Genomic DNA, 498516 nt, shown 5'->3' with positions numbered 1-498516 from the left:
AGCCTGGGCAACAAGAGTGAAATTCCATCTCAAAAAAAAAAAAAAAAAAAAGACCGGGCGCGGTGGCTCACGCCTGTAATCCCAGCACTTTGAGAGGCCGAGGCAGGCGGATCACAAGGTCAGGAGATCGAGACCATCCTGGCTAACACGGTGAAACCCTGTCTCTAACCAAAATACAAAAAATTAGCCAGGCGTGGTGGCGGGCGCCTGTAGTCCCAGCTATTCGGGAGGCTGAGGCAAGAGAACGGCGTGAACCTGGGAGGCAGTGCTTGCAGTGAGCCGAGATCGCACCACTGCACTCCAGCCTGGGCAACAGAGTGAGACTCCATCTCAAAAAAAAGAAAGAAAAAGAAAAAGCTAACACTAAAGGTACTTATTCTGTGCACGGCAGTGTTTTAAGTGGTTTATATGTATTAACTTACTTAAGGATGAGGAAGCCCTATAAACATAGGTCACAGTCTCAACCCCAGGTGTAAGTCCGTTTTCACACTGCTATAAAGATACTACCTCAGACAAAGCACATTATAAACAAAGGAGGTTTAATTGACTCACAGGTCTGCATGGCTGGGGAGGCCTCAGGAAACTTACAATCATGGTGGAAGGCAAGGTGGCAGGAGAGAGCGAGCAAACAGGGCAGATGCCAGACACTTAGCAAACAACCAGATCTTGTGAGAACTCTCTCACTATCATGAGAACAGCATGGGGGAAGCCATCCCCATGATCCAGTCACCTCCCACCAGGTCCCTCCCTCGACACCTGGGGATTACAATTCAGATCACAATTCAAGAAGAGATTTGGGTGGGGACACAGCCAAGCCATATCACCCCATTTACAGTTGAAGAAATTAAGTCACAAAGAGGTTTAGGAACTTGCCCAAAGCCACACAACCAATAAATGGTAGAGCTGGAACTTGCACCCAAACAATCTTAACTTCTTTTTTATATAATGGAGTTTTGCTCTTGTTGCCCAGGCTGGAGTGCAATGGCGAGACCTCGGCTCACTGCAGCCTCCGCCTCCCAGATTCAAGCGATTCTCCTGTCTCAGTCTCCTGAGTAGCTGGGATTACAGGCACCACCTACCATGCCCAGCTAATTTTTTGTATTCTTAGTAAAGACAGGTTTTCAGCATGTTGGCCAGGCTGGTCTCGTACTCCTGACCTCAGGTGATCCACCCAGCTTGGCCTCCCAAACTGCTGGGATTACAGGCCTGAGCCACTGTGCCTGGCCAGCTTCTCTTAACCATAAATCTATACCACCAGTGGGAGGTCTGTCAAGAGGAACATAGGGCTGCGATTGTCAAGTAATGAGTGACAGCAACACAGTGTGACTCCATGTCAACATGAAAGACAGCGTGTTCTAGAACATGTGAGAACACTGTCCTGTTATATGAGAGACCACAGTAAGATCAGTAAACAGCTCTATTCAAACGGCAACACAGAGCTGAGGGGAGTAAGAAATGGTACAATAACGACAATGCTTTTAGACACTTAGACAAAGTTAAACCGCAACGGTGATTGTGTCAGTGTCATTGCTAAGTTGTTTCACGTTTTGAATATTTTAATTCCCTTCATGTCCTGCTCCAAATCCTAGCATTCAATACACAAAATCGCTGGGAGGCAATGCACAGGATATTCTCCAATATTGCTGAATTTGAATGCTTATCATCTCCCATACACCTTGTCCCCTCCTTTCTCAATGGCACCCCTGCCTTCATTGGTGGAACTCCTGCCTACCCTCGATGTTCTGGTTCAAATGCCACTTTCTTTTCTCTTTGAGACAGAGTCTCACTCTGTCACCCAGGCTGGAGTGCAGCAGCGCAACCCCGACTCACTGCAACCTCTGCCGCCCAGGTTCAAACAATTCTCCTGCCTCAGCCTCCTGAGTAGCTGAGATTACAAGTGCCTGACACCACACCTGGCTAATTTTTGTATTTTTAGTAGAGTCGGGGTTTCACCATGTTGGCCAGGCTGGTCTCGAACTCCTTACCTCAGGTGATCTGCCTGCCTCAGCCTCCCAGAAGTGCTGAGATTACAGGCGTGAGTCACCACACCCGGCCATCCAATGCCACTTTCTCTTTGACAACTCTTGCACCCCAGAGTGAATATTCAATCTTAGAAGCAGACAAATTAGGGCTGGGCGCGGTGGCTCACGCCTGTAATCCCAGCACTTTGGGAGGCCAAGGTGGGTGGATCACGAGGTCAGGAGATTGAGACCATCCTGGCTAACACGGTGAAACCCCCGTCTCTACTAAAAATACAAAAAATTAGGCGGGCATGGTGGCGGGCGCCTATAGTCCCAGCTCCTCAGGAGGCTGAGGCAGGAGAATAGCGTGAACCCGGGAGGCGGAGCTTGCCATGAGCCGAGATCGTGCCACTGCACTCCAGCCTGGGCGACAGAGTGAGACTCTGTCTCAAAAAAAAAAAAAAAAAAAAAAAAAAAAAAAAAAAAAAAAGGAGACAAATTAGTACAACCTTTCTGGAGAAATACGTTTGTTAAAAGTTTTAAAACTGTTTATGCCCTTTGAACCAGTAATTTCACTCCTGAGTATTAACTCCAAGGAAATAATCAGAAAGGCAGCCAAGGTTCATGTGGAAAAACGTATGTTACAGTGTGCTTTATCATGGCACAAATCAGAAACAACCTAAATGCCCACTTTTAGGGGAATCATTTAATATATAATGAAGTCCCATATGTTGATGCAAAATGAAAAAGAATAACAATTTTCTCCCATCCAAGTACTAACCTGACCCTGCTTAGCTTCTGAGTTCAGACAAGAGCGGGAATGTTCAGGATGGTATGGCCATAGACAAGAACAACAATTTTCTTTTTTCTTTTTTTTTGAGACAGTGTTTCACTCTTGTTGCCCAAGCTGGAGTACAATGGCACAATCTTGGCTCACTGCAACCTCTGCCTCCCGGGTTCAAGCGATTCTCCTGCCTCAGCCTCCCGAGTAGCTGGGATGACAGGTGCGCACCACCACGCCCTATTTTTTTGTATTTTCAGTACAAACGGGGTTTCACCATGTTAGCCAGGCTGGTCTCAAACTCCTGACATCAGGTGATCCACCCACCTCGGCCTCCCAAATGCTGGGATTACAGGTATGAGCCACCGCACCCGGCCCAGAATAACAATTTTCTAAATTTTGTGACTGGCATAGGAAAATGTTAGCGTATGGGAAATTTTTGAAGATCATAATTATAAATCGATTTAAAGTAAAGTCCCAAATACTTGAGGTACATATATAAGGAAATGCACCAAATTATTAGTAGTATAAGAAATATATGCAAAGTTTGTATTTGTGCATATTTAAATAATTTATGAATGTAAGTCAACACTGGAGGTTCATTACAATTTTTGGGGGGTAAAACCAGGACCTCAAGTTTGACAAACATTGTGATACTTAGTTTCACCTTGCAGCTATATGGGCATGGCTCATCTTCCCAACTGACTGTAAGCCCCCTTAGGGCAGAGGTAGCACCTGTAAGATCTGTCCCATGAAACAGCAGGCCTGGGTTTGCATCCCAGGTCTTGCCCCAGCCTCCTCCAGGACTTGGGAGAAATAATGCCTGTCTCCCTGGATTGAGGTGAGGGATGAATGGCAGCATGTGTGTAAAGTGCCTTCACAACTCCCAATGCCCAGCAGGTAGCTTTAGGCATTGCATTTGACTGGTTAAAGTCAGATGTTCTGGTTCCAAAAGTATAACTAAAAAAAGGTTCTTTTCCTTTTAACCGTGGGACTTTTATACAGAAAACACAGACTCACATATAGAAGGGAAGCAAAAGCAAGATTAAGATGTAAGGCTGTCTCCCACCTTCCCAAGACCCAGAAGGAAAGAAGGAGGATCCCAGTTTCAGGGGGTAGGAAGAGGTCAGCTCTTGCCACTCCAAGCAGCATGGTGCAGGTTGCTGTGTGTGGGGTGGTAGCAGGAACGATTGCATTGTTCCAGTGGAACAGAGGCTATAATTCTTATTTGTTATTCAGGCTCCCCCTGTAGACCTCTGTCTTAGGAGGCTGACTGAGTATTGCCATGGCCCTCAAGAAGAGCAGCCAGCTCTTCTGGGTCCAGGCCCCCAAGCACATATAACCTTCCAATTTTTTCAAATCATATTATACCTACACCCAAACTACTACTTTCTAACAACGTCATGTCATCTTGCTTAGACCTTAAGTAAGAGTCTACAGCTTTTATCTAATAAAGGAGACACTCTAATGATGAAAGGGAATTTAACTGAAAATGGCATTTTCTTGCAGAAAAAGTAAGCGTCATAAAAGAACACTCCAGGCAAGGGTGTTATTTGGAATTTTTAACAATCAGTATGGCACTGGCACCAACCAATCAGAATAGATGTGCCAACCTATCATGGTGGATACACTATTAAAAAAAACACACACAAAAAAAAACTACAACAGCCATACCAGTATGTGCAGGCCGAATATTAGCCTTCGTACCAGGGAACCCTACCAATACACCCTCCTGCAATGACTCCCTCAAGGAAGAGTTGCTGAGTGGATAAATGAGTGGCTGTGAGGAAAGTCTTTTCCTTCTTTGACTTCATGATACCTAACCAGAATCTACTGTAGTCTTGTGCCACATAACAACGTTTTGGTCAATGGCAGACTGGATGGTATAATAGTGATCCCATAAGATTATAATATTTTTTTTGGAGAGAAGGCCTCACCCTGATGCCCAAACTGTAGGTGTATAATACCCTGTTTTTAGAGTACCTTTTCTACATTAAGATGTTTAGATACACAAATACCTACCATTGTATTACATTACCTGCAGCGTTTAGTAGAGTAACATGCTGGACAGGTTTGTAGTCTACGAGCAACTGGCTGTACCATAGAGACGAGGTGTGTGCAGGCTGTATCATCTAGGTTTGTGTAAATACCTTCTATGATGTTTACACAATAACAAAATCACCTAATAACACATTTCTCATAACATATCCTGGTCTTAAACAGTGTGTGACTGTAGCGTGGAACCTTTGAGTAAGTAGCAGCAAAGCTTTCGTAGGAATGAAGTTATTCCCATGGAGAGCAAGGAGCTGGGCTTTCTGGGTGGAACTCCTCTCTCTCCCCTTCTATCCCCCAGAAAAAAAAGCTTCATCTTGTCAAAAGATAATGGTCTCTCAATTGAGGTTGTTAGCCACCTGGTGACCTATAAATGATAGCTAAAAGCTGGAACTAATCACAGTCCAGTCAGATTGTCGCTTCACCGTGAATTAAATAACACTTAGTCCTAACTGTTTCTAGCAAGTGCCACCATTAGCGCTGGAGCCTTCATTAGGAAAATAAATTTCCATCAATGCCATGACATGACAGGGAACTGAAAATCCTGACAGGCTAACACTTGATTTTGTTTTGTTCTTCCTTTCTCGTTTTAAGACTAGAAAAAAAAATATGTCACAATTGGACCTGCATGTTGCATTAAAGGGCTATTTAAAAGATGGACAGTTTCAAAAACCCATTTGGGAAACCCCAAATGGGCAGAGGGAAGCTGAGCTGTCTGGCGTCCAAGTGCTGGCCAAGTGGCAGCTTTTTGCCCTTCCAAGCTCACCCCAGCTCACAGGATTGTTTGTCCTAGGACTGGAGCTGACTTGTTTCACCACCGTGAAGCAGATGTTGTGACAAACACAACTAGAAGGTGAGGGAACTTTCCAGAAACTGCCCATTCTGTTCGGGGAGACAGAGTGGGCACAAAGAGCAACTCGACTCCCATCTAGGGAACCAACAGCCACGGTGATCTCAAAGTTTAAACACCCTCTACGGTGTACATATTTTGTGCTAAACAGATTCCTTTGTGAGGCTAAAACATTTAGTACTTGGGACCATATGCATCCAGCCTCCAAAGGCAGATGGGAATTCCATTCAGAAGAATTCTTTTCAAAGTCGGCTTGCTGTGGAATTAGTTCATAATGGAGTTGACGTTGTAAATAGATTAAGCACTCGCCATTTTTGCAGCTGAATTTTGTGTTTGTTCAGCGTTGAATGAAAACTCCCTAATCTTTCTTAGGTTAAACATAATGGGGTCCTGAGGAAGATCAAAGGAAGGCTACTTTTCCCTTGGATATACATCCGTGAAATGAAACGCCAGAGTTCATGAAGTTCAAGAAAAACACGAAGGAAACGTGTAACGTGGACTAACTGCAAACCCTAACGAGTAAGGGAACGTAATGAAAAACACAGGCTCACCATACATAGGATCTGACTCATCATTTCAAGGGTGCAAGTTTGCAAGCGATGCAGACTCCAGGTTTTTACTATTTAAATAAACTGAACAAGGGGAAAAAAAACGTAATTTTTTGACAGACTCTCTCACGGTACATTGAATGCTCCTCGGGGCAACCTGATTTTGCTAAAATTTATCTCAAGTTCTTAAAAAGGCTCTTTCAGTCCTTGACTAATACTAATATGCTACTTCCATGTGTTTTCACAAAATCCTAGAGCCAAACCTGTAATCCTCCCCCATCATATTTCAGCTCAGTCCTGCCTCAGTAATGATCAGGAGGACGACCAGGAAGATCCAGCTGGATTCAGACGCAGCACAGAAGCCTCTCAGATGAGGTTTTGCCTGGGTCACTGGGATAAACAAAATAAATGAATGGAATCCTGTCTTAGAGGCAGCAAGAGCATGGGGCCAGGGGATTCCAGACGTCTGGAAGCCTGCAAGTTCACCCCAGCTTGGTTTACGACCTGAGGCATCTCCCCTCGGGGGCTCCTTTCCCTCATTGGTGAAAGTAAGCATTGAATGAAATGATCTTGTCCACCCCAGCATCGTTTTATGGGTCTGCTTCTCTGTGACTCAGTTTCTTCATCTGTAAAATTAGGGCAACAATCTCCATAGAATGATTGTGAAGATAAAATGACTTACAATATGTTAAAGTGTTTCAAATCATGCTTGGGACAAAGTAAGCCCTCAATATATTTTATCATCCTAATCATTTTTCTAATTGTCATCATCATTATGGGACAAGAACAGCCAAACAGATAGAGGCTGGAAGGTAATAGCCGTTCTGCTCTTGCAATTTGACCTTAGAAAAGAAATAAATCAACACTGTCCAAAATGAGACTGATTTTCCCTCAAGTTCTAAATGCACAATCAGAATTAAAGAAAGCAGGTAAAAAATATTAAGAAAGGCCAGACATGGTTTAATCTCACGGCTGTAATCCCAGCACTTTGGGAGGCTGAGTAGGGAAGATCGCTTGAGCTCAGGAGTTCAAGACCAGCCTAGGCAACATAGGGAGACACTGTCACTACAAAAAAATAAAAATAAATTGCCAGGGATGGTGGTGCGTGCCTGTAGTCCCAGCTACTCGGGAGGCTGAGGTGGGAGGATGGCTTGAGCCTGAGAGACAGAGGCTGCAGTGAGCCATGATCCCACCACTGCACTCCAGCCTGGGTGACAGAGTAAGACTTCGTCTCTAAAACAAAAAATGCTAGGAGAGTAGGGCAATTCCTCAAAAAATTAAATATATAATTACCATACAATCCAGTAATTCTACTTCTAGGTATATATCCAAAAGAGAAATTGAAAGCAGGGACTTTGAAGAGATTTTTGTACACCCATGCTCATAGCAGTATTACTCACAATAGCCAAAATGTAGAAGCAATCTGCTATAGACTGAATATTTGTGGCCCTAACCCAAATTCCTGTGTTGAAATCTGAACCCCCAAGGCAATGGTTTGTAATGGAACCATTACAAGGTGAGACTTTTGAGAGGTGATTAGGTCATGAGGGTAGGGGCCCCATGGCTGGGATTACTGTCCTTATCAAAGAGACTCACATAAGGTCCCTTGTCCTTTCCACCATATAAAGACACAGCAAGACAATAGTGACGAGGTGGCCAAGTGGTTAAGACACAGCAAGAAGATGGTCATCTGTGGCTGGGCGCGGTGGCTCATGCCTGTAATCCCAGCACTTTGGGAGGCCGAGGCGGGCGGATCACGAGGTCAGGAGATCAAGACCATCCTGGCTAACACAATGAAACCCCGTCCTACTAAAAATACAAAAAATTAGCCAGGCGTGGTGGTAGGGGCCTGTAGTCCCAGCTACTGGGGAGGCTGAGGCAGGAGAATGGCGTGAACCCAGGAGGCGGAGCTTGCAGTGAGCCAAGATGGTGCCACCACACTCCAGCCTGGGCAACAGAGTGAGACTCCGTCTCACAAAAAAAAAAAAAAAAAAATAGAAGATGGTCATCTGTGAACCAGGAAGCAAGTTAATTCTTACCAGACACTGAATCTGCTGGAGCCTTGAGCTTAGACTTTCCAACCTCCAGAAATGTTAGAAATAAATGTGTTGTTTATAAGCCCCTAGTCTATGGTATTCTCTAAGAGCAGCCCAAATGGACTAAGACATTCATGGATGGATGAATGGATAAGCAAAATGTGGTATCTACATACAATGGAATATTATTTGGGTTTAAAAAGAAAGGAAATTCTGTCCCATGCTACAACATGGGTGACTCTTGAAGGCAGTATGTTAGGTGAAATAAGCCAAATGCAAAAGGACAAATGTTGTATGATTCCATTTATATGAGGTTCCTAGAGTAGTCAAATTTATAGAGACGGCCAGGAGTGGTGGCTCATACCTGTAATCCCAGCACTTTGGGAGGCCCAGGTGGGCAGATCACCTGAGATGAGGAGTTCGAGACCAGCCTGGCCAACATGGTGAAACCCCCGTCTCTACTAAAAATACAAAAATTAGCAGGGCGTGGTGGCACATGCCTGTAATCCCAGCTACTCGGAAGGCTGAGGCAGGAGAATAGCTTGAACCTGAGAGACGGAGGTTGCAGTGAGCCGAGATCACACCACTGCACTCCAGCCTGAGCAACAGAGCGAGAGTCTGTCTCTAAATAAATAAATAAATCTATGGAGACAAAAAGTAGAATGGTGGCTGCCAGAGGAGGCTAGGGGAAGGGGAGGAATGGGGAGTCGGTGTTTAATGAGTACAGAATTTCCATTTTGTAAGATGAAAAGAGTTCTGTGGCGTGCAACAATGTGAATGCAATTATGCCACTGAACTGAACAGCTACAAGTAGTAAATTTTACATCATGCCTGTTTTATCACACACACAAAAGTGCTAAAAGAACGAGTGTCCTCTCAGACGATGCCTCCATGAAGTCAGGGGCCTATTTTTTCTCCTGTTCCCTACACAAAAGTAGGTCCCCAGGCCTCAGGAGACAGGTAATACTTGCTGATTGTCTGAGGAGTGAACCTTGTCTCATAACCAAAGCTCGGGTCACTTTGAGCCTTTTGACAGCTACCTCCAGCACCCACAGACACAGCTGATTTGGCCCAAACCACCTTTATTTAACTAGCTGACGATGTTTAACCATTGGAAAAAGTCACATTAAAGATTATATTTTGAGCTTTTCCCCACACATTGAAAAGTCTGCCAGCATTTCACTGTTCAGAAATTGTCTGGAGTCATGTGCCTGCCAGTCACCCCAAGTCCCCTGCCTTGCTCCATGGACGTTTGCTGCCCAGCTCCTCAGGATGCTGAGGGTGGGACGTGGGTGCATTTTGTTATCAAAGTAACCAGAGTAGGCTCGCCTCTAACCAAGACAGAGAATCAACCAGAAGTTCCCTGCTGGGCAGCACCCTCTACATGTCTCTGCCATTGTGGCCAGGCCCCTGCTCCCCATGGCTCCACGCTGGACTTCAGGGTAGCACCCTGCTCCTTCCTGGGCCCTCCTCACCCTCCCCAGCTGCTCCAAGTCAGCCATGACCCCAAGATTCTAGGGACATACAATCAGCATCTCCTGAACAGCCTCCTCTCAGCAATGAAAATTCACATGGCCAATATGGCAATGCTCAATTTGATTAAAAAGGAAGAAAATATAAATTAAAACCACAATGAACTATCATTTCACATACTCCAAATTGGCAAAAAATTTAAAAGTCTTTGACATCAAGACTCAAGAGGGCTGTGCAACAACATATATTTTTATACATAGCTGGTAGATGTTTAAACAGGTAAAACCACAGTAAAAAACAATTTGTCATTATCTACCAAAGGTATCAGTCCCTGCTCTGTGACCCAGCAACCCTACTCTTAGATTTGTACCCTAAGGAGACATTAACACAGCGCACTTGAAGAAAAATTTTTAAATGTTTGAAATTGCAGAACATTGGAGAAACTCTCATGTTTTCCATTAACAGTAGATTGGATAATAAATTGAGGTATAGTCATTTAATAAAATACTATAAAGTGGTGAATGTGAGTGCACTGTAGCTACACATTACAAATGAATAAATCCGAAACCAGAGGTACGTAATCTTTTGGCTTCCCTGGTCCACACTGGAAGAAGAAGTGGGCCACACATAAAATACATGAACACTAACGATAGCTGATGAGATTTAAAAAAAAAAAATCACCAAAAAAAAAACCTCTCATAACGTTTTAAGAAAGTTTATGAATTTGTATTGCGCTGCTTTCAAAGCCGTCCTGGGCTGCATGTGGCCTCTGGGCCGCAGGCTACACAAGCTTGGCCTAGAAGGAATGTTACAGCTGGGGGAATCTAAGGGATAATTCTTCCCTTATATCCACAGCATAGAAGCCCTGAACATAACTCCTAGAAATATTTTTTCTTTAAAAATTTTAAAATTCATTTATATTCACTGCAGATACTTTATTGGGAAAAAGCATAAAAAAGAACATTAAAAATCCATAATCTATCATGAGATAACTACTGTTAACATTATTTTGTGGTGTTTCCTTCTACTCTTGCCGTTTTTAAAGACATAAAATTGGGATCCCACCTCCAGAACTTCCCTGGCCTTGCCTTCATGATTCTCCAAGGCTTTTGTTTGTTTTTTGTGACAGGAGCTTGCTCTGTTGCCCAGGCTGGAGTACAGTGACACAATCATGGCTCAGTGCAGCTTTGACCTCCCCAGGTTCAGATGATCCTCCCACTTCAGCCCCCCACGTAGCTGGGACTACAAGCACGCACCACCATGTCTGGCTAATTTTTGTTTTTATTTTTGTTTTGGAGAAAAGGAGTTTTGTCTTGTTGCCCAGACTGGTCTCGAACTCCTGGGCTCAAGTGATCCAACCGCCTCAGTCTCCCAAAGTGCTGGGATTACCGGCATGAGCCACCATGCCTAGCCAACTCTCCAGTTTTATATCTTGCTTTTCTTCCCTCTCTTAAAATTGTATTTCATAGGCCGGGCACAGTGGCTGACGCCTGTAATCCCAGCACTTTGGGAGGCCGAGGTGGGCGGATCACGAGGTCAGGAGTTCGAGACCAGCCTGGCCAACATAGTGAAACCCTGTCTCTACTAAAAATACAAAAATCAGCTGGGCATGGTGGCGCGTGCCTGTAATCCCAGCTACTCGGGAGGCTGAGGCAGGAGAATCGCTTGAACCCGGGAGGCAGAGGTTGTGGTGAACCGAGATTGCGCCACTGCACTTCAGCCTGGGCAACAGAGCGAGATTCCATCTTAAAAAAAAAAATTGTATTTCATAAACATTTTCCACAATTTATGAATTTCAAAACCTAATTTATAATGGTCATTTAAAATTCCATCACATGGATCTACTCTAATTTAATCCCCTATCACTGAGGATATATGTAACAATATATATTGTTTCCAATTCTTTGCTATTTACAATGCTGCTTTAAACATCCATGGACAAAGATCTTTGCCTGTATTTTGGGGCCTCTAGATCTATTAAATTGTTAACAGTATAAGGTCAGGGACAATGTTTGTCTTGTTCACCCAACCTTGTGCATGAGATAGAGCAGCATCAATGAATGGGCAAATGAATTTCTTATTCATTCCTGAGTCAAAGGGGAATTCCTGAGTCAGAGGGCACGAGCATATTTAATGCCCTTGAGATACATTGCCAGTTGCTTCCTGAAATGTAGTACCAATTTATACCCCGCCCCAAGTAGAGTCTTGAGAAGGTTCCAGCCAGAATTAATGGCCATTCCTTAGCCACTCTTTCCATCTGCATGGGGTGACTTTCTCCACCTTGATTGCTGGCCCTCAAACGCAATGGGGAAGAAGGGGCCTGCCACAAGTCTGTTTTGAGGACCTCCTGTGGGGACAGTAGTCTCCCCTCTGGGTCGGGAGAAGTAGAGAAGTCCTCCAGTGCCCTTTAGAAAGAGCATGTACTTGGACTCTTTGCTCTTGGAAAATGTGAATTCTACTAAAGAATCCTCAATATGCTTCAAGTACGCTGAGCAAGTCCCCATCCAGGACGCTAAGATCTACAAGTCTGTCTTGAAGCCTCATCAATTTTCAAATTAAACTTCTTCATATTTCTTTTAAAAAGAGGAGAGGGCACTTTGAGTTCACTCACAAAAAAAGACAAAAAGTAGAATCAAGCAGTAAAATAGAATTTCCACAAGATTAAAATAAAGGTATAAGAAGAAAAGCAAATGTTCTAAGAGTCAATGTACTGCTCTGATTTGGGTTTAAAAAGTGACTTGGAACATCCGTGAGGGGAATATTTGTCCTCTGGCTGTTCTTAACTGGTTGGTAATATGAAAGGAAGATAAATCTTGGGACCTCAAAATCATTAAGCCAAAGGGAAAAGTCAAGCTGAGAACTGCTTAGGGCAAACTTGCCACCCATTCTATTCCTAAAAAAGATATTTATTAAAGGCCAGGCGCAGTGGCTCATGCCTGTAATCCCAGCACTTTGGGAGGCCGAGGCGGGTGGATCAGTTAAGGCCAGGAGTTCGAGACCAGCCTGGCCAACATGGTAAAACCCCATCTCTACTAAAAATACAAAAAATTAGCCAAATATGGTGGTGGGCATCTGCTACTCAGGGGGCTGAGGCTGGAGAATCACTTGAACCTGGGAGGTGAAGTTTGCAGTGAGCCAAGATCACGCCACTGCACTCCAGCCTGGGAGACAAAGTGAGACTCCATCCAAAAAAATAAATAAATAAAAGATATCTACTAAGATAAAAAAGCTACATACCTCCGTCACAAGGAAATTTGCTGTGGACAAAGGACAGACAGAACTCAAAGTCATCCCTCTGCTGAGATAAATGCATATCTGGTTGCCTCCTTTGAAAAGTCTCATTAGAAACTCAAAAGAATGCAACCTTTGTCTTGTGAACCCCAAATATCTGAGACAGGTCTCAGTCTATTTAGAAAGTTTATTTTGTGGCCGGGCTCGGTGGCTCACACCCATAATCCCAGCACTTTGGGAGGCTGAGGCGGGCAGATCACAAGGTCAGGAGATCGAGACCATCCTGGCTAACACGGTGAAACCCCATCTCTACTAAAAATACAAAAAAATTAGCCAGGCGTAGTGGCAGACACCTGTAGTCCCAGCTACTCGGGAGGCTGAGGCAGGAGAATGGCGTGAACCCGGGAGGCGGAGCATGCAGTGAGCCAAGATTATGCCACTGCACTCCAGCCTGGGCGACAGAGCAAGACTCCATCTCCAAAAACAACAACAACAACAAAAAAAAAAAAAAAAAAAAAAAAAAAACAAAAAAAAAAAAAACAGAAAGTTTATTTTGCCAATCTCTTAACTACCTATGATCTGGCCCTTCCCACTTTGAGTTGTCCTGCCTTTCTGAATGGAAACATATATTAATTCATGTCTCATGTCTCCTAAAACGGATAAAACCAAGCTGTGCTCTGACCACCCTGGGCACATGTCGTCAGGAACTCCTGAGGCTGTGTATTGGGCACGCATCCTTAACTTTGGCAAAATAAACTTCCTAAATTGACTGAGACCTGTCTCAGATTTTAGGGTTCATTGTAAAAACATACAGGCCTTCAGAAAAAAAGTTATTATACCAAAAGTGACAGAAATGGCTCATCAGGATCTTAGCGCAGGTCCTACATTTGTGAAGCTCCCATTAATATTCACTGTTCTTCTTATTTTTTTTTTTTTTTTGAGACAGAGTCTTACTCTGTCGCTCAGGCTGGAGCGCAATGGTGTGATCTCAGCTCACTGCAACCTCCCCCTCCCAGGCTCAAGCAATTCTCATGCTTCAGCCTCCCAAGTGGCTGGGATTACAGGCACCCGTCACCCTGCCCAGCTAATTTTTGTATTTTAAGTAGAGACGGGGTTTCACCATGTTGACCATGCTGGTCTTGAACTCCTGACCTCAGGTGATCCACCTGCCTTGGCCTCCCAAAGTTCTGGGATTACAGGAGTGAGCCACCGTGCCCACCCTTGTTGTTCTTATTTGTATATTTGTAGAGGGCAGAAATGTTTCCCATAACAGCTTTTAATAAAAGTCAGAGAATACTACAAAAGCAGTCCTTTGAAGAACTATGCTGAGATGGCTGGCATTCATACCTATTTCAAAGAGTACAGCTTTTAAATTCTTTCCCAAATATTTTTCCTTTCCCTGAGACGTTTGATAATGATCCTGATGGTGAAAAGATCAAAGCTCTGCTCTCAGGGAGGACGGGCCTCCAGGCCCTTTGCTGCTGCCGGGGGACATCTCTGTGAGCCCAGCATGCAGGTGGGGGTGGCATCCAGAGGTCACACCTGGGTGGAAGCCACGCCACCTCTGCGCAGAAGTGGGTCCATGCCAGTGCCACATGCACATACTCGCTCAGGCTCCTGCAGGCATGCTTGTTTCAGAAGCTTTCCCTCACTTGAGGGGGCCATCATTCATGCCCTTTTCTCACTCCCGACCCGGTCACAAGCCAAGCTTCTCTGTCCAGAAGGCTGGCACATTCAGACAGCATGATGATGGAAAAATATGAATACTAGTGAGACTGCTTTCTCTGCAGTACTCCTGACCTCAGAACAAACATGCCAGTGCTGGGGACACACACCATGCAGGTCCAGCAATCAGACCTCCTTGCAGTCACAAAGGGCAGTAACTTCGCGGGCTGCTGGGGACAGTCATGGGACATTGGTTGCTGCCAGGCATTTTAGAAGGGCCCGAAGAGGACACTTCTGTTTGAGCTGAGTCCAGGCCTCCTCTAAGGTGTCTGAGTCATCTCTGTCACCTCCTCTAGAATCCATCCCCTCACTCTGCTCTTCCTCTCCCACCCTCTCCTCCCTCTGCTGCTTTCCTCTCTGTATCTCTTGTCTCTCCATTTTGTCTTTAGCCCTTATAGGTGTTGTTACTGGTACAGTACAGGTGGTACCGGTGATGCTGGTACTTAAAGCTGGGAAACCTGCCAGCCCCCAACAGGAACAGAGACTCTGTCCTCTTCTTTCCCTGTCCCTGAAGCATCTGGCCTTGTGCCTGACCAGTGATGAGTGCGCCATACTCAGGTCTTGAATCAAGGAGAAAAGATGGCTACCCTGAGTTCAGTCACTCTGTGTGACATTGCTTTATATACTGGCATGACATATGACCCTTGGTGAACTTTTACCCAAATAGCCCAATACAAAGGGAAATTGACTAAAAACCTTTAGGTTTTGCCTGGAGGTTTAAAGCTTTCTGAAAGCCTTGCTTTAATTTATACATTTATTCTAATTCTTGCATTCCATTTCACAATCTTTTTACTTTAATCAGCTTTGATTCTGTCTAGTACTGCCTCAAATGAAAACTGCCTGTGTTTTCTTCATCCAACACAGAGGATACGTTGGGGGCAGTCCAACTTAAAATAGAGGCTATATGGCATATGTGATATTCACTTTGTGTTCCCTTCCATTCCAGAGAGTCTCAAAGAGAGAGGCTATTTCTCCTCCACCCTTTACATCCCCAGCTGCAAATAAATTGCTTCACATTCAAGCAACTCTGTGTCAAGTGCTCCAGGGTAAGTAGCAAAGAAATGTCTGTACATATAAATTCAATAATGGTTGGCTGGGCGCGGTGGCTCACGCCTATAATCCCAGCACTTTGGGAGGCCGAGGCGAGCAGATCATCTGAGGTCAGGAGTTCCAGACCAGCCTGGTTAACATGGTGAAACCCCATTCCCACTAAAAAATACAAAACTTAGCGAGGCATGGTGGTGCACGCCTGTGATCTCAGGAGGCTGAGGCAGGAGAATCGCTTGAACCCGGGATGTGGAGATTGTAGTGAGCTGAGATTGCGCCATTGCAGTCCAGCTTGGGTAACAAGAGCGAAACTCTGTCTCAAAAAAATAATAATAATGGTTAAGGTTCACCTGAGCAGTGCTGGGGAGGCCGGTTTATATAAAAACGAGGTTGTAAATAACTAATTAAATTACCAATCTCTCCACCACTGCCTTTGTCCATCTTCAATTATAATATATTCCAGAAACACACTCCACGTCTCTCCCATGGCTTTATACACACCCTGCACACGTACACTGGGAAGGCCTACAGTCCAGTTTGACGTGTGTTCACACACTCCTAATCTAGCACAGGGCCTGGTGCATAGTTGGTGCACAGAGGTCAATGAAATCCCTGTACTCAACAGCTCTGACCAGTCATCAAGGTGGTCACTGTCTTGTTGGAAAGGCAAACACATAAGCAAATCATTGAGACAAGATGTGACTACAGGGACTGATACATAATCACAGTAGAGAGTTGGAAGGGAAAGAAGAGAAAGAACTCAAAAAACGAAAGAGTGTGGGGAAATGGCCAAAAGTTGGGTCCAGAGTGGATGGGATGAGGTCAAATCCTGGTTCTCTTACTAGCACAGTGCCTAAAACTCAGCAAATGGGAGTTATTGTTGTTGTTGTTATTATATTATTATTATTTCAACAGAGGAATACAAATAGGTTAAGGATGGGTCTGGTAACATGGCCTAATGCACTGCTAAGGAGAATATTTCATCATGTAATAGAATCAGCCAAGGTTTCTTTGGGAGAAACGGCCATCACGTCTCCTGTGTTTCAAATACTGTCCACAAGATGGCAGCAGTGGCCTCAGGTTCTCACCGGGCCTAAAAGGCATTCCATTCAGTCTGCATTCCATGGAACCCCACCCCAGACAGGCATCTCTGGGACATATTTTAAGTGGAAGGCGACCAGCACCGCATCTAAACGATGCCCTTCCTTCTGGAATGCTATGGAAATCTATGACTAGACAGACAAAAACGCTCTGGCCTTGGGAAACGCTGGAACTCACGCATTCATTCGCCCCTTCATTCCTTCAACAATTATGTACTAAAAGCCTACCGCATCCCAGTTATCCTGCAAAGGAATAAAACAGAAGGGCCTGCTCTCATGACCCATAGCGAGTCGCAAATCAAACAGTGGTAGATCACAGGAAGGAGTCTCTCATGCAACGAAAAATTACAAGCCTGCAGACTGTCATAATACAGGATTGAAGGTTAAGCAAAGGAAAACAGACCTTGTGACGGGATGTCCATATTGGCTCTGCTGTACATACGGACAGGAGTGGCAGGGAACTTGAAGGAATAGAAATTGGTAGAATTGGCCAGGCGCGGTGTCTCACGCCTGTAATCCCAACACTTTGGGAGGCCGAGGCAGGCAGATCACGAGGTCAGGAGTTCAAGACCAGCCTGACCAACCTGGTGAAACCACGTATCTACTAAAAATACAAAAATTAGCCAGGCATGGTGGTGCACGCCTGTAATCCCAGCACTTTGGGAGGCCAAGGCAGGCAGATCACGAGGTCAGGAGTTCGAGACCAGCCTGACCAACATGGTGAAACCCCGTCTCTACTAAAAATACAAAAATTAGCTGGGCGTGGTGGCGCACACCTGTAATCCCAGCTACTCAGGAGGCTGAGGCAGGAGAATCGCTTGAACCCGGGAGGCAGAGTTTGCAGTGAGCTGAGATCGCACCACTGCACTCCAGTCTGGGCAACAGATCAAGATTGCCTCAAAAAAAAAAAAAAAAAAAAGGAAGAAGAAAGAAAGAGAGAGAGAAAAAAAAAGAAAGAGAGAGAGAAAGAAAGAAAGAGAAAGAAAGAAAGGAAAGAAAGGAAGAAGGAAAGAAGGAAAGAAAGAAAAAGAAAGGAAAAGAAAAGAAAGAAGGAAAGAAATTGGCAGAATTAAATAATGATTGAGGGGTTTGCCCTTGCAAAATTACTGAAGTTCTTTTTCTCCCCCTCCTTTAAGCTAGAAATCTGGGCTGGCTAATGGAAGCTGCCACCTGGAATGTCTGGGGCAGCCATGCAAGGTTACATTCCAGGCTCCAAGCAAAAAATGCCAGCAATTTACCTTTTTGTCAACTGCAAATTAAAGTAATTTCCAGGCAGAGGATTTCTCCTGCTTGTGATGAGCACCCCAAAACACCAGGGCTGTTTGCAGTTACCTGGCTGCTCTGCGGGGGAAACAAACCTGAGGCTGAAGGCACCTCAGGGTTGGAATCAAGGAAAGGTTTGCTTGGCTTTTCTTTCACTGAAGCACCAAATCAAGTGGATACGAAGTGGGAAGCAGGGAGAATGTCTTCTATCCCTAGCACTTTCTAGAATGTGGGACAAGAGAGGCACTCAGCTTTAAATAAATAAAGAGAAGGCGTATCTGCACCTGCTGTCATACCCAGCTCTATGATGACAATAAGATATACTCATCATTACCAAGAGTGCCATGCCAGGCAGACATGATGCTGAGAACGTTACAGCCACTTATCACTGAATCCTAAGGTGAAATAATTATTGGCGTTTTATAGATGAGCAATTTGAGGCTCTGTGAAGTTAAATGATTTGGAGAAAGTCACAGGTAGTAAATGATAAATGTCGGATTTAAACCCCCATTTGTCAAATTCCTCCTTACTTAACCCCATACAGCCAACCCAAGGTAGAGGTGGTGAGAGAGCCATCTCCTCACCGGAAGACATGAAGGCATATTCATTCACTGACTGAACAACTAGAGAGCACCCACTTTTTTTTTTTTTTTTTTTTTTTTTTTTGAGACAGTCTTGCTCTGTCATCCAGGCTGGAGTGCCAGGGCACGATCTTGGCTCATTGTAACCTCCACCTCCTGGGTTCAAGCGATTCTCCTGCCTCAGCCTCCCGAGTAGCTGGGATTACAGGCACCTGCCACCACGCTTGGCTAATTTTCATATTTTTAGTAGCGACAGAGTTTCACCATGTTGGTCAGGCTGGTCTCAAACGCCTGACCTCAAGTGATCCGCCCGCCTCAGCCTCCCAAAGTGCTGGGATTACAGGCATGAGCCACTGCGCCCAGCCTGAGAGCACCCAGTCTCTATCAGACCCTGAGCATGCAGAGGTAAGTAAGCACTGTCAACTGCAGAGTAAGGCAATTTCCAGGCAGAGGGCTTCTGCCAAGCTTGGAAACTGGAGATGAAACAGAATTTGCGCATCCCTTTCACTAAAGAGGGAGGCCAGTGCCTGGGACTCAGATCAAAAGCAAATGAACAAGGAACACTCACTTGCCAATAGCATGTTCATTTGGCTCATTAGAATGTCACCCATACTTAGAAGACAAGCTTTACGCCCCCTGTGTGCACCTGGAAAGAGACAAGGCCCACTCCTCCAACACATGTGCACACACGAACACACACACACACACACACACCCCTACCTACCCAATGTGAGGCCTGGCTGTGGACCTTGCAGATTCTGGGATCACTCCCAGTCATTTCCAGAGCCCTCCTTAACCTATTTCTAGTCCTCTGTTGAAGTAATAATAATTATAACAATAACTCACATCTATTGAGTTTTAGGCCCTGTGCTAATAAGAGAACCAGGATTTGACTATAGCCCGTCCACTCTGGACACAACTTTTGACCATTTCCCCACTGCACTCCCTCTCTCGTGTAGCTTCCAGCAGAGCCCTAAACAGCATGACCCCACTGGAACTCCCTCATCTTCCCTCATCTGTGGCATTTTGGGGCCTCCTTTTTCCCCTCTATTAGACTGGATGACCTGAGAGCTCTTCTAGCTTAAAGCTGCTGTGGGCTCTCTGTGGTCCCTCGTATAAGGGCACTCCTTTCATCCATGAGGGCTGCACCCTCATGCCTAATCACCTCCCAAAGGCTCCACTTCCCAATACTGTCACACTGGGGGTTAGGATTTCAACTTATGAATGGGGGGGTTGGGGGCAGGGGCAGGGACAGGCCAGGCACGGTGGCTCATGCCTGTAATTCCAGCACTTCGGGAGGCCAAGGCGGGCGGATCACCTGAGGTCAGGAGTTTGAGACCAGGCTGGCCAACATGGTGAAACCCCATCTGTACTAAAAATACAAAAAATTAGCCAGGCACAATGGCAGGTGCCTGTAATCCCAGATACTGGGGAGGCTGAGGCAGGAGAATTGCTTGAACCTGGGAGGCGGAGGTTGCAGTGAGCTGAGATCACACCATTGCACTCCAGCCTGGGCAACAAGAGCAAAACTCCATCTCAAAATAATAATAATAATTTGGGGGGACACATTCAGTCTATAACACTGATACTCAAAGCCTCAGTATTTCTTACTGCCTCTAAAAAGAAAAGGTTGAGGCTTCCTCTTTCTCCTCCAAGTCACTAAACCATCACCACTGTCCCACCTCTTCAAATCGGAAGTCTTCACAATCACTTACGAAGTTCTCCCCTCATCCTCATCACCACCCTCCTCTGCCCTCCTTGCCATTGTTCCTGGAAGACTTTGGTACCTGACACACTCTTGCCTGTCATCACTTATGGGGATACCCCCAATGCCTTGACCTTTGGCCTTCTAAGATGCTGTAACTTTCAGTCTTAACTCCACTGGAGGCACCCCCAACACCCCCAGCCCAGACACCACTCACACCTATTGGGCCTTGGGACACACCACCCCAAAATATGACTGTAGGAGACCAGAATATGCCACCCCAAAATATACTTCTTTGGCATATTTTGAGCTGCTTATTCTGAGAAACTGCAGGCACAGCAGTAGCTCTGAAAAGCTGTCATTTTATAAAAGAAATTTACATCCATAAAGAAAATGGACATTAGTAAAAAATATTTGTATCAGGAAGAGGGCTGCTCCAGAAAACGTTTATTGCCCGACTTTCATCTGCGTAACAAGACAACCTCCATTCACCACATATCTCCTCCCCTCACCCTCCCATTGCCTGTCTCTGCCACCCCCAAGAAGCTCTGGGCCCCTATTCCTGTCTTTAGCTCAGGATGCTGTATATAAGCTTCCATCTTCTGGCCCTTGTTCGAGTCTCATATTTGGTGTGACTCTCTGTGTATGCATGTAATCAAAATGCTTTTTCTCCTGTTCATTTGTTTTATGTCAATTTAATTTGTAGCCTGGCCGAAGAGCCTAGAAGGGTAGAGGGAAGCCATTTTTCCCTCCCCTACTAACCCTGTGGAAATACCTTGCCTTCAAGGTATGGGCTCCAAGTTCCTGACTCCCCCACAACCTTCAGGCCCTACAGAGACAGCATCAAGACCTGAAGTCCCCAATCCATCACCCCCTTACCCAACCCCACTGGTTCTTAGCCCACTTAACTTCCCCCATAGACAGAGCTAAGTCAGCCATTTCCCCTCCACCTGAGTTCTCTCAGCTCTCCTCCCCTACCCCTCTAAGTGCCTGTGAATTGACTCCTTCATTTTTTAACTTCAAATGCCACAATAACTTTACACAACTTCGCTCTTTCCCTAAGCAGCCTGAGGTAATCTGTGAAAATGGTTCGCTATTCACTTGACCTGGAGAACCCCATGAAATAATGCAAATCAAGAGTTCCAATCTTCGTGTTCACTTTAAGAACACTTGTGAAACTGCTCAGGCCATCAAGGGTATGCATATACGAAAAGCCACGAAGTATCTTAAAGATGTCACTTTACAGAAACAGTGCGTACCATTCCGACGTTACAATGCTGGAGTTGGCAGGTGTGCGCAGGCCAAGCAGTGGGGCTGGACACTCTTTCGGTGGCCCAGAAAGAGTGCTGAATTTTTGCTGCATATGCTTAAAAACGCAGAGAGTAATGCTGAACTTAAGGGTTTAGATGTAGATTCTCTGGTCATTGAGCATATCCAAGTGAACAAGGCACCTAAGATGCGCCGCCGGACCTACAGAGCTCATGGTCGGATTAACCCATACATGAGCTCTCCCTGCCGCATTGAGATGATTCTTACTGGAAAAGGAACAGATTGTTCATAAACCAGAAGAGGAGGTTGCCCAGAAGAAAAAGATATCCCAGAAGAAACTGCAGAAGCAAAAACTTATGGCACGAGAGCAAATTCAGCATTAAAGTAAATGTAATTAAAAGGAAAAAAAAAAAAAACTTTACACAACTTCTCCATCTTCTTTTCCTTCCTCTTTCTCAGAAACAGTTGCCGCTCCCTGCCCCCTAAACCTACTCCCCTCTAAGCTTTGAGTTAGGGACACCTCCTCCAGGAAGGACCTGTCTTACTCAAATATTTCCTCTGTTTCTGGCACCCTCAAACTCGCTCTCTCTTCAGGCCACTGCCCTCAAACTACAAACCTGCTCGGGTCTTCCCACCAGCTTGGGAGGAGTCCCCAGCTGGACGGAAGATATGTTTCCTGCCTTCCTTCTCCCGCCATGCCTGCTTTTGAAGACTCACTCTTCACGCCCGATTCTCACAATGGCTTAGCTGCCATGTTGTCAGAGGCGTGTGAACCAGAGCAACTCCATCTTGAATAGGGGCCGGGTAAAATGAAGCTGAGAACTACTGGGCTGCATTTCCAGATGGTTGAGGCATTCTAAGTCCCAGGATGAGCTAGGAGGTCAGCACAAAATACAGATCATGATGACCTTGCTGATAAAACATGTTTGCAGTAAAAAAGCTGGCTAAAACCCACCAAAACCAAGATGGTGATGAGAGTGACCTCAGTCACTGCTACACTCCCACCAGCACCACGGCAGTTTACAAATGCCTTGGCAATGTCAGAAAGTTACCCTATATGGTCTAAAAAGGGGAGGATGAATAATCCACCTCGTTTAGTATGTCATCAAGAAATAACCATAAAAATAGGCAACCGGCTGGGCGCAGTGACTCACACCTGTAATCCCAGCACTTTGGGAGGCCGAGGCAGGCGGTTCACCAGGTCAGGAGTTCAAGACCAGCCTGACAAACATAGTGAAACCCTGTCTCTACTAAAAATACAAAAAGCTAGCTGCCCATGGTGGCAGGTGCCTGTGATCCCAGCTACTCGAGAAGCTGAGGCAGGAGAATCGCTTGAACCTGGAAGGCGGAGGTTGCAGTGAGCTGAGATTGCGCCATTTGCACACCAGCCTGGGCAACAGCATGAGACTCCGTCTCACAAATAAATAAATAAGTAAATAAATAGGCAACTAGCAGCCCTCAGTGAAGTAGCCCTTCTTTTATTCCTTTGCTTTCTTGATAAAGTTGCTTTCACTTACTCTATGGACTCGCCTTGAATTCTTTTTTTTTTTTGGAGATAGAGCCTCACTCTATCACCCAAGCCGGAGTGCAGCGGCACAATCTCAGCTCACCGCAACTGCCCACTCCCAGGTTCAGGTGATTCTTGTGCCTCAGCCTCCTGAGTAGCTGGGATTACAGGCGCCCACCACCAGGCCCGGCTAATTTTTGTAATTTTAGTAGATCCAAGGTTTCACCATGTTGTCCAGACTGTTCTCAAACTCCTGACCTCAAGTGATGTATCTGCCTCGGCCTCCCAAAGTGCTGGGACTACAGGCGTGAGCCACCACGCCCAGCCCTTGAATTGTTTCTTGCACGAGATCAAAGAACCCTCTCTTGGGGTCTGGATCGGGACCCCTTTCCTGTAACAATGTCATTCCTCTGAAACACCACTGTCCAGTCACCAACAACTCCTACTTTCTAAATCTAATGATCTTTCCCTACTTCTTATTCCTTGTGACCAACACAAGTAGAATCTGCTGTCAAACCCAGGTCCTTTGTACTCCAGACGTCTTAACGTCTCCTTGACATTGACTCTCAGCTCTAAATTTCCTGACTTTGTTGGGCCTCAGTTTCCCTATCCATTAAAGGAGGAAAACAAATGCCAACATCATAGCATTGTTGTGGGCACTGAATGAGATCCCACATGCCTGGCATATTGAAGGGGCCCCTAAGTGGTTATTATTAGTGTCGCCTTCTCTCTTGTGCTGAGAGAATATCTCAGTTGTTGCCGGGCACGGTGGCTCACGCCTGTAATCCCAGGACTTTGGGAGGCCGAGGTGGGCAGATCACGAGGTCAGGAGTTTGAGACCAGCCTGGCCAGCATGGTGAAACCCCGTCTCTACTAAAAATACAAAAATTAGCCAGGCATGGTGGTGGGCGCCTGTAGTCCCAGCTACTTAGGAGGCTGAAGCAGGAGAATTGCTTGAACCCCAGAGGCGGAGGTTGCAGTGAGCCAAGATGGCGCCACTGCACTCCAGCCTGGGTGACAGAGCGAGCCCCTGTCTCAAAAAAAAAAAAAAAAAAAAAAAAAAGAATATCTCAGTTAACCTGTAATCCACCAACAACAGCAATCACTGTGGCCTCGTAAGGGCAGACTCTTATGGCTCTAAGAAAATCCAGGTATTTGCCTTGCACACAGTAGGTACAGCATAAGCTCACTGTTGAGGGTAATGATTGCCTTGTAACCTCTAGCTGTTTCCTCAGTCTTTTTAATTTCCACAAACCACAAATGCTTTTTCTGCCATGGACTTGGCTGCTTAACGGTTTCAATCCTTTGAAAAGGAAAATGACTCCTTTATTTTTTACTTACTGTGTTTGGGGAGTCCTTTGATGTTCCAAAGGCCTTTCAAGACTGCCTCCTTAGAAATAGGAGCTTGGCTTTTGCCACAGGGAAGTGAACTTGAACCCCAAAGGTTGAGCTGGGACCCCGGAGTCCCAGGCAGGCGTGTTCCTCACAGGCCCCAGGCCTGACCCCAACCTGGAGCTGGGAGAAAATGCTATTTGCAAACTCTTCATCCTTCTCAAAGCTGTCATTTTCGTCAGCCCCACTGGGCATTTTGACAAATGCCTTTGCTAATTACTTAATTATTTTGGCCTGCACAAGTGTGGGAGCTGTTTTCTTAAAGAAAAGAGGGCTTAGCCAGTCCATTCTTATCCATGCAAGGCCTGAAAGTAGCCCATTTCAATCCTATTAAAGTGTTTGGGTAACTAAGAACCCCCACCCGTCAAATTAACTCAAATACATTATGATGCAAGAACCCAGAGGCACAAAGCCCCCCTTCCCCAAAGCCAGGCTAAAACTAGCACTTGTTTTCTTACACCACCGGCTTGTTTCTTCTAGCTCAAGCCTCTTTTGCATAGGAAAGAAACCTGTGCTTATCTGCAGACTTTCAATTAAAGAAACAATTAGGCTAAATGGTAAATGCTTAAATGAGTCTCTCCTGGAATTAGCCAGGAGTGTGAGTCTGCCACCCAGTCATCAACACAGTGGGGTGCTCGGGCAGCCGGAAAGCCCTGCAGATTCCGCCCTGGAAGGGGGTTGAACTGGCCCTGCTGGGCCCGGCCTGCCCTGACAATCTTAGTCTTGCTAATACTCTCTCTGCGCATCCTCTCCCTCAAGTGCTACCAAGCAGCACTTAGCACCTGGTCGTGGGCCGGATTGTGTCTTCGTTGAGCACTGGAGAAAAGGCTGTTGACTAGTTCATTGGCTCAGAATACACGGAGGCCACAACAATCTCAGAATCAGCCCCAAAATGCATTGCACTTGGAGGCCTGAATCATCCAAAGTGGTTGTCCACCCTGATCAGATACACAGCCAATGGCCACAGCCAGAGGCTGGCCTGGTGCCTGGCACATGGTAGATAGATGCCCCATAACTGGGTATGGAATAAAGCTGGGGTATGCCTATCCTGCTGGGGTATCCAGCCTGCAGGAGGAATCTCAGGGCACAGTGGAGTCTTGGTGAATCAGTGGAGGGGGCTGGGGGCTCACAGAGGGCTCCAATTAGGGTTGACCCAGGTATTTGTTTGCACAGCTGGGACCAGAGAAACTGAGCTGACCCAGGTCTTTCTCATGAAAATTCAATGAGGGCAAAGCTGCCCCTGAAAATACCAACATTTTGCATTGTTAAGAATCAAGTCATAAACGCTTCAACTAGCTTTAGATGAAGCGATCTTAGAGATACATGCCTTTCTTTACCCACAAGAAAATTGAGGTGTGGAGAAGATGAGTGATTTGTCTAAAGTCACACAGCCAGTTGGAAAACATGAGAAGTGCCTATTTGCTGTAGAGGCTGAAAAGGTAAAATTCCTAGGGAAAAATTTAACAAGAAGAAAACTCTATTTTTTTGGAGACAAGATCTTACTCTGTTGCCCAAGCTGGAGTGCAGTGGCATGATCACAGCTCACTGCAGCCTCCACCTCCCTGGGCTCGGGTGATCCTCCCACCTCAGTTTCCAGAGTAGCTGGAACTACAAGCACAAGCCACCACACTCAGCTACTTTTGTATTTTTTTAGAGACAGGGTTCACCATGCTGCCAAAGCTGGTCTAGAACTCCTAGGCAATCCTCCCACCTTGGCCTCAAAAGGATTGCAAAGTGCTGGAATTCCAGACATAAGCCACTGTGCCCGACGGAAAACTCTCAGGTTCGAATGGGGTTCATAAAAGAAAACAGGAGTAAATGTGAAAACATGCCCTGCTTTTGTATTAATTCTCCCTAATTTAATCTATAGCTCAATGCATTTCCAATTAAAATGTCAAGAAAATGGGGTAAAGGGGCTTGATAAAATGATATTTATTTATTTATTTTATTTTTAAATTTTTTTGAGATGGAGTCTCACTCTGTTGCCCAGGCTGGAGTGTACTGGCACCATCTCGGCTGAGACCTCCGCCTCCCGGGTTCCAGTGATTCTTCTGCCCCAGCCTCCCGAGTAGCTGGGATTACAGGCACCCGCAATCATGCCCGGCTAATTTTTGTATTTTTGTAGAGATGGGGTTTTGCCATGTTGGCCAGGCTGGTCCTGAACTCCTGACCTCAGGTGATCCACCTGCCTCAGCCTCCCAAAGTCCTGGGATTACAGGCATGAGCCACTGTGCCCGGCTATTTAAATTTATCGGAAAAAATAAACGTGAAAATGACTAGAAAAGGTCCAAAGAAGGATAATCGGTCACACGCGGTGGCTCACGCCTGTAATCCCAGCACTTTGGGAGGCCAAGGCAGTCGGATCACTTGAGGTCAGGAGTTCCAGACCAGCCTGGCCAACATGGCGAAACCCTGTCTCTACTAAAATACAAAAATTAGCTGGGCGTGGCAGCAAGTGCCTGTAGTCCCAGTTACTTAGGAGGCTGAGGCAGGAGAATCACTTGATCCCGGTAGGTGGAGGTTGCAGTGAGCCAGGATCATGCCACTGCACTCCAGCCTGGGTAACAGAGCAAGACTTCGTCTCAAAAAAAAAAAAAAAAAGGATAATCAGGGAGGACTACTCCAACTAGATATTAAAATACATTATGAGAGCCAGATGTAGTGGCTCATGCCTATAGTCCCAGCACTTTGCAATCCTTTCAAGGCCTCAGGAGGCTGAGGCAGGAGGATTGCTTGAGCCCAGGAATTTGAGTCCAGCCTGGGCAACATAGCAAGACTCTGTTTCCAAAAAAAAAAAATTAAGAAACAACAATAATTTTAAAGGTTTATGATGGAGAAAAAATAGTATAACAAAATTGGAGGGGACCAGAAATAGGGTGAAATACATGCAGAAATTTAGTTTATGGGGAAAGTGGCATTTAGTGAGGAAAAGAGAGATCACTCAATAAATCATTTGGGGACCACTGAAAATCAGTTAGAAAAAATAATGAAGTTAGTTAGACCCCCATTTCAACCCTTAACACCAAAATTAATTTTGGTTAGATAAAAGATTTAAACTTTAAAAAAATCAAACCACAAAACGTCTTGAAGCAAACATGTAAAATGTATCACATAAGAGTGGAAAAGAACTTTCTTTTTGTTTATTTGATTTTTGTTTTTTAGACGGAGTCTCGCTCTGTCACCCAGGCTGGAGTGCAGTGACACAATCTCAGCTCACTGCAAGCTCCGCCTCCCGGGTTCACACCATTCTCCTGACTCAGCCTCCTGAGTAGCTGGGACTACAGGTGCCCGCCACCACGCCCGGCTATTTTTTTGTGTTTTTAGGAGAGACGGGGTTTCTCCATGTTGTTCAGGCTGGTCTCGAACTCCTGACCTCAGGTGATCCGCCCACCTTGGCCTCCCAAAATGCTGGGATTACAAGTGTGAGCCACTGCACCTGGCCAAGAGTGGAAAAGAACTTTCTAAGTAGATCACAGAACCTTGAAGCCAAAGAAACGACTGATAAATTTGACTAGATAATACACAGCCAAAAGAAATTCTATGAACAAAATAAGATAACATTGGAGATAATTGTTTGTGATCTTTGACTGATAAAAGTTTCATTTCCTGTTTCACAAAGAGCTCACACCAATCAGCAAGATCTATATGTACAGCTCAATAGAAGAATAAGCAAAGGGTATGAACAGGCAGTTCACAGAACAAAAGAACCAGGGTAACCAGGCAGAACTTACAATGGTCCTGCTTCAGCTCATTAAGCAATCTTTCCTATGACTTATTTTCATCAGAAAATCCATCAGTGGAATTTTTAGTTGTACATTTGCTTAGAATCGTCATTGTTATTTTTGTTCTCCCTGAGCCAGCTCTTCAATGGGCAGAGTCCCAGGCATAGCTAGCAAAGCCAGGAAAACGCAAGGGCCACTTCACACTGCTTGCCAGCCAAGTAATTCACTGCCAGCCCTCCTTGGTGTCTCCAGATGTGCAGGTCACCAAGCCTTTTAAATTCCATGCTGGGGTGGAGAAGGAGAAAGCCATTGGGCAGGTATGGGGCTGCCCTCCAGCATTTGAGAAAGGGAACCAAACCCACGCCATCTTAATGTCACCAAACACTCATTCGTGCCACCTCCTGGTAATACCTTAACCCTCTTGGCTTCCATAAACATGGAACCCACTGTTAATGCTCACTCACCATGGAGTTGGGCTTCCTGCAAATCCAACTACACATGTATATATATATATATATATTTTTTTTTTTTTTTTTGAAGTAGGGTCTTTCTCTGTTGCTCAACTGTTGCTCAAGCTGGAGTACAGTGGTACAACCTCGGCTAACTACAGCCTCGACCTTCTGGGCTCAAGCGATCCTCCCACCTCAGCCTCCAGAGTAGCTGGGATCACAGATGCCCACCACCGTGCCTGGCTAATTTTTGTATTTTTTGTAGAGATGGGGCCCCACTATGTTGCCCAGGCTGGTCTCGAACTCCTGGACTCAAGCCATCTGCCCACCTTGGCCCCCCAGAGTGCTTGATTACAGGTGTGAGCCACCGTGCCCAGCCTCCTCCAACTACCTATAATGCAGAGAACCCAGAGTGCAGGCAAAAAAAAAAAAAAAGCCTCTTAAACAGATGTCACTCTTTACCCCATAAGACTGACTCTCCTTGAACGCTCTTCAGTTCTGGGTTTATGTACATTTCCATTGAGACATGCTCTGCGAATTTCTCAGAGTGCAGCATATGAAGACTGCAGACAGGGGTCTGCCATGCTAACAGACCCATACCAGAAAGGCTGATCCAAGGCCCACTGAGCGAAGTGCAGTACTGAGGTGATGCCTCAGGGACAGACTGAAAGAAGGGCCATGCATAGTTCTGCTGTGTTTAAGAAAAGGCAGCATGTCACCCATTTGAAAAATAAAATGGGCCAGATGCGGTGGCTCACACCTGTAATCCCAGTACTTCGGGAGGCCAAGGCAGGTGGATCACCTGAGGTCAGGAGTTTGAGACCAGCCTGGCCAACATGGCAAAACCCCAGCTCTACTAAAAATACAAAAATTAGCCAGGCATGGTGGCACGTACCTGTAATCCCAGCTACTAGCGGGAGCTGAGGCAGGAGGATTGCTTGAACCTGGGAGGCGGAGGGTGCAGTGAGCGGAGATTAAGCCACTGCCCTCCAGCATGGGCAACAGAGCGAGACTCTGTCTCAAAAAAAAAGAAAAAAAGAAAAGAAAAGAAAAAGAAAAAGAAAATGGGCTGGGTGTGGTGGCTCACGCCTGTAATCCCAGCACTTTGGGAGGCTGAGGCGGGAGGATCACCTGAGGTCAGGAGTTAGAAACCAGCCTGACCAACATGGCGAAATCCCGTTTCTACTAAAAATACAAAATTAGCTGGGCGTGGTGCCATATGCCTGTAATCTCAGCAACTTGGGATGCTGAGGCACGAGAATCACTTGAACCCAGGAGGTGGAGGTTGCAGTGAGCCAAGATCACACCATTGCAACAAGAGCAAAACTTGTTTGCAATGGTGTTTGGGCAACAAGAGCAAAACTCTGTCTCAAAAAAAAAAAAAGAAAAAAAGAAAAGAAAAAGAAAATAAATTTCATCCTAGAAAGAATCAGCTTCAATGACTACCTTAAAATCACCTACTGTGGAATATCAATAAATGAGGTATTGATGAAGTTTGAGGTCAGTCATTCCCCTACTTATTTTCATTCTCTTTAAGCACAGACCATGCCACAGGAACAAGAACAGTGTGGACTCTGATACAATACACAGCACTGATCCGCACATAAACTCATGATTGCTGTTGCCCTATGTGATTGGCATCAACAGGAAACATAAAGGACTAAGTCTCTATTCTTTTACTGTTTTCCTGTTGCAAATTTACCAGACTTTCCGTTTCTTCATTTACACACTGGGAATAAAAATACTCACTAGTAATATTTCGTTGCAGGCGTTAACCGAGGCATGTCAGAGGCCCAAACAGCACCTGGCACATAGCAGGCAGGCAATAAATAGAACTTTGTTGTTGTGGTGGTGGTTATTGTTGTATTTCCATCATGTTAATATCCCAATTTCCAGATTAGAATCTCAGAATCAATCACCATTTTTTCTTATAACATTAAAGCTCTCTCTCTCACATATACACACGTACACACACACACACACACACACCCCTTATACATCTTAAAACACAAAAATTCAGGATCTTGGGATTAATTCTTTATTACTTTTTCAATTCCCACAATAATAACAATAGCTAACACTTTTCTAGAGCTCTCTGCACGCCAGGCACTGGTCTAATTGTTACCAGAAAGGAGTCTCGATCCAGACCCAAGGGAGCGTTCTCAAATCTTGCCCAGGGAAGAATTCGGGGCAAGTCCATAGAGTAAAGTAAAAGCAAGTTTATTCAGAAAGTAAAGAAACAACAGAATGACTATATCATAAACGAGTACCACTGAGGGCTGCCAGCTATTTCTATGTGTATTTCTTGATTATATGCTAAACAAGGGGTGGATTATCCATGAGTTTTATGAGAAAAGGGCAGGGATTTCCCCAGGAACTGAGAGTTTCTCCCCGTTTAGACCATATTGGGTGACTTTCACTACAAATTGCCATGCATTTGTAAACTGTCATGGCACTGGTGGGAGTATCTTTTAGCATGCTAATGTGTTATAATTCACGTGTAATGAGCAGTGAGGACGACCAGAGGTCACCATCTCGGTTTTGGTGTGTTTGGCCAGTTTCTTTACTGCATCCTATCTTATCAGCAGGGTCTTTACGACCCATAACTTGTGATACCAGTCTTGCTGACCTCCTGTCTCATCCTGTGACTAAGAATGACTGACCTCCTGGGAATGGAGCCCAGCAGGTCTCATCTTATCTTACCTAGCCCCTATTCAAGATGGAGTCACTCTGGCCTCTGACATAATGATTTTACATGAGTTAACTCATTTAATTCTCACAGCAGCCCTATGAGGGAAATATTTGTATTATCTCCCATTTTACAGATGAGAAGATTGAACACAGGGAAATTAATCACATTAACAAGATCTTATAAGTAGCAGGCCTGAAAAGCATTGCTTTGTGGAAAAAAGCAAGATAATTAAGAGTGTGTTGTGGCTGGGCACAGCGGCTCATGCCTGTAATCCCAGTAATTTGGGGGGCTGAGGCAGGCAGATCACTTGAGGTCAGGAGTCCAAGACCAGCCTGGCCAATGTGGCGAAACCCCATCTCTACTAAAAATACAAAAATTAGCTGGGCATGTTGATGTGCACCTGTGATCCCAGTTACTTGGGGGGCTGAGGCAGGAGAATCGCTTAAATGCAGGGGGTGGAAGTTGCAATGAGCCAAGATCGTGCCATTGCACTCTAGCCTGGGTGACAGAGCGAGACTCCATTTCAAAAGAAAAGAGTGTGTTGTGTTGTATAGACTGCCCAAATGTAAATACACACATATACATACATACATATTTATACATATGTGTATTTTTACATATAGAGAGAACATGGGAACTAGGGTTCAAAGGGAAACTTGGTTTTCACTTCTGAACCTTTGGAATTTTTCATGCACATTTTACTTATTTAAAAATTAATTAGGCCAGGCGTGGTGGCTCACACCTGTAATCCCAGCACTTTGGGAGGCCGAGGCAGGCGGATCACTTGAGGTCAGCAGTTTGAGACCAGCCTGACCAACATAGTGAAACCCTGCCTCTACTAAAATACAAAAATTAGCTGGGCATGGTGGCACATGCCTGTAATCCCAGCTACTCGGGAGGCTGAGGCAGGAGAATCGCTTGAACCTGGGAGGCAGAGGTTGCAGTGAGCTGAGATCACAACACTGTACTCCAGGCTGAGTGACAGAGCTAGACTCCGTCTCAAAAAAAAAAATTAATTAATAATTGAAGAGTTCTCCAGCTCAAGCTGGGTCACTCCTCTCTGGAGTCCCCTGCCCCTCAAAGCAGGCTCAGACCTGTTTCTGCACACATAGGCCAGCTATCTGGGCCGGGGCGCCAGCCCCAGGTTACAGGCAGGCTGGTGACTTGGAAATGGAGTTCATGTCCAGAAACCTTGTGGAGAGTGGGGAGGAAGTCATATGTTCTTGGTGCCACCCCCATCCCCTCAACTCAGCTTTTTTATCTGCACCAGGCTTGGAAGTAGAATGTCTGCACCCCCAACACACACACACACACCAGCACAAAGAAGACCCCCTCCTCTCTCCACCTGATTTCCATTGCCTGCCCTTCTTTTCAGGCCAGACAAAGCCTTGCATTCCCAATTAGCCACCAAGGGTTTAAAATGCAAATTTCTGGAGGAGTTCACAACCTGTGTGAAAGTTTCCATGTAGGTGTTAATTATTTCCACCTCCTCCTTCCTGGGCTGGGCAGGGTGAGAGGAAGCAAGCCTGGTGGGACTGCTGGCCAGAGGTGAGTGCCCCGGGTGGAAGGGAGGGCGCCTCCCTAATCCTCTCCCATTCCAGTTCCCTACTCGCTCTGGACAGGACGTGCCATGGCCCCTGAAGCTCCCTTCCCTGTCACTATCTCCATCTCAAACATGTCTCCCGGCAAGAAAGCTGGACAGGGACACAGAGGAGACAGAAAAATAACCTCCTGGCATCTCTTGCTTCAAATCCTGATCCCTCCTGGAGGAGGTGCAGACCCTGAAAGGAAGATCCAGGGGTCCTGAGAGAGGGTCCACCTAGTAGACGAGTCTTGTTCCCTGTGGCCCCAGAACAGGAAAAGAGTAGAAGCCACTAGGAATGGGAAGGAATGTGCTTAGTAAGTACCCAGCACACAATAAATCCGTAAGTGATACCTAATATCTGTATTTTTGGCTGAAAAATTGCAAGAGCAACACGTTTGTTGCAAATGTTCAAACATTATGGAAGAGTATGAAAAGTAAAACTCCACCCTGCCCCCAGAGTTTAGGTTCTTCCAGAACTTACTTTTTTTTTTTTTTTTTTAAATTGAGACAGGAGTCTTGCTCTATCACCCAGGCTAGAGGCAGTGGCACGATCTCGGCTCACTGCAACCTCCGCCTCCCGGGTTCAAGTGATTCTCCAGCCTCAGCCTCCCAAGTAGCTGGGACTACAGGCATGCATCACCACGCCCAGCTAATTTATGTATTTTTTTTTTAGTAGAGATGGGGGTTCACCATGTTGGCCAGCCTGGCCTCGAACTCCTGACATCAGGTAATCCACGCGCCTTGGCCTCCCAAAGTGCTGGGATTACAGGTGTGAGCCACCGCGCCTGGCCCAGAACTTTTTATATATACAAATACACACACATAGGGTTGTTTACAATAATGCAACTGCAGTACATGCTTTGCCCCATAGCTCCTTTGCTCTTTTCCCCCACTCAGTAATATATATTGTGGATATCTTTTTATATCAGTACATTTGATACCCATGGTTAATATCAGTAGTTTAAGTAGATACCTTATAAAAAGCTGTTTTAGGTGACTCGGCCTGTAATCCCAGCAGTTTGGGAGGCCAAGGCAGGTGGATCACCTGAGGTCAGGTGTTTGAGGCCAGGCCGGCCAACATGGTGAAACCTTGTCTCTACTAAAAATATAAAAAATTAGCCAGGTGTGGTGGCATACGCCTGTAATCCCAGCTACTTGGGAGGCTGAGGCAGGAGAATCGCTTGAACCTGGGAGGCGGAGGTTGAAGTGAGCTGAGATCGTGCCATTGCACTCCAGCCTGGGCAACAGAGTAAGACTGTCTCAAAAAAAAAAAAAAAAAAGTTGTTATAATTCTTTTTTTCTGATTCTAAAAGTAGTGCATATTTAAGGTAGAAAAACTTGGAAAACATACATAAGTATAAAGAAAAAAAACACAAAGCACCCACAATTCCAGCCCTTTGAAGTACCTGTTGTTTCCCATTTGGTCTGTTTCCTGGAAGAATAACTTGGTATAAAAAGGCCCTGAGAGGCAGGAAGTTCCCACAGTCATGGTAATGATAGCCATTATTAAGTGAGCACTAATCTGGAGCTTGGTGCTGGTGCATCCATGACCTTCAGTCTTAACTGCAACCTTGCAATGAAGCATGGACTGGGAGGCAGGTGCAGAGCCTCTGGGATTCATCCATCCCTGACACTACAGCACTGATGGTTCCCACTTCCTGAGGACCCTGCTTGCAAGACAGGTCACTGCCCTGACTATTCTCCCAACCCTTTTGCTGATGTTCTGCTCCTCCCCAGAACATTTCAAAAATTCTTCAACAGCTTGATATTTGAAGTCCTATTGACTGTCCCATCTCCCTCCTTCACCTCCCCAGCCCACTGGACTGTAAGCTCCATGAGATCAGGGGCCGTATCCAGTGTGCCTGTGCTGTGCCAACCCCTTAACAGCCTTCAGTAAATGCTTGTCGAATAAATGTATCCACCAAGCCACAAGCTGGTCTGCATACGCTCCCACCTCACAGCGCCTTTTTTCATCGTCACATTGTGTCTGTGGACACTGTGTTTAGGGAGTGCTTCAAAGCTCATCTCCAAGCCTTTCCTGGCAGGCTCACCTCCCTCTACTGAAACCAGCCCTCATCTCTTTACATTTTGATTGTCTCAACCATTCACCAGATGATCTGCTGTTCACAGTCTCATCCACAACATTTACTTTATTTATTTATTTGTTTGTTTTTATAAAACTGACCCAAGGGAGACTGCTTTGGTTGGTTGTATTGCTTTAGTATCAAATTAGAAGTTAGGAGGTTCCCTGTGATCTGGGGCTGCCACATTTTCTCTAGATCTTAGTTCCCTCTTCTGTAAGTGAAGGGATTGCACTACAGTCACTCTGTGTTTTTTTTTTTTTTTTCCCAAGTGCCAAGTTTTATGATTCTGGGACTTTGATGTGTGAAAGGAAAATAAATCTTGGGACCCCCAAATCACTAAGCAAAAGGGGAAAGTCAAGCTGGGAACTGGTTAAGGCAAACTTGCCTCCCATTCTATTCAAAGTCATCCCTGGGAGGCTCACCTGAGATAATGCATATATAATTGCTTCCTCTCCCCTATTGCTTATGTAAAAATGCAGATTCACTGAGGCAGACTCAATTGTATATTCAGTGGAAGGCTGATCAAAGACGTAAAAGAATGTAACCTTTTGTCTCTAATCTACTTCTAACCTTGAAGCCCCCACTTCAAGTTGTCCCACCTTACTGGAGGACAGAACTAGTGTACATTTTACACGTTGAGGCTGTGTCATGGGCGTGTCCTTAACCTTGCCAAAATAAACTTTTAAATTGACTGAGACCTGTCTCAGATATTTGAGGTTCACAGATGTCTACTTCTATTCATTCCTGTAAACTTTCACTTTGATAAGAAGCCTCACTTCCTGAAAAAAATTTCATAAACCTGAATTCCGGGCTTCAATTTTTAAACTATGAAATTAGAAAATACAAGTAGTCTTCATTTAATTAGAGCTGATTTTCAAGAATAATTCCTGAGTTTGCCAATTATTCTTTCTTGTTCCGGGTTGCAGTTGGAATTTATAGACAGGGTGCTACTTCTAAATGACAGTAAGAGCTGGTGGTGCCTCCCTCTTCCATCACTTTTCTCCAAAAAGTTCTGGTGTCTGGTGCAAGAGGAAATGGCCCTAGTGCTGATGCTAAGGCTACTATGGTTATCAAAATAGTTGACATCTTTGAGATTCCTAAAGCTCTTAGAGGTCCAATTTCTACAGCTTTTTTTATTTCTTTTCCTCCCACTCATCACCCACAATTCCAATTATACGAAGCCTAATGTTCCTTTCCATTGAAGGCCTTGCCTCTCATCTTCTCCCAACTAGGGCAGTCCCTTAAACTTTTCTATGAAACTCCAGTGTGTTTAATTTCGGTTCCTATGTGTTCTATTTCTGGAAGTTCTATTTGGTTCTTTTCCATATCTGCTAGATTTTTTAGAGCCTATTTTTCCTTCAAATATGTTCAAGTTTGTAATTTACATAATAAAAAGCTTATTTACAATATGTCCCTGATAATTCCACTTCCAGAAGTAGGTGTGGGTTTGTTTCTGTTATCTGTTGTTTCTCTTGATTTTTACTCCTGTTACATTCCTTGTGTTGGCCACAATCTTAAGGCATAAAAATGCTTTCAAATGACACACAGAAACAAAATTCTCCAGTCATTTCTAAGACCCAGTAGTTTGCAGTCATCTTGAAACAAGAAAGAGAGATATGTTTTGGAAATACGTATGTAAGGATCATCGTCAAGACCTATTGGAGTTCAATCTACTAAACTTTTGATCTCATCTCTTTGTAGAGCTGGCTTCTGCTCCTCATGCTTAACTGAGGCAGAAGAATAGGGTCTGGAGGCAGGGAACATAAGGCTGATTCATGCTGACTTCCTAGAACTAAATCAAATAGAAACATATATCCTCTCCATTTACATAGGGCATACACTGAGTAAATGACTTTGTAACTTTATTTCATCCTCTTCACTTACATAGGGCTTACACCAAGTAACCAGTGGAAACCTCTAGAGGGTATTTAATCCCCAGAAAATTCTGTAACAGGGCTCTTGAGCCCCTATGCTCAGGCCCACTCCCATACTGTGGAGTTTACTTTCATTTTCAATAAATCTCTGCTTTTGTTGCTTTGTTCTTTCCTTGCTTTGTGTGTTTTGTCCAATTCTTTGTTCAAGACACCAAGAACCTGGACACCCTCCACAGGTAACCATAATTCACATAACCATAACTCATCCCTTGCCCTCAGGCTTACATAGTTGTATGTGATGTTTGCAAAGGTTGTCACATCTATTACTACTGCAATTCTCCCTGCAGTCCTATGAGATAGACAGAACTGGAGGTTTTTATCCCCATTTTCCAGACAAGGAAATAGTTATAATGGGTCAAGTGTCTTGCTCAAAGTCAGAGGGATAAAGGATGGGGAGGGAGATACCAGCTCCCTGTGCCTGCACCTCTGCTTCCATGCAGCCTCTCTTGATGGGCAGTTAGAATCCACTAGTGCCCATGATTACAGGCAGCTGACTTCCCAAACCGCTGTAGTATTTCTGAGCAAGAGGCAGTTTTTCTCAACAACTGTGTTGGAAAACATGAGATTACAAGAATGAGCCACTCCTTGCTTGGTCAATTGAACTGTCTAGAAGATGACAGCTCCTCCTGCCAGGCCGTCAACACTTTCAGTGAGGCCAGGGTTCTCAGGCACAGGCAGCCAGAAGCTCCTGTGATTTGTGTCGTGTCCCCCATGTGAGAGGAGGAGAATCATCCAGGAGAGATGGTGGGAGGAGGAACAGACCTCATTAACAGGAGCTGTTGGCTTCAGACCTACTGGGGCCAAAAGCCCCTAGAGAAATGTTGCACCTACTTGCAGAAATCTTTACAGCAGGAAGCCAGAGAGACAGACCACTGAGGCGGGGTCCTAGAAATGCCTGCAATAGCCTGAAAGTTGACATGTTTGAACCCTTCCCTGGAAGGCAGGAGATAGGGGACAGTAAACATCATTTTCAAAGCTTTCCTGGCCTCTCTATAAGGTTGGTGGCTGCTGGAATATAAAGAATGAAAGATAAAATGGGCCAGGCATTTTTTTCACTGAAGAAATCTGATAGGGATATAAGAGAAAGGTACTCTTCCTAGAGCTGCAAGAAGCTCTTGAATCCCACGAAAGGGTGTCTGATGCCAAATACAGACAGAACTGGTTCACATGTCAGTGCTTCATTGACTGGCTGGGTGACCTTGGGCAAATTGTTTCAGTTCTTTGAGTTTCAGTTTCTCCATTAGCAAAATGAGGATAATAACCATAACACCCACGTTGTGGTGAAGGTTTAGAGAGAACGAAATGACCTAAAATCCATTCAGTGTATGACAGCTAATAGTGCTACCTGTCATTTTATAGAAAGAGGAACTGAAATCCAGACAGTCAATATAAGGTGCCCAAGGCCATCCAGGAAGGACTGGCTGATGAGCAGTCAGGAGATAATGTGGATTTTCTTGTTTTAATTTCTCAGGGATTCAGTTTCCTCATCTATAAAATGGGAATAATATATATTCTCGATACCTTATCTGAAACACTTGGAGCCAGGTTTTCAAATTCTAGAAGGAACAGTCTGAATACCATACCTCTAGCAGGGTTTAGGGCAGTACCCAGTAATCAAACACATTACCATTTCTGCAGCAAAATGTCAGAGTATTTATATTAGGCGGGAAAAATAAAGACTATATATAGCTTCATGTTGGTTCAGGTTAGATTTCGCTACAAGAAGAATTTGGGTTTTTAGAGCTTTGGAATTTCAGATTGTGGACCTGTGATACCTACTTCAAGTTGTTTGGAGGATTCTACACCAAGTGACCAGTATGGCGGGGAGTGGGACTCATGTTAAAGTTTACTATTATTATCAGCTAGTCTAGTGATTTGACACAGGGCTAAAAGCTGCTAAGTCACCAAGACTATCTAGGCAGGATGCTACATCTCAGAAAGCCTCAAGAGGATGTCTACTGTATGTACTTTGAGTATACCACGCCCTTCCTGCAGGGCTGGGGAAGAGATGAGAAGGGACAATTTTCTGTGAAGACGTCCCATACTATCAGGCTGAACCATGAGCACTTGAAGCGCTCCCCTAAAGTACCACTGGGGTCCTATTGGGCAGGTCCTGGTTCTGGAGCCTCTGGAAACTGGGCTGAAGGTCATTTCAATTGGGGAACAAGAAGATGATGCTCTAAACCAGGGGTTGGCGCCTCAGAGACCTGGAAAGTAATATAAAGGAACAAAGGGGCCCAGATGTGGCCTATGGCAAGTGGAAAAACACCTGCCCATCCCAAAGGGCAGATGACACCAACTTAAAGTTGTTGGTTGCCATATAATAATTTAAGCCTTGTACTGACTAATATTTTGATTTTTAAAGAGACGTTAACATCTGAAATACGTGAAATGTCCTGACTTTTACCTATTGGCTACTCATATTTTTAAATGCTGTGCAAACCCAACAAAACACATCTGTAGACCTCCGATCTAAATAATTGTAGTGAGTGTAATTTAATTGAAAGCTTACTACGTGTCCGGCAGTGCCCTACAAGTGCTACATGTGTTACATTTAGTGGTACAACAACCCTATGAAGGAGGAACTGTTATTGGTGTTTTACAAAGCAGGAAAACTGAAACTCAGATGACATTAGATATAAAATGGTTACTGTCCTACAGGTCAGTAAAACTGATCTTTGCACTCTCATTTCTACAAATAGAAATAATTTACATCTCTACTAGAAACATCCACAAGCAACTTGTCGATCTTCTACAAGTGAATGCCCAACGTTACAGAGTCTGAACGTTAAGCAATAATGTCTTAGCTCAGGCTGCCGCAACAAAGTACCAAGACTAGGTGGTTTAAAATATATAAATTAACTTGTTCACAGTTGTAGAGGCTTGACATCCAAGATCCAGGTTCTGGCTGGTTTGGCTTCTGGTGAGAGCCCTCTTTGTGGCTTGCAGAGGGCCACCTTCTCACAGTGTCCTCACCTGGCCTTTCTTCAGTGTGTTCAAGCTGGTGTCTCTTATAAGGACACTAATCCTATCACATCAGAGTCTCACTCTTATGACCTCATCTAATCTTAATTGCTTTCTTAGACACCCCATCTCTAAATACAGCCACACTGGGGGTTAAGGCTTCAATATACAAATTTGAGGAGGGACACAAACATTCAGTTCATATAAATAGTAAAGAGTAAGTGAAGCAAAATAATAATTCCAAGAGCACAAGATGATCTCTAAGTGAGCTTCTTGGACAGTTCTCTAGTATGTCATTGAAACAAGGACACACAACAATGTCTTTGCTTTATTTCCAAATTTTGGATAATTTTTCTGAATAAGTACTTGGAAAGCAAATTTTATTAAGCTATCACTTGACAACTCAGGAAAGCTGAAAGCCTGTCTTGTTCACATGAAAATAAGCTCAGCAGTGACAATTGTCAAAGAAACACCAGCAAAACTTTTCCACTGATTTTCCTTTAAAAAATATTTTTCATATCAGTGATAAAACATTTTTGCCGTTATAGGCCAGGCACGGTGGCTCACGGCTATAATCCCAGGACTTTGGGAGGCTGAGGCAGGTGGATCACGAGGTCAGGAGATGAAGACCATCCTGGCTAACATGATTAAATGCCATCTCTACTAAAAATACAAAAAATTAGCTGGGCGTGGTGGCATGCACCTGTAGTCCCAGCTACTCAGGAGGCTAAGGCAGGAGAATCGCTTGAACTCGGGAGGCTAAGGCAGGTGGAGGTTGCAGTGAGCCAAGATAGTGCCGCTGCACTCCAGCCTGGGCGACAGAGTGAGACTCCATATCAAAAAAAAAAATTGTCACTATAATAGGACGACAAATGATTTTCAGTTTCAGGGGACTGAAGAATCTAGTCTTCCCCTAAGATCCCAGGATAGGTTCACAAAGTGTGACTATCTGAAATTGAAGGAAGGAGAGTGACAAACGTAGATGAGATAGGCTGGGCGCGGTGGCTCATGCCTGTAATCCCAGCACTTTGGGAGGCTGAGGCAGGCAGATCATGAGGTCAGGAGATCGAGACCATCCTGGTTAACACGGTGAAACCCTGTCTCTACTAAAAATATAAAAAATTAGCTGGGCATGGTGGCAGGTGCCTGTAGTCCCAGCTACTCGGGAGGCTGAGGCAGGAGAATGGCGGGGAGGCGGAGCTTGCAGTGAGTGAGGCAAGATCAGGCCACTGCACTCCAGCCTGGGCAACAGAATGAAACTCCGTCTCAAAAAAAAAAAAATGTAGATGAGATAATCTATCCCTCCCTCACCCCGTCAAGACTGTGAGCTCAATAAGGACAGGAACTGTCCTCACTGATTTCCAATCAGTGAGCCATTTCCATATTCACTAACTGAACTCCTACATGGTGGAAGCTCAATAAATGTTTGATAGAGGGATGGAAGAAGGGAGGGATAGATGAAGGGAGAGATGGATAAATGGATGGATGAATGGATGGTAATTAATTGAATGAGTGCTTAGGGTGGCTCTTGACTCAGTTTTCCTCTGCTATAAGGACACAGTAGGAACATTTTCTGGGTTTGCCAAGCATAGCTTGGACAGTTTGGGGAATTTGGATTCAGTTATTGTCCTCATAATTTTCATGAATTTAGCTTCTCTTTCAGTGGTTACATTTTCATTGGTGTTCCCTTTTTATAACTTTTTTTTTTTTTTTTAGAGGCATCATCTTGCTATATTGCCCAGTCTGGACTCAAACTCCTGGGCTAAAGAGATCCTCCCATCTCAGCCTCCCAAGTAGCTGGGACTACAGGCATGTGCCACTGCACCCAGCGATGCTTCCATTTTAGGCTCACTGTAGGCCTCTTGCTAAGATTTGCGCAGTCCCCTAGCATTTCTTAAGAACATATCACTGTGTCAGGCATTGTGCTATGGCCTCTTAAATATGTGATTCTATTTAATCCTCCCAATAACTCTGTGAGGTAGATGCTATTGATCCCATTTTAAAGACATGAAAATTGGTACCCACAGCTAGTAAATGGAGATCAGACTCAGGGGCTGGGTGCGGTGGCTCATGCCTGTAATCCCAGCACTTTGGGAGGCCTAGGTTGGCAGATCACTTGTGGCCAGGAGTTCAAGACCATCCTGGCCAACATAGTGAAACCCCATCTCTACTAAAAATACAAAAATTAGTTGAGCATGGTGGCATGCACTTGTAATCCCAGCTACTCGGGAGGCTGAGAGAGGAGAATCGCTCTTGAACCTGGGAGGTGGAAGTTGCAGTGAGCCAAGATTGAGCCACTGCACTCCAGCCTGGGTGACAGAGTGAGATTCTGTCTCAAAAAAAAAAAGGAAGAAAGAAAAAGAAAAAGAAATCAGACTCAAGCTTTCTTACTCTAAGTCTGATGTACTTTCTATTACTTAGCAGTTTGGGTGCTACAAATATTTCCTGAGAAGACTGCAACAGTTTTATAATTTGCATGAATTTATATTTATAAAATTATAATTATAAAATTAATAATTAACTATTATTAATTAAATGAATATTTGCTAAGCATTGAATATCATATTGCCAGGCCCTAGGGATAAAACAATGAACATGATTAACAGAGTTCCTGTCCTTATTGAGCTTACAGTCTTGATGGGTGAGGGAGGAATAGATTGTCTCATCTACTTTTGTCACTCTCCTTCCTTCAATTTCAGATAGTCACATTTTATGAACCTATCCTGGGATCTTAGGGGAATACTGTAGATTCTTCAGTCCCCTGAAACTGAAATATGGGCAATTTTGCCAAGGAAGAAAAAGGGCAGGGTCATGACCAGAGCCCCTTAGACAACTGAGGATGCAATTTCCTAGTGGCATTGGTGTCAAGTGCCTCTAGTGCTGGACTAGGCCAGGATCCTCTATGCAAGAGAAAGGGACCTCCCAGGATATTTCCTTCCTAAACACAGACTGTCTTCCTGGGATCCACTGGAATTCTTTTTGCCTCATTGAAGGGCTCATTGGCAAATACTCTTCCTTGGATTTCAAAAAAAAAATGTGCTTTTCAAATTAGAGTCCAAGAAAAATAGGATTGCCTTTAATATTCATTTTTTTCTTGCTTCATTTCTCTAGCTATACACAGAATGACAGAGAGAAGAGCAACCACATCCATATAAATTCCATAGCTGGACCAAAACCTCAGGATTGGCTATCCCTCTCTATAAACAAGGAACAAACACCCAGGGATAGTAAAAAGCCAAAAGTCAAGACTGCGTTGTTATTTCCAATTAGTGAGCCATTTCCATATTCACTAACTGAACTCCCACATGGTGGGAGCTCAACAAATGTTTGATAGATGGACGGAAGAAGGGAGGGATAGATGAAAGGAGAGATGGATAAATGGATGGATGAATGGATGGGTAATTAATTGAACAAGTGCTTAGGGTGGCTCTTGACTCAGTTTTCCTCTGCTATAGGGACAAAGTGGGAACATTTTCTGGGTTTGCCAAGCATAGCGTGGGCAGTTTGAGGAATTTGGATTCAATACCAAGAAAGTATCCAGAGGCTTGTCAATGCCCTCCAAAGGGCAGAAGGAAATTGAGCTTGTTGTAGCTGGTCTTATCACTGGGATGAACACACATGAGTGTGCCCTGACTCATGCTCATGAGTTCAGCATCCTTTGAGCTACTTTTATTCTTTATTTTGTATCCATGACACTATTTCCACAATCCTGAATAACTGGGCTTACTTGATTATATTTAGTACACATCTTCTCTGGAGGTTTTGTTGCCATATTATTGTTCTCATTAGCCTGTTGATGTCATAGAATAAAAACACTACATTCTGAAAAGGACAGTGTGTTTTATTACATGAAGGAAAGAAAGAGTCATAATTGGTTTTGATTGTTAAACACTAAGAACAGGCTCCGTCATCGCTATTTAAACTCACTGAAATGAGAAAATGATGTTCCAGCTTTGAATGAATAATCTATATTGCTTAAGTAGAGTAATTATAAAGGGATAAGTGGAGAAAAATGGAAGGAAAAATAAAGGCCATGATGCAGCAAGACTGAGGAGCCACAGCTCTGGTCCTCAACTAGCCACGTGTTCTTGAGCAAGTCAGTTGGCCCCTGAGACTCATCTCTCCGTCTGCAAAACAAGGGATCTCTTCCTACTTCAGGACATTGCTTTTCTTATCAGAACCTATTTACTAGCATTATGGGTTTTTCAAAGGAAAACTTTATTTTATTTTATTTATTTATTTTTTTAGATGGAGTCTTGCTCTGTCACCCAGGCTGGAGTGCAGTGGTGTGATCTCGGCTCACTTCAACCTCCACCTCCTGGGTTCAAGTGATTCTTCTGCCTCAGCCTCCCGAGTAGCTGGGACTACAGGTGCGTGCCACCGTGCCTGGCTAATTTTTGTATTATTAGTAGAGATGGGGTTTCACCATATTGGATAGGCTGGTCTCGAACACCTGACCTCATGATCCGCCCATCTCAGCCTCCCAAAGTGCTGGGATTACAGGTGTGAGCCACCGTGCCTGGCCAGAAAATTTTAAAAGATCCTTTTTCAGGTAAAGATTAGCCTTATTTTTCCTCTTCTTTTGACTTTGAAATGCCTTTCTTTCAGCCCCAAGCCATCTTTTCTATTTCAGTTTCTTCTATGTTGTTTTTCTTGCTGTCTCTGACTTTGTCTTTTCTTCCTCTTGACATGTTCTCCTGGGCATTCCTGCTGCTTACTGCAATGTCAATCTCAGAGAACACAGAGCTGCGAGAGTTGTGAAATCTTAGAGTCAGAATAGATAAATAACATGTCCATGGAAAAGGTACTTGAGGTATTTGCCTTTGAGGTAACTGTCATTAGCCAGGTTTCACATGGGCACTTTCTAATATTTGAGTTTTTAAAATGAAATCTTTATGAGAATGCTTTTGACCTAGCAATTTCCCCCTAGGAATGTATTTACACAACAGTACAAGGCTATAGGTTCAGAATGCCTTCTTAGCATTGCTTGGAAGAGTCAAATGCACCTAACCTACAAGCTCTGTGATGGTTAGACAAATCATGGCACAGCCAGGCAATCCATGGCCTGTCTCAGCTCTGTGACCTGTGATAGCTCACCTATTCTGAGGGTTGTTTCCAGGACATTGAGAAACTTGGACACCTTATTCAAACCCCCTTAAGGATACTAAAAACTGTAACAACTTCCTTTGTATATGGCAGAAGCATGAGCATCCTTTTTTAGGTACAATGAGACCCTCTCATCCACGGGGGAGACGTTCCAAGACCTGTGGTAGAGGCCTAAAACTATGATAGTACTGAGCCCTATATATACCATGTTTTTCCTATACATACATACCTATGATAAAGTTTAATTTATAAATTAGACATGGTGAGAGATTAACAACAATAAATAATAATGGAATAGAATAATTATAAAAATACACTGTAATAAAAGTTATGTGAATGTGGCATGACTTTCTCCCCTCTATCCCTAAATACCTTAATATTTTTGGACTGTGGTTGACCACTAGCAACTGAAACCATGGATAAGGGGTAACTACTGTATTAGTAGGTAAAGGCCCTAACGTTCAACTCATTTTTCTTTTTCCTTTGAGACGGAGTCTCGCTCTGTCACCCAGGCTGGAGTGCAGTGGCGGAATCTTGGCTCACTGCAAACTCCGCCTCCGGGTTCACGCCTCAGCCTCCCAGGTAGCTGAGATTACAGGCGCCTGCCACATGCCCGGCTAATTTTTATTTTTATTTTTATTTTTTATTTTTAGTAGAGACAGGGTTTCACCGTGTCAGCCAGGATGGTCTTGATCTCCTGACCTCGTGATCTGCCCCCCTCGGCCTCCCAAAGTGCTGGGATTACAGGCGTAAGCCACCGTGCCCGGCCCTCAACTCACTTTTCTAAGTAAGTGTTTATGCCTATAAGCTTCTCCTTGAGGTGAAAGATTTAGTGCTTCTTGATCATAAATGCAGTCTATTGTCCAGACATTTACTGAGCTGTAACCAGGAGTACTGGGTGCTGAGGCTGGAGAGATTTCCAAGATTTGAAAGGTACACAGAGACCCAAACAGGAAATTCTAGTGCAATGTGGTGCATGGTGAGAAAGAAAGAACCTCATGGGGCTATGGAAATGTTTATGGGGGTAGAAGGACACCTATTCTGGGCTGGCAGGAGACAGTTGGGGATAGGTGGCAGCCAGGAAAGTTTCCCTAGAGATGACCCAGAGCTTAGGCTAATTAGAGAGCCTCGCCTTTCTGACGCCCTTCATAGGTGGGAACTGTCCAAACTGCATCACTCTGCATCCTAGAAGTCTGCATATGACTCCTATCTCTGCCACGACTTTTCTCTTTCCACTTTTTCTCTTCAGACTCAATAGGCATTCAGCCTGTTCCACCTGGTCCCTTCCTGCTTCCCACTTTCCAAGGGCAATATGGTACAGTGGACAGGCAGTCAGCATTGATTGTGAGACTTGAGCCTCAGTTTTCACATCTGTGAGATGGCACTACTCATAGTACTTTTCTTATTAAAAAAGTATTTTTTGTGCTAACAAAAAGCTAGCGCAGATGGCATATTATGGACCAACACTATGGTCAGCTCTTTACATACAAATTATCGCTTCCTTTCATTTTCACAACAACCCAGTGAAGTAGTTCAATATTATCTCCATTTTACATACCTGGGAAATGACCACAGAATGCTCAAGCAACTTGCCAAGGGTACCAGCTGGTCATGCCCTTATTTCAACATCTTGTTTCAAGGATTAGGTAAGACAATGAGTATAAATGCTTAGCAGGGTGCTGGCACACAGCAAGCACTCCATAAATGATCATTATTGTGGTCGAGTATAAACTCTAGTGCAGAGACTCGACTGCTTTGGTCTTGTTTTATCCCTGGCACCCTGAACTATACCTGACGCATAGTAGGTGCTCAAAATATATGGGTTAATTATTCAAGAGTTCTTGCTCCTGCTTTTTTGTGTTTTTTGTTTGTTTGTTTTTGTTTTTGTTTTGTTTTGTTTTTGTTTTTTGAGACAGAGTCTCGCTCTGTCACCAGGCTGGAATGCAGTGATGCGATCTTGGCTCACTGCAATCTCTGCCTCCCGGATTCAAACCACTCTCCTGCCTCAACCTCCCAAGAAGCTGAGATTTACAGGCATGTGCCACCACACCCAGCTAATTTTTGTATTTTTAGTAGAGATGGGTTTTTACCATGTTGGCCAGGATGGTCTCAATCTCCTGACCTTGTGATCTGCCCACCTCGGCCTCCCAAAGTGCTGGGGTTACAGGCATGAGCCACCGCACCCGGCCTGCTTTTTTGTTTTATTCGATGCTTCGTTTTGTTTTTTTTCCTGCTCCAGACTAGTTTCTTCTCTCTCAGCACCTGTTGATGTGGGGTCCCTGAAACCTTAAGGACAAGACTGAGATCATATGTGCAAATCACCAATATGGTTTGGCCTTGGGTGGTTTGTCCAACTGCCTCCATTTTAGTTTTTGCCAAGATGTTTAAGAATATCCTAAGCAACGGCACCTAAGGGAAATGGTGAATTCAAAGATATTGAAGCTATTTTGAAGCCCAGTGGTGGAGAAAGGTGAGTTCTGAATTTACACTACCTAGATTCCAATCTTGGCTTTGCCACTTTCTAGCTCAAACAAGTTACTTAACTTTTCTAAGGCTCAGTTTTCTCATTCTTAAAACGCAGATAATGATAGTATCTATTGCCTGCCTTGGTGGAAGGACTAAACAGGACAACACAATTTAGATGTTCAGTGTCTGTTTCAAAGAATGGAAGCTGTGCCCGGGAAAAGCACAAATCCAGAGGCTGCTTAAGATCTCAGGTTTGTTTTTTGTTTTTGTTTTGTTTTTTTTTTGAGATGGAGTCTCGCTCTGTCGCCCAGGCTGGAGTGCACTGGTGCGATCTCAGCTCACTGTAACCTCCACCTCCCAAATTCAAGCAATTCTAGTGCCTCAGCCACCCGAGTAGCTGAGATTACAAGCGCATACTACCATACTCAGCTAATTCTTGTATTTTTAGTAGAGATAGGGTTTCACCATGTTGGCCAGGCGGGTCTCAAACTCCTGACCTGAGGTGATCTGCCCTCCTCGACCTCCCAAAGTGCTGGGATTACAGGCGTGAGCCACCGTGCCCAGCCTCAGGTTTCTTTCTTTTTTTCTTTTTTTTGAGACAGAGTCTCGCTCTCTCAGGCTGGATTGCAGTGGTGTGATCTCGGTTCACTGAAATCTCTGCCTCCTGGGTTCAAGCAATTCCCATGCCTCAGCCTCCCGAGTAGCTGGGATTATAGGTGCCCGCCACCACGCCCGGCTAATTTTTGTATTTTTAGTAGAGATGGGGTTTCACCATGTTGGCCAAGCTGGTCTCAAACTCCTGACCTCAGTTGATCTGCCTGCCTCGGCCTCCCAAAGTACTGCGATTACAGGCGCGAGCCATTGTGCCCAGCCTCAGGTTTCTTTCTGTTATGATTTTCTTCTCATTCTTTCAAAGTTGAGACTGATCAAGAGAAGTCCTCTTGCTTTCGTGGGTTTATATTTGCAGCTTTGCAAATGAAGAAAAATGCTTTTATTATCATTATCAGATATTCTTTCTGCTAATAAAAATTATTTTATTTATTTATTTATTTATTTGAGACAGGGTCTCGCTGTGTTGCCCAGGCTGGAATGCAGTGGCACAATCTCAGCTCACTGCAGCCTCTGCCTCCTGGGCTCAAGCAATTCTCCTGCCCCAGCCTTCAGAGTAGCTGAAATTACAGGCATGCGCCACCACACCCAGCTAATTTTTGTATTTTTAGTAGAGACAGGGTTTCGCCATGTTGGCCAGGATGGTCTCGAACTCCTGGCCTCAACTGATTTGTCTGGCTCAGCCTCCCGAACTGTTAGGATTACAGGTGTGAACCACCATGCCTGGCCCAGAAATTATTTTAGCTAGTGGTATGCTGGCAAATGTTTAATAGGCTCTCTGGGGAAAAAAAAAAAAAAGCCCTTATTAGGAGCATTTGCTAATTTCCATAACGTAAATACTCCTACCATGGCTGATCTCAAGCTACTGAAATGAATGTCACTGAGTGTGGATTTTTCAAAGAAATGCGAACAACCAGCTTTGAGGTGGCTCCAATGATTTTGGATGCCATTTCATACAAAGATACTCAAGATACTTTTAAAAGCATTGATTACATCCCTCAGTTCTGCTTGACTTTTTCCTTGACATTATATGAAAAATGTAATATATTATGCACAAGAGGCAGTGCTCAGGCTGCTGGAGTCACATCTTGGCTCAAACATTTACTGGCTCTGGCACCTTGGATAAGTTATTTACTATCTCGCCTTTAGTTTCTTTATGTGCTAACTGGGACTAAAGAAGAACTTATCCCATATATGTACATGGATGTTGTGTAAAGTGCTTAGCCTATGCATAATATGTACAATGCAAAAATGCATCATACATGTTAGCTATTATTAGTACTATATTAGCCCAGAGAATTCTTGCTGCCAACCCAATAATTAATAGCTTGTCAGTATCATATTTAACTCTCATAATAGCCTTGTATTGAAGACCACCCTGTCCCATGGTTGAAAAACCCAAGGTCCAGTGTCATATTGGAGTTGTTGTGGCTATTCAGTGGAACACTTATCTTTCAATACTTGGTCCTAGGTTCAGAGTAATGTCCTAATCAAGCACATTGAAGAACATGAGTTTATTACAAAATTGAGTCTATCCTAAAACTCCATTCAAGTCTTCAAAGTTCTCAGAAAAGAATCAAGGACTACATAATTAGGCTGGGCGCGGTGGCTCACACCTGTAATCCCAGCAGTATGGCAGGCTGAGGCGGGTGGATCACCTGAGGTCAGGAGTTCAAGACCAGCCTGATCAACATGGTGAAACTCCGTCTTTGCTAAAAATATAAAAAAAGTTAGCCGGGCGTGGTGGTGCATGACTGTAATCCCAGCTACTCGGGAGGCTGAGGCAGGAGAATCGCTTGAATCCGGGAGGCAGAGGTTGCGGTGAGCCAAGATCGCGCCATTGCACTCCAGCCTGGGCAACAAGAGCGAAACTCCATCTCAAAAAAAAAAAGAAGAAGAAGGACCACATAATTTGCTATGTAGCAAGGCAGAAACCAAATTGAGAGGACTAAAACTGTTTTCTAGAAACTCAGGATGGAATTAACCTTGTCTTGATAACTCAGAGAATCACTATAATCCAGGAGCATACCAAGTTATAACACATGGATGGACTTAGCTCACCCTTCAGCCTTCTTCTCACAGACATTGAAGGAGAACCTTAGAGCTGGGTTTTCTTCCTGATTCTCAGCTGTGCTCTGCTTAGATGAAGTTGCCTAAGTAGTTCCAAATGGGGAAGTTCTTATTGTACTAAAAATCCAGAAAATAGATTTCTGGGAAACAGAGCACCTGGAAAGTGCTGGAATGTGCTTAATGTTCCTATTTAAATACTCGCTCCTTGCTGTTTTCTTTTTTATTATGGTTAAAAAAAAAACCCTAAAACACACCATTTTAACCATTTTGAAAGTATACAATTCAATGGCTTTTAGTACATTTATGATGTTGTATAGCTGTTATGTCACTACAATCTAATTCTAGAACATTTTTATCACCTGCAAAAGAAACCCTGTACCCATTAGCAGTCACTCCCCATTCCCCTTACCCTGAACCCCAGCAAACACTAATCTGCTTTTTGTCTCCATGGATTTTCCTTTTCTGAACATAACACATATTTGGAATCATACAATGAGTGGTCTTTGATGACTGGCTTCATTCACTTATCATGATGTTTCCAAGGTGCATCCATGTTGTAGCATGTATTAGTATTTCATTCTTTGTGACTCAAGACCATTTTGTTGTATGGGCACATCACGTTTTGTTTATCCACCCATCAGTTTGTAGATATATGGGTTGTTTACATATTTGGCTATTAGGAACAGTGAACATTCATGTACAAGTTTTTGTTTGATTATCTGTCCTGGATTCTTTTGGATATATTCCTAGGAGTAGAATTGCTGGGGCATATGGTATTTCTATGTTTAACTTACTGAACATATTTTCTTCTTTTCCAAGATAAATTTAGGGGAAAAGTTATCCTAGAATGAGAAAGTATGAGCTTTCGTATCAGAGAAACCTGACTGAATCCCAGGTCATTAACAAGCAGCCATTTGACTCTGTTAACCTTTCTCCTACATAGTTGATAGCAGAGTAATACCTTAACAACAATATTGCTAGTAAGCAAGTATATGTGTGATACTTTACTATATCTCAGACTCAGAAATAGAAGAGGAATTTCTTGGGTTTCTGGGAAGATGTTGCTTTACTCATTATGTCCCAGGCTCAAAAGAGAAGCAGTGCAAATGAGGTAATGTCGACATTAATAGTAGATTCTTGCCAGCTCCCAGCCCCCATCTGCTCATCAAATTAGGCCTTGCTTGACATCTTCCCTCTCCCCCAACACTTATTTTCCAGAATTCCCAGGGGATTCTGATCTCCATATACACAGCACTGAGTTTCTCATGATATTCTGTCTCTGTGAGGCACTATCCCCTCTCCCCACTATGTCATTGCTCTCCATAGGGCCCCTGCCGGTGGCCCCTTTGGGCAGAATGGAAGGGATGTGGGAAGACCTGCCCTCTCCCTGTTTGTTCAGTGTCACATTTTGTCCCTTGGACTCTGAGCCAACAGTGCTTGGGCACAAGTTCAAAAAGTATCATATAAACATAGCTCCTTCCCCACCCCAGTATTAGGGGACAGGGAGACAAAAACAGTGGTTCATGCCCTCCATTCTCCCCTCCCTCCCAGGTACTCCTGAGGCAGAGGTTGGTGGGAGGAACTCCACCATTTTCTCTCAATTAAGAACCAAACTGATGTGCACATCAATTCGTGCAAACAGTTCTTGGGGTAAGGGGGTGGAGAGCACCCAAATCCCCTCCCAGTGGTGTTGCAGCTTCAGCTCGGGTTGGACAAGAGCTTCCATAAGCATTATCTCAATCAATCCACAATCTTATGAGCCAGTTAGTATTATCTTATGAGCTAGTTAGTATTATCCTATCTCATAGTTTAAAAAAAGATTTCAGTATGAAATGTTCAGTATTAAAACAGAAGAGACTAGGCCGGGCACAGTGGCTCATGCCTGTAATCTCAGCACTAGGCCGAGGTGGGCGGATCACGAGGTCAAGAGATTGAGACCATCCTGGCCAACATGGTGAAACCCCGTCTCTACTAAAAATATGAAAATTAGCTGGGCGTGGTGGCAGGTGCCTGTAGTCCCAACTACTCAGGGGGCTAAAGCAGGAGAATCACTTGAACCCCGGAGGCGGAGGTTACAGTGAGCTGAGATTGCTCCATTGCACTCCAGCCTGGTGACAGAGCGAGACTCCATCTCAAAATAAAACAACAACAACAAAAAACAGAAGAGACTAAACCTGTTCAACAGGCAGCAAATTTAGTGCATTCCTGTCTGCCATCTTCAGCCAGGGATTTGGTTATCTTTTTTTGTTTTTTTTATGTTTTTGTATTTTTAATAAACATTTCTTCTGATTACAAAAATATGAGTTATGTATTTTTAAATTATTTTGACTATAATTTTTAATGTTGTAGAACTATTATTGGGTTTTTCTTTTTTATTTTATTATTATTATACTTAAAGTTTTAAGGTACATGTGCACAATGTGCAGGTTAGTTACATATGTATACATGTGCCATGCTGGTGTGCTGCACCCGTTAACTCGTCATTTAGCATTAGGTATATCTCCTAAAGCTATCCCTCCCCCCTCCCCTCACCCCGGATTTGGTTATCTTAAGGCACATAACTAGAATGCCTGGACACCTGCATGTAAACCTCCCTTTGTGGCTTCCTTTTTCCAGTGAATTGTTTAAGCATATCCCTGCTGATCCCCTATCTTTGCTGCCTATGGTCTTTTATGGCCCCTGATAGGATCCCAGACCACCCCCTGGTATGTAAAAGTTTTAGACAACTTAGGGTCTGTGAAAACAAGATGCCAATCTTGGCTCCCAAAAGACTAAGATAGAAGGAAGAGTCAGGGTCTGGCTTAGTTGTGTTGTTTACCCTGAATGGAAGGAAGAAAATGAGGTTCTGGAAAACATGGATGTAAAAAGCTTTCTATCTTGCCATCCATCATGGATAGAGAAGGGGATTTTTGAGATTTAGATAAACCTGGGCCAAAATGCTTGCCTGGTTTTATCCTTTCTTTCTTTCTTTTTTTTTTTTTTTTTTTTTTTGAGATGGAATCTCGCTCTGTCACCCAGGCTGGCGTGCAATGGCGTGATCTCAGCTCGCTGCAACCGCCTTCTCCCAGGTTCAAGCGATTCTCCTGCCTCAGCCTCCCAAGTAGCTGGGATTACAGGCACCTGCCACCATGCCCAGCTAATTTTTGTATTTGTAGGAGAGACAGGGTTTCACCATGTGGGTCAGGCTGGTCTCAAGTTCCTGACCTCAAGTGATCTGCCTGCCTTGGTCTCCCAAAGTGCTGGGATTGCAGGCATGAGCCATCACGCCCGGTCTATTCATCTTTTTAAAGGAGGCTCATTAGTCACAGGACGCCATAACTTCTAAGGGGCAGGTATTGGTGTCCAACCATAGATGAGGAAACAGAGGCTCAGAGAGGCAAGTTCACACAGCTGGGCCAAGCCAGGAACAGATCACCCCAAACCAAAAAGTTTGAATTTAGAGCCCTCACTTTAGGCCTGGAGGGTTATAAAGAAGGCTTTCCTCAAGCGCTAAAGCTGTGTGCTCGTAATGGCTGGAATTTCCCAGGGCCTGGGAAGAGAATTCCAGGGGATCCTGGACTTATATGAGAAATAATCATCTGTATTTTCACAAATCTCCAACTGAAATTTAGCATTTTCTTCTATTATGAATGTAGGCAACAAACCACAGGAATGTTAGCCATACCTGGGACTTTGTTAGCAATGGAAATCACTGATATTTTCATAGCATATCTCAAAATATCACTTACATTCATTGCTTTTTCCAAGTTAGGGTAGTTATTAAGCCTGTGCTGGATTTTATTATCTGCCTTAGTAAAGGAGCTGACATTTTTCTATATCATAATCAATTTTTTTTTTTTTTTTTTTGAGACGGAGTCTCACTCTGTCACCCAGGCTGGAGTGCAGTGGTGCAATCTCGGCTCACTGTAGCCACCTCCTCCCAGGTTCAAGTGATTCTCCTGCCTCAGCTTCCTTGGATTACAGGTGCCCACCACCACGCCAGGCTAATTTCTGTATTTTTAGTAGAGACGGGGTTTCACCATGTTGGCCAGGCTGGTCTTGAACTCCTGACCTCAAGTGATCCACCCACCTCGGTCTCCCAGTGTAAGCCACTGCACCTGGCCAATTTTTAAAAAACATATTGAAAGTCAGAAGTGGTGGCTCGTGCCTGTAATCCCAACACTTTGGGAGGCTGAGACTGGAGGTTTGCTTGAGGCCGGGAGTTTGAGACCAACCTGGGCAACAAAGTGAGACCCCCATCTCCACAAAAAATATAAAAATTAGCCAGGCATGGTGGTGTGTGCCTGTAGTCCCAACTACTCGGGAGCCTGAGGTGAGAGGATCACTTGAGCCCAGGAGTTCAAGGCTGCCATAAGCCATGACTGTGCCATTGCACTCTTGCTGGGTGACAGAGTGAGACCCTGTCTCAAAAAATATAGATAGATTATAGATCAATAGATAGATAACTGTATATCAATATAAATATTTTCCTTTGTAATTACATCGCATATAATTTCTGTAAATATACATTTATATAATATATACTATATATACACATATGTAATTTTATGTATTTTAAAACATTATTTGGCTCATCATTTGCAATAGCCAAAAGGTGGAAGCAACACAAGTATCTGTCAAGGGATAAATGGGTAAACAAAATGTGGTATATGCATACAATGGAATATTACTCATCCTTAAAAAGGAAGAAAATTCCAACACATGCTACAACATTCATGAACCTTGAGGACGAGATGCCAAGTGAAGTAGGCCAGTCGCAAAAGGATAAAGACTGCATAATTCCACTGAAATGAGGTGTCCAGAGTAGTCAAATTCATAGAGACAGGAAGTACAATGGTGGTTCCCAGGGGCTAGAAGGTAGGGAGAATGGGGAGTTATTGTTTAATGGGTACAGAGTTTCAATTTTGCAAGATAAAAATAATTCTGTGGATGGATGGTGGTGAAGGTAGCAAAACAGTCTGAATGTACTTAATGCCACTGAACTGTATGCTTAAAAATAGTTAAGATGGTACATTTTATGTTATTTGTATTTACTACAATTTTAAAAACAGGACTATTTTTTGGCAAAGGGATCCACAGACTTCGTGAGACTGCCAAAGGGGTCTGTGGCATGAAAAAAAAAAAAGGTTAAGAATGATGCTCTTACAACGATAATGAAAATTATACATTTAATGATACAAGAGGATCCACCTCCCCATCTCCCATACTCTAGCCACAAAAATTCCATGGTTCCATGCTACTTGTAAAATGAAAGGAGTCAGGGGACACACTTTTATCATTTAGTAGCGGGGTACCTTGCGCAAGCCACATAAACCTCTTTGAGCTCCCGTCGTTTCAAAATGGAGGTGTTATCCCTGCCCCTCCTCCCTCATGGGGCTGTTGGGAAGCTCAGGGGAGGCAGCAGCAGCTGTGACCATCCTCAATGTCTTTGGTCCTTGCCCCTCCTCACTGACCCCTCTCGCCTTCGTGAAATGCCTCCTCTCCTCAGGCTGCAGAACACTTTCTGCGTCCTGCCCTTGCAAGAAGGCTTTTTTGACCGTTCTGGTTGAAGCCAGGGCTCAAAAGTCCACCTTCATTTAGTGGGTGATCTCTCACGGTCGATAGACTCCTCCCTGGACCAGCAACCAAGAGCAAGGGCTTTGTAGTTATACTAAGAGCAAGGGCTTTATAGTATAGAGTCTGGATATCAATCTTGGCTTCAGCACTGACCAGAAGCTGTGTGTCCTGAATGGAGAGCAAGCTCCTTAACCTCCCTGAGCCTCAATTTCTTCATCTATAAAATGGCCTGATAATAGCTATGTAATTATAATTGTCACAATACAGTGAGATCATGAACAGCACATAGTAGATATTTAATCAGTGGGATTCAGTACTTTTATTATTATAGTTGTTATTCTTGGACAATAAACACCTTCAGGCAATGGATGGAAAATCTGTATGCCCTACAAAAACTTAGACATACTAATAATTACAAAGCTCACAGGCACATCATAAATACTGGACACATGGATGAAGACAGGGAAATATAGTTGACTAATTACTGGTCCTAGATTATCACTATCAGAGTCCACAAGCACCCTGCCGAGTGAATTACGCAGGTATTATGATTCTCCTTTCTCTGAGGCCACAGCCTACTGTTCTAACAGCCTGTTCAGGACTCAGCCTCTCCGAGTTCGAACGTGGATTAATTTTCTTTTTCTTTTCTTTCTTTTTTTTTTTTTTTTGAGGCAGAATCACGCTCTGTTGCCCAAGCTGGAGTGCAGTGGCGCCATCTTGGCTCACTGCAAGCTCCGCCTCCTGGGTTCACGCCATTCTCTTGCCTCAGCCTCCCGAGTAGCTGGGACTACAGGCGCCCGCCACTGCGCCCGGCTAATTTTTTGTATTTTTAGTAGAGGCGGGGTTTCACCGTGTTAACCAGGGTGGTCTCGATCTCCTGACCTCGTGATCCGCCAGCCTCGGCCTCACAAAGTGCTGGGATTACAGGCGTGAGCCACCGCGCCTGGCCCCTGGATTAATTTTCTAATCCTCAATTTGCCATCTGGAAAATAAAGATCAAACAGGAATGCCTTTAGCCGTTCCCGCCCCACCTCTCTCCCCGGCAGAACGTCAGCCTTCCTGGTCTAATCAATTAGACCTGGTCTAATTGACCCCTCAGGATCTCCTCTGATGTGTCCCGGGTTCCCTCCCCAGGGTGCCAGACCAGGGCGCACCCTCCGGAGGCGCAGGGCTGGGATGCGCCAAGCAGATCAGGAGCTCCCAGATAGGCGGGGTCAGGAACCGCCTCCCTCTTTAATCTCTGAGAATCACCCCCGCTTCCACAACTTCAGGTCCACCCACCCAGCAGGGTCCCGCAGCTGCAGCTGGGAAGGTAATTAGCAGCCACCATAATTGGGGCTAGACTGCTGAGGTCCTGGGGAGCGACCCTTGCAAAGGTGCTAGCCCATCCGGCCTCTGCTAACCTGGATCCGCCTGCTCAGCCCATGCATGGAACAGGGGAGGTATCTCAGGAGGCCGCCCCAACAGCATTGGCCCATTTTGTCAGTGACTGCCCCAGCATATCTGCGCCTTAGTCATTCTGTGACCTATCCCTCCCTCCCATCACTAAACCATCACTCTAACTCCTTTGTGCATGCATGCATTCTTTGTGCCTTCGCTCTGCACCATTTAGCCATTGTTTTCATCATTTCATCATATCCCATTTTAAAGGAGCTTGCAAAGATCATGACGATTGTATAATATAACCAATATTAGTTGAGGCACTTACACTGTGCTAAGCACCTTATTCTCTCTCTCTCGCTCTCTCTCTCTGTCTCTCTCTTTTGAGACAAGTTCTCACTCTGTTGCACAGGCTGCAGTGCAGTGGCCCAACACGGCTCACCGCAGCCTCTGCCTTTTGGGCCCAAGCAATCCTCCCACCTCAGTTTCCCAAGTAGCTAGAACTATGGGCACGCACCACCACGCTGGGTGAATTTTTTTTTTTTAATAGAGTTTCTGTCTTGTCATCCAGGCTGGAGTGCAGACAGGCATGTGCCACCACACCCGGCTAATTTTTGTATTTTTAGTAGAGGCGGAGTTTCACCACGTTGGCCAGGCTGGTCTCAAACTCCTGACCTCAGGTGATCCACCCTCTTTGGCCTCCCAAAGTGCTGGGATTACAGGCATGAGCCACCCTGCTGGCCTTCATTGTCACTTGTTTCTGATGAACCAAGAATTATTATTATCACTACTATTGTTATCCCAAGAGAAATGAGGGATAGCGAAGGCAACATGCCGGAAGTTTCACAGCTAGTGAGAGGCAGAGCCCCAGGTGATCTGTCTCCAGGCCCAATTCTTCACCTCTCCACTATACTGCTCCCTAAATGGGCATAAAATGCAGCTACAGTAAATGCTTCAAAGTTGAGCAAATCATAAAAGCAACCAGAAACAGCATAAAGCCCTCCCTCAACCCCACACATTCTAGTCCTATGGGTACAATCTTGGACAAGTCACAGCATCTTTCAACCTCAGCTTCCCCACTTGTAACAGAGATGCCCACCTTGCAGGGTTATTGTTAGGATTAAACATGATGAGGATGCAAAGTGTCTGGCACATAGTAGTACTTAATAAATAACAGCTCTCTCTCTCAATTCTAAATTGGAACCTCCTGGCATTGGCAGTACTGGGAAAGAGCTTGCTTTAGGGTGAATGGCACATATTCCTATCTGATTGAACTTGGGTATCATGTGCAGAAAGCTAGAGGCAGAAGGAAGAAGAGCAACAGTCTCTGCTGGCCTTGGTCCAGAGGTGCTTTTCAGACACTGCGAATTGGATGGAAGAGACATTGGGCCCGATGGGAGGCACATTCCTGTCCTCCTGACACCCTATTTTGTATGTCTAGTGATTCATGTTCACATGTACAGAGCAGAGAATGAGAAGGTGAACTGCTAACAGACAGATGTTCTCTTGGCCTAGAGAAGGGAGTACAGGAAAAGGAGGGTGGAGAGGAAGAGTGGGCACTGGGAAACATGAGCAGAGCCAAGTCTCAAACAAAGGCTCATTGAATTTGTTCACCTTTGTGATTTCTTCAAACCACCTCGCTTTTTATATAGGCTGCCATATTGCACTGTGCCCATTGACTTGTCAGCCCTACCAAAGCCAAGTCCGGGCCCTCTCCATCATATTTCATATTCACTCCACTATGCCCAGTTCAGGATCTTACATGCTAAGGACATTTACTGCCCAAGGGTGGATAGTTTGGCCTGTGACCTCTCTTTCTCCTTCCTCCTTTTTCATGACTCTATAAAGAATTATGATTGCCTTCAATAAGTTAAAGCATTCTTCAGCCAAGAACCCCCTTGCACATGGCCTCCCACAGACCATTATGGGGGTCAACCTTCACACACGATGCCATGTGCCATGGAGGAGACTTGAGTGGAGGCTGTAGGGTTGGGTTCTGGAAAGGGAGCATATAAATGTAGGTTGAGTAGGCACATACCTGAAGGCCCTTTGAGTGACAGCCTAGTAATAATCAATCATCAAGCCACATGCCTCTCAAAGTGTGGCCTCAAGCTCCCTGCATTCAAATGACAAGGAGTGTTGGTTAAAATGCTGCTCCCCCAACCCCCACCTCTGCCCCAGACACACTGATGGAATTCTCCATGGGTGGGACCCCATGTTGTCCATTTTAAAGCAGCTCCATCCCAAGACTCTGATGAATTCTAATGTTTGAGAACCACTGTCTTAGACCTTAGCAGATTCACTCTAGAATCACCTTCCACTGGCACCCTGGCAAACTGAATGTCCACATTTCCAAAATGGGTCATTTCCTGATGAAGATGCCCAAACCTCCCACACTGCAATGGAACCCCCCGCCATGTTCCTGTCATCACCTCCACTTAACCATTGAATTTCCCTGCTATCTTCTCATACCTAACCTGATTATCATGTAAACCTCAAACCAAACTTAGTATTTTAGGAATAAGACCTAGAAATGAAAATTTCCAAGGAGGGGGGAAAAAGAAAAACCACTCTGTAATCATAGTTTCCTACAAGAGGGAATATAAAAGTGGATCTAAAAGGGTCCTTTCATCTCAACTCTCTATAAATGTTTAAAATAGGGTTGGTGATAATTAATGTTTCTATAAGTATATGCTTAAGAAGTCATCACAATCAGCCTTTGTCGGTTCAGAGTTGGCAGCCTGGGCGCACTGCATTTCGAAGGGAATGTTTGAGGGTCATTTCACGTTGCCTCACTCCTGGCAATTCGAGAGCTGCTATAATTCTGCCAAAGAACATAGAGGGTTTCCCAGTCAAGTTCCATCCTGATTTTGATTATTGTTTATCTCCAGTCCCTGTCTGAATAGTCGTAGTAAAATAGAGGAAGTTTTACTCCTGAATCCGAGGTCAGCTTGTAATGAACCATGGTTTCAATTGCATGAACAGCTGCTTCTTTTATAAGCAAGGAGGGTTCACTTACAGTTCAGGGTAACACAGAAATAATTTAAAGAACAAGGACGCTTCTATTCATTTCTTTATTTTTTTATATATTTTTGAAACATTTTGACATTTGAGTGGCTGTAGAATGTGGATTATTGACTAGACTCAACAGGAAAAAAAGAGCCAATAAAGTTTAAAAAAAAAAGAAATACAATATTTTTTGACCCACTTCCTACCCCAATCATTATAGAAAAGTTTAATTTGTATAAGAAGACTTCAAATAATTGGTCACATTTTTTTTAAAAAGCTTTGCTGGACGTTTAAAAATTTTTATAGCAAATACCTTCAAAAAGTTCCAAAAAATAGTGAAAAAATAAAAAACACTACAGTGTGAATAGAAAACTGGCTCTTAGTTTAAAAATAAGTTAAAAGAGTATCTCTCCCCATTACTACCAGTGGGATAGAAAATGAAATATTTTAGGTTTGCATTTTTATGTTGCAAGTATGCCTGGCACTTAGCCAATAATAGTATGGAACATATTATTGCATCCTGGATCTGAAGGGACCTTGCAGATCACACAGCCCAGCCTCCCACCGGCAGGAGGAATTACTGCTGCCCCATACTTGAGACCTGGTCACAGAGCCTTGTGACTAAATAGTCACAAGATGTCAGGAACAGCATCTTCCAGTGTGGTCCAGTTCTGCTCATCATTATCTCTTCAAGTTGGCATTATCTCTCAAAATTAAAAATATATGTACCTTTGAACCCAGCAATTCCATTTCTAGAAATTCATCCAACTGATAGACTTGCTCAAGAGCAAAATGGCATTAAGTAGAAAGTTATGCATTGCAGCCCCACTCGGAAATAACCTAAATAGAAGACCAGTGAAAGAAATTATGGTACATCCCTGCACTGGGATATTCTAATAAGAAGAGCCCACATAGAATGAATGCTGCTATGTGCCAGGCCCTGTTCTAAGTGTTTTGGAAGTATACATTTATTTAATCTTCATGGTCACTATTATACTATTGTGTAATAAGGAAACTGAGGGAAGGAGAGATTTAGCAGCTTGCTCAAAAGTTTATAGCTAGTACATGATGGATCTGGGATTTCATTTGTTTGTTCAGTCATTCCATAAATACCTATTGTGTGCTTACTGCAATATGCCCTACAGGGCAAAGGAACAGAGTTTTTGCTGTCACAGAGCTCGCTTTCTAATGCGGGAGATGAAAACAAACAACTAAGCTGGGCATGGTGGCTTGTGCCTGTGGTCCCCACTACTCAGGAGGCTGAGGCAGGAGGATTGCTTGGGCTCAGGAAGTGGAGGCTGCAGTGAGCCATGATTGCACCACTGCACTCCAGCCTGGGTAGGAGAGTGAGAGGAGGAGGAGGAGGAGAAGTAGAAGAAGGAGAAGGAGAGGAAGAAGAAGAAGAAGGAGAAGGAGAAGAAGAAGAAGAAAAAGGAGGAGGAGGAAAAGAAGAAGGAGGAGAAGGAAGAGGAGGAGGAGGAGGAGACACAACTAAACAAGCACACATATCATGCCAAGTTATGCTAAGAAGAAATAGAAGGGAAGCAGGTAGAGGGTGATGTAAGAGAGCCATTTGAGATGAGGTGGACTTTTTGTTTCAGGTCTGAATAAAGCAAAGGAACATGCTGTGAGCCAACCAAGGACAGCCTGACTCCAGAAGATACATTCTTCCGAAATAAGACATAAAGCCTTTTGTCCAGTAACACGATCAAGGCTACTCTGCATACAGGTTTGGAAAGTTCTCCAAACATATCGGGTTTGTGAAACAATGTGTGGAACAGCGTGCAGAGAGCACAGTCACTTCTGCATGTGCACACACATCCTGCTTATAAACACGTAGACTCTCTGTAAGGACACACAAGAACCAGCAAGCAGTGGCTGTCTTCAAGGTGGGAAACTGGGAGGCTGGGTAAAGGGAGTGAGGCTGAGTTTTACTATATGTCTTTTTGTACTTTCTTCTTCTTTTTTTTTTTTTGAGACAGAGTCTTGCTCTGTGGCCTAGGCTGGAGTGCAGTGGCACAATCTCGGCTCCCTGCAGCCTCCGCCTCGTGGGTTCAAGCAACTCTCCTGCCTCAGCCTCCCAAGTAGCTGGGATTACAGGCGTGTGCACCACACCCGGCTAATTTTTGTATTTTCAGTAACAACGGGGTTTCACCATGTTGGCCAGACTGGTCTTGAACCTCTGACCTCAAGTGATCCACCCGCCATGGCCTCCCAAAGTGTTGGGATTACAGGCATGAGCCACCTCTCCTAGCCAGTCTTTTTGTACATTTTGTATTAAGATTTTATTATGAATTATTTGATAATGACAAAAGGATATTTGCAACATATATGCAAATTATGTAGTCTAATTTTTAAAAATCAAGAATGCCAATGCACCTCTACCCCCGACACACACAGACAGAACCTCACAGCTATTACTAGATCATTTTCAGCTCTATAGAGGCTACTTCTGGGCAAATGTCCGCCAACAGGAGAATGGATAAACTGTAATATTTTCATATGATGAAATTGTGCACAGTAATAAAAATGAAAAACTATAGATATATGCCACAACATGGACAAATCGTTGAAACTTAAAGTGGAATGAAAAAAAGTAAGTTGTAGAAGACTGTATATAGCATAATATAGTTTTTATTAACTCAAAATCAAGTCAGATGAAATAATATATTGTTTAAGAATATATCTGTATAATTATTTTTAAAAGATAATTTAAAAATTTTCTTTCTCAAACCCATCCTTTCGTGTCCCCTCTCCCTACTGCACTTCCTCCTCCGTAAATACCCCCTTCCTGAATTGTATGTCTATTATTCTGTCGCTACTTTTTATAACAACTATATTGAGATATAATTCACATATTATACAATGTACCCATTTAAAGTGTACAATTTAATGGTTTTTAGTGTATTTGTAGTTGTGCAACTGTCATCACAATTTTTGAATATTTTCATTACCCCTCCGAAACACTCTGTCCTCCAAGTCTGTCCCTTATCCACCCAGGCAACTGGCAACCTACTTTCTGTCTCTATGGAATTATTTATTCTGAAATGGCATATACTGTAAGTGGAATCATGTAATATGCAGTCCTTTGTGACTGGCTTCTTTCATTTAGTAAAATACTTTCAAGTTTCCTCCATGTTGTAGCATGTCTCGGCACGTTGTTTCTCTTTATTGCCAAATAACATTCCATTGTATGGATAACCCCATTTTATTTATTCCTTGAAAGACAGTTGTTGTTGTTGTTGTTTCTTTTTTGGAGACGGAGTCTTGCTCTGTCACCCAGGCTGGAGTGCGGTGGCAAGATGTCGGCTCACTGCAACCTCTGCCTCCCAGGTTCAAGCGATTCTTGTGCCTCAGCCTCCAGAGTAGCTGGGATTACAGGTGCACGCCACCACACCCAGCTAATGTTTGCATTTTTAGTAGAGACGGGGTTTCACCATGTTGGCCAGGCTGATCTCGAACTCTTGACCTCAGGTGATCTGCCCACCTCGGCCTCCCAAAGTGCTGGGATTACAGGCATGAGCCACTGTGTTAGGCCGATAGTTGTTTTTTTTTAAGTCTTTTGACTATAACAAATAATGCTGTCTTTTGCTATCTTTTAAAAATAATTATACAGATATATTCTTAAACAATATATTATTTCATCTGACTTGATTTTGAGTTAATAAAAACTATATCATGCTATATACAGTCTTCTACAACTTACTTCTTTTCATTCAACTTTAAGTTTCAACGATTTGTCCATGTTGTGGCATATATCTATAGTTTTTCATTTTTATTACTGTGTACAATTTCATCATATGAAAATATTACAGTTTATCCATTCTCCTGTTGGCGGACATTTGCTCATTTCCAGTTTGGCACACACAGTCTTTCCCGGAACATTCTTGTACACACCTCCTGGTGCGTGTGCACAAGGGTCTCTCTGGCATGTATACCACCAGATGGATGGCTGGGTTACAGAATATAGAAACGGTCACTTTTCCAAGTGACTACACCACCAGCTGTTTGTAAAGATTTCTTGATCCACATCCTCACTTGGTATTAACACCTTTTAGATTGCATACCATATGCTTATAATGCCTCTTCAAAAAATAAGGCAATTTTTTAAAATTCTCTCTTATTCAGAAGTGAGGTCTGCTTTCCTGGAATCCAAAGAACTGAACTTCACTCTATTCTTTGGAGCTATACAGAGCAAATCTAAATCCCACTGTCTAATGCCAAACCTCCAGACATTTGAAGACAATTATCATATTTGCCCAATCTTGTCTTCTTCAATGCACCTAGATAAGTCAAAGTGAGAAGATACAGGAGAAGTTGGAATTGGGTGGACCCCCTTCTTTGATTAGATGTGGAGCAGAATTGCAAAGTGTGTTCCTGGTTCCTCAGGAGGCTGATAGGACCTATGCTGAAAAAGAGGTTCTGTGGACAGTAAACCTAAGAATGCTGAACTAAATGAAGTGAAGGCATCTTCTTGGCTGTAGAACTTCTCAGAGCCTTTAACACAGTAGCTCACATTATGGATTTTTGAGAGAGGTCATCCAATTTAACAGAGTACCTTTTGGTGAAACACAGGCCAAGCTGGTCATAAGAAAAAGTGAATACCTGGTCTTTGATTCCCTTGACCTATTTTCATTCACTTTTACTCTTTTTAATCATCAGTATACTATGTCTTTCTCCTCCCCAGCCCTGCCCTTACCACCAAAAATATTTCTCATTAAAAAATTATCAATAATTTAGAACTTTAGTGTAAATTTTGATTCAAGTCCTGTCCTTCCCAGGGGTTTTTAGCTCTCAACCTTAGAATAGAAGCTTTGAACCCAGATTAAAAGAGAATTCTAGAAAGAAGAGATCACCTCAAAGGAAGTATCAAAGTGCTTTCCTTTTCTCCTGATTTCTGCTCATTGTTGTGGTCAGAAAATGCAGTTCTGAATGGTAAAACCAAGTGAAATACTGCACGGTGATGTGTTTTGTCAATGGTCATGGACAAGTATTCTGACGGTAACAACTATAGTTGGTTTAATTACAGCTAACATTTAAACTTTACAGACTACATCATATTTAACCCTCTTCACAACCCTAAGAAATAGATATAATTTCCGTGTTACAGATGAGGAAAGTGAGGCTCACCCGATTATGCAGCTCTGGAACTTTCTGTCTGACCCCAAAGTCTGCACTGTCAAATCTTTGCTCACCCACCTTCACTGTCAGCATGGGTCTTGCTGATCACCAGCTCTACAAAACCTGCTGCATGTCACCCCACTTGATCAAAGGACAGCAGCCTTCCAAGTGGCCCTCCTGTTTTTCCTGGAATACTAAGTATTCCATCTCATCAGCCTACTTGGGCTTCCAGGATGAAATTCTCAGCTAACCTCTCTCTGACAAGAAGAGTATTTTGAGCTTAAAGTTCAGCCATTTATACTTTTCCAGGATCCACTATCCTCTCTGGATTGATTAAACCAAAATCTCACTATCTATTCTTAGCTCACCCCTTGATCCCATTCTAGGCAGAAATCTGCCAACAATCTACCATAATCTTCGCCTGAAAATTGCCCAAATGGAGGCCATTCCTTTAACTTCCACCAAGGGTCCACCTGGGCCCAAGCTTACCCCGAGCTCAGATATTGGGATTTGATGTGAATTCAAAAGTAGTCAAGGATAACAGGAAGACCGGGCACAGTGGCTCACACCTGTAACCCCAGCACTTTGAGAGGCTGAGGCGGGAGGATCACTTGAGGTCAGGAGTTCGAGACCAGCCTGATCAACATGGTGAAATCCTGTCTCTACTAAAAATATAAAAATTAACCAGGCATGGTGGTGGACACCTGTGATCCCACCTACTCAGGAGGCTGAGACAGAAGGATCACTTGAACCCAGGAGGCAGAGGTTGCAGTAAGCCAAGATTGAGCCACTGCACTCTAGCCTGAGTGACAGATCAAGACTTCATCTCAAAAACAAACAAACAAACAAAGAAAACAAAAAACCCAGAATAACAGGGAACACAAACCAGACAATCCTCTCCTACTCTGTCCCAATTTTGCTTTTCTTTTGTTTACAGATACCAGGAGTTTAAAAAAAGACTGGGGCCAGGTGCGGTGGCTCATGCCTATAATCCCAGCACTTTGGGAGGCTGAGACGGGTGGATCACCTGAGGTCAGGAGTTCAAGACCAGCCTGACCAACATGGTGAAACCCCATCTCTACTAAGAATACCAAAAAATTTTGCCAGGTATGGTGGCGCACGCCTTTAGTCCCAGCTACTCAAGAGGCTGAGGCAGGAGAATCACTAGAATCTGGGAGGTGGAGGTTGCAGTGAGCTTAGAGGGTGCCATTGCACTCCAGCCTGTGCAACAAGAGCGAAACTCCATCTCAAAAAAAAAAAAAAAAAAACTGGGCTCCTGGGTCCAGTTCTGGCTTCATTTGGGAGTACCCTATCTCCTGACTTTTCCCAGGACACAATAGGTACATAGTTAAACACACATGGGATTCAGGATCAACCCCATGTTCTGATCTGATTTTTAAAAGTACCACCACAATACTAAAACAGTCTCAGGGTGCTTGTCTGCAAACACTGCCTTCTGGAGGAATCTGCCTCATTGACACGTGCTGCTGCATAAAAATGACCTCAGGCTGGGCACGGTGGCTAATGCCTGTAATCCCAGCACTTTGGGAGACCGAGGTGAGTGGATCATGAGGCCAGGAGTTCAAGACCAGCCTGGCCAACATGGTGAAACCCCGTCTCTACTAAAAATACAAAAAAATTAGTCAGACATGGTGGCAGGTGCTTGTAATCCCAGTTACTTGGGAGGCTGTGGCAGAGAATTGCTTGAACCTGGGAGGAGGAGCTTGCAGTGAGCCGAGATCGCGCCATTGCACTATAGCCTGGGCAACAGAGCGAGACTCCGTCTCAAAAAAAAAAAAATGACCCCAATTGTCATTTTAATATCATCTGACTCTGGCCACAGCCAGTAGAATAAGGAGTGACATCTGACCCAGTGAGAAGAATCAACTACAAACCAGCCAGCAGCCTACACCTTATATGGCTGGCTCCAGAAAATAAGGCACACTAGTCAGGCTTCTCTCTAGAGAAGAGCCTCCAAAGGGAAATTCCCAAGTGGTGATAGTGGTAGCAACTACCGTTGAAAAGCAAAGCAGAACTGAGGCTTGTGTGGCCATTATGGCGCATAAGCAAGATGAGATTTTGGGAGAGGAGCAATTAAATCACAGAGAAAGCCAGAGGGAGGAAAGAGGGGAAATAGGTGCACTGAGAAAAGCTGAGAAGCCATTAGAGAGAGAAAGAGAGATCCTGTTCCTGTCTGGGGTTTCCCATCTTAGTCCCTTGAGAGCTGGCTGCACTGGGCTCTGGTCCACAGCTTGTGTTGTGTTTTTCCACTGGGTTCTCATGATTAAGGCCCCTTTTCTTGAGCACACTCAACTGGGTCTCTTTTCTTTGTAACCAAAAGGATCTGACCAGAATTCCCCAGACTGTGAAGACAAGCGTTTGCTGCCTCAGGGGAGTTTGGCCCAAGGCAGACACTGCTAATCCTTTTAAATCCTGGAAGCCCCATTAAGAGATGTAAAAATTTCTAGGAAATGTAATACGTGGACTGGCTAACTTCTTTTGTTTGTTTTTATAAAGGGAACACAGACATGCAAATGAATGCAATAGTTTTAGCTAGTGTCTTATAATTCCAAAGTCTTTTTTGTTTTTTTTTTTTTGAGACGGAGTTTCACTCTTGTTGCCCAGGCTAGAGTGCAATGGCATGATCTGGGCTCACTGCAACCTCCGCCTCCAGGGTTCAAGCAATTCTCCCATCTCAGCCTCCTGAGTAGCTGGGGTTGCAGGCGCCCGCCACTACGCCTGCTAATTTTTGGTATTTTTAGTAGAGATGGGGTTTCACCTGCTGGCCAGGCTGGTCTCGAACTCCTGACCTCAGGTGATCTCTCCACCTTGGCCTCCCAAAGTGCTGGGATTACAGGCATGAGCCACCGCGCCCAGCCCCAAAGTCTTTTTTAAGAACAAGAAAACGTATTACATGTTAGGCTGTTTTCACATAACATAATTGTGTCTGATGGTTAACATTTAAAGCTGTATTTATTTAGACTATAACTACAAATTGCCAATTGAATTCATGTCTAATATTTTACTGGCTAGATAGCAATTTCCAGGATTAAAGTGCTTTTTGATTTTTAGTGTGTTTTGTTCACTGCTTTATCCCTAGTACCTAGAACAATATCTAGTACATAAATATTTGATTAAAGTATTTTAAATACCTTTTTTGTTTGTTTTTTGAGATGGAGTTTCATTCTTGTTGCCCAGGCTGGAGTGCAATGGTGCGATCTTGGCTCACCACAACCTCCGCCTCCCAGGTTCAAGTGATTCTCCTGCCTCAACCTCCCAAGTAGCTGGGATTACAGGCATGCGCCACCACACCCAGCTAATTTTGTATTTTTAGTAGAAACAGGAGTTTCTCCATGTTGGTCAGGCTGGTCTTGAACTCCTGACCTCAGGTGATCCTCCCACCTTGGCCTCCCAAAGTGCTGGGATTACAGGCGTGAGCCATGGTGCCTGGCCCTTAAATACCCATTTTTAAGTGCAGTTGCAAGCTAACAATTTTATGGTATTTTTCTGTATGAGGTTGGTTTATTTGTTTGTTTGTTTAATTTGTAGTTCACCTCAATCTGGCAAAATCTGAAAGCAAAAGAAGTCATTCCCATTATCATGAAGTCCTACTTACTGTTGACTTTTAAAGATGAACAGACACTGAAAGCATTCATTTTGGGGAAAAGACCCAAGGAAGAAATAAAGGGGAAAAAATTCCAAAACTTATTAGGTATATTTTTGCCACAAAGAGCTTGTCCTAAATTTCCTGAGTTAGCCTTCTTACTTCACTCATGCTTGATTTTTATTATCTTCACAGATACCTAAAAACAAAGTAATGTTTGAACCAAACAGAGATAAGCTGGAGAGACTAGACTCAGTCATTGGTTTAGACCCATCTCTGACACTTCCCAGACACGTGTCAAAGCTTTCTGGAGCTCACAGCTCCCCACCTCTAAAATGGCAAGAGAAGAAAACTAGACAGTGGCTAGCTAGTTTCTTTTGAGCACTAATCGTCTCTGATTCCAGACTTCTAGCATCCACAGATATATTTGGTGCTTTGGTGTATTTCTAGAACCAGACAGTTTCCTTCCCACATGGCAGAAACAAAGCTCTCAGAAGCCAGGGGAGACAGGGTTTGGGCCGTGCTGAGACCCTGCCAGCCTGGCACAGGCAGGCTCTGTCTGGAAGGCACCCAGACCACATTCCTGATCCAAATACCCAGTGTCTGTGACATTTGAAAGTACCTTTCCAACCTCAAGACTCAAGCTGTGGCTCGATTATTTAATGCACTCAGAAGCAGTTAAGTATTACTTACCTTGCAGCCTTTGAATCTTAGCAGAAGAGGTTTACCATTATATGACTAGATTGAGCAAGGAAAAGTTTCCTCCTGTTTCTTAAGTGTGTCTATATTTTAATTCTCTATTTTTAAGTGGAGATACACCTAGAGTAGGAAAGTTGCTTAAAGGTCACCTGTCCTGTGGTTTCAATACCCATTTCCAAATTAGAGGTACCTGGGCATTTTCCTAAAAATATGGATTCCAGGGCCCACTTCAGATTGACTAGGTCAGAAACTGAGGGTGTTGGACCCAGCAATCTGTGGTTTAACCAGCCCTGCAAGTGATTCTGATGAGCGGCTGGGTTTAGGATACACTGCCATGGACCTCCTTTTAGAATTATGGAAACATTTCTGTGGGAAGCAGCACTCTGTGTAATGAAGATTTGATTTCTAGAAACTCACTTTAGAGGAAGCACTTGGGATAGCATGAGAAATCCACATTCCAGGACACGTCATGAGGCTCGGTCACTCAAGGTCAGTTTCCTCACCCCACCAGGTCCCAAGAGGATGAGAGGAGTCAACCAGAGGCAACTGGTACTCGGACTCTGAACTCTTGGAAGCTCAGATCCTTTATCTGTTCCCAGGAAGTGTGCCTGTCAGAGTCTATTGACACTGACCAAGCTGTGAACCTGGGCTCAAATGGATTGTGTTGAACCATCTCTGTGATGGTTAATATTGAGTGTCAACTTGATTGGATTGAAGGGTGCAAGGTATTAATCTTGGGTGTGTCTGTGAGGGTATTGCCAAAGGACATTAACATTTGAGTCAGTGGGCTGGGGAAAAGAGACCCACCCTTAATCTGGTGGGCACAATCTAATCAGCTGCCAGTGAATATAAAGCAGGCAGAAAATCGTGAAAAGGCAAGACTGGCTTAGACTCCCAGCCTACATCTTTCTCCCATGCTGGATGTTTCCTGCCTTCAAACATCGGACTCCAGAGTTCTTCAGTTCTGAGACTCAGACTGGTTCTCCTTGCTCCTCAAGCTTGCAGACGCCTATTGTGGGACATTGTGATCATGTAAGTTAATATTTAATAAACTCATATATATATATACACATACATACATGTGTGTATACATATACACACATATATATATTAGTTCTGTTCCTTTAGGGAACCCTAATACAGATTTTGGTACCAGGAGTGGTTCTAGAGGAACAGAATTCATAATTTTTTTCTTTTTTTTTTTTTGGAGACAGAGTTTTGCTCTTTCACCCAGGCTGGAGTGAAGTGGTGCAATCTCGGCTCACTGCAACCTCTGCCCCCTGGATTCAAGCGATTCTCCTACTTCAGCTTCCCGAGTAGCTGGGATTATAGGTGCCTGCTGCCATGCCTGGCTAATTTTTGTATTTTTAGTAGAGATGAGGTTTCATCATGTTGACCAGGCTGGTCTCGAACTCCTGACCTCAGGTGATCCACCTGCCTTGGCCTCCCAAAGTGCTAGGATTACAGGTGTGAGCCACTGCACTCAGCCAGGAACAGAATATTAAGGATGGAGTTCTTTTGTTGGTTTTGGGGTTTCTGGAGTTGGCTGCTTAATATGATTAGACCCAAAAATGCTAAGGACTCTACTTCTAATAGTATGGAGAACACTGATAGTCCTTGGCATGAACTGTTTAGAGAGTTATGTAAAATAAATGCATTTGACACTCCTGATTCACTGTTCATGAGATGCAAGGAGTTCCTTAACTCTATATATAATACTTTTGACCATATGTGGAGAACCAAGGAACATAATGAAGCTGGTTGGTTGCTCCTAAGTTCACTGGACAAAGTGATGAGAGAAAATGATGAACTCAGGGATTCTGTCTTCTGGCTTCAGAAGCAGATACTGAGCCTCAAATCTTCTAAGATTGCCCTGAGTGAGAGTCTTATCTCCTGTAGAGAAAGAGCTGAAATTGTGGAGAAACAGACACAAGCTCTTATCATGTGAGTGGCTGACCTGCGATGAAAGGTGCATGCACCTCACCGGTGTCTACTGTTAAAGTGAGGGCATTGATTAGAAAAGAATGAGACCCTGTAACCTGGAATGGGGATGTGTGGGAGGACCCTGATGAAGCTGGGAACACTAAGTTTGTAAGCTCTGATGAAACTTTCTTGCCAGAAGGAAGAGCTTCACCATCCCCAGTAGTGGCAACATCCCCTCCCTGACCCATGCTGCCATCAGCCTTTCCACCTTTGTCTGAGAAGACAAAACTCTGCACTGTCTGAGGCAACAGTGATGGCCTCCATGGAGGCAGTTGCCAGGCAAAATAATGTTGATTCTCCTCAGGAGCCACCCTCAACACCTCTGTTTGCTTCCAGACCTATAACTAGACTAAAGTCCTGGCAGGCACCTAGAGGTGAGGTTGAGAGCATGATCCATGAGGAGGTTCACTACTCTTAAAAAGAACTGCTTGAGTTCTCTAATTTATATAAACAGAAATCTGGAGAACAGTCACGGGAATGGATATTAAGGGTATGGGATAATGGTGGAAGGAACATAGAGTTGGATCAGGCTGAATTTATTGATTTGGACCCACTAAGTAGGGACTCTGCATTTAATGTTGCAGCTTGGGGAATTAAAAAAGGTTCTAATCGTTTATTTGCTTGGTTAGCTGAAATATGGATTAAAAGATGGCCCACTGTGAGCAAGCTGGAAATGCCTGATCTTTCTTGGTTTAATGTAGAGGAAGGGATCTAAAGGCTTAGGGAGAGTGGGATGGTGGAGTGGATTAGTCACTTTAGACCTACTCATCCCAGGTAGGAGGGTCCAGAAGATATACCCTTGACCAATGCCTTGTGAAATAGATTTGTGAGGCAAGTACCTACATGTTTGAAGAGCCCTATAATTTCTCTTCTCTGTATGTCAGATCTAACAGTAGGAACCATAGTCACTCAACTACAAAATTTAAATACGATGGGAATAATTTGATCCCGACGTGGCAGGGGCCAAGTGGCAGCAGTCAACCGTCAAAGGCAAGGTGGGTGTAGCTACCATAATGAACAGCAGAGACAAAGCACCAATCAGAATAGTCTGACTCATGTAGAGCTCTGGCATTGGCTAATTAATCATAGTGTTCCTAGAAATGAAGTTGATAGGAAGCCTACTGCATTCATACTTAATTTATACAAGCAGAAAACTTCTAGCTTGAATGGACAAAAGACTAATTTGAATTACAAAAACGGAGAATCATGGTCCCTCAATCAATTTCCAGACTTGAGCCAGTTTATAGACCCAGAACTCCTTGAATGAAGGGGAGGCTGGATCCCCTTGAGGAAGGGCCTCACTACATTACCGACAATTTGTGCAGTGAACCTTTCTCCCATCTTTCCCCAAAGACACCTCTGGCCTTTTACTGGGGTAACTGTGCATTGGGAAAAGGGAAATGATCAGACATTTCAGAGATTATGGAACACTGCCTCTGAGCTGATGTTGACTCCAGGGGACCCAAAACATCACTGTGATCCTCCAATTAAAGTAGGGACTTATGGAGGTCAGGTAATTAATGGAGTTTTAGCTCAGGTCTGACTTACAGTGGGTCCCCACAGTCATCCTGTAGTAATTTCCCCAATGCCAGAATGCATAATTGGCATAGACACACTTAGCAGCTGGCAGAATCCCTACACTGGCTTCCCTAACTGGTAGGGTGATGGCTATTATGGTGGGAGAGGCCAAGTGGAAGCCATTAGAGCTGTCTCTACCTAAAGAAATAGTAAATCAAAAACAATATCACATCCCTGGGGGGATTGTGGAGATTAGTGCCACCATCAGGGACGTGAAAGATGCAGGGGTGGTGATTCCTACCACATCCCCATTCAACTCTCCCATTTGGCCTGCCTCAAACTGACCGAGCTGTGAACCAGATGGATCTTAGAGAATGACAGTGGATTATCACAAGCTTAATCAAGTGGTGACTCCAATTGCAGCTCCTGTACCAGATGTGGTTTCATTTCTTGAGCAAATTAACACATCTCCTGGTACCTGGTATGCAGCCATTGACTTGGCAAATGCCTTTTTCTCCATTCCCGTCCATAAGGCCCACCAGAAGCAATTTGCCTTCAGCTGGCAAGGCCAGCAATATACCTTTACTTTCCTACCTCAGGGGTATATCAACTCTGGCTTTGTGTCATAATCTTATTTGGAGAGACCTTGATCGCTTTTCACTTCTACAAGATATCACACTGGTCCATTACATTGATGACATTATGCTGATTGGATCCAGTGATCAAGAAGTAGCAAACACACTGGACTTATTGGTGAGACATTTCCATGCCAGAGGATGGGAAATAAATATGACTAAAATTCAGGGAACTTCTACCTCAGTGAAATTTCTAGGGGTCCAGTGGTGTGGGGTCTGTCAAAATATCCCTTCTAAAGTGAAGGATAAGTTGCTGTGTTTGGCCCCTCCTACAACCAAGAAAGAGGCAGAACACCTAGTGGGCCTATTTGGATTTTGGAGGCAACACATTCCTCATCTGGGTGTGTTACTCTGACCCATTTATTGAGTGACCCAAAAGGCTGCCAGTTTGAGTGGGGTCCAGAACAGGAGAAGGCTCTGTAACAAGTCCAGGCTGCTGTGCAAGCTGCTCTGCCACTTGGGCTATATGACCCAGCAGATCCAATGGTGCTTGAGGTGTCAGTGGCAGATAGGGATGCTGTTTGGTGCCTTTGGCAGGCCCCCATAGGTGAATCACAGTGCAGGCCTCTAGGATTTTGGAGCAGGGCCTTGCCATCTTCTGTAGATAACTACTCTCCTTTTGAGAGACAGATCTTGGCTTGTTACTGGACTTTGATGGAAACAACGTTTGACTATGGGTCATCAAGTCACCATGTAACCTGAACTGCCTGTCATGAACTGGGTGCTTTCTGACCCATTTAGCCATCAAGTGGGTCATGCACAGCCTTCCACCATCAAATGGAAGTGGTATATACGTGATGAGGCTTGAGCAGGTCCTGAAGGCACAAGTAAGTTACATGAGGAAGTGGCTCAAATGCCCATGGTCTCCACACCTGCCGCCCTGCCTTCTCCTCCCCAGCCTGCACCAATGGCCTCATGGGGAGTTCCCTGTGATCATTTGACAGAGGAAGAGAAGACTAGGGCCTGGGTCACAGGTGGTTCTGCACAATATACAGGCACCACTCGAACGTAGACAGCTGCAGCACTATAGCCCCTTTCTAGGACATCCCTGAAGGAGACCAGTGAAGGGAAATCTTCCCAGTGGGCAGAACTTCTAGCAGTGCACCTGGCTGCACACTTTGCATGAAAGGAGAAATGGCTAGATGTGCGATTATATACTGATTCATGGGCTGTAGCCAATGGTTTGGCTGGATGGTCAGGGACTTGGAAGAAGCATGATTGGAAAATTGGTCACAAAGAAATTTGGGGAAGAAGTACGTATGTGGATAGACCTCTCTGAGTGATCAAAAACTGTGAAGATATTTGTATCCCACATCAGTGCTCACCAACGGGTGACCTCAGCAGAAGAGGATTTTCTGTGGACACCACTCAGCCTCTTTCCCTAGCCACTCCTGTCATTGCCCAATGCCCATGAACAAAGTGGCTGTCGTGGCAAGGACGGAGGTTACTCATGGGATCAGCAACACGGACTTACACTCACGAATGCTGACCTGGCTATGGCCACTGCTGAGTGCCCAATTTGCCAGCAGCAGAGACCAACAATGAGCCCTCGATATGGCACCATTCCTCAGGGTGATCAGCCAGCTACCTTGTGGCAGGTTGATCGTATTGGACCTCTTCCATCATGGAAAGGGCAGAGGTTTGTCCTCACTGGAATAGACACTTACTCTGGATATGGGTTTGCCTATCCTGCATGCAATGCTTCTGCCAAGACTATCATCCATGGACTCACGGAATGCCTTATTCACCTTCATGGTATTCCACACAGCATTGCCTCTGACCAAGGCACTTGCGGCTAAAGAAGTGCAGCAGTGGGCTCATACTCGTGGAATTCACTGGTCTTACCATGTTCCTCATCATCCTGAAGCAGCTGGATTGATAGAACGGTGGAATGGCCTTTCAAAGTCACAATTACAATGCCAACTAGGGGACAATGCTTTGCAGGGCTGGGGCAAAGTTCTCCAGAAGGTTGTGTATACTCTGAATCGGCATCCAATATATGGTACTGTTTTCCCCATAGCCAGGATTCATGGTACAGGAATCAAGGGGTGGAAGTGGAAGTGGCACCACTCACTGTCACCCCTAGGGATCCACTAGCAAAATTTTTGCTTCCTATTCCCATGACATTATATTCTGCTGGCCTAGAGGTCTTAGTTCCAAAGGCAGGAATGTTGCTACCAGGAGACACAACACCAATTCCACTAAACTGGAAGTTAAGATTGCCACCTGGACACTTTGGGCTCCTCCTACCTTTAAGTCAACAGGCTAAGAAGTTAGAAAACTGGAGTTACAGTGTTGGCTGGAGTGATTGACCTGGACTATCAAGATGAAATCAGTCTACTACTCTACAACGGAGGTAAGGAAGAGTATGCATGGAATACAGGAGATACATTAGGGCATCTCTTAGTAGTACCATGCCCTGTGATTAAGGTCAATGGGAAACTACAACAGCCTAATCCAGACTGGACTAAAAATGGCCCAGACCCTTCAGGAATGGTTTGGGTCACCCGACCAGGAAAAAAATCAATGACCTGCTGAGGTGCTTGCTGAAGGCAAAGGGAATACAGAATGGGTAGTAGAAGAAGGTAGTAATTAATACCAGCTACGACCACATCATCAGCTTCAGAAGCGAGGATTGTAATTGTCATGAGTATGTCCCCCTTCTTTTGTTAAAAATATGTTTTGCATATATATACTTGTGCTAAGAAAATATCTTCATTTTATTTTCTTTCTCCTTTATCATGTGACATAAGATTTATTGACTTCACATTAGCATTTAAGTATTGTTAACTTTATGTAATAGTTTTTGGGTTGGGGATTGGTGCGTTTCCAGTTGTATGAAGGATAGTTGTTTTATGTTAGGCATAATTATGACCTTATTATTGTCTTTACTTAAAGATTATGTATGATCTCAGGAGATGTGTATGGGTTCAAGTTGACAAGGGGTGGGCTTGTGATGGTTAATACTGAGTGTCAACTTGATTGGATTGGATGCAAAGTATTAATCCTGGGTGTGTCTGTGAGGGTGTTGCCAAAGGAGATTGACATTTGAGTCAGTGGGCTGGGGAAAACAGACCCACCCTTAATCTGGTGGGCACAACCTAATCAGCTGCCAGTGAATATAAAGCAGGCAGAAAAACATGAAAAGGTGAGACTGGCCTAGCCGCCCAGCCTACATCTTTCTCCCATGCTGGATGTTTCCTGCCTTTAAACATCAGACTCCAAGTTCTTCAGTTGAGACTCAGATTGGCTCTCCTTGCTCCTCAAGCTCGCAGAGAGCCTGTTGTGGGACCTTATGTTTGTGTACGTTAATACTCAATAAACTCCCCTTCATGTGTATATATATCCTATTAATTCTGTCCCCCTAGGGAACCCTGACTAATACAATCTCCATGTATTTTTTTTTTGGCTATAAGCTTACTTTTTCCAAAACTTTTTATTTAAAAAATTCTCAAGCCTACAGAAAAGTTGAAAAAAATATAGTGCAACCCGTATCTCTATCTATATCTATATCTTTATCTATATCTATATCTATAGATATATATATTTTTTGAGACAGGGTCTCACTCTGTCACCCAGGCTGGAATGCAGTGGCACAATCTTGCCTCACTGCAACCTCTGCCTCCTGGGTTCAAGCAATTCTCCTGCCTCAGCCCCCCGAGTAGCTGGGACTACAGGTGTGTACCACCATACCCAGCTAATTTTCTGTATTTTTAGTAGAGACAGGGTTTCACCATGTTGGCCAGGCTGGTCTCGAACTCCTGACTTCAGGTGATCCACCTACCTCAGCCTCCCAAAGTGCTGGGATTACAGGTGTGAGATATGGCGCCCGGCCCGTATCTATATATTCTTTATCTAGAAAATTCGGTTAACATTTTATCATATTCGTATGGGGTTGTTTCCTCTCTTACTCCATTCTCTTCATATAAATGTTTTCTACTCCTCTCCCCAATCATTTGAGAGTAAGTTGCATGTCTCACTTACATGTGATGTCTGCATCACAACACTTCGTAGCTAAGTATTTCCCAAGAACAGGAATATTTTCCTATCTAAACACAATATAACTAGCACACTCAGGAAATTTAATCTCAATATAATACTATTATCTAATCTGGGGTTCATATTCGAATGTCCTATATTGTCCCCAAAATGCCCTTTGTAGCTTTTTAAAAAGACATTAATGACCCAATCTAGAAACACACTTTGCCTCTAGTTGTCATAACAACTTTTTTCTCTCTTTCACTATAGTGATATTTTTAAGCATTCACTCAGGTTATTTTGTAGGATGTTCTTCAACTTTGGGTTTGTCTGATTGTTTTTTCCTAAGTAGGTTCAAGTTAAACAGTTGGGCAGGAATATTAGAGAGATCTTTCTCCAATGTGTATCTTAGATGTATCTTTCTCAGTGCATGACATCAGGAGGCACATGTGGCCACTTTGTCTCATTTTAAGTGATGTTAGGTTTGATCATTTGGCATACAAGTATTTTTTTCCCTTCTAATAAGTGGACATCAATGAAGTGATATATTGAGGCTGTGAATATCCTTTTCCCTTGGTGCTTCTCAGTGGTTGAGCATCCCTTGATGAACCTTTACTTGCCTCTGTTATTGAAATGGGTGGTTGGAAATGATGACTTTTAAAATGTCATTGTTCTTTTTACATTTATTTGGTGGCATTATTCTATAAAAAAAGATATTTTCCATCTCACTCTACACTTATTATTATTTTTAGTGTCTCAATGGACTCATTGATTTGTTTTTGATGTGTTATTATTTATAATTTTCACTGTTCTTCTTAATGTTCCAATTGACCCAAATTTAACCAATGTGAGCTCCTTCAAGATGGCTCCTATGTCTTTTTGACATCTCATCAGTTTTTGAACACTTCCTTTACTTTCTAGCATAAGGAGATATTCCAGATTCACCTTGTATTTTCCCCTACCCAGCCCTTAAGTTATCCATTTCTTCAAGGAGCCCTGGCTCCATTTAGAGCTCACTACTACTGGACTGTCATTGTTTCTAGGCCTTTGGAGTAAACAGAGCTAGGAAATATATATCTGTGTATATATAATATAATATGTATACATTTATTAGATTTATAATATATAGAACATATATTATGAATATATATTTTAAAAGTATGCATTTGTACTGATACTTTTGATTCCAATCCAACACCAAAGTTTTTTTCTCTTTTCTTCATTCCATATTCATGTCTCCCTTCCCCTAGAGTAAAATCTTTTTTTCCCAAATATGAATATATATATATAAATGAATATATATTTATTCATTGACTACAATATACTCAAAATAGTTTAATAATTACTTCCCCACAATCACCACTGACCACAAACTGCCTAAGGTAAAGATTTTTTCAGTTTTGTAATCTTTGGACTACATCCCACCAAGTTTGTGCAGTTAGAGTACTTTGTCCAAAAGTTTCTTGGATTAGTTCTTTGTTTTCCTCTGTGTGGTTATATTATCAAATTGACCTACGGTTATATTCCACTAAGCTTTTAATAAATATTGAGGACAAGCTCAAGGTCATAGTCACTGATAGAACCTAGAAGGCAATGATCTATGTTGCGAATTCAGGGCAAACTCATGCTTTTAGTCACTGATGGGGAGCAGAACCCACATCCAGACCAGGACCCTTCCTCTTCCACATGACATGAAACTAAGAGGCAGGATAGAGGCAGGAGGCAGAGAAATTCTAGGCAGACAGAGGCAGGTCCTGTCCCACCTTCAAGCCAAAAAGCCTGAAACCCACCACCGAAAGTGAGAACTTCTATTTCTGTTTGCCCGTTCTCTCCCTATTGGTTCTTTCTGAATAGTGCCTTTTAACCAATCAAATGTTGTCTTTTCCAAAACTACCTATAACCCACCCCACCCCCCCACCATCCTGTGCCTATAAAGACCCCAGACTCAATAGGGAGCGAGGAGAGATGGCTTGACTTGAGAGAGGCAGCCTGACTTCAGGTAAGGCTACCTGTCCTTCCTGTCCCCTTTCCAGCTCCCCTCTCTGCTCAATAAAATTCTCTACCTTCACCATCCTTCAATTCATCCCCATGACCTCATTTTTCCTGGACACCAGACAAGAGATCGGGACCCACCGAGTGTAGGTATCCAGAGAGTCTGTCACACTAGCCCTTTGCCCTCACTGGCAGAGGGCAGTCGCCCCATGTGACAAGGCAAGGAGCCAACTGAGCTGCTAACACGCAGCTGACCACGGACAGCAGAGCTAAGAGAGCACTGTAACACTCCCTCTGGGGCACCAGGGTAGCAGGCACCCCCACCTGGGTATCGCCATGGGCCCTACATGAAGCTTGCTCCTGCCAGCATCTGGAATGGCCAGCTGGATCCTGCACTTTTTCACTCATGCCTGGTCTGGTCACAGGCCCTGCATGAAGCTTGCTTCTGCTGGTGCCTGGAGCAGCTGGTGCCCAGAGCAACCGAATGGATCCCACACTTGCTCACTCATGTACTCCCTCCTGCAAAGGGTTGACTTTGGTGGGCTGAGTAAACAGGGCACGCCTGTCGTGAGTCCGTCGAAGGGGCCAAGAAAAATCCTGCATCAAAACTATCAGAAAATGAGCACACACATATGTGCAGAGCTAATGTCAAGCAAAGTTCAGAATGTTAAGGATCTAGGTTTGTCTCATTTTTTTTTTTTTTTTTTTTTTTTTTTTTTTTTTTTTTTTTTGAGATGGAGTCTCACTCTATCGCCCAGGCTGGAGTGCAGTGGCATGATCTCAGCTCACTGCAACCTCTGCTGCCCAGGTTCAAGTGATTCTCCTGCCTCAGCCTCCTGAGTAGCTGGGATTACAGGAGCCCACCACCACGCCCGGCTAATTTTTGTATTTTTAGTAGAGACAGGGTTTCACCATCTTGGCCAGGCTGGTCTTGAACTCCTGACCTCGTGATTCACCTGCCTCAGCCTCCCAAAGTGCTGGGATTACAGGGGTGAGCCACTGTGCCTGGCCTGTCTCATTGTTTTAATGCTTCCTTGATTTATGAAAAGAAAGTTGTGTATGGAGAACACCACAGACAGAAACAAAGGGAGATGAGGTAGGAATTAAAAGAGAGAGAGAGGCTTGGCGTGATGGCTGATGCCTGTAATCCCAGCACTTTGGGAGGCCGAGGCGGGCAGATCACGAGGTCAGGAGATCGAGACCATCCTGGCTAACACGGTGAAACCCCACCTCCACTAAAAATACAAAAAATTAGCCGGGTGTGGTGGCACACACCTGTAGTACCAACTACTCCGGAGGCTGAGGCAGGAGAATTGCTTGAACCCAGGAGGCAGAGGTTACAGTGAGGCAAGATTGTGCCACTGCACTCCAGCCTTGGTGACAGAGTGAGACTCTCTTAAAAAAAAAAAAAAAAGAGAGAGAGAGAGAGAAAGAAAGCCAGAGGAGAGAGAAAGAAAACCAGACAGAAAAACTGGCATCTGCATAGAATGGGGACCATGCAGTGTCCTGCAAAGCCCAAACTGTATCAGTCTTGGCTAACCCTTCCCTGAATTCTCCTCTTTATAGAGGGGGTGAGTTTGAATTGGAGGATTTGCCCTCCTGTCTGGTCTAGTCAGACAGCTGGGAGACCCTCAGCAAGCTCTAATGCTCCACAATTCCAGAAATTGGCCAAGCCTCTATTCCTAGCCAGAGAGACCTCAGCAGCTACTGTGGGTGTCAGGACAGAGTCTGTGTGATCAAGGTGCCATCGGGTGGTGCTGGTGTCTTTGTGTCAACAAGATAAGCCTTTCTCCTGATTCTTCTGGGTGCAAGTTAGCTGAAACTAGGATCTTCACTTTCATGGGTCATGCCATGGACAAGGAAAAAGGAGAGCTGAGTTCATCCTTTCTGATGTCTGTTTTATGCTGTCATGGCACAAAGGAAGACAGAAAGCCCCACATCTGACTTGGGAGTTGAAATCCAGGTGAGGGATGAGGATAAACAGGTGCCGAGGGCCTGCTGTTTATACAGGTGTGCCAATTCTCCGACCACCTTGGTACTGCCCTCCCATTGACGAGCCCACTAGTGGAGGGCCCAGCATCCACTCTGTACACCATGGTGGGCTGCAGTTTCATGGGAGAGCTCCATCTACTGGAAGAGCCCTCTACCCCATCTGTTCTCTAGAAAGTGGTTAATACACATTCCCCCTAAAGTAAAAACCTAGATGTCATTTAAAGTGTGATCCCTCCAAGAGAAACGTAAGTTCCAACAACAGATCTAAAGGCAATTGATGTTGGAGCAATAATGATGGAAATCTGGGTGGCCTTTTCCAAATACCAGTACAGGTGACATTGAGGGGCAGCAGCTCTTCAGAACTCACTTCAGATCATGACCCTGACCACTCATAAGGGTGCCTCTGAATGGAATAACAAGATTTGGGTGATGCTTGGAGGATTCTGTTTTCTCCTAATTAATTTATTCTTTTTGAGTTACCATAAAACTTGAAGGCCTAAGTAAATTCAGGGCACCCTAAAATGCACTTCAACAACAACCTGGCCAAAATCTCACAATATTCTCTGTAAGCTATTCCATTCAATTGCAGTGTCAAATTGAAGCATTGGTGGGGCCCAGGCAAAGTATGATAATATCACAGCTCCTCCCTCTACCCTATACTTGCTTTTTCACAGACAGTGAAACGTTGGCATCATTCTTCAGGAGACACATAAGGGAAGGTGACTGAGCACAGGTGTGGAGCCAGAGGCTCAAGGTATGGTGGAGCTGTGGCTGGCACTAGCTTCTGAGCTTTCCCGGTTTCCTTAACCATGACCAGGAGGCCCAGAGAGCCACAGGTCTGAGAGAAGAGTGAGAGGAAGCAAGGTTCCAGAAGCACCATCTCTGCGAAAATATGGCATTGAGGACTTGCAAACAGATTTACTAATGGGAAAAACTATGCTGAGAAACACTTTTGGTGTATCAGAGGACATGGGAAGATTTAGCTTAAGGTTCAAAGAAATCTTAGCAAAGAAAAGAAAAAGAGCAATAATTAGCCTCAGGAAACTAAAAAGTTATACAAGAAAATAAATGTCATGATAGTACACTACTTGGCTCAGCATTAAACAAGATTAACTGTGTGTTGCTTTGATTGATTGATTGATTGATTGAATGTGTGTGGAGATGGAGTCTCATTATATTGCCCATGCTGGTCTCCAGCTTCTGTGGTCAAGCAATCCTCCCACCTCAGCCTCCAAAAATGCTGGGCTCCCAAGCATGAGCCACCACCCCTGGCCTTTTTTGTTTGTTGTAATTGTAAGCTTGTTAGCAATATTTGACTTTTAAAACTGTGTTCAAATATTATTTTGATTGAAAGTTTCTTTGAAAAGTGTTTATTTTTTTTTAGGATCTTCTGCTAGAGAAAGTAGATTGGGCCTGAGTTCAGTGTGGCATTGGCAAAAAGTTAGATCTTGATGCCCAGTGGTTATGTTCTCCTAGCTCTTTTCTCTAAAAGATTCGAGTTCAGAGGAAAGTCAGAGGCTTGAGATGTGGCATCAGATTGTGTCCTCTTGGGGGAATGGGAACATCTGAAAGTCACCCATAGCTCAGGGCACTTCAAAAGCATCAGACATACTTGTGAGCTGGTCATTTCACTGGCAGGGCAGCCTGGGACTGAGAGTCAGTGGGCAGGCTCCAGTGCTGGCTCCACCACCGACAGGTTGACCTCAAACAGTTTATTCCACACATCTCACACTTTATCCTGGGCTTCAGTTTGTTCAGCTCCAAAACTGATAGGGCAGGGAAAGGGCACAAGAAAATTATCTACTGGTTGTTACATCCAGTCATGAAAGTTGATCCAGTACTTCCCACATCCCTGCTGGTCACAGGAGTTAAGCCTTGAACCAAAGCCCAAAAAGTTCTATACTCATGTGGTATTTAGCTTAGCAGGGGGATGGACAGGAAACCAGGAAGCACATACATAAATGACTACAAATCTTGGAGATAAAACTGATGACAAGCAGGTTGGGGGGAGCTTATTAGATGGGCTGGTCAGGGAAAGCCTCTCTGAGGAGGTAACTTTTGAGTTGAGATTTGCATGATGATAAAAGGCATTACAGGGTTTATCCAAAGTGCCATGGGAAGAGAGGGTTCAAAGGAGCACAGAAGGGCTTTAAGTGGGAATGTGTGATATGGGCTGATTTGTGTGTTAAAAACACGCCCTGGCTGCTGTGGGAGGACGAGAGGGGAAGCAGGGAGATATCTAAGAGGCTGCTGCTGTAGTCCAAGCCAGTATGAGGGCGGTTGGAGAAGAGTAAATAGATTTGAGCTATAATTGGGAGTTCTAGAGTATTTCTGCAGTTCTTCCAGCTGAGGTGATAGTGTAACCACCTTCAATCTGGCTCAAGACAAGTCTAGTCATCTTACCTTGGAAGGACCAGGCCATCAAGCCATAAGCAGCGATTTAATGGTGACTCCTCCTAAGGAAACTGCCAGGCCAAGCAGAGCCTTTGTGCACTTTTTGAAAGGACATCCTTTTCTCCAGGGAAATATAGGTCTATGCCAGGGCTCGTCATGGTTTGGCTGGTGAGGATGATCTCGCCCTGGGCTGGGTGCCTTTGTGCAGCCGGCCAGAGGGTAGGTAGCAGCTCTGTCTTCTAGGTGGGAAAGGACCTACCTTCAAAGCTGGAACAACAGAGACTTCCCAGACTTGTGGCAGTGCTAGGGACTGGGAGGAGGGACGGGCTCTGGTTAGAGCCCCCTTTAAAAATCCTTGATAGCTATGGGTGATCTCTAATCAAAACTATCCCCCCCACACACCCAAATTTAGCTTCCTTTCAGAGGGTGGCACGTCTCTCCATCACCACCACTCCCAACCTGAGTACCCGATGGAATCCCATTGCCTCATTTCACGAATGGGTAAACTGAGGCCAGGGAGAGCGGCCGCTGCTTGCCTGAGGCTGTGGCTGTCGAGGGTTGGGGCAGCTCTGAACCCCGGGTTGTTCGCCTCCCCAGGTGGAGCCCATCGCGATCCCTGGGCTCCGAGGGAGCCGCCTGGCCACCCAGCACATCGGGTGTCCTTGACTGGCCGCCTGGGCAGGCGAGAGGAATACGGGCTGCGCTTGGAGGGGATGCTCAAGTACCTCGGGAGGAGAAGCTTTCTGTTTTGCGGGAGAGGAAATAGAAGCCCTTGGAAGAAGAGACCTCATCCCAGAAAATAAAAGCTTAGGACAGGCTGTAAGGCGTCCCCTGGCGGCGCCTGCCTGCTCTCCGCGTCCCGCGGCCTCTGCGCCCCTGATGGAGCCGGGCCCACCCCGCGCCGCCGCCCTCACTTCCTTGCGAGGATCTGGAATTCCGGGGAGCCCCAGCCTGGCCCCCCGAGCCCAGGACCTCATTGACGGCCAGGAATTCAATAGCAACGGGCCGGGGGAAAGAAAGGAGGGAGCAGAGGGGCTAGAGAGAGAGAGGAAAGGACTGGAGGAGGAGAAGAAATAAAGGAGGCAAAGAAGCAAAGGTCGGAGAGCGGCACACTCTGACATTCATGAACTTCCAGGAAACCGTCTGGGATCTAGACTCCTCCCCCCAACCCCGGATGTTTCTGGTCTGTCCTTGATTGGCCCCATCTATGTTTGTCTTAGTCCCTTTTCTGTTGCTTATAACAGAATACCTGAAACTAGGTAATTTGTAAAGAAAAGAAATTTATTCCTAATAGTTATGCAGGCTTAGAAATCAGGGGTGGAGGGGCTGCTTGTGCGAGGACCTTCCTGCTGGTGGGGACCCTGCAGGGTCCTGAGACTGCACAGGAATCACGTGGCGAGGCGGCTGGGCAGGCTAGTCCCGGCTCAGGACTTCCGCTTCTAATGAAGCTACCAGTCCCGCTCCCATGATAACCCATTAAGTCATTAACCCACGAATGGATTATGACAGGAGCCCTCGTGACCCAATCACCTCTTAAAGGCCTCACCTCTCAATATTGCCACACTGGAGATTAAATTTCTCTCTCTCTCTCTTTCTCTCTCTTTCTCTCTCTCTCTCGTGTGTGTGTGTGTGTGTGTGTGTGTGTATTTGTGTGTGTGTCTGTGTGTCTTTTAAGTTCAACTTCTATTTTAGAGTAAGTGTGTGTGTGTCTTTTAAGTTCAACTTCTATTTTAGAGTCAGGGGTACCTGTGCAGGTTTGTTATATGGGTATAGCTCATGATGCAGAGGTTTGGGGTATGATTGATCCCGTCACCCAGCTAGTGAGCACAGTGCACAATAGGTAGTTTTTCAATCTCTGCACTCTCTGTCCCTCCCCCATTTAGTAGTTCCCAGTGTCTATTTTTCTCATCTTTGTGTCTCTGAGTGCCCAGCATTTGGTGCCCACTTATAAGTGAGAACACACAGCATTTGATTTTCTGTTCCTGCATTATTTCACTTAGGATAATAGCTTCCAGCTGTATCCATGTTGCTGCAAAGGACATGATTTTCTTCTTTATTGTAGCTGCGTAGCATTCCATGGTATATATGTACCACATTTTCTTCATCCAATCCACTGTTGATGGACACATAAGTTGATTCCATGTCTTTGCTATAGTGAATAGTGCTGCAATGAACTTACAAATGTATGTGTCTTTTTGATAGAATAATTTATTTTATTTTGGATAGATACCAGTAATGAGAATGCTGGTTCAAATGGTAGTTCTAAGTTCTTTGAGAAATCTCCAAACTGTTTTCCATGGTGGCTTAACTGATTTACATTCCCACCAACAGTGTATAAACATTCTCTTTTCTCTGCAGCCTCACCAGCATGTTTGTGTGTGTGTGTGTGTGTGTTTACTTTTCAGTGATAGCCATTCTGACTACTATGCGGTGGTATCTCTCAGATGGTAACCACTCAGATGGTTTTGATTGCATTTTTCTGATAATTACTGATGTTGAGCATTTTTTCATGATTGTTTGGCTACTTGTATGTCCTCTTTTGAGAAGTGTCTGTTCACACCTTTTGTCCACTTTTTCTTTTTCCTATAGATGGGATCTTGCTCTGTCACTGGAGTTCAGTGGTGCAAGTATGGCTCACTGTAGCCTCAAACTCTCGACCTCAAGGGATCCTCCCGCCTCAGCCTCCTGAGTAGCTGGGATTACAGTTGTGTGCCACCACATCTAGCTAATTCTTATATTTTTGAAGAGGCAGAGTCTTGCTATGTTGCCAAGGCTGGTCTTAAACTCCTGGACTCAAGCAGTCTTCAACTCCTGGCCTCAAGGAGTCTTCCACGTCAGCTCTCCAAAGTGTTGGGATTACAGGCATGAGCCACTGTGCTCAGCCTTGCCTACTTTTTAATGGGGTTATTTGTGCTTTGTTTGTTGAATTGTTTAAGCTCCTTATAGATTCTGGATCTTAGATCTTTGCCAAATGTATAGTTTGCAAATATTTTCATGCATTCTGTAGGTTGTCTGTTGACTCTGTTGATAGTGTCTTTGCTGTGCAGAAGTTCTTTAGTTTAATTAGGTCCCACTTGCCAACTTTTGTTTTTGTTGCAGTTGCCTTTGTGGACTTAGTCATAAATTCTTTCCCAATGCCAATATCCAGAATGATGTTTCCTAGATTTTCTTTTAGGATTCTAAATAGTTTGAGGTCTTACATTTAAATATTTAATTCATCTTGAGTTACTTTTTGTGTATGGTGAGAAGTAGGGTTCAGTTTCATTCTTCTGCATATAGTTAGCCAGTTATCCCAGCATCATTTATTGAATAGGGAGCTCTTTCCCCATTGATTGTTTTTGTCAACTTTGTCAAAGGTCAGATGGCTGTAGGTTTGCAGGAGATTAAATTTCAACATGAGTTTTGGAGGAGACAAATATTCAAACCATGACAATATTCATTCATTCATTGATTCAATTCAATATCATTGAGTGCCAGGCCTTGTACCAGCTGCTGGGGTGCAGACATGAGCCAAGCAGGCCAATATCTGTCTTTGTGTAGCTTAGACAGACAGATGGTGGTCAAACAAAATCCCAATACAAAATAAACAGAGATGAGTGCTAAGGCAGAAAAGAACAGTCACTCTTGAGCACATAATAGGGGGACATGGAATCATATTTTTGACGGTCAGGGGCCTTGAGGATGAGAAAAAATTCCTTCCTTCCAACTTTTTTATTTTGAAAATTTCAAATCCATAGAAAAGTTGCAAGAATATTACAAGGAATATCTTATACCCATTATCTAGATTTACCATTTACTATTTTGTCACATTTGTTCTCTCTTAATTTTTTTCTGCACCATTTGAGAGAAAGTTGCAGACATCATGACTCTTTACCCCTAAATATTTCAGCATACATATGCTAAGAACAAGGACTTTCTCTAGAACCACAGTGTCTTGTCCAATTAATTTCAGATTAACATACTAGTTGCATCGATATTCAGACTGTTATGGGCTCAACTATGTCTACCCTAACAATTATATGTTGAAGTCCCAACCCCTAGTACCTCAGATTGTGACTATACTTGAAGATAGGGCTTTTTAAAGAATGTAATTAAGGTTAAATGAGGTCACATGGGTGGCCCTAATCCAAAATGACTAGTGTCCTTATAAGAAGAGGAAATTAGACTGGGTGCAGTGGCTCACGCCTGTAATCCCAGCACTTTGGGAGGCCAAGGCAGGTTGATCACTTGAGGTTAGGAGTTCAAGACTAGCCTGGCCAACATGGTAAAACCTCGTCTCTACTAAAAACACAAAAATTACTTGGGAGTGGTGACACACACCTGTAATCCCAGCTACTTAGGAGGCTGAGGCAGGAGAATCACTTGAACCTGGGAGGCGGAGGTTGCAGTAAGCCAAGTTCATGCCACTGCACTCCGGCCTGGGCAACAGAGTGAAACTCTGTCTCAAAAAAAAAGAAAAAAAAAAAAAAAGAGGAAATTAGGACACAGATGTGTGCAGGCATTGAGGGAAGATCATGTGAAGACTCAGTGAAAAGGTGAGAGGAGAGAGGCCTCAGATGAAACCAAACTGCTGACACTTTGATCTTGGACTTCTAGCCTCAAGAACTGTGAGAAAATACATTTCTGCTGTTTAAGCTACCCTGTCTCAGGTATTTTGTTATGGCAGTCCTAGTAGACCATGGACCACACAGTCCACAACCAAATTTTTCTAATTGTCCCAGTAATATTCTTTATACCTATTTTTTAAAATCTGGGAACCACTCAAGGATCACATGTTGCATTTCATTGTCAATCTAGTCTAGAACAGTCTAGAGTTTCCCCATAAATCTAGAACAGTCTTCCCCACATTTTTGTTTATGCTCTGCCCTGCTATTGATGTCTTTGAAGGATCTGGACCAATTTTCTTGTACAATGTCCCACAGTCTAGATTAATCTGATTGTTAGAATCCACTTTAATATTTTTGGCTAGAGTACTTCGTGGTAATGCTGAGTGGATGAGGTAGGCATTGAAAACCAGCAGTGGGCAGTCTGGGCAGAAATGTCAAACACTGCCATGCACAGAGCAGGTACTGTGGAGGAGGCACTGCTGCAGGCATCTTGGGTGTCCTGCATTCATGAAGGGAGGGCAGCGAGAGCCCGTGTATGTGCAGGGGAAGTGCAGGGCTGTAGGAGCACCAAGGGAGTCCAGGGCAGGTGGAAAAAGGAATTTAAGGATGGAAAAGGACAATTGAGGCCAGAATATAGAGATGATGAATGCCAAGTTAAGGCATCTGGTTTTGTGTCTGAGGGCTTGCAGACTCAGGGACATGTTTGTGATCAGAAAGCCCTGAGGGTTTGAATGCCTTGTCCAAATCACACAGGAGTGGCATGGCTCTAACTGGAGGCCAGGACTCTGATTCTTAGTTGTTGTCTACACACTACTGACAGTTTAGCTCACATGTTTATTGCATGGTTAGGATATTGCTTGGGAATCAGTGAGGTCAAGCCCTGAGAAGAGAAAACATAAGACACAGAGTCTGAGGAAAAGAGGTTGGTGGGGGCCGGGAGCAGTGGCTCACGCTGTAATCCCAGCATTTTGGGAGGCCAAGGCAGGCAGATCACTTGAAGTCAGGAGTTGGAGACCAGCCTGACCAACATGGTGAAACCCCACCTCTGGTAACAAAAATAAAAAAATAAAATAAAATAAAATAAATGGCTGGTGGAGTCAGGAAGTCTGTCGATCTCCAGAGCCAAAGTCTAAACTGAGATGCAGTCTATGAAGTATACCATAAGTGCCAAATAACCATTTGCTTTTTTCCTTCCTTTTGTTCTTTTGCAAACTATATTCTCATTGGCTAGTTCATTTCACCTAAATAACACACCTATCCACTGATTGATTAGATGTTCTCATTTGACAGATTTGAAAACCTGAGGCCTGGAGAAGTTCAGAAACTGCACAAAAAAGAGTTAGTGATGGGGCCAGGTGGCATTGCAGATCTCCAAAGCACCCGTGTCTCTTGACATTTCAAATTCCATGACATTCCCTTATCTCTCCCTAATTTGCTGTATGAAAATGGGGTTGAGCAAAAAGATGAAGCAAACAGGAGTCAGGCTCTAGGTTTCCAAAGAGTCTTTTTTGAAGACAGCAAGTCCCCTTGCTTTTCAAACCCATTCGTGAGCACCACAGCAGCCGTGCCAGTGAGGTCCCAGGTTTGGACAATGAGTCTGGCTGAGCACAGGCCTGGAAGGACAAACCAGGGCTCAGTGTGTCATGTGGTAGTCACTGGGTTCTGAGACACATGGGCACCCAGAACCCCTTCCCACAGAGCCAGGGCCAGGGTGACAATGGGCCACTTAGCCAACAGCAGCCTGAGGGAAGAGAAATGATCCCATGGCCGCTGGCCCTGATGGAGGACCAGGCACCTCTGACAGATCCTGTGATACCCTTCGGGGGCTAGGCTCTGTAGGTGGGTCCTGAGGCCCTGAGACTATTGCAGGCAGCCAGGCAGTTCAGGCCTCTGCCAGGGGGAAAGGCTGTGGTGACCACAAAGGCAAGCCCCAGCATCTCAGAGCCAGCCCAGGCCACACACTGTGCTGACCACGACTGAGGTGTTGCATACCTGGTTACATCTCCAGGGTCTAGGATGGACCTTCCAGGAGAGGATACAGAAGGAACACAGGATATCAGACTCGAATCACCTGCTTGGTCAGGTACCCCTGTCACCAACAAAACAAGCCACTTAGTCACAGATTCCCCCAGCTCATTCCCACACTCCCTTTCTTCTTGGAGAGGAGGGACTGCAGCAAGTTTACATCAACCAGGACTTATTGAGGGAACACAGTACCAGCCTCCACCAGTTACTGAGTGAGACCCAATCCCGACATATCGTAATCACAGCACTAAATCTGAAGCTGTCATAATCACAGCACTAAAATGGAGGTCAGTCACACTGAGACTTTGAGGGGTGTGTTGATGGGGAGAAAAGACAAGAGACAAATAATCCCAATATAGTGCCTGGCTCCCAGCAAGAGTTCTGTAAGCTTGAAATGGAATACAGAGAGGAAAAGAAGGGACAGGAGAAGGAGGGAAAGAGGGGGAAGTGAGGAAGGAAGAAGGGAAGGAAAGGGAAGGGAAATTACTAGGTGATAGTGATCTAATTGCAATTTCTTGCAATGCTTTAGGTGTCGACAGGAAACGCTGTGTTCTGATGTAAAATGGCCACACAACACCATACTCTACAAGCGCACATAACTGCAGGCACACTGCTATACGCACAACTGCCCATAGCCACTTCCACCTGGGTAGACAGCCTCACACTATAGTCTCAACTCCCCAATTCTCCACTGGTCTACAGGACTTGTTTAAAAGCACCCCTCCACTCCTGTCCACTCCCCACTCACCCAGGCACTAGGAAGGCCCCCCCACCCCACAGCCTTCATAGCCCACAGCCACTACCACTCCATACTCAGCTCGCACTCAGATGCGCAGCCACACCCCCGGGGGTACAGCCAGACACACAAGCAAGATGCCTTGTCCCCCCAAAGATTGGGAGAAGCTGGAAAGGACAAAAGGGAGGGAGACCAGGAAAGAAGCAGAGGAGACACTCAGCCCAAAACACTAGATGACCTATCAGCCCTGAGCCTGCTTCCCTGAATTGCCAGGAGCAAAGAGAAGAACAATTCCTTATGGGAGCAGGCGTCCTCCTCCTGGAAGAGGCCTTATATATCCAGGTTCCCGAGCAAGCAGATGTCTGAAAAAGTAATCTGACCCTCTGCGTAATCTCAAGGGACACTTCCTAGTTCTGTTATTCTCTGGTTCCTTGGAGAAGGGCAAAAATAATACATATCATCTCATGTTTGAAACACCTTACTGACACTACCATCTTGTTATAACCATGTGTGGTACTTTGAATCCATTACCTCAACTTACGCAACTTGGCTTGTCATTGCATTCTATGCAACCTTGGCTGGGAGAAAAGAGGTCTGGGTTCCAGTTCTCTGGAGGTCATTTAAACTCCTCCTGTGCCAAATTCCTCACCTCTAAAAGGAGAGGACACTCTAGGTGATGCCTGAGGCCCTTCAAGTTCTAATGTCTTAGGCTTCTACCCATCTAGAACAGTGCTTCCAATAGAAATATCATGTGAGCCACATAGATAATTTTAAATTATCTGGTCACCACCTAAAAAAGTTACAAGAAGTACACTTTGGGCAGATCACGAGGTCAGGAGTTCGAGACCAGCCTGGTGAAATCCTGTCTCTACTAAAAATACAAAAATTAGCCAGGCATGGTGGCACGTGCCTGTAGTCCCAGCTACTTGGGAGGCTGAGGCAGAAGAATCGCTTGAACCTAGGAGGCAGAGATTGCCGTGAGCCGAGATCGTGGCCACTGCACTCCAGCCTGGGTGACAGAGCAAGACTCTGTCTCAAAAAAAAAAAAAAAAAAAGAAAAGTAACAAGAAATAGGTAAAAATAATTTTGATAATAGATTTTATTTAACCCCATATATCCAAAATATCAGTATCTCAACCACTAAGCAGTGTTTTAAAAAATCTTTTGTTTTTTTGAGATGGAGTTTCACTCTTGTTGCCCAGGCTGGAGTGCAATGGTGCCATCTTGACTCACTGCAACCTCCACCTCCCAGGTTCAACGGATTCTCCTGCCTCAGCCTCCCAAGTAGCTGGGATTACAGGTACCCGCCAGCAAGCCCGGCTAATTTTTTGTATTTTTATTAGAGACGGGGTTTCACCATGTTGGCCAGGTGGTCTCGAACTCCCGACCTTGGGTGATCCACCCCCTCATTGGCCTCCCAAAGTGCTGAGATTACAGGCATGAGCCACAGGGCCCGGCCTGTTTTAAAAATTATAATGAGATATTTTACATTTTTTTTTCCTTCTACGTCTTCAAAATCCAGTGTGTATTTTATACTTACAGCACATCTCAATTAAGATGCTAAATTTTCACTGGAAATACCTGATCTGTTTTTAGATTTCATAAAATTTGCAGTTGTAAAAGGTATGACCCACATACCTAAATTGTTCCAAATACATTTAAAAATTTTTTCCAATAACTGAATCAAGCATTAGGTTTTCCGCTCTTTTTAGTTGACAAGTAATAATTGTACACATTTATGGGTACAGCATATTTCAATATGCATATTTAGTGTACAATGGCCAAATCAGTGTAATTAGCATATGAATCACCTCCAATATTTATCATTTATTTGTGTTGTGGACATTCAAAATCCTCTCTTCTAGCTTTGTGAAAACATACAATAAATGACAGTTAACCACATTTACCCCACAGTGCTGCAGGACACCAGAACCATTCCTTCTATCTAATATTGGTTTTTAAATTAAACTTGAATTAATATACAATTGTGATCTTCTCTTGCATTAGTCACATTTCAGGGACTTCACTGCTGCACGTGGCTTTCCATAGTGGAGATCGTTGCATGGGACAGTGGGGAGGGGTCCCGTAGGTGTGACCCTTCCCGCCCTGCTCACAGCCCCAACTGACTGCTAGTTCAGAGTGAGAGTGGACAGGTGTCACAGCCAATGTCAAGCCAGGCAACACCTGCTTGGCCACTTCATTGTCTGCGTACCAAGGAGAAGCCAAAGAAGGGCAGGCCTATCTGGTCCGTGGGCACAGTCCCCAGCCCCTTTCCATGGAGCTGCTGCCAACGTTTCCACAGGCAGAGGCCATGTTTCCAGCTCAGACGCAAAGGCATGGGGAGGCGGCAGGCATCTGAGCTTCCTTTTCTTACTCAAAGGAATGCCCACCAGGCAGCCAGCCAGGGCACAGCCCAGACTCTACGTGTCACTTTGGGGATTTGGGCTTTATTAGCACAAGTCAGATGCAGTGTGATAGGGGCGGTGGTAGTGGTGAGCAGGCAGTAGGGACAAAGTTCCAGGGGACGGTGGGGGAAGCATTAGCACTAGCAAACAAGGTCAAGAGAAGGGCATATCTGCTCTACCAAGGGTACAGGGAGAGTTCATAGATTTCAGAAATGTCACTTGGAAACTCACAGCACTGCTTGAGGGGAAGCATCGAAAGACACTGCCAGGACAATCCTTTTATGCCTTCTGGAACTGTGGAGAAACGTTACAACCAGCAAGGGCTTTACACTTTAATTTTTTCTTTTTAATAGAGATACGATTTTGCCATGTTGCCCAGGCTGGTCTTGAACTCTGCGCTCAAGCGATCCACCTGCCTCGACCTCCCAAAGTGCTGGGATTACAGACATGAGCCACTGCGCCTGGCCAGCTTCACGCATATTGTTATAATCTTCATGGACAAATCGAAACTCAAGTAACTTGCCTAAGGCTTTTCATCTACAAAGCTGAAATTTAAATTCAAGTCTATTTGACTCCAAAGGCTGCACCAAAGATTTAATACTAATAACATTTTTATTATTATTATTATTTCAGATGGAGTTTTGCTCTTGTTGCCCAGGCTGGAGTGCCATGGCGTGCTCTCGGCTCACTGCAACCTCCGCCTCCTGGGTTCAAGCGATTCTCCTGCCTCAGCCTCCTGAGTAGCTGGGATTACAGGCATGTGCCACCACACCTGGCTAATTTTGTATTTTTCATAGAGATAGGTTTTCTCCATGTTGGTCAGGCTGGTCTCGAACTTCCGATCTCAGATGATCCACCCACCTCGGCCTCCTAAAGTGCTGGGATTACAGGCGTGAGCCACCACGCCCCGCCAATAGTACCACTGTTAATTAGTTATTAATAATATCTAATAATAACAGGTTATGTTTATTGAATGATGCCATGTGCCTGACACCATGCCAGGTAGTTTATAGACTTGAACTAATTTATACTCACATTTCTGTGAAGTATGATTTCATACCCATCTTACAAATAAGGAAAACTGAGTTTCACAGAGGTCATGTAACTTGTCCAAGGTCTTGAAACTTCTAAGTAATAGAACAGATTCGAGCCTAACTTCCAAGCACATGAGCTTAGCCTTGATGTACTGCCTCTTATGGGAATACTTATGGTGGCAGATGCTGCTGATGTCCCACACTGTATCTTCTTGGTCCACATCTGAGCTCACTACAGCATCCCACCTCAAGTGCCTGCATCTCTGCTTCTCTGCCTGAAGGCTTTCTTGGGCACCTGGGGAGCTGTGGGGGACTTAGCACCTTTGGACATGCATTAGAGTCTGAGAGCTGCTATGACAATGTTCCATAAATGGGTTGGCTTAAAACAACAGAGATTTATTCTCTGACAGTTCTGGAGGCTAGAGGTCTGAAGGCAAGGTTGATACCTTGGTGGTTGATACCAGCAAGGCCACACTTTCTCTGAAGGCTCTTGGGGAAGGTCCTGCCTCACCTCTTCCTGGCTCTTGGGGGTTGCTGAAAGTCCCTGGCAGTCCTTGGCACGTGGCAGCATCCCTCCAATCCTGCCCCCATCTTCACATGGCTGCCTTCCTGCTGTATATCCCTGTTCTTGTGTCTCTTCTCTTCTCAAGGATACCAGTCTTATTGGATTAATGGCTGGCTCTACTCCAGGCTGACCTCAGCCTTTTTTTTTTTCTGTTGAGGCAGAGTCTCGGCTGTGTGGCCCAGGCTGGAGTGCAGTGGCACAATCTCGGCTCACTGCAGCCTCCACCTCCCGGGTTCAAGCAATTCTCCGGCCTCAGCCTCCCGAGTAGCTGGGATTACAGGCCCCGCCACCATGCCTGAGTAGTTTTTGTATTTTTAGTAGAGATGAGGTTTTGCCATATTGGCCAGGCTGGTCTGGAACTCCTGATCTCAAGTGATCCCCCTACCTCGGCCTTCCAAAGTGCTGGGATTACAGGCATGAGCCACTGTGCCCAGCCTGACTTCATCTTAATTAATTACATCTGCAACAACTTTATTTCCAAATAAGGTCACATTCTGAGGTTCCAGAAAGAACATGACTTTTGGGGGCACACTATTCAACCCAGTTCAGGGGGCAGTCTTCAGCCGACGAGGGAGGTGAGGGGGTAGCCAAATGCTCCAGCCACCCCATCCTCTGGTGGCACAATTCAAAGGCGTGTTCCACGTGAATTCCCAGAGGTTCCCCAGTGAGACTGAACCTCAGCTGCCCATAAGAGCCCTGCTCATTAATGTACCCATTATTGACTTTTCTTATTTCCCTGTCTCACTTTCCCTACTTCTTCATTTGGGCTTCCTAGGATCACCACCCAAATAAACTACATGTCCCCAGGTTTTTTTTTTGGGGGGGGGGGCAGGGAATTCAAATGCATGACCTATTTTTGGTTAAAAGTGAAAAGAGATTCTTGTCTTCTGTCCAAGTTGGTCACTTCCCTGCGCCAAAGTGAACAGTAGCCAACATGTCAGGGTGGGAGTTGTATTACAAAATCGAGGGCGATGAAGAAGCAGAAGAAGAAGAAGAAGAGAACCTTGAAGCAAGTGGAGACTATAAATATTCAGGAAGACATAGTTTGATTTTTTTGGTTGATGCCTCCAGGGCTATGTTTGAATCTCAGAGTGAAGTTTTGATTCCTTTTGACATGAGCATCCAGTGTATCCAAAGTGTGTACATCAGTAAGATCATAAGCAGTAAGAAAGATCATAAGCAGTAAGATTATAAGCAGTAAGAAAGATCATAAGTAGTGAGATCATAAGCAGTGAGATCATAAGCAGTAAGATCATAAACAGATCATAAGCAGTGAGATCATAAGCAGTGAGATCATAAGCAGTGAGATCATAAACAGATCATAAGCAGTGAGATCATAAGCAGTGAGGTCATAAACAGTGAGATCATAAGCAGTGAGATCATAAACAGATCATAAGCAATGAGATCATAAGCAGTGATTGAGATCTCTTGGCAGTGGTGTTCTATGGTACCGAGAAAGACAAAAATTCAGTGAATTTTAAAAATATTTACGTCTTACAGGAGTTGGATAATCCAAGTGCAAAACAAATTCTAGAGCTTGACCAGTTTAAGGGGCAGCAGGGACAAAAACGTTTCCAAGACCTGATGGGCCACGGATCTGACTACTCGCTCAGTGAAGTGCTGTGGGTCTGTGCCAGCCTCTTTAGTGATGTCTGGTTGAAGATGAGTCATACGAGGATCATGCTGTTGACCAGTGAAGAAAACCCCCATGGCAATGACAGTGCCAAAGCCAGCCAGGCCAGGACTGAAGCCGGTGATCTCCAAGATACAGGCATCTTCCTTGACTTGATGCACCTGAAGAAACCTGGGGGCTTTGACCTATCCTTGTTCTATAGAGATACCATCAACATAGCCGAGGATGAGGACCTCAGGGTTCACTTTGAGGAATCCAGCAAGCTAGAAGACCTGTTGCCGAAGGTTCACGCCAAGGACACCAGGAAGCAAGCACTCAGCAGGTTAAAGCTGAAGCTCAACAAAGATATAGTGATCTCTGTGGGCATTTGTAATCTGGTCCAAAAGGCTCTTAAGCCTCCTCCAGTAAAGCTCTATCAGGAAACAAATGAACCAGTGAAAACCAAGACCCTGGCCGGGTGCGTTGGCTCACGCCTGTAATCCCAGCACTTTGGGAGGCCGAGGCAGGCGGATCACCTGAGGTCGGGAGTTCAAGACCAGCCTGACCAACATGGAGAAACCCCGTCTTTACTAAAAAAAAAAGACAAAATTAGCCAGTCGTGGTGGTGCATACCTGTAGTCCCAGCTACTCAGAAGGCTGAGGCAGGAGAATCGCTTGAACCCGGGAGGCGAAGGTTGCGGTGAGCCGAGATTGTGCATTGTACTCCAGCCTGGGCAGCAAGAGCGAAACTCTGTCCAAAAAAAAAAAAGAAAAGAAAAACAGAAAAAACAAAGACCCGGACATTTAACACAAATACATGCAGTGTGCTTCTGCCTAGTGATACCAAGAGGTCTCAGATCTTTGGAAGTCATCAGATTATACTGGAAAAAGAGGAAACAGAAGAGCTAAAATGGTTTAATGATCCAGGTTTGATGCTCCTGGGTTTCAAGCCCTTGGTAATGCTGAAGAAGCACCATTACCTGAGGCCCTCCCTGTTGGTGTACCCTGAGGAGTCGCTGGTGATTGGGAGCTCAATCCTGTTCAGTGCTCTGCTCATCAAGTGTCTGGAGAAGGAGGTCATAGCATTGTGCAGATACACGCCCCACAGGAACATTCCCCCTTATTTTGTGGCTTTGGTGCCACAGGAAGAGGAGTTGGATGACTAGAAAATTCAGGTGACTCCTCCAGGTTTCCAGCTGGTCTTTTTACCCTTTGCTGATGATAAAATGAAGGTGTCCTTTATGTATGTATGTATGTATGTATGTATGTATGTATGTATGTATGTATTTATTTATTTATTTATTTTTGAGACGGAGTTTCACTCTTGTTGCCCAGGCTGGAGTACAATGGTGCGATCTCGGCTGACTGCAACCTCTGCCTTCCGGGTTCAAGCAATACTCCTGCCTCAGCCTCCCGAGTAGCTGGGATTACAGATGCCTGCCACCATGCCCAGCTAATTTTTTGTATTTTTAGTAGAGATGGGGTTTCACCATGTTGGCCAGTCTGGTCTTGAACTCCTGACCTCAGGTGATCCGCCCGCCTCTACCTCCCAAAGTGCTGGGATTATAGGCATAAGCCACCGCGCCCGGCGAATATGCCCTTTACTGAAAAGGTCATGGCAACTCCAGAGTAGATGGACAAGATGAAGGCTATCATTCAGAAGCTCCGCTTCACATACAGAAGTGACAGCTTTGAGAATCCCGTGCTGCAGCAGTAAGTACTTCAGGAACCTGGAGGCCTTGGCCTTGGATTTGATGGAGCCTGAACAAGCAGTAGATCTGACATTGCCCAAGGTTGAAGCAATGAATAAAAGACTGGGATCCCTGGTGGATGAGTTTAAGGAGCTTGTCTACCCGCCAGATTACAATCCTGAAGGGAAAGTTACCAAGAGAAAGCACAATAACGAAGGTTCTGGGAGCAAAAGGCCCAAGGTGGAGTATTGAGAAGAGAAGCTGAAGACCCACATCAGCAAGGTCATGCTGGGCAAGTTCACTGTGCCCATGCTGAAAGAGGCCTGCCGGGTGGATGGGCTGAAGAGTGTGCTAAAGAAGCAGGACCTGCTGAAAGCCCTCACCACGCACTTCCAGGACTGACCAGAGGCCGCGCGTGCAGCCGCCCTTCCACACCATTCCCAGGCTGCCTGGCCTTGTTCTCAGCCAGTTAAAATGTGTTTCTTCTGAGCTAGGAAGGACTTTAAGTTTTTGAGGCTTTCTGTTGCCATGGTGATGGTGTAGCCCTCCCACTTTGCTGTTCCTTACTTTACTGCCTGAATAAAGAGCCTTAAGTTTGTACTATTAAAAAAAAAAAGTTAAAAGAAAATGAGCCTCAGGCCTTTTGTCTGTTCAGTATGCCTTATCACAGGCAGCCAGGAGGCTTTTCTAGGGTCCTGTAATGATGGTTTTTGCTCCATGTTGGTTTAAGCAGGTTTCTGGGGGCCCACAACACCTTGGATGAGTAGGTGGGAGCCTGCTAGGGAGGGCTGGGTTGGGAAAGTGGGATATATACCTGTAGCTGGTGCTAGGCCTGTGGCTTTATGTAGAATGACTTTGCTGACTTGTGTCATTGAGGTTGACGATTTTATCAGTTATTCACAAGAAATAGTATAAACGTCAAGAAGTGTTTCTCAAACCAAGGGAATCCAATATGATAGCAACTGAGGGAAGATCTAGGGAAGGTGGAACATAGCGTGGTGATAATGTCAATTGGGAATTTCTATTATCTAATATTCATATTATGCCATATCATCTATAGCATCCACCAGCTCTGTGGTTTTGTTCACAATGGGCTCATCCATCACCTAGTTCAACATTTCTCAAATGTATCTTGCCAGATGCTCCTGAGAAAAAAGTTTCTGTGATCCAATCACGTGGATGAATGCTGATTACTATTCACTCTTTTTGAAGAGGCACAGTCCATATTAATATATTAAAAGTTTTGAAAATTTTGCTGTTGAAATTCAAATCCAGTTTAGCATTGCTTCCCATACTTATTTTGCTATGGAATCTCTTCCTCATGTAATACCTATTTAATCTATCATAGAGCTGGTATTCCACAGAATCCACTCTGGGAAACCCCAATCTATTTAACTAGTGTGGGTGCAAAAATGTCTTCTGCAGCCCACAGGACTTCCTTTGCAGAGTGTGCCAGGGCACAACTGTCCTTTTTTGTCCACACCTCACCCCCAATCTCCAACCTCCCTTCCTCCTTTTTGCTTTTTTCTCCATTTGGGTTTAGGTCACATGGATTCTTGGCTGTGGGCTAACTCCTCCACTGCCATTGCCTTGACACTTAAGTCCTCTTATCTAAGTCCTGCTTGGGGACCTTGGTCCAGCGGGGGTTCGGAGCGGCTCCCTCATCCCTATCTCTTCCAGGTACTAAAAGGGTCTGGGGACCCTCCAGGAGACAGACATCTACAAGGAAATATTCTATCACCAAGGAGCATCCACAAGCAGCCAGCATGATTCAGATCCTCCTACTTGGCTAGGGACACTGGAACTACTTTCCAAACGTGGGGTCTGTTGTGGGTTTAATTGTTTCCCCCCAAAATTTGTAGATGTAAGTCCTTACCCCAGTACCTCAGAATGTGACCTTCTTCAGAAACATAGTTGTTGCAGACATAAGTGATTAAGATGAGATCATACTGGAGTAGAGTGGGCCCCTAATCCAGTATGACTGGTGTCCTTATGAAAAGGGGGAATTTGGAGACAGGCGCGCACATGGGGAAAGCACCACATGAAGACGGGAGCAGTGCCTCCACTACCCAGGAACTACCAGAAGCCAGGAGTGTGGCTTGGAACAGATTTTTCCTTAGTGCCTCAGAGGTAGCACAGCCCCGACAGCAGCTTGGTCTCAGACTTCCAGCCCCCTGAATGTGAGAGAATCAATTTCTGTTGTGTAAGCCACTCTGTGTGTTGTACTTTGTCACTGCAGCCCTGGCACACTCGTCCATGGGGGAGAAGTCTCTGCTTCTTCTCCTCTGGATTCACCAGCAGTGGTTCCTGACCCAGCTCCCTCACAGTGGGAGGAGGTGGAGATATTGGAGCTGATGTGCAGAGCCTCCCCAGTCCCAGGCCCTCTCTTTGTTAGGACGTGATCAGTTCTCATGGCACCCTGGTGGCTGTGTGGATAGACTCAGGACCCCTCTTCTGGCAGAAGTGTTTGTGTCCACTTCTTGAGTTCCACAGTGTCTCTGACCTCTGATGATCATAGTCAGTGGGAGTGGTACTCCCAGCTTCCCTCTCAGGCCCCATGCTCAGACTGACCCCTGACCAAGCAGTGAGGATGTCACCTGGCTGGGAAAGCATCACTGACAGGGACAAGCCAAAGTCCTACCCAGAGGCAGAACGTGAGATCCCGACCCCTTTGGGACGCAGTCAAAGCTACAGGCCTTCCCCGCCACTCAATCATGCTGCTTCTTCTGCATTCTGATTTGTTGCCGTGGAGAGAAGCAGGATGCGGCCCCCTGTATCCAACACCAACAAAACCACTGTATTTGATAATTATTAATCAGATAGACAAGGGGTTTCTTAATCTTGGCACTATTGACACTTGAGCCAGATAATTCTCCTTGTAGGGGCTGTCCTGTGCACTGTAGATGTTCAGCAGCATGCCTGCCTCCTACCCACGAGATGCCAGTAGCAACCCCCGCAACCAAAAATGTCTCCAGACATTTCCAAATATCCCCTTGGGGGCAAAATCTCACACAGTTGAGACCCACTGAAATAGATCAACCTCAATACACTGATGCTACTCTGAGGTCCTTCCAATCCAAGGTCATTTCATTATTTCAATGATTTTAGGTTTTTAAAATGTATTTACTATTGCCTGATCTCAATTATACAAGAAAAACCTACAAAAAAAAAAAAGACTAGAAGAAAATGTTAATGCATGGTTGTCTCTGAACGCTGGGTAGTGAATTTGTGAGTGAATTGTCTTTCTATTTTTCTGAATGTTTCTTTTATTTGCTATAGTAAACATGTATTAGCTTCATACTTGAAAATAATCTATTTGACTAGTGACCTAGGTATTTTCATGTTAAATGCAATAATAAGACCCTATTGCACACAGGATTAAAAAACTGGTTGAGTATAACCAAAGCAAAGTGATAAAGGAGAAAGAGGCACAGTTTAAATCCTGGCACTTCTACTCACTTAACTAGCCATGGGCATGCTGTTAATATCTGCCCTGCTAGGCCGAGCCAAGGCTGAGTGTGGGAATATTTGTAAAGCATCTAGAATAGTAGGGGTTCAATACATGGTGGCTCCCACAGTTATTAGGCTCCCTTCTGGTTCAAGACTCGAGGGCCCTCTTCATCCTGTGCCTGTGGTACTGCAAAGTCCTCTCCATACAGAGTTACCAGCATGGATGTGGAAAGCCCAGGAAAGCCTTCCTGGGTAAGTGGGTCCTTTTTCCCAACCCTTCCAGACTCAGGGACTCTTCTAGAAGAAGAATAATGGCAATTATCATTTATAGTATTATTATTTTATCCCACAGTTTTCACAGATGGCCCTTCTTCTTCTCAAACACCCTATGAGGTAGGAATAATAATCCTCTTTTCAGAGATGGAAAACCAAGCTCAGAGAGGTTATGCAACTTCTCCAAGGCTGCACAGCTGGTAAGCAACAAGAGCCAGCATCAAATAGTCCAACCCCCTCCAATAAGCAATAAAATTGAAGCTCAGAGAATGAAGTGACTTGTACCCAAAGTCACCCAGGTAATAATGTCTCAAAGAAGAGCCAGGCTCATTTCCACCTTCACAGCACATGCACAGGCAGCTCCGATTTGAGGGAGAAGAGAGAGGATGCCAATTTCGCTAAACAACATCACAGTTTAGAAAATAAAATTTGGAGCCAGACAGCCCGAGTTCAAATTCTAGTTCTATCCCTTGCCCCAGCTGTGTTATTCCGAGCAAACTACTTCAAGTCTCTGAATTTTCATTTCTTCATCTCCAAGAAGAAAATAAGATATTTAATAACAAATAATCCACATACGCACTTAGAATATAATAAGCAGTAGAAAAACATTAGGTGTTAACAAATTTTGCACAATGAGCTACTAAGAAATTAGGCAGTGACTAAATCTTTTGTTCCTTTTACTGCCAAAAAGCATTTTTCCCATGATTTAAAGTAAACCACTATCACTGTGAAAAATTTGAAAAACAGGGATAAGTATAAAGGGAACAATAACAATCACCTGTAATGGCAACTAATTAAAAACAACCACAAAAAGCTCTTTACTTTGGGAAATCTCAAACATATAAAAAGGAAAAACGGATAGTATAGGGAACCTCCATATTCCCATCACTCAGCTTCTTTAAATACTAACTTTTGGCCAATCTTATTTCATTTATAGCCCCATCTGCCTCTCTCCCATTTCTACCTTCAATCTTTTGTGGCAAATCCCAGACATTATATAATTTCATTTCCAGATATTTCAGCATACATCTCTGAAATATACAGATTCTCTTTTCTTAAATTATAATTCCAATATTATACCTTTTATAATTAATAATGTTTAATATTATCATATTACCAGGTCCAAATTTCCCCTAATTGTCTCATAAATATTAGTTTGTTTGAATTGGGACCCAAATTGCATCCACATGTTGGATTGGTTCAGGTTTCTCAAATTTCTTTTAATCTATAGATTCCTCCTCCATCTCTTCTTTTCTCCTTGTAATTCATTTGTTTAGGAAATTGAATCATTTGTCCTATAGAGTTTCCATAGCCTGGATTTTGCTGATTGCATCCCTATAGTATTAGTTCACATATTCCCTGGACTGTGTGTTTCTTGTAAATTAGAAGTTCTATGTCAAGAATACATTATAGATGATATGGTGGACTTCCACTGGGACACATGTAATGTCTGTCTCTTAATCTCTCACTTTGAGAAGTGAACAGCCTTTGATGATCATAGCCCAGATCCACAAATTTCATCAGGGGTTACAAAAGAGTGGTGTTTTAAACCTATCAGTACTTTCCATGTATTAGCTAGAATGTTTCTACAAAGAAAAACTTACCTCATTGTGAGATATAGTTCACCTAGGAAAAGCAAAGTAAATGCTTATTTATTTATTTTTATTTTTTTTTTTTTGAGACAAGGTCTCACTCTCTTTCCCAGGCTGGAGTGCAGTGGTACCATCATGGCTCACTGCAGCCTCAACCTCCCAGGCTCAAGCAATCCTCCCACTTCAGCCTCCTAAGTAGCTGGGACCACAGGCGCATGCCACCATGCCCAGCTAATTTTTTTTTTTTGTAGAGACAAGCTCTCACTATGTTGCTCAGCCTGGTCTCAAGCTCCTGGGCTCAAGTGATCCTCCCGAGCCACTGAGCCCAGCAATACTTGATTTTTTGTGGCCAACTTTCAAAATAAAGATGCTTGGCATCATCCAAAGTGACCAATGAGTTTTGTTGTTGTTTTGTTTTGTTTTTGTGTCATTATCAGTTGATAGTTATATTATTAACTCAGAAACATTAAACATAGCTTACATGTTTTAGTCCACTGTAGAATAAATTATTAAAACTCAAATTATCTGAAGTTTTTCTTCTTTTTCTTTGTTATTAAGTAGTATCGGGATTAGTTGATCTTTAGAGGTCTGCTGGAATTTTCCTGAGAAACTGTTAGGGCCTGGTGCTTTTTGTTGGTGAGCTCTTCATTTCTTCTATGGTAATTGGTCTGTTAAGACTTTGTGTCTCTACTGAGACCAATTTAGGTAAGTTGCATTATTCTAGAAAATTATCCATTTCATCTAAGTTTTCAAATATTTTGCATAGAGTTGAAAAAAACAGTCTCTTATGTTTTTAGTTTGGATTTCCTCTGCTTTGATGGTCCTACCCATCTACCCACACACAGTATTTCTAATCTTGTGTGTCCATGCTTCCTCTCATTTATCTTCTTGACCAGTTTAGTTGGTGCTTTGTATATTTTGTTGATTGTTTCAGCCTTAGGTTTATTTTTAAGTTCTACTTTCTAGTTTATTAATTTTTGCTTTCATCTTTATTAATTCCTTCCTTCTAGATTATTTTGGCGCACTCTGTGGTTCTTTTCTTGCTTTTTGAATGGGGCATTTAGTTCACTTATTTTCATTTTTACTGATATAGATATTTAATGCTAAACTTTTTCCTTTATTAATTGCATTAGTTGAATAGCCTAGACTTGATTATTTGTGTTTCCATTATCATTCTTTTCCAGAAATTCTATAATTTCAAGTTGTCCTTCTATCTCTAACAGCTGCTTAGTAACATGCTTTTTCCTAATTTTCAGATACAGTAGTCTTTTCAGTTTTTTTTTTTCCTTTGGTCTCTTTGGTTTTCTAATTTTGTTTATGCTTTGGTTTTTGTGGTTTTGTTTTGTTTTTGTATTATTACCAGTTGGTATCTATATTATAATCTCAATGAACATGAACATAGTTAACATGTTTTAGTCTATTGTAGAGGAAATTATTAATCCTGTATTTGGTTAAGCATTAATAGTTTTGGTTTTTAAATTTTGTTTATAATTATTAATTTTATTGTATTGTGATCAGAGAGTATTCTCTTTGTTCTTTGAAATTTAATGAGGTTTTCCTTATGGCCCAAAGTGTAGTCATTTGAGAAGGTGTTTTTGCCACTATCGGGGTCCAGGTTTCTACATACATCTATAAGATCTACCTTATTGGTTACGTTTGTATCTCCTGCATCCTTATTGTCCACTTGATCTCTCTTGGATCGACAGACATGGATTAAAATCACCAATTATTTGGGTTTCCATTTCCCCTGCATCTTTAGTTGTTAGGTGCTTCAATGTTAATAACTTAGATATCTTCAATGTGAATTGTTACCTTTAGTATTTTAAAGTCTCCTTCTTGCCTTCTTTAGTGCTTTTTGGTTTAAATTCCATCTTGTCAGATATCAAAATTGTAACTGCTTTTAAGTTTTAATTTGCATTTGTTTTAATATCTTTTTCTTTCTTTTTTTTTTAACCTTTCAGGACCTTTTGTTTTAGGTGTTCCTCTTGTGTAGAGCAGTGTTAAATTTTGCTATATTAGCCAATGTGGAAGTCTCTTTTTTAGTAAGTAAATTAAGCCTATTTACATTTATTGATATTATTGATACGTTTGACCTTGCTCTATCATCTTATTTTATCTTATTACTCACTTCGAATATACTTTTTTATCCTTGAAACTTTTCTTCCAGCCTGTAAGCCCTGCACTGGGCAAAGTTCCATGTAACTCGCTTTTCTTTCCACCATCCTTCATGCTGTTTTTGATGCTGTTTTCTAGTTCACACCGATCATATATCCATCTTGTGATCCTAAAGCTTGGAAACCTCAGCCTGTTAAAACACTTAGAGTCAAAGCATTAGTCTGTGGCAGTGTGTTCCATCACGCATGAAGGAGTTGTTTAGAGAGACTCACCCAGGCTCGCTTGACATAGGAATGAACCCGGAGTTTGGAAATTAAAAGACAAAGGGTGTTAGGAGAGGAGAGAAATGCTTCTGGGAGCGTTTCCCCTTACTTAATGAATTACTAGGAGATTTGTGGCTACACAGCCCGTCCGGGTAAGTCTTTCAGCATGTGGACCCAGGAGTGTCATGGGCTTGCTCCACTATATCCTCGCTGCCCTTTCCGTGAACTGAGACACTTCCTGTCACCAGTTTATTTTCACTTCTCTCCTGGCAGCTGGCCACTGCAATCGGCATGCATTTGAAATCATTTGCTACTTACTTGAGAATTCACACTAGGGAGAAAGGGAAGAAAATAACCATTCCTGGGGACACCACAAAAGTCAACATTGACGAAAACTCATTTCCACTTTTTTTTTTCTTTTTTTTTGCTACCCAAATGACTGTGGATTAAGAGACCCAGAGAATGCCAAATAAACTGTAGGATAAGGAAAGAAAAGTTCAAGTCAGTTGCAGGGGTGCCTTAATGAAGCTGCAATCCCTTTGCTAGCCTCGTGCAAGCCAGTCGGCTCCGCGGTCTATCACCCTCCCTCTTGGTGTTCAGCGCCAGACTCATCCGCTCCAGGCAGAAGTTGCACATGTCGGGATTTTCTTGGGATTTTTCTGAAGAGCTTTGATTTGGTCTCAGATGTGTGGGTTTTGTTGTTTGTAAACTAGAAACATAGGAAGTTGAAACTGAGAGGAAACCTCAGAGGAAGGCAGTATCACAGCAAGAGCTTTGGTTTAAATAGTCTCGGATTCAAATCATAGCTCTGACACTGTGTGACCTCTCTGAGCCTCAGTTTCCCCATCCAAAGGATGAAAAATTTAACACAGGGTTTTTGCAAGTCTTAAATGAGTTAAGTCAGTGATCCTCAGGTCAGCAGCATCAGTATCACCTGGGAACTTGTTAGAGATGCAAATTATCAGGCCTCACCCCAGGCCCACTGAATCAGAAGCTCAAAAGGTGGGCTTTGCAACCTGTGGCTGAAAAAGCTCTCCAGGTGATTCTAATGCGTTTGATAACCACTGGTGTAACTAAAGTGTCTAGCACAGAGTTGGCAACATAGTAAGTCTTAGATAAATGGTAGCTCTTTGCATTGTCATTATTTAGAGCTCAGCTCAATCCTGTGTTTATGGCTGGATCAACAGGGGCCCAGGGAGGTAGCAGTTTGCTCAAGATCACAGTGAATTAGTTGAATTAGTGGCACAGCTGGGATTGAACCCATATCTCCTGGTTCCTTCCTGTCTCTTTCTCGCCCTCTTAAAAAAATTTACAATGATGAGCCAATGTGTCTTCTTCACAGTAAGTTTGGGAAATAGGGAAAACAGGTCAAATAAAACTAAAACTTACCTACAACCCTAACCTTCCCCTCCCAAGAGACAGCCATAGTTGACTTCTGTATGTTTTCTTCTGTATTTTTAATGCACATAGATATAGGTATACAATGTAATAGTTATATATTATACATGTATATCATACGTATTGTCATTCATATAATACATATAAGGGTGTGTGTGTGTGTTTAGTAACACAAAATTGGGATCACACTGAGTAAATTGATTTAAAAGTCAAATACTACTAGGTTTATAATTTTTAAAATAACTCCATCTCTCCCCACTCCCAATTCTTGTTCCCAGAGGTAACTACTTACTGTCTTTTCAACTATTTCTTATATTTTACTCCATTTTTATAAATAACAGCTTATTGTACTTTCATGATTTTTTCATATTATCTATTAACTCTCAACTATGGAGAATGAGGATTTAGGTACTGCCTAATTTCTTAGTAGTAGCTCATTGTGCAAAGCTTGGTAACACCTAATGTTTGCTGAGTACTCATTATATGGCAGGTATATTCTAAGTGCAAATGCAGATTATTTGTCCTTAAACATATTCTTTTCTTCTTGTAGATGAGAAAATGGAAGCCCAGAGACTTAAGTAGTTTGCTCAGAATAACATACACTATCCCCTCAAAATGCATGCAAACACTATAGTGGACATATTTTGAAGTACCTCATCTTATTTATTTATTTATTTATTTATTTATTTATTTATTTATTTTGAGATGGAGTTTTGCTCTTGTTGCCCAGGCTGGAGTGCAATGGTGCGATCTCAGTTCACCACAACCTCTGCCTCCCGGGTTCAAGCAATTCTCCTGCCTCAGCCTCCCGAGTAGCTGGGATTACAGGCATATGCCACCATGCCCGGCTAGAAGTACCTCATTTTACATTGACTCCTTTAACTCCCTCTCATCTACCCATTATGATGAGTTCCCAAAAGCCATCAAAGTCCTTACCCTAGGAATCTGGAATTGGAATGGAGAAAGAGTTAGAATTTCAGCCTGTCTGGAATTGTCATGTGTGTGCATTTGGGCTCTGTGGGTAACTCTCTGCATTTGCCCCATAGACTAAATATCAGAGAGATCTGGTATGCAGTGAGAATGACACAGAGGTCCAGAGAGAAGCAGAGATCCATGAAACAAGAAGATTTGTGCAGACTTCCCACTTCCCAACTCCAATCCCCCATGAAGCTTGGCTCATTCCTACTGTTTAATGTAGTAGAATGTCCCTGAATCTCAATAACAAGTTGTCTATCTTTGCTTTAAAAGTTCAAGTGTGTTTCTGTTTCTTGCCCCCAAACAAGCTCTAATGATGATATGATCATACATAACAGTCCCAGCTTAAGAACCCCTGCCTTAGGCACAAGAGCAGGCACAGAGTTGATAGGAAATTGGGTATATCCCCATTCACCAAGTTGCAGTATAAGGGATAATTAGATTGGAAAACAGGACCATGAGAAATGGAGAGGAGGGAAACATTTTGCAGCAGCATCGTGTGGACGGATGAGATCTCCATTCAGCGCTTAGTAGGACCAGAAATCCCAGAAGCAGTTACAGATGACTGAGACAAGGCCATGTGGAAATGTAGGATACGAGTATGGTTTGGGAGGTGTCTTGGATTCAAAAAGAGAAATTTGGAGCTGTTGCAGCTCTTGTGATCTAGCTGGTTGGGAAAAATCAGAGAATAACTCTAAGTTTCCATTTCTTGTGAATCTATTGATTCTTCCTTAAAGATCAAGCCGGCTTTGTGCAACCTAATAAAATGAGCTCATTCCTGGTCCAGTCCAAGTCAGGAGCTGCTAGCACTGAAACAACAACCCAAAAAATAATTAGACAATTTTTATCCCTCACTCCTCCCAAGTTCTCCTGACACTCTCCAAATTCCCATTCTGAGAAGGCAACTATTTTATTTATTTATTTATTTATTTATTTATTTATTTATTTATGTCTATATTATTTGTTGCATAGCAAATCACCCCAAGACTTAGTGGCTTAAAACAACTATTTATGATCTCTATAGCTTCTATAGGCCAGAAATTTGGAAGTGGCTCAGCTGGCCAGTTCTGGCTTGGGGTCTCTCATGAGGCTACAGTCAAATGTTGGCTGGGGCTGCAACATCCAAAGGCTGTACGAAGGTTGGAGAATCCAGTTCCAAGGTAGCTCACTCATGTGGTTTGCAAGTTGATGCTGGTTGTCGGCAAGAGGCCTCAGTTCCTCTCCTCACGCACTTCTCCACAGGGCTGCTTGAGTGTCCTTATGCCATGGTAGCTGGCCTTCCCGAGTGTGCATTTCAAATGTTAGAGAGAGCCAGGTGGAAACTGTAACTTTTTAATGACGGGCTTGGAAGCCACATGGCATTACTTCTGCCACATTCTATAACATTCTTTTTTTTTTTTTTTTTTTTTTTTGAGATGGAGTCTCACTCTTGTTGCCCAGGCTGCAGTGCAGTGGCGCGATCTTGGCTTACTGCAACCTTCACCTCCCAGGTTCAAGCAATTCTCTTGCCTCAGCCTCCCAAGTAGCTGGGACTACAGGCGCCCGCCACCACGCCCAGCTAATTTTTGTATTTTTAGTAGAGACGGCGTTTCACCATGTTGGCCAGGCTGGTCTCAAACTCCTGTCCTCAGGTGATCCCCCCACCTTGGCCTCCCAAGGTGTTGGGATTACAGGCGTGAGCCACCGCGCCTGGCCAACATCCTATGTTATAAGTGACTCACCAATGGCCCACATTCAAGGGGAATGGAATTAAACTCTACCTTCTGAAGGAAGGTGTGTCAAAGAATTTGAAGACTTACGTTAAAATCACCACAGTAACCAACATACCTGTTTCCATGGAAATAGAGGGAAAACTATTATGGTTCTTTAACATTTGAATACCTACAATCAGGGAGGGCTAATAGGATTCAGATGGTGTGCCAATTCCCACCTGTTCCAAGTGGCTTCCAGGGGTACTGTACTGCAAAATATTCTGAGGGCAAACCCAAGTTCAGGAAAGAGTAGTGCCATGGTTCATTTGCCATGTCTGGCATCACAAACCCTATACATCCCTACACCAGAGTAGGGAGTGCTGGCACATGAGCAGGTGCTTAGCCCTGTGATTTCTGTGGCAGGTGCTTAGCCCTGTGATAGGGACAAATATGAATAAGACACAGGCCTAGCTCTCCAATTGTTTACAATCTATTTATTGAAGACTATGATGAACATAGTGAGCTACTCACTAAATTCCAGTCCTCCCTTTGTTTCATAGTAATAAAACTATAGCTAGACACATGGGTACCCAGTGGATACATGTCCTAGTTTCCTGTAGAGTTAGCTATGGACATGTGACTAAGTTTTCTCCAAGGTAAGTAGAAGTGATAGATGCCACTTCTGCTCTGGTGCCTCAACACTGGCTACACCTAGGAGATGGTAAAGAAAAAACATGAAAGAACTAACGTCCCTGAATGACTATGTGGACTATAGACACCAGCCAATCTGAAACCTGCTTCCTAAATTTTTACATGAGAGAGAAATACATGTCTCTGTTCTTTAAGCAACTGGTCTTGGAGATCTCCTTCTTGTAGCAATTAATACAACAAAGACAAATGAGACATATAATAAACACTGCAAAGTCTTCATACAGTATAAGATAATCACACAAAAGACATCATAACCTCATGTAAGGACCAAATGAGTCATACTGAATATTGATGGTACAAATTTAATAGCAATAGAACCTAATTGTAAATAGTAACTACTCGTAGAATTGTGAAAGTTAAATGAGATAATATCTGTGAAGTGCTTTGGATAGTGTATAGAATAATGTAAATGCTCAATAAATTTCAGGATGTTGTTCATATAAATTCAGTTATAAACACTGGTGGGGTGTGTTTTGGCACAAAGTGTATATAACAAGAATCAGACATTTTTGTACTTAAACACAATTCTGTCCCGTTATTTCATTTGTTTTCTGGGGCAGGTCTATTCCTTGCCCATTAATCTGTTTATCTGATATGAAACCAGGACGATGTCTGAGGCAAGAAAGCTAATGTACAGCACAGATGTGGCCTTGGTCTCTAAGGAATTCATCGCAGTCGCAGGAGAGATGAGTGAAAGCCTGTTCTTGACATTGAAAAACTAAAACCATGGAAGGAATTTAAAGCATTAGAAGTAAAAGCAGTAATTCTGTGTCTGAGCCAAGGCAGTCTAAGTATTGGGTGTGTATTAACGTTCATGAGCGGAGCTGCTGTATAACCAGTAATTTTTTTCAGGAAGATATGCACTTAGTGGAGAAGCACACAGTGCACAAATATATGATAGCAGAGAGTGCCCCTTCCCTGCTTCTCGAAGATCCCCCAGGAAGAAGACTACAATGCAATTATCAGGAATTATATACTTGGTTCTACCTCAGCATTAGGAAGAAAGGTACCTTTTACCTTGTTCCTTCTGTGTGTTCTTTTGAGGCGGGGGACTCGGACAGTCACTGGACTAATGTGTGAGAAATCGAGAGGAAGGTTGGAGGTCACGGCCGTGGGAAATTAGATGGAATATGTGGTGAGTTCCTCCTCTCACTGAGCTTACAGTCTTATGGGAAAGACAGACGCTCACCCAGGAAAAGACAGAAGGTACAAATTATACGCCCACAGCTAACGAATGGTTAAATCTCACAGCCCGGCCTGAATGTTACAGGAGGCAGAGAAAGGCTCATGCATTGTGAACTAGATTAGACCCATTAAATATCAGAGATGGAAGGCACCAGTGGCTTGGTATTGGTTTTCTTCTTGCAGTTGGTAATAGCTTATTAGTCTAATTCCTGCTTGTATTATATAACAATGTACATTCCAGAGCCAGGTAGAGAAAAAAATTTACCATGGATCATTTTTGGTCTGGCTGATAAGAAAAGGAAGAGGGGCTTATAAGAGAAAGCAAAGAGGAACTTTTGTGTCTCTTCTGGTGCAATCCCTCAAAAAACACCCCCAACCCATCCCACACCTCCACTCCAGCCTTGGGTTGATTCTATTCTAGTTTCTATTCAAAGGGAATCAAATGAACCTATTTAATGTGTCACATGGTGTTCCAATATATTTGTTTTTACTTGTATATACCCTTTCACAGGACTTCTCTCTGGGATTTGAAACTTTCAGTGCTCCCTTCCATTCCAATGATGACTTTGTCTTTTGAAAGTCTAAGAAATATCCCTTCAGCTGGATTTGAGATGTGAGGGAGTCAAGTTGGGGTAAAAAAAAATTTTTTAGCTTAAAAAAATTCTCAGACATTTTTTGCTAAGCCATAAATCAACAGTGGTTGAATTAAAACCGATCAAGCTTGGCTTGGGTTTAGACCTCCATGAGGTCTCTGGCTAAGCTGGAAGGGGAAAAAAATAAGTTAATACTAAAAAAAAAAAAAAAAAAAAAAAAAAAAAAAAAAAAAAACTCCTGTGCATGTCCAGTTGAAAGAGCAAATTCCACTTAATGAGAATTGGCCCTTTTAATCACCACAACAAATGTATCTACATAGCATTTCTTCATGTTGGCCCCAAACCTGGTTTTCTGTTCTTTTCTTTACGCATGGACCAAGACTGATAGAGAAGAAAATGGAACTTGCTTCGAGAATCCAGAGCCCCTCTTTCAGAAACTGTGGCTCACCCAGGGAATTGGTATCTAATCTGTAATATCAACTTCAGTGAGAACATAAATTGGTTAGCTCCTTGGTCTCTGGCTTCAAGGAGCATCTTACAGACAGGGCGTCAAAATGGTCCACTCCCCAAGACAGAGTGTCTGGGCTGGATGCTGGAAGGAGTCTTCATAGCATCCTGGCCCTCTCTCTTTCTCCTCAATGGGTCAAATCTAACAGAAACATCTTTGTTTATAAGGCCAAAAACTAAGAAGAAAGTCATTAGAAAGTCACCTGTGATTTTTCAGAGGCGGCGTCTGCATAGAACCATGGTCTCGACTGTTTTGATTGCAAATCTTTTGGGCATTTCTCTGAAAAACAACATAAAAGAGATTTCCAGAGCCATTGAATTTTTGAGGATACGTATTACTTCCCAGGCACTACAAGCATTTGATTCTGTGGGTCCCCAATGTTGGAACTTGTACAACTTATGTAATGTAATCATTTTATAATTGCATGTGGGTTTTATTCATGGTTTCTTTCTTTCTATTTTTTTGTAATTTTATTATCCATGTTTAATGTTTGGGAACATATCTCAAAAGTAGCCCCACCCCTACCCCGACCTCAAGTTCTAACCATCAGTTGATCTGCCTTGCTTTATTTTTGGTTAACATAATGAGCAAAACAGTACTTTCATGGACTATTTGGACTATTTAAGTCCTGGAAAGCTAAAACTCAGAGAGATATCTTGCAAATGTTTATATAATACAGAAAAATATCTGTTAGGCTTAAAAATCTCTAGTTAATTCACTTATCAAACATAACTGTAATAACATCACATAAAGAAAATGAAAAAGTTAAAGTACCAAGAAGATATACTAGGTCTCTGACCTTGACTGTGAACTTATTGCTTTGGCTCGTTTAAGCAGAATTTCAAATGGAGAGGTCCTTAAAAGCACGTTAACACTATTTTTTATTTATTTATTTTTTTTGTGAGACGGAGTTTCACTCTTGTTGCCCAGGTGGAGTGCAATGGCGCAATCTTGGCTTACCACAACCTCCACCTCCTGGAATCAAGTGATTCTCCTGCCTCAGCCTCCAGAGTAGCTGGGATTATAGGCACATGCCACAATGCCCGGCTAATTATTTTTATTTTTAGGACAGACAGGGTTTCTCCATGTTGGTCAGGCTGGTCTCGAACTCCTGACCTCAGGTGATTCGCCTGCCTCGGCCTCCCAAAGTGTTGAGATTACAGGCATGAGCCACCATGCCCGGCCACATTAACACTATTTAGCTGCCTATAAGGTGGCTAAAAATCACAATGTCTTTGATGTACTTGCTAATTCTTTCTAGGTTCTCAGGCATCAAATCTCTGCTAACTTTCTTTTTCTGAAACAGCCTCAACAAGTCCAGAAGCAACCCTCTCTTACTCTTTTTTTTGCTGTATCTTCTCTATCCTTTGTAGCATAAGCCTATGTCCTTTTACTTCTGTAGTTTCCAATTCTCTTCCTCTACATATGTAAATGCACAGTGAATTATCATTAGGGAGAAAAAAAGCAACCAGATATGGTTTACATACATTAAATTACATACATTAAATCCACCAATTCACAAATTAAATCTATTTCAAAAATATGTTATTGGGGACTTAACATGCTTTATTTTTCCCACAGAGACTGTGTTACGCATGATATATACAGTCTACATGGCTCACAGAAGTATGTTTGTTTTTATTATCAAGCTGACATAATATTAGTTGTCCTCTAGTTTCCCATTATTACTTTGAGTTACTCCTGGAACTCCAAATTCCAACGAGAAATCCAGACACAGGAATTACATCTTTCCCAGCGCAACCCCAGAAACTAGAAGAGAACTTCCCCTCCTCAAATGCTACATCTAATACGTCAGTAGCAAAAAGAAATGTTTCTATCTGTTCTTCTTCCCCCATACCAGTTCAGAGCCAAACTAGGAAGCATTAGAGCATTGTGAATAAGAGCTGAACATGATTTCTAGCTCTGCTACACACTACCAGTGGGAGCTTCAGGAAGTTATGAAATCTCTCTGAACTTCAGTTTCTTCCCGTCTAAATGACAATGACAGTACTACTCTCTGCCCTAAAGTAAAGATAAAAATACCCACCCACTGGCTTGTTAGAATTAAATTAGATAATGTATAGAACATCTTTAATGCACTGTAAGTGCCTGATGAATAGCAGCTATGATTTTCAGCCTCCTGATCCTGAGACCATGTGGTGTTGGTGGGGAGAGATCACTTCATCCCTGAGTCAGGTGCCTACCCAGGCCCACCTGTACAGTGAAACCTTTCCCCCAATAACTGCAAGTCAAACATAGGCAGATTTCTTCCAGTTAAAACAAACAAAAAACACTGGTTATGTTTAGCAACAGGGTTTGGTAAGCCACAGCTGCCAAGCCCTGCTGCCAGTCGGGTCCAGCCACAAGCCAAACTGGCAGTAAATGCAGGACCCTTGGCCAGAATGGGGTGCTGGGGGAGAATAGGGGAATGCGACTGGTCAAACCAGTTTGACTTTCTTTAAATGAAAGAAAAATGGTGAGATTGGCACATTTGATGATGGCTGAAAAATAAACATTTAGAGCGTCTTAACCACTCTTCAAATATAGATTCCATTGCTGGGTCTATTTTAAAAATAGTTTCAAGATATTATGCAGGCCAATATTTTCCAATCTGCAGAAAGCAACCCATTAATACAGTATAAAATAAATTTAATGGGTTGCTATTGGCATTTAAAAAAATAATAATTAATTTTATAGAGACAAGGTCTCACTATGTTGCCCAGGCTGGTCTCAAACTCCTGGCCTCAATTGATCCTCCAACAGCAGCCTCTCAAAGTGCTGGGATTACAGGAGTTAGCCACCAGTTCTGGTCGCATTTTTTTAAAGAAATGGAATAGAATAGAAAATAACAGAATGCACCAAAACAAAGTAATGTTGAGTTTTGTTTCATGAAACTGGGTTGAGACATAAAATGAATTTTTATTGTGTGCTGCAGTGAAAAATTTTGAAAGCCACTGATATAGACTGTTTTGCTTATAGTTCTTAGAAAGGACAACTTTGCTAAAATGTTATCTACATTCAGCAAGAACAAGTTTTATTTTTAAAGTTCTTCACAGAATCAAAAGTACTGCCTCTGCTTAAAAAAAAAAAAATTGGGGCACCAACAACTTGAGTTCTTGTCCAGAAAAAACTATAAACTTTCTCTTAGATTCTGAGAGGCTTTGGGATTCAGTTGTCCAGACAGACTATCAAGTCAAACAAAATTGGGATTTACCAGAAAAGTAAAGCAGATGTGGTTATATAAATACTGGTCCAAATGGAGAGGATTAATTGAAATCTCATTGAAAAATGGGAGGAAATGATCCCTATGAATGAGAATGATGGGTGGGGGGGTAAGTGGGACCTTCTTCTAATGGTGTCTGGTACATAATAGGTACTCGATGAATATTTTTGAATAAATGAAAATGATCATGTTACAGGGATAACCAGCCATGACTTTCAGATTGCACTGGGGTGGGGCTGGGGGTGTCCCAACCCACAATTCTTGAGAAGTTTGACTGATAAAATGACATTTAGCAAGAGTGATGAAAAACAATGCTCTGAGTGAATACTTATTCCAGGTATGAGAGAGAGTTAGTACCTGGTGTTTGTTATTCTCTGAATTCCACCCACCCCTGCCCCACCCAATTCATTCTCTACTTTTTGAGGCCCTGTTCTGTATCCTGAGTGGCTGACCTTCACCTCTGGCTTCCAGTTGGGTTTGGTCAGCAGAGATTAGCAGGCTGGAAAAGAAAGAGGTCAAGATATTTCTTCTCTGCTCCTATTCCACTTCAACACCCTGGTTCTCATAGAGGCTGCATCCCTCCAAGACAATGGACGCCACCAGCTCCTTCCTCCATGGCCATCCAGCCCTCTCCAGCAACAATGCTTCCTTTCCTTGTCACTTCAGGCCCAGGTATGGTCATGGATCCCCTCTACTGCTAGTCTTTAGATGCCTCAGTTTCCCTTGGGAATTCCCTCAACACTGATCACTTCTCTATAATTGGTCATTTCACGAAAGTCTCCTAATTTGAACCACCTGAGGCTTATTCTGTTTCCTGGTTGGACCCTGAGAAGTCCGGTATTTAAAGCATACATGAATTAACATTTTTTTAAAATTGAAGAATGGCACCAAACTCATAAGCCAAGAATGTTTCAAAACACCATTTCTTCTATCTATAATAAATAAAAAGCATTTTAAGCTCTTAAAGTGTTGGAGTTGTTGTAAATAGTGTTTGGAAGAGAAGAGTAAGCATTTCGGTGGCTGGGCTTCTGGTTGTTTGGTTTCTGGATAAAGAGAAATATCTTGTGATGTGACATGAGGCTTGGTTAGGCCCATTGGGCTGGTTGTCCAGGAAAGTCCGGGAGTGGGATTACACAGGCCTTTAGGGTGAGAGAATTTCTTAATGGGAGAAATTTGGTGATAACTAGGGAAAGGGGAAGATGAATCTGGCTACCTTTCCCCCAGAGTTTCAGCAAGGAAGGGAAAATAAAAGAACAATCTTCTAGAAGAGTGCAGTGGGCAACGGCAGGGCTGGAAGAAGTTCCTGGAAAGAGGCTGAACGTGGTCTACGCAGAGGATTCACCAGAGCCTTTCACAGTGGTGCTTTCTGCAGTGGTGCTTGCCTCTCAGTCCCTCTCTTTTCTTTTATTCCTTTCCCCTTGGTGATATTGGCATCAGTACCATCTATCCCAGCCACCAGATGAACCCAGTCTCCCTCTTCCAGCAATAGCTTTCCTTTTCCTTTTATTTTCTTTGAGACAGGATCACACTCTGTCACTCAGGCTGGAGTACAGTGGCACTATCAGAGCTCACTGTAAGTGTAAACTCCTGGGCTCAAGCAATCCTCCCTCCTTAGCCTCTTCAGTAGCTGAGACTACAGACACACATCATCATACCTGGCTAATTTTTTTTTTAATTTTTGTAGAGGTGGGGTCTCCCTGTATTGCCCAGGCTGGTCTTGAACTCCTGGGCTCAGGGCATCCTCCCACCTTGGCCTCCCAAAGTGATTGGATTACGGGTGTGAGCCAATGTGCCTGGCCTTCTTTCACTATTATTGGACTTGTAGATTTGAGTATTTTCCAGCATTTTGTTTCTAACCCAGCATATCTAAGGTGATGGAGTGATTGGTACAATCAGAGGCCAGGTATAAACCAAAAATAACCTGGGGTTAGTGAAGGCAGGAAGTCAGAAGTCTGTCCCCAAATGCAAGAGCTCCCTGAGTGCAGGGACCACATCTATCTTGTTCATTGTTGTTCTCCAGTGCAGGGTACATAATAGATGCTCAATAAATATTTACATAGTGCAGGATGTTATCAGAAACCAACTGACAGCTTATTCAAAACATCTTTGGCCTGAGCAATGAACCTAAAGGTGAGGTGGGCAAACTCTAATGAAAAGCATATTTCCTTAAATTTAAGGGACATTGTGACTCTAACATGATATAGTTACATCTTAACTTGAAACACTTCACCAAAAATTAGAGCCTCCACTGAGGAAGTTCCTTGGACCTACAGAGGCTCGGGTGTCCCCTCCTGCCCCTCTTCCCAGATGAAAGGGAGCCCATCTGGCACAGGCTGTAAACCAGATGTGCTGCAGCAACCAGCATAAAGGTCTCCCTGTGCTCACAATTCCTGTCTAGGAAGTCAGAGAACTTTTGGGAAATGCAGAGAAATGGCCAAATTGGTTTGCCATGGAATGTACAAACCCAACTGACCCCATGATTGGATTTCATCCTCTGACCACAAGAGTGCCAGGCAAGGGAAATGACTGAAGTTTTCCCCCATCTAGGGCCCATTAAGACAAACTGATTGACTTTAAACTTTCAGGTTTTAATTTGCCTTCTACCCACATGGCCCCTCGGGAAGGTGGAAATAGCCCTTCCCCCTAAAAACCGGTTTAACTCTTTTTCACTTTGGTTTCTTTGAAGATGGTATTATATGATGGAACTTATTTTAAAATATGTATTATTTTTCTAATTGTAAATGAGGTAACATACTTATTGTAGAAAGTTCTGGAAATCCTAAGAAAATATTTAAAGTAACATTTAAAAAATCAACTGCTATCTTTCCACCCAGAGATAATCTCACAGTTGATGTTTTGGTATACTTCTTATTTGATTTTTTATGTAAATATACCTGGGTGTGGATGTGTATTTTAAAAATCAGGACCAACATTTTTTCTAGCAAAAATTACCCTGTTATAAGAAATTACCTAAAATTTATGAAATTACCCAAAATATTAGGTAAAATACAGGGAAAATTACCTAAAATATAAGAAATTACCTAAAATTTTCTAGCATAAATTAGCCTGCTATAGAAAACCCCACAGTCTTGGCCCAAAAGCTCCTTAAGCTGATAAACAACTTCAGCAAAGTCTCAGGATATAAAATCAATGTGCAAAAATCACTAGCATTCCTATTCACCAACAACAGTCAAGCCAAGAGCCAAATCAGGAACACAATCCCATTCATAATTGCCACAAAAAGAATAAAATATCTAGGAATACAGCTAATCAGGGAGGTGAAGGAGCTCTACAAGGAGAAATACAAAACACTGCTCAAATAAATCAGAGATGACACAAAGAAATGAAAAAACATTCCATGGCCATGGATAGGAAGCATCAATATTGTTAAAATGGCCATACTGCTCAAAGCAATTTATAGATTCACTGCTATTCCTATTAAACTACCAATGACATTCTTCACAGAACTAGAAAAATCTACTCTAGGCTGGGTGCAGTGGCTCACGCCTGTAATCCCAGCACTTTGAGAGGCCAAGGCACACAGATCATGAGGTCAAGAGATCAAGACCATCCTGGCCAACATGGTGAAACCCCGTCTCTACTACAAATACAAAAATTAGCTGGGTGTGGTGGCATGCACATGTAGTCCCAGTTACTTGAGAAGCTAAGGCAGGAGAATGACTTGAACCCAGGAGGCAGAGGTTGCAGTGAGCTGAGATCATGCCACTGCACTCCAGCCTGGCAATAGAGCAAGACTCCATCTCAAGAAAGAAAAAAAAAGAAAGAAAGAAAGAAAAGAAAAGAAAAAAGAAAAAACTACTCTAAAATTCATATGGAACCAAAAAAAGCCTGAATAGCCAAGGCAATCCTAAGCAAGAAGAAGAAAGCTGGAAGCATCATGCTACCTGACTTCAAACTATACTACAGGGCTATAGTAACTAAAACAGGATGGTACTAGTACAAAAACAGACACATAGACCAATGGAACAGAATAGGGAACCTAGAAGTAAGGCCGCACATCTACAACTATCTGATCTTCGACTAACCTGACAAAAACAAGCAATGGGGAAAGGACCCCCTATTCAATAAATGATGCTGGGATAAATGACTGGCCATATGCAGAAGATTGAAACTGGACCCCTTCCTTACACCATATACAAAGATTAACTCAAGATGAATTAAAGACTTAAATGTAAAACCCAAAATTATAAAAACCCTGGAAGACAACCTAAGTAATACCATTCTGGACATAGGAACAGGCAAAGATTTTATGACAAAGACACCAAAAACAATTGCAACAAAAGCAAAAATTGACAAATGATAGCTAATTAAACTAAAGAGCTTTTGCACAGCAGAAGAAACTATCAACAGAGTTAACACACAACCTACAGAATGCGAGAAAAGTTTTGTAAACTGCATCTGACAAAGGTCTAATATCTAGCATCTATAAGGAACTTAAACAAATTTATAAGAAAAAAAACCCATTAAAAAGCAGGCAGATGACACAGACAGTTTTCAAAAGAAGACATACAAACATCCAAAAAGCATATGAAAAAAAGCTCAACATCACAGATCATTAGAGAAATGCAAATCAAAACCACAATGAGATACCATCTCACACCAGTCAGAATGGCTATTATTAAAACGTCAAAAAATAACAGATGCTGGTGAAGTTGTGGAGAAAAATGAATGCTTATATACTGTTGGTGGGAGTGTAAATTAGTTCAGCCATTGTGGAATATAGTGTGGTGATTCCTCAGAGACCTAAAGACAGAAATACCATTTGACCCAGCAATCACATTAATGGGTACAGACCCAAAGGAATATAAGTTGTTCTACCAAAAAGACATATGCATGTGTATATTTATTGCAGCCCTATTCACAACAGCCAAGACATGGAATCAACCTAAATGCCCATCAATGACAGGCTGGATAAAGAAAATGTGGTACATATACATGGAATACTATGAAGCCATAAAAAAGAATGTGATCATGTCCTTTGCAGGGACATGGATGGAGCTGGAGGCCATTATCCTTAGCAAACCAAGGCAAGAATAGAAAACCAAATACCACATGTTCTCACTTATTGGTGGGAACTGAATGATGAGAACACATGGACACACAGAGGGGAGCAACCCTCTTAGAGGGTTGGGGGTGGGAGGAAGGAGAGGATCAGGAAAAATAACTAGTGGGTACTAGACTTAATACCTGGGTGATGAAATAATCTGTACAACAAACCCCCATGACACAAGTTTACTTATGTAACAAACCTGCACACATACCCCTAAACCTAAAATAAAACTTAAAATAAAAATCAGGACCAAAATTTTTCTAGCATAAATTACCCTGTTATAAGTGAACATCCTAGAACAAACTTTCTCTACATCTGTCTGTATTTCCCCATGCTTCATTTCTAAAAGGGGAATAAAGGAATCAACATTTTTGAGGCTCTTGATACATATTGTCAAATTGTCCTCCAGGAAGATTGTACCAAGTTTTGCTTTACCTGCTGGTTTGATTTTATTTAATTTTTCTTTTCTCTTCTTTCTTTTGAGACAGTCTTAGTCAACAGGCTGGAATGTAGTGGCATGATCTCTGCTCACTGCAACCCCCTCCTCCCAGGTTCAAGCAATTCTCATGCCTCAGCTCTCCCAAGTAGCTGGAATTACAGGTGTGCGCCACCACACCCAGCTAATTTTTGTATTTTTAGTAAAGACAGGGTTTCACTATGTTGGCCAGGCTGGTCTTGAACTCCTGGCCTCAAGTGATCCTCCTGCCTTGGCCTCCAATTTTATTTTTGAAGAAAGTTTGCCTCCTTCCCTCAGAGTGTTTTATGAGTTGAAATTCTAGGGCAAATTCTAGGGCAACCTGTCTGTAACAGGTGAGGGAGTCCTCCGTGCACTTACAGGTGCAGGTGAAGAGGTAGGTTAGACCATCTCAGGAGTGTTTTCCATCCAAATACCTATGATTCCATCCATGAATCAAAGACTGCTCTCAGGAATCCTCGATCTCCAGCCCTCTCATTCATTTAGGTATCCAAGGAGGGTTTTTTTTTTTTGGCACTATTAACATGTATTTTGTTTATTATAAGCTCCAATATTTAAACTGAATCAAATAAACATTCACTGAGGAAAAAGATTTGGTGTTTAGTCTGCAACAATAAAATACCCAGCTTGGAATAGGCAGATAGGACTTCACATATCTCATGAAAGGTCACAGTAAGGTGTATCCTTACTTTGGATGTGTCCAGGTTAGGCAACAAATCCAAATTTCTCAATAAGGTAAACATTTGGTAGCTTTTAGGATGGCTTAGTGTCTGATTTCCCTTTTGACATTTTATGGGGAATTTCCCACCATATGAACCTTGGAACAGTGTTTTCCTTTCTCCCCAAAGCCAAATATTGAATTTCCCAGCATCCTTTGCACTAGGGCAAGGGCATGGGGTCCAAACTGGCAGAAACAGAGTGCCCACCTCAGACACAGAATTGGGAGCTGGCAACTCATGAAGCAAGATAAAGGGAATTATTTCTGCAGCCACAGCAGTAGTAGCAACATCCAGTTTCCAAATGGCTGCAGTGGTGGCATCAGCAGCAGCCCCCCAGGGTCCAGCGCTAGTGGTACTGGTGAACAGTTCTGCAATGTGGATTTGGCTATAGTCTTTAGAGCATTTATTCTAAGCCTGTTCCTGCCCTGTTTTCCAAGCTCATCCCCTAACTTTCCCAGTGATTCTATGACCTCCCTGATATCCTTTTGATAAACTTCTTTTCTGCTTAAATCATTCTGTTGCTTGCAATCAAGAGCTCTGATATATGAATAGCCTCTTCAGTCTTAGCATGGTCATCTATAAAATGGGATTATGGGTGCTGCCTCAGAGTACTGAGAGGCGAACTGATGAAAGAGCACATGAAGGCCCCTAACCCTACATCATGTATATAGTAGAAGCTCAATACAATATATAGCGGATTGTCACACTTATTTTCCATTTTGGGCCTCTCAGTTTACCTTAACCATGGATATCAGGGTGTGTTGGGGAGAAGAAAATCAAGCCATTTTACTCACCGTTGTAAATATCACCATCATTATCTTGATTGTGGCAGTTATTCATTTATCGGGTGCCCTATTGCATGCCCGGCACTGTGCCTGGCAACATACATATCCTGCTTCCAATCCCTGTAACACTGCAAGGTACATAGCCTTCCCATTTTTCAGATAAACAATCTGACATCACAAATGGTTAACAATTTGCCTAAGTTTTCACAATGAATTTAAGCCCAATGGAGCAGAAACTGCGCAAAAGGAATTGTGCAAAAGTTTAGAGGCTTCTCAGAAAAACTAAGGAACTTGAAATGTAGCTATATTTAGACATCCAGACATAATCAGTTTAACCATTTTGACCAAATCAGAACGATTAAATGGTTTGGTTGAGGTTTCAGACTAGAAACCTTGACCCAGAATCCTGTGACTTAAGTCAAAGAGACTGAATAGTTGTGCCTCTGTTTAGACCCTGGAATTTCAATGGGTGCAGATGATGTTTATCAGAATCGTCTTGAGAATTCTTTCAAACCACACATACCTGTCCTCCCCTCCTCCCCAAAGAGAAGGGACTGAGTGGCAGTTGCTGATACAAGAAAATCCTGAGACCAGACATAGATGCCCTGCAATTTGGGGAAACAGAAGGGAATTTTTCTTTTCCCATGAAGACTCATAGCCCAGCTTTACTGTCTCTAGGCACTAGGAGAAAATGAAATTTCAAAGGTCAAAAATAAAAGTACTCATTTTGCACAATGCCACTGGAGTGACACTGCAATGACGGGAAAATGTGAACTATGTGAGGGAGGGCGAGTTTCGCATGCAGGCAGACAGGCTCTTCTCAGTGCAGGGACTCCAGAGCCCCAGGCGTCTGGAACCCACCAGGCACCTTCACCCACCCGGGGAAGCCTGGTGCCTTTGCATGTCTTAAAAGCCAGTCTATACTTTGGCTCCTGGAATGAAAAATTACACCAAAAGAAATGCCTGATTTTTATTAACTAGCCTCAAAAGGAGTCTTTCACTAATTCTGGGGAAAGTATTTTGCTTGAGTGCTATCCCACTTTGGCAAATGTGATGTGGAGGGGTTGGCTCTAAGGGGTTTTGCCCTGGGCAAATGGTTGAGCACAAACACCCTGCTGACTCCGGGGACAATTTAAAGGCGAGGGAAGAGATTTCCTTGAATCGATATGGTAGAGCCAAAATAAATGGCTACTCCTGTTCTCTTGAGAAAACATTATTATGATTTTTTTTTTCTCACAAAAGAGATCCCCGATGCAATTGACCAGGGAGAGTACTAGGAGGCCTGGTTTGGGATTCAAAGAGGCTGGGCCTAGTCCAGAAGCCTCTGAAGCCGGTTGCTCAGCCGCCATGTGCCTGGAGCAAGGGAAGGGGCGGAAGTGGCTTTGGATCTGCGCCACCCTCGCAGCATGTGAACAGGCCTGGGTTTTGACAGATTAAAGATGGCTCCTGCAGACCGGGCAGGAGTGGGTGGTATCAGGGCTTTTACCCAAAGCTCTCCGTCAACTGCAGCAAAGTGAAAACGCACATGGACAATCCTGGATCAGCAGCAAAGATTTTGGAAGGAAATGTTAGCGAAAAGCCAGAGCAGGAGACCAGAGCAATAAATCAGGCCGGGAGAAGTCTGAGTTGAAGGATGCTGCTGCCTGGCCTATCACTCCCCGGCCAGCGGAAGCACACGTGGGTCACATCCGCATTGACTCTAGCACCCTGCCAGCTTATTCTGGCTCCAAGAAAATGAGAACATCTTGGCTAAAGATGTTGGGGGCAGCGAGTGATTTTAAGTAAAAAAAAAAAAAAAAAAAAAATCTACTTGAAGGGAAACTAAAGGTCTGGGGCCTCTCACTTTAGACAAACGGGCTAACTAAAGCATGGTGGCTGGAACTAAGGTTCACAGGAGAATAAAAGCTGATGGAAAAGAGAAAAGCAGGGGAAAGAACCAGTATCCATCTTTCAGGGATGTTTTCTTGGGTACCACACTGATGATTTTTGGAAAATTAATAGTAAAATGCCAACACAAACTCCCTAGTCACTATTATAAGGTGGTTAAAAGCTCAGGATTGATTGATTAATTGATTATTTGAGACAGAGTCTTGCTCTGTCACCCAGGCTGTAGCGTAGTGGTGCAATCTCGGCTCACTACAACCTCCACCTCCCGGGTTCAAGCAATTCTCCTGCCTTAGCCTTCCAAATAACTGGGCTACTGGCGCGCAGCACCATGCCCGGCTAATTTTTGTATTTTTAGTAGAGACAGGGTTTTACCATGTTGGCCAGGCTGGTCTCAAACTCCTGACCTCAGGTGATCTGCCCGCCTTGGCCTCCCAAAGTGCTGGGATTACAGGCGTGAGCCACCGCACCTGACCCAAAAGTCCAGGATTTAGATTCAGACCTCTGAGCCTCAATTTCTTCATCCATATAACAGGTGCAATAATTCCTGTTTCATAATGCAAGGATTATCCAAAGCACAGGGCCCTGGTGTGGCAGCTGAGATCATTTGTGACCACTTCCGAAAAGTGTTTCCAGAAATCATGGCAGTTGATGGGAAAGAGGCCTCATTCTTCCAGATTTCTTTGTGAATGGCCAAGGAGAAAGCAGAGAAAAATTAGCTAATTGTGTGTTGATAAAAAAAATGATCCACGTTAAAAAGAGAGAGAGAGAGAGAATCCACTTTGTACTTCTCAGCCTCTGCCTCTTCTAATTTAACTCGCCTTGGTGCCAGAGTGACCTTTATAACCCCAGATCTCTCTGACCAGGTCTTTCCTTTGTCCAGAATTTGCACTGGTTCTTCACACTCTAAGGGAAAGTTCTTATACACTACAGCCCTAGCCTCCCATTCAAGTCTCAAACACCACCTCCTGTGGTTCTCATGCAGGGAGGAGCTGGTCCTCTCCCTCTACTGTGTCCACACCCAGGGGCTTTTGGAAATGATTGGAAGCCTGTGCTTGTCACTGCAGGAGTGCTTGATGGGGAAGGGATGTAAACTGTATCCAGTGTGATTGCAGTGTAGGCAGTCTATCACTGTCCTGGACCAAATGCCAATTGTAGCCCTGCTGAAGAACCCTGGGCCCCTGTGAAATAGAGTTCATGCCTCTGGTCTTTGTTCCTGCTGTGTCTCCTGCCTACAGTGTTCTTGCCTTCACTCCACTCCACCAAACTTGTTCTTCCTCAAAGGCCTAGTTCCAAACTGATCTCCCCTAGGAAGCCTTCTGAGAGGAGATCAGTCCATCTACAACCCCAGCAGCAGAGCTAATGGTTCATTCCTAAATACTCCTCTGAACCAGCCACTGTGGGGCCCCCATTCACACTGGATTAGTTGACACATCTACCTCCCCCTTCCCAAGGGCTGAGAGTGGTCCTCCTCATCTTTGTACCCTCAGAGCCTAGCACAGTGCTCAATACTAAGAGGAGGAAGGAATGATAACCTCCAGCTGTTCTTGTCCATGAGCACATGTCAACAAAGTCTTCAGGACAGGAGTCTATCTTCTCCAGGAAACAGCACAGGAGTCTTGCAAGATTAACTGAAATCACATTGCTACCAGCATGCTCACACTTCTTCATTAAGAGCTAGGTTGCTGAGACATCTGCTCTTCTCTTTATTTTTTTCTGTGAATTGAGTTATTTTTTCTGGGTCATTAAAAGTTGTTTAAATTGGTTAATACCTTGTTTGTTTAATAATAGATTCTACCCTGGAAGCCAAGTTCAGGAACTAGGAGGCAGGGTTGCTATTTCTTTGATAGAGATCTCCTTGGCTCCAGTGATCTTAGTGCAGACACACTCTAGGAAACAGACTCAAGTTGAACATTTGGATTCCTTGGGGAGGTGCTATCATGGTGGAGACAGACATATAAATAGCTATATATGAAGCAGAAGGTTGTTAGTGCTAAACAGGGAGAAGCACAGTGCCAGAAGAGAAGTGCTAAATAACATGTGGTGAGTGAATAGAAACCAGCAATCAGTTTGAGAATAGAGGAGGCAGCAGAGACACAAGTCATTCAAATAATGATCATCTTTGTGTTAGCTTAGAAGCTGGCCCAAATTGTGATGACATTTGATTACTGACATTAATTACTTACTAGATTCATGTCCTTCCATCCACTCTGCACAATGCTATGGGGTTAAAATTCTGAAAATGTATTTCCTGTCTTCTCCCCAACGCTTAACTTTCAATAACCTCCCATAATCTATAACCCAGACTCTTTAGCCTGGCATCTGAAGGTCTCCCTCAGCCCCCACTGTGAACCAAGTCCTCCCCCCTGCCTTCTGCCACACCCCTGCACCAACCTTCCACTTCAGGCAAAGTGGTCAACTGACTGTCCCCCAAACATGAAGAGAGGCCCTGTCACCTTTGTGAATATGATCATGCCATTTCTATTACCTAAAACATCTCCTTTCCCTCAACTCCTCCAAATCCTGCCTTTTCAAGCTTCAATTTCCCCAATACACTCACTTGCTCAATTTCCCAAAGCCAAAGCCTCCCAAATGGTGCCATTTATTTTTTCAGCCAATTTCAAAGCTATAAATTGGCAACCCTTGCATCCAATCAGTTCTGATTTGGAGGACAGATCCCATGATCCAAACATAGTTGCCTAGCACCATGGCCCTCAGCACCACCATGAGCAGGCTAATGTTCCTAAGAATGAAACAAAAGTTGAAAAAGCACATAGCAAATTGAGCCTGATTTTTCCTTTTGCTTTTCTTATCACTGACAGCTCTCAAACTATCCTGGACTTAGTCAATTTAAAAAGAGCTTTGACCGGGCGCGGTGGCTCACACCTGTAATCCCAACACTTTGAGAGGCCAAGGCAGGCGGATCACCTGAGGTCAGGAGTTTGAGACCAGCCCGACCAACACAGAGAAACCCTGTCTCTGCTAAAAATACAAAATTAGCCAGGCATGGTGGCACATGCCTGTAATCCCAACTACTCGGGAGGCTGAGGCAGGAGAATTGCTTGAACCTGGGAGGCAGAAGTTGCAGTGAGCTGAGATTGCGCCATTGCACTCCAGCCTGGACAACAAGAGCGAAACTCCATCTCAATAAAAAATAAAATAAAATAAAAAATTGGCCACGCGCAGTGGCTCATGCCTGTAATCCCAGCACTTTGGGAGGCCAAGGCGGGCGGATCACCTGAAGTCAAGAGTTTGAAACCAGCCTGACCAACATGGAGAAACCCTGTCTCTACTAAAAATACAAAATTAGCCGGGCATAGTGGCACATGCCTGTAATCCCAGCTACTCAGGAGGCTGAGGCAGGAGAATCGCTTGAACCCAGGAGGCAGAGGTTGCGGTGAGCCGAGATCACACCATTGCACTCCAGCCTGGGCAACAAGAGTGAAACTCTGTCTCAAAGAAAAAAACAAAAAACAAGAAAAGAAAAGAAAGAAAAATAAAAAGAGCTTTAATCCTTTTTACAAAGTCCTGTTGGACAGGAACCCGGGTTCGAAACCTTGTCCTGTGGTGGCTACAGGAGGGATACTGAGACCACGTGGCCAAGGATGTCACCCAGGACAGACTGGGGCTTCTCAAATCCATCCCAGAGCATGGAAGCACAGACTCAAGCAGTCTTCCTGGTGGCCTGAGGCTACCCACAAAGGTAGCCATTCCTGTCCCCACCATCCAAAGACTCAAGTGAATCCTTCTCCCCTTAAGGTAAAGTAAGGCCTAACGTCAGAGGAATTGGCTTCCAGACCATCCCTGCTACCTTCTAGACAGGTGTACCCAGTTAAGTCATTTAACCTCTGGGCCTCAGTTTCCTCAATCATAAACTACAGATCTAGCCCATACCTCAAAAGACTATTTCAGGATTAGAGCTAATACATATATACATAAGAATATTGATACAAAGAAATTGATAGGTAACTGCTAGTTAGGGTTCCCTCTAGACAGCTGTTGGGAGTCCTAAAAACTAATGCAGAGTGACATCCATATAGACAGGAAGTCACCGGGACACAGCACAAATCCATGGTGAGTGGAATGTTGGATATTTTTGCATTGAAATGATGTCTTCTCTGCTGGTCTCCACTACCCTCAACATGTGTGCGCGCACACACACACACACACACACACACACACACACACACACATTCTCTCTCTACAGTCAGCCTTGCCTAAGCTGAATGGGACCTTCTCAGCCTGACCCTCTCAGAAGCCTTGTTTCTGTCATTTTCTCATACATCTGCCTTTTATTCTAGAGTCACTGCCATGGGACTTTTGTCCCTTGAGAATCCATATCCCCTTCTCACTGTCCTACAGTTACAACCAAAGAGTGCAGACCGGACTACAGCTCCCATTTCCATTCCCAGATTTCCTCTCTTGATATGTCCCCATAGAAATCTCTCTTACTTCCCACCCGACCCCCTCTTGACAGACCCTCAGCCATCATTCCCCTGAAGTGGGTTCTCCATAAACGCTTTATGAGTGAACAAAAACTCCTGTCATTATTCACTATCTTACAAGCTCTTTAAAAGAATGCCACCAACTCCCCTCCTGTCCTGGCCTCATCAGGAGACACGCAGCGCCACTATACAGGGCAGGTCAACCAGAAACAGCCGTAAAATCTGGGCAGCCCAGTTCAGCCAGCCACAAAAGCAGCGAACCTTGTTTTTCCTTCCAGCCTCACAACCCCACCAGAAAGACAGACCACCTTTAACTAGGTCAACCAAATTTCACAGTCTTCACCCCACACTTTCCCCCTTTATCATCATGGTTCTCAGTTCTTGGTTGGAGGCATTAAATTTATTGTGATGATTTATGTCTGGAAAAAATGAAAAATCTCATCAATTCTTGACTGAACCGAAGAAGACCTTCTCGTATGGAAAAACGCACCATTCAGGACAGCAGCATAGCCTCGGACCATCTCTGCTCGGGGATTTTTCTAAAAAGAGTCCTAAGCTGGCTAGAGCTAAAATTTTGGCAACTTTGAGATGAAAGTCAGGACAGGGAGGAAACTGCTTTTGAAAAGCCAGTCTCATTTAACTCATGAAGAACCATCCGTCACAGGACTTGACCTTCTCACCCCATCCCTTCCTCTCTGCTTCCACAAATGACCAAGCGTAGCTTTCCTCTCGTGACCCTGCAGACCAACTCCTTGGTAAACAAAGAGGGATAAACAGCTGCCATATAAAAACACCTTGCTTGGACTGACTCCACTTACCCCAGATGGTCTGCCTGAAAGTTGTCCCTTTGCTTTTACACACTGCAACCTAAAATCCAATGAGAAACACGTTTCTTTGTAAGAAACGAAGCATCATACGTTGATGCAATATGAAATCTCATTCCACGGTATTGAGGATTTCACTGGGTTTAAGCTGAAAGACACCCTAACCCAAGGAGGCTTGTTATCTTGTTTGCTTTAGCCTCAACCCTAAAGCTGCAAACACAAGGCTTACAAAATGAGGGGCTCTTGAACTGAATTTGAGTGTGCGTGTATTTATTAATAGACAAGTAAGAACGCAGCATTATTCTCATTCCTGTGAAAATTTCACTCCACCTACACTTGTGTAACCAGGTCAAATCAAGCCTGAGTTATATGAGAACGTGGATTCTAACTTTAACAAATACATAAAGTCATGACCCTTTTGTTTTGATATGCTGCCTGGTCCAGACAGGCAGAAAAGCCACCGCTAAAACCAAGAGGTATACAAGACTTCACAATTTATTAAGAAGATTAGTTGGCTTTAGTTTGTCCACTAATGATTAGTCACTGAATGTGCATTCCCTTGGAAGCCTCAGAGATCAGGTAACTCAAGGAACAGTTTGGTTTAATTTTATTTCCCTCTTTCTTTTTGATACGTCACTGTGCTCTGGAAATTAAGGGCTGTTTTACCTACAACCATTCCTAACTATATTATATACAACGTGACAAGCCCACCTTAAATATTGTATGTTTATTCACTTTCCACTATATTTGTAGAACTGCCTGCTGTGAAATTACAAAGTTCATGGTTCAGCTGAACTTTTGAACTCAAGTGAGGATTTGACACAGCAAAACAATCTAAATGAACCCAACATGAAGTTTTCATAGTCGAAACTGCTTTTCAGCCTATTGTCTGGGGTAATTGGGTAGGAAAGTTCTTTATTGATGTTGTAAAAACTACCAGTTTAATAACAGGCAGAGGGAGTGGAGAGGAGATGAGTGGATGTACCTTGGAGCGTCTAAAATCACGCTTCTTTGCGAGTTCACTGAACTCTACCTGACCCTGTGAGGAAGGTCTCCCCAGGACAACCCAACAACTCTAAGGTTTGTGACCAAATGGCTGCAGCCTGCCAGCTCTCAATACCTCAGCGCAGAATGACCTTTCAAATACCACACAAAATAATAAGAATATTCATTTAAAAAATAGTAGCTGCCACGATGCATTGAATGACTACCAAGTACCAGTACCAGGTACACACTTCTTCATTAAATCTTCACAAAAATTATGCCAGGCTAGGATTACCATCTCCATTTTATAGATGAGAAAACTGAGACCAGAGACATTAAGCAATTTGTCCAAGATCACACAGCTGATATCTGTGCCTCAGTTTCCTCATCTGCAAAACAGAAGTTGGACTAAGTGATCTCAGAGTTGAGGTTTTAAGTGCTGGCTTACATGCATGCAGCAGTCAGAGAGGGAAATTCCATGTGGAAGATAGAAGAGCTTTCATTCACTGTAATCCCAACGCAACCTATGAAGTAAGTTGAGGTAGGGTAACCTCAACTTTATCGAAGAAATTGAGTTTACGTGGGTTAGTTGACTTGCCTAAGGTCACACAGCTGGCAGGAGCAGAGTTAGGATAAAATCCCAGACTCTAAAGCTTATGCTTCTTCCATCTCTTAACTGCAAAGTCAGTGTGATGTCCTTTGGGTCTCGACCTCTACATTAAAAATTTTGACTGAGTTTGAGAGTGAAGGTTGGCAGGCTAAGGGTGGGAAGGAAGGTTTGTTTGGACTAAATATCAGAGTTATTGCTTCAGAGTTTTTATTCTAAAAAACGAAAACTTCACTTCTTGGATTTGGGAGCAACTGTGTCCGAAAGCTCTCCTACAGAGTGGTGCTAACCCCTGCTATCCCTGGTCACATTGCCTTTGGTGTGACTGCTATTGAGAAAGTCAATGAAGAAAACCTGCTGGACATTAATAACTGAGAAAAAACACATAAAATGCTTAGCCTAGTTATTTAGTAAATGCTTAACAAAGCTACCTATTACTACATTTTGGTTATTCCTACTTGAAAAATAAGAACACACGGTCCTCCCACTCCACACCCTGGCCGTTATCAATGTCGAACAGGACTTCTCCCTTATAGTTTATATATGCCTAATATATACCAATATGTAGATTTGGGGTTTTAAAAAATTTGATTATTTTGTCTTTTAATTGGACACTTTATCTGTTTACATGTAGCTTAATTACTAGTTTATGTGGGTTTAAAGCTGCCATGTTATAGTTTGCATTCTGAATTGTCCTGTCTGATTTGCATTCCTTTTGTCTTCTTTCGGATTAATAAAATACTGTTTTATTATTCCACCCATGGCATTATTGGTTTGGAGATATGCACACTATATTAATTTTTAGGGGCTACCCTAGTGCATTAGTCTGTTCAGGCTGCTATAACAAAATATCATAAACTGGGTAACTATTTCTTACAGTTTGGGAGGCTGGAAAGTCCAAAACCATAGTGCTAGTGGATCTGATGACTGGTGAGGGTCTGCCTTTTGGTTCATGGATGGTACCTCTTCACATGTTTTCACGTGATGAAAGGGGTAAGAGGTCTCTCTCAGGTCACCTTCATAAGGGCACTACTTCCATTCATGATGGCTCCATCTTCGTGATCTGTTCACCTCCCACCAAAGGCCTCACCTCCTAATACCATCACATTGGTGACTAGGGGTCAACATGAATTTTGGGGGGACTCAAACATTTGGACCACAACACCTAGAGATTATAACACTCATCCTTGATTTATCAGGTTCTAGTGTTATTTGATACTTTTACTCATTTCCTAGTACTCTCTCCTCCATAATGTTATACCATGCTTTTGTATTTTAACTCTACATTTTGAGCCTCCTTAGATATTATAACTGTTTTATATGAGTAATACACATTTAGATTTACCACATTTTTGCCTTTTTTCTTATTTCTTGAATCTCTGACCTTCCATGTGGATTATTTTTCTTCTGTCTGAAGAACACTCTTTTATACTTCCTTTCATGTAATCTGCTGATGATACATTTTCTTGACTTTGGTTATCATTCTTAAATGATATGTTCCTGGCTTTAGAATAGCAGGTTGGCAATTATTTTCTTTAACTACATTAAATATATAATCCCATTGTTTTCTGCCTGCCATTGTTTCTGTTGTGAAGGCATTCATTATATTTTTTGAGAAGTTTAGTGTTAGTCTAAATGTTGCTTTCTGTCTAGCTGTTTTTTGTTTTCTGTTTTTGTTTTTCATTTTGTTGTGTTTTGTTTTTTTGAGGCAGGGTCTCACTCTGTCACTCAGGCTGGAGTGCAGTGGCACGAACACGGCTCACTATAGCCTCAACCTCCCGGGCTCAGGTGATTCTCCCACCTCAGCCTCCCAAGTAGCAGGGACTACAGGGGCCCGCCACCACGCCGGGCTAATTTTTGTATTTTTTGAAGAGATGGGGTTTTACCATGTTGCCTGGGCTGGTCTTGAACTCTTGGGCTCAAGCGATCCTCCTGTCTCGGCCTTTCAAAGTGCTAGGATAACAGGCGTAAGCCACTGAACCCAGCCTCTCTGACTGTTTTTAAGATTTCGTTTTGTGCTATGGTTTGAATGTGTCCCCCAAAGTTTATGTGTTGGAAATTTAATCCCCCATAAAATAGTGTTGAGAGGTGGGACCTTTAAGAGATGATTAGGTCATGAAGGCAATGAATGGATTAATGTCATTATCATGAGAGTGGTTTGTTGTAAAAGTGACTTTGGCAATCTCTTGCTCTCTTGCACTCTCTTGTCCTGCTTTCCACCATAGAATGACACAGCACAAAAGCCCTTGCCAGGTATGGGCTCTTCAGTCTTGGACTTTCCAGCCTCCAGAACTGTAAGAAATAAAACTATTTTCTTCATAAATTACCCAATCTCAGGTATTCTGTTACAGCAGCACAAAACTAAGACATCTTGTCTTTTGCTTTTTTTTTTTTTTTTTTGAGATGGAGTTTTGCTTCTGTTGCCCAGGTTAGAGTGCAATGGCACCATCTCAGCTCACTGCAACCTGCACCTCCCAGGTTCAAGCGATTCTCCTGTCTCAGCCTCCCAAGTAGCTGGGATTACAGGCACATGCCACCACGCCCAGCTAATTTTTGTATTTTTAGTAGAGACAGGGTTTCAGGCTGGTCTCGAACTCCTGACCTCAGGTGATCTGCCCACCTCCGCCTCCCAAAGTGCTGGGATTACAGGCATAAGCCACCGCGCCCGGCCTTGTCTTTGGTTTTTAGCAGTTTTACTGTGAAGTATCCAGGTGCATTTCTTTATATTTACCTGTTTGGGGTTAAATCTGTGACTTGATGATTTTATCAGTTTAGGAAAATTCTCAGCCTTGAATTCCAAATAATTACTTCTGCCTTGTCTCCCCGACTCTACTTCTGGGATTCCAAATACATGTATGTTAGATCCTCTCATCCTCTGTGTCTCTTACTCTCTCATCTGTATTTTCTATCCTTTCTGAATTTTTTATGTTTCATTCCAGATCTTTTTCACTGACATATCTTTTACTTCACTAATTCTCTCTTCAACAGTATCTATTCTTTATAAAACCTATCAATAGTATTAATAATTTGGGTTACTGTTTTTTTTCATTTCTAAGTTTTCTACTTGATTCTTTTTCAAATCTACCAAGTCCTTTATTATGGTTTTCAGGTCTCTGACAAAATTCTCAATCTTGTCCTTTTTTCTTTGAATATTAAGCATAGTTATTTTAAAGTCTGTGTTCAATAATTTCAATATCTAGAGTCTATACGGGACTGTTCTATTATCTGTTGTTTCTTCTGATTTATTTTGTGTTGTCTTGTCTCCATGTGTGTCTGGTTATCTTTTATTGTGTGCCACATGTTGTGTTTGTAAAACAATTTGTAAAATTATTTTGAGGGACAGGGTATTATCTTCTTCTAGAAAGGGTTTATATTTGCTTATTCCAGGTGCTTAGGGGCACTAGCAATCTAGGCTTACCCTAACCCAATTTCTTGGACTGATACCATTCAAAGCTGGGCAGAGAAAGCCTAAAGTTCACCTTTACACCTAAGGTGTAGCCTCTCAAGATCTTAACTCAAAGAGACAGTAGTGGGAGGGGTTAGCCAATCACTTTTTCAGGCCTTACATTGCAACTTTTTTTCCCTTAGCCCCATGAGACTGTTAAAAGAAGAGGTCATTCTCTCAACCACCTCTTCCAGATTCCACAAACACCCTAAGTGCCAGAATTACCTTTCTGGATTTCCTTCTTTTCTTGGATCTTGTACCAGTAGTTCTTCACTATCTCTATGTCTTTCTAATGTTTACAAACAGATTTTTTAAAAATATAGTTTGTTTAGCTTTTCTACTTATCCTCACCAGTAGGGTTGGTCCAAATTACCTATTCTATAATTATTAATAGTGAAAGTTTTTTAAAAAGTATTTTTAATGTTCTTTACATTGAGATTGTTCTTTTTCTAGATTTTTTTTACATTAAAATCCTCTTTCTTTTATAAAGTGATTATCAAAGTGAATGAAAGTTTTGTGTTTTGTTTTTAATCATATTTGACCAAAAATAATGTCAAACTAATAGCAGTTCCCAAAATCCCTTTGAAAGGTTAATAAGTCATAAAATTTATAAATTCAGGAACACCGGCCGTGCACAGTGGCTCATGCCTGTAATCCCAGCACTTTGGGAGGCCGAGTCAGGCGGGTCACGAGGTCAGGATATCAAGACCATCCTGGCTAACACAGTGAAACCCTGTCTCTACTAAAAATACAAAAAATTAGCCGGGTGTAGTGGCAGGCGCATGTAATCCCAGCTACTTGGGAGGCTGAGGCAGGAGAATGGCGTGAACCAGGGAGGCAGAGCTGCAGTGAGCGGAGATAGCGCCACTGCACTCCAGCCTGGGCGACAGAGCGAGACTCCGTCTCAAAAATAAATAAATAAATAAATAAACAAAAATAAATAAATTCAGGGACACCTACATTATTATAATAAACCTATAGAGTGGGTACTATTATTATTCTCACTTTACAGATGAGGAGACTGTTTCACAGAAGTTTTATAATATAATTTCCAGCCAGGGCCGGGTGCTGTGACTCATGCCTGTAATCCCAGCACTTTGGGAGGCCGAGGCAGGGGATTACCCGAGGTCAGGAGTTCGAGACCAGCCTGACCAACATGAAGAAAACTCCTCTCTACTAAACACACAAAATTAGCCGGGCATGATGGTGCATGCCTGTAATCCCAGTTACTCGAGAGGCTGAGGTAGGAGAATCGCTTGAACCTGGGAGGTGCAGTGAGCCAAGATCGCGCCATTGCACTCCAGCCTGAGCAACAAGAGTGAAATTCCGTCTCAAAAAAATTCTGGCCAGGAGCGGTGGCTTACGCCTGTAATCCCAGCACTTTGGGAGGCCAAGGCGGGTGGATCACCTGAGGTCAGGAGTTTGAGACCAACTTGGCCAACACGGCAAAACCCCGTCTCTGTTAAAAATACAAAAATTAGCCAAGCGTGGTGGCACACACCCGTAATCCCAGCTGCTCGGGAGGCTGGGGCACGAGAATCACTTGAACCTGGGAGGCAGAAGTCACAGTGAGCTGAGATTGCACCACTGCACTCCATTCTGGGTGACAGAGTTTTGTTTTTTGTTTTTTTTTTTTTGAGACGGAGTCTCAAAAAAAAGTTTCATAAAATAATTTCCCTAGGATTATGCAAGTAAGGGGTAAATCAGATTTTAAATCCAGGCTTTATCTTCCTTTGGCAATTGGGGGTTAATTTTTTAAGTTTTAAACTTTGGTTAAACATACACGATATGGTTTGGCTCTGTGTCTCCACCCAAATCTCATCTCAAATTGTAATCCCCATGTGTCAGAGGAGGGGTATGGGGGGAGGTGACTGAATCATGGGGGCAGACTTGCTGTCTGCTGTCTTGCTGTTCTTATAATAGTGAGTGAGTTCTCATGACATCTGATGGTTTAAAAGTGTATGACCCTTCCCCCTTCGCTCTCTCTTTCTCTCCTGTAGCCATGAGAAGACATGTCTTGCTTCCCCTTTGCCTTCTAACATGATTGTAAGTGTCCTGAGGCCTCCCCAGCCATGTGGAACTGTCAGTCGATTAAACCTCTTTTCTTCATAAATTACCCAGTTTTAGGTAGTTCTTTACAGCAATGTGAAAACGGACTAATACAATACATAAAATTTACCATTTGAAAATGTATAGTTCTGTGATATTAAGTACATTCACAGTGTTATGCAATTATCATCACCATCCCTCTCTAGAAGTTTTCCCTCTTCCCCAACTGAAACTCTGTACCAATGAAACACTAATTCTCTATTCTCACCTCCCTCCAACCCATGGTAACCACCATTTGTCTTTCTGTCTGTATGAATTTGACTACTCTAATCACCTCATGTAAGTGAAATCATATAATATTTGTCCCTTTGTGACTGGCTTCTTTAACCTAGCATAATGTCTTCAAGGTTCATCCATGTTGTAGCATGTGTCACAATTTTCTTCCTTTTTTTTTTTTTTTTGAGACGGAGTCTCGCTGTCACCTAGGCTGGAGTGTAGTGGCGCCATCTCGGCTCACTGCAGCCTCTGCCTCCCAGGTTCAAGCAATTCTTGTGCCTCAGCCTCCCAAGTAGCTGGGATTACAGGCATCCACCACAGTGCCTGGCTAATTTTTGTATTTTTAGTAGAGAAAAGATTTCACCATTTTGGCCAGGCTGGTCTCAAACTCCTGACCTCAGGAGATCCGCCTGCCTCAGCTTTCCAAAGTGCTGAGATTACCAGCCTGAGCCACTGCACCCGGTCTTTCCTTCCTTTTTAAGGCTGAATATTTTATTGTTGTATATTTCATCCCTTTGTTTATCCATGCATCAGTTGATGGACACTTGGGTTGCTTCCACCTTAACTTTTTTATTTGCAACTTATTTTATTTGCAAATTTGAGCATGTTCATTCATCTATTCATTTATTCATTCATTCAACAAATATGTATTCTTTCCTATTATAAGCTCAGGGGTTTATAGCTATGACAAGATAAACAAGGTTATTACTCTCACACAGATTTTATACTGGTGGAAGAAGCAGATGATAGACAAGCAAGTGTATAAATTATCAAAAATCATGCAGTATGATAAGTGATATGCATAGAATTAAAATAGAATGACGTTATAGTTAACAAGTTGGAGGCTACTTTCGACAGGGTGCTCAGGGAAAACATCTCTGAAAAGATAACATGTGAGCAAAAATTTGAATGTAAGAAAGGAGCCAACACCAGGCAAGGTGGCTCACGCCTGGGGTCTCAACTACTCAGAAGGCTGAAGTGGGAGGACTGCTTGAGGCCAGGAGTTTGAGACCAGCCTGGGAAAAACAGTGAGACCCTGTCCCTAAAAAAAAAAAATCAAAATAAAAAGATAAGCTGGGCATGGTGGCACATGCCTTGTAGTTCCAACCACTCAGGAGGCTGAGGCACGCTTGGGTCCTGGTGGGTGAGAGGGAGAATGGGGATCAGGTAGGAGTGGTAGGCAACGCTTTTTAAGATAGGATAGGGAGTTTTGATTTTTTTCTTAGTAGTAGTAGTAGTTTTTCTTAGTAGTATGATAAGTAGCTTTTCTTAGTAGTATGACGCCCCACCCAGATCTTCTCAGCATGCATATCTAAACAACAAAGTTTGCTTACTGCAAACACCGGTGCCTGTCTGCCTGAGGACTGCATGCAAAGCAAGCCAGAAGTTCCAGGGATCAATGCACCTGGAAGCTGCTCTCCGGTAAGGCATTGGTGGATAAACACCACCAGCACTGCTGGATAAATACAGGGAGTTGGTGGATAAATACCCTACCCTGTACCTCTGTTGGGATAACTCTGAGGCATGGCCTTACTCTCTCTCAGAGTTCCTTGGCAGGACTGAGCTCCAGTTGTAACTTGTAACTTAACACACCTTATTTGGCTTCCAGGTTTCACTTCTCTACTCCCTTGCAGGTGTTTCCTGGGATCACCTCTCAAATAAACTATTTGCCTTAAAAACCCTTATATTGGAACCTGCTTCTGAGGGAATTCAAAGCAAAAAGATAGGAGTCATTAAAGGAAATATAATTGTATTTTTAAAGAATCACTTAGGAAGTTCTGTCTGTTTCTAATTCTGTCTCTAGTTCTGTCTCTTCCTATTACAATTAGATGCCGGACAAAAAAAAATAACAGTTCAAAGTCACTAGACAGCGATAAAAAAACAGCAGAAACTGGAGGAGACAGACACTTAAGAATGGAACTGAAATGGATGAAATCTACTTTTATATAAAGTTTCACCTGAGGGCATTTCTCAGTCTGAGTGGTGCAGAACAGAAGGGTCTCAAGCAGAAAATACCAGTTTTATCAGGCTGAGGAGTCTGAGTTTGGGATTCAGGGCTGTCATAGCAGCTGAAAATTGAAGGGAGAAATTCCCAAAACAGTGAGTCACAGAAGGGGAGCATCAAATTTTCCGTAGAAATTCTCCTTCAATCCTTGACTAACCCCTGAGCTGTGCATGCGTCGGGAAGACGACAAGAAGCCCAGTGGAAAGCAACAACTGAGAGACTGAAAAAGACTGAGCAGCTATGCAGTGCTGGGAATCTGGAGTTTGAAGTTCAAGTCCCAGCAAATCACAGATAGTTGGTAAACACTCCAAGTCTTCCACTGAAATCCAGAAAGGCCATATTTAGGAGGAACTTCAATCTTTAGGAGTGAGGATCACAGCACAGTGTAAGGGCTATGTTCTAGACCTAAAGGCAAAGTCCAAATAAACCAACTCTAACAAACCTTATGCCATGCCTTCACAGGACCAAGGTGATTTGTCTGCTGGAAGTACATTAAATCACTACTCCTTAAAGAAAGAAAATAGAACACAGCAGCCATATGCAGAAGATTAAAACTAGATGCCTTCCTTATACCATATACAAAAATTAACTCGAGGTGGATTAAAGACTTAAATGTAAAACCCAAAACTATAACCCTGGAAGATAACCTAGGCAATACTGTTTAGGTCATAGTCATGGGCAAAGATTTCATGACACAGACACCAAAAGCAATTGCAACAAAAGCAAATTTGGCAAATAGGATCTCATGAAACTGAAGAGCTTCTGCATAGCAAAAGAAACTATCATCAGAATGAACAGACAACCTACAGAATGGGAGAAAATTTTTTTAAAATTATGCATCTGACAAAGGTCTAATATCCAACATCTATAAGAAACTTAAACAAATCTACAAGAAAAAAAAAAACATTAAAAAGTGGGCAAAGGACATGAACAGTTTTCAAAAGAAGACATACATGTGGCCAAAAAACTTATGAAAAAACTCTCATCACTGATCATTAGACAAATGCAAATCAAAACCACAATGAGATACCATCTCACACCAGTCAGAATGGTGATTATTAAAAGGTCAAAAACTAACAGATGCTAGTGATGTTGTGGAGAAAAACAAATGCTTATACACTGTTGATGGGAGTGTTCAACCATTGTGGAATTAGTTCAACCATTGTGGAAGACAGTGTGGTGATTCCTCTAAGACCTAAACACAGAAATATCATTCAACCCAGCAATCTCATTACTGGGTAAATACCCAAAGAAATATAAATTGTTCTACCAAAAAAAAAAAAACACATGCATGCATATGTTTATGACAGCTCTATTCACAATAACAAAGATATGAAATCAACCTAAATGCCTATCAATGATAGACTAGATAAAGAAAATGTGGTACATATACACCATGGAATACTATGCAGCCATAAAAAGGAATGAGATCATGTCCTTTGCAGGGACACAGAAGGAGCTGGAGACCATTAGCTTCAGCAAACTAACACGGGAACAGAAAACCAAATACCACATGTTCTCACTTATAGGTGGGAGCTAAGTGATGAGAACACATGGACACACAGAGGGGAACAACACGCACTGGGGCCTCTCAGAGGGTGGGAGGAAGAAGAGGATCAGGAAAAATAACTAATGGGTACTAGGCTGAATATCTGAGTGATAAAATAATCTGTACAACAAACCCCCATGACACAAGTTTACTTATGTAACAAACCAACACATGTACCCATGAACTTAAAAGTTAAAAAAAAAAAGAAAACAGAACCCAGAATATCTATGATGTACCACTGTCAAGCAAAAGTTACTAGATGTATGAAAAGGCAGAAAAATGTGATTAAGACACGAAAAGAAATACAAGCAGTCAACAGAAACAGATCCAAAGGTGACCAAATGTTATAATTAGCAGACGAAAACCTTGAAGTAACTCTGATAAATATGTTACAGAATTTTATAGGAAAAGGGGAATATAATGGGTGAGAAATAGGAAATTTCAGGAAAGATATAGAAACTCTAAAAAAGAATCAAATGAAACTCCCAAATATCAAAAATAAAGTATTTGACATAAAAAATTTATTTAAGATTCACAGTAAATTTGGCAATACAGTAAAAAGATTTGTGAACTTGACAGGTTAATAGAAATTAAACAAGGCTGGATATGGTGGCTCAGGCCTATAATTCCAGCATTTTGGGAGGCCAAGGTGGGCAGATTGCTTAAGCCAGGAGTTTGATACCAGCCTGGGCAACATGGTAAAACCCCATCTCTACAAAAAAAAAAAAAAAAAAAAAAAAATTAGCTGGGCCTGGTGGTATGCGCCTGTAGTCCCAGCTACTTGGGAGGCTGAGGTGGGAGGATGACTTGAGCCCAGGATGCGAAGGTTGCAGTGAGCTAGGATCATACTACTGTACTCCAGCCTGGGTGAGAGAGACAGACCCTGTCTCCAAAACAAAACAAAACAAAATAAAATTAGCCAGGCGTGCTGGCAGGCGCCTGTAGTCCCAGCTACTCAGGAGGCTGAGGCAGGAGAATCACTTGAACCCGGGAGGCAGAGGTTGCAGTGAGCCGAGATCACGCCATTGCACTTCAGCCTAGGCAACAAGAGCAAAAACTCCGTCTCAAAAAAAAAAGAAAGACAAAAAAGGGGAAAAAATTAAACAAATTGAATCACAGAGAGAAAAAAGATTGGAAAAAAAACAAAAAAAAAAGAGTCATGTTGACCCATCAGAAAGTATTAACTAGACTAACATACAGGTAATTGGAATCCCAAAAAGTAAGAGAAAAAAAGGAGTGGGTAGAAAAACATACAAATTTGAAGTCATACTGGCCCAAATTTTTTTCTTCTTTGATTAAAAGCATCAACCCACACACCCAAGACATCAAGGGAACCTCAGGCTGAATAAAATCAAGGAAAACCACAATTTGTGATTAAGATGAAGATGCATATTATAGACCCTAGAGCAACCAGTAAAACAATAAAACCAAAAAAAAAAGCTAAAAATTCAATATAATAGAATGAAACACTGCTTTTTTTAAAGTTAGCTCCCCAAAAGACACAAAACTAGGAACAGAGAAACAAAGAACAGACATACAAATAGAAAACAAATAGCAGGATTAGAGACTTGAACTCAATCATATCAATATTACATTAACTATAAGTAGACTAAACACTCCAATTAAAAGTTAGATATTGTTAGATCCAACTATGTGCTGTTTACAAGAAATACACATTAAACACAAATTGAAAGAAAGAAAACAATTATTGTACAAACACTAAGCATGTTCATATCAGATAGAGAATACTTCAAGACCTTTGACATGGATTATCAGAAATAAATACCAGAGATAAAGAGAATTACTTGAAATAAAGAGGGACATTTTACAATAATTAATGAAGAAAATATAACATTTTTAACTGTATATACACCTAGTAATGGAGCCTCAAAATACACAATGCAAAAATTGACAGAATTAAAGGGTGAAATAGATAAATCCACAATTATGTTTGGAGACCGTAACACTTCCTTTCTCAGTAATTGTTAGAACAAGAAGACATAATGTCAGTAAGGGTATAGATTGAAAGAACATTATTAAACAACTGGGTCCAAATGACATTTGTAGAGCACTGAACAACTGCAGAATACAAATTACTTTCAAGTACACACAGAACATTCACCAAGACAGGCCAAATGCTATGACCCAAACTTTAAATTGAATATTGAACATTTTCTGTTCTTAAAAAGTCTCCTACTACCCATCCCTATTGCTTCTCCTAACTGCACTACAATTGCCACCCCGTCTCTTCTCCAACCTCTTTTCTTTCTATTCCTTTATGATGATAATCAATTTCGTTGTCATATTTGTTTCCTTGAACTTTGCTAACTCATGCTCTCATTATCTCATCTTCTGCCTGAAGAGGCATATTGAGTTATTTTCTTGAACAAAGATGGTTTCCTCCCTGAGGAGAATTTTTCTTCCCTGTGATTAAAAAAGAAAGTTGTCCCCAACCTTCAACTAAACTTAATTTTTTTTGTGGAGGGGGCAGGGACAGGGTCTCACTCTGTCACCCAGGCTGGAGTGCCGTGGCAAAATCATGACTCACTGCAGCCTCAAACTCCTGGGCTTAGGTGATTCTCCCATCTCAGCCTCCCCAGTATCTAGGATTACAGGCGAACATCATCATGCCCAGCTAATTTTTGTATTTTTTGTAGAGACAGGGTCTTGCTATGTTGTCCAGGCTAGCCTCAAACTCCTGGCCTCAAGCAAGCCTCCCCGCCTCAGCCTCCCAAAGTGCTGGGATTACAGGCGTGAGACACCACACCCATCCTAAACTTAGTTTTATGGGCAGATTATTTCTTCATGGCAAGAGTTCTGACCAAAAGATTCCTCTTTGGAGGACTCCATGGTGATTTGAGGTTCTCTTACTCTCTCTGCCCACCTTTGGGTGTCCACCATAGCTGAGCTGAGAGGAAACACTCCCAGACTCACCAGAGTACACTCGGCTCATAATTTGCTTTCTCCCATTCCTGCCTTGAAAGCTATTGCCTTATTTCAGCCATGAGTCAGTTTCCCAGTGGCGGTCATCCACTCTATGACGATGTGCTTCCCCAGAAGAGGGAAGTGGCTGATTCCCAGGAACCAGCAGTAGCAGACAGGCTTGGCTCATAGAACAGACAGCGTGGCTCCTCCTAGGCGGAGTGGGAAGCAGAGAGGCCAAGCCACAAACAGGAGCGCCTCATCAGACACTGGGCACACACAAAAGCAAAGGCCAGGCCTCCCACATTCACACCATGTGTGGGGGCCTCCTCACACAGGGCAGCCCACGTGGGGAGCAGAGCCACCAGCAGGAGCCTCTCCATGTAAGATGTAGCCTGAGAACTCTGACCTACCCACTCCAGGAAGCTCCAACTGCCAAAGGAATAGCCTTTCCTAAGGGAACAACATGCTAATCATGCAAAGACAAGAGACTTCAATACATCTTCCTCCCTTGGAAAAGTCAAATTTTTAAAATATAGACTAAGAAGAATGGTAATTCCTATGTAATTTCCAGATATTTTGCTAAATGGTTTGTACGTATATTATTTCTAATTCTTACAATAATCTCGCATGTAAAGTGTCATTATCCTCATATTATAGACAAGGAGATTGAGGACTTGAGAAATTAAGAAACTCACCCCAAGAACACAGTTAGGACATGGTGGAGAAAAGGATAAAGTAAAAGATTTTTTGTTCTAAAACCTACATCACACTACTTTTTCAAGAATTCCCTTAGAAGCAACAAAGACTTTTGTTAAACAAACACATTCTGTAATCCTAAAAGAAACTCCTTCCGGCCACTTGTGGAACCTCCCAACTTCACAGATACTCTTGCCTAGCTCTCCTCCCATCCAGTTCTCTGTTGTCTCTTGCCCAGTTGGCTTCTGGACATAACCTTGTCTTTCTGGCCCTCTACTTGTCCAGTTTAATACTTCCTGCTGGAAAACATGAGATGTATTTTTCTAGGCTCAAACTTCTGATATCCTTCTAAGGTCTTCCTTTTCACTTCTGGTTTTTAGTCAGAAGAACATGCCTAGATATAATGTGATTTATGGGACTCTGACAATTGACAGTTAAAATACCCAGTGAAAAAATTAGCCCCTTCCATCTCTGGAGCACACGAAGAAAATGATCTTACAAAGGTCACCCATTAGAAGCCCACTACTGCAGAAGTTACCCTTATTTTTTTTTTTACTTTATTCTGTAAAGCAGTTTTAGTTTCACAGCAAAATTGTGAGCAAAGTATAGAGATTTTTTTTATATACCTACTTCCCCCACATGCATAGTGTCCCTCATTATCAGCATCCCCCACTAGAGAGGTACATTTTTACAACGGATGAACCTACATTAAAACATTATTAGCACTGGAAGTCCATCATTTACATTAAGTTTCTAGAGTTACCTTTTGAGAAAACAAGTCTTATGTCATACTCTTGCTTAAAAACCTCTACTGGGCCTCTGTAACTTAAGCCCACATTTCCCAGAGTACAGATCATTACGATCAAACCATCTTCTTCAGCCCCACCTCTCTGTTACCATCACATTGAATTTCCAGTCTTTTGTATCTTCAGGCATTTGCACTTGTTGTTTTCTCTAACAAGAAAACCCTTTCCCTGTGCCTGGAGAACTCAAGGCCCCATCAGTCTTTCCTGAGTGCTCCCATGGCTTTTTGCTCATATCCCATATCAGTGGTTCATTGTCTTTCAATTCAACAAAGGCTTCATGAGCACCAAGTGCTGGGAGAAGAGCTAGGCTTTAGACCATGAAGATGAGTGAGCCAGAGTTCCTATTCTTGAAGAGCTCTCCCAACAATGAAAGTGTATTAGTCCATTTTCATGCTGCTGATAAAGACATATCCAAGACTGGGTAATTTATAAAGAAAAAAAGGTTTAATGGACTCACAGTTCCACATGGCTGGGGAGGCCTCACAATCATGGCAGAAGGCCAAAGGCATGTCTTACATGGTGGCAGACAAGAGAGAATGAGAGCCAAGTGAAAGGGAAAACCCCTTATAGAACCATCAGATCTCATGAGACTTATTTACTACCACGAGAACAGTATGGGGGAACCACCCCATGATTCAATTCTCTCCCACCAGGTCCCTCTCACGACATGTGGGAATTATGGGAGCTACAATTCAAGATGAGATTTGGGTGGGGACACAGCCAAACCATACCAGGAAGCAATAACACCAATGCCACTATCAAAACACATTGTTTTAGTCCATTTGCATCATTATAAAGGAATACCTGGGGCTGGGTAGTTTATAAAGAAAAGAGGTTTATTTGGCTCACGGTTCTGAAGACTGTACACATAGCATAGTGCTGGCATCTGCTTCTGGTGAGGCCTCAGGAAGCTTACAGTCATGGCAGGGAATGGGAGCCAGCATGTCACATGGCAAGAGAGTGAGCAAGGTGGGGGGTGTGCCACATTCTTTTAAACAACCAGATCTCACTTAAACTCAGAGTGAGAACTCACTCATTACTGTAAGGAGAGCACCAAGACATTCATGAGGGATCCACCCCCATGATCCAAACACCTCCCACTAGGCCCCACCTCTAACATTGGGGATTACATTTCAACATGAGATTTGGAAGGGACACACATCCAAACCATGTTACTCATCTATCAGAAAAGTAAAATAAAATTTGCAAAGAAAAGAAAGGTTAACCCAGTCTGGGGAAGTCAGGAAAGCCATCATGGAGGTGGAAGACCTAAGCAAAATCTGGCTGAGTATGAATCTGTTGATAAATGGGGTAAGCAGGGAACTGGTGGGAAGAACATTTCACAAGAATATTATCACATAAAATCAACAATGTAGCATGAGTGTATTCCTTAGCATTTGTTGAAAAGAAATGAGGTTGGAGTTTGTGTTAGTTCATTTTGCACTATTATAAAGGAATATCTGAGACTGGGTAACTTATAAAGAAAAGAGGCTTTTTTTTTTTTTTGAAATGGAATCTCACTGTCACCCAGGCTGGAGTGCAGTGGCATGATCTTGGCTCACTGCAACCTCCTCCTCCTGGGTTCAAGCAATTATCCTGCCTCAGCCTCCCAAGTAGCTGGGACTACAGGCATGCACCACCACACCTGGCTAATTTTTCTATTTTTAGTAGAGTCGGGGTTTCACCATGTTGCCCAGACTGGTCTTGAACTCCTGACCTCAGGTGATCTGCCTGCCTTGGCCTCCCAAAGTGCTAAGATTATAGACATGAGCCACTGTGCCTGGCCAAGAAAAGAGGTTTAATTGGCTCACTGTTCAGCGAGCTGTACAGGAAGCATGGTGCTGGCATCTGCTTGGCTTCTGGTGAGGCCTCAGGGAGCTTTTACTCATGGCAGAAATTGAAGCAGGAGCGGGCATATCACATGGCAAGAGAAGGAGCAAGGGTGGGAAGGAGGTCTCAGACTCTTAAATAACCAGATTTCACATGAACTCATAGAGCAAGAATTCACTTATTGTGAGGGAGGCACCAGCCCATTCATAAGAGATCTGCCCCCATGACCCAAACACCTCCCACCAGGCCCCACCTTCAACACTGGGGATTACATTTTAACGTGAGACTAAAGGGGACAAATATTCAAACCATATCAGAATTGTTTCATCTATAGCGTGTATTACAGAATTCTGTGCCAGATATGTACTGAGAATAAATAGAACAAAAAATTACTATGTAAAATATAAAATGGGCCATAATATTTCTTCAACAAAGGAAAGGTGATCATAACCTGCTCTCTTGTGACCACACATCACAACTAACATTTGGAGCAAAAGCATTACAAATGAATTCTACAAATCTGAATGTAGTATTGCAGCAGACACAAAGAACAGAATTTAGTAAGGCACCTAAGGTGGTTGTAGATGTGGCGCTTTATAAGCCACATGGATCAATTTGAAAAATAAATTAATATCTTAATAAGAGAAGGTACTGTTGCCAAAAAATGAAAAAGAATATGTAAATGGCAGGCAACTTTTATCAAATTATGCAGAAAGATGAAAGTGAGCAATATTAGAAGTTGCACCTTGCCTCCAACTGACTTTATTTTTTTGAGACAGATTCTCGCTTTGTTGCCCAGACTGGAGTGCAGTGGCATGATCTCAGCTCACTGCAACCTCCACCTCCTGGGTTCAAGCAATTTTCCTGCCTCAGCCTCCTGAGTAGCTGGGACTACAGGTGACAGGCGGGCGCCACCACCCCAGGCTAATTTTTGTATTTTTAGTAGAGATGAGGTTTCTAATTTTTATATTTTTAGTAGAGACAGGGTTTTGCCATGTTGGCCAGCTTGTCTCAAACTCCTGACCTCAACCAATCTGCCCGCCTCCGCCTCCCAAAGTGCTGGATTACACTGCACCCAGCCACCTCCAACTGACTTTTTTACTCCTACTTTGCTGCTCTTGTAGCTGCACAGGTATGCAGTTAGGGATTCATTACTGAGCACAGAGAATAATACAGAGTCAGAACCAGGCTCAGAGTGTGCCCTGACAGAGATGCTAAAGCTGTATGCTTAAACAATAAGGATTTCTTTTTTCTTTTCTTTTTTTTTTTTTTTAAGATGGAGTCTCGTTCTGTCACCCAGACTGGAGTGCAGTGGCGCAATCTTGGCTCACTGCAACCTCTGCTTCCTGGGTTCTGGCAATTCTCCTGTCTCAGCCTCCTGAGTAGCTCAGATTACAGGCGTGTGCCACCATGCCCGGCTAATTTTTGTATTTTTAGTAGACACGGGGTTTCACCATATTGGCCAGGCTGGTCTCGAACTCCTGATCTCAGGTGATCCACCTGCCTCAGCCTCTCACAGTGCTGGGATTACAGGCATGAGCCTCCGTGCCTGGCCTAACCAATAAGGATTTCAACATATGAGTGATTTGGTGACAATATTCTAGTTAGACATGGGGTTTTTTTCAAAGAACACTATTTTTACTTCAGTTGTCTATCTAGAGTAGTTTTGTGAGGGTTAATAGAGCTGCCAGGGAAGTAAAAGCCATGTCCACACCCCTGCCACACAAGCCATCTCAGGTGGCACCACTGCTATCAGTCACCACCCAGCTTTTCAAAGGAATGGTCTGCACCACTGCCTCTCCTTCCCACATCTCCCCTTCAAACCAGTTTCTACTCCCTCCACTGAGACCATTTTCTTAAAGCTCACCAATAACCTTAGTGGACAAAGAAAACAGGGTTTTCAGCTTTTGTTCTCTTCAGCCTCTCCATAGAATTTACATCCTGACCACTCCCTCCTTGCTAAAACTCTTCCAATACTTCTATAATAATAAATCATGTGGTTCTTCTTAAGCCTTCCTTTTTCTTATTCTCCATTCTCCACTTCGTACACCACATATACATAAGAGTTTTCAAAGTTAAGGCTTGACTTATCTATGCTTCTTCCAGTCACCTATGCTTAAGGCTTCAACTAACACCTTTGTGCAGAGGACACTGAAAACTTCCAGCATCTTAAAGACTCCAAGCAGCTTTTTTCTGTTTCTTGTCATATTACCTTGTCTAGGATTTATAGTCCAATGCTGGTAATAGAGATGATATTGACATCCTTGCTTATTCCTAACTATAGTGAGAAGAATTCTAATGCTTTCTCACTTAGACTTATTAATACAGGTTTCTAGTCAATACTCTTTTATCAGGTTGAGGAAGTTATCTTCTGTTCCCATTATGCTAAAAATGTAATGTTTGTTTGCTTGTTTTGGGCCGTGTGTGTGTGTGTATGTGTGTGTGTGTGTGTGTGTGTGTGTGTGTGTGTCTGTGTGAGAGAAAGAGAGATAAAGTACACATAACATAAAATTTATCACTGGTAACATTTAGTATATGTATAATATTTTGCAATCATCACCACTATCTAGTTTCAGAAAATTTGCATCACCCAAAAAGGAAATCCTGCATCCATGAAGCAATCTTCCCCACTCCCCCTAATCCCAGCCTCTGGCAACCATTAATCTGCTTTATATCTATACATTTTATATTCTAGAAATGTAATCATACAACACATGGTTTTGGTGTCTGGCTTCTTTCCCGTAGCATAATATTGTCAAGGTTCGCCCATACTGTAGCGTGTATCAGTACTTCACTCCTTTTTATGGCCGAGTAATATTCTGTTATCTGGATATGCCACATTTTGTTTATCCATTTGTCAGTTGATGAACATTTAAATTGTGTCCATCTTTCGACTATTGTGAACAGTGCTGCTGTGAAGATTCGTGTATAAGTTTTTGTTTGAACATCTGTTTTCAGTTCTTTCAGTTGTATACCCAAGAATGGAATTGTTGGGTCTATGCTAATCCTATGTTTAACTTATGGAAGAAATGTCAAAGTGTTTTTCACAGCCTCTGCACCATTTTACATTCTCACTACCAATGTTAAAGAGGTCCAACTTCTCTACATACTTGCCCATGCTTGTTTTCTTTTTTTTTTTTTAATGATAACTATCTTAGTGGGTATGAAGTAATACCTTGTGGTTATGGCTTGAATTTTCTGAATGACTACTGATGTTGAGCATCATTCCATATACTTGTTGGCCACTTGTATATCTTTTTTGTAGAAATGTCTATCCAATTTAGTTGCCTATTTTGTTGTTGTTGTTCATTTACAAGAGTTATTTGTATATTATGGATACTAGTCCTTTGTCAAATATGTGATTTCCACATATTTTCTCCTATTTTGTGGGTATTATTTTCACTTTGTTGATAATGTTCTTTGAGGAACAAAAGTTTTTAATTTTAATGAAGTCTAATTTATCTATTTTTTTCTTACCTTGTTTGTGCTTTTGGTGTCATATCTAAGAAACCATTGCCAAATCAAGGTCATAAAGATTTACCCATATGTTTTTCTGTAAGAGATTTCTGGCTTTCATTTAGGCCTCTTATCCATTTTAATTTTGTGTATGGTATAAAATAAGGGTCCAACTTACTTATTTTTTATAGGGTCTCACTAGGTGGTCCAGGCTGATCTTGAACTCCTGGCCTCAAGCAATTCTACTGCCTCAGCTTCCCAAAGTGCTTGGATTACAGGTATGAGCCACTGCACCTGGCCAAACTGTATTCTTTTGTATGTGGACATCCAGTTGTTTCAGCACTGTTTGTCAAATAGTAGTCTCTTTCCCCATTGGATGGTCTTGATACCCTTGTAATAATAAATTGACCATAGATTTTGGGTTTGTTTCTGGACTTTCGTTATTAACTGAATGTTTGTATAACCCCAAAATTCATATGTTGAAGCCCTAACCCTCAATGCAATGGTATTGGAGATGGGCCTTTAGGAGGTGTCTTAGTCCATATTGTGCTACTATAATGGAATACTTGAGACTAGGTAATTTACAATAAACAGAAATTTATTGGCTCATGGTTCTGGAGGCTGGAAAGTCCAAGATCAGGGAGCCAACATCTTGTGAGGGCCTTCTTGCTGTATCATCTCATGGCAGAAGGCAATGAACAAGAGAGAGCAAGAGAGAGAGCAAGATTTCAAACTTGCAGCTTCAAGCCCTTTTCTAATCTGCATTAATTCATTCATGAAAGTGGAGTCCACATAACCTAAACACCTCCCAGTTAGGCTCCACCTCCCAACACTGTTGCATTGGGGTTAAGTTTTCAATACATGGTTTTTGGAAGACACATTCAAACCATAGCAGGAGGTAATTAGGTTTAGATTAAGTCATAATTGCAAGGCCCCCATGATGGGATTAGCAGACTTATCAGAAGGAAGAGAGTTCTCTCAGCCCTCCTCTCCAAAGGGCATGTTCCAAGAAAAGGCCACGTGAAGACATAGCAAAAAGACAGCCATCTGCAAGCCAAGAAGAGAGTCTTCCCCAGGAACTGAATCAGCCAGCACCTTTATCTTAGACTTCCAGCCTTCAAAACTATGAGAAATAAATTTTTGCTGTTCAAACCACCTAGTCTATGGTATTTTATTATGACAACCCAAGCTGACTAAGACACCTTTCAATTCTATTCCATTGATCTGTATTTCTATCCTTATGCCAGGACCACACTGTTTTGATTACTGTAACTTTATAGTAAGTTTTGAAATTAGGAAGTGTGAACCCTCCGACTTTGTTCATCTTTTTCAAAATTATTTTGACTATTTGGAGTCCCTTGCAATTTCTTGTGAATTTTAGGACTAGCTTTCCCATTTCTGCAAAAAAAGACATTGGTATTTTGATAATGATTGCATTGAATCTGTAGATGTCTTTGAGTGGTATTGCCATTTCAACCATATTAAGCCTTCTAATCCATAACACAGGGTGTCTTTTTAATTATTTAGGTCTTTTCTAATTTCTTTTGGTAACGTTTTATAGCTTATAGTATATAATTCTTGCACCTATTTGGCTAAATTCATTCCTAGGTATTTTATTCTTATTTGTTTGTTTCTAACTATATAAAAAAGTATTAATTTTATTAAATAGTTTTCTCAGCCTGTGATCCCCCATGATTATTTTCCTTTAATTTGTTAATATAGTGAATTATATTGATAAATTTCCTAAAATTGAACCATCCTTGTAACCCTGGTATAAACCTTAGTTGATCACAATGTATTGTGCTTTTTGTATATTGCTGAACAGAGGAGGGAAAGAATAGAGAAGCCCAAACTTAAAAAAAAAAAAACCAAAACTCAAACTTTACTTCTTAGCCTGCCTTGCTGAGTAGTCATTTGACACAGTTCTGGCCAACAAGACAAAAGCAACAGTTACTTTGTGGGGCTTCCAGGAAAAACTCTTTCAAAAGGAACTTATGTGGAGGGTCTAAGCCCCTCTCCCAGAAAAGCACAACTGGTTTGCATGGTGACTCACCTTGGGGTGATGAAGGCCCCAAAGTGCTGTGCTGGCCAACACATCTGAAAGGGATTTTGGAGAAAGAGCCCATTTTTTAACTTAATTCTTGGGTAAGGAATCTAATAAATGAGGTGACTAAACACCATTGGAATTTAAAGCTCTGGAAAAACACTCTCATCTGCCAGACCTATCCATCCCTATTTAATACCCTCAACACTGAGTAGGAGACCTCTTCTGTCATTGTGAGATGGGAGGCAATAATAGGGTGACAAAGCAGAGGGTGGGTTTTATGGACTCAGCTAGACCTGGGTTCAAGTCTTAGCTCTGCAAGTTCTGACTTGACCTCTCTGAGCCTCATTTCCCCACCAACTAAGTGGTGATAATGAGAGTTCCAACCCTGTAGGACTATTTGGGGTAAAGAATGAAATGAACTATTGCATGTAAAATACATGGCACAGTACTCACATATGAGCTGTTGTTATGCTTATTATCATTAGTATAATTTATGTATCAGTTTAAGTAGAATACAATAATGATTATGTTTTTAAAACAATGATGTGCTTTTGGAAAGTCCTCCATTTGAGTTACTTGAGGAGGTAGCATCATGTGTTACCACCCAAGGAAGTCATTGTAGCACCTGGTGACTGTTAGAGCCTCAGGAAAAGGAGCTAGAAGCTCTGGGTGAAACTGTCTGCCTTTAATGCAGAACCAACTTCTGTTACATGGTAGGGAAGCATAGACCAAGTAAGCAGAATCAAGAGTGGGGTCAAGCTGCAAGGAGTGGGGAGAGAGAGGCGAGCCTCCAGGGAGACAAGATGACCAGCCAGACAAAATGGCCTCCTCCCTGTCTGGGTGCTCAGGAGGTGGCCCAACGGCTGGCACACAGCAATAGATAGAGGGCAGGAACACTGGCCTGCCTCGGAGACAGATGCATCCATCATCCTCAGGCAAGCAAGCAGTTTTTAGTGGAAGGTGGTGACTAGAAGTCAGCAAGCAGTTTTCGGTTCTAAAAGGATTTCAAAGCCTGGACAGCCCAAGAAGCAGCAGAGCATGACCTGAAGCCTACACAGAGTGTCTGAGCTTGGGAAGATCAGCCGGAAGATCAGCCTTCTGAAGAGGCCAGGTGTCTTGCTCTAGAGCCTTGGCTGGGAGTGGGGTTGGGGCAGGGATGACTAGGCCACGTGAGAAGAGGAAATGCCTGAATACAGGGCCTTCTCCAGTGCATGGAGGATATTAGCGCTCTGCCTGGACCTGCTCGGATTGCTGCACCATCTTGGGGCATACTGGCTCCTACTGGCCTTTTCTTCACAACAGCTCCTGCACCTCTTTTAATGGAGGGCTCCCTTCTGGCTGTCAGAATCCTTTTCCCTGGGAATTTGTCTCTTTGGGGGCAGCCCTTAACCAATGACAATCGCCCCCTGATCAGGACCATCTGAGATGTGACCTGCATGCCTCAGTGCTACCCCGGAGGATGGAAACAAAGTGGCCTTATGTGGGACTGTGCTTGATAGTGCACCCCTGGTTAGCTTTTTCCCCTGCCTGCCTCATTCCCCACTGCCCTCTGGTTTTTCCTGGGAATACTTATAAACAAATCACTTGGCAAGAATCCTCCACATCTCAGGGTCTGTACCTGGGGAACTGTGCTTCGCAGCAATGGTATCTACCACCATGCCTTGCACAGGTGCATGTTAAATATTTGGAGAGAGAGACAGACAGAGGCAGAGGGACATTCTAGCATGACCTGAGCCACTTCTGTCCATAGACAAGAACCCAGGCCTGGCCAGGACAGCATATGGTAAGAAAAAAAGGGCTCACCCTAGAAAAATCATTGTAACCTGGGGGCAGAAAAAGACAACACTTTGTCCTGTGGGTAGAATTTCCTCTTCATTTCCTTTAGTGAACGCCTCCACAAACCACAATGGGTTGGGTATGAAGTCTCTTTGACTCAGACCTGAAGGAAGTTCAATGTCAGGTCAAAAAACAGGGAAAGGGAGGTGAGAGAACATGCCCAGAGAGCAGGTTAGAGAAAGGTGGAGGCCACAGATCATTGCCATCCAGGCTTCTCTGGACAGCCAAGACAGGTGGCACTGAGACCAGTGCCCCAAGGATGGTAAATGTCCTGCCCCCTCCCAATCTCTTCTTTACATTTCTTCTAGAATGACATTTCTAGAATGGAACCAGGGAGGGTATCACAGAGAAGGTGGCATTGTGCTATGTCATTGTGGTAGGTAAAATAATGACCCCCCAAATATGTCTGTATCCTAATCCCTAGAACCTGTGAATATGGTACCTTATATGGCAAAAGGAACTTTGCAGATGCAATTAAGTTGAGGACGTTAAAATGGGGGAATTATCGGGGAAGGCCCAATGTAATCACAAAAGTTCATTTGAGAGGTGGGAGGATCAGAGGGAGAAGATGTCACAACAGAAGCAGTGGTCAGAATGATGTGGCCATGAGCCAAGGAATGCAGCAGGCCTCTAGAAGCTGGAAAGGGCAAGGAACAGATTCTCCTTAGAGCCTCCAGAAGGAATGCGGCTCTACAGACACTTTGATATTAGCCCCCAAGATACCCGTTTTTGACTTCTGCCCTCCACAACTATAAGATAACACATTTATGTCATTTAAGCCACTAAGCATGTGGCAATTTGTTATGGCAGCAGTAGGAAACTAATACAGTCATTAAGAATGAAGAAGAGTCTTCCAGAAGAAACACGGAGAAGACTTTTTTTTTTTTTTTTTGGTGACAGAGTCTCACTGTGCTACACAGGCTGGAGTACAGTGACATGATATTGGCTCACTGCAACCTCTGCCTACCATGTTCAAGCGATTCTCCTGCCTCAGCCTCCCAAATAGCTGGAAGTACAGGTGCCCACCACCACACCTGGCTAATTTTTGTATTTTTAGTAGAGACAGGGGTCTCACCATGTTGGCCAGGCTGGTCTTGAACTCCTGACCTCAGGTGATCCACCTGTCTCAGCCTCCCAAAGTGCTGGGATTACAGGTGTGAGCCACTGCACCCGGCTACAAGATATTCTTGAGAAGAAATAGAAAGGCCATGACAGGTGTGGCAAAACACAGTGGGTGGGGGAAGCTGCTGGCAAACGGTAGTGGATGCTGTCGGTTGCCTATCTAGCATCAGTGCCCCCTACTGCCTTCTTAGCCAAATCCCAAGTTTTCTCAGGTACCTCTTACCCCACAAAGCCACATGCCTCAGGGGAAGCTGGCACCACTCCCCACTCTGGGATGGGAGGAGACCCATTGGCCTGAGAGTGACACCAGCCAGTGGGTATGAGCCCAGTTCTGGCCAGTGAGAGGAAGGGGAGTCACCAAAGGCAGGGGCTCTGAGGAAGGCTTTCTTCTCTCCTCTTCATCTGGACATTGTTGGTCTGGCTGTGTGTCTGGAATCCCTCTAGCCATCTTATACCCAAGTGGAGGAAGAAATCAGCACCCAAAGGAGAGCAGAACGGACAGGTGGAAAGAATCATGGATGTCAATGAGTCCTTAAAACAAGCAACTTGAAGTCTTCCCTTTTAGTGGACTTTCTGTATTGTGAGATCGTACATTTTCCTATGATCTGAACCGCAGTTTCTGTTACTTGCAGCCCAAAGCATCCTAACTGATATTGCTGATTTAAAAGGTCAAGGCCAGGTTACAAAAGACCTTGAAGGCCATGGTGAGGGATGAGCAATGCAGGCACCTGTCATCAGGGGTTAGACATTTTTAACAGGGGAGTGACCTAACTTGTGTTTGGAACAAATGACTGTTAGTACACAGAAGATAAAAGGGGATTGGAACAGACTGGATTGAGGGGAGAGAACAGAAAGCTACCATAACAGTGCGGGTGAGGTGGGCTGAACCAAGGGATGGCTTGGAGGTGGGGAGGAAAAGAGATGAGATTCAGGTCCCATCAAAGAGCTTGGAACCTGAGAGAATACAGAGCATGAGAAGTTGAGATGACTACAGAATTTTTAAAAATGTACTCATTACTGTAATCCCAAGAATAAAGTATCTTAAATGCTTTTTAATGTCTACACCTATAATAAAGGGGAGCCTCAAGCCTCTTTCCCCTCCATTTCAGCTGGGCTGGAGCCTGTATTTAAAGTACGTCAAAAGAAACAGTGATTGAAGTCAACACAGACGTTAAGAGTAAGATTAACACCCAGAAAAGCTGCAGGGCCCATAACCTTCCCCCAGAGGGGAGCTGACATGTTCTCTTTTTTTATTCTTTTGTCTCTTGGGCATGTACCAAATCGTGCCCCAACTGAAACATCTGGAAGTGCACCAGGGACTCTCTAACAAAGGACAACCCTGGGAGCGAACTTGGCAATGACATTAGCACTTCTGCAGTAGACACACCAGTGTCACTTTTCAATTTAAAAAGCAAAACAAAACAAACAAACAAACAAAACCACTCCATTTCAGATTTTTGCCCCAGGTCAGAGATTCCTTTCTCAGGTAAAAATGCCATCATAGGCATGGAGTCAAGACTGTGAAAAGGAGACCCACGCTCACATATTCCAAATGGCACCTGACTTCTGGCTCCCCGTTTGTAAGAAAATACCACAAGCTGTTGAGAAATGATGAATAGTCCTAAAACTGTAAAGCGAAGAGTGATCAGCACCACCACAATTTGAAGTATGAAGACTCTATCTGTAGACAATCTGCACGTTTAACATCATAAAAGATGTCCGATGAAAGATTTCTGCTCCAGAAGAAGCTAAGGCTTTGCCTTGCCTTCCGTTTGACTCCCATTCAGCCCCTATATTTATATAGGTGAATATATTACAGTTAGAGATTTTCAGGTTATATTTCACAGATGACATTTTTAATCTGCCTCAAAAATGTAAACATAGCAAGGGTGTTCTGCAGACACACTGCCTGGAGCAACTGTCAAATGGAAAATTCAGTGGAAAGTTTAGCCTGTCTCCAGTTTAACTAAGTTGAGGAATGCTGCAAAAACAGGTGTTGTCTGACACAAGTAATAATTATCTTTCACCTGGATGGATGTTAGTTTAATCTGTTCCTTACACGGTAGCTTGGTCTCAGCTGACTGAATTTAGTGCCAAAAAAGCAGATGAGAGGGTGAGTGTGGCTGGTATGTGACACTAGTTACAAGACAAGGCTTTGGGGAAGTTTTGATTGATTTTCCTAAGGGGGCTTAATCATTTCTCCTGTTTGCCCAATAAATATTTAAATCTAGATGGATATCATGGTACTCTGTTAAGGTGCTAACATTTTCATTAATGGATTTTAAGAGAGTTTCATTGAGAGCACGATTCGATTCAATGACTTTCACAGAGAAGGGAAAATGAGTTACTAGAACATTTCCTAAGACATGAACAGACCCTATATATTAATGTTTCAGGATAAATTACTCAGCCAGAGGGACTGCAATGTTAGCTGGGGAAAAGTAGAAGAAAGGCCTCCCAAATGCTGATCTTAAGCCTTATTCAAAGTCTTTCAAACTGAAAGGCATATAACTTGAAACATTACTCATGTATCTAGCAGCCCCAAAGAAGCCTGTCTGTGCCAAGGATAAAGCCGCATTGTCACTTTATGCTGCTTTCTTTTTTATCTTCTGGAAATTTTTTTTAAGCTAATGACAGGCAATTTGATAAGATGCTGCTTTTGGCAGTCTTTTGGACACCGTCATTTCAGAAGGGAAAGTGGTCTATCATCCCCAAATGGCAGGAATATGTATTATAGATAATATTCAGAACAAAGCCTGTGAAACTCACCATACTCAATTCATGAAATATTGAAGTTCCTACCATGAAAATCAGTAGAGTGTAGTGAGGAGGCTGGGACCCTGGACTGTTTGGATCCTGACTTCTTTACCCACCAGCTGAGTGGCCTTGAGCAAGGCACTTACCTTTTCTATGCCTCAGTTTCCTCATCTGTGAAATGGGGATGATGTATTTCTTACTTCACGGGATTTCACTGTAGTTGTAGTAAACATCACAAAACCCCGTGGGGAATAAAATGATGAATGAGATGCCCACATGCATGTGCGCACCTTCTCAAAGAACTTAACAACAAAACAGGGCAGGCAGAGATCCATGAACCATTGCAGAATATGAATGGGATAATGACCAAGGGTAATAGATAAACAAAGAATTCTAGGAGCAAGGAATGACTTAATCCAACATGAGCTGGGCTTTAGAAATTAAGTAGGATCTCAGTGGGAAGGAGATATCCGCAGGTAGAGGGAGTTAACTGCTGTGATGGAGAAGTAGAGAGAGTAATCTCCCAGCTGAAAGATCACTGTGAAAGGAAGCAAGCAGGCTTTGTCCTACCATACAACCCTGCACCAAATGCAAAACGCTGGGAATATTCAGGGCTCTTTAGAAACACTGTTCCACCTCAATCACCCCAGAATAGGCTGTTTCAACAAGCCACATCAGAGCCATCAGTTTGATGCAGACAAATCAAGCATGAATTTTATTACAAACTAGCGTCTTCTCTGGGTCCAGTCCCAGAATCAGAGGCCACAGGGACCAGGGAGCTGGTGAGAGAGCTGGCGGGGAGCAGATCCTGTGTGTGTGTGTGTGTGTGTGTGTGTGTGTGTGTGTGTTACTTGGATCTCCCATGTTTTTACCCACCAGTGAGTACCACGGTCCCATTGATAGCCATACCCCAGGCTGCCCAGGCTTTTCCCACATTTCACTTCCAACTCTTCTCTTCAGGAGGTCTGTCTCCTGGACAGCTCTCACACAATAATGGCTAACATTTACTGAGCACCTACTTTGTGCTGGGCACTGTTCTTGGCTGTCAGCAATCCAGGAGATGGGTACTATTTTTTTTTATTTTTATTTTTTATTTTTTTTGAGATGGAGCCTCATTCTTGTCACCCAGGCTGGAGTGCAGTAGCACAATCTTGGCTCACTACAACCTCCACCTCCTCGGTTCAAGCAATTCTCCTGCCTCAGCCTCCCAAGTAGCTGGGATTACAGGCGCCCGCCACCACCTCTGGGTAATTTTTGTATTTTCAGTAGAGACGGGGTTTCATCATGTTGGCCAGGCTGGTCTCAAACTCCTGACCTCAGGTGATCCACCCACCTTGGCCTCCCAAAGTGCTGGGATTACAGGCATGAGCCACTGCACCATAATAAAAGGTACTATTATTATGCCCTTTCCACAGAGGTAAGAACTTGTGTTACATGAGCCTGACCATGTAAAATGGAGCTTGACAGCCCTTCACTCAGGGCCACACCAGCTCATTGCCCTGTGATTGCCGGGCCACTATTTTTCTATCTTCCACTGGGTATTGCCTGAACTGCCACCACCCTCTCCTGACCACCCATCTCCAGGGACCTTCTCCTGTTTCCTGGGCTCTCCACAACAGAGACATTGGGCTCCAAGTGACAGTTCTTACTTTGCTACCCCAGCCCTTTTCCAGAGCACCGTTTGCGGGAGGGAGAAACAGCGAGGGAACAGGCATGGAAATGGAGGCCATGCACACCTGGAAACCTGGGAATCCTCTCAGCCCTGCTGTTTAATCTGACTGTGATGCAAGAATTTTCTTCTCAGTCACTTTGCATGCCAGGGACCCCCAGCCAATGATGCCCCACCCGGGCTTTGCTTGGTCACGCTAAGGTGCCCCAGCTTGCCTGTGTTGTAGCTTGTACCCACGTTCAGTGGTTCCCAAGCTCTTGTACTGTGCCCAAGAAGAATGAGGATGCACTGTACATTGAAAGGTGAGGAGGGGGGAGAAGAATTTTATTGAGCAATGAAACAGCTTTTAGCAGAGAGGGGACACAGGGGTGGTCCCCCTACCCAAAGGCAGGAAAGTTCCCCTCGTATGGCTGGGCCCAGGGCCTCTTATGGACTTAGAATGAGGAATGCTTGCTGATGGGTTTGGGAGTGTGCAAAAAAGGTTAAAGCAAAAACACCACTCAAAGGTGGGCACGATAGTATAGAAAACCAATTAGGAAAGGGTAGGTATATGTGAAATAGATGAAGGGTAGGGAACAATCAGAGGAAAGTGTGCCAGACAGGAAGGCAAGTTCTTAATCCGGTCTAAGGATTTAACTTGTAGTTTGGCTTTCAGGCTTTTTAAACTGTCTTTGGCTTGGAAGTGAGGTTTCACTGGGGACCCACCCCTATCTGCCTAGGCATTTGGCTGCCTTCTGATGCTCTCCACTGTCTTTGCCAAGCTTCTTTACTGCAGGTGACTTTCTCTCCAGAGACTCCATGGTCCTCCTTCCAGTCTGGCCCCCTTTGGAAAGCTTTTTCCAGGCTCTCAGACAGGATTTAACATGACCAAACCTAAGTGGTGAGCCAAGTTCAAGTCTCTCCTCAGGTCCCAAGTAAATAAGATGGAGTTGAGCCCCTAGTGTTCAGTTCTCCTAAATATGGTCCACGAAAGAAAAGAAGTTTCCATAGCATTTTATCATAAGAGCCCCTTGTGCCCTGCACATACAGAAGCCCTCAGGAGATGGTTTTCTCTATATCAGTCCCAAGCACCATATTCCACGTTGAAACAGCCACAGTCCCTACAATTCTGAGACCTCTCCAGAGGCCTAGATCTGTGCTGATGTCACTGATAGACTCCCCTACAAAGAAAGCCCTACCTCACCCCATAGCATAGTGTATACCTACCTTCCTCATTACACAGATACCTGGAATGCTGCTTTTACTCTAGAACCAGGACAAGATGGCCCAGTACAATCAGGACTTATTAATATGTAATGGCTAAATCAGCTAATGTTCACTGATAAGTGCATGGTCATATTAAAACTTCACTGTTCTGAATGTTATAGTGTCTCCCATTCATTAGGCATTTCTCATGCCTAGCAGTTTAGTCTATCCCATTAATTCTTCCAACAACAATAATATGTTGGAGCTATTATTTTATCCACTTTTCAATGGGAAAATCAGGGCTTAGGGAGGTAAAATCACATGCTCCAAGTTGCACAACCAGCAACTTCCCTATGCCAGAGGTTTCAAACCATGAAGCGAATAGCTAGCAGAGCCTGAATAAGAGCCCAGAGCAATCTAACTGCAAAGCTCACCACCAAAGAAAAAAGTGTCTTCCTACCAGAAATGTCCCAAAAAAGATGGTTTTGCTCTCCCTAGATGGAGCCAGGAGAGGCTATAGGTCCACAGCAGTCCCCTCACCCCCTATATGGGAAGGAGGCCATCAGCAGGGCTAGAGCAGAGAGGGACTACATTTCAGGAACTATCAGCCCAGGTCAGCAGCCAATTTGCAGACCCAAAATCCAGACGTGGAAGGACAAAGAGCTCCACAAGCCCCACCCATGTCAGCTTGGCCAAAGCCCTGGAGCCAGAGTGATATTAACCCACAGCTGGAGTGAAATTATTTATTTTGGGAAACCAAAGGCTCAGGAAGAAATGACATGATCAGACCTTGGTGAAGTATTATCCAACCTTGGTGAAGTATTATCCGAAGTCAAAAAGCAGGACTATATCCCATCCTACCGTGACCACAGTGCACCAGCCGCAAAGCCTACAAATGCTTCTCCACCTACCCCCTTCCTAAACCCTTAAGAAGACCAGCCCTCTGACAATGATGACTGAAGAGAGTCTCAAAGGTCCCTCCCTGGATTCCCTTGTTTCCTCTCCAGTCTCTTTTCTCCCTCTACCTCATGAACACCTGGGTCTTCCTACCACCTTGGTCCTCCCCTCAGGGTCTTGGTTCCATTTGGAGGGGCAGGGCATCCTTGAAGTCCTGCAGACCCCTAGGGGGCACCAGATCTTTCCTGCACGCCACAGTAAACATCTACAATACAGACAATGCTTTTATAGCTCAGAGTGGCCATAACTCAGACGCATGGTTCTTCTTAGAAAGTCTTTTTCTATACCGCAAAGCATGGAGAGGGAAAGGAAAAAAGGAGATAAGGGGGAAGAAAAACCCAACCTACTATTCACTTATCACCCTGGTAACCATGTAAGTGTCTCAGTGCTCCTAGAAATGGTGCCCAACATGGTACCTGACACATAATAAACACTCGATAATGTGTTGAATTGAATTAAAATTTATACATTAAATTTCTATTTTTAAAGCTCAGAACCTAAGGAGTGCCAACAAAACAAGCACCTTGAATGTTCGTCTGTACATCTACACTAGGAACTTATATAGTACATGAACTACTTTGTGACAAATCCAATGTAATGGCCCAGAAATAAAGGCAGTCGATTTTCAAGAAAATGGCAATGGCTCATCAGAAATCTGAAAACCTAATGGGTCTCTCCTTCATGATCTCTTCCAACGTACTGTGAAAGCTGGATTCCTGAGGATTCAACCCCGGGTCAAATGCAGGTGGCTCTCCTTCCAGGAAGCCTCTTCTGGTGTGGTTATAATCCACGGACAAATCTAAGGACAGACCCAAACCCAAAAGGTCTACAGTGGGAAGATAGGAAGAAGAACACACACTAAATCCAGTGAAGCTAGACTAGAACTGTGATAATTTAAATGTGTGTTCCTACATAATACAGACACACACACACACACACACACACACACACACATATATTCTTTCTTTTCTTTTCTTTTTTTTTTTTTTTTTGAGACAGAGTCTCGCTCTGTCGCCCAGGCTGGAGTGCAGTGGCGCAATCTCGGCTCACTGCAAGCTCCGCCTCCCAGCTTCACGCCATTCTCCTGCCTCAGCCTCCCGAGTAGCTGGGACTATAGGTGCCCGCCACCACGCCCAGCTAATTTTTTGTATTTTTAGTAGAGACGGGGTTTCACCGTGTTAGCCAAGATGGTCTCGATCTCCTGACCTCATGGTCCGTCTGCCTCGGCCTCCCAAAGTGCTGGGATTACAGGCGTGAGCCACCGCACCCGGCCCATACATTCTTTTTTTAATGGCAGGGAATGAGTAAATCCCAGCATTCTGGAAGTTTGCTTTGACAACTGTAAGAAATATGGAGACAGAGATGAAAACTGACTGGAAGTCATAGCAATGAAGTTTTTGCAACTCAACATTTACTTGACTGAAACATATATTTTTGAGTGTTTACTACATTCCCAGTCTAGGACTGAAGATGTAAAGATGAAGGTAACATTATCCCTGCCCCTGAAAATCTTACAACCCAGTCAACTATTACTTCCTTTTTTCAGACTTCCATTTGCAGTCTTTTAACCATTGACACTCACATTTTAAAGGTTACACAGCCCTAGAACAAGCAATTAAATATCACAGTCAGTCTTCATTACTTAGTAGCCATAGAAAGTTATGCAAAGCAAGAATGAAAAGACAGGCACAATCATTTATTGAACACTTATTGGGTGCCAGCCACTATACTAAGAGCTTCACCATGCATTATCCCCTTAGTGCATAACAACCATGTGAAGTAGGCATTATTATTCAGTTTTATAGATGAGAGAACAGAGGGGGAGAGAGGCGAGAGAAATTGCCAAGGTCATGCAACTAGTAAATGATAGAGCTGGGATTTGGACCCAGATTCATCTAACACAAGAGAAACAAATCCTTAACTTCTAATCTGTGTTACCTCCTAGGGTGGCATAGTGGTTATTGGGGGCATCTCAGAAATCATGTCTCATTTGATTCTAATATGGTGGCCCCAAGAATAGAATGAGAAAATGCAGATTGATGGAAGCATTCAAATGTCAAAAAGGATCATGGTTCCAATCAACTGATAAAGAAAGAGTTTAGAAGGCCTCTTAGGCAACATGGGAACGACCGAATGAGGTAAGTAGATGAGTAGATGAAAGAATGTGGCTGGGGAAGGGAATGACAATTGGAGTAAATGGTGCATATGGCTGGAGCAGAAAGGGAGAAATTGGGTCAGAATGGAGAGTTGGGGCTGGGTGTGGTGGCTCATGCCTGTAATCCTATCACTTTGGGAGGCCAAGGCCGGTGGATCACCTGAGTTCAGGAGTTTGAGACCAGCCTGGCCAACATGTTGAAACCCCATCTCTATTAGAAATACAAAAATTAGCCAGGCATGGTCGTGGGTGCCTCTAATCCCAGCTACTCAGGAGGCTGAGAGAAGAGAATTGCTTAAATCTGGGAAGCAGAGGTTGCAGTGAGGTGAGATCAGCCACTGCAATCCAGCCTGGGCAAAAGAGTGAAAATCAATCTCAAAAAAAAAAGAATGGAAAGTTGGGGCAGACTGAACTAAGGAATCTTTCTCATAGTCCATATAGAGCCTGAGCCCAAAAGTGGTATAAACGAATCTGTGAATGCAATTGAATGGAGGTGGCGGGGGGAACAATGGCAGGATGGATGGGAGAGGCCATGCCAATTCCAGAGTCAGAGGAGGCTTTGAGTTTATAATCTGGAATGGAATGAGAAGACCTGAACAGTTCACAGACATTTCTCATTGCATCTGAACTGCTGGTACTGGGAATGGCATGAATGGAAGAAAGGCTGGAAGGCAAGAGGCCAGAGCAGGGGTGGGGAGGGAAGAAGAAGGAAAAAGACTTTAGCTGGATTTAGGGGCTGACTGGGTGAGAATGGAAGTCAAAGAGTCTGGGCATCTTGAACAATGGTGTTGTCACTAACAGAACAGGGAATCCTGAAAGGAAGAACAGGTTTGTTGATTGTTTGGGATGTGTGTGTTTGTTGAGGTGGGGTGATGAAGAAAGAGATGAGTTTTATGTTTACACATGTTAACGTGATAAAACCACCATTTGTAAATATTCCACATAAGCCTGAAGCCTGGAAGATGTCTAAAGTTTAGAATGTGCATTTGGGAATCATCTACTTCAAGAGGATCAAGTTGTCCTCTGTGCCTACCTAAAGCAAAAAATAAATAAATAAATAAAACAGAACTTGAAGCCTTTCTAACTGTGCTTTTTTTTTCAAAGGGGTAGACTTCCAGAGGTGGAAGTGGCTGGAACACGTATCATCCTTGACTGTCCACTTGGCAAATTTTGAATTTGGCACTCTGTACACATTATTGCCTTCTATTGCTTTCCCACAACCCTGTAAGGAAGGGGTTATTTCCTCATTTTTATAAGACTCAGAGAGGTTGATTAGATTTCACAATGTATACATAGCAGAACTAAGATTAGAAGTCAAATGGGTTTCCGAGATCCAGAGTTGCTTGCTGTTGCAGTTATAGTGCTAGTTCAGTGGCATTAGCTCAAAGGTCAAGGTCAGGATGGTCCTCTGAACCATTAGCCACCGAGCACAGATCCACTCTGAGACCCTGGAATATGGTTACCAGCTTTCCTGCTTGTGATGCTAAGCCATATTCCAGAAGCTCTTGCGAAATTCTTCTGCCACAGGTATTTGGCCCTAGTAAGATGTCCACAGCCCATTCGACCCCTCAGAGCTGATTACAAGGATATTAACAGAAATTGCTGCCTTTGATAGTAGTATTTAGATTTTTTTTTAATCTTAAAATAGGCTGGATGTGGTGACTCACGCCTGTAATCCCAACACTTTGGGAGGCTGAGGCAGGAGGATCACTTGAGCTCAGGAGTTCAAGACCAGCCTGGGCAACCAACCTAGTGAGAACTCATCTCTACTAAAAACACAAAAAATTACCTAGGCATGGTGGCATGTATCTGTAGTCCCAACTACTTCAGAGGTTGAGGCAGGAGGATCACTTGAGTTCACGAGTTCCAGGCTGCAGTGAGCTATGATAGCGCCACTGCACTCCAGCCTGGGGAACAGAGTGAGACCCTGTCTCAAACACACACACACACAAAAAAAAATCTTAAGATAGTTGAATAAAGGTATTAGTCAACAGACAAAAGAATTAGACAAACCCACTTATGAAATATGTTTGCAATTGCCCTTGGGACATTGTCCAAGGAGATTCTCAGAGCGGCAAGGCGGCTCTGAAAGCCATTTCCTGAGAAGTGTATAAAGAATTTCCCTTTTTTATACATGTACATAGCATGTAAGGACTGAGATTCTTTTATGTTAATTAAAAATGCCAAGTTTGATTTTATAACACATACTTCACTCAAAGACAATCATTCTATAAAATAGAGCCGCCAATAATTGGACCCTTCCACAGCCTGGCAACTTTTCTTTCCCCTTAGGAAGGAGCCATCTCCTAGAAATGCAGACAGCTTGTCCCCAGACACAGGGAGTCATCACCAGCCTCTAATAACTGCTTGTCTTGCCAGGAAGACGGGCAAGCCAGGGCAAGCCCACGGCCTGCAGCATCCGTGTCCGATTCACTCTCCTCAGTAAGCAAACTTTCTTACCCTCAGAGTAGGGCAGGGTGAGGCAGAGCCATTTCATAGGCTCCAACTCAGCAGGAGTCCTTCTTGGATGCTATCTTCCATACGTGGGGCACAACAAGTTCTTTGCAAGAGCACCAGTCACCCCAGCTCATTCATATTTACCGTATTCCCATATTGCCCACACGTGTCCAAACTGCACCCCCACGCCCCTCCTAGCCAGCCACTGCATGCACAAGCTACTTCAAACTGACCTGTCCAGGAATCCTGCTTCCATGGTTGGAGTTGGAATGGAGTCTGGAACCTAACTCTGAAGTCATGAAAGATTATTCCTGACAGTTTTAAAGTGAGTGTGAGTTGTCTTTGAGAGCAGAGTTGGATCCATTTGTTCATCCAACAATGAGCTATGGCTTTTTTCCAGGGTGGGAAGATGTTTGTTTTGTTTGTTGTTTATTTCTTGTGGCTTATATACTCAAACAGGATTGAGTTTTGAAAAAGCAAGTTCCCCAACTTTAAGATATTTTAAGATTGTTAGGATTTTATAGCTAAGTGAAGCCTTATGTGAACGACTCTGGCCTCCTCATAGCTGGATAATCTACTGGACAGCAGCCTCCATTCGAGGAATGAGAGCTAAAGAGAAAACTTGGCAAGCTTCCTTTTCTGAGGAAGAAGAGTGGTGGGCTCACAGAAATTACTGGTCTGTCTTTTCCAATGTAAGCCAAGCTATAAAAACATCCATCTGCCTGGCATGGTGGCTCACGCCTGTAATCCCAGCACTTTGGGAGGCCAAGGCAGGCAGATCACTTGAGGTCAGGAGTTGAGACAAGCCTGGCCAACATGGCAAAACCCCATCTCTACTAAAATACAAAAACTAGCCGGGCATGGTGGTGGGCGCCTGTAATCCCAGCTACTCGGGAGGCTGAGGCACAAGAATCCCTTGAACCTGGGAGGCGGAGGTCGCAGCAAGCCAAGATTACACCACTGCACTCCAGCCTGGGTGATAGAGCAAGACTCGGTCTCAGAAAAACAAACAAACAAACAAACAAACCATCCATCCTAGCAAAATGGATCCACATGGACTTATTGGCAATATGGATTAAGGATGATTTTTTTCTTGTTACTTAGGACACTGTGGAAACCCCTTTTCTGACTCTTTTTCGCATGTGTTCTGAAAGGTAAGGACACTGTCTCTTGAGTGCTTAGCACTCAGTAGTAGCAACTCTCACTCTACAGAAGAGGAAACAGGCTCAGTGCTAGCCTAATAGCTACAATGAGCAATATTAGGATTCAGATCCATTCCAGTAGCAAATTCTCACTAATTTGTTTCCCTCCCTAGGAAATGGTTCTAAGAGGAAAGGCTCTGAGCTCAGCCAATCCTAGCCTATGTCTCAGTGACTACAAGGAAAGTTTAAAATGTTAGACAAAAACCTTCCTTAAATAAGCAAACAAGCTTCTGAGAAAATAAGAGTACTTCACCACTTGAGGCCAGGATTGAAGCAGGAGATCAGAGCTAAATTAACTATTGCCACCACTGCACACCCGGGGACATCTATGGATCTTCAGGTATCTCATATGGAGTGAAGAGCCAGACCACACTGTATAGGGCCAAGATTCAAGTAGAGTATGCCCTGAGAAAAAGATGAACTAGAAGAAAACCCACCCAGCAATTTCAGACAGCAAAGAAAATAGTAGAGGTAAAAATAGCAAAAACAGTATAAAGTCTCAGTAAAATTTCCCTGAGACTTTATAACACAAATTTGGCCACATAGAGAGATTTGGGGCCATAAACTGCAGTACTCATATGGATAAAAAAAAGCTCAAGGAGAATTTCATTTAAAATAAAGAATTTCATTCCAGGCACAGTGGCTCATGCCTATAATCTCAGCAGTTTGGGAGGCCAAGGCAGGAGGATCACTTGAGGATAAGAGTTCAAGACCAGCCTGGGCAACATAGCAAAACCCTATATCTACAAAAACTTTTAAATTTTTAAAAAAATTTTTTAAATGTTAGAAAAATATTCTAAGGAAATCACCAAGGATTTATCCAAAGATTAAACTATAAAGATATTGATCACAGTGTTATTCATAAAATTAACTGTAAACAAATTAAGCATCAAACAACAGATTAGTTAATAATAATCATCATCATACTAATGTTTATTGGCCACTTCCAGTGCCTGGCACTGTGAACTTGGCACAACAGCCACTCTCTTTATAGGCTCCACTTAACAAACTCACTGGTTGACCACCGATCATTAGTTCTGCAAGTCGTGCCATCTAATGATCACAGTGAGCTGAACACCTCAGCCTAGCTGGCCTCTCCCGAGTAGACTCGTGCATCCTGTCCTCATAAGTGAGCTCTGCGCTCTTCAAAAGTAAGATGGGCTTGTTCCTGGTATGAGAGAAACAAACAGTTGCAAAAGATTGGGGGAAATAATACATATAAGACACTGTATACTCAAGGTTTTTTGTTTGCATGGGACATACTTATACTTAAAAAAAAAAGTGTTATCTGACATTTAAATTTAACTGGGTGGGCCAGGTACTAATCCCAGCACTTTGGGAGGCTAAGACAGGTAGATCACTTGAGCCCAGGACTTTGAGCCCGGCCTGGGAACCATAGCAAACCTCCATCTACCAAAATTATTTAAAAATTAGCTGGATGCAGTGGCATTTGCCTGTAGTCCCAGCTACATGGGAGGCTGAGATGGGAGAATCACTTGAGTCCAGGAGGTGGCGGTTGCAGTAAGCTATGATCATGCCACTGCGCTCCAGCCTGGGTGACAGAGCAAGACTCTGTCTCAAAAAAAGAAAAAAAAAAAAAATTGGCCAGGTGCGGTGGCTCACGCCTGTAATCCCAGCACTTTGGGAAGCTGAGGCGGGTGGATCACAAGGTCAAGAGATCGAGACCATCCTGGCCAACATGGTGAAACCCCATCTCTACTAAAAATACAAAAATTAGCTGGGTGTGGTGGCGTGCACCTGTAGTCCCAGCTACTCAGGAGGCTGAGGCAGGAGAATCGCTTGAACCTGGGAGGCAGAGGTTGCAGTGAGCCGAGATCGTGCCACTGCACTCCAGCCTGGTGACGGAATGAGACTCCATCTCAAAAAAAAAATTAACTAGTTGTCTTGTATTTTATCTGGCAACTCTCCTGGTGATTCCTCTAGATAGTCCTTACCCAAATCTTCTTCAAATACCAGCTTCACCCACAAGAAGGTGTCTTATCACCACAGTGACTTTTGTGTCCCTACAGACCTCTGTGTGCCAAAAGAAAGACAAATATTCTCCTCCTCTAGGACAGGGGACTGGCCTATTTCTAACCAATATTGAGGGGCTACTCTAAAAGTTGGCCTGAAGAGCTGGCTCAGTGAGAGCCCTAGGTCCCCACGAAGTCCATGATGCTCCTAAGTGCTTGCGGCAGCAAGAAGGCAAGGAGAAGCACAGAAGATAGCCCTTACTCACCTGGCAGTTTTGCCCAGGATTAGCAGGTCATAACTAGGCTTGGGAAGCTGACCAGGGTTTCCCATGAACCCCTCCTGTGTTCTCCTGAGCCATTTCTCTTTATTGGGCAGTTCATCTCATACTTCCCAATCCCTTTGAAGCCCCCACTTCTGGAAAAATAACCTGTCTTCACCTGCCCATGAAGTCATGTCTACATCTTTCAAATGAGTCCAAGTCCAGTTAAAGAGGAAAAGACCTCACCCAGTCAATTCTCCCCTAGAACAGAAAGTGAGACATTGTCTGAAGGCACTAGAGTGTTGCACAGAGCACATGTGTGTGAACTTTTTCCTTGTCTTAGGGACAGTCTATTGGGATGACACATTTGGACATCCCCATGAAAGGTGAGGTTGCTGCTGCAGTGAGGAAATGGCCTGCGATGAGGTGAAAATGTGAAGGGGAGGTGCCTTACTGGAGAACCTCATACACAGTAATGGCTGTCATGAAAATGACCCCAATTTTGCCTCTTCTTGCTGGGAACAAGAGGGGAATTTCACATCTCAACATTTTGAAGGGGTATCCTTGGTGCTAGTTTGAGATGCAGGGAATTTCTAACTTTCAGAAAAACCTACAAGTTTGAGTAGATATGACATGAAGACCCAGAAACTGGAAACCACATCTTGGGATCTGGTGATTTGGAGTTTATTTAACAATGATGTTATTTGATAGTGGAAAAATTGGAAACAGTCTGCATGTCCATAATAGAGGATTACTTAAATAAATGAGGTGCCTGTGGATAGAATTCTCTGTTGCCATTAAACATGACATTGAAGGCCAGTTAATGATGTGAAAAGACATTTGATATATAATTAGGTGAAAAGTTACAAAACATGTGCAATAATAATTCACCAAAATGTGGACAGTGATAATCTTTGAGAGGTAGAGTTACCAGTTATATTCTTTTTGCAAGTATTCATCTACTTTTTTTAAACGATGAACATGGGTAGCTTTGTGGAAAGAGAAAAAGTTATTCTCTACATACTAACAATCTTTAAATACTGAAGAACTGTAAGAACCTAGAATTGTGCTTTTAATTCAGATAAAAACCAAGGAACCAAAGATCTATTTAAAATCAAACAACAGCAAGGAAAGTCAGCAGGGCTTCAAACTGTTCCCTACATAATAAACATAATATTAATATTTTATAAATTTGTAGACTCTCCATGAAGCTGATGAGGGCATACGTGAGCTACAAGATATAGAGACCATGCAATGAAAAGCTATTATCTCTTGGCTGGACGCGGTGGCTCACGCCTGTAATCCCAGCACTTTGGGAGGCCGAGGCAGGTGGATCATTTGAGGTCAGGAGTTTGAGACCAGCCTGACCAGCACGGTCTCTACTAAAATACAAAAATTAACTGAGCGTGGTGGTGGGTGCTTATAATCTCAGCTTCTTGGGAGGCTGAAGCAGGAGAATTGCTTGAGCCTAGGAGGCGGGAGGTTGCAGAGAACCAAGATTGTGCCACTACACTCCAGCCTGAGCGACAGTGAGACTCACTCTCAAAAAAAAGTAAAAATTAAAAAAAAAAATTACAAAAAAAAAAGCTATTATCTCCAGAACATTTTCTCACTCTGTGCCACACTTCAGGCTAATCTTCTAACAACCCCCATGAAGTAGGATTGTAACCAGACTTAGCTGTCAAAATCAAGGTCTTTTTTCTATGTAATTATCAGAAAAGAAAAGCTTTAAAAGCATGAAAAATGTGTGCACTTTCTTTAGTTGTTATGAGGGAAGAGAGTTAACCCAGATCTACAGTCACATGTACTAGAACCAATGCCAACAAGAATCCAAAGAAAAGTTGAGTTTGCTCAACCAGTGGATTATTTGTAGAAGAGCCAGTGGGCTAGCCAAATAAACCAGATTGGTTTTTTTAATGTTATAATGGGTTGCTTGACTTAAGTTTCCACCCCCTTCCATTCCCTATTCCCGTCCTGCACCCTCCTCCCTACCCAAGAGCAGGAGAATTCGGTGGGTATCTAATAAATGCAGTCTACACATTAGGGCAGGGATTCCATGCTCACAACCAGGTGTTTCTCCACATGACAAACAACCTTTTGATGTTTGGGGTTTTCTACATTTTCCCTGAACTGAACTGATATTCCGTCTCATTGAATTAAGTCAAGCCTGTTTGGATACCTTGTCCTTGAACAATAAGGCAAAATAGAAATATACTGATCCATGATGGCTGGGGTCTGCGAGCTCCCTTCTCCATTACCTAGACAAAAGTCGTGCAATCTTGACCTCTAAATCTAAAGGTATTTACCACCGAGACCATCAAATGTGCTATATGTGAGACTTTTATCTAGTGAAACGATCCCAGCCCAGATCTCACTAGCAATGCAGCAGCGAGGTCTATTTAGAAAGAACATAAACAAGCCAAAGACATGAATGAGGAAGCCGGTGCCTTCCCCACACAGGACTCCTTCACATTAATCCGGGAGAGGGTATGTTTCAGGAGCCCAGCTTCAAGGGAGTAAGAAAACCCGAGGCTTCATTCCATAATTCTTACTCGCTGCTAAAGCCATGAGGCCAGGATGTGTGTTTAAAGCCTCTTTAATTCAAAGACCTGTTATCTTTACTTGACCTTATTTCCTGTCATTGGCGAGAATCAAGCTGCTTCTATTCCCCCTAATAGCCATATAGTATAACCCTTGCTGGGAACAACCGCTGTGTGTACCTTCTTTTGTGGCAGGCCGCAATCTTGGGAAGTAATGTGTCTGTTTTGAAAAGAGTCATTTACAGCCTGCTGTTTGACCTAAGGGATCCAGGAGCCCACCCTTTTCTGGCCTCATACACTGTATTTCCTTCCTGGGTTTTTCGCAGGTTTAATGCAGCACAGGTGGTGGTATGTTTCCAAACCAGGTGTCTGAGGCTAAAGACATCCACTAAAATATTTGGGTTTTTTTTTTTTCTTTTTGACTTGGAATTTTAGCACTGTGAGCTACTGAGACTTGGTAATGGCATGACTTGATTTTTTTTTTTAATTGCATTTTGGACTATCCTTTTCACAGTTTTTCCTCCCTGCAGTTTAACATTCCCTAGAGATGCTATAAAATCCCTATGGTTTACTTACTAACACTTTTCAATATAGTGTTGAGGCCACACACACAAGCTGACCACTCGCCAGTTGATTAGAGGTAGGGCCAGGACTGCAACAAGCTGACCAGGCCACAGAAGGGCAGGATGCAGGGAAACGCCTGGGCAGGTGGGCGGCTGCAGACAGGGCAGGACCTGACACTGACAAAGAAACAGATTCAGAATGGTTAAGTAATTTGCCCAAAGTCACACAGCTCCTAAGTGGTAGAGCTGGGTTCAAACCCACACTCTTTAACCACTGATAATACCATACCATTTGGGGGTAAATACATCTGTGCACCCAAAATATTTTAACACAGGCAATCCAGACATGTCAATGATGGAAAGTTGTTACAGATGGTCACTGACATGACCCTACAAAGGATTCCTCACTTGGCCTAATTTCATTAAAGTTCCGACTTTTCCATAAAATCTACTCTCATACCCTATTCTGTGAGACAAGTCTACTACAGAAACAAGTTTCTCATGGCTGACAATGATCTTTTGATAGAAAGTACTGGAATTGGTTCTACACCCGTTTCTCTCACTCATTAGCTTGAGAACCTTGGCAAAGTCATTTAGCTTCTCTGAGGGAAATAGGATGACCACATGTTCCAGGTTGCCCAGAACAGTTTACTAGTTTACATGTGTTCATTCCACTGTAAGGGTTAATGGCGCCCCTTTTTACTCTCTAAACTATTCTGGTCTGGATAAGTTATATGGTCACTCTAAGTAGAGTGTTCATCTTTTGAGACTATTTCCCATTCTTTTGATATCAGCACCTCAATGTTTCTTGAGGAATCCTCCTGCCCCATATGGCTTAGGCAGCTGAAGATGGCCAATTAAGTTTCCGAATTCCCCCAGCCATGGTAACTGTTTCAGAGATGAGCACATGATCTACACCTGGCCAGTGAAGGTGGGCGTGCAGGACTTTTATAGGAACTACCAAGGAAGAGGCCCTCTCTTTCCAGTGAGGTTGTTGGGCTGTGGGATGTAAGCCTGGGGCTGGTTGTTGGCCATGACATGAGGAACGTCTGCCAGAGAAGAAAGCCGTGCAGACCGTGGAGGAATGGAGAAGGGGAAAGGACCAGCATGATGGTACTGCTTGAACTCATGGCCAGAAGCCGGTTATATGGAGGGACTTCCTAGTTAAATGTACTAATAACTTCTCTGTTATGCACAAACAAGTTTGAATTGGGTTCTGTCACTTGCAACTGAAGGAGGGCTGTCTAAAAAGGGAGATTGGAATAGAGTATTTCAGCTCTGGCATGTCATACCTCCATTGAAAGATAAATTAACACACACAGAGAAACGTACATAGAGCTCCAACCCCACTGGGGAAACTGAGGCATTACTCACCCAGGTCCTTCATGGTTTGGTGATGCTTAGAAGAACATCAGACGTTATCTAATCCAGTGGTTTTGACTGGTCCATGGAGACCTAGGTTCTAGAGAAGTGTCTCAGTGACTGCCCTAGAGGGTGAGACGTGAACGTGAAAGTTAGGGTCAGAGAGTGAGAGCAGGCAGGACCTAATGGCTCTCCCCTATTTCACCCAGGGAAGCTCGCCTGTTAGCTGTTTTATATATTAGGATTCAGGGCAAGAGTTCATGCAGGGGACGTAAAGGTTCCATTGCTCAAAGAAGATTGGAAAAACACTCATTTAGTCAATACCTAGGATTTTAAGAAGAGGACTCCAAAGCCCAGAGGTAGTAAGGGACACCCCTTCCCTCAAGGTCATACATAGTTGACTTGAGAGGGAAAACCTGAAACCTGTCTGGTTCTCTTTGACATCACAATGTCTTCTTTGGTACAATTTTTTTTTTTTTTTTTTTTGAAATGGAGTTTCACTCTTGTTGCCTAGGCTGGAGTGCAATGGCGCCATCTTGGCTCACTGCAACCTCCGCCTCCCAGGTTCAAGTGATTCTCCTGCCTCAGCCTCCCAAGTATCTGGGATTAGAGGTGCACACTACCACACCCGGCTAATTTTTTGTATTTTTAGTAGAGACAGGTTTTCACCATGTTGGCTGATCTCAAACTCTTGACCTCAGGTGATCCACCCACCTCGGCCTTCCAAAGTGCTGGGATTACAGGCGTCAGCCACTGCGCCCGGTGAATTTTTTTTAAAAAAAAGCTTTTACTTAATGGTATTATGAGGACAAATAGAGTTATATTTATATCATAAGCAATACATATTTATATACTATATAAAATAATACAAATAAAATTTTGTATCTGTTTCCTTGCTTGGTGTCTGTGTCCCTCCTTAGCTCTAAGCCTCAGGTGCTACCACCTTAAACACAATGGGAGCACAACAAAAATGTGTTTAAAAAAGTAAGAAAATAACTAAGTCACAGAGGAGCATGCGAAGCAGGACCCGGGGATGAAATCATCAAAATCCAGACTGCAGAAAATGCTCAGGACAAACATGCTTCCTCAACAAATCTCAAGGGAAAAAAAAAAAAAGAATAAATCTGCAGATTAAGAGAGATCTGAGGAATAGATGAACCATATGCAATATGGGATCTGAGTCAAACCAAAGGTTAAACTTAGAGATAATCAGGGAAGTTTCAAAGACTATCTGGATGTTGGATAATATTGTCGTTGTTTTAAGGGTAATAGTGATATCGTGGTTGTGTTTAGAATAAAAGAGTCTTCATCTTTTAGAAATACACACTGAAATATTAAGGGCTGATGGCTGAAATGATGTGATCTTGCAAATTTTGTGCAAATAACCTGGGGGTGAAAAGGGAGGTGGGAAGCAGAGTTGAAAGATTGACCTAAAGTTGATCCTTGTTGAAGTTGGAGAGAGTCTATATGGAAATTCATTGTACTACTTTGCTACTTGCAATTTTCTATAATAAAAATTTAGAAGGAATAAAGGGAGGCAAGGAAAGGAGAGAAAGGAAAAGAAGGAAGGCCCCTTTTTTCTTTTCTTTTCTTTTCTTTTTTTTTTTTGAGACAGAGTTACGCTCTTGTTGCCCAGGCTGGGGTGCAATGGCACGATCTCGGCTCACTGCAACCTCCGCCTCCCGGGTTCAAGTGATTCTCCTGACTCAGCCTCCTGAGTAGCTGGGATTACAGGTATGCACCACCATGCCCAGCTGATTTTGTATTTTTAGTAGAGATGGGTTTTCTCCATGTTGGTCAGGCTGGTCTCAAACTCCTGACCTCAGGTGATCCACCTGCCTCGGCCTCCCAAAGTGCTGGGAGCCATCGCACCTGGCCGGAAGACCCTTTCTTTGGAGCCAGACTTGGATTCCCATCTTGGCTCTTCCATTTACCAGCTGTAAGGATCAAGGCGTAGCTGGACAAGCCGCAGACAAAATCCCTCAGACACCAAGTTAAAGAAGGAAGGGCTTTATTCGGCCGGGAGCTTCAGCAAGACTCAGGTCTCCAAAAATGGAGCTCCCCGAGTGAGTAATTCCTGTCCCTTTTAAGGGCTTGCAACTCTAAGGGGGTCCGCGTGAGAGGGTCATGATCGATTGAGCAAGCAGGGGATACGTGACTGGGGGCTGCATGCACCGGTAATCAGAACAGAACAGAACAGAACAGGACAGGGATTTTCACAATGCTTTTCCATACAATGTCTGGAATCTATAGATAACATAACCGGTTAGGTCAGGGGTTGATCTTTAACTAGGCCCAGGGTGCGGCGCCGGGCTGACTGCCTGTGGATTTCATTTCTGCCTTTAATTTTTACTTCTTCTTTCTTTGGAGGCAGAAACTGGGCATAAGACAATATGAGGGGTAGTCTCCTCCCTTAAAGGTTACTATTTATCTTCAGTTTCCTTCACTGCAATGGTACTAAAAATACTACTTGTCTCCTAGAGAGGTTGTGAGAATCAAATGAAGTCATATACGCAAAGTGTGTCTGGTAAATTGTATGCAATAAAGGGTAACTGTTATTGTTAAGATCAAATGTTAAACATACTGCCCTCATATCCAAGTAAAATTGGTGCCAGAAAAATTACACTTTAGGCCAGGCGCAGTGGCTCTCGCATGTAATCCCAGTGCTTTGGGAGGCCCAGGCAGGTGGATCACATGAGCTCAGGAGTTCAAGACCAGCCTGAGCAACATGGCAAAACCTTGTCTCTAAAAAAAATACAAAAACTAGCCAGGTATGGTGGTGCATGCATGTAGTCCCAGCTACTTGGGAGGGTGAAGCATGAAAATCACTTGCACTCAGGAGGTGGAGGTCGCAGTGAGCTGAAATAGCACCACTGAACTCCAGCCTGGGTGATAGAGCCAGACCTTGTCTCAAAAACACAAAATTACACTTTAATAAAAATAATAACTAAGATTGTGGAGTGCTGTTTTACCTGTAATAACTGTCCTCCTCTCCTCCCTATTCATTGATTTTTTTCCATCCTCATACTCAAAGTGAAACCTCTTTAAACAAAACTTAAAAATTTTAGTAAATGGTAACATAATAAATGACAAAAACTAATAAAAATAATTTTTTAAATAAAGCTAAATAAGTTTATCTCATCTTATATGACCAAATTTGGAAAATAATGGTAAATGTGCTCTAATTCTTAGAACAAGCAATAAATGAATTAGTTTCAGGGGTTTTGGTGCAATTTTCTGCCAACATTACATGACAGTACAATAGCAATACCTTCACTTCAGGTTTTATTCTATAGCATGATCATAAAAATAGTCATTTTCACAAAAATATTACAAGATATCACCCATTTCCTGAAGCCTTTCCTATTCAAGTCATTCTGTTTTGAAGCATCCTGCTGCCATTCTTTTCTTCAATTGGTAGTGGACTAATTTAGTGATATCCACATTTTCAATAGCTTTTTCAGAAACCATAGGACTTTTCCAACATCACCCTTTAGAATGTTTCATGAAATCCTGTATTCTTGCATGATTTTTTTGATGTGTTGTTAGCTTGGAAAAATGTCGATGTTAAGTCAGGTGGAAGGAAACAGAGCTATTCAAAGGTGTACTAATTTTATAACGTGTTAGTTATTCAGGAATTCTGCATCCCTAAGCAACCTACCAATTGTTGGAACTGGAATACAAGGCACAACCAAGCTGTATTGTGCCAGTGCTGCCCCCTGGTGACAGATATGAAGAACTGGTCCTCCCTTCACTTCTTTCTCCTGGAGAGGCTCCCCACCCAGGCTGTGTTCTCCCTTTTTTCCTGCCACCACTTCCCCTTCTATAACCAGAACCAGGATTTGTCTTTCATATGAAACCTCTGACTATTTTCTTTCTTTTCTTTTGCTCACAAACCTCTGAAAACTCTTCCTCTTACCTGCCTCCAACTTCACTCTCCATCTAGGTCGCAAAAACAACCTCAACAGAAGCTGATGAACATCAGGCTAGCTCCAGGAGTTCGCCTGTCTGTGTCACAGAACAGAAAAGCCATATGTTCAAAGTGAAGTTAGAATGAAAAGCATTGCTATCAACCTGGGGGGTCCTGGAAGGTGCCCAGAAGTTCTCTTCAGAACTCTGTGCCTCTTTCTTAACCTTTAAGAAAAACTTTCTCAAATACCAGCATTCATAATCAGTCACAAACAATTTCTTTGTTAATCTTTTTATTGCTGCTCTGACAGGGAAGAAACCTTTGTCCAGGTCATAGGGGTGGCCCTCCTAAGAGACTGTGCTGGAACTGTTGGGGCCCTCTTAAATGAAGGCAGCCATCTTTCCCCCCTCCAGATTGCTTCTTGGCATCCCAGTCTGCTGTGCTCTCCAGACTGCAGAGGACCCAGCGCTTACTGGCCTCCCACTCATATCCATGTTGGTTTCTCCCATCATTTGTCCTTCTCTCCTTCCTATTCATTGACTTTTCCACTCCCCAGCATAGCTGCGTCCTGGATTCAAGTTCTGGCAATACCATTTACTAGGTGTGTGTGATCACGGCATGCCACCCTTCTAGGCCTGATGTAGTTTGAATGTGTGTCCCCACCAAATCTCATGTTGTATTGTAATCCCCAATGTTGGAAGTGGGGCCTGGTGGGAGGTGTTTGGATGATGGGGGAAATCCCTCATGAATGGCTTGGGCCATCCCCTTGGTGATAGTGAGCTTTTGCTCTGAGTTCACATGAGATCTGGTCATTTAAAAGTGTATGCCATCTGCCCCCACTCTCTCTCTCGCTCCTGCTCTTGCCATATGACATGACTATTCCCCCTTCACCTTCTGCCACGATTGAGAGCTCTCTGAGGCTTCACGAGAAGCCAAGCAGATGTCAGCACCATGCTTCCTGTAAAGCCTGCAGGGCCATGAGCCCATTAAACCTCTTTTCTTTATAAATTACCCAGTCTTGGGTATTTCTTTATAGCAATGCAAGAGCGACCTAATACAAGGCTTCAGTGTTCCCATCTTTAAAATGAGAATAGCAACAGTACCAACTTCATAAGGTCACAGTGAGGGTTAAATACATTAAGAAAGAACAGGGGTGTGTGTTTGGTGGTGGAGGGGGCAGTGGTACTTGTGGTACTTAGCATCATGACTGGCACAGAGCTAGCACTCAATAAATGTTAGCCCTTGCTTTTTTAGTTCCTTTGTGTCTTACACCTAGGCTATCATGAACTTGCCAACGAACCCCGGGGGAATACTCCTTCCTTGGCTCTTCATGTGCCAGACTCATTTTCACTATTGCCAGAAGATGTGTTAAGGTAGCAGCAGAGAAGGCATGAACAGCACAGCCTTTGTGGGGGTAAGGAAACTGCAGGATTTTTCCTAAAGAAGATTTACTTTTCTTCTTCCCTATTTTCCAAGACTTGACAACCCCTTAGGTTCAGGAACTAGCAGAAGCAGTTTCACCTTGGAACACACTTTTATTTGTTACTTAAAGTAAAGGTAGACTTTTAAATTTCTTCCTTTGTTTATAAATAGGACATGATTATTGAAGAGAATTTAGAAAACCACAGAAAGTTTAAAGATGAAAAAAATCACCTGACTTCCTCCTTTCAGAGATAACCACTGATAACATTTCACAATCTCTTTTGCACACGTATATCTCTATGCTTGTTAAAAATAGACTCCTGGCTGGGCGTTGTGGCTCATGCTTGTAATCCCAGCACTTTAGGAGGCTCAGGCAGGTGGATTACTTGAGGTCAGGAATTCGAGACCAGCCTGACCAACATGGTGAAACCCCGTCTGTACTAAAAATACAAAATTAGCCAGGCATGGTGGCATGTACCTGTAGTCCCAACTACTTGGAAGGCTGAGGCAGGAGGATCACTTGAACCCAGGAGATGGAGGTTGCAGTGAGCCAAGATCATACCGTTGCACTCCGGCCTGGGCAACAGAGCAAGACTCTGTTTAAAAGAAAAAAAAAAAAAGATTTCTACCATTCTTCAGTTTTTGTTATACTTTCATGCTTTGCTTTATCACTTAACTTATATAGTGAACATTTCCCAGCATTCAATATTCATAAAAAATGACTGTACCGTAATTCATCATGTAAACGCACCATAAGTACTATATATTCTTCTATCATGTCTAATTTAAACAACCCTGGAATGAACACTTTATCAGAAATCTGTTGTCTTCAATTCTGAGTACTTCTTCAGTATTAATTTCTGGAGGGGGATTGCTGGGGTTAGAATGGATTACCCCACTTAATACTCTTTATACGTACTGCAAAACTTTTGCAGAAAGGTTGTACCAATTTACAATCCCATCGGCAAAGTCTGAGGGACCTAAAAGGCCCACCTCTAGTCTCTTGTCCTGGAGACACAGCCCATCAGCTTCTGAGTGGAGGTTGTGAAGGGCTGCTCACCAGAGCATTCAAGAGGGATTCACACTGCTTCCTGTTGCTTATTTTCAAGAGAACTTCAGGTGTATTAAAGAGGTGTCATACTTCAAATGACTCCTGTGATCTGACACTGCATTAAATTTCTCCACCGTTTTTTGTTTTTAAAGACAGGGTCTCGCTCCATCACCCAGGCCGGAGGGCAGTGGTGTAATCATAGCTCACTGTAACCTTGAACTCTTGGGTTCAAGTGATCCTGCCACCTTAGCCTCCTGAGTAGCTGGGACTACAGGCACGTGCCACCACACACAGCTAATTTTTTATTTTTTATAGAGATGGCATCTCACTATACTGACCAGGCTGGTCTCAAACTTCTGGACTCAAGTGATCCTCCCACCTCAGCCTCCCAAAGTGCTGGGATTACAGGCTTGAGCAACCGTACCCAGCCTCCACCCTCTTTTTAGTGAAACCCCCAAGGCCCTAGCACTAAAAGTGGTCGGCATGTGGAACAGCCTGAAACCCACCATCACTACCTCATTATTAGCTAACGCAGCCCCTCATGTGTTACCTGCAAACATTAATCACAAAAGTAGTTGCTTTTTACTCATTTATTTCTCATCTGTGTTCCTCACTATAATATATGTTCCACAAGGGACCACATTGTCTTATTCATCACTGTAAGCCCAGCACCTGGCCCTCTGCCCAGTATAGAGCAGATGCTCCATCAATATTTGTCGAATAATCAAATGATTCGTCTTTGTCCCTCAAAAAGCTACCTATATCACATGTGCCCCCAAGTTTACAAGAGTTTGGGGCTCACTGCAACCTCCGCCTTCCAGGTTCAAGCGATTCTCCCACCTCAGCCTCCCAAGTAGCTAGGACTACAGGCACGTGCCACCACATGCAGCTGATTTTTGTATTTTTAGTAGAGACAGGGTTTCACCATCTCTACATTACATCAGATGTAAATGTTTAATAGTAACTTAAGATATGGCCAGTTATTATATTGCCAAGCAGGATGTAAGTTTCACAGCTGGCATAGTCATTTTGTCAACAAAATCCACTGTTACTCACAATCTTCCCTATTTAGGAAGTCACTGCGAGGAGACCCCCAGCATGAGGCAATAGCTTCACAGCCATTCACTGGAGCATGTCACTGGGTTGGAGTTTGGGGCCAGCTTAGAACTCACATATTGGCCAAAGTAACACCTCTGGGATTCCAATTCTAGAGGAATATTTTAACCTGTCCAGTTGGAACCAGTTGAACTGTTCACACCCCTGTGTGGCCAGTGCAAGCTATTGAGAGAATGGATCACTGTCACTTTAAGTTTGAAGTGCCCAAATTAAATATATTTTCATGAGGGATGAGTGTATTTTCATGATGTACGTACAGTGTAGGCACCAAACTACCCAGGCTTGACTCTCAGCCTCTCTCTTACTAGTTATATGACTCTGGGTAAATTCGTTAAGCTTGCTGTGCCTCAGTTTCCTCATCTGGAAAACAGGCATACTAACCTTGTCTACCTCATATTGTTTTCAGAAGGATTCATGGACTAATACATGTAAAACACTTACATTGGTCCTCGCACAGAGGAAGGACAAATGAATATTCACCATGGTCATTACTGCTGTCCCCTGGCCATCATCCTTCCTCATGATATCACCTTCAACCCCTCCGTCCCCGGCCCTGCTCTTGCTCCTGCTCTTCCTTCTCACCTCTCAGACTGTGGTCATTCAACAATAAAGACCTATTGGACCAGCTGGATGCCAGAGACTGTGCTAAGTGCAAAGGACACAGTTTGCCCCTTCTTCTTAGAGTCCAGTACACGAAACAGACAAGAAGTCAGGCAGTTTCAAGGCAGTACGCTAAGAGCTAGGGTGTTGGTAGGCGTGGCCTGCCATGGGGACATCTGCCCCCCATGTGGCCAGAGAGGTCTTCCTGAACAGAGAAACCTGGCAGGTGAGCAGAAATGAGACAGCTGAGGGGGTGAAGAAGAGAATTCCAGAAAGAGGGAAGAGTACACAGAGGGGCCTGGAGGCAGCTCTAGACCAGCTCAGGGAATTCAAAAGAGCTCATTCTGACTGGAAAAGGAGTGAGGGAAGGTGGACGGCGTGGGGAGTTCTGAGGGGTGATGATGTTGAGCCCAGCAAGGCCAGATTATTAAGGAGTCTGAGGCCTTAACACAATCTCCCAGGTCTCCCTGTTCCAATGGGGAACACCCAAAGGATGTTGAATAGGGGAGTGATATGATTGTTTTTCCATTTCAAAACCGTTCTGGCTGCAATCTGCAGACTACATCACATGGGGTTAAGAATGGAGCCATGGAGACCAGTCAGGAGGCGTTGGATCTAGGCAGGATGGTGGCCTGATCCAGGATGTCAGCGGGAACTGGGGATGGAGAAGAACAGACAGGTCCGTGAGCTATTAGGAGGAGATGTGAGGCTGACTTGATGATGGACTAGATAGTGAGCAGTGGAGCCCTGACCCTGTCCCAGGTCCTGAGCTCTGGCACTTGGATCCTGTGATGCCACCAAGCCTGTCTTCCTATCTGCAGCCTCACCTGCCCCCAAATGCCTCTTGCCTGGCAGCCTGGCATTCTGCTTCCTTGAATACAATCCTAAACTGGTCCCCTCTGATCCCACCAGGATTGCTCATCATTGGCTTGGGCACCTCTATGCTCACCTGGGAACACAGTGGCTCCCCACCTCCCTTTTCATTCAAACACCTGACCCACCCATTGCTCCCTCCACCTGGATGTGTCTTCCCTGCTCTTCAGGACCTAGATCCTTCTCATCCTCTGCTGAACAATCGCCTCCTCAAAGCAGGCTTCCCTGGGCTCCCCCACTATGCTCTTCCTTGGAACACTGACGATTTGTCTGTGTTTGTGGAGTTTCTGCAGTTTCTGCCTGTCCCCTGCATCCCCCATAACATATACCCTTTGAATGTCAGTCCAGCAGGACACTGCTGCCTTGCTTTCCGTCGTCTCCCAGGCATCTAGTGCTATGCCTGACATGCGCTGCTGCTCCACACATCATTGTGGAATGAGTAATGAGTGAAGGAAGCACACTGTGTCCCCGACCATCAGTCAGAGCAGCTCCTTTCATAGTCCAACCTTGCCTGCCTCTCAAGCTTCATCTCCAACCTCACCCCTACACACATACACTGTGCGCACACACACACACACACACACACACACACACACATGCTTCAGGCTCTATGACGCCAATCTGCCTACAATTCCCCACTGCCAAACCTTTGCACACATGGGTTCCCTCACAGCCCTCCCATCAACCCAGTCCACCCCTATGGATCCTCCAAACCCCAGCTCAGACATGACCTTTCAGGAAGCCTTTCCTCACCAACCATCACAACTAAGTTACTCTCGTCTCTCCCTCCGCTCCCTCTGTACCCCATCATTATTGCACCTGGAGGTCACCATGAATTTGAACTCTCTGCACGTGTCTCCTAGTAGACTTGAGAGTAGATCCAATCTTTCGACTCTGGAACCACAGACCCCTCAGGGCTTCTGGGAGAATCATGCACTGTTACCAGGGTTACATTGCCCCCTCCTCTCTCTTCAGAAAGACCTGCCCACCCTCTCAAGGCCCTCATGCCAGCAGCTTTCTGCTCTCAGACACAGAGCTGACTGATTTCTCCAGCCTTGCCCTTGTCCTTCTACAGCCAGGTACAAGAGGCAAATTACAATTCTGCTTCCTCCCCTTTCATCCCCAATATTTTCTTTTTTTTTTTTTTTTTCTTTTCAAGATGGAGTCTCACTCTGTCACCCAGTCTGGAGTGCAATGGCGTGGTCTCGGCTCACTGCAACCTCCACCTCCCAGGTTTGAGCGATTCTCCTGCTTCAGCCTCCCGAGTAGCTCAGACTATAGGTGCATGCCACCACACCCGGCTAATTTTTGTATTTTTAGTAGAGATGAGGTTTCACTATGTTGGCCAGGCTGGTCTTGAACTCCTGACCTCGTGATCTGCCCACCTCAGCCTCCCAAAGTGCTGGGATTATAGGCGTGAGCCACCATGCCCAGCATCATCCCCAATATTTTCATAGAAATAAAAGTAAATGCAGGCCTGGCACAGTGCCTCATGCCTGTAATCCCAGCATTTTGGGAGACCAAGGTGGGTAGATCATTTGAGGTCAAGAATTTGAGACCAGCCTGGCCAACATGGTGAAACCTCATCTCTACTAAAAATACAAAAATTAGCTAGGTGTGGTGGCGCACGCCTGTAGTCCCAGCTACACAGGAGGCTGAGGCAGAAGAATTGTTTGAACCTGGGAGGCAGAGGTTGCAGTGGCCCAAGATTGTGCCACTGCACTCCAGCCTGGGTGACAGAGCAAGACCCCCATCTCAAAACAAAAAAATTAAATGCACAGATGGACATCCAAAACCAGAAATCAATAATGATGGCTTCTTCTGGAAGGCGAGGAACAGAAACATGGGGTCTGAGGAGGGAAGGAGACTTCACTCAACTTCCTTTGTCTCCTTTTAACCAGGAGAATGCATTAGTGCTTATTGCATTGTAATTGTAATAACAAAGTAGTTACTAAGCCAGAAATACATGAAGGGCAGAAATCCTTAAGAAGGAAGAGGTACCAGGTCAGGGCTTCGGGGAGCATGCAGAGGGGATGGGGCCACCCAGGCTGGGAAGAGGCTGCATTTGCACATCTGCCTCCTCTTCTGACCCGCCCTTCTCCACCCCAGCAGGAGGTGAACAAGCAGAGACCTCCCCACCCACAGCCAAAAAAAAAAAGTGAGCCATCAACTGCATCTTCCTGACCCAAGAGTTACAGATGGGGCAGGAGGAAAAGCTTACACACCCATAAATAACGTGTCCTGGGGACTTACTATTCCAGCACCTGGGCTCCAGGACTGCCTCAAGGAAGGGCTCAGTGAAGTATGTGCCTTTATAGGCCTTCCATGGATGCAGAAGTGCAAACAGCTATCCACACACCATACAAGGCACCCATGATGGAAACACATGCCAGGTACAGATGTGGGTGGAGAAGAGGGTAAAGCCTTTTTATCTTTTTTTTTTTATTCTTTTGAGATGAAGTCTCGCTCTTGTCCCCCAGGCTGGAGTGCAATGGTGTGATCTCGGCTCACTGCAACCTCCGCTTCCTGGGTTCAAGTGATTCTCCTGCCTCAGCCTCCCGAGTAGCTGGGATTACAGGTGCCCGCCACCACACCTGGCTAATTTTTTTTTGCATTTTTAGTAGAGATGGGGTTTCACCATATTGGCCAGGCTGGTCTCGAACTCCTGACCTCAGGTGATCCACCCACCTTGGCCTCCCAAAGTGTTGGGATTACAGGTATGAGCCACCGCGCCCAGCCGGGTAAAGCCCTTTTTTTCCTGACTGCAGCATCAACTGGCCCACCTCTGCCCACCAAGGACCCAGAGCCAGGAAGGCTCAGTTCGTGGCTACCTGAGGGCTCCAGGACACGCAGTACATTCATCAGGGCAGTGAGTCTAGTGACCACTTGGCAATCGGTACCACCCCTCCTCCCAGGAGAAAGTGGCTTCATTGTCCCAGGAGTAAGGGAGAAAAGAAATCCCTTCATGGGTTAGAAAGCAGGTTGCTTTTCTCCCCCTCTCTCCTTTATGAATCTAGTTGTTGAACCTACCTTTGGCTGTTATGTCTCTCCATAATTATGCACAAGGCAAGAGAAAGCAACAACTGTAACTTGAGACTCAGCAATTCAGTTTAACCACCCCAAATAACTGACAGCGCGGGTATAAAACATCCCGCAACAATGCTGGCCCAATGGCTATTACGGTGATTTACTCTGGACCACATGAAGTTCAGCGGCCGGGGAAGACGGCAGAGCCTTAAACAGGCTTTCATGCCTGTGTCGTAAATTCAGATGATTGCTTCAAAGGTGGTGCCAAAGTGCTGGTAACCCAAAGTCAAGGGGCCTAGGTTTTGTTTTCCAGGGCAAAGGGACACCATCAATGATGGGAGAGTTCTGCAGAGGTGACCCAGGGATGGGTTCCCCGCCACGTCTTCCCTAGCTTTGTCTCTTTGGTCTAGAAGAAGAGGCATAAAAGGTGTCAGCGGCCCCAGTGCTCGGTAAATCACTGGGTGTGAATCAGTGGGGCTGGGTGACGGCCTTAGGGGGTCCTTTCTCCTGGAGGCCAAGCCCAGAAGGCCCCATACTCGGTGACCCCATCAATGGGTCATCAGGCCTTGCTCAGTTACAGAAGAGACTTCTTCCAGGGTTAGAAAGAGGTGATGGGAGAAGAGTCCTCAATTCCCACAAAGAAATAGCCTCAACCCACTGTTTGGGTGGGAATTAAAGGAAAACGTGACATGCTGATACTGACCACTTAATAATCTCTAACATTTAATGAGCTTGGGCTTTATGCAAGGATTAGTGCTACTGGGGAAAAAAAAAGATTTTGTTTCAGAGCCAAAAAGACCAATGAGAAAAAGAAGTATATATATTATATTTGAGACAAACATTAGTCATTCATCAACAACTGCTACCATCTATTAAGAAAACACTTTACCCCAATATTTACCTGGAAAGGGAAATATTATAACTGCCATTTTGCAGGAAACAGAGGTTAAGAAACTGATTCACAATCTTACCGGTAGTTACACCTAGGTATATGAGTGCTCTTTTATATGACATTGGTATATTTATTTCATATTTTAAATTTAGAATTGGAAGTCCTTTACACTTAGTGATTAGGTATTTTGAAACATAAAGAACAACTGTGTTGCAGGATACGATGGCACATGCCTGTAATCTCAACACCTTAGGAGGCCAAGGCGGGAGGATGGCTTGAGCCCAGGAGTTTGAGATCAGCCTGGGCAACACAGACAGACCCCCCCATCTCAGAAAACAAAACAAAACAAACAACAACAGAAGAATTGTTTTAACTATTTTTAAGCATTTCTGGAAAAGAAATGTCTTTATTTTATTGGATGTAGTAGAGAAACCATTTGGCACAACAACAGCCATCCCTAGCATGTTTCATAAGTTGGAAGAGTTGAGAAACAGTCCATGACCCAGGAAGACCCAGAGGTTCGGGAGACCTGGGGTCTGATCCCACCCTGACACTCACTTGCTGTGTTACCTGAGTCAAGCCCTTCCTCTTTTTGGGCCTTGGTTCATCTTCGATGGTAAGGAGGCCGATTTCTCAGGTTCCCTCCATCCCAGCCCTAAAGCTTGGGATATAATTGGTGCACTCTGGGGGCAGGCTGCTACCTGGACACCCCATCCTGAGTGATACGAAACAGAATTTTCCTAGAGGAGTGGAACCAAGAGGGTTACATTGTTCAGGGACCTTTGTGCATCTCTTGCCTCACTGTGCTTGTAGAGCTAGATTTGTGCTGTCTTCAGGCCCTACAAGAGTCTTGGCTTTTATGTAGCAGAAGCTTCTGTCACGAACACCACCATAATGGCCTGGTCCAGGGATGGCAAATGGGTTTTCCCTCGTTTGCACAATGGTAGTCAGGGTCCAGTCAGGGGACAGAAATCACACCAGCGATTTTAATAGTCAGCCTTGAACATGAGGAATTGTTAGCTAGGTATCCAAAACGGCATAAATGGAACTCTAGGGTATCATGGAGATGGCAACTATGGAAAGCAGCTCCACCCACACAGCCAGAGCCCAAAGGGAAGTATTGAAACATGGAAGGTTGGAAAAGGCAAAATTCAGACCTCTGAGGAAGAGGCTGGCAGGCTGGTGCCACTGTCTTTGAGGGGCACAAGGAGGGTGGTGTCACAAATTTTTGAAAAACTACAAACTGGCTCAGCTTTTACCACAAGAAGAAACTGCTGTTGTCTGGAAGGACAAGCATTGCCTGGGTGATGTGCACAGAAACCACAAGCAGATAGGAAGGAGGGATGCCGCTCCTCCTCTTCCTCCTCCTCCCCCTCCTCCTCCTCCCCCTCCTCTTCCTCCCCCTCCCCCTCCCCCTCCTCCTCCCCCTCCTCCCCCTCCTCCTCCTCCTCCTGCCTGGTTGCTTTCCTCTAGCTCCCCCTGGTGGGCAGAGTCACAGCCCCAATATCACAAAGCGGGTATGGAAGGGTGAGTTTGGAGCTGAGAAGCATGCTTGGGCTGACCACCTGGCCCAGCCACCTTCTTTGGGTTTGGTTGTAGCTTCCTGGAGTGCAGCATTGAGGCTTATGGGGCCTCTTCATGTTGTGATAACTTGGTGATGTCAGCCATAAGCCCAGAAAAGAGAAGTGGTGGCATGAATGCCACATATTAGCCCTTTCTCTGGTGACTAAATTACCCACCACAGTGAGCGGGAGAGGTGAGCGCCACTTCCTGACTTCTAAGGGCATTGACAGCTGAGCCACAGAGCCAAGATGATGATCAACAGATTCCTTCCCCTTCACCTCCCTATCCAGCTCTCACTTACCTAATGTCCACAATTAGGTCATGTCCAGAATCCAAAAGTAAAACATAAACCCTTTACCCAGTGATTTCCTAGGAAATGTGGACTAGAGCAAGAAGGATGGTTGAAAAAGAGGCATGCCCCTGGCCACCACCCTCTCACAGCCAAAGATATTCTTCTCCTAAGACCCTGGAAGGGCAAGAGTGAGGAATGGGAACAGACCCAGACAGTAGCATGAACCAAGCACTCCCCAGGAATTCAGCCCAGAGAAGAGTCAGTCAGAAAGCTGGCAAGGCTTTAGATTCAGACAGCCATGGGTTCAAGTGTCAGGTCAGCCACTTTCCTTATGTTTATAATTAAGAAACATACCACCCCTGTCCCTAAATTAGGTGGACAAGAAACATAGATTTGTGTATGTTTTTTTTTTTAATTTCAACTTCATTTCTATTTTGCTGATAAGAAATAATAATTCTAGTCTTTTCCGCGGGGGTTTCAGGAGGATTTCAGTGGTGTGGCAGAGCTGGCTCGTATGGTTCACAGGAGCAGATTGCATGCTCCCTTCCCAGTTCTGCAGAGAGCTCACGTTGGTATCCTGAAATCTGCCACGGTGGGAGCTGCGCTACCAATCAGCAATGTTGAGTTTTGGTTTTTGGAGACCCAGATCACTAGTGCACCGCAGATCCCCTTCTCTTCCCAGGGCCTGCATCAAGGTTGGGAGGTGAGAAGAGGTAGAGGGTACATTTGGTAATGGAAAAGCGTCCTTCCATTTTCAGCCAGGGCTTCACACAGATCAGCCCCAAGATGATGCTTGCTCTTGTCTGCAAAGCATCTGTGCAATGCTTCTCTCATTCCCTTTCTGTGCCACCTTTGAACACAGACCCTCTGCCCGGCTGTCGTTGTTCCCTCCCTGGACACGCACTGGAAAGCACTTCCCTTGCAGCTCTGATGACAAAAGAGAGCTCTCTGCTCTCCTCACTCATCCCTAGCCGCTCCTCCTCATCCTGAGTGTGAATAAAATCCTTTTTTTAAGTGTGAATAAAATCCTTCCCTCCTCACCTTCCATTTTCAAATGGTATTATTAATGTTTTTATACTTTTGGAAACAAAACACCAGGAAATTCTGTCTCACATCTACCTTGAGCTCAGGAGCACAGGGCAACTCTCTGTTTCAATGGGAGAAAGAGGAGGAGGGAAATACTAGAAAGGAAAAATAGGTTAATATAGCAAAAATTTCAGTCCATAAATACATTGCATAATTCTGACCTTTTGAGTTGTTTTTTTTCCCCTACTAGCTAATTGCGTTCTCACACTTCTCTGTTGAGGTTGGAAGGGCAAATAATGTCAATAAATGATCTGTACAGTGCCTAGCACATAGTAGGTCCTCAATAAATGGTGGTTTCTTTCACCTTCATTGAGGCTCTGCACGAAGACAAGATTCAGTGGGGATAGAAAGTGAGAAATGTGTGCCTCATCCTTCTTTCCCTTGCATGGTGGCAGGGAGTGTGATCCATTGGTGATCCATTGGGTTGGTCATGTGACCCCACCTTTGGGCTTTGAGAAGCAGATACTGGTACATTAATAATGGGTAAAAAAAAAAAAAACCCACATACTCAATTAACATGAAATGTCCTCTTAGGTGAAGCAGAAAGACTGATGGACGATTCTAGAAGTGGATAAAACAAGGAATGCTCCCTTGGAGCATGGCATCTTGGCAAGCCACCATCTTCTTGGATGGTTTCCCCTCAGTCCCTTTCCAAGCCTTCCTCTTGCCTGTTATTCCAAATCTACAAGTTTCATTATGGTCAGTGTCATCCATAATCATAATTGCCATGCACCTCTCCACACCATCCATTGATGACTCCAATTCCATTCTCCTCTGCCCTGAACACCAGATTGTATTTGCAGCTCTCTTTTGAGCATTTTCAACAGATTCCACAGATACCCCCACACTCAGTACATTCCATCTTGAAGTCTTCATCTTCCTCCCTCTCCTGACAGTGACCATCATCTGCCATCTCCATCCTAGTGAAGATTACTTCCACCTCTAGTCATCCCAGGCACCTCCTTCATGCTCATTTCTTACATCAGTTGATTCTAAGTTCCTATGGTTCTGCTCTTTAATCATGCCTGCATCTGTAGCCCTTCTGTCCAGGCGCATTAGAGCAGCCCTTGTTTCTCACAGGGACACCAAATTCTCCTACAAATTCCTTTCTCTGCCCTCCTGTCTTGGCCCCTTCAATCCAGCCATCACTGCCTAAAACAAATCTGAATGTATGAAAGCTCCCTATTAAGCGACTCCCTATTACCCATGCACTGAAGTTAGAACTTGACATGACACTCATGGCTTTCCAGGATCCAGCAATAATGCCCTGAACTTCAGCCTCGTCTATTTACTCTTCTCACACTGCCTATTGCCTGCTGCAGACACACTGAACTATTGATGCTTTCTAGTTCCTTCTGCCTATGGCACCATTTCTCCTTTTGCTCCAGTAAGCCATACTTATTTTTACAACTCCATCTCCAGGACCTCCTCTGTGAAGCCCTCCTGGATTCTGCACCTCTTTGATGAGATTTGATAATTCCCCACTTGAGTCTACTTCTGCCCCTTTTTTGGGGTTTACCTTTACCTTTCCACAGTACAATTCTTTCTTTTATACATCTGTCTTCCCCTCTACTCCAGGCTCATCGAGGAAAGGGAACATGTCTTAATCAAGTTTTTTTTTCTATATAATAAAAGCCCTCTGATAAGGGGGGTGCAAATAGAATTATGCTGTTGTAAGGTGATTTCATTTGTAAATTAGGAAGGCAGAAGTTTGAAGTGTCAGGGATGAAGTGTGATTATGAAACATGAGGTAGTAAAATCCATTCTAAACAGTTTTGGATAAGATTGGGATGTATACTATTAGCCCTAGAAACCACTTAAAATATTTTTTAATGTATAGCTAAGAAACAAATACAGGAGGCCAGGTGCAGTGACTGACGCCTGTAATCCCAGCACTTTGGGAAGCTGAGGCGGGTGGATCACCTGAGGTCAGGAGTTTGAGACCAGCCTGGCCAATATGGTGAAACCCTGTCTCTACTAAAAATACAAAAATTAGCTGGGCGTGGTAGCGGGCTCCTGTAATCCCAGCTACTCAGGAGGCTGAGACAGGAGAATTGCTTGAAACTGGGAGGTGGAGGTTACAGTGAGCCAAGATCACACCATTGCACTCCAGCCTGGGCAACAAGAGTGAGACTCCATCTCCAAAAAAGAGAGAAACAAATAGAGAAAATAGGCTTGGTGCAGTGCCTTAAGCCTGTAATCCCAGCACTTCGGGAGGCTGAGGAGGGCGGTCCATTTGTGGTCAGGAGTTCAAGACTAGCCTGGCCAACATGGTGAAACCCCATCTCTACAAAAAATACAAAAAAAAAAATTTAGCAGGGTGTGGTGGCACGTGCCTGTAGTCCCAGCTACTGCTACTGGGGAGGCTGAGGCATGAGAAAAGCTTAATCCTGGGAGGTGGAGGTTGCAATAAGCTGAAATCATGGCACTGCACACAAAGCGAGACTCCATCTCAAAAAAAAAAAAAAAAGAAAAAGAAAGAAGCAAATAGAGGAAATAAAATGGAATATCAAAAAATATTTGGTGGTTGGGCGCAGTGGCTCACGCCTGTAATCCCAGCACTTTGGGAAGCCGAGGCAGGTGGATCACTTGAGGTCAGGTGTTCGAGACCAGCCTGGCCAATGTGGTAAAACCTCGTCTCTACTAAAAAAACAAAAATTTTCTGAGTGTAGTGGCATATGCCTGTAGTCCCAGCTACTTGGGAGGCTGAGGCAGGAGAATTACTTGAACCCGGAAGGCAGAGGTTGCAGTGAGTCGAGACTGCACCACTGCACTCCTGCCTGGGTGACAGAGTGAGACTCTATCTCAAAAAAAAAAAAAAATTGGTTAACCCAAAGAAGGAAGACAAGGAGCAACAAAGAAGAAAAAAACTGAATAAACAAATGGAAAACAAGTAGCAAAATAATATTGGGTTGGTGCAAAAGTAACTGCAGTTTTTGCTGCAATTACTTTTGTACCAATTTAATAGATTTAAACACAGCCATATCAAAAATTACTTTCAATGTAAAAGCCGCAAATTGAAAGGCAGAGATTGAGGCCCGGCATGGTGGCTCACACCTGTAATCCCAGCACTTTGGGAGGCCAAGATGGGAGGATCACTTGAGCCCAGGAGTTTGAAACCAGCCTGGGCAACATGGTGAAACCCCTTCTCCAAAAAATGCAAAAAAAATTAGCCAGACATGGTGGTGCGTGCCTGTAGTCCAAGTGGATAAAAAGTAGAACTCAAATATATGTTATCTATAAGACATAAAGCTTCATTATGAAGACACACATAGACTGAAAATGCTTATAGCTTTATTTATAATAGCCCCAAACTGAAAACAACCCAAATATACATTCAACAGATGAACAAATCGTGGTATACCAACAAGATAGAATTTTACTCAGCAGTCAAAAGGGACAAACTGTAGTACACCTATCAGCATGGATAAATCTCATAAAAACATTAGGCAGAACAAAAGACTTCAGATCCAAAAGAGTACACACTGCATTGATATAAAGTTCTGGAACAAGCAAAGCTCATCTACAGTTAACGAAAACAGTGGTTGACTAAAAGAGGAATTGACTCCACATAGATATGAGGAAACTTTCTAAGGTGATAGAAAAGTTTACTTTCTTGATTGTGATGGTGATTATACAAATGTGTTCATCTGACAAAACTCATTGAGCTGTATACTTAAAATGTGTGTGATTTAAGGTATGTAAATTCATACCCCCCAAAAATTGTTTTTTTTAAAAAAAGAGGATGAAAATGTGCAATGGTTAAGCCACTGTGGAAAGCAATTTGGCAGTTCTTCAAAAAGTTAAGAATAGAATTATCATATGACCCAGCAATCCCACTCCCAGGTGTATTCACAAAAGAATTGAAAACAGGTACTGAAACAAACACATAGGCACGCATGCTCATGGCCACAGCATTCACAATATCTGAAAGGTGGAAACAACCCAAATGTCCATCAGCAGATACATGAATCACAAATCATGGCATATACATTAAAGGAAATCAAAATAGTGCACCCAAAACCAAAAATCTGACGTATTTTGAGATAGCTGTTCAGAGGGCTTGCAAACAGAAGTAGGCCTGCAAAGCTGCCTTTTGTGGAAGAGACTTGGCATCTGTAGAGAAAATCTGCACAGATGCAGCCAGGCTTTTTCTGAGGCCTTCCTTTGTCTAATCTAGGAAAGATTAACTGAGAGTCTGACACCTTTAAAAGTCTGGAAGAGCCAGGCATGTTGGCTCACGCCTGTAATCCCAGCACTTTGGGAGACCAAGGTGGGTGGATCACCTGAGGTTGGGAGTTCGAGACCAGCCTGACCAACATGGAGAAACCCCGTCTCTACTAAAAATACAAAACTAGCTGGGCATGGTGGTGTATGCCTGTAATCCCAGCTACTCGGGAGGCTGAGGCAGGAGAATCGCTGGAACCTGGGATGTGGAGGTTGCAGTGAGCCGGGATCGTGCCACAGCCTGGGCAACAAGAGCGAAACTCCACTGAAAAAAATAAAAATAAAAATAAAAAAATAAAAGTCTGGAAGACACATTTGCCATCTATTCTTTCTGAGGGCTGCTACCTGTGAAGTTTCATTTACATTACAAGACCACGTATGCTAGCCATGCCTCCCCTTCTCCCCCTCCCATAACCTGTTTTGCCATAATCCAAGCCGTTATTCTTTCTGCAACCTCAAGATGTTGTATAAGCTTCTGAACCCTATTGAGGGGTTGGGGTAATTACTCTGTGGTTTTCTCCCATGTGCACATTAATAAATCTGTGTGCCTTTTCTCTTATTAATTTGCCTTTTGTCAGTTGATTTTTCAGCAAAATTTCACAGGGCAAAGGAGGAGTTTTCCCTTGGCCCTTACAACACAGAATGAAAGAAATATCATTTGGCAATAAAAAGGAACGAACTACTGATACATACTACAGCATGGGTGAGCACTGAAATTGAAAACATTATGTTAAGTGAAAGAAGCCAGACACAAAAAATCACATATCATAGGATCCTATTTACATGAAATATCCAGAATATTTAAATCCATAGAGAAGGCACAGGCCAAGGACTGAGGGAGGGGTAATAGGTTTCCTTCTGGGGTGATAAAAATGGGGACTAGACAGAGGTGGTGCTTGCACCACATTATGAATATACTAAATGCCCCTGAATCGTTCATTTTTCAATGGTTACTTTTATGCTATTTGAATTTCACATCAATAAAAAGAGATTTCTTTCTACTTCCAACCAAGAAAGAGTAATGGAAACCAGATTTACCTCCATGCCTGAAACAACCAAAAAGAATGGACAAAATATATGAAACGGTCGTTTCCAGGACACTTGGTAACAGGCAACAAAGGACAGTGATCCCTGCGTGATAAGGAACAAATGACGGGAAGCCTATGACCGCCCCAGCTTACGGACTTGAAAGAGTTTCCAGGCCACAGCACATGGAGGAGTAATTCAAGCAGAATCCAGCAGACCCCTCAATCGAGGAGACACAGCTAAGAGTCTGGAAAGACCCAGACAGTAAGAGGAATATAGTAACTATAGGAATATAAAATATCTTATTAAACAAAAAAACAAGATGTAACTCAGAATGTCTGGCATCCAATTAAAAATTACCAGGTAAAATAAAGAAGCTAAAAAATGTGATCCAAAATGAGGAGAAAAATTACCAGTTTAAACCAACCCAGAACTAATGCAGATGTCAGAATTAGCAGAGATAGACATTGTAACAGTTATTATAACTATATTTTATGTGTTCGAAAAGTTAAGCAGAGACAAGGAAGATAATACCAGAGGGCTGGGAGAAGACACGCAAACTGAACTTCTACAGATGCAGACTACGATGTCTGAGGTGACAAATAGTGTGGGCTGCGTGCAGTGGCTCATGCCTATAATCCTAGCACTTTGGGAGGCTGAGGCTGGCGGATCACTTGAGGTCAGGAGTTTGAGACCAGCCTGGCCAACATGGTGAAACCCTGTCTCTACTAAAAATAACAAAAATCAGCCAGGCGTGGTGGCACGTGCCTGTACTCCCAGCTGCTCAGGAGGCTGAGGTGGAAGGATAGCTTGAACCTGGAAGATGGAGGTTGCAGTGAGCTGAGATCACACCATTGCACTACACTCTGGGTGACAGAGCAAGACTCCGTCTCAAGAAAAACAAAAAGGAAAAAAAAATACTGTGGATGGGATTAATAGCGGATGAGACATGCAGAAGAAAATAGTAAATTCAAATAGATAGCAATAAAAACTACCCAAAATGAAACAAAGAAAAGAGAATTTTAAAAATGCAAACAGCATCAGTGAGCCATGAGATGACTTCAAGCAGTCCCCAAAGGAGAGGAAAGAGAGAAAGGAAAAAATAATTGAAGAGAATTATTGGCGGCCGGGTGCGGTGGCTCAAGCCTATAATCCCAGCACTTGTGGGAGGCCAAGGCAGGCGGTTCACGAGGTCAGGATATCAAGACCACTCTGGCTAACATGGTGAAACCCTGTCTCTACTAAAAATACAGAAAATTAGCCGGGCGTGGTGGTGGGTGTCTGTAGTCTCAGCTACTTGGGAGGCTGAGGCAGGAGAATGGCATGAACCCAGGAGGTGGAGCTTGCAGTGAGCCGAGATTGCGCCACTGCAGTCCAGCCTGGGTGACAGAGCGAGACTCCGTCTCAAAAAAAAAAAAAAAATTATTGGCTAAAATTTTACAAAATTTGATGAAAAGTATAAATCCACAAATCCAAGGAGCTCAACAAACTCCAAGCACAAGGAATTTGGAAGTATATTATAATCAAAATGCTCCCAACCAGTGTTAAAGAGAAAATCTTAAAAAGCATTCAGAGGGAAAAAAAACCCCACATTATGTACAGAGAAACAGAGGTGGGACAGCAATAAATGTCTTGTTAGAAACAATCGAAAAAAGTAAGACAGTGGAGCAGTATCTTTAAAATACTGAAATAAAAAAAACTATTAATCTAAAATTCTCTACTTGGTAAAAAATGTCTTTCAAAAACAAAAGTAAAATAAAGACTATTAGGCAGACAAAAGCTGAAAGACTTAATTAGAACAGACCCACATTACATGAAAGGTTTTTTTAAAAGTTCAGGTTTCCCTGCCAATGGGGCATGAGGATCCGGTGTTCCATTCTAGCGGGAAAATGTGGACTTGGCTGAAGAGCAGGCCCATATAATGTTTGAGAAGACCATGAAATACATCAGGGAGAATCTGCTGCCACTTGACAGGCCCGACGGCACCTACGCTATGTGAGTGAGAAGATTCTGAAGTTGGCTGCCAGTATCTCCAGGGACAAGCTGGTGTTGCTGGGAACCTGCTTCGGAAAATTCACTAAGACCCACAGGTTTCAGTTGCACATCACAACTCTGGATTACCTTGTACCCTATACCAAGTATAAAGTGCGGATAAAGCCTAGAGCTTCTTCCTGGAGCAGGTCAGTCCTTCCCGTATGGGAACCATCTGTTGAAATATGGTCTGGGTTGAATCACCAAAAAGACTTCTCAGTACCAGGCAGTGGTGGTGTGCTCCATGGCAGACATTCCTTGGGTTTTGGGGTGGCAGGAAAATCTACACAAGACTGCAGAAAAGTGGACCTCCTGGTGACTGTGGTATTTCATCATGCAGACACTGGGAAATATGTGAGACATGAAATGACGTTGACTTAAAACGAAGTCAAGGCCTCACAGCTGTGTGGAAGGGCCAAGCTTTGTTCCCTGTATTTGTGCAGACTCCACTATCATGTTGAACTTTGTCAACACTGTGACCTCTTCAGGGACTCCTCTGTTTACTATTCTCTCTACCACTGACAGATGCAGGCTGGATTCTTACTGTACAGAAATGACTTTAAAATGGAGTTTCAGATCTTTGTGTTTGCACTAAATAGAATGTTTTGTTTTGTATTTGAATCAGGCGGCTTCTTGTTCTGAATAACAGGTTCAAAATCATTGGAACTGAGGACAAGAATATCTGTGATAACACTTTGTTTTCCAAACTCATAAGAGCACAATGGATTTTCTCTGTTGTTTATTCACATGATGAAAGATAGATATTGACACATCAGAATAGTAGGCCACTCCTGGGATTTTGCATATGAAATTTGGCTAAAATAACAAGAGAAATTTATTCAGCTATTTTTCTATACAGTAAATTCTGTATGGTGAGGAAGAAAAACTTGGGTTCAAACCCCAGTTCTGCTGCTGACCAGCTATATGGCCTTGGATGAGTCATTCAACTTTAATAAGCATCATTTTCTTCTTCTGTTTGAAAAAACCACAAAACTTTTAAAAGCTTTAATCATTTACCTGAGAATGGTTTTTAGAATTAGAAATCAGGCCGGGCATGGTGGCTCATGCCTGTAATCCCAGCACTTTGGGAGGCCAAGGTGGGTGAATCACCTGAGGTCAGGAGTTCAAGATCAGCCTGGCCAACGTGGTGAAACCTTGTCTCTACTAAAAATACAAAACATTAGCCTGGCATGGTGGCACACGCCTGTAATCCCAGCTACTCAGGAGTCTAAACCAGGAGAATCGCTTGAACTCGGGAGGTGGAGGCTGCAGTGAGCTGAGATCGTGCCATTGCACTCCAGCCTGGGCAACAAGAATGAAACTCCGTCTCAAAAAATAAAAATAAAATTAGAAATCATAATTGTAAAGCATCTAGCACAGTGCCTGGGAAATGTTACGTATTGAATAAATGGTAAGAGTTATTTTTCTAGTACATATATTATGTATTTCTATTACGAGGTGTGGGGTCTTATGAGTGTCATTTGATTACATTATCTTGTTTTTTTGTTTTTTTTTTTGTTTTTTTTTTTTTGTTTTTTTTAATGAGAAAGAGTCTCGTTCTGTTGCCCAGGCTGGAGTGCAATGGCGCCATCTTGGCTCACTGTAACCTCCACCTCCTGGGTTCAAGTGATTCTCCTGCCTCTGCCTCCCGAGTAGCTGGGATTACAGGCGTGCACCACCATGCCCAGCTAATTTTTTTGTATTTTTAGTAGAGACGGGGTTTCACCATATTGGCCAGACTGGTCTCAAACTCCTGATCTTGTGATCCACCCGCCTTGGCTTCCCAAAATGCTGGGATTACAGGTGTGAGCCACCACGCACAGCCTACGTTATCTTGTTTTTTACGAGCTGTTTCCTCGCTCTTTTTCTTGGATAGAATGAGCCCAGGCTGAAATGTTTTTTTTATCACTTTGATTTCATGAAACATAATTTATTCACAGGAAAAAAAAGTTCAGGCAGAAGGTAAGTGATACCAGATATAACTATGTATCTACACAAAGGAACAAAGAACACCAACAATGTTAGCTATATAAGATTTGTTCTTAATACGCAAATATCTTTAAAAATAATTAATAGTTTTGGGGTTTGTTTTTTTTAACCCTTATTCTATCTTTATTTTTATTAATAAGAATGAAGAACATAAACAGAAAACATGTAAAAATAGAAGTAATTATACAATGTAAAAGATTCCCTCTTCAAAAAAGACAAAGAGCACAAGTTTTTAAAATTATCAGTTTACACCCTCAAAATATGGAACAATTTCTTTAACACAACCATACTCAATATCATTGGCAATTAAGTGAAAAGTAAACAATTCACACAAAGCTGGTGAAAATGTAAACTGGCACAGCTTTGCTGTAAGAAAAAAATCAAGTGAATATTAAAAGCTTTGGAAAATAACCTTTCATACATCCAACAATATTTATTTGTTAGGCCCCGTATGAGGTTTTAAATATGTTAACAAGACTGACCTTGTCCCGGTTCATGATCCAGTGGTGGAATGATGAAAGACAAAATTTTTAAAATAATAGCTAATTACAAAAGATGTTATGGAAGGAAGAGTCTACTTAAGAAAAGGGTAGTTGGGCAAAGCCTGAGAGGTATCCTGTATACTATAGATTGTACTAAATGCTATACATATATTGATAATAGACAGGTTTAATTAAAAAATAACAACATATCAAGAGGTTTCTAACATGTTTAAATGTGTATACTTATACCAAATAAAATGTTTATATATATATATATATATATATATATATATATGTATATATAGCAACAGGAGCATAAAGGCCTAAAGGTAAAAATATGAATCCGAGGTATATTGTTGTAAGGTTATTATACTACATAGGAAGTGATATAATATCATGTGAAGATAGACTGCATAAATTCAAACTAACAAAACCAAGAGTTACAACAAGCCAACTATTGAAATGAAATGGAATAATAAAAGTTAATTCAAAAGGTTTTCAAAAAGAGGAAAAGGGGAACAAAAAACCGAAAATATAAAGTGAAATAAGTAGCAAAATGGTGGATTTAACTCTATCCATATCAATAATCACATTATATGTAAATGGTCTAAATATCCCTATTAAAAGGCAGAGACTGCCAGACTGGGTAAAAAAGCAAAATGCAATAATATGCTGCCTAGAAGAAACCAACCTTAAAGGTAAAGAACAAATAAGGCTCAAAGTATAAGCATGGAAAAAATATACCATGCTAACACTAATCAAAAGTAAGTGGAGTGGCTATATTAATTTCAGACAAAGTAGAAAAGTAAGTTTCAGAGAAAAAAATTACCAGAGATAAAGAGGGTTATTTCATAATGATAAAAGGGTCAAAGCATCAAAAAGGCATAATTAATTTTGTTTATGCACCTATTAATATAGCTTTGTAATACATGAAGCAAAAACTGATAGAATTGAAAAGGAGAAGTAAAATCACAATTATTGTTGGAGATTTCAACACACTTTTTAAAAACAATCACTAGAACAAGTCAGAAAATCAGTAAGGATATAGATGAATCAAATAACACTGTCAACCAACTTGACATAATTCATATTTATAGATCATTCATTCCACCCAACAACAGCAAAATGCACTTAACTGCACATGGAATATTTACTATGATAGAATATATGCTGAGCCATAAAACAAGTCTTAATTTATTTGGAAGGATTCAAGTCAAACAAAGTGTGTTCTCTGACCACAATAGAACTAAATTATGAAATTATGTATCAGTAGCAGGGAGATATCTGAAAATTTCTCCATGTATTTGAAACAAAATAATACATTTGAAATAACCTATGGGTCAAAGAAGAAATCAAAAGGGAAATTAGAAAGTATTTTAAAGAGAATGAAAATGAAAACACCATATCAAATTTTGTGCTCAAGAAGCACAAATTTCATGCTAAAGCAGCATTAGAAGGAAATTTATAGCACTAAAACACCTAGTTAGAAAAGTGCAAATGTCTCAAATTAATGACTTAATTTTCCTCCTTAAGAAACTAGGAAAAGAAGACCAAATGAAACCCAAAGTAAAAAGAATAAAAGAATAAAGAGCAGATCAAAAATCAATTAAAAAAAAACACACACACAGAAAAAGGGGCCGGAGCGGTGGCTCATGCCTGTAATCCCAGCACTTTGGGAGGCTGAGGTGGGCAGATCACCTGAGGTCAGGAGTTTTAAGACCAGCCTGGCCAACAGGGAGAAACCCCATCTCTACTAAAAATACAAAAGTTAGCCAGGTGTGGTGGCAATGCGCCTGTAATCCCAGCTACTCGGGAGACTGAGGCAGGAGAATCACTTGAAACTGGGAGGTGGAGGTTGCAGTAAGCTGAGATCGCACCATTGCACTCCAGCCTGGGCGACAGGGCGAGACTTTGTCTAAAAAAAAAAAAAAAAAAAAAACCACACAGAAAAAGAACATAAAATAAAGGAAAAACTAATTTTTGAGAAAATAAACCTCTAGCCAGATTGATCAGGAAAAAAGGAGAAAATACGCAAATTGCCACTAACATAAATGAGAGATGTGACATCACCACAAACTCTACAGATACTAAAAGAATAAAAAGAAATTATTATAAAAACCTTTATGCCAATAAACTTGAAAACTTAGGTTAAATGGACAAATTCCTTGAAAGACAAAAATTACTGGCCAGGCACGGTGGCTCATGCCTGTAATCCCAGCACTTTGGGAGGTTGAGGCGGGTGGATCACAAGGTCAGGAGATCGAGACCATCCTGGCTAACACGGTGAAACCCTGTCTCTACTAAAAATACAAAAAATTAGCCGGGCATTGTGGCGGGCACCTGTGGTCCCAGCTACTCGCAAGGCTGAGGCAGGAGAATGGCGTGAACCTGGGAGGTGGAGCTTGTAGAGAGCCAAGATCGCGCCACTGCACTCCAGCCTGGGCAACAGAGCAAGACTCCATCTCAAAAAAAAAAAAAAAGGAAAGACAAAAATTACTAAAGCTCACTCAAGAAGGAATGTAACCTAAATAGGCCTATATCTATTAAATAAATTGAATTTGTGAGTAAAAACCTTCCCATAAATGTCCAGGCCCAAATGGCTTCATAGGTGAATTCCACCAAACATTAAAGGACAAAATAATACCACTTCCACATAAACTCTTCTAGTAAAGTGAAGAGGAAGGAATGATGCTTAATTGATTCTATGATGTCAGGACTACCTTGGTACCAAGACTACACAGACACATTACAGGGAAAAATATCTACAACTCAGCATTCCTTAAGAACATAGATACAAAATTCTTAACAAAATTGTATCAGAGCCTGTCTCAGTGTCTCATACCTGTGTAATTCCAGCATTTTGGGAGGCCAAGGTGGGAGGATCACTTGAGCCCAGGAGTTTGAGACCACCCTGGGCAACATAGGGAGATCCCGTCTATACAAAAAAAATTTTTTAATTAACTTGGCACGGTGGTGGGTGCTGGTAGTCTCAGCTACTCAGGGTGATAAGCTGGGAGGATCACTTGAGCCCAGGAGGTCGAGGCTGCAGTAAGCCATGATCTCACCATTGCACTCCAGCCTGGGTGGCAGAATAAGACCCCCATTTCAAAAAAAAAATAAAGGCCAGAAGCAGTGGCTTATGCCTGTAATCCCAGCCCAGCACTTTGGGCAGCTGGGGCAGGTGGATCACCTGAGGTCAAGAGTTCAAGACCAGCTTGGGCAACATGGCAAAATCCCATCTCTACTAAAAATACAAAAATTAGCCAGGCATAATGGCACATGCCTGTAGTCCCAGCTACTCAGGAGGCTGAAGCATGAGAATCACTTGAACTGGGGAGGCGGAGGCTGCAGTGAGCCAAGATCACACCACTGCACTCCAGCCTGGGTAACAGAGCAAGACTCCATCTCAAAACATCATCATCATCATCATCATCATCACCATCATCATCGTCATCATAAAGTAAAATAAAAAGTCTGGGCTTGGTGGCTCACACCTGTAATTTGTAACTTTAGGAGGCCGAGGTAGAAGAATCCCTTGAGCCCTGGGCAAGACAGTGAGACCCTATCTCTACAAAAAAATTCAAAAATTAGCTGGGCATGGTGGTATGTATCTATAGTCCCAGCTACTCAGAAGGCTGAGGCAGCAGTATCTTCTGAGCCCAGAAATTCAAGGCAGCAGTGAGCTATGATCATGCCACTGCTCCAGCCTGGGTAACAGAGTGAGATCACATCTCTAAATAAATAAATAAATATATATTTTTTAAATTTAACAAATACAGTCTTAAAAATATCTAAAAAGACTAGGTAAGCTTTATCCCAGGAATGCAAGATTAGTTTAAAATCAGTGTAATTTACCATATTAGAGGCTGAAAAAGATAAATCATATGAACATCTTAATAGATGCAGTGAAGACATTTGATAAAATCTAACATCTATTCTTTATTGTTAAAAAGAATACTGTCAGCAAACTAGGAATAGAAAGAACTTCCTCAACTTGATAAAGGGCATTTATGAAAAACCTTCAGGCAACATAACACTCAATGGTGAAAGACTCAATGCTTTCCCCTTAAGACAAAGAACCAGACACCCCTGTTCAATTCCTCATTTCTACTCTACATTGTACTGGAGGTTTACTAAGCCAAGAAAAAGAAATAAAAGGCACCCCAATTGAAAGGGTGCCCAATTGAAAGGGATTTATCTACAAGTGATATGATCATCTATGTTGTAAGATACAAAATCAATATACAAAAAATTTATTTTATTTCTATATGCTTGCAATAAATAATCAGAAGTTGGAAATGAAAGTAATATCGTTTACAATGGCATAAACAACATGAAATACTCAGGGATAAATCTGATAAAATATGCAAGGCCTGTATGCTGAAGATTACAAAACATTCCTAAGAGACATTAAAATGAAGCGATATCCCATGTTCTTAGGTAGGAAGACTCAATATTGTTAAGATGTCAGTTCTCTTCATATTGATGTATAGATTCAATATACTCCCAATCAAAATCTCAGAAAGCTTTCTAAGAAATTAAAAAGCTGATTCTAAAAGTCAGAAATACAAAGGATCTAAAATAACCAAAGCAACTTTGAAAAATAAAAACAATGTTGGAGAACTATACTACCTGATTTCAAAACTTATTATAAAACTACACTTAAGACTGTGGTATTGTTGTAAAAATCGCCAAATAGACCAATGGAACAGAATAGAGAGCCCAGAAATAGGCACATATATGGACAACTGATTTTTTATGAAAGTACAAAGACAAATCAATAAAGAACAATCTTTTCAAAACTGGTGCTAAAACAATTGCATATCCATATGCAGAAAAATGAAATTTGATCCATACCTCAAACCACATACAAACATTAATGAAATACAGACCCTAGGCGGGGCACAGTGGCTCATGCCTATAATCCCAGCACTTTAGGAGGCCAAGGTAGGCGGATCAACTGAGGTCAGGAGTTCGAGAACAGCCTGGCCAATGTGGTGAAATCCGGTCTCTACTAAAAATACAAAAATTAGCTGGGCGTGGTGACACATGCCTGTAATCCCACGTACCAGGGAGGCTGAGGCAGGAGAATTGCTTAAAACCGGGAGGCAGAGGCTGCAGTAAGCTGAGATCGTGCCACTGCACTCCAGCCTGGGTGACAGAGCAAGACTCCAACTCAAAAAAACAAAAGAAATATAGACCCTAAAACTATATAACTTCTAGAAGAAAACACAGGAGATATTTGTGACTTTGGGTTAGGCAAAGTTTTCATAGACATGATACCAGAAGTCCAATCTGTTAAAGAAACAATGTATAAGCCGGATATTAGCAAAATTAAAAACCCTTTTTGAAAGACTATAATAAAAGATTGAAAAGACAATTCACATAATAGGAGAAAATATTTGGAAATAATACAAATTACCTGCACCCAGAATATATAAAGAACTTTCAAAACTAAATAAAAAAAAATTCCTCCCTCCTCCCAAAATGGGCAAAAGATTTGAACAGACACTTCCCCAAAGAAGATATACAAATGGCAAATACAGTACTCACATGAAAAGATATTCAACATCGTTTGTCACTGGGGGAAAGTGAATTAAAACTACAATCATATCACTGTGCATCTATTAGAATGTCTAAAATCAAAGTGACCACACCAAGCATTGGTGAAGACGTGGAGCAAGTGGAACCCTCTTGCACTGCTAGTGGGAATGTCAAGTCAGCTGGATGTGGTGGCTCACACCTGCAACCCCAGCAACTTGGGGGGCCAAGGCAGGGGGATCATTTGAGCTCAAGAGTTCGAGATCAGCCTAGGCAACAAAGTGACAGCCTGTCTCTACAAAAAAATAGAAAAAATTAGCCACATGTGGTGGCACACACTTGTAGTCCCAGCTACTCAGGAGGCTAGGCTGGGAAGATCACTTGAGCCCAGGAGGTCAAGAACACAGTCAACCATGATCATGGCACTGCACTCCAAGCTGGGCAACAGAACAAGACTTTGTCTCCAAAAAATAGATAAATAAATAAATAAAATGTAACACCACTTTGGAAAACAGTTTGGAAGTAGTTTTTTTTTTTTTTTTGTAATAGGTTAGACATATGCCCACTATATGACCTAGCCATTCCACTCCTAGGTATTTACTCAAGAGAAATGAAAGCATACGCCCATACAGAGACTTGTACAGAAGTGTCCTCAGCAGCTTTATCTGCAACAGCCAAAAACTGAAACCTAAATATCCATCATATCTGAATAGGTAAACAGGGTCTATCTATACAATGGAGTACTACTCCACAATAAAAAGAAATACGGTATACACACAATAGTATGAATGAATCTCAAAATAATTGTAATGAGTGAAAGAATCTAACAGCAAAGGATATATTGTATGATTCCATTTATAAAAAGTTATAGAAAACACAAACTAATCTACAATGACAGACAGTATATCGGTGGTTTCTTGGGGACAAAAGGAGCAGGGAGGAACAAAAGAAGGATGATAAAGAAGTGCAAGGAAACTTCTGTGGGTGACAGATTTGTTCCCTATCTTGATTATGGTAGTGGTTTTGCAGGTCTATAACAATGTCAATATTTATAAAATTATATACTTTAATAGGTGCCATTTATTGTATGTGAATTATTCTTTACTAAAGCAGTTAAAATATTAAATACAAACGTAATACTTTTTTTTTTTGAGGCAGAGTCTCGCTCTGTCACCCAGGCTGGAGTGCAGTGGCACGATCTTGGCTCACTGCAACCTCCATCTCCTGGGTTCAACAATTCTCCTACCTCAGCCTCCCAGGTAGCTGGGATTACAGGCGCCCGCCACCACGCTCAGCTAATTTTTACATTTTTAGTAGAGACGGGGTTTCACCATATTGGTCAGGCTGGTCTCGAACTCCTGACTGCAAGTGATCCACCCGCCTCAGCCTCCTAAAGTGCTGGGATTACAGGCATGAACCACCGCGCCCAGCCCCAGAATGTCTTGTAGCAGCTGTTTTCCTGTTCACGTCCCCTCGCTGCTGCATAGGGCAGGAGATATGGGCCACAGTAGCTGTGATCAGCAAGAAACCAGGCTCCACGCCTCACCCCCAGGTCTCTCTGAGGCCCAATACAGACTACAAGGCCTTCCAGCTCCCTCCCCGTCAGCCTCCGGCAGATTCACTGGAAAAGAAGAGCAAACCCTCAACCCCTATCTTTGCACCGCGGGCTTCTTCCCTTCTCAGCCTGTGCTCCAACTGCTCTCCCGGCTTATCAGTTGTCCCCAAGCAACAGCTGGAAAGTCTGTAGTAGGGACCCCCCTCTGCTCCAGGCTCTTCTCTCACCTTCCTAGCTAAGGGCAGTCCCTCCAGGGCTCTCCTTGAGGCCCTCAAAGCTCCAACCAGCCCCTTCGTCAGACACTTTTGGAGAAGTTCACTGCCACTCCTCCAAAGAAATTGAAACAGTTTGATTCTCACTTAAAGGTTCTGTTTGCATTGAGGAGTTTGTCACACATGCTAATGAACAGCCGGCTGACCCAAGGACAGAAGGGATGGAGGTGGCCTCTAATAAATTCTTCCTGGCTGCTGTGCTGATAAGATGCAAACAAGTGACCAGGGACTTGCCTGTGTCCTGGACTTTGGTGAGTACAGCTCCAGTTCATCTTCTTGATCAGCTCAACTCCCAGGCCTGCAGCTTCCAGGCGCCCCTGCTAGGCTGGGGCAAGCAGGCAAGCAAGCGTGCTGGACAGCAGGTGTGGGCAACAGGTGGGCTGAAGGCCTGGCAGGGCCCGGCTCCTGCTGGTTCTCTTCACGAGGCCCACCCTCAGGTGCTTTTAAGTGGGGACAGCTGAGCAAGTAGGTTTGCACATTTTTCTAAGGATCTCAACAATGCAAGACCACTTTCTCCTCCCTTCCTTAATTGTAGTGCCTTTTTTTCCATTTATATAAAAGTAGTTCACACTTATTGCAGAGCATTCTGCAAATAAAGAAATCACGGGAAAAAATTAAACCACATGCAATCCCATCACCCAGAAATGACCGCTTAAATTTGACTTCCATTTACTTTTACTACTTCCTTACCTTTACTACACATGTGTTTTAAAAGCAAACATGGGGCTGGGCATGGTGGCTCATGCCTGTAATCCCAGCACTTTGGGAGGATGAGGCAGGTGGGTCACCTGAGGTCAGGAGTTCAAGACCAGCCTGACCAATATGGTGAAAGCCCATCTCTACTAAAAATACAAAACTTAGCCGGGCATGGTGGCGTGGGCCCGTAGTCCCAGCTACTCAGGAGGCTGAGACAGGAGAATTGCTTGAGCCCGGGAGGCGGAGGTTGCAGTGAGCCAAGATCACACCACTGCACTTCAGGCTGGGTGACAGAGCGAGACTCCATCTCAAAATAAAATAAAATAAAAGCAAACATGGAATCATAATAATAGTAATATTTATTAAGCAAATGCTTACTATGCACTAGACTAAGCTAAACCTTTCACTTGGATTATCTCATTAAATTTTCACAATAAGTCTGAGTGATTGTGTCATTATTATCCCCATTTTATAGATGGAGAAATTGAGGCTTAAAGAAATTGAGTGCCTTGTCCAATGTCATCCAGCAATTAAATGGTGGGGCTGAGATTCCAACTTAGGAGATCTGATTTCAGAACCACCACTCTCACTCTGACTACTTTGAGACTAAAAATTCTATAAATATCTAAGTCCTGAGCCTTCAGCATCATTTTTAATGACTACCTAGCACTCTATTGTTCAGACGTACCATCATTTACCCAGTTACTTATCAATGAACAGAGGTTGTTTTCAATGTTTTCTATAATACATTCACTGATAAAGATCCTCATAGTTCAATATTTGCTCAAAAGCTAAAATTGGAATCCCTGGGCCCAAGCATATGTATAATTTTAAGGCTTTTGATACATATTGCCAAGATGGTCCTCCAAAAATAATGAACCAAATTATACTTCCTACATCCTCATCCACACTAGAATACAAAGCATTCTTCATCCAAGTGATTAGAGGCAGCTCAAATTCCGCCACATGAATAATACAATTAGATTAATTAGGGATTTGGGGTAGCTCAACAGTTTCCATTGGAAATTCCATCCTCCTATCGCAGAAGAGCTGAGGCCAGATATTGAGCAGAAAGGAGGCTCAATGAGAATGAGAACAACTTCCACTTAATTGAGTCAGGTTAATAATTCTGAAGTTCTCAGAAATGCCTTTGTCTCCATCACTGTCACTGAACAGTCACTGTCAGTGACCAAGGGGGAGAACAGTGTGTGGAATGTCCCTGAGTCCCTTGGCTAAGTCCAGCAGGAGGCAGCTTGGAGCACGGAGAGGACAGAGAGCTGGGGGTTAAGACTCAGGAGTGCTCATCTCAGCCCTGGGATTTCTAATGAGTGTGAGCATGACACAGCAAGCCTCATTCCTCTCTTCTGGAGGTGAATGCCTGGGGGGTGGGATCATGGCCTGGAGTTCCCACCAGCTGCAATCCCCTATATCCCAATGTCCCAGAATAGAACACTAACTAACACCAACTGCCATTTATTTCACTCCCACCTACACGAGACACAAACTCAGCATTATACTTGCATACATTATCCCATTTAAGCCTCCAAAATCTTTGTAGTGCCACTTTTGTCCTTGTTTGACAGATGAGAAAACTGAGGCATAGAAGTTTAAACGAGCCACCAGTGTTGGACTGGTGGCGAATGGCAGAACCAGAATTAGAGCCCAAGACACTCTGACTCAGTTTAAGACCCCATTTCTAAACACTGGGCTACACGCACTCTCCTCTAATCAGAAAAATAGTTCAAGGCTAAGAGCCAGGTCTGTGCTGTTCCTCACTCCATCCCCAGCACCTAGCCCAATGCCACAGTAGGCAATGAGGGTTTGTGACTGTCTTAGTCGTCTATTGCTGTGTAATTACAAAAAACTCAGTGACTTAAAATGGTACCCATTTGCCAGGTGCATTGACTGACACCTGTAATTCCAGCACTTTGGGAGGCCGAGGCAGGTGAATCACGAGGTCAGGAGTTCAAGACCAGCCTGGCCAAGATGGTGAAACCCCATCTCTATTAAAAATACAAAAATTAGCCAGGTGTGGTAGTGGGCGAGATCACGCCACTGCACTCCAGCCTGGGCAACAGAGCAAGACTCATTCTCAAAAAAACAAATTAGCTGGGTGTGGTGGCACATGCCTGTAGTCCCAGCTACTCAGGAGGCTGAGGCATGAGAATCGCTTGAACCGAGGAGGCAGAGGTTGCAGTTAGTCGAGATCACGCCACTGCACTCCAGTCTGGCGACAGAGCAAGACTTCATCTTAAACAAACAAACAAACAAACAAACATTCATTATCTCACAGTTCTGGGAGTCAGAAATCCAGGTACAACATCACTAGGGTCCCTGTTGAGCATCTTACAAGGCTGAAATCAAGGTGTCAGCTGAACTATGTGCCTACTAGAGCTTGGGATCCTCTTCCAGGATCATTCCAATTATTGGCAGAATTCACTTACTTGCTGTAGCATGACTAAGGTCTCCATTTTCCAACTAGCTGTCAACCAGGGACTGCTCTCAGCTCCTAAATGCTACCCCCAAGTCCTTGCCATGTGATCTTATGGATTCTCACACTCTCACCCTCAAATCTCTTCCTTCAGGAGGGTTCCACCCTTTCTGAGATAACTTTTGGCTGAAATGTACACTCATTCATTCAACAACGTTTGTTGAAGACCTACAGTGAGCAAGGTACTTTGTTCTAGGTGCTCAGGTACAGCAGTGTCAAAAATAAAAATAAAACATCTCTGTCCTCAAGGTCCTTATATTTAGTGAAGAAGACTGATGGGAAACTAGAGAAATAAGTAAACTATACAGCGTAGTAGATAGTGAGAAAGTGGTTTGGAGCATAGCAAAGCAGGGAAGGGCAGAGGCCCAGGGAAAAAGGAGGCATTTATTTATTTATTTATTTATTTATTTATTTATTTGATGGAGTTTCACTCTTTTCACCCAGGCTGGAGTGCAGTGGTGCGATGTCAGCTCACTGCAACCTCTACCTCCTGGGTTCAAGCAATTCTCTTGCCTCAGCCTCCCAAGTAGCTGGAACTACAGGTGCATGCCACCACGCCCAGCTAATTTTTTGTATTTTTAGTAGAGACGGGGTTTCACCACGTTGGCCAGGCTGGTCTCGAACTCCTGACCTCAGGTGATCCGCCCACTTGGCCTCCCAAAGTGCTGGGATTACAGGCGTGAGCCACCGCGCCTGGCCCTCTGATGGTTTTATAAAGGGAGCTCCCCAGCACACGCCCTCTTGCCTGCTGCCATGTAAGATATGACATTGCTCCTCCTTCACCTTCCACCATGATTGTGAGGCCTCCCCAGCCATGTGGAACTGTGAGTCCATCAAACCTCCTTTCTTTATAAATTACCCAGTCTCGGGTATGTCTTTATTAGCAGGGTGAGAACAGACTAATACACCTGCACATATCTACTGCACTCCAGCCTGGGCAACATAGCAAGACCACATCTCAAAAAAGGAGTCGAGCGTGGTGCCTCACTCCTGTAATCCCAGCACTTTGGGAGGCTGAGGCAGGCAGATCACTTGAGGTCAGGAATTCGAGACCAGCCTGGCCAACATGGTGAAACCCTGCCTCTACTAAATATAGGAAAATTAGCAATGCGGTGGTACACTCCTGTTACCCCAGCTACTTGGGAGGCTGAGGCATGAGAATCGCTTGACCTTGGAAGGCGGAGTTTGCAGTGGGCAGAGATCACACCATGCACTACAGCCTGGGGGACAGAGGGAGACTCTGTCAGAAGAAAGAAAGAAAGAGAGAGAGGGAGGGAGGGAGGGAGGAAGGAAAGAAGGAAAGAAGGGAGGAAGGAAAGAAGGAAAGAAGAGAAAGAAGCAGGGACCTTGAACTTCCTGCTGAGATGGCCCAGAACTGTGAAGGCCAAGCAGGAGGAATGTGAGTGATGGCAGCCTCCAGGGTGTTGGAAATAGCAGCTGCAGGTGAGTCCTGAGCTCCAGGAAGACCCCAAGAAAAAAATCAGTACCAGCAGTTCCTGGACTCAAAGGGCACTAATAACTATTGTTAAATGGTCCAAGCATTTTAATGTGTTTATATCTGAAAATTGTGATGAGGAAGGCATAGGGGTTTATTTACTCTGTTAATTCTTTGTCCCATGAGAGACACATTTCTGCTTAAAACAGGGAAAGAAAGAGAAAATAAGGCTGCCAAAAGCAAAGAAATTCTATATGTATATTTTTAGTTCAATTTTTGGATTAAGGGAGAATAGAAAAAACAAAATCCATGGGAATGCCAATTAAAAGTTCCCTTTATGTGCCAGGCATGGTGGCTCACCCCTGTGATTCCAGCACTTTGGGAAGCTGAGGCAGGAGGATCACTTGAGCCTAGGAGTTTGAGACCAACCTGGGAAACATGGTAAAACCCTGTCTCTACAAAAATTACAAAAAAAAAAAAAAAAAATTAGCCAGGCGTGGTGACACACACCTGTAGTTCCAGCTACTTGGGAAGCTGAGATAGAAGGATCGCTTGAGCCTGGGAGGTTGAGGCTGCAGTGAGCCATGATCACACCACTGCACACCAGCCTGGTCAACAGAGCAAGAAAAAAACAAAGTTCCCCTTACCTTACATTTGTTAAAATTGCGTAATATGTTCATTCTGTGCCAGCTAATATGAAAATGTGTATTTAAGTTTATGAAATCCCACTAAGGAAAGACTCTACTTTCTTACCCAAATAAGATTTTTATATATTTGGGTAAGAAAGTATCAAAATATTTTATATTTATATTTTAGATATAAATATAGTTATATTTTATATTTTTATTTATATTTTAGATAATACAAAGAGGCAAATAGCGTTTCTTAATGAGACAAATCAAATCTTTTCTTTTCTTTTCTTTTCTTTTTTGAGACAGAGTCTCCCTCTGTCACCCAGGCTGGAGTGCAGTGGAGAGATCTCAGCTCACCGAAACCTCCACCTCCTGGGTTCAAGTGATTCTCCTGCCTCAGCCTCCCAAGTAGCTGGGATTACAGGCATGCACCACCATGCCCGGCTAATTTTGTATTTTTAATAGAGACAGAGTTTCTCCATGTTGGTCAGGCTGGTCTCAAACTCCCTACCTCAGATGATCCACCCACCTCGGCCTCCCAAAGTGCTGGGATTACAGGCGTGAGCCAACGTGCCCAGCTAAATCCTCTCTTAAGTAATTTTTTTTTTTTTTTTTTGAGACAGAGTCTCACTCTGTCACCCAGGCTGGAGTACAGTGGCATGATCTCGGCTCACTGCAACCTCTGCCTTCTGAGTTCAAGTGATTCTCCTGCCTCAGCCTCCCAAGTAGCTGGGATTACAGGCGCGTGCCACCACACCCAGCTAATTTTTGTATTTGTAGTAGAGATGGGGTTTCACCATGTTGGCCAGAATGGTCTCGAACTCCTGGGTTCAAGTGATCCTCCCGCCTCAGCCTCCCAAAGTGCTGGAGTTACAGGTGTGAGCCACTGTGCCCAGACCTCTTTTAAGTAATTTTGGAGTACCAGCACCTTCCCAACTCACATACCACTGTCTCTTCCCTAGAAGCCCCAGAAGGCCAACTCCTACCACGCCCACAGGTAAACACCTGACCACAGCTGGGTGGATCACATTCTCTCTCCCAGGAATTTGAATTTGGCCAAAGAAACAGCTTACCAGTCTCAGCAAGAGGACGGAATGAGGGGTAGATCTATCTAGTAACCCCAGCCTAGCCAGGTCATGCCTTATGGTCCTGGAATTGAGAAAACCATGAATTCTGTGAACATGTCTGAGCCCATTCTATGGGCCAGATCTGGAGAATCAAGGACATCCTGATAGTATACATGGACTTGGTCTTCCAAGGCTCTAGGCTTGCTGAGGAGGCAGACATGATACCAGATCATTGGCACTGTCCTGGAGGGGCTATGCCAGTAACACTGGGAGGACTTGCAAGCACTTCCCCCTTGGACCTCAGTTCCTCATCTAGAAAACAATCGAAACGACTCTTCTGGTTTTACTGCCTATAGCTTCTGAAGACAAAAGCCACCTGATTAGAGTTGGGAGGCTGGAAGGCAGATTTTAATTTTCCACCTGTTATGGACTGAATGTTGGTGTCCTCTCACAAAATTCATATGTTGAAGCCCTAATCCCCAATGTGACTGTATTTGGAGATAGGGCCAATGAGGAGGTGATAAAGGTTAAATGAGGTTAAAAGGATGGGACCCTAACTGGACAGGGCTGGTGTCCTTGTAAGAATGGGAAGAGACACCAGAGCTCTCTCTACACAATGAGAAGGTGGCCATCTGCATGCCAGTAAGGAAGCCCTCACCAGGAACCACACTGGCCAGCACCTTGGTCTTGGACTTCCAGCCTCCAGAACTATGAGAAAATAAATCTCTCTTGTATCAGCCACCCATTCTGTAGTATTATGTTATGGAAGTCCAAGCCGACTAAGGGCCCACTTCTTCAAAACTGGGCAGATGGCCCAAAATTGGGCAGAGGTGCAGTGGCTCACACCTGTAATCCCAGCGCTTTGGGAGGCCGAGGCAGGCAGATCACTAGAGGTCAAGAGTTTGAGACCAGCCTGTCCAACATGGTGAAACCCTGTCTCTACTAAAAATACAAAAATTAGCTGGGCGTGGTGGCGGACACCTGTAATCCCAGCTACTTGGGAGGCTGAGGCAGGAGAATCGCTTGAACCCAGGAGGCAGAGGTTGCAGTGAGCTGATATCATGCCACTGCTCTCCAGCCTGGGCAACAGAGCAAGATTCCATCTCACAAAAAAAAAAAAAAAAAAAAATTGAGCAGACGAGGCTCTTATATGGTGATATTTGCCCAGCGACACCTCCTGAAAGCACACAGACTGCTTCCAAAGACAGCGTCCACCAAGTTCTCAAGGGATATAAACAGGAAGGTTCCTCTGGAAGCCCTGACATCTGCCCTGTCCCCAGCCTGAGGCCACCCCACTACCAGGATCCAGGAGCTGACAAAACTCATGGCGGACGCACTGGGTGGAACTCCAGGCTCCTCTAGTAAATCCCTAAATCCCTGCTGCTTTACCAGTGGGTGGAGGAAGCCACACTCGCAAATGGGCAGCCTTGAATGCATGAGGCTCAGAACGGGGCTGTTGGGCCTGGAGCACAGCCCCACCTGAGCCGTTCCTCCAGCTTTCCTGCCGCAGTGTGTGTCGGTGCCAGACGGGACCCTGTGGAATGCTGGGAACTGGGTGACCTCAGGCCCCTCCCAAACCAGGCTGCAATCATGCCCCACTTCCGTAGGGGCTACCCTCTTTTCTCTTCCTTCACCTGAGTTGACCCATTCCTTGCCTCCCTAAAGCTCATAAAATGCCATTTCATTACATGATGTTTTCATTCATGCAAGAAGACCACCATATTCATTAAGATGGAAGACAGAGAGAACTAAGTAGATCTTAGTTTTCCCTGCCTCTATTAATCATGAAAGCGTGGCTCCTCAAAACCCAACCTTGTCTTTTGTTTTAACGTCCCAGCTTCTCTTTAGAGTTTTCTCTTTTTCTTTTTTCTTTCTTTCCTTTTTTTTTTTTTTTTTTTTTTGAGATGGAGTCTCGCTCTGTCGCCCAGGCTGGAGTGCAGTGGCACAATCTCAGCTCACTGCAACCTCCGCCTCCCAGGTTCAAGTGATTCTCCTGCCTCAGCCTCCTGAGTAGCTGGGATTACAGGCGTGTGCCACCACTCCTGGCTAGTTTTTGTATTTTTAGTAGAAATGGGGTTTCACCATGTTGGTCAGGCTGGTCTCAAACTCCTGACCTCATGATCCACCCGCCTCGACCTCCCAAAGTGCTGGAATTACAGATGAGCCACTGCACCCAGCCTAGAGTTGTCTCTTTCTAGGCCCACATCAAGCTCTGTGCCCTTTGGAGTTAACTCCTGAAGAATCTTTAAAAAAACAAAACAACAAAAGTCTCTCTCCTCCCTTGGCTTCTGTGATCCCAGCTCCCCAGCCTCTCTCTTTCCTCTCTGGCCCATCCATCTCTGGCCCATTCCCCTTCTCCCTGCTGACGTCATCCACTCCCTCCAAGCCTATCTCCACAGGCGGAGCTCTCCACAGACGCAGACCTGCCTGTGACACTTCCACCAGATGCCCTGTGGTTTTCCACTCCACAGGCCCAGAAAGGACTCAGCATCCCTTCCCCAAACCAGCATCTGCTCCTGGTCTGCATCTCTCCTGGGCACCTTGCCTGTGCCCAGTCACCACAGCTCTCAAACCCAGGCTCATGCTTCTCGATCTAGAGTTACTATGAACCAAGGTAACATACATAAATATAAATCACCTAGCACAGTGCTCAGCCTTTGCCAAACAAATGCTCATTCATCTCTCCTTTCCCCATGTCTGCAGCCCTGTTCTCCATCATGTGTTTTATCCTCTAGAGACCAATCTGATTTCTGGAGTCACCATTTGCCAAAAACACCCTGCAATTTTCTGTTTCTAATAATCCAGCTGCAGAGGTAAAAGTGTCTTTTTTTTTTTTATCTTAAACCAAGTTGATATTGTATAAAATTATCTGGTTGTTTTGATTTATCTAAAATATTTAGACTAAGAGGATACCTGAATTTTTTTAAATAATTATAATGTTTTTAAAAGCTTGTCTCAGGAAGTTTTTATAAAACAAAGTAGAAAGAACTCATTCCAGCCAGGCATTAGCCTTCCTTCTCACTCTGCGTTTGGAAGGATTTGCAATTCAAATTGAGGATAAACTATTTTCACTTAGAAAAACACATTCCCTCTAGCAAAGAAACTCTTTTGAATAAATCTCTGCAAAAGAGCCATATCTTTATGCTTCATATGTGCAACATTTAACGAGAAAATTCTATTAATCTTTTTCTTCTCTTACTCTTTCCCATCATCGTAATGATTTTCCTTAATGATGGAAATTTAGAACTGCCCAATCCACAATCACACACATACCTCCTTTGTCTTTTCAGATTTCTTCCCAACAAAACCCCACAGACGATGGAGATCAGATTTAGTTTAAATTATTTTAGCTGACATCAGCTTCAGGCCAGATCCTTGGTGTCAAAATGGAACGGAAAATTGAAATAAAACCCATAACTATAGTTGAATTATCTTGATAATTGTCTAAATTTCTGTATCCCCTAAGAGAACTACTTTCAGATCAATGCAGAAGAAAAAAGCATATTGATGTGTTAATAAGTAAAAGGAACAAATGGCCCTGGGGAGTCCGGCGTGTGGGCTCTGGAAATAGACTTTCTGATTTGAACCTCAACTGTGTCCCTTACCAGCTGAGGGACCCTGGGTGAGTTGCTGATATCTCTGAGTTTTAGTTTTCTCATTTGGAGTTGTTGCGAAGATTAAATGAATTAATTCATACAAAGTGGTAAGGACAGTTCCTGGCACATACTAAGTGCTCAGTGAAAATAGGAGTCATAGGCCAGCACAGTGATTCACACCTGTAAATCCAGTACTTTGGGAGGCTGAGGTGGGTGGATCACTTGAGGTTAGGAGTTTGAGACCAGCCTGGCCAACATGGTGAAACACTGTCTCTACTACAAATACAAAAATTAGCCAGGCATGGTGGTATGTGCCGTGCCTGTAGTCCCAGCTACTAGGGAGGCTGAGGTGGGAGAATTACTTGAACCTGGGAGGTGGAAGCTGTAGTGAGCCGAGATCGCAGCACTGTACTCCAGCCTGGGCGACAGAGTGAGAATCCATCGGGAAGGGGTGGGAAGGGCAGAAGAATCATTATCTGTGCCAGTTCCAAATTCTATAAACCTAGTACATACAGTACAGTGTAATCATTAGAACCTTTTACTCAGATGGCCTTGGTTCAAACCCTGGCTCTACCACTTACTAGCTGTGCGACTCTGGGCAAGTTACCCAACAGTGGCTCCATTAGCACAAGGGATGTTAAACATTGTGTCTGCATCATGGATATTGTCATGCGTATGAAATGAAATGGTGTGAAATACTTGGCATTTATAATAAATGCTCAATGAATTTTGGCTGTTAGTTTTCCTTGCATGCTACAAAAATAAGGCTGATTAACTCAGAACTGTTTCCCTAAACGCCTGGGGGTTTTCAAAAGGGTAGAGCTATAAGATTTTGCTACCTTAATTGTTGATTAGGGGCCAAATATCATTACAATACACCTCCTATTTAGGGCAGCGGTTGGGGCTACAAGCCCTCATAGGTGGGCAGCAAGGCCCCTTAGACAAAAAGAAGTCGGACATTCCCTCTCCTTCAACTGGCAGCCCAGTCATGGGCACGTGGCCTGCGCTCAGCCAATCAAAAGTTGCAAAGGTTGTCCTTTTGCAACTGGCAAGAGACTATGCTTCTGAAAGTAGGGAGAAGGAAGGTTGGAGGTGATGGGTGGAGACAGGAAAGATGGGTTGAAAGGGAAGACTGACAGCTGATCTCTAGAGTCTTGCCCGCTCCCACCACCGCACCTCCACTTTTTCTCTCTCCTAAAACTCTGAATTACAAAATCAACACATTCTTTACAACAGAAGAAACATCCATAAATGTATTCAGAAAGTGTGAATGATCACCTTGCGAAGTATCCGCCTCTATTCTCCCCCAATTAGCCACGTCCCTCTGCAGCTTATGCTGTGTGACAGCGTGTCATAGCCATCCCTCAAGGTCAACGGATGTCTACTGTATGCACTCCACTATGGCGCCATCATTTTCCATAATATAAATGCACCAGTGTTTTTTCAAGCACTCCTCTTTGGACCGGCACCTTTTTAGATATCCATTCCCATTTTAAACGCGCATCCTCAGTGACCCAGCAACCTCGCTTTCAGGAACCAAACCCCAGAAATAAAGCACTAGTGTATACATAAAGCTGTGCATGCAGGATACTTAGTACACGTTGCCTGGATTGTCAGGAACTGGAAATAACCTAAATGCCCAGCCATCTCCCCTTATCTGTGTTGTTTATGGCATTTTGTTTCAGGAGGGGGAAAGTTTCAACCGTAAAAAGTATTTTATGAAAACCACAACTCAAACCCAGGTGAGAGTTGGTACTTTTAGTTTCCTTCCAGCAATTACATTTTAGCTGACTTTCCCCTGGGGGGTTATGGGGAGGCAGGAACCAAAAATACAATGTGTATGTCAAGGTCCGATTACCATAGCACAAGAGGATCATTGTTAGGTCCATTTTACCCACAGAGACAGCAAATCAGAATCCTCAGAGAGTCCAAGTTGAGGTTTTGTTTCCATCCGGAGAGTCTCAAACCTTAGTGTTCATACAGTTCACCTGGGGCTCTTGTTAAACTGCAGATTGATTCATTAGGTCTGGGGTGGGGCCTGAGATGTTTCAGCTCCAATAAGCAAACAGGTGATACAGATGCTGCTGACCCATGGACCACACTTTGAATTGTAAGGATCAGATCAATTCACATCTACTGTCTGAACTGAATCCCAGGACTATCCAAGTTTTAGCACTGAAAGTCCCGAGTCCCAAGAAACCCTTGAGTCCCAGGCAAATCAGAACAGTTTGTCACCCTAGGGGTTGTATTAGCTCAAGTTCAGATGACTCAGAGGCCTGAAAACATAAATGAATGAAGTTGGCTGGTTGAAAACTTTGGCAAACAGAAGAACTTCAACTGCTCACTCAGGCTCTACCCGAGAGTCTCCAACTTGCAACTTTGTCCTAGATGACCCCATAGAGTACATCCAGCTGAGAAATTCTGTAACATGTTTTTTTCTGACGATAACTGTAAGTGTCTATGGATGAGAAGTCACAATGAAAATAGTAGAAATCAAGGACTACTCAGAAACAAGATGAAAATGACTTAAAGAGAAGTCAGGGGAAGAGTCTATACAACCAGTGAAAAACTCATTATGGGCCAGGCACTGTGGCTCAGGCCTTTAATCCCAGCACTTTGGGAGGCCAAGGTGGGTGGATCACCTGAGGTCAGGAGTTCAAGACCAGACTGGCCAACATGGCAAAACCCCATCTCTACTAAAAAATACAAAAATTAGCCAGGCATGGTGGCCCATGCCTATAATCCCTGCTACTTAGGAGGCTGAGGCAGGGAGAATTGCTCGAACCTGGGAGGCGGAGGTTGCAGTAAGCCGATATCACACCACTGCACTCCAGCCTGCGCGACAGAGGGAGACTCCATCTCAAAAACAAAACAAAACAAAACCAAAAAACCTCACTATGGGCCAGGCACAGTGGCTCACTTTTATAATCCCAACACTTTGCAAGGCAAAGACAGCAGCATTGCTTGAGCCCAGGAGTTTAAGACCAGCCTGGGCAACATAGGGACATTCTGTCTCTACCTTTTTTTTTTTTTTTTAATTAGCCAGGCATGGTGGCACATACCTGTGGCCCTGAGCTGCTCAGGAGGCCAAGGTGAGAGGACTGGTTGGGACCAGGAGATCGAGGCTGCAGTAAGCCTTGATCTCGCCACTGTACTCCAGCCTACGCGACAGAGCAAGAACCTGTCTCAAAACAAAAACAAAACAAAACAAAACTCACTATGACAGCCAGCCTTCAAGATAACTCCCAGTGATTCTCGCCCCCTGGCATTCATGCCCTGTGTGCTTCTCTCCTACACTGGATACAGCTAACCTGTGTAATCAATATAATATTGTAGACATGAAGAAGTGTGACTTCCAAGGCTAAGTCATAAAAGGCATTGAGGGCTTGATCTTGCTGTTTTGTTTGTTTGTTTGTTTGATCACTTGCTCTGGGGAAAGCCAAGTGCCATGCCATGAGGATACCCCAGCAGCCCTATGGAGAGAATCACAAAGCAAGGTACTGAGGCCTCCCGCTAACAGCTATATGAAGGAGCCATCTTGGAAACAGACCCTCCAGCCTCAGTCAAGACTTCAGATGACTGCAACCTGGCCCACATCTTAGCTGCAACTTTATGAGAGACTCTGAAACAGACCCACTCAGCTAAGCCACTTTTGATCAAGCACTCTAAAAATTCTCCAAAGATCGAAGACCCAAGAAGTTGCAAACTGGACACCAGCAGGGCCACAAACAAGTTTTATTTTGCCTGCACAGTTTTTAAAAAGGTAATTAGCCACCAACATCTAAAAAACAGGATATTCCCATTACACATTCCTTATGTAAACCTGGATTTCTAGCACTTCCTGAAACACCGAAAGAGTTTCAAACCGAGTTCTTCATTCCTGTAGGTCAAGAGTAGGTCAGCACTGAGCAGCAACTGCCCACTTTAGAGGGAACCTGTGGTCCCCACATCAGCAGCACGCCCACCATATCCTACTGTCTCTCCACCTGGCTAACATTACTTGTTAATATTATCTGCCAGCCCTCCTAAGTCTGTGATCCTTGACTCACGGATGAGAAGCCTTTACACCAATGGTACTCAAAGTATGGTCCCCGGACCAACAGCATCAGCATTACCTGGGAACTTGGTAGAAATGCAAATTCTTGGGTCAACCCAGAAACTCTGGAGTGGGCAATCATCTTTGTTTAAGCCAGCCCTCTGGATGATTCTGATGCCTCATAAAGTCTAAGAACCCCTGTTTCTCATAAGTAAGTGCTTTTGCCTTTAAAACCCATTTTCTGCTGTTTAGTAGAAGGGGCTCAAACGATCTGAAAGTCCAGCTCTACCAACGTGAAGACCTCAGCCCCCACATCCACCATAAATGCCAGCAATCTGTACCTTCCGCCAGGTTTTGTGTCAAATTCTCTGAGGCCACAAAATTCCAAGTTCTCAAAACACCTCCCAGAGTCCACACACTCTCAGCAGTATCATGACAAATAAGAACTATTTGGTCTCAAATAGTCTGCTAACCTGCATTTTTTTCCCTGACACGTATATAAGTAAACAATACAGTTGATTTTTTTTTTTTTTTAACTGAGAGCAGGGTCAAGTCCTACAGTGTGCTGGGCACATTCTCTGTTGTAACCTAAAATTTCTTTCAACCTCGGGTTTCTCAGGTGTAAACTGAGGGGCCAGATGACCTGTCCTCCTTTACGGCCCTAAAAGTCTGTGACTACCTGACATTAAATGAACTTTCAATTTTGGAATACTGAATGCCCCCATCTATCATTAAGTGATTGTTGTGTTGGACAATATGGCTGTACTTAACGAACCAGTCAATGAATTGATTTGGCTGTACTTAACAAATTTGTTTTGTCACATGTCTATTATAAGCAAAGCACCTGGTCCTCTTTTCACAATGCATTTAAGTGAACCCATTAGTGACTTCAGATAAAAATCTTGAAGCAGGGCCCGGCGCTGTGGCTCACGCCTGTAATCCCAGCACTCTGGGAGGCCGAGGCGGGTGGATCACGATGTCAAGAGATTGAGACCATCCTTCTTAACATGGCGAAATCCCATCTCTACTAAAAATACAAAAATTAGCTGGGCGTGGTGGAGCGTCCCTGTAGTCCCAGCTACTGGGGAGGTTGAGGCAGGAGAATCGCTTGAACCTGGGAGGTGGAGGTTGCTGTGAGCTGAGATCGTGCCACTGCACTCCAGCCTGGCGACAGAGTGAGACTCCATCTCAAAAAAAACAAAACAAAACAAACAAACAAAAATCCTGAAGCATCTACCATCCTAAAGGCGTGAACAGGTTTCTAACTCCTCAACGTACCAGGGAGGGCTCAGCAGCAGTGAGAAATCTTACAGTGTGGGGCAGCTTCTGTGCTGAGGGTGCGTGGTTATGAATATTGCAACATGATATGTCTCACCCAGAAAACCCACCATGCAGTCCCAGGCTGAATCTTCATCCCTGTCTCAGGGTTCTAACTCGAGTTGACTCTACTTCAAAGGAAGGAAAGCTTGTTTGGTCAAATACCCGTGGAGCGTCGGTTTCAGGAATGTGACATGCTGTTAAACCACAGCCGTGTATGCTTGCGGCCGCTGAGATTTTTCAAGGATGAAAGTTTCACTTTTCAAAGAAAAACATGGCACCATGTAAGCTGGAGAAACATAAGGTAAATGGTGTCAATTGGCCCCAAGAAGTATTTCTTCCAGAGAACACCTACTACATGTACATTCCAGGGGAGGCTGGAGAGGTATGTGAAAATGGACTAAATGTATAAGATTAGAACAATGAGACACAGTTCCTGCCTCCCAGCACATTTCAGGAGGTGGAGACAAAGGACAGCTGGGATGGGTAGAGGACAATGTCAGTGCATGGGATTATGGGGACCCGGGGAGGACTGGGGAAGGAAGCAGGATGTGACCCCAGAGGCCAGGTCAAGCGAATGGTCAGCATGGGCAGGTTGGGGGAACTAGGGGTGGTTGGAGCAGACACAGGACCTGGAGCAGGAAACACCAAGTCACAGGGCAGGGGAGAGGTCCCTGGGCAGTCAACACAGGGCACTTGGTGCCTTTCTGAGGTCACATATCTGGGCTCCCACTTCCACATCTGCCTCTGAGGTTTGGGAGAATGATCACCAAAGACTGCTGAATGCCTCTGGAATAGGACGTGGGGATGTCCCATCTCCACAGCCCCAGGCATTTCAAAGTGGGTATCTGAGGAACTGAATTAATACAGAATCACATTTCGGAGATTCACAACTGTTTAATTTTGGAAGGGGGATGGGGGGTCATCTAACCCAAGCTCACCCTCCATGTCTTGATCTCTGTGGCGGCTTAGGTATCCAGCTTTGTATTTGGCTGCCTCTGTTGACAGAGAGCTCACTCTCTCCCTCTCACAAGGTAGCCTGTTTCATCACCAAAGGGCTGGAGTTGTCTCAGAATGTTTTCCTTACATGGCGCCAGCATCTCTCTCCTACTTTACCCTCCTAAGAGCATGCTCTGTCCCTCAGAACGGGTCTGAACCTGTGTTTACTACAGCAGCCCTTTGACTGTCTAAAGGAGCCACCGCAACCTCCCTATACGTCCCTCGTTCCTCCCTAGGTGCTTTTGTGCGGTGGCTCCCGCACCTGGTTGCGGTCATCCGAAGGCTGATTAGTTTGCCCGCGTTCTTTGGAAACTGTGCTCCCTGCTCCCTCAAAACTGACAGCGATTTTCCAGGTAGAGTGAAAGCAACATAAGCCACACGTGGGCAGTGTGGGGGCAATGCTGGAAACCTGGGCCGCTGACCCCATAGACCACCAAGGGTTGGCGGCTGCTTCAGGAACTGAAAGACGCGCAGGTCAGCCCAGCCTGGGATGACCCCTTCCAGAGGGGCCAGGCAGCCTTGACCAGACCTGGTGCTAAGTACTTGCTAAGCCCTGGGTGGCCTGTAGCTTCTCACTGTCCGGGGTAAAAGCAAGCCCTGGGCCAGAGTCTTGTACACTGGAATTCGTGGACACTGGTGGGGAAAACCACTGGCCTCTGAGCCTGGCATAGAAGGGAGAAGCCCGCCCCCTTGTGGATCTCTGGAGAGTAACAGGGTGCAAAAAGCACTGAAACCCCAACCGGAGACAGGGAGTCTCGGGGAGCAGCCACCTCCTCTCAGCGCTCCCATTTCACCAACCACCTCTGGGGACCTGCAAGAGAATTGATCTGTGCTGGCACGGGAGTGGTAGCAGGGGACATAAAAGGAAGCTAGGAAGTTGAGACCCCTGGATTATGTCTGGCAACAGCGAGTTAGAAATCGGGCAAGTGTTATTAGCTGTTTAAAAAAAGAAAGAAAAAAAATGGCATCTGGAGGTCTTTCCTGGTTCTGCCACTCCCTGTGTGGCCCCAGGAAAACTACAGTCTGTCTCTGGGCCTCCAAGGACCTTGCTAGGTAAAGGCTCCAATCCCTCTGAATGCTGAAGCCTCAGGCTTTCACATCTCAGTCCTGACAGTGGTCTGTGGTTGGTGGCAACACAGTCCTGATTGAAGAGAACATGGGAGGCAGCAAGGGCCAAGGGCATTGCGCAAGGGGAAGCAGAGGGCACCAGCTTGGTCGCCCACCCGCAGCAGCCCTGGACAGCACAGCACCCCTATCGCTACACCATGCTGCTAGGAGCCCGAAGGGTCATTTTCCAGAGTGAGTCCAAGAGGGGTCATGTCCCCTCCTTCCACAGTTTTGGCCAAATCTACATCATTTCTCCATCACGTGGACACCAGCCCAGAGGTGACTGTGCCATAAAACATACTTGACCCAGAGAGATGTGACCCAGGCCCATTGTCCAAGACAGCAGCCTTGCTCACATGCTTCCAGACTGCCTTTCCTCTGCACAAAGCACATGATCAAAGATTGTGTTTTTAACGTATTTTCAAGATGAATTCTTTGCTACTCTGTAACTGATCAGGATAATTGGGCTAAATCTAGCCCTGGGAAATGCAAACCAGAAGCACTTTCCTCGAAGCTCCCCAGATTAAAAAATGAATGATATGTTAAGATGGCTCAGATTTCCGACTGCACTACATTCGCAGAGAAACAGAGCCACTAAGTCAGCGAAGATAGTGTTTTAAAGGCCAGCTGTCCTCCAGAAGAATGAAAAGTATTAAAACTCTTTTAGATGGGGCACAGTGGCTCATGCCTGTAATCCCAGCACTTTGGGAGGCCAAGGCGGATGAATCACTTGAGGTCAGGAGTTCGAGACCAGCCTGGCCAATGTGGTAGAACCCCATCTCTACCCAAAATACAAAAATTAGCCAGGCATGGTGCCATGCGCCTGTAGTGTCAGCTACTCAAGTGGCTGAGGCACAAGAATCACTTGAACCCGGAAGGTGGAGGTTGCAGTGAGCTGAGATTGTACCACTACACTCCAGCCTGGGCTACAGGGCAAGGCTGTTTCAAAAAAAAAAAAAAAGCTGTTTTAAAATGGCTTTGTGCCGGGTGCAGTGGCTCACGCCTGTAATCCCAGCACTCTGGGAGGCCAAGGTGGGTGGATCACCTGAGGTCAGGGGTTCAAGACCACCCTGGCCAACATGGTGGAACCCCTATCTCTACCAAAAATATAAAAATTAGCCGGGCATGGTGGTGTGCATATATAATCCCAGCTACTCGGGAGGCTGAGGCAGGTGAATCGCTTGAACCCAGGAGGCGGAGGTTGCAGTGAGCCAAGATTGTGCCACTACACTCCAGCCTGGGTGACACAGTGAGACTCTGTCTCAAAAAATAAATAAAATAAAATTTAAAAATGCCTTTGTAGAAATTATCTGAAATAATTATGCCCTCAGTCTAGCATGCTCCTAGCTGGAAATGTCCAGGAAAAATGTTAGGGGTAGAAGAGTCATCTCTGCACACTATAGTACACTAAAGCTTTGGCTGAAACTACATAGCCTGAAATGTCTCATTTTTTAACGGCATTATGAGTTATTACATAAACATCCTTTAAAATTCAGAGCAGTCCAACAATAAGAACAACCCAAGTTCTACCTAAAAAACTATAGTCAGGTAGAATATGTAACTGTAGACAGAACACTTTTCAAACACCTATTTAGACCACCTGGTTTCTGCAGTATTGCCAAATTCTAAAATTGTAATGAAAAATGTAAAGTTTGAAACCTACAAGTCATCAGAGGTTCAGTGAGCAGATTGTGCCATTCCAAAACCAAAAATGTGCTTGCATAAGCAAGTCACTGGGGCTAACCTTTCTGGATTGAGAGTCTGGCCTTCAGTTCAGACTGTGGCTATGCCAGGGTCAGAAATGTGACAAAACTGCGCTTTCACGGAGGTTAGCCAAGGTTCACAGGGTCATGACTGGGCCATTTTATCAGTCATGTCAGGCTCACACCCTATTGCCTGGGATAGATAAAAACTTTATCTGTCAGTCTGCTAAATCTGCTCCTCCTGCCTCATTTTGAATAAAGAAAACCTGGGCTCAGCTTATCTTAACCAGAGATGCGCCTTTCCTAATACTGTTTCCATATGCAACTTCTAAGTAAAGGTGACACGCCAATGATTTCTGGTCTCATTTTAGTCAAGAGCTGTCCATAACTGGAGTGACTGGCTTTGTCTTATCTAAAACCGTAACTTCAGAGAACAGTTCTGGCACTATTGGACAACACAGATTTATTATGTTTATGACATGTTAGATAAGCTGGAGAGGTTAGAGTGACAGTTCTCAGTGTTACCTTTTCAGGTTCATCTTTCCCTAAAGTACAGCAAACCAAAAAAAAATTAAATTAACTTGGATCAATTTTCCAAATAGGGAATCTAAGTGACTGTAGAAGAATTTACAGAGATACGTCTGGAATAACACACACAGACATATATTTTCTAATAACTGTTAACATAAAAAACAGCTAAGATTTCTTCTCACAGAAAACAGATGCAAAGATGACAAATAAGTCCAGGTAGGCATTGTAAAATCTGGTTAAATACACTAAGAAAATACTAAACTGGTGAGTTTTACCCAACAGGAATCTTAAAATACCAGAAAAGTACCTTCAAATTTTACTTTATTTGGAAATGATACAAATTCATTATTTTAATATTTAAAGATTGTGGTAGTATAGTCAAAACACATAAATATTATAATATACATTTAGAAATTAAATATAAAGTCAACACAACACTCCTTAAAAACTCATATGTACACTTCCAATAAGTCTCAGGTTTGAACATTCAAGCTCATCAGATTTCCCCATGGAAATGGGTGAATCTTGCAGGGAGATTGTCCACAGGATACACGGTGGGACTGGTTTTCATTGTAGGAGGTCCATTTAGAAGCTGCCAGTCACAATGCCTGGCCAGCTCCACTGTAAATATTTTGAGAAGAATTTTTGCAAATTCTTTGCCTACACAGCTCCTAAGGCCTCCTCCAAATGGAATGAAGCTGAACCTGGATGCATCCTCTGGGTGAGGCAGCATGAATCGGTCAGGATTAAATTCTTCCTTGTTGGTGAAGATCTCTGCCACATCATGAGTATCACAGATACTGTAGATAACATTCCAGCCCTTGGGAATCTGGTATCCCTGCAAAAGATTATGAAACCCCAAGGGCTGACAAACTGGAATTTAACTTTCAACAACAAAAAGCAGTCACTGATATCTTTGGGGGAAATTATGAGCTAAAAGCAAGGGAGAGGTAGAAAGAGAGAGGTGGATCCAGGTTGCTGAAACATATCTCCATATAGGGCAGAACAATTATCAAAAGCATAAGAATTGCAGCCACAGCATAGGGAAGAAAGAGGAGTTTTTAAACCACAACAAAAGGGAGAAAGAAGAGAATTTTAACTTACATTTAATTCAAAAGTCTTCAGAGCAACCCGAAACCCTCCTGGAACTGGGGGATTCAGTCGAAGGGTCTCCTTAATAACACACCCGATGTATTTAAGTTGTTCCAAAATTTCCATGTCCAACTTGTTGTCTTGATTGCTCTTGCAAAGTAAACCCTATCAAAACAGTCATACAGAGGTGAACAGTTATTTTGTGCTCCAATAAAATCAGCCCAGCAGACGTAAACAGGGCTTAAGTGGAGACTAAACCCAAAGGGCCCCATGATGGGAGAGACTGGGAGGGGGAAACAGCAGCTAATGGCCATTTGCCTGCCCAAATCCACTATCTATTTACAATCCCAGGAGAATGCTGCTCACCAGTTAGAAGGACCAAGTTTCTCCCCACGCCCCCCCACCCCACACTCACCACCACCACCCACACTAATCAGCTATTCACACTATGTATGCCCTTGGACACACCAATTCAAGAAAGTGGAACCTATCTGAGAATCTCCACGGTTCAGCAAAAGGTGGAGGAGGGGTAGGAATACAAGGTCAAACCCTGCCCAAGTGGGCTCACAGCTCAAGACTCCATCCTGTTTATTCACAAAGCTAATTCTGCCCACTGGCCCACGCAGCCCTGGGCCCTGCACTTTCAAAATACTCCATGAAGGCAGCACACTGACTTATTCGGAAGTTGGCTAGGGAGCAGCTGAATTTCCTAAGCTAATAAGGACACCCCCAGACCCAGTCTCCCTACCTTACTCTTCAGCTCTTCTCGCACTTTCTGGAGAACATGTGGGTAGAGCCCCAGGTAAGTGATCAGAGATGTGGCTGCACTGGCCGTGGTTTCGTGTCCTCCAAAGAGGAGTTCGGTTGAAGATTGCTTTAGTGCCTAAGAATAGAGTGAGACCCACATTCTCACAAGTCTGCCTGCGGTTTGACAGAAGGATTACTCAGAATCGAACTGAGAGTTCTGGAGGGAAGACTAGAAGGGCTAAATGTTTTGCTGACAGAAAGTCAAGGAAAGCAATATCTTTAAACAAAATGCAACGTCCCTTTAGTTCAGCTGGAGCAGTAAGGCGAGTACGACCCCGCTCTACCGGAAACTCCTGAGTTAAAGTCTTAGTTTTATTAAAATCGCAAGGTTCTTTATTAACATTTTTGCAAATTCCAACTTTCCCTTTGAAACCTGGAAAGGCTAGGGGATGCTCCCAGTTCCGCCGCAGCCCCTTCCGCAGCTCTCCTGACCGGGTGTCTCAGCCTTCCTTCGGGATTCCATAGCTGTAGTCTGAGCCGGCCGCCCACTCCAGAAAGCTGGGCCCCAGGCGCGCGCTTTGGGGGCCCCAGGAACAGCGCTTGGAAAGCCAGGGGACCAAACTCCGCAGTGCCTGGTCTGAAGCTGCTACTCACCTGCATGTCCAGCCGCTCTCCCCTCTCCCACGAGTGCTCGATCAACAGCTGCAGCGCGTCTTTGCAGCCCTGGCCCGCCTCGGATGCCCGCAGCCCGCAGATCTTGGCGCGAATGTTCTGCTCGATGCGCGCGTGAATGAGGTTCCGCGCCTTCATGCCCTGAGCGCAGAGAGCGCGCGGCGGTGAGCAGACGCCCAGGTCCCGCGCCCCTAGTCCGCAGCCCGTTTGCCGCCCTTACCCGGTACAGCCCGCTGAAGGGCACGTCGATGGGCAGCGAGAAGAGATTGCGGGTCATTTCCTCGAAGGCCTCCACAAGCTGCTGCTCGGAGTCCCCGTCGCCCGCCAGTTGGGGTTCGCAGCCCAGTAGGATGCGCATGGCGATTCGGAACATGAGGCGCTTCACCTCGGGGTAGACCAGGAGGCCGCGCTCGCCGCAGCTCAGCCACTGCTCCAGGCTGCTGCCCACTTCCTCGGTGATCACCGGCACGTAGCATTCGAGTGCCTCGCGGCTGAAGGCCCGCATAATCACCTGAGTCCCGAGGAGGGGACAGCGTTAAAAGCCTCCATCCGCCCCTCTCGTCTACCGCCGTCCCCTTCCAGACACCCCCAGTCCTGCCAGACACATGGCACTCTCCGAGCTGGGAAAGCTAACCTGGAGCTGGCAGAGGGTCCTAGCCCACCTCAAGCTGCTAGCCCGCGCCTAGCATCCATCAGCCGGAATTCCGCTCATAAATGGGGTCCCCCTCCCTGTCCAGCCGTCGCCTCCTGCCCCCACCTTCTTGCGCTGCTTGTGCGAGGAGTCGTGCAGGTTAGAGAGGCAGCCAGATCCCAGAATGGTGCGCACCGACGCTGGCCAGTGGACCGACACCAGCCGGTGCTCTCCGAGCAAGATGCGCCGCACATTGTCCGCGCCCATCACCCGTACGGTGGGCCGCCCGAACAGATGCGTCTTGTAGATGAAGCCGTATTTCCTGCGCTTCATCTGCAGGAACTTCCTCCGCTGTGGGAGGAAGGCGGAGGAGAGAAGTGGGCATGAGGGGGCGCCGGGGAGCGCCGCGCTCCCGCCAGCCCTGCTCCTAGCCGCAATAGCATGCCTCCCGGGGGCGCCTACCCCGACTTCAGCAGAAGCCCAGAGCCGCGCCGGGCTCCGGGGAAGCAGCCTGTCCCGCCCCACCCTCCCTTACCTGCAGTACCATCTGCAAGGTTTCCCCAAAGAAGGGGAAGCCCATAGTCCCGGGGGGCAATGGGAGGGCACAACTGCGGTCGCGGCCGCTCACGCAGTACAGGTCCCAGAGCTTGATCGCAGCCAGGAAGAGCAGCAGCGGCAGCACGAAGGTGCAGAGCGCACTGGCCAGCAGCGCCGGGAGCCCCATGGCGCGCCGCGACCTCCCGCGCCACCTGCCGCCGCCGCCAGCGCTTCAAACCCCACGGCGCTGCCGCTTTATAGGCGGCCCAGGTTGCTGCCCACGTTACCTTGGTCAGACAATTAGTTCACCCAAAGTTCATCTTTAATTGCGGATTGGGCCCCTGGCTCCTCCCCCCGCGAGGCGCTGCCCAAAATCTTTAACCGTTTGTTCCGCGCCGAGGCAGAGGCGGCGCGGTGGCGGCTTCCCTCCGAGCGCGCCTCCTGGGGTGCGGGGCTAGGAGCTGCCCGCCTCCCCCATCCAAGGTGTGCTGAGCTCCGAGGCGGCGGTGGGGGAGGGCCAGGACTCCGAGGAGCCGGAATTCCAAGCTCTAGCCTTCCCGGCGGTCTCTTTGGAATCCCTCCCGCCCGGTCCCACCCGCTGCCCCGGCCCAAAGCAGCCTTCACTGGCTTTCCATTTCCAGGTGCCGGGTGGGCTCTCTTCCACGTGATGAGGAAGCAAGGGAAAGTCCTTTCAGGAATCGTCCAGCTGCCTCCTCCCACGTGTGGGGAAACTGAGGTCCAAGAGAGATGCATAAAGCAGGCCTCCAGACGTCTCCGAAGGATCGCGCAGAAGAACTCAGGGCCAGAGTCCAAGAGAGAGCCTCGGGGCATCGGGCGCAATAGGCAGATCTGGGATCCCCAGCTCCCCAACCCCTGCAAGGGGGCCAGGACTCATGAAGTCTTAGAAGGTCCTACTTCAGGATACAAGAAGGCCTCCAGGTCCCTCAGGTCCCCAGGTGCTACCCTGCACAAGCCTGATCCCCGACCCTGGGGCACTTCGTCTGGGGCTCGGCAGTCGGTGCCCGTCTCTGAGATCCAAGCACAGCTCGCCTATTCGGAGGGCCCTGCTGCTTGGCGCCCCAGCTGGACAGCAGGGAAGGGGGTCCTTAGCCCTGGCAGGATAAAGAGACGGTATAAGAGGAAGGGGAGCCCAGGAGTCCTGGCTCCGAGGCCCGGCTCCATCTGTACTGCGTGTGACCTTGGGCAAGTCACCACACATCACTGTGCCTGTTTCCTCCTCCTTAACCGGGAGGCGATCATTCCCGACCTGTCTAAGCCTCAGGGTAGTGAGTTCCCAAAAGGGGGCTCCGGTTGCAACTACTCTTCCCAGCTCCAGGCACGGTAGACTGCGTTACCTGGGTGTCCGGTACACCGGGCACTGGAGTCCTCCTCCTCTCTCCCAAGTCCCACCCAGAGTAAAGCCACTGTCCTCATCCAGGTGAGGGGGTGCTCGGCCCTAAACTCAGGGCTCTACCGACCCCTAATGGGAGGGGTGAAGGGATCCGTACTGGGAAGTCTTCTGTACTTTGCCCATCTACAATCAGCTGCTACTGAGCTGCCAATGCCCGGAGCTCAGACGCTGCGGGACGCGCACCTGCTCTCTCTGCTCTCCACCTGCCGGAGCTTCCCGGCTCGGGACCAGTCAGGGTCACACGCTACCTGGGTTTGGGCGCTGAACGCACCTGCGGCGCCGAAAATGAAACAGAATGACCTGCATTTGTTTAAAACTGAACACTGTCTCTGGCAGAAGCACGCCGCACGCCTTGGAAGGCGTCCCTTGGAGGTGGAAAACTCTGCTCCTGAGAGTTTAAATGCGTTGCCCTTCTCGCGGTAGTCCCCAAACCCGGAGGTATCAGGAAATATCTGCAGAGGTCGGAGGGACCCGCACAATCCTAGCGACTCTCCAAGCCAGAGTCGCCGCCACAGGGAGTGTTTCGGGGGGTCAGCGTTTCCCCATAACCTGCCCAGTGTTTCAGAGGCTCTGGGCAGGGTTTCAGTCTCCGGCAAACGATTTGGTGGCTGTAAACACGGCGAACCAACCTCTGGCCACTGCAGGAAGCCAGGCCAATCGCGCTGGAGGTAATTCTCAGAAATCCCGGGTCCGCCCCTTTCTGGACAGCGCCTCCGGCCGGTGTGCAAAGCCGACGAATGGGGACGTGACCTGGGGCCCATTCCCAATCCTCGGGCCTGACCCGCCTGTGACCCCTGCAGGCCGGACCGTGACATCCGAGTGAACTCTGCGGGGCCACCTCGCCAAGTTCAGCTCAAGCCGGGTCACAAGATGAGCGGGGCCTGCACGCTGGAAATTGCCGCAGGGAAAAAAACGTTTTAATCTATCTGTACATCGAGGCCGGCGGGGGCGTCCGGCAGGAAAGGATTAAATGTGAGAGTGAACGATCATTAAAGAACATCTTGTAGGGGGGCAGGGCGGGGGGTGGGGGGTCAATAAATTACCAGGCCAATAGGAACTTTGATCTAGGAATCTCGCCAAGCTTTCGTGGGTGGTGGTGGGCGGGGAGGGGGGTGGGTTCACTGAAAAACAACTCGTTTCCAAGATGTTTACAAAACAGCCTCCCTATTGCTAAGAGGCGGGGATGGGGAGTCGGGTTTTTTGTTTTTTTGTTTTTTTGTTTTTTTTGCTGGTGGGGTGGGGTGAGGGTACAGGGACTAGACTGGAGTCACAGCAAAGGAGTCCACCTCCGCTTTTCTCCTTTCAGCCCCCGGTCTCATTTCTGAACGTGCGTTCCTGTCTCACAGTTCTATACCTGCTGTTCCCTCTGCATGTGGCACCCCTCCCCCAGGCCACCGCTGGCTGGTTCCTTCCAAAGTCAAATGTCACCTCCTCCAAGGTTCCCCCCACCCATCCAGCCTAATTTAGCCCCAGACACTATCACAGGCCTGTTTTATTTCCATGACGGCGATTATCACCACTGGACATATTCTTACCCTTTTGTTTGCTAGTTTATTTCTTGTCTGCCTCCCTCCAGAGCATATCAAGTGCAGGAGGGAAGGAACCTCCTCTGCTCCTTCCCCAGAGAATCTGCAGCTACTAAAACAGGAGCTAAGATATCCCTCAAAATTACTGAGCATGATGTATCCATGGAAAATTAAAACTGGAGCCATCCCTACAGAGGCTTATAGTTAGTCCAGACCCCAATGCAGGTCAACCAGGTCTTCTTGGAACCAGCTCAACTAGCCTTGCTTCTGAGGGTCCCCACCCCATTCTTCTCTCCTCTCTCTAAATCACAATCAACCCTGAAGCCTGCATCCTTCTCCTCGCCCAAACCCACGCTTCTCAGGCCAGGCTGTCCTCTGCATTTGCAAGAGCACTCTTAGGGCGGGCCCACGTCCTGCCACCTTTGCTGCCCCTGGTGTCTCCCAAGCTCAGGGCCTGGCACCAGGCCCTTGGCTGACAATGGGTGATGAATTGCCCTGTGTGGGGGTTATGGCAGTGTCAGCCCAGGTTGGAAGGGCTTGCTGTACTGTGGAGCTACCAACCCTGTAAGTGCCTGCTGTGTCCCCCTTCCTTCTGGCCCTGGGATCCACCTTAAGCATGAGGTCAGGAGGGCACTGGCTTTCTTCTGGTTCACTAAGGGGTCAGCTCAGGCCTAGGCAGCTACTTCCCTGGCTCACCCCTTATGTCCAGCTGCCCCGGTCTGTTGGAAGCTGGGTGGCAGATTGAAGTGGGCTGTTGGGAATGATGACATGGAGGCTTTTGGCTTTGATTTAAACACTGGTTGGAACCTCTGTACCGGAATGGTTGAGAGAGTCCTCAAGTCTAGCTAGGGCTTATCATGAAAAGGAGGCCAAAGTGTTCAGCCCTACCTGATGGCCACAGGAACAGAGGTTGGGGCAGAAGAGTGAAGGGATGGGGGTGGAGGAGAGCACTGGCTGGGGAGTCCAGGAGCCTATTGCTGGGCTTCTCAGGTGAGTCATTCACCTAGATTGCTCCTCAATTTCTTCTCTGTGATAGAGAGGATGGTGAAGCCGTAAAACCAGAAGGCCCTGAAATGGCAGGGAGGGGTGAGGGCGCAGGGACTAGACTGGAGTCACTGGAAAGGAGTGACTCCAGGGTGTGGTGGGTCACACCTCTAACCCCAGCACTTTGGGAAGCCAAGGCAGATGGTTCGCTTAAGCCCAAGAGTTTGAGACCAGCCTGGGTGACATGGTGAAACCCCCCGTCTCTATTAAAAATAGAAAAAAAAATAGCTAGGCGTTGTGGCACGTGCCTGTAGTCCCAGCTACTTGGGAGGCTGAGATGGGAGGATGGCTTGAGCACGAGAGGCAGAGGTGGCAGTGAGCTGGTTGTGCCACTACACTCCAGCCTGGGCCACAGAGGAAGACCCTGTCTCAAAAAAATAAAAATAAAAATAAGGTCCCTGAAACCTGGAGACAATTCACAGCCCAGCTTCTGGGGTTATACTCAGAGAGAAGTCTGGGCAGCCCAGGCCCTAGGCTGCCCAGCTCCCAGCTCCTCTCTGGGTGTACTGTGGGGTGGGTCCTTCCCTGGCCTCCCCAACCCTGCACCCCAGTGCCTTCCCCCCAGGGAGCAGCTGCCCAGATAAACCCTAGCCTCCTCACTCAACCGCTCCCAAGACACTTTATTTCTTGGCCTTCCTATTTTTGGTACAAATATCTCAAACCTCTCTAATTATGTCTCAACCTCCCATGAAAATAATCCAGCGTTGGAGACGTGTTGGTGTGCCTATTCTCCTCTGTATACATGACAAGAGTAAATGCCTTCTTAAGGTAGGAATTTTTCCTTTTAAGAAGTGGCCAGCAGAATCCGGTGACCTTGAGCCCTTTCGAGCCTGGAAGTGCCCACAGTTGCTAGTTTCCGCCGAGACCGGCAGAGTGGCCAAGGCGCACGAAGCCAGACGCCAGCTGCCAGAGGGCCTTCCGTCAGGCATCCTCTGCGTGTTTTTTCTATGGCCCAAAGCCAGGCCAGGGTTGCGCCCACGGCGTGCCCGCTTCCTTACAAGGGTTGCAGGTCCCACCGCGTGCGTCGGGTCTCTGCAATGTCCCCGAGTTGCAATATTCCCACTCCCCTGCCACCCCTACCTCGCCTTCCCCCATCCATGCACCCTCCCTGGATTGGCTCGGGAAGGGGAAGCCAAGCAGCACCTCGTGGGGATCTATCTATTCCCTCCATTCCTGCTTGGCCCACGACATTTTCCTTCCTCTGGGCGCGGAGCGCAGAAGGCATCTTCCCATGGGCTTAGATGCTTCTCTGGCGCGGCAGCGGTGGCTCGCCCTCCTCCTTCCTCGAGTCCGGCACACATCCGCGTTTGGCGAACATTTGTTGAAAGATTGTTGAACGAGTGAAAGAGTGGGCGCGCGACGCTACAATGGGGAGCGGCAGATGGGTGGCGCTGCGTGCGCGCCATAGCCACCGGCCAAGCCGTGTCCTAGAGCGCAAGCATGTCAGAGGCATAGCCCATTCCCCGCAACCGAAGGCGTGAGGGGGTGGAAAAAGAGCCGCAGCCCGTCCACTGGGTGCACGATGGGCACCGTCTGCATGGCGGGGAAGGCGGGTGTGGCCAGTTCCCAGCGCGCGGTGCGCACTAGCTCCACAGCTAGCAGCTGGAGCACGGCTTGCGCCAGCTCCTGGCCGAGGCAGCTGCGCGCACCGCCGCCGAACGGGATGTAATGGAAGCGGCTGGAGGCGCCCCGGGAATCTTCGCGCGCTGCGCCGAAGCGCTCTGGATCGAAGCCTTCGGGAGGGCTGCGGTACACCGCAGCCGTCTCGTGCGTGTCCCGGATGCTATACATCACGCTCCAGCCCTTGGGGATCTGGTAGCCCTGCAGAGAGGCGAGGAGATCAGCCTGACCACGAGGCACCTGGAAACGGGGGGGCCCTGAACTGACCCTCCACCCTGGTGCTTCCATCAGGCTTCCGAAAACCAGGAGGAATCCGCGATTAACCCGGAAACCAGGAGAAAGCTCTGTGTTCCAATCTCAACTCCTTCACTGGTGAAATGTATGACCTTGGGCTAGATGCGCAGCCTCTCTGAGCTTCAGTTTCCTCTTTGAAAAAATGAGGGGAAAAATGGCCCCTTTGTTGGTGAGGATTCAAATTAAGGACTTGGCACATATGAGTGTTCAGTAAACGGTAACTATTAGTTATGTTCCCGTTTGGTTTTGTCTTTTTTTCTTCTGACCTTAGATGAGGAGACCTAAATTCTAGTGCTACACCTCCCAGCTGCTAGAGTGGGAAAAATGCACATGACAATTCCTCGAGGTCAGTTCCATGGTAGAGCTCTTCTTTGCATTGAACTGAAAACTTGCCATCCTTCCCATCCATCAGCTGGACGATAATGTTCAGATTTGGTACCACACTTTAAGAAGGCGCACATGAGAATCAAACTGGCCATCCTTAAAATGCTGAAAGGCAGTTTTCATGTTCCCTCTGCCCACCCCTAGCTTTTTCAACCATTTGGCTTTTTGATACGTCTTCCAACCCCCTGACTACACTGCTACCCTCATATCAAGTTCCAGGGTGAATACTCAAAGTTTCTAACTGGAGAACAGAACATCTTGGAATCATCCCAGGAGCTCTCTTTCCTCTCTAGACATCAGTGTTCTCATCTGTGAACTGGAGGTGGCTAAGACCCTTTCCTGTCCTCTGCTCACCACCCTGGTTCTGTGCTTCCCTAAGGTCTTGTAGGGCACTCCAGCGCCTGCAGAATGAAGCTTGCATTCCAAGACTGATTCCGCATTCAAGACACTTCTCAACATCCACCTTTGTCTGAGTCTGCTCTCTCTGTAATAGGCTCTCCCGTCCAAACCTTTCACTGCTCCAGTTCAAACTCCAGCTCTCAGAATGTGTTGGTGTCATCCAGCACTAGAGATCACTCTCTTCACACTACAAGTGGGATGAGGCTGTCACACTACAAGTGGGATGAGGCTGTCAGTCCCGGCCCCCTTCCTCTCCAAGTGGAGCCCCTCCAGGGTAGAATCCCAGTCCCTTTGATGCCTCCTGAACCCTGGCACGCAATGTGCCACAAATGTTCACTGTGGAATGCCCATTTTTATCTGGAGCCACCCAGCCACCAAGCATGGTGCTCAGGGGACTGCAACGACAGCCTTTCAGGCAAACACCCACAGTTTGGCACAGCCAGAGCACCACTGCCTGAGGCCACCACTGTACCCCCACAGCCCGGACCCACCTGGATGGAGTGTCAGAGCTGGAAAGGACCAAGACAGCTTCCTTGCAGAGAGTAAACTGAGGCCCAGAGTGAAGAGGGAACTGCCCAAGGTCATACGGAGATGGAGTCAGTTCTAGACCTCAACCTTGCTCAGCCCAAACCGGCCTGATCAGAGATGAAGCGTCTACCCGGTATTTTAATCCCCCCCTCCCCTGGAATCTGGCCCCAGCCAGAACCCTGGACCGGTCGCAATGAGGGGTTCCTTCATCTTGTGAGGGAGCCAGAGGGGTGGAGCACAGGACATACTGAGGGGTTCTCTTTGTTCTCCATCCACACTCACTGGCTGGGAGGGGGTGCTGCACGGATAGAAGAGTATTTTTATTCTAAAACTCCGCTCTCATTGAATTGACCGTTCCGAACCGCTGCCAAAAGCTGAAGGGTACGAGATCCCTAACCTTGCAGTCTCGCCAGGCTTTGCGTCCCTCAGCGGGGGATCCGGGGAGGTGGAACAAGGCTCAGCCCATTTTATAGGACGGAAGGCTGAGGCTCTGAGGGCAAAAGAGGTGACCGCGCCGTCCGAATCCCTCCGCCCTCCTCCCACCTGGGCGCCGCCGCGGCAGGCGGCAGGCGGCAGGCGGCAGGCGGCAGGAGGCAGGAGGCTGGCCATGGGCTGGCACGGCGCACTTACGTCGAGCTCGAAGGTGCGCAGGGCGGTGCGGTAGCCCCCGGACACTGGCGGCAGGAGGCGCAGCACCTCCTTGACCACGCAGTCGACGTAGCGCAGACGGCCCAGCGCCGCGAGGCTGAGGTCGGGCTCGCAGCCGCAGTCGGGCGGGGGCCCCTCGCTGCCCCCAGCGGCCCCGGGCGCGCAGCCGCACGCGCGCCCCAGCCCCTGCGCCACCAGCTCCTCCCGAATCTTGGCGATGGCCGCCGGATGCTGCAGTAGCAGCAGGACGAGCGAGGTGCTGGCACTGGCCGTGGTGAAGAAGGCGGCGAAGAGGAGCTCCACAGCCGACTCCTGCAAGACAGCCCCGGGCTGCACTGAGTCTCGGGCGGTGGAGTCGCCCGGGGCGCTGACCCGACGGCCCCGTGGAGATGAAAAGCACCCAAATTTACTATTGCGAAAAGCCAGGGGGCAGGGAAGTGCTATTACCGCCGCGACTGTGTGTACGGTTTTGAAGTCGATTAAATCTCAAGTCCACCATTTGGGAAAGTCAGCTGTAGCAACAGGCAACATTAGGATCTATCCACCCGCCTTGCGATGGTTCCCAGAGAGAATGCGGGAACTTACTCTAAGCACTCTTCTTGGTGCTTTAAGCATATTCACTCATTCGGTTCTCACCTCCCCTCTGTGAGGCACAATTGCTGCTCTTGTTTTATGGAGTTGAAAACGGAGACTCCAGAGTAGTGCTCAAGGTCCCTACAGCTAGCACTCCCGGCAGGAGTCCAGTGCTCTTCACCACCTGGTGGTGCGGCCGCCAACCCCAGTGGAACAGCCTGACAATGGCTGCAGTGCAACAAAGGCACCTGCAGCAGCAGTGCCAGCCTCGTACCAATGCCGGCATCATGGCTTCATCCTCTCCCTATCGGAATGGTCCCAGGGAGTCACTAAATGTCTTCTTGGTCTGCTCTGCGCAAGAAGAGCCCATTGCTCATGCTCTTATTAGTTCCAATCTCAGAAAAGAAGCTAAAGCTGAGGCCTACCCTTCAGGGATGTCTCTGGTAGAAAGTGGGAAACTGAGGCCCAGAGAAAGGATGCGTAAGAGTTGCTTATGGAAGATTGAGGTCTCCCTATTTCTAACTTCCCCTCCCCCTAACTTCTCCACTCCTTTTTGGGTGCTCAAGCAAGTCCTGGGGCCATTCCAAAGCTTACCACCTCCCCTCCACTGTATGTGCGATGTGTGTACAAGGGGAGGGGTCCTAATTCTCCAGGAGATCCACAGCAACAAGACAGACGGATAGAGGTACCAGGTGCCAAGGTAGCTCATAGAAGGAGAGAGGTGATTTTGGAAGGAAGAAGGGAGCTTTGAGGATGTGGAGTTTGATCCTGAGCCCCTTAGAGTTTCTAGAAAAAATGAATAATGAGGGCTTTGTAGGCAGGGGGACAGCAGAGGCAAAGGCATGGAGTGGCAGAGAAGGGCAGTGGGGGAAGGAAAGGAGAGAGAGCCATTTGTGGCCAGAAACCTGCAAAGATGGGCCTAGGATTCTTGCCTTCAGTTCTCCTACTGACAAGGCTGGCTGGAGGCTGAAGGCTGCAGAGGTAGTGAGTGTGGCTGAGTCATTACTGGAACCCAGGTCTCCTCTTGCCCCTCATCTTGAGGACTGCCTGTGCCTCAAAGTGGGGCCACACAAGATGTGGCTCTGGGGATGCAGCATTGGTGTAGGGACCTGCTGGGAATGCAAAAGAGGGGAGAAGGAGCGGCCTGTCAGCACCTACCTTCAGCTCCTGCATGGAGGGCTCATGGCCCAGCTCCCTTGCACTGTGAATGATTAGGTCGAGGGCATCACCCGGCTCTGCAGCCTTGTCCTCGTGAAGCTTCTCAGAAATGGCCCCCTCCAGGTGCCGATGCAGCTGGTCCCTTGCCCGGATGCCCTGATGTTCAGGGAGAGAAGAAAGATGGGGCAGGAAGGCTAAGGGGGCCAAGCCCGGCCACTTACCCAGAAAACCTTCTCAGCACTGGCTCTGCCAACATCCTTGTGTTAACAGCTTCCCAGCTTAGCTCCTGGCCTGGCATATGGCTGGGCTCAGTAAATGGTCGGGGATATGTCCACTGTCCACAAACATCATTCTGTCTTGATTATCACAATCCCCCTCTGAGCCACAGCAGAGTTACTGTCATCCTGAGGAGAGGATGCTGAAGTTCAGAGAGGTCAAGCAATTGCCCAGAGTCACACAGCTGTCCATGTCCATGCCTGGCACAGAGCCCAGTGCGGCTAGGGTCAGCCCATTGCCCTTTCCCTGTACTAGGCTCAGGCTGGGGTACCTTGATGCACCCAGCAAAGCTCTGACTTAGAGGACACTATTGGATTTGTAAGCATTAGCCTCTGTAAGAGCGTGGGCAATAGGGGATGCCTCTCCAGAGTTCAGGGAATAGCCGCAGCAAAAGCATTCCCCCGGGGAAAGCACTGTAATTCAGCACTTGAGTTCCATAGTCGGAGGAGATGAGGTTAAAGTCCTGTTCGTGCCCCTACTAACGGTGTGATCTTGGGTAAGTCAATAAAATAAGTTTGGCCAATAAAATGAGAATCATAACACTTTGCAGGCTGCGAGGATTAGATCAGAAAACGTATCCACGGTGATCAGCCTATAGCATGATCCTTTACACATATTATTTTTATGCAGGTGACTGAAAACCAGGGAATCAAACAGTGGGAAGTCCCAGAATAGGGGGACCAAAAGGCGGGATGGGGCATCCTAGCTGCTCTCCGGGTCCTGCCCATTGTTCTGAAGTCTGGAGAAGCAGCAGTTCTCTGATCCCGAAACCTAGCGGGTCCAGGGCTGGTGGAGCTGACGCCCACACCCCTGGGTCCGGGGCTGGCGCTGGGCTGGACCGGGGCTCATCTGCAGCCCTCACGCTCTCCTCGGTTCCGCAGCCATCTGGGCTTCCGAAGAGGTGATGGAGGCCGGCCCCAGGGGCGCCGCTGTGGGAAGGAGTCCGACCGACTGGCAGGACGCCTGCCACCGAGACCCCAAACTCTGGCGGCCCGCGCTTGCTCAGGCTGGAGCGCGTCGCGGCAGGCGCGTCCCACGGAGGTCGTGTGGCCAGCCCCAGGTCACACCAGCGAACCAGCACAGAGGCCAGGCCCAGAGCCCACCGCCACGCCACCGCCACAACGCCTCCCACCCCCGGGCCCTGCCGCCGTTCCCAGCAGAGGTGACGGACGCGCGGGGTGCGCCGAGGGCGTCCCGTCTGGGTCTGGGAGGCCCGCCCGCGCCGCGGAGCCTCGGAGGAAGGTCTGGAGCCGGGGCGGCCGTACCTTGCGTAGGCCACTGAAGGGAACGTCCAGAGGCAGTGAGAAGAGGTTCTCCACGAGCTGCTCGAAGGTCCGGGCCAGCGTGGCGCACTGCGCCTCGTCCAGCCGCAACCCCAGCAGGATGCGCGCGGCCATGCGGAAGGTGAGCGCTTTGGAGGCGTCGTAGACTGAGACCGGCCCGCCCGCCGCGCACCAGGAGCGCACCTCATGCCGCAGCGCCCCCTGCAGGCGCGGCACGTAGCGCTCCAGCGCGGCGCGGCTGAACACGCGCGCCAGGACCTGTGGGAGCGCGCGTGATCAGCGCTGGCGGCGGTCTGGCCTCATCTGCTTGGCGATTCCGGAGTAGCCAGAAGGCCAGTTCCGGTCCTTTCTCCCTCTTCCAAGCGGCCCAGACCTAAACTTCCTGGCTTTTGCTTTCGCCATTTCCCCCAGTTCTGCTCTGATGCACACAGTCCCTCCCAACCATCCAGGCTCCAGCTGCCATCTCCTCTAAGAAGTCTTCCCTGGCCCCTTTCTAGGTCTGAGTCTCCAGCGCTTCTGCTATCACAGCCACGGAAGATGGGAGATGAAAGAATCTTTTAGCGCAGTCCTAACTTTATAAACCGAAGCTGAAGGTAACGGACCCGCCCAAGGCCACCCGCTAGTTACCAGGGACCTTGGTCGGGTTCACAGTGTATCCAACACCGGGGCCCCGGCCTGGCCCATGGCAGATGCCGGGGACCGCGGATCCGACGTATCTACGGTCCATTCCCGTTTCCACTCACCTTGCGCCGCCGCCGGTGCGGCTCGCCGACCGCACCTAGCAGTGTGTGCGAGCCCAGCAGGATGTGCGCACTCTGCGGCCACTGGCTGCGCACCAGGCGGTGCTCGCCCAGCAGGATGGTGCGCACGTTCTCCGCGCCGCTCACGCGGATCACTGGCCTGCCCAGCAGGTGCGTCTTGAACACTGTCCCATAGCGCTCTCGGCGAGAACTGTGGAAGCGCGAGCCCTGCGGGCGAGGCGGAGGGTGGAGAGCTGGAACTTCTGGGCCTGGGCTGGGATCTGACCCAGACCTTCCAGCTGCCTTTTGATCACAACTTCCTGTCCCTGGCTGGCGCGTTTACAAAACAAGATCCCCAGTGGGCCTGGTATCTACTCTACGGGAATGTACATGCTCCTGTTCCTATTGGTGAGATGAGGAAACAGACTCAGAGTGAAGAAGTGAGGGCCCAAGGGCTCACAGCTGGGCCAAGCTCCAGGCTCCTTTTCTACCCTTGCAGGACGTGCTCCTCAGACCCCTTCCTAAAACCCCTTATGTTTACCCCCTGCGTTGTGTCTGGGAGTTGCTCTGGGGGGAATTCCAGTGACTTGAGGTCCCTTCGAGGGAACGGAGTATCTAGGTAAAGGCGAGAGTTGTGCGCGCTTCCCGGGGTCGTGGGCGATGGGCAGGGACTGGCTACAAATCCCATGGGCATTGAGACTGAGGAGGGTCCAGTGGGAGCCGGGGGAAGAAGGGACCGTATTAGCGCTCGGGGTCGAAGGACTGCTCACCTGAACTAACCAGTGCAGCGTTTCGCCGAAGAAGGGCCACCCCATGGAGCCCTTGGGCAGAGGCAGGGTGGAGGCCCGGTCCCGGCTCAGCATCCAGCGGAGGGTCCAGAGGTGCTGGGCCAGGCTGAGCAGCAGGCCCGCGCACAGGAGAGCAGTGCCCGCCGCCCCCAGCACTGACAGGCAGCTCAGCCCCCAAGGGAACATGATGAGCCCGCGGGGGCCAGGCCGCTCAGAGCGCAGGGAGAGCAGGGGACGCAAGAACCGGGGCGCGAGCAGTGCGCAGTGCTCACCTGTTCCGTCCGCAAAAGGCCTGGGGTTTGGGGGCAAAGCCCGAGATTTATAAGCTCAGGCCAGAACTCTGTTCTAAAAACAGACGGACGGTGAAAGACTGCAGTGACCGTGCGCCCTTAGGGAACGTGCCTTCCTCGAGGCCGGCACGCTCAGGACTTTTTCCTGGCTCCTGGGCCCAAATGCCAGTCCCTCTCGAAGGTGCCTGCTGCCTCGGGAACGCTCACTCCCGGCTCCGCGGGGCACCTCCCACCTCCTCCCGGGCTCAGCACCCTTTGGATAGAAGAAGGGAAGGAGGGCGAAAGAAGAGCAACTCACCAGTGTTGCCAACCTGGTCTGCAGACCCCCGCCCCACCTGTCCCTCCTCCAGTCGTTTAACCCTTCTTGGCCCACGCTGGACACGTTTATATAGATATTGGCTCCCCCCCTACGGACCGATCCCGGTTCACACAACGTGACGTGTCTTTGCATATTTAAAGCGCTCCACGCAGAGTGGTGATTGGAGGCGGTGGGCAGCGGCGCGCTCACGGAGGGGCTCTGAGTAGGGAGTGGCAGGCGCCGGGGCGGCTCGAGCTGGGCTGGGGGCTCGCCCCGCGAGCGTCCTCGGGCGGGGCCTGCGGGTTCGCGCCAGAGCTTCCCCGCTCTTCGCAGGCGCTCAGAAAGTGGGCGAACCCAACGCGCAGAACTGACCCGGGCTTGCGCCCCGCAGTGCTCCTGGCCCACCCCCGGCCGCTGGCTCCCTCTGCCGTCCCCGCCCTCGAGCTTCTAGGTGCCTTTCTCTCGCCACTCCAAGGTGAAAGAACTGGGCTTTTCTCTCCTTTGCTCCGACTATTTCAGGGAAACTGCAGTCGTCGACGCCTGCGTTGGCATCGCAAAAGCCCAGGAGGGATAGCGCAGCCGAGATTCTCCGACAGCTCCCCACCTCTCCCGGCTCTCTGATCTACCACGTCAGGTATCCTTCCAAAGATGGCAGTTCCACTACTGCCCTAGGCTTCATAAAGACGTCCTAAGCCTCCAGAAGCGGATACCCACGAGCACCTTTCCGGTCTCAAGGACCGAATTCATCCTTCCCTGCACATCCTTCCCTCCCTCCCCCGAGTTTGCCCGACGACTCTTGTCAATCTACATTGTTGCGTTTTGGGCTTTGTGCGTCCCATTCAAGGGTTCCAAATGCCTCAGGACTCACTCGTTCTTGTCCCTACAGTGCAACCTGGGGTGTGTGTGGAGGGGTGCAGGGTGTTTATATTATTGGTAAGAGTAAAGAGGTCCCACAGTGGTCTCCTCCAGGCAGTGCAAAGGCAGTATCTCTCTGAATCCCGGGACGTCTCAGCCAAAGCAGGGAAGACACCCCAAGTACGCTGGAAGGCTGGGTAAGGCGCGAAGGGCAGCCCCATTCCAGTCTTCAAAGAGAGCTAGCTGTTCACCGCTCCTCTCCTCCAGATTTCACCGTGCCTGAAGAACTACCATGCTTTTCATGTAATATTTTTAAAAACATTAAATACTTTGGATTAAGAGATGATCGAGAGAACAAGTGCGCATATGTATATATATGTGTGTGTGTGTGTGTGTGTATGTATATATACTGTTTTGGTGCCACTCCCATTCCAGTAACTAGGAAATAATATGCCTTTTCTCCAGGAAGCACTTGTTTTAAATCAGTAAGCTCTGAATAGACAAAATAGTAATGCATTTTCAACAACTTGCTCAATATTTTTAATATTTCATCACAAAATCCAGAGATGTACATATAATTCTTTACACTTATTTTACAGAATCAGGCATAGTTTCTTACAGGCCTAAATCCTGAAAAGGCAAAGGGAAGATTCAGCATAAATACAACAAAGGGAGAATAAAGACTGGATTTATATTGCCATTTGGACCACGGAAACATACACAAAGGAAAATGTACATTTGTTTTAGGTTTTCCAGAGTTCATTTGGTTTGGCTTGTTTCCACAATGAGGATAAAGTACTGAAATCTGCTATTTGAAGAAAGTAACCTGACCCCTGTGGTAACTTCTGTGTGCAGGAACCATCTACCCTCGCACAAGCTGCACCTGAAGTGGTTAGCCCCATTTAGTTCCTGTCCTCTCTTTTAACTGGAACCAAACCAAACCAAACAAATCCAGAATGGGGTCACCTACAAGCAATATAGTTAGAAATATTAACCCTGATGAACAGAAACAACACTGCATCTTTAGAAAATCCAAAACCTTTTGTTCATATTCAGAACGATTAAATTAAACCACCCAAGTAGAACAAATAATTCACATTCTTACTGAGTTAAATCAAGTTTGATTTCAGGCAGCTTTTAAGATTTGTCTATTTCCCCTTCAGAATTAGCAGAATTAGAAATTTTGGTCTGCTTAAATCACATTGAGGTGAAAATAAAAGCTAAAAGTCAGAAAATGGTAGTGAAATACTACCATATCAGACATGATTGAATTCCAAAGCCATATACTGATCAAAAAACAGATTATCATTCAAGTCTAAATAGAAAAAAATACTTATGAGTAGAGGCATATGTTTTTCAAATGTATTTGTAATCAATTTCATGTATAATTTGTGACAATTTATGTATTACACTTTTGCATTTTCCCCTAAAAGTGAAAAAATGGTCATTTTTTTCCATATATAAAATAGTATTCGATTATTTAAAAATCCATACAAATGATATTTATTACTATTTCTTGTTTAAGCCCTCATGTATCTTCTCTATTGTATTTTTGGATTCTGTAAACAAATTACTGTATCATGACCAATACTTGCTCAAGATCAACATTGAATCATGGATTTGGTGTCACTGAGTGCAAGCCATGTGAGGTCTACATGTGCTGGGACATACCATTCACCAAACTTCTCAGCTGTTTCACGACTGTCTCTATCAACTTCTGTTTGTCTCGATCATTCTTCCTGAACTGAGCAAATATATTGTTCTTTTTGCTAGTATCCTTCATCCTAGAAACATATGTGAATGAAGAAGCTTGGTAAAAGAAAATTAAAAGCTAAGCTGTCACAAGTAAAATATCTTGGCATGCTCTGAATTATCCCACACTAATCCTATGCTTGAAAAATATAGTTCAAAGAAAGTAGATACTAAATAAACATACAGATATAGTAACCATGCAAAAAATTAGAAGCTTTATTTTACATTCTATGTTAAGTGGTATTTTTGCATTAGTATGTACATCTAAAATATGCTAGGTTTACTACTATCATACTATTTTCTAATATTATTCCACAAAGTATGCTAAAATACATACCCTGTATAGACTCTGCTAATCATATTCATAGCAAGATAAGGTGAAAGGAAAATAACATTAGAAAATGTAAAATAGCGATGTTTTTGCCTCAGTTGCATTTCATGGCATTGTAAAATAAATTTACATTTATTTTAAACACTTCCTCTTGTCCTTTCAAATCAAATACACCACAAATATTTTGAAATATAGGAAAATAATAACAATTTTAATTTAAAATTGAAAATTTTAATAGTGATACTTTTTTATTTTTCTTATCCAGCAGCCCCCAGAATCACAGCAGATTCAGAGAGTCTCCCAATAGTGACATTTTAAATGAAATATGATTGAGTAAAGAAAAAGTCTGTCACATAATGAGAGGGAAAAGTTAACACCTAAATTTATGTTTAGTTGGACAAGATGCATCAGTAAATCCTATTACCTCAGTTTTTACTGTATTTTTTTTTTCAAATCACATATTTCTCTACCTGCAAAGAATCCAAGTCCATAATGCTAAGATTTAGGTAACACTGGTGGCAAACATTCCAATTCCTGGTCACATTTGACAAAATACCTTCTTTCCTGAGTTATAGACTTTTTTTTTTAAAGAAAGCTCCAATTGTCACATCCCCAGTAAACATATTTCTAAGGTCAATTAAGCTTGCAATTCAGGATACAAAAGGAAAGATGTTTTGTTCACATCAATATAAACAGCAGTTGCTTATGAAACTACACCAACTCTGAAGGGCAAGAAAGAAAAGCTTATTTTTTGGTCATTAAACTAGAGTGAGCTTTTAAGCTCCATCTAGACTTTTCTTTTTTGACAGAAATCTCTAGTTCTTCAGTTTATCACTGAATCAAAAGGTGCTAAAATGTTATACAAAAAAGTTTCAGAATATACTCACTTCTCCAAAAGAGTAAGGGCTGTGTTTGGATTCACCCGAAGGTACTTAGAAGCTGGCTGCCCATAATCAGCTAGGTAAGTAGACCAATCCCAAACCATAAACAGGTCAAGGAGCTGCGAAAGATGGGGGAAATGTTAAATCAACTTTTGATTATTTACCCAGTTAATACTTAAATTATATGCTATCCTTGGTCCATTTTAATATGGCTTGCTTCTTAGATGGAACAGAATACGGAAATTCATTTTTAAAACTTCATTAACTGTACTTTACAATCAAAATAGATCTTTTTACTTTGAAATTACTAAAAATGCCAGGGGTTGTTTTCTAGTAAAATACTTCATGTTTTCAAATAATTGTAAAATAATGAAAACAATGTTAATATAATATATATTAACCCTTGTACTGATGTATAGAAATTTTATCTTTATGCATTAGTCAGTACCCAGATTTAATTAATAAAGGTTGGTGCTACTAACCTGTATGAAGAATTTTAAAGAACTTAAATTGAACCTTTTTTTCTTAGAGGTAAGTATGTTTACCTTTCAAGGACGCTGTTTGCACCTAAGACTTTTTCCAAAGTAATTTAAACCAAAAGCTCAGATAATCTCAATTAAGTGCATTAAACAACCTCTGCTAGATTCTCTCTGGTGATAGATCCTCTGTAGTATTATGAAATGAGGGCTTCAGGATTCAGCCTGTTAACTCTAGGCTACCATTTTGTATAAACAAACAACAACAAAAAAGAAACCCTCTTGTTTCCCGTGGTGTCTTAAAATTGACTATTTACTTTATAATCTCCAGTTAGAATCATTGTCAAATATGGAAGTAATCTTTTAAAAGCAATGCCATGCCTAAACCTAAGCACCAAACTCTTTATCCAACTTTAAAACCCTAATCCCCTTTAAGCCATTTAAAACCAACTTCCTATCCCCATTTGAATTGTTTCAGAAAGCTAAATGCTTTACTTACTACCTTCCTTTAGTTTTTATATTCTTTCTTTTTGTTTTAACTCACTTTATAAGTAAGGGGTCTTACTGGTTTTGCTTTCAAATGGAGGAAACATTTGCATTTACTCATGGGATACAAGAGCCGACCACTGACTCTGAGAGGGATAAAACTCTGGGGTGATTAAAACCTCATAAAGAAAGGTCACCAGAAACTAGCTTTTCTTGATGAAGGTAAAGAACTTGCTTGACTATTTCCCCATCCAATTTACAGGTATTAATAGAGATTTTCTTGCAACAGGCAGAAAATTCTATAATGAAAATATTAACTATGGAAAGCCACTCTATTTTCTTTCGGACAAGATACCATTCTGGGCCATACCAACAGTTGAAACACTAGGATAGAAACTATACTGAGACAATGTTAAAGAATATACTGTCTGAAAAAGAAAAGGGAACTTATTTAAAGTTCTGTGTAATTTTTAACTGTTGTTTGGCCACATTTTTCCCTCCTTTCACAAAGAGGAAAAGTTACTTTCATACACTCAGATGGTAAGAGTGTAAATTAGTATAACGTCTCCGGAATGTGATTCTGCAATGTGTTTAAGAACCTTATAAAAGTGGCCATTCCCTTTGATTCAGCAATCCTACTTCTTGGAATGCAACTTCGAGAAACAGAAAAAAATTTATGCACAAAGATATTAATCTCAAAAATGTTATTTGTGTTATCAAAAACTGAAAATAGCCTAAATCTCAATATTAAGAGACTGGTTAAGTAGTGAGGTCTATCTGTATGATGACTATCATGTGGTTATTAAAATTAATGTTTACAAAGAATTTTAAATAACTTGGGATAATGTTTATGATAAATGTTGCTACTTAAGTTACATAAAAACCCATCCAAAAAGACTGGAAGAAAATTTGCAAAAACGTTAAGGATGCCGGTTATAAGCTGGGCATGGTGGTGTGTTCCTGTAGTCCCAGCTACTCTGGAGACTGAGGCGGGAGGATCACTTGAGCCCAGGAGTTAAGAGTCCACCCTGGGCAACATAATGAGACTTCACCTCTAAAATAGTAATTTTTAAAAAAGAATGATTGTCATTTATGTGGTGGGATTAAGGTTAACTGTTATTTTCTTTATTTTTGTAATACTCTACAATGGATATGTGTTAATACTATAGTTATAAATAAGGTTTATATATTTATATATTAAAATAAATTTCAATAATGAACACCCCTCACAGAGTTGTCAACAGAAGCCTCATTTTCAAGGATTCTTCTTTCAGGTATATGTGTGTATTTGCACAACTGTGCATGTGCAATGCACAGTGTCAGCAGAAAGCAACCTCTTAAGGCTCTTTTTCTCTAGGCTGATTTACCCCCAAGTGGGAAAGGAGGAGCCGACTTAATGAATGAAAAACCCGCACCAACTCCAACTGTGAATACAGAATTGATTCTTTTACAGCACAAGACCAGACTGTCCTGGATAAAGAAACACTATGCTTACAATGTTCACATATGGTCAGATACTCATATGCAAATCTCTTATGTGCAAATCCGCAGAAATTACAGGAACCACAAAATTAAACCTACCTGCCCATATGTAGACAAATCTATATGCTTTCATATTGACATTAATCTTTGTATAAATATTTATAGAAATACATATTGTACACAGTTAATTTACAGGTATCTGTAGAAATCTGCACGAATTTGCAAATTAATGGTTAAGGAATTAATTGCCAAAGCAGACAAAAAAGCCAATGATCTACATAAGATTCATTTATTTATTCAACATATATTGACTCCCCACCTATCACGTGCTAGATACTGTGCTAGGTACCAGAGATACAGCATTGGAACAAGACAAAATCTCTTTCCTCAAGGAGCTTACATTGTAAGATAGGAATAAAGCAGTAATCTTTTGATGTTAACATGGAAGAAATTATAAAGAAAAGCTATTCACACAGAATCCTAGTAATTTAAACTACAGTAACACATGAGGAAGCTACTATCACTTTAATATAGAATAAAATAGAAACCATTAACTTATATAGAAGCTGGTGACTGCCTGCTCATTCCGCTCAGTCTATGAATCCAATGACTGAAGATCCAATGGCTGAGACATTTCAGTGTTTGTGTCCCAAAGACTACACATGGACATGGGCAGAGAGCAAAGATGGAGCCAGCAAGCATGTTGATCTCATATTCTCATTTATCATTTTCATGTGTGTAAGGATTTTTCAAATGCATTGTACTGCTGGAACAAGTAAATAGAAACAAACTTCAAAACTGGGCAGGCAAGCTCATAAAGTGTGTCTAGCACAGTCTAACCACTCAGTAGATATTCAGGAAATAACTGATTAAATGATGATGCCAGACCATTATTCCAAGTTTCCTTGGGAGCTTTTTTCTTAGGCTTTATAAGTACAGGCTACTTTAGCTTATGCTGATAGCTCTCTGAAAAAGGCCAATGTTGGCTTGCAGGCAAACTATGGCAAGTGAATATAGTGAAGTGACATCCCTGTATCTCTCCCAGCTTTTCACTGGGGTATTGATAAAGAGGAGAGACTCCATCATGATACAGCATTGGGTCTAACGTTAAGTAAGTCAAATGATCTTCCTGGAGAAAGTAGCGTTAATATTTCTGAATTGTCTATCAGTCTCCTTCACGCATAACAATTATAAGGTCATTTTTCACTTTTTATAATTCAGTTCTATTGAAGTGAAGGATAAAACAAAAAACCAGGACTTTATTCCTGGGTCCCACCTAACATTATGCCAGGCCAGATTTTATGGACTGAACCCATTTCCACAGGCAGCTATCCATGCCTGTTCCGACCAAGATGACCCTGGTCTTTGATTGGGATGACTTTAAAAGAACATGATTGCTTTGGAGTCAGAGTGTGATGGGTAGAAAAGGGGAAACTGGGGTGTTGCCAGGTACAAACACTAATACTTGCCTTCACTCTACCCCAACAGTCACTGCCTTGCGGACTGCCTCTCACAATTGGTTAGGCTTCACAGGATGCACTATGTTCTTAATATTAAGATCTACATTATGAAAAATCTCACTTCTCTACTTAAGTTTTGCTTCCTTCAGATGGCAATGCACAAATAATATGTTTGTTATTAATCACACAAAATCTCTTTCAGTCTTGTAAATAAACAGTAGGACATGGTCTCAACAGGTGTATTTATTGGTTAACACATACACCTGAAGTTCAAAGATGTAGATCAAACATGAACAAAAACAAAAATCTCCCCAGATTACCCAAAAGCAATTTTACAATTACTTATTAAAGGATAAAGTCAGGCATATGATAATGAAAATTGGTATTAAGCTTTATAAATGGGTTTCTTCCAATAGTCAAGTAAAGTAATTCCACCTTAAATCCTTTTGGGAAGTAAGCAAAGTACAGATGATATAAAAATGAAAAGGCAAAATCATGTGCTTGAGTTCTACCTCATCATGATTTGTAAGATTATCTGAAATTAGTATTCCAAGTTTTTTTTCACCAAGGATTCAAAAATACCCTTCATAACTAATCTGATAACATAAAGTGGGTGTATGCCAACATTTGTAAGTGAGTTGTACATTTCACTTCCTCAGCATTCCCTGTGTGTGTCCAGCAAACACAAAGATCAGCTTAAGGAAAGAAGTGTTACATGGGTGGTCCCATTTATATGCTCAAAATAGTTGAATCACTTCAGAATCACTGAGGAATTCATTTGTGTCAACCCATTTAGCTTGCTGACAGTTTCCCATCCTACAGACTCATTCTCGATCCATGCCCAAGGAACTTGGGGTTTCAGACCTGTTGAGATCACTTTGTACAAATGACACAATGAATCTAGGCAGACTTAAAACTATTCTATGAAACTCTTGAAGTGACTTTTTGCCTTTTTAAAAGTGAACCCACAGTGCCAGGTCATTTTTTCCTTGAATCTGATTTAGCTTTCTTTGTTTTGGGTCTTTTGGGTTTTGCTTTTGAAGCACCTCAGGGGCAGTGACCCAGGACAGAAGATAAATAAAGTTAAGCCAACCTCAAGAGAAAAGCAATTGGGGATACCAGGTTTGCTTTTGTAAACGTGAACAGTGACCTGGGGGCTCAGGGTCAACCTCAGTCCCCCAAGTTCCCTTTTCCAAACACTAAATCCACCTGGGACCTCAGAGTTGCTTTGCAGATTCCAAAAGTAAACCAGGAGATCATTTTTCCTTTGCCTCCAAAAAGCAAAGCTGAGACCAGGGTTCCTAGAGTGCTCCAGAGATTTAAACAACAAAAGTCCTAAACCCTAGTACTGCTTCAAGGAAGAAATACTTGTCCTTCTAACAAATCCTGAGTAATTTGCCACTGGGAATTCAAGAAAAATGGGTCTTACTAAATTAGCTACATTGGAAAAAACTACAAGTCCTTTTACAAAATATATTGTGAGGTCAAATGATGAGCTCCATATGATTTTTAAAGCACCTGGATTTTCCTTCCTTTCCAGCCATCTAAAAACACCACATTTGGAAAACTCCACATGTAGCACAGAATTTTAAGTAGCAGTCAGAAGGAGCATAGGCAATAACTACAATACAAAAAAGCAAAACAGTATTGTGCCTCCAGCCACCTCACTTTTTTGCCTTCAGGTGTTAACTGCCTTCATGCTACCTTCTGGATCTGATGCACCTTCACCCAAGCCTGCCCTCTTCCAATGTCCCATCTGCTAGACTTGCTCTCAGCCAATCCTTTCACTCCCACCTCTGTGAGGACTAGGAGTGAGTTCTGAGCACTTCATGCTGCAGAAGCTGCTTAAAGGAATTAGTCTCTTCAAGTAACTTCACTCAGGTGAACTGTACATGCAAATGTAGAATGTTCTTAAAGTATTTTTTTATGCTAAGCTAATGTAGTAGTCCTAGATAACCTCTAGGTGAGTTTGGAATTTGAAAAAAAAAAAAGAGGAATACAGTAAAATTTACATAATTGGATTTACACACATCCATATTTGCTTTATTTTGATTTTTTTCTTTTTGGTCACTACCATGGCTAAAATAGCATATAGATACATACATGTGAATTTATGTGGTTAATTTATTAAAATTAATTTTATCAAATACATAGTTAATAATCAAATGGAGCATATCATGAAACCAACAGTTCACTGCCGTACTCAGAAGTAACCATGTTTAACTCCTTACTTATTTGTTTTTTGTGTTTTCTGTTGTTGTTGTTTTGAGACAGAGTCTCGCTCTGTCACCCAGACTGGAGTGCAGTGGTGCAATCTCGGCTCACTGCAACCTTCTCCTCCCGGATTCAAGCAATTCTTTTTTTTTTTTTTTTTTTTTTGAGACGGAGTCTCGCTTTGTTGCCCAGGTTGGAGTGCAGTGGCGTGATCTCGGCTCACTGCAACCTCCACCTCCCAGGTTCAAGCAGTTCTCCTGCCTCAGCCTCCTGAGTAGCTGGCATTACAGGCACACGCCACCATGCCCGGCTAATTTTTTGTATTTTTAGTTAGAGATGGGGTTTCACCATGTTGGTCAGGCTGGTCTCAAACTCCTGACCTCGTGATCCACCCATCTTGGCCTCCCAAAGTGCTGGGATTACAGGCGTGAGCCACCGCACCTGGCCTCAGGTTCAAGCAATTCTTGTGCCTCAGCCTCCCAAGCAGCTGGGACTACAGGCACATACCACCACGCCCGGCTAATTTTTGTGTTTTTTGTAGAGACGGGGTTTCACCATGTTGCCCAGGCTGGTCTCAAACTCCTGGCCTCAAGTGATCCACCCACCTCGGCCTCCCAAAATGCTGGGATTACAGGTGTGAGCCACTGCGTCTGGCCTTTAACTCCTCTTTTAGTTCTAGTGATTATCTCACTATCCCTAATAGGCTTATTTTTCTAATTTTGAGTTTATTATTTTACAGCTATCACATATGAGAATTTACCTTACTTTATACCAGCTCTCTTCTTGGGTAGCTATCCTACCATTTTTGTCTATTTTTGTTTTTATAACTTTAATATAATTAAACCTCTATTTCTTGTTATATAACTTTAAAATTTTTTTTTTTAACAGCTTTGAGATGTACCATACAGTTAACTCATTTAAAGGGCACAAATCAATGGTTTTGACTCTATTCACAGAATTGTGCAACCATCTCAATCAATTTTAGAGCCCCTGAAAGAAACCCCATAGCCATTAGCAATCACTCCCCAAATGGGAATCAAATAACATGTGGTCTTCTGGCCTACCATGGTGGTTCACCCCTGTAATCCTAGCACTTTGAGAGGCCAAGGCTTGAGACTAGGAGTTTGAGACCAGCCTGGGCAACACGGTGAGACCCTGTTTCGACATACAATTAAAAATTAGCTGGCTGTGGTGGTGCACACCTGTAGTGCTAGCTACTTGGGAGGCTGAGGTGGGAGGCTAGCTTGAGTCCAGAAGGTGGAGGCTGCAGTGAGCAATGAACTGTACTCCAGGATGGGCAGCAGAGCAAGACCCTGCCTCTATTTAAAACAAAACAACACAAAACAAAACAAACAAAACAAAAAGACCTACCTGGTCTTTTGTAACTGGCTTCTTTCACTTAAGCATAATATTTTCAAGGTTCATCACGTTGTAGCATGCATTATTACTTCATTCCTTTTTATTGACAAATAATAATATATTGTATGGATGTACTACACCTTGTTTATCCAATCATCAGTTGATGGACATTTATCTTTTTTGGCTATTAAAAATAATGCTGCTGGGCCGGGCACGGTGGCTCACGCCTGTAATCCCAGCACTTTGGGAGGCCAAGGAGGGTGGATCATGAGGACAGGAGATCGAGACCATCCTGGCTAATACAGTGAAACCCTGTCTCTACTAAAAAAATATATAAAAAATTAGCCGGGCATGGTGGCAGGCACCTGTAGTCCCAGCTACTCAGGAGGCTGAGGCAGGAGAATGGCATGAACCTAGGAGGCGGAGCTTGCAGTGATCTGAGATTGCACCACTGCACTCCAGCCTGGGCGACAGAGCGAGACTCTGCCTCAAAAAAAAAAAAAAATGCTGCTATTAACATTTATGTACAAGGTGTTTGTAAAAAACTGTTTCCATTTCTCTTGGGTATATATCTAGGAGTAGAATTTGTTATATAAACTTTTAATAGGATCTTCTGACTTTCCATTTAGCAGTATAAGAACATTAGCACCTTATGTAGTTGAGTTTTAAAATAATTCTTTTGGCAATTGGGATAAAATATTTATATTATGTATTTAAACCCAAACAACAAATAGATATTTAATTAAAGTTTCCTGAAAGTTTTTTATGAATGCAAAAAGATGTTAATAAATTCTTTTTTTTTTTTTTTTTGAGACGGAGTCTCACTCTGTTGCCCAGGCTGGAGTGCAGTGGCACGATCTTGGCTCACTGCAACCTCTGCCTCCTGGGCTCAAGTGATTCTCCTGCCTCAGCCTCCCAAGTAGCTGGGATTACAGGTGTGTGCCACCACCCCAGCTAATTTTTTTTAATTTTATTATTATTATACTTTAAGTTTTAGGGTACATGTGCACAATGTGCAGGTTAGTTACATATGTATACATGTGCCATGCTGGTGTGCTGCACCCATTAACTCGTCATTTAGCATTAGGTATTAGAGACGAGGTTTCACCAAAGTGCTGGGATTACAGGCGTGAGCCACTGCACCCAGCCAATGTTAATAAATTCTTATCAATTTTTTTTATTTCCTATTTTTGAAAAATAATAAAAACCTTCAATTACCCAATAGAAGAAAGAACCTGTCATATAATTTCCTCAAGTAGATTCACTTCAAATAGTTGAATGTAACTTAGATTTTTTTTTTTTATTATACTTTAAGTTCTAGGGTACATGTGTACAACGTGCAGGTTTGTTACATATGTATACATGTGCCATGTTGGTGTGCTGCACCCATTAACTCGTCATTTACATTAGGTATATCTCCTAATGCTATCCCTCCATGCACACACAGAAACACACAGGCATGGCTTGCTTTTCTTGAGAGTACTGAACGTAAGAGTTCAGCTTCATGTAGGTCATACATGAACTAGCAGTACTTTACCTAATTACTGAAACCAAAAATCTGGATTTAGTTTGCTTTGTGTCTTTTCTCTCACAATTTTTTTGTTTGTTTGTTTGTTTTTTGAGATGGAGTCTTGCTCTGTCCACCAGGCTGGAGTGCAGTGGCGTGATCTTGGCTCACTGCAACCTCCGCCTCCCAGGTTCAAGCAATTCTCCTGCTTCAGCCTCCTGAGTAGCTGGGATTACAGGAACACGCCACCACACCCAGCTAATCTTTGTATTTTAGTAGAGACGGGGGTTTCACTCTGTTGGTCAGGCTGGTCTCAAACTCCTGACCTCGTGATCCACCTGCCTCGGCCTCCCAAAATGCTAGGATTATAGGCGTGAGCCACCGTGCCTGGCCTCTCTCTCACAATTCTTCCATCTGATTTATTGACAAATAGTACCAATTTAACTTCCTAAATATTTCCTGTATTTACTTTCTTCCACCTTCTTCTTCTCCTCTTTTTGTTTTGTTTTGTTTTGTTTTGTTTGAGACATAGCCTCACTCTGATGCCCAGGCTGGAGTACAGTGGTGCAATCTCACCTCACTGCAACCTCTGCCTCCTGGGTTCAAGTGATTCTTGTGCTTCAGCCTCCCGAGTAGCTAGGATTACAGGCACACGCCCCCATGCCCAGCTAATTTTTGCATTTTTAGTAGAGACAACGTTTCACACGTTGGCCAGGCTGGTCTCGAACTCCGGGGCTCAAGTGATCCACCTGCCTTGGCCTCCCAAAGTGCTGGGATTATAGGCGTGAGCCACCGTGCCTGGCCCTCTCCCAACTTTCCATCCCTACTATTACTACGCCTGTCCTAGTTCAGACATCACAATCTCTCCTCTGGGGCCATTGGTCTTGCCTATTCCCTTTGCCTCTCTCTTACAATATTCCAGATTAGCCAACCTCCACACTGCTGCCAGAGAGATCTAGCTAAAACACAAATTTGATTACACCATTCCCTTGTTTAAAACCTTTGATGGCTCCCCATTTCCTACAAGATAAATTCAAGTTCCTTAACATGACATGCAAAGCTCTCTTGCACCTTATCCAGGTCAACCTTTTGGCTTCTCCCTTCAAGTAATCCAGGCTCCTAAATGAGGAACTACTCTTAGTTCTCTAGAAACCATGACTGGGCCAGGCGTGGTGGCTCACACCTGTAATCCCAGCACTTTGGGAGGCTGAGGTGGGCGGACCACCTGAGGTCAGGAGTTCAAGACCAGCCTGGCCAACATGGTGAAACCCCATCTCTACTTAAAAATACAAAATTAGTCGGGCGTGGTGGTGGGCACCTGTAATCCCAGCTACTTGGGAGGCTGAGGCAGGAGAATTGCTTGAACCCAGGAGGCAGAGGTTGCAGTGAGCCGAGATCATGCCATTGCACTCCAACCTGGGTGACAAGAACAAAACTCGGTCTCATAAAAAAAAAAAAAGGAAACCATGACTACCCTAGGACACTCCTCATTCCTCAGCTCTTCTGTATGGAGTCTCCTTTCCCTCCTTCTTCACTCAGGTAGCTCTTACTTAGTCCATAACACTTAAGTCTAAATCAGTCTCCCAGGAAGCCTCTCCAGACCACCTTGGTTGGGTTAGCTGTCACTCTTTTTTGTGTCCTCATACTACCCTCCACATATCTGTATCACAGTGTTTTTCACAGTATATTGACATTAGAGGTTAGTTTGTGTATCCACCAAAGAATCAAATATCAATAATTCCATTTTTAGTCTGGGTGAATCATAGTTATCCCAGCACTTATCTCCTTCCAATATCTCAACAGTTGAAGTGCCTTTTTCCTCCTTCTAATAATGTACTTTGTAAGTGCCTCAAAGCTAGTGACTTGTTTTGCTTAGTATCTGTATCTTCACATTTAGCCCGGTAACTGGCATATACTAGGCATCAACTAAATATCTGTTGAGATTCACTGCATATGTTACCTTTTGATACATAATTTCATAAGTCTACACTGAGCCCATATCATATATACTGATAATAGGGCTATGTTATCATTTACTTGACATCTAAACTACTAGTAATTAAGACATCTCTGAATTTTAGTAATGTTTTATAATTATTCTGAAAGCCAGACTAGGCTATTTATTGATTGATTTAATTTGTGCCATAGGACGTACTAAAATATTTCACAACCAAAGTTCTGCTCCTTTTGTAAACTAGTGATGCCACCATCAAACATGTTAAATAAACATTCCCAGGTCATACATTTAATTTTCTGTACAGATTCACTACATCATCTGCTACACTTGCATAACAAGTAGTTATGTAATGACTTCACCAATGAAGCTCAAAGACCTCTAATACCAAGGAAATCAAACGTTGAAACTCATGATGAGAGGTGTTCAATAGACTTTCAGTTCTCTCTGATAAGTCACTTTGCTCCACTGAAGCTACGAAGAAATAAGATCTGCTTGTATGAATTGACTTTGGAAGAACTTGAGCAACAAAGGAAGACAATATGAATTAGCCAATGAAAAAATTGTATGCCAACATGTCTATACTCCAGGATATGGCAGTTGCTTGAATGAAGGAAGCCAGACCAGGCTAGGATTTCCGCAGTACAATTGTTAAGAAAAACACGAGGGAAGAGAATAACTAGTTTTTCTAAATTCAAAAGAATCTAAGTGCTTCTTCTCCCTCTTGCCCCACCTCAATGGTTATGACTTAAAATAAAGCAAATGAACACTTGGAGAATCCAACAGCTAGATTAATTTAGTCTTCAATATAGGCAGTCACATATGTTTTACCCTAAAATTTTAGGAAGTCAAATAATACTTATAATTTGCTATTAGTTATAAACAATGACTGGCTTTTCTTTAAGGCTGAACTAAAATTAAAACTAAATACTTGGCCAGGCACGGTGGCTCACGCCTGTAATCCCAGCACTTTAGGAGGCTGAGGCGGCAGATCACTTGAGGCCAGAAGTTTGAAATTAGCCTGGCCAACATGGCGAAACCCCTTCTTTTCTAAAAATACAATAATTAGCCGGGCGTGGTGGCGGGTACCTGTAGTCCCAGCTACTCAGGAGGCTGAGGCAGGAGAATTGCTTGAACCCAGGAGGTGGAGGTTGCAGTGAGCCGAGATTGCACCACTGCACTCCAGCCTGGACAACAGAATGAGACAGTGTCTCCAAAAACAGAAACAAACAAATAAAAAATCCCCCAAAACTAAATATTTAAGTCCCCAGAGGCACCTTATTCTCTTATTTAAAATGGAACTCAAGCCATTCAGGATAACCGAAAGAAACCAAGCTCATTAAATCCCAATTGCCTCAAGAGGAAAAGGGAGATCATTTCTATGGCAATAAATTAGTGGGAAAAAAAATAGACTCCAATTTTGGCAATAAATCTTTGGTGAAGTGATGACCTAAATTTCAGAGTCAAATCTCATTTCTTATGCTTTATAGAGATAAGGCCTCAGTTTATATACTGAGGCCCAGAGTATAAATACAGACCCATTACCATTTTGCCTTGGAATCCTGAAGGGATGCAAAGTTGGATTACCATACTTAGTCTGATGGAAATAAGGAAACTAAGGATCTCTGTGGTCTCTGTTAAAGACAATATTATAATATCTCAGTTAGTATTTGTATTTAGGAGAGTTTATAACCTTACTCATTTCTTTCAAATCTTATATTTTATAATCTTTACTCAAACAATTAAAAAAGATGTGCATTTAGTTTACTTTTCTTGAATCTCAAAGGTGCTTCTCTTATGCTAGATAATATATTAACCCCTAATTATCCATTTACTTCCAGACCTGATTGTATATGTAATTACCTTTTGTCACGTATAATAATTTGCGCGACAAACATGTCAGAACACTTGCTGCTTAGTCTGTTTCAACAGATAAATGTAGTCTTTCCATAGCCTCAAAGCACAATTAAACATGAAGAAAAAAGGCAGTTATCAAACTATGCTGAAGCTGATTCACTAAGGCAGAAGTTCACATCATGTAGTCAGGGCTTACTTTGGGGCCTGATGCTTGCTTGAATGCTTAGTTAGTAACAGATTTCTGAGACAACGAAACAGAGACAACACTGTAACATTCTGACCAGTGCAGGTAGCCACATGAACTTCAAAATGGGCAACAGATGAACTTTAAGATGCAGCTCAGTTAAGAAGCAGCTACTGGTAAACAGCTATTGAAGTCACACCTTCACTACAGGTTATTGGATAAAATTAAAAAAGAGAAACTAAATAAAAACAGCAGTTGAAGGAGGACTTATTTTCTTGGGAAGATAAATGCAGCCACTGGAATTAAATGGATTGTGATCTAAGTCCTGTGATGCTTGCACGATGTGAATCTGCACTATGAGAGTACAAAAAGAAATCCCTACCTGACCTCTGGATAACCTAAAAACAGGAAATTAGGACATTTCTAAGCAAAATAGGCTGTTATCCTGTTAAGACAATTGTTTCCATTGACACTTTGCATAATCATCTTACACTAGGCCATCAGAAAAAACTCAAACCATGGCATCTCTTCTTTGTAATACATAAAAACAGTGCCTGGCCCAGTGCCCTCAACACAGTTGAGGTAAAGTTTGTTGATGATAATTAAGAGGAGAACAAAGAAGAGAAAGAGAAATAACAAACAGGTAAGAAAACTGGAAGTATTCTTTAAGTATTTACAGATCGGTTGAAAGTAAATTCATAAAATATTAAAAATACAACTTAATTCATAGTAAGAATCTGGGGTAATTAAGAGAGTATGCAACGACTTTAGGGAAAGCTCAGTAGACAATACAACTTAACATGAGTCAGCATTTTAAAAGAATAATTGTAGCTGGGCGCGGTGGCTCAGGCCCGTAATCCCAGCACTTTGGGAGGCCGAGGCGGGTGGATCACGAGGTCAGAAGTTCAAGACCAGCCTGGCCAAGATGGTGAAACCCCGTCTCTACTAAAAATACAAAAAATTAGCTGGCTGTGGTGGTGGGCACCTGTAATCCCAGCTACTCAGGAGGCTGAGGCAGAGAATTGCTTGAACCCAGGAGGCAGAGGTTGCAGTGGGCCAAGATTGCGCCACTGCACTCCAGCCTGGGCGACTCCATCTCAAAAAATAATAATAATAATAATAATAATAATAATAATAGTAAAATATCTGATATTTGATTATGGTGCTTCAGAATGTTAGAAATCGGCACCATCTGGCTGGAAAAAAATCAAGCTCTTCCTTTGTATCACTTAATCAATACTCTGGATATTATTTGGCTATCCAATTATACTTCACTTAAATAAGAAAATACTTCAGAGTTAATACTTCTTATGACGCTGTCTTAGTCTGTTTGGGTTACCATAACAAAGTACCACAGATCGAGTGACTTATAAACAATACAAATGTATTTCTCACAGTTCTGGTAGCATACTATAGCAGGTACCAGTAGTGTTTAGTCTGTGCCCTACTAAATTTCCTCCCAACCCAGGTTTTTAAAAATCAAGCTACTTTCATTTTGACTGAATCATTTAAGGGAGTTACAAACTCTGAGTCCCAACTTTCTCTTCCGTAAAAGAGATTGTGTTCACATGTGACAAGCACTATATTTGACACTAGTGATGAAAAGACGGTAATGGCCCAGTCTTTGGATTTAAGAAGTTCACAAGTATAAAGGGAAAGATATTCACACAAACATAATTACAAACTAACATGCTGATTACACAGATGGACATATGTATAGGCTATTATCAGAGCATCAATTATTGCTTAGGGGGTGGGAAGTAGACCTAAGCAGCTGTCTTAGATGACACCCAAACTGAGTCTTAAGGAGTTAATCAAAGGAGGGCTCGTGGTATTTCAAGCAGATGGAACAGTGTGAGGAAAGACACAAGGACAAGAAACAGTTATGCTTATGGGGAAATGCCATGTACTTTAGTGCTGCTAAACTGAAATATGAGTAAGGGGGTAGTATAAGACAGGCTGGAGAAGGGGTCAGGAGCTGAATCATAAAAGGATATATATGCCTTGTTCAGGAACTTTGGGTAGCCATTGAAAGGTTCTAAACAAGGAAGCTGGCCGGGCGCAGTGGCCCAGGCCTGTAATACCAGCACTTTGACAGGCTGAGGGGTGTGGATCACTTGAGATCAGCAGTTCAAGACCAGCCTGGCCAACACAGTAAAATCCTCTCTCTACAAAAATACCAAAATTAGCTGGGCTTGGTGGCATGTGCCTGTAGTCCCAGCTACTCAGGAGGCTGAGGCAGAAGAATCACTTGAACCCAGGAGGTGGAGGTTGCAGTGGGCCGAGATCGCACCAGTGCACTCCAGCCTGGGAGATAGAGCAAGACTCCATCTCATAAATAAATAAATAATGCCGGGCACGGTGGCTCACGCCTGTAATCCTAGCACTTTGGGAGGCCGAGGCAGGCAGATCACTTGAGGTCAAGAGTTCGAAACCAACCTGGCCGATGTGGTAAGACCCTGTCTCTATTAAAAATACAAAAAAAATTAGCCAGGTATGGTGGTAGGCACCTGTAACCCCAGCTACTTGGGAGGCTGAGGCATACTTGGGAGGCTGAGGCAGAAGAATTGCTTGAACCCAGGAGGTAGAGGTTGCAGTGAGCCAAGATCATGCCACTGCATTCCAGCCTGGGCAACAGAGTGAGACTCCATCTCAAATAAATAAATAAATAAACAAACAAACAAGGGAGCTGACATGGTCAGATTCACCACTTCGGTTCTGTAGTAAATGCACTTAAGGCAGAAAAAATAATTAGGAGACTGTTGTAACAATCTTAAAATACATTGGGACAGACAGGTACATAGTTGGGATAGAGAGAAAATGATGAATAGGTAGGCAAGTAGTTAACATGGAGAGAAGAGGATGGGTTTGAGAAATACTTAGGAGAAAAAAATCCCTAGGACGTGGTGATTGTCCAGGACATGGCAAAGTGGTTCTACCAATCAAAAAAGACAACATGAAAAAGGGATGTGATTTGAGAATAAGGGAAGATAACAAGTCAACAGCTTTGGTCACACAGCATGCGGGACACACACCTAAGTCAAATGGTTTACCAAGCAACTTGATATGTATCTAAGGCATACTGCCAGAGATCTGATGAAAGCGGGTCAGCTCACCTAGGTCAGGAGTATAGGGAGCAGTGTTCTAAGGACAGAAACCTTGGGGAAACCAACATTTAGGGGGCAGAAAAGGAGACCACAGAAAAGAAAGAGGAAGGATGTTAAGGGAGTACAGACTCAGAAGACGAGAGAATTTTAAAGAGAACATGATCCACATTACCAAATGCAGCAGAAAGAACCAATAGGATATGGGCTAAAAATGTCTACTGGCCTTCCCTGGTGACCTAAGTGAACACTATTTCAGCAGTGTGGCAAAGCAGATAGGAATGGATTGAGAAATGAATGAGAGATGTGAAAATAAGAATAATCAATTATAAACCACTCTTTTAAGGATGCAAATGAGGGAAGAGAAATTGGAAATAGCTAAAATGTTTTTAGGCTAAGAAAACGATAAAGCAGGCCGGGCGCAGTGGCTCACGCCTGTAATCCCAGCACTTTGGGAGGCCAAGGCAGGTGGATCACGAGGTCAGGAGATCAAGACCATCCTGGCTAACACAGTGAAACCCCGCCTCTACTAAAAATACAAAAAATTAGCCAGGGTGGTGGCAGGCACCTGTAGTCCCAGCTACTTGGGAGCCTGAGGCAGGAGAATGGCGTGAACCTGGGAGGCGGAGCTTGCAGTGAGCCGAGATCACGCCACTGCACTCCAGCCTGGGCAACAAGTGAGACTCCGTCTCAAAAAAAAGAAAAGGATAAAGCAGAGGAAAGGCAGATGAATAATGAAACAAAATGAAACAAAATCCCATACAAAAGATAGGGTCAAGGGCATAGGAAGATGAGAGCCTCATTAAAAAGGCTTCCTAACACCTGAGAATGAAGGACAGGAAGAATGGGTGTGGATATAGATAAGCTGACTGCAAAAGCAACAGTGAGAGGTTGATGGTGATAGAGATGGAAGACAAGAGGCTCAGAGGGGCTGGAGCTTTCACTCAAGAGTGGAGGAACAATGGTCTACAAATAGAAATGAGGAACCAGGGGAACACGAATCTCATTCACACGTGTAGCCATGAAAGAATGCATCCTGCCACTAGAGAGAGCTGCAGGGTTAGCAGTATCCTCCGAATTCTATGAAAAGGAGGTGAAGAAAGCATTCTGCCACACAGTTGAAGCAGTAGGGCCATTTACATTGCAATGAGGGTTTTCAGGTGGCATAGAATAAGTGGGCCAGAAGAAGTGAAAAGATGAGTAGACAAAACAAGGAGTGAATGAAACAGGAAAAAAGTTGGAAGGTGAGAAGGAGTAGAGTAAGGAAGTGGAAACTACTTAATTTCATTGAATAATCAAATTTTATTTTAATCTTCTCAGATGAAGGATGTGTGACTGAGAAGTAACAGAAACAGCAGTGTCTGACCAAGTCTCAGAGAGAAATGGTGGAGGCTGCCCTGAGATTTTCAAAAGGGAAGAGAAGCCTCTATTTGGATGGGGTGAATGTCCAGATATCTGGAGCAGCAGCAAGGGCACTTGCTGGGGAGAGCTTCTAAGAGGTTTGGAGCCAGGGGTTAGATTTTTGGAAGTCCCTTCCAATCCTCAAGTCTTAGGATTTTATGACCATGAAAATCACTGAATCACAATTTGAAGGTAATTGGTAGATGTTCTGACATTTACGAAAACACAAATGGGTTCAAAGAAAAGGAGAGAAATATACATTGCAAAATACTCTAGGGACTAAACAGTGACTTAACTATGAGTACTAAGCACTGCAATGCATATCTAAGAGGAAGTTTAGAGAATAATGCTATAAATGGTAGTCTCAAATAAAAAAAATACCTTCAGCAATATCAGCCTTTTGGTGTATATTAGTAAAAATTTTCATGACAACTATTATCCACTTGGCTCTGAAGAGGTCACTATTGACCTTTTGGTCTCCCAAAGTGCTGGGATTACAGGCATGAGCCACCATGACCGGCCTTTTTTAATAGATGGTATATATATATATACATATATAGGTGGAAGAATACATCCCTTTGAAGTGCTAGCAAAGTGTTGGCAGCGTTGAGTTCTCTGCACCATCTAAATTAGAAGATAGGTGGCTCTATGGGCCATTGATAACTTCCTAAAGTGCGGAGTGTGTACATATACTTACTTTTCCTTTGTATGTTTGTTTTCACTTTCTAATCAAATTTTGAGTTCTTCAAGGGTAGAGGTAATAGCTCTTCTCCCTTTAGGGTACTCAAAGCTTGTTGAACTGAGCTAAATTATATTTCATAGAACACTTTAAGAAGCAAAAGTTTAAGAACTGTGTCTCTTCTGGGACAAAACAGCCATGAAGGAAAAGCAGAGATTATACATGAAAAAGCTTCTAATTTAAACCACTGGAAAGCTCAATATTGTTGAATCAATATTGCTTGAGTCTAGAACTCTGTCATGTATATATACGTCTCATTCAAGTAGAGTGCTGGCTGTTCTCTATAAAAGTAGAAGTTGACTTTCAGGGAAATTACGTGTCATGTTCAAATTTATATGTAAAATAGGATTAGAAGATAATTTCTTCAATTTATAAATTAACTGCTTAAACAATTAGACTAGGATGGCTTAATTTACACAAACATTTCTTTTTATTTGTATGTGTAGCCAATCTGCTTTCAAAAAGAATGCTTAGTAGGATTTTTTTAGAACTCTGTTGTCAGATTCACACTTGATATGGCAAATACAGTATAGGTTGTCTAGGGAATATTATTTTATGTAGCAAAAAGATCATAACTGAAAATAGGAATTGTGGTTATAATATCCACTAGTATGTAAAACAAACAGTGCATTTACTGTTTTTCTAACAAAGCATTTAAATATTTAAACTTCCCATAACTATCCTCCAAACTGAAAGAAACCTGTAACAAAAAAAAAAATTTCCAGTCAACAAAAAAAATTTATTAGAGAAAAATTTTTTTTTTTTTTTTTTTTTTTTTTGGAGACGGAGTCTCGCTCTGTAGCCCAGGCTGGAGTGCAGTGGCGCGATCTCGGCTCACTGCAAGCTCCGCCTCCCGGGTTCACGCCATTCTCCTGCCTCCACCTTCCGAGCAGCTGGGATTACGGGCGCCCGCCACCGCGCCCGGCTAATTTTTTTGTATTTTTAGTAGAGACGGGGTTTCACCGTGGTCTCGATCTCCGGACCTCGTGATCCGCCCACCTCGGCCTCCCAAAGTGCTGGGATCACAGGCGTGAGCCACCGCACCCGGCCCGAGAAAAATATTTCTTAAAAATGAGTAATAGCCAGGTGCGGTGGCTCACACCTGTAATCCCAGCACTTTGGGAGGCTAAGGCAGGCGGATCACCTGATGTCAGGAGTTTGAGACCAGCCTGGCCAAAATGGCGAAACCCTGCCTCTACTAAACATAGAAAAACTAGCTGGGTGTGGTGGCACGTGCCTGTAATCCCAGCTACTCAGGAGGCTGAGGCAGGAGAATCGCTTGAACCTGAGAGGCAGAGGCTGCAGTGAACTGAGATCACACCACTATGCTCCAGCCTAGGCAACAAGAGAGAAACTCCATTTCAAAAAAAAAAAATGGAGAATAATAGGGCTGGATGTAGTGGCCCTATTAATCCCCGCACATTGGGTGGCTGAGGTGGATCGCTTGAGGCCAGGAGTTTCAGAACAATCTGGGCAACATGGCAAGACTCTGCCTCTACAAAAAATACAAAAATCAGCTGGGTGTGGTGGCATGCACCTGTAGTCCCAGCTACTCCGGAGGCTGAGGTGGATCACCTGAGCCTGGGGAGGTTGAGGCTGCAATGTGCCATGATCACACCACTGCACTCCAGCCTGGGCGACAGAGAAACCCTGTCTCCAAAAAAAAAAAAAAAAAGTAGAAGAAGAAAGGAAGTTTGGCAAAAATGTGAATTAATTTTGAGAGAAAAGATATAGCTCCTTGTTGAGTAATGCCAATGTTAATAGTTAATCATTAGTTTACTGCATATATGATATTTATCAAAGGCCAGAATATCACTACCCTCCATAGTTGACAAACTGTTCTAAAAATTTTAACCTATCCCTTTCAGTGAAAAAAAGAGCAGGAATATTGATAATTGAAAACAGGTAAATCTGGGACTGTCTCTTTTTACATTATGCACAGTCTGTGGAAACAAAGATTTAATCCTTGTGTAACTCACTGAAAATTTACCTTAAAATGTATCATATTACAATAATGCTTATATTGTAAATAAGAAATATTCTGTATTTGCCCAACTGCAAACTTAAATGACTTAATTTTTTCCATAAATCTGTTAGCTTTATTTATTGTCATATTGCCAAGTTACGTATCTCTTTTAAAAATAATTCTGATTTATATACTTTTTTGGAGAGCTTTTTCAGCAGTACCCAGTAATTCCACTTCTAAAGGCCTACAGAAATACTTACACAAGTGCTCGATATATATGTATAAATATATTAATGGCAGCTTCATTAATAGATAGACAAAACTAAAGAATCCATAATGTCCAACAAATGAGGACTTGTTTAATAAATTATGGTATATGTACACTATAGACAGTACAAAGAAATTAAAAAGAATGAAACATCCATATTTACCAATATGAAAGCATATGTTGCATGAAAAATGTGAATTATAACATACCTCCCCCAAAAAGGAAATAACTACATGTGTGCATGTAAGTATCTGCATGTATACATGTTCGAATGTACACTACAAAGGTCTGGAGGGAAATAATGACTGTGAAAGACTGAAGAGGAGGGGAAAATAAGAGCTTTCTCTTTTTTTTCTTTTTTTTTTTTGAGATGGAGTTTCACTCTTGTTGCCCAGGCTGGAGTGCAATGGTGTGATCTCGGCTCACTGCAACCTCCACCTCCCAGGCTCAAGTGATTCTCCTGCCTCTGCCTCCCAAGTAGCTGACATTACAGGCATGCGCCATCATGCCTAATGTTTTGTATTTTTAGTAGAGATGGGGTTTCTCCATGTTGGTCAGGCTGGTCTTGAACTCCCGACCTTCGGTGATCTGCCCGCCTCGGCCTCCCAAAGTGCTGGGATTACAGGTGTGAGCCACCGTGCCCGGCCTGAGAGCTTTCTTTTTAGGTTTGATTTTAGTTTAACAGTGAACATACAATATCTACTTCCTGTGTTTTCGTTTCTGTTTTTCTGGAGACAGAGTCTTGATCTGTCATCCAGGCTGGAGTGCAGTGGCAAGATCTTGGCTCACTGCAACCTCCGCAGGCCAGGTTCAAGCAATTCTCATGTCTCAACCTCCCAACTAGTGGGGATTACAAGCATATGCCAATGCACTCGTCTAATTTTTGTATTTTTAGTAGAGACGGGGTTTTGCCATGTTGGCCAAGCTGGTCTAGAGCTCCTGGCCTCAAGTGATCCGCTCACCTCAACCTCCCTAAGTGTTGGGATTACAGGCGTGAGCCACCACGACAGGCCCCAATTTCCTGGTTTCGACAAATACTATAGCTATGTAAAACGTTAGCACTGGGGGAAGTGTACAAGGGACCTCTCTAAACTATATTTGTAACTTTTTGTGAGTGTGCAATTATAGTACTTTTAAGAAATTTTTAAAAACAGTGAGCATAAACAATTTTTGTAATTATCACAGTGTTTGTTTTTGGTTTTTGAAAAATCATTTTACAGGGTAATTTTCCAAACTACAAAACAGCTCTAACGTTTACTCTTAAAATAATCATAAAAATTTGAGTTCAAAGTTCATATCGATAGCTGAAGGCATAAGCACCTATCACCTACATATTTAAGCACATAAACTATAAACTTCCGGAATTATGACACTGGAGCAAAAAGAAGAAAAACGCAAAAGTCATTTAGGTTCAGACTAATCCTTTAAAATCTAAGCTTTCCCAAAAGGGCAGCATACTTTTCTAATATCTGGACCTTAAGGTAAACTTTGTGAGATGTCTGGTCTTGTTATATTCAGAAGTAAACCCAAATGTATCTTCCTTTAATTCTTTGGCACTTCAAATGAATTTAGGATTGTCTGAGGAAAAAATGCTTGCTGGAGGAGCTGTGTGAACAAGCTTGTTGTCCTGCTACTATATCTAGTCAAGCATTCAGATACTACAACTTTGGCAAATCCCATTAATACTTTAAGAAGTCAACGACTTTAAAACTTCTAAAGAAAGTTCCTGTGAAGTAGTCACAGGGGCAAGTTTAAGCAGGCAGGGTGTGTATACAATATAGTAACAAAATAATGCAAACAAAAGAAGATTTGTTTAATTATAGTGGAAATAATTGTTATTTAAAAGTGCCTTCTTCCTCATCATAAAAGAATAAACTGGACCAGTGGCAAAAGAATTGTATGTTGTGATGCCTTAAGATTAGAAACAGAAGACAGAAATTTCAAAGTAAAGTCCTGGCAGACGTCCAGTCTCTATGGCAAGAATTCTGGCCAAACAATTCCTTCATAAGATTCAAAGCTTGTTCATGTCCCTTTAGACAGAACTCAAAGTTGTTCATTTTGAGTCAAATACAAGTGTATGTTTATCAGGGTTTTCCTATCTTTCTATGGTGATGTACATGGGAACTTCTTTCCTAAACCTTATAATCATTTGGGGGTATGGTAGAGAGAGATTATCAGGCCATGTATAAAAGGATAAAAGAAAATGGGTGAGGGGCTAAGAACAAGGAGGTGGGTGCCCAGGGTACTTCCCTTTTCAAGCAAGACTGGTGGAAGAAACTGTCAGCTTTTAATAGTTCACCTATGATATGAACCTGGCATAGCGATGCCACTGCCCTGTTGAAGTGTTAAAAACCAATAGATGGTAGCTGCTGACTCAATCAACTGATAACCTCTTTACTGCAAGCTTCACATAATTCCTAACTTTAGCAATCAAGATTAAGCATGCCAGGTAAAAGCTCTCTCCCAGAAGTAAACTCTACAACATTTTCCCTCACAGATTTCATTAAACCATTGTTAATATATATAGTTGAAATAGTTCAGGAAACAGTTTCCAAAGTCATGCAGTAGTTATTAAGAAGTGCAGGACTCCATCCTGTCTCTGATTTCCTACACAATAGTGTTCTTGTCAACAAGTCATTCAGATACTTTGGTGGCTTTCTTTTTACACTCCTAACTTTTTATCCTTTAGCTGTCTTTCAGAATCCAATAGTCTTTGTCTTCAACTTTATCTCATTACTGCCAACTAACTTATCTCTCCAATAGTCTGGCTCTTATTTAATTTCTACCACTCACTTCTTTTTCCCCAGTGCCTGGCACTCAATCATTTTTATTGAAGAAATAAATGACAAATAAACAAGCAAATAAATCAAAATCTACCCACACCTAATGCTTTTTACTGCGAACAGTTTTAGGAGTCCACTAACAAACGCTTAATTTATTTACATATTGCATTGTTCCAAACGGGTTTTAAGGCAATTTACAAAAACATATGCAAGACAAATTTAACTTAGTTAACTGAGAAAAGCCAGGGCCACGAGAAAATGAGAGTAGGAAAGATGAGGAGGTTAGTACACAAAATACATGTGATGCTATGCTATATTCCTGAGTTTTTCTGTCTCCAAAATACAGAATAAACTACCATTAATTGTACAACTCACAGTTCTCTTGAAATAAAAACAAACCAGTTGCTCAGGGTAAATTCAACTATCTGTAATACTGAAAGCAGAAATCTCTGAGTCTGCTGGGAGCTACTATGACCTACTATGAAATACAGTGAACCCAATCATCAGTAGTTACTACAGCAATTCTATCATCTGTAGTCTAGACTACCAAAACAATCATCTAATTGCTCTTCCTGATTCTAATTTTGTCCCTTTTAAATCTATTCTCCTTAAAACAGCCAGAATAAACTCTCAAAATACAAATCAGAGTATGACACTAACCTGCTTGAAACCCTTGAATGATTTCCCATCATACCTATGATCCAAACTCCTTAACAAAACCCTCAAGGCCTTACATGATTTGGCTCTGATAATCCTCCTAATTTCATTTGCCCCTCTTCCTCTTGCACACTACATTATAGCCATACTATTACCCTTTCTCTTTCCTAACAGCACCTTAGGACTTTGCTCTTGCTCTTCCCTCTGCCAGGAATGCTATTTCCCTATATTTCCCAATTTCACTCAGTTATGTGCTCAAATGCCACCGCCTTAAAGAGGGTTTCCCTGATCACCAAATCTGAAGTGGCCCACCTCACCTCCAGTCACTATCACATTAACCTGTTTTATTTTTCTCATACCATCTAAAAGCTATTTGAAATTCCATCTAAAACTATTTAAATTAGCACTCTTTGTTGTGGATCTCCCTCCAACAAAGGGGGACTGTGAGAGGAGGGATCCTGCCTATCTTGTTCACCACTGTCTTCTGCACTTAAAACAGTGCCCAAAGCAGGTGCTCAAACATTTGTCGAGTAAATGAAGAAACATCTGAAAATACGGCAGCTCTTGGTGATCTGGCTTAATCTGGACAGCTTTCAGTTTTGCTGGAGTAGTGGTGTGTAGCTATCTATTTTTAGGTCACATATGCTGCCTTTGAGATGAAAACATTAGACTTTCTTCTCAGAAAAATGCACATACAAAATTCTGCTTGAACCTCCTAAAACCAACCCATGGTTCTCAAGTTGGAACCCCTGACGTAAAGGCATGTAATGACCTTTGTGCAATGCAATCTACGTTGTTGTTTGCTGTTGTTTTTGTGACCCTCGCTCTGTTGCCCAGGATGGAGTGCAGTGGTGCAATCATAGCTCACTGCAGCCTTGACTCCCAGGCTCAAGCAATCCTCCTGACTCAGCCTCCTGACTAGCTGGGACTACAGGTGTGCACCACAATACCTGGCTGATTTTTTGCCTCAGCCTCCCAAACTGCTGGAATTACAGGCATGAGCCACCACACCCAGTCTGCAATCTATGTTACAACAAATTCCTGTCTGTGGAGACGAAGGCTAAGGGGGGAAAAAATCAATAGAAAACTACAAATTATTCATAACAGATTTCCCTATAAAGTGGTAGAACATAAGAGTGGTCAAATGTGTAATGCCTATGGCTAATGGTTGCTTAGTCCTCTTGCAGTGTATTATATTGAGAAGCCCAGACTTAACAATTTATCGTGAAAGAAATGGCATATATCTTCATGATATGTGCATTTGTCTTATTAGAAAACAAATCTATGAAGTGAGGGGTAGTATTATGGGGTGCCTCTTTTAAAAATGGCATGGGGGCGGGCACGGTGGCTCATGCCTATAATCCCAGCACTTTGGTAGGCAGAGGCGGGCAGATCACCTGAGGTCAGCAGTTCAAGACCAGCCTGACCAACATGGTGACACCCCCTCTGTACTAAAAATACAAAAATTAGCTGGGTGCGGTAGCATGTGCCTGTAATCCCAGCTGCTCGGGAGGCTGAGGCAGGAAAATCGCTTGAACCTGGGAGGCGGAGGTTGCAGTGAGCTGAGATTGCGCCACTGCACTCCAGCCTGGGTGACAGAGCGAAGACTCTGCTCAAAAAAAAAAAAAAAAAAAAGAAAGAAAGAAAAAAGAAAAGAAAGAAAACGCATGGACTACACTCTTGTCTAATTAAATGAGAACATATTAGATCAGAACACAGATAAGAACAAGTCAAGCTGTAAGAGTTGATAAGTTAAAAACCAACTAAAAAATGAAAAAGAATGGGCTTTACCTTCAGAAATAATTCCTGAACTCCTGGAGGCAGAGAATCTTCCCTGGTTTCAATTAATAAAAAGATTCATGTGCAGGGTAACAAAATGACTTTTTTTTTAAAGTATTCTTTAAAAAATGATGTTGCATCAAAGAAGTGATGACAGGAAAAAGAACATATCTAGGTGTAAATTTCCCCTCTTACCTGGCAGGGAGGGCTTGGTGTCAGGTAAAGAGATCAACTGAACAAAGTAGCTTTTGTTCCTCTACCTCCTTCTCTTTCTGCATCTGTAGGTGCTCACAGCTAAATTAACGTGAAAAGTAAACCATCTGGGCCAAAAATATCTGTAAGTTCTAAAGGACTTACAGCATTTTTTCATCCTATTTTTAGTACACTAAATAGTAATACTGTTTTCTTCCTGGAAGTTTGGCTTTAAGGTTCTTATTTTGGCAAAAATTAGATTGTTTGCCTTAAGGGGAGGTGTATCTTGAAAAATGTCACTTTAACTGTATTTCTTTTTTGTTAATAATACTATGAGACACTCTACAACAAACAGAAAAACACAGAACCTATCTTGATCATTTTACTAAAACATCTACCCTTCAAATTGTTCCCATCTCATTTATAATTTATGAAGTATATTAGTAAGAGAAAAAAGTAAAAACATATTCTTTATTTTTCTCCATACTTGGAGACTGCATACTTTCTCTGCATACTTGCAGACTGTGGCTCAATAACAACAGCCTTGATGAGTCACTAAGGAATCCAACAACTGTTAGGATTTGAACTCTACATGAGCTGGTATTTTAATTTCTCAATTAAATCTTCTCATTCTTCACAAGGAATCCTGTGTTACTGTTCATGCTTCTTAAAAACAAGTTATTCTGTATGACTGACTGGTTTACTGCATCTAAGCAGCATTAATTCTCTAGTAATTATCAAACTTCATAAAATTATCTGAATGCTTTTTTTAGAAGTTCAAATTATTTTTGAAAATTTACCATTTTTTTGGCTGGGCGCAGTGGCTCACGCCTATAATCCTAGCACTTTGGGAGGTCGAGGCAGGCAGATTGCCTGAGCTCAGGTGGGCAGACTGCTTGAGCTCAGGAGTCTGCGACTAGCCTGGGCAACATGGCAAAACCCCGTCTCTACTAAACAGAAAAAACTAGGCTAGTCGCGGTGGCTCAGGCCTGTAATCTCAGCACTTTGGGAGGTCGAGGCAGGCAGATCACCTGTGGTTGGGAGTTCGAAACCAGCCTGACCAACATGGAGGAACCCTGTCTCTCCTAATAATACAAAATTAGCCGGGCGTGGTGGCACATGCCTGTAATCCCAGCTACTCAGGGGGCTGAGGCAGGAGAATCACTTGAACCTGGGAGGCAGAGGTTGCAGTGAGCCGAGATCGCGCCATTGCGCTCCAGCCTGGGCAACAAGAGCGAAACTCCATCTCAAAAAAAAAAAAAAGAAAAAAGAAAAACACTATGAGATCCATTTATTTTCAATAAATGATGCTAGGTCAATTGAATAACCATACAGAACAAAATGAATCTGGAACTTTACATCCCAAACTATGCATAAAAATCAACTTTGGATGGATTATAAACTTAAATATGAGTGGTAAAACAATAAAATTACAGAAGAAAACAAAGGAAAATATCTTTGTGATTTCAGGGGTAGGGCAAAGATTTCTTAAACAGGACATTAAAAGAATCATAAAAAATAATAAACTGGATTTCATTACTATTATGAACTTCTCCTCATCAAAAGACACTATTAAGAGTGAACAGACAAGCAACAGAGTAGAAGACATTTACAACAATACATAGACCTGATAAAGAACTCCCATTCAGAATATACAAAGAAATTCTATATATCAGTCAGACATAGACAACCCAATAGAGAAAAATGGCCTCAAATCTCGGCAGGTTATTCACAAAAGAGAACATTCAAATGGCAAATACATGGATGAAAAAAATTCAATTTTATAAGTCATCAAGAAATAAACAGGCATACTTCGGAGATACTATATGTCTGGTTCCAGACAACCTCAATAAAATGATTATCACAATAAAGTGAGTGACACAAATTTTTAGGTTACCCAGTGTAAATGAAAGTTATGTTTACACTATAGTCTATTAAGTGTGCAATAGCATGTCTGAAAAAACAACGTACACACCCTAATTAAATGTACTTTACTACAAAAAAAATGCTAATGATCATTTGAGCCTTCAGCCAGTAGCAATGTTTTTGCTGGTGGAGACTCTTGCCTCAGTGTGGATGGCTGCTGACTCATTCGGGTGGTGATTGCTGAAGGCTGAGGTGGCTATGCCAATATCTTAAAAAAAGACAACAATGAAATTTACTGCATCAATTGACTCTTCCTTTCACAAAAGGTATCTCTGAAGCATGGATACTGTTTGGCAGCATTTTACCCAGAGTAGAACATCTTTCAAAATTGGAGTCAATCCTTTCAAATTCTGCCACTTCTTTATCAACTAAGTTTATGTAATATTCTAAATTCTTTTTTTTTTTTTTTTTTTTGAGATGGAGTTTCACTCTTGTTGCCCAGGCTGGAGTGCAATGGCACGATCTCAGCTCACCGCAACCTCCGCCTCCCAGGTTCAAGCGATTCTCCTGCCTCAGTCTCCCAAGTAGCTAGGATTACAGGCATATGCCACCACGTCCAACTAATTCTGTATTTTTAGTAGAGACAGGGTTTCTCCATGTTGGTCAGGCTGGTCCTGATCTCCCGACCTCAGGTGATCCACCTGCCTCGGCCTCCCAAAGTGCTGGGATTACAGGCCTGAGCCACCGCATCCAGCATATTCTAATTTCCTTGTGAACAGCCTCTTCACCAGGGGTAGATTCCATCTCAAAAAAACACTTTCCCTGCTTATCCGTTAGAAGTAATACCTCATCCATTCAAATTTTATCATGAGATTTTAGCAACTCAATCACATTTTCAGGCTCCAGTTCTAGTTTCCTTGCTATTTCCACGGCTTCTGCAGTTAGTTCCTCCACTGAAGTCTTGAACCCCTCAAAATCATCCATGAGGAATGGAAACTTTTTTCTTTTTTTTGAAACAGGGTCTTGCTCTGTTGCCCAGGCTGGAGTGGAGTGGCACGATCATGGCTCACTGAAGTCTCGACCTCCAGGGCTCAGGCGATCCTCCCACCTAGCCTCCAGAGTAGCTGGGATTACAGGCAAGCACCACCATGCTTGGCTAGTTTTAAAAAAAATAACATATGACAGCGTCTCCTTATGTTGTCCAGGTTGGTCTCAAACTCCCAGCCTCAAGCAGTCCTCCCACCTCGGCCTCCCAAAGTGTCGGGATTACAGGGGTGAGCCACGACCAATCACAAATGTCTTTAATGGCATTTAGAATGGAGAATCCTTTCCAGAAGGCTCTCAGTTGACTTTGCCCAGACCCATCAGAGGAACTATTCTATGGTAGCTGTAGCCTTTCAAAATGTATTTTTAAATAATAAGACTTGAAAGTTGAAATCATTCCTTGATCCATGGGCTGCAGAATGAATGCTGTGTTAGCAGGCATGAAAACATTTATTTCCTTGTACATATCCATCAGAGTTCTTGAGTGATGAAGTCCATTGTTAATAAGCAGTAATATTTTGAAAGGATTCTTTTCTTCTGAGCAGGAGGTCTCAACAGTGCACTTAAAATATTCAACAAACCATGCTATAAATAGATGTGCTGTCACCCAGGCTTTGTTGTTCCATTTATAGAGCACAGGCAGATGTAACAATTCTTAAGGGCCCTTGGGTTTTTGGAATGGTCATTGAATACTGGCTTCAACTTAAAGTCACCAGATGCATTAGTCCCTAACAAGACAGTCTGAATGTCCTTTGAAACTTTAAAACCAAGTATTGCCTTCTCTTCTCTAGTTATGAAAGTCATAGTTGATACCTTTTTCCAATAGAAGGTTGTTTGATCTACACTGAAAATCTCTTGCTTAGTGTAGCCACTTCATCAATTATCTTAGTTAGATCTTCTGGATAAATTACTTGCTGTAGCCTCTCCATTAGCACTTGCTGCTTCATCTTGCACGTTTATGTTATGGAGATGGCTTCTTTCCTTAAACCTCATGAACCAACCTCAGCTACCTTCAAACTTTTCATCTGCAGCTTCCTCACTTCTCTCAGCCTTCATAGAATTGAACAGAGTTAGGCCCTCCTTGCTCTGGATTATACTTTGGCTCAAGGGAATGCTGTGGCTGGTTTCATTTTTATCCAGAACACTCGGACTTTCTCCATATCAGCAATGAGGCTATTTTGCTCTCATATCAATCTTGTGTTCACTGGAGTAGCACTTTTAATTTCCTTCAATAATTATTTCTTTGTATTCACACCTTGGCTGTTTGGTGCAAGAGGCCTTGCTTTTGGTCTATCAGCTTTCGACATGCCTTCCTCATTAAGTTAATCATTTCTAGCTTTTGTGAGAGACATGTGGCTCTTCCATTCACTTGAACACTTAGAGGCCACTGTAGGATTATTAATTAGCCTAATTTCAATATTGTTACCTCTTAGGGAATAGGGAGGCTCCAGGAGAGGAAGAGACGGGAACAGCTGGTTGGTAGAGCAGTCAGAACACACAGGTTTATTGATTAAGTTCATCATCTTATATGGGTGTGGTTCATGCACCCCAAAACAATTACAATGGTAACATCAAAGACCACTGATCACAGATCAAAAACAGACATAGTAATAATGAAAAAGTTTGAAATACTGTGAGAATTACAAAATGTGACCAAGGATACTAAGTGACCATATGCTGTTAGAAAAACGGTACTGAAAGACTTCCAGGATGCAGCAGTATCACAAACCTTAGATTTGTAAAAATCACATTATCTGTGAATTGCAACAAAGCAAAGCACAGTAAAGCAAGGTATGCCTGTATATTAAAACCACAGTGTAAAACTACCACACAGCCACTGGAATGGCTAAAAAAGAAGAGACAGACAATACCAGGTGATAACAGGGATGCAGAACAGCTAGAACTTCTCTACACTGATGGCTGAAGTATAAACTAGCACAAATGCTTCACAGTATCTATTAAAACTGATCATGTGTATACACTCCCTGACTCAGCAATTCCACTCCTAGGTAAACACTCAAACGGAAATGTGTGCATATGTTTACCAAAAGACATGTAAAAGAATGATCATGTTAGTACTACTGTAACAGCAAAACTGGAATCACTTCATATGTCTACCAAGAGCAGAACATATACATAAATTATGGTATATTTGTACAAGGGTAAACTACACAACGAAGGGAGTGAATGAACCACAGCTATACGTAACAACATGGATAAATTTCAAAGACAATGAGCAAAAGAAAGCAGAACCAAAAGTTATCCTGCATGATTTGGTGTATACAAAGTTAAAACTTAGGCTACTTTTATCTTTGGTGTTAAAAGTCATGATAGTGGTTATCCTTGAAAGGGAGGAGAAGAATGACTAGAAAGAGGCACAGTGTGGGGTGGGGGCTCTCTTTTGAGGTACTGGTCAAGTTCTCTTTCTTGATCTATGTGTTCTATAGATGTAGTCACCTGGTGAAAAATCAGCAGCAGTATACATATGATTTGCCCGAATGCATAATGTACTTTAATAAAACATTTATTTGAAAGTGCTATGAGATCCACATATATTTTGCACATTTAAAATTCCCTTTCAAATTCTCTACATATCATTCAAAGGAATGACCACTCCTCTTTTCTCTAGTTTGCCCAAAATTAAAATACTTGAAATAAATTAAATACTTGAAAACAAGACCTAATCCTGAATGGGTTAAGTAAATTATTATTGTGGCATAGGATTATATTTGGAAGAAGAAAATAGTACACTTGACTCATATATCTAGGCCAATAAAAACCTATTTTATATTCCTCTGCAAAGCTACACTTCTAAGCTTTAAATTAAATGTCCCAAAATTTAAAAATGGCTTCTCATATGACAAGGTATCTCATCCCTCACTAGCCTTGTAACTCTCTTTTTAGGTGCTCTCCAATTTGTGAGTGTCTATGTCATCATGCAATACACAGGCATAGTCTTAACAGCCCCAAAGCACAGTGGTCTAATCCAAATACCACAATTTCATGAATGCAGTCTAGGAATTACCATCACACAATTTGTTCATGGAGGTTAACTAAAACTACCAGATCTTTTTCGCATTGTAAGTCAGATTTCCTAAAACCTGAAATTTAAAAAAAATTATTTTTAAAAAAGTTAAACATAGACTTAATATTTTTCTTACTAAATTTAACTTTGTTGGCTTCAGCTCATCACTCAAGCCTACTCAGAATACTTTGATTCTGTCTCCTGTCATCTTGGGTAACTCTCCTGGCTTCATATAATCTACACATACAATTTGTATTTTTTCTATGTCTTAACTCAAATTATTATTTTAAAAATATGTTGATCCCTGCGGTCGGGCTTTCCAGGAAAAAAAGAGAAAAGAAAACTGTTGATCCCAAACTGTCAAAGAAAGACATTTAGAGGGCACTGCCAGCATCTTCCTTAAAGCATTTGCCAAAGGATGTTTCATGTAATAAACCCTAAAATAAGTGAGGGAGGTGCCCTGTAATGAGTTTGGGAATGCTGGGTTACTGCAGAATTCCTATCTTTAAAATTCTAATAAAAGGCCAGGCACGGTGGCTTACACCTGTAATCCCAGGACTTTGGGAGGCCTAGCTGGGTGGATCACCTGAGGTCAGGAGTTCGCAACCAGCCTGGCCAACATGGTGGAACACTGTCTTAGCCAGGCCAGGTGTGGTGGTGTGCACCTGTAATCCCAGCTACTCGGGAGGCTGAGGTAGGAAAATCGCTCGAACCCCGGAGGCAGAGGTTGCAGTGAGCCAAGACTGTGCCACTGTACTGCAGCCTGGGCAACAGAGTGAAACCGTGTCTCCAAAAAATTAAAATAAAATAAAATTCTAATAAAAATGGTCTCTAAGAGGGGTTAAAATATAAAGTGCTTCCCAAACTTACCTGACTTGGAAACCTTTTCTCATCTTGAGAAATCAGTGTTCCTGGAAAGACCCTTTGGGAAATGAAGCTCTAGGGTGGTAACAATACATCAGCCAGCATTCTTTGGGCAAAGGATTGTTTCATTAGCTTGAAACCCACCTTACTGCTTTATCATTTGACCTACCTAAACTTCTCCATATTTTCTAAAAGATTATCAAGATACGATCAAATGAAATAATGATATCTTGCCAGTGTAAGTAACTTCTCACAAAATGCAACAGGATCAGTTAAAGAGGATTTAGTATAGTATTAGTGAAGCAATGGATGCTCAATCTACTGTGGAAATTATATGCCGTTAGAAGCTATGAAAGTGAGAGACACCTTCTTTAAAGTTTTCCATCAAAATGGCTATATTTAAAAAGCTTTGGCGATTAAAAAATAATCTTTGGTCACCTGGAAAATTCAGTTATATGTGACACCTCATTTCCCAGTGATATTTAGTGAAATATCTCTATGTATTAAGAATGAGTTATTAAAAAAATAAGTTATAAAAAATTATCACTGAATACTGCATATTATACAAAGAATCTTAATATAGTTTAAATTTTTTTAAGTTTTCATATATTGCCAAAAGAATTTCACATATGCATCTGAAATCCACTTGAAATATTATATTTAACAAAACATATGGTCTTTGTAAATGAAAACAGACACAAATAAGTATATCAAGTCCATCATTTAGCAACTTAATTTCAGAATAGGGGGTAACAGGATGATAGGCTTTACTTGTAAAAAAAATTTACACGAACAAATCATATTCACAAAGCACATTTAAATTGATGGAGGCAGCATATTCACATAATGTGGCACCAGTACCGCTAATCCTCCACATTGTCTACTAGAGCAGTAGGACTTAAGATGTTGTTGAGATAACTGGCTTCCATTAGCAAGTATGTGATTGGCAGGATGATAAAGTCTTTTCAATCACAGGTCAGCTATTTCCTTTTCCTTAGAAGAGGGCAATCCCGATGATCTATCTTTTAGCTAGTCTCTCATAGAGTCCCAATTCTCTTGCCTTCAGCTTTGATATGGTTCTAACTTTCCTCTTGTATCAGCTCATACTTGTCATCAACTCCTCTATTCAGAACAGCAAATATCAGGAGTTTGACCTCAGGGCAAAGTCCGGGTGGGCAGGTAAAATCTGACCACTGGACCTACTTCCTAATCTTTCATAGCAACTCATGAAGCAGTATCAAATTCAAACTAAAAAAAAACAGAAGCATGACCCCTTATAAGTACTATGAAAAGGGCTCTTTTGCCTTTCTAAGTATGCTTGAAAAGAACTGTCAACCACCCTATTAAGACAGAAATGGATCACAGACTGAAAAAAAAAAAAAAAAGAAGGAAAAGTGAAGAACCCCAACTGAAATGTAAATAAAGGTGTTAGCAACCCCTTTATATTTGGTGGTATACTACTTCATATAAAAGTGTTAAAGCAATATGCTATGAAATAGCTTTATGAAGTAAGGAACATAAAAGCCCTATTGAAACTTTAAAGCATCCTTATTTAAATAATCACTAACATCTGATTAAAAAAAAAACTTTTATCACCTCATGTGAGACTTCACTTTTCAAGACCAGTTTTATTTTTATTTTTTGCCAATTCCCCATACTTGGCATTTCACCACTTAACTATTTGTAAACTAATTTTAAAAACAAATATAAGCAAAAAAACAAATATAGGTGAAAAATATCTATCTTTTTCAATTTATTAAGTCCAAGCTGCTAAAATAATAAAATTCAAGCCATGCCACAGTGATCTAGCAGCTAAGGAATTAGTTGCATATTCTTATTTTGGAATACAGAAGTCCAAGAAGAGTATGATTACATTTTGACAATAATAATCAGAAAAAAGTATTTTAAGCCCCTTTTAAAACTAGAAAAATTAAAATGTAATAAAATAACTCACCCAAAATTTTCTATCCACTGATCCCTTCCACTGCATATTTACTACATTCTCAAAAATTGTTTTATATTTAGTTATTTCTACATAAATCTTGTATTCTAACAATTCTACACACATCATCATAGATTTCACAATTCTACATGTTTCATAATAGATTTTTAAAATTAACTTAGAAGTCTCTTAGATTACATTGATGAGGAAAAGTCAACCAGGACTTAATGCCCTCTAAGTGCACATACTTGAAAAGTAAATTCAACAAAAATGACTTGAGATGTTTATTAATATTTATAAGTATGTCTTAGTAACGATTCCCTAGTGAGCTATATACTTGTAAAGAGGCCTTCTATGCTGTCAAATGATGATTCTCTTTGAAGGAAGGAAGTACGTGGGGTCAGTGTTTTAATCTCCATTAAACCAACCATCTATCTATCCGGAAAAATCAAAGAACAGAATCCTTATGAACAGTTTCATAAACTATGTGGTCCTACTCACAATCCTACAATGAGATTATAAACTAGTTAACATCACATAAACGAATTACCACCATAAAAATTCATATACAACTGAGAAAATATCACATGAGAAATTTCAAACTTTCTATAAACAGATTATTCATATACAATGAGAATTATTCTCAAATCATCTCCTCTTAAAGCTGTCCTTTGGATTGGAGAATATGTTTACGTCCTTGCAACTTACACCAGTAGGAAACTTACCCCACTAAGTGACCTTAAACTAACTGGGAAATGAATATACAATCAATCCTGTTTTCAACTTGCTAAAGAATCCTGTTTTCAATAGTACATCACCTTGTTCAGGGAAATAGCACTGCAACAGAGGGAACTCCTTCTAAAGGAAATGGATCTACTGTCAACAGAAAGAATCTCTTCTGGTAAACCGGAATGAAGTTGAGAGTTGTAGGGATAAAGCGAAAACTCCCTCACCCTTGGAAGTTTAACTGAAACATCAACTAACAAAAGGCAAATTAATAGGAGAAATGCCATATACATTTATTAGCATGCATGAGAGAGAATCGCAGAGTGATTTTTCCACTATGCAATGGGGTATAGATGGTTACATGTTTTTGTTTGGTTTGTTTTGTTTTGTTTTAGAGGTAGGGTCTTGCTATGTTGCCCAGACTGGTCTTGACACCCGGCTTCAAGTGATCCTCCTACCTCAGCCTCCCAAGTGCTGGGATTACAGGTGTGAGCCACCATGCCTGACCCTGTATCTTTTTTCTTATGGGAAAGGGAGATGGGGAAAGTGTGGATGATTTTAGGAGGGTAGTGAATGATTTCTAGGGGAACTTAATGGGAATGAAGAACATACAATGGTCTGGGACAAAGTCTGTTGAGCCTATGTGACAAAAGTCTGCCCAGGTGTGTTGACAGACTTCAGTCTTTCTTCTTGCATGAGTTTAGCTAATACAAGGGAAGGAACCAGAGGTAACCGTTTTCTTCCTTGACAGGTCCAAACTTCAAGCAGATGAGGGAATTTTAGAGAACAACTTTATCCTGTACTTTGGGAGAGACAAAGTATTGAGAGATGGTGGGGCAGTGGGCGGGGGTGGGAAAGAGGCCAGAGAGACCTCAGTGCTGCTTCTTCCGTTCAGCATGTCAAAGCACTGTATTTTAGAGTACTGGTTTCTGAGCCCCAACATTTCCCTGTCTAAAACTTCCCTAGAAGTTTCACATATTAAAAGCTGAGTTAGTGGCTGTGAAAAGACAAATCAAGTTAGTAACTCAATGGCAAAAGATCTCATCAAATCAGTCTCTTATTTTGGGGAATAGGCCAGTCCAATTAAACAGCTGTGTCTTATTTTAGAAGACAGCATTGCAGATGGGCCCTCGAAGCTAGGCCTCTATATGTAAGGTAGGCAAACATATTTTTAATAAGAGGCATCTCTACAGAAACAGAAGAAAAACAATGGTCCATGTCTGGAGTAGTCTATAAGCTAATTATTGGAGTCTCTGAAGCATCTTCAGGTTGCAGTGGCAATCTGACACATTTATTATTATTATTATTATTATGGTTTGAATCAGGTATTCAAGCAAACTTTTTGCACAGTCCATATATCTGTAGGCATAAAGGCTGTTAATATGTAAGTTGCTCTGGTGATTTTTGTTGAAGTTTATATTAAGTTCTAGCTTTAGGGCTTTAAGAAAAGCAGTTTTAATTTTTAGTGATTTTAAGTGAGAAAAATGTGAAAACATTAGTTTGGAGACTTGTAGCTAAAAAAGAATTTAGGATTTGTTCTAAATTGCAGGCAAATAATAAAAACTCAAAAATAATGGACAAGGCTAGAATCTAATACATGTATACTATGGTTTTTCCTTTAATATGTATTTTTTCTAGTCCCCCTTTTAAAAAAATCAAATACAAATTATACTAGGACCAATTTATTTGTAAAATAAATTTTAGTCTTACCATATTTGGCCTGATTATTTGTATAGTGCAGCAAGAATAGTGATTCACCATATGGACTTTTTAAAAACGGACTTCACTGGAACTTTTAATAAGGAATTTTGGATTAGACTTTTAAAAGCCTCAAGGGTAGGAAAGCAAGCTGAGCATTTGCCATCAGACTGTGCCTCTAATATCGGTATGAACTGGGTGAAATTTTCACTTTTCGAGGTCCTTGAAGTATCTTGAGGTTCTCAGGCCTGCCAGAAAGTGACATTTTTTACTTATCCCAAGGTCAGGAACCTTATAAGGGAACTGTGTGGATAGGGTACAGGGCCAGTCTCTTTTTTGTTTTTTTGTTTTTAAACTTTATTGGCTTTATAAAGTCAACCTCAATCCCTCAAAGCAGTCTGGTCATATATGAAAACATGACATTTTAGTCAAATCCTTGGTAAAATAACCAGTGTTTTCAATGTGTCCTGTTACAAAAGAAAAGATTCTTATGGAACTTATGTAAATAATTAGATTGTCATAAAACTAGAATATTTATGGATAGTTTCTAAATTCTGGAGAAATCATCTAGAGAGAAAAGTAAATGTTTTGATTTTGTTCATAAGTATATTTTAACTAATTGCTGTAAGTTATGAATAGCTTAGAAGAAAAAATTTTCTTGGCTCTGGAAAACAAAACATAGAAAGAATCAGCAATGTTTTAAATAAAAAGTCAACAAAAAATCATTTTGGGCCAAGTGTGGTGGCTCACGCCTGTAATCCCAGCACTTTGGGAGGCCGAGGCGGGTGGATTGCTTGAGCCCTGGAGTTCAAGATTAGCCTGGGCAACATGGTGAAACTCCATCTTTACCAAAAATACAAAAACTAGCCAGTCTCATAATCTGGTCTCAAAATAAATAAATCAATCAATAAATAAATACATAGATTAACATTTAAAAATAAAATAATAATAAATTATTTTAGTCCACCATCAGTTCAGTTCCATGTAATTCTTGTTTTGCTTGATGTTGGGTTAGCAATCTTTATGAATGTATCAGCTTTTTAATTAGAGTCCTGGAAGTTTTTTTACCTAGTCCAGTGGTATGATTTCCAAAGTCACCAGACACCTGTATGTAAGAGCATTTGTCAGGGTCTTTTATTTTTTTAATTTAATATTTTTATTTTTATTATGAAAAATTTCAAACATATATGAAAGTAAATAGCACAATAAACCCATCATCCTCACCTCCCAGATTCAGCTACTATCAATAATTTTTCTTTTTAAAGTATTTTAAAACAAACCACAGAATACATTTCCCTGCTTTCTCCCACTGATTTGTCTGAATTGGGATCAAAACAAGTTACACACATTATATTTGAGTTTTATGGCTCTGAAATATCTGGTAAAAAAAAAAAAAGTTCCTTTTTAAGATTTAAGAGGCAAACACTATCTGAAATACAAAGAAGGAATTGTGAGGACAGTATGCCAGCAATCATATTTTGGTAAGGGTAGGAGCATGGATGAGGAAAAAAATTAATGGAAAAAGACCAGCAGGAAATAAAACAGAATGCCAATAATGATGTGTTTGGGTAGAAAGACTATGAGTAAATTTTTCTACTTTTTTGTATATTCTAATGTTTTTTTGAAAACATGTATAACTTATGTACGTGTACTTTTTCATTTTACCTATAATATTTTATTATGCCTCTAGTAAGGCATTTAAAAAACATATTCACCATGTCATTATTATACCTTTTAAAAATAATTTAATACCAAATATCTAATATCCATATTTCCCTGATTATCTCAAACCTGCCCCCTCCCTTTTTTTTATAACTGGTTTGTTCAAATTAAGATGTAAACATGGTCTGTACATTGCTGTTGGTTATGAGGTCTTATTTAATCTTTACATATAGGGGGGTGTGATTTATGTCAAAGATGGTTATGTGATGGTCTGCATAAAGAATGTATTTCTTTTTTAAAATTTTTATTTTTATTTTATTTCTTTTTTTTTTTTTTTGAGACAGAGTTTCACTCTTGTTGCCCAAGCTGGAGTGCAATGGCACAATCTCGGCTCACTGCAACCTCTGCCTCCCAAGTTCAAGTGATTCCCCTGCCTCAGACTCCTGAGTAACTGGGATTACAGGTGTGCACCACCACGCCCAGCTAATTTTTGCATTTTTAGTAGAGACGGGGTTTCACTGTGTTAGCCAGGACGGTCTCGACCTTCTGACCTCATGATCCGCCCACCTCAGCCTCCCAAAGTGCTGGGATTACAGGCATGAGCCACCACGCCCAGCCTTTTATTTTATTTCAATAGCTTTTGAAATATAAGTGGTTTTGGTTACATGGATGAATCGTATAGTGGTGAAGTCTGAGATTTTAGTGTATTCATCATCCAAGTAGTATACATTGTACCCAATATGTAGTGTTTGTTTGTTTGAGACAGAGTCTTGCTCTGTCGCCAGGCTGGGGTGCAATGGCATGATCTTGGCTCACTGCAACCTCCATCTCCCCAGGTTCAAGCGATTCCCCTGCCGCAGCCCCCCAAGTAGCTGGGATTACAGGAACCTGCCACCATGCCTGGTTAATTTTTTGTATTTTAGAAGAGACAGGGTTTCACCGTGTTGGCCAGGATGGTTTCTATCTCCTGACCTCATGATCCACCCGCCTCAGCCTTCCAAAGTGCTGGGATTACAGGTGTGAGCCACCGTGCCCAGCCCCCAATATGTAGTTTTTATCTCTCATCCCTTCTCCCACCCTCCCCCTTTTGAGTCTCTGGAGTCCATTATATAACTCTGTATGCCAAGAAGCAAATTTTGGACTGTAGCCAATTGTAAACTGCTTTTTGAGGAGAATCAAGAAAAACAATTAATATTCTGTAGATGACAAAAGACTTAGAATAGCCATGGTTAGGCTGAGTGCAGTGGCTCACACCTGTAATCCCAACACTTTGGGAGGCCAAGGCAAGTGAATCACCTGAGGTCAGGAGTTTGAGACCAGCCTGGCCAACCCGGCGAAACCCCACCTCTACTAAAAATACAAAAAAAATTAGCTGGGCTTGGTGGCACACGCCTGTAGTCCCAGCTACTTGGGAGGCTGAGGCAGGAGAATTGCTTGAACCCAGGAGGCGGAGTTTGCAGTGAGCCAAGATCGCGCCACTGCACTCCAGCTTTGGTGACAAGAGCGAGACGCCATCTCAAAAAAAAAAAAAGAAAATAGCCATGGTAAAAGACACCAATTGACAAGGGAATTTTGTTATTTTTGTGACATATAATAACATAATAATTATGACTGATAACATATATCAAGACATCAGAATTTCAGGAATCCAATATAATTTTGGAACACATGAATATTTGTATAAATATAATTCAAAGCAAGTTAAATACCATTTCTTATTTGACAATGTTTCTCACATGATTTTCTTATATCGAATAAGCCCTAATATGTCTCTCTTGAGCTTCCAGGGGCCCTTTCCGGAATATCCAAAAGTTTGAGTTCAAAAAGACAATTTTAGAATCTGAAATTTGGGGAAGTATGTCAAATATCAAAGGTTTAAAACACTTGATTAAAATAGGATCACAGGTGGTTGGGCGCTGTGGCTTATACCTGTAATCCCAGCACTCTGGGAGGCCAAGGCAGGCGGATCACTTGATGCCGGGAGTTCGAGACCAGCCTGGTGAACATGGGAAAACCCCGTCTCTACTAAAAATACAAAAAAAAAAAATGAGCCAGGCATGGTGGTGCGTGTCTGTAGTCCCAGCTACTCAGGAGGCTAAAGCAGGAGAATTGCTTGAACCCTGGAGGCAGAGCTGCAGTGAGCTGAGACCATGACACTGCATTCCAGCCTGGGCAACAGAGTGAGACTCTGTCTCATAAATAAATAAACAAATAAATATAGGATCACAGGTGACTGTAAAATAATAGTCATTTACTTAGCCAGTGATAATTTAAAGATTTCAAAAAATAAAATTTTTTTTATTCTTTGATAAAGAGAAGACAGTTTTTTAAATAGTCAAATGACCTAATAAAGACCACCTTCTTCACTTTCTACTATCTTTCCCAACTCAGCAAGGTTAATCATCTACAGATCTAGGTCACCTATAACAGTGTTCCTTGTTTGACGTAATATCTGAGCACTGACTGCAAACAAAAGTACATATGAATATATTTTATATGTACCATACTTTACAGACATAATTTGGAGATAAGAATGGCTTTTTCAGTCTCCTTCTAAACCTGACTTGAAGATATACCAATTATTTCCACACGACTCATTGTCTTTTTTTTTTTTTGAGACGGAGTCTCGCTCTGTCGCCCAGGCTGGAGTGCAATGGCACAATCTTGGCTCACTGCAAACTCCACCTGCCATGTTCAAGGGATTCTCCTGCCTCAGCCTCCCCAGTAGCTGGGACTACAGGCATGTGCCACCACGCACAGCTAATTTTTTGTATTTTTAGTAGAGATGGGGTTTCACCGTGTTAGCCAAGATGATCTTGATCTCCTGACCTTGTGATCCATCCGCCTCGGCCTCCCAAAGTGCTGGGATAACAGCCCAGCCGGCAACTCATTGTCTTATAAGGATTCCTAACCAGTTTATGTTTTGCTTCTCTAAAGCATGTTTAAGCTCCATCAGGATAAAACTATTTCTTATATTACTTTTATATTTATTTCAACCACATCTTTCCTCTGCAAATAATGAATATATAATAGACAATAAGTATTTAGGAAACAGTGGGTTGGAATTATCTATATTCTCAAACATTTACTGAAGTCAGAGTTTCTTAACTGCTCAAACTGGTGCTGCTCCAAACATCACTGTGGTAGAGTCTGTTCATACCAATGATGAAGCCTCATCTCTATCCCCTAAAGGGAATGGGAACCATTAATAGACTGATACCACAGTGGCTTTGTTTTAATTCAATCTCCATATGGTTCTTCTTGCAAAGGCCACAGTCACTCCTACTGTCTATTCTAGCACTCCTGAGCCCTCTAACTTGGATCCTCCTTTCCTACTATGACCCCCTTGTGACTCCCCAGCTTTATTAAGCTACTTAATAATAGGAATTAAAAAAAAACAAAAAGAGGAAGAGAAAAGAGGAGGAAAAGAATAAAAAAAAATAAAGAGGTGGAAAAAGGGAAGAAAATAAATAAAACGACAATAGATATGTCAGAGTAGCAAAATGAATAGAGTTTTTAAATGACCATATTTGTTACTACACTTAGAGTATTGTGGCCAGAAAAGAATTGTGTAAATGTCTCATTACATTTTTAAAACTTATTTTATCCTTCTTTCTGGGATCAACAGAAAATTTATAAAAATAGCATTCTTTACCATTGAAAAAATTTTATGCAAGGGGTTACTTTCTAGGTTGTAATAATTTACATTTAACTTGGGTCCTGACATTAATGTTAATACCACCAATTTTCATATATGACCATGAGATTATTAAGAAATAATTTGAACATCAAGTGTCATTATAGCAAGCTACAAAGTTATGATTTAGTAATGTGCTTAGCAGGTAATGACTATTAAATAAATTGAATATTCACTGATGAGAATGCTCTATGAAGTTGAGGTACTGAATGCATTACAGGTTCAAAGAGATGTGCCAAATACATAGTTACCAAGGAAGGATTTTTCTTAAGATAGGTTGTTTCAAGGCAAACAGGCATTCCTGTAGCATTAATAAAAAAAAAAAGTGAGGGGAGGGCAAGAGTTAGAGGGCAACAAATGGGAAGTACATTATTATATCTTACTTGTCTGAGGTCAATGAATGCTAGCTGCAGGGTATCCCCCTGGAATCCTGGCACAGGCTCAGAGCTGGCAAACACTATTAAAAGAAAGAAAAAAAAAGAATAAAAATGAGATCACAAAATATACAAGAGTTTAACTGATAAATTAATTTCTACTCATTATAAATGCATTATAATATTTACACATAATCATTTCAAATGAAGATTATTTATAAACTTCAATTTCCACTACTGAGAAAGTTCTCCACATCCATTACCTCAAGTGTTTTAATAATTTTAAATTTCTAATCTGCCATTTAATCACTGTAATCCTAATCACAATAAATTTAGGAGGGTTTTCTTACTAAAATTTAACAGTAACGTACTTCAATCAAGTAAAGCTTTCTGACCCTTTTTAGCCTTAGGTGAACGATTGTAGAAGCATTTAAAAATGATACCAATTCCATGGCTGTCAACATATTTTGAAACATTTGCTTTGGTAAAGAATAGGTGCTATTAAAAAATCCCACCTCTAGCTAATAGCAATAAAAGGCAGACACCAAGGTAAGAAGTCAACTTTACATGCAGACAATAAGTAAAATGTTCTAAGTAGAAAAATCAGGATGATGCAGGAATGTCTGTTCATGCCTTTTAATTATTTTTATTTTTATTTTTATTTTTTTTGAGACGGAGTCTCATTCTGTCACCCAGGCTGGAGTGCAGTGGCGCCATCTCGGCTCATTGCAACCTCTGCCTCCCAGGTTCAAGTGATTCTCCTATCTCAGCCTCCCGAGTAGCTGGGACTACAGGCGCATGCCGCCACGGCCGGCTAATTTTTTTTGTATTTTAGTAGAGATGGAGTTTCACCATGTTGCCCAGGCTGGTCTTGAACTCCTGAGCTCAGGCAATCCACCTGCCTCGGCCTCCCAAAGTGCTAGGATTACAGGTGTGAGCCACCACGCTCGGCCAGTGATTTTTTTAGAAAGGATTCATGCCTCAACTAAAAAAAAATCTCAACGAGAATTTTTAAAATTTCCACAGATTCCTTCAATAATTTTTTGTGGTTTAAAATTTTTAATACTACTAACATAGCTTACTTAATTAAACTAAAGACAATTCCAATATTAGTTATTTTAAAAACTTAAAACACTTGGCTCATAAAAAAGACCCTGTCATTTTACATGCAAGCTTCTCTGATAAGAATGCCTGTAATCATTTTCCCACCCCATTAATTTCTAATTTTCTTTTCTTCTTCTTTTTTTTCTTTTTCTCGATCTGTCACCCAGGCTGCAGTGGCATGATTATAACTCACTGCAACCTCGAACTCCTGGGCTCAAGGAATCAGCCTCCCAAGTAGCTGGGACTACAGGCATGCATCTCCACACTTGGCTAATGATTTTTTTGTTTTTTTGGGGGTTTTTTTGGTAGAGATAGGGTATTGCTATGTGGCACAGGCTGGGCTTGAACTCCTGGCCTAAAGCAACACCCCTGTCTTGGCCTCCCAAAGTGCTGGATATTCTGATTTTTTTAGAGAACATTATAGATGTTCCATTTGTGAATTTATCTGAGCTAGAATTTTGGAAGCTATTTAAAATTTCAGCCTATATAGTTCTTGGAATAACAAAAGCAATTCTTAAATTTAGTGTATTCTGTGTGAAATATAGTTTAGAAAGGCTCAAAATCAACAATTAAAAACAATAAATAAATGAAAATTTGCACAGCTTAATTTATCTGGCATCTCTGGGGAATGTTGCTGTTGTATAATTTTTGCTTTAAGCATCAGAATTTTTCTTTAATCTTAGGCATATTTTACAAAATTCTAAAATGTATCGTAATTCTCTGGGTCACCATTAAGAATACATTTTGTTCTATAAAGTAAAATTCCCAGGGGCTGTTATGGAAGTAAGAGCTGTTTTTTTGTTCTATTAAAAAGCTGCGCTATTTGAGTTCTTGTGTCTAGCTTTTCTAATTTTTCTGCCTTCTCCCTGGTAGTTTTAACATGAATTCTTACTCCCTACTCTCTCCCTCATCTGTCTTATTAATTTTATCTTTACTCTTCTTGAGCAGGTAAGCCAGCTAATCAATTACTAGAATTATGTCTAAAGTAAGAGCAAATACAACCTAAGTAAGGGCCTCTCCTACTAGTAAGGTTAATAGGTTTTATACACGTTCCTTTGAGCACATGTACCTTTTGAGAATGAGTAACCTTTTGGTTACTCAGAGATGCACCACTTTTCCCCCTTTGTTCTTGGTTCTCTGCTAGGTTATGGTCATTAGATAAGTGACTAAATTCACCATTCTCAGACCCCTTTTTTCTAGAAAACCAAAATTTAGTGACCAAATCTAGCCACACTTTTCAGTATTTAGTACAATTTATTCATATCACTGTCTTGTTAGACAATAAGTGGTATACTTTCATACAGTGGTATCACCATTACCCTAGACAATAAGTGGTATACTTTCATACAGTGGTATCACCATTACCCCCTACTATGCCCTAGGTAGCTGAGTTGCCTTTCTCTAGTATCATTACGTCTTAACTGAAAATGGCCTAGGTAGCTGAGTTGCCTTTCTCTAGTATCATTACATCTTAACTGAAAAACGATAAGCAAAATTATACCTTTTATATTACATAGTAAAATACATTATTTTATGTTGGCCTTTTATATTATAATCATAAAAGGTGTTTAAATTAAAGGTGTTTTCTAACTTTAAAAAAATACTTTTTTTGGCTGGGCATGGTGGCTCATGCCTATAAATCCTAGTATTTTGGGAAGCCAAGGCTGGAGGATTGCTTGAAGCCAGGAGTTTAAGACCAGCCTGGGCAACATAGCAAGGCCCCATCTCTACAAAAAAAAATTAAAATTAGCCAGGCATGGTGGCATGCACCTGTAGTAGTTCCACCTACTGGGGAGGCTAGGGCAGGAGGATCACTTAAGCCCAGGAGGTTGAGGCTGCACTGAGCCATGATCGTACCACTGCACTCCAGCCTGGGTGACAAAGCAAGATCTTGTCTTAAAAAAAAATACTTAGGACCATCCAGCATTTTATTGGCCTTTTTTTTTTTTTGGTCACAAAAAAAAACCATAAATCCCTAGTGGTTCTCAACCAAGGCTGTAAATGTTACCATAGCTTCTACCATCACCATGGATAGATACACATATACTCATAAATAAAGACTTTCTATGATGCAGGGAGACTCATTTTATCAGGCACAAAAATAAGCTCAATTTCAATTAGACATATAGTTATTATCTACTTAATGCTCAGAATTTTTCTACATTAAAAATAATCTTAAAATAATTTTTCTTCTCCCTAGGTTCCTGTTGAAGATACTATCATTTAACCAAAGAGCTCAATGTCAAAATTAATGATACTATAAATTTATATAGCACTTTATACTTTACTAAGCACTTTCTCACACACCATCTGCTCTGAGCATCACAATAACTTACTTGAGTAAATAGGGCATGCAGATGATGGATCATAAAATCTTGCAACTGAAAGAGACAACCTCTTTGAAACACGTCCAACAGTCCCCTAAAGACTCAGTTTAAAAGTTGCCGAGTCCATTTTTTTTTTTTTTTTTTTAAGAGATGGAGTCTTGCTTTGTCATCCAGGGTGGAGTGCAGTGGCGCAATCTTGGCTCACTACAACCTCCTTCTCCCAGGTTCAAGCGTTTCTCATGCCTCAGCCTCCCAAGTAGCTGGGATTACAGACGTATGCCACCATGCCCGGCTAATTTTTGTATTTTTAGTAGAGAGAGGGTTTCACCATGTTGGCCAGCTGGTCTCAAACTTCTGACCTCCAGTGATCTGCCTCGGTCTCCCAAAGTGCTGTGATTACAGGCGTGAGCCACCACACCCAGCTGAGTCCTTCATTTTACAGGGCAGAAAAATTAAAAGGAAAGTGACTTGCCCGGGATTATATAACTAATTCAGGTTTTCTGGCATTTACTCCATTAATCCAGAATCTGATTAAGTATTCAGTCTCTCATCTTTTATCACATCTCTCATAAGAATCTAATCAATATGGAAGTGAAATTCACTAGATTATAACACTCAGGGCTTTTTCTCAAATTTTTTTAGGGGTAGAAGGCAATTTAGTGATCTGATAATCATCTGGCACAGAGGACATTCGTAATGATATGCTATTGATTCACAGCTTCGTATTTTTCCCTTTATTTCTTTAAAACTCAACTGCAGTCAATCTTGTTGTTTCTACTTCCCAAAATATCTCCTGAGTCTGAATTTGTTTCTACCTTAGTACAAACTATCATCATTTCTTGCTTGGATTACTGAAACACACCCTATCTGATCTCCCTGCTTCTGGTGCAACCTCTCCATCCACTTCTTCCAGTAGGATTTACACAGATGTGACTTGTGCCACCTCACAGTTTAACATCCTTCAATAGTTCCCCATCATCTTCAAATAAAACAAGGCTAAGGTCCTTTGCAATCTAGCCTTTGTCTATCTGCCAGCCTCATCTCATCATTTCCCTAGGGGCACCTTAGTTTCTATACCACACCAAACTACCTGTACTTCCATGCATATACCACTCTCTTTCCATGATGCTTTGATCCCTCTGCCTACAGCATCCTTCCTCTTATTTTCCATCTGGGTAAACTCTTATTTATCCTTCAATCATCGTCTTCCTTGGGAAGACTTCCATTATCCCTGCAGGTTGGCTTATGTCCTTTCTCTGTGTTCTCACTGCAACTTCCTGTGCACAGCCTAACTTCAGCACTCACTTTGCTGCCTTGTAATTGTTTATCTGTCTGGGTCTTCCCACTAAATCATGAACTCCCTGAGAGCAGGGACGGTAACTTCACTTCTACATTCTTATCACCTAGCGCAATGCCTGACTTATAATGAGTATTCAATGAAAGTTTCTTAAATGAATGAAGAAAAACAGAACCATAAATAAATTCTAAGGAATGTCATCCAGTATTGGATAGTGATATATTATGTAGCTTGTTGATTAGATTTAGAATGGTGCTGTCCAAGAGAATGTTCTGCAATAATGAAATGTAATATCCATGCTAAACTTAATTTTTGGTTTTATTTTAGTTAATTTTTTTTGCGACAGGGTCTCACTCTGTTGCCCAGACTGGAGTGCCATCACAGCTCACTGCAGCCTCCCTCAACCTCCTGGGCTCAAGCAATCCTCCCCTCTCAGCCTCCTGAGTAGCTGGGACTACAGGTGCCATCATGTCTGGTTATTTTTTTTATTTTCTGTAGAGACAGGGGGACTATGTTGCCTAGGCCAGTCTCAAACTCCTGGCCTCAAGCAGTCGTCCTGCCCTGGCCTCTCGAAGTGCTGAGATTACAGGTATGAGGCACTGCATCCAGCTTAATTTAAATTTCCTAGCCATATGTATTTATTTAACAGTGCAAATCAAGAACATAACTGTATACACTTAGTGTATTTATATAAAAGTAATTTAGGGTGGGTGAAAATACTCCTAATAGTTTCTTCAATTAAAACTAAATCATGAGCTCTTCCACTAAACAAGAAGCTCCTGGGAAGTAGTTACATACACCATACCTGTCACCTAGGAAACAGTCAATAAATGTGTGTTGAATGAATAAATAGTAATACAAATCATTTCTACTAATATTGTCTATGGTCCCAATAATTCATGGGGTCAATTTTAATCTTTTAAATTTTTAAAGAATTGATGACTAATTTTTGAAATCTCTAGAAGTACTATCGTCAAATTACTTTTTGGCTCATTCAGATTCTCATTTTGTATATAATTTGTCATATTTTGGGGATTCCTAATTCTCCTCCCTTGGACCATCTTTAAAATTTTAAAAACAATAATGCCCACTTCCCCCCCTATTATGGTGTCTTTGTTTTTGTCATTTAGCCATGCCTTTAAGGGTATTTTTAAATAACACACATTGATCCTGGTTTCCCAATAAGATATGTAAAAATCATTTCCAGACTATGAAGTGTTCTTTTTTAAGAGATTCCAAATCTTTGTTTTTTTCTCTTAATGCCTCCAATTTGACTATTTCCTTTTTAATAAACAAAATAACTTCAGGATATTCATTTCCTCTTATTTTCTGCAATAATAAATGATTTCAAATTTTCTTTTCTTTTCTTTTTTTGAGATGGAGTCTCACTCTGTTGCCCAGGCTGGAGTGCAATGGCACAATTTTGGCTCAATGCAACCCCTACCTCCCAGGTTCAAGCGAGATTCTCCTGCCTCAGCCTCCTGAGTAGCTTTGATTACAGGCATGCACCACCAGGCCCTGCTAATTTTGTATTTTTAGAAGAGAAGGGGTTTCACCATGCTGCCCAGGCTAGTCTCAAACTCCTGACCTCAGGTGATCCGCCCACCTTGGCCTCCCAAAGTGCTGAATTACAGGCGTGAGCCACCGCACCCGGCCTGATTCCAAGTTTTCAAATATTCTTAGATTAGAGAAGGAGGTGTCTGATCTTATTGGGAAGGTATATTATAACAATAGAGTAAAACTCTGCTATATCAGCCTAACTTGGAAGAAGACTAGTTTGAATCAATTTAGATGAAAGTGGGAACAAAAAATAATGTATGCGGGGTAAGCTGTGATTATAACAAAACTATCTTCCAAATTGGCAATCGATGAAGTTGGGTTTTTGTTTTGTTTTTGGAGACGGAGTCTCGCTCTGCTGTCCAGCCTGGAGTGCAGTGGTGTGATCTCGGCTCACTGCAACCTCCATCTCCCGGGTTCAAGCAATTCTCCTGCCTCGGCCTCCAGAGTAGCTGGGATTATAGGCATGTGCCACCACACCCAGCTAATTTTTTTGTATTTTTAATAGAGACGGGGTTTCATCATGTTGGCCAGGCTGGTCTTGAACGCCTGACCTCAGGTGATCCACCCACCTCGGCCTCCCAAAGTGCTGGGATTACAGATGTGAGCCATTGCGCCCAGCCGGCAATCTATGAAGTTTTAAGAGAACAAAGAATACCTGTAGGCAAAACATGAGTTATTTGTATATATAAAAAAAAAAAAATTTTTGAGTAGGAAAACAGGCCCTTCCCCTCAGGATCTATGCAAAATGTAAAGGGTTTGTTACGAGGGGGGAAGGAAAATTGCCAAGATGTCAGGCCATAAGTATTTATCTTGACTGGAAAATATAAAACCTACTCTGAAATTAAACTCAGAGGGAATTAAACTCAGAAGTCCTTGAAAAATCTTGTTCTAGGCAGACAGTTATCTTTATCATAAGGCAGAGAATGTAGATTGTTTACAATGTAGATATAGAAAACATCCATACAGGGTAGGAAGAATTGTCAGGGGGTAAAGAGGGTGGGGGAGAAAAAGGGCCCATGGAGTCATAAGAGGGAATACATCAGAAGCTTGACAAAAGACTGAAAGAAAGGGGAGGAGGCTAAGCTAAAGTTTTAAGATCTTGCTTGCAAATGACCACACAGGTGCATATAAAATGGAATAATTCTGTAACTAAATAAATGGCTGAATATGAATGCCAATATTCATTCTATTTGAAGATACTTCTTGTAATTTCATTTCTATCTAGATCTGAATATTAAAGTAGCTAGTAAGAACTCAAGTTTTGTTTAACAAACTTTGTTATTAGACAAACAAAGTATCCCATGTGAACCAGCTGTGTCGTTAGAAGGAATGACTAAGAGCACCATCTAGTGGTTTTTCTGGTGGTGAAGAACTTATGCCTGGGAATCAGGAGAGTTAGGATTCTTGGCTTTTAGATGTATTTTCTGCTGTATGCGGTCAGCAACAGTGGGATGCAAACCTCGAGGACCAACTGTTACTCTACCTTCATCACCTCATTTTTATATAAAGTAGTATCTAGTTTTCTCCATTTCTTGGAATTAAACCTGGGCAAAGTATCCTCCATCAGATAGGTTAGGTATCAAATTCAGGTATCCAAACCAGGAACAAATTCAGGTATCCAAACAGTGTAACAGCATCCAGCTTACTTTTTAAAAAGGCACTGAAATATTCTTCTCTTACCATCCAGATGATTTTGCCTTAATACTTTTATTATGGGGCACAGCCCTTTTTCAAGGCTAGAATTAGAGGTCATAGTCGCTAAAACTCTATAAACAGCATCCTTTTTTTTTTTCTTTTTTGGCTAAGCTTTCTTGTTTTGTTTTGTTTTTGAGACAGGGTCTCACTCTGTCACCCAGGCGGGAGTACAGTGGCATGATCACGGCTCACTGCAGCCTTGACCTTCCAGGCTCAAGCAATTCTCCCACCTCAGCCTCCTGAGTGGCTGGGACTACACATGTGCACCACCACATCTGAGTAATTTTAATTTTTTTTGCAGAGATGAAATCTCCCTATTTTGCCCAGGCTGGTCTCGAACCCCTGGGCTCAAGCGATTCTCCAGTCGTGGCCTCCCAAAGTGCTGGGATTACAGGCATGAGCCATTGTGCCCAGCAGGTTAAGTTTTTATCCAAAAATTAAGAAAGACCAAGGCTTTCACATTAAGAAACTTATCTACTCTCCAATAACTCACCATTGAAATAGGTGCCAGCACTCTTTAATCTGGAGCTATTCTAATGCCTTTTCTAATACCTACAGATTTCAGATGTTAAACCCTTAGGAGCTAATAACCTAACTTAGACATTTGGGCAGAATGAATTTAAAAATGTATTCTAGACCTACTCTGGATACTTCAAATATAGAATAGGTCTTTCTGATTGCCTGATGCTTGGGAAATAGTCTGTATTTTCTTAGTAACAGGAAGAATTTCTGTGACACCTTTGTAAGAACTTGTTTAGAAGACATATTAATCTTTTCTTCTATATGGTTATATCTATAAGGTATCTATATTGGTACCCAATATATAATAAGTATTTAATAAATATAAAACAAAGTACATACACTGATTCAGAACATCATTCTCATACCTTGGCAAATGCTCCTCCAAATAAGAAGACATTTATCTTGAACTTGTATAAAATTTATACTAAGATCAAAGGTTCAATGTAGCTTTCAGAGGGAGCTATTTTTGCAATTTCCAAGTATGTATTCCTGGTTATCTTCCTGACTGTCTCCAAACATGCAGTTATACTAGCATGATGGTTATGGTCAAATTAACCAAAAGTTAACCTCTATATTCATACATAGATCCTACCTAGTATTCTCATACCATATACTTTTACAAAGTTTAACAATTTATAGTCATATTTATTAATGAAGTTATTAATTACTGTTTCCCCACTGGACTTAAACTCCAAGAGGGTAAAGACCTTTTCTGTTTTGCTTACCACTGTATTCCCTCAATGCCATGCACATAATAGATATGAAGACATAATTAATATATGACTTCAAAGCCCCACACTCTTCAATGTCTTAACATTTAACTGCCTTTGAATCTTAGAACCAGGACGTTATCTTGAAACATTTATCAATTCCAAATTCCATGTGTTATGGGAAAAATTTAGGCCTCTTGATGGTTGAAGGGTTTGTCCAAGTCAACTTGCTCAAGTTAGAGGCAAAGCCAGGACTGGAAGCAAGGTCTCAACTTCCTGACATGTACTCAGACCATCTTAAGACTGATCTGAAAGCAATTTAAAAAAGAAAAGTTCTATATAAGTTCATATAATTCTATATTCCTGAACTTAGACATTGTATCCACTTTGACCAAGTATAGGTTAAAAAAGTAGAAAAACAGGAAAAGATCCAAAGAAAATTTACAAAAAGGCATGTGAAAATACCCTACAAGGAAACATTTTAAAAAATAACTACTTAGCTCAGAAAGATAAAGTTAAAAGGTCATTCTTCAGTCATCAAATATGTGAAGAATTTTTATGAAAGAAATAATGATTAGTTTTGTTTAGATCAAGGAGTTAAATGGTCTTGAGTTGAAATACAGCAGTATCAGCTGGGTCTTAACTTTCTGACAACAAAGGTAGAACTCTAGAAGAGACCAGTGTTGGTTACAGAGAGTTCCTGATTTGTTACTTTGTTAATTTAGTCAATAAACAAACATCTGTAGACCTTTTATTATGAGCATAGCACTCTGTAAGATACCTGCAATTTCAAATCTTCTATGTTGAATTTAATTAAACTATCCATCCTGGATGGTTAAATCATATCAAATTGTACCTTTACTCATTCACTCTTTTTATGTATTCCCTCCTCCAAAATGCCTGGAATCCATACTCTCCATTCCCACTGATGAAGGTTAAGCTTTTTTTGTATTTCACATGGAAAAGTTCAACAGCCTTTTAACAGGTCTTCCTGCTTTCAGTCTCTGCCTCATTCCAGTACAAATTTCTAAATGACACTAGAGTTAACATTCTATGACACAGATTTAATCATGTCATGGTCCTAATTAAAAAGCTCCATTTTGTAGTCCATCCACATATGATTATTTGAAGATTCCCTAAACATTGTCTTATCACAGTGCTTTTGTCTGTCTCATTCCCTCTGTTCAGAATGCCCTTCCCTGCTTTTGGTGAAATCTTATCCATCTCAATTTTTACTTTTTACCCAGCTCAAATTTTACTTCGGTCATAGTCAATCTTCTCAATCCCACAGCATACAGAATTAATTGCCCCCTCTCTACACATAATACATATTCTATAAACAATTAATTATGCTCTATTACAGTTATGTACCTGTCTCGTACCCAGCCAGACTATGAAATCTTTGAAGTTTATCTTTGATTTCCCAGTATATAACAAACATATAATAGGTTCTCGTTAAACATTTGCACAAATGAATCTTCCTATAAAGAAGTTGACTTAACATGGGAAAAAGTTCTGTTTCATAATTACAGACTGAAATTTTAGCTCAAGCTAATTTAACTCACAGGTACGTGTGTCACCCGTCACAAGGAATACCAAAAAAAAGAGCACCAACACATTGTTTCAAAAAACAAATGAGCACATAGATGGGTCAATGCTAATTCTTCTTCATCATCAGAAAAATAAAACGAACAAAAACAAAAAGTACATGGCTGAATGATGGTATAGAATAATTTGTCAGTAACTGAATTATTTCCACCTTTCCACCTCCCCCACTACATCTAGATGTGCTATTTGTTTCTACCTGCAGATTGACATTTTGAGGCTGAGGAAATACATGTATGATGTTTTTCACAGAGTAACAAGAATGGGAAAATAAACATTTGGATTCTGATTAAACCAAATAAAAGGAAAATCTAGCACAGAATAAAGGCCATTGTTGGTGCTTATATTTCAATCTTGTAAATGAAACTCACTTCTTATTGCTTAAATTTTATGATTTAAGCATCTTTTCTGAGTTGCCCAGCATTTCTTTGGTGGCTCATGATTTCCAATCTGAGTTCCTGATCCTTGCTACTGGACTTCCTTGGACTATGGCTCTCTTGCTAGCATATCACAGACTAGCAGGATTTTATGTTAATCCTGAGAACCAATCACAGGCTATTAAGTAAAGATTTCTGAGAGTCTTCAAGAGAAAGTGATCACTATGAGTCAATACGGATTTATGACGAATCCGAGTAATGTCATTTTCTTATTTGAAAGGGTAATTAGACTGGTAGATAAGGAAAATTCAATTGCTGTTATTAACTCTTCATGCTAGCAAGGCTTCTGACAGAAGCTGCTCATAACATGGAGCAAGATGCCAAACTGTGAGTTAGATTCAATCAGAGGATTAGCAACTGGCTGAGAAATCTTAAGGTACCCATAAGGTTCTGAATAATTGACCTAAATAGATACAAAGGAGAGGTCCATGTAATACAGCGGTTCTCAAACTTTATCATGCAACAGAATCAACTGGAGGGTCTATTCAAGCAAATTGCTGGGCCTCATCCCCAGAGTTCCCAATTCAGCAGGTGGGGCCCAAGATTTGCATTTCTAACAAGCTCCCACATGATGCTATTGCTGCTCATTTGGGGACCACATTTTGATGATGTACTGTATCTCAGGATATTGATGTTCTGTATCTAAGGATATGAATAACAGGTTTTGTTCAATATTTTGCTAATGACTTTGTTAAATATGTAGAAAGAATGATTACAAATCCACAGATATTAACTTTTGATATAAAAAGATCTCAACAGGCTAGCTATGGAACACATCTCAAAATTTATTAGGGATAACCTTAAAATCCTAAAATAAAAACCAACCACATATATATATAGGATAAGAAAAATAGAGCTTAGCAATCACCAAAAAAGGGGGGGAGGAATACACAGAGATAATAGAATCCTGTAGCTTCAATGATTTGGAAGTATATTCTAGCTACTGAAAAAGGTTTAACAGTTTTGGCTTTATTAATCAATTATAGAATATGAAACAATGTATTTGATAGCAAAGCTACATAATTATACTTGTTCTGTACACCTGAGTATCTCTATATTTAATCTGGGGCATCAGATATGAAAGAGAAGATAGTTAAACCAGTTTGTTCAGAGAAGATTTTTGGATCTAAAACTATATCACATAAGAAGAATAAGAATAAGGAATTATTGATGTCTGGCCTTCAGAAGATTTAGAGACATGTAAGAGCTGTTTTCATGTAACTGGCTTGTGGATAAGGATTTGTTTTTTCCTGTGTGACCCTAAGCCAAACTTCAGATATAGTTGTCAGGCTGCTTGCTATACACAGGTGCCCAACTGAGGAGAAAAATGGGAAGGAGAGAGCTAAATCCAGCTAATGTTTTATTTGATAAGCTATGTGCCTTCGTAGGGGCCAAGTCCAGATGGGAAAATAGTAACTTTCTCTAATTCCGATAAAGGGGGCAGGCAGCTCTAGAGGGTTTTTTCCTTTTACTGAGAACACCTTTTCTAATTTGCACAAAAACACAATATAGACTGGTGGTGACTCTAACCCTAAGGTAGAACTAGGTCTATTAAGAGAAATTTAGAGAGAAAGTGGTTTCAGTTCAGTGTGAGAGATTGATAGAGTGATGTATTGTATCGAAATGTATTTTCTGAAGAGTAATCTCCCAAATTGGATGTTCAAGGAATGGCTGGACAATTACTTGGCAGGTTTATTATAGAAAGGATTTCAAGATGGAGGAGTGTGTGAGCATATCTATGTTATTAACAGGTGTGTGAAGAAACTCAATGATCTTTTAGCTTCTAGGATTCCCCATCTGAACTACCTGCCTTTCCTCTTCTTCATATTCCAGTTGATTTCCATGGTATCCTGACCTTTTCTCTTCACAGACTTACCAGGCACTCTAGCCTTTCTACTACCTAGCCAGATTTTTCTTCTTGCCTCCCTTTCTTCTCCTTTCCCTGCTCTAATATGCAGAAAGCATACATACTGCATTAAAATTGAGAATAAGCTTTGTATATTTAAAGAACTACTTTCCTCCAGATTTAAACAGAAATACTTAACATGAAAACTTATTTTTAAAATTCTTTTAACATATTTATTAGAGAAAGCTAAGTTTCATTTTTTAAACGATTTATATATCAATCACTGAAAGTCAGAAGTTGAGGGGTGGATGGTTTTTTTGCACCAGAAAGACTTCTTTATCCATGCTATATTACTTAAGTAAAAAGATGTCTTTTGGAAAAGAGAACACCAGAGATAGTGAAATAAACACAAAAATTTTTAATCAATTTTTTTTGTCCCATCAGTAGTAAATGCATGTTACTGTATTCAGAAGTAATGATTAAGGTAATACAGAAGTATTAAGAAGTAGAGCCAACCATAGGCAAAATCTTAAAGGAATCCGAGTTGTCTTCCGTGGTTTGTCTTTGGAGTCCTGGTCTCTCCCTTTTCATATCTACAGTGCCAGGACCTTAACCCCCATCAGGCTAGGGTTTACCCCTCTTGCAAATGGCCCCAGGCTTTTTTGAGTTATAGCTCATACTCAGGACCTTTCTTGGTCTTTTCCAAGAGACTAGCTCTTAAAGAAAACATCAGAGTTTTAAAAGGAGCCTCTAGTAACTCTGCCCAAAGGAGTATCTGAAAGTGGAAACTATCCTATGGCAGGATAGTGAGGCAAAGATTCCAGGGTGTTTGGGCCTTTCTCCAAATGTCAATAGGCTAGAGAGGTAAGAGAATAGGGAGAAGATTTAGACAACTGAACTTGTCTAATCAAACAGTAATTTCCATCTTTGAGCAATAAATTTAATTTAGAAGACACATCAAATGCCAAAAAGGTAGTTTAATCGTTTAGTTATTTTGAAGCCATACTAAAGATGTAATACAGTAATCCCCTCTTACCCATGGGGGATATGTTCCAAGTCCCCCAATGGATGCCTGAAACTGCAGATAGTAATGAACGTTATATTAATTATGTTTTTTCACATACATACATATATACCTATGATAAAGCTTAACTTAAAAATTAGGCACAGGGCTAGGCACGGTGGTTCATGCCTGTAATCCCAGCACTTTGGGAGGCCGAGGCAGGTGGATCACCTGAGGTTAGGAGTTTGAGACCAGCCTGGCCAATATGTTGAAACCCCGTCTCTATTAAAAATACAAAAAATTAGCCGGGCCTGGTGGCAGGCACCTATAGTCTCAGCTACTCAGGAGGCTGAGGCGGGAGAATTGCTGGAACCCAGGAGGCAGAGGTGCAGTGAGCCAAGATTGTGCCACTGCACTCCAGCCTGGGAGACACAGCGAGACCCTGCCTCAAAAAAAAAAAAAATTAGGCACAATAAGAGATTAACAACAAAAATAATAAAATAGAGGACATACGACAATATACTGTAATGAAAGTTATGTAAATGTGGTTATCTTTCTCTCTTACACACAAAATGTCTTAATGTACTATACAGCAGGTAACAAAAACTGCAGAAAGCAAAACTGTGGATAAGAGGGACTACTGTAACACGAAAATGTCTTGAGCAATGCTTATATAAGATATTTATACAGACAATGTCATACTGGAATGATCTCATAAGACAACTTTTAAAGAAACTTAAGAAACCAGTTTCAAAGTATTTGTGGAATGGGAATAAAAATTACTTTCAGCTTAAAAGCTTATAAAAATGGCCAGGCACAGTAGCTCACGCCTCTAATTCCAGCATTTTGGGATGCCAAGGCAGGAGGATGACTTGAGGCCAGGAGTTTGAGACCAGTCTGGGCAACACAGCAACACCTCATCTGTAATTTAAAAAAAAAAAAAAAAACTTGTAAAAAAAAAAAAAAAGTGTTTCTTAGGGATATTGTTGTAAATACAAAATAGGCCAAGGGTAGCTCATGCCTATAATCCCAGCACTTTGGGAGGCTGAGGTGGGCAGATCACTTGAGGCCAGGAGTTTGCGACCAGCCTGACCAATGTGGCAAAAGCCCGTCTCTACTAAAAATACAAAAATTAGCTGAGTGTGTTGGCACACACCTGTAGTTCCAGCTACTTGGGAGGCTGAGGCACAAGAATCGCTTGAATCCAGAAGGCAGAGGTTGCAGTGAGCTGAGACTGTGCCACTGCACTCCAGCCTGGGTGACAGAGTGAGACTCTGTCTCAAAAAACTAAAACATAAATATATAAATAAATATTTGTCAAACAATAGCTTTACTTTGAGAAAGAAATATAATAAAGGTTTTCTAATTAGAGAAAATTAAAAATGCTTTCTGGGAAAAGAAAATTAATCTTTCTCTTCCCTAGGAAAAAAACCATTTTTCTTTTGTTTTCTAAATAAACATTTCTTTTTTTTTAAATAAATGGGTAGGTTTTTAGAAACTTTGGAGTGTGTGTGTGTGTGTGTGTGTGTGTGTGTGTGTGTGGTGTGCAACAGACAATTGATCTTGTCCAAAGAGCCTATCTAATTATTTTCTATAATATTAATGATGTTTTTCCTAGCACAATGCCTTATACAGAGTGGGCACAAACTATTTGATATCTGTTGAAAAAAATCAGTCATTTCTGCTTCAGTTGCAAACTGCTGACATTTAATTTTTTAATGTCTTTCACAAAGAATACATTATTGCAAATTTTTCCTCAGACAAATATTTTATAATCCTTCTTGTGCCCCACTGATTTTCAATTTATCAACTGTGGTGCCTGATAGAATTGTCAACCAGGGATTTTCATTGTTTAATCAGTGTACCACTTATTTGAAAGCACTGCTTGAAAATTGCTCACATATACTCATATCTTGTACTTAAAGAATTATAATTTGAGGGTTGATAAAACCCATATCCAAAAGCACATGTAACAAGGCTAATGACCAAATAGCATATCCAGTTTTGAAGCTGATTGACTAACATCAACATTAGATTATGGAATCTGCTAGCCTTGTTACCTAAAAAAAAATAAAGTGAAAAACAATGGCAATACTAAAGCCTTGTGAAATCTAAGGAAAGGAGAAACAAAAATTCAGAAATTTCATTTGGAATGCAAGGTCCTGAGCTTATTCTTCTAGCAAGTATCTAAAAAGTTACTTACAGGGCAAGTAAGAATGACAGAATCATTTCATTCATTTATGACAAACATTAGGAGAGTCCTAGAAAAAGGCAAGAATGACCAGACAAGGAATAATGGGGAAAATGAATCATGTTTTTAAATATACCAATCTGGAATGCCACTTCAGTGCCTCTCTCTAGAGGCCCTAAATGTGAAGCTGAGATATTTTTATCTTCCTGTTTCAGGAAGTTAGCCCTACTCCTAAGGCTGCTAAAAGTTTAGCTGAACCAGGCCTTCTCCCTCCTTTCTGAACTATCCTGCTAAATACATTTTTTCATATAATTTAAGCATAGATTCCTAGTAATACATAAGAATAAACCAATATAGTACTTACATTCACACTGTATGACATCTAAGTTAAACTGCTGAACAGCTCCCATGCTTATTTGTTTTAACTCACTGTCCAGTAGCATCTGCATTAAGGATGTTGACAGATGCTGGCAGGCTGACATGCAAGCTGTCTGAGCAACTTTCCCCTGTTTAAAACAATCAAACCAAAAATCAAACAAATAAACACACATAGAAATACATCATAAAGAATCAGAAAAATCATACACCTGGCATTCTTTTTGTTGCTTATGCTTGGTACAATAGTGGTTACTTTCCTTCCTGTTTCTGTATTCTGAGTGGTTATACCTTTATATCATAGAAATTAACATTAATATTCTTAGTTTACTTGGCTTTCTCAGGATATAAATATCATTAAAGCTCTAACTGCACAAAGGAAAATTAAAATACCAGTTAAAAACTATTATTTCAGATCTCTTGAAATACTGAAAGCACTTTAGAAATGCATATTAAAATGACACTTATGACATAAAATAAGTCATACTGACAGAACATTTTATCCATTTAATGCTCCTTAATCTCTCCTTTAGCTAATTAACCAAGTCAGAATAAAGGAAGTTAACAGTATAATTTACTATTATTGCTATTTAAATTACAGCTAAAATTCAAAATACCCTTTGAATCATAAGTCCTTACTTCTAATCAGAACATTAGTCTATAGCATAGCTTCAATCACTGGCAGAAAAAAAAAGGTTTGTCTACCAATATGACTTCAAGATTATCTACAGATGTGCATTTAGCTTTAGAAATTCAGTTTTTAAATCATCTGGTAGGTTGGAAGTATGTGGTTGAATACTTGTGGTTTTCTTTCAGTATAATATACATCATTAAAAAATATTTCCTACTATAATAATCTCCTAAAACTCTACATGAACTTTACTGATGGCCTAAATTGTTTTCTTAAAAATGGCCTTTTTAAATGTTTAGCCTCTGCATTACACAGCTGACTCACAAAACTACATCACTTTTAGTGTAAATTAATTTTTTTTTTTTTTGAGACAGAGTCTCACTCTGTGGCCAGGGCTGGCGCAATCTCGGCTCACTGCAAGCTCTGCCTCCTGGGTTCACACCATTCTCCTGCCTCAGCCTCCCAAGTAGCTGGGACTACAGGTGCCCACCACCACGCCTGGCTAATTTTTTGTGTTTTCAGTAGAGACAGAGTTTCACCATGTTAGCCAGGATGGTCTCGATCTGACCTTGTGATCCGCCCGCCTTGGCCTCCCAAAGATAAATTATTTTTTTAAACAGGTTTTGCATTTCAACTAGAGGTTTAAAATATTATAAAAACTCTTTTAGGTAAAGTTCTCCTGCATAATACTGCTCCTAGGATGGCTACCTTCAACTGACAATCATGTGATTTCATGATGGAATGACTACTATGATAGGATTCAAAGATCTATGAATATCATCAGAAATAATTACTTTTGGAAGACATGCCATGTTTTGCCTCGTTTGCATTAACAAATATTTACCCAGTCATATTTGATAATTATATTTTTCCTACTTATCTCAAAGGCCAGAAAGCTACAAAATCGTGACCAAAATCTCCCAAACAGAAATGTTACAATATATTAGTACAAAAACATATTACATAGGGTTGATTTGTGAAAAAGGTAATAAAGAACATAAATACATTTTCAAGATGCTTATTACAACATTTGTTAAATCACACATTAAAAGTCAGACTAGAAACAAACAACTTTTTGAATGAGTTTTTTGCATTTAGACACTATGCACAGTGAAAAACTGCATATGTGAAACGGAATGTCAATTTCTCAATCGAAAACTTAAGAGATAAAAGCCGATGCAAACAATATATTTGACAGATACTGATGAACTGCCAAAAAGGAATGTAACAAACAATGCAAAACCCAGCATGATCCAAGATCCCCCAAACTCAAGAGGAATTAGTCTGGGAGACATGCAGCTCCATTCCCCAAGCAGAATAATATCAATATGAATGAGAAGTGGGGAAGCAGAGAAAGGAGAAATCAATGGCATGTCATTTAATTACAATGTAATAGGCTTCAGAATACTTAATGGAAATGTCATTTTGACCTAATGGAACAACTAGTGCATTTTAGTTTAATGTGCTTCTCCATCAAATCAGCTCCATGTCCTATGCATGCTGCCACTATCATGTACTAACTACAAAAGCTGATTAATAAATTGCCAGAAAATTACTATTAAATTAATTTCATAAGCAAACACACTGTACAATATAAGTGGTATTGTTTTATGTAAACTTTTAAAATTTAACATGGGTTCAGACGCTACAAATGATTACATAGCAATAGCACTGGAGCTGAAAACGATGGTAAGAGTAGACACAGGCTATTCCAGAAACCTGGTGGAAATAAGTAATGAAAACACACATGCACACATACATACACACACACAAATTTAGCTCTTTATTTAAATATCATGCGTAATACTAAAATCCTAACATTGAATTTCTTTTGATTAGGCATACTAAATCCAGGCTTATTGTTCTCAAAGATAGAAGATTAAAATATTTATAAAATATTTTATAAATCTTCAGATGAAATAAATAGCTCAAAATTTAAGTTCACAATATCAAAAGTTCAGATTCTTTAAAATTTTTAAAAGTTATATTCCATAAGATTATACAATATTTTTTAAATGTCTACTTTGTAACTATAAAATGTATACAACTATTCTTAAACTTCATGTACTACATATTTTTAGATAGAAATGTTAACACTCCAAAAATTTACACACCCGAAAATATATTTGAAAATTTATTTTTAATGTCTATAGCCATTGGCACACTCTGGTATAATCTTCTGAACACTATTATTATTATTATTATTATTGATGCCTTTAATAATATATCATTTTCTAGAATAAAAATAGTCTGAGTACTTTTACAACGATCTTTTAAAAACTAGCCCTTTTCATTAGAGACGCTCTAGTTTTTAACATTAACAAAAAAAGCCAAAATAATTAAGTGAAGTGACTGAGAAAACACAGCACATTTAATAAATTTCAAGCACCTCAAAATTTCTCTTGCCCTCATCTGAAAAATTAATTGCAACTATTACCAACATTTTCCCTCTCTCTACAAAGTTCAATAAATAAGTAAAAACACCTGCTAAGCTTTTAAAGTTAACTACTTTTTTACCCTGCTCTAACATTTGGCTGAAAACAACTTGCAAAGAGAGAAAACCCTTAGACAAACTTCTTATATTTCAAAGGACTTGTAAAAGAGAATCTGCTGACATATTAGATCCTTTTTGCATTACCGAAAAGCTTTTCTTCTAAGAACAATTGTGGTAAAGAGACATTTGGCTCCTAGGAAATTCCCAAAGGGTCAACCATATGCATCCTTCCATGGCACCTTCACAGTGCTGCTTTCTAGATTCATGTCTCAAAAACAGCTTTCATCATTTACTTGTGTGTCAGTCAATATGATTTATGGACTGCATTCAACAAAGTCAAAGCATATAGAATGAGAAATATGACTACAATCTGCTAATTTGTTTTGTATTGAGCCACTTAAGAGTCAAAGACCTGATGTCAGACTGAGACCAGTAACACAATTAACCAGCCGGTGACAGATTCATCCATCCTCCCTGCCAGGCTGTGCCAATCAAAGACAGCATGAGGCGACATTTGGTGAAATCAGTAAGAAAACTCATTCTCTAAGTAACCTATGTGAGACCTTGATTGACACTTTTTGAATTTAGTTTGTGGAACACAGCCACTCTTTACCCAATAGTCCCTCACTGCAAGCTGTGAAATAAGGCTTTTAATGCCAATCACAGGAACAATAAACCACAAACCACCAACCCTCAGTTTAAAAGGAATTAAGAAAACACATCTGCTTGTATGTCAAGACAAATTTCCAAAATAATTTACTATCATAGATTAGGCTAAAGACACTCTGTTTCCTGTGAAATATCATAAAATAACAAGGTAAAAACACAACATAGTTTATTAGATTATGGCTCAAAACTGGTTTGTTTTGAAAGTAATGTTTTCATGATCTACTCTAATATAATTGTAAGAGAAATGTAGAACACTTAAAAACTAATTTGGCCCATTTAAATTTTCATTTGAAGTTTTCATTTGTGTCTTACCATTTTCTTATTTCAAAGGTCTATTAAAAAAAGGTTTGATTTCAACAGTAATTATTTGAAAGCACTTTACAATGCTGCTTTCATTCTCTCAAGTACATTTAATGTTAAAATGTGCTCTTGAAATCACATTCTTTCCGTATTGGTCTACTCATCCTTAATGATTCCAGGAGAGTCCATTTTTCTTTATTTATATTCCCACAAAAGGTTAACTTTGTACAATAAACTACTTTTTTACTTAAGTAAAAAGAAATACACAGACTCAAATATATTGTACAACATATTATTCTTTACATTGATAAAAGGTTTTGTTTAAAAAGTCTAACTCTTGTCAAAGAAAAAAGGAAAAACGAAATAAAATCATGGTCAATTTGGATATTAAACCTAACACTGATAAGTGACTTCATTAATTCTGATTCTGTATGGCTTTTTAAAGTTACCTAAATTAACGCAGTAAAATATTATCATTTTATACAAACTCACTATCATCATTTGCTACATAAATTTCAGTTATGAGAATATGAAACAGTCTTTTTCAGAAGCAAAAGAAGGGAAGTATTTTAATGAATTAAATTTTTAATTCATTAATGAATGAATAAATTCATAAATTAATGAATTTAATTTCATTTCAGTATGTGTATTTTAAAAGGTTATAAATTGTAGCTCTCCTAAAGAGTATGTGTATTTTAAAATGTTATAAATTGTAGCTCTTTTAAATTTTAAATTTAAATTTTAAAATACACATACTGAAAGAATGAGGTATTTCATCAGATGGAAACACTAAAATTAAAAATTAAAAATAGTTAATTGAAATATTAAAAAAGAGGTATAGTTGAAAAACAGGTATTTTAATTCAAGAAATCTGTTACTCTTCCATTTTATATAAGAACCACTAATCTAGAGTTTTACTATATGGAACATCTTGTTCAAATGTAAATACTGTTATGAAATCAGGAAAAAGATACCTAAAACACAGAATATGAAACTTTCCCCAAGATTATTTCACAAATGCACAAGAATTTCTGTACCTAGTAAGATCAGTTTTAATTCATTTTCTGGCTGAACACTGTACATAACACTGAAATGTCTGATTCTCAATAATATAGAATAGATATGTTATAAAGGTTTAAATATCAAGATGAATTCCCTTAGTGAGTTCAAATAACATTAATACTACCTTGAAGACAAATTTTTTTTTTTTTTTTTTTTTTTTTGAGACAGAGTCTTGATCTTTCACCCAGGCTGGAGAGCAATGGAAGGATCTCGGCTCACGCAACCTCCACCTCCCAGGTTCAAGCAATTCTCATGCCTCAGCCTCCCAAGTAGCTGGGATTACAGGCATCTGCCATCATGCCCGGCTAATTTTTGTATTTTTGTAGAGACAGGGTTTCACCATGTTGGCCAGGCTGGTCTTGAACTCCTGACCCCAGGGGATCGGCCCACCTGAAGACAAATTTTTGAAATTATGCTCTAAAATTCATAGATCAAAATATACTCATTTTAACACCCACAACATTCCCCCAAATACCTCTTTACACTCTATATTCCTCTTATACTCTATTTCTGTCCATCTCTAACTACTTCCAGCCCTGAAAGAATGAATTGGGACACATCAGTTTACCACAATCCCACAGTCAACTATAAATTCCCATTCTCCCCTCTCAGGTTGTTCTCCTTCCAACAATTACCAATCATAAGGGTATGAGACAGTAACAGAAATGTCTACTCTTAAGACACACACACATACAGAGAGAGAGAGAGAGAGAGAGAGAGAGAAATAGAACGTGATCATCTTAAAGTTGAAAAATTTTTTCCTGAACTGGGAAAACCACAGGACTGCATAATACATGGCGTATTTTTACTTCCCTCAAAACTTCCCCTATCCCAATCATAGGGCTTATCAAACTTTGGCAGTCTTTTTGTTTGTTAAACAATCTTTTGAGTATGGCCTTAGAAGGCATGCAGTATCCAAATTTTTAGCTTTCTACAAGTATCACTGCTTCTGCCATGGCAGTCCCATGATATTGCCAAACTCACCCTAACTTTTGTTTTTTTTTTTTTTTTTTGAGATGGAGTCTCACTCTGTCACCCAGGCTGGAGTGCAGTGGCACCATTTCGGCTCACTGCAACCTCCGCCTCCCAGGTTCAAGCGATTCTTATGCCTCAGCCTCCCGAGTAGCTGTGACTACAGGCGTGAGGGACCATGCCCGGCTAATATTTGTGTTTTTGGTAGAGACGGGGTGTCACCATATTGGCCAGGCTGGTCTCAAACTCCTGACCTCATAATCCGCCCACCTCGGCCTCCCAAAGTGCTGGGATTACAGGTGTGAGGCACCACACCTGGCCAGACTCTGTCTTGGGAAAAAAAAAAAAAAGTTGCCAGAATCACTAATGGTTTAGACAACAGAAGTGGTTTACATATAATCATTAATTAGTAAAGTTGACAAATGTCACTCAAGCAAACTGGCTTCCCTTTCATAGATGTAGGTGGCAGACTATTATAAACAGCCATACACAAAAAGATAGCACAAAGTAGGTCTTTGTCACTCATGAATTTGTATTTAGGTTTCAATTCTTGATATTGACTCTCAGAGTCTAGTACAAGCAGAACTTCATTTGCTGAGGCACACATTTGAATAACATGTTCTGTGAAACGGGTTATGATGGGGGAAAAAATGACTCAGAGACTGAGTGCAGTCAAAGTCTCAACCTCCCTGGGGTTGGGGGAGGGAGAGCATTGGGATAAACAGATAATGCATGCTGGGCTTAATACCTAGGTGATGGGTTGACAGGGGCAATAAACCACCATGGCACATGTTTACTTATATAACAAACCTGCACATCCTGCACATGTACCCTGGAACTTAAAATAGAAAAAAAACACAGAAAAACAGTCTCAACCTTCCTAACACAACGTGGCTTTGCTTTCTTCTGTTAGTTAACATGAATGAAGTAACTCTCATTAAGGTCTACAGCTTCAATTGCATTTTATATAGGTCTTTCCTAATCCACTGGCTTCCTACTAAAACTCTCGTGTTGTTTCCTTTTAAAAGCCCTTTCATTACTACTACTTCCAACTAAGCCCTGACCGAGGGCAATTCAAAATATTGTTTTCTGCAATGTTTGACATCAGGAAAATATTTAAGTATGCTATGCTATATACAAACTTAAGACTTATAATTTATGAAATTAAATTTCTCACCAAGATTAGCCAGAACTTGGCTAACTTAGACAACTTAGTAAATGTCTAAAAGGATTAAAGTTACGAAATACAAATATGTTCATTTTCAACTAAGAAGCAAGATTTTAAAAAATTAACATCTAGTAGTGAAAATCAACTGTTTTATAACATTAAGAAAAAGCTTAATAAGAAAAAAATTCTATTTCAAAGAGTGGACCTTGACTATTTCCAAATTTTTCAAATATTTTGTCTCAAAGTTTTTTTAACTCTTTCCAATACAGGGATATATTATATTGTCAATGGTTTGTTCATGTTGATTTTTGTATACCTGGAATTAACTCATAACAATGGATATAATATAAAAATGGATATCAAAATATGTCATAGAAATACCACTTTGATTCCCACAGAAATAACTACAACATAAAGAACTTTTTGAAAATACTCGATATTCAAGTGCCAAACTTTCAAAATCTCTAATGCAAATTTATCTAAAACTGATCCCATTATCTGTCCCTGCCTCCTTAAACTGACAATAACAATTTGAGTTTTTGGATGGCCGGTCAGTTTTACTTCTGAATATCACTTCTGTATGTTGAATTATATGGTTCATCAGCAGGAAGTCTGTTAGCAAGCTTAATAAGCACTCAATGATTATTATATCGAGTGAGTAAAAAGGGCAAATGAAAGCCTAAGGGTCTGTGTCTTCAACAGGACAAAGTATTTCTCCTTAATGTTGGGAATTTGCAACAGTTATTCTGGTGCTAAAGGGTCTTTTGTTTTGATCACTACTAAATTTACAGTTGAGTCTAGAGAGCTGTGGTTTTAGTTACTGTATTTTTCCTTCACTGAGGTGTGCAAGAAATGAGTAAAGTATAAATACAAATATTTCTAATCAGTACTGGTATCATCTTTACTAAACTCTCATACAGATATTTTCCAAGTTTCTGCCTGAGAATAATAGATTGCACCTTCACTTCAAAACTAGAAAGTATTCTCTATTTGACAAATTTCAATTTGGAAATTGATTTTTTAGGCAGTATACTTTTATACGCTTTATACAAACAAGAAAATGACCTTCATGTTGTCCATTTCTTCACTCTTTCATACTTAACAAAACACTTATCAAGCAACTACTTTGTGTAAGACACTGTGTTAAGTATTACCGAATATACAAAGATGAATAGATGTAGTTCCTGACATAAGAGGTGTAAGTTCTACAATAAGGAAAAGAAGGCAAGTCTACAAACAGCAGTAGTATAAAATAAAAACAGGACCATAAAAGCAAGACAAAGTATCCACATGCAGTTAAGTGGAATCAGCAAAGGCTTTGTGAAAGAGGTTGCATTAGAATGTCTTTGGGAAGAGATCCAGGATTTTTACAGTTATAAATAAAGCTAAGACAGAAAATCCAAGATAGATCCAAGACACAATGAATATGCCAGTTTGGATGCACATGTTTAGTAATGGTCAGAAATGCGTGTGTGTGTGTGTGTGTGTGTGTGTGTGTGTGTGTGTGTATTTTTTGTAGAGATGGGGTTTTGTCATGTCAGCAGTGATCTTGAACTCCTGGCCTCAAGTGATCCACCTGCCTCGGCCTCCCAATATGTTGGGATTACAGGCATGAGCCACCGTGTCCGGCCTCAGAAATATATGTGGAAAGAGGCTGAGATAATTTTCTTTTTGCTAGCCTGTGGAATTTCTACTTAATTCAATAGATAATCAAGAACCCCTGATGTTTCTGAATAGGGAAATAAAATTAGACTGTGCTTCAGAAAGAATAATCTAGCACTGGTATATAGGATGGACTGAAGTAAGGAGACACTGTTGGTAGAGACCAATTAGAAGACAATTACATTAATCAAAACTTGAACTTCAGTAACAGGAATAAGAACAGAAAGAAGAGGATATAGGTTAGGAACACTTGCATTTCAAATGCTAGATAAGATTTTGTTTTTCCCTAAGAAGAATTTTCAATATTTATACATTCAAAGAATACTTGTTAGTTCTTATTCTGTCAAGAGCTCACAAGTAAAGGTGAAAAAGACAAATACGGAAAAAAAGCAAAATACGATAAAGCCGTAAAAAAGGTAAGAGCTAAGGCAATTCAGAAGACCAATACTGGGCTGGGATGAGAAAGAAATACCTGCACTGGGTCATGAATCACACTGGGTCATGCACTGGGTTAGACTTCTACGAGTGCAGTTTGGGATCAGGGTAGTAGAGAAAAAGCATTCAGGAAAAGCATAAACCATCTTTGAAACAAGTAACGATAACAACTAATATTTTTTGAGTATTTATTATATGCCAAGCACTTTTCTAAACATTTTAGGTATACTATTTCATTTAAGCTCACAAAAATCTGTAGGGTATATGTTGCCACATACCTCATTTTACAGATGAGGAAAGACCACAGAGAAGTTTCCAAATGCACCTTAATATTAAGATGCATTTGAGGTGAGTGCAGTGCTTTTACAATCTAGTCTCAGAGAATCTTGACTGCTTCACAAACAACTAATATTACCTTCAAATTTAGGTTTCCACAAAACTAAAAATTTATCAAGGATGTTGCCAAAGTAATTAGCCTTTAATTTAAATACCTAAGCAGAGAAAAATAAGCCTGCAGGAAATTCATTATTTTCTAATGTACATGCTAGCTTTAGTTTATATCTACTTACCGACATGGCTGCATGATCATTGTTGTTAGTCTGAGAAGGAAGTCAGCAAGGCAATCAAATAAAAAAGGAAAATGTATTCTAATCACAGCAGAATCAGTGTTTAAAGTAGCAAAAGGGAATATACTCTAAAACAAGCAAGTTCTTTCTGTGTTTGTTGCTAATTTAGAGGCATTCATCTATCACATAAATGTGACCATAATTTTTTATTTTGAAGATTTAGGCATGAGTTTTTACATCCATACTAATTAGACAAATCCTCCTCCAAACTTTTGTCTCTCTCATCAAGTTGTCTAGTCAGAATTAAAAAACCAAGAGCTTTAGCACTTATGTCTACTGAATAAGCAAATTTAGAACACATCAGTTCTTTGACAAGGTTCTGTGCTACAGAGCAGTGATTCTCAAATATTAAGCAACAAATGCAGCTTGTTAAGCTTCAAAAATTTTAGTTGTTAGGTCTAGGGCCAAGCACTGGAATCTAAATATTTAACAAGAAGCTCTTCCCACAGATGATTTTAATACAGAAAGAAATGTCAATTTCTTCAAAAACGACAAAACTATAGAGAATATATTATTCTGAAGATGCTTAGGATAAGTCTACTTCTTCACATAATCTGCTAATACAGCTTAAATAAATTACTCGAGGAAAGACGGCACACTAAATTATTTTACAGCTAATTATTTAAATGTTTTGTCTCCCCTAAGGAGTGAATAGCAAGTCAAAGTAAAAACTAAATCACTGGTCTCAATTTAAATACATATATGCCCCTGCCGTAGTTCTGTACTAATTATAAGGTACTGGCTTATTCCTTAAAAACATTAAGGATTAAACATTAATTCCATAAATAATAAGAATTAATTAAACTATCCTTAAAGTACTATTTAATTTTTTAAATTACCTAATTTACTTTTCAAATTTTAATAATAAAATATATGGTATTCAAGTACTTTTTTTTTTTTTTTTAGAAAAAGATATTTACCCAGATATGTGGATTTAACTTTATTATATTAGGTCAATGAAACCAGAATTTATGTATTAGTGGAAGCTGAACTTCCAGTATCGCCTAGACTGAAGGTCCCCCTCCATATGGGAAGCTGCCCTCTTCACCAAATACACAATGAGTAAAGGAGAAACCACAAGCAGAAATGGAAGAAGCAGATACTCACTAGCCAGGCTGGTCAACCTAATTAACCCTAGTAGGCAGTGGGACAGCAGTTGTGTTAACCAGACAAAGAACTCTTCTGGAAGACTGGAATAGACCCTAGATAAACACTAACTTTTTTCTAGATTAACTTCGAATAAATTTTATTTGCATTAGTAAAATTATCCCACCATCATAGTTATTTTATTCAACTATATTTTCCACATTCTTTAATCTTTCAAAGTGTATATAAAGATGTCTTAGGAGATATAAAGGCCACAAAGTTAAGATGAAATTCAGATAAAATTTAGTAACCTAGTCAATAAAAGTCAGTCAACAACATTCAACATATAACTACCATGTATGTCACAGGATGTGATAATGAAAGTATCACAGTTCACAATATATCATTTTTACATGAATTAGATTCAATAAATCACATCAACATTAATCAATGCCATTATAAATTTTTAAAAATTAACATTCAAGTAAGAAAAACCAATTTTTAAGGATATATATATATATACAATATATGGTTATATTTTCATTTGATAGGGAAAACACATAAATGTATTCAAAGCTGCCTACGTCATAATTTAAAAATTGCAATCCTTGTATTTTTCAATTCTTTTTGGTGTCACATAAAATAAAGGGTTATTAAAGCCATGATTGTACTGTTGACTACTACCTTTTTCCTTTACAGTTTTCAATCATGTAAAAGGCCATCTGAACCCATATACTTAGAAAAAAGTGTGAACCAAAAAATAAAGGGCAGAAAAGTGCAGAGCTAAAAGAGGACATGAGGTGTCAGAATAAGTAAATCAACATTTGGATTGAAACGTTACATTTGTCTGAAAGAATGATGCTTACAAACATACAATATTATATACAGGGACTTTAGAGATGATCTAATCTTCTAGGAGAAGGAAGCAAGTTGTTCAGAATCAAGATGGCAGACTAAGTTAATGTTTACTCGTATCCTGAGATACGAGTAAAATAAAAAGTATAGAACTTCAAAAAAGAATAAAATGTTTTCAACAGCAGAAAAAAATGAAGGTGTATGTGGGAATTCATGAACGGGTGCTTTCTGCAAGACAGAAAGCAGATGAAACAGAGAAAAGAAAGCCACTGCCCGTTATATGCTAACAGAGAAGTAGTACAGTAGAGCTTGGAGCCAGCTGTGCATTAGAAGTCCAGAGTTGCAGGTATGAATGAGGATAAAAATGAGAAACGGGATGGAAAACAGGGAAAATAACTGAAGATTTCTGAAACAATTGTACCAATGATCCCCCACCCAGAGGGCCAGAGAGCACAGGCAATTACCCTAATGAAAGAATATTTTGGGGAGAGCTGAGGATCCTGATGCAGGGAGAAGTAAAGGGGAGCACAGGAGAGCAGAGGGGGATGGGGCAAAAGGAGGAAGAGGGAGAAGAAGGAAAGGGAATACATTCTCTTGATGTTTCTTAGAATTCAGGTTTTGTTTTGTTTTGTTTTGTTTTGTTTTTGAGACAAGGTCTTGCTCTGTTGCCCAGGCTGGAGTGCAGTGATGCAATCATGGCTCACTGCAGCCTAGACTTCCTGGGCTCAAGCGATCCTCCCACCTTAGCCTCCCAAGTAGCTGGGACTACAGGTGTGTGCCACCACACCCGGCTGATTTTTTGTATTTTTTGTAGAGACAGGGTTTCGCCACATTGCCCAGGCTGAAGAATTCAAATTTTAAAACAGATACTAAAACCTGGATGCCAGAAGACAATGAAGAAATGCAATGAAAGTACACAGAAAAAGCTAATCAACCTATAATTATATAACCAGCCAAACTATCAATCAAGCATGAAGACAGAAGACATTTTCTAATATGCAAAGACTTAAATAGTATATTTCCCTTTTGTGGGAGAGTTATTAAAGTTACTGAAGTTTTACGGGAATTCAGCAAAACCGACTGGTAATTTTAAAAAAACAACAACAAAACAAAACAAAACAAAAAAACAAGAAGCCTGGGATCCAAGAAACAGTTCCTACCACAGGAGAGCAAGGAACAAAAGTCCCAGGGTAACAGCTATGCCCCAATTCTAGAGAGCAACCGGTACTGGTTAGGGACAAAGACCTCTTAAAAGAGGCCTCTTGGAAAGAAGACATTTTCACACAACTGAAGGAAAGGAAATTAGAACACTCAATATGATGAAGGTACAATATTCACTCATCAAAAAGGAAAAAAATATGTTTTAAATATTAAGTCAACTAAAATGTGTATAATTTCATTAAATAATGGAGTATAATTTTAAAAAATCTATTTGGCCATGATGCTAGAATTATTCTCCTTCAAGTGCCCAGAACTTGGATACTGGACCCCAAAATGAAAGGAAAACAAAAAATGCAAGCATACTATGCTTTGTGTAAAGGGAACAATATGGGCATAATCATAACAAACACCAGTACTGTTTACTGGTGTTTAGCTTGGAAAGCCAGCCTACGAGAAAGGATAGATTTGATTGTGGTTGTCAGAATGTAAATACTAATAACCTGAATAAAGATAAAAATAATAGTATAGCTATCAGAAGAGAATAGATGGAAGAACTGATGGAGCAAAGGAGAGGAAGGCTAACTCCCTTATTTCAAATAGAAGGGAATTAAGATACTGATTAAAGTAGAAAGAACCAGAAATAGAAGTACAGTATAACTATTTTATATAAAGAAATAGGCTTGGCGCAGTGGCTCGTGCCTATAATCCTATCACTTTGGGAGGCCAGTGTGGGTGGATCACTTGAGGCCAGGAGTTCGAGACCAGCCTGGCCAAAACAGTGAAACCCCATCTCTACTAAAACTACAAAAATTAGTAGGGCGTGGTGGCGCACGCCTGTAATTATCCAGCTACTCAGGAGGCTGGGGCACAAGAATAACTTGAACCCGGAAGGAGGAGGTTGCAGTAAGCCAAGATCCCTCACGCCAATGCACTACAGCCTGGGCAACACAGTGAGACTCTGTCTCAAAAAAAAAAAAAAAAAAGAAGAAGAAAGAAAGAAATAGAAGAGATTTTAAAATGTAACAATCAATACTTTAAAAAAGGGGAAGGGAAAGGTTGCTACTTGTACTTTTGTATTTCACAGGCTCACTAGATATTCTCTGTTTTTTAATAAGATAACCACCAGAAGAAATAAAACCAAATAGTGAAAAACAGCAGTCTGGAAGACTGGGAGTGGAAATGGGGAAAGGGAAAGGAGAGGGTCTATTTTCCATTCCAAACTCTTTTGGACTACTTATCACACCATTTATGTGTATTAACTGGAATGAAAGCAAAACAGAACAACCTTTATTTTTAGCTCTATGAAATAAAATAGACATTAGCAAATTAATCCAGAGGTTAAATAATTTGTCTGCTTTCACAATAGCGGTTAATTGGAAGAATCAAGCCTAAAACCCAAATCTCAAAAATTTCAAGATAGTGCTGAATTCTCAGAAAGAATTCTTAAGGAGAGAATGATTTTAAAAGTTAGATACTATCCATTTCTATCCAAATAATGTATCTTTATTTATTCTTGAGCATATATTTGTTTCTCAATTAAAGAAAGCATATTATGTTCTAAAATCATTAATGGAAACTAAAAATGCAAATTAAAAATTTAGTAACATCAGAAACATTTAGTGGGAAAATAATTTACAAAGGATACTAAATTGGCACATCAGTAAAACACTACAGCCCAAAGCAAACAATTAAACCAAGGAAAAAAAACTCTTCAAAGGAAATACCTGAAAAGAGAAACACCTTAAAAGGGACAGATGGAGAAGAAGATGCTGTTTAAATAGAGTAACACTTGTACATTTCCCCATCTTGAAAGAAGTTTCTACTATAATAGTTTTAATCTTATTATTGAGCATATACTGTGCTTGATTTCTTGAGTTAATAAAAACTAAACAATTTTTCTTTGACAGCATGATTTTAAAAGTTATGCTTTATTTAGTGGTGTGCTAGTAAATATGTAACAATGATTCTCTGGGGAAAAAGCCTTAATTTGTATCCTTTTTTTAAAAAAATGGTCTAATCATTTTCTAGACCATTTTTAAAAAAATGGTCTAATCATGGTAGCCTACCATGGCTACCAATGTGATGCCACTGTCAAGGCACAGTTGGAAAGAAGTGTGCACAATTGGATCTTGGGATATATATTTCCCAACATGATCTTGAGGCCATTTACTAATCTTAGAGTAAAAGATATTCAGAGGAATACTCCTGTTAATAGATTTTTTTTAATGGACAGCTTTTTAGGCATCTAATCTCTGATGTGAGATTTTCTTGAAAAATACCCCAAATTACCACATAGAGAACCATATGCCAACAGTAAATTCATATTATTACTAAAGATCATGTCTGGTTTTTTTGTTTGGTTTTTTTTGAGACGGAGTCTTGCTCTGTCACCCAGGCTGGAGTGCAGTGGCACAATCTTGGCTCACTGCAACCTCTGCCTCCCGGGTTCAAGTGATTCTCCTGCCTCAGCCTCCTGAGTAGCTGGGATTATAGGCATGTGCCACCCTGCCCGGCTAATGTTTGTATTTTTAGTACAGACGGAGTTTCACCATGTTGGTCAGGCTGGTCTCGAACTCCTGACCTCATGATCTGCCCAACTCGGCCTCCCAAAGTGCTGGGATTACAGGCGTGAGCCACCGCACCCAGCCGATCATGTCTTTTTTTTAAATTGTCCATCATACCACTTCCATTAATGCAGAAAATCAAAAGTTAAGCATATTTGAAAGCAAAGGAAAAGATATCTTTCTGGGAATAAATTTTTTGATATTTAAAATTCAAATTAGAACCAGATTTATCTACTAATTTAATATCCCCAGAGTAGTAGCAAAATTAAGCAAAGAATATTACATTATACTTAAAGACAAAACAATGAAGAGTTTCTAGAAAGGAAGAAAAATGAACAAATTGATCATTCCATATCTTCTATTTACTTCTACCATAAAAGACAACCATGTGTTAGTATAAATATTTGCATAAATTGGGTACCTTTAGTGATAAACACATGTGAAGACATTTTTAAAACTCACTGTCATTTACATGTCTCCCCTATGGCCGGTAAATCAATAAACTACCTTCATTAAAATGAGTACACAATTAACATTTATAAAGGAAGAAAATGTTAGCTGTTATTTCCAGAAACAGACCAGTGCTGGGTGGTTAGGCAGTAAGTTCACAGTAAAACGTTACTGAGTTCCATTTGGCAGTCATGAAGAATAACAAGATATGTCCAAGCTGCTCAACAACTTATTCTACTTATATTCATGTCAGTGATGAATGAATGTTTAATGTTTTTAAAAATTCTTCTGGTTTAAGTTTTCTGGCTAATATAAAATCTTGTTTAAAAAACAAAGCTTGCTTATACAATCACCTTAGAATAGTGTCATAAATGCATAGAAAAAGAGAACCTCAAGAATACTTGCCAAAATGTTAACAGTGATGATTTTTATTTTTATTTTGTAAGACAGAGTCGTGCTCTGTCGCCCAGGCTGGAGTGCAATGGCGCGATCTAGGCTCACTGCAACCTCCGCCTACCAGCTTCAAGCAATTCTCCTGCCTCAGCCTCCCGAGTAGCTGGAATTACAGGTGCCCGCCACCATGCCCAGCTAAAACAATGATGATCTTTTAACAAGATAAAGGTGATTTTTGCCTCCTTCTTTATACTTGGCTATATTTTCTAATTGTCAGAAAAAAATTATTAAAAGAAGGGAAACTTATACATTTAAAATATTGAAAATTGGCATGATTTCCAAGGGTACTAATTTAGAGATAAAATTACATATTAATCAGACCTCATTGGCATTAGCTAGCATCTGACTGTTAGCAATTGTAAGCACTGCAACTCAAGCTATAATAATGATTCAAATATGCCTTACAATGAATGCCTTTCATAATAAAGAACATTTTCAAGTGGCTGTATAATACAAAGTCATAAGAATGAAAACTAATATCAAGTTTAAAACACAGGCATAAATATAACAAGAAAAAAAGTGAAAAAAGTTTCATTACACAATGAAACTAATACTATAGTTTTAAAACTGTAACAAGGGAAGAAAGGAGAATAAAAGACCAAACTAACATTTATTAACAGTACCCACTTTTTGCCAAGTACCCTGCCAGACAACTTCTCTACATACTATTTTCATTCATTTTATGACAGTCCTATGGGAAAAATGGATTATGCTCATTTTGCAGAAGGGAAGAGGCTCAGAGAGATTAAGCAACTTGCCAGGATCCCATAGCTAGTAAATTACAAATCTAAAGTTCAAATATAAGTATTTCTAACTCTACAGCCCATCTATGCACATCCTCAAGCACTCAGACCTCTAGAAACAATAAAAGATAAACATTCCTCACGTGAATTTGCCTTTTTATTATTCTAATTGAAGATACTATATTTAGCAGGGAAGCTTAACATTTTGGGTAATGGGAAAATATTTGTTATTTCTATCAATACTATTTAGCTTGCTGTTAATTCCTGTAGCCAGAAGAGAGGCTGCCTTCTCAGCTACAGCACAGAAAAATGCAGATGAATAGGTATTTTAATCTGGAGGCAAGGTGAGGGGATTTTTTTTTTTTTTTTTTTTTTTTGAGACAGTGTCTCCCTCTGTTGCCCAGGCTGGAGAGCTGTGGCATGATCTCAGCTCACTAAAGCCTCCGCCTCCTGGGCTCAAGCAATCCTCCTGCCTTAGCCTCCCAATAGGCTAATCTTTTAATTTTTTGTAGAGATGAGGTTCACTATATCGCCCACGCTGTTCTCCAACTCCTGGGCTCAAGCGACCTTCCTGCCTCAGCCTCCCAAAGTGTTGGGATTACCAGTGTGAGCCACCACAGCCAGCAAGGGAAGTAATCAATTCTCTCACTCATCTAACCTTGGATATAAGAGGTATTTAAAGCGAACATTATTCGGGTTATTGTGGTTTTCCAAATCCTACAGGTTTCCACTGCTACCACAATATGTGAAAATAATGGAGTTCTTTCCCTGGACTCCATCAAAACCATCATTATCTATTAATCTGTACTGTTCTCATGTCCTGTGAGCAGAGAACAAAATCTCACTGGATAGATCATAACTTTTCTGGAACAAATGGAACTTTTCACTAGGCAATGGTCATCAGCAATTGCACATCATGACAATCTTTGACTAAGAAAATATTCTGATTAGCCAGGCATGGTGGCCTGCACCTGTAGTCCCAGCTACTCGGGAGGCTGAGGGAGGAGAATCGCTTGAACCTCGAGGCAGAGGCTGCAGTGAGCCAAGATTGCACCAGTGCACTCCAGCCTGGGTGACAGAGCAAGACTTCACCGGAGGGGAAGGGAGGGGAAGGGATCCCTTTTGGCAGGGGACTGACAGAAACTAAATACTCAGTGAAACTAAGGGTGGAGCTTTTAAGCTAAAAGCTTAAAAGGTTCAATCAGGTAACTTTCAGGGTTAGGGAGTGACAGAGTCACCTCTATCCCAGAAAATCTCCAAATTTTTGCACTATTGGACAATATTTGCACATTTGAAAGAGTGCCCCTTGGTTTCTCAGCTTCCATTGACTCTAACGTACTCCATTGTTCCTGAACACTACCAAAACCAAAGACAGGGCACGGGGCCCAACCAGAACCACCACTTAACTCATGTCTGTAAGTAGGATGGCTTGTTCTGCTTAAGAGGACTGATTTGCAGTTAAATGTGATAAGCTTCGTCTGAAGCTTCTTTGAGGGTTAAAGAAGGCCAGAATTGGCCCTTTACTCTATTTGGGTCCAAGAATAACCTTAAACCAAGAAATCATTTTCAACTTAAAACATTTAAATAAAAATGGTAGCTTAATGTAATGCCATACTTCATCTAGAAAAATAATAGATTTAATGCCTCTGCCTCTTCTCTTTGCTTAAAACAATCTAGTTGAATATTTAATACAATTTCAGGATTTTAGAAAACTAATATACAAAGCAATAATATAATCACTCTATTGACTCTAAAATTTACCATAGTCAATAATTTATTATTTTTGCTTGAAAATCATGCTTTTAGTTCATTCTTGAATAACAATATATTGTTGTTAGGACCATTTTTCTCTTTTGTTTTTTTTTGAGACAGGTCTCACTCTGTCACCCAAGCTGGAGCACAGTAGCATGATTACGGCTCACTGGAGCCTGCACCTCCCACGCTCAAGCCATCCTCCTACCTCAGCATCCTGAGTAGCCAAGACTAAAGGTACACGCCACCATGCCCAGTTAATTTTTGTATTTTTTGTAGAGACTGGGTTTCACCATGTTGCCCAGACTAGTCTCGAACTCCTAGGCTCAGGTGGTCCTCCCATCTTGGCCTCCCAAAGTGCTGGGATTATAGGTGTGAGCCAACGTACCCAGCCCACTTTTCTTTTTTCTTAGGTGTAAACTATTATTTTCTTTTTATATGGTTGTACCTTGTATTTATTGTTGAATTTATTGGTCTATAAAAATTTATTTCCTTTATAGAAAAATCTATGTTAGATGACATAAAAATCCAAAATGGCATATGAAGACTCAGCTAAAGCCATACAAAATGTCGTAACAGATAGATGAGTGATCTAGTTAGACCAGGATTCTATTTCTCTCAATGCCACCAGAGTATGTCTTATGAAAAAGCAGGGTTTCCTCTAGGATGTCAGCCTAGAAGGTGACCTTGGAAGGTGAGACATTTACCCCAAACATTTCTAACACATAATCTCTCTTAATCCTATTCCATTTATGTACAAAATTCCTACCCATCACCTCAAAGCAATACATGACACAGATATTAAAACATAAAACGTGTGTGTGTGTATGTGTGTGTGTGTGTGTCTGCAAGCACGTACATGTGTTTGTTCTTGAGGACTGCTTTTGGCTAGAAGCATGATTTATACTGACAAGGTGAATTCAAATTAATTTAACAATCATTTAGTATAAACTATATAAAAAGCACTTCTATAAAAATTCATTGATATAAAAATTAAATATATTTATAGATTTCCTTTTTCAGTTCAAAGACAGCAGTTGGGAATACAGTATCATCCCTGGGTAGGAATACAGTATCATCCCTGGGTAAGCTTCTAAAATTCTCTGGCCCAGATCCATGATGACAATCTCTTTAAAATAGTCTTCCATTAATTTTTTTTAGGAACACCTTCCCTCAACTTTTCTAATTGGTTCTTTGAAGCAGTTTCTGATGGAGAAAGAGTAAAGGATGAGGAAAATTACCTTTTTTTTTCCCCATTCCAAGCAGAGAGAGGATGGTTGGGCGCAGCTGTGTAGGTTCCAGATTAACCTACTTATGCCTAGCATTCCATTATTGGAACACTAAGCTTGTGGGAGTTATTTATATCACACTGCTCAAGGTCATCTCCAAGATCTGATTTTTCACACAAAATAATTTGCAACCTCCAGCATAAATGGGTTAAACACTTTATTCTTCTGTTCAGCTATATCGTATCATAAGATAAAAAGGTTGATAAAATTTCTTCCTATTTTTTTGTATAAAACTATTGCATTCATGTTTTAACAGTTTTATTATTTCTGGATATACCTAGTAAGAGTATGTTCATCCCACCATAATATCTCTAGTCTTTGCAGTCCTCATCTGAAGAATCTAACATTTCAGCTTCTTTATATCCAAATGTCCTTGCTGTATCTTTTTTTTTAATGTTTCATCAACCAACTGTCCAAAATGTAGATGTGCTATGACTACGTGCCAGGATAGAACAATGCTCCAGTTTTACTTTTACTCTCTTGGCTCAAAAATAGCCAGTAATTTCTTGGTCCTTTCTAACTGGAAAAGCCATTAATTATGTTTTTTTTTTTTTAATTTATTATTTTTTTTTTTACTGATCATTCTTGGGTGTTTCTCGCAGAGGGGGATGGCAGGGTCATAGGACAATAGTGGAGGGAAGGTCAGCAGATAAACAAGTGAACAAAGGTCTCTGGTTTTCCTAGGCAGAGGACCCTGCGGCCTTCCGCAGTGTTTGTGTCCCTGGGTACTTGAGATTAGGGAGTGGTGATGACTCTTAACGAGCATGCTGCCTTCAAGCATCTGTTTAACAAAGCACATCTTGCACCGCCCTTAATCCATTCAACCCTGAGTGGACACAGCACATGTTTCAGAGAGCACAGGGTTGGGGGTAAGGTCACAGATCAACAGGATAAGTATTTTTCTTAGTACAGAACAAAGTGAAAAGTCTCTCATGTCTACCTCTTTCTACACAGACACGGCAACCATCCGATTTCTCAATCTTTTCCCCACCTTTCCCCCCTTTCTATTCCACAAAATCGCCACTGTCATCATGGCCCGTTCTCAATGAGCTGTTGGGCACACCTCCCAGACGGGGTGGTGGCCCGGCAGAGGGGCTCCTCACTTCCCAGTAGGGGTGGCCGGGCAGAGGCGCCCCTCACCTCCCGGGCGGGGCGGCTGGCCGGGCGGGGGGCTGACCCCCCCCCCCACCTCCCTCCCGGACGCGGCGGCTGGCCGGGCAGAGGGGCTCCTCACTTCCCAGTAGGGGCGGCTGGGCAGAGGCGCCCCTCACCTACCGGACGGGGCGGCTGGCCGGGCGGGGGGCTGACCCCCCCACCTCCCTCCCGGACGGGGCGGCTGGCCAGGCAGAGGGGCTCCTCACTTCCCAGTAGGGGCGGCCGGGCAGAGGCGCCCCTCACCTCCCGGACGGGGCGGCTGGCCGGGCGCGGGGGCTGACCCCCCCACCTCCCTCCCGGATGGGGCGGCTGGCCCGGCGGGGGGCTGGCCCCCCGACCTCCCTCCCGGACGGGGCGGCTGGCCGGGCAGAGGGGCTCCTCACTTCCCAGTAGGGGCTGCCGGGCAGAGGCGCCCCTCACCTCCCGGACGGGGTGGCTGGCCGGGCAGGGGGCTGACCCCCCAACCTCCCTCCCGGACGGGGCGGCTGGCCGGGCAGGGGGCTGATCCCCCCACCTCCGTCCCGGACGGGGCGGCTGGGGGGCTGACCCCCCCACCTCCCTCCTGGACGGGGCGGCTGGGTGGGCGGGGGGCTGACCCCCCCCACCTCCCTCCCGGACGGGGCGGCTGCCGGGCGGAGACGCTCCTCACTTCCCAGACGGGGTGGCTGCCGGGCGGAGGGGCTCCTCACTTCTCAGACGGGGCGGCTGCCGGGCGGAGGGGCTCCTCACTTCTCAGACCGGGCGGTTGCCAGGCAGAGGGTCTCCTCACTTCTCAGACGGGGCGGCCGAGCAGAGACGCTCCTCACCTCCCAGACGGGGTCGCGGCCGGGTAGAGGCGCTCCTCACATCCCAGACGGGGTGGCGGGGCAGAGGCGCTCCCCACATCTCAGACGATGGGCGGCCAGGCAGAGACGCTCCTCACTTCGTACATGGGATGGCGGCCGGGAAGAGGCGCTCCTCACTTCCTAGATGGGATGGTGGCCGGGCAGAGACGCTCCTCACTTTCCAGACTGGGCAGCCAGGCAGAGGGGCTCCTCACGTCCCAGACAATGGGCGACCAGGCAGAGACGCTCCTCACTTCCCAGACGGGGTGGCGGCCGGGCAGAGGCTGCAATCTCGGCACTTTGGGAGGCCAAGGCAGGTGGCTGGGAGGTGGAGGTTGTAGCGAGCCGAGAGCACGCCACTGCACTCCAGCCTGGGCACCATTGAGCACTGAGTGAACCAGACTCCATCTGCAATCCCGGCACCTCGGGAGGCCGAGGCTGGCGGATCACTCGCGGTTAGGAGCTGGAGACCAGCCCGGCCAACACAGCGAAACCCCGTCTCCACCAAAAAAATACGAAAACCAGTCAGGCGTGGTGGCGTGCGCCTGCAATCGCAGGCACTCGGCAGGCTGAGGCAGGAGAATCAGGCAGGGAGGTTGCAGTGAGCCGAGATGGCAGCAGTACAGTGCAGCTTCGGCTCGGCATCAGAGGGAGACGTGGAAAGAGAGGGAGAGGGAGACCGTGGGGAGAGGGAGACGGGAGAGGGAGACGAGCAATTGTGTTAACTCTATGTAAATTATTTCTATTAGAGATTATTTCTATTTAAGTCTATATTGTCAGTTTCAGGGTTTTGCCTTGGCTTTGGTGGAAAGAGAGTTACAGTTATTTTGGTTAAAAATAAAATAAATTAAAATTTCAAACAATTTGGCTAAGTTATAATTCCTTACAAATGGATTTATAATAATGGAGAAAGAAACATGCACTCCAAGAAGTTGGTTTAAGCAAGGAAACCTCAAACTAAATTCTAAAATATACTTTAGTAAGCAAACATAAAACAATTTTTGAAAATTTTTATACTTACAGGCAAATGAGTAAACACTTGAAAGATGCTTCTCAAAAAATTTATAAGGTCCATTAAATAACCACTAGCTCTTCCATCTGGCTCAGACATTGTCCAGTCATAATCAGCAAGCTGAACAAATTCATCAATTTTTTGATTCAGTTTGGTATATATTTCTCCTTCTGCTGCATGTCGAGCATCCTGACATGGGACAAAATAACAACAAAGACAAGAAACAGATAATAAAACAAGTGTTCTTACAATTCTAGATATTATTTTACATTTACCTTTGGTTTAATATTTTAGCCATTTATTCAAAGTCCAGGAAAACTGTTGGTTTTTTTTTTCTGGCAGTACTCTATTTATTTGACTGGATATCACATCACATCTTTTCTTAGTTCCTTTCTAACCTATCACCTTTTTTTGTCTTTATGTGATAGAATACTTTATGAGATATTAATTCCTGACTTGTTCTCACAACTCTAAGAGGACCCTTAGGAGAAACAGAAGTAGAAAAACGAAAGTTGCCAAGAACACAGAAGACCACCTCTATCTAACCCCTGATTCACTGAGAGCAATTAAGTTGGACTATCACAGAAGAAATGGAATATCTGCCAGTGCTTTGAGTTTAAGCAGGGGTGGAGGCAGAAGAGAAAGAGATTGAGATAGTTAATTTCTCTGAGAAGAAAGAAACAATAGGAGTGATGCCAGCAAAAATAACAGCGGGAGGATCTCCAAACATTTTCTCATCCATAAAAGTAACCAGAAAACTTATCAAAAATTGTCAAAATCAACCTTTTCAGAACTCTGAAAATTAGTTCAAAACTTGCAGAAATACAGGCATCATTTATTCAAGAAAAACAGCTAAATCTTGGTAGAAAAATGAGCTTTGTAGCATTTTAATGTGCCCTATTTCCATTATTCTTCCTCTGTTCCAGCTCTACAGTACTCTCAAAAGACAACATTCTAAAACTCTGGTGGAAACCTATAGCTTGCCAGCTATCAAAGCAGACAGAACAGAGCTGCAGCTCCTTCAAAGCCACATTCTCAGAGAATTATCATTATTTGACCTATCTGGTGGTTCCCTGGAAGACTCCATGCCTATTTACAGGGATGTCTTTATTTGACCTGAATCAGGACTTGCCTAGTACAAAAAGCCTTTTCCCCAGGGGCAGCTGTCAAAAACAATTAGAGGCAATAAGTTTAACATGGAGGATGCCTGAGATGGTAGGTAACAACTGGGACAAACGATAGGTCAACCAAAGGGCTTAAAAGGAAAAATTAGGGAATAAAATGTCCACAGATGACTCTGAAAAGCTCTAACAGATTCCTGGGCATCTAAACGGCCACATACATACATAGGGCTGTGTACACACTTGGGAAAGACCTAAGAAGGCTCCAAGCTCTCATTTATGGCTGACCTTGAAGCTCTGTGCAAGACAGAAATAAAACAGGGTAGTGACAGGAGAAAATGAAATTCTAGGCAGCAGTTTTATGTGACTAGCCAAAGGAAACTGTTGAAATAGCTGCAGAAGCTATGGGCTGATAAGACAAGACCCTGAAAAACAGGGTGTAAACCATGCTGGCTAAGACTGACAGGACTCAACATGGTGATAGATTTGGCCTAAGTTTCACCCAGGGCTCAATGTACACTCATAACATACTATATCACATACCCACCAGTGCCATGACAATTTTAGGAACACTCATATTTGGTGTAAAAACAGGTGGCACCACAGTTCCAAAAAAAATTCCACCTTTTTCCAGGAATCATCATGAATATTTCATCCCTTGGTTAAAGAAATTCATAAAGATAGCAGCTCCACCCCACCTTGTGCATGACTCACTCACTCTCTCTCTCTCAAGTGTGCCTGCACTCCCCTCTCTTGAATGTGTACTTTTTTGTTTTGCAATTAAGTCTCCATACTTTCACTATTTTCTGACTCATCCTTGAATTCCTTCTCACGACAGTATCAAGAGCCTGGACACTGGCTGGGATCAAGGTCCCAGCAGCATTTGGGGACGTCCCCTAGCCCACTGGTATCATGTGCAAGCAGGAAGTAAAAGTCAAAGCAGAGTGATTAACTTCCTATCTCAGTGTTTAAGACACACCCCAACATGTGCACGGAGCCCTTTGGCAAAGACTAGGGGACTTACAGGTTCCAGGCTTTTAAGCAGATCTGTATCCAATCACCAGATGACCACTAAGCTAACCAAGCAAAGACTTCAGTGGCCACATATGACAAAGAACACAGACTTACAGATTTAGTTCAGAAAGGTCACAAAACAAACAACAGATGGGAGAAACAACAAACCCTTGGGAGAGGTGAGAACTTCCAAAGTTGTCATCTTATATTATTATAAATGTACAGTTATCAACAAAAAATGACAAGTTATGCAAAGAAACAAAGTATGACCAATACACGGAAAAAAAGCAACCAATAGAAACTGTGAGGCAGCTCAGATGTTGAACTTATAAGACAAAAACTTAAGAACAAAAGGAAACCATATCTAAAGAACTAAAAGAAAATTATGAGAATACATCAATAAATAGGGAATATAAATAGAAATTATTAAAAAGTACAATAAGTGACGCGTGTAATCCTAGCACTTTGGGAGGCCGAGGCAGGTGGGTGGATTATCTGAGGTCAAGAGTTCGAGATGAGCCTAGCCAACATGGTGAGACCCCATCTCTACTAAAAATACAAAAAATTAGCCACACGTGGTGGTGTGTGCCTGTAATCCCAGCTACTTGGGAGGCTGAGGCAGGAGAATCACTTAAACCTGGGAGGCTGAGGTTACAGTGAGCCAAGATGGTGCCACTGCACTCCAGCCTGGGTGACAGAGTGATACTCCATCTAAAAAAAGAAAAAAAAAAGTACAATAAGTGAAGTGAAAAAAAAATCACTAGGCTGGGCGTGGTGCCTCACGCCTGTAATCCCAGCACTTTGGGAGGCCAAGGCGGGTGAATCACGGGGTCAGGAGATCAAGACCATCCTGGCTAACATGGTGAAACCTTGTCTCTACTAAAAATACAAAAAAATTAGCCAGGCCTGCGCCTGTAGTCCCAGCTACTCGGGAGGCTGAGGCAGGAGAATGGCATGAACCTAGGAGGTGTTCCTTGCAATGAGCCGAGATCGCGCCACTTCACTCCAGCCTGGGCAACAGAGCGAGACTCCGTCTCAAAAAAAAAGAAAAAAAATCACTAAAGAAGTTCAACAGCAGATTTGAGCAGGCAGAAAAACCAGAAGACTTGATCCACAATATAAATCAACTGGACCTACCAGACATCTATTGTACACTCCACTCAGCAAGAACAGACCACACATTATTCTCAGATGAATAATCAAAATGTACCATTCCCACATTTTAACACTTCTTTGGCTCCCTCTCCAATTTTCACACTAACCACTTACTACTCACTGCCATGGTGGGCTGGGGAAAACCAACTATTGATAGACATCTTTCTATTTGCATGCCTGGCTTCACAGTAGGATTAGAACAAGAATTCGAAGATATTTCTTCTCTCCCCATTCAGTGATTCAACACAAAGCTGACATTAAGGAGAGGCACTGAGTTCAACAGAGCTTCCCCTCAACTACAGAAGAAAGTAAAAATAAACATTACTTTAGATAAAACAGATATTTAAGTTAATGTTAATTATATGAATTGAAATTTTAATGAAGCACTATTAAATATGGTAGTAGCAAGATGAGCTCTGACTCAAAATAGTTAACTTATACAGTCATCCTCTGGTAAGAGATTGGTTCCGGGATCTCCCTCGGATACCAAAATCTGCAGATGCTGAAGTCCTTTATATAAAATGGTGTGGTATTTGCATATAATCTACACACATCCTCCTGTATATTTTAAACAATCTCTTGATTACTTATAACACCTACTACAATGTAAATGCTATGTAAATAGTTGTCACACTGTATTGTTTAGGGTATAATGACAAGAAAAAGAAGTCTGTACATGTTCAGTACAGATGCACCACGCATTTTTTCTTCCAAATATTTTTGATCTATGATAGGCTGAATCCAAGATGGGGAACCCAGAGATATGGAATGAAGGCAGGAAGTGTGTGTCTGTTTTCATTCACTGATATATCCCTAGCACCGAGAACAGTGCTTGGCACATAGTAAGCAGTAGATGAGCACTTGTTAAATGAAAAAAGGAAATCACCCCTGTCTTGAAAAAAGTTTATAATCTAGTTGAGGACAGAAAATCTAGATAAGGATAGAAAATACAATAGTCGACCAGGTGCGGTGGCTCACATCTGTAATCCCAGCTCTTTGGGAGGCCAAGGTGGGTGGATCACCTGACGTCAGAAGTTCGAGACCAGCCTGGCCAACATGGTGAAACCCTGTCTCTACCAAAAATACAAAAATTAGCCGGGCGTGGTGGTGTACGCCTATAATCCCAGCTACTCAGGAGGCTGAGGCATGAGAATTGCTTGAACCCGGAAGGCAGAGGTTGCAGTGAGCTGAGATCGCGCCACTGCACTCCAGCCTGGGCAACAGAGTGAAACTCCATCTCAAAAAAATAAATAAATAAAAATAAAAGAAAGAAAATACAATAATCCCAAAATGAATAAACATGCACAAATTAATACTAACTACATGTATAGTAAAGGTATACCAAATAAGAAGAGATCATGTTGGTTAGAAATAGGGTTTCATGGAGGAAAAGCTACATGGTGATATGGAAAAATAGGAATCTAGAAGAAGTATTTATGTGGTGGCTGTTCCAGTTACTATTTTTGAGTTAGTGGCTTAAAATAACAAATATTTTGTTATACTCACAGGTTCTATGGGTCAGGAAACAGTGGAGATGACTTTGTACTACAGCATCTGTGACCTCAGCTGGAAAAGACTTGAAGGCTGGCAATAAGACTCAATAGCTGGGGATTAGAATCATCTGGAGGCTTCCTCACTCATATGTCTGGCACCGGGGATGGGTAGCCTTTCCATGTTGCTTGGCTGCCTCAAAGCCAAGCACTTTAGTGTTTCCTCAAAGCACTAAAGTGGCTAAAGAGTAACTGGGCTTCTTACATGGCAGCACAGGGCTCCAAGCATGTGTGCTCCATGCTTGGAATAAAGGCAATAACACATTGCCTTTTATGTCCTAGCCTCAGAAGTCTAAAGTCTCAAATGATTTTTACTGTACTCTCTTGGTCAAAGCTGTCACAAGTCTGCCCAGATCAAGAGAAGGGGATACAGGTCCCCACTTCTCAATGAGAGAAGTGTCAAGGAATTTGTAGCCATTTAAAAAATCCATTCCTGCTAATAATGAGTAACGAAGAAATGACTCATAAAGAATATGGGTTAATACTTCCACTTACTTAATAGAAAAAAACAAAACGGTTTTGGGAAAATGGGAAGGTGTCTGATTCCCACTATTTCACTTATCTTTACATCTTAAGCAAATTAACTTAATTTCTTATTTATGAAATGAGAATCATCCCCATCTCACAGGGCTGTTTTGAGCATTATACAAGCTTCTATAATTAAAACAAAGTACCTAACAGTAATTGGCACCCAGAAGGGGCTAAAACAAATTAGTTTTCTTATACTTACTTATGTTTTTTTACCTAGTAATGCTCAATAAATGTCTTACTAAAAGAACTGTATGGAGACTATTAATATATCACAATTCCAAGCCTTCCAAATTGCCCAAGTTGGCTTAACTTAGTGTAGTTATTTTTACGTAAGGGAGAAAAAAATGGGTATTAAACATTAACAGAATTTTTTTTATGTAAAACATGGCAGGCACAGTGGTTTATGCCTATAATCCCAGCAGTTTGGGAGGCTGAGGCAGGAGGATCACTTGAGGCCAGGAGTTAAATAACTGCCTGGGCAACATAGTGAGACTCTGTCTCTACCAAAAAATAAAAAGTTTAGCTGGTCATGGTGGCTTGTGCCTATAGTCCTAGCTACTCAGGAGGCTGAGGTGGGAGGATCGCTTGAGCTCAGGAGTTTGAGGCTGCAGTAAGCTACGATTGCACCACTGCACTGCAGCCTGGGTGACAGAGCAAGACCTTGCCTTTAAAAAAAAAAAAAAAAAAAGGTGAAACACTAACCAGTGGAAAGGGGTGTCATATTTAACATGTATAATTCATGGCAGTAACACCTATTTCTCTTTAACTTCATTAACATTAGGGGCAGGTACCTAAGATGGTAAATGCTTATGACCTACAGAACTAAAGATAACACACCTTAATGACATCATTTGTAAGTCAATTTTCTCAAAGCAATATAAAAATATGTATTTACCATTTTGCATTTTGCCCCAGTGTTCATAATCAGTTCCCTCATTCATGTCTCACTACATTTACTGAATCTAAGCAGATGAATATAGTTCACTACACAACTGAAGAGAGGCAGTAATTCCAGAAGGCAGCTGGATAAGAGAACCCTAAACCTCAGAACTATGTACAATCATCTCATAAATACTCAACCTGCTTCCCTTCTATCGCCAGGCAAAGAAAATTGAGAGTCTGATTGCTCCTATCTTTCGCTGCATTTCCTATCTGCACTCAGACCACTATTTATGATTTCTTTTGCTTTTTTGGGATGCCTCTAATATAGGCAGGAAGAGAAGATGCATAACAAGCTTTTAAAAGCCAGATTCAAGAAGCTCCCCTCCTCCAAACTTACAGAGCTAAAGTACTTGGTTAACTTTAGATTGATATAAAACTGGGTATTTTATTAAAACCAAATTTAAATCCAGCTTTAATTCTCTTTTTTAGTTTATAGAATTTTATTAAAATAAAATAAAGATGTTAGTTCACATTTTCCTAGATTTAAAAAAGCAATATGGGACAATTGAAATATTAACCAAAAGTTGAGGGGGTGGTAGAGACCAAATATCTAGAAATTTTTAAGTCACGAGGGAAAAAACACTATTTTTATCTGAAAGAAGAAAATTTTAAATGATGACAAAACCATTCACACCATCACACTAAAAAGCTTCTGCACAGCAAAAGAAACTACCTTCAGAGTGAACAGGCAACCTACAAATGGGAGAAAATTTTTGCAACCTACTCATCTGACAAAGGGCTAATATCCAGAATCTACAATGAACTCAAACAAATTTACAAGAAAAAAACAAACAACCCCATCAAAAAGTGGGCGAAGGATATGACCAGACACTTCTCAAAAGAAGACATTTATGCAGCCAAAAGACACATGAAAAAATGCTCATCATCACTGGCCATCAGAGAAATGCAAATCAAAACCACAATGAGATACCATCTCACACCAGTTAGAATGGCAATCATTAAAAAGTCAGGAAACAACAGGTGCTGGAGAGGATGTGGAGAAACAGGAACACTTTTACACTGTTGGTGGGACTGTAAACTAGTTCAACCATTGTGGAAGTCAGTGTGGCGATTCCGCAGGGATCTAGAACTAGAAATACCATTTGACCCAGCCATCCCATTACTGGGTATATACCCAAAGGACTATAAATCATGCTGCTATAAAGACACATGCACACGTATGTTTACTGCGGCACTATTCACAATAGCAAAGACTTGGAACCAACCCAAATGTCCAACAATGATAGACTGGATTAAGAAAATGTGGCACATATACATCATGGAATACTATGCAGCCATAAAAAATGATGAGTTCATGTCCTTTGTAGGGACATGGATGAAAGTGGAAATCATCATTCTCAGTAAACTATCGCAAGGACCAAAAAACCAAACACTGCATATTCTCACTCATAGATGGGAATTGAACAATGAGAACACATGGACACAGGAAGGGGAACATCACACTCTGGGGACTGATGTGGGGTGGGGGGAGGGGGGAGGGATAGCATTAGGAGATATACCTAATGCTAAATGACGAGTTAATGGGTGCAGCACACCAGCATGGCACATGTATACATATGTAACTAACCTGCACATTGTGCACATGTACCCTAAAAGTATAATAATAATAATAATAATAATAATAATTATAATTACATGCTTTCTAGACCACGTTTAGGGAAAAAGTGGTTCAGAAAACACCACTTTCTAAAAGGAACTAAGCAAAAATAAAAGGGAAAACATAAAAATTTATTTATTGCTTTTTGTTATTGTCACTAGAACTTTGTTGATAAGTCTGTTTTTCTGAGGTGACACCACAAGCAGGTTCCACTTTTCCCATAAAATATCTAAGTTAAAATAACCTTTTCTCAAGATGTTAAAAAACTTTCGGGGAAGGGTACCTAATATTTTTTAAGGTTTATTAATGCTTTCCACGGGCTATAATAGGAAGCAAATAAATCTATGTCAGGGAATCACGGGCTGTACTGTGTCAAAGAAAAATTTCAGACAGCACTCCCGAGCAGGAATATGATTAAAGTCAACAGTTGAAAGGACTTTTCTAAGGACTAAGAATTCTGCTTATTTTATAATCCAGACAAATATAATCATTAGAAAACATATGTGTCTGATCTTTATAGCTGCATGAACTGGCTCACTATATTTTCTTTTTAAAGAAATGGGAGCAAGGATAGAAAGAAAAGATAGAAAAGGCTTTCAATGTAACTTTTCCTGTAGTTATACATAGGAATACACTAAATTATTTGGTAAGACATTCCTAAGAGATGATTACTAATGATTACTAACGATTTAGTAATTGCTAAGGAAATTAGTTAGAACTTCTTCGGGAGTTCTACAGTTGAACCCAGAATATTCTCAATCTTATGACCTTACCAGGAGGTCAAGAGCATTATCAACTCTTGACATTCTAGTCAGCATATCAGCTAACTCTTAAATAAAATGTAAGGATTCAGTTTATAAACAAAGTAATTCTTCCTTTGTTTGTTAAGGAAATAGTGCCCTCTGGAGGCAGAAATGTATCTAGCATAATTTGAGAACTTTTAAAAAAAATTTCAATGTGTAAGAATTAAATATACTATCTGTGGTTCCCAACCATAGGTGTGCAACAGAACCCACCTGAGGAACTTTTTAAAACATATACATGCACAAATTCCACCTAGACCTCCTGGAGCATAAACATGTGTGTTTTGAATAAAAGCTAAGTAGTAATAGCTAAAGATTTTAGTAAACATATACGATTTACTGTCTATTGTCCATTCCCCCTCTTGGAATAATTCCTAAATACATTTTGGAAAATCACCCTGCCCCCATTCACAGCTATCTCATTTGGGTAAGACTGAACTGATACCTAGCTCCAAGGTTGGGTCTTGCTAAGTTTAAGTCAATTACCAGTCCCATCCTCTTACAAAAAAATTATACAGCAGCTGGTGGAGGGAGACAGTTTCTCTTCCTTTAGATGACAGGACATGACGATGTGAGGTTTGGGACTGTGAGCAGGCAGTCATTTTGCTACCAGACTGAGACAGCCTAGAGCTGCTGGGAACTGCTGGGCCACTATAAGTAGTCTGACGATGAGGCCAAAATTGCATAAAGCAGAGTTAAAAGATGGAGAGACTCTGGATCCATGGTGACATCTACTGAGCAGCAGTGCCCTATCTTTGGACATCTCAGTGTCACTGGCCAATAATTTTTCCTTTATTGTTTAAGAAAGTTTGAGTTGCTTTTTCTATCAGTTCCTGTCAATTTTCTGTTAATAACCCTGATTAATACAACTATCTTATAATAGAAACATTTATTCAATATTTAAGAAAAAAGTTACATTTAATTTTGCTCATTTAAAGCAAGGGAAATACATGTATATTTTTATGGGCTTCAAATATGTAGGCAATAGATAAAGTTAGAGCTATCACCATAAAGGTGTCCTCCCTAGTTAACTTCTTCCTGCTCTAATAAACAAAATTCCAATAATCCATTATCTTGACCTAAACATTTCTAATGTTAGTTACACTGCATATAGCATCCAACTCATTATCCAATGTCACTACTAATGCAGAAGGGAAAAAGCAAATAAGACTAACCAATATAATTTATTAATAGTATTTAGTTATAATGAAGGAAAAGGTATAATAAAATGGCCAGAGAAGCCAATAAATTATAATTTTTTAAAAATATATATATAATTTCCATTATTTATTTTAGATGTTAATGTGGCAATCAAAAGAAGTTGTTTTATTCTTTATATTCTTGTTTTATTATTTTCTTTACATTTAGTACTTAAAAATCAACCAAAAAATAAAAGAGGGATTTGTGTGCTAAGCATCTCATTAAATTAGCAAAAAGCACTAATTCACCTGGTTACTTTTCATCAGGTTTTTTCATTATATATTACTGTGATTTTTTTTTTTTTAAAAAAGAGTATTAGGCTTTAGGATATGTATTGTGCCTTATACGCATGCAAATCACAGATTACCATTTGATCAATACTCTGGGTAAAACAAAGCTCAAGATCTGCTCCATAATGAACTAAGAAATCAAAAGTTAAAAGCCATGAAAAGCTTGTAGGAATTACAAGAACTGAAGTATCATAAAGTTCTAGAAATCTCTCTAAAAGATTATCTTGCTGGGTACAGAGGCTCTCGCCTATAATCCCAACACTTTGGGAGGCTGAGGCAGGAGATCACTTAAGCCCAGGAGTTTGACACTAACAGGGGTAATATGGTGAGACCCTATCTCTACAAAAAATAAATTTTAAAAAATCGGCCAGGTAAGATGGTACGCAACTGTAATCCCAGCTACTCGGAAGCCTGAAGTGGGAAGATCACTTGAGCCCAGGAGTTCAAGGCTGCAGTGAGCCATGATCCAAAAAAAAAAAAAAAAATTGCTCTTTATAAAAAGAAATACAGTCATCATGGACTATAAGCCAGAGATTAATAATATCATAGTTCTAAAGTACGCAGGTCACAAATAGTATACTAAATGTTCTATTACAAAGGTAGGTTACTGTAAGAGTTATGTTAATTATACCAAAAACAATTTTCAGAGGGAAATACAAAGTACTTCTTAGAGAGTTAGATAATGCAAGGTGAAGTATTAGGTAAAAAGCTACAGCCCAGATACAGCTGAAGATCGAAATTTAAGTAAAGGAAACTGACACTAACTGCTTCTAGAAGAAATTACATTTTTCCCCAGAATATACATTCAAAACACATGTAAACCAAACATTATTTTAAACCAAAAATAAGCATCCTTATTAACATAAGATGAATAAATATGATTTTATATTCCATCTTCTGGGTCATTATCTGAATGTCTGAATATAACTTCAGCTTTCTGCCTTCTGTGCATGGGTTTATACCAATTCTTCCTTATCCTCATCTCTGCTGATTAAAATCTTACCCATGCTCCAAACTGATACAAATACTTAAATGCCTTCAGGGTCCAGGCAGGTAACAAGAATAAGTATGGCAGGCAGGGTATTTACCGTAGGCAGGATCATTATAGAGTTTAAGTCTCATCTAAAGGTATGCAAATTCGAAACATTTAGAAAAACCACAAAACCAAATCAAACATGTCTACAGGACCAAATTCATCTACTATTACACACTGTTGTTATTTGTTTGTAGTTATCTGCTCTTCTAGATTAAAAGAATCCTAGTGGTCAAGAACCATTCCATATCTTCCCCTCAGCAATTAGCACAGTACCACAGAAATGCACTTTAGGGCCTGACAGCGGCTTACACGTGTAATCCCAGCACTTTGGGAGGCTGAAGCAAGAGGATTGCTTGAGTCCAGGAGTTCGAGACCAGCCTGGGCAATACAGTTAGACCCTGTCTCTACAAAACAATTTTTTTTAAATCAGCCAGGGTAGTAGCATGGGCCTGTAGTCCTAGCTATTTGGGAGGCTGAGGTGGGAGGATTGCTTGAGCCCAGGAAGTTGAGGCTGCAGTAAGCCAGGATCAAGTCACTGCACTCTAACCTGGATGACAGAGTGGGACCCTGTCTCAAAAAAAAACCATATATATATATATTTTTAACATTTTTACATTACATTATATATACATTTTTGCTTAATAAACATCATTTAACATATACCCCCAAGTGAAAAATGACACTCAGTTTAGACAGAACCATCTAAGGAATTACTGCTTTGTTTACAGGACTATCTTTTGGGACACAATCAAAGCCTTACTTTAGACAAGACAGAATATTTCATTTCTTGTTCTTTATCAAAGTAGCCTGTCCTAGAATAACCTAAATCTCTCATAGAGCCACCTGCTAATTACCTCACTTGTAGAGGGAAATATGGGTTCTGAGCTATAATCAATTATCTGGAATAATTCAAAATCCAGTCTTTGGATTATCTGAGATTGTCACAGGTCACTGTAAACTAACTACTCCTCTAATTCTCCGATTACCTAAGTTATCTCCTTTTCCTTTTTAAAAAGTGGCTGCTACATTTTTACCTTTCTAGTTTTCAGGGGCTTTTGTACCTCAAAAGTGTTCACAAATAATGACTAGTGGCTTTGTGGTAGCATCTGCCACTCCTTAAGTGGTTGTTTGTCATCAGGTTTGCAAATCATCTGATATAAATAGCTTTTTAAAGTAGTCCTCAACCATTTATCTCCCTACTCTATTTCTGCTTTCCATGATCTTTATAAGTGGCATTTTCTATAATTAACTGATTACTGATGATATTAAAAAAAAAAAAACAGAAAGCGGAGCACTCTTATCTATGAGGATTGAGGTCTCTACATTTTGTTGATCCTCCTCTTTTGTTTACAGAACTGAAAAAATGTTTTTATTTTTCCTGTTACCTTTTATGTTTTTGGCAAAGTAGCATGTCCCTTATTTACTTTTCTGTTCTATTTACGAAGGGACCTACAATTACTTATTCTATCCCATATATATTTGTTACCCAATCTGCTTTTGCTTTTGGTTGTTTTCTAACTTACCTTTTAGGATTTTATGTCATTCAAATGTATTAAATCAGCTGTAAGCATAAAACTGCTTTATACAGTCCTCTCTAATGGGGGAAGACCAGAAAAGAAGTTGGTGGTAAAGGATGACAAAAGAAATAAATGTCATATACATTGCCTTTTTAAAATGGCAATCAAATTGCATACACAATAAAATGAATTTTACAAAGGAACACTCCATCAATAAAAAAGCATATAAGTAATCAGAAGCTGACATGCAATTAATCAGTCAAGGCGTAATTTTGCAAGTACCTTCACAAAGCAATACATCAGCTTTACATAGATAAAACAACAAAACATTATAATTAAAATGAAAAAATTTTAAACTGCCAATAATACCTCATTAGTTCTAAATGTTTATGCCAGTTCCTGAATTTCTATCTTTACTACTAAAAATTAAATAAATTATATTTTACCCATACCATAACATCTGTCAAAGGTCACGTATCCAGTCAATAACCAGGATGAAAGCAAAAGAAAAGTTTCTAAATAGCCAAAAGTGATACAGTTCACACTAATAAATAAGGTGTAGTAAATTCTATCATGGAATACCATATTGAATTCAAAATAAATAAACTACAGCTACATACAACAACACAAATGAAATACCCCAACTCCTGCTGAGTAAAAGAAGTCAGACACACAAAAAGATGCACTCTGTATGATTTCATTTAAATAGAACCCAGAAAAAGGCAAAACTACTCTGTGCCGTTAAAAGTCAGTACTGAGAGGAAAAAAGATAGTGACAAAGGAGAGGAATGAGGAAGGCTTCTACGGTGCTAGTAATGCTTTATTTCTTGACCTCATAGTTACAAGTGTGTTCGCCTTTTTTTTTTTTTTTTGCAATTTAAATAGACTATTTTTTAGAGTAGTTTTAGGTTAACAGCAAAACTGAACAGAAAGTACAGAGATTTACTACATACCCCACAAATTCCAAAGTCCACAGTGTACACCAGATTCACTCACAGTGTTTTACATTCTATGGGTTTTGATGCATGTATACACAATTACATACTTTTAGAGCAATAGTCTCACTGCCCTAAACATCCTCTGTGCTTCACTTAGTTATCCCTCCACCACTCCCTCACTCCTGGCTACCATTAATTTTTTTATTGCCTCCATAGCTTTCTCTTTTCCAGAATGTCACATAGTTGCAATCATACAATATGTAGACTTTTCAGACTGGCTCCTTTCACTTAATAATATGCATTTAAGTTTCCTCTATATCAATGGCTAGATAGCTCATTTCTTTTTAGTACTTAATAATATTCCATTGTCCAGATATACCAGGGTTTATTTATACATTCACCTACTGAAGGACATCTTGGTTGCTTCCAAGTTTGGGCAATTATGAATAAAGCTGCTATAAACATCCATGTGCAAGTTTTTGGGTGAACCTAAGTTTTCAACTCCTTGGGATAAATACCAAGAAGCACAATTGCTGCATCATATGGTAAGACTGCGTTTCACTTTCTAAGAAGCTGCCAAATGGTCTTCCAAGGAGGCTGTAGCATTTTGCATTCCCACCAGCAATGAGTAAGAGCTTCTGTTGCTCCACATCCCTGTCAGCGTTTGGTGTTGTCATTGTTCTGAATTTTGGCCACTCTAATAGGTGTGTAGTGGTATCTCACTGTTGTTTTAATTTGCATTTCCCTTATGACATATATATGGAACATCTTTTCATATGCTTATCTGGTATCTCTGTATCTTCTTTGCTGAGGTATATGTTAAGGTCTTTGGCCCATTTTAAAATCAATTGTTCATTTTCTTCTCATTGAGTTTTAGGAGTTCTTTGCAATTTCAGACAAGAGTCCTTTATCAGATAAGTCTTTTTCAAATATTTTCTCCCAGTTCTGTGGCTTGTCTTCTCATTCTGTTGACAGGGTCTTTCATAGAACAGAAGTCTAAAATTTTAATGAAGTTCAGTTTATCAATTATTTCTATCATGGATTTTTCCTTTGGGGAACAATCAAGACCAATTAAAAAGTCATTGCCCCACCCAAGGTCATCTAGATTTTCTCCTATGTTATCTTCTAGGGGTTTTATCATTTTGCATTTTACATACAGATCTGTGAAACATTTTGAGTCAGTTTTTGTGAAGGGTGTAAGGTCTGGTCTAGATTCATTTTTTTACATGTGGATGTCCAGTTGATTCAGCACTATTTGTTGAAAAACTATCTTTGCTACATTTTATTACCTTTGCTCCTTTGTCAAAATTCAGTTGACTATATTTATGTGGGTCTATTTCTGGGGTCTTTAATCTGTTCCATTAATCTATTTGTCTGTTGTTTGTCCAATACCACATCTTATTCATTACTACAGCTTTGTTTTGTTTTGTTTTTGAGACGGAGTTTCACTCTACCGCCAGGCTGGAGTGCAGTGGTATGATCTCGGCTCACTGCAACCTCTACCTCCCGGGTTCAAGCGATTCTCCTGCCTCAGCCTCCCGAGTAGCTGGGATTACATGTGCGCACCACCACACCCAGTTAATTTTTGTATTTTTAGTAGAGACAGGGTTTCACCATGTTGGCCAGGATGGTCTTGATCTCCTGACCTCATGATCCGCCCACCTCGCCCTCCCAAAGTGCTGGGATTACAGGCATGAGCCACTGCACCCAGCCTCATTACTACAGCTTTATAGTAAGTCTTGAAGATGGGTAGTATCAGTCCTCCAACTTTGTTCTTCTTCAATACTCTGTTGGTTCTTCTGGGTCTTCTGTCTCCATATAAAGTTAAAGATCACTTTGTCAACATCCATAGAAAAACTTGCTTGGATATTAATGGGGAATACATTAAATCTGTAGATCAAGTTGGGAAGAACTGACATGTACCATGTCCTTGCTCCATAAGAAGAGAATTTCAAGCCCTTAAAGACAATTTACTACTGTCACTTCAGCCACAATCCTAAAAGGCTTTGCTACATAGTCATTAGCAGACAAAAACAAAAAAAAGGCAAGTTAGAAAAAGAATCAGAAGTGCATTTCTTCTAGGCATTTACAGTTGCAATTACTGCCAGGACTCAAAAGACAACTCTTCAGAGTAGCAGGCTGGAAAAGCTCCTTGGAGCCAAGTTAAAGATCCCTGATGCCAAAGAGAAAGAACTGGACTATTTCTCTACCACACAAGTTAGAAAGGGAATGGTATTTCCATTTTTTTTCTTCTATACTGATGCAAATTTTTCCAGTTAGGAGAAGACTTATATTAGCTTTAAGTAGTTCTCTAATTGGGTCTGAGTTACTTTCAAAAAGCTGAGGTACTGCTTGAGGGTAGGAACTACTTATTGAACCTCTTTTATATCACTTACAGAGTTAGCAAACAAGCTAACAAAACAGTCTATATGCTATTTCATAACATAAATACTTATGACACAAGATCAGGTAGCTTGTGTGTGCATATGCAGTTTTTGAAAGGGAAGCAAATGGAGGTATAGGTATCAAGTACTTGTTTCCAGAATCATTAAGCAATCAAATAGAAAGATGTTTTCTAGGGTCACTGAACTGAAAAAAAATCAGGCTAAGAGGCTATATAATCCAATCAAATGTCTACAGCCAAGACTGTACTTCAATCGTTTTTGTGAAAGAGGTAACAGACTATTCACTATGAATGGAAATTCCCCAGTGTCCCTCAGTAATTCACTTTAATATTGATTTAACAATCCTCCCTGTTGAAATGCTTCCCCTTATCACATTTAGAGACAAATTCCTCTTGAAATAGACCAAAAGACAGAACTGAAAAATACTTGACCTTCAAATCTTAAGATGAAAACAGCTCTTGCTCACATATTAGAAAACAGAAAAGCATTTACTGAGTTCTGTGTGAAAACAGAACAAACAAATAAACAACAAAAAACAAAGATGCTTTGCTATTTACAGAGCAGAACTTGATTTCCAAGGAAATACACCAAGGAGTATGCAATGATAGTTATGGCTTCAACTCTGGAATGATGAACCAGAGCTAACATTTCTAAACATTCTTTCCCAACAGGCAGATTTTGAGAAAAGCAGTTCCAAGATCCCCTAATCTAAGAACATTGTGTTCCAGTATCTTTGGTTCTCTGGCTTATGACCGATAAGAATAATTACTTGAAGATCCCTAGAAACACAAGATGCTAAGGCAATTCATGTTTTAATCAGAGGGTACTGGGTAAGCATATTAAAAGTAATGTTAACAGTTAAATATGCCTGCAACTCTAAGCCTGAGAAATCCCTTCTTGACAGGGTATCAGTAACAGATGGATGTAAGGACAGAGAGAACAATAAAGAGAAAGTAGAGGCATTATGTAAAATCTAACATAAAAGCTAACAATCAATTTGTCCTTGGATAAATAAGTAACTAAAAACTTGTGGCATCTCCTCCTATATTATCATACTTATTATACCATATTGTTAAGTGTCTTTTATTATTTTTTTCCTCCTCTGAGCTTCTTGAGGGCAGGGATACATTTTTGTATTCTCAGAGTCTAAACAGAGTGCTCAGAGCCTGACTTACATACAGTGAATGGCTCTGGGCTAAGTATCTTCCTTACTCCTCATAATAATCATATGAGGTAGGTACTGTACTGTTACTCTAATTTTATAGATAAAGAAACCTGGAATCATTTACATTAAAGAACTTGCCCAAGGTCACAGAGCAATCTAACTTCAGAGTATATGAATTTAATCACTGTACTATATTATCTGAATAAATGAATGCCTGCTTTTTTAGGCTTCTAAGTTTTAATAGCTAATTTTATAAGTCTGCTGATTCAGATATCATTCTGCATTTGTGTCTTATGTATTGAAATGACTACATGAGATCAAGAGTCACCAGAGGAGCATAATATTTGGGGGCCAAGCAGGTAATTCTAGGATCCCAGGGTTGTTTGTGGACTTCACACTTGCAACATATGGTTAAATGTTAACACTAAATTAGTTATTTTAAAACACAAGTACATTCATTTTTTACAATGCAAGTTACTACAATAAAATCTTGGGGGTGATTGATAATATAACAAAAGTAGTTAAAGAGAATTCTTTTTAATAGGAAACTTTTAGAAAGAGCTGTAAGGTTAAATTAGCAAGCCCATTTTACAGATAAGTGATCAGTACATGGTTTATCATTAGTTTAATAAAATATTCAATTCAAGGGGATTTATACACACTAGACTAAGCCAGTGTCTCATCTATGACTCCAAATAATAAAATACCTTATGAAATTGTTTAATCTTACATTCTACCTAAAACAACCATTAATTAATCCTCAGTATATTCTGTATATTATTCAAACAGAAATCTTTCCACCCGCAAAAGAGGTAGGACTTCAATGACATGTAATAATATTTATTTTTCTTCAGATCAGAACCAATCAAGGATGGAAAACAAATCTATCCTTTTTTAATTTGTCTTACATTTTAAATTTTCAAAAATAAACACTCATATAGAATTAATTTTTAAACTGTGAAATATTAATTCAGTTAGACCTAGTCAGCACTACTATAAATCATCAAAACATGAACAAAGCATAATACACTGTAGAAAATAAGTATACTTTTCTCCATGTTAATAAGATGTTTACAGTGCCAAAAAGAAACTGACATTTACTTGCTCATTGTTGACAATGAATACCTCTATTCTTAATTTTTAGGAATATAGTAGATCTTGCATATATAAGAACGGTCTTTAATTTCTTAACGTCTGCTTACAGTGACTGAAATGAAAACTTTTGGTCAAATTTTTACATACCTTGAAAGTAGAAAGTCCATAAAGTCTTGTAGTATGAACAGTTTCTTGGGAAATATTTGTAATGTTAGTTATAAAGTCCTCAAGATATTTACAAGCTTGCTCCAGGTGTGTTGTGTTTATGATGATTTGTACCAGCTAGAAAACACAAGATATATCTAGTAAAATACAGGTTACATGTATGTAAAATCACCTAATTTTTAAAAATGGGATTATTACTTCCAGCAACTGTACCATTTCTACATAATTGCAGCATTATAGGATACAACTATCTGATTTTAAAAGCCTGTTGCAAATACTGCGTATGAATTTATATATATATATATATACACACACACACACACACACCAAGAGTCTAAATACCAGTTATTTTAAAATAACTTTTCATAGTATGTTTCAAATCTTAAACATTTAGCAAGTAAAAAATTAGGATTGTGACTTTTCCTGTAGTCTGGCAATCAGAAATCTAAATAGATATTCTAACATCTTTATCTACTATTCCCCATATGAACCCTTTTCCCTCATTTTTTTATTTTTTCTTCCAGAGACAGGGTCTTGCTGTCACCCAGGCTGTGTAGTGCAGTGGTATGATTGTAACTCACTGCAGCCTCAACCTCCTGGGCTCAAGTCCAGAGTAGCTAGGAATATAGTTGCACACTACCACGCCTGGCTAATAGTCTTCATTTTTTGTAGAAACAGGGTCTCACTATATTGCCCAGGCTGGTCTCAAACTCCTGACCTCAAACAATCCTCCTGCCTTGGCCTCCCAAAGCTCTCGGATTAGAGGTATGAGCCACTGTGCCTGGGATCCTCACATTTCTGGAATTTACACTGGTGTTTTTATTTTGAAAACAAATCTGCTTATATTAATACATTTAAAACAGGAAGCTAGTTTTACAGAATGACGTTCAGCAATAATTTAAAATAATTGTTTCATACAATGAAACATTTCACTATATGTGTCTTTTTAACCTACCTCTGTCAAACCTATATGAGGTTTTCTAATAAGGTTCAGTAAACAGCTACTCAAAGTTCTGGTCAGCAGCAGATTTGTTGATTTTCTAAGCATATCGTCTATTTCTGTTGAGCTAAAAACAAAGATTGATATTATTAAACTTAATAAATAATGAATGTGGTTAGTTAACATCCTAAATAATTTAACACAGTTTACTAAAATAATTTTCCCCATCATTATTTTATATCTTTAAATAAACTACAAAGACCCATATTTATTAAATCACAAACTTCAATTTAACTTTGCAAAAGGGACATTTTCCATAAAGTAGAATATTCATATATGGCATAATTTAAATTTATCCAATTAACAACCACAGAAAAATCATAGAGGACTTGGTATAAGGAAACAAAATTATTCCTAAATTCCGACTCCATCATGGGATAGTAACTTTGTTGTTTTATTATTTTTATTATTGTTTTTGAGCCAGGGTCTCACTTTGTCACCCAGGCTGGAGTACAGTGGTGCAATTATAGCTCACTGTAGCCCCAAAGTCCTGGACCCAAGCAATTCTCACACTTCAACATTCTGAGTAGCTGGGACTACAGATGCATGCCACCATGCCCAGCTAGTTTCAAATATTTTATAGAAACAGGGTTGCACTATGTTGCCCAGGCTGGTCTCAAACTCCTGGACTCAAGTAATTCTCCCACCTTGGCCTCCCAAAGTGCTGGGATTACAGACGTCAGGCACCGCGCCCAGCCCCAAAAGACAGTCACTTTGAAAGAAACTTCATACACAACTATAGCTAAAAATTATTTTTAAAATACAAACTGATATGAGCTCTTTCTAGATATAATAAACAAATTTAATTTTTAATATAACTAAGTTATCCATTTTCATTGATTTTTTAAGTCTTCAAAGAAATAAATTACCTTAAACTAATTTTAATATGATGTTTCTTAACATCCTAAGTATTACTAAGCTAGCACTAAAAAACAAATTCTCTTCTCCTAACCATTCGGTCTTCAATTTAAGTAAATAATGATTTCTTGGATACAGCCTCATTATCACAACAGTTAAACTGTCTGTAGACCATGGATTATCCATCTCGGCACTATTGACATTTTAGGGTGGATAATTCTTTGTCGTGGAGACTGTCCTGCACATTTGGATGTTTGGCCTCTATCCACTAGTTTCAAGTAGCACCTCTCCCCTGAACTGTAACAACCAAAGATGTTTCTAGACATTGCCAAATTTGTGGGGAGGAGGTGGTGGCAGGAGAACCAAAATTATCCCCAGTTGAGAACTACTGCCTTAGATACAGGCTAACATTTTTGCATCCTTTTACTTTTTATTAAAATACTACTTTTAAAAATCTGTGGGCCAGGCGCAGTGGATTGTGCCTGTAATCTCAGCACTTTGGGAGGCTGAGGTGGGTGGATTGCTTGAGGCCAAGAGTTCAAAACCAGCCTGACCAACATGGCACAACCTCATCTCCACTAAAAATACAAAAATTGGCAAAGAGCAGTGGCGCGAACCTGTGGTTCCAGCTACTTGGGAGGCTGAGGTGGAAGGATCACTTGAGCCCAGGAGATCGAGGCTGCAGTGAGCCATAATTGTGCCACTTCATTCCAGCCTGGGCAACAGAGTGAGTTCCTGTCTCAAAACAAAATAAAAACAAAAGCAAAAACAAAAACAAACACAAAGAACTACCATTCAACCCAGCAGTCCCATTATTGGGGATATACTCAAAGGAAAATAAATCATTTTACCAAAAAGACACATGTACCCATATGTTCATTACAGCACTATTCACAATAGTAAAGACACAGAATCAACCTAGGTGTCTATGGCAGCACCCCTGGCCTCTACCCACTACTAGTTCCAGTAGCACCTCCCCATTGATAGCAATGTTGGATTGGATAAAGAAAATGTGGTATATAAACACCATGGAATACTACACAGCCATAAAAAAGAACAAAATCATGTCCTTTGCAGCAACATGAATGCAGCTGGAGGCTATTATCCTAAGCAAACTAATGCAGAAACAGAAAACCAAATACTGCATGTTTTCACTTGTAAGTGGGAGCTAAACACTAGGTACACATGGATGTAAAAATGGAAACAACAGATACTGGAGACTACAAGAAGGGGAGGCAGGGGTTGAAAAACTACCTGTTGGGTACTATGCTCGCTACCTGGGTGACACGTTCAAGCATACCCCAAATCTCAGCATTACACAATATGCCCCTATAACAAACATGTACCCCATGAATCTAAAATAAAAGTTGAGGAAAAAAAAGTTATGGCATAAAAATAAAGTATTAATGTTTCATAAAAGTTATGACAAAAATGCATTTGTGATTAGTAAACTCACCTCCGGTGTAGTGACTCTGAAAATTTAAGGCTGGCATAAATAAATTCTTTAACTTGAATGTAAATATGAGGCACTGACTGAGACATGGGGAATTTCTTTGGGAAAGACTGCTGTAGAAAAAGAAAGTTAATATTGTTTTTGAAATTTTAGAAAAAGACATGCTAATCACTAAAAAATGTAAAATTAAATTGATTTCACACTTGAATAGCAAATACCTGCATCAAAAACTCTGTTATATTTCTACATTTTTGATATTTTATCAAAATATTTCTGAAGAAAATAATGTGGCAATTTACCCTTGTTTCTTAAATCATATTATCAGACTTCCAACAAGCAGAGAAAACACATACCAATACCTCTGGTGTATTCTGATGATGAGTATTCTGGTGATGAGTATTCTGTCTGTAGGCAATGCCTAGGCTGTCTGCTTCTTTGTGTATTTATCATACAAGAGTCAGGGTGGCCATGAAAATTATAGGCCAGCTTTCTGGCTCAGAGTCATTAAATAATTCTAAGACTCCCTTCATTTACCTTCAGTGAAGGCTTGATGCCAATTCAAGAAGTTATCGAGTTTATTCCGTAACTCCTAGAATACCTTATAGCAGGTTTCTGACCTCCATGCCATTAAACACTGGTATGCAGCCAATGGCTTACAGGGTCCTTCCTGGCTAAACTACTTTGTAAGTCATTATGCATTTGAAATTCTCAGTCTCTAAAAGGTAAACTCCTTCCAAGATTGTTATTAAAAAAACCCTCTTTTCTATTTCAGTAAGTCTAATATACCCTTCTATCTTCACCTTCATTGCAACCTTGTTATATCGGTGAAAGTACCATCACCAAGATCACCAGTGATCTCACAGTTGTTCAATCCAGTGGTTTCTTCAGCTCTCATGTTACCTGACTTTTTTGAAAAATCTGACACAGTTGACCCACTCCTACTTCATAAATGATCTCTCCTTCCTTGGATTCCTGCCCACACTGGTTTTCCTCCTTTTTCTCTACCTACTCTATTTCTTTTCCTCTAGCCATTACTTAATTATTGCTGTGCTTTAGGGTTCTGTCCTAAACCCTCTCTTTCTACTACATATACTTTTCTTGGATGATCTCATATGGTCTTATGACTTCAATCACCATACAAGTACCAATATCTCCAAATCTACAACTCCAGATCAAATCTTTCTCTTAAGTCCAAATTCATGTATCTACCCATTGGACAGCTCCATTTGGCTGTACCATTGAGATGAGTTACTCAATAGATCCAAAAGTGAAATTATCATCTTTTTCTTCTAAATTTGCTCCTTTTCTGTTTCTTATCACAGTGAATGCTGCCACCATCCAAGGTGGAAACTTGGTTATCTTACTTGACCCCTTTATCTCCGTTACCCCTCATATGCACATAATCAGCAACTCCTGTTGCTCCTACCTCCTAAGCATCTCAAATCAGCTTCAATGACCATAACCCCCATTCAGGTTACATAACCCTCTTCTCTCATCAAGATAAATGCAAAAATCTACTAGGTGGTCTCCCTGCCACCAGTCTTACTCTTTTCCAATCCATTCTCCACATATAGGTCTTCCTAAAGCACAAATCTGGTTATGTTTTTACCACTTAAAATTCTTTCATGGCTTCCCATAACCCTCAGGAAAAAGGATAAACTCTTTAACACTGTTTAGTAGGGCCATTATGGTCTGGTCCTTTCTACTTCTCCAATTTACATCTCTTGAGCTTCATCTCTTGTACTTCATCTACTTTGACCTTTATGCAGCCTTTCTGCATGGTGCATCCCCTATCTTAAGCAATGCAAACTTCTGTGAATTATAATTTCTTATTTATTTTATCTATCCTCACTTGACTATAAGCTCCTTAACACCAAAGACTGAAAATCTAGCACATAGCACTGTTTCTGGTATATAGTAGGTATATGAAAAATATTTGAAATTATTTTAATGATATTAAAGGCAGAATATAAATATGTTCTTATTTTGGCCAAATGATTCTAATAAAATTAACATAGCTATCTACAAAAACATTTTTGCATGTATGTTTACTATTACTCCTCCATTCATAATTTATGTTGAAAATAACTCAAGTTATTTGATAGTTTTATATATTTTCTAATAGTTTTAATTGAAAATTATACTTAAACTAGGAAAAAATATACACACACAACCAAAAGACTTTATTAAATAATTTATGAGATTTATTTTTCAGTTGTCATATTTTAATTTTCCATGTGACTTTAACTATTAACAGTTCTTCTTTTTAATAATGAGTAATACATAGACCAATGAATACAACTTCTAAGAACTTAAGAGGTACTGCATATATTAGAAATGCTCTGCAAGCAAAGTTAAATTTCCTTTTAATTATAAACCTATTATGATTGGAAGGGATATTAGAGATTACTGAGTTCAAACTCCTCATTTGACAGATGAGGCACAAATGCCCACACAGGCTCAGTCATTTGCCTATAATAAGCCACAAGCAGCCAGGTACAGTGGCTCACGCCTGTAATCCCAGCACTTTGTGTGGCTGAAGCAGGCAGATCATCTGAGGTCAGGAGTTCGAGACCAGCCTGACCTACACGGTGAAACCCTGTCTCTACTAAAAAAAATTACAAAATTAGCTGGGCATGGTGGCGCATGCCTGTAATCCCAGCTACTTGGGAGGCTGAGGCAGGAGAATCACTTGAACCCAGGAGGCAGAGGTTGCAGTAAGCCGAGATGGCACCATTGCACTCCAGCCTGGGCAACAAGAGCAAAACTCCGTCTCAAAAAAAAAAAAAAAGCCACAAGCAGAGCTAGCACATGAATCTAGACCTAGTCTAGTGCTCTTTATATAGACACTAGCCTGAACAAACTCATTACCAGTAACTAAAAAAAAAAAAAACTAAGCCATGAGATAGAGAATATTCTGGTGATATTTCTTGACAGAACAACTTTCATTGGGCTTTCAAAAAATACAGAATTAGAATAATTATTCTGGCCTCTTGTATTAAAACATAGCTAATAGGTATATGCAATGGCGGCATTAGCTACAATCTAGAAGCTATCCATTTAATTACCTGGTTCTGTATTTAGTGACTAGTACACATAATATGCTTAGTTTATGTATAAAAATACAACAAAAATTTACAGTCATGATTCACTCAGAATTTGGTCTTGCTCATGCTGAAGTGATAAAAATGTAGAAAGGTACTGAATTACAAAAAGTTGGGAAAATAATAAAGAAGAGTAAGGAGAAAAAAACAAGAATAAAGAGAATACAAAAGTGACAGTTACAGTTAAAATGACATCCTTTTCTAATGAGATCTAATTCTACTCAAAGATATTGGGTAGGTACAAGGGTGCATGTTTGCACGTATATATGCACATACACATGGATTCATGTGCATTCTGAGAATCTCCTACATGGCTGGTCTACTTCCTTTCTCTACCCTGTGTTTTGTTATCTTGACTCCAAACATAAATATTCCTACTTCAGGAAGAAATCTACAGGTAGCTATTGCCTTCACATATCACTTATTTAACCAATATAAACTTTTTGTAAAAGTGTACTTCTTTTAAATCTTCCACAGTGATAAACAATTCAAAGAAATTCTTGTCTCTTTCACTAGGATATACTCTTATTACTATAAATCTACTTTTCATTTGGAATCCACCCAACATTAGTAACACCTCTCCTAGGAATCCACCTAACATTTGGGGCAACTACTTCTAGTAGGCCCAGGAAAGTCTCTTCTTAACGTCATCGAAATCTCAGTAGTAGTAGTAGTAGTAGTAGTAGTAGTAGTAGTAGTAGTAGTAGTGGTAGTAGTAGTAGTAGTAATAACATACTCTTTAAAACTTCACAGAACATAGTTAGTTTTCTCAATACAACAAAAAGTTGCCCCTCAAGAAACCACTGTTATTTACAGTCTCAGCTTAATATTTAATATTATGTAGTAACAAATACTATGAATTTATTTTTAAGAAAATCCTTGAATTAAAAACTAGCTTGTACCTTTTCAAGGTCTGGATCTTGAAAGGGAAATTTGCTGATGACAATTTTATATTCTTCTTCATTGACAACAGGGATGGGGCTGTAATTATCTTCTTCAAAAATGTCCCTGTTAGGAAAGGAAAATTGAAAACTTATCATTACAAAGCATATTATTAGAGTACTAAAAGACAATACCTTAAAAAACCCCAACTATTACAAAAGCAGTTTTTACTTGTCTATTAAAGGTCCAAACAGGAAGATACTGCCTAAGCATCCAGAATTCTAAAATTCAACAACAAATAGGTCTTGTCCCTCAAAATCCAGGTACAATCTCCTTTTTCCACTAGCTTGTTTTACAACCTCTCAGCACTTTAGTTTTCCATTCTAGAATAATTCTCAAGGTGATATATTCTGAACAAGCTCATTATCTGTAACTAAAAAAGGATCCACGTAATGGAAAGTATTCCTGTCATAATTCTTTCTATTTTTTCTTTTTTGAGACAGAGTCTCGCTCTGTCACCCAGGCTGGAGTGCAGTGGTGTGATCTCGGCTCACTGCAACCTCCATCTCCCAGGTTCAAGTGATTCTGCTGCCTCAGCCTCCCAAGTAGCTGGACTACAGGCGCGTGCCACCACGCCTGGCTAATTTTATTTTTAGTAAAGAAGGGGTTTCACCGTGTTAGCCAGGATGGTCTCGATCTCCTGACCTCATGATCTGCCTGCCTCGGCCTCCTAAAGTGCTGAGATTACAGGCGTGAGCCACTGTGCCCAGCCTCCTGTCATAATTCTTGATAGGAATAATTCTCAAGCTGTGTATCTTGTGTCTTCTCTTTTCCCAATGAGATTATAAACTCTTGAAGATCAAAACAATGTGTTACATTTGCTTAGCCTCTCATAATGTCATGATTAGAAATGGATCTTTTATAGTTGGTGACGCAGAAACAGTTACTACTCATCAAATATCCATGTGCTCTTCTGTACACCCCCTTGCAGTTAGGCAGGGCCATATGACTAGTTTTGGCCATTGGGCTGTGAATGGAAGTGACATGTGTTGCTTTGAGTTTAAAGCCTTTATGAGCCAATTGTGCAAACCTCCTTCCCATGGTGACAAGGAAGACAACACGTTGAAAAGTTAGAATCACAAATGCAAATAGCTTGTATCTCTGACTAGGAAACCTATCGTGGGTTTCTGTGTGAGTGAGGAATAAAACATGTTCATCCACTGATATTTGGGGAATTTTTGTTGCTGTAGCATAACCTAGGCTGTCCTAACGTAACTGTCATCCAATCATTGATTTCCTTTTAATTAAATAATTTTGATTAATATTTATTGAGCACCTATTATGTGCTAGGCTCTGGGCTGTGATGACAATTCCCTACCTCATGACAATAAACACAAGAAATCTAATAGGAGAGATAGATACACAAACAAATTATAACATCTATAATGTTGTGCTATACATACAATACAAGAAGTACAAGGTTCAGAAACAGGACAAAGAAGGAAGTGACTATCAGAGTACGTGAAGAACATCTCATGGAAAGTTAGACAGAGAAGTGAGTAGTCCTGTAGGGTCTTTACAGATGAAAAAAATTTCTAAAGAGATTATGGGAGAAAAGCATTCTAGACCACTGGAATATATACGCAAAGGCACAAGGAGTGAGCGTTAGTGTGTGGGGGGGTGTAAAACCACAAGTAGTGCAGTATTACAAAGTATAAAGTCTGAGGGACATGGTGAAAAATGAGATTGGACAGGTGTGCAAACAGACATCCAGATTTCACTCTGTAGGCATTAAAAGGTTTTAGGAAAGGGAATGTCATAGGAAGATATTCACTGTGTGAAGGATAAACTGGAAAAAGCCTAATAATGAACACAGAGAGATCACTTAGAAAAACTGAAGAATAATCTAAATAAAAGGTGACGAGGATCTGAATTAAAGCTGCAACAGTAGGGGTAGAAAGGAAGTAGCATAAATGAAAGCTTTACTTTTTTTAATTTTTTTTTTTAAGACAGGGTCTCACTCTGTCGCCCAGGCTGGAGTGCGGTGGTGCAATTTCGGCTCACTGCAGCCTCAGCCTCCCGGGTTCAAGCGATTCTTTTTTTTGAGACGGAGTCTAGCTCTGTCACCCAGGCTGGAGTGCAGTGGCGCAATCTTGGCTCACTGCAAGCTCCGCCTCCCGGGTTCACGCCATTCTCCTGCCTCAGCCTCCTGAGCAGCTGGGACTACAGGCGCCGGCCACCACGCCCAGCTAATTTTTTTTTTTTGTTTTTTTAGTAGAGACGGGGTTCCACTGTGTTAGCCAGGATGGTCTCAATCTCCTGACCTGGTGATCCACCCACCTTGGCCTCCCAAAGTGCTGGGATTACTGGCGTGAGCCACCGTGCCCGGCCTCAAGCGATTCTTACACCTTAGCCTCCTGAGTAGCTGGGACTACAGGGTGTGCGCCACTAATCAACCACACCCAGCTCTACCAAAAAATACAAAAATTACTTTTTTGGTATTTACTTTCACTAATTCTATTTCATTCTACATAGAGTTTAAAAATAAAGTAAAACGTTAAAAGGCAGGGCTAAATGAGGTGGCTCACACCTGTAATCTTTGGGAGGCTGACGCAGGCAGAACACTTGAGGCCAGCCTGGGCAACACAGCGAAATGCTGTCTCTGTTTTAAAAATAAAAATAAAAATGATGAAAGGTTAAAAGGCAAGTTACAGGGAAAGTAACTACTAGAAGACAATAAACTACTAACTTTATACAAATGCCAGGGAACCAGTTACTATGGAAGAAGAGATAATTTAACGAAAGGCACATTTATATTCTAAGAATGTTAATGTAGTCTTAATATGATCTGTTTATAGAACCAAATTCTATAAACGTGTATAAGTTCCTACTCTGTCAGGCACTATACTAGGGCTAGGCAATCAAGAATATAAATAGCTCCATGGCATTGGTCTAGATAATGATTTTTAAAAATATAACCCCAAAAGCACAGGCAACAAAAGCCATAGTAGACAAATAAACTGGATCAAACTAAAAAGCTTCTGCACAGCAAGGAAACAACAGAATGAAGAGGCAAGTTACAGACTGGGAGAAAATATTTGCTGATATATATCTGATACATATAATAAGGAGTTAGTATCCAAAATACATAAGGAACTCAACTCAATAGAAGAAAACAAATAACTGAATTAAAAAGTGGGCAAAGGACCTGAATAGATATTTATCAAAAGAAGACACAAAAATGTCCAACAGGTATACAGATCAGGAATAAGCAAAGCTTAACATCACTAATCATCAGGGAAATCCAAATTAAAAATACAACAAGGCTGGCCAGGCACAGTGGCTCGCACCTGTAATCCCAGCACTTTGGGAGGCGGAAGCAGGCAGATCACCTGAGGTCGGGAGTTCGAGACCAGCCTGACCAACATACAGAAACCCCATCTCTACTAAAAATACAAAATTAGACGGACGTGGTGGTGCAGGCCTGTAATCCCAGCTACTCGGAAGGCTGAGGCAGGAGAATCACTTGAACCTGGGAGGCAGAGGTTGCAGTGAGCTGAGATTGCACCATTGCACTCCAGCCTGAGCGACAAGAGCGAAACTCTGTCTCAAAAAAAAAAAAAAAATACAACGAGGTATCACCTCACAGCTGTGAGAATGGCCATTATCTAACAGACACAAGATAAGTGTTGGTGAGGATGTGGAGAAAGGGAACCTTTGCACGCTGTTGGTGGCAATGTAAATTAATATATCCATTATGGAAAACAGGATGGAGGTTCCTCAAAAAACTAAAAATAGAACTACTATATGATCCCAGCAATCTCATTTCTGGGTGCATAACCAAAAGAATTAAAATCAGTATCAAGCCAGGCACAGTGGCTCACATCTGTAATCCTAGCACTTTGGGAGGCCAAGGCAGGCGGATCACTTGAGGTCAGAGTTTGAAACCAGGCTGGCCAAGATGGTGAAACCCTGTCTCTACTAAAAATACAAAAATTAGTGGGGCATGGTGGTGCACACCTGTAATCCCAACTACTTGGGAGGCTGAGGCAGGAGACTCACTTGAACTTGGGAGGCGAAGGTTGCCATGAGCCAAGATCACGCTGCTGCACTCCAGCCTGGGTGATAGAGCAAAGACTCTGTCTCAAAAAAAATAATAAAAATTAAAAAAAAAAGATCGGTATCTCAAAGAGTTATCTGCATTCCCATGTTCACTGCAGAATTATTCACAATAGCCAAAATACGGAATCGACCTTTGAATGGATTAAAAAAAAGTGCATATACACAATGGAATACTATTCAGCCCTATAAAAGAGGGAAATTCTGTCATTTGCAACAACAAGGATGAACCTTGAGGACATTATGCTAAGTGACATAAGCTAGGCACAGAAGTCAAATACTGCATAATCTCACTTATATGAGGAATCTAAAACAGTCACACTCACAGAAGTAGAGAGAAGCCTGATTTCTGATTTATAGGTTACCAGAGGGTAGGGCGATCAGAAAGTGGCGTAGGCAGGGTAGGGAGATGCCAAGATGTTTGTCAAAGAGTACAGTTTCAGTCAGACAGGAGAAATAGGTTTTTGAGATCTATTCCACAGCAAGGTGACTACGGTTAATAATAATGTAACATATATTTCAAATTGCCAACAGTAGATTTTAAATGTTTGCACCACTAAAAAAAAAAAATAAGTACGTGAGGTGATGGATATGTTAATTTGCTTGATTTAATCATTCCATAATGTATACAATATACCAAAACATCAAACTGTACCTCATAAATCTATAAAATTATTGTCAATTAAAAACTAAATAAAAGCACATGTATCCAAAAATAATACAAAAATAAAACAGGGCTCATAATATAGTGAGAGAGAGCTGCATACAGATAAAATGTAACAGTAGTCAGGTTATAAATTCTATCATGGAAGTAGTCAAGTTTTGAATATCATTCAGTATTGATAATTTTTCTTTTTCCCCCATTTAATTGTTAGGTTGTCAATTCACTATTTATAAAATATTTAAGGATACGGGTCAGAGGTAAGCAAAGCTTAAGTTGTGCTACTTCTTAAAAATTTAGGTGGCCAGGAGGGGTGGCTCACGCCTGTAATCCCAGCACTTTAGGAGGCCAAGGCGGGTACATCACAAGGTCAGGAGATCGAGACCATCCTGGCTAACACGGCGAAACACCATTTCTACTAAAAGTACAAAAAATTAGCCGGGCGTGGTGGTGGGCGCCTGTAGTCCCAGCTACTAGGGAGGCTGAGGCAGAATGGCGTGAACCCAGGAAGCGGAGATTGCAGTGAGCCGAGGTCACGCCACTGCACTCCAGCACAGGTGACAGTGCAAGACTCCGTCTCAAAAAAAAAAAAAAATTAGGCAAAAAGCATGATCTGGAAGAGTATTAAAAGCAGAAGTCAAAATATATTTGGAAATTTTGTGTTAAAATTGACATGCTATCATTTGTTCTCCTCCACTATTACTTTGGAGGATAAAATTAATCCTATCTCTATGTGAATGAAGCCATTAGCTTCCCAGACAGAAAACAATACCTCATGGTTTCCCCAGTCTTGAGGAACAATCTTAGTACTAGAAGTCTTAAGACAGGTAAGAGAGAATAGCTGGCCCAATACAATCTATCGACAGTTATGAAAACATAAACACCCTTCTGAAGAGGCCAGTTAAATAACATCAAGTCTATAAGATTTTATAACTATAAAAATATCATATTACATCATATTATACATTATATCATAGCATATATGTTCTAGATTACCATCTTTATCAATAAATGCTACCTTTATTTTTAAAATAGTTAATAAAAATAATTGTTGATAGTTCCATATGACTCATCAGGACTGTCAATTATCCATCTGGGATAGCATCCTGATAATATCACTCCTGAAGAATGTAAATACCAAAAACTCAAATAAGGATTTGTTTAGTTGATTTTACTAGATGTGTATCACCTTATGAGCCACTTAGGCACTAAAAAATATTTTTTAAGAGCACAGTCTTGCCCTTTTGTGCAGGCTGGAGTGCAGTGGTGTGTTTATAGCTCACTGCAGCCTCAAACACCTGGGCTCAAGTAATCCTCCTGCCTCAACCTCCCAAGTAGCTGGGATTACAGGTGCACAACACAATGCCCAGCTAATTTTTTTATTTTTTATTTGTAGAGACAAGGTCTTACTATGTTGTCCAGGCTGGTCTCAAACTCCTGGCCTCAAGAGATCCTCCCATCTTGGCCTCCCAAAGTGCTGGGATTACAGGCATAAGCCACCTCACCCTGTTCGAAAATTTCTATTACAGTATTTAGAAGGTCAATCTCCATAGTTTTGAAAGTTGATGGGATAAGTGCTAAGCTGGTATTAAATCATCTAACGTACTTTTATTTTAATATCATCAAATATTGACACATTACTTCTATCATATTTTGGGTAAACAAGATGTAAAACCTCAAGATTGACTTTTTCTTCCTGAAAGGGAGAAGGATGGAGAGAAAGAGACAAAAAGAAAAAGAAAGAAAGAAGGGAGGGAGGAAAACTTTTAGTAATTCAAGTGTGGGGGCATATTTCTCTTCTCATGTCACTAAAAAGTTACACAGATATTAAAATACTTTTGTCCATGGCCTGCAGATAAGTGGTTAAAGCAAAAGTAATTTTCTCGTTTAGATTCTTTAAGATTCTTAATCTAGTTATTTTATTTGTAAAAACAGCACTTGCCCAAAACAAAATTTAAAAGCTGTAAATTTCTGTCTCTAATACAAAATATCTTTGAATACTTATAGTCTTATAAGTATTTAATCATTTACTAGGAAAAATTTACAGATATTAGAACTACAAGCAAGTATAATTAAAAACTGATTATAAATGTTACAGCCACTATGGAAACAGTATGGTAGTTCCTCAAAAAATTAAAGATATATTTACATATGATCCAGCATTTCACTTCTGGGTATAAACCCAAAAGATTTGAAAGCAGAGACTCAAACAGATATATGTATACTGTACTCACGTTCACAGCAGCATTATTCACAATAGTCAAAAGGTGGAAGGAACCTAAATGTCCATCAACAGATGAACTGATAAACAAAATGTGGTATATAAAGACAATGGAATATTAGTCAGCCTTAAAAAGGAATGAAATTCTGACATGCTACAATATGGATGAACCTTGAAGACACTGTGTTAAGTGAAATGATCCAGACACAAAAGAACAAACATATCTGATTCCACTTACATGAGGTACCTAGAGCAGTCAAATTTTAGAGACAAAGCAAGAGTGGTGGTTGCCAGAGGCTGGGGGAAGGGGGAAATGGAGAGTTATTGTTAAGTGAGTACAGAGTTTCTATTTGGGAAGATGAAAACGTTCTGGAAATGGATGGTGGTGACAGTTGCAACAATTTGACTGTACACCACTGAACTACACACTTGAAAATGGCTAAGATGGTAAATTCTATGTGTACTTTACTACAATAAAAATGATTATAAGCATTTTTATTAATATATGCAAATGAACCACTTGAGCATTTGACAAACATATTCATTATATTAAGGCACCATGACTTAGACTAACCTGAAAACTCCAGCCCATTTCTTAAGCAGTGTTTCATTGTATTGGTCTCTTATTTCAAATAAAAGGTCAAAAAGTCGGTTCACTGGAAAACCATAACCCTAAAATACAAAAAAAAAAAAAAGCAGATAAACAAGTGTACAAAAATATTCATTAAAAATGTTGGGAATACTAGAGAATCATTTGGAAGGAATCACTAGATCCCATTGCATGCCATTCTCACAGTAAGAAAAAAAAGATACATTTTGACTTTCTACTACATTGCATTCGGTAAAAAAAGAGGTTCAGAAAGAGTTTTATGAGAATAGAATGGTTTTTCCATTTCTTCTCTCTCTTTTTAGTAATGATTACAGTGTTAGCCTTAAAAAGTATTAGAAGTCAGAGCTGGAGGAAAAAATTCAAGATAAGTTTTTACATAACAGTGTCTTGGGAAGTGGTGCCCAAGGATACAAGAAGAAAAGGGAATGGATTCTGTCTGAGACAGGCTGGCTTCCTTTTGCACCTTCAATTTAAGACTCAGTTTGTCACATTGGGAAAATTTATATCTTTCCATTAAACATTCACACTTCCGAATTTTATTCTTTCCGACTCCAAACTCATTGAAATCTTACCCATATCGGGACCAAACATTCTCTCTCACCTCACAGAATTCTCCACTTGTCTCTCCAAGGTTTCTCTCTCCATCTTTGTTCTTGAGCCTATCTCCTTCCACATAAACCATTCCATGGGTTAACTTCTTACTCTATTATGTCTTTAACTTCCACAGGCACCTTTCTCTTGGCTAAATAAACATGCTAAATTGTTTCCCATCTTTAAGCCAAGAAAAACAAGAGACCAAAACAGCTCTCCCTCAATTTTCTGTAGCCTGTCAGCTGCCTCTGTCACTCCCTTCAAAGTCAAACGTACTACAATCTCTCACTTCTATTCCTTTATTTAAACTACTCAACAATGTCACAGACTATCTCCTAAATATCAAATTCAATGATCTCACTCTACCTGACATCTCTTTCTTGAAATTCCTCTGCTTTGAATTCTATAACACCAATCACTCTTCTTGTTCTCCATCTATGAACAATCCTTCCAGTTTCCTTGTGTAACTTCTATCTCTAACCTTTAGTCTTTTCTTCTAGCTCGCTAGGGCAATCTCAAGTCTAATGATTTCAACCTCTGATGATTACTTCAAATCTGCATCTCTAGCTAGGCCTCTCTAAATTCCAAATATTTAATTCCAACACGTGTTTCATCTCCAGTCATTCAGCCAGCAAGTACATTAAACTCACTTCCTCTCTCCAATGAAATCAAGTATTCCTCTTATTTCCTATCCATAATAATAATGCTATCATCAACCTAGTTTATCAACAGAGAATCTAGAAAACCATCTAAACACCCCACCCCTGCCACACACACATACACACACACACTGAGTAGTCACCAAATTCTTCTGATTTTTACCTTTTACAAATCAAATCTATCATTCTCCATCATCTACCCATCTTTCTTTCTTCCAGAAATATTCTTAGTGCCACTGCTTTATCTCAGGTCCTTAATATCTCTTACCTAGACCATTGTAAAAGCTTCCTAAACTAAAATTTCAACCATCTCTATTTCCCAGATTCTCAAAATTTCATTCAAAAATATAAATCTGATTGTGCCATTCCCCTGCCTAAAAACTACAAAATGCTTACTGAAGTCCCACAAGATGTCCCATAATCTGGGTCAAACCACCTCATCAGTTTAATCACCACTATTTGCCCTTCCTTGTTCACAGCGCTATTCTACAGTTTCTAATACCATCAAGCTGCTCAGTTTCACTTTCACCACACCATGCTTTTATCTATAGTTTACACATGCTATTTTTCTTCCATTAATGCCCTTTCCTTCTTACCTATTTGCTGAACTCATCCTTCAAAACCCAGCTCAAATTTCAACTTTCTGTATAGCCTTCCTCAACTCCTAGAATCTAAGTTAGTTATTCCACCTTCTGCAAGCCCAAAGCTAACATATTGCTTGCTGCATTAGGATGCCTTATTAAACATTTTATTCGTTTACAAGTAAGTAAACTGTGAATTTCTTGAAGCCAAGGACTTTTACGTCCCTACTGTCTTACTGACTTTTATGTCTCTACTATTGTATACATCAACTAGTCTGCCAACATGTATTGGGTACTCAAAAAATGTTAATAAAGGAATCAATAAATGTTTACTTGTTATTTGCCTAATAGGCAGTAAGGAATATAAATATGCTGGTATTACTTTTTCACTTTATTGTTTAGTCAGCTTTGTTTTAGAAGATAAAATACTAGCATTTTAAAAAGCAAAATTTCCTTAGGGTGGCAAGGGCTGATTTAAAAAACTAAGTATTATGTAACATTCTTTAATTAGTTTTCATGAAAAGACACTTACCAGTTCTTCAATTAATAGTTATAAATTTAAAAGCTGGCAATCATTAATTCAGTATAAGATAGACCTAATACTCAGTCTGTCAGCTTTGAGTGAAATGAAAATACTGTAGAAACTGAAAAAGTAGGAAGGACTGGTTTGACTTCTCCAGTCATATTTCAAAGCAATAATATGAGAAAGGTATCCTTGCAAGGGTTTATGTAACTATCATTGTTGCTTTTACAGTGCCAATATTACCTAAATATTATCTTTGACTTTTCTTTGATTCTCTGGAGAATTCCTTGGTACCATATCAAATACTGTAGATTCAGCTGTACTCAAAGTCCAGTCCAATAACTATTTATTACAGTCTACAAAGAAATAAGGACTTTGCACCAGAATACAAATTGATGCTGCTACCTATATTGAAAAAAAGTCTTGCTTGTAGCAAGATGCCAACTGCACTAAACTTTGTACTTGGGGATATAGTTAATTTACATTCTGAGGAAAGTTCCTTTTTGTTATGGATCTAACAGATAATTTGCAGACTAGTAACAAACAGTTTGCAGACCAGTGGTCCACAGACCACACTTTGAGAAGAAGTGCTTTAAGTCATTAAGTACAGCAAAATTACTATCCAAAATTACTATTACTTTTGCTCTCCATGGCAAAAATCACAATTACTTTTGCACTAACCTAATATCTCAAGCTACTTAGAAATGGGCTCCCAAAATTTGGACAGCCCCAAATAAAACTTCCCAAAAGTTTTCTTGCAGCGAGATCAGTATTATACAGTCATCACAAAATTTATGAAAACAACAACAAAAAATCCCACCTTATCCCGCTGTTAAAATATAAGCCATACAAATTAATATATAATAGACATGAGTGATAAAATAATTTACTAAAGGAGCTTGTGGAATCTTCTCTTTAGGTTTAAGAATAAAGTAGAAAACTATAATTCTAAGATGCAAAGACTCTTGTGATAAAGCAAATAGTTTAAATCAGGATTTCCCAAAGCATATTATATAAAGTTCTAGATCTAAAAGATGTTCTAAGGGGGAAAAAGATTCAAGGGTCAAATATATTGGGAAAATGCTGCATAATCATCTTCTTTTTGGGAACTTATGGGTATAAATTTGCTCTCAGAAAAGTTTTCAGTGGAGAAATATGTTTTACTTTTGGACCACGGGACACTTTTTTTAAGTAACAGCTCTTATCACACTTTGGAAAATGCTAGTCTGTACTTCATGAAAAGTTACTTCTAACCATAAAATCCCATAAATTTACACAGGAAAAGAAAATGCAATCAATTCTTTATTATCTGTGATCAAGGAGGAAGGACAAGCTAGAAATCTCAAAACTTTGATACTGAAAATCACAAAAATATTGAGTTCTGAAATAATTTAGTTTTAATCTTATTTTTTATATTACTTTCAACATCTCAGGGGGTGACATTGTTCCTAATATCCAGGGGGGAATAGGATGATATTACTCCCAATATCGCAGAGGGTGTACACCCCACCTGTGATATTGTTCCAAATATCCAGGATGGGAGAGGATAATATTACTCCCAATATCGCAGAGGTTATAAACCCCCCGCTGTGATATTTTTCCTAATATCGAGGAGGGAGAGAATAATATTACTGTTAATATCACAGAGGGTGTACACACCCCACCCCGTAATATTGTTTCTAATATCCAGGTGGGAGAGGATGATATGACTCCCAATAACGCAGCAGGTGTACAACTTGCCGGTGATATTGCTTTTAATATCCGAAGGGGAGAGGATAATATTACTCCCAATAAAAAGAAAAATCTTATTTTTTTGTTTGTTTCGTGTTTTTTGTTTGTTTTGAGATGGAGTCTCGCTCTGTTGCCCAGGGGAGCGCAGTGGCGCGATCTCGGCTCACTGCAACCTCCACCTCCTGGGTTCAAACAATCCTCCTTATTTTTAAAAAGAGAAAAACAACTCAAAAAAGTAAAGTGATTTGCTCATAGAACACATGGAAAACCAGAAACCAGGAAGAAAATGAACATACAGTTTTCAAATCATGTGTTTTCATACAAAGTATCATATTTAAAACTAAAAACAATTCTGAAATTAGTAATAAACCCATTTTCACAAATAAGGATCTAAAGCTTAAAGAACCTGCAGGCATACAATTAGTCAACAGCACAGGCAGAACAGAAACTCTGGGTCTATGTGATTCTAGAACCCACTTCTCACTGCCCTAAGGCAGAATTTATATCTTCTAATTTCTAGTTCACGGTTCCTTCCATTATACTCTGTATTCTTTTTTTCAACTATAAAAATACTTTATTCTAACTGAATGATCAATATTTTAAAAGATGGTAGCATCCCTGAGTTCTGTCTAAGCTTCATAATTGAAAAGGAAGTGGTATGAATAGTCCTGGGTAATAGCAGAATATCAATATGTAGGTAAACATTTATTACTACTAATTTACTGCCACTAATCTACAATAACATAAATGAGTATAGCCTATATTTTGTATGTTTTTAAGTGATCAGAATAACCATTAATTGTTAGGTTATCACCCACCTGTAAAGTATCTGCAAATATTACAGTAAGATTCTTCAGCTCCAGAACAAGATCAGGATCAGTGCAATAGGACTGAGGGTGGAAACACACAAACAAAACAAAACACCGACAACAACAAACCAGAGTCATATGATTAAAAACTAAGAAATAAGAAATTGATAATGTTTCTTTTAATCTGCCAGACTTATAATAAGTTTAAAATTTTGGTTGGTTAGATTCACAACAGACCTTCTCTATTCAGTATAAACGTTTAGAGGGAGATCATAATATGATACTTATGATGCTTATATTTCAAAAGTTTTTAGATTTTAAGGAACTAGTTATTTAAACTGAAAAAGGTTTATAATAGACTATGTATTTTCACATTTCATCTATTTACTTATTTTCCATCTTATAAAAGAGACACTATGTATTACTTTTTCCAATATAAGAATTACAATTTCATTATTTTCTTAGTAATTAACCAAAAGAAAATTATTAATTTCAAAGGGACAGTGAGATTTACTCTGTCCCTGTCATAGCATTTAATAAGATTTTGAAAGTGATATGCTGTATTTAATATGACTTCATATTTGGTATCATGGAATTAACAGGAAATATACTTTAATTTTATATATTCAGAGCTGATCTGAATATCGACCATGATAAAATGTATTGTTCTTTATTAATATGCTAGGAAAAGTTGTAGTTCATTGGATAGTGTATCAAGAATCTACATTCCTGATAAATAAAAATGCAGCTTATTTATAATCTTAATATCACATAAGCTAACAAACTTTCTTCAATTTTTAAAAATCTCAATGATCAATTATAAAATTATAAATAGACAAAATTTTAAGTATGAAATATATTAATAAAGGTAAACTACTACAACTTTTAAAAAGGCCTACACTGACTAAGTATTGTCTTTATAACACTAACATATTTGTTATTTCCAGAAAAGGCATTAGGAAGATAGCTGATCATTTAATTTTCATCTATAAAAACCTCTCATTACACAAAGGTTCAATATTTCAAATTTTGAAAATCGCAAATTTTAAAGAAATTCATTATTATAGTGTATTACTGTAAATTGTAAACATTGAAGAACAAGTTCTACTGAGTTTTAATGGTGGAGTTTATTTTAGAAACAAAGAATTGAAATGATAATTAAAAACATTTTCTTCATGGTGCTTTTCAGAGATCTAATGAAGAGGTCAGTTGAGACTAATGAGACCTGCTTAATTCTTCATTTTCTATAATGCTAGAATAAAGGTGTTTTGGGAAGCCCCAGTCAGTTGCAAAATCATAGTCTGATATTACCAAACAAAAGCCTGACATTACTACTTCCAAATCTAAGCAACTACTAAAAAAATGCAGAATGATGGAGGTACAGTTTTCCTCTGACATTATGCAGCTCAGAAGTTCTTGAAGTAACTGAATTAAAATTTTAGTAATGTAAATTGTCTGACTTACTGAATGAGCTCTAAGGACAGCAATTATCTTTGAGAGGGCCATGTTCCAAAGTTCATCAGTGTATGCCCTGGTTACTAATCCTTGGGTCACATGTAAAATGTGATCTTCTACCACAAAGAACCTAAAAACAGTAATTACCAAAGCATGTGTTAAAAAAAAAAACCCTAATAGAAAGTAAGTATTTCTGGCATTTAACATAATATAAAATTAATAATAGTTATTTCCATATTAGATACATACCCTACAATTTGAGTGAAATATCTTCTATAGCCATCAACTGTTTCATGCTTAAAATGAAAAATAAAAATCAATTTAAACCAATAAATACTGGTAACATAAAGGTAAGTTCCAAGTCACTACAACTTCATTAACAAATATTTATTGAGAGTCTACTATATGCCACGTACATTTTTAGGTACCAGGGATATATCTGTAAATAACAAAAAGTCCTTACTCTCATGGAACGTACATTCGAAAGGAGATAAACAAGTTAAAAAGGAAATATGATTTCAGAACCCCCTTCTCAGCAGACTAATCAAAGCTGTCATCACCTCTACTTTGACTATGTATTATACCATCCTCCTACATAGTCTCCCCAACTTCCAGCCTGTCCCCTACCAGAATGTCCAGCTGCCAGAATGATATTTTCCAGCCTGTCCAGCTGCCAGAATGATATTTTTCAAATAGTAATCAGATTATATCTTCTGCCAAAACCTTTTATGGTTTTATGATTGCCTATTGTTTATAATTTTAACAAGGCATATAGAAAAATATTTGATCATTTGACTTTCATTCATAAAAAGTTTATTACATGAAATATTTCATATTTCAATTAAGTTCAAATGTTATGTTTTGCAAATTTCATGAATGTGATCAAATTTTCATACATCTGGGGTTTTCTTCAGGTGTTTTGGGGGAAGAATTATTAATACGTTTTAGCTTAGAAATACTGTGATTGGAAAATATAGTCTACATGTCACCAAATGCTTGATATTTCCTGATACTTGCTTTATAGCATAGTATGTAGTCAAATTTTTAATAATGGTCCATGTGTGCTTGAAAAGAATATGTTCCTACAGTTGTTGAAATAGGATTCTATATATTCCATTAGATGAAGCCTATTAAGCATGTTTTGTATTCTTACTGATGTTATGTCTACTTGGTTTAGAAGATACTGACACATATTTTAAAACTCACTATACTTGTGGATTTTTCTATTTCTCCTTGTAGTTGTGGCAGTTTTGCTTTAAATACTTTGAGTCAATGTTATCAAGTGCTTATAGGTTTAGAATTACCATTTTTATCAACTCAAAAGCACACAAATAACAAAAATTTTATTCTTATCATTCTAGCTTTCCCTGTATTATATAAAAGTATATATACCCTGTTTCTATTCCTTCAGTAGTTACTCTGGAAATCACATTACACATCCTTAAGTAACCAAACTCTAAAGCTAGTCAATGTTTTTACTCTTCTGCTGGACGCTTCAAACTGTAGGATAGTTTAATTTCACTAACTTCCATCTCATTCTGATGTTTATGTTACTGTTGTGTATTTTAATTCTATCTTATTTTTTCTTATTGCTGCTGCACAAATTAAAATTCTATGTTGTTTTAATGTCCACAATATTTTACATTATTTCCTACAGTCATTTTAGATTTACCTAAATATTTATACTTTTTTTGCTATTCATTCCTTCTTGCATCTCACATCTTCCCTTTGGCATCACATTCCTTTTGTTTGAAGCATATCCTTAGGATCTCCTTAGTAAGCGTGTCTTAGTGGCCAACTCTGCTCTTCTTTGTCTGAAAATGTCTATCTCTGCCCTTGTTTCACTGGATATAGAATCCTAAGTTGACAGTTACTTTTTTCAGAATTGAAAATATTTTATTGTTTTGTTTACTTGAAAATAACCTCTTTCTGGGTACCTTTAAGATTTTCTGTTTATGTTTGTTTCTAAAGTTAAGTTTATTGAGGTACAATTTACATATAATAAAATTAACCCTTTTTTACATGTAGAGTTCACTGAGTTTTGACAAATGTAGACAGTTGTGTAACCACCAGATAAATAAAAAAATACAACATTTCCATCTCAGAAAGTTTCCTCCTGCTCTTTTGTAGAGAATTATCCTGCCGAACCCATAGCCCTTGGCCACCACTGATCCCATTCTGTCCTAGAGTTTTGTCTTTTCAAAAATGTCATATAACATTACTCATATTATATATAACTTTACTGCATATGAATTTTTTTCACTTAGAATAATACTTTTGAGATTCATCCATATCACTGCATGTATCAATTCCCTTTTAGTGCCGAGTAGTTCCATTATATAAAACATACAATAATTTGTTTATACATATGGATGTACCACAATTTATTCACTAGTTCACAGACATTCAGATGTCTCTAGTTTTTGGTGTTTATAATAAAGCTACTACAAACATTCACATATGAGCCACTGTATAAAGATACATTTTCATTTCTCATGGATAAATACCTAGGAGCAGGACTGCTAGGTCATAGAAGAGTTTGCTCAACATTGTAACAAATTGCCAAACCATTTTCCAAAGTGGCAGTATAATTTTATATCTATCAGAAGTGTATGAGAGTTCCACTTGATTCACATCCTCACCAGCACTTGCTATTATCAATCCTTTCAATTTTAGTCATTCTAGTAAGTATGCAGTGGTATCTTATTGTGGTTTTAATTTGCATTTCCCTGACGAAAAAATTATACTGAGCATCTTCTCATATGCTTATTTGCCATCAGTTTATCTTTGGTAAAATGTCTATTCAAATCTTTTGTCCATTCTCCATCCAGCTTTGTTCCTAGAGCGTGGAATGGACAAAAGATTTGAATAGACATTTTACCAGAGATAAACTGATGGCAAATAAACATGTGAGAAGATGTTCAGTATAGTTTTTCACAATGAATATGCTAATTACTCTGATTTGATCATTACACATTATATATATATGTATCAAAATATCACTCTATGTCCCATAGATATGTACAATTATTATATGTCAACTAAAAAAAATAGCCTGACAGTTGTTCTTATATACACTTAAATTTGTTTCTCAATCATCTATTCTGTTCTATTTTCTGTTTATTCTAGTAAACTCAGTACTACACTAAAAAAAAAAATCTTTTGTCCATTTTTAAATTGGTTTATTGGTCTTCAATTACTGAGTTATACAAGTTCTTTACATATTCTGGATAAAGCCCCTTTTTAGACATGAGTTCTGCAAATATTTTCTCCAAGTCCATATCTTGCCTTTTCCTTTCCTTTTTTTTTTTTTTTTTTTTTTTTCTTCTGAGATGGAGTCTTGCTCTGTCGCCAGGCTGGAGTGCAATGGTACGATCTCAGTTCACTGCAACCTCCACCTCCCAGGTTCAAGCGATTCTCCTGCCTCAGCCTCCCTAGTAGCTGGGACTACAGGCACACGCCACCACTCCCAGCTAATTTTTGTATTTTTAGTAGAGACGGGGTTTCACCATGTTTGCTAGGATGCTCTCGATCTCTTGACCTCATGATCCGCCCGCCTTGGCCTCCCAAAGTGCTGGGATTACAGGCATGAGCCAGCTTTTTCATTTTCTTAACAACACCTTTTGAAAAGCAGAAGTTTTAGATTTTGATGTTCAAATCATCTATTTTTTTTCTTTTATGGCTCATGCTTTATGTAACTCACATAGGAAAATACTATAAATACATTATAGAGTAATAAAGATTTTATCCTTTGTTTTTTCCTAAAAGTTTACAATTTTAACTCTTACATTTAGGTCGATGATCCCCTTTAATTGTTGAAAGAAGTGAGTCAATATTCATTTTTTGCATATGGATCATTTAATTCTCTTGCAGTCAGAGGATAGACTTTGTATGATTTCAAGCTTTTTCTATTTATTATTATTATTATTATTATTTGAGACAGAGTCTCACTCTTGTCACCCAGGCTGGAGTGCAATGGTGCGATGTCGGCTCACTGCAACCTCTGCCTCTCGGGTTCAAGTGATTCTCCTGCCTCAGCCTCCCGAGCAGCTGGGATTACAGGCACGCGCCACTATGCCTGGCTAATTTTTGTATTTTTAGTAGAGATGGGGTTTCACCATGTTGGCCAGGCTGGTCTCAAACTCCTGACCTTAGGTGATCCGCCTGCCTCAGCCTCCCAAAGCGCTGGGATTACAGGCGTGAGCCACTGCACCCAGCCCAGCTTTTTATATTTGTTGATGTTTGTTTCATGGCCCAGAATATGATATTGGTGAATCTTCCATGTGCACATGTAAAGCGTGTGTATTCTTCCATCCGGGGTGGAGTATTCAATAAATGTCAATCAGATCAAGACAGCTGATAATAGTTTTCAGGTCTTCCATTCCTCTTTATCTTTGGTGTTCTGCAATTTAATTATAAAGTTTCTAAGAGTGTATTTCTTTTTATTTAAGGTACCTGGGATTCCTTGGACTTGACTCTGTGGATTTCTATTTCTCATCTGTCCCAGAAAATTCTCAGCCATATGGCATCAAATATTCTTCAGTCTCATTTGCTCTATCCTCTTTCTGAAACTCCAATTAGATATATGTTAGACTTCTCTGTATCCCTCATGTCTCACTTCAGTAATTTTTCCTTCTGTGTCTTTGTGATGCTTACTTCCACATAGTTTCTTCAGATTAACTAAGAGAGAATTCATCAACTGTTAAACCTATTCATAATATTTTTAACTTCAGTTAATATGTATTTAATTTCTAGATATTCTACCTGATATTTCTTCACATCTATTTGGTCATTCTTTATAGTTTCTGTTCCCTATTTATATTAGCAAGCTTGGCTTTTATTTCTTTAAATATACTAAGTAGCACTATTATATACTCTATGGCTAATAATTCAAATATCGAGTCTTTTAGAATCTATTTTTGTTGTTAATATTTCTTACGATTCTCACTCGTTTGGTAATTATTTCTGACTGTGAATTGCTCAGTTTAACTCTGGAATGAAGGTGCAGAGATCTGTATTTGCTTCTGCCAGGCACTTGGAGATAGTATCAGGATGGAAATACTTGAAATGTTGAGCTTGAGATGTCTTTGACTATCCATGTATGATGAATTTGGGTTGCAAACACAAGTGGTAACAAACTGCTTATTATGAATTCTCAGAAGGATTTTTTCTCTCGTTCACTCAGCAAGATTTGAGATAGGTAATTTTCCTTACAGTATTCGCCAGAGGGAACAGAAGGATTTTTAGATGGTTTTATCTCTAGCTCATCCTAATAATGGGGCTTTAAATCCTTTGGAGTCTCAGCTTACAAGGGAGACAATCTCTTATTAGACACCTACTTTGGGTGGGCTCTGGGCTTAGCCCTCTGTACCCAATGTCGTCAAAACTCATGCTTTCCTACTCAGCAGATTCTCCTAGGATAAAAGCTATATTCAGTGTTTCATTAAACCTATCTGCATTTCTGCCTTCATTTGGGTTTTCCTGTTTTGATTGTTTTATAGTCAGATATATTGAGGTATTAGTCACATACAATAAAACTCTTCAATATTCAGCTTCTATGAGTTTTACAAACACATCTACTAATGTAACTATCACCACAACCAATATATAGAACAGTTCCTTATTCACTTAGTTTCTTGTCTTTTTGTTTGTTTGTTTTAAATGTCTATCTAGCATCTTCAGTTGTATTTTCAGTGGGACAATTAATCAAGATACATAATCCACTATGTTGTCAGAAACTATCATTCCCTGATATTTTATATATTTCTTGTTGGTCCTTTTTTTTTTTTTTAAATTCGCTGTCTATCTTTCCTAATAGAATGTAAGCTCATGAGAAAAGGGACTTATCTATTTGGTTCACTGCTGTACCCTTAGCACCTAAACCAATGTTTGGAAATGGTAGGTGTTCAATAAATATTTGTAGTTGAATGAACAGTGATACATGCTTTGAAGAAATTAAAACAGGGTAAGGGGATAAAAAGTGACAACATAACCAATTCAAAATATCGCATACTTACCATATTCGACTGGGGTTGCAATACCAGTCTTGCTTGTTTCTTTCTTTGTTTTCGATAATAGTTTTCAAATGTTTCCTCGTCACCCTAAAATAAAATCAGCAGAGTAATGAAAAATACACATACACACACATACAACTAAAACAGATACTTCTTTACCCCAAGAGTCACTTTAAATTCTCTAACTAGAATGTAAATGTTTAATAGCATTTCATACAGAATGTCAAGAATAAGTTTTGCCATTATAGTTTAAAGATAGTAATTTGTTTGTATCATGACTATTAGGAAGAATAAAGTTATGTTTAAACAATTTGACACCTACCAAACTTATTACTTAGGCTTTATAGATTTTTGATTGACCAAACCAAAATATGGCTATCAGTGAGGGAAGCCCAGTGAAAGATTAGCTTCAAAGCCTAAACTTCTGAGCATGTTATACAAGGCCCTATGTGTAACATGAGCATGTTATACAAGCCCCTGCCTCATCTCTTGCTACTCTTTCACTCTCAATATATCCATATACTGCTCTCTTTTCACTTCCAGGCTTTTGTGCAGGCTATTTCTGAAATAAGTTTCCCAGTTTCCTTTTCCCATATGATTTTTTACTCATCCTTCAGGACTCGCCAGAGATATCACTTCCTTGAGAAAGCTTTCCTTAACTTCTGAAGGCTTGTTATTTTCTGTTCTCTCATAGCAACCTGTACTTCCCTATCATAGCACTTATACCATGCTATAATTTCTTGGTTAGTCTATCTCAGTGTTGTCCAATGGAACTCCCTGTGATGATGAACGTTTACTATGTCTGTGCTGTCTAAAATGGTAGCCCACTAGTCACATGTGGCTATAGAGCATTTGAAATGTGGCCAATCTGAATGAGACACTGACTTTTACATTTAAATTTTAATTATTTTAGTAACTACATATAACTAACAGCTACATTATCCAACAACAGAGATCTATCTTTACTACCTCACTCTATTAGAATATGGTCCACATTCCATCTAGCTCATCACTGTATCCCTATCACTTAGAAGAATGCTTGGCATGCAGAAGGCACTCAATAAATATTAGGTAAGTGAATAACTGAAAAAATAAATTAATTACTATACCTCAATCCCCTCTGTCTTCTTCACTGTTTAAAGAGAACCCATCCAACATCAGAAGGAAAGGTTGAGAACCATTTCCCTAATCATCTAAGGCTCCAAAGTCAAAAGAAAAAAACTACAGGAAAAAAATGTCAAAAGCCACATTTTCACTGAAAAAAAGTCTGATTTTATTTTCTTTATACTTAAGTAGCTACAAAAAACGACTTTTCTTAGTGCTGTCTAAAGTAAACTTAAAATGCAGAAAATATTTTTACCTAGGTATCCTATACGAAACTTTTTCCAATTATTTTATACGCAAACAATTAAAATAATTTCAATAAGCTATAATGTCCCCCACACAGTTTTAATATGGTAACTAATTTTTTTCACCATAATTTTAAATAAATGTAGAGGATATAATGCATTTAAAGATAAAATGGAATTTAAAATAAAACTGCTAAATCCTCATTTAAACATATCCAGCCATCACTCATTTAAAAAAATATGGGGCCGGGCACAGTAGCTCACGCTTTAATCCCCGCAACTTGGGAGGCAAAAGCAGGAGGATCACTTGAGGCCAGGAGTTTGAGACCAGCCTGGGCAACGTGGTGAGACTCCATCTCTACAAAAAATTTAAAAATCAGCAAGGCATGGTGGTACGTGCCTGTAATCCCAACTACTCAAGCGGCTGAGACAAGAGGATCGTTTGAGTTTGGGAGTTCAAGGCTACAGTGAGGTATGATCATACCACTGCACTCCAGTTGGGGCAACAGAGTAAGACCTCATCTCTTTTTTTCTTTCTTTTTTTTTTTATTTTTCTTTTCTCCTCAGATTCCTTTTTACCATGAAACCCCATATCTAAAAAAATATAAAATATACAAATATAGAGAGATACATGAACACATTATTCCTTAACATTTAGAAAGTCTACATTTTTCTTTTGAACTCTTATTTCCAGTCCATTATCCTTACAGAATTTATTCTAACTTAATTTTAAAAAACATTGTCTAATATGATATGTTTTACTCTTATCTTTGAGATTATAAGGCTTTAGGTGTTATGGTGGGTTTTTTTTCTTCTGAGTGAAATTATCATAATCAGTACTAAACTGATGCAAATGGCCTAAGTATATCATACATTTTGATAATGAGTAAACCCAAAAGTACATTTTTATTGGAAATAAATATCTTAATAGAATGAGTGAGACTTTTTTTTCCCCCATTAATAATATACTTTCTGGTTCAAATTCTGACCTGCAGACTTAGGGCATTTGTTTTTTTTTTTTTTTAAAAAGTCCACCCTAAAACCTAAAATCTAATTATCAAAGCCAGTCCTCATGATCAAACTAATAAGTCAAATTGTACTAAGTGTCTCTCAAGAAAAGTCTGACTCCAAGTTTCACTTCAAAAAAAGTAAAGATGAGGCTGAAATCAGAGGATTGCTCAAGGCCAGGAGTTCATGATCAGCCTAGGCAGCATGTCAAGCTATCTCTTTAAAAAAAATTTTTTTTTTAATTAGCCAGGCATAGTGGCATGCACCTGTAGTCCCAGCTACTCAGGAGGCTGAGGCAGGAGGATCACTTGAACCCAGGAATTCAAAGCAGCAGTGAGCTATGATCTCACCACTGCACTCCAGGCTGGACAACAGCAAGACCCCATCTCTTAAACAAAACAAACAAACAATAACAACAAAATTACATCATGAAAACCACTGAGAAATTATGGGTTTACACCATAATATCACCAACGCCAGGTGCATTGGCTCACGCCTGTAATCCCAGCACTTTGGGAGGCCGAGGAGGACGGATCACTTGAGGCCAGGAGTTCGAGACCAACCTGGCCAACATGGTGAAACCCTGTTTTTACTAAAAATACAAAAATTAGCCATATGTGGTAGCACACACCTGTAATCCCAGCTACTTGGGAGACTGAGGCATGATAATTGCTTGAACCTGGGAGGCAGAGGTTGCAGTGAGCCAAGATTACACCACTGCACTCCAGCCTGGGCAACAGAGCACGACTCTGTCTTAAAAAAAAAAAAATTTATGGAATTACAAAAAGCAGTCAATATTATTTAAACCCAGTGTGATTGTTTTGTGCATTCACACCCTTAAAATCAAGACAATAAATCAGTTTCTCATTACTTATTCTGTTTTCATTACTTAATTTACAATAATGCAATGTAATATACAACTAAAATTCTAAGCTTTTATGAAGTAAGGAGCATAATAAACAATACTACATGCCTTCCATTAACATGTGGACATACATAAAACCTGTTCAACTTTTGGAAATAATTAAATACAACCAAGTATAAAAATCAGGGATATAAAAAAGGATAAAATAATATTTTTTGGAGCAACCTGGATGGAACTAGAGACCATTATCCTAAGTGACAGAACTCAGGAACAGAAAACCAAATACTGCATGTTCTCACTCATCAGTGGGAGCTAAGCTATGGGTATACAGAGGCATGTGGAGTGGTATAATGAACATTGGAGATTCAGAAGTGGGGTGAAGGATGAAAAAAATCACCTATTGGGTACAATGTACACTATTCAGGTGACAAGTACACTAAAAGCCTAGACTTCATTACTATACAATTCATCCACATAACCAAAAGCCACTTGTACCCCTAAAGCTACTAAAATAAATAAAAGTACATTAAAAAATGCACCCCTATTAATCAATAAATCAAACAATAAAATCAGGCATAACTCCATTAATTTCATTAGATATGATGACCATCCTTTTTCTGGGTGTTTAACAAAAGAGAATGGTATATGCTGCTAAAAATGAATAGCCAGGGTTTACTTTAAATATGAAGTAGAAAACATTAAACAATTGGACTTAGACTTATGACAGCTAAACAGCTTTACCCACTTTATCGAATCATAATGTACATGAATATGAAAAAATAAAGTTAGCCAGTGTAACTTAAAATTTTTGGCAGCCCCAGAAAACACTCCATTCATGTTTAAAAGATACAGCTTTACTAACCCATATCATTTGGCTGTTTAAAGGTGTTTTTCTTTACAGCAAATGATACATCCTAACGAAGAGTATTAAGATTAGTCAAAATCATTGTTTACATTTAAACACATAGGACATAGTTTTAGCAATCAAAATTCTCTGTGTTCTCTTTGCTCTACTCTCACAGGGACTCTCTCTTAAAAGCAATTACTTGTTGTCAATAGCTAGGGGGAAAAAGAACAGGTCATTAAAAGGAAACTATCGTTATTCCTACCTATGTCATTACTCCCTACTACATATCTAAATTCAGAATATCCTACCACAGGACAAAATATACTGTTCCTAATATGATTTACCCTTAACAGAAATTTGTGCAAAAATGGAAAGGAAGGAACTCCCAATACAGTTCCTTGATTAATAATTAAAGGAGACTTCTCCTTTATTTGGCACCCTGGAAGCTTTTACACCTCAAGACAATGCACCATGGTAGTACTGAGTATCAGTGAAGGGTATGATTTTCATTTATAAAGTAAACGTGGTAGCCTTCAAAACAGCCTCCAAAGATCCCCACCTCATGGTATTCATACCCTTGTGTGGTCCCCTCCCACAATGCACCTGAGTTCATCTATGTGATGAATAGGATAAAGCAGAAGTAATGGTATGTCACTTCTGAGATTGTGTTATAAAAGGAATGATGGCTTCCACTTTGGTTTCTCTCCTGGATGACTCACTCTGGGGGAAGCCAGCTGCCATGTCATGAGGACTTTCAGGCAGCCTAGTAGACACTCCATGTGGCAAGGAACTGAGGCCTTCTACCAGCAGCCATCATAGAGGCAAATCCTCCAGCCCCTGTTAAGCCTTCAGATGACAGCAGTCCTCATGACATCTTGACTAGAATCTCATAAGAGACCTGTAGCCAGAACCAGCCAGCTAAGCGACTCCCTGACTGCTGACACTGTGGAATAATAATGTTTGTTGTTTTAAGGCAGTGTGTTATACAGCAATTGATAACTAATATGGTCACTATCTTAGGTAGCTGTCCTAGGAACAGAATCTGAGATCAATGATAAACTAAAGAAATGTTGAAGAAGGAAACTGTTCAAGAAGTGAAGAAAGTGAAAGGAACAAGAGGAAGCCAACCAAGGGTACCATCTAAGGCAAAAAATTGTGTGCCTGATTCCACACTGCAACTTCAGAGCATAAGTTATACCTCAGTGTTGTCCTAATCTAGGCAAGGAAGCTAGGCTTTCAAACACCATATCTACACACCATAACTTATTAATCTCAACACTGGTAATCTGATGTGGGGTAGCTTCTAGCTGAAAAGGGACCCAAGGGAATCTGAGCAGAGCACCAACAGTAAGAGAAGAACTATTCTGAAGACAGGTTGGGCTTCCCAAACAGATCATTTTTAGAAAGAAAGCCTGGACCTAAAATTTATTTCCCTAAAGTTTCTAGCCCAGGGCCCCTTGGAAAGCCTTCACATACCCTTAAAAACTCCTAGGGCAGCAATTCGCACACTATATTTGGTATTCATCAGATAATTAGGAAATTAACTCATTCAATATTCAGTATTCTAAGAAAAAAAATGATCCCTATACTCAAAGTTTAGGATACAGCCAGCTAAGTAAAGTCAGAGAAGCTCTTAGGACTTCTCAAAGTCTGAAAAATGATAAGCTATGATAAGCTATATTGTGAATATTGTGTGCAGCATTTTCCAAAGAGAATCCCTTTTTTTGACATTATACCTATTTTCCTTTCATGGAATACTCATATTTGATCAAATAGAGTAGGATACCTTAGGATTTCGGACAAAGAGCTTTTTTGGCTAAAGTAGACTTACAGTCAACAGTCCTTGAAAGCATACATATTAATGTAACCCTTTTATAATAACCCCTTTAACATTTACTGCCTGATATTTTATACCAGGTCCTATACCAAGCACTTTTATTATTTATATTGACTATAATATCCAACATAGCCTTAGAAATTGTTAACCATATTTTGCAAATGAGGAACTCAAATAAGGGAAGTAATTTTCCCAATGCTATAATGCTGGGAAATGGCAGAACTGGAATAACAAGTAGAAGGAAGAAGAGTTGTAACAATAATAAGAAATTAGTGGCCGGCCACGGTGGCTCATGCCTGTAATCCCAGCACTTTGGGAGGCTGAGGTGGGCAGATCACCTGAGGTCAGGAGTTCGAGACCAGGCTAGCCAACATGGAGAAACCCCGTCTCTACTAAAAATACAAAAATTAGTCAGGCGTGGTGGCAGGCGCCTGTAATCCCAGCTACTTGGGAGGCTAAGGTAGTAGAATCGCTTGAACCCAGGAGGCGCAGGTTGTAGTGAGCCAAGATGGCACCACTGCATTCCAGCCTAGGCAACAGAGCAAGACTCTGTCTCAAAAAAAAAGAAAGAAATTAGCTTTACCAAATAATTTTTGGTTATATATACCAGCCAGAAGTTATTGTGCTAATGAAAGTTTATTAAATTTACAGCATAAAACAGTAAGACTATACTGTAAACTCTACCTCTACCAAAAATACAAAAATTAGCCAAGCATGGTGGCATGAGCCTGTAGTCCCAGGTACTTGGGAGGCTCAAGTGGGAGAATCGCTTGAGCCCAAAGAGGTCAAGGCTGCAGTGAGCTGTGATCACGCCACTGCACTCCATCTTGGGTGACAGAGCAAGACCCTATCTCAAAAAAAAAAAAAAAGAAAGAAAGAAAACAATAGCACAAAGAAAAGGGTATTAATCTAACTGAATTGTTTTAAAGTAAGATGTTAATTGCAATCCTCAGGGCTAATACTAAGAAAATAGGCTGGGCTAGGTGGCTCACACCTGTAACCCCAGCACTTTGGGAGGCCGAGACGGGTGGATCACCTAAAGTCAGGAGTTCGAGATCAGCCTGGCCAACAAGGTGAAACCCCATTTCTACTAAAAAAATACAAAAAATTAGCTGGCCATGGTGGCGGGTGCCTGTAAACCCAGCTACTTGGGAGGCTGAGGCAGGAGAATCACTTGAACCCAGGAGGCGGAGGTTGCAGTGATCTGAGATCATGCCATTGCACTCCATCCTGGGCAACAAGAGCAAAACTCCAGCACAAAAAAAAAAAAAAAAGGAAATGACAAAGGAAATGAAATGGTACATAAGAAAATATCTATTTAATGCACAAGACAGTACTAATGGAGGAATAGAGGAACAAAAAAGATATAAGACATGTTAAAACAAATGGCAAACATCAGAGCAGACATAAATCCTACCTTACCAGTAATTACATTAAATGTAAATGAACTAAACACTCCAATTGAAAGGCAGAGATCAGCAGACTGGATTTAAAAAAACAGACTGAACTATGTGTTACCTACTGGAGACATACTTTAGATTCAAAGATACAAAGAGACTGAAAGTAAAAGGATGGGGAAAAACATGCTATGCCAATAGTGCTCAGAAGAAAGCTGGAGTGGCTATACTAATTAAAGCCAAACAGACCTTAAGACAAAAAATATTATGAAGAAAGATATTTTATGATTTTTTTAAAAAAGGTCAATCCATCAGGAAGACATAACAATTATAAACATATATTCACCTGCCAACAAGGCCCTAAAAATACATGAATAAAAAACTGGCAAAACTGAAAGAAAAAATGGACAATTCAACAGTTATAGTTGAAGACTCCAATACTTCTACTTTCAATAACAGAATAGGCAGAAGACCAACAAGGAAGTAAAAGACGTGAACAACCCTATAAACCAACTACATCTAACAAATATCTATAGAACACACCACCTAATAACAGCCAGATACACATTTTTGATGTTTTGGGGGTGGTTGGAGGGGTGGGTAATGGGTATTTCTGGAATTAGGTAGTGGTAATGGTTGCACATCCTTGTGAATATGCTAAAACCACCGAATTGTATACTCTAAAAGGGTAAGTTTTTTCGTATGTGAACTAGATCTCAATAAAGCAGTTATTTTTAAAAAGGAACATTAAATCAAAAATAAGAGCAATGTAGTATGGAATACACATGTAAAAGTAACTTATAAGAACTGTGATGTAACAACAGCACAAAGGCAATAGGGAGAAATGGAAGTATACTATTACAAGGTTCTTAAAATATACATGAAATGGTATATCACTTGAAATTACACTATGATAAGTAAACAAAAAATGTAAGTGCCTTACACAGAGTGGATATTTCACAAAGAATTATGTGAAGATTTACAGCATATGATCAATTTTTAGGGCCTAAAATACATACATGCCTTTTAAATAATATAAAGCTATATATACATAAATATAAAACATACTTACCAAAACAGAATAAATGTGCAAACATCGATAAACAGGGGAAAAATCAACAAGATCCTGAACAGTTAAGATCTGAAAATTAAACCATTTTTAAAAAAATTATAGGTCAAACTATTAGACCACCATTAGATAATGTAAAGTTAAAGATAGGCAAGAAGATTCATGAACTTTGTGTTACAACATTTATTCAATTCCCCCATAGAAAGCATACACTATAAACGCAAAACCTTCTTTATTTTGTTTTGGCATTTCTTCAGCAGTTTATTCTTTGTAGTATGTTTATTATCACTGTGGACTGTTTTCAACTTAAGGTAACCAAGGAGAGAAATTGTATATTTTTAATATGTATGATAGATTACAGAAAACTGCTATGGATAACTAGATACCTTATTATTGTTTTGGGTAAAAATGATACACAGATTTCATGATTTGGCTATAGACAAAGTTCCTGTTCTTACGCAGCTATGTCATATGATTGGTCATTATTGCACTGAATTAAAGACACTATCAGTATTATTTTACAGACTGCTAAGAAAGAAAAAACACCACCACTTAAAACTATAACACCATCATCTTTAAGATGTATCCTATATTCTGAAATGTTATGTGGAAAAAAAAATGCCTTACAATTGATGAAATGTAGTACTATAAAGTTTCTCAAACTTGAGAAATACATAAACCCTTTTTAAAGGAACACATTTGTACTCATGTGAATCTCCAGAGTGAACTTAAATTATTTTTACTATAACATTGCTTATTAGGGAAAATGATAAAAACAAAATGTAGTGCAGTATAGTAGTAAAATAGATCTGAGAGAACAGGGAAACCACCAAGCTCCTCTAAATGTAAAGGTCTGGGGGTAAGGCATGATGGTGATGCTCCCAGCAGGAAAGATATACAGAACAGGAAGGGGAAAATTGAAGTAAGAAGACTAGATGGTCTATTTTCAACATTCTGAACCTCAAAGGAGAAAATAATACAGAGGTCCTCTGAATATTTAGAAAGAACAAAAAAGCAGAGGTCAAAAATATTTATTTAATTTAAAGGGACAAAAAACCTAATAATAATTTCAAGGGACTAATCAGGACATACTAATTCCACATTAGGAAGGCATTTAACTGTTTGAAGCTGTTCATTTGTCTGTATTCAGTACAATAGCAGACATTCACTACATACGCATATATATACATATATACACATATATACACACATACACATATGTGCATACATATTCACACAAATATATTACATATATACTACATATATATTTGTGTGACTATGTACATATGTATCACCTCATCCTCAGATATACAGCAGAAATGTACATAGTGGCTGGGTGTGGTGGCTCACGCCTACAATCCCAGCACTTTAGGAGGCCAAAGCAGAAGGACCACTTGAAGCCAGGAGTTCAAGACCAGCCTGGACAACACGGCAGTTCCCCATCTCTACAAAAAATATAAAAAAATTAGCTGGATATAGTATATACAGGCATGTGCCTGTAGTTCCAACTACTTGGGAGGCTGAAGCAGGAGGAGCATTTGAACATAAGAGTTTGAGGTTACAGTAAGCCATGATTATGCCAACTGCTCTCCAGCCTGGGTGACAGAGTAAGACCCTGTCTCAAAAAAAAAAAAAAAGAAATGCACATAGTAAACACTCAGCTGTTCACCCATTCACAAATGCAGTCATGAGCACATAGTCGTATGGTTCAACTAAAAATTCTTACTGCATCCCAATTATGTCCTTAGAAAAAGAATTTAAAATCTCATTGGCAAGGCAAAACTTATAAATTAATTGGGAATAACAAGGTTCCTATGATAGTAGCTAAATTTAAAAAAAAATTGAAAAGGACGATAAAAGGTAAGTTCAATAGAAGATTCTGTGGAGATAATTTTATTTATTTTTTTGAAATGGGCGTCTCACTCTGTCACCCAGGCTGGTATGTAGTGACATGATCACAGCTCACTGCATCCTCAACCTCCTCTGGCTCAGGTGATTCTCCCACCTCAGCCTCCCCAGTAGCTGGGAATACAGGCACTATGCCTGGCAATTTTTTTGTATTTTTTGTAGGAAAAGGGTTTCGCCATGTTGGCCAGGCAGGTCTCAAACTCCTGGCCCAAACAATCTGCCCCCCTCGGCCTCCCAAAGTGCTAGCATCACAGGCATGAGCCACGGCATCAAGCCCTGTAGAAAAAACTTTCGAAAGCAATAGGATGCCGGGCATGGTGGCTCACACCTGTAATCTCAGCACTTTGGAAGGCTGAGTGAGAGGATAATTTGAGGCTAAGATAATCTGAGTTCAAGACCAGCCTTGGTAACATAGTGAGACCTCTGTCTCTATAAGAAATTTTTTTTTTTTAATTAGCCAGGCATGGTGATAGTGTGCTTTTAGTCCTAGCTACTTGGGAGACTGAAGTGGGAAGAACACTTGGACCCAGAAGTTGCAGGCTGTAGTGAGCTATGACTGTACCACTGCACTCACGGGCAACACAGTGAGCCCTATCTCTAAAAAAAAAAAAAGAAAGAAAAAAAGAACGAGAGAATGAATTTGGATATAGAAGATGAAAGAAAGAAAATATTTAAGGATAATTTCAAGGTTTCTAGACTTACTAGAACTTTTTTTTTTTCCATTAAAAGACTAATCATAGTAGAGTTATTTTTGTAGTATTTCAGCACCAATTTTTTAAATAGGTAGACTATCCAGAATTAGGCCAAATGACAAGACATTACGAAATAAAAATCTGACAACAGGTAATTCAAATATAAGTAATCACTATAAAAATAATTAGATTTGGGCGCAGTGGCCCACACCTGTAATCCCAGCACTTTGGGAGGCCGAGGTGGACAGATCACCAGGCCAGGAGTTCAAGACCAGCCTGGCCAGCATGGTGAAACCCCGTCTCTAATAAAAATACAAAAATTAGCCAGCCGGGCATGGTGGCGCATGCCTGTAATCCAGCTACTTGGGAGGCTGAGGCAGGAGAATTGCTTGAACCCAGGAGGCAGAGGTTGCAGTGAGCCAAGATAGCGCCACTGCACTCCAGCCTGGGCGACACAGTGAGAACCCGTCTCAAAAAAAAAAAAAAGAAAGAAAAATTAGATTTACACTTTTTCTACAGATTCCACTACCAGAGATTTAGGAATATAATCTACAATCATGTTTATCTGTCAATTATCTAGCCCAACATTTCAGATGACTCCATTGTCCTAATAGCTCAATACAATCTGACTGACTTTGTCAACTTGAAATAAAAATATATACAGAAAAATTTCCTAGCAAAAAAATTTATTTGAGAATAAACAAAGAAATAGGATTAAAATCCAGGACATGCACAGACCAGGGTGGTCTCTGGCATGTCTGCAGAACAAAGGAGGTTAGGGTTTTACCGGGGAGACAGATTGTTATGCAAATTGTTTTGAAAGAAAGTTCACTGGTGAGTGTCACTAGTTGCTAGAAAGGACTTGTAATTTTGGAGTTATGGTTAGGCCCTTACAGTTTTGGATTGACCTTGTAAGATAGTTGTTTGTTTTTTTTCTTCTTTTTGAGACAAGGTCTCACTCTGTCTCCCAGGCTGGAGTACAGTGGCACAATGTCGGCTCACTACAACCTCCACCTCCTGGGTTCAAGCAATTCTCATGTCTCAGCTTCCCAAGTAGCTGGGACTAGAGGTGCCCACCACCATGCCCAGCTAATTTTTATATTTTTAGTAGAGACAGGGTTTCACCATGTTGGCCAGGCTGGTCTTAAACTCCTGCCTCAAGTGATCCACCCACCTCAACCTTGCAAAGTGCTGGGATTACCTGTGTGAGCCACTGTGCCTGGCCTGTTTTGAAACAGACAAGTGTTCACATGTAAGCGGCTAGCTGTCCTTGTAGGGCTGATGCAGTAAGCTATGGTTTCAAAAAATTTATTGTGATAGCTCCTGATACCAGGCTAATCGTCCATGACAGCCCTCCCTTCACGGCCTTCTCAGCCTCCATTTTGTCAAAGTTTGACACACTGACTCCATTTTGACTCTGACAACTTTTACAACATAAATTTATTTTGCATACAGGAAGACTAAATCACACAGATGTACATTACAATCCAAAAGAAAAAAAATTATCTAATAATAGAAAAGAAAGAAAGACACCTATCACCTCTTCTTCATTCTCATCCTCTTCTTCAAGTGAATGTTTCAATACAGTTTCATTCCTTTCCTCTGGAATTCTATCACGATTTATATACATATTTTTCCCAAATTTCATTTTATTTTGTTTCTGCAGAGAAACACTGAAGGTTTTCTGATGCTGTGCCTATTTTGAAGAGAGAGAAATTCAGATTATTTCAAAACTGATTATGGTCAAAATTGGTTCAAAAAATTTGTTCATAGTTTTTTTTTATCTTTTTAATGTCTGTAGGTATAGAATTTGTAGTGATGTCTCCTTTCTTATTCATGATTTTTGCCTTCTCATTTCCTTTTTTTAAAAAAAAAAAAAAAAAAAAAATCAGGGTCTCACTCTGTCATCCAGGCTGGAGTACAGTGGCACCATCACAGCTCACTGCAGCTTCAACCTCCCCAGGCTGCAGTGATCCTCCTACCTCAGCCTCCAGAGTAGCTGGGACTACAGGAATGCACCACCACACCCAGCTAATGTTTCTTTGTTTTTTTGTTTTTTTTGTTTTTGTATTTTTTTGTAAAATGGGGTTTTGCCATGTTGCCCAGGCTGGTCCCAAACTCCTGGCTCAAGCAATCCGCCTGCCCCAGCCTCCCAGAGTGCTAGGATTACAGGTGTGACCCACCGCACCCAGCTTCTCTTCCTTTTTAAACAGTCTTAAAATTATGTAGAACCATGTATTTCCTCAGTTGGCATATTGTGTGTTGGCAAGGGGGACTGGCCAACACTCTTTGGCCATACTCCCAACTTCCTGAATTAGCCATTAACCTCACAGAAGGAACTATAACATCAAGTTGCAAGCTTATTTTACTTCCCACTGAAAATGCCCACAGTTTGTGAAGACTAAGAATGTAGAAGCTGTTATCCCACAATTGATCATTGACAAAAAACAACATTTACACAGAATAAAAAGTTGAGAACCCTCATACTTTTAGGCATTTTAGTAATACTTCCCTATCAGAACTTCATTACCAGAAATAGAAAAAAATATAAACTTAATTCCAGGATTTTAATTTCCTTACACACTGCGAGACATTCTCTCTGTTTTGATGGGTCAGATTGTTGCTATTTTGTTCTGTTAGCACATAGAAAGGTCGTGCACTGGCTATTTTAGGTGAGTTCTCTCTAAGGCACATGTAACTGCCAATCAGCCCTTCTCTACACTTAGGTTATCAGACCATGCAAGTTGCAGTAATCTGGCTCCTCTCTTACCTAGACTTTGATCCTGGCTGCCCCCTAGAGGCTGGTACTGGAGAAAATTATTATCACTCCTGTGTATTCCCTTTCCCTCTGTGCCCAAACTAATTTTGTCAATGATTTTCTGTCCTCAGAGTATAAAATCATTTATTTAGAGTATTGTTTCCCAATTATGTTATGCACAAAACTAACAATTCACACAGTAAAAACAGATGTTCCTTGAAAAAAGGGTTCTAAGTTCAAATGAGTTATATAAATATTACATATTGTATCCTCCTCCTAGGAGATTTACAATTCATAAGTAAAGAAATCCGCTTAACTTTATTTAACTCAGGTTTCCAAAATTTATTTGACTATTTAGTCCTTTTGTTCTCCCTAGAGCAGTGGTCCCCAGGCTTTTTTTGCAGGTGGATGGTTTCAGATGAAACTGTTCCACCTCAGATGATCAGGCATTAGATTCTCATAAGGAGTGCACAACCTAGATGCCCCGCATGCACAGTTCACAATAGAGTTTGCGCTCCTATGAGAATCGAATGCCGCTGATCTGACAGGAGGCGGAGCTCAGGCAGTAATCCTCTTTAGCAAGCCACTCACCTCCTGCTGTGTGGCCTGGTTCCTAAAGGCCACAGACAGGTACCAGTCCACGGCCTGGGGGCTAGGAACCCCTGCCCTAGAGAGCAATATTAAAATGTGTGCCAGAGAACATTATATGGAAAATGTTAACTTACCCAATATAAATTTTAGATATTTATTGCTAATTAAACATCAGACTAACAGTGGATTCATCTCTCGTATTAGAATTTAAAAAATTCTCCCTAGACAATCTAAAACTCAGCTCTAAACTAATTTTCAAAAATAACTTTTTTTGTGCCACTCATGTTAGGCATAATAGCTAGATCCCAGGAAGGCAAAAATAAGCAGGGCAAAATCCTCCACTTAAAAAATTCACAGTCTAGTTAAGAACATAAAAAAAGCAATTGTAGTGTGAAAAGTACAATGGTATACACACTGAGGATGAAGTGACCATCTCTCACTGGCAGTAGTGTAATGGGTGATGGCAGAAGATTTCACAGACAAGGTGATGTTCAAGCCCGCTTTTGGGAGGAAAAAGCAGGAATTCATCAGACCGAGAAATGTGAAAGAATGGACATTCTTGGTGAACACCTAGTATATTCCAAAATCTGTAAGACAGCAAATACTGCTAGAGCATAGAAGGGAGACAAGTATCAAGATGAGACTGAGGAACTTGGACTTAAGTAAAAGGTAACAGGGTATCACTTAAGATGAAGTGGTGTGGTCTTATCTGCATTTTAGGACAGTAACCAAAAGGAGAAGAGAATACAGATAAGGAAAACAAATGATTCTATATAACAGTTCAGCTATGTAGAGGGGGAAACAGAATCTACAGGTATTTAGAAGCAGAATTGATAGTAACTAAGTAGGACTTAGTAACAAATAACATTAACAGTATGAATACTCATGAAAAGTTTAAAATACTCCCCAGTTTCTGGAATTGTGGAAACAGGAGACACTACTATCTTGTAGGGAGACCCCCTGAAACTATTGCTATGGAATAAAAGATGAAATGCTCCTGATTATTGTAAATACAAAACTGCATGCAGGATTGTGTAAAGACAATGCCAGTTTGGACTGCCAGAATGAGCCAAAAGCACGTGATGTGCTTCCCCCTGCAGAGAGCCTATGAATGGACGTGCAGTCAGGGAGGTTTCACATCACCAAGATTCCTATCCCAGAAAAGCAGATGTTCATAGCTCTGGGAATGGAATGCAACCCTTGTGAAGAGCCTATAAATGGATGCATGAGGGGAGTGCCTGTCCATATGGATAAGATAGGGCTATAAACACCCTCATCTTGCCACGGCTCTTCTAGGCCCCTTTAGGGTTAAGGCATACTCCCTTCTGAGAATTTCTGGTCTGACTGGTTGTCTACCTTCACGTCCTGTTTCTATAGATTGTTTGTAACCAGCTTTTGCTGCAACTGTTACTGCTGATTAGTATCTGGCTAATCATAGGTTATGGAAAGACTGTGTTTCTGTTTTAAGGCTCTGTTACAAATTACTGATGCACACACTGTATTGTAAATTTTTATCTCTGTATACTGTACTTCTACCTATAGATGTTATGTTAAAGAATTACTTCATCCCCATGTGACCATCTCACCTCATAATCAAATGACCCTAAATCCCTCACTAACCTACCCCGCCCTCACTAAACTTAATAATAAATGCTGGTATATCCAGTGCATTGGAGGCACCGTGGGACCAGAAGGCAGTGACCCCCCTGGACCCAGCTTTCACTATCTTGTGTGTGTCTATTATTTCTCGACCTGCTGATCCGCCTGGGAACAAATAGAGAGCCCCGTTGCATTGCGGGCTGCTGGCCAGATCCTGCAATACTATCTGAGATAGCAAATATAAGAAAAATAGATTTAGGAAAAAAAGAATGGGTTTAGTTTTAGAAATGCTGGGTTTGGGGTAGCTTTAAGATATTTAAATTAATACATAACAAGTCCATCCATCCGTAAAAGGGATACGAGATCACGGAATTAAGCACAGGATACAGAGTGCACCCAAAGGCGGGGGCTGCTTTACAAGGTATAAGCTTTACACTCATGCCACCTAGAAGATTCCAGAACTAAACTGTGACTCTGCCAAACTGAGCACAGCTGATGAGAGACTTCAGGAGGCTTCTTATACATACACAAACACACACACACACACACACACACACACACACACACGCACACAGAGAGAGAGAGAGAGAGAGAGAGAGAGAGAAACCCACAAGAAATTGAAAGGTAGCATGAAGGGATACCAAGACAGAAAAAATACAACTTTTCTTATCAAATCTTGAGAAGTCTAACTCTCACTATAAGGAAAACTCTCTAACTTCTCAACTCTGTGGAAGTTATTTCCAAAAGAAGAAATTGTAAAGAAAAACATCCCCACAGAGAGATGCTAAGAAAAGGTTTCTGTATGAAATGTCTGTTTAAATTGCAATGATAGGGAGCTTGATAACTTTTATGAGGAAAAAATGATAGTGGACCAAGAGAGTCTATTCTCTCCCAGAAATAAATTTTTGTAAATCTTAAATCCTAGGGCCCATGATTTGATGGACTCCCTAAGTGGAAAGAATCCAAAACTGGTCTATGAAAAACAAGTCAAAGAAGATAAGTTTAATATCGACACTTGTGATTAAAATGTATAATGGAATATGAACTTTAAACTACTGTTGGCATTCTCATACTGAAAAAATTTACCAAGCGCTTGTGTTTTTAACTCCCATGGCATGCACAGATTTCCTTGGCCAGAGGTAGGAGAAATAGTATTGAAAACACTGTAATATTGAAGGGAAGAATACAATGGTGAGGAGCTCTATAATGGGGAAGACCCTCACTGACCAGAGACAACCAGTAAGAAAGACTTAGGAGTTTCCAAAGTAGTTTGTAATACTTGGGGGAAAAAAAAATCACGCATTAGAAATCATGTAAGAGTGTGCAATGCAAAGACAAAAAGAAGAAATAGTGTTGAGCATTGTTTTATTTCTATGACATTGTTTCATTTCTATGACATTGCAAGAACAGCTCTTAGAAAATTTAATTATTTTTTAACTTTTTATTAAAAATTTCAAAATAAACAGATTAATATCATGAACTCCCATCATTTATCTTCCACTAATATTTTTACATTCTTGTTCCATCTATACCTTTATCCACTCACTCCATATATACCCCAAATTATTATTATTATTGAGACAGAGTCTCGCTCTGTCACCCAGGCTGGAGTGCAGTGGCGCGATCTTGGCTCGCTACAAGCTCCGCTTCCTGGGTTCACGCCATTCTCCTGCCTCAGCCTTCTGAGTAGCTGGGACTACAGGTGCCCGCCACCATGCCTGGCTAATTTTTTGTATTTTTAGTAGAGATGGGGTTTCACCGTGTTAGCCAGGATGGTCTTGGTCTCCTGACCTCGTGATCTGCCCGCCTTGCCTCCCAAAGTGCTGGGATTACAGGTGTGAGCCACCCCGCCCGGCCCCAAATTATTTTGTACAGTTTTCTATTTATAGTTTATTTTTTTTATAGTTTTTTTAAGTAAGATGTATATACATTGAAATGTATAGCTAAGATCTGTACAAGTTTGACAAATACATTTTTATCATGGTATAAAACATTTCCATCTCCCCAGAAAGTCCCCTTGTGTCCTTTCCTAGGCAATTTCCCCACCCAGAGGTAACCACTGTTCTGATTTTTTCCATCTTAGTCTACCTGCTTTCGAATGACGTAAAAATGGAATCACACAGTTTGTGCCTTTTTGTATTCAATTTCTGTGGCTCAACACATCTGTGAGATTCATACATGTTGTTGCATTAGCAGTAATTCATTCCTTTTTATTGCTAGGTAGTATTCCATTGTATGAATATACCACCATTTGTGTATCCATTCTCCTTCTGAAAGCCATTTGGGTTGTTTCCAGTTTGGGGCTAACTGTGAACAAAGATGCTATGACTATCGTGAGCCCATGTTTTTTTGTTTCTCACTGATAAACACCTAGGAGTGGAACTGCTGACTCAAAAGGTAGATATATTGACTTCCTAACTGCTGAGGCTTTTCCCATTGTTTGTCCGTTTATTATTGAACTGTAGTAGTTTTTAATTCACAGTTAATACTTTTAATTTGTTTTAAATAGAGAACAGTTTAGAATCTTAGCATAAAAAGGCTCCCACTTGCCTCTGGGGCTGCCACTGTTTAGCTAATTCTATACCAGATTTGGCTGGTGGTAAAGGATAACATAACACCACATATATGGAGAAGAATGCTGAGAGTTCGGGCAGTAACTAAAGAATTCATGTTAGACTGATTTTACTTAAAAAAGGAATAAATGTGAAGCCAAAGAAAACACTGATAGAATCCTTTCTAAACAATAACCAGAAAAGATAAGAAAAAGGTAAAACAAAAATAAGCATTTTATGTAAGTTAAAGAAGTAAACCTTGGATATTTTCCAGATCCTGTATTACTAAATAATATTAAATCAAAATTATTTTTAATCTCACCTGTTTCATTGCTGTTTCACCTATTTTGTCAGAATGTTTTCGAATACTTTCCAAAAAGTCTTTGAGATCAGACATGGAGATTTCTTTAATATCCTCACGGAGTTTGGGAAGATTTTCTATCATGAGCTGACAAAACCGGTATTGACTAACCCAGGGAAAGTACACATTCTCTAATTGTTCCATAGTTTTTAGGGCAGAATAGTACCTGTGAGAAGTTAAAAAAGAAAACTCTATAAAAAGTTCTTATCACAATATTTTTACAAGTAAATCTAAATAATCAGTTTTACACTGATTATTCATCAAAAAGGACCTAGTCCTAGTTAAAATAAGTAAAATTAATATTTACATCTATTTGTCAAGGACAAACTATAAACCACATAAACAAGCCACAGGCTCAAAGTTGATGGCATACATTAATGTAAAACTTCTTTTTTCACTTCATCTGAATCTATAACATCAAAAGCATTATGATAGCATCTTAATACCTTAAATGAATATGTATCATTGTTTCAAACTTGTGAATTATAACATCTAGTGATTTGTTATATGATTTTGTATTCTGTCTCCTATCATAATATCCATCCACACAGTATCACCACACAAAAATTACATAACATGAATATAATTCTAATTAAAATAAAATTTATTTAACTTTTTAAAAAATGTCATACTAATATTTAAGGCAATTAGAAATACTGTTAAGTATCACACACACACACACAAAAAACAGGTAAAAATCCACACTGGTAGAGTGCTTTTTCAATTCAACAAATATTTACTGAATGTAATATTTCCTCTTTTGGGCTTTGGGGGCTACTGTTTCACAGTGTGACATGCTGGGTATGCAGCAATTAGTAAAGTGTAGCCTTTGCCCTAGATAAATTGACATATATTTTCATATACATAATTTAGTTCTCTTTAGACTTCTATGAGGTACACTTCTATGGCAGATATTACAAGTAGCATTCTATAGATGAGAACACTAAAATACAGAAAAAGAGTATATAATTTAGCCAAGAAACCATATTAATTCGTAGCTGGACTGAGACCTTACCAAACTATCAGTTTCCTACAATAATACTCAGCACCAAAAATCTATTTGAGAGTTAGGTAGAGGAACTTTAAAAATTAATTACATAGTATTCCATATCTTTCTATTGAATTGGATGACATTAAAAGCAGGAAAAGGCATTAACTAATGTACAAAAAAGGCAAAACAAAGTAAGTTGATAGAAACTATGAGACATAAGTGAAAACAAAAGCAAGTTGAAAAGACCCACCAGGTGTGGTGGCTCACACCTGTAATCCCAGCACTTTGGGAGGCTAAGGTGGGCGGGTCACCTGAGATCAAGAATTCGAGACCAGCCTGGCCAATGTGGTGAAACTCTGTCCCTACTAAAAATATAAAAATTAGTCGGGCGTGGTAGTGCACACCTGTAATCCCAGCTACTCAGGAGGCTGAGGCACAAGGATCATTTGAATCTGGGAGGTGGCAGTTGCAGTGAGATCGTGCAACTGCATTCCAGCGTGGGTGACAGAGTAAGAAACTTTCTCAAAAAAAAAAAAAAAAAAAAGACATTATATTCAAAAGCTGTTTTAAAATACCAATTAGTTTTCTGGCATATACTCTCAAAGATAAGAGTATATTCTGCAAATTGTGACAAAATATTACAACTAACTTAAAAATTAGACCATCTAAATTTTATCTTGGTAAACATCAGAATGCTTATAATGTAAACAAAATGTACATTTGGTCAGAAACTAAAATATTTAGGTGGTGGTATGGGTAGGAGAGATGTCATTACAATAATTTTGATAATACCTGAGATATTAAAGGCTTGATGAAGTGAAATAATGAATTATGTATTTTCAGTGTAATGCATAACATTTTAAATGCAACAGATCAATTAACAGTCAAACCACACTATCTGATCCTTGACTAATTTCCTGATTTGATATGAACTAGGTATATTTCAAAAGTATTCTCTCTACAACAGGTATGGTTTCTGAAAATTCATGCTAATGTCTACAATGTATTTGAAATCCTAAGTGATGCAGAATAAATGAAAAGTATTACCAGTAGCTTTTGCAACATACCACAGACACAGTCAACTTACTTCATAGCACAACTGTGCCTCCCTTCATGCCGCTCATCTCTCACCTCCCATCTTGGCGCTCCCATGAGACATCATCAGAGGCAAGAGAGGTCATAAGACTTACCTAGCGCCCATATACGCACAACCCAGAAATGTAGAGAGTTAAGGTCAGGGGGTTGAACTCTTAACCAATAAGAAGAGCAAGTCAGAGATAAGTTCTCCTTTCCTCTTCCTGGAGGGAAGGTTATGATTTGCAATAACATATACAACCTCCCTAAAGGTATTTAAATAACTCAATAACTCACCCTCATATTTGCTCTCTCAACTTTCCTGTCTCATTTCCCTTTCCCTAAAACTAGGATTCAGAGAACTTCCCTAGGATTATACTCCCTAAAAAAGTAGTAAAATACATGATTTTTACCTCAGACTCTGCTTTCTGGGAAAATTCAGGTGAAGATATATAGAAAGTTTATCATTTTAGGCAGAGAGCAGAAGTCAGAGACCAGACCCTGGATCCTTTCTAAAATTTAGCCACAAATCTCCTATGTTTTATCTGTTTCTAAATGCAAGCAAAAACAGCACCACAATAGATTACCATTTCTCCTTTAGATACACATAATGTTGTTTTTACAAAATTGTAACAGTAATCCATAACCACTAGAAAAATACAAAACCTATAAGGGGAATATAAAAAGCACCTATGATCTGATGCTATCATGTTGTAATTAACTCATCAGCATTTGGCCACATTTCCATCCAGTCATATATCTACACTTCCACTTCTGTAAGCTCATACTCTATTCAACAATATATAATGGAATTTACCTTATAAATTATTTTAAAACAAATTATTATCCTATATGTAAAGTCTTTTATTATAAGGTAATGATGTCCTTATAGTTGGAATGTTAAGTCTCTGATTTTTAAAAATAAACAAAGTAGAGCAAATTTCCCTATATGTTAAACCTCTGACAAGGTGTCTGTTTTTATAAATACAAGATACTTCTAAAAATGTACATGTCATCACTAAATGGAGAACATGTGAGTACTCTAATGATTCTCTGGCCTACAAAGTACAAATTATGCCACTGTTCTTACTTCATTTGCCTTCCCTTGGGTATTTCCATTTCACCAGAGTTTGTCCTACCATAGAATTGGTTACTTCAGTCTCTTCTATTCTTTTTAAATATAACGTCCTGCATACAAAAAAATTTACAAGATACATGAAAAAGTACGAAATTTTTATTAAATTCTAAGTGGAAAAAATAAGACACAACTATGTGATGTCTGAATCACTTCCAATGTACAGACATAAAGAGATAAAAAATAAAGGGATAGAGAAAGATATACCATATTGACACTAATCGAAAGAAAGGTAGATCAGCTATATTAATTTCAGATTAAACAGATTTCAGAGCAAGGAAAATTATTAGGGATAACGAACATTACATAATGATAAAATGGTCAATTCTCCAAGAAGACACAGCAATCCTTACTGTGCATGTAACTAACAACAGAGCATCAAAATATGTGAAGCAAAAACTAACAGAACTGTAAAGGAAAATAAATAAATACACTATTACAAGTGCAGACCTCAGCAAGCCTCTAACAATAATTGACAGGTTCAGCAGGCAGAAATTCAATAAGGACATAGCTGAACTGAACAGTACCATCAATCAACTGGATCTAATTGGCATTGACAGAATACTTCATCCAACAACTACAAAATACATATTTTTCTCAAGCTCACATGGAACATCAAGACAGATCACATTCTGGGCCACAAAACATGCCTTAACGAATTTAAAGGAACAGAAATTATACAAAGCTAATACCATACTTAATGGTGAGAAACAAGATGCTTTTCCCCCATGAGATTAAGAACAAGGCAAAGAAGCTCCCTCTCACCATTCCTAGTCAACATCATACTACATGGAAGCAGTAGCTAATGAAATAAAACAAGAAAAAAAGGTATTAAGACTGGGAAAAAAGAAACAGAAGTCTTTGCAGGTAACATGAAATGTATCTATATAAAAACCTTCAACAAAAAATTTTCTGGAACTAATACCAACTCTGATAGAAATAATTAAAGAAAATCTATATAAATGGAAAGATATTCCATATTAATGAATACGAAGACTCAATATCATCAACTGATGATATCAGTTCTCCCCAACTTGATCTACAGATTCAATGCAATCCCAATCAAAACCCCAGCAACTTATTTTGTGAATATCAACAATGTGATTCTGAAGTTCATATAGACAGGCAAAAGACCCAGAATAGCCACACAATATTGAAGAACAAAGTTGAAGGATAGACTGACACTACCCAACTTCAAGACTTAATACTGTATAAAGTTATAATATTAAAGACTGTATGGTAAAGGTGAAAAGATTAACAAGTAGGTTAAAATGAAACAGAAAGCACAGAAATACACAAATACAGTTAACTGAGGAAATTCAATGGAAAAAGAGTCGTTCTTTAAATAAATGCTGCTGGAACAACTGGACATTCACATGCAAAAAAGTGAATAAATAAATGTAAACAGTGACCTTCACTTTTTATAAAAATTAATTCAAAATAGATCATAGACCTAAATGTAAAACACAAAACTCTAAGACTCTAGAAGATAACACAAGGGAAAATTTAGATGACCTTGGGTTTGGCAATTAGTTTTTAGAAACACCAAAGCACAATGCATGAGGGAAAGAAAAAAAGGTAAACTGGACTTTTCCAATTTAATTTCATTAAAACTAAAACTTCCTACTCTTTAAAAACACTGTTAAGAAAATGAAAAAACAAGCCACAGACTGGGAGAAAATATGTTCGAAACACAAATTGAATCAAGGACTTGAATCCAAAATATAAAAAGCACACTTAAAACTCAACAATCCAAAAATAAGCCACCAAATTAAAAAGTGATCAAAAGACTTGGACACCTCGCTAAAGAAGACATACATGTGAGAAGATGCTCAACATCATGTGTCATTAGTGAATTACAAATTAAAATAACAATGAGATATCATTACACACCTATTAGAATAGGCAAAATCCGAAAAAATGACAACACTAAATCCTGTGGAGGATGTGGAGCAACAGTAACTCTCATTCATTCTGGAGGGAGTGCAAAATAGTACAGCCACTTCTGAAGACAGTTTGGCAGATTCTTACAAAACTAAACATAGTCTTACCATATGATCCAGCAATCACATCCCCAGGTATTTACCCACATTAATTGAAAATTTACATGCATAAAACCTGCACACAAATGTTTATGGCAGCTTTATTCACAATTGCCAAAACTTGGAAGCAACAAGATGTCCTTCAAAGGTGAATGGATAAACTATGGTTCATCCATACAGTGTAGTATTATTCAGTGATAAAAAAGAAATAAGTTATCAAGTCACAAAAGGACACAGAGGAACCTTAAATGCATATTGCCAAGCGAAATAAGCCAGTCTGAACATATTATATATATACTGTATTATTTCAACTATCTGACATTCTGGAAAAGATAAAACTATAGAAACAGTACAAAGTTCAGTAATTGGTACGGGTTCACAGCAGGGAAGGATGGGGAAAGATAGGGAGCACAGGAAAGTTTTCAGGCAGTGAAACTATTCTGTATGATACTGTAATGGATACATGATATATGTTTGCCAAAATCCACAGAACTGTACAACACAGAGTGAACTCTACTGTAAAACTATGGACTCTGGTAAATACTTATGTGTCAATATTGGTTCATCAGTTAAAGTAAATGTACCATATTAATGCAAGACATTAATAACAGAAAAACTGCTTAGAAAGAAGAGGAAAAGTATATGGGAACTCTGTACTTTGTGTTTAATATTTCTGTAAACCTAAAACTGCTCTAAAAAATAAAATCTATTAAATAAAAAAAAAGCAAAAGATGTGAACAGACACTTCACAAAAGAAAACATACAAACAGCCAAATACCAAACAAAAAGGCACTTATGACACTTAGAGATCTCTAGATAAGCCAATTCCAAAGGTTTTCTTGCCACTGAAATTCAACATTCCCAAACCTTTATCATCTAGATGCCCTGGATTGTGTCTAATCTAAATCCTTTCTTTCTACAGTCTAAACCCATGATTTTTCTACCTCTGATTTCACTGATGGTAAAAAAAAAAAAAATTTGTTTATTCTGATCTATAAACAATCAGTCATCAGGAAAATGCAAATTGAAACAATGAGATACTATTTTATACTTACCAAAATGGCTCAACTAGAACAAACTAATTAAACACCATACGTTTGCAAGGATGTGGAGCAAATGAAATTCTTATATTAATACATTGCTAATGGAAGCGTAAATGGTACTACTAAAATAATTATTTTTTAAATTATATTTTTAAAGTCTATTTTTCAAATCATATTTTAAATAGAAAAGTATTTAACGGTTTCTTAAAAAGTGTAGCATTCATTTATGTTATCACTGAGCAATTCTACTCCTATATATTTACTAAATGGAAATATAAACATATCCCTATAAAAAAGACTTGTACCTTAATTTCATGGCAGTCTTATTCATAATACCTGCAAACCTGAAACCACCCAAATAGCAACTAATGGATAGATAAACAAATTCTAGCAATAAAAAGAAATTATGCAACCACAGACGAATTTTAAAAACATTATCGGGAGTGAAGAAGATTCCATTTATATCAATTCTAAAAACACACAAAACTAACCTATGATGTTAAAAATCAGAAAGTGGTTATTTCTAGAGAAGGGAGGAGAAATTGGAAGGAGGTATGAGCAAACTGTGGGGGTAATGGAAGTATTCTTCATCTTGTTTTGGTGGCAGTGACTGTGAGGAAGTATAAGAAAGCTTCTGGGTAGCAATAACATTCAACATCTTAAACTTGGTGGCTACACAGGTGTGTTTATTTTAGTATAACATAAACAAAAATGTACAAGTCATAAGTCTACAACTCCAAGAATCTCTAAAAAGCAAACACAAGAGGCTACCTGAAAAAAAAATTTGGAGATCAAAAAAGAGCTCCTAGAAATTAAAAATTAGCAGAAATTTTTAAAAATCAGCACCACCTTTGGAAGGTAAAGATGAAATAATCTCATAGAAAAAAGAGCAAGCAGACAAAGAGATTTTAAAATGTCAAAGAAGAGATAAGAAAATTAGAGAACCAATCTAGAAGACTGAACTATTAATATCCTAGAGAAATAAGAAAACAGAAAGAAAAAAATAATTCAAAAAAACTTCCTAATGCTTAAGGATATTATGAGATTAAAGGATAATTTCCAGATTAAAAGAAGGCTCACTAAGTACCCACCACAAAAAGTACCCACCACATCAAAGGACATCATCAGGAAATGATAGACCACAGAGGACAAAGAGAATGTTCTAAAAGAGAGAAAAGGTAGGTCACAAACTAACAACTTCAAACTGTGTGTGTGTGTGTGTGTGTATGTGTGTGTGTGTAATAAGTCCACCTAGCACATACATCTTAGTTCCTTGTTTTTGTTTTTGTTTTTCTTTGAGACAGGGTTTTGCTGTCACCCAGGCTGGGGTGCAGTGGCTCAATCTCAGCTCACTGCAACTGCCTCCCTGTCTCAAGAGATCCTCCTGCCTCAGCACCCACCCCCCACCAACCCCCCAGTAGCTAGGACTACAGGCACGCGCCACCACGCTCAGCTATTTTTTTTTTTTTTTCAGTAGAGATGGGGTTTTACCATACGGGCCAGGCTGGTCTCAAACTCTTGAGCTTAAGCGATCCACCTGCCTTAGCCTCCCAAAGTGCTGAGATTACAGGTGTGAGCCACTGCTCCCAACCCATACATCTTAGTTTCTAAATACCATTAATACTAAAAGGAGCTAGGGTACCCTGGAGAATGGCTGCTTCCAGATCTGAGGCAAAAAAAAAAAAAAAAGGCACAATGAGAGCTTGGAACATCTTACGATACAATAAACACAAAAATACTCAAAGACAAAGACACAGGAATTGGCTTGAGAAGTTTCTCTTGTTAAATTTGAAACAATTTGTGCATCAAAATGAATAATGACAATAATAAATTATAATATATTTATTTTAAAAATGCGTAAGTTCACAGCCATAATCGGAAAAAAAGAAAAAAGGTGGTGGTGGGGAATAAAAAGCTCTTCTTTATATATAAAACAGCCAGTTAATAAATGTTTAAGAAATAATAGAATTTTTTAAATCAACATCTTGTAAATCCAATATAATAACGGATTAAGGCAAGAATGATAAAACTACTGGGTGAAAACCTGTTAGGAAACAGGACCCACATATTACTTATTAATTGCAAAGAGAAAAATATACCTTTTCAAAAGACATCTGGTAGACTTCCCCTTAACCAAATGATCAAATTTAGCATAACCTAAGGACAACATGACTTTATAAGCCTCCTGATGTCATGCAATGTGAGGTATCACTTATGCTATACTCTTGCCAAAACCTTTTAACTTGAATCTAAACATGAAGAAACAACTAGATAAATCCAAAATGCCCTGGTCTACAAGAGAACTGACCTGCACTCTTCCATGAAAAAAACAAAGAACAGGAGGACTGTTCTAGATTAAAAGGGACAAAAGAACACATACAAATCAATGTTTTCAGGGAGGGAAAAAGACGTAAGACATTTTGGGGATAGTTGAGAAAATGTGAGTATAAATATTAGATTATATTACTGAAAAACCGATAATGCCCCAAACTGGAAAATAATATGGTAATAATTAAAAGTTAGTTATTTAAAGACATAAATATAAATACCAAAATAATCCATTAAAAGAGGTAAAAGTTTTTGCTCCTATAAAGAAGGAATGGTGAATGGGAAATAGGAAAGGTGATATCTGTTTTTTTTTTTTTTGGCAGCAAACGCGTAGGAAAATTATTTGAATCTTTAAAATGTGAGGATATATAACATTGATTTAAAAAGAGAATATATTATTAATACATACGTGAAAGAAAATAAGACTTTCAGAATAGTTTTTGGCTTGTTTATTACAGGGAAAAAATCATTCTACTAAATTGTATTAACTGGTAAAGCCTAATGAAATTCAACATGTAGCACAATGAAGCAGGACATACACACATCTTTTACTATAGGTCTGTATAAGATGTGTTCTGATAATTAAGTAGTTACTAACCAAGAAGAAATCATTTTTTCCCTAGTCCAAATTGTCTAATTTATTCTGGTTTTTCTATGTTACTTTTGAATCATTTGTTTTTTTTCTTTTGTTTTTTGGGGGGAAGGGGGTGGGGAGGTGAAATGAGGTCTCCCTATATTGCCCACGCTGGTCTCAAACTCCTGGGTTCAAGTGATCCCCTTGCCTCAGACTCCCAAAGTGCCGGGATTACAAGCATGAGCCATGACACCTGGCCAAAACTGTTCGTCTTTAAAATATTTTAAACATCACTATATCCAATGCTCCTATGGCAATCAATAAACTACTTTAAATTACTTTCTTTTTCAACTGTCATATATGCATTTGAGTTATAAAACAGAATGTGAACTACTACATTCACCCAGACTGTCAAAATATAACTGCCTACACTCTTTTCCTTCCACAATATGCACTTAGCCCTTAGTTACATGCAATATTAGTATGTTGGTAAGCTAATCAATATTTTCATTCCTGTTCGGCTATTTGTACTTGATCAACATTACCAATCCTTGATATCATTTATAAAGGACAATGATTTATTAATAAAAGGCTAAGATTTGCTTTAGTGGATTATCCTGATGCGCAAATTTTAAGTACAAAGGTTAGTGTAATGAAGAAAGCAAAACTCATGATTCACTATGATTTATAGTAAATGTATCTGTCCTTTCAATAATAGAAAAAAATTCTTATTTAAAACAATAGGAAAAAAACCAACTCACCTTTTGGCACTCATCTGTTCTTTCAGCTTACTGTACATTTCTAGCACTGCATTAAAAAATATAACATTTTAGCTTTCAAAATGAAAAGAAAATATTTTGAGACATGAAAATAATCAAAGCAGGAAAGAGTATATTACAAATTCATTAGACTTCTACAACTTGAGTTAGGCTAATATTTTCAAATAAAATGTTAAATACTTCAAGTATATGAAAACATGTTTATTTCCTTATATACTGAACATTTTATTATATACACACACACACATATATACATATAAATGTATTATACTGAACCTGGAACACTTGTATATGCTAACCACGTATAACTGAGACATTAGCCTACTAACAATTATCCTATCCAGAAACTACTAATATTTCTTCCCTGAAATAGAACTGGAACTTTAGACTTTAGTTATTTGAGAGAGAAAGTTGAGTGTGAGATTCACTGATTTTTGACTCAACATACCAAATAAAATAACACACTTGTGTTAAACTCACTATAAACAAAAGTTTATACCAAATCCACAAAGAAAGAAAAACGTCAAAAGCTTACAGCAGGAGTGAATTATAATACAGCCAGAAATAAACATAACAAAGCATCTTTATTCATTTCATCCTTTCTATCAAATGCAATTGTTTGATAGAAAGGAATGCAATTATTCAATAAATTATTCTTTGCCAAGATAATATAGTGTCACTAAAAAGGTTTTAAACCTTTTTACCCTTTAAACTTAGAATTTCAAAGTACAGAATGAGTACACACTTTGCTTTCCCTCTACAATATGGACAGACAACATTTTTTTCCAGATTTTTCTACAGTCATATGACTCCTCCTAGGGGTCTCCAAGTTTACAAAAAACATCGTTTATGTGTCTGAAAACCATAAAAACTGCAGTGGTAGCTGTAGTGAATCAACCCTGACTCTGTCGCTTCACAGGACCCTATGTATATCTCTCTATCATAGCCTCTATATTGTAATGTAATTTTTTTCACATTTTCCAACCAAAGCATTAGAGGGAACACATAAACTGGGAGAGAGCCTGCTGCAATAAGTATAAACTTTCTTTGAAGTCTCCAAGCTTAACAATTCATGTAAATTTCATATCTACCTCATGCTATTTCCATATAAAAATAATGCTTTCCTCAAAAACAGTAAAAACTAATACACCAGGAAAATAAATGCATTGTTTATGCCGTGATTTTTTTTTTTTTTTTGAGACAAGGTCTCACTCTGTCACCCAGGTTACAGGGCAGTGGCACGATCATGGCCTACTGCAGCCTCAACCTCTTGGGCTCAAGTAATTCTCTCACCTCAGCCTCCCCAGTAGTTAGAACCACAGGTACGCCACCACAGCTGGCTAATTTTTTTTTTTTTAATTTTAATTTTCTGTAGAGACAGGGACTCCCTATGTTGCCCAGGCTGTTCTCAAACTCCTGGCCTCAAATGATCCTCCCACCTCAGCCTCCTAAAGTGCTGGGATTACAGTCATGAGTCACCATGCCCAAGCTATGACTTCTCACATCCTTTCATACTCCTCCTAATCCACGGAGGAGTTAGGCAACTGCACTGCAACTGATGACTTACGTGTCTTTATTCCCATAAGATCTGTGAACTCCAAGTATCTGAGACAGGTCTCAGTCAATGTAGAAAGTTATTTTGCCAAGATTAAGGGCATGCCCATGACACAGTCTCAGAAGTCCTGAAAACATGTGCCCAAGTCGTCAGGCGTACAGTTTGCTTTTATACATTTTAGAGAGACATGAGACATCAATCAATACGTGTAAGATGTATATTGGTTCAGTCTGGTAAGGCAGGACAACTCAGAAGTGGGGGCTCCCAGATTAGAAGAAGGTAAGAGACAAAAGGTTGCATTCTTTTGAGTCCTTGATCAGCCTTCCACTGAATATACAATTTAGTCTGGCCCAGTGAATCTGCATTTTTATACAAATAAAAGGGCAGAGGAAGCAATCAGATATGGATTTGTCTCAGGTGAGCCTCAGAGGGATGACTTTGTGTTCTGTCTGTCCTTTGTCCATAAGGAATTTCCAGTGGGCAAATTGTGAGGGAGTATGTAGCTTCTTATCTTTGTACCTATCTTATTCAGGAGGAAAATAGGAGGCAGGTTTGCCTGACACAGTTCCCAGCTTGACTTTTTTCTTGGCTTAGTGATTTTGGGGTCCCAAGATTTATTTTCCTTTCACAGATTGTAGGATCCTTCAAAAGCTGAGATTGTGTCATTTCCAACTTTATAGTTCCAATACCTACCATGATGCCTCACACACACATTTATAAGTGGATAGTAGGACAGAAAGATGAATAGAGGAAAGCAGGTAGTTCTGGAGGTGGCCATTAGGAACACAATACTTATATGAACTAAGAGTTGCGGCCTAGCCTTAAAAACGAAGACAGTAGCAGTAACAAACGGCTGACCTCTACTTCCCTTTATTTCTCTATTTTACATAGCCCAGTAGGGGAATAAGCTGAATTTGGCTCTTGCTCATTCCATCAGTACCCAATTTTTAAGGTTTATTATCAGACAGGGACAAAACATTCAAACTTAGAGGACATCTTCATGGCTATTACAATGCACCTGACGGTGGCAAAGAGGTATTATTAAACATGACTATAAGGAAATAGGTTTCTCAACCCTGAAACTTAACATAATAAGCCAACATTTTATTTACTCAAAGTTTTTACGTAAATATACCTGGTCCATCAGAGATTAAGCTGAGTAGAATTTCATTGATTCTAAAAAAAAAGAAAAGCTATTCTCACAAGTCAAAAAACAGGCCAGGCGCAGTGGCTTACACCTGTAATCCCAGCACTTTAGGAAGCTGGGGTGGATGGATCACTTGAGGCCAGGAGCTTGAGACCAGCCTGCCCAACATGGTGAAACCCCACCTCTACCAAAAATACTGAAATTAGCCGGGCATGGTGGCGCATGCTTGTAATCCCAGCTACTTGGGAGGCTGAGGTTGCAGTGAACCAAGATTCAGCCACTGCACTCCAGCCTGGCCAACAGAGTGAGACTCTGTCTCAAATAATAATAATAATAATACTACAATTTTTTTAGCCAATAAAATCTGCTAACAGTTTTAACAATATAATTTGTAGTCTAAGCTAAATTTACATCATAAAAATAGCATATAGCGGGTGCAGTGGCTCACACCTGTAATCCTAGCACTTTGGGAGGCCGAGGCAGGCAGATCATTTGAGGCCAGAAGTTTGAAACCAGCCTGGCCAAAATAGTGAAACCCCACCTCTACTGTAAATACAAAAATTAGGCAGGCATGGTGGTGGCACCTATAATCCCAGCTACTCAGGAGGCTGAGGCAGGAGAATGACTTGAGCCCAGAAGGTGGAGGTTGTAATGAGCAGAGATCATACCACTGCACTCCAGCCTGGGAGATAGAGTGAGACTCCGCCAAAAAAAAAAAAAAAAAAAAAAAAAAAAAAAAAAAATATATATATATATATATATATATATATATATATACACATACATACACACACACACACACACATATATATACACATATATATACACACATATATATATACACATATATATACACATATATATACACATATATATACACATATATATACACACATATATATACACATATATACACATATATATATAATATAAAACATCTCATCATCTCATTCTATTCTGCTGAATATGGAGGTTTAGGCTCCTTCCTAAAAAAAAAATAATAAGTTTAAAAATGGGACAAAAGATGGATTCAGCTTACTATATTTAAAAAAAAAAAAAAAAAAAGGCCGGGTGTGGTGGCTCATGCCTGTAATCCCAACACTACACTAAGACAAGGGGATTGCTTGAACCTAGGAGTTCAAGGCTGCAGTGAGCTATGATCATGCCACTGCACTCTAGCTTGGGCAACAGAGTGAGACTTTATCCCTAAAAAAATTAAAAATTAAAATAAATAAAAAGAAAAAAAGTCATATACCTGCTTCCTTTTGTTTGAACAGAATGCATCCAACTTAAAGTATATTAAATCCAGGTAAAGAAAATACTAGTTAATTTCCTCGGAATTTATCTGATGCCCAAGTAATATTTAGCCCTAACAAAGAGACCAGAAACAGCGTTTCCAAAATACAGGAGGAAAGGCAAGAATGGTGAAGATCCAGCTCTTTTGATGTTTTTCTTACCTTATCAGCACAATGAGATTGTGAGCAAAGCAAAAACAACCTGCTAAGTGACAAACAAAAAACAATGGAAAACTAGAGGTAAAAAATCAGGCAAATTAGGTAAAGGTGAGAAAATGTAACCAAAAGACTCTCCCCATGGGAAAGTATTCCGAGGAAAAACAAAAAAGGGTTATGGGGGACAAAAGGCAAAAGAGGCCAAAAGGAAATGGAAATGTAGAAGTTGCTGTTCTAGGAAACTGATGTGACATATAATCAAACAAGAGCTTTCTAACATGACAAAAGCATGAATATTCAGGGAATAAAATGAACCTGAAAGATAAGCATGGTCTTTGTTGTGAGGCAATCACCAAATAATCTGTAATTCCCATACCAAAGAATCACTACTTGCTATTATTAAATTACAACTTTACCAAGCCAAACGTTTTATTATAGACAAGTTTAACTCACCAGGAAGGCATAACTGCAATTTTTCTACTACAGTTGTAATATTTCTCTGCTGAATTCTACATCGAATGATATCTTCTGTGTGGACTATCACCTTAGAAAAGAAGGAATGTTCATATTTTTAAACAAACAGTTAAAGAACAACTACATACTGAATACCCAGAAAAGTATCATTTTCTCACCTCTTTTCCAGCATCTTGAAACCTTCGGTTGGTATCAGTAACTTGCACCTTAAAAATTTAATTTCACCTTAGTTAGACAAATATGCATAAAACTGCCCTGATGTAACTGCTCACCCTTGTAATCAGATCATGCTTCATGAGAAACTTAGAACAAAGAAATGCAAATTCAAATTAACTCTACAGCTTGAACTTGAACTTTTGATTGAAAAGGGCTTTTGTTAACTTCAATTACTTATGACAGTTCTTTTTAACAGATTCTGTGGCAAACTTCTCAAATTTACTCAGGATTTTTGAACTTTACTTGCTTCTCTAAGTCTGTCAAACAATTCAAATCACTGACCCAATTGACCACTGGTCCCCTTTTGATAACTTCAATGAGGTCTATGTGCCATTCATTGTCTGTAGGAAATGGTGATTGCATTTTATGGTAATTAAACATTCATACTTTGCTGAATGCAAACACTGGGTGGTTGATTAACATCAAACACAGAAATTTCAATCCACAGCAACATTTTAATGCTGCAGGTGCAGGCAAAGCTCAACCTCAAATTTTCCCACATATTAAGTGACTCATTAGGTCATCATAGTAAGGAAGCACATTCTGGTTTATTAAAAATCTCATTAATTTCTGAACAAAGATGCTCAGTGACCTCATTGATGCTGTAGTTAGTCTCTTGTTATCTGAATATCCTTTATACAATGGTTTTCTAATCATAACCTTTGGTGAACCAGGGTCATTTTGTCTGCTAAGTGCTCTAAACGTAAAGAAAGATAAATAGGACAATTCTTATAATTAAATATTTTTTATCCTGACTGAACAAATCTAGGTCTCTTTTAATAAATAATGTTTTAGCTGTATGGCAGAAAGTGTAGACCAACTTTCTTTAAGAAAAATACACACTGCTGTTAAACTTTTCAAAAAGTTTTAACATTATTAAATAATGCTGAGAACATAACTATTTATCATAAGCTTTTAAAGGAATTTTAGAGGATAACATTTTATAAATATTGTACTAACTGTCATTTTAGAAATTCAAAAACTGCAAATAGGGCCTTTCATTGTATGCATGTTTTGAGTTCACTTCCCTGCATGGAAAGAAATCCTGTTAAGTCAGTGCATTACTTGCTTCAGAAAAAGAGAATACTCCTGTCATTAGCATGACAACTGTGTTAATAGAGCATAAAGAGCATTCCCTAATACATATACTAATTCACTTCTTGAAAGTAACATACTTAATAATGACTTGTACATATGTACTATCAACTAAGACTTGAGTAATTTAATGAGAACAAAGGCAAATAATTTTAACATATTTCTTACCTTCAGTTTTTCTGCATCAGTCCTTACTTTAAGGAGTTCTGTAATAGCATCTACAAAACCCTGATGATGAAAATTACACATCTTTTCAATTTCCTTGTCATGATTACGGATACAAGCATCTAACTTTTCCATAAACTTCTTGTGCGCATTTGGTTGGTCATCATACACAGACCTGAATGTATATAAGAAAGCTAAAATTAACCAAAATGTATTATTTAGTAAGCCTGATCTTTGCAAGAGGTGATATCTTAAAATTAAATCTCTGAACAAATAAACTGGTGATAATATTACCTTTAGCAGAAATAATTTGCGTGAAAGTATTTTATTTCTTCTTGAACATGATAATATTAAAAGAACCACACAAGCTCTAGATATAGCATGAGGTATCTGGAAATAAAGGTATGAGGCTCAGGAGATGTGGGCCTAATACAAGTCTTTAACATACTAACATTCAAAAACAAAGAATTACTGAGTGAATGAATGGTTAAAGAATGAATGAACAAACTCATGATTTTTACAGCATTTACTATGTAAAGTAAACGCTCATGTTCTAAATGCTTTATATATTAACTCTTTAATCCCCACAACAAGGCTACAAAGTAGGTATTGTTATTACCCTTGTTTTACAGAAGAGTTACAGATTACTGAACTGCCATAAATTCCACAACCAGCACAAGTGATAGCTGGGATATGACTCCTGATAGTCCGGCTCCAGGGTTCATATTCTCAGGTACAAGCCCATATTGCAGTCACCACAATGTTTCCTAAACATGGCATATTCATTCCTACTGTCTCTCAGCTCATGCTGTCTCCACAGAGAGCGTACCCCTCTATTCACCATGCAGTAAAGGACTACCCTTGCCACTGATTCCTGGGAGGAAAGCCTTTGGCATACCCTGCCTGGTAAGTGTCTTCTTTGTTTACCTGGAAGGCTTTGACTGCCAAATAGCAGATGCTAACAGTGTGACTCACGGTGAGGCCTGAGGCCACACAGTTTTAGCTGTGGAGGGGCAGGAGGTCAGCAATGTGGGCAGTCAGCCAAGTCTACATGGGTAGTCAGTCATGGCTATATGACCAAACTCCAATAAAATTCCTGGATATCAAAGCTTGGATGAGCTTCCCTGATTGACAATACTCCATGCGTGTTACCACACATCACTGCTGGGAGCAGTAAGTGCTGTCCACAATTCCACTGAGAAAGGACAACTGAAAGCTCACTCGTGGAACTCTCCTAGTCCCTGTCCTATGTGCCTTTTCTGCTGTTGATTTTAATCTGTGTAGTTTTTTGAAAGTTTTTGTTGTTGTTGTTTTTGCTGTAACAAACAGTAACTATGAGTGTAACAACTTTGCTGAATTTTGCAAGTCCCTCTAGCAAATTTTTGAACCTGAGAGTGGTCTTGGGAACTTTCCAAACCTCACCCCACATCCGTTGCCCATTGTTTGAGGTTCATTTCAAGTCCCATTTCTTCCAGCAGGCCTTTGCCAATCATTCCCATGCCAAGTAATCTTTTCATCTGCAGGACAGGTAAACTTACAACCCCTTACAGTTATTCTGACACGTAATCATATATTACTTTGTATTGTAATTTACATGTTTTGTATTTAAAATATATTTTGTTTCCCCAAATAGACCATAAACTTCTTGAGGGTAGCCTCTGTCTTAGGTTTTTAATGAATACACTCTCTAATACAAGAGGTAACAATATAGGATACCAATTATTAAGAATTTAGACTCTTGGCAGCCAGGTGCAGTGGCTCACACCTGTAATCCCAGCATTTTGGGAGCCGATGCGGACAGATCACTTGAGGTCAGGAGTTTGAGACTAGCCTGGCCAACATGGTGAAACACTGTCTCTACTAAAAATACAAAAATTAGCTGGGTGTCGTGGCAGGTGCCTGTAATCTCAGCTACTCAGGAGGCTGAGGCAGGAGAATCGCTTGAACCCGGGAGGCAGAGGTTGCAGTGAGCAAAGATCATACTACTGCACCCCAGCCTGGGTGACAGAGTGAAACTCCGTCTAAAAAAGAAAAAAAAGAATTTAGGTTCTTGGCATCTATGCCTACATTCTAATGTACGTCAAATATAAATTTTAATTTTTTTAATTTTTTAAAAAATGTAGGTTCTGTAAGAGCTGAGTTAGAACTAGGCTCTGATCTTGGACATATTCTCTTTTCTATCTCCATGTCATCTTGACTTGTAGCTTTAAATTCCATAAGCACACTGACACCTGCTAAATTTTTATCTCTGCCCTGACCTCTCCTCAAACTCATATATCTCTCCAATTAGATGTCTGATAAGCACCTCAAATATGTCCGAAAATGAATTCCTGATCTCCTTTCACAAAACCTGCCCTTCCCATAGTCTTCCTCATCTCAGTAAACCCCACTTTTCTAGTTGCTCAGGCAAAAAACCTTGGACTCACCCTTGACTATTCTCCTTCTCCAGCAAACTACCTCCCCATTGGTATCACCCTGGACTAAGCCAACAACATGTCTTGCGTAGATTTGTCAACTGCTTCCTAACTGGTCTCCCTGATTCCATCCTTGTTCCCTTTCAGTCTGTTCTCAATACAGCAGCCAGATGATAGCTAATGGGAATTGTCCCATTAAAACCTAAGGCAAAGCCCATGTCTCTCTTCTGCTCAAAACCCAGTTTATCTTACAACAGCCCATAAGACCCTACATAATTTTGCCTCTTGTTACCTCACTGACCTCACTTCCTGTTACTTACTCTCCATTTTACTTATTCCATGCCAGCAACACTGGCCTCCTCATGGCTTTCTTAATACACAGGCATATTCCCATCTATGCTATCTAGATAGACCAGACACAGAGATAGATAGGCAGACAGACAGATACACACACACACACACACTATCCCCTTCCCTGCTTTATTTTTTAATCTTCTAAAACAAAGGAGTTTATCACTATATCATTCCTTCCACTGTAGAATATACTCTCTGTTTCACACTTTTAAGTATTATCTGTCTTCCCCTACTGGAATGTAAGTTGCATGAGGACATAGTTTTTGACTGTTTTGTTCCCTATTGCATCCCCAGCCCTAGAATAGTGTCTATCATATAACAGAAGCTCAATAAATAATTCATTAATAAATGCATGAATTAATAGATGAATGGATGGAATTAGAAAAGGCACTTACTAGCAGTTCAACCTCAGGTAAGCCACCTGAATTCTCTAAGTATCAGTTTTCACAACCATAAAATCAGGATAATAATAGCACATACAGCAATGAACAAGTAGAATTTGAAGTTAAACACACAATACTATTTACATTAGCATCCTCCAAAATGAAATACTTAGATATAAATCTAAAAAATACACAAGATCTACAGGAGGAAAACTACAAAACTCTGATTTTAAAAAAATCAAGGAACTAAATAAATAAAGAACTATTCCATGTTTATGAAGAGGAAGACAATATCATTAAGGTATCAGTTCTTCCCAACTTCATCTATAGATTCAAGGCAATCCCAATCAAAATCCCAGCAAGTTATTTTGCAGACATCGATAAACTGATCCTTGGGTTTATATAGAAAGGCAGAAGACCCAAAATAGCCAACACAATATTGAAAAAGGACAAAATTCAGCCAGGCATGGTGGCACACGCCTGTAGTCCCAGCTACTCAGTAGGCTGAGATGGGAAAATTGCTTGAGCCCAGGAGTTTGAGACAGAAATGAGCCATGATTGTGCCACCGCACTCCAACCTGGGTGACAGAGCGCAACCCCCACTCTGAAAAAGAAAGAAAGAAAAAAAAAAAGAACAGAATTGGAATACTGACAACACGACCCAAGATTTACTATAAAGTTACAGTCATCAAGATTGCATGGTATTGGTAAAACAAACAGATCAATGGAACAGAATAGACAGACCAGAAATAAACCCACATAAACATAGTAACTGAATTTTGACAAAGGAGCAAAGGTAATACAATAGAGAAAAGACAGTCTTCAACAAATGGTGCTAAAACAACCGGACATACACATGCAAAGAAATGAATCTAGACTAGACCTTGAATGATAATGATGTGTCAATGTAGGTTCATCAGTTTTTAAAAATCTACTACTGTGGTGAGGGATATTGACGCTGGGGAGGCTTTGGATGAGTAGGATAGGGAATATATGGGAAATCTCTGTACTTCCTCCCAATCTTGCTAGAAACCTAAAACTACTCTAAAGAAAAAAAAGTCTTTAAAAAATAGTATCTACATTAGAGTGTTAGGAGGATTAAATTAGTAAACATGAAAAATTCTTAAACAATAACTGACACATGGTAAGTGCTTAACATACACTAATGACTAGTATAGTATACACATGAGACAACCAAATCCTCGTTAAACAAGTGAACCAGTGGCTGAACAACTGAGTACTAGATACAAATATCAAATAAATATGACCAAAACTCAATTATCACACCAAAGGATCTGACTACCACTAACACCTAACATTTTTATATGTCCTTTTGCATTTTTTACATTTAGTGTTTCATTTATTTCTTATACACATCAGAGAAACTATCACTGCCTCTTTTTCACAAATGAGTAAACAGTATAGAAATGATAAATGACTTGCTCAACATAGCCTAGCTGGTAAGTAACTGAGGCAGTACTAAAATTCCTACTTCGTACTTTTCCCACAATTAACATATATAACAAGAACTATTAACTAAATAACATTATTTCTAAGGAAAATTCTTGTGCAAGAAGTTTATCTTAACTGACCTTGGTGTGCTATAAACAAATTTTTATGTCATGATTATGAGAAAGTATTGTATTTAAGTAATATACATACACATTTCTATGTTTAACACATTTTATTAAAAGTTGGACATTTATCTGGCTCTTAAAATACCAAATAATAAACAAAATACACCAAAAGAATTTTTTATATTACAATTATCACATTGGAGCAAAAATCTAGCAAGAGATATTTCAGGACTACCCGAATACAGAGTCCCTTCAAGGGAGGATTTGACTGCTTTTGTGGATATAAAGGAGATACTGTTATCCCTTTTGAAGAAGAGTAATAACATAAATAAACAGGAAGAAGAGAACAATAGTTCTTTCCCAGAAGTCTATTTCAGTTTAGAAAGTTCTCAAAGTAAATCCTTTGGTATGTTTTTCCAATATATTCTTCAAAGTTTTAAAAACAAAACTCCTCCTGCTTTATAGTAATTCAGGATACTGCCAGTGCATCTACTATAGCATCACAGGTGAACTCCTCTTTTTCTGTTGTGCTATAATGGAGAAAAACAATATTTTTTTTTAGAATATATGCAATACCCACCCTCCATTAATAGAAAACCAAAGCCTGAGAGGGGTAAACTATTTACATTCCATGCCTTCTGCTATTAAAAAATAGAACCGTAAGTTCCAATGAAAGAAATAAAAATAATATTAAGGAATTAGTACTGTGAATGAGAAGAGTAGGTCTTGATCTATTACAAAGTCTCAGGCTGTCCCAACTCTCTCCTGACCCTAGATAACCATTTGCTATTCCAGACATGCACATAAGCTGTACTCACAGCTGATACCCCCACGTGTCACCCACAACCCATATCAATGAGCAGAGTACACAGAAATAAAGTCATCAAGGTGAATAAAAGTTCCAAACCACAGGAATAAATTGCATTTAAAGAATGTACTGAAGAATCAGGCAAGTGCCAGAATCAAAAATTCATCAAATGATAGAATGCTGGCCCTAGAAAAAGCCTAGAAAGTTCCTAGATCTATGTCATTTTAATAAATGCAGCACAAATCTAAAAGCCAGCAAGCAAGCGCTCAAAATGGAATTAATCGGCTGGGCACGGTGGCTCACTCCTGTAATCCCAGCACTTTGGGAGGCTGAGGCGGGCAGATCACCTGAAGTCAGGAGTTTGAGACCAGCCTGGCCAACAGGCCAGGTAGAAACCCTGTCTCTACCAAAAATACCAAAATTAGCTGGGTGTGGTGGCGGGCGCCTGTAATCCCAGCTACTTGGGAGGCTGAGGCAGGAGAGAACTGCTTGAACCCGGGAGGCAGAGGTTGCAGTGAGCCTAGATCACACCACTGCACTCCAGCCTGGGCGATAAGAACGAAACTCCGTCTCCAAAAAAAAAAAAAAAAAAAAAAATTAAATTAATCACTACAAGTAGTTGATTTAATCCTCTACTTACGTTGATAAAAAGTAATATTAAAAATAACTAGTCTAGAAATTTGCTAATAAGGCCAATAATAAATAGCTGACTGAATGGAGAGAGGCAAGAAAGGAGAAAAGGTGGACATGTATCAGAACACTGGAATGAGGAAAAAAACAAAAGCTACTCTTATCCCAAGAATCTCTTGACACAGTATGTATAGCAGAACTTATGGACCTTCTCTCTTGATAACCATGTAGGGTTAACCTTGAATCAGACAGCCTGACAATTTGGAAAGATAGTGGAAGGAGAAGAAAATGAAGAGAAGATGTGCTCTTCAGGTCAACAATTCCCCACAGTGACTTAACCGGCCAGAGAGGAGTCATGTCTGCTGCTTCTGGCTTAATGATGGTAATGATAAAAATAATAACAACCAACCAAGTACTTATTATGTATTAAGTGCTTTACATGCATTATCTCATTAAGTATAAAAACAGAACCATAAGTTCCAATAAAAAAATTAAAGAATTAGTACTGTGAATGAGAAGAGTAGGTCTTGATCTACCAATTACTAAGTCTCAGGCTGTCCCAACTCTCTTCTGACCCCAGATAACCATTTGCTATTCCAGACATACTTCTGGCTTAACTATGTTAATCATTACAGCTTTACAACATGGATTCTGTTAGCATCACAATTTACAAATGTAGTTTGGGAAGATTAAGACATTGAGTCTGAAGTCATATAGTAACAGAGTCAAGATTTAACCCCAGGTCTACCTGACTCCAAAGTCAGTGCTCTGAACTACTATATTACATAGACTCTCCAGTCAGAAATGGTGATAAGCAGCATAGAATGCAGAGGGAAGTTACCAGCATAGCAACCAACCAGATCACCTTTGAAGATCAACAATTGAGAATGACTCAATAGGGAATCCCTGATGTGCACTGTTGCACCCATCAGGTGAAATCAACCAATGGACAGAAAAGGGGGATGATAACTGAGGCATAGCTAATAGTTACGCAGTTTTAAATTACAAATGCAACAAAATAAGGAGGAGCAAAAAGAAGTAGAGAAAATCGAGGGCCCTGTACTTGACCTCAGTTGAAGAGACTCTGAAAAAGCTATTTTTCTTTTTTTCTTTAAATGATAATCATTATTCTTTGAAATTCTGATTTGTAGGAACAGAAAGGAAATGCTGTTAAGCAGTACTCACTCTTTGAGCCTAGTTGGTTTATAGTTATATCTACCTAATTCATATATGAATGTGCTAGATTTATTGCCATTCTAAATTTTGAATCAATAAACAATTTTAACAAAAATAATTTTTCGTTCTTTCAGTCTCCCAAAATTTTATAATTTCTATTGTTAAGTCTAATCAAGTTCCTGTAAACAAACACACACATATTTATATGCTAGAACCAGCAAGAGCGAACATTAGAAAATTAGTAAACTTTCCATTCTCCCACATCCAATAAGAGTATACCTTAGTGCTCTATATATAGATAATGACACATCAATGTAAGAGAGTTCAGGACAAAGGTAAAATAAATAAATAAATAAAATAAAATTTGTTTAAAAGTAAAAAAGAGGGGGGGGTTAGCTCAGTCATCCCTTCCAAAAGCTTAACACAATAAAATGTCTAATTCTGGCAAAATTTAATGCAACTCAGACAGAAGTACAGATGCAAAATCATTTTTAAAAGAAGAGATGGCTGGGCACAGTGGCTCACGCCTGTAATCCCAGCACTTTGGGAGGCTTAGGTGGGTGGATCACAAGGTCAGGAGTTCCAGACCAGCCTGGCCAATATGGTGAAACGCTGTCTCTACTAAAAATACAAAAATTAGCCAGGCGTGGTGATGCACACCTGTATCCCAGCTACTTGGGAGGCTGAGGCAGGAGAATCACTTGAACCCGGAAAGCAGAGGTTGCAGTGAGCCAAGATTGCGCCACTGCACTCCAGCCTGGGCAACAGGGAAAGACTCCCATCTCAAAAAAAAAAAAAAGAGCTGACTTTAACCTTCATGTGAACAGAGAACAAATATGGCTTATGCCACACTAAAGATTTTACTTACATATTTTAATTTTAGCAACTCGGAATGTATAAAAATACTTTGTGTCTCAAAAATATAGCTAAAAAAATTTTAAGTATCAAACACATTTTCTATCTTCATTATATCAACCCTTGAAAACCAAAGTTTTCAAAGTTTAAATATGAGTTAACTCGCTGTAACTGATTATAAATTGGCTTTAGGGAATTTAAACAAAGTATCTTGCAGAGATACTTTCTTGAATTGTGTGTTTAGGGCTCCACCTAGTGGTAGTAAAATAAATACAAAAAGAAAGATAAGACATTAAAATGTTAAAATTGGTTCACTAGAAATTAATGCTTTTATCATCAAATCAAATGTCTTAACTGAGAAACTACGGCCACTTGAATTTTTTGGAAAGATGCTATATTCTGTAAATAAATGACTTAGTAATCAAATTCCACAGTATTTTTTTTAAGGAAAAGTTCCCTTTCTGATGAAAAACCAACATTCACGATGTATTATTGTGAAAAAAACTCATCACTTTTTATATATTTTTTGTTAAAAAGCATGTAATATCCTTACACTATTTTGGGTATCTTTTTAATTCACTGCAGTCTTCATTGTAAAGAATAAATCCATTACAACTGTGAAGAAAATAAAATGTATTTACTCTTTTTTACTAAAATAATGTCTACACTTTGAGGAAAATCTGATATAATCTCAAAGTATCTAATTCTAATGTCCCGAAATTACTTATATTTGCTAGAATAGTATTGTTTCTTTTCTAGACAAAATAAAAATGGCTTTTCTCTGTCCCAGAATGCTTTGTTCACTAACAGAATACATATACTGGTTGCATAACCATAAAAGAGCATGGTCAGGGGCTACATCTGCATAGTGTATAATTTGAGAAAGTACCTAGAGCAATTGCCATTAAAATGCTAGTCACTGGCTGACTTTCCCATGTATTTTACTAAATGTCAATCAACTGCTTTTAAGAAAAAACAAAAACTAGCAAGAAAATGGACTTCCAAATACTGGAAAACTAGAAGCAGAAATATTGTTCAGGAATCCCTGGGCATTGACACTGCTTGTGTCAACTGACACCTTTTGGTGTCAAAGCTTTCTACAAACCTTTATCAGAAAACAAAACTTTAGGCCAGGCACAGTGGCTCAAGCCTGTAATCCCAGCACTTTGGGAGGCCAAGGCAGGTGAATCACTTGAGGCCAGGAGTTTGAGACCAGCCTGGCCAACATGGTGAAACTCTGTTTCTACCAAAAATACAAAAAAATTAGCCAGTTGTGGTAGCACACACCTGTAGTCCCAGCTATTCGGGAGGCTGAGGCAAGAGAATCACTTAAACCCAGGAGGCAGAGGCTGCAGTGAGCCAAGATCGCACCACTGCACTCCAGCCTGGGCAACAGAGCAAGACTCCATCTCAAAAAGAAAAGAAAAGAAAAGAAAAGAACAAAAAGAAAACAAAACTTAACTCTTTTACCCCTGACAAAATACTATCAGTTACTTCTGACTTCCTTTAATGCTTTTTAATGTCATTTTATACCTTTTCAAACACTAACCTATTTTCTGCCAGTTTTTCAAATGATACATTAGCCTTAAGTTTGCATTTCTATCAATAAAAAATTGCTTTCACACTCTTCTGCGCATTCTTTATTCTTCCAGTATAGGCATTTTTACTATTATTTCACCAGTTCTTCAAATGGCATATCAAGCTTAATTTCTAGCATATAAATCTTAATTTTATATTTCTCATTATTAGTAATTAAACTTTGGTATTTCATATTAGTAAGAGTACATATGATACTTCTTTAGCAATTTCATATTTATACTGAATTCTTTTCAGATTCTAGGTGCTAATCTTATTGACTAGTACTGAAATTTTGGTTACTAACTATAAACTATATTTTTCTGAATATTAAATATATAAGACAATTAACCATGTTATAATTACCAGCTTTTGACAAACTAAACATTCTTTAAAATGCTGCTATAAAGACAGTTTTTAAAGCAAACACAAAGAAACAATAGAAATTACCAAAAGCTATTAAAATCATCCTATCCAATACACATCACTTGCTGTCAATCTCAAAATGATTTCAAAATATAGAATTTGGATATATCAGTAAATGTGGTAAATTCACCAAATTCTCCTGCAACAAATTAGTTCACAATTGATTTAAAGCCAAGATTTGAAAACATTTATTTAAACAGAAGCACATGAATTGTTACAGTTCTTTCAGAATAGGACATACATAGGCCCCAATTATGAAAGGGCAGTTATATAGCAAATAGTAAGCTTTCTGAGATGCAGAACGTTGCCCTACATTGCCCAGATAAAGTTATCAGCAGTTTTCTGTGCCTCTCGTATGGATCCTGGAAAGTAGGAGAAGCTACACTGAGACACTCTATTTGTTCCTACCTGAGTGACCATGTTGTTTCTAGTAAATCTTTGTATTCTTTGTTATATAAATTGAGAATCTGATCTAATCTTTCAGTGGAGCAGCCTCTGCAATATCAATTTATAACCCACTTGAAACCCTGAAGTTAGAGTCTGAAGTGAGACTTGAAACACCGCAACTCTCTTCAGTAGCCTCCAGATATACTTAAGAAACCCAAAATTTCAGTAACAACCATGTGAGAAACAATGGGCTAAAATATTATTTAAAGATAGTAGATAAATTATCTTTGAGAGATGGGGTCTTTTTTCATAAAGCCACATGATTTGGAATTATTTTCTTTTAAACAACAAATAGCAAAGACACCACCTCCCAATTTTTTTTTTTTTTTTTTTTGAGACAGAGCCTCACTCATGTTGCCCAGGCTGGAGTGTAGTGGCACGATCTTGGCTCACTGCAACCTCTGCCTCCCAGGTTCAAGCAATTCTCCTGCCTCAGCCTCCCAAATAGCTGGGATTACAGGCACCTGCCATCATGCCTGGCTATTTTTTGTATTTTTAGTAGAGATGGGGTTTCACCATGTTGACCAGGCTGGTCTCGAACTCCTGACCTCAGATGATCCACCTGCTTTGGCCTCCCAAAGTGCTGGGATTACAGCCGTGAGCCACTGTGCCCAACCACCACCTCCTTATCTTAAATGCACAAAAGGTTTGCTCAAAGTAGCCACTCAATCTTGGAATAAAATATTTCTACTATAGTTAGTTAGCAATATGAAATACCAAGAAAAAAACCAATGTAAAAGTATCATATCCAGTACTCTTAACATTTTCCCAACCATTTTATCAAATACAGCAGACATGAATAACAACCTTCCCATAACATTCTCTGATTGTGTTAGTCTGTCCTCATGCTGCTAATAAAGACGTACTCGAGACTGGGTAATTGATAAAGAAAAAGAGGTTTAATGGACTCACAGTTCCACATGTCTTGGGAGGCCTCAGAGAACTTACAATCATGGTGGAAGAAGAGGCCAACGTGTTCTTCTTCACATGGCAGCAGGGAGAAGAAGAATGAGAGCCAAGCAAAGAGGAATGCCCCTTATAAAACCATCAGATCTCGTGAGAACTTACTATCAGGAGAACAGGATGGGAGAAACCACCCCCATGATTCAATATCTCCACCTGGTCCATCTCATGACTATTGGGGATTATGGGAACTATAATTTAAGAAGAGATTTGAGTGGGGACACAGCCAAACCATATCGCTGATACTCTGCAATCCAGAAGCAAATCAGAAACACAACAGCTCCAAGGAAATAATACGTAGGTCAAGAAAAAGGAAGATTCCTTCTACCAATATTAAGCATTGTGTAAGTGCACAAGCAATAGAAACTGAAAATGAAGTGCAGAAAACAGGCATATACACAGGCAACTTTAATACAGAGCACAATTATTCCTTAAATCATTAAAATTTATCTACACTGAACCTATTCTTCAGAGAGGCAAGAAAGTAAATGAAGTAGTATTATGACATAGGTCCAAAATTCTTTGCACATCTTACAATAAGAGGAAGGGTCTACACTCCCTTCCTTTAATCTGGGCAGGCTTGTGACTACTTTCACCAATGGAATATGACAGAAGTGACACTATGTGACTTCAAAGACTAGAAAAGGCCATGCAATATCTACCTGCCTCCTTTAGACACTTAGTCTGGAGAAAGCCATCCACTATGTAAGAAATCTGACTATCCTAAAAATGACAAGCTGGAAAGGCCACATGTAGCCACTCCCAAATGACAGCCACAGCAACTGCCAGCAATGTGGGCGAGCCATCTTGGCTGTCTAGTCCAGTTGAGACTTCAGATTACTTCAGCCCCAGCAGGTAGCTGACAGCAACCAATATCCATTTGACTACAACCACATACGAGACCCCAACCTACAACTGCCCAGCCAAGTCTTTCCTGAATTCCTAAAGAAAAACAAAAAGTTTTCATGTAGAATACAAGTTACTTGGAAATTTGCATAAAATATTTAAAATAGTATTAAACTTAAAATATTTCCCAGGATAATTCCTTTTTTCTCCATTTTTTTCCCTTTTGGCACTAGTCCTTTTTGGTGCTGTCCTAAACTTATTTTCTACCCCTGGATGCCCTTCCCCCTCCATATGCTTCAATACTAATTTTAAACTTCCTTCAAATTTCAGCTCAAGACAGTTCCTTAATGTTAATTTCATAAATAGCTATACTGGATAACCTTCCCATTACCAGAAATTTTCCCATTTTTTTTAACACAAGGTTTATATTACACTATCTTTTATTAATATGTACATCAAATTTACTCTCCCACTACTTGGTGTATATTTTATCTTCTAAGTTCCTTGAGAACTGAAGGTGTCTTCTATTTCTACATTCAATTCACAAGTGCTGTGAGGATATAAATTACAAATCTTAATAAAAAGAACAGGCTCACTAGAGGGCACCCTTTACCAAAAAGTAACCTCTAGAAATCCAAGTACAGTCGGCCCTCTGTATCTGGGGGTTCCGTATCCCTGGATTCAACCAGCCACAGATGGAAAATATTCAAGGAAAAAAAAAATGGGTGGTTGCGTCTATACTAAACATGCATGGACTTTTGTTCTTGCCATTATTCCCTATCCAATACAGTAAACCACTATTTACATGGCATTTACATTGTTATTAGGTATTATACGTAATCTAGAGATGACAAAGTACATGGGAGTATGTGCATAGGTTATATGTAAATACTACACCATTTTATATAAGAGATTTCAACATCCATGGATTTAGGTATCCACACCGGTTCCCGGAAGCAAATCCCCACAAAAACTGGGATGACTGTATTTTCATTTAGTACCACATCAAAATATGATGTGAATCTCATACTCGACCTAATCAACAACTAAGTATTATGAAATAAAAATAAAAATAAGATTTCCCTATTTTTTGAAGTGGTTTTACCCTGTTACCTATTGCTTTAATATAACTGTTTTAAAAAAAATAGCAGAACAGAATCATAAACAGCACAAAAATTATCTGGCAATTCCAGGCTCCTATGGGTAAGTATAAACAACACAGCACAGGATAAACTTTTATACATTACAGAGTGCCTGACATACAACAGGCATTCAAATATTGAAAGAACACATATAATAATTTTACTAAAGAACATCTTAAAATCAGTGTTTGAATTTGCAATAAATATATAAAAGTTACATATATTGAAAACTGATGGGAAATCAGTACTGATGGATAAGATCTATAAGGAATTGAATATCAATCAAATACAAACAAAAACATATTTTACTTGTCTTCTTCATCAGCATTTGAAAATCTACAAAGGATGATTTTTTATGATTTATTCATGTTAGATGTCATATATGAGGATAATACTGAAATTACTGAATGAAAAATAACCTAAAATTTCTAACAGACCTATGAGCTTTTTTTTCTCTTTTAGAGACAGAGTCTCACTCTGTTTCCCAGGCTGGAGTGCAGTGGTGTGATCACAGCTCACTACAGGTTCGACCTCAGGCTCAAGTGATCCTCTCACCTCAGCCTCTCCAGTAGCTATGACCACAGGCGTGCACCACCATGCCCAGCTAATTTTCTTAAAATTCTGTAGAGACACAGTCTCCCTACGTTGCCCAGGCTAGTCTTGAGGGGTCCTCCAGTCTCAGCCTTCCAAAGTGCTGGGATTACAGGTGTGAACAACCACAACTGGCCTCTATGAGCCTTTTAATCTACTTCTAAACTATATAATAACATTAGCATTTTATAGGGGGAAAACATTAAGCAAAGTTAATGCTTAAAAAGATAATTTTTGGCAGTCCTGGAAAAGACAACATTGTATAAAGTATATCCTGAGGTGGAAGCAACAACTTTACTAAACTGCAGAAAATTTTAAAAATGAAAGCCATCTGCAAATATATTTAATTCTAACTTTGAAACAAAGAACCCCCTGAAATACATACATATTTTTAAAGACCTTTTTTAACAAGTGGCCTCAGTTTGTTGATTTCTTTGGAAAAAAGTGATAAGCTCTTATTACAAATTAAAAATGAAGTTCTTAAAAATCTCAACTTGACTAGGTATAAACCAATTTTAAAACCTTTAAGGTAGATTGAGAAAAACCTGGCTTAAAAAAACAACACATTTGTCATTGTTACAGGTAGATAGGCATGGGCAGGGCAGGAGAGGGCTCTCCCCGCCACCCACCAGAAATGTCAGGTGACAGTTTGACAATTATCGCATTATCTCTCTAAAAATGATAATTTGGCACCCCCAGGAAGAAGCAACTTCCTGGGCATGCATGTGTGATAAGAGACAAAAATGGTAAAGTATGATCTTCCAGGGGCGCACTCCACCAAAAAAGGAAAGAAAACATCAGATGGGCACGCGTATCACTCCCTAAACACACTGTGTGTGCTCAATTCCAAAGGGTAAGGAGGGCACTGGGCATGCGGAAAGTCCACCCTAAGGGAAGAATCATGGGAAAAAGGGGAGCCTATAAAGTCCTAGGATCAAGATTAAGGTTCCTTTTTTTGCTGTCTTCTTTTGCCCTTTTTTCTGTCTTGGACCTTCATGTGCCTGCTTGGCATCATTACCAAAAAGAGATGTCCACAGGGACCTTTCTCGCCAAAGACGACCTAGAAAGAACTACAATGAAGAGGATAAGGAAAATCAAGTAGCTGAGACTCAAGATCAGCAGTCACCTCACCATCAGTACTGTAGCAACTTCAATTACTGATGCAGATGCTCAGAAAAACCTAAACCATAACATGGCAAACAAATAAAAGCAGTCAATCTACCAGCCAGAATACACCCACTCCCAAGGCTGAGCAGGGCAAGGATGAATAAATGCCGGTTTACCATCTCTACCATCATCCAGTTTAATTATCCAACAAGAAGAAATGAATAGAAAATTCCAGCAATAGGAAATGGAACAAAAGGTTGGAGCTGAAGACCTTAAGTGCTTGCTTTTTGCCCAATGACCAGATAACTGGAACTATCTGCATTATCTATGCAACATGAGGTTTGTACTATTTTTACCTAAAGACATATCCTTTTCCTAATGACAAAAATATATTTTTAAAACTAAATATGTAATATACATATATATTTAATTTGTTAAATGTTTTTCAAAAGACAAAGAATTTTGCCATATAAGTATATCCAGAAGTAGTATGGAGGAAAACAAAAACACAGTTAGTGATATAAGGCTGATCCCAACTCCCATCACTGACCCTGACTACACAGTCCACTTCTATTGGTCATTTCTCAGCTTTGCAGAAGAATCAGAAAGAAAACATGAAGTTGAAAAAGGCAATTCCCACTCAAAAGCAGAATATAAATAACAAAACAAAAAATAAAAATCATCTTTTTCCATCTGTATTAGTGCTTTGCAATCCACAAAGCAATTTTGCATACATCACTGCATTTGGTATCAAGAACCTGGAGAAGTATAAAGGACAACTGGTTTTATATCTATCTCACAGATGAGGAAAATGAGGCTCAAAGAAGTTAAGGGATTTATTCAACACCATGTGGCTTCTAAAAGGCCAGAGCCAGGTAGACAATCCAAATCTTAGACTCATAAGGAATGCTGAAGGATATTACAGGAAAAAAAAAAGATAAAAGGAGATGACTGCACAAATCGTCTTTCAGTTGCTGATATTATTTATGTTCAATGTCAGTAATACATTCATTGCTGATTTCCACAGTATCTGTCTGATTATTATGGCAATGCCTGTAGTAATTAATTCTCTTGAAATTAAGCTCCTGCACAAAGAAGTGGGCAATACCAAAACATCAATACATACACTCCCTTACAAACCACAAAGGGTAAGTTTCCTGCCTTCCCGTTCAGGGATGACAAAAACAAAAAACAAAAAATCATTACGCAGATTCTATTAGCCTTGCTCTATTAAACTAAAAAGAACCATCCCTTCTAGTAAGAGAGAGCCCTAAAAGCAAACTTGATTTAAGTTCTTTTTTACCTCCGGAATGAATGAATGAGGATATGAATGAAAAGGGAAAGTAGGAAAGGATTGCATTGTTTTGTTTTTTTCCATCGTTGAGAAATGAAAAGGGGCATGCATAGGGTAAAAGTGTCAGTGATTTTTCTTACAGCCCCTATCTCCTAAGGAAAATGAACTGGAGATTGGTCTCACTTAAGCTACTGGATGCCTGTCTGGGAACTGCAGAGGAAGAAGGAACCTACATCACTTTACTGTAAGTTCTTTCCAAGATCTGAGCCTCCTCTGCCCTAGCACAGGTTGGACATACAGGACCCTCCCTTCCTGAGTGCAATTCCGATCACATTCTTTAAACCCTCTCTTTTTTTAGGTTAAAATTTAATAATCTTTTGACACTGCAGCTTTCATTATCTGATACTCCAGGTTAAAAGGCAAAGCACAGTGATTAAAAGTGTAGGCTCTGGAGTCAACTGGCCTGCATCCACATCTACCTCTACCAATTACTGAGTGCAGGGGGCAAATGACCTAATCTATCTATCCCTACCTCAATTTCCTCAGCTGCAAATGGGTATAACAATGGTACCTTCTTTGCTTCTTGTTAAGATTAAATAATGCATTTAAGTGTTTAAAACATTGGCAATGTTCAATAGATGTTAGCTATTATAATTACCTACATGATTACTTTTATCTCCAGGAATGAAGATCTTGACTAAGAAATTATTTTAGATTTAATATTATTTTTCATAAAATTTCACACAAAATGAGAACCACTTAAATGTGCAACATAAGGAAATAATTAAATAAGCTAAGATATATGTACTTTAAAATATTAATCAACCATAAAGAATTACCTTACAGAGTACTTATAACATTATAATAGGCATTGTCAATATTAAATTCAAAAAGATGAACACACAAATACAGATATACTCACAGGACAAACTCAGAAATACACACACCAAATATGGAGTACTTTTGGTTATAAGGGTTTTAAGTGATTTTTATATATACATGTGTTCTGAAATTTTTTTAATGAATATTTACTATTTTTATAATCAAAAAATTGTATTTTTATTTTGATAAAAAAGGGATGAAAATTTCTATATATTATAGTCACTGCTTCACTTAAAAACTATTTAATAGTAATCATTTAATATGTTGAATAACATAACTTTGCTCAATAAATATTCAATATTTAGTACATGTCCACTTTACATAGAAAAACTCAAATTAATGTCAACAATGATTATCCTTTAGTGGGAATAAAAGTGATTTTTTTCTGCTCTCTATTCTTCTATATTTTTTAAGTTTTTCTATAAAGAAAGTTTGTGTTTTTCATTAATTCAGTCCAAAATGATTTACTAAGTCTGTTGTACTCATGGCATTCTGTTATGTAACACAGTAGGAATTCATGAGATATGTATGAAATCACAGGTCTCAGGGGCAATCTAATTAGGGCTATATTCAAAACATACTTATTCATACACAAAGACATACATTTACAAACAACAAAATAATGCTGTGTAGCATTTTCAAAGTCCATGCTATAAGAATCCAGACATATAAAATATATTTGTGTGTGTATCCATGTAGAATGCAGTATTCTAAGATGGAAAAATTTCGTGGAGGAAATAGGAGAATTCAATAATAGGTAATATTTGAATTGGTAGAGAAAGGAGGAGGAGGGTATTCAATTACGGGTAAAGACAGACAGGAAAGAACATGGCATTGTGCATAATTCAAACAGTTTAACTGATATGAAAGATATCTGTTGTTACTGGGAATTTCACTGTAATTCCCATACAGTGATTCTTAATCTTTATTTAGGCTGTGCCTGGGGATAGCATGACTCTCCTCTCTAATTATAATCAAAGTTATAGTTCTCCCTAGGAAAGTGCACAAACACAGCTATAATACCTACCTTCCCTCTGAGAACTGCTACCCATTGACAAGGTTGGACAAGCTGCATAGCCTCTTTCAAAGTACACTGCAACAGGGGTGTACAATCTGATACACTCTCAGGAATTTTAAATTAACTGGAATTCAGATAGTCAGGTATGTGCCTAACATATAAAAGCTATAGGTGGTCATCCTCCACCAAGTACAGAGAGAAGCAGAGAAAGTCAGACTTCACAAAAGGATGAAGACAAAGTCATCAAGGAGAAATAGAAAGAAAGATGGTTGTCCACTTCTTTGTTCCAGTCTTTCAAAAAGTTTGGCTGCCCTAAGATTTTTATAAAATACCTCAGTAACTTTCACCATTTATTTTTTCATTTTTTCTTAAGCTAACTCAAGTTGGTTTGATTACCCACAACTACAAATTTTTTTTAAATCCTGGACAAAGATGCTCACATGGGTGTGCATGTGTGGGGGTGCACACACACACACACATTTCTTACAATTAAAAAAGGTTTACAGACACCTTCATCTGACTAGCACATTAGAGCATATCTTCCCAAATGAATAAGTTATGGGAATACCACAATATTGATCATCTTAGCTCTCAATCTAATTTTCTGTTTGTGTCACAATATAAAGAATGGGAAGCCCTACCACATAATAATCCAGAAATAAGGGTCAAGACATGGTTTACGTTACTAGACTCCTGATGAAAACAGCATGTCAAAGAGGTCACCAGGCTGATGATGATGATGATATGCCATATAAATTTTACACACTTTTAGTTTTTTCACAACACCAACAATATTGTACTGCTAAGTAAAAAACTGAAGTTAAGGTAAGTATCCTAAAATACTGCTGCTTGGTATTCAAACCAATGCTATAGCCTGTAGCTACAGAGTAACTGAGAGTTTCTAGCAACTAAAGAGGAAAAAAATGTATATACATAGAATCCAAATTTCTTTTTTCCTTTTTTCTTTCTTTTTTTTTTTTTCTGTGACATGGTCTTGCTCTGTCGCCTAGGCTGAAGTGCAATGGTGCAATCCCAGCTCACTGCAACCTCTGCCTCCCCGGTTCAAGCAATTCTCCTGCCTCAGCCTCCCAAGTAGCTGGGATTACAAGCATGTACCAACACACCTGGCTAATTTTTTTTATATTTTAGTAGAAATGGGGTTTCACCATGTTGGCCAGGCTGGTCTCAAACTCCTGACCTCAAGTGATCTGCCCACCTCGGCCTCCCAAAGTGCTGGTATTACAGGCATGAGCCACCGTGCCTGGCCCAGAATCCAATTTCTTTCACCACGGAATACTGAAAAATATTTCTTGTTTACATAAAACTCACGTTCTATGTGTTTTTCCATGAAATATTTCATCTAGTTTGCTATATGTGCTCGTAAAATGCTTTATAAAATAATGCCCAGATGCTTCCTCTAATTTATTTGAAGAGATTCTGTCAAAGAATTTGTAATGACAGAATTGATATACTTTAATATGTTTCTTAAAAGATACATTCATATCTTAAAGGATTATATGACCCTTCAAAGCATCAAGAGCAAGCAAAAGCATAAAAATGAAGAACGATTTTCTGTATATTTCTGATGTTGAATTTTACTTGACTTGTTCTCACAAATAGTATCCTGTTTCCACGCACAGAAAAAAGTCTAGTGTCGTGTGTTAGTTAACATTGCCTCCTATAACTAGTGTTGACATTCTGTATTACTGACATTAATACTCACTGTAATTTTGAATAACAGCACAGCACACTGATGATCATTAATGAACATCCTCCATGGTGAAACCTGAATTCATAATCAGCCAGCACAGATTTGCAATAGACTTCCTCCTTCCTGTTTTTACATTCCTGACCAAAGAGGTATCTCTTCCTGTTGACTTTTGGGCATTTGGTAAAATGCAAAAAATGAGAGATGAAAACACCCACTATATTTAATTGTATTTGTCCTCTAGGATAAAATGAATTGCGAAAATAAATTTTAATTCAAAAAGTTTAAACAAGTAGATTAATGAATGCAAATATAGACTGCTTTCCCAGAAAACTTCAGAAAATTAAACAAAAATATCAGACTGACTACAGCAGATCTAATGTGCACTTTGCGTAATAGCTTAAGAGATGAACTATATACTCAACCCAAGTCTTTTACAGGAATCTTAATCTACAGTTAAGAAGAAATTCACTGAAGGGCTGACTTCACAGCAAAACAAAAAGAATACTACTCAATCATAGAAAACAAAACATAAAATTAATTGAGCTTTACACTTATTATTTGTGCATTTATAATTCACTTATGATTTACAATGCTAAAGACTATAAAGTCTATAAATATCTTTATTTTTCAAAATAAAGATGTAACATTAATATTTATATACCCAAAAATTCAAAACCAATCTCATCGAACAGAAACTAAAGGAGATGCAACAAAAAAGAGAAACAAGTTAATAAAAGGGGACTTTAACATATCTCTCTCAATCCAAGAATGATCAGGTGAAAAATAACATGAGGCTTTAGAAGATATAATGAACTTAATTAATAAGGCATGTATGTGTATAAAACTGTGAAGCCTAATAAAAAACCATACACTTTGAAGACCACATAGAATACTCATGAAAACTAACCATATATTAAGCCACTAATAAAACCTCAATTAATTTGAAAGAATAGAATAAAAACAGATTGATCTAACTATAATGTAATAAAAGTAGAAATTAGTAGCAAAATTTAACAAATAAAAAAGACTCTCCATACTTGGAAAGTTATAAAAAACACATAATATAAAAAAACTTTTGGATCAAAGGGGAAATAAATACAGCAGAATTGCTTTAAAAGAGCAATAAGGAAGATATATCAGAACATGTAGAATACACCTAGAGCAATCATCAGTGAAGAAGAACAGCATTAAATAATAACGTCAATAAATGAATTACGTACAAAATGCAAAAAGCTAGGAAAAGAATAAAAGAAATGGAAAGAATCATTAAAAATAAAAGCAGAAAGGAATGAGTTAGAAAACAGAAAATGTATGGAACTACTAAACAGGTTTTTTAAAAAAATCAACAAAACAGGCAAACCACTAGTTAACCAAACAAAAGGGGAAAACAATGACTGAAATTACAAATACACAAAATTTAAATTTAAATACAAAAAATACTAAAATTAGGACTGACAAGTGGGATATAACCATTGAAAGAGAAGAAATTATTATTTTATTATTTTATTTATTTTTTTTAGACGGAATCTCACTCTGTCACCCAGGCTGGAGTACAGTGGCACAATTTCAGCTCACTGCAACCTCTGACTCCCTGGTTCAAACCGATTCTCCTGCCTCAGCCTCCTGAGTAGCTGGGATTACAGGCATGCACCACCACGCCCAGCTAATTTTTGTATTTTTAGTAGAGACAGGGTTTCATCACGTTGGCCAGGCTGGTCTCGATCTCCTAGACTCAAGTGATCCTCCAGCCTTGGCCTCCCAAAGTGCTGGGATTACAGGCGTGAGCCACTGCAACTGGCCTATGATTTTTTTTTTTTTTTTTTTTTGAGACAGGGTCTTGTTCTGTCACCCAGGCAGGAGTGCAGGAACACAATCACAGCTCACTCCAGCCCCAACCTCCCACCTCAGCCTCCCAATTAGCTAAGACCACAGGTGTCCAGCTAATCTGGTTTTTGTTTGTTGTAGATACTGGGTCTCCCTATGTCACGCAGGCTGGTCTCAAACTCCTGGGCTCAAGTGATCCTCCCACCTCAGCCTCCCAAAGCGCTGGGATTATAGGCATGAGTCACCGTGCTAGGCTGAAATCTTATTTTTAGTAACATTACACAAGTCTACTCAAATAAATTTGATAAACTTGAAGAAATGATAATTTTTCAAAAGAACACAATTTATTGACCCTCAAGAGAGAAAGTCTAAAACAGACCAATTATCACAAAAGAAACAGAGAAAAGAGTTAAAAGACTCCTCTACCAAAAGCACCAGATCCATTGATTTTCACAGGGGTAATTCTGAGAAACTTTTAAAAATAGATAACATCAGCTGGGCATGGTGGCTCACACCTGTAATCCTAGCACTTTGGGAGGCCAAGGTGGTTGGATCACGAGGTCAGCAGATCGAGACCATTCTGGCCAACATGGTGAAACCCCATCTCTACTACAAATACAAAAATTAGCTGGGCGTGGTGGCGCATGCCTGTAATCCCAGCTACTCAGGAGGCTGAGGCAGGAGAATCGCTTTGAACCAGGCAGTCAGAGGATGCAGTGAGCCAAGATCGCATCACTGCACTCCAGCCTGGTGACAGAGCGAGACTCCATCTCAAAAAAAAAAAAAAGATAACACCTACACTAATTATATAATGCCAAAAAAAGAAAAACTTCCAATTTTGTTTAATGAAATGAGTGTAACATTGATCCAAAGATCGGAAAAAGTCTGTACCAATGTGCAAAGTGCACCAAAGTGCAAACTACAAAGTAATCTCACTTATAAATATCAAAGAAAAAATCTTTAAAAGCATACTAGCCAACAGAATTCAAAAACACACTGAAAGAGCAAATTGTCATGACCAAATGGGGTTTATTCTAAGAAGCAGGACTATTTCAATAATAGGAAATCCATTAATAAATTCAATCATACTGACGGAGCAAATAAGAAAAAATCCTATGACCATCTCCATAGATGCAGAAGAAACATCTGACAAAATTCAACAGCCTTTCTTGCTAATAAAAGCAGTATTGGTGAATACTTCCTTAACATGATAAAATATAAATACCTCAGTTCAAAAGCCAGAGCTGGGTGGCACGCGGTGGCTCATGCCTATAATCCCAGCACTTTGGGAAGCTGAGGCGGGCGGATCAACTGAGGTCAGGAGTTCAAGACCAACCTGGCCAACATGGTGAAACCCTGTCTCTACTAAAAAAATACAAAAATTAGCCAGGCGTGGTGGTGGGCACCTTTAATCCCAGCTACTCAGGAGGCCAAGGCAGGAGAAACACTTGAACCCAGGAGGCGGAGGTTGCAGTGAGCCAAGATCGCACCACTGCACTCCAGCCTAGACAATAGAGTGAGACTCTATCTCAAAAAAAAAAAAAAAAAAAAGCCCACAAGCCAGAGCTATCCTAATGAAGAAATACTAAAGGTTTCCCCTGCTAAAGTCAGGAAAAAAAGATGCCCCCTGTCTCAACCACTGTATTGCAATTATTGGATTGTTAAGTTAGACTAGAGAAAGCAATCTAAGGTTTAAGAAGTGAAAAGGAAGTAAAATTATTTCTAAATACAGACTATATGATTACGTAACTGAAAAACCCAACAGAATCAGTGGTGAAAATTTATAAACAATAAGAAAACTTAATAAACAGTTTAAAAATTAGCATACAAAGATCACCAGCATTCATTTATATATGAGCAAAAACCAATTAAATGACAATGTAAGGCCCCTGTCTAGGCACGGTGGCTCACATCTACAATCCCAATACTTTAGGAGGCCAAGTAAGGAGGATCACTTGAGGTGAGGAGTTTGAGACCAGCCTGAGCAACATAGTGAGACCCTGCCTCTACAAGGAAAAATAAAAATTAGTCAGTTATGGTGGCATGTGCCTATAGTCCTAGCTACTCAGGAGGCTGAAATGAGAGGATCCCTTAAGCCCAGGAATTTGAGGTTACAGCTAGCGGTGATCATGCTACTGCACTCCAGCCTGGACAACAGAGTGCGACCCTGTCTCATTTTTTTTTTTTTTTAAAAGAAAGGGCCTGCCATGGTGGCTCATGCCTGTAATCCAGCACTCTGGAAGGCCAAGGAGGGAGGATTACTTAAGCCCAGGAGTTTGACACCAGCCTAGGCAACAGGGTAAGACCTCATCTCTACAAAAAATTTTAAAAATTAGCCAAGCACTAATTTCAATCACACTGATGGAGCAAAACAATCGTATGACCATCTTCATAGATGCTGAAAAACATCTGACAAAATTCAACAAACTTTCTTGTTAAAAACACTAAATAAAGTGGGTATTGATGAATGTTTCCTTAACATGATAAAATATAAATCCCTCAGCACAAAAGCCAGAGCTCTCCTAATGAGAAAATACTAAAGGTTTTAGTCCCAGGTACTCGGAAGGCTGAGGTGGGAGAATCACTTGAACCCAGGAGGTTGAGGCTACAAGGTGAGTCATGATCATGCCACTGCCCTCCAGCCTGGTCTCTAGCAAGAACCTGTCTCAAAAAAAAAAAAAAAAAGAGGGAGGGAGGGAGGAAAGAAGGGAGGGAGGAAGGAAGGGAGGGCCCAATTAAAATAGTGAGAAAAAACACCTACACATAATCTTAAGGAATTCTAAAATTTATTTATGGAAAAGTTTAACTCTCTTGAAAGACATAACATGTTCTTGGATAGGAAGACTCAATATCATCAACATGCCTGTTCTCCCTAATTAATTTATAATTATAGCTCAATCCCAATCAAATACTTTGAGTGTTCTAGAACTAGAGAAATTTATTGTTTGTTTAGAGAAATAAGGAAGAGTCACCAGGAAATCCCTGAAAAAGATAAGCGATGAGATGCAGGTAGCCCTACCAGATATTAAAACAACGAAGCTTCCAAAATTAAAAGTGCTGCATAGCACATGAATAGACATATAGACAATGAACAGAACCAAGAAACCCACATACAGTATCACTGCGTATAAAAATTCAGTACATGATAATGGCACCATCTCAAATCAACATGAAAAAGACCTACATTTTAATAAGAGGTACTAGGATAGCTGGGTTGCCACGTGAAAAAAGATAAAGAGCCACTCCTCATGCCACACCCCAGGAAAATGCAAACAGAATCAGATGCAACATTAAAAAACACCATACAAGTACCAAAAGAAAACATGGGTGGACTCCCCTATAACTCCGGAATCTGGAAAACTTTCCTATGACTCAAAATTCACAAGCTAAAAAGGGAAAGACTGATAAATTTTATTTCATAAAATAAAAAACTTTTGCACAGCAAAAAATAAAAGTATAACTACAGTAAAAAGACAAATGAAAAAAATGTTTCTAATGGCAATTTTAAAAAACTGAAATGGACAAAAAAGATTACTGAATGTCCTATCTAGCATATTTTGGGGTTATCTGTGCCTTTCACTGTCTTTTGGCTATTTTACAACTTTATAAATTGTAGAAAGCTGATACTAATGCAAATGACTCTTGTCCAAAAAAATGCAGATATATTTTTGTCAGTGGAATACAATTGATTACTGCCCTGTGGATACTGACCAGTTGTGTATCCATTTATATATCCATCTCAGCATTCCCAAATCCTATATTGTTTTTTGCCATTGCCTTTGAAACAGTTGTAACATCATACTGATTCCCTCTTAATAAGTTAAATACAATCTTTGGCACATATTCATTTTACATTTGTGTGAGGGTCATGATTTTACCTTTTTGAAAATTATCTTTTAATAGTTTTGGAAGTTTTACCAAAATGCCCAGTGCATTCACCTGACAGAGCCAAGAAAACTGCTTTATCAGATAATTGCACCTCATGGGCTACTCAAGCTTGGGTATTATCTTTTCTTGGCTCCCAGAAGTAAAACCCAAGCAGCAATATATACTTAACTTTGCTGCCTGTTTCTCTGGGTCATCCCCGCTTCCCCCATCCTCTCTACAAATTATATGTTCTGGTGTGGTTTCTAGTTACTGCATGGCCAGTAAGTTATCACCCCTAAATGGCAGCAATGATTGAGAATTCGATTTTATGATCATTTACTTGGTGATCCTTATAGACGGATGATAGAGATCACTTGGGTAAAAGATAAAAGAGACTTTGGTTTGTTAGTCTTTTTAACATATCTGTTTATTCTGAGCTCAAATCCAGTTAAGAATTTCATGTCCACCAAGAACAGGTCTTTGACATCTGGACCAATGAGTTTTTCTATCTCTGTGACTCTTACATCTCTTGACCTGTGAGTGAAGTTACAGAAACAAAGTTACAAAGCTCTGCATCTGTAATTCAGAAAGACTTTTACCTCTTCATTAAGTATGTAAAACAAGTTATCTCTATTAATAGTTTAAACTATAAAGTCTCTTGAATGAAAGAAACTCTGTTCTGACTGGCTTATTGATACAAATAAGTACTTATATAAATAGAATATTTGTAAAATTCCCCCAAAACAAGGAAATTGAACTTCTAATATGTTAAATGTGTTAGACTTAAGAAAAATTCTTATGGAAACTAACTCAAAAACATTTTTAAAACCCAAGGTCACCTAAATAAGATACAATTTTGGCAAACCTTGATAATTTCAGTTTTTAAAAATAGCTATTTCTTGTCTCTGATTAATCATTTTATTCTGCTAAGATTTTTTTTCCTAAACACATACAGGTTTACTGATCACATAAGCTAACATTACCCTACATAATATTTAAGATGATGAAAAGGTAAACTCGCGCTCAAATAAATTATTCTGACAAACTTTTAATTTAAACATGTATGAAAATAATTTCCAACATTTTTAGGTAACAAAACCTTGATATTAAGTTAATTAATAAATAATAATTGGATATCTAATTAATTTTTAGTACAACAGAACCCAAGACGACTGATTACTAAGCACAATTAAGTTTATATATTTGTTTCTTTATATGTTATATAAAGGCTATGGTTTTGGGACATGTTAATGAAAGTGTTCAGTTTTGCCACTTTAAGAAGGTATAAAAGGAATGTTTGTGGCTATAGGAGTTTATATTACGTGTGCTCATGAGTTTTCCAAGTGTGATAAAATTCTTGTGTACAACAGACAGTTCTCAATGTTTAATCCCAGTGTTTTAATGTGAAATATAAATTAGTTACTTGGATTAAAAATTTAAAATCATTACCAGCAGTTAAGATAATACTAGGAAAAATAGTAAGAGAGAAATATAATACAATTGTGTAGATGCTTTTATTTTTCAAGAAAATTGAGTACACTTAACCCTTGAACAACACAGGTTTGAACTATGCAGATTCACTTATATATACACAATTTTCTTCTGCCTTTGCCACCCCTGAGACAGCAAGACCAACTCCTCCCATCTCCTCCTCAGCCTACTCAACATGAAAATGATGAGGATGAAGACTTTTATGATGACCCACTTCCACTTAGTGGATATTAATATAGTTTCTCTTCCTTATGGTTTTCTTAATAACATTTTCTTTTCTCTCACTTACTTTATTGTAAGAATACAGTAGATAATAAACATAACATAGAAAACATGTTTTGATTGTTAGGTTATCAGTAAGGCTTCCAGTCAACAGTAGGCCATTAGTAGTTAAGTTTTGGGAGTCAAAAGTGATACTCGGCCAGGCCAGCACTTTGGGAGGCCGAGGCAGGCAAATCACTTGAGGCCAGAAGTTCGAGACCAGCCTGACCAACATGGTGAAACTCTGTCTCTACTAAAAAAAAAATGCAAAAATTAGTTGGGTGTGGTGGCGTACACCTGTAATCCCAGCTATTCAGGAGGCTGAGGCGAGAGATCGCTTGAGCCCGGGAGGCGTCTCCCTCTGTCGCCCAGGCTGGAGTGCAGTGGCGCAATCTTGGCTCACTGCAACCTCCACCTCATGGGGTTAAAGCTATCCTCCCACCTCAGCCTCCTAAGCAGCTGGGATTACAGGCGCACGCCACCACGCCTGGCTAATTTTTGTATTTTTTTAGTAGAGACGGGGTTTCACCATGGTGGCCAGGCTGGTCTCAAGCTCCTGGCCTCAAGTGATTCACCCGCCTTGGCCTCCCAAAGTGCTGGAATTACAGGCGTGAGCCACCGTGCCCAGCTGATACTCATATTTTTGACTGCAATGAGGGGACAGTGCCCCTAAATCCTGTGTTGTTCAAGGGTCATCTGTAGTTTCATCCTAAAGTAGTAGTTATCAAAATTTTTGTTCTCTTAAAACTGATTGAGAATTCCAAAAAGATTTTGTTTACGTGGATTATAACTATCAATATTTTTCAATTAAAAATTAAAACAGAATTTTTAAAAACATTTATTGATTGATTCATGTGAAAACAGCAATGATGAATGCAATGCATGTTAACATAAATAATTTCTGAATTAGTCAGGGTTCTCCAAAGGAACAAAACTAATAGGATATATAAAGACATATAAAAGATTTATTACAGGAATGGGCTCACACCATTATGAAAGCCAAGTTGTACCATAACATGCCGTCTGCAAGCTGGAGAACCAGGAAAGCCAGTGGTATAATTCAGACCAAGTCAAAAGGCCTGCAAACCAGGGGGGCTGCTCGTGTAAGCCCCACAGTCTGAAGACCTGAGACCAGGTGTTCCGATGTCCATGGGCCAGAGAAGACAGATGTCTCAGCTTAAGAAGAGAGAAAGAATTCACCCTTCCTTCACCTTTTTATTCCATTTGAGGCCTCAGTGGATTGAATGTCCACCCACATTGGCGATGGCAGACCTTCTTTACTCAGTCTACTGATGCAAATGCTAGTCTCTTCCAGAAACACCCTCACTGGAACACCCAGAAATAATGTTTCACCAGCTATCTGGGCAGCCCTTAACCTAGTTAAGTCGACACATAAAATTTCATCATCATAACCTTTTAGGATTATTTAAAAATAATTTTGACCTCACAGACCCCAAACAAAGAACCAGTGCTCTAGAGTCAAGTGTTTGTTTCAGAATATGAAAGAGCACAGTGAAGGACAAAACTTGGAAAATGATGTATATCTGCCTTGGTTTATAATACCTGAGTCTGAAAACCAGTTATGAAATATGTTACAAACTTAGCAACATTTGCTTAATCTTGTTGGGCTTGTTTCCTTGGTTATTTGTTAATGCCTCTGCCTACAATACGAAAGGTTACTCTTTACCTTCTGTGTAATCCGCCTATATAACAGTGAGTCTGTTTGCCAGAATAATTTTCTGTGTTTCATAGGGACTTTATTATACTTTTTATTATTTAAGCAAGCAAAAAAGGTTTCTTCTCACTTATGAAAGAGCTGAGGTTCTTCACAATCAAGTTATCTATGTTTATTTTTAAATGATTCATTTTCATGTTAACTAAATAGATAACCAGCACCACCATGCCGAGCTAATTTTTTGGGTTTTTTTTCTTTTTTTTTTGTTTTTTTGTTTTGTTTTTTTTTTTTTGAGATGGAGTCTCGCTCCGTCGCCCAGGCTGGAGTGCAGTGGCGCGATATAGACTCACTGCAAGCTCCGCCTCCCGGGTTCACGCCATTCTCCTGTCTCAGCCTCTCGAGTAGCTGGGATTACAGGTGCCCACCACCACGCCCAGCTAATTTTTTTTTGTATTTTTAGTAGAGACGGGGTTTCACCATGTTAGCCAGGATGGTCTCGATCTCCTGACCTTGTGATCCGCCTGCCTCGGCCTCCCAAAGTGCTGGGATTACAGGCGTGAGCCACCGCACCGGACTTTTCTTAAAATTTTTTGTAGAGATGGGATCTCTCCATGTTGCCCAGGCTGGTCTCAACCTCCTGGGCTCAAGCAATCCTTCCCGCCTTGGCCTCCCAAAGTGCCGAAATTATAAGCATGAGCTACTGCACCCAGCCTCAAGACATCTTTTACACCTAAAATTATCTTTAAGGTTTCCCAGAGGAACCCTAGAACAGTTCAGTTATTTATTCTTTCAGCTTACAAAAAATGAAATGCAAGAAACTATTAGGTTTGTTGGATGTGCTACTCTAGTAAAAATTGCATGGGAAGAGTTATCAAATTAAAAGAGATGCTTAGCCTTCCTAGATTAAATGTCTATAGGTAAAAAATGTACTAACACAAACATTTCTGAAACTGTACTCTTTATGGGAAGTCCCTGGAGATTTGCCAATGCCCTTGCTATCGATATTGTGTTTTCATTGATCAAACTTTTAAAGTAGCTGTTATGTAATAAACCTGATAGGAAATTTTACTCTCTTCCATTCTCATATTATTGGTTACACTGATTAATTAGCCATAGCTGTTAAAGTCCATCATCTACAGATAGTTTTATTATACTCTGATGCTTGCCTAAAAGCTCTGCTATAGGCTGTTAAGTCGAGCTTGTATCTTCAACAATGAAGGGCAGTTTCAGAGACTTGTGCACTCCAAACTATTGACACTTCACAAAATAGACTCTAAAAGTTAAATACAGAATTACCATATGACCCAACAGTTCCACTCTTAGGTAATTACCCCAAATACTGAACATAGGCATTCAACCAAAACTTGTACATGAATGTTCATAGCAGCATATTCTCAACCACCAAAAGGTAGAAACAAATGTTCATCAACTAATGAATGAATAAATAAAATGTGGACTATCTATATAATGAGAATTATTCAGCCATAAAAAGAGTAGTACTTTTTTTCTTGAGACAGGATTTTTCTTGGTATTGCCCACATAGCAGTCCATATGGACTGCTATAACTAAATACTGTAGACTGGGTAGCTTACAGACAACAGAAATTTCTTTCTCACAGCTCTGGAGGCTGGGAAGTCAAGATCACAGCAGATTCATGTCTAGTGAGTTCTGGTTCATAGATGGTGCCTTGTAACTGCATCCTCACATGGTGGAAGGGGCAAGCTAGCTCTCAGGATCTCTCTCTCTCTCTCATAAGACTACTACCGGTCCCATTCATGAGTGATGTGCCCTCATGACCTAACTACCACCCAAATGACCTACCTCAAACTATCACATTGGTGATTTAGGTTTTAACATATGAATTATGGGGGGGGGGCATGAAACTTCAGACATAACAAGTATTGATTCATGCTACAATATAAATGAGCACGCTAACGTGGAAGAAGCCAGACACACACAAAAACCACATATTATATTCCTCTATTACATGAAATATCCAAAATAGGTAAAATCATAGAAAGCAGAAAACTGGTTGCCAGGGGCTAGAAGAGAGAAAATGAAGAGTGACTATTTAATGTGTACAAGGTTTCTTTCTGTAATGATGAAAAATGTTTTAAAACTAGATAGAGACGATGGCTGCACAGCACTGTGAATGTACTAAATGTCACTGAAATACACATTTTAAAATGGCTGTTTTTTACATTGATGTTACCTCTATTTAGGAAAAAATAAAACAAGAATAATATTTGAGGGGGATACACTTCTGGAATAAAAGTGTGAGGAAATCCACAAACCTGTTCCCTAGTGAAACAACCCTAATTCCACAAACCTGTTCCCTAATGAAACAACTCTAACTAATGAAAATTATTTTTTTAAAACACCATTTGAATTTCTGAAAATTGTCCTAAGAGCATACAGGAAAAGAAGAAACATTTATCCAAGAAAATATACTACATACTTGGTAAGAACAGTAAGAGTTTGTGGCCCTTGACCCATGACCCACATCCACCTTTTCCCAACCACCAGTTCAGGTGACAGATCTACCCAGTGGCAGTAGCTGAGAAGGCAGGGCTCTCTTTCCTGCCAGGGTTTCAGTCAAGAGCCAAAGAAAGGACAGGCATTCAGAATTTCTTACACCTGCCCCAACTGTGTTGCAGAGGCTAAAAAAAAAAGGTGAGTATGGCAGAGAGAATAAGGGCTCCATTCTTCCACCCAGCCCTCCTTCATCCTCCCAGCCCCTGGAGGATGTCATAGAACAGAGGCTATACCACAGTAATAACAACCATGGATATTGGGGACCCAGCTGCCCTCACTTTGGCCTGCTCATACGAGAGAGGCTCCACACTGAGAGAGGCAAGCCAAGACCAGAGACTGCCATCTCACCCAGCACCATGCTCTTAAAGCAAGGATATCACTCCAAGAGAGGGAGGCCACTGTTCGTGCCCCCAGATCTAGAGCAGTGGCTCAAGGATTATAATCAGGGGGTGAGGTAGAAGGTAAGTACAAAGAGCTCCAAAGAATTCCCCAAAGACACTGACCTTATGTAGAACAGAGTGTGGAGAAGCACAAACATAAGGGTGCTCTTGAAAACAATGAAGACTCTGGTATTAAGCAATTGAAAGGAGGTTGGTAGCTTCATGAGAGTAATAAGCTAAATTCTAAGTCAGCAAGTTTACCCAAGAGAACCAGGAAAAGAAAAAGTGAAGAAGAGCCTTCCTGCAGTGAGAACAAACCTCAGAGACTGGCCTGGGAAAACCAGGCACTGCACTCAAACAGATATTGGTACACCCATGTTCACTGCAGCATTATTCACAATAGTCAAAAGGAGGACGCAACACAAATGTCCACTGATAAATGACAGATAAACAAAATGTAATATATACATACAATGGGCTTTCATTCTGCCTAAAAAAGGAAGAAAAGTATGACATGTGCTACAATGTGGATAAATCTTGAGGACATTATGCTTAGTGAAATAAACCCGTAACAGAAAAACATATAATTCCACTTATATTAGGTATCTAGAGTAATCATAGTCATAGAGATAGAAAGTAAAATGCTGGTTGCCAAGGGCTGGTGAAAACTGGGGAATGGGAGTTAGTGTTTAATAAGAGTTTCAGCTTGGGAAGATAAAACAGTTGTGGAGAGCCAGGCGCAGTGGCTCACGCCTGTCATCCCAGCACTTTGGGAGGCCGAGGCGGGTGGATCACGAGGTCAGGAGTTCAAGACCAGTCTGGCAACATGGTGAAACCCCGTCTCTACTAAAAATACAAAAATTAGGTGGGCATGGTGGTGCATGCCAGCTACTCAGGAGGCTGAGGCAGAATTGCTTAAACTGGGAGCAAGAGGTGGAGTCAGCAGTGAGCGAGATCACGCCACTGCACTCCAGCCTGGGCTACAGAACAAGACTCTGTCTCAAAAAAAAAAAAAAAAAAAAAAAAGTTGTGGAGATAGATGATAATGGTGGCAGAACAATGTAAATTGTACTTAATGCCAAATAACTTTATATGTAGAAATTATTAAAATGCTAAATCTTATGTTATATGAATTTTATCACAATTTAAAAATAAAATAAAAAGCCAAGATTGGGAAGATTAGGGGTTTTAATCCACTAAAAAGTCAAAATAAATAACAAAACAGAAAAATGAAAACATTCTGTCACTTATTCCTTTTGACATTTTCGGCACAATGTGGCTGGATATTTTCTAGCTGCTGGAGTATATAGTAGCTTCCTTTACCTGGTGGTGCACTCACCTCCCACTGCTAAGGACTCACAGTTGTACCTTGTCTACAGATGAGAAGCACTCCACACAACATTGATGCCTGGGAGGTTATATGCCTCCAACACACACACACACACACACACACACACACACACACACACATGCACACAAACGTGCACACACACACAGACGGAGAGACAGAACAGCCTGCAGTGAAGGAAAGATTGTTGCAGGTTAAGGTAAAAACTCAGCCCCTCTACCTCAAGGTGAGCTAATTCTGAGATGTCATTCAAGCTCTAGAATTCCCCGAGATTAGGTTAAAGCTAGACTTCTGGGGAACCCACAGGTTTGCTGATCTCTGCCTATCCTATTTTCCTTACTCCTATGGTTTCATCTGAAAGTATTCCCTCAATAAATCACTTGCATATAAGGGATAATATGCCACTGCAAAGAGGACCAAATTTAACTGGATCAGACTGTGGAATAACTTATGCCCCAGGACACTGTTGAAAATAATAATCACCCAGCAATTACTGGAATCTAACAGCCGAATGTGATGCCAACGAAGGCAGAAAGTTTAACAGAGACGTCAGGAAAACAGAAAGTCAAAGAGAGCACTGCTAAAATCACTGTCATTCCAGGGTGACAGCGTATATGCCAGGATTGCACTCTGAGGAGCAACATCAGAGACTTCCCACTGTGAGGGAAATACACTTGATTAGAATAGTCCAAACAAGCCACTAAACAAGCACACAAACAACAACCTGCCCCATGAGTGTTATGGGGTGGAAGGAATCAGCATCGAGAGTTGCTACGTTATCTAAATCGTCCAGTTTTCAACAATAATAACAAAAAAAAACTATGAGGCATATAAGGAAACAGAAGACTGAGACCAATAAACAGAAAAACACGCAACAGTGGCCAGGCGCTGTGGCTCATGCCTGTAATCCTAACACTCTGGGAGGCCGATGCAGGTGGATCACCTGAGGTCAGGAGTTCAAGACCAGCCTGACCAATATGGTGAAACCCCATCTCTACTAAAAATACAAAAATTAGCCGGGTGTGGCGGTGTGCGCCTGTAGTCCAGGTACTTGGGAGGCTGAGACAGGAGAATTGCTTGAACCTGGGCAGCGGAGGTTGCAGTGAGCCAAGATTGTGCCACTGCACTCCAACCTGGGTGACAGAGCAAGACTCTGTCTCAAAAAAAACGAAAGAAAGAAATAGGCAATAGAAACTGCTTATGAGATGGCCCAGATGTTGGATGTAGCAGACTTCAAAGCAGCCATAATAACTATGCTCACAGAACTAAAAAGAAGAAGCAAAGGAAAGTATGATGACAATGTCTTACCAAATAGAGATGGATAAAGAAGTAGAAATTATTTTTTTTAATAATTGGAAATTCCAGAGTTGAAAAGTCAGTAACATAAATGAAAAATTCATTGGAGGGTCCCAACAGTGGATGTGAATTGGCAGAAGGAAGAATCAGTGAATATACAAGACAGTCTGATTATGCAATCAGAGAACAAGAGAGAAAAAACAGTAAGAGAGAAAAAAGAACAGGAGAGAAAAAAGAATAAGGAAAATGAACAGAGTCTCAAATAAATGTGGACATCATTAAGCACACCAGCATACATGAGATGGGAGCACCAAAGTAGAGAAGAGAAAGGAACAGAATGACTATTTAAAGAAATAATTTAAAATTTCCAAAATTTGATGAAAAACATTAACCTACATATCTAAGAAGATCAACAAACTCCAAGTAAGATAAACATAAAGAGATCCATATCCAGGTACATCATAGTAAAATAATGAGAGACAAACGGAAAATCCTGAAAACAACAAGAAACTGCTGATTACATAAGGGAATTCCAATAAGATTAACAGCTGACTTCTCATCAGAAATAATGAAGCCCAGAGGCAGTGGAAAGACATATTCAAACTGCTGGCCGGCGGAGGGGGGGAACCCGTCAACTAAAAATCTTACATATGGTAAAACTATCTTTCAAAAATGAAGATGACATAAAGACATGCCCAGATTTTAAAAAAACAGACAAACAACAACAACAAAAAAAACAGGAAATAGTTTCAAGCAGACCAGCCTTACAAGAAATACAAAAGGAATTTCCTCACGATTAAGAGTGAACTCAGATGACCATTTGATCACACACAGACACACAGACCAGACACACACAGACACACACAAAGAACACCAGTAAAGGTAACTATGTAATTATAAAATACAGTATAAATGCATACTTCTCATTTCTTATCTGATTTGTGGAAGCAGTTGCATAAAACTACATGTACATAATTGTATTGGTGGCATGCAACATATAAAATATATATAGAATATATGTAATACAATGGACAATCACAACACAAAGGATGTATGTGGGAGCAAAGCCATTCTGGAGTAAGAAAATGACACAAGATGACAACTAAAAACCCAGCAACAAATGAAAAGAATCAGAAACAGTAAATAAGAAACTTAATATAACAAACTTTAAAAATACATATTGGTCTCTGTTCTTCTTTCTGCTTCTTTAAAAGACAAAAAATTATAAAAAGTAACAATTATAGTAATGTATTATTGTAATAACACAAAAAAAGGGAAAGAAGGAATATAGCTATATAAGAGTAACATTTCTATACCTTACTGGAAATTAGACTAATTCTGAAGTAGATTCTGAGAGCAACCACTAAGAACTAACTTTTTTCTAAATTCCCAAAAAATCACTAATTAAAATATTACACCAGAAAATATTTGCTTAATGCAAAAGCAGCAGTAAAAAAGGAATAGAGGAGCAAAAAAAAAAAGGAAGAAAGAAATGAGACATAGAACACAAGAAAAACAGCAGATGTGAATCCAACTATGTAAATAATAACATTAAATATGAATAAACAATCAAAAGGCATAGGTTCTCAAATTGGATAAAAATAAGATCCAATGATGTGCTATCTACAAGAGATACACTTTAGATTTAATGACATATTTAAAAGTAAACAGAAAAACATATATCATGAAAAGAGCAACTATAAGAAAGCTGCAGCAGCTATACTAATATCTGACATAACAGACTTTAAAACAAGTCTAGAAATAAAGGATATTTTATGACGGCAAATGGTCAATCAATAAGGAATATATAAAGTATAAACATATATGCATCTAACAACAGAGCCTGAAAAGACATAAAAACTACTCATCATTCAATAATGGATAGAACAACTAAGCAGAAGACCAAAAGGGAATAGGAGACGTGAACAATACTCTAAGCTAATTAGACCTAACAGACCTCTATAGAATACTCCCTCCAACAACAGTAGGATACACAGTCTTCTCAAGGGAACATGGAACATTCTCCAGTACAGACTATGTTAGGCAATAAAATAAGCCTCAATAAACTTAAAATAAACTGAAGTCATACAAATTATTATCTCTGACTGCAATGGGATTAAATTAGAAATTAATAACAGAAGGACATTTTAGAAATTCACAAATATGTTGAAATTAAGCACACTTCTAAATAACCAGTGAAAGAGGAAATAATAAGGAAAACTAAAGATATTTTGAAGAAAGGTAAATGAAAACACACATGCCAAAAAGTTTTAGATGAAGCTAATGCTGTTCTTAGAGAAAAATTTATAGCTGTAAAAACCAATATTAAAAAATAAGAAAGATCTCAAATTAATAACCCAAACTTCCATCGTAAGGTTGGGTTCCATCATAATAAAAAAGAGAGCAACCCAACCCAAAACAAGCAGAAGAAAGAAAGTAATAAAGATTAGATCAGATGTAAATGTAACAGAAAAACAATAGAGAGGCCAGGTGCAGTGGCTCATGCCTGTAATCCCAGAAATTTTGGAGGCAAAGGCAGGCAGATCACCTGAGGTCAGGAGTTCAAGACCAGCCTGGCCAACGTGGCAAACCCTATCTCTACTAAAAATATAAAAATTAGCCAGGCATGGTGGCATGTGCCTGTAATCCCAGCTAGTCGAGAGGCTGAAACAGGAGAATCGCTTGAACCCAGGAGGCGGAGGTTGCAGTGAGCCAAGATCGCGCTACTGCACTCCAGCCTGGGCAACAGAGCAAGACTTCATCTCAAAAAAAAGAAAAAACAAAAACAATAGAGAAAAAAATCAATAAAACAGAGAGTTGGTTCTTTGAAAAGATCAACAAAATTGACAAACCTTTATCTAGAATGACCAAGCAAAAACAAAGACTCAAATTACTAAATTCAAGAACAAAAGAGAGAATGTTACAGAAATAAAAATAAGAAAAAGTTATGAGCAATTATATGTCAACAACTAAAATAATCTAAATGAAACACAACAAATTCCTAGAAAGACACAAACTATCAAAACTAACTCAAGAAAACTAGAAAATCTGAGTATACCTTTAACAAGTAATGAAATGGAATCAGTAATCGAAAACTTCCCAACAAAGAAAATACACATGGCTTAACTGGAAAATTTTACCATATATTTAAAGAATTAACATTAATCATTCACAAGCTCTTCCAAATGTGGAAGAGAAGCGAACACTTCCTAACTCATTCTATAAGGCCAGCATTACCCTGATACCAAAGCCAGATAAAGACATCACCAAAAAAAGAAAATTACAGAGCTGGGCATGGTGGAACATGCCTGTAGTTTCAGATACTCAGGAGGCTGAGGTGGGAGAACTGCATGAGCTCCAGAGTTCAAGACCAGCCTGGGCAATGTAGCAAGATCCTGTCTCAAACATAAATTAAAAAAAAAAATTTTCATGCCAGGCACAGTGGCTCATGCCTATAATTCCAGCTACTCGGGAGGCTAAGGTAGGAGGACTGCTTGAGGCCAGAAGTACAAGATCAGTCTGGGCAACACAGTGAGATTTTGTCTCTAAAAAAATTACAGAAATCCCTCATGAATATAGATGTAGAAATTCTCAATAAAATACTAGCAAACCAAATCCAACAGTATATTAAAGAGGATTATACACTATGGCCAAATGAGATTTATCCTAGGAATGCAAGGGTAATTAAACATGAGGAAATCAATCAATGTAATGTACCACATGAATAGAATAAAGGGGGGAAAAAACCCAAATACTCATCTCAATTGAGAGAGCACCAACTCATTCTATGAGGTATCATTCTCATATCAAAGACATCACACACACACACACAAAAAACAGATCAAAATATCTTATGAATACACATGCAAAAATCCTCAACAAAATACTAGCAAACAGAATCCAACAACATATAAAAAGGATTATACTTTATGCACTATGATCAAATGGGATTTATCCCATGAATACAAAGTTGGTTTACATCTGATAATGTAATATACCATATCAAAAGAATAAGGGACAAAACCACATGATCACCTCAATAGATACAGAAAAAAGCATCTGATAAAATTCAACACCCCTTCATAATGAAAACTAAGAGAACTCCTCAACCTGATAAACAGCATTTATGGAATTCCCACAGCAGTGTATGAGAGTGCCAGTTCTTCTACATCCTTACCAATACATGGTATAGTCAGTCTTTTTTTTTTTTTTGAGATGGAGTCTCATTCTGTCGCCCAGGCTGGAGTGCATTGGCACAATCTCGGCTCATGCATCCTCCGCCTCCCAGGTTCAAGTGATTCCCCTGCCTCAGCCTCCCAAGTAGCTGGGACTACAGGCGTGTGCTACCAAGCCCAGCTAATTTTTGTATTTTAGTAGAGACGGAGTTTCACCACATTGGCCAGGATGGTTTCAATCTCTTGACCTTGTGATCCACCTGCCTCAGCCTCCCAAAGTGTTGGGATTACAGGTGTGAGCCACTACACCCAGCCTCATTTTTTTAGTTGTTTTATTATTATTCAGTCTCAAACACTTCCTTTATACATTCTAGACAGAATTTATTTATTGGATATGCAATTTGCCAATATCTTCTCCCAATCTGTGGCTCACCTTTTCTTTCTTTCCTTTTTTTTTTTTTTTTTGAGACAGGGACTCACTCTGTTGCCCAGACTGGAGTGCAGAGGCATGATCACGGCTCACTGCAACCTCAATAGCTTCTTCAAGGACTAGATATTCTCAATTCTGGTCCAATAAATAAAGTCCAATTTATCAATTTTTTTCTCTTATGTATTATGCTTTTGCAAACAGTATCTAAGACATCTTGGCCTATCCTAAAGTCACAAAGATTTCCTCCTATGTTTTCTAGTAGTCTTATAGTTTTGCATTTTACATTTAGGTCTTGGGTTCATTTTGAGTTAATTTCTAAATATGGTGCAAAGCATGGATCAAAGTTCATTATTTTATGTAAGGATATCCAATTTTTCCACCACCATTACTAAAAAAGACTATCTCTTTCTACTGAATTGCCTTTTCATCTTTGTTGAAAATCAATTGACTGTGTTAATCTATTTATGTGGTTTCTATTAAGTTTCACTGATCTATTTGTTTATCTTGATGCTAGTACCACAGTCTTAATTTCTGTAGCTTTATAGTAAATCTTAAAATCAGGTCTATGGGTCCTCCAATTCTGTTCATCTTTTACCAAGTTAGTTTGGCTAATCTAGGTCCTTTACATTTCTACATGAAATTTAGAATCAGCTTGTCAATTTCTATAAATTTTCATTCTGCTGGGATTTATTCAGATTATCTTGAATATCTAGACTAAGTTGGAGAAAACTGACATCTTAACAATACTGTCTTCCAATCCATGAAAACAGTATGTGTCCACTTACTTAGTTTAGTATCAGCAATGTTAATTTAATTTATATCAGCAATGTTTTGTATTTTTCACATACAAGTCTTCCACATCTTTAGTCAGATTTATCCCTGAGTATTTCATATTTTTGATACCATCAAATTTTAAATTTCAATTTCTGATTGTTGCTAGTACAGAGAAACACAATTGGCTTTTGCATATCCACCTGATTCCTACAACCTTGCTAAACTCACTTATCAGTTCTAGTAGCTTTTCTGTACATTCCACAGGATTTTCTATAATAGTTGATCACACAGTGTGCAAATAAAGACGGTTTTCCAAACTAGATGCTTTTTTTTTAAATGGTCTTATTATACCGGCCTTATATTCAACATTCTAGTACAGTGTTGAATAGAAGTGGTGAGAATGAATATCCTTACCTCATTCCTGATTTTAGAGGAAAAGCATTCAGACTCTTACCACTAAGCACAATTTAGCTCTAGATTTTCATAGATGCCCTGTTTTAAGCTGAGGAATTTCCATTACTAGTTTCTGAGGGTTTTTAAAATCAGGAATTAATATTCGATTTTGTCAATGCTTTCTCCACATATATGATCATACAACTTTTCTTTGTTTAATATGGTGAACAATGTTACATTGATTTTTCAAATGTTAAGCCAGCATCTTTCTTGAAATAAACCTCACTTGATCATGATGTATTCTTCACATATATATACACACACATATATACATATACAGAATATACTTTTTATATAGATGTATTTTATACTTTTAAATCCACATATATGGATTTAATTCTCTAAAATTTTTTGTAAAATCTGTGTGTATGAGGAATACTGATTTAGTTTCCTTTTCTAGTTATGTCTTTCTTTCTTTAGTTCTGGTATCAGGTTAATGTTGACCTCAAAATGAGCTGGGAAATATTCCCTCCTCTTCAATTTTCCAGAAAAGTCTTTGTAGAATTGGCATTAATTCTTCCTTAAAGATGTAGAATCCACCAGTAAAACTATCTGGGCCTAGAGTTTCCTTTTGGGGAAGGCTTATAACAGCAAAATTCCCTTTCTTTAATTGATACAGGGCTATTCAGCTATTTCTTCTTAAGTGAACTTTGATAATACTTTGTATCTTTCAACTAATTTGTCCATTTCTGCTAAGTTGCCAAATGTATGAGCATGAAGTTGTTCATAATATATATACATTTTTTGAGATGGGGGTCTCACTCTGTTGCCTAGGCTGGAGTGCAGTGGCACAATCTCAGCTCTCTACAGCCTTAACGACCCAGACTCTGAGCCATTCTCCCACGTTAGCCTCCCGAGTAGCTGGGACCACAGGCACACACCACCACACTTAGCTAATTTTTGTATTTGTAGAGACAAGGTCTCATTATGTTACCCAGGCTGGTCTTGTATGCCTGAGCTCAAGCAATCCTCCTGCTTCAGCCTCCCAAAGTGCTGGGATTACAGGCATGAGCCACTGCACTCAGCCTATTCATAATATTTCTTAACCTTTTTTTAATGTCTGTAGAATCTATAGTCACGTAACCTCTCTCACTCCCGTTTTTTTGTTTGTTTGGTTAGTTGGTTGGTTTTGTTTTTTTTTTGTTTGTTTTTGTTTTTGTTTTTTTAAGATGGAGTCTCGCTCCGTCGCTCAGGCTAGAGAGTAGTGGCATAATCTCGGCTCACTGCAACCTCCGCCTCCCGGATTCAAGCGATTCTCCTGCCTCAGCCTCTCGAGCAGCTGGGATTACAAGCGTGTGCTACCACACCCAGCTAATATTTTTTTGTATTTTTAGTAGGGACGGGGTTTCACCATGTTGGCCAGGCTGGTCTCAAACTCCTGACCTCAAGTGATCTGCCTGCCTCGGCCTCCCAAAGTGCTAGGATTACAGGCGTGAGCCACCGCGCCTGGCCCTGTTATTTTTAATTTGTATCGTCTCCTTTTCTACCCCTAAAGGTTTATCAATTTTACAGTCTCCTCAAAGAACCAGTTTTGAGTTTCACTGACTTTCTGTATTTCTGTCTCACTGAATACCACTCTGATCTTTACCATCTCCTTTCTTCCACTCTTCTGAATTTCATTTGCTCCTCTTTTCCTAGTTTCTTAGGCTAGGAGCTGAAGCCATTCTTTTCTAGTAGAGGTGTTTGGTGCCATAAACTTCTAACTATTTCTTTAGCTGCATTCACAAATGATATGCTGTGTTTTCATTTTACTCAGTTTAAAATACTTTCTAATTTCTCTTTTGATTTATTTTTTGTGTGTTAGTCAATGACCAAATATTTGGGAATTTTCCAGATAGTTTTTGTTTTTTTGTTTTTTTTAACTACTGATTTCTAATATACTTCTGTTGTGGTCAAAGAACCATGTTATATGTCAGGGCCTGCGGAAAGTTTATCACGTGCTTCTCAGGAAAAGATCAGGCTGAAAAATCCCGCCGCTGAGAAAAAACAATATAAATAAAATGATAAGTCTACAGGCCAGCTAAAAGATAATTAGGAAATAACAACAAAAATTAATCTTAATACTAAAATATTTATGAATAAATTGATGTCTTGGATTTCCTTCAAAATAATCCAAGATGATAGGGAGTAGATAAGGGAAGAGATCAAACAAGACTGGCCAGGGAATGAATTGAAGCTAGATGACAGTTCATGGTGGTTCATTACACTATTTTACTTTTTTAAACATTTAAAATTTTTCCATAATAAATGGTTTTTAAAAATGCAATATTAACACTTCACTTCGTGAAACCTGAAAAAAAAGGGAAAAAATAGTAGTAGCTTAAACAATGTTCAAGAGAAAAGACTGCTAGCAGTACCCTCTATATGTGTGCAAAAAGCGTCTGCTTATAAATGAGACACAAATATACATATATATGGGATAAGTATGAGTCACCAGGGATTGCTAAAGAAAAGAGAGTGGGTTCAAACAAAATGAGCCAGTTGAAACAACTGCCCAGCAAAAAAGAACAGAATAACACTATGAATACACATATTCTGTTCCTGAGTGTCCCAAAAATCTCTCAATATATTTCAAATTTTTCTTCTAAGTTAATTTCATCTTTTTTCAAGGACACTACCTAGCACATTTTCCTAAGATGAAGCACCTCCTTCATAACCAGTACTATTTTCACAAATAAACTACTCTAGTAACTTTATCACACACTGCACTCTCAGTTTCAAGATGCAGTGATGAAAACAAAGCTTCCTTTTAATCTTACTTCTTTCATTACCAAGTATACAGTTTATTAAAAGAAATAATAATGTTGGAAAATTAAGGAAATGCACTAATTATGCATTATCATATCATAGCAGAAACCTTATGTGACAAAAATTTATAACATGCCTACCACATGCTTGGTGTTAGGGATACAGTAGTGAACAAATAGGCAAGGTCCCTAATGTTCTGAGTTTCCTGGGCATCTGAATACTCTCCCCTCCCCATTCTACAAATAAGGAAACCGAGATCCAGAGAGGTTAAATAATTTTTTTCCATGACTGCACATTTCATCAGAGGCAGAATTAGGGCAAAACAAGAACCCAGGCCTCCTGACTCTTAAGGGCAAGGTGTATTTACATAACTTGAACTGGCTTCAATTTACACTATATTCACAGGTCCACAAACTGTACAGCGCTCTATTCTAGGAAGTGTATTCTGAAGAATACTAATGATAAAGCATAATCAGTCTCAAGTTCCCTAAGTGAATAATAACTTCATTTATCATTATTATCACTCCAAAAGATGAAACCTTATATGTAAAAGGAACTTATTCTTGAAGACAGTGCCTAACCTAACCCATGGCTCATTACGTTGCCTGGCTAATAATATTCTATTGGAACAGCAGGTACTCAGTTTGGCATGGAATATGCATTACCTAGTACTATTCTTAAAATGAATGGGGAGGAACTCGATTTAAACGGAAAAATTAATGCAATTTTAATGAAATGTTTGTAAATAAGTAAAAGCTGTTCTGCCTCCAAAGCAGCTTAGATCCCGCGAGCGCAGGGTCACCCTAGCGTGTTCCCAAGCAGCAAGCAGCTGCTCTCCTCCAGCCCACGCTCTCTTCTCCAGCCCACGCTCTCTTCTCGCCCACTGCGGCCGCGCGGGGGAGTAGGGGGAAAGCGGGCCGGCGTCTCCCGCTCAATTTCAATTCTCCCACGCCCGCGGCAGCCCGGCGCGCCAGGCTTTCCACCCGCGCGCGACCTGGCACCTCCGTCACGCCGGGTGCCTGCTGTCGACCCTAGCCTGGCATGCCCGCGGCCGAGCAGCCCTCAGCCCCACCACGAGCGAGACGGGGGCAGGCCCCAGAAGTGTCCTCGGGCCCGGGGGCCGCAGCCAGGAGGAGAACGCGGGGCCGCAGCGCGGGGCCCGGGGTTAGAGACCCTGCAGCAGCCACACCCACCGGCTGCGGGGTGACAGCTACAGCGGTGGAGGCAGGCCGCGCCGACAGGTGCAGCCGCCTTCTCGGTCCCGCCCGGGTACCGGCTAGAGTTCCGCCACCCGCGAGCGCCCCCGCCCGCCCCCGCGCGCACCACCTGTCGGGGAGCTTCGCGCGCGGCCGGCGGCGGACGCCCCGCCCGGCTCGTGAGGAGCGGCCGGCGTGGGGCGGGGGGCCGAAGTCCCGGTGGGATGAGATCTTTACCGGAGGGTGGGCCCCACACAGGCGGTGTCGGTGCTCTCGATCTCCTGCAAGATCCGCTCGTGCTCGGGGACGGTGCCCAGACTCTCGCTGTTCTCCGCCATTTTGGCTGGAAGCTGAGGAGCCAGCGAGGCGCGGCGCCGCGGGAACGACGGGGGCGAGCTCCAAGTGGCGCGAGCGCGAAGGGGCGGGGCGGGGGCGGGGCGCTCGGGCCGGCGGCGCGGGGGCGCGCGGAACGCCGGGCAGAAGGCGCGCGACCCGGTTCCCGCCCCCGCACCTGCAGGAGTGAGCGGGGGCTGTGAGCTGGGGCTACGGGCGGCGGCCGGGTACCCAGCTGGCCTCCTGCCCTCTCTCGCGACTAGTCCCTCCTGGGCGTCTTGTGCCTGGCCTTTGGGCTTTAACATATCTCCTTGTCTTCTGTGTGTGCCACACCCTGTGCCACACGCGGGGGTACCGTAGTAATCAGCAAGGTGGACACTCAGATCATCACCCTGAATCTGTAATAAGAGCCACGGGGACATTTAACAAGGGCCTGATGTACTCTGGGTCGTGGGGAGTCAGAGAAAGGAAAACATGCACTCACGAAAAGCAAAATTGCATGTGATAGTAAGATTTATTTTAGGAACGAATAAAGATCCCAGTTGACCATGAAGACCGCTCCAGGTGGATTCATGTCCCCGCCTGCAAGAAGTCCACAGCGGCCAGTCAACTTGGAAATAAATTATAAGCGACATAAAAAATTAAATGATGAGAAGTTAAGACACTTGATGGCAGAGATACCAAAAAAAAAAAAAAAAAAAAAGGCCCAGGGCGATGTGTAATTCATACCAAAGTCCGTGAACTCAGGTGCCCCCAGGTCAGAGTAGCTGGGTTGAGAAGGGGTGAGAGCTCTTGAAAGGGGGTTAGCAGCAGGGAGGTGGGAGAGAGAGGCAGGGAGGCTTGGACAAAGGTATCAGTGTAGAAAAAAGTCGTGCTTAATGACATGTTTGTGGGACACTGAGTAAACCAGTTTGTCATGATCAAAGCAGGGAGGAAGGAAGACTAAACAGGAACAGAATGGAAACCTAGCCTGAGGAACAACTACTTTCTGCTCTACATTAATCCAGGGCTTTGAAAAGCTTCCCTTTGAGTCAACCAAGCTCTTTATCCAGCTGTGTAACTCACTCACCCTTAGTGAGCTTTTACTTGAAACCTACCTCCAGCCTCCTCCCCACAAACATCCTGGGAGGTGGTATTGTGCAATAGTTAGAGCATGAGCTCTGAAGACCAGTGTCCGAAGACATTAATTCTTGGATTAATATCACTTGACAGCTGTGTGACATTGGGCAAGAACCTAGTTCTTTTATATGTCAGTTAAATGACTGTAAATGACAATGGCAGTGTCTGCCTCATATTGCTGTCCCATGGTGTATGAGTTTTCCATTGTTGCTTTAACAAATCACCACAAATTGAGTAGCTTAAAATGACTCAGACATATTATCTTACAGTTCTGTACGTTAGAAGTCTGTCACAGGTCTCACTGGGCTAAAAATCAAGGTGTCAGCATGTCTGTGTTCCTTGCTAGAGACTCTGCGGGAGAATTTGTTTCTTTGCCTTTTCCAGCTTCTAGAGGCCACCCACATACCTTGGCTTGTGGCCCCCTTCCTCCATCTTCAAAGCTAGCAGCATTACATCTCTCTGACCATTCTTCTGTGGTCACATCTTCCTCTGACTCTGACTTAGGCTGGAAAAGATGCTCAGTTTTTAAGGACCCATATGATTAGAGTGGACCCAACCATTTAATCCAGGATAATCTTCCATCTCAGGGTCCTTAACCTTAATCACATATGCAATACCCCCTTTGTCATGTAAAAATAACATATGCACAGGTTCCAGGGATTAGAATGTGAGCATCAGTGGGACCCACTGCCTACCAAACTTAGGAAGGGCCCTATAAAACATTGCTAATGCCCTCCTTCCTATTAATCTGGAATCTTCAGAGCAATGGATTCCAGCTATACACATCCATTGAGCTAAGACAGTCTTCCATTTCCTGCAGAGAGACCTAGCTTTTCATTCTTTTTGTGGGAGGGGATAAAATTTGTCTTCTTTTTTTTATGTTTCAGTTTCAATTTTCAAAAGGTTATTTTCCCCTCTCAAGAACTTCTTAGGTCGAGCACAGTGGCTCACACCTATAATCCCAGAGCTTTGGGAGGCTGAGGCAGGAGGATTGCTTGAGCCCAGGAGTTCGAGGCTGCGGTGAACTATGATAATGAGCAAAATGAGGAGAGCAGGGCATGTGGCACAGGCCAGTTTCCTATTTGACCAATGTCTCCAGCTGGGGAATTACTTTCCTGATCATTCCTTCCCTAGAACTCTACCCCTTTTCTTCACCAGTCCTGATACCTTTTATTCCAAAGCTGGCTCCAAGTGCCCCTGCTCTGGGAAACCAGCCCTGCTTAGGCACTCCTCAGGCCAGCCCTGTTTCAACACCTGCCCATAGAGATTACTTCAACATAAGCAGCAGTATCTTCCCCGAAATTCAAGTGAACATGGAAGGAAGTCCATTTACCACTTCTCCTTCTGAAACAGTTTTTGCTGGTTCCCTCTGAGACTTCTGACAGTTCCGTGAGTACCTGGAGGTTTTAGCTAAGAATTCAAAGCTAAATGTCCTAAATAACTAATTGCACATTTGTTTTGTTTGTTTGGTTGGTTTTTTCGAGACAGAGTTTCGCTTTTGTTACCCAGGCTGGGTAACAATGGCGTGATCTTGGCTCACTGCAACCTCCGCCTCCTGGGTTCAAGTGATTCTCCTGCCTCAGCCTCCGGAGTAGCTGGGATTACAGGCACGTGCCACCACGCCCAGCTAATTTTGTATTTTTAGTAGAGACTGGGTTTCTCCATGTTGGTCAGGCTGGTCTCAAACTCCCGACCTCAGGTGATCTGCCCGCCTCGGCCTCCTAAAGTGTTGGGATTACAGGCGTGAGCCACCGTCCCCGGCCCTAACTGTACATTTTAATCATGGACATAGATATATCAAATATGTCAATGTGGGGTGGGGGAAGCCTATCCAAGGGATAAATGATTTTTTTTTTTTTTTTTTTTTGAGATGGAGTCTCTCTCTGTTGCCCAGGCTGGAGTGCAGTGGTGCGATCTTGGCTCACTGCAACCTCTGCCTCCCGCTTTCAAGCGATTCTCCTGCCTCAGTCTCCTGAGTAGCTGGGATTACAGGTACATGTCACCACATCCAGCTAATTTTTGTATTTATAGTAGAGATGGGCTTTCACCATGTTGGCCAGGCTGGTCTCACACTCCTTCCCTAAAGTGATTGCCCTGACTTGGCCTTCTGAAGTGCTGGGATTACAGGCATGAGCCACCACGCCCAGCCCCAAGGAGTGAATGATTTAACGTCTGCACTGAGAAGGTTGCGGAGTAGCAGGGCACAGACAGGCAGATTGCAGATGCATGTGGAATTATTTTTTGGCAGTGGATATTGACTTCCAGAGATCAATCCAAAATCTCTTTTCAGGACTCCTGGAAGAAGAAAGATACACCAGGAAGACCAGCAGGACAGGAGATGCATTTTGTGTCCAGTATAAAAGTAATTGGCAAAGTAAGGATTTGACTTGTAAATAAACTCTTAGTCATTAGGAACTTAACTTTGCGCCTTTTATCTACAGACTAATGACCTGTCTTGGGAAAGCGCCTCCCTCAGAATGAGGTTGTAGAGTGCAACTGCTCTGGTCTGGCATTTAACTACTTGAATTCAAATTCCAACTCATCTCTTACTAGATGTCAGGCCTCAGGGAGTTACTTAACTTGACTAAGGCTCACGTTCTTCAAGTGTGAATTAAGGACAATAAGAATCCCTAGCTCACCAAATTATGTGAGGATTAAAGAAGATAATATATGTATTATGTTTAGCCTAGAGCTCAATCAACATTAGCATTGGCGACTAGGGTTATCAGGCATTTGCTAGTAAGCCAGAGAGCCCAGCATTTTAGCCTCCTCTTTGATAAAATAAAAATAAAAACCAGACACATAAATGTTCTTTTTCCTAATCATTAAAAAAAAACCTGATTGTGTATCAGGGTTTTCTGCATGTTTGGTGGATGTAAACCAACTGAAATATGTTTCCTGCTTTTGTAGAGAGGGAAACAGGAACATGTCTTTGGGTTGGATTCTTGGTTCCAGACCCATTTTAGTGAACCCTCTGGATCCTGCGCTTTTAAGGCAAGCACCTTTCGTTGTCCTTGGGAGCAGTGCTCACTCATCCTTGGAAGCACATATCATGGTGGTGAACAAATCACTGAGTCTGTCTCCATTTCCAGGAACTGCTCCTACATCAGGCACAGGGACGATGCCTGTATTGTTCACTGCCCAGCCCAGTGCCTTGCATATAGTAGAGGCTCAATTAATAAGTGAATGATCCACATGCAAATACTTGTCGTATTAAGCTTAATGTTGTAAATGGCATGTTTTTCTTTTTTTTCCTTTTTTTTTTTTTCTGAGACACAGTCTTGCTCTGTCACCAGGCTGGAGTGCAGTGGCGCGATCTCGGCTCACTGCAACCTCCGCCCTCCAAGTTCAAGTGATTCCCCTGCCTCAGCCTTCTGTGTAGCTGGGACTACAGGCACGTGCCACCACGCCCAGCTAATTTTTTTTTTTTTTTTTTTTTTTTTGAGACAGAGTCTCGCTCTGTCGCCCAGGCTGGAGTGCGGTGGTGCAGTCTCGGCTCACTGCAGCCTCCACCTCCAAGGTTCAAGCAGTTCTCTCCCGAGTAACTGGGATTACAGGTGCCAGCCACCACGCCCGGCTAATTTTTGTATTTTTAGTAGAGACAGGGTTTCACCATCTTGGCCAGGCTGGTCTTGAACTCCTGACATCGTGATCCACCCACCTCGGGCTCCCGAAGTGCTTGGATTACAGGCGGGAGCCACCGCGACGGCCCACTCAGCTAATTTTTTGTATTTTACTAGAGATGGAGTTTCACCATGTTGGCCAGGATGGTCTCGATCTCTTGACCTTGTGATCCGCCGCCTCGGCCTCCCAAAGTGCTGGGATTACAGGCGTGAGCCACCGCGCCCGGCCAAATGCATGCTTTTAGAGGTAGGGTACACATTTACAAAAAGATTCCCCTCCTCACCCCTGGGAACCCTATCATTATCCTCGCAAAACTTTACATCATTCAAATGTTTCTTAAAGAGTTTTAGAGCTCTTGTTATAGAATTATAGAACTGTATCAAAATGTAAAGTACAGGCAGTCTTTATACATTGGCTCTGATAAACTAATCCTTCCCAGTGGCTTTTAGCCACTCGTTTCAGATGTCCACCGTCGCAGGGGCCCTCCTCCAGCTTCTGCCTTTTTGGTGTGGTGACCCCAAGTGGCCACACTCTGTAAGTGCAAGAGAATAAACAAAGCCCAGCTGGTCTGGGAGGATTCCTGCTGTAAAACCCTGTGCAGGAATCGGCTGTTCCATAAAGATCTGGACCCCACGGTGGAGAACAATAGAAGGAAATTTGAAATTGAAGCCAAATAAAATCAGTTTTTTTCTAAAATACGGGCCAGTCCTCAGAGGAGTTCAAAAGCAACTAGCCCCGGGTTTTGTTCATTCAACAACTATTTTTATTAAATGTTTGCTGTGTACCATGTTCATGTATTAAGCTCTCAGACAGGGCTGGCTCATGGTGTGTGACCTACGCAGTTGCCTTTGGTTCAATACCCTGTCATCACCATCTTGTAATTCTTAATAATTTTTGAAAAAGGAATCTACATTTTCATTTTGCCCTGGGCCCCACAAATTATGTTGCCAACCCTGCCCTCAGAAAAATGTCCTGAAAGCCCTCAAAACTAAACATTTTAAAGTCCACTGAGCAGTTAAAGAACAATATCATTTTCTCTGAGTTCCATTCTCTCTTTCCTTCAAATAACACACCCCCCACCCCACCAACTCCACCACCACCACCAGTTTATAAGACAAGCAATTGTCCCTGCTCCCTACTCTTACCTTCCTTCTCCTTGTTGGTTTTCTTATTCGTCATCCTGTTCAATGCACTCTCTATTCCTCTCTCTTTCCCTGCTTAGCCTTCCTTTACTGCCCTTTGCCCTTTCTCCCTTTCCTCTCCCTTGTCCGATTTTTCTCTCTCCTCTTGGCAAAATAGGATTTGAAATGTAGCTAATGAAATGATGATGATGATGATGATGATGATGATGATGACAGCTGACATTTACTCCCTGGCTAGGGATATTAGCATCCCTAAATCTTCCTATTCCTTACCCTTTTTTTTTTTTTTTTTTCTGAGACAGAGTCTCGCTCTGTTGCCCAGGCTGGAGTGCAATGGTGTGATCTCAGCTCACTGCAACCTCCACCTCGCGGGTTCAAGCAATTCTCCTGCCTCAGCCTCCTGAGTAGCTAGGATTACAGGCGTGCACCACCACACTCGGCTAATTTTTGTATTTTTAGTAGAGACAGGGTTTCACCATGTTGGCCAGGCTGGTCTCGAACTCCTAACCTCATGATCTGCCTGCCTCGGCCTCCCAAAGTGGTGGGATTCCAGGCGTGAGCCACTGCACCCGGCCTGGTTTTTATTCTTCATAGCACTTATTAACACTTTTTTTTTTGGTGTATTTCTGGCTCTTTTCACTAAAATACAAGCTCCCTGTGAGCATGGACTTTCCAGATCTTGATCTTGCTGTATCAACGGCACCCAGACCACTGCCTGTCACATTGTAAATGTGCCATTATTATTTATTTACTAAATGAATGAGTGAATGAGCATTTGCTATGAGACATTACATTTCATTAATACATTTCATGCCTAATTCAACTAATCCTTTCAACAGCTCTATTAGTAATTATAAAGGCAGAATTTGAACCCATATCCTTCTGGTTCCAAAACCCATTCACTTAACCACTAAATAAGCAAAACTGTCCCCCTGGTTGGAATATTTGGCTCCTAAACATAAAAATGTTTTTAAAGTTTTATCTAGTGTTGCAATAAACATCACATAGCTAATGATATCACTTAAATGTCCAGCAAAAATTGGGTAACTGTATAGCCGAGTCTCATAAGACATTCCAGGCTTTTTGGAGGTGCAACAGATGCAGCAAGCCTCTGTCACAGTTAGGCCCAAATTTATTTCTGAACAATTTCTCTGGACTCCATTTTTATGTAGAACGCTATACTATTCTCATTAGAGATTAAATCAGGTCATGATATTGCATTAGTATAAAATATAAGCATTAGTGAATGTGATTTTTCAAATTGACACCTCTCTCCCCTGCATATAATGCAACCAAAATAAAATTTACATTACTGTAAGCCAGGCACAGAAATGCAAATACTGCATGATCTCACTTATATGTAGAATCTAAAAAAGTTGAACTCAGAGAAGTCGAGAGTTGAATGGTAGTTACCAGAGGCTGAGGAGAGACATAGATGGGAAAAGGAAAGATGTTAATCAAAGATGTTAATCAAAGTTTCAGCTGGACGGGAGAAATAAGCTTTGGTGATCTACTGCACAGAATGGTGGCTATAATTAATAATAATAATATACTGCGTATTTCAAAATTGCTCAAAGTAGATTTTAAGTGTTCTCACCACAAAAAGTATGTAAGGTGATAGATATAATAATTAGCTTGATTTAATCATTCTACACTGTAAACAGACAGTGAAACGTCACGTTATACCCTATAAATAGGCTGGGTATGGTGGCACACACCTGTAATCCCAGCACTTTGGGAGGCCAAGGCAGGCGGATTTCTGGAGTTCAGAAGTTCAAGACCAGCCTGGACAACATGGCGAAACCTCGTCTCTACAAAAAATACAAAAACTAGCCAGGCATGGTGGCACACACCTGTGGTTCCAGCTACTCAAGAGGCTGAGATGGGTGGATTGCTTGAGCCCAAGAGGCCACTTGAGCCAAGACTGTGCCACTGTATTCAAGCCTGACTGACAAGAGACAGACCCTGTCTCAAAAAAAAAAAAAAGTTCTACACTCTAAATATATGCGATTATTATTTGTCAAATTAAAAAAAGTTTTAAAAAATTTACATAACTCAATATTTCACACCTGCTCAGAATTTCAAGGTGTTATGCATGATTGTTTACTTCAGGACTCTAAAGTATGTATTTATTAAGTCATACTAGAATATCCATCCCAAATGGAAACTAGACAATAATAGTCAACACTAATATTTATTATTTACTCTGTGCCAGCCAACTATTATGCTAAGCACCCTATAGACACTAATTATTTGAGATAGGTTTTATCATAATCCCCACTTTATAGTTTCAGAAACTAAGGCCAAAATCATACAAGTAGTAAATGTTCAGTCCAGATTAAAATCTAGACCTTTGATCTTAATGAATATACTTGATAAAATAAGATTTAATACAAATCTTACATTTATAAAGATATAAATAGCAAGAACATTCTAGAACATCCACAGTTAAATTTAACTACTTATTTTTTGTTTTAGTATGTCATTCTAAGATTTTATAGTATATACAGTTTAGGGTTTTTTTTTTTAATGTTTTCTTTCCTTTCCTAAAAGCACGTTATCTTTATTCCTAAAAACATTAAAGTCAAAGAAATATGATATCCTGTTTGCTCTTAAACTGATAAAACTTCATGGTCAGCTTTTGGAAAAGTGCCTGAGAGAGTCTGTGAATACAAGTGTAAAACAATTATGTTATCATAAAACAATTACAAAAATTTCTTCTGGTACGTCATCTTGTACAATTCCCTTTTCCTCCTATTTTTCCCAGCCCTCTGCAGGGCCTTCTTTAGACATCCACCCCCGCCCCACAGCCCCCCACCTTTCTACCTCCCACTAACTTTGCAGTACCCTACAATGTGTCCATGATTTTATCATCTCAGGCTCAGCTACAGCCACAAAACATGCTGTGACTTCTGAACCCAAGTCGGTTCAGACATTGTGACCTCAGGACCTGTTCTAAGGGGCTAACAACACACCTGCAGGACCCCAAGGGGCATCACGAGCCCCAGGCTACATCCAGGTCTGAGTCAGTATCCAGGGGAGCAGGTCTGATGGGTGATGCCTGACAGCAGGAAGTTCTAGTGTGAATATGGTAAATAAATGTTATGAACACTGCTACTACCCTATCCTAGGACCATACTACCGTCACTAATTTATCAGGATCATCCTCAATATGAAGATTCAGGCAACCATTCCCAATGCATTGAATCGATATGCTACTTGAAACCTATTGACCATCCTTGTGCAAGGAATTTGATAATACTGAGTAAAACAGGGACTAATGTTGTTTCCTCGAACATGGCCCCGGACAGCCATTAAGTCTCCCAGGGACAGTCACGCCCCCTAGCGGAAGGAGCTGGCAAGGAGCCAGGCACATCTACACCAGATGGAGAGGCTACAGTGAAAATCAGGAAACCTAAACAGAATGAGAACATCCAGTGGAAATTAGCCTGTGGTTGCAAGCAATGAAAACAATGATGCCCAGGGCAAAAAGATTAGGGCAGCAAAACTAGTTGCAGACTTTACCTGCCCGTAAGTTTCAGCCTACCAATATTCTGCAAGCTAGGGGATTTTTTTTTTTTTTAGAGGAGTCTCACTCTGTCGCCCGGGCCAGAGTGCAGTGGCCCGATCTCGGCTTACAGCAACCTCCGCCTCCCAGGTTCAAGTGATTCTCCCGCTTCAGCCTCCCAAGTAGCTGGGACTACAGACGTGCACCACTACGACTGGCTAATTTTTGTATTTTTCAGTAGAGATGAGGTTTTGCCATGTTGGTCAGGCTGGTCTTGAACTCTTGACCTCAAGTGAGCTGGCCTTAGCCTCCCAAAGTGCTGGGATTACAGGTGTGAGCCACCGTGCCTGGCCTAGGTAGGGGATTTTGAATGGCCAAAGCTAAACCATGCTGGGACAACACAGGCACTGACAGTAGGCCTTCCTTTACATTTCTCCCTTTTTTCTTAAGTTCAGTCGCCATCTGCATGGCTAACATCAAATTCTACTTTTCCACCGTGGTATTTTCTTCCCCAATTCAAACTCTATAGTTGGCTGAGATGGCTTTAATGGATGTTTCATTGGCAATGCAAATAAACCTTGGGAAAAGTATAGAGTCTCAGCTCTCTCCTGAAACTATCTTTCCTTCAAACTTAATGCTATGGGCCTTAAACACCATTTCACACACAAAATGAAAACAAATGCAAGACCTCAGAATCATCTGATTCTTGTCCACTCTTTCAAAAAGAGGGCCAAAGGAGCCAACACAAGGGCTCATTGGGAAAGTCAGGCAGGAAACGAGCTGGACCATCTGGAAGAAGCTTGTCCTGGGAGTAGCCATGTATAAAGTCAGGAGGTGGGAAGAACACAGCCTGGTGGGGTGAAAGGCATTATAGGCCATTGACAATGACTCTTGGTCGCCACAACCCACTCATGACGTCTGAGACAGAGGAGACTTGTTTTCCCAGATGATGTGTGGGAATGAGTATGCGGGAAGGTTTGAATGCTCTGCAAAAGAAGTGCCGTTCAGTTACCCTTGAATTACACTGGTAGAAACCATCTCTTGAGTCCTGAGTCACTGAGCTCTCTGAGCTCACCTTTTTAGGGGAGCAAACTCCACCTGGCCCAGATATGAACTCTGACCTCAAATAGGCCACCTCAGGTTGCCTACCTGCAAAACAAGGTGGGCAGGGAAAGGAAGCTAACAGAGTTCAGGATTTTACAGCAGAAAATATTTGCCAAAGCAATGCCTTTTTTCTGTGACAGGGAAAAACACGTAGGTAAACGCTTCAGTATTCTCTCTACCTCAATTCCCAGGTGTAAGCTTTTCCCTGGGAATGTTTCTCTCTTGCATTTCCAGTCCCAGTATCCTAACCTTTCTCTCACTGTTCATTCCGGGGCCTCAAGGCAGGGCCTTCAGCTGCCTCCAGCCAAACTCCTTTTCCACCCTCTCAACCCTTATAGCTTATAGTTTTCTTTTGGTTTTGGTTTTGGTTTGTGTTTGGAGACAGGGTCTTACTCTTGTCACTCAGGCTGGGGTGCAGTGGCATGATCACAGCTCGCCGCAGTCTTGACTTCCTGGGCTCAAGTGAGCCTCCCCCTTTGGCCTCCCGAGTAGCTGAGACTACAGGCACAAGCCACCAACTAATTTTAAAAAGTGTTTTATAGGGACAGGGTCTCACTATGTTGCTTCAGCTGGTCTTCAACTGGCCTCAAGCGATCTCCCACCTCAGCCTCCCAAAGTGCTAGGATTACAGGCATGAGCCACTGCATGTAGCCAGAGCTTGACGTTTTAAAATACTTCCTCCTCCTTCTCTTCTTTGCTGAAATGATGACATTCTTGCTGGACTGCCTCTTTTCACTTTTATTAGAAAGGTAAGTATTTTCGTCACCATTAGCCCATGAGCTCGTATGAATCACATTCTTAGGGGCTTCCACAACTGAATATTCACATCTAGATGGGGATTCACAATGGAATATTCACATCTAGATAGGAGAGGCTTCAAAGAATTCAGAGCATTTGTTCTGGCTTGTGTGTGTGTGTGTGTGTGTGTGTGTGTGTGTGTGTGTTATGTTATAACCATTTCAGGCTAAAGATTCCTGAGGGCAGGGCCTGTGTCTTACTTATATCTTAGTAACCTTTATAGAGTTTCCACAAGGCCTAGCACCTAGCAGCTAGGTAAGTAGCACTAGAAAGAGCATTAGAGCTATGCCTTGCAAGATACATTGGGTTTTAGCAGGCAGAAAGAAGAGCGAATAATAGGGGAAAGGAACCCTAAGCTCCAGGAGGCATATTGTCAAATAGCAGAGTCTAGTTTGACTGAAATGAGAGTCCTGTCATTATTTTTCAACCCTCGTATTTGGCCACATGAGCTGATGTGTTCCTTAAGCACAGTTACAGTAGAAAATCAGCGACACACGTACATATGTATGGAAAGGCATCAAATGCCAATCTAAGAAATCTTCATCTAATCAACTTATTAGATGAACAGTTTAGAAAATTAGGAAAGCTTTTTGTTGAATACTGTCCCAGATAAAGGCTTGTTAGGGGGTTGCAACTTCACTCTACCCCCCAAAATAACATCAGTGTGTTTTAACAGTAGCCTTTGGAAAGGAGTGTTCTCACCCTTTTTTATACCCAAACATTAACCTAACAATTGGCATTTTAGGCCCACTGCATGGTCGTGACAGGGTAGCACCCGGGGAACATATCTATGCAGGCTCTGCCCTTGAGGGTGATGCTGAGAGAGTGCTGTGGCTGCCAAATCTAAATGATTTTTTGCTGTAGAAAGACAAGGTACAAGATTGGTACCAGGGATATTTTTCCTAAGAAGAGAAGGTAAAAAAGATCCAAGCACCAAGAAAGGAAGTCAAGTCCAACACCAGAGACAGACTAGCCGACAGGTTAGTTCTAAGGACAGACAAAGTCTGTAGATGTTGGCCAGTGTTGTGAGACCGGGGAGAGGTAGAAAGGGTTACAAGTTGAAGGCCAAGGGCTCTGAAGCAGCAATGGGAGCAGAGGCCATGGCCTAAAACACATCTAGGCTCCCTTCACCCTTTCTCTTGTTTCCACTTAGACTTAGCCACCTAGCATCTAGCACTTAACTACCTAGCACCTGGCACTTGACCACCTACCTAGCCACTAGGTGGATGCACAAGTTTTAGAAGGCAATGGTACAATTTAAAGTATGCCCCATATGGAAAAAAATTGTTGAGTTTTCCATTGCTACAAAGCTCTGATTTCTGCTATTGAAAATTACCAGCTCTTTTTCGCAGAATATTTATGATGCTCAGATAAGACAAAGGTATATGTAATAGTTATAATGGAGTTGTAATTATTTTGCAACTATACCTACATATTGATAATCCAAGAATCAACCAACAAATCTCAATTGTTTACCATGTCCCTAACACTACCCTAAGACCTTTGAAGATATTCAAACTATGTTTAATGCAAAATAAGATTTAAATAGCTGGGAGAAATTTATTCAGGTTTAAACTTTAGTGGATTTAGAAGCTCTTGGCCCTGGGGTCTTTCTGAGAATGAAGAGGTCACACACACACACACACAGATACACACACACACATATCCTTCCACTTAATCTACAAATATTAGTCAACAAATATTTATTGACTGTCACTATCAAATTCAGTGATGAATATCTTGTTCCCACACTGATAGGTGTCAGAGACAGGCAGACATAGAGAATTAAATTTTAAAAGCTGCCCTTTGAACACAATGACACATAGTTTTTCATTTTAATCCTGTTCTTGAACTGTGAAAATTAATACCCACATTACCAAAGAAGCTATTTTTAAACCTTATATATTGGTATTCAAGAAAATGTTAAAAAAGAAAAAATAAATAAACCTTATATGGAAACAAAATAATACATATCTGAATGGTCACCATACACTCAAGAAAGCAGCTACAATACAAATAAATGGTCTACATTTTTTCCTATGACTCATATCCACCCAAATGTAAATTGGCTTCATTGATATGTCTAATTGTTCTGAATGTTTTTCACTAAGTGATATGTTAAAGAAAACAATTGAAACCTCATATAAATTTATTTGGAGGTGATTGAGGTCCTTTTTGATCATTTGAAAGTCATAGTTTTTAATCTTATGGTGATGAGTTAGGAAACATGCAAAATAAAATGGATTAATTATGTCCTGTAATCTCTCTAAGGATAAGAAAACTTTGAGATTAAGTATATACAGAACTGTAACTGTTTTGCAAGAATATTTTTTACTCTTATAAAGAATTATAAAAAGCAGGGTAAAGGACCACCTTATCACCGCTAAAGAAGACACAATAAAATGCAACGGTGCCCTACCTTAAAGTAGCTTCAACAGGCAGTTCGAAAGACTGAATCTCAGCCAGGACATTCTCATAGGTTTGATCTGTTTCTTCTTCCAACATCGCTCGACAGGCCCCTAATTTTCCAGCTGCAGATGTCAGATATTGAGTGAAAAACTGTTGTAATTTATAAAAAAAAAAATACCGTTTTCCTTATAATTATTAGAAGGATTCTCTGTTCACCCAAAGGAGCAACAAAAACAAGCTCACTGTCTGACTTCATGCTATAAAAGTCTTTGCTTCCAAGAATGTTGCACAGCTGTTGCTGTCCTGTTTCCACTTATAACATTTTACTTACTATTAACCTTGACACAGTTCGGAAAGTTCCTGCCTAGTGCCAGCTATATTTATTCACTCGTTTCTCAAAGACAATAACTATATGTAGGAATTACAGTCATTACACTATACAAATTTATTAAATGCATTTGATTTGACAAGGCATATATATTAATATTATTTATGCTAAATACATAACTAAAGCTACATTCCTAGTTATTACCGCAACTATGCTTCCAGAAGCATTTGTATTTGTGGGCAAGGGCTTGCCCACAAACCCAAGGAGGTAATTTGCCCAGGAAAAATGAAATGTGCTATGGGATGTGATTTTGAGGTCACTAGGCTAATTCCTTGGTGCCCTGTCTATCTCCTTTGCTTCTCTACTTTGCTGTGTCAATTTCCTCCATTAGAGATAGAGCCATTAGTTCTTTTATCTCTTGTTCAAATACAAATGCTTCTGGAGGCATTTAGATCTTACTCCTTTTCAGTTCCTTATGCCTCACTGTGAATGAGTTTGCTAGATCCCTTCTGCAGAATAGGTTTTGATGGAGAGGAAGAAAGAGAATGAAGATGTCAGGGTTTTAAGAAGGCTAGCTGCCACCGAGAGGAAGAAAGAGTGCATGAACTAGAGGCCCAAAACAGCAAAGGAAAATGTGCCCTACAACCAGCCCCAAGTAGGCCTAAAGAACTAACGGGCATGTATTTCCCATTACCACTTGCATTCGATCTTCTTCAATTCAGTTTAGCCTCAGCTTTCTTGCTTAATACAAGAAATACAATATTTAAAGGAATGAGTAGTGACATTCTTCCATAAGAAGCTTTTTATTTTTTTTTGTTTTTATCAGACTTTTTTAAAAGCTCTGACCAAAAATTGACGTTTGTTCTCTTAAAAATGTAGTATTCAAAGCATGCTATAACTACAATCTATGGCATTTGTCATAGATTGCATCAGTTTGTCACCCCTGCCTGCATCCACACCCTTGCCAGTACTTCACTGTGGGCACAGTATTTGTCGTCCCATGACTTTGGGCTCAGCCATGTGACTTCTGCTGGCCAGTGATATACATAAGCTAAAATAACAGCATGTGAGTTCTGAGCCTGGACTTTCTAAAGCCTCTAAGGCATTTTTCTGTTTGTCCTCTTGCACCTCTGCCATCACCTAAGAAAAGCATTCCCTGAGAGCTACATGAGATAGAGTCATCCCCACTGGTCCACAGACCTTCAGGGGAAAGTATATATTTTCATCTAGCTGCAGCAGCCTGAAACAGAACTGCCTATTCAAATCCACTCTGATGAGCCAAGCCCCAACTGAACCACAGACACAAGAGCAATACTAAATGACTGTTGTTTTCAGCCACAGACTGATGGGTTATACAGCAATGGCAAACCAATGCAGCATTCTTCACTTCAACCCCACCAATAGCCCCCAACCCTCAGCCCTAGTTTTGCTCCATGGCAGGATGGAACAAATGCAGCACCAATATGGCTCACACCATTTCCCAATAAGATGAGTAAGTCCTTTGAGACTTGACAAAAAATAATAATTTTCAATCTATCTTAAAGTTCTTGGCACAGTGGCTCACACCCGTAATCCCACCACTTTGGGAATCCGAGGCGGGTGGATCACTTGAGGCCAGGAGTTCGAGACTAGCCTGGCCAACAGGGCGAGACCCTGTCTCTACTAAAAATACAAAAATTAGCTGGGCTTGGTGGCATATGCCTGTAGTCCCAGCTACTTGGGAAGCTGAGGCCCAAGAATCACTTGAGCCCGGGAGGTAGAGGTTGCAGTGAGCCAAGATCGGGCCACTGAACTCCAGCCAAAAAAAAAAAAAAGTTCTTTATGTGCAAGGTTTTAAACTTATACCAAATTATAAGATTATATGTGTGCAGAATGTCTATCTGATTCATATCTGTATTCCCCATAATGCTTAAGAGTGTACACCTTGTAGGCCGGGTGCTGTGGCTCACACCTGTAATCCCAGCACTTTGGGAGGCTGAGGTGGGTGGATCACCTGAGGTCGGAAGTTCATGACAGGCCTGGCCAACATGGTGAAACACCATCTCTACTAAAAATTAAAAAATTAGCCGGCTGTGGTGGCGGACGCCTGTAATTCCAGCTACTCCAGAGCCTGAGGCAGGCGAATCGCTTGAACCCGGGAGGCGGAGGTTGCAGTGAGTCGAGATTGCACCACTGCATTCCTGCCTGGGTGACAAGAGCAAAACTCCGTCTCAAAAAAAAAGAGTATACACCTTGTATACAGTTATAGTAGATACTCAAGAAATGCTTATCCAATGAATGAATGATTGTGAAAGCTACTAGCTGAGTTACCTCTGCCTTGTAAGGAAATGGTGCAAATTATGCAAAAATCTGACAATTCTAGATTGTGTTTGTCAGAACCTGAAAATACATAAATACATGATGAGAAATCACTCTTAAAAGAGCCATCAGCATCACTATATTACATTGAAGAGAAGAAAATTCATAAATAATGCCACATATTCATGAACACATACATCTGTGATGACTGATCCAGTTCTAAATATCACATGGTTTTAAAAATTCATTCTTCTCTCCACACAGCACAAATTTTAATTTTGAAAATTTTCAAACTTATAGAAGAATTACAGGAAGAATATAATGTGAACAAAAATATACCCTTCATCTGATTCACCAACTGTTAATATTTTGCCACATTTACTCTCTTTCTCTCTCTCTTTATTCAAGGAGATTTTAGAATGTAGGCATATGCTCCTAATATTGGAGAGAAAATATATTAATTTAAATAGAATAGGCTGGGCGCGGTGGGTCACACCTGTAGTCCCAGCACTTTGGGAGGCCGAGGCAGGCGGATCACCTGAGGTCAGGAGTTGAAGACCAACCTGGCTGGCATGGTGAAACCCCATCTCTACTAAAAATACAAAAAATTAGCCAGGCATGGTGGCACGCACCTGTAGTCCCAGCTATTCGGGAGGCTGAGGCAGGAGAATTGCTTGAACCCGGCAGGTGGAGGTTGCAGTGAGCCGAGATCACGCCATTGTACTCCAGCCTGAGTGACAGAGTGAGACTCCAACTCGAAAAATAAAAATAAAAAAAAAATAGAATATAGTATAGAAGAATACTATACTCTAAAGTAGTTTAATTAACAAACCACTATTGCTTTGACTTACTGTCACTGCATGACCCCGCTCCTCCTACACAGCACATTCATCCTCTTCCGGTACAGCCGGCTCAGCCTGGAGATTCAAGGTCTTCTGTCCTGGTGGCCCAGTTGCTTCCCTCTGCTCCTCAGCTCTCCCCACCCTCCCTCTACTCCCACCCCACTGTCTTCTGCTCCTCTCAGTCCTGCTAAGTGCAGTTTCTGTCTGCCTCTTACTTTCTTCTACACCGTAGGAGACACGGGCAACAACTTCCTGTTTCCACTGGCTAAACCAGCATCTTCCTTTTATTCAAAACTTTCCTTGAGTGCCATTTCCTGCCGGAAGTTCGCACAGATTAAATGAACAGGAGAGGCTCTCCTCCCAAAAGTAACAGAGAAAACAATCTCCCCTGTCTCATAGTGCTAACAACAAATTCATCAAATGAGGAAAAGAAAAGGAGGAAGTGGAAAGTTTTGAAACAGCCATATTCCAAGATGCCCATAAAAAAGAATGGCGTGTGTGACTGGAATGTTCCCAGTCTGGACCCTTAACCTCTCCTCCCACCTGCAGCTCAAACTCTTTGACTACTTCCTAGGATTAAGTCTGACCACTGACAAGAGAAGTTTAAGTGACCCTAGGCTAGTGGTTCTCAACTGGGTGATCTTGTGGGTCCCCTGCTCGAGGGAAATGTCGGGAGACATATTTGATTGTCACCGTGGGAGGTGGGTGGTGCTACTGATATCTAGTGAGAATGGGCCAGGGATACTGCTAAACAACCTACAATGCACAGCACAAACCCCCACCTGACCCGCAACACACATACACATGAATTATCCAGCCTGAAATGCCAGTAGTGCCCAGGCTGAGAAATCCTGCCCCAAGCTGATCTTTGGGACACACCATCAGGCTGTGTGTGAAGTTGATATAGTCCTGTTCCTTGGGGCCCTTTTCTGGGCCTTTTTCTTTTTTCTCTATAACTGAGTCACTGTCCCATTAGTCTGCTAGGAACCCCTGTCCCTCTAGAACTGGAAATTAACCTTTTTTTAAGTAAGTTTATTCTTCAAATAAAACTGCATCAGTCGCTCACCTTTCTCACTCCATCACCAGGACTAGATTCCCAGGCTCCTTGCTCTGTACTGGAAACACTAGTAGGAAGCATTATGTTTGTTACGAGAAAGGGGTCCCAAGAGAGGGTTCTTGGATCTCGCACAAGAAGAAATTTGAGGCAAATCCATAAAGTGAAAGAAAATTTATAAAGCAAATAAAGGAATAAAGAATGGCTACTCCATAGGCAGAGCAGTGGCATGGGTGCTCAGCTGCTTATACTTATTGTTACTTCTTGATTATTTGCTAAACAAGGGGTGGATTATTCATGAGATTTCTGGGAAAGGGGTGGGTGATTCCCAGAATTGAGGGTTCCTCCCCTTTTTAGACCATATAGGGTAACTTTCTGACATTGCCATGGCATTTGTAAATTGTCATGGTGCTGGTGGGAGTGTCTTTTAGCATGCTAATGCATTATAATGAGCAGTGAGGATGATCAGAAGTCACTCTCATCACCTTCTTGGTTTCGGTGGGATTTGGCTGGCTTCTTCACCACAGTCTGTTTTATCAGCAAGGTCTTTGTGACCTGTATCTTGTGCCAATTTCCTATCTCATCCTGTGACAGAATGCCTAACCTCCTGGGAATGCAGCCCAGTAGGTATCAGCCTCATTTTACCCAGCCCTTATTCAAGATGGAGTCACTCTGATTCAAATGCTTCTGACATGTTCATGTGTTTCATTGGCACAGGTGCCCCCTCTACAATTCACAGTCTCTAGGAAACATATCTGGGAAACTGGGGACAAGGCAGGGGTGCCCCAGAAGGTAGTGAAGTGGTGTTGTTGTCTGGCGTTGTTGTCCGAGGTTCATTGCCTCATGCCAAGGAAATCAAGGACATGGACACGTATGGAGTGAGGTTAAGAGCAGAGGCTTAATAGGCAAAAGAAAGAGAAAGGAGAACAGCTTCCTCTCCTGAGAGAGAGAGGGGCGCCCGAATGGGACTTCCAGCCTGTGGGGAGTGCATCGGATTTTATAGACAGGCTTGAGGAGGTGGTGTCTGATTTGCATAGGGCGCACAGATTGGCTGGACCAGTTGTGACGTTTACATAGTGCATGAAGAAGCTGGCCACCCTACCCTAATCTTATCATGCAAATGGGCTTACCACTTGGCCAGCCCCATGTTGTCTGCTCCCTATGGCACATGTGGTTGGAAAGGAAAAGGGAAGATGGAGCAGTCATTTTGAACATGCTTAGTCCCAGGTGGCCTTTCCCTATTGGCACAGCTGCCAGCATTCTACCCGCGCAAGCTTCTAGCCTGCCTTTCTACATCTGTAACTCGATTTTACAGGCTCCTCTTTGTTAGAAAAGAAAATGATTTGGAGGCTGCTTTTCATTAAAAGGAAAAGTTTACGGAGGACTTCCTTACTCTATCTGCCGAAATAATTTCTTCTTAACTCCTCTATCAGTAGAAGAATACCAGATGAAAGTGGCCCACCCCTGGCAAATATCACCTGGTGTTTAATCCTGCTCAGTCTTGGCGGAGTTGGAGTTTTCCCTCCTATCCTTAACCCACTACTTCTTGTGCATTTTGAAGGGTCCACAAAAAAAAAAAAAATACACACACACACACACACACACACACACACACACACACAGACACACAAAACTCAGCAACCTAGAAATAGAAGTCTATTAAAAAAAAAAAAAAAACTGGCGGGGCACAGTGGCTCACACCTGTAATCCTAGCACCCTGGGAGGCTGAGGCTGGCAGATCACCTGAGGTCAGGAATTTGAGGCCAGCCTGGCCAACATAGTGAAACCCTGTCTCTACTAAAAATACAAAAATTAGCCAGGTGTGGTGGCACACATCTGTAGTCTCAGCTACTTGGGAGGCTGAGGCAGGAGAATCACTTGAGCCCGGGAGGCCGAGGTTGCAGTGAGCCAAGATCGCACCACTGCATTCCAGCCTGGGTGACAGAGCAAGACTCATTAAAACAAGCAAACAAAGAAAACACTAATATCTTGTTTGCTGACTAAATGCCAAACATTGACCACCTCATCTCAGGAAAACAACAATCACTAGCTCTATTCAAAATTGTCCTGGAAATCTAGCCAGTGTAATAAGTCAAGATAGGGAAATAAAAGACGTAAAGATTGGTAAGAAAGAAGAAAAATTGATATTTGCGGAATACATGATTGTATATGTAGAAAATCTAGAGAGATCAACAAACAGAGTTAATGAGTGAATCTAGCAAGCACTCTAGACCAAAAAATGCTCATCTGTATACTAGCAACAGGTAGGAAATGAAATACAAAATCGATACCATATACAAAAGCAGCAAAATACGTCAAATATCTAGGAATGTTATATGCTACTGACTAGGATTTGGGGAGCTAATGGGCCATAGCTGAAAGTGCCAACAGAGTCACAAAACATTAAGGAATGTTAAGGTCCAAGATTTCAGAAAGGCAGAATGAGAGTTCCCAAACCCAGTGGAGCCAGAGGTCAGCGTTGAATTGGGGGCCTGTAAGATGAGCAAAAGTCCAAGAAAATCAGGAGCAACAAAGGTGTGGGAACCCCTGAGCCTAGAATGACCTTTAGCTCTTGCAACTTGCTTTTCTGGAATCATCTGGTCTGTGAGGGGATCTTCTGGCTTTAAGGGTCAGAGGTGATGCCACAGATAGCAGCAGCTTTTTCTTTGCCACAAGATATCACTCACCTGTCCCCTCCAACATGCTACCTTATACAAATCTGATAGTGTAAGCTGAAAGACAGAAATGCTGCCCAGGGTGTACACAGGTATTTTGCACTTCCTCTCCATTATACTCAACATGGGGATTTTTTTTTTTTTTTTTTTTTTTTTTTTTTTTGGCAACAGGGCCTCACTCTGTCGCCCAGGCTGCAGTGCAGTGGTGCCATCTCGTCTCACTGCAACCTCCGCCTCCTGGGCTCAAGCCATCCTCCCACCTTAGCCTCCTGAGTAGCTGAAACCACAGGAATATGCCACCATGCCTGGCTAGTTTTTGTACTTTTTGTAGAGATGGGATTCCTCCATGTTGCCCAGGCTGGTCTTGAACTCCTGAGCTCAAGCGATCTGCCCACCTCAGCCTCCCAAAGTGAGGGATTACAGGTGCCAGCCACCACGCACAGCCAAGTTTAATATTTAAAAAAAAATACTGTGTGGGCCATGGAATGCACCATAGGCACATTAGTCCTATAGACATGGTTTACATGGAGCGCATTCATAGGAAACTGTTATTCATTCATTCAAATAATATTCTTTCAAATAATATCGTTATGAATCAGACACATATCCTGCTTTTAAAATGATCTACAAGCACTCCATGTTCTGCCTCTCCCTCTGCCCTAGACTGCCCTGATGTCATCTCTTGCTCCTTACCTGTGTTTCATTCCACTTCAGTTGCACTGACCTCAGTGTTCCTCACACTTTACCAGGCATGCTCCACCTCAGGGTTTATGCTCCTGCTCTCCCCTCTTTCTGAAATGCTTTTGCCTTTGATATTCACTTGGCTCACTCCTTCAAAAATCACCTTCTCAATGATGGCTTTGCTAAAAATAAAATCCAGCATTTTAACCTTGAGCTGGGACTCTCTATCCCCACCTCACTCCCTCTGCTTTGTTTCTGTCCCATAGTACTTTCTGTCTTTGGACACACTGTACACTTCACTTGTTTATTATCTGTCTCTTCTATAAGAATGCAGATTAATGAGCACAGGGAATTTTTTTCTGTTTTGTTCACTGATACATCTCCAGTGCCTAGAACTGTGCCTGGAAATAGGAGACACTCAATAAATATTTGCTGGATGGACAGATGGATGGATGGACAGACGGACGGACAGACAGACGGATGGACGGACGGACGGATGGATGGATGGATGGATGGATTTTAAAAAATGAAGAAACACACAGATAAGAAAGGAAAAAAATAGTTTTAATACATGAAGGCAAAAGACGAGTGCTAGAAAAGAAGAAGGGATAAAAAAATGCCAGGAAAAGCAACCCAAGCACTCACCAATGGATGAATGCATCAGCAAAATGTGGTATAAACATGCAATGGAATGCGATTCAGCCTCAAAAAGAAAGGAAATCCTGTCACGTGCTACAACATGGAAGTACCTTGAGGACATTATGCTAAGTGAAATAAGGTAGTCACAAAAAGAAAATACTGTATCATTCCACTTATACGAGGTATCTAAAATAGTCAAATTCATAGAAACAGAAAGTGGAATGCTGGTTGCCGGGGTGAGGGTACAGGGGAGATGGGGAGTTGTTTAATGGATATAGAGTTTCAGTTTTGCAAGATGAATACGTTCTGGAGATCTGTTGCATGACAATGTGAATATCCTTAACACTACTGATCTGTACGCTGAAAAATGGTTACCATGATTTTTTAAAAACAGAGGGGCTTAGAAGAGAAGAAGAGTATCCAGAGGAGGGGTCATTGGAACTGTGAACTGGAAAGTGGATACCATTTGGATATTCCAGGGTGGTGAAAAAACTCATAGGCAAGTCCTATGCAAAGAAGTTGGTGGGAACAGGGACCGCTAATGTGGAGAGAGGACATGGCCAGGGAAGTGAAAGTATGGCCAGGGTGGTGAGCATGGGGCTGCTTGCCTGAGAAAAGGGTGGAGACAGATAGGTAAGCAGAGAGTTGGGCCCTTATTGTTGTTTTGCTCCTACAGAAGCTAACACCATGGCTGGCACAACATAGGTGTTCGATAAATATTTGCCTAACAAATAATCTGGACACAGGAACAGAGTGGTTTGTAAGTAAAGAGCAACCAATAAATATTTAATTATGATATCACAGAGTTTGTCTTGCAAATGCTATCTAAAATAAAATAGTTAAAAGTTGTTTTCATTGTATCAGTAGTAGTATTTCAACATTAGGAAATCTTTCAAGATATTCAGTTAAGTTCTAAAACTATAGCATTGTTATTTTCAGCAGAGTTACAATAAAACAGTTTGTTATTAAAAAGTTAGTTTTGTGTTTTGTGTTTTGAGACAGTTTCGTTCTTGTCGCCCAGACTGGAGTGCAGTGGCACGACCTCAGCTTATTACAACCTCGGCCTCCTGGGTTCAAGCAATTCTCCTGCCTCAGGTTCTGGAGTAGCTGGAATTACAGGCACCCACCACCACACCCAGCTAATTTTTTAATTTGTAGTAGAGATGGGGTTTCTCCATGTTGGCCAGGCTGGTCTTGAACTCCTGACCTCAGGTGATCCGCCCTCTTCAGCCTCCCAAATTGCTGGGATTAGACACATGAGCCACCACACCCGGCTAGAAAGTTAGCATTTTAAGAAAAATCTGTGGCATTAAAAATTGTGATTCTACAGAGCCATTATATATTTTCCATATCATCTTTTAAAAATTCAGGATATAATATTTCATAACAAAAATGGTTTGATCTTTCAACGGATCTGTGATTTCTCAGTAAATTATATTCCTACTATTCCTTAAATAATAAAATTTCTAAGTAATAGGAAAATAGTTGGCTGGGCACAGTGGCTCATGCCTGTAATCTCAGCACTTTGTGGGGCCAGTCAGAAGGATCGCTTGAGGCCAGGAGTTTGAGACTGGCCTGGGCAACATAGCTAGACCCCATCTCTACAAAAAAACTTTTTTAAAATAAATTAAAAATTAAATTTTTAAATTAAAAAAGTTTTAAAAAATCTATTCAAAATCTCTGATACGACTTACCTCATTTTTCTGTTTATAAAATCCTAGAGGTCATGGTATTTCTATGAATATTAGAATGTTACTACTGGTCTAATCCACCTGCTCCTTGGAACATGCCATGGTTTTGTACATTTCTGAGCCTTTATACGTGTTACTTCCTTTATCTAGAATGCATTTCCCAAACTAGTTTTCCTGTCTCTAACAGGGGGATAATAATAGTGTCACCTTCCTCAAATGGTGGTTGTGATGATTACACGACTTCTAAGCATTTGTTAGGTAAAGTATTTAGGAGAGGGTTTGACACATAATGAGCATCAATAAGTGTCAGTTATTACCATTATCTTACAAGACTTTGTTCAAATGCCACTTATTTTGTAATTTGCTGCTATCTCCCATAAATCTTTTGAACATGTCTTTACTGAAGTTCTTATCCCTTAATACTGTTGTTTTGTTATATATTTGTCCACCTTGCTGGGCCATGTGCTATGCAAAGGCAAGGCATGTGCCTCATGCTTCTTTAGATTCAAGGCATCTAGATGATGTTAGGTATGTAGTGGGCATGTACTGAATGGAAGTACTTCCAAGTGAATGGAAGACTTAAGTAGGAATGATAAAGACACTGATGAATCAAAACAAGTATGAGTACTCTAGCCTAGGCAACAAGAGCGGAACTCCGTCTCAAAAAAAAAAGAAGAAAAGAGAAAAGAAATCACTAAAGATCTTGCCGTCTTCTCTCTAGTATCTTTAGCAACTGTTCTACTCAAAACAAGTATGAGGAATGTTTACTACTTCATTAAACTGGTGTTTTTCTAATTTGACAAGGAAATTCTAGACTAATTGTTTTAATTAACTATAATTATTCTTTTTCTTTTTCTTTTTTTTTTTTTTTTTTTTTTTTTGAGACGGAGTCTCGCTCTGTCGCCCAGGCCGGACTGCGGACTGCAGTGGCGCAATCTCGGCTCACTGCAAGCTCCGCTTCCCGGGTTCACGCCATTCTCCTGCCTCAGCCTCCCGAGTAGCTGGGACTACAGGCGCCCGCCACCGCGCCCGGCTAATTTTTTGTATTTTTAGTAGAGACGGGGTTTCACCTTGTTAGCCAGGATGGTCTCGATCTCCTGACCTCATGATCCACCCGCCTCGGCCTCCCAAAGTGCTGGGATTACAGGCGTGAGCCACCGCGCCCGGCCTCTTTTTCTTTATCTTCATGCAAATCTAGGTGTTTTTTTAAGAGAAGGCTCAAAATCTCTTCCATCTTCGTTTCTCTGGGTTCTGAATAAAAATAATTGCTATAGTAGAAACTTCACCAAATAAATACTTGGTAAACCTTATACCTCTTCAGTTTGTTACGTTAGGGTCTTCTGATTGAATAATTTACAGCTGCTTTTGTTGGTCTTTTCTCAGACATAAATCTTAAAACGTTTGCATCCTGGCCAATACAGAATCAACACAGTGCTAGAGTCGTAGAGCTAGATTATGGTGCTACCTAGTGGTCAATTTTTGGCACATACGTCATTGAAACTGTCTCATGCTCTTGCACGTTTTCATTCTATTTTTTTATACTGACAATTGTAAAATGTCATTAGAAATCACTAAAGATCGGCCAGGCACGGTGGCTCAAGCCTATAATTCCAGCACTCTGGGAGGCCGAGGTGGGCAGATCACGAGGTCAAGAGGTAGAGACCATCCTGGCCAACATGGTGAAACCCGTCTTCACTGAAAATACAAAAAATTAGCTGGGCATGGTGGCGGGCGCCTGTAGTCCCAGTTACTTGGGAGGCTGAGGCAGGAGAATCGCCTGAACCCCAGAGCCGGAGGTTGCAATGAGCTGAGATCGCGCCACTGTACTCTAGCCTGGGCAATGAGAGTGAAACTCTGTCTCAAAAAAAAAAGAAAAAAGAAAAGAAAAGAGAAAAGAAATCACTAAAGATCTTGCTCTCTTCTCTCTAGTATCTTTAGCAACTGTTCTATGTGTCATTTCTCTTCCATTCACCTAGTTTGCATCTCTTCAACGAATAGAGAATTTAAAGGCATACTTCAAGACCTGTCAGATACCCTTTTCTCCCACAGGAAACTGGAACTTTTACAGGCAGAATTCATGACACCAGCTTCTTTGGGCCATGCTACCACACGCCCCCTCTGACTCCAGGCAGATCTCAAAGGCTGCCCATGACAAAGGCACGCCCCTTTGCACACATTCTTCTAAACAATCATTCCCTTTCCCTCTTTTGAAACCAAACAATTCCTTCAAAAACACAGTTTCAGGCATAAAATAGGAAATAGTACTAAACAAACGGAAATATTTTGCTTTAAATACTGAAGCCATTTGTTTACATTAAGAAATAGTTTGCATTCAAAGCCCATAAATGAAAAGAATCATGAATCATCCATCACAAGGGGACTTTATAGATAAGAAATAAGCTCTGGCCTGAACAATTGTATGAAGTATGAACAACTCTTCTCTGGGAGTTTTTGCTGAGTCATTTTTCAGGAAGTGGGCTGTCCAGGGAGATTTCTACGGAGGAACAATCGACAATATTTTCATATTAATAACCTCCAGTTGCTTTATTGTTCTCGAAACTTTTGTTAATGAGTATTTTCCTGTTCGGTGAAAAAAACATTAATCAAAAGACAAAGCCTAATCTGATTTATTTGTATGTGTTTGGGGTTCTTTTCTTCTATAAGTGATGTTAAATATATTTAACTAAGAGTTAGCTAATTGCAAACCTAATTGTCTTCATTAACTGAGTATAATCTCAGGAAATATTTTGTCCTGAACTTTATTTTTAAATATATGTGCAATAACAGGTTTTGGAGGGATGGTAAATACAGGCTGATACAGTTTGGATATTTGTCCCCACCCAAATCTCGGGTGGAAATATAATCCCCAGTGTTCAAGCTGGGGCCTGGTGGGAGGTGTTTGGGTCATGGGGACAGATCTCTCATAGCCTGGTGCTGTCCTCACCATAGTAAGTAAGTTCTGATGAGATCTGGTTTTTTAAAAGAGTGTGGCACCTCCTGGACTTGCTCCTGCTGCCACCATGTGAGATGCCTTCTTCCCTTCACCTTCTGATTGTAAGCATCCTGAGGCCTCCCAACAAGCTGAGCAGAAGCCCCGCCATGCTGCCATGCTTCCTGTACAGCCTGCAAAACCATGAGCCAATTCAACCTCTTTACTTTATACATTACCCAGCCTTGGGTATTTTTTTTGTTTTTTGTTTTTTGTTTTGAGACAGAGTCTCACTCTGCCACCCAGGCTGGAGTACAATGGCATGATCTCAGCTCACTGCAACTCCACCTTTCAGGTTCAGGCAATTCTTGTGCCTCGGCCTCCCAAATAGCTGGAATTACAGGCACCTGCCACCATGCCCAGCTAATTTTTGTATTTTTAGTAGAGATGGGGTTTTGCCATATTGGCCAGGCTGGTCTCAAACTCCTGACCTCAAGTGATCTGCCTGTCTCAGCCTCTCAAACTGTTCGAATTAAGGCGTGAATCACCATGCCCAGCTTTCAGGTATTTCTTTCTTTCTTTTTTTTTAAGGCAGAGTCTCACACTGTCACCCGGGCTGGAGTGCAGTGAGGCGATCTCGGCTCACTGCAATCTCCACCTCCCAGGTTCAAACAATTCTCCCTTAGCCTCCCAAGTAGCTGGGATTACAGGCACCTGCCACCACGCCCAGCTAATTTTTTGTATTTTTAGTAGAGACAGGGTTTCACCATGTTGGCCAGGCTGGTCTTGAACTCCAGACCTCATGATTCGCCTGCCTCGGCCTCCCAAAGTGCTGGGATTACAGGCATGAGCCGCCGCGCCCAGCCTCATGTATTTCTTTAGAGCAACACAAGAATGGCCTAACAAACAGGCATACTTTGCTTTATTGCACTTCATATACATTGCATTTTTTAAAATAAATTGAAGGTTATGGCAACCCTGTGTCAAGCAAGTCTATTGGCACATTTTTTCAACATCATGTGCTCACTTAGCATCTCTGTGTAACATTTTGGTAAATCTTGCAATATTTCAAACTTTTTCATTATTATTATATTTTCTGTGGTTATCTGTAATCGATGATCTTTGATGTTACTATTGTGATTGTTTTGTGGCATCACGAACTGCATCAAACTTAATCAGTAAATGTTGTGCATGTTCTGACTGCTCCAACTACCAGTTGAGTTCCCCATCTCTCTTCCTCTCCGTGAGTCTCCTTATTCCCTGAGACACATGATATTGAAATTAGGCCAATTAGTAATCCTACAATGGTCTGCCTGTAAGTGTTCAAGTGAGAGGAAGAGTCAGACATCTCTCATTTTAACTCAAAAGCTAGAAATGATTAAGCTTAATGAGGAAGGCATGTCAAAAGCCAAGAGAGGCTGAAAGCTAAGCCTCTTGTACCAAACAGCCAAGTTGTGAACGCAAAGGAAAAGTTCCAGGGAACCCATGAGTGATAAAGAGACAGCCCTATGGCTACCATGGAAAAAGCTTTAGTGCTCTGAATAGAAGATCAAACCAGCCACAACATTCCCTTAAAACCAAACCCTAATCCAAAACAAGGCCCTAACTCTCTTCAATTCTATGAAGGCTGAGAAGGGTGAGGAAGCTGCAGAAGAAAGGTTAGAAGTTAGTAGAGGTTGGTTCATGAGGTTTAAGGTAAGAAGTTGTCTTCATAGCATAAAAGTGCAAGTGACACAATTAAATGAGTCACACAATTTTTTTTAACCCCTAGTGAAGATGCTGCGAACATCACTGAAATGACAACAAAGGATTTGGAATGTTGCATAAACTTAGTTGATAAAGCAGTAGCAGGGTTTGAGAGGATGGATGCCAATTTTGAAAGACGTTCTAATGTGGATAAAATGCTAACAAACAGCATTACTTGCTACAGAGAAATCTTTCATGAAAGGAAGAGTAAATTGATGTGGCAAACTTCATTGTTGTCTTATTTCAAGAAATTGCCATAGCCACCTCAACTTTAGCAACCACCACCCTGATCAGTCAGCAGCCATCCACATCAAGGCAAGACCCTCCACCAGCAAAAAGATGATGACTCACTGAAGACTCAGGTGATTGTTAGCACTTTTTAGCAATAAAGTTGTTTATTTTTTTTGTGAGACAAGTTCTCATCATTTTGTAGCCCAGGCTGGAGTGCAATCAGAGCTTACTGCAGCCACGACATTGCAGGCTCAGGTGATCCTCCCACCTCTGCCTCCTGAGTAGTTGGGACTACAGGCATGCACCACCACTCCTGGCTAATTTTGTATTTTTTGTAGAGGCAGGGTTTCACCATGTTGCCCAGGCTGGTCTCAAACTCCTGAGCTCAAGCGACCCACCTGCTTTGGCCTCTCAAAGTGCTAGGATTACAGGCATGAGCCATTGCGCCCGGCTCTGCAATGAAGTATTTTTTAATTAAGATATGTACATTGGGTTTTTTAGACATAATGCTATTGCACACTTAACAGACTAGAGCCTAGTGTAAACATAATTTTTATATGCACTGAGAAACAAAAAAAAATTGTGTGACTCATTTAATTGTGATATTAGCTTTGTTGCAATGGTCTAGAAGCAAACCTGCAATGTCTCCAAGTTATGCCTGTAATCATTTTGGATTCAAATTCTCTTCAAGACTGGGGCTATGTTTCCACTTTATGCCTTGGAGCCTCTTCTCCCCAACTCCTTTTGAGATTTCTCTCAGTTACTTCTCAGATAAGGGACAATCAGTGTGGGCCCCTGGAGACCAACTAGAAGATACAAGGGCCCTTCAGAAAACACTCTAGCAGGGCCATCGAGGACAGACAGGGTCAGTATGCTCCCTGGAGACTTCTAAAATGTACATGCTTTTTGGCCCTGTCCAGAGGTGCTGAGCCTCTCTTTTAGTTTATGAATGAGAACTTGTGACAAGGGGCTGAAGCCACCTGCCTATGAGACTGGGAGAGGTAAATTGTCAAATCAGAACATCATGTGATTATGACTTCTGTTCATATAAATGATTATCATGCTTCTTGTCTAATTTAACACAAATACATTACCCATAACCTGCCCCAACCCCACCTGCCCCCATAGAAGCCGTGATGAGAAAGCCTCATTTCACATCACAATGTAGCTTTCCTTCCATACCAGGTGATGAACAAAATGGGTCCAGCTATGTGGTCAGGTCTCAGAATCAAGGGAGGCTTCTGTGTAGTGTAGCAGTTATATTCAAAGACTCTAGAGTCAGACTGCTTGGGTTCAAATCCTACCTCTGCTATTTATTAGTGATGTGGCCTTGGGTACTTTTCTATACCCGGAGTTTTCTTCTCTACGTAATAGACAAGCTCCTGTCTCATAAGTTTGTTGGGAGATTAAATTAAGTAATGAAAATAAGGTCTTCAGAATAGTGCCAGGAAAGTAATTAACCCTATAGAAGCGTTAGTATTATGCCATAATGAGGAAAGTTATTATGTACCACTGAAGATAATTATTTTAATTAACTGATTTCTATTTTTTGGTCTGGTGAAAAGGATTGTTCCTCTACATCTTTTCAAATGGACACATGTGGATATTTCTCTGATGTTCAATGATCAGTTTCCAAAAGATAAGTTGCCCATGAAAATGCTAGGTGACCACAATGTTCACCTGTTTATTATAAAGTTATTTCCAATGTACTGTTCTTAAGTTTGTTATGTGCTCATTCATCATTTTACAAAGACTATAGATTTAAGGACCTTCCATGTGCCAAGCCTTTGAGAAGCCAACAGGTCAGTGGAGAAATTTCTTTTTTATTCCAAATTAACTTGTCGGGGGCGTGAGGTCTTGGACTGAGAATGTGCACCCTATACCCAGGGTGGCTTGCACACCTACTGCAAGAATCCATCTCTGGACCTTAGAGTCAGGATCTGAACACAGATCTGCCTAACTCTAGAGCTCAGAACCACTATGTGATAGGCCTCCCTGGCTCATTGGTGCTTCACAATCCAGGACCATCCCTTTTGACCTGACTCCTAGAACTTTCCATCCGGCATGCAACCCAGGAATAACCGCCTATTTGGTCTGCCCAGGCTCCTGGAGCTTATTCATGGGGCGAAGAAAAATGAGCCTTGACTCCTAGGAAAGTAATGCAAATAAAAAGGACTGGATTAAACACTCCTTTAGTGTTTCCTATTCTGCTTCAACATTCCCCAATCATCACTAAAGAAGGACTGTACCATGGATAAAGGGGGAAGCTGCTATTTTCTTGTGGTCTTTATTCATATCCCCCGGCTTCTCATTCTCAGCCTCCTTTCCAAGTTCCTTTTCATCTGTTTGTCTTCTAAATGTAGTTGTTTCCCATGATTCTGTCCTCAACTCTCCCTTCCTCTTACTTTAGGGTCCTGTGTGTTCATCTTCCACTTGTGTGTTGATGAGTCTCAAATCTAGATCTCCAACTGCACTTCTCCCCTAAGCGCCAAACTTCATTTTTAACACCTACATTACATCTCCACCAGAATATCCTATCCCATCATCATGTCCAAAATTGAACTCATTAACTTCCCTCTCCTCCCACTGTAAGTCAATTTCCATGCATCAAACACCCACCTACTAATAATGATAATATCCCCACACAGGTATTCCCAACCTGCTCTTTCTCTCCAGGTCAATCTCTACCTAGCTCTTCTTCATTAGCTCTGACCTGGGTACCTCTGGGCATTTGTAGATGCTGTTCCTTTCATCTGGAATGCACTTCCGTCTGTCTACCTGGTAAACAGATTTCTATATGTTCTTCAAGATTCAACACAGACAGCCCCCTCTTCAAAACCACTCTAGGTCCTGAATGGTACATCTCATAGGACATAATTTGGATAGGACATATATGCTTTATTTCCAATATTAAACTGAATTCTTTGAAGACCACTTTTGGGTGTTATTCACTTCTGTAGTTCTCAGAGCACTTAGTACAGGACCTCCTACAGAAAAGTTTTCAATAAATGTTTGCTGGAATAATTAATCAATGTAGTAAATAATTAATAAAGTAGTCAATAACTCATAAGGTAGTAAAATGGAACCAGTATGCTTGAGTGGTGATTTATTTCTTCCTCCACCCATTCTTTGTCTTCAAATTTCCCATTGCCTACTGTCACTTTTCTGGATTGGTCACCACTCAGAAATTTTGATGTTGTAAATAGTTTATCTTACAAAATTTTTGGAGTTAATTTGGTTTATAAGGCCTGACACAATCTGGCCCCTTACAAGGACAGCTATTGTAGAGTAGAAACTGAGAGAATGACTAATGTGAATTCCTTCATTTCAAACACACTATGATAAAAAGAAAAGTTTCCATTTATACCACATTTTACAGGGTTATGGTTCAATAGGTGATCTGTATGCTTCCTTTTGACTTCCAAACACATGTGTTCCTTTGTTTCTCAGGAAGTAATCATCATGTAGCCATGGAAATCAATGAGTGCAAAGGAAATGTTGCAGGGGAATAATGAAGCCAACTAACTCGGCTCCACAAAGTTGGTCACATCCTAAAACAATTAAAATACATCCAAAAGCCCCTAGAGGAAGTGTTGATCAGTGCTTGGTATTTTGACAATAACTTGTACAGTATGTGAAAGCATTTCAAAAATTCTAAAGCATTTATGAAATGCAACATATTATCAAGATGAATGAACAAATATTTATTGAGTGACTACTATGAACTAGGTACTTTTGCATATATGCCCTCATTTTATTTCAACAGCCCTATGGAATAGCTGGTTTTGGTATTATTTCCATTCTATCAATTTTTTAAAAATACTAAGACTCTCAGAGGTTAAATGACTTGTCTAGTAAGTGAAAGAGACAACACTTGAAGGAATATGTTCTTTCCATCAATCAGAATTCATCTTAAAGATGAATTATGACCAGATCCATGGCCTAAATCTCAAGAGGGACCCAACACAGTACAAACCACCTCCCAACCAGCTTTCCATACTGGTAAATAAGACTCAACTGTTTCTCTCTCTGCTTAACTAGGCTTGCAATTTATATCCTTGGAGGCAGGTTTGTGATTTGGAGGTTTAAAACTTTATCTCAATAACAGGAAAGATCAGGACCATACATTTTTTGAAGTCATTTATAAGGCATCAACATCATATTAGTCAAATTCTGACACAGTGGACAATCCCATTATTCTCCTTTTCTTTTGGAAGAGTTTGTAATGTTTAAATATTCATAAAGATCCAAAGTTTGTATTATACAGAAATTTGTCTTAAGATGATGTTTCAGTGGAAGGAATTGAGAGTAGTAACTGCTTTAACCTTTATTTAGAGTCTTAAAGTAATGGAGCTTACCTTTGGTGAAAACCTATGGACTCAGTCTCGTTATTTTGTAAGCCATACCTTATATTTAATGCAAATTATATTATTAAGTTTCTCATGCAAAAGAGTCCAGATAAGGACTAGGGCAGTCTAAACCTGGTATGGTAGCTCCACAAAGTCATCAGACACCCAGACTGCTTCTACTTTTCTGCTTTCTAGCTTTAGCAAGTGACTTCCATTCTCAAGGTCATCTCAGGATACAAAAACACTGCTGCAGATCCAGCCACCAAGCCCCCAGTCCAGGCAGCAGGAAGGAGGCTGGGGAAGGACAAAAAGGATGTGGACCAGCTGTGTGTCCCCCTTACATAAGGGTTTTCCGGGAAGTTCAATCCGGCTACTTCTGCTTTTATCTCATTGGTCAGGGCTTAGTCACATGGCCAAACCTACCTGCACATGATGTTGGGAAAGATAGTCTTTATCTGGTCTAAAGAAGAAAGAATGGGGGAATGGATATAGGGGAGGTATCCACAATTGCAACCATAAAAGATGAAGCAGAGGGACAGAAAAGCCCACATAAAAGATCAAAGTCTTCAAAATAGAAGAATAATTGGGTCTGAATCTCATGTCTGCTATTTATCAGAGGTAGCCAGATCAGGGAGACCAGCTAGAAGGGGATTTGGACCAGGGTGGTAGTGATGGACATGGGGAAAGGTGGTCAGATTCTGAATATGTTTTGAAGGTAGAGCCAACAGGATTTGCTAATGGATTAGAATGCGAGGTCTGAGAGAAAGAGAAATCCAGGGTGACACCAAATTTTTTTGTTATTGTTTAAGCAGCTGGAAGAATAGAGTTGTTCACTTACTGAGAAAAAGAGAACACGGTGGGAGGAGCAGGTTCAGAATGGGAGTGGAAGGAGATCAGAGGCTCAGATGTTTATTAGACATTCAAATGGAGACGTTGAGTTGGAAGGTGGACATAGAGTCTGGAGCACAAGGAGGTGGTACAAACTGGAGATATATACATTTAGAAGCAAGCAATACATAGATAGTATTTAAATCCCTGAGACTGAATGAAATCATTAAAGTAGTATGTGCAGATGAAAAACGGAAGAGCTCCAAACAATAAGCCCTGGGGCACTCCACTGTTGTGGATGGCTAAGTGTTAACCAGCAGGCAGTGTTAACCATAAGCTGGCTAAGCGGGAGAACAGGAATGCATGTTCTCATTTAGGGCACAGACAGCCCAGGAAAACTGAAAGAACCCGACAAGAAGATGAGAAGCAGTGAGGTGGAAGGAAAACCAGGAGTGTGGTGGAAGCCATGTGGAAGAAGTCTTTATGAGCAGGGAGTCACTGTTTTAAATGCTGCTGATAGGTCAAATAAGACCACTACATTTGCTACGTTTGCCTTTTAAGAGTAATTTCAGTGGGTGGTGGGGGTAAAAGGAGAAGAAATAAGAGGAGAATTGGAGATAACAAGTAGATACAACTATTTTGCGGAATTTTGCTATAAAAGGAAAGAGAGAAATGGGGGTTGGGGTGTGTAGTAAGCTAGAAGGGAAAGTGGGACCAAGAGATGAGATTTTTTTTTATGATGAGAGATGCTTATATGGTACTGGGAAAAAAGGCAGAAAGTGACAATGCAGGGGAGTGAAGGGAGGATTGCCTGCAGCACTGTCCTTGACTTTGTAGGCAAGGGAGGGAAGGGGGTAGGGTTCTAGTGTGTAAGTGGAAGTGATGGTCTTTAAAAAGAGCATGGAGAGTTCTTCCACGGAAACAGAAGAGAAGGAAGAGTCTATAAGCCCAGATTTCGGTAGGTGGGTAGATGTTGTTGTGGGACCTTATGGAAGTTTTCTTCTGCTCACTTCCGTTTTCTCAGTGTATAGGAAGCAAGGTTATCATGACAATGAAGATGGAAAAGAGTGGTTGAATTTTTGAGAAAAGAACAAAAGGAATTAGCTGGGCATGGTGGTGTGTGCCTGTAGTCCCAGCTACTTGGGAGGCTGAGACAGGAGAATTGCTTGAACCCAGAAGGCAGAGGTTGCAGTGAGCCGAGATCGTGCCACTGCACTCCAGCCTGGGCGAGAAAACGATACTCCGTCTCAAAAAAAACAAAAAGAACAAAAGGTATGAAAGAGTCCTCTTCCAATAGAGTAAATGAATGAATGAATGGGCTAGGAAAACATAGTATGATCGCTAAGGGTCCACCAGAGATGAGTGATCAAGAATATAAAATGAGGCTGGGCACTGTGGCTCATGCCTGTAATCCCAGCACTTTGAGAGGTTTAGGCGGGCAGATCACTTGAGGTCAGGAGTTTCGGACCAGCCTGGCCAACATGGTGAAACTCCATCTCTACTAAAAATACAAAAATTAGCTGGGCGTGGTGGTACGCCCCTGTAATCCTAGCCACTCAGGAGGCTGAGGCAGAAGAATTGCTTGAGCCCAGGAAGGGGAGGCTGCAGTGAGGCAGAAGAATTGCTTGAGCCCAGGAAGGGGAGGCTTCAGTGAGCCAAGATCGCACTACCGCACTCCAGCCTGGGCGACAGAGCGAGATTCTGTCTCAAAAAAAACAAAACAAAAAAAAGAATGTAAAATGAGGTCAGCTTACCTGTGTCCTTTTGTTCAACTGTGAGATGGAGTAGGGAAAAGTTGAATTTAACAAAGATGGTAGTTTAGCCAAGATAGTTCAACAAAGTGAGAGGTGGGCAAGGAAGTTGAAGGTATATTCAGGTGAGTGATGAAAACATTTGACCACACATTTGAGCTGGGCAAGGAGGGAAGTAACATGGAAAAAGTTATTGACAGAAAACATATAAGAAGATCAATGGGTTTTAGGTTCTAATAGAGCAGAAGGATTATTGGAGTTCACAGAGTGTGTGTGAGCCCACTAACAACAACAAATAAAAAGTCCTGGAATTCTCAAATCTAAGCCTTAATGATGTCCGAAGATGTCTATAACATAGGGGCTTGCCAGTGTAAGTTCACCCACAAAAATAAAATCAATCAGCCTTCTTCCAGTCCTCTCCAACACTGACCTGAGACAGACAGAGTGGCCTCCTAACATGGCAGGATTAAATCCTGTTCCAGGATTCCAGATTTTTATACACTTCCTGCCATTTTCTGCAAATGGCAAAGGAGATATTCCAGTGACAAAGGAGGGCTCTGTGCCAGGTCAACCAAAGAATCTCCCATTTCTATAGCCTGAAGAGAACTGAACATCAGATCTCCAGCAGTCTATTGTGTTAACTGCCTTTCAGGGCAAGACCACATCTGTTTCTGAAGCGGTTCATTAAAGCTGCTGCACATGTACCAGGGCTGCCCTTTCCCTTTCCTGATTCCCACTCTTGCCTTGGGTGTGGAATAGAGAGAGAAATCAGAACCTCTCTGGCCAGGCTCTTTAAACAGGAAAAGGGAAGAACCCAACACCTTGGAGGTGTATAAGAAAGGAATGAAGTAGCCCTGAATCAAATCTCCCAGGAAAGACATTCCTTCTGGGTGTGTAGTCAGGGCCCAGTTTCTCTAGCCATTAACTAGTAAATACCATCCCGAGCATCTTCATATTATTGACTGACATTACAAAAATATCAGAGTCAAAAACACATTTGCAAAAGTCATGCTGAAATTCTCCTTCTTTCTCTCTATGCCACTGAAAAGCCCCAAGTTTATTTAGTATCTAAATTCATGACAGGCATTTTCAGCTTCCCTTATGCAAAAGTCTCTTATCTGGATTTTAGAATTTTTAAACCATTCTCTTCATTGAGTATACAGCCCTAAGAGAGAAGAAATGGTCAATCAATAGTCTTTTTTTTTTTCAGCTTCTTAAAAAAATCTCCCAGCAATAAATATAGCCCCAACTATCCAAAAGTTTTGAACTTGAGTTTACTTGATTATAATGAACAAAACCAGCAAGTAATGTGCTTTAATTTCTTGAAATTTTTTTAAAAGCCATTTTTGAATTTTTAAGTGTCAGATAGTACTCCTCTTTCACTTTTAGTCAATACTTCTAATACTAGTTACCCTTCACAAATCCCGGGTCCTATACATTGTTGAACTTAGGTAAGGTAAAGATTTGCCACTAGAGAATGGAACTGAAATCAAAATGTTCCGCTTCTGTGAGTTTAAGAAAAACCTTTAATGGTTCCTTTTAGTGTGGGGTTTGGAGTTGAGTAGTATTTAAAGCACTAAACTGTCTCTCCAGTATTTGAGGGGATTAGGTTTAGAGTTCATTGTGTTGACTGTCTTTTGAAAGATTAGATAGTTTAGTTAGGCTCCTACTGGCCATGTAAATGTCTCAGTGTTTATTGACTGTCTGCAGTCATTATCAAACACTCTGAACACAATCGACACCTTGTAAACAGAAATCCCATTATTTTTGTAGTACCGATAAGATTTACTGAGAATTTAATTTTTTATGATTGACTGGCCAGTTAAAGATATTAATGCATACAGGAGAGTGTGATAAATGAGTATGAATTCAGTCAACAAACTTGCCCTTTTTTTTGTTTGTAAGCTATAATCTCATTTTGCTTGTAGATTGTAGAAATAATCTATGTGGTATTCTTTTCAAAAATGCTTCTTAAGTACATTTGAATGTGCTATATGCATTTCTACAAATCCTTCAATGATCTACAAAGGGATTTATGTTTTGAGGGGAAGGATGTCTTAAATCTTTCAGTACCTAGAAAGAAAATAAATCTATGGATAGTGTACTAATTTATGCTGGGACCATGATAAGGACTTATTTGGGGGGTAGTTTGGGCCTGCATTTTAAAATGCTATAGCCAAAATAAAATTTGGAAAGGCAGGCAATAGATGTGTTGTGTTTGACCAGAGGCAAAATCCATGAGCTCAACATTATTTTGATTCTGAATTTAGTGACTTCTGCAAGGGAGTTGCTCTTCAAGCTTCCCTCCCCACCCCACAGTAAGGCATGTGCTAGACAGAAGAGGGTCAAGGAGTGTGGTTTTCTTGGGGACCTGCATGGCACAGCTTCAGGAGATGACTCTGACAGCATTCAGAGTTTAATCCGGGCAAGAAAAAGCCTTGCTTCAGGAAGCATTGAAAGGGGTCTGGGGTTTAAGAGAAAGCAGAAAGAAAGAATGAGGTTTAGACAGTTCTGCCTGAAAGAAGTGGAAAGTGTGCCCCCAACACCTTTGATTGCCTCAGTATAAAACATATATTGTTTAACACACACAAAACAAAATCTTTACAATGAAACCCCAACACTTTTCCACAGCCTCAGCTCCCAGCTCTGCTCTACTCATCTTTGAACACCTGCCCCGGCTCCACAGCATGCACCTCCATGCCTGTGCCTTTGCCTTCACTGTACCCTGCTTTCCCACTTCCTGATGTGAAACTGCTTTTCACCCCGAAAGTCCAAAGATCACCTCTTCTGTGACGTCTTATAAGCTCCCTCATATAACTCACTCACTTGCTCCACTATATGCATGGACTTCTTGTAATTTCTTTGTGTGTCTAGCTTCACTACATCTGTAAGCTCCTAGAGGGCAGGACTCAATCTTGCTCTTTTTTTAAAATATCCCCAGAGTCTAGCATATAATATGTACTAATAAGTGTATAGAGCAGGAAGAGGAAGAGCCACATCTGTGCTTTTGCTCACACACTCCATCCTCTTTCTTTTTTTTTTTTTTTTCAAGATGGAGTTTCACTCTTGTTACCCAGGCTGGAGTGCAGTGGCGCAATATCGGCTCACTGCAACCTCTGCCTCCTGGGTTCAAGTGATTCTCCTGCCTCAGCCTCCCGAGTAGCTGGAATTACAGGCACACATCACCAAGCCTGGCTAATTTTTGTATTTTTAGTAGCAACGGGGTTTCACCATGTTGGCCAGGTTGGTCTTAAACTCCTGACCTCAGATGATCTGCCTATCTCGGCCTCCCAAAGTGCTGGGATTACAGGCATGAGCCACTGCGCCTGCCTTCCATCCTCTTTCAATATAAAGCTTACGCATTCCCAAGAACAAAATTTTGTTTGTTTGTTTGTTTGTTTTTGTTTTTGTTTTTGAGACAGAGTCTCGCTCTTGCCCAGCCTGAAGTATGGTGGCGCAATCTTGGCTCACTGCAAGCTCTGCCTCCCAGGTTCAAGCGATTTTCCAGCCTCAGCCTCCCAAGCAGCTGGGACTGCAGGTGCACGCGACCACGCCTGGCTAATTTTTGTATTTTTAGCAGAGACAGGGTTTCACCATGTTGGCCAGACTGGTCTCAAACTCCTGACCTCAAGTGATCCACCCACCTTGACCTCCCAAAGTGTTGGGATTACAGACGTGATCCAACACGCCTGGCCCGAAATGCTTTTTGAAGACTTCCTTGACCAATGATCTCTCACATCTTTAAACTCTCATAGCACCCAAGTGAGAATTGCACACTTGACACTTAACAGATTTGTGACCCATCTTAGTTGTGTTTTTGTATCTATGTGCTATTTCTCCAACCACAATCAAAGAACTCTTTGGACTAGGGCTTGAGTGTTTAACCTCCTCGTATCACCCAGGAGGCTTAGGGGGCTTCATTTAGGGTTGTTACCTAACAAGTGGTTGTTGATGAAGAGCTGAGGAAGGTCTGAAAGGTAGATGAGGAAGATTATTTGACAGATTCAGTGAAGGAGGGCACGTTCAGAACAGCCCAGGCAAAGACCAAGGTCAAGCAATAAGGAGCAGCAGGTAGACCTCCCCCAAACCCTCAAGCACCTCAGAAGGAGACAAGGCAAGTCCACTAAGTGTTTAACAAGAAGAAATAAAATCTCTACACTTAATTAAGCTCAGGGAAAGCCAGGGCACTTGCAAGTAGGAGCAAATGTCCACAATCAGTGGCTGGTGACAAACGAGGCAAGGAGGAGAAAGTAATGAGAACTGAGGGAGAACAGTGAGAACTAAGCATTTGACATACATTCTTTTTCTAACACATTTTTATTGAGATATAATTTATATACCAAACAATTCACTCAGTTAAAATATACAAGTCAGCCGGGCGCAGTGGCTCAAGCCTGTAATCCCAGCACTTTGGGAGGCCGAGGTGGGCAGATCACCTGAGGTCAGGAGTTGAGACCAGCCTGGCCAATGTGGTGAAACCCCGTCTCTACTAAAAATACAAAAATTAGCCAGGCATGGTGGTGTGCACCTGTAGTCCCAGCTACTTGGGAGGCTGAGGCAGGAGAATGGCATGAATCTGGGAGGTGGAGCTTGCAGTGAGCCGAGATCACGCCATCGCACTCCAGCCTGGGCAACAGAGCGACACTCTATCTCAAAAAAAATAAATAAATAAAGTAAAAGTATACAAGTCAATGCTTTTTACTATATCCACAGAGTTGTGCAACCAACAGTACAATCAATTTAGAATACTCTCGTCACCCCAAAAAGAACCTCCATTCCCTTTAGCAATCACTCCCTATTCCCTTCCCAACATTACCATTCCACCCTGACCAGTAACTCTAGTCAACCACTAATCTTTCTGTTTCTACAGATTTGCCTGTTCTGGACATTTCACACAAAAATAGAACACAATATGGCTTTCTTTGTGTCTGGCTTCTTTCATTTAGCATAATGTTTTTAAGGTTCATCCATGTTGTAGCATGTAGCAGAATTCACCCCTTTTTATTGCCAAATAGTATTCCATCATATGGATGCATAACATTCTATTTACCCACTTACTAGTTGATGGACACTTGGGGTTGATTATTAACATATATTCTTTTATGTATCCTTTCCAATACTCCTGGGAGGTAGGTGTTAGTGTCCTCATTTTGAAAATGAGTAAACTGACACTCAGACTAACTATCCTGCACCTCTATATAAAGAATGGCACTGCAGGCCATGCGCAGTGGCTCAAGCCTGTAATCCCAGTACTTTGGGAGCCCAAGGCAGGTGGATCACGAGGTCATGAGATTGAGACCCTCCTGGCCAAC

General features: G+C 41.2%; 3 protein-coding genes and 3 pseudogenes across 15 annotated transcripts, besides 39 other annotated features; 3 read left to right on the top strand and 3 right to left on the bottom strand.

Annotated features, from left to right (window-relative positions):
• Window positions 15423-15923: an enhancer, noted in NCBI's record as "H3K27ac hESC enhancer chr10:95049831-95050331 (GRCh37/hg19 assembly coordinates)". NCBI's record gives its function as "activates a minimal SCP1, AML or CMV promoter by ChIP-STARR-seq in naive H9 embryonic stem cells {active_cell/tissue: H9 hESC(naive)}" and the evidence as "EXISTENCE:reporter gene assay evidence [ECO:0000049][PMID:30033119]".
• Window positions 15924-16424: an enhancer, noted in NCBI's record as "H3K27ac hESC enhancer chr10:95049330-95049830 (GRCh37/hg19 assembly coordinates)". NCBI's record gives its function as "activates a minimal SCP1, AML or CMV promoter by ChIP-STARR-seq in naive H9 embryonic stem cells {active_cell/tissue: H9 hESC(naive)}" and the evidence as "EXISTENCE:reporter gene assay evidence [ECO:0000049][PMID:30033119]".
• Window positions 15924-17507: a biological region, named in NCBI's record as "P300/CBP strongly-dependent group 1 enhancer GRCh37_chr10:95048576-95049775".
• Window positions 15979-17178: an enhancer, noted in NCBI's record as "P300/CBP strongly-dependent group 1 enhancer chr10:95048576-95049775 (GRCh37/hg19 assembly coordinates)". NCBI's record gives its function as "activates an origin of replication core promoter dependent on BRD2, BRD4, P300/CBP, MED14 and CDK7 cofactors, with strong dependence on P300/CBP, by STARR-seq in HCT116 cells {active_cell/tissue: HCT116}" and the evidence as "EXISTENCE:reporter gene assay evidence [ECO:0000049][PMID:35650434]".
• Window positions 16734-17507: an enhancer, noted in NCBI's record as "H3K27ac hESC enhancer chr10:95048247-95049021 (GRCh37/hg19 assembly coordinates)". NCBI's record gives its function as "activates a minimal SCP1, AML or CMV promoter by ChIP-STARR-seq in naive H9 embryonic stem cells {active_cell/tissue: H9 hESC(naive)}" and the evidence as "EXISTENCE:reporter gene assay evidence [ECO:0000049][PMID:30033119]".
• RPL17P34 (ribosomal protein L17 pseudogene 34) lies at window positions 21418-22031 on the top strand (annotated as a pseudogene).
• Window positions 23195-23863: an enhancer, noted in NCBI's record as "H3K27ac-H3K4me1 hESC enhancer chr10:95041891-95042559 (GRCh37/hg19 assembly coordinates)". NCBI's record gives its function as "activates a minimal SCP1, AML or CMV promoter by ChIP-STARR-seq in naive H9 embryonic stem cells {active_cell/tissue: H9 hESC(naive)}" and the evidence as "EXISTENCE:reporter gene assay evidence [ECO:0000049][PMID:30033119]".
• Window positions 23864-24533: an enhancer, noted in NCBI's record as "NANOG-H3K27ac-H3K4me1 hESC enhancer chr10:95041221-95041890 (GRCh37/hg19 assembly coordinates)". NCBI's record gives its function as "activates a minimal SCP1, AML or CMV promoter by ChIP-STARR-seq in naive H9 embryonic stem cells {active_cell/tissue: H9 hESC(naive)}" and the evidence as "EXISTENCE:reporter gene assay evidence [ECO:0000049][PMID:30033119]".
• Window positions 24534-25201: an enhancer, noted in NCBI's record as "OCT4-NANOG-H3K27ac-H3K4me1 hESC enhancer chr10:95040553-95041220 (GRCh37/hg19 assembly coordinates)". NCBI's record gives its function as "activates a minimal SCP1, AML or CMV promoter by ChIP-STARR-seq in naive and primed H9 embryonic stem cells {active_cell/tissue: H9 hESC(naive and primed)}" and the evidence as "EXISTENCE:reporter gene assay evidence [ECO:0000049][PMID:30033119]".
• Window positions 28558-29435: an enhancer, noted in NCBI's record as "H3K27ac hESC enhancer chr10:95036319-95037196 (GRCh37/hg19 assembly coordinates)". NCBI's record gives its function as "activates a minimal SCP1, AML or CMV promoter by ChIP-STARR-seq in naive H9 embryonic stem cells {active_cell/tissue: H9 hESC(naive)}" and the evidence as "EXISTENCE:reporter gene assay evidence [ECO:0000049][PMID:30033119]".
• Window positions 31800-32366: an enhancer, noted in NCBI's record as "H3K27ac-H3K4me1 hESC enhancer chr10:95033388-95033954 (GRCh37/hg19 assembly coordinates)". NCBI's record gives its function as "activates a minimal SCP1, AML or CMV promoter by ChIP-STARR-seq in primed H9 embryonic stem cells {active_cell/tissue: H9 hESC(primed)}" and the evidence as "EXISTENCE:reporter gene assay evidence [ECO:0000049][PMID:30033119]".
• Window positions 32367-32933: an enhancer, noted in NCBI's record as "OCT4-NANOG-H3K27ac hESC enhancer chr10:95032821-95033387 (GRCh37/hg19 assembly coordinates)". NCBI's record gives its function as "activates a minimal SCP1, AML or CMV promoter by ChIP-STARR-seq in naive and primed H9 embryonic stem cells {active_cell/tissue: H9 hESC(naive and primed)}" and the evidence as "EXISTENCE:reporter gene assay evidence [ECO:0000049][PMID:30033119]".
• Window positions 32934-33501: an enhancer, noted in NCBI's record as "OCT4-NANOG-H3K27ac-H3K4me1 hESC enhancer chr10:95032253-95032820 (GRCh37/hg19 assembly coordinates)". NCBI's record gives its function as "activates a minimal SCP1, AML or CMV promoter by ChIP-STARR-seq in naive H9 embryonic stem cells {active_cell/tissue: H9 hESC(naive)}" and the evidence as "EXISTENCE:reporter gene assay evidence [ECO:0000049][PMID:30033119]".
• Window positions 38385-38434: a silencer, noted in NCBI's record as "silent region_2627". NCBI's record gives its function as "represses an Ori minimal core promoter by ATAC-STARR-seq in GM12878 lymphoblastoid cells {active_cell/tissue: GM12878}" and the evidence as "EXISTENCE:reporter gene assay evidence [ECO:0000049][PMID:35858748]".
• Window positions 66301-66863: an enhancer, noted in NCBI's record as "H3K27ac-H3K4me1 hESC enhancer chr10:94998891-94999453 (GRCh37/hg19 assembly coordinates)". NCBI's record gives its function as "activates a minimal SCP1, AML or CMV promoter by ChIP-STARR-seq in primed H9 embryonic stem cells {active_cell/tissue: H9 hESC(primed)}" and the evidence as "EXISTENCE:reporter gene assay evidence [ECO:0000049][PMID:30033119]".
• Window positions 66864-67427: an enhancer, noted in NCBI's record as "NANOG-H3K27ac-H3K4me1 hESC enhancer chr10:94998327-94998890 (GRCh37/hg19 assembly coordinates)". NCBI's record gives its function as "activates a minimal SCP1, AML or CMV promoter by ChIP-STARR-seq in primed H9 embryonic stem cells {active_cell/tissue: H9 hESC(primed)}" and the evidence as "EXISTENCE:reporter gene assay evidence [ECO:0000049][PMID:30033119]".
• Window positions 84711-85005: an enhancer, noted in NCBI's record as "tiled region #9432; HepG2 Activating non-DNase unmatched - State 23:Low". NCBI's record gives its function as "activates a minimal TATA promoter and a strong SV40 promoter by Sharpr-MPRA in HepG2 cells {active_cell/tissue: HepG2}" and the evidence as "EXISTENCE:reporter gene assay evidence [ECO:0000049][PMID:27701403]".
• Window positions 93152-93677: an enhancer, noted in NCBI's record as "H3K27ac-H3K4me1 hESC enhancer chr10:94972077-94972602 (GRCh37/hg19 assembly coordinates)". NCBI's record gives its function as "activates a minimal SCP1, AML or CMV promoter by ChIP-STARR-seq in naive H9 embryonic stem cells {active_cell/tissue: H9 hESC(naive)}" and the evidence as "EXISTENCE:reporter gene assay evidence [ECO:0000049][PMID:30033119]".
• Window positions 93678-94205: an enhancer, noted in NCBI's record as "H3K27ac-H3K4me1 hESC enhancer chr10:94971549-94972076 (GRCh37/hg19 assembly coordinates)". NCBI's record gives its function as "activates a minimal SCP1, AML or CMV promoter by ChIP-STARR-seq in naive H9 embryonic stem cells {active_cell/tissue: H9 hESC(naive)}" and the evidence as "EXISTENCE:reporter gene assay evidence [ECO:0000049][PMID:30033119]".
• XRCC6P1 (X-ray repair cross complementing 6 pseudogene 1) lies at window positions 96905-99342 on the top strand (annotated as a pseudogene).
• Window positions 99011-99305: a silencer, noted in NCBI's record as "tiled region #1522; K562 Repressive non-DNase unmatched - State 13:Ctcf". NCBI's record gives its function as "represses a minimal TATA promoter and a strong SV40 promoter by Sharpr-MPRA in K562 cells {active_cell/tissue: K562}" and the evidence as "EXISTENCE:reporter gene assay evidence [ECO:0000049][PMID:27701403]".
• Window positions 166921-168120: an enhancer, noted in NCBI's record as "MED14-independent group 3 enhancer chr10:94897634-94898833 (GRCh37/hg19 assembly coordinates)". NCBI's record gives its function as "activates an origin of replication core promoter dependent on BRD2, BRD4, P300/CBP and CDK7 cofactors, and independent of MED14, by STARR-seq in HCT116 cells {active_cell/tissue: HCT116}" and the evidence as "EXISTENCE:reporter gene assay evidence [ECO:0000049][PMID:35650434]".
• Window positions 181923-181982: an enhancer, noted in NCBI's record as "active region_3785". NCBI's record gives its function as "activates an Ori minimal core promoter by ATAC-STARR-seq in GM12878 lymphoblastoid cells {active_cell/tissue: GM12878}" and the evidence as "EXISTENCE:reporter gene assay evidence [ECO:0000049][PMID:35858748]".
• Window positions 182073-182142: an enhancer, noted in NCBI's record as "active region_3784". NCBI's record gives its function as "activates an Ori minimal core promoter by ATAC-STARR-seq in GM12878 lymphoblastoid cells {active_cell/tissue: GM12878}" and the evidence as "EXISTENCE:reporter gene assay evidence [ECO:0000049][PMID:35858748]".
• Window positions 189891-190185: an enhancer, noted in NCBI's record as "tiled region #3565; K562 Activating DNase unmatched - State 12:CtcfO". NCBI's record gives its function as "activates a minimal TATA promoter and a strong SV40 promoter by Sharpr-MPRA in K562 cells {active_cell/tissue: K562}" and the evidence as "EXISTENCE:reporter gene assay evidence [ECO:0000049][PMID:27701403]".
• Window positions 190287-190356: an enhancer, noted in NCBI's record as "active region_3783". NCBI's record gives its function as "activates an Ori minimal core promoter by ATAC-STARR-seq in GM12878 lymphoblastoid cells {active_cell/tissue: GM12878}" and the evidence as "EXISTENCE:reporter gene assay evidence [ECO:0000049][PMID:35858748]".
• Window positions 198708-200076, top strand: NIP7P1 (NIP7 pseudogene 1; annotated as a pseudogene).
• Window positions 199011-199305: an enhancer, noted in NCBI's record as "tiled region #10607; K562 Activating non-DNase unmatched - State 24:Quies". NCBI's record gives its function as "activates a minimal TATA promoter and a strong SV40 promoter by Sharpr-MPRA in K562 cells {active_cell/tissue: K562}" and the evidence as "EXISTENCE:reporter gene assay evidence [ECO:0000049][PMID:27701403]".
• Window positions 207747-208603: an enhancer, noted in NCBI's record as "H3K27ac-H3K4me1 hESC enhancer chr10:94857151-94858007 (GRCh37/hg19 assembly coordinates)". NCBI's record gives its function as "activates a minimal SCP1, AML or CMV promoter by ChIP-STARR-seq in naive H9 embryonic stem cells {active_cell/tissue: H9 hESC(naive)}" and the evidence as "EXISTENCE:reporter gene assay evidence [ECO:0000049][PMID:30033119]".
• Window positions 208604-209460: an enhancer, noted in NCBI's record as "H3K27ac-H3K4me1 hESC enhancer chr10:94856294-94857150 (GRCh37/hg19 assembly coordinates)". NCBI's record gives its function as "activates a minimal SCP1, AML or CMV promoter by ChIP-STARR-seq in naive H9 embryonic stem cells {active_cell/tissue: H9 hESC(naive)}" and the evidence as "EXISTENCE:reporter gene assay evidence [ECO:0000049][PMID:30033119]".
• Window positions 228112-232522, bottom strand: CYP26A1 (cytochrome P450 family 26 subfamily A member 1). 2 transcript variants are annotated; one of them, NM_000783.4, is made up of 7 exons: window positions 231874-232104; window positions 231465-231689; window positions 230928-231218; window positions 230690-230848; window positions 230037-230171; window positions 229301-229453; window positions 228112-229034 (listed from the first exon to the last, which is right to left on the bottom strand). In NM_000783.4, exons 1-7 carry the CDS (start codon window positions 232060-232062, stop codon window positions 228693-228695), a joined length of 1494 nt encoding a protein of 497 aa, NP_000774.2. In that variant the 5' UTR covers window positions 232063-232104; the 3' UTR covers window positions 228112-228692. The 2 variants fall into 2 exon arrangements, with proteins under 2 accessions (NP_000774.2, NP_476498.1); NM_057157.2 differs by lacking the exon at window positions 231874-232104 and adding an exon at window positions 232163-232522 and having other exon boundaries at window positions 228113-229034.
• CYP26C1 (cytochrome P450 family 26 subfamily C member 1) lies at window positions 236457-245199 on the bottom strand. Its single transcript, NM_183374.3, has 6 exons — window positions 244530-245199; window positions 243763-243987; window positions 243002-243277; window positions 241461-241616; window positions 239712-240041; window positions 236457-237677 (listed from the first exon to the last, which is right to left on the bottom strand). Exons 1-6 carry the CDS (start codon window positions 244731-244733, stop codon window positions 237300-237302), a joined length of 1569 nt encoding a protein of 522 aa, NP_899230.2. The 5' UTR covers window positions 244734-245199; the 3' UTR covers window positions 236457-237299.
• Window positions 243019-243188: an enhancer, noted in NCBI's record as "active region_3782". NCBI's record gives its function as "activates an Ori minimal core promoter by ATAC-STARR-seq in GM12878 lymphoblastoid cells {active_cell/tissue: GM12878}" and the evidence as "EXISTENCE:reporter gene assay evidence [ECO:0000049][PMID:35858748]".
• Window positions 243199-243318: an enhancer, noted in NCBI's record as "active region_3781". NCBI's record gives its function as "activates an Ori minimal core promoter by ATAC-STARR-seq in GM12878 lymphoblastoid cells {active_cell/tissue: GM12878}" and the evidence as "EXISTENCE:reporter gene assay evidence [ECO:0000049][PMID:35858748]".
• Window positions 244272-245181: an enhancer, noted in NCBI's record as "H3K27ac-H3K4me1 hESC enhancer chr10:94820573-94821482 (GRCh37/hg19 assembly coordinates)". NCBI's record gives its function as "activates a minimal SCP1, AML or CMV promoter by ChIP-STARR-seq in primed H9 embryonic stem cells {active_cell/tissue: H9 hESC(primed)}" and the evidence as "EXISTENCE:reporter gene assay evidence [ECO:0000049][PMID:30033119]".
• EXOC6 (exocyst complex component 6) lies at window positions 246507-479166 on the bottom strand. 12 transcript variants are annotated; one of them, NM_001013848.4, is made up of 23 exons: window positions 479053-479166; window positions 471173-471284; window positions 412477-412648; window positions 411156-411203; window positions 410977-411067; window positions 406353-406398; window positions 396366-396570; window positions 390084-390239; window positions 385947-386015; window positions 377575-377658; window positions 371807-371853; window positions 371567-371687; window positions 370112-370183; window positions 365173-365270; window positions 357618-357723; window positions 353615-353724; window positions 351256-351367; window positions 350283-350417; window positions 331765-331944; window positions 308382-308523; window positions 291730-291803; window positions 248961-249073; window positions 246507-247774 (listed from the first exon to the last, which is right to left on the bottom strand). In NM_001013848.4, exons 2-23 carry the CDS (start codon window positions 471256-471258, stop codon window positions 247642-247644), a joined length of 2400 nt encoding a protein of 799 aa, NP_001013870.1. In that variant the 5' UTR covers window positions 471259-471284; window positions 479053-479166; the 3' UTR covers window positions 246507-247641. The 12 variants fall into 12 exon arrangements, with proteins under 12 accessions (NP_001013870.1, NP_001306123.1, XP_016871833.1 ...); NM_001319194.2 differs by lacking the exon at window positions 479053-479166 and adding an exon at window positions 474640-474889; XM_017016344.3 differs by lacking the exon at window positions 479053-479166 and adding an exon at window positions 474640-474889 and having other exon boundaries at window positions 353615-353721.
• Window positions 265931-266225: a silencer, noted in NCBI's record as "tiled region #5548; HepG2 Repressive non-DNase unmatched - State 13:Ctcf". NCBI's record gives its function as "represses a minimal TATA promoter and a strong SV40 promoter by Sharpr-MPRA in HepG2 cells {active_cell/tissue: HepG2}" and the evidence as "EXISTENCE:reporter gene assay evidence [ECO:0000049][PMID:27701403]".
• Window positions 314986-315075: an enhancer, noted in NCBI's record as "active region_3780". NCBI's record gives its function as "activates an Ori minimal core promoter by ATAC-STARR-seq in GM12878 lymphoblastoid cells {active_cell/tissue: GM12878}" and the evidence as "EXISTENCE:reporter gene assay evidence [ECO:0000049][PMID:35858748]".
• Window positions 378151-378445: a silencer, noted in NCBI's record as "tiled region #15544; HepG2 Repressive non-DNase unmatched - State 23:Low". NCBI's record gives its function as "represses a minimal TATA promoter and a strong SV40 promoter by Sharpr-MPRA in HepG2 cells {active_cell/tissue: HepG2}" and the evidence as "EXISTENCE:reporter gene assay evidence [ECO:0000049][PMID:27701403]".
• Window positions 397795-397955: a silencer, noted in NCBI's record as "fragment chr10:94667799-94667959 (GRCh37/hg19 assembly coordinates)". NCBI's record gives its function as "represses an EF-1alpha promoter that drives an FKBP-Casp9 reporter gene in an ReSE screen in K562 erythroleukemia cells {active_cell/tissue: K562}" and the evidence as "EXISTENCE:reporter gene assay evidence [ECO:0000049][PMID:32094911]".
• Window positions 411138-411773: an enhancer, noted in NCBI's record as "NANOG hESC enhancer chr10:94653981-94654616 (GRCh37/hg19 assembly coordinates)". NCBI's record gives its function as "activates a minimal SCP1, AML or CMV promoter by ChIP-STARR-seq in primed H9 embryonic stem cells {active_cell/tissue: H9 hESC(primed)}" and the evidence as "EXISTENCE:reporter gene assay evidence [ECO:0000049][PMID:30033119]".
• Window positions 413106-413605: an enhancer, noted in NCBI's record as "NANOG-H3K27ac hESC enhancer chr10:94652149-94652648 (GRCh37/hg19 assembly coordinates)". NCBI's record gives its function as "activates a minimal SCP1, AML or CMV promoter by ChIP-STARR-seq in naive H9 embryonic stem cells {active_cell/tissue: H9 hESC(naive)}" and the evidence as "EXISTENCE:reporter gene assay evidence [ECO:0000049][PMID:30033119]".
• Window positions 457031-457370: a silencer, noted in NCBI's record as "silent region_2626". NCBI's record gives its function as "represses an Ori minimal core promoter by ATAC-STARR-seq in GM12878 lymphoblastoid cells {active_cell/tissue: GM12878}" and the evidence as "EXISTENCE:reporter gene assay evidence [ECO:0000049][PMID:35858748]".
• Window positions 457511-457660: a silencer, noted in NCBI's record as "silent region_2625". NCBI's record gives its function as "represses an Ori minimal core promoter by ATAC-STARR-seq in GM12878 lymphoblastoid cells {active_cell/tissue: GM12878}" and the evidence as "EXISTENCE:reporter gene assay evidence [ECO:0000049][PMID:35858748]".
• Window positions 483591-483885: an enhancer, noted in NCBI's record as "tiled region #4238; K562 Activating DNase matched - State 5:Enh". NCBI's record gives its function as "activates a minimal TATA promoter and a strong SV40 promoter by Sharpr-MPRA in K562 cells {active_cell/tissue: K562}" and the evidence as "EXISTENCE:reporter gene assay evidence [ECO:0000049][PMID:27701403]".

Source organism: Homo sapiens, chromosome 10, assembly GCF_000001405.40.
Source record: "Homo sapiens chromosome 10, GRCh38.p14 Primary Assembly".
Taxonomy (NCBI): domain Eukaryota; kingdom Metazoa; phylum Chordata; class Mammalia; order Primates; family Hominidae; genus Homo; species Homo sapiens.
Note: the sequence above shows the minus strand (reverse complement) of the source record. Positions and strands in the feature narration are given on the sequence as shown.

What these genes read in the sequence shown, in the direction of transcription:
- CYP26A1 (NM_000783.4), bottom strand. Translation starts at nt 232,062, where the DNA reads ATGGGGCTCCCGGCGCTGCTGGCCAGTGCGCTCTGCACCTTCGTGCTG. An exon ending in CCTTGCAGATGGTACTGCAG is followed by an intron (nt 231,690 to 231,873) that starts GTAAGGGAGGGT and finishes TTCCTCCCACAG; the next exon opens with CGGAGGAAGTTCCTGCAGAT. An exon ending in GAGAAGAGCTGAAGAGTAAG is followed by an intron (nt 229,454 to 230,036) that starts GTAGGGAGACTG and finishes CTGTTTTGATAG; the next exon opens with GGTTTACTTTGCAAGAGCAA.
- CYP26C1 (NM_183374.3), bottom strand. Translation starts at nt 244,733, where the DNA reads ATGTTCCCTTGGGGGCTGAGCTGCCTGTCAGTGCTGGGGGCGGCGGGC. An exon ending in CGCTGCACTGGTTAGTTCAG is followed by an intron (nt 243,988 to 244,529) that starts GTGAGCAGTCCT and finishes CCTCGCCCGCAG; the next exon opens with GGCTCGCGCTTCCACAGTTC. An exon ending in TGCGCACCTTCGAGCTCGAC is followed by an intron (nt 237,678 to 239,711) that starts GTAAGTGCGCCG and finishes GCCTCTCTGCAG; the next exon opens with GGCTACCAGATCCCCAAGGG.
- EXOC6 (NM_001319194.2), bottom strand. Translation starts at nt 474,676, where the DNA reads ATGTGCTGTGTAGGAGGAGCGGGGTCATGCAGTGACA. An exon ending in TTCAAGATGCTGGAAAAGAG is followed by an intron (nt 411,068 to 411,155) that starts GTGAGAAAATGA and finishes TTCTTTTCTAAG; the next exon opens with GTGATAGTCCACACAGAAGA. An exon ending in CTGTCCTTAGAGCTCATTCA is followed by an intron (nt 370,184 to 371,566) that starts GTAAGTCAGACA and finishes TTCCACCCTCAG; the next exon opens with TCCTATTGCACTGATCCTGA.